Source organism: Tympanuchus pallidicinctus, unplaced genomic scaffold (genome assembly GCF_026119805.1).
Source record: "Tympanuchus pallidicinctus isolate F22 unplaced genomic scaffold, pur_lepc_1.0 scaffold7, whole genome shotgun sequence".
Lineage (NCBI taxonomy): Eukaryota > Metazoa > Chordata > Aves > Galliformes > Phasianidae > Tympanuchus > Tympanuchus pallidicinctus.
Window position 1 is genome coordinate 16,743,756 of NW_026294791.1, and position 554,626 is coordinate 17,298,381.

General features: G+C 38.8%; 2 protein-coding genes and 3 long non-coding RNA genes across 13 annotated transcripts; 3 read left to right on the forward strand and 2 right to left on the reverse strand.

Annotated features, from left to right (window-relative positions):
• Nucleotides 1-7,007: 7,007 nt before the first annotated feature.
• PTBP2 (polypyrimidine tract binding protein 2) lies at nucleotides 7,008-51,277 on the forward strand. Of its 6 annotated transcripts, none has more exons than XM_052666453.1 (14): nucleotides 7,008-7,165; nucleotides 8,688-8,718; nucleotides 20,417-20,492; nucleotides 32,842-33,014; nucleotides 33,429-33,572; nucleotides 35,707-35,871; nucleotides 35,944-36,054; nucleotides 42,551-42,746; nucleotides 46,743-46,897; nucleotides 48,319-48,352; nucleotides 48,801-48,893; nucleotides 49,237-49,453; nucleotides 49,545-49,622; nucleotides 49,766-51,277. In XM_052666453.1, the coding sequence occupies exons 1-14, from the start codon at nucleotides 7,158-7,160 to the stop codon at nucleotides 49,896-49,898; spliced, it is 1,614 nt and encodes a 537-aa protein (XP_052522413.1). In that variant the 5' UTR covers nucleotides 7,008-7,157; the 3' UTR covers nucleotides 49,899-51,277. The 6 variants fall into 6 exon arrangements, with proteins under 6 accessions (XP_052522413.1, XP_052522418.1, XP_052522414.1 ...); XM_052666454.1 differs by having other exon boundaries at nucleotides 7,009-7,165; nucleotides 49,769-51,277; XM_052666455.1 differs by having other exon boundaries at nucleotides 7,009-7,165; nucleotides 46,758-46,897.
• Nucleotides 51,278-74,460: 23,183 nt separating this feature from the next.
• LOC128072558 (uncharacterized) lies at nucleotides 74,461-83,013 on the forward strand. Its single transcript, XR_008202344.1, has 4 exons — nucleotides 74,461-75,584; nucleotides 79,049-79,122; nucleotides 81,086-81,199; nucleotides 82,775-83,013. It is a non-coding gene; the product is annotated as an uncharacterized LOC128072558 (long non-coding RNA).
• Nucleotides 83,014-110,260: 27,247 nt separating this feature from the next.
• On the forward strand, nucleotides 110,261-112,446 carry LOC128072561 (uncharacterized). The gene is made up of 2 exons (XR_008202347.1): nucleotides 110,261-110,605; nucleotides 110,920-112,446. It is a non-coding gene; the product is annotated as an uncharacterized LOC128072561 (long non-coding RNA).
• Nucleotides 111,258-438,856, reverse strand: DPYD (dihydropyrimidine dehydrogenase). 4 transcript variants are annotated; one of them, XM_052666446.1, is made up of 23 exons: nucleotides 438,732-438,856; nucleotides 406,505-406,615; nucleotides 387,278-387,360; nucleotides 350,019-350,106; nucleotides 338,956-339,117; nucleotides 331,348-331,544; nucleotides 326,228-326,309; nucleotides 323,010-323,097; nucleotides 285,846-285,953; nucleotides 282,448-282,617; nucleotides 279,019-279,229; nucleotides 271,137-271,321; nucleotides 263,768-263,983; nucleotides 236,824-236,988; nucleotides 215,780-215,848; nucleotides 212,008-212,091; nucleotides 197,572-197,692; nucleotides 196,553-196,672; nucleotides 172,491-172,633; nucleotides 154,504-154,683; nucleotides 122,609-122,752; nucleotides 114,891-115,031; nucleotides 111,258-112,681 (listed from the first exon to the last, which is right to left on the reverse strand). In XM_052666446.1, exons 2-23 carry the CDS (start codon nucleotides 406,556-406,558, stop codon nucleotides 112,520-112,522), a joined length of 2,973 nt encoding a protein of 990 aa, XP_052522406.1. In that variant the 5' UTR covers nucleotides 406,559-406,615; nucleotides 438,732-438,856; the 3' UTR covers nucleotides 111,258-112,519. The 4 variants fall into 4 exon arrangements, with proteins under 4 accessions (XP_052522406.1, XP_052522409.1, XP_052522405.1 ...); XM_052666449.1 differs by lacking the exon at nucleotides 438,732-438,856 and adding an exon at nucleotides 427,180-427,327; XM_052666445.1 differs by lacking the exon at nucleotides 438,732-438,856 and adding an exon at nucleotides 407,082-407,102.
• Nucleotides 438,857-456,481: 17,625 nt separating this feature from the next.
• On the reverse strand, nucleotides 456,482-482,794 carry LOC128072559 (uncharacterized). The gene is made up of 3 exons (XR_008202345.1): nucleotides 481,889-482,794; nucleotides 479,449-479,563; nucleotides 456,482-479,323 (listed from the first exon to the last, which is right to left on the reverse strand). It is a non-coding gene; the product is annotated as an uncharacterized LOC128072559 (long non-coding RNA).
• Between the last annotated feature and the right edge of the window lie 71,832 nt (nucleotides 482,795-554,626).

The following is a 554,626-nucleotide window of genomic DNA, read 5'->3' on the forward strand; positions in this document are numbered from 1 at the left end:
ATGGCCACTCAGGTAGTCCAATATGTATTTTATTACCTAATTTATCAGTTGAAAAACAAACAAACAAAAAAAACCCACTTGTGTCTCTTCGGGCTGTTATGAACTCTAATGTCTTGCTCAGAAAATCATTTTGGCTTACAGAATCACAGAATGGCCAGGGTTGGAAGGGACCTCAAGGATCATGAAACTCCAACCCCCTGCCACATGCAGGGCCACCAACCTCCACGTTTAATGCTAAACCAGGCTGCCTAGGGCCCCATCCAACCTGGCCTTGAACACCTCCAGGGACGGGGTATCCACAACCTCTCTGGGCAGCCTGGTTGTGGCTTACCCTTGCCCGTGGGTCATCTGCACCTCACTCACGTTGCAATAGTGAGTGCCACAGCAGTCAGACCCTTTGAGTGACACTGTGGGGTAATTTCCTGGCTTTGATCAAATAAATGCTTTAGCAGAATTCATTTTAAAGGCCATAATGTTTCAATGTGACACACTGTACTGCTCTAGTCTGCACTGGTGTAACCTCACCTTGGGCACTGCATGTGGTTCTGGGTGCTGCAATATAAGAACATAAAACTATTGCAGAGTCCAAAGGAGCCCTATGATAATAGGGAAAAGTCTGGAGGCTAAGACATATGAGGAATGGCTGAGGTCCCTGGGTTTGCTCAGGCCAGAGCAGAGGAAGCTGAGGGGAGGCCTCATGGTGGCTGCAACTCCTGGGCAGTGCTGAGCTCTGCTCTCTGGTGATAGTGACAGGACCAAAGGGAACCACATGGAGCTGTGTCAGGAGAGGGTGTTAGAAAAAGGTTTTCATCAAAGAATGGTTGGCGTGGAACAGGCTGGTCATGGCACTGGTCATAGCCTCAAAGCTGCTGGAGTTCAAGAAGTGTTTGGACAGCATGCTCAAACATAGGGTTTGGGTGTTCCTGTCCCAGGTCTTGGTGCAGCCAGGAGTTGGATTCAATGGTTCTTGCGGATCCAACCTGGAATGTTCTATGATTCTAAGGAACAAGTTCTGTCATCTTTTTTTTACTTTCTAACTTACATCAAGGTTAGATACTTGATTTGCTCTGTTGTGACATATGTGCTTCTACATGATATCAATGTAAAGCTTTTAACCAGGAATGATTTAATGGGCTCCAGTAGCTGGAAGAAAAAAAAAAAAAGTATTTCTTTCATGGAAAAATAGTCAAGACTCTAAAAACCACTCTATTCTCAACTGGGAAATGTACTGAATACCTGCTTTTTTGAATTCTGTGTTACTGCTTAGGAATGTGGCTCACACAAATATTGCCTGTTGGCTCTAATCCATGGATTCCCTTGCTGCCATTTTTAAAAATGGAGGAGCTATTTTCAAATCTGCAGTATCTATGAAACTACTTGTCCAGTGATGAAAGAGCATACAACTGCCAATGCTTTTGTTTGAAATATTCAAATAATGTACTTCTGTAACTCCGTCATCATGTTAAGGCTTTTAATGATCTTAATTCCTCTTTTGTTAAAGTAAGGGTTGACCACCTCCATAGTTAGCAACGATGAAGTCATTTTCCCCTTTAATAACACTATATTTTATCAAGGAAATATTGCCTTCAATTTTAGGAATGGGTTATAGTTTTCAAAGCTTTCATATAGGTTAAGAGATTTCATGTTCGGTGATTCTGACTCTGGAGGAATGCCTCTTTGAGGATTTCCTCACAAAGAGATGCCTGCTTTGAAGATTTTCGTTTTTAAAAACAGTCACATTTCTGGGTCTCTTCTTTGAAGATACTTTTCTTAAAGCATTTCCGTTTCACCAGTGTGAACAGTATCAGTCTGAAAATATTTTCCCCCTATGATATTCTTTTTGAAAATTCACATGTTCCTGTAGCAGTCTATAAAACAATCTCTATTAAATAAGCCCAGGAACCTAATATTGCTTCTATGTAAGGTGCAAAACGGTTTGGAGGAACTTGTGGAAGAGGAGGTGTTGTGAGAGCGCGGTTTTGAAAAAGTGCTGCAAAAATAATTCCATTTTCTGACATCAAAGTGTAAAGTGGAAAGGTGAGCTCATATATCACTGGCATGACCTTTTAAAAATTACTGTGAGACACTTTTTACTCCTTTTAAATTGTAAAGAGTTCAGAGTTCAAGTTGTGGATTCCTGAAATCAATAGGAAAATTCCCATTTCAGTCAAATTGTGCAAAGACTATTCTTGGAAATTGCTGTGAGATTTCTTTCTTTCTTTGAAAATGTATTGTTTTAATTTACTATGTTGCTGGGGATTTGGGCTCCTTTAATTTCTAATGTGAACATTCTGTTCATTTCTTTCTGTTAAAAAAAAAAAAAAAGTTTTACTTTTTTTTCCATCTTTTTACTAATTATAGTTACCATGTTTTAAATCTATGTGACCTCAGGCCTTGTACAGGCATGGGATCCTTGAAGATGTTACAGTAAGTCTTCTGTCTGACACTGGCCTGTGAGTTAAGAAGGTGATAAGAAAATATAGCTAAGCAGCCCATAAGCTTGTATCTATGCCTAGTTTTGTGACACAAACTGTTAAGCAATTGCAGTTTATTTCTCAAGTATGCAATTATTTACTCAGGCTGCAACTTAAAGCTCTGGTGTGAGTCCACTCCTGTCAGCAGGAGTACAGATCTAGGCTGGCAAACCACACATCAGAAAGGCAGCCGTTCTCAGTGCCTGTCAGTCACACTACCCATACAGTCATGGGAACGCTGGCTTTTCACAAACTACTAAATAATTTTGTTAACATACTCGGAAAGCAATCACTACTTTGGTGTAGGGATATTTCAGCTGGTTCTCCTAGAATGCCCAGCCAGCCTTTAGACTGGCTGTCTATATGTAATAACAGGGATATTACATACATTTAATTAGATTGAGAAGCAGAGAACTTCCTAGCCTTTGCCTTATAACCTCACAGACATATCTTTGCTTTCAGAAAGAAATCATTCATTTCACCTGTTTCAATGACAGAGCAAAGCGGTGGGAAGAAAGCTGCAGCCCTGCTTTTCCCATGACACAACCCTCGCACTGCTACCAACCAGCTGAGGCAAAGAACAAGTCACCTTCAGTGTATGAAAGACATATGCAACCATCACATTTGTAACAAAAATTGATCTCCAGACCTAATGAAAGTAAATGGGCATGTGTTTATAAACAGAAAAAGTGGTGGAAAAAGGAGTACCTGCTCTGGGAATAAATTTCCAGGTGGATATGCTATACAAACGAGAGAAATGTGAGCAGGCAAATGATAATCTAATTGCCAAAATCTGATCTTTTAATCTCTATGAATGCTTAGTAAAGTGCAGTATGAGCTCTCATGTTTTAGTATTTAAGACTGTAGAGAACAGTAACACTCCTTGCCCTTCCAAAATAATCTGTCTTCTAGGAGAAATGCTAGAAATAAAATGCTGGAAAATATCCTGTGGGACTTGGACCAGTAAGACAAGTTCTGACCTGGACTCAAAAAAATTACTTTTACTTAGGGTACAGCACTTGTAAGAATTACTTGAGTAGCTTTAAAACTTAGTTCAATAAAAGAAAGTAAATCAACACAGGCTGTTGGAAAAGAAATGTTGATTAAGGACATTGTTTGCAGGAGTACAAAAAGATGAATAGCTACTAATAAATTTTAGGACTTTGCTCAAAGTCATCTAGGGAATTTATGAATTATGAAGTTGATAAGAACTGATTTAAGATAGAATAATTTGGTTGAATGCAACAAAAACTGGTAAATGGAATGATCAACCTTTCAAAAAATATCCAGAGGAACAAATGTACTTAGCAACACCATTCACCCTTTATATAAGGAAAACAAAGAGATGACAGAGGTATCTAGTTTTGGTCATTCAGACAAGTGAAAAGCTGTTATGTACAAGTATATCCAGCAGCAAAAGAAATAAAATTCTTCACAGGAGTCAATATGTATGTGTTTTAGGATTGATTGACAACATGATATAGTCTCAAAAAAAGAATTTGTTGAAGTTCTGTGCCCAGATCCCTTGAGACTAAGGTGATACGAAATTAGCAGGTACACTCTTTGATACATGAATAACTTATTACTTATCAATTATTACTAATAGATTACTACAAGAGTTTATATGAAGGTACAAGAAAAAATAGTGTATATTTTTACAGTAGAGGGAGGTCACTTGTAGCATACCACTGGGACCTCTGCTGTTCAGCATATTCTTAAATGATCTGGAAAAAGGAGTGATTATGGTGGTGACCAAGTTTGCTGATGATGCTGAATTATTCATGGTAATAAAAACAAAAGCTGACTGTGAAGAATTGTGGAAAGCTCTCATGATAATCAGTGACTGAATGATAAAATGGCAAGTTAAATTCTGTCCTGAAAAATGGAAGTAATATGCAGTGGAGGGGAAAAAAAAAAAAAAAAAAAAAAAAAAAGCTAAACTATACATGCAAAATGCTGGAATCTAAAATAAATGACTACCACACAGGAAAGAGCTTAAGTTCTGCGAAAATATCAGCTCATTGTTTAGCAGCACTCAAATGTGGAATTCAGATTTGCTTTATCAGTAAAATAATAGAAAAACAAATACAACAAAAAAATATTAATCTATATAAAAGCATTTGGTTTGTAATGAATAATGAGGACCATCACAAACTTCTAGAGTAGAATTAGGAAGGGTGTAGATTAAGGTAAGATAAATTACTGAAAATATGGAATGACTTCCAATAAAGGAGAAGTTAAATTTACAAAGACTCTCAGTGTAAAACTGAAGGTGGTATGTGCATTCATGAATGGTACGGTTAGGATAAGAGAGAAAACTACCCATCTATTTTGTTAAGAAAACTAGCAATGGATAACAAAGGAAATTATCAGGCAGCAGGCTCGAAACAAGCAGCGAGAAATATGTTTTACATAGTGTTCAATTAAATTATGCAACTTGCTGTTCTCAATGTTGTGAATGCCAAGAGGTATTCAGATAAATGCTTGTAAGAGATATCCTCTGCAAATACAGATGCTGTTTTTTCCTCAGCAACTCCAAACTCAGCACTGAATTTGAGACAAGGTACTTAATACAGTATCTCTGTATGCTTCCTAATTCCTACAGTCTTTCACTAAGCATATACCACTAACTACTGAATTGCTGCAGGACTATTCATTATTCACTGCTCTTGAAATAAAAAGGAAACAATCAGTGAAAGAGAAACATTCAAATGTAATAGTGACCAGAGGAAATTATTTTGGAAAATATATTACTGCAGGAGTGTGTATAATCAATGAGTATACAGATGTATAATCAATAAGTATTCAGAGAAGTTAGGCTGGAAAGCTTATTGCGTTAGAAAGGGATAATTAGAAATGAATGGAAAGCTTCCCCATGTCCTGGACTCACAGAAGAAGACTCCAAGAGGAGCAATCTCGAGAAAGAGACCCTTCCTCCATGGCAGTCAGCCCTTAAGTGGGGTCTAGGAGAGCTGCAGCCAGGCTCCCCCCCTTCCAGCAGCACAGGTTAATCGCCTTCACCTGTGCTCCTTTGGCTGACTCAGTGCTTGCCTCAGGTGATCAATCAGAGGTTCAGGCTGTGATTCAGTAGTTCCCATACAGAGTGAGATTAATAGAATTTTAAAAGTACTGAGCTTTTCTGTTGCTAATAATAATCTACACGCTTAACTTCCAGTTAGAATAAGGTGAACACAAGACACAAACCCAAGTGTTTCATAATATAATCAGTAAATATGGAGGGTTTTGATAGAGGCGTTTTACTGAATGGTTGTCTATTACCAAGCATTTCAGCCTTTTTCTGAAATACCCGGTACAACACTTCAGCAGGAAGTTAACAGGGCAGAAAGAAAAGGAGGTGTCTGTGGCAACTTTTTTTTTTTAACCTTCTAAACTATGAGAAAGATAAAGCAAAGACTTATTACAGAGAAGACAGATGACAAACTCAATGCTTATACTATCACTGTTTAAGAATATACCAGACAACGGTGTCCAAAAGCATACTGAAATGCTTTTAAAGACAAAGCTACTTGAAGAGGAAATTGAAATACTGTATTGAATAAACAACTGAATGAATTAATGCATGTTGACAGTTTGGTGTATTTTTTTTTTTTTCTTCTAAGATTAAATGTTCTTAGTTAATTCTAAATCAATTATTTCTTTTATTTCTGGATTCAAGGTGACCAAAGTTTTGCTCTACAAATTCAGATCCATTCCTACCTCTCCCATCTGTTCTTTTGCTATGTAAATGTTTCCCAAACATTGGAAATTCAGTTCCAGTTTCTGTTCTGCTGTAAACAATTACTGCTTTCTCCTCCATCTCCACTATATGGAGGAGTAAATCACTCAGAGGACAAACTGAGTGAGTGTTGCTAGTTCATCTATCAGATGGCTTCTGGTGGACGTCATGAAATAAAGAGGAAACTGGAGTATCACAGTTGCATCACAGAAGAGATGCAAAATGGTTTTAAGATGACTCCCTTTAACATCCTTCTATGCTTGGGATCTTTTAGGCACATTAAGGTCATTTTCAGATTTTCCATCATAGGTATGAAGACATTTTCTTGAATGTAACTTGACTATAAAGTGAGTACTGCTTTCTAGAAACCTCGCACGCCCTATGAAATGTTAAGACCAGGCAAAGGAAGCAGGCACGTGCTCTGCTACTGGAGTTGCCGGAAGAGCGCGGCAACAAGTTCCGTTCAGAGACGGAGCACCGGGGCAGCACCGATGGCACAGTCGTCTTTATTTTTGAAACGATACTTTTGTCAGCTACAAAGGAGACTACGGTCTGTGTCTCTATCAGACAGACTCTCACACAGGGCAGGAGCTCTCCCAAGTGAGACGGCGCCCCGCGCTCCCGGAAAGCCCGCCGACACGAGGAGCACCGCCCACTTCCACGGCGCGCCGAGCCGCGGCCCCGCCCCGTTCCCGCCCGAGGCCTGGCAGGCTCGCGCCGCCTCACGGTCCGGGCAGCTGATGGCAGAAGCTTCAGGCACGCCTTCTGTGCGCGCTCGGGACTCCGACGCATGCCCCGTAGCGGTGAGGGACGAGGAGCGGAATCCGGCGCTCGGCAACGTTCGGCAATTTCCGTGCAGGCCCCGCCGCCATTTTCTCGCAGGCTCTCCGTGCTTGTCGGTTGCGCGGCTCTCCGTCCCGCTGGTCAGCGCTTTGTCCTGCTCGGCGATGGACGGGTGAGAGCGACTGCCGGGGCTGGCGTGGGGGTGGGACGAGGCCCGGTCGGCCGCGGCGGCGGCCGTGCCGTCCGCTTGGCTCCTGGACCTCTCCGCGCGCCGGGTCCCGTCGCGGCTGCGGGGCGTGGGAGCGGCCGCCGCCCGGCGGCGAGGGGACGGCCGGGTTCCGGCCGCGGGAGGGCTGGGGCGCGGGGCCCCGAGCCGGGTGGGAAGGGGGAGCTCGGCCTCCCCGCAACGCGGGCCCCTGCCGGGGTTTCGGGTTTACGTAGTCGAGGGCTTTGGGCCGCGCGATCCCGCCCCCTGCTCCGTGTGCTACTGCCCCGCGCCGCCCTCGGGAGCCCCTCGGCCCCGCCGTTGCTCCTGGGCGCGGGGCGAGAAGCCGCTCCGTGCGGCACGCGGCGTGTGTTGGAGCGGGCTGGGGAGGAGGAGCGATACCGGCGGGAGCTCTTTTGTTTTAGTCCGGTAGCCCTCTGGCTTCCTCCCCTCCCCAGGTAGAAAAATGCCTTTGTGTGTGCGGGAGACAGGCTGTAGGAGCCACAGAAAGGAACGCTCCGGAGGAGCCGGGAAGCAGCTAGGGCCTCGCTTTGGCGGGCAGAGGGCTCAGGGCCCGAAGTTTTGGACCCGGGGAGGGAGGGAGCTGCTGGCTGCTGCCTTCATCAGTATAAACACAGCACCTTCCTGCTGCCAGATGCCCAACAAGTTATTTGTTTTGGCTCAAACACAGAAGCAATCCCCTTGGCATGCTTTAGGAGCGTAACCTTTCAACTTTGAGAGTTTTAAAGGCTTATTATGGTTACTTCTGACTGTCATGTTTGGGAGTTACAAGTCCGGCCGAAGAGGTCTTGGCACTCATGAGTGTTGTTACGCTGTGGAATGCTTTCACCCGTTCATATTTTACTTTTTTTTTTTTTTTTTTTCTTCTGGTGGTGTTTTCTGCTACCTTTGGAGTTTTGTTGCATAGTGTAAGTTACAGCGTTCTAGCATCTAGGAATCTGCATCTAGGAAGATGGTGTACCTTGGCGTACCTGTTGCAGAGTTCCATGTAGATAGAAGATCTGATGGTTAAATTTTGATACCAGCCAATGTGTTCTTTTTCCAAGCTCATTTCAAAACCTGTGTTTATTGCTTTCTTCTGTAAGGAGTTCTCTGAGTTGAACTGGATGCCTAGTTACAGGGTTTGTGAGAAAAGTTCTGTGTTTACTTTTAAGTTCTTCCTTTTTTCACCCGTTTGTGATCTCACGTCATCCAGAAACCCGTGTTTCCTAAATGTACTGCCTAGTAGTGTGTTGCATTAGAATAATGTTTACCTGAAACTTTGAAGCCTATGAGCAGGTGGAGCTTCCGTAGTTTTTTCCTTTATATTCTGTCATCTTTTTTTTCTTTGGCCACATTTTTTGGATTGGGAAAGTTGTTAACTAATTTGACTCCTAATTACTCTGATGTTGCAGAACAAACCAACAAAAGCCCTTGGTTTTATGAGAACAAGTTGGTTGACTTATGTTTCTTTTTTTTTTTCTTACAGCATTGTCACTGATGTTGCAGTTGGTGTGAAGGTAGGATGTGCTCTTAACAAATAAGCGGGTACACTGCTGATACAAAATGAACTGCTTTGAGCATGTGTCATTGCAAATTTTAACACTTTAAGCAGTCACTGTCAGCTGATATTTAGTCAGCAGTATATGCTTTATTAACAAAAAATCCCTAGAGATAAATTGGAGGCCCTACACAAAAGACGCTTCTAGGCACTAGACTGTAAACAGGAGTTCTAAATTAATGTAGTGCTATCAGATTCCTATTTTAAAGCTTTATTTTGCAGACTATTTTTCAAAACAATGCTGTCTCTTGTTTTTTGTTGATGTTTTCATCTCCCCTCATTCTCTTTCAAAATAGTTAACGCTGAAATTAAACAAAGTTGTTTTGTCAATACAGGAAAAAGTTAGAGTTTACATAGGCAGAGAAGTAAACGTTTTCCTTGCTTGATTTTTTTCTCTCCAAGTTTAGTTACAAACTTATCGTATTTGTTGAAACAAGGAAGGAGTTTCCTGTAGGTTATTAATTATTTATTTAACTTCTGTATCCAGTTTTGTTGCAAGAACTGGATCAGTACTTCATAAAAACATCTTGAGAAATAATGGGAATGGAAAGATCTGTGGGAGAAGAGAACTTAACTTGTTAATTTCAGGGTATGCAGGAAAGTTTTCTTGTGAATATGGTCTCTCCCACTTGTCTGGGGAGTTTGAAGCTGTGTTGCATAGCTGCCTTTTCACCTGAAGCTAGTTTATGTTAACTGCTTGGTGAACCAGGTTTTGTGTAGTAAAGCTGCCTGGCTCAGGTTCAGTAGTGGTTCTGCTGGATTTGGGCTAGCCCTTACGTAATGCAGTTAGCCTTTAGATAACAGTGGCTACTGTGTTGGGTGAACCTGCGTTATGTTTGAGTAAGCTCTCTTCTAGGATGAGTTGTAATGAACTGTATGTTCTGGACCTACCTGGGTCCATGTGTGTGTTCAGTATTGCAAATATATCATTCTTGTACAAAAAGTACAGTTATTAAAGTACTTCTGTGGGAGCTCATTCCATTCAGAAATACAGACTGGTACAATTGTTTCCCCATTATCTGGGAGGACAGTGTCAACTGCCTACAACTGTAGGAGTGTATTTGACAGTTAAACTCAAGTCTTTCAGAAATAAACTGCACTACATGAAGAACTTTGTGGCAAAACAATTCATAAAATCACTCAGTCATTTCTAATGAAGAAGCAATTTCAGGCAATCCATGTATTATTTGAACATAAAATTCTGATGTTCTTAATTCAGAAGTTGATTCAGTATCAATTCTTAGTATGAATAACGTAGAATCTTACAAGAATTTGAACATTCCTGAAATACTTTGTGTGTAGAGCAATTTTGGAACCATATTTTCAGGTACTAGCAAGACAATGAGTGAAGGCACATGGAATGACATAACTACTTCTTTCTGCTGATTGTAGAAATTGTGGATATAATATAAGAAAGGCAAGGGAAGTGTATCAGAAAATGATTAAGTTAAATACAGGGAAATGCAGGCAAGTATATAAAGACATGATCTTTGTCATGTGAAAATGGTATTGTTGATATAGAAGGAAACAATCTATACACAGGAGCATAGGGAAGAAAATAAAGACAATGGTTTTCTGAAGGAAGCTGTTAATAAATAGGATAATGTGGACTGTCTCGTAGAGCTTCTGTAATTGTCAGGACACCAAGAAGAATGTGACGTGGAATTTCTTACCAATTCATATTCATGTTTGTGTAAGCAATCTCATGTTGGCTCTCGTCATATTTTCTAGAAAGCATTGTGAAACACTTGTGTGTTTCTTTTCTCCGATGGATGTTTGTGCCTATTAAGAAACCTAATGCTCTAAAGGTGGGGGATACTTTACCTGGTAGTAAGTATAGATGATAGGAAAAATTCATGGGGCTTTAACTTAGGTGTCATCTGTTATTAGGGGTGTATTGGGAGTGGGTAGAGAGCAACTTTTGAGTGCCAAGGTCTTGCATCAGCAGACTTTATGCTTGTTTAGTACTGCTTTTATCATGATTGGGCAGCCATTAGAAGCAGACAAGGATTTATCTGTGCTTGCACATGATGACTTACCCAGGCTGTTTGTGTGACCTTACACTTGACGTTTTTTGTACCTGCTGTATGTGTGCTGATAGAGCTGATTTCCTTATACTTGGAGAAAAAGCCTGTGACCCTTCTCTTAGAAAATACGGTTTATCAAAATCATCATCAACTATGGAAATTGTATTAACTATTTTGTGGCAGGCTGCTTTTGTAAGCAGAAAAGTGAGTTTGTTAGCTATGTTTTAAACCCATTTGTTAAGACTAGTAGAGGAAGTTAGCAAGTATAGACAGGGGAGAAAAAAAATGGGCTTTCAGCTCTGGGAACTGTATGTAGGCGAGTATAAATAAAGGGAATAATTGCTTTTAATATTCTCAGTTATATAGTCTAACTGCAAATTTCTAATGAGGTTGTAAAATTTAAGTTATTACTGTTTATTTGTGCTATGCAGCATGGCTTGATTTAAAGCATTTTTGTTCAACCAACTCTTGAGTGTTCCATCTTTATTTTATTTGTGTGCTGAGTCAGAAGAAATTAATACCAAAAGCTGAGGAAAGCATTTAGCACAAAATGAAGGAGTGGAGAAATGATGAATGTTATTTGAAAGCTTGGTTTACGTGTTGTAAATGTGGTGTTCTGTCGAAAATCAAATGCGTAATGAGAACATACTTCCCGGCTAATATCTGTCAGAGAAGCAGTCTGCTTATTTTGTGGAAGAACTAGGATATGTCAAAATGCAGATGACTTGTGGCCATAATGTTAAGTAATTCATACTTGATTTGATATGTAGTGTCTTGTTTGGCTGACTTGGAATTCACGGCGTGCTTTTGCACAAAGTACACCCCTTTCAGTACAATTTAGGTAGCAATATGAAAATACTGAGTTTTAACTCTGTGTCAGGTGTTACTTTGTGAACTCCCACTGTTTATAAACAGTAGAACAACAGATCTAAGGCTTCCAGTAGCGACAGTAATACTGTGTCGAATGTTCCTTTTTCAGGTTTCCATTTCTTGAAGAAATTCTGTACATCTTAAGTTTATGGATTTGTTTGTGCACGCTTTTGAAAATTGCCATGTTATATAAAATGTTTTTTTCTGACTGTACATTTTAGTTGCTCTGTTTTTATTATGTGTGGCCCATAGTATTTAAAACAAAATGGCATTCTAAATTTCAGGGAGTTTCAGAGACGAGTTAGCATCTTATGTCTGTAGTCAGTGAGGAATGTCAGTTTTGGCATTTTGACATCTGGATCCAACAGCTGTAGTTAGAATTGCTGTCTTGTGTTCTCCTTACAGTTACAACACTTTGATCTGGCCAAGTAAACTTACTTGGTACTTGGAGTGGTGGAGGCCTTTAGACACAGTGAATGTAGGAAGTATATAATCTATCTTTTCTGTGGAGAAATAATGAAAATCTTCAGAGATACAGAAGCTGTGATGGAAAGAATGTACCTTCCAGAGATGCAGGGAATAACTGTACAGTTATACAGCGAGCTGCTAGTTGGTATTGATAGTTCTCTTTGTAAGCGTGGGCCGCTTCAGTTTAATGTATCATCTTTCTCCTGATTGGCACAAGTAGCTGTGCAGTGAATGTGGCCTGAGCAATTGAGTGACTCATTTGGGGATGTGCACTGCACGTTTCAGGATGGCTAGTCAGTTTGCTTATGACATTCTACCTGATGAGCAGAAAAAGTGGTGGGGCGAGGGTTTTTTTTCTTTGTTTGTTCTTCTAATACGTGTACTTGGTACATAGCATTTGGGAATTTGTAACACTGTGGAGCTGCTTTGGGTTACAGTCTGGCCAAGAGCGGAGCTTCAGCTGCCAAATGTGAACAGCCCAGGTTATATCTAGGAAAAGAAAGCTCATGTATTACTGTAAATACAGGTTTGTTTTGAAGATCTGGGAGAAGGATTTTTTCCCAAGAGTGAGAGCATCAACTTTTTTAGAAGGCTTAAGAAAAGAGGAAATTCATTGGGATTTTAGTTGGTAATGTTAGGGTTGGGTGGGAGATGCTAGAACATAGCATACTAGTGCTTTCTGTTAGCTTTCTGACAAGCGGTCTATCACAAAGGTCCTCTTTTCCCTGATTGCTGAAATTTAACAGTGTGGAGGAAAGGCAATAGCTAAAACCAGCACAAAGTTGAAGGAGAGAAATAAGAGAGCGCTGAGAAACAGTGTTTGTAAGTACTCCCTAAGCAGTATTCAGTTCTTTTCTTTTAAACTCAAATTCTGAGAGATTTTCCTAGGAAATTATAGAAAACTGAGTGTTTTTTGCTACTAATAATGGAGAGCTTCATTATGGTGGAAACGTATTTTGGTCATATTGTGACTTTTTATTTAAGCTGTTTGTAATATACTTTAAAAGGGAAGCACAGAAGTAATCAATTAGAAAATCTAGCAAGTTAACAAAAGAATTGGAGAAACTGTGTTAGCTGGGATAATGATTACAACTATATTCAGCGATATTTTGTTACAGCAGCGCTAGTAAGGAAGAATATTCTGAACGTTCTAACAGTGAAGTGGGAATGATGTGTAGATTTATTTCTTGAGCAGGAGTATGTAAAGTATGTCCTTGATGGCAAAAGCAACTGAAACAATACAATGAAAGACACCTGTTTATGAAAGATGTTAAAATGGACCCTGTTGAAGGTGGCTTTCATATTTTTTTCTCAGGTCTAAGTCTGCTACAATTCCTCCTTTTTATTTCTGTAACTTTTTTTCTTAAGGTGACAAAATGATTGGGTACCGTGTCAATTAAAAAAGAAAAGAGAAAGCTGAAAGTGGAGAGAGAATAAAAGTATTGAAAATTTATACTGTGAATGCTTACAGGAAATTTCTGTTGTCTGTTGCAAATTGGAAGTCACTTTTCCTTCATAAGAGAACACCTAGACTTGTGTATTAATTGAGAGGACTGCGGGAACAGAAATGTGATCATATGCCCAGTCTTTAGAGCTCGATGAATGTCAGCATTAGGATGCCTTTCCAGTTTCTTAGAACTCGTGAGATCTGTTTTCACAGGCAATTGAAGCTGCATTCCAGTTTTTCCTGCCTCTGTGACACCTAAGGCACAAATGTTTGAATTATCATTTCACAAACCTTTCTTGGGAACTTAACCAGGTTGAAACTGAGCTGACAAGGTTATGACTTAGGTCTTCTTTAGTGCATTGGGGCAAATCTGACATGACTGCATGAGCTCTTGTAGCAACATAGATTTTATATGTCTTGAGATGGGCAATAGAAACAAACTGCTTAGGGCCAAGGAGAAGATAGGACTGTTGCTTTTGGTTGTGGTGTTGGTTTTAATGAGATTGTGTTTTTTACAATCTACTATGGGGACCAATGTTTGATTTCAGGCTTATGTGCTGTGCCTTTTATTAAGCTGCAAATACATACAGCTGTTCTTAGGTTTTCATAGATTCAGTTCTTCCTTGAATACCTAATGTAATTATTGCATTAAAGATTTTACAGTAGCACTGGAACTTTCCCTTCATTGTTACAAGTATAGCAGGTGGTCAAGTAGGAAATACATTTCTGATGGCTCTTTTAGGGTTGTAGAAACTGCTACAGAATAACACTTCTAGATGCCATCCTATTATTCTGACCGATAAGGTAAGAGCATATCCGAACGGTATCTCCTGAGTGAGCTATTATTGCCTGTTCCGGTTTTCTCCCAGTTATGTACATCTGCTTCAGAGTAACTGTTTCTGTGCTGGTGAAAGCAGAATAATAAGTCTGACATGCTGGAATAAATGATCTTTGTACTTCATCCAGGGCATTTGAAGTGACTCGTCTTTGGCTAGATTTCTGACTGAAGTCTTTCATTACAGTTTCAAAGTTTGAGTTTTTAAAAGAGAAGCTGGGTGGCATGGTTTAAGTGAAGGCTCTTAGCACTTCAGCGTCCTGGTGAAGCATGCCCATCTTGATCTCAGATGCTTTGAGAACTTTGGCTCTGTTTTCACATTGTTTTGATTGAGAGTCTGGAGGCTTTTCACAGGAGTGGAGACTTGTCTCCTTTCAGTTTTAAAGGCTTCACTTTCTCTTGATTGTGCATGCTCAATTTCTGAGAATTCTGTGGTATGTGTTGGGCTTATAGTTGAAAGATAAAAAGCAAACTTTTTCCTAGATAGATCCTTACTTTAATATTTGTGGACTTATTATTTCAGTTAATTGTTAGGAGATGTCCCCAGCCAACCATATATTGTTTACAGCATGGAAAAGGATTGAAATAGGGAGAAAAAGAATGCAGAGGATAAAGTATGGGAAGGCAAACATATTTTATCCTGTTACTTCACAGGGAATTTAAGGCCAAGTGATGTAATAGGATTCTGAAGCACTCATGAAGACATACCCCATATATATAGGGTTCTGATGAAGAGATAATAAGCTTATAATTGAAATTACGTGCTTTATAGAATACCATGAAACAGCAGCAAATTTCTTTTAGGTTTTATGTATTGACTTGGTTTGGCCTGTCCTGACTGAGTCTTCTGTGTTCCTGTATATGTGAGAGGTGTAGCAGTCTCTTCATTAGGAAATGTGGTGTATGTGTTTTGATAGCGGTGTGCAAAGTCAGAGAGTATGGCAGGTCAGGTATTTCCTTTTCACCAACAGTATTTATGTTGTGTATTTATGCAGTGTTGCATTAGAAATGCATCCTATTAAAATAAGGCATTCATTACATTCTGTTCCATCACGTATAAAATGGGGGGAAGAAAAAGAAGAGCACCATATTTGGGTGTTTAAAGTGTGTTGCCCTGTCCTTTCTAACATCCATGCCCCAAAGTTAATTCAGCTGCTGGATGCTGAAGTAGTTGGCTTGCATGTGTTTGTCTTGGAGAGGGATGTTGCTGTCTACGTTAGAATTCTCATTACAGTCTCCCATACTGCCAGATTTCTGGCTCTTGCTTTTAAATCGTTCCCAGATATTGTTAGAAATGAAATATTTTACAGTGCTGTTAGAATTCTTTAAATCATGAGCTGTCTCCTGGCTTGCCAGAGCTGTTGGTGTATTCCTATGCAGCTCAGGTTCTCTTTTGTTCCCTCATGAAGGGCAGGGATGGGGGGCAGGAAATCATCCTGTCGCTGGGAGAGGTTTGGAACATCTGCATGTTGTCTGTTAGAAATCAGAGAATTTAATGAAGCAGTATTTTTTGGTATCTTTTTCTATGTTTTCTAATGGATGTCAAAAAATGATTTTAGCTGATGCTGATGACATCTTAAAATGCAGTTAGTTTATTTGCTTATTGTTTCTAGTATTATCAGTTCAGTGTTTGTGTAGTGTTAGAAGAGACCTGCATGTTCACACACTGCTGGTAAATTCAGAGTTTGTCATGTTATGTGCAGCTGTAACTTCTCACAGGAGCCTTTGTAGCCTTGGATTACTGGAAAAAGAGCTGATAGTATTTCTCTTCTATAAACAGTTGTCAAAAACACTCCGATGTTTGAAAGACTAAACCTCTCTGGTGGTTCTCAAGCCAAAATTGAAAAGTTTGGTATCTTTTTTTTGTGGTTTAGTAGCCTTTTTTTAAAGGATGCTGGTAGTAGCTGTAAGGTCTGGGCATTTTTGAAATACTTAACTCCTATCTGCAGTGTGAGGAAAATCCTTGGTAAGGACTTGTAAATAGTGGTTTTTTATTAGCCTGGAAAGATGGTGTGACTGTAACAACTTCCTGAAATGGCATAGGTACTTAATATAACTTGTGATAGCATGAAATCTCAAGTAATCTGTTGTGGGGGAGCGGAGGGGTTGGAATCTGGAATCCAGCTACATAAATTTAATTCCAGTAGTGAGGGATTCTGAGTTAACAGTGACTGCTAAAGCAGGGAGCTAGAAGATTGATTTGCTAAGCTAGTTACTTAATGTAATTGTTCATTTGAATTGTGGAAGAGCCAAAGTATATACAACTGTATTTACTGAGAGATTTCCTTACAAATTAACTGAAATATAGAAATGCTCTCTTCAGTTTAAAGTACGGAAAAATTTCTATATATGTATATTTAAGTTCCTTTGAAATACATATTCAGAGTCTTGAGTTGACAACTTATTTGTCTTTTTCTGAAAATGTCAGTTTTGCATAGTTTCCATTGGTTGGTTAGAACCATAGGTTAACATGCTGTTGCCACACTGTGCTGTTAAAAGTACTCAGTGACAGTGGGCAGGGTATGATAATGTTGCACTCCTTGAAAGGGCTTTGGTTCTGCAAGAAATCTAAAGTTTGCTGACTATAAGTTAAGTTAATTTGATGATTCCCTGATTTACTTTGCTACAGTACTTTGGCAGATGTTGAATTCAGAATGTTTGTCCATGAACGTCTATGGCATAGTTAGTGTTTTAGGTTGTACATAAGACCAGTACTGCTTAATGTTTTTCTTGACATTGTAGGAATACAGATGTGGCATTGAAAACTTCTGCTCCTGAGGACTGGCTGTGACTTTTGAATAGTGTACAATCACAGTTTGTACTTCTTCTGTCCTTTGCAATCTTTCCCTTGTGCTAAAATGAATACTCAAGTAGTTTCTCTCATGTTGCTATTGGAAGAAATTTCCTTTGCAGCCTATGGCTGGGAGAGAATTTGATGTGCTGGCTTCAATTTGTTTGGCTTATTTAATTTTATTTTTAAACTTAAATTTGGACTTTTCTGTTGGTCAGTGTTTGTGATCTTCCGTCTTGAAGTAGCTTGATGCACAGCAGATTACAAAGATGGGGAAGAGAGCTAAGTGAAAATTGCTCTTGAATCTTCCATTCTTTATTGAATTTGATTCACCACGTTCTTCAAAGACATGAGCTTGTTTTCCTTGTTTCCGAAACATTCAATAGAATTGACCTGAACTTGACGGTTTATTCACATTGGATGATTTGACTATTGGAAGTGGTGTGCTTGAGAATAAGGCTACTGTGTGCACGAGATACTTGGGAAGTGAGCTGTAATTCTGAAATGCATGTACAAGTGGTAGAAGTTTTGCCCTTGAAGTAGAGTACAAGTCCTTTTTGGCCTATCTCTCTGTTAAAGAAAAAAACACATGAAAACTGGTCTAAACCCACAAGTTGAATAAAATCCTACCTTTGCTGAATGGATGTTCAAAAAAAAATAAAAAAGTTGGCCTCTGTCATAATTTTGTAGGTGCTTATATCATTATAGCAGTGTCAGTTGACTTACTTGAAATGCTTATATTAAATTGCTTTGTAAAACAGCTGTCATCTTATGAGACCTTCTTGAAGTAAATAGCAATTAACAGCCAGCTAACTGCTTTTGATTTCTGTAATTACTCTGTTTTCAAGTAGAACGTGACTTCTTTTGCTGCATAGCTGTTTTTTAAGTTACATATAACTTGCATGTTCTTCTGAAACAAAATCGTAACTTGAAATTTCAAGTATAATGACAAAATCTTGTAACAGGCTATGTAAATGTTATCTGAGGTGTTAAACGTGTTTCAGAATGGAAAGAGAACTTTTAAAATTGCTCCTAAAACAACTGAGTAACCACTCTGACTGTTTAGCTTGGTGTTGATTTTGGATTTTTTTTCTGCTATGAGTTAAGAAACGTATCAGGCTTTTGTAACGTGTTTCTTAGGAGGCAGAAGTTTATGTAGTCATTTTTACAGTCTGCGAGTCTGAAGTTGCTCATTTAGGCAACTTTTTGAAGCTGAAGACAGTTGGAATGAATTCTAGATTTCAGATTTGTGAGATTCTGTAGGGTTTGGGAAGAGCATTCATTCATCAGTACTGAGGGTGTTTCAGCTCTTGGTGTAGCATCTGTTGTAGTGTTGCAAATTGATGACTGGCCTATTAAGGAAAACCAAATCTACCACTGAATTAATTTAATTTGCCAAACTCTGAATGGATTCTGTCTCTGCTGCCTCTGCCTGTTGAATTGAGCTGTCCAGCCTAGAGATGAGGCTTTTGAGCAAAGCTGGATGAGTAACTGTGAGCAGAAATAACTGTTGTATTACTGAGTGAGCAGCAGTGTTGGCAATCTTGACCTTCAAGGTACTCTATCTATGTAAATACTAGAGAAATAGGCCGTTAGAGAGAAAGAATGTTTGTGTAGCCATTTGTACTGATTTTTAGTGTATGACACTAACAATGTGGAGCAGTATAGGTTGAAAAAGAGTTTCCGTAACTTTTCTGGCATACGTCTTTGTCACGTCCAGCTACATTTTTCCGTAATTGTATCTGATTGCATATATGCCTTTGCACTGAGAACAAGAAGGAATCTTAGTATTAGCCATTATTTATTTTCAAAGGAAGTCAGTTGGTGATGTGATGGGTGCATTTTTTTTTTTTGGTTGAGTGAAGAGTCTTCCATAAGCTGTATAAAGATACTACAGAGCTGATGCTAAAAGTTGCATCTTTATTATCTGTGTATACATATGTAGTACTTAAGACCTTTGGATTTCAGGTGCCATTTTATGTGTATATATGCACACAGAACACTGTGGTACAATGATAAAGGTTTGATTTTATGCATCTTACAGCTATGCGGCATAGAAAGGCAATATTCTCAGGTTAATTTAGAATTCAGTTTTGAGGTACTTTCAGGATATTTTCTGCCTAGCATGGAGATTCTGTTGTAGTGCCCATAACTAAATGAGAAGCTTTCACTTTTAAAAAGATGAGTTGCAATTGGTTTCTTTCCTCTTGTGCATTTTAGTGGTGACATGGATTGGTGTTAGGGCGGTTGAGGAAATACTTTGGAAGTGGGAAAAGATCTAATTAAAAATGTTTAAAAGTTGTCAAGTTTATTTCTTTTTAATAATTTCTTTTTCTTAAGTGGAAGATAATTTTGTGTGTGTGTGTGTGATTAAAAACTTACTGGAGTAGGACAAGAAGAAAAAAAAAGAAAAAATGGGGAAAAACAGTAGGGGAGAAAGAAGTAAATGCCCCTTCAGCTTTGCCAAGTATTTGTCTTGCAAATAATTTGAGGAAAAGGTTATCTTATGAGTTTTCCATATACATCCTACTTCGAGTGTTTTGCAGCCTACTACTATTCAAAAAGATCATTAACTTGATAATTGTCATATTTTAGGAGTTACAGTTGTCACCTGTAGGTGCTACCTTCTGCCCTAGGTTTTCAGGACAAATGGATGCCCCCAGATTGAATAGTGATAGTATTCTCTGAAGACAAGTCTTTTCTTTTTTTTTTTTTTCTTTTTTTTTCCTTTTTTTTTTTCTTTTTTTTCCAAATAGGAATGTTAGAATTGAGCTGAACTCACCATTTCTATTTGTGCAGATTTCCCTTGTAGTTTAATCTGGATATAATATTTTAATTTAATGTGAAATATTAAAATAACTAACTGTATTTTATGGAAGTAAAGTAAACAATTACTTATAATGTTTTAATTTGAAGTGCTGAACAAAATTATTGCTCAGGACTTCTTATTGTGTCTTAAGGTGGCTGCATTTTGGCGGTGGGTAAAACAATTGTGCTTAAGCTGCTCTCATTGCAAAGTTTGCCTTGTAAATATACTGCTTTATGTAGACTTCAAGTGGTTGCACTTGTCTGAAATGAGAAAGTCTGCCAAATCTGAATAGGTTTGGTTATGCTTGCTTAAGTTCTAAAGGCTTTCCCTGTCAAACTGACATTTTTAATATCATCTTTAAAAATCACAAAATAGAGGAAAAAAATCTCTTACTGTCTCTTTCTTTTTAGAGAGGATCTGACGAACTTCTTTCAGGCAGTGTACTCAATAGCCCGAACTCTAACATGAGCAGCATGGTAGTTACTGGTAAGTGATGCCCTCTCAAAGGAGAAATCTATCATTTATTTTTGGACTCATTTCCTGTTTACAAGGGGAGAACGCTGAAACGAGAATCCATTGTGCTATAGAGGGATAAAGTGTTGGCATGCATTACACTGTAGTGACTTTACATGTAGTCAAAATCCTCAGGAACCTGAGAAAGGTAATCCCATGAAACAAAGAGCAACTTTCAGATGTCTGTACAGTACACCAATGGTGGATGACAGAATGAAAAATTACACTTGTCTTGTACTGCTGCCTTCAAAGTAAGGAATCAGAACTACCAGTTAAGGGTAAACAGATAACAACTCATTATGACTTCTATTTTTTCACATGTAGCTTCTGTGAGCCTGGGCATTACGGGAATGTATGTAATTATGGGAATTATGCTGCCCTGTAATGCATTCAAGAAAAGAGAATTTGGTCTGCTCTCATTTAGACTGCAAAAGCAGTGAACTTCACTTTGCTTCTTCAGTCTGAGATGGCAGTGTTACTAAAATCTCAAAGTTAGGTTGTTCTTTAACCACTATGATACTAGATAGAAAGGCTTTTAAGGAATTAGCACATAATAAAATGCCTTTCATTGCAGTGTATGGTCCTGACATTCACACTTTCTTTGAGTTCCTTGTGAGAGTTCTCCTCACAGTCTTGCTTTTTCTCTCTGAGAACATGTAACTTTTTTTTTTTCTCTGAAATGTGGAGGAATTAGTTCATGGTATCGGTGTTACTTGGTCTTTCCAAATGGTTGCTTGGTTCACAGCTTCCATGTGCTATATATTATATATATTCCCATCTGTATTTACTTGTTGAGCAGTGCAGTATTAGTTCCAGATTTACTACTATATTAAAAGTAAAGTAAACAAAGATTAGGATTCTGGGTACAGTTTCATGGTATATTTAATATGCTGTGATGGCAGATGTTGCCAGAGTGGATGTTCTCTTCCTGCATTCCTAGTATAAACAAGAAAAAAACATGCAACTGCTTGTGTTTCTGCCCTGCTTGGTGCTGGAGTGTTCATACTCTTAAGATAGCTGCTACAGCACTAAAGTGTATTGCTAAGAAGAGCTGCTTTCCATTGGAGCAGCATAGAGATTGGTAATATGACTGCAATTTCTAGATCATGTACAGAATAGGGAAAATGAGTGGGTTGTCAGCAGAGGAAATATAATGTATTTGTGGTCATTTTAGAGCCTCTGGAATGCTTATTTATCTCCTGTGCTTTTTGTCCTTTCTTCTATTTCTGAAACAGGTACATCTTCTCATTTCCATTTTCTTGATATCCTCAGCAGTCCAAGATAATACTGCTTCAGCAGTTTGCTTTTCATAAATGAGAAACCACAATTAAAGGGAGCTAGAGTTGTGTGGAGGGTGCATTTGGGTTTGAGCATTGAGTGTGGGGTGAAATGTCAGTGTTTACAGGACAAGTTAGTTTTTCCTGAACATTTTGAAATGAGAAACTTGAAAATCAGGAAAGCTAAATGGAAGTTTACTTATCAAAAGGAAAAAAAAAAAAAAGAAAAGCTGAAAGGGTAAAAAAAGAAAAGAATTATATGTTTGGGCTTTCAGAAGAAAATTTAGAGAAGCTTTTCTAAGAAGCCCTAAAACTTGAAGTCTGAGTTTGTCTCATCTGAGAGTTCTTTGGGAAAAATGGCTTTGGTTTCATAATGTGAATGCAGGAGTTCGTGTTTAATGAATGCAAATTCTCCTACCCTCCATCTTGGTTTTGTTCCTCTCTCTCTCTTTTTTTTTTTTTTTTTTTTCTTTAGCACCAAAGAGACAGTTTCCAAACAAATGGATTCTCTGTTTTAAACAAGCAAGCAAGGCCTCTTGGTAGGTTTCTAGGCATCCAGAACCATAAATGGTTTCCAAGAAAAGATCTCATTGTCAGCTGGTGGTGGTGTGAGATAAGTTCCTGTAGTATCTGCTGTTTGTAACAAATTTTCATACTAATTAGGTATAAAGGAGTTATTCTGGAAAAATACCCAGGGGGAAAAAACAACAACAAAAAGAAACAAAAAAAACCCCACGATCACAAATGCAGTGTTTTAATTCAAATCATTCCGTACAGAAGTGTGTGGGAAGGAGTCCTGGTTTGTCAAAGTTTTCTTGGTTTGTTTTCATGCATTTACTTGAGATTGCATTCAAGCTTCTGTTCTGCCTGCCTTTGTTAAATAGCATACAAAATCTGTAGAGCAGGTTAAATCAACATTTCGGTATTATTCCTATGTGCATATGTTCTTGTATCTGTCTTGTTTATCAGGAACCTGGAAGGTACATTTTCCAGTTTTGCACAGGTTTCTTTAACAATTTCAGATTAGAGATGCAGAAATGATTGGGTCCGAAATAGAAACTGGTGTGTTAATTTTTTGTACCTGTTTCCTGAAGCCAGATGAATTGAAACATTCTTTATGTCCAAACCAATGCCTTCCTTTTGCTTCAGAACTGTTTATTTTTTTCTGTAGATGAATTTAAAACTTCAGTGAAAAGGATTTATCAGCTGTAGCTGAGCCGTTGTAGCTTTTCAGGGCCTATTCAGGGAATCTGTAGTCATTGCTTAAGGTCTTGGTTAAGCAGGCATTTCATAGAAACTGACCTAATCTGTAACTCTTTAATGCCTTCTTGAAGTTTGGTGTCATTTCATGAAACGTGTTCATTGGTTTGTTTTGTTTTGTTTTTTTCCAATACATAGAAACCTACTCTGGTTTAGTCATTCATCTTTTCAACATAAGATTCCTGATATTTTATGAACAGATATTGTGCTTTGAGCTTTGTTGGTAAAAGTATACAATCCAGAAAATCCAGTTGTGACCAGCACTGCTCTAACAGGCCCAAATTTAGAAGAAAAACTTGAAAATTGTTTCCTTGTTTCTTTTGAAATCCATTCTGCAAAAATATATCAAACTTATAAAACAGTTTGCCTCAGACCTGTTGCTGTTAAGCAGTGTTTTTAAAAACTCATTTTTTTAAAGAGACCTATTCATGGAAGTTGACACGTACTGTCTAATTAAACTATCTTTAATGGCTCTGTGTTTAGAGATGAGGTTAAACCTAAGTTTTTTAAAAATAGTTGTCTTACTCTTTTATCACAGTAATAATCTCACGAAAATTTTTGTAATATTCATTTCTTTTTCAGATAGAATACTGTAGTTTAATGCTCTTAAGTGTAATCTTGTGCAAATTCTTCCTTAAAGACGTGAAAGATGTGTACCTTCTTTCTCCTTTGCACGGTCTTGTGTATGAATTCTTTTCCCCTTTTATTAAAAAAAAAAAAAAAAAAAGAAAGCCTTCCAAAATTGCTGGATAGGCATTGGTTTTGCATTTGAATAATTGTTGTATAAGTATTTATTTGATAATTTGCACCACTGATAATTTGATAAATGGTATGAAATTAAGAAAAGCTGACCATATTAGACCAAAGAAATTGCTGAAAATAGGAATTGTGATCCTTGAACAATTTCTTAACAGCTTGGTCATCGTTACCCATCTTCAAGACTTTATAGATAAAGGGAAGTTGGGAGTATGTTATATTATGATTTACTGCAAGTTACTAACTTAAGTACTTTGTGTATCTCCAGTAAAAGAACTGCCTCGAAAAGAAGACAAACTTGGATATTTGTGCATGATGCTGTGCAATTTTCTTACTGTTTACTTCTGACCCCTTGCATCTGCAGTTGATGGCTGTTCTTAGCCGTGATGAATTTCATTTAAACATGTCTGTTGTAAAGTATACAAGATTTTTTTTTTTTTTTTTTTTTTTTTTTTTTTACTGTAGAAGAACTTTATGAGCAACATGAAAGAACATCATTTTGTAATCATCTGAGGGTAGAATCCCATCATAGATTATTGCTAGGAAAAAGGCCTTGTAAGATTCTGGGTCTACAAATATCTGTTTTTTGTTTGTTTTTTTTTAAAGTTATTTTTGACTACGCATTTTATTAGCAGCTGACAAAGATATGTTGAATTTGCAGAATCACAGGCCTTGCGCTATTAGTATTTTCTTTCAGCTTTTTTGAAAATGCTGTCCAAGTCCATTCTTTCTTTGTATCATAATCATGCTCATCTCTCATATCCTAGAAGAGCATAAATTACCTTGCCGTGACAACTGTGAATTTGTTTCTTCATGAACACAGCTGCCAATGACTCGAAGGACAGTTTGATAGCAGGATTCTGAGAAACAAGAGCTGAAGCCTAGATATGTAAGGAATATCTTCTTGACACTAGACTCTATTCTTCAACTTCTAAGAGAATCAAGTCCCTTTTTGTGAAGAACTACAAAGGTTATTTCCTTTATGAGGGGTTACTTTTGTGCCAAACTTCTTGTGTGACTTCTTTCTTTCAGGTGAAAGACTACTCAATGGAAGTTCTAGGAACAGCTGTGTATGTGAAGGTGCTCATGCCATGAACTGTATTTCTGAAATCCACAAAAGAAAAAAATTTTAAAGGGATATAGATAAAAGCAAAAGTTGAAGAAAGTTTTATGAAAGTTACCAAAGATGAAAGATTGACAAAGAAAATTGTATTTTTATACTGTAGCTACTGTCACTTTCATTATTTATGTTTGTGTGTTTTAACTCAGTAAAAATATTTCAAAAATTGTTTTGTAGTGGAGCTCACCAAGCTCCTCTGGCTTTAAATGGCAGTATTAATCTTCATCTCATTTTTTACTTCATTAGTAGGGAAGGTTAGCAGCGACTTTTATAGGTAATTCATTGTATTCACAGACAACTTAGTGCTAAGGCATGCAAGATACCAGTGTTCTCAGTGCCCTGTTTAACTTACAGTATTAACATAGATGTTCTGATTTTGATAGTGCATTAAGTGAAGTTGGTTTTTAGTGAACACTACCTGAGCACAAGTAATTTACCTCTGAATTTTCAAATTTATTATAATTCACAAAATCACTTATGATTAGAAATACCACTTAGATCGTTTAGTCCAACCATTAACCCATCACCACATGCCCACTAAATCATGTCCCTCAGTGCTGCATCTACCCTTTTCTTGAAAGCCTCTAGAGATGAGAGAGGGAGGAGATTGTCCCCTTATACTCAGCTCTTATGAGGCCCCTCTGGACTACTGCATCCAGGCCTGGGGCCCCCAGCACAAGAAGGACTCGGAATTCTTGGAACTGGTCCAGAGGAGGTCACTAAGAGGATCAGAGGGCTGGAGCACCTCTCCTGTGAAGAAAAGTTGAGGGAACTGGGCTTGTTTAGTTTGGAGAAGAGAAGGCTCTGGGGAGACCTCATTATGGCCTTCCAGGATTTGAAAGGAGCGTGTAAACGGGAGAAGAAATAACTGTTTACATGGGTTGATAGTGATAGGACAAGGGGGAATGGTTTTAAACTAAGACGAGAAGTTTAGATTACATATTTGGTGGAAGTTTTTCACACAGAGGGTGGTGATGCACTGGAACAGGTTGCCCAAGGAGGTTGTGGATGCCCCATCCCTAGAAGCATTCAAGGGCAGGCTGGATGTGGCTCTGGGCAGGCTGGTCTGGTGGTTGGTGATCCTGCCCGTGGCAGAAGGGTTGAAACTACGTGATCTTTGAGGTACTTTTCAACCCAGGCCATTCATTCCATGATTCTATGATATGGTCTCTTCTCTAGCCTTCCTGACTGCACTGTTTTTGATACAAGCCAGGGTGCCATTGGCCTTTTTGGCCACTTTGGCACACACTCTGGTTAGTAGTTGGAAAGATTTTAAGTGCACCACATGAATGTAAAGTGTCATAATAGACTAAATTTTACATAGGTCACTCTTAAAGTAGTTCCTCCTATTTAGTTGCATGGAAACTACAAAAGAAACGAAGAGCACAGTAACACAATTTGATTGAGCAAATTCTCAGGTACAAAACACTACTTTTCAGCATAGTCACCACCATCATTAGCTACGAATTCTCAGCAGTGGTGAACAATAGCCTGTGTGCTGCACTTGTAAAAACCTGTGCCAGTGGAGTTTACCTATTGTCTATGTCACCACTGCTGAAATGCACCACTGACCACCTCACTGTGCTGACATCCACTTTTTGCTCTCCATAAAATTTCAGAAAGCATTGAGGAATGTGAGTGGATGCCAATTTTTTTTTTTTTTTTCCATGGAGGAATTCATTAGCACATTTCCATGGTCAATGCAGTTTTGTCAGAGTGCCTCTCTGCTGCCATGTGTTGCACAGCAACAAAATGTGCTGGAGTATTGGTTGGATGATTTAACCTCTACTGCCATATCACCAACATAGCAAAAGAGGGGGTGTTATTTTTGGAGCAGACTCATGTGGGCATTTGTGTGTGGACAACCTAAATTTTAATGCTCAGGATGTTTGAACACTATCTTTCTGTAAATTAAGAAACTTTGGGAGGTGAACAGCAAAGAAAAAAAAAAACAACCACTGACGACAAACTGGAACCACATCTCCAGATGCAAGACTGAGAATACAGCTATTGGAATTAATTCAGTTAATTTGTCTTTATCATTATGCCATAACTTGTTTTTATTTCGTTTCAGTTGCATTGCACACTAGCCATATTATTTTTATATTTCTTAAGGGCAAGAGTGATTGACATTTGTTTTGGATGGTCCTGTGCAACTTTGAACAGCCAATATGCCACATTATAACTGTATTATAGTTACAAAACATGATCAGTGGATTTTGAAGCAGCCGCAGACTGGATGCAGATGTGCTTGTTCTAGTTCTTAATTAAAAGCAGTATAGATAATCTTTTATCTGCCTGACCGTGGTTATGTATTTGAACTCAAATTGCTGATAGGCAATATTCTCTATAGTTTAGGATTAGTTTCATTACTATTCGGTCAGGATTTTCCTTTGCCTTGTGGCCTGTATCTGGAGTAAGGCTCTGGCTTTATTACTGATGGGATGCTTCTGTTAAGGAGTAAGATTTCTGCAACACAGTAGTGGCCTAACACGATAAGGATAGTAAGATATAACATACTTTTAAGTTTAAAATCTTAGAGAACATGCTCCTCTCTCCCCAGAGGTCCTCAAAACAACAAAAGTCCAATAGAGTTAACACAGAACATGTAACCTGCAATTTTAGAATTAAAAAAATGCAAGCTGTACAGAACATCGTATTCTCATAGTTTTTATCTTTTTTGCATGCGTTATTGATTCTTTTCTTCATTTCAAGCATTCTGAATTCCAGATTTTATATTTAGCTTGGATTCTGAGTTATCTGTATGAAAATTAAGAGTCTGGTTTTCCCTTTTTTGGGAACCTGTTGACTCCTGCAGCAAATCTTGCTTGATCCTACCAAAGATCCTCTCTTTCTATCTTCTGTCATCCGTATCAGGCCAGGTACATACACATAGCTGAACCTCAGAAATGGAGCTGTAGTGCTCTTTTTGTGTTGCAGCTTTTTCGTTCGTGGTTTTCTTTCGTTGTTTAATACAGGTGATTGTTTTCAGGTAACTACTGTGATATTTAATCTTCCTGATTGTGGTCAGAATCTGCAATTTTAAAATAAATATTTTCATAATTGCATTGCCTTCTTTTAGTCATGTATTTCCTATGCAGATATATGCCTGATGCTACTTTTTAACATTGAGTTTCGTATATTCAACTTAGGAGGAACAAATATTGTTGATGTTAGCAGAAACTATGAATAAATCTGCTAGTAAGGATCCTGTCTTTTCTGTGTGAAGTGGTGAAGATGAAATAAGTGTTCCAGGAGAGCATGAATACTTACATTCCTTTCTTTTGTAGTTGGTTGTTGGAGTGTAGTGATGATTTTGAACCAGAGTGGCTTGTGCAGAAATCAGGTTTACCAATTGTTTCTTATATTGCAGCTATAAAAGGATTTATAGTTTGCCTTTTTTTTTTTCCTCCTTATGTCGAAGAAATAACAAGTTAAAAGTTATTGTATGCCAAGTCTTTGCTCTGAACAGTTTCTGAACTGGGAGAAATTGTGAACATGAGAGGAGGAACCTTTGAGGAAAATGAATGAGGAAGAAAAGAATATTTACTGCTGTAGCTCTTACTTTCTAGAGTAAATATTCATTGCAATTATTGTTATAGAAAATTACACACATAAAGGATATGATTTGTATATTTTCAAGGTAAACAATATGTATATTTTCCAGCTCTTGTATTTTGACTTCAGAATATTTCAGGTAGTATTGATATGTATCTTTGTAGGGGAGGAAGTGTGCAAAGACAAATTCCTTAGGATGTAATGTTATTAAAATGTTTCCAAAATTATTTCTCAGCAGGAAATCTTATTTGTTCTTTTGTAGAAGTTACGTTGAACTTTAGAATTTGTTTTTCTGTAGAAAAAACTGTCTGTGAACATTGAATCTTTATAACTTGAATGATTGAATGCTGTAGACTTAACTTGTATACCTTAAGCTTCATTTTGCTCCTCAAATATATATACAGGTTTTTGGTCCTGTTTTAATAAAAGAGGACTTTCTAACTACAAATGTCAGAGAATGCAGATTGCTTAGATAATGCCCGTTCACAGGCTTTGTCAGCTCTTATGTCTTCAATTTCCATGACTTGGTTTTCTGTGAAGTAGGGATGTGGCTTATGTGTCAATTATGTTTAGACTGCAGGGTCCTGCTTAGATTGGAGAATAATGATTTTGAATGCTGTTTGTAGCAACAAGATTCTGCTTAAGATTAGCCAACTGATGTTGCATGGAAATTGGATTTTTCTTTCTCTCCTTGCTGGAGAACCAAAGAGGACTTTGCAACAGTGCGCTGGCTATTACAGAACAGATCTTATTCTTTTGGTGGAATAGCTTCTTGCCAATGAGCTTCCACTTCAATAGCACTTCTTTGGTAGTACTTATTAGCTGGCTTTTGAAATTGCCCCTTCCCAATTTTCTGCAGTTTTGCCTTTTTCCAGAAGCATCTTTCAGATTGTCTTGTGTCAGAAAACAGACTATATGAATAATGTTCTTCTCAGTGCTTGGGTTTTTTTATTTTGCTAGAGAATGACATTGGTGCTTTAATAGTAGTTTACCTTTCAGTGGCTCTGCACAATTTGTGTTTCCATGTTTTTAAATACTGGTTTTCTGTACCCAAGTATAATTTGAAGATGTCTCTGACTGAGAAGCATTGCTTGACCTGGTACATAAGACAGTGTATAAAATTAGGGAGAGATGCTTCATGTGATGCCAGAAACTTTACTGTTTGTCCCAAAAGATAATTTGGTTGTTTGACAAATGTTTTGAAAACTCATGTCTACGTACATACGTGTTTAATATATGGCAAAGTTTGTTATTGCCCTTATTGAAGTAGTAGGTTTGCATTAAGCTATACTGGCTGGATAATTGAAGATTACAAAAAAGCGTTCTTTTCTGTGTTCATGAAAAGCAAGACAACTAATTTTTTTTTTCCATTTTCTTTTTTTCCAATATTAAATGTTTTGTGGTAAATTTTGATGGCTTCATTTTGTGAATTTTATCACAAGCTTAGCTTTCAGTGTCTGAAGTATGCTTCTGCCGACAGCAAATCAGTGGCTCTGTCAGGCTTACTTTCATTTATGTAGCGCTGTTGACAGAGATCCTCAAGTAGCTGCCCATGTTTTGTCTTGCATTCTTTAGTGTAATACTCTGTGTATTTTTGCGTGTATTATTTTCCATATATTTATCTACCTTTTATCTTCTGAAAGTGAATATTTATTCTGTAAATCTCCACATGTATGAAACCAAGCCATAGTCTTGAGATGTGGCAGCAGAGCCAAAGAAGGTGGATCTTACTGCATTCATCCTCTCCTAGAAATCAATGTCTGTTGGATACTACACCCTCAATTCTAAGCAGTTTGTATGTTGTAAGGTTTTTGTAGAACAAATAGAAAAGACTTACAAAATCTTCAATGGTGCAAGAACCTGGAAAGCAGAAACACTGAATTGGAACAGGAACTTCAGCTGTTAGGAATAGATATAAGAGAGTGGTAGAAATAATTTGCCGTGTACAGATCTTTTCCTTTCCTGTCATTTCCCATAGTGAAAACACAGGGAATGACTGTATTTACTCAAAATAGGAACTCTTTGCAGCTTTGGTCAAAGGACTGGAGTTAGTCTGTTTTGATAGAAGTGTTGAGAAGTTAGTGAAATATGTTACTTGGTCTGGCTGTTTGGATCCAGAACTGAAATGTGGGTATTCTTAGCTTCTAAAAATGAATTTATTCCATTCTGTGTTTCTAATATTGACTGAGTTGTCATGGTTTAGGCAAACTGAGCTAAGAGCTTAAATTCTTAATTTTAGTTTAGGCATACCCTAAGCATAACTTACTGTTCTCAATTTAGGCACGTATGAATGAAATATTTTCATGCAACTGGTCAGGTCTGAATAATTTGCCTGGATGCAAAATCTGAACTGTACTCTGTAGTTACAGCGAGTGATAATTGAAAACTTACTTATTCCCTTCCCTCTGGAAATCACAGCCATGGGTTTCTTATGAAGGTGAGGCTTTTGGAGGATTTAACATAAATGCTTGGTATTGATTTTTTCCTCCTCTTCTTATTTCTTCTAATTTTTTAGTTAGTAAATAAAGTTAGTCTTGTTCATGAATTTATTTTTTAAATCCTCATTGACCCATGAATTTGAACCCTAATAATTAGATATATTTTTCTTCTAGTCACAGGGTTTTTAATTTCTTTTTTTAGAAGAGTACGTAGCTGTTGAGTGGCTTTCCAGAGATGAAATGAAAGATTGAACACTGCATGTTTTATGGCTAGAAATACAGAAAAGGAAGTCTTAATGCTTGTTTCTCTCATATTTGTGTTCTGATTTTTCAACATTAATTCATTAATATCCTTGTATATTAAGACGATATTGTGCTTTAGCTTTTAATTCTTTCTGATGTACTTCAGTGACATTTATAGGCAGTAGTTTTATTATTTTATGGCCAAAGTAAGTAAATATTTCCTCACATAGTTTTTCAAAGCAGAACTTCTTCCATCCAGCTAGCTCTTTATTTCATATGTTCCAACTTGAGTTCTTTTTTTTTTTTTTTTTTTTAAATAATTTTATTAGAATCCTGTGCAAGGAATTCTGGAAAACATTGAAAACTCTCAAACTCTCTCTTGTTTTTTTTTTTTTTTTTTTCCCCCTTGTTCTAATGGAAATACTTGTCTTGCTTTTCCCTCCCTGTTAACTGCATTATCGTTAGCTGATCTTTCTTATGAGTGAGCCCATGGTTCAAAATGGTTCTTCTTAGTATTGTTTCTCCTGTATTTGCATCAGTAAATTTGCTTTGTAACTTTTCTACTTTGTGCCTTGTACTTGTAGTATTTCCGGTTACTTTATTCTATTGCCATCTGTCTCCATTCAAGGTAAAAACAAAGAGAAAAACAGAACTGGTTTACCTCTGACTACTTTACAGTTCTTATGCAAGCCATTCTGAGTCTTGATTAGTATTCCTACACAACGTACATCACAGAAAATGAGGTGGAAAAAATGTACTATGCTTTTCATCTTGATTAGGAAATGAGCAGTCACAAACAGCTGTTGGGGTATCCTTGAACAGTCCATCTTTAAAGAATCGTAGCATCATTAAGATTGGAAAAGATCATCTAGTCCAACATCACCACCATGCCCACTAAGCTGTGTCCCTCTGTGCTGTGTCTAGCCTTTATATGAAGGCTTCCAGGGCTGGTGACTTTACTTCCTCCCTGGGCAGCCTTTTCCAATATCTCGCCACTCTTTTGGAGCATAAATTTTTCCTGATATCTGAACTAAAACCTCCACTACCACAGCTTAAGGCCATTAGCTCTCATTGTGTTGCTAGTTACCCAGGAAAAGAAGCCTGCTCTCACCTAGTTACAACCTCCTTTCCAGTAATTTTTAATGAGCTATGAGGTCACCCCTGAGCCTCATGTTCTCCAGACAAAATCCCAATTCCCTCAGCTGTTCCTAGTAAGACTTATATTCCAGACCCCTCGCCAGCTTTATTGGATGCGATCCAGGGCTCCAGTGACTTCTTTGTAGTGAGGGGCCTGAAACTGAACACAGTACTTACGGTGTAGTCTCACCAGTGCTGAGTACAGAGGGACAGTCGCCTCCCTGATGCTGCTGACTGCACTGTTTCTGGTACAAAGCCAGGATGCCATTGGCCTTCTTGGCCACCTTAGCGCAGAACTGGCTCACATTCATCTGGCTGTCAGCTGACACTGCCAGATCCTTTTCCTCTGTGCATGTGACAATTTCTTCATGTTCTTCTAGTTGCTTCTTCAGAATTTGTTCTAAACACTCCCGTTTTCTTTTAGACAAGACAAGAATTTTTTAGAACCACCTTAGATTATAATAAAAAGCGTTTTTAAACAGAGCACAAATAACAGCAGTAAGCTCTTCAAATAGTCTTGATATGTCTTTCAGCTAATGGTAATGACAACAAGAAATTCAAAAGTGAAGATAAAATGGATGGGGCGCCTTCTCGTGTTCTTCATATCAGAAAACTGCCTGGGGAAGTGACAGAAACAGAAGTTATTGCTTTAGGCTTACCTTTTGGTAAGGTAACCAACATCTTGATGCTGAAAGGGAAAAATCAGGTAATTTGTTGCTTTTTTTTTTTTTTTCTCATTTCAAAATATGCTGTTAAAATAGTATTGTAATACGTCATGCTACAGTAGATATTAACGAGGAAAGAGGAGGAGGGTAAAAACCTTTTTTCTTTCTTTAAATCAGCTTATACTGTCTTGTAAATTCTGTTTGGGAATGTGGATTGGTTAAGAGCTAAATAAAGTAGAAAATAGGATAAATACTGCAAGTTAAATACTCAGTTCTGCATTTCTTCAGATGAATATTTGGAGGTGGCTTGGCAAATAAAGTTAGTAATTGGAGGATGGTGTCTTATAAAGGTGTATGTTTGGCAAAATGTGTTCTCAAAACTCTTGTCTTCTTTCTTGTGCTTCTAATACGAAGGTTGTCTACTTGCAATTTATCAATGTAACTTGATTTTATAGGCTTTTTTGGAACTTGCAACAGAAGAAGCAGCTATCACTATGGTTAATTACTATTCAGCTGTGACGCCTCATCTTCGTAACCAACCTATCTATATCCAGTATTCCAATCATAAAGAACTGAAGACTGATAATACACTGAACCAGGTATATTTGTTATTACATGGTATTAGAAATGTAGGCAGTGGGGTATGTGACGTATACACCACCATCAATCAAGAATACCTGTTATTTAAATCTACTTTTGTCCACGTTCAAACACTACAGTAGTTTTACCAGTGGTTTTGGGAATGAAGATTTGCTTTCTCTGTGATCCTTCGATTAGGAGGAATTTACTTAGTGTGAAAGGAAAGATTGTGAAGATGTTTTAACTTAATTTTTTTTTCACAAAATAAATTTACATCTTAGTTTAGAAATTGCAGGATGAGAAAATTAACTTTTTAATTCTGACACCTGAGATTGTAATATCTCTTTCAATTTCCCTGGTGTTAATGACTAATGCGAATGGCTACATTTCAGTGCTTTGAATGAATGCTCTGGTAGCACTGGTGGGCTCTTCTCCTGTGATCTTCTGTTCCTGATGAAGAACACGTTAATGCTCAGTGTAGAGATAAACTTGCATGTTAGCAGAAGGAAAAAATAATTAGTTTTTGCCTCTGCAGAACATATTTTAAAAGAAAGATAAATGCCTATACCTGTTTCTAGTACAGAAACTTTTGTCTTTTTTCTAATGGAAAAATTAGCAAAAATAATGCTTTTGCAAAATAAGTTTTCCTCCTAATGTGATGAACGTTTTTTTACAACGGGAAAAAAAGATTAACTTACCACAAGTCAGTGATTATTTCAAGATTGTTTTCTTATGTTCATCTTCAGAAGTGGCTATTTATATAAATCTTAAATGTGGTTTTGAACTTCTGTGAAAAAATGCTCACTGTTGTGTTCATTTAATAGATTATCCTTGTGTAAGCATGTTAAGTCACGCGCGTTCCTTCACTCCATCATGTATTTAGTGTAACTTTAGTGCACTGAAGCATGATGTGTAAGCATACATGAACAGTGCTATCAAGGGTTGTCTGTTAAAAAGCAACCTCAAAAGTTGTGGTTTTGTAGGTTGCACAGTTCAACGTTCTCCAATCACTTAAATACATGAATTTTAATTGATGTGCTCACAGACGGAGTAGGAAATAATTATGTAACTCAGCCAAATATCAGAACAGCTTGAAATTTGTAATAATTTTCATGCATTAGGGGGGAAAAAGAATGTCTTTATCAGAAGGCATTTCTATAGAATTACAGTAGTTATTTGTAAATACAATTAAATTTTATTTTCTCAGCTAGCGTTCATCAAGTCTTTTAATTTTTTTAATCCTTCCTTAACTCGTTGATTCATTTCAGTTTGAATAGCGTCATGTAAGTTGTGACATGAGATAGCTCTGATACCTCTGAAATAGTGCACTGATTTACTGTAATGGTTATTACTAGTTAGTTTTGCCTGGCATGCTCACTTTGTTGTTTGGTATTGTTCTGTTTCATGAGACTGTTCTAATGGAAGTAGTAACTGAAACTTTTTTTTTTTAACCCACTACTTTTTCTTTCTCAGGAAAAAAATTATCTTTCTGATACTTTCAGTTTTGGCAGCAGCAGCAGTTATGTAGATGTGTATTGTTGTGATGTCTTCATAAACCTTTGAATTTCTAAAACCATGCTTTTGATATTTAAAAAAACAAACCAGAAGGAAACAGAAGAACTCATGGTGGAGGAAGATTCTGTTTCTCTTTTTAGTAAGAAGGGTAAATAACAGACACCAGGTTGTTTAACTCTCTCTGGATAGTACTTTCTGATACATCTGTCTTGTGCATTATTTCTTTGTGTTACATCAGAGAAGCTTGACAGTGTTCAGCATTATTCCTTCTTCACAGAACTTTCCGCGTAATTTAAGTGGCAGTGAAATATTAACTGTACAGACTGTTGAAAAAACAAGATAAAAGATTACTGGCTTCTGCACTTTTTTCCCCTTTAAGAGTACGTAAGGAGTTTTGACATCCACAAAATGATTTTTTAATAGTTAATAGTAGAACAGTAAGCTTGCTTCTAGGAAGATTGATATTTGTGCCACTTGAAGGCTTAATTGAGGTATTTGTTTTTATTTTCTCACGGATTGGACTGCATTACATTCATATTCTGACTTTTTTTTTTTTTTTCCTGAATAATCATGCAATTTTCTAATTAATTTCTAGCTATTGTCTTGAGATAGTAAAATCTTTGTAATTTTCTTTTCAAGCGGGCCCAAGCTGTTCTTCAGGCAGTGACAGCTGTGCAGGCAACAAATGCTCCCATAAGTGGGACCACCGTTAGTGAGAGTGCAGTTACACCAGCTCAAAGTCCGGTGCTTAGAATAATTATTGACAACATGTACTATCCTGTAACCCTGGATGTTCTTCATCAGGTAAGACAAATTTCATTTTAATTTGACCTTGTAATTAGCAGGAACATGTGTATAAAACTTTGTTTTTGACAGATATTCTCTAAATTTGGTGCTGTATTGAAGATAATCACATTCACAAAGAATAACCAGTTTCAAGCTTTACTCCAGTATGGTGATCCAGTGAATGCACAGCAAGCAAAACTAGTAAGTATAGTTTTCTTTTAAGGGTAGATATGTTTCTGTGCTCTAGACATTTGTACAATGTTTGCAGAACCCTGACTACTGTAGTTGTAATATTCCTCCTCTGTTTTTGAGAGTTCTTTAAAAATAATTGGGAGTTTATATCATTTTGACAACAATCAACAGCATGTCATCAAGACCAGACGTTTTGAATTAAGTGATAATGATGTGACGGCATCCATGACGAGAAGAAAAGTAAACCAGAGGCAAAGACTAGATTTTGTGCTTGTGTGTGTGATATATATATTTTTATATATAGACAATTTTTTATTCTAACTTTTAAGAGTTAAATATAATTAATTTATATTCTTTAACATTCACATGCAGTTTGGGTTTTTGGAAGGTTGGTTAAAATTGATGTGCTGGTTAAGTGTTGCTTGGCAGCATAGAAAGAGGGACTTACCCAGAGGTGACAAAATAGCTGAGGATATCATGTAAAAGTGAAAAGCTCACGCCTCAGATGAAGTTGATAAATACTACCTAGTAGTAGAGGAAACAAAAAGCAGGCTTTGGTTTCTACTGTGCTTCTTGAAGAATGACGACTATTGAGATAAAGACTGTCATTAAAAAGTGGAGGATTGTTATTTTCATTCTTCTCACCATATGAAATAATGAATGTTGATTAAAAGTATAAGGCCGCCAAGACAGGGAGTGGCAAAAAATGAGAGATCTATTCAAAAGGCAGTGTATAAGTGCTCTTCCTTTTGAGAAAAAGTAATGGTAGCATAGGACAAGCAGATTTTTCAACTTGGTTTATGATATCTGCTTTAAGGTAGTCTATCTCAGGAAAGTAGTCTGGAAATATTTGTAGACTTTGGAGTCCAGTTTTAATTAGGGATGTTGTTTACTGGCATGTTATATATAAAATACTAGGTGGGAGGGGTGTGTGAATGTATTACTGTAACTACTGGGGAAAAAAAAATTGCGTGGATGGGATGCAGCTGTCAGGTTTGTAAATAGACTTAGAATGACATAAAAACTAGATCTTTAACTTGAAATTACTGTGGGAATTGACTGTAAGTCATTTGGATTCACAATTGAGATACGTTTTGATCCCAGTGTTCTTCAGGTATTTCTTACGGATATTGTAATTCAATTTTGATCAACATTTGGGAAGTTATTTTTCAGTAATAGTTGATATGTTTTACTTCACATTTTTGACTTCGTTTTTTGAATCTTAAATGTGTTATCAGAAGATTTAATGGAAAGACGGCATCTGTGAAATGAACTGTAGCAATCTGAAAATTATCAGTATATTTCTAGAACTGTATTCTAAAAGAAGTGACAAATAACACGGGATGAGGTATGTAAAAGTATGAAAGGAAATAAAGAATCTGCTGATGCTGACTTCTGATAAATTGATACTAGCTTGCGGGACACTATTGGTCATAATATTCAAAACAAAGCAACAACACCTGTATTTGCTCTGGTTTTGCATGTTTTAACTGGGGTAGCTGTTCACTAATGGCTGCTCATGTGTGAATGACTAAACTTAATTGAATAACAGTGAAACCTGCATGTATAGTTATTGTCAGAGTTATCTTAAAACCTAGCTTAGTGACAAATTGAAACAGGAATCGGTTTATAGCTTCTTATTTTAACCGATTTCTAAGTAAATGCTTTAATGAGGGAAGATTTGATTTTTATTTTTTCTCCTTCCTCTTTTCTCTCCCAGAGATAGAGTAAAATTGATACTGTTGTTACGATTAAATTAATGTGATAAAACATGAAGTCACCCAGTCAAAACTGAGAAAAGGAAAGAAAGTCACACAATAAGGAAAAAGCCTACAGTTTAAATTCAGCTGGAAATAGTAGTAGAAGCAAGAGGATGTGGTGGCAAATTTAAGTTACATGGCATTCAAAATTAAAATCATGGTAAAAGAGTAAAGAAATTTTCAATTTGTTTTCCGTCAGTTGTTACTGTAGAAGATAATGGGGAAATTTAATTTTCCACTGGCACTCTTCACAGGAAATCAGAATGTGGTCTTAATAGAAATTGAAGACTTTATTAAGGAAGTTAAAAGAGCAATTTGAAAAACTCAAGTGATGTAAGTACCAAGGAGAGATGTTATTCATTTGAAGGTTCTGAGAAACTAGTGACACTGGCAAGAATGTACAATATGAAGTCTCTAGCCCTGTGGGACTCCTTCTGCTACCCAAACGAGCAAGTAGTGAAAAATTGCATTCCTGTTCCACTTGCTGTGTGAGAAACTCATTTCCTGTAAAAGTAGGCTGTAGCTACACTGATTCATGTTTCATCACCACCTTCAGATTGGGTCATTATAGTTCATTATATCTGTAACTAAAGGTAAAGACAAACTTGAGATTACTTTCAGTGCAGCAGTCTAGCCATGGTTTGGAGAAAGTGTTGAGAATGTGCAGCACTAGAGCACACCGAACTATTGTGCTTCCTCTGGTGAAACAAAGGGATATTCTGGAGGTGTCTGTATTCATACGGAAATTTTTTGTGCATCAAAGCCAGCAGATTTTCACAGTAAATGATAGTGCCCTCAATAGAAGCAGAAAGCCTGCTTAGGTTGCTATGAAAGTAATGCCTTCTATGTATTTCCATGGAAACAACAACAAATACAAAGAGCACAGTAACAGTATTTGATAGAGCAAATCCTCAGCTACAAAACACTGCTTTTCAACAGTCACCACCATTAGCTATGTGTTTTTGCCAACAGTGAACAAGAGCCTGTGTGTTGCAGTCACAGAAATCTGTGCCAGCAGAGGTGACCCATTGTTTCATGGGTGCTGTGATGGCATTGTTGCTAGGAAAATGTTGCCTGTGAAGTCCGTATTTCATCGGCCTTATAAGAAGGAAGTCAGAAGGTGCCAAATCTGAACTATACGGTGGGTGTGGTAAGACAAGCCACAAGTGTGCTGCATGGTCTTCAGACTGCTATGGGGCCTGAAGCTAAGAGTATGGTTATCTTCTTCTCTGTCAGACTCAGAAAGTTTGAGCGTTTAGCTTAGTTGGTGTCATGATGAAATGATCAGAGTTGATGGTTTCCAGGCTCCAGGAAATCCAGAAAGATAACCCCTTTCCTTTCTTAAAACACAGCACAGATCAGTTTACCTGCAGAGGGCTGCATCTTGATCTTTTTCTTCAATGAGGAATTCACATGTCTCTGCTCCATTGACTGCTGTTTTCACTCCAGCTCATACTGGTGACATTGTGTCACACCACTGGTAACAGTGTGATCCAGGCAAACTGTCACCTTCAGCTTTGTATTGGGTCTGTAAATCGTGACAGGCTTGCATACCGTGTTCTTCCTCTGCCTATGTGGATGTCTGTGGGACACACAGCTGATGAAAACTCAGATATTCGAGTTTTGCCACTATAGTTTCCAATGCAATTTAGCCAATACTTAGTCCATACACAGTTCCCTGATCATATTCTGCCAGTTTGCCTCAATGAGCTGAGTGAGACGCTCTCATTTTGTCATGTGACAGGTGTGCATGGTTGTCTGGGAACGTGACTTGTTTTTCACTTCACTTTTGCAGCTGCTGAAATGCACCATCCACTCCCTCACTATGCTAGCATTCATGTTGATCTCCATAAATGTTCAGCAAGCATTGGGGTATGTTGGTGCAATTTTTTTCTGCATGGAGGAATTCAGCAGCACTCCTTTGCTTCGTGCGCACTTCCGTGTCAGACACCGTTCTGTCAGACTGCCTCTCTGCTGTTGTCTGTCACACAGCAGCGACGTATAACGAAATATTGGTGGGGAGGGTTCAACCTTTCCTGCCGTACTACTGACATCCATCTCCATATGGACCAGCGTGATCAGATAGGAGGCATCATTTTTGGAGCAGCCCTTGCAAACATTCGAACGCCACTAATGCCATCTTTTGGTTTGATTACTGGGAGTAATGCTGTGCATGAAAGTCATCTTGACCCAGTATGAGTTAAAAATATCACATAACTACTGAGTTTCTGTTGTACTTAGTCATTTGAACCTAAGATGGCATGTAGCTGTTCTGGAGTAGAGAATTAGTTTCTCTACAGAAGTTCTTTTAAGGTCTGACTCCACACTGGAGATGCCTTCTTTCCAGTTTCTTTGAGTGACTGCTTCATGGTGGTTCTTCTGCTAACAGTCTGCAGAAAAGACCTCTGCCAGGTTTTGTCACCATAAAATCTAATGTGAGCTTCCTGTGGTCATTCTCTAAACAGAAAGCAACAGCATTTCCAGTTAAGATAGTTAGCTTCAGCACAGTTACCCTTTATTATGTTAAGGATTTTCATGCCCCCCGAATCCTGAAGATTATTGTGCTGAAATGATAGGCAGTGCTTGGATCAACTGACGAGTGCCAGATTGTGCCCATTGTGTTAGAAAGCCCAGCAAGTGCAGTAATAGTGTTTGTTTCTTGGATGCTCCAGCTTTGTAGTGAAAAATGTGATGTGTAACTGGTCTTTTAATGAAAGAACTGCATGCAAAGAATCTTAGTTTTGAATAATGGTCTGTGGTTTATAAACACTGTTTAGCCACAGAAACTTCTTGCATCCAAGGCATTTGTCTGAAAAGAAACAATTTTCGTTCAAATACTTATCCAAAGGATACACTAAGGATGCATCTCTCCCAAGAGAGATTTACAGTATAACCTTTGAGCTGAGTTGGAGTATGTTGTGTGAGGATCACATTTTCTTTTTTTAAATCTTAAACTACTGTGATGTATCCTTTTGAAAATATTGTTTCTAGTTCCTTTTTGTAGTTTCACTGTGGCTTTTGGTTAGTTACATGCTTCTGTTAAGTATTGACCTGTTTGGAAACTACAAACACAGGTAGTATTTTGGCTTGCTACTTTTTTTTTTTTTTTTTTTTAAGGCTAAGGATTGTTATCAACATCCTTCTAGCCATAAATTAGAGTCTACAGACTCCACATGGAGGTATAATGAGAGTCTTGATTGTGTTTTAAATACTTAGTGCTTTCCTGTGATTTGGACTCAGCTAAAAAGGAGCTGCCTTTTGGTTCCAGTCATACCTAGTTTTCATTATTATAAGAATAATGTTTTCTGTGTGATAATTGTGTCATTCCAGAGTAAACTCTAGTTGTGTAAACTGGACTTAATCCCTATGTTAGTGGATTTTAGATGATAGGCTTTGCATTGCCAATATTCTTTCATCTGAATTTCAAGCAGAAGTATTTGTTGAGACAAATATCTAGATTGTCAAGGTTTTTTTTTTTGTTTTTTTTTGTTTTTAATTTTTATTTATTTGCTCTGTGTTCTTTTATCTTCCTACTACTTGAAAGTTCTAGTAGTACTAACTTATGTGTTCTTGTACATTGGCTGCTAATGCTGTTAATTCTTTTAAACAATTTCATAAGCCCTGGTGATATATTAGCTGAGATAATACGTCTTGTAGGAAAGGACAACCCTGATAACCCAGACAGAGTGAGGTGTCTGTGGGACGTTCAGTTCCCAGGTGCATTGCTGTATGAAAATAGCTGTGATGCTTTCCATGGCCAATGGGCCTAATAGTTTTGTGCAGCACTTAATTCAAAGTAGTTCATCTTTTCAGAACTTGAATGTGTTGGGAAGTTTTGTAGGTATAACTAAGCTAGCTTGCTTTGGTCCAGAGCTGATGTATTTTTGTCTAGTATTACTCAAGAGAAACAAAAGATTTAACTTTCGTATTTGAAAATTGAGAGTTTCTATTGAATGATCTGGGTGTTTCTTGGAAACATAAAATAACTAGCTTTAAAAAGTTTTATTCTGTGTAGCATTAACAGCTATACGTTACTATATGAAAGCATGCTCAAAATTTCAGATGGAATTAAATTAGTCTGGTACAGAATGATAATGATTGAAGCATATATAATTAGGTCTTAATGGAGAATGTTTCCACATAGATGTGGTACCATGGTAAGAGCTGGTGTGAATTCTGTTGTAAGTAGGCATCCACTAAAAAGTAAGAATTGTGAAAATGGAACTTTTTTTTATTATTAAGGTCTAGCATTAGACTAGTAGGTAATGTTTTGGTTTGTTTGTTTTTTTTTTCTTTTCAATTTTGGCACTAATTCTAAAGGGAGAGTAAAAGGAGGCAGGAACAAATATGCTGGTTTGGCACAGAGCCATCTACTTTATGGTGTGTAAGCCTAGGTTTTTTGATATCTTAAGTCTGCTTTTTATAGACTTCTAGTGTGATTATTTATTTTTTTTTTACTTTTTGAGAAATGTTTGGCATTTTACCTGCATTAAAGCTATACTGTGAAATACATGTTAAATTATATTCAGCAGGAGTTTGACTGTGCTGATTTCTCTGCACCTTGGTGCATGAACAATCTCTTGATAAGAGAAATAAACATCAAGCATCCTGGAATCATGTTAAGAGAGGTTAATGCATTGTAATCTTAATAGGTTTTAAGCTAGACAGTAAGAGGGATAAATAGTTAAGTAATGACCAACCCATATTGTGTATTATTTTAAATATAAATTGTTTCCTTTTTGCAGGCCCTGGATGGTCAGAATATTTATAATGCTTGCTGTACTCTACGGATTGATTTTTCCAAATTGGTGAATTTAAATGTCAAGTACAACAATGATAAAAGCAGGGACTACACTCGTCCTGATCTTCCGTCTGGTGATGGACAACCAGCACTGGACCCTGCTATTGCTGCAGCATTTGCAAAGGAGACTTCTCTTCTAGGTATGACTCTGACTCTATTGTTATGTGTTGCAAAGACCTTGATGAAGATATTAATTAGTCTTAAATTGCAATGGTGTCCTGAGGCCTATTAAGTTTACATTGCAATGTGAATTGTAGTAATACAGTTGCATTATCTTTAGAAGCCCTGGAGAAGTGAATGAGAGAATGCATGACAAACGATAAATAAGCTCTCACTCTGAATGCATGTCTTCAACTGCAATGTTGTCCCTAACAACAGAAAAATAAAAGGGATGTGACCCAAGTAACTTAAACTGCAATTCTTGAAAGTGTCCAGTGACTTCAGTGAAATCTGTTTATTACCTATTATTTTCACACATAATTTTTAGTATAGTTTTAATTTGCCTATTAATAAAATATCATTAGTAATTTGTACTTGAGAAGTTGCACAAAAAAAAAAAAGCTGGGAATAAGTAATGCGTGACATGCTGTGTTGAGGATAAAAGCTCAATGGCTAGGAAGAGGAGTCTATAATGTTTGTATGTTTTCATTAATATCCAGAAGAAGCAAAAGCCTTATTGTTGGAAGCTAAAATTAAGTTAACAATGACAAAGCTTTCCAATAAGTGCATTTCTTGATACAGTATCAACAGTTTCTAAATAGTTGTAGGTAAGTCATTAAAAAATCACTGAGTTGAGTGATATCAATAACCATAATCTAAATTTTATTCATAAAACAAGATTTTACTTCTATTGAGTGCAAATTTTAGAGACCTATAAAATAAACCCATAAAAAATGCAAATCTTGTGATATCTCTGACCCTTCCAGGAAATGAGAGCTGTGTGCTGTATAACCAAGTAGAAAATTGTTGCACTTGTAAATTATCCAGGCTTTCATGGATTGTTACTTGTTCATATACTGCCTCTTCAGCTGTGATGAAGCTAAGTTGTCAGAAATCTTGGAGACTGTAAATTGGGCATATTTTCAATGAGTCTTACTATCTTTTGAATGAAGGGCAAAATTACTAATGAACCAAATGAGGCTGCTTTCAAATGGCTGTCGTGGTCATCATATCAGAATTAGGCTTACTTTTTTCATTTCCCTGGAATGTGTTTCTTTTTATAAGTGAAGTAGAGAAAAGTTATGGAAGATCTTCCAGGGAAAAAAAAAGCCTTTTGTGTAAATAGCAGCTATATTGTAATAGCAGCTACATAAAAATGAAATGCTAAATAAAATGCTAAACAAAAACTACTTATAATTGCAAGATATATAATAGTTCAACTTCAATTTAGCTGTTTATTACTACAGCTAGAAATTTGCTGTTGTTACTACTCCTACAGTATTATTTCTTGCTGTCTTTTCTAGTTTTTTTTATTACAACTTTTCATTAATTGCCTCTTCTTAAAATTCTTATTAAATGAATCTGTTTCAGAGGATAACAATTGAAAACATTTCTATATGAATGCTGTTAAATTAATTTTTGCTTTTTACTTCATCAGTAGGACCAAAAAAATCCTGTAGAAAGTTTAATGCTATGAAGAATTTTGACTTTTAAAGTATCAGTTGTGTCATTACATCCAATTACAGAAAAAGCCTTAACTTGGTTAGGCATCTTCAAATTCTTTTATTTCTCATTGTGCTGGATTAGCTTAGAGTTTCTAAAGTTATGGAGAGGTGCTTCAGACACATTAAAAGACTTGAAGCATGCTAATACTTTGACATTTTCTCGTACCTAAATGGTTGCTGCTAAGCTAGTATAAAGCAAGTTGTTAGCTGAAAATCTGTCAGCTTTTCCATCATTCTTCACGTTTGTGTCTCTGTGACCTCCACAGTAGCTGAGAGTAAACAAATTTGAAAGTCAGTATATGTGATACAAAACACTTAAATTACATTTCCAAACTATAACTTGTAGAGCAGAATTTTATTTTTAAAAACTCTTACTTGAGAATTTGCATTTTATATTCCCAGATTTTCCTTTGTATCACAGTCTGCTTTTGGCAGTAAGCTACTTTGTTTCATCTGGAAGGGTACTTTTTTTTTTTTAACTGTCTCTTTTATAAGTAGGTTTTTCTTGAAAGTAAAGCCATGTTCTTCAGTTTTACCCCAAGAACAAAACAAACATTTGTGTTAGATATACAGGATTGTACTTACACTTTCCTGTATCACAGAATTGGTTTTAGGAAGCAGTAATCACCATGTGTTTGTATGCCAGCAGTGGTTTAATTTGATACCCTCTCTCTGACAGATGCTGTTACTTCTATGTTTACTCATAGAAGACCTAGGACAGCCTTATAAAGAACGATCACGTGTTAGCATGCCTGAGAGAAGTACTTTCCTAGACCAGAAGTAGCTAGTGCTTGGCTTATGTGCTGAAGCATATTATGTATCACTTTATTTAATATAATTGGCTGCTGTTTCCATAGACCATCAAATACTGTTTGAAATGCTGATAAGGGCTTTTGTCTCAGTGGAAGAAGGACAAGGTTTTTCTTTCTGTTTTGTGTTACAGACAGTTCCACAAATATCACAAGTGATGCAATAAATAGATTGTGTTTATTGCCTCAATTCAAGTAAATTTTCCCTTTATCTTGTCCTGAGAGATTAATAGAATTTTCTAAATATTTTAATTACTTAGTACTTTATATATCTCTGATTTGGCCTACGAATACTAATGCTGTGCTATTGATTTATCAGAAAGCATTCTGTATCTTTAATTTCCTTTTTTTTTTTTTTTTTTTGGATTTTTGTTTCTGTTTTTGTGTGGGCTTTGACAAGAAATGACCAGAACATATTTTTCAAATCATAATTGATCAGTAATACTCTGTAAGAACTTTAGGAAAACAGGGATTTTTGTCCTGTTCTCTTTGAGAAGACATTTGTCCAGCCTGGGAACATCTCATTTTTTTTCAATTGTTTGATTTTTCATCAATTTGTTTAGCAAAAGGTAACTAAAGAGTAGAAATAAATATAGATGTATTTTCTAGATAATAATGGTGCAGTAACCTCTTTCCCCCCCCACGGTAACAACCTTCCTCTCCCTCCATGTGATACTAAATCTGGGGTATTTGCCATTAATACAGATGACTGTATTTACTATTTTCTGCTTAATATTTGGTCACTGACTGAAACTGAAGAAGTTTGCTTTTTCCTGTTGTCTTCTTCTGAAATAAATCTGGGAAGAAAGTGTTGCATAGTGTAAAAGATGATATTTAGGCTGTCTACCTGGTGTTTTGGAAGACTGGTCAGAAACTTTGCTAGCTGAGCATCATCGTACAAACATCTGAAATTTTGCCAAAATGTGAAATCGGAGAAGCCAATTTCAGAAGAGAAAATAAAACACTTTAAGTTCTGTTCCTGTTCTTTTTACATATTTTGCTACATAAATGTCCTTTTACTGGACTCTGAAATATGCAAATAAGAATTTGACTAAAATATGATAAGGATATTCTTGTATGGGCTGTCTACAGTGCGCGTATGTTGCCGAAATCTTTCACAGCTCCCAGAATTAGCATACTTGCCAGGTACAGCAGTGACATCACCGTGAGAAGCATTCAGATTTCTGTAGGATCCGAGTTTCCTTGGAGGAGTGGTAAAGTGATTTTTTTTTTTTAGGGAATTAGATTATTATAAAACCATTTTGGTGCAGCCTTGTGCCTCCTCACCTCATTTATGGTGTGAGAGATGGATAGGCCTTTTCTCTTGACCAGCTCTGGAGTATGAAGCATGATGTTGAAGTGAACAGTACCTTTCAAAGGGTGATATAAATACAGTGGGGAACAGTTCTGGTGCACAAGAATGCTTGTTTGAAAAGAGGAGAGAGTAGTTTTAATACTTCATCTCTTTGAAGATTTGGTTTGAATCATATTTAATATTTCTATCCCTCATGTTCACTTAATTCATTTTACAACTCTCTGGACATCTACAGCAGCTAGAATGGACTGCTTTCTAGAGTCATATTCAACACTTGTACTGATATAGGTGCTGTTTTCATAAGCGACTTGTGTGTGTTTCGTAAAATATGCTTTATTTTAAAATTAGGGCTTCCTGTTGCAGCTGTTCCAGGAGCTCTGAGTCCTCTGGCTATTCCAAATGCTGCTGCTGCAGCTGCAGCTGCTGCTGCTGGCCGTGTGGGAATGCCTGGAGTCTCAGCTGGTGGCAATACAGTTCTCTTGGTTAGCAATTTAAATGAAGAGGTCAGTGAAATAATTTGACACTGTTTTTTCCCCTCTTTACCCATACTTCATTGGTCATCATTTTATTTCTTTGCATTTGGCCTCTTATGTTTGGATTTTAAGCTCATGGTATTTTTGCTGTTATATTTATTACCTTACTACTCTCCCAAAGTTAATTTTGAAGTCTTTGTTAAATACTTTTGTTTTCTGAGGTAGCTAATGACTTAAAATGTGCTTTGATAGTTGGCTACCTTTTTTATTCTTAAAGTGTGGTAACTATTGCATGTTTGACATTTGAATTGAAAGTTTTCTGTTTTATTTTGCAATTATGATCATTTAAACTAGAATTCCTGTTTTGTTTTTTCTAATTGTTTGCTGCTTCATTTCATGCTTGTATCTCACATTGTAAGGTCTTAATTTATGTGAACTACTCTAACACATTTTTCTTTAAAGGTTCTCCCAAAGATCTTGACGAAGCTCTTCCAGTCTCTCTTAGTAATTTTTTTTCATTGCAGTTTCTCATTTGTCTAAAAATAATAAGGAAAAATTGACAAAGCACTTTCACCTTAACTGTATCTTTCTTGCTAACTTTGAAATCTAAAGGAGTTTGTTTGGTTATGCATCTTTACCGTCCTTTATTTTTATTTTGATGGCTGTGAAAGCTGGTATGAAATGTGGGAAGTTTGTTTCAGTCTAGCTGTTCCATTTTTAACTGGCCTCTGTCACTAGAAATCATTAAGCTTATTTTATCATCTGGTACTATTTTGTCATCCACAGTCTTGCATGCTAAAATGTTTGAGGTCAGAGTGCCATTTTGGAAGATTATTTTGCCTGCATTTCATAACCAGCCATGCTTATGCAGTTGAAGTTTAAATTTCAAAATTTCTATTGCATGCTTTTTTATTTATTTTCGTGTTGATGAAATGCTGTAGTTTACTCTTGATATGAATGTACTTTACCCATATTTGTCTTGGGTGACTACATTTTACTCAGTTTTTCTTGTACAGTACATAAACCAACCATTTTCTGACCAAATTCCTGCATTTCCTATGTACTGACCTATATTTTATTTTTTTGTTCCCCACTTATTTTTTTTTCTTCTGCATTGCTGTTTCCCCCTCCCCATTTCATCCTTTTCCCTTTGTGTTCAACTTCCCTTTCCTTGTCTTTGCCCAAATTCCCATGCCCCTCCCCATTTTACCCTTTTCTCCTCGTCTTTGTCTACGTTCCCCGTCTTCATTCCCTATGTTCATGCTTCTGTGCTTGAACAAAATGTTCCTCGGACCAACTTGCCCCAATTAACCGCCTTGAAACCATGATCCATGACCACCTCACCATTCTGCGGGAACCACCCTTCGTTATGGATGATCTGTTCATCTCCGCTCTTCCTCGACTCTTCTCTCTTCTTGTCTTACGCTGCTTGCTCTTCTCTCCTTCTAAAGATGGTTACGCCCCAAAGTCTGTTTACCCTCTTCGGTATGTTATTGTTAGCACTATACTTTTATTATTGATTTGATTTTGTTCTGTTTTGGTTTTTTTTTTTTTTGTTGGTTTTGTTTTGTTTCACCTTAATTCTTATTTGTAGCTAGCACTTTGGCTTAAAATTCAGTAGTAAATCTTTTGCTGTTTTTCTTTTGCTGTTTAAAACTCTCCATAGACACAGATTTTCTTTTAATGCATGCTAATATATTTTGCATGGTCTTTAATTTAATATCACTCACATAGCTTTGAGGGTTTATCAGAAATTCTTTTCAAAACTCACTATTCAAAATCTTTATCTCCTTTATTCATTTGTGAGAGTGTTGAGTCCGAGCGAGTGATCTTGTTGCTGTCTGAATGTTCCATTGGTATGTGAAAATATGTAACTTAGTTGACTGGCTTTAAAATAAACTTTTTCTTTTGGGTTACCTTTGACTTTGAAAAGGTGTTTATGGTGATGTGCAGCGTGTGAAGATTTTATACAATAAGAAAGACAGTGCTCTTATACAGATGGCTGATGGAAACCAGTCGCAGCTGGGTAAGATTAGATTTCTATTTATATTCCCAAAAAATTAAGCTATGTAAAATGAGGTGAACTGAGGGTGTTTACATCTGAAAGTTCTTGTATTGTAGCTACTGACAAGGTCTGAAATCTTATTTCATCTACATGTATTTCAAAAGCTTGACAGTGTAGAATAATTGAAAAGTTGAAACTGGCTTTCCAAATCCTCATGTACTCTACAGAGATAGTTTTCGATTAGTCCTCTAGCACACTGACTGATTTTCTTGTGTTTTTTTTTTCTTGTTTGAAGGGCTGTGTATAATGTGTCACATGCTACTGAAAAGCAATACTACATTGAGAAACCTGTTGTCTCTTTCAGCTATGAGCCATCTTAATGGACAAAAAATGTATGGGAAGATAATTCGTGTTACCCTTTCTAAACATCAAACAGTTCAACTACCTCGGGAGGGTCTTGATGATCAAGGGCTGACTAAAGATTTTGGTAATTCACCTCTGCATCGTTTCAAGAAACCTGGTTCAAAAAACTTTCAGAATATATTCCCTCCATCTGCAACGCTTCATCTATCCAATATTCCGTAAGTTTTGCCTGTCAGAAAGCCTGGAGTATTTTGTGTTAATCATAACACACTGAATTAATTTCTGATTCTGCTTGTTTTTTGTCTGTAGACCATCAGTAGCAGAAGAGGATTTACGCACACTGTTTGCTAACACTGGAGGCACTGTGAAAGCATTTAAATTTTTTCAGTAAGTAATTTTTCTGTACGAAGTTTTAACAAAAGATAGACTAATTGCTTTTTTTCCTGTGTGTCTTAAGTGCCTAGGGCATAGCAAACATTAGGAACAACTCCTGTAGTGTTCGAGTTCCTAATGCCATTATTTTGTTTCAGAAGAGATCACAAGATGGCACTTCTTCAGATGTCAACAGTAGAGGAAGCTATTCAGGCTTTGATTGATCTTCACAATTACAATCTTGGAGAAAATCACCACCTGAGAGTTTCTTTCTCTAAGTCAACTATTTAAAAAGGCAGATTGAAAATGAGGGTGTATTGCATTGTTTGGTGTTGTCACCTATTGACTGTTCCGGAGAGTGGGGACCAGAGTTTGTCTTCTATTTTTGGATTTTCTTTCTGTTTTCCATGCTGTTATCATTCCTTGGTTGTTTAAAAAATAAGAAAAAAAAATTAAGAGCAGTGATACTAACTGCTGTTGTCCAACTGTTGTTTAGATGAACCATCACTTTGTTTAAAAGATTTCAAGTTAATACCACAGTTTTTCAACTTAGTTGACATACGTGCCTTATAAAGGAAAGCTAGTAATGCTGGAATTGCGTAACTAGTGAAAGTGAATTTGGTTGTGTGGGGCACATTGTTACATGATAATTTGAATATGTTTAGGCAGGGGTGTGTAAAAAGGTTAAGCTTTTGTTTCTCCTGCTTGGAATTGATTTCTTTATCTGCTGGCTTGTCACTTAATTTTTATTTGGTAAGATACATTGTACTGAAAGAGTAAAACATTGCTATTTGATTTTGCTTCTTTTTGCTTTATGCTTTTTTTTTTTTTTAAAAAAAAAAAAAAGGCCTTTAGTATTTTATGATTCTGGTCTAGATTCAGTTATGAATGTAGGCATTTGTTACAATTACCAAGGTGCAGAATATTAATTTCTTAAAGGACAAGAAGTGACTTCTGTGACTTTGAGCCCTATGTGGAAAGCATTGTGGAATCTTAACCTTTTTGTACACACTCTTGTGGGATCTATCATATAAATGTCAGCACTAAGTAATGTCTTGTTTGTGGCTGAATATTTTTCGTAGATGTTTTTGAAGTTGACATGACTTATGTGCATTTAAATATATATTGCCATCTTTAGTTTGTAATTAAGATATGGAATATGGTTGTGGATTTCTGAGCATGTACAGACTGGTCAAGCTAGTTCAGGAAATGGTGCATGTTTTTTTCAATGATAAAGAAAGTTCGCTGCAAACAAACACTTGCAGGAAATTTTGTGGCAGTTTTTTAAAACTGACAACCAGGTGGGACCAAAGTTTATGTGCCTTTAGTCTTAATTTACCTTGCATTGTAATATTCAGTTTTAATAAATCTCTTCAAAATATTTTATATTTAGAAATTAATCTGACTTTACTATAAACATTGCTCAGAATCTACAGATCCAGTTAATTTGAAAGCAGTTCTCTGTCAGTCTGAACTGTTACCTTGATTCTGTTTAAATGACCAATACTTTTTGAAATTGATGTACTTAGTTTCAAGATTCATAGATTCTGTTATCTATGTAGAGAAAATGGTCATGTATATTTTCTATTAGTTGAGTTTTTACATCTTTAGAATTGTAAAATTCAGTATAGTTTGAAAGTGGCACAATTAAAAATTAATTTTCTAACAAAGTTGGGAGGTTTGACGGTTGTTTAATTTCATTTTGTGTGTACTCTGCTTACCTCTGTAGCATGCTCAATAAACACTTCTGTAGCTCTGTATTCACCTTTTCTGTCTTTCTCTGCTGCTTTCTCTCTCCTCCTCCTCCTCCTCTTTGTTTTTCACTTCTACTGTGCTTCTTAATTCATGTTTATTCTCTGCCAGGGTGGGAAAAGCATAATAATTAATAATGCGATGGCTTTTAGCCATAAATCTAATGCTGTGAAAAATACCAGATCTTTCAGAAAGATAGTGACCCTTTTGCAGGTGTACGCAAACAAATTAAACATTTCCCACCCTGTTATAACCTATTGCTTTAAAGACATAACTTTTATTGTAGTTTGTTAGCTTTCTTTTTCTATCTTTTTAGTTTTTAAGCAGATGTACGCACTAATAGGTCTCAGGTTTGCCATGCTCTCTTGCTGCAATTTCATTTTTCATTTTTTGTCTGCTAAAAAATTCCTACTAATCCTACCGTATAAGTATACTCATGGGATGAAATAACAAGGTTGGTAGCTTGGTGGACCATGTGTTTCTAGATCATGATATTTCAACCCTTTAGAGACATGGGTACAAGTGAATGTAAAAGCAGTTCGGGCACTTTAATAGTGTTTCAGTGTGCTATTTTGGGTTGTTGTTCTTTTTTGTGTTTCATGTGGTTCTTTTTCTCAATTAAAAATAGGATTAAAATTTTTGCACAGCCCCCTGTTAAGAGTGAGTGTGCAATTTGGAAGCATTACGGAGGCAAAAAGCTATTACACTTTTCAATTCAAAGTATTTTTTTCTGTCACTTCTCCAATACAACTGCTGTAGATTTATTGATGTCCGATTGCTTTGACCCGTTGCTTGGCTTTTGGGTTGGCTCTGAAATCATTAAATAGCTCTCAGCTATTTAAAAGTCACAGTATAACTAAGGGGGGCTTTCATTAGTCTTCACTGTGTGAAACAGAATGTATTAAGCTCTACCTACTTTATCAGGGATACACCCAGGTTCTGAATTGTATTTCAGATACCACAGTGATCACCTGAAATACTGGTAAAATCAGGCTTGTCCATAAATTAAAGTTCTGAATCAAAATATCAAGCCTGAAACACCTACAGGTGTGAGTGCAACTGTCTCACAGCTGTCTTGAGCAGTACATGTGGAACTCATGAAGCTGTTCTTTCAGGCTTCTCATCTGTGCAGAATGATGCTATATATGTGCTAAAATGTTTCATATTTCAGAGCATGGTCACATGTTTCATATAGAAATATGATCTGAAACTTAGAATTCTGTGAGTACTCTGAAAAATCTGTCTGCAGTACTTGAATGTTTTCAAATACAGAGTGGTGCTTTGTTTTGTTTCCTACTTTTGATAGTTATTTCCTTAAAATAGGTTTCTGTACTTTTCTCAGATTAAAAAGTTCTGTGACAAAGGTCTCGAGAGAGAACAGATGTTGAATTTGATTTGATACAAATTCAGTAGTCTTTGTTCTTTTCATTCATATTTTTATTTGTATCAAAATTCATTATGTGAAAAATTGATAGCAATTATTGTCATGAAAATATGGAAGAGGTTTTTCTATGAATTCAGTGAATAAAACCACTGTTTCTTTGTTGATACTTAATCCTTAAAGGATATTGTTAAATATCTTCAGAAATGCAGCTTTTATATCCAAACTTTCCAAAGCATGTTGGTTCTTCATTTTGTATGTTAATTTGTACGTTTTTATTGTAAAACATATACATGCAGTACATATTTTTTAAAGCTTCAGGATGTGAAAATGCAATGCATCGTTATGAAAATTATGGATAAGGATTGTGAATAACTTGATCCATTCCATGGAATGGGTCTTTAGATCATTACTGGTGTTTTGCCATAATGTAGGCATATTGATAATCCAAACTCACTCTCAGGTTTTTAAAAAATGTTTTTTTGACATTGAGAGAAAGCGATTACTGATTTTTATTTTCTTCACAAACTGTTTGGTTTTTGACAAAGGAACAATGAAATTGATTAGATGATGTCCAAAAGCATTAGTCAGGAAATATCCACTGGCAAATACAGCACACAGATGAAGTAAAATAAAACTTGATAGCATTCTGACTAACAATTGTGGTAATTCTAATACTTCTGAGTTAAGTGAATGTAATTTAAAATACTTGTATTTATCGTGATTCAGTGTTTTATTAAAAGGCACCTTTGCCTTGCAGGAAAAACAGCTCAAATGACTGTTTTGTAGATTGTTGTTTTTAATGTTTTACAGTAATTTTGTTTCCTAAGCCTTCTTAGGAAGAAGTTCTCTTTGATTCATTGTAAGTTTCCTTATTTGTTATAGTGTGTCACAGCATGAGAGCAACGATACTGATGTTTATCTTCAGAATTTAAGGCACTGTGATTTCATAATGTAGTTTACTCCAGATGATTTGTTTAATTCTATGCTTAGAGAAGTGGTTCTGGTTGAACACTAGAAAAATGCATGGAGGATGTTTCTGTACAAACAAGGGTATGTAAATCAACTAGTCCATCTCAAGAAATTGTTTTTCTGGTATTAAATGCTCTATGTTGAGTTTCTTTTTTTTCAATTGAGTTTGCTGTGGGTGAGGCTGAAGTCTGTATGTTACCCTACTCCATTCCACATAATGGGGCAACCTGAAATTGAGTCTACATTTCCTGAGGTGAACAAATTTTCTTTTAAATAATTTGGCAAAGTGTCCCATCTCCTGTAACCCTTGCTTGTGCAGAGAAGACAACATAGTTTATGAACGTGGCTGAGATTGTATTTGAAGATATTTCCTTAAAGGTTTTCCCAGGTCTTGGTCTTGTTATACCTCCAATACTTCTTACCTGCCTTTGTTGTAAGAGGCAGCTGCATTGTGCTGGTGCACTTCTCATCCATGCAGGTTGGTTCCTGCCTGGCTGAGGAGTTGTATGCAACATTAATGAAACTTTTAAAATTTCCTTTAATGTAAGATTTGATGTGGAATTATCTAATCTGAGTCTTGTGAGCTTCACGCACCTTTGCAGCGCGTCTCCATGTGAATACACACATGCATATGCACAGAACACACAGAGCAATGTGATTTCATCCTGATGGCTTACAAAAGGAAACTGGTGAATTCCTGTCCTGCTTCACTTCTCAAAGTGCCCTTTTTATTCTTTGTAGCTTTCTCAATAGGCTGTAATTTCTTCCAAATTTAGCTTGTTGATGGAGAAGTGTGTTGCTTTGTTTCTCCTTTCAGTGTTTACCACGTGTTGTGTTGAAAATGTGTATTCTTTCTTGATCAGTTCTGCACGCAGGCAGTAAAGAAAAAGCAACTTTTCTGTGTCTTGGAAAACATGAATTAAATGTGGATTGGCTTAGACATCACTCTGAGAATTTAGCTTAAAATAGCAGTCCTATTATTGCAGAGTTCTGCATGTTATATGAATTCTGTTCCACTTTCTTAAGGAAATGACACTTACCTACTCACACTGTCTCCATGTGTGTGACGTGTTCCCTAAACTCACTGCTCTGCTTGCTACTCATGCTCCTACTGGGCAGCTTTCTGTCAGCGAGATGGTCTCAACTGTGTTGCCATTTCTGTGTTTCAACCATTAGCTGGCTTGTAAGATGTTCTTACTTTCACTGCTGTGGGAAAGGAAATGAAAAAACAGCTGCTTCTTCCTGTGTTGGCATGTGTCTGTAAGTGGGTGGCAGCCTGTGACGTAGAAAATATGGCAGGACCTGGGGCTGTTGGGTGGAATACCTGGGAAAATTGGAGGAAGAGTGCATTGCAGGTAGAGTTGCTGGACACAAGAGAGGAGGGAGTTTCTGTATGTGTGTGTTCCCTTTGTGCATAAATACCTCAAAAACATTGATAAGGAGAGAATATTTCACAATTTTTGTTATTTTACTAAGAAGTTATGTCTGAACTATGTAAATAGCAGGCAGTTGCTGTAATTTATCCCTTTGTGCCAGTTACAAGCTGCTGGAGGTTACAATCACTGTAGATATTTGTTGATCTCCCTAGGCTGAGTGATCATGGCACCTAGAAGCTGGCAGAACTGAAGGCCACTGGTCATTGGATGGGTTCCATGTCTGCATGGTTTAAGATGATTGGCACTGATGGCTTTCCAGAGGGCTGGATATCAGCACCTAATAAGATCTAGTAAGAGACTTCTTAAAACAGTCGTCAGAAGTGACATGTTAGGAAGCCATTTTTTGGATGGAAAAACTGTCTGCTTATAAGATTCCGACTACCTGTACCCTATGGAACAATGTAGTGTTTCAGTATCCTTTGTTCTGACCCAAGCCACTTTGATTTCTTAATGCTGTGGGTTTACCTCTTGTAGCATCAACATCCTTTGAATGTTTTAAATGCAACTGACTTCATGCTGGACTAGTCTGCTCTTCTCTGAAGCAGGAGGGGTTTCTTGGCAGCTGCACTTGACAAGTACCAGTGATGTACTGCATGTACCGAGTGGGGACACCAGCCCTGCTCTGCTTTAAAGCATTGACAGTTCTCAGGTAACAATTAACCACAGTACTACACCTATAAAATAGTCTCTTCAGCATGCTTTGCCTTGCAATCTGAACATGACCTTCAGGGGCTTTTTTTGTGAATGCTGGTTTGTGTTGAAAAGTGCCCCATTTCCTTCTCTCCTCCTCTGATTGTTCTTGTAGAAGGGTTTGCCTGGGATCGATATCTTTCCCCGGTGATGCTGATTGAAAATAATCTGTTTCCCTGGTTTGGAGCAAATTCGGATAAACCTTAGCCATTTTTGGCATAGTTGTCTAACCTGTTTTTAAACTTTGAAAGCGGAGGTTGCACAACTGAGAATCTGTTAGAAGAAACTTTCTGACTTAAATTTCTTTTTGAAATTTATATTCATATGCAAGTGCCATATATAAATCAAATTCCTCTGTTACAAAGGTGAAGTTTAGATACATGTGGTTTAGTTACTTCTAAATGTATGGTTTATAGTAGATTACTTTTTTTTCCTCATAGGTGGCTCTATAAGGTTCATAACTTGCAAATTCAGTGCCTTCTTGGACTTTCCTCCGTGTTCTTTGTCATCGTTCCAAGGCCTTAGCAAGTTGCATGATTTCAGAACTCCTAGGGTATGTGCTGTTGAGTGAAATGAGTGCTGTACTCTCTACTGACTCTCTGATGCCCTAGAAAAATCTGGATGCCCTCTGCTCTTTTTTGAGATAGTTTCCTTATTGAAAATCCTTACATCTTATTTAAATTTCAGCTTCATTTAATGTTTAGCAATTGCTGGGATTCTGGATAACCAACAACCTTCTACGACAGGAACTTTTCCACGTATTCATGTTATATTTTGAAATGTTTTAGAAACTATATTAAGCTCTGAAAATTCTTTATAATAGTAATTAAAAATTGGATGTTACACTTTCAGTAATACTTGATGTAGAATTCAATGAACTTTAAGTAGGATTAGAGTTTGGAACAACCAGTGTTTTCTGAGCAGGAAAAACTGAGTCTAGACTTCTGCCCTTTAGGAAGTTGTTTCTAGGCAACTGCTTCTGAATGCTGCTGTGTTCTCTTAGCAGATGTCTGTTCTGCTCTGCCAAAAGGAGAAAATGTTCGTCCAGATGTAGTGACTGAGTTTGCAAGGGAAAGGAAGAAGGAAGAGTAATACAAATATTCAATTGTTGTACAAGAACTTCAGCTCTCCAGAGACTAACCAGTACTGGAGGCCTTCCCCTTTGAAAGGTGACAGCGCAGGTAGGGTGAGGAGGCTGAGATATGTGGTGTCTCCTCCTATGTCTCCCTACACATCTTTTTAAATGTTTTTTTTTTTCTGTTTTCAAAAATGAGTTGGAATTTTTAAAATTATGCTTTAAGTTTTAAAGCTCATCAAGCAGCATTATGGAGTCAAGCTGAGTATCATTACTGAGCGATTCAGTTAAATGGAAGTTACCTAAATCACTGAACTTAGTTGTAACTTAGCAGACTGATTTTAATAGATTTTTGTATGGATTATTGAAAACTGTAAATACAACTATGATCTGGGTTGGTATGGTCTGTAGTGCAGAATCTCAACAGAACTTTGTAGATCTATTGAACAGATATCTGTGCACTGAGTTGCCGTTCTGTCAGGTAGCTGAATGCCTCTTTACCAGCATTCCGTTACTCAGAGGCGTTAGCTCCTTCCACTCCACAGAGCTGATGGTTTAATCTGCTTGGTTTATGTGAAGGTACCAAGCTCTTTACTGACTTCTTCGTTGTTCACCTGGGACCTTTATTTGGTAATTTTGTAAGTGTTAAAATGCCTTATGTATTAACATTTAACCTTCCTCTTTTGCAATCATTTTTAAGCAGTAAGAAACATGGTACAATTCAAATGTTTTGAATGTCAGCTTTGTTCCAAATTTGATATTGCTGCTCGCATTTAGGTGATAATCCCTGACACTGCCTCACTGCTATAACAAATTTCATTATTTTAGGCAGATAATAAAGTTATTTTATTATCCCAGGAAATAAGACATTACTAAAACCTCTAAGAAACATGTAACAATCCTGATTCTTGCACAAACTTTTTTAACGCTAATAAGACTTGGAGTTTTATATCCACATGCTGAATATTTAAAGTTGATGTAGATTGTTTGCAAGTAAAACTTTTCAGGCTCATCCTGTAAATAAATGCACTATGATGTGCTAATCTTTGGTGAGTCATATCCATATGAAGGTGGCAGATTGCTGTCACCTGGAACTTGCTAACATTGTTTTCAGAAAAATGCTGATTCAGCGATTTTGAAAAGTGACTGGTGTGTGTCTTGCACTGGTGAAACTGAAAGTATTCTGGGTATTCCAGGTGCAGCTTTTGTGCTGCAAGAAGCACGCTGGAGCTACCAACAGTATTCTTATCCTAAATTCAAAACACAGTAGTAGGAAGAAAGGGAACTGTCCCAGCTGAAGTAAGGGCAAATCTCAACTTTTAAATGCTTTATCATCCTTTATGGCAGAACTAGTGTGGATTTTAGATATTGGTAGAAATACTGGGTAGCTCTTGGCTTTAAGCAAATACCCACTGTTCACTGACCTAAATGCCCGTATGAGGCTGCTGAGTTTTTAGACACTAGTAATTACTAAAATACTGTGTATTATACAGATACAACGTGAGTTAATGTAATAAGTGCATCGCTTTACAGCAGCATCTTACGAAATGGTTTGCCACGTGCTACCAAAATAGTGAATTACATCAGCTTCAGGGGCTATGCTGAATACTTTAAGTAAAGTTATTTAAATTCCTAATGCCTTTTCTCCTCTCAGTGAGGTATAAAAATAGTTTTAACAATGAGTTAGTAATGATAGTCTTGAGGATGCTGATTATTCTGCGCAATATTTTGAAGTTTTTTTTCTACTTGTAGCTTACTGTGGGACTTTGTTACTGCTGCTACCATTCCAGGTCCAAGCATGATTTTCCAGACGTAACTTTTTTTAACCTAAAGAAGTTTCTCCAAGTACTTATAGCTGCATCGTTTAGTGTTGAGGTCTTAAGTGGACTGAACTTTAACTGAACAAGTTGTTGCTGGACTCATTTTGTTCTGTCTGAAATCCTGTGTTTTCTCTCTGTTTCACTCCTTCTTACATTCTTTCCCATTTTTCTGTCTAGCTCAGGCTAGATAAACAAAACCTTAAGTAGAAATGAATGCTTTTTCTAATACCTGTTTTCCTTTCTCACTAAGAAACAAAAGAAAGCAACATATCAGTAGCAAGAGCGTTTTATGCTGTTTATATTTTGTTGCTTCTTTATTTTATTCTGGGCGCATTCTCCTGTTTCCTGCCTCTTTGTCCCTGAGTACTACTTTTCCCCTGTGAACGACCCCTGCACCCTTGCTGTGGGCTGTGGTGGTTGGTGAAGGTGTAATAGTACTGTAGCAATGCAGGCTTCCAAGTTCTGCTTTTAGCCATCTGCAAAGGAAAATTCATTAGAAGTTGTCGGGTAAAGGTTCAGAAAATGCTTTGCATTCTTTGGCTGGGATATTCTCCAAATGGGGAGAGCTGAACCCGGAGAGCATTACCTACTAATGTGCCACATTCGTCATCCTGCATGCAGTGCTGGCTCCAGGAGAGCTTACCAGCCAATACATCAAAAATTGTGTGATGGGAGACATGAGCAAGACCCAATAGTATATGTGGAACATTGCAAGATTCAGCAGGGAGGAATCAATATAATGCTAAAATGTAGGGATTGAGAACGTTTGGGGTCATGCATATGCATGATAATAATAAATTTTAAGTTTTGCTTGATAATGTTATTGTGGTGGCAGCAACGCTTGAAGAACACACCGTGAAGTGTTCTAATCTATTAATGTGGAAAAAGCAAATGAGACCTCTTGAGGTTCTGCCACCTGCCTGGGCCTGCTTCTGAGGTTAGGTACCAGCTGGGTATTGCAGATTTAGTGATTTCCTCCATGTTTTTAGATCACAAGAATGGTATGGATAATGCTAAAAGGAAGGGTCAGCAGTGTGAAAAGATCGATTGACAGAAGGGAGGGTGATTGCCTCTGACAAACAAGGAGGTTGCATGTGCTCCTCCCAGGGTTTTCTGAAAGCAGTTTCATTCAGCATGTTTGCTAATGACCTTGAAGGTTAGGTTAATTTGGTATTGATCAGATTAACAAATGTAAAATGTAGTAAATAAAAGCAATTAATTACAAATACTGGGGAGGACATTAGCTTACTACTGAATTATAGTGAAGTTTAACATAAGGAGCAAAATGCCAGAGAAATGCTCATACTCCTGGTATCCCAGGATATCTTATGACTGCTTTTTTCTTGTTGAAGAGAATCATAGAATCATTTGAATTGGAAGAGACCTTTAAATGCCCTCTAGCCCAACTGCTGCTGTGAGCAGGAACACCCACAACTCGATCAGGTTGCTCAGAGACCCATCCAGCCTGGCTTTGAAATGTCTCCAGGGATGGACCTTCCACCACTTCTCTGGGCAACCTTTGCCTGTGCCTCACCAACCTCATTTAAAAAAAAAAAAAAAAAAGGCAAACAAAACCTTTTCCTCATATCCTAAATCTCCCCTCTTCTAATTTAAAACCATTTCCCCTTGTGTTATCATAGCATACCCCTTCTTTATTACAGCTCTGCTTTAGGTCCTGGAAGGCACTTTTAAAGTTCAAGTGTCTTATGCTTAGCAAGCTTACTTGAGATTCTCCTATCAGAAAATCATAAAGAGAAAGATTGTGGTAAAATATAGTTTTACATTTCTTGGTGCAAAAACTGGAAAAGTTCAGCTCCAGAGGACACTGCTGCACAGAGCAGGCACCAAAGCTGGCCTGCACCTTCTCTCAGAGATCTTGGGCCTGAAGTCCAGGCCAAGCCCCACAGCAGTACTTCTTGAGAGTGCTGTCTTCTTTTCTTTGGGGCTTTATTTATCAGTAGAAGCTGAAATGATCCTGCATACCTACATTTTAAAAGCTACTATTCTAATTAGTGTGATGTGAGGTCTGCCAGTACATACTGCTATTGGTTGGCTCTTCCAGCTTAGCAACATTCCACAGTGCTAAGAGGAGCAAGTTCCTGTTTGCTTTGGCTCTAACACTTGTGTGGATGCTTTAAGCAAGTCCTTTCTCTTGCTCTTTCCACTACTTATGGCCTTCATGTATATTAAATGACTAACTGAAAGAGGTGAGGCAAGCAGCCTGTGCACCTCCAGACCTCTGGTTTTATGCAGCTGGAGACAGCGGAGCAGCTCTGCCTGATTCTGGTCTCCCCTACAGTCCATCCTCATCCCATGACTCCACTGAAGAGCCTTTCACGTTTCCTTATCAAAATTAACATTAGCAGGGAAAAAAAAAAATCTCTGTTACATAAATTGCAACTGTATCACCCTTTCCCAGGCGCCTGTTTTGTTTTTTAAGGGAAATGATAATAGAAATACTGGTGGGGAAAGATAGAGCACAAGCAATTCCCACTCTTTCCTTTGAAGTGAGCAGTTTAAAAATTGGCTTCTTTTGTTAGAATTCAGGGTAAGTGCTTTCCAATAGATGAGATATACTTTTGCTCAGTTCTGATGGACTCCACCAAATCAACCTCCCACTCAATTCAATTAATTCCATCCCCCCTGTGTGTGAGGAGCAAGGTTTGGATATAAAAACACCGAATGTAAGATTAAAATGTCTACAGAGATGATCAGAAGGGAGTCTGTTTTAATAACCCTCTCAGATTGCTGTGCATGAGATGTGGAAGTAGGAGGTTTAATCTCAGTGCAGTGCCTTTACAATTATAATCAGAATTGAGCAGGGTATTGGTCAATAGAAATTGTGCTCCTTGGGGTAGGGAGAGTACTGTAACAAGAATTAAGCCTCAAGATGTTAGGGAAGGAAACCGTCTGCAAAGAATAATCAGCTGCAGTGGTAAAGATCTCAGGTTCATGGAAAGAATTGTTCAAAACAAATAAAACCCCCCAGCAAGAGCCAGCAGAAAATTCATGGAAACCAACATTTTCATAGCATGAGCGGTAAAGAAACACTGTTTCCTGGTGCATAATGCTTTCTTTGGTGGATTTTGCCTTTGAGGTACTTACAGCTGGTGTCAAGGTAAAAGGAGAGAATTTTTATTTTGTTTCCTTATGGCCAAGACTGGTTCCTATAAATCAGTTCAGGGTGCAAAAAAGAAGTTGTCATTAATTTTAGGCAAGTCATGGAAACATGTAAGGTGTTAATTGAAAATTCTGCCAAGTTCTTTCCTTCTTAATCTCTCAGACTAAAAGCTTGCTGAGTTGTTTTTATTTTATTTATTTTTTTTTTGTCACATAATGTGTGTCTAGTGTCTTTTAAATTATTCTTGGGCTGCTGCTGGCTGAGGTATTAGATAGAAACCAGGCTTAAGACATGGTATTAGGTAGTTCTTGATTGTTTTCCCTTTTTTTTTTCCTATCCACATCTATTATGTGCATTATTTGAAATGAGAGATTAAGTGTGATTAACGTGACTTCACTGTTCCTCAAGTTGTGCTTTGTGATGGGAATCTTACAGTATCTCTTAAGACTCTTAGAGACAACGGAGATAAGGTGTAACTTTATAAGGTGCTGTAATTCCGTGCTTTACAGATGCCAGTAAGTTAAGATTCTTGCTAATTCAAACTGAATTATCGTTTCTTAAGTAATTAGAGTGAATTTGAAAGTTCAGCAGAGGAAGAGGATAATTTAGAGTTCTGTAACTTATGTTTAGATACATAAGACTAATAAAATGGGGATAAAAGTTTAAGATGAGCATTGTAAACTCTGTGCTGAGAGGGGTAGACACAAACTTGTGGAGTGTTTGGCCTTCCCAAATATCTGATTAAGGGTCTATGAACACAGTGTGAAAAGCAGGAGCAGTGGGGGTGTCTGTCTCTTTATTTTTGAGCTTCTGGAAGACATATCTACACAAATATATCTTCTTGTATCTTTTTTTCACACTTAGGTGCAGTTCTGAAAGAAGAGACGTTAATGATATAGATATGAATTTTGACAAAAGATGTGAACTTATTTTTCATGCTCAAAAGAGAGGAAATTTTATTAGCAGAGGTCACTTGATGAAACAAAATTTACTGAAGCTACAGTGCATATTTGCATTTTGGCAGTTCATAAAGCACAGAATCGTAGAATGCTTTGGGTTGGAAGGAACCTCAAAAATCACTTGGTTCCAACCCTCTGATATGGCAGGGTTGCCACCCACTAGATCAAGAATTAGGTCAGGTTGCCAGGAGCACCATTCAACCTGGCCTTGAACACCTTCAGGGATGGGAAGTTTCTGACCATCTGTATTATTTAGACTTTAAGCATTCATGGGATTGTGTAAACATGAAAATTTGAGTATGTTCTTCATAAGTCAATTTTCTGTGGGAGTGTTTTCCTTAATGTCAGATGAGTCTGATTTTTTTAATCGGTCATTAATTGTTGGTCCTTTGTTATTTAAATTTCACAGTATAGATGCCGTATTTGTTATAAATAGAATGCGTATGTACAGTGTGCAGCTTAGTCAGTGTTTCCTTAAGTTTAACCTTAGTCACATGATTAAGACACTTGAAATTAGCATTTCAATTTAAAAGTAAATTTTATTTCTGAGAACTGACAGCTGTCATGTCTTTTAAATAACTTATATAATCACTTCAGAATAATAAAACTGCTCACTAGTTGCAGTGAAGCAGGATCAGGCCTCCCTGAAGGTTGCCAGGGAATGCATAAGAGAACATCATAACACAGCTTACCTTATTTTTTACAAGCATGACATGCAGGCTCTTGTTCATCACTGGGGAAAATAGGTTACTTATAGTGGTGACTGTGTTGAAAAATAGTGTTTTGTAGCTGAGAATTTGCTCTATAAAATAGTGTTACTATGCTTTTTGTATCTATTGTAGTTTCCATGGAAATAATTAGAAGGCATTCCTTTTGGAGCAGCCAATATATGTATGTCTTTTAGGGCTGCAAGCAAATGACAAGGCCTGGTTGTGAGGTTAAGATAACTGAAGAAGTTGTGAAAAACAGTTTGGATCTGAAGTAAGAGGTTGCTCTATGTGAGAGCTGATACTGAAGTTAACTAGTAACTTAAGAAGATCATCTGGATTTCAGAGGTGGGAAAGGTATGGTGTTTTTTTTTTTCTTCAGAAAAATTCATAAATGTGAGGGAGACTTGGCTGGGGGGAGCACAGTTTCAAGACTGACAGCAACAGAAATGCTATCCTTGCAGGGCTAGGGTTACCTGGGTTAACAATGTCAGAAGCACCAAACTGGGGCACGGAGGCTGGTGAAACGGACTACTGTAGGGAGTGTCACTAAGGGCAGGTTGTTTATTGTATGGGGCAAAGTGGGAGAATGAAAAAGAGGGTGAAATACCAGGACAAGATCTTACAAAATACACATTTCTTGTTTGGAAACCAGATGACAGACTCCCAGTGAGAGCACTTTCCCTCCATCCCTAAGCATTTGGTGCCCATCCCCAAGGCTCCGACCATTCTCTTAGCAGCTCAAGATGCCTTTGAGGCTTTTCACGTGCTGTATTATTAGGATTGCCCTGGTATTGTTATGGAGTGCAAACCCATGCAAGAGCATGAAGCTGACCCTTGTAGAGCAATACGTAAACCCAAGTTGTGGCCAAAAACATGTTGAGCTGAACACAGTGTGAGTATTCTGGAATAAAAGTAATCTAATTATCAGAGTTTAGATGATATCTAAACTCTGATGATGATATCATTTTTGTTTTAATGTAACATTAATCTTACGGAATTCTTGAACGAGCTATTTAAGGAATTGCCATATTAGGGAATTATTTATTTTTAAACTTGCGTTCATTGCAAAGATATACACTGCCCCTATGTCCCAAGCAACGAATAAATGGGTGTCAGCAACACAGCCTGTCTGCTACCAGTGTTGCTTCTGCTTTCCCAGAGCCTGAGGGTGCAGCAAGCTGTGATGCCTGCCCATGCTTCAGCACCAGCTCGAAACAAAAGACACCACAAACAAAAGACGGCGTACAGTGCATGCCCCATATGGGGTGAGGGCTGACTGCAGGTCTCACTTGCCCATCCACCAACACTGATGTGTCCTGCTGGTAACCAGGGCTCTGCTTGCAGAAAAAAGAGCAGGGCTCCTGAGGAGGAGGAAAGACTGAGCGAAGCTTTCAGTTACTCCGAATATCCCTGGTGGGGGATTATTTGGATGATTGCAGGATCATTTGGTGGCTCTCTCTCATAACACACCTTTGAACCTAGACTGCCTTAATCTAGTCCTGAATAGAAGTTAATTTAGAGCTATTCAGAAGCTAATTTAGAGAGATTTACTGAGCTCTCTTCAAAGGAGCAGTCTTTTAAGATTCCATTTCTAAAACATGATTTTCCTTTTTTTTCTGTGATTTCCAGGCTCTGGGGGGTTTGGGGGGGGGGGGGAGGAAGTGCCTTGGTTGCTATTGTAACACATTAGATGCTGGATACTTGATATTTTTTTTAGGAGTTCTTCTGGAAAGACCAATACTTGAGGTGTTGCAGGGACCAGCTATATGTGACACACCAGTGTGACCTTTAAACCCACCAGTATAGGCAAAGACACCTTCCTGGGCTATCCTGTGGCTTTTGGGATGCACTCCATTCCCATGGGGTTGGAGAAGACCTTCTGTGGGCTTTAGGCTCCAGGCTGTAGTCTACTCTTGCAACCACATCACTCTGCCAACTGTGCCTACCAAAGCCTTTGCATCATTTAGTGTATTAGACTCTGAGTAACCAAAAAGTTTCTCCTTGCTGAAGCTTGGGTCAGTTGAGATTCTGTGAACTATGTGACAACCCCCAGGCCATCTGAAAGGAAAATATGTTCCACTGTCTGCCCAGCCTGGGGAGGCCAGTATCCAATCTGCTGTGGGGACTGCGTTGGCTGAATCCATAAGAATGTTACGGCATTATTCCGCAGGATGCAGCTGAGGAGGAGTAGCAGAGTGCTGCTGGGAGCATGGGCAGCCCCAGAAAGATGCCAGCAGCAGATGTTGGGGACAGGGGGAGCTTGGGTTGCTCTTACCCTGTTGGCACAGCTCTGTGAGCCCAGAGATTAGAATCCTAGAATCATTTGAGTTGGAAGGGGCCTTTAAAGGTCAGCTAATTCAACTCTCCTTCAATGGACAAAACACTGGGCTAGTCAGGCTTTTGTCATTCCTTGTACAAAAGCGTACTAAACGTAAGGGAGCCTTTTCCAGTAGAATCGTAAGATCATGGAATGGCTTGGGTTGGAAGGGACCTCAAGGATCATCAAACTTCAACCCCTTGCCACAGGCCTGGCTGACAACCTCCATATCTAATACTAGACCAGGCTTCCCAGGACCCCATCCAACCTGGCCTTGAATGCCTCCAGGTGGTAGAAAGATGGGCCATAATCTTTTTTTTGAGAAGTGCTTGTAAATTACTTCTTACAGGCAGATTAGTAACTTGTTAGAAGCGAGAAATTTTTAAGAAAATGCTTTGCATCAATTTTAAAATGCAGAAAGCATCTACTTCCTCGTAAACTTTATTACTTAAGTATTATCTGAAAGAAATGTCAGGCTGACTCTTCACAAATTGTTTGCTGCTGATTCTCCTGTTACTTTATGGATGTTCTGAAAGTTTTCACACTGGCTTCTTTGGAAAATCTGTAAATCTGGGGGCAGGTTTCATTCAGTAGCATCATTGTTGTGGCAGGTACATAAAGTTGAGTGGGCTGGTCACGTGCTTCCTGTCTGTCAGCCCATCACTGTTAATAGGTGCTTGAAGGAAAATTGCAGTTATTTTGTGCAGCACTGGATGCTGAAAGTTCATGTGTCAGGAAAAGAGGGACATGGATGAAAAATCTTTCCTAAGACTATTTTTTTTTAATCTGCAGAATTTCTTTTTAAATGCTACCCTTTTAGGGGCAGTTATCTTTTGTGATCTTGTGTTAATTTGGACATCCTGATGCTCCTTGAGGAGGATGTTATACTTGGTCTGGATTTTGCTACTGAGACATTGAAACTTGGGTGGTTGCTTTTCAGACCTGTTGAAGTCCACATGAAGGCTGGTGGAGAGCTGTGGTGTGCATTTTCCTGACTTCACGGAGGTACAGCTCATTCACAACTGCCAGCTGTTGACATCTGTCTTCTAACCACTGTGTGTGTTGATGTTTCTTAGCTGTAGAGTTGTGCTGCGAGGTCCAGCAGTATTACAAGAGCACTATCCACCACAGATACAGGTACCTTGAAAGTGGGTTAGAGCTACAGCTCTATATTTTTAATGATGAAACAAACACCCCTGTCTTTTCTTGCCTGAAAACAACTCTAACAAGCCAAATTACCTACACAGGTAGCTTCCTTGGATACAATTTGTCCAAGATGATAAATGCAGAAAGCTGTGCTAAACCTGGATTAGAGGCATCCTGGAGTGTTTCAAATAGCTCAATACCAAAGGGTTTTGGTATGGTGTGTTACAGCATGACAGTAACATGACTGATTTGCTAAAACAGCCAGTTTGCCATTTATAGTGCAGGACTCAAACTGAAGTCATCTTCCTATTGGCTGTAACCACAGCTTGGTGGGCTCTTTGGCATGATTCATCTCTCCTAAATTTAGCTGCCTAAATAGTAGGCATCTCATTTGAACTAGTCATCTAGCTTAGCCTCAAAATTAGTCATCAGAGATAAGCAGCTCAACAGGTCAGTCTGACCTGTGCTGGGTTAGGGAGGAGGGTTCTAGCTGCGACTGGGAGGTTAGTCAGCTCAGGAGAAAACTGTTTTTCACTTGTGAGTCTCAATTCAGTGACTTCAGGCAGCAAGGCGAGAGAAGGCCCGTCCTTTGCTCTCTGTTTTCCAGGAACATCTTTTAAGCTTCAGCTATCAATGTCTTTCCTCGTAATTGTGGAAAAAAAAGAAGTTTGTTTGAAGCACTGAACTGAGTTTTCTTGCCGTTATTTTTTGATGACTTCCTCTTTTTGTTTTCTCTTAGTGTTTCTTCTGTGGATTAGAATAATTTTCGTGGTTGGATGAAAAAGTGGAAAGAGATGTTCTATACTCTTTATTTAAGCACATTTTTCCAGTAATCAATACCTGAACTAAAGCTATGTGTTTCAGTGTTTTCTCCTTTAAAACATAGATCAAACAGTGCTGTGAACCCATACATCTTCCCTGTCAAACATTTAATTTATTGTGCTGTTCATTTGTAACTTGAGACTAGAGAACTATTGGTTGACAAAAGAGGATGGATGGCTTTTTTATTGAGTCCTTACACAGCTGGCAGAAGATAGCAAATGGAGGAAGGAAATGTGCAATATTCATTTCCAAATTTCTAATAAATCGTGGGTGGATCACAAAGGGTTTATGCTAACCTGTAACAATCACATTGCATTTTCAATGGGTTGGAAGTTCATTATCATTTGTCTCATTCCCTGTGGTTAAACTGAGTGTCAGAAAGCAGGTTAATAAAACTTAGATAGTGATATACAGCAACTGTTATTATGGATATATAATATCAACCATTTTTAACTTAGTTTTAGCTCTTGCCTCATCCCTCTGGAATTAAAGTAATGTTTAAACAGTTCTTGTTTGGTGTTACTTATCCTAGTATATTGTAAGAGCTCCTGTTTCAAGTCCTCAAAGATGTTCAAGAAATGTGTAGATGTGGCACTGAGGGGTATGGTTAGTGGTATGGTGGTGATGGGTCCTTGGTTCAACCGAATGGTCTTAGTGATCTTTTCCAACCTGAATGATTCTATGATCTTGGGAAGATGCTATCAGCAGCTCTCTTCTTTGGTAGCAGCTCTTGACACTGAGCTGGTTCATGCACAGGACGCTGCTGTGGACAGCACTTGGGAGCCAAGATGGAGCCGAGATCTTGAGCTACAAGAAAAGATAACTATTTTATAAAATGCTCAAGTATAATGGTTTGAGATAATCATTCCCTGGCTTAAATCTTAATTTTCTTCCCCTCCCCTCTCCCCCCCATAATGAAATTGTAAGTTCCATCTCAGGCCTTGGGGACTTTCGACTCTGCTTTTCTGCTGTGTTTGCACCAGCATATCCACCCCTTCTTTCTCTATATAGGTAAGGACCTTAGTTCTGTTTGATAATTTTACCTATTTATAATGTTCATATTCCTACCAAACCCAATAGTATGGATACCCCCACCCTGAATTTTGTCTTCTGTGTCTCTTGCGCTCTCAGCATTCAGTGTATGCTCTTACTTTGATCCCTAGTGGGGAGAAAAGGGCAATTACCACAATAATTACTGGATTAGTAATCTAGGAGAAATTTTTATTGTTTCTGAACTGAGAATGTTTTATCACTGTGATACTTGAAAAAGGGGAAATCAGGGAATTTCATCCTTACCATACATAAATTTAAAATACATATATTTTTTTAAACGATTTCTTTACCACAGGCTATCAGTGGGTATAATCCGTGCAATCTGAACTTCAAAGTACTTCGTTATCTAATAACAATAGAAGACTTATATCCACTCACTAAAGGGGGACAAAACCTATTTAGCATAGCAATTAGAGATTGTGATGGGTTTCAAGTTATCCATCTTGATGGGTTGGTTAGAATATAGATCTGTATTTTACATTTCTCTAACATTCCTGATGTTTTTATGTTTCCCTTTTTCCTCTGGTTGATTTTGTGTGTAGGTGTGTTAGCTAAAGATGTTAATGCAGTTTGCACATACGTGCACGTGGTTTGTAAGCTAAATAACAATTAGTAAAGAGCATTAGAAAAGCTACTATACTAATAGAAGTGTTTCTACTCAGCAGAAGGTGAATGAATGCATTATATGATAGTTCTCAAGAATTTAGGACAGTGTGCATATGAAGCAAGTGCAAAAAAAGGAATATCTGAGCTTTTTGCAAATAAGTGAAGTTTCTGCTTGGCTATACCTTAATGAACGAGCTAAGTCATATTGTTTTTACCTACACAACATGAATGGCCCTTCAATCAAAAAATCCAGTATTGAGGACTAAACGGCAGACAGTATACGGCTGCAAATGTCAAACACAATATTTAGAAAAACATTGACAAAACAGATTTTTGTATTTGTTTATTTTTTAGAAAAAATATACTCTCATAGTAATTGGTACTGACCATGGAAACAACATATAAAATTAATGATTGATTTTTTTTTTTTTTCTTGAAGCGAAAATTGCTTTTATACCACAACTTCATTATCTAGAAATCAGCATGATGAAATCTTAGCACAGAGCACACAAATGGAGCAGCACAAGTTAAAAATAAATGCATTCACTCTTATTTCATTTGGAAAAGTTGCTATGTATAACAGGCAGAATGAAAGAAGAGGAACAAGCAGATCTGATCTGCTGTGACAGAACCTAACAGGCTTAGCTGCCTCCTGTACATTGCTGACCGCACTGAATAAGCACCACCCAGACTGCTGTTTGAAAGCTTTTAAAAATCCTTTTAAATCTTTACAACTTTAATACAAAGGGAGAAGGCTATGCAGCTTGTAGGAATTAACACTTAAAAATGTCTTTTACCCCTACATGGAACACTTGTCACCTTGTCTTCAGCAGCTAGTTTGTAGAATCTGTTAGTGTGTTCCAGCAGATTGTCTGGCTTGAGACCTTATTTATAAATGCATTCATATGTACAATTCCCCAGCCTTTCATCTGGAGATGACCTTTGAGTTTCTGGAGATTGTCTCAGAAATTATTGCTTCAGACTTCTCCTCAGTGTCATGAAGATGTACCCAGCTGCTCCCTTCATGCTTTCCTCAACAGAAAACCTTGTGGAGCTTCTCTTATCCAGTGGCAAATCCAACCCAGGCTAGCAGCTTTTCGATTTCCTGTGAAACTGAGCCTGTGGTGTTGAGCCAAAGCAGCGTGCTCTGGGACAGCCCGTGTGGCAGGCCAGCCTGTAGTCCTCATGTACCACAGTGTTTTCTGGGTGGGTCTATGACCAGCTTGTTACCTTAGCCAAAAGAGAAGCTGAACAGCACTGGGGCAGAGCAAAACGATGTGTCAAGCAGTATTAAGTTCTCATTCTGGCATGTCTGCATTGCTGATTTGTGAAAAGCCAAAGAATTTGTCTGGTAAGTATGAATTATTGGAGTCAAGGAGTCAAGTTCTTCACTTTGATTTTCACTAGATCTACATGGCTCATCCACAGAGCTTAACTGTTAATGACTGTTCTCAGTAACTGATATATACTTCTCCAAATTATTCCTGCGGTTGTCTTTAAAGGGGCTGATTAAAGCGTGCTAAGCTAGATGGTCTGCACTAATACCTTTTGATGGCTGTGTGGACACCAAGATGTAGGTAGGAATTAATTGCTGAGGGACTGCACCTGCACACAAGGATACCCTGCACCTACAAATACATTCCTCAAGGCTTGCATAGCTCTGTGTGTTAAGAGACTTGGCAGATTCAACATCTTCACAAGGAAATTCTAAACAAAAATTATACTCCAGTTATTTCTACTATGAGCATATTGCAAGTTACTTTTCCATTCTTTTTAAAGAACTATGGTGAACTTGGAACTAAATAAATAACAAAAAAACCACAAAACACCAGGTGGGTAAAGATCTGTTAGAATGAAGTTGCAATTGCTGTAAACTACTGTCACACTTCAAATATTTCTAGTTCCCGCCTTCTTATTTTATTTCTTTCGATACATAATGGACTTATTCAGTAAGTGAAACAGACTGTTTTGGCAACCCATTGTGTACTTTGTTTTCGCTAACTTTTTGTCTGCTTTTACATCTTGACACTTTACCAAGGAGAGGTATGGGGAAAACCTTCTTTCAGACTACTTTTCATTTCACTTGTTGCAAATTATTTGACAGGCTTTGTTTGTCTGAAGTGCATCTCCAAGTTCATTGTAATGGGTACCAGAGTCCTTGACAGCGTTGGTAGGTAAAACATAGGGTGTCTATGGGATATTTAGATATTCAACAATAGTTTCTGAAATTCCAGATGTAAATTTGGCCACACAGCATTCCTCTTCTTCCTATAACATTTTACAGTTTTACATGCATTCTCCTTTTTTCCTCACAAGGCAATATAAAACTACTTCCCCAATCTTTTAAACATCAAAGATGCACACTGGGAATAACACAGGAAAAGGTTTTATTTAAAATAGACTCAGCAACACTGAGGTAACTAATGTTTTATTATGTTGCCTGTTGAACTAAACCTAGAGCAAATCATGCAGGAAGATGAATATGTTTTAAAGGCCTTTGAGAACAATGATTATTCTTCAAATGTATCCTAGCTTCAAAAACATGCCTAAAAAATTAATTTCTTTATTTACACAGAAAATACATAAAGTGTTCATTATCTTTTAGAAAAGTTTCTTTGCTTGCTTTATATGTGAGCCAAAAAATTTATCTGTGTATTTGCACCTGCCTAAATACTTCATAAACTCTCCTGCTATAATTTTGATGGTTTCCAAGCTCAGGTTGATGCTTATAGTCAGTTTCACCGATATTCAAGAGCATGCATTTATATGTGGCTTATATGTCACAGCTGTCTCCATGTGTAGGAGATGAAGCAAGTCTCTATCCATACATTAGATATTGTGTCCATCACTTAAATTTCAGCATGCCATTGCGATGGATTATCTTAGCACAAAGATGCAAATAATATCCTTTCAAGATGTTTCATGGCTGAGCTCCAATCACACAAAGCAACATATCCTTTTTGTTACTGCTATCATATTTTCTTTTTCAGTATCCATTATGAACTTTTTCCATAAGTCAACATATTTCTTCTCTCCCTGAACAATACAAAATAGTAAGAGAACAATAGTTTCCGAGGTTAAAAGAATACTAGAGGTGGCTACGTGTTTTAGAGCTTTGTTGGATATATGTAGAATGTGTGCTTTTTGTTTAAATGTTCTTAGTTTGAAAGAGTGAGATGGATTGCATTTTCTTCATTACTATCTTTTTGGTGCATCTTCACATAGGAATGTGTTAGTCTCTTGGGAAGTTGGCAGTGTAAGTGACTGAAAAACTAGCTAATAAATCTGGGATTAATAGGGCTGTAGACAGCAAAGTACACAGGCGTAGGAAGGATCACCAGCCACTGAATGCTGCACATCTAGAAACTGTCAATAGAGAGTATGAAAAATGCAAAGGACAAAGCAAAACTAACAGAAGTTCCGGCTCGTTTTTTTCTGCTTGCTGAAGCAATCTCTCACATCAGTGTATCCTGGTTCTCTAGGGAAGAGTTGTTCTTAGGGGCTTGATCTTGCTTCTATTCACAGCCAAAGAAAGTCTCCTTTTAACCTAAAGTGGGTAGGATCAAATCATTAATGATTGTCTCTCCAGAAGTAAAACCAGCAAAAGTAACAATGCATCTTGATACACCATACTCTGTATACAAAGTAGCTCTCTATTCTTGTGTTAAAATTTGTTCAGATTTAGAGGTATTTAGAGATGAGTATTAGATCTTTAAAGCTGATTTTTCCAGTTCTTTTAATTAGTGGATCAAATGACAAATACAGCTACTGTACACTTGTAGTATTGAGGACAAATCCTATCTGAGGGGGAAAAAATGTGAAGAAATTTTCTGTGCGCAGAATTAAATCCCTTGAACTCGATTGTGGCCTAGAATGTAAGTAAACTAGCATGGTGCTCTTGAATTCAGTGGAGCTACACTGGTGGCTGTGATTGATAATAATTGAATAACGCAGTGAAATTCCTTGTTTATTAACATGAGGATAAAACAAGAAAGGGAGAAAAGCTGCTGCATTTCTACCAAAACTAATCAAAGAAATGAGAACTGCTAAAGATTTGCATCTTTGATGTACTCTTCTTTTACCCAAAACTGCCATAAATAGCAACAAACAAACCTATGAACCTCAGAAGACCATGGGTACACAGAATTCTTTCTGATCGGAAAGGCAATGTGAAGGGAGGTACTCATGATGTAAGGCAAGCATAGCACCTTGTTTACTATTGCATAAATAATCCTGGTGATTGTAGACTGAATGAAGTGTGTGGTTAAGTGGCGATGCTAGGGTTGGACAGAAAATCTTGACCTGTAACATTGTCTGAAGTAATGCTGTTATGATTTGCTCTTAACCAGAGCTGAGGTTCACTGATGGACTTTGTATTGCCATCTAGAAGGTTTCCAGAGTAAACAGTGTATGAGGCAGAGTCAGAGCGTTACTGTCTTACTCCAGCGGTGGTGAAAAGAGATTATCATAACAGAGGTGGTTATGCTTCTTTGCACCCTAGGGATTCAAATTCTGTGGCAGGATTAAGATTTGTTTATGTCAGTCTAATTTGGCGCTTGAGTTTTGCTTTCTCACAGCCATACTCATCACTAAGACTTTGTATAACAAGCAGTAAATGTGCTGATCATGTTCGTGCTGAAAAGTATGGCATACATCTCCACAAACACACGCTTGTACAAAAAGACCTACCTTTGATTTAGTGGGATCTGAAGCTTACTGCTCTGGCCTCATTGGTTTTCTGCAGTGGTTCTTTATTTAGGTTTTTTTTTTTTTTTTTTTTACCTGAATGATAAGAGTTCTCACAACGTGAATGTTGGATATGCAAAAAGTGCAACTTCTAATATTTTCCAACGTTAGCATAAAAAGTTTAGACTCTATGGAGAAAGTGCCAATGCCAGACCTTGCTATAGTTTTCTTTTTAAACTTAAACTCTTTCAGTGAGCATCAAGTATGGACCCCTGTGTGAGGAGGGAGATGTATTACTAAGCCTTGGGTCTCAGGCAGCCTGCTCCTTAGCTTTCCAGAATAGGAAAGTCACATTTACACTAAGTACTGAATTTACAGAGGCTTTTTATTTCCAATATTGCACTAATACTGAATTTATTTATTTATTTAGAATGCATGCTCCCTCATTTCACTTTCACCTTCTGCAGTGAAGTCATGCTTCTTGTGGCTGTGACCCCAGAATCAGTTGCTAGAGAAATAAATGTGGTGGCACAGATTAAATCACAGATTTCAGCACAGAATTGAGTGCATGGACAAAGGAGAAGATAAGTGCCTTTCTAAAATAGATACATTTATTAGAAAAATCCATTTGTTTTTGTCAGCTCTGTTTGAACAGATTGTTCCAGAATCAAAATCTCCACTTAATAGCAATATATATATATATATTTAAATTTTGCAGTGATCTTGTGCTCCTGGGTCTTGCCTAGTTTCCACTTAGATAAGCTGAGAGGTTTACGCTACTTTCAATGGACTTTGTTTAAAACCTCTGTTAGAAACTCCTCGTGTCTGGCATTGCTAAACTGAGAAGGCAGTATTGAAAATAGGAGTTTGTCATGTAACTCGCTTTCAGAGAACCCAGATCCAGAGTGTGCTGGACTCTGCTTATCTATTCTCTCAGCCTCTCTTAAATGCAAAGGGAGATAATCTTTTCCTAGAAGCACTTAGAACAAGATTTTAAACCATGAGTGCTGAGGTATCAGAGTTCCTTTTTACCCAAATATCTGGAAATATGGCCTTCCTTGTGATGTTCCTACACAATTTTAGCACAAATGTAACAATTATATCTGCAAATGAGAAAAATATATTCTGCAATAAGACTTGCCTGGACTGCAAATTAAAATGTTTAAAGAACATCATTCTTTAGTTTTAGGCTCACCTGTAGTGGAATGTGATTTAGTAGATTCCTTGTCTACTTCTTGCTCAGCATTTGCTGTCTAAACATAGGATGTGCTGCTCAGGTCAGTGTGCTTGCTTTCACTGTTAGGGAGAAGATGGCAGCTCTGAAGGGAGCAGGATGAAGCCAAATACTGAACTGCGTGCTGGAGGCTGCTGTTGACTACAGATGGAGTTGAAGTGATCAGCTGAGATCCACTTCTAGATGGGTAAAGCCAGGTGAGATGCATACTACCTCTAGCAAACGAGGAATGTGTTTGGAAGCCTTTCTCTCTGATCTTCAGGAAAATACAGGCTAAGAAGCTGCAGTCCAGCTGTCAGACAGAAGGTTGCATTCTCACTGAAAGTGGGTTTGATACTTAAAGGGAAGATGGATAATTAAGACTTCATCTTCCAAAATATTAAATATTGATTTGTAGACATTTAGAAGCAGGCTTAATGCTCTCCTGAGAACTGGCAGCAACTGTAAAAGATTATAAAAGATTTTAGTTCTCCGTGTAGAATTTAGCATTTATTTTTTGTTTAAAATTTATGAAACGCGGGTAAAATAAATCAGGACGTAATGTCTGGTCCTCTCTGTGCCTACAAGCCCTGCTGCATGTGACGTGGATGTATGGTGTTTTTTTTTTCTTTTCAGTTTTGTATTGGCTTTTGGTTTATTGAAGTGTCAGGGGGTTTATAAGCTCTTCAACTCCAATTTTTATTGTTTTATCCAACTACTGTCACTTCTTATCAGTATTAAAGGCAGAAATCAAAGCACAGGACCCATGGGAAGTGACGTTTCAAATGTACACCATTGCTTTTCTTTGTCATTGTTCTGAACTATGCACCCTCTGCTCCTGACAGCATACAAGATAAGGAGTTGAGTTCACACTTTGTTAATTCATTTGTGAATTAAACAAAGGTTGTTTTTTTTGTTTTTTTTTTAAGCTAGAATGTTGGGTTTTTTTTTTTTTTTCCCCCACCTCCCTACTTCTTTTTTTATGATTAGGGGCAGTTGATGTAACACAAGAGGCCCTATACAGGACATCTTTGCCTTAGGCAACCACTTCATCTTCAGCCTTCCACTAATTTTCAGTTGGGAACGTACATGCTTGCATCTATTGAAGGAGGCAAAAATAAAGTATTCTAGCGTAGCTGTTTCTTACAGGTGACTTTCCCTGAGAAAAAATGACCCAGCTTTATTAATTGGGTTAGAAAACCTGGCTCTAAGCATGGAGTGTGTTGCTCTGAGTCAAGACAAGCAGGTACTGAGCTGCTGTGCATGGGACACAGCCGTGTGGAGAGTTTTATCTGCGAGGTTACTTGGATAGCTGTGCCTCTGCAGGAAGGAAGTAAGTTGAAGAGGAGTTGTTAAGAACTTTTTCTGCTTTTACCTTTTCTTTTCAGCTGTCTGTGTGATGGAAACAAAAATGAATTTTACCAGTTCATTGTATTTGGTTTAACAAGTATACTGAATTTAAGAGACGACATTTTCTGCGTTTTCTTCACAGTAGTTTCAAGTTGATCAAATCCATTTCAGATTGTTCCCTAGCTTATGCAGACTCACTATAAATAAGTGTAAACAAAATGTGTGTTCATTTTGCAACTGGCTCCATTTATTAGGTTTTAAAGGTGCAATTCCACTATGCCATCAAGTGCGGTGAAGGGGGGAAAAAAAGGAAGAGCAGTGAGAGAAAATCTATTTGAGAGTAAATAGTCTCTTTGCATATGTGTTTATATAGGTATATGGGTTTACGTGGGTAATGGCAATGGCACTGATAGAGCAGACCTGTTTTAGCATTGCAATGACAAATCAGATGACACACTTCAAAAAAAAAAAAAAAAAAGTTTGTTGGAGGCATGATTATTTCCTATCTACAGCAAATGGGAAATTGACTGAGATGAGAGAAAAAAGCAAGTTAAGGTCCAAATTGAAACACTAAGTTATATACGTGTGGCAAGTAAGAAGTAATTAAAAAAAAAAAAGACCTCACTAATTTTAAAGGGAGAAAGGAGAGTTAATACAATTAAACTCAATGTTTAAATCTTACTTAAAACTCTGCAATTGTCAGAAGCAGATATTTCATTACAAAGATGCTGCAGTGGCACAATCAGGGGGAAAGGCATTAAGGCAAGGCAGGCAAATCTATACATTCACACATTTCATATTTATTTTTAAATAAGCATACAGGATATTTTTAAATCCTTGGAATTAAATTAAATTCTTTACCTTCTTTGACTATTTCAGCTGGGGTATTGAGCCAAGAGGGAAATATACTTCATGTTATTTTCATTTTGACATTTTTATTGTCAAATGTTGTGCGCTGAGTTGAATTTTGTTGTGCTCAAGTTTAGATATTTGAATCTTGAAGTCTTTTTATTCATCCTGTCATCTGTCATTGATGTAACTGACTTCTGTGACAGCACTGACAGAATTTATCCAAGAGTTTGCTTGATGATACTTTATAAAATCAAATATAAATAAAAGGGCCCATCATCTGGGGGATATGGAATTGGAATCCAGTGGGTGTTGATGGTTCACAGTTTTACAAAGAGCTATTCAGGAACTCACCCAACCACTTCCTACAGATTTATCTCTTTTTGTGTATGACCATGTTCATATTCCCTTCAGGTCGAGGTGCAAAATGTCATGTTTTTTCTTTTACTTTTCTTGTTCTTTCTTTCCAAAGACCTGCCACATGATCAAATATGTACCTGCATTTTTTTCCATGACATTTCAGAAATACTAAATATTGTATTCTGGTGATAATGCTTTCCCAAGAAGGAAGGAGATGGCCCATTTAATAATGTATACTTCATTTACAGCATGGAGTGTTAGCCAACTACTCGTGATGATACCTCTTCCAGACATAATACTGTTATATGCAGTGTTCTGACTACATTTTTAAATAGAACAACAACTGAATGATACATTCAAAATAATTCATGGAGAAGAAATAGAAGTATTTCAGCATGGGAGAATATTTATGCATTATTTAACAGCAATAATGTTTGAATTCATACATTATGCAAATGCCGTTGTAATCAGGAAAATGAAAGAACTTGGACTGCTGCAACATCTTTAAATCTACCATTAGGTACTTATTTGTGCATATCATTTAATACTGCACAGCGTTACAGTATGTCACTTGAAGAGAGTTACCAGAGACCAACAGGTTATAGAAAAGAAAGCTGATGAATTCCAGATTGCTTCTTTGATGCTAACGCCTATAAGTTTATCAGCAAACAAAAGTGAAGGTTTTAATGGTAATTTACGTAAAACTCCTCTTGTGGATACAAGTTACTGGGGTTTTACTTGCAGTTCACATTTTGCATTGTGATCCTTGCCTGTGCTCACCCACACACAACAGACCAGCAAACAGTGTGGGCTGACACAGAAAGAAAATTCTATTTATTTTCTTAATGTATCAGCAGCTCAGTCCCTAACTATCAAAACCAGCATGCCTGCTCATCTAATGCCAAATAGCTTTGGCTTAGTCTCCTATTGTCTTCAAGATAAAGTATAAAAATATCAAATAGCCTCTATTTGATGAAAGGCTTTTATAGACCTTCCTTCTTACCACTTAAAAGAATTTTATCTTTGCTTAATTAAATATAGAAAACTCATGCGTACATGTGTGTACTTGACTGCAGCATCCTTGAGTCGCTTTTCTTGTATGTAATACTTCGTGATTTTGCAGTTTGAGTGCGCTTACGTGTCTTCCATGGGAAGAGGAGCAATGCTTTGCCATGAACACTGCCCACCAAATTGGAAGTAAGTGTTGCATTGAATTTTATTTCTCCTACCAAACTTTATCCATCTTTAGTGTTTTGAGAGGGCAGATGAATGAAGAAGGAGCTTCATAACCAGCCATTGTCTCTGCCAGGTGTCTTCTTGCCTTTTAGATCAACATTTGGGAAAATGGTACTACAAGCAGTCCCAAAGATTCATAGTGATGGAAGGTTTTTCCCCTGTAGTCCATGAGTGAACAAAATTTCTTCCAAAACTGTGTTACAAAACACTTAATTCTTATTAGTATTTCTGTTAATGATAACACTGAGAGCAAATAGAATTGAAGAACATCTGTACAGAAGTGAACAAACCATTTTTAAATGAAAGTGGACCATCGCTTGTCATGGAGTTATTTACAGAAATGGTTAGTGGAGATAAATTTATATTCTGATTTCTATGTTTTATGGCAAGCAAGAAAATTTGCATGCATATGCCATCAATCCAGCATGTCTCATAAACACTATATTCATGTAATACCTCAGAAAATACTGAACAGATCTTCCTGCAAGTGAGTAGCATTTGGACTCAGTTTGGGTACTCACCAATTTGAATCCAGTCCACAGCATGGAATTTTTACTGTGCTAGAGTCTTCCAGAAATTACTACTTTTTATGGCAGGCTGGATGCAATACAGTTTGCTCCTCCATCACAAAGACTGTGCCAGGGCTTCTGCTGTAGAATCTCTTACTAACAAGAAAACATAGTTCAATCAATATATTGTGCTCCTGGCTAAGAATTGGCATACAGAAATTCATCCTGGAAATTTTTACTAGTGGCAAACAATAGTAACTTCTCAGAGTGCAAAATAATGCATGAACTCCCTTTTGCTGAGCGTTAACTAATTTTTATGGCATTGTAGTAATCAGTTGTTGTAAAGCGGGCTTGGAAAAGAGAGGGACAGTAGGATACAGCGGGCACCAATGGTGCAGTAACAACATGTACTCACTCCAGTGCCAACTGGAGATCACCAGCTGATGATAAGGGCAGCCCCAAGAAATGGGAGTGTCCTCATTTCAGCTAGAAAAGAGCTGATTTTTCATTTGGAGTATCTGGTATGATTTGCTTGAAGGGAAAAACAGTGTCAATAATATGCTGATCTTTCAGTGTGCTGAGAAGTGCTATAAAGGGCCAAGAATGTTGCAGTTACTGAGCTTCTATTGTCATGACAGTGAGGTGCTGAGAGGGGACAGAACCAGGGCAACTGACCTGAGCAGGCCAAAAGGGTATTCCAGTAAGATATGGCATCATGGAAAGCAAACAAAAAAAAAAGTGCACACACACAAACATGCAAGTTCTAACCAGAGGAAGGCTGTGCTTTGCTAAGAAAACACACCCTCTTCCTGCAAAGTTATGAGCTATTAAGCTGGGAATACTACATTTCTGTAAGTTTAGAAGAGGGTCTACTAAATGATGACCACAAATTGTACAAAGCCAGAAAAGACTGTGTAACTTGTTTGAGATATTGTTTAGCAGTTGAATAGAATGCCTGCATGTGGAAAAGGATCTCCAGGTTGTCTGCTTTCCGCTTTCCTTAGGTCACCTTTTTTTCTTTCTTTTTTTTTTTTTTTTGAACTATCATTTTTCTTGCTCCCAATAGTTTCTGATTGTACTCAGGACATACTCCAAAATCCACTAAAGTCAACAGAAAAATTACCTGGTAGCCCCCAAACACAATTTCTGTGATTCATCCTCAAAATCATCAGTATCCATCCCCAGTGTGCCAGAATAATTGTGTAAAATTAGCTCTGATATGAAAATTGGCACTGACTTCAAAAGATACCCCAGTGAAACATGGTAATTTTTGTTTAAAGCATGATCTTAATGCATGTTAAGTTTCAAGCTGATAGCTTACATATTCTTATAGTGAATAAATAAGTGTATTTATGTATTCCATAATGTAATGGTAATGTATCTCCCATATGACCATCTGACATTGTTTCTTCTAGGAAGATATAATGAATCTTCTCTGCATCACAAGAAAAAGGCTACTCAATCTTAAAACAACATTTTAATCTCAGTCAAAAAGGGGCATCTTCAACATAAGGCTGTCTGCAGTCATGGTATGGCTTTCCTAACTTTGCTATTTCCTTTGGGCTTTATTTAGAAACACTTTAGCAACACTTCCTAAAACATGCAGATGTTGAGGCTTCTACTAACAGCATTATTAAGATAGCATCTTAATTCTTTTTTCTTTGGGGGCAATATGTTTCTCTTCCAGTTTATTATGGCAAACGCTGTAATTTCCACTTCTTTCAGTGTCTGAAGCTTTCTGCTTTAATAAATGCACATATTAGATGCTATTCTTTCTCAGCTTGATAGGTGTATAGTGTCAGAAAAAAGAAGGTCACAGTGATGTTAAATTTGCTGCTGAGTAAAGGATCAGAGTGTAAATGAAATCTTGAAAGATGGGAAATGAGAATGTGCAAGTGTAAATAATGTATTAATTATTGACAGCTAAGGGACCAAAGACTCCTATTTAGTAATGACATCTTCATTGTCACGCTGCCTGACAATATCTCAGGTATTTTTGCTTTAATAAAAGGTTTTCCCCCCAAGACAGTAAGTATTTCAATTTTCCTGTGTAGCTTTATTGATATTTTTTGTTTTCTTTGGCTTTTCTGTATCTTACTGTATGCTAAGTCCTTGATTCAAAAGGGAACTGGGGGGGTAGTGAATTCCCACCGGCAAGATATTTTAGTACAATACAAAATATTTTTTGTTATAATAGATCACAATATTGAGGTGCAAATGGAAATTCTTTGTTGGTTGTTTATGAAAGTTAAAATACAGTTTAGGCAGAGATGTGGGTTAGGTAAGGGCTTGGTTTTGTCAGCAGGACTTTATGGTAATTACTTGTGCTTAGTATGCTGGAAGCTGAATTGCTTTCATTGTGGCTTCCCACGGTGGTCTGCTTTGCTTCCCCAGCTCACTGGAGCCCACCTGCAGGCAGCCCGGGGCTGGGGAACCCTCTGTGCCGTGCTCTGGAGGACAGAGAAGGTGCTGCTGAGGGTTGGGGTATAAAGCAAAAGGAGAGGTATCTACTGCAGGTGCTCTCCAGCCCACTGGTTGCATTTTCTCTGTCCTTTTGGAATAGAGCTGGGTGACTGTCGAATCCTATTATCTGATTTAAAAAAGAAAAAAAAAAAAAAGAAAGGCAGGTTCTGGTCTGTGGAATTATTTAGCACGTTTCTATTTAATTAATTGTTAGAGATAAATTCTTGCATGTGGGAGGATGGGAAAAAAAACAACAATCAAAAGAATTCTAATTCATTGTTTTCAAAACATTGTTTTGATGGAATCAGAAAGACGGTTCATCTGAAGAAGTTCAGTTTCTTTGCTTAACAGATATTGAAGTTTTTACGTAAGATACAACTTATGAAACATTTGCCTGAGATTTCCCATGTGTCAGTTGCACACAGCCCAGCTGTGTTTCCAGCCGACAATGCTGCTTACCTGTGGAGCAGTGCAAGTGTCTCCTGGCCCGTGGTTCTGCTGCTGAGCTGTGTGGGGAAATAGCCATCTTGTTACAGGGTGCTCCCACCTGCATAGCCTGCTTCCAAGGTGTTACTTGTAGGTGTTGACACCACGAGGAGAAAATATGCTTCCTATTTATATAAGTCTGTTGTTTCTTACAGGGCATGTCTCAAACGTTAGCAAACATCATATTTGATGCTTCTTCCTCTGCCCAAGAATATAACTTTATCAAAAGGAAATTTCCTACTCATTTGAGCAGTCTCCATAGCAACAGCGCTGTACACCTGTGATGTATGGGCACAGGCTGTTACAACCTATGAACTAGCTGGAGTGAGCTGTGCCCCACCCCCTGCCAAAGCCAGAGTACGTCTCCCATGTATCCATGGCACCTGGTTCTCCGTGGCACGTATCTGCAGTCCGTGCGTAAGATTGTCGTGTTTGGAATCGGTGCACTTACATTTAGTAAATACAAGCAAACATGCCGCTTACATGAAGTTATACACTTGCAAATATTCAATGTACTCCTGTCCTGAGGGAGGACTTTATAATGCAAAAATTATACAAAAATAAAAGCTCATGCTTACAGTTGCTTCTGTAAGAGTTTCCTAATTCAAGAAATTCATAAAGTGCCTCACTCTTGCAGATCTGTCAACCTGTTAATAGTATATCATTAAAAAGAGAATAAAGCAACACATGCTGAATTATTTAAATATCGTTCTAATAGTAAACTGGAAGTAATTATGCACCTTTGGCTATCAATATTGCAAAGAGCCTGTTGCCGTTCACTCTGTAACTTTTAGTGAAATTGAGCTCACTAGTAAGAAACAAATGGTTGCATTTTAAAGAAACCCCAAATTATTTCCCCAGGTCATTCATAAGGTAGGTCATTACACAGAAACATTTTCTTATGCAAAGGAAGGAGAAAAAAAAAAAAAGCAAGTAGCTTACTAATGCAATGGAAATGGTGCTTGGAGCTTCCTGAGTTTATTAGCTTATTTAAGAGGAGGCAAATCACAAAGAAGATGCTTGTTTGAAATACATGCTGTATGAAAAACCCTGCATAATCATGGGCATTACTCTTCAGCGTATATATATGGCTAAGCATAGTGCTTCCTGTGTTCTTGTGTGTGTCTGTGTGTTCTCATCTTCATCTTTGCTCTCAGATTTGCCTTCGTTTTGTTCTTGATTTGGTATTGCCCATTACTGAATGCAGGGCAAGCAAGAAGCAAAAGGAGTGAAATATGATGGAAGATGTGTGCGTATTTTCAAAACCAATAGCAGGCTGCCTGATTTTTTTTTTTTTAGTATCACTCTGTGTTGCAGTGTTTTTTGTTTTTTTTTTCTCCCCCAGTTTTATTACACTTCTCATTTTTATGCTAGTGATTGTAGGCTTTCTGCTCAAAGAGCAAAATCTCTTGTCCTTGTTTGGCAAACAGAGTGGATAATATTGTTCTCCTCTTGTTGGGGAAGGAAGTCGGGCTGGTGACTCACATCACGTAGGCTATAGCCATTGAGGCAGTTTGGTTATAGTTGGGGACTGGAAGGGAATGGAGTTTTTGCCAGCACTTTAAGGATAGGAGACAACTATCTCCCATTATTCTTGTTTTTTTATAATAACTATTTTTTTTCCTCAAGTGTAATTGTTTTCAGGTTTTCTACTAGGAAATATCTGTCTTTTATAAGCTGCTAATACTCTGCTTTAGGCAGAACACAGTGCTTGGAGCTTATGGAGCCTGATTTCAGGAAAACTAGCAGCATTATTGATTTTCATTGGGCTTATTAGGATCAGCGTAACATGCACTTTTGCTATACTAGATTGTATTTGGCTTTCATCATGAAATCTCATTACACTAAAAAGAAATGGAAACAAGTTATGCAAGTAAAAGATTTTTCAGAATACTATAATGAAATTACTTTGCATCTGTGAAAACACGCTTTGGATGCAGGTTGTTCAAACGCTGAATGCTTCTGGTTAGATTCTGCTCTCTTTAACTTTGAAAATTAAGAATAGAATCTCCAGCATTAGTGGAATTATTTCAGATTCATGCTAATGTAAATGAAGATCTAGCTTGGTCCTTGAGGTAGTCATGTTGTCTGAATCCTGAGAGTGAATCAGTGGGTTCCCAGGAAAAAGAAGCCCCACTTGTTTGCTTGCAGCTAGGGTGGAATGTATTATAGCCTTATAGAGATGTGTGAATTGCCTGTAGTGTCAAGTGCATGCTCCTTGTAAACCCCAAGCCAGGATGAGCAATGGACAATAAGCTCGTTTTCACCCTTTTGTTACAGCAGGACATTGGCTTGTTGCAATCTGTCTGATGATGGCAGAGGAGGCATGAGCTGGCAGCTCAGCATTGGCAACAAGTCACAGATTCTACTCCCATTTGCCAGGGCTGCACTGGGAGGTAGCAATGTCATCCTCCTGCATGGGGTGGCAGCAGGCCTGGGGGACATCTCCATGGGCAGACCTTGTCTCATAGTATGCTGAGCCAGTTCACAGGACTGAGGAAGAGACTTTTGTTCATTGGCTTTATTCTTTCTTTTTTAAGCACTTTAAATTGGTGAAATGGAAAACATTTTCCCCAAACCTATAGTTATTCTCTAAGAATGTCTCGAGATCCTTGGGCTGTCAGGAAAAAATATCCCCTGGCTTGTTTTGATGGTGTCTACTAGAATTTCATATGTTTCCTAGTGACTAGGATGATTTTATTTTTGGAAATGTTCTAAATTTGATTAAAGGCAAGTTCTTTTGAGAAGGTAGAGAAAATTAATTTTGAAGAAATATAAAAGGTTATATTCAAGCTTCCTTTTCAAATTCATTAGCACACTTCAGATCATTGAGAACAATCTACGTAAGGAACCAAAACCAGCAGGCAGCACTCAGTTATAAACAGTTATACAGATTAGATGTCAAGAAGCACAAATTCAAGATACAAAGCTGGAAAGCTCTTTTCATAGTTTTTCAAACATAAAAAATAGATTCCTATAGGGGAAGGTCTCCTAAATATACCCATGATTGTCTTATTTGTGAAAGGGATTTTCAACCTGCTGACCACACTGCTTTATGGAAAAGAGATCTCTTCCATTGTTGTAAATGACACTTTCCTCTAATGCTACAGAATAGTAATAAAAAGTGCCTAATCCATCTGATTGTCCAGCAGTCCAACGGTTTCCTATTGGACTTGGCAGACTAAATGAAAACAATTAGTAAGACATTTCAAGTAGAGACTCTCCTGCAAATACTCGCATTCATGGATTTTAATATTAAAATAAAAGAGAGAATTGCACATCAAAAGAGAAGTCATCTCATTTGCTGGTGCAGCTCAGGGAGACCTATTGCTAATGTGTAGCAGGTGAGATTTAGTTCTCTAAGTGCAGGTAAGGACTTCATTCAGATCTCAGCTTTAGAGGCAAATTAACTGAGTGAAGAAAGCATCATCTTTCTGACCTCTTTCCAAACAAACGCCACAAAAAGCTGCCTGAAATAAGGTAGCTTACTAAGGCGATGGTAACAGGTGCTATGGGTAGCTGCTGGGATTCTGTTTAATATTAATCTAAAATAATTTAAACACCATCTTAATAGCCTTATTTTATGTCTCTTATCTTGATTTTAAAAATTGGAGCATTCCCCTCAGTGCAGTTAATAGGGTCAGTCTGTGAGCCTGTGCTGGTTACCATGCCTTCAGTCATGTGGAATCCAAACAGCCATTATAATTTGTTTCTAAACAGATCAAGAGCTATTTACCATCTCAATGTTTTGTGCACAGCTGGGTGTCTGGCAAACATCCAATATCCATTAACATTTAAAAATTAGTCCCATAATGCATCTTTTCTGTGGCTTGAGGAGTATACACACTGACACATGTTGGGAACCAATTATATTTGCACCACCATTAGTCTGGCTGCATTCAACTTCCCAGTAAATGAGGGCTAATTTAGTTTCCAGAATGGTGTATCTTAAATTCATGCAATGACCTTAGAGAAAGCAGAGTATCTGAAGATATAAAGAGGAAGGAAATGTTCAGAAAGAATAATGCTTCCTTTTTTCTACCAAAAACATAAGAGTGTGTTATTATATATTCCCAGCATCCATGCCTGTCCCTGAAAACCAGATTTCTCTAATTCAATACTTCTAAAATTTGTAAGCAGGATTTATGTAAGAAGGAATCAGACCGATACAGTAAACTCCAAGACCTCCTTGCCCAGATCAAACCTGCTAATGGATCTTTTTACAAAAGCAATTGAAGGCCTGCCTGTAGCAGGTCTGACTCTTTGTGTTGCCAACTAGTTTTAAGTGTTCTATTTCCCACCAGCAAGAGAAAATAAGTAATGCAGGCTTCACAGTAAGTGCTACCTACGCTGCTTGTAAAATATATTATAACAATGCCATAAAAATGAAGTGACCTCCACAAGTAGGAGTTTGGCAAAGAGATTTAATGAAAACAGAGGAATTCAAAAATATTTCCTGAGAATTATAGTTTGCCAAACCTCCACTGCCATGATAAATTCCTTCAGTAATACCAGGGGTGAAATGGGGTGTCTAGTTTGGCTGGTGTGTAAGTGAGAAGAGGGATTTTCAACACCTTTCCTTGCAGTGTGTCTCTGGGCAATCAGGTTCTAGACTGATGGGCTGCTGCTGACTGCTGCAAAGTGCTGCACCAAGCTGAGCTCAGCTCGCTTCATCTGTGTCACGCTGCTTAATAAAACTAAATTGCTCCTGCAAACAGAACACTGCTCTGCAGCCTTTTGGAGTTCAGACATGGATCAAAAATGTAATTGTTTCTCAGAATTCCTCAGAAGTTAAAAACTCAGGAAAACAGGACTTAACTAACTGGGCATAAAGCAATCCAGCGAAGCAAGGTCTGAGTGATGAGTGTGTGCTTCCTGCTGCAGCGGTGAGCACTGAGGTACCTGTCCTGGTACCACTGTCGAAGCAGAGCAGCTGAAGGAGCCTGGCTAGTGTCAGACTGCAGGTTGATAAGTGAGTTTATGGTGGCTTAATGTGTAAAAATATTTACATACCTTTACCATTCAGTATTTATATGTGTAAACAACTTCTCACATTAAGTCCGTACAGTTCAGAGCTGGCCTTTGTCAGGTACTGCATCAGCACTCTTTTTCCTGTTTTTGGTTTGTGCAAGAAGTAGCTTTTTGATGAAATGTCTCCTTGCAGATGCTCTCTTGAAACCATTCATTGTGCAGTTAGTATTTACAGATGCTATTCATACTGCATTTGTCTCTAAATACATAGCTTTGTGCTTTATTGGTTTCAGTGGAACCCGTACTTGTAGTCCACAACAATAATATATTTTCATGCATCATTGGCAATACAAGGCTTCATTTAGACTATTGATTAACATTCTGATTGCATTAGGACTTGTTAGCTGTTCATACCTTTTTATTGTTTGGTGATTTCAAGAATTGACCTTTGCAGATTTACAGTATCTAAGCAATTAGCCAGTAATAGATTAAATTAATAAAGAAGATTCTATCAAATCTGAGGGCTTCACAGATCTATCATTTAATATCCCTGTCCATTTCTTTGCATCATGTGCAGCCCCTGTTGCTAGCAGAAGCCCAGGTTTGACAAACCCTCCAGGAGGCTCTTGAGGTGCACTCAGGAGATGTTGCTGAGAGGCACGATCGGCTAGCTGTGCAAAAGATAGGCATGAGGGGTGGCAGGAAGGCTGCCATGTTTTCTTTTTCTGTCTTGACAGTCTCTTTTGCTTTTCATCTATGGATTTAACAAAACAAAACTCAAGCTAATTTTAATTTTTAATTAAAGTCAATAGCTTATGTTTATACTGATGTGTTTGGTGCAAAGAAGAATAAAAGAAAATACAGAGAGAATCTTGAAAGAGAAATGCATTTCTCCAGCTTAATTATTTAGTTTCCAACTAAGAAACAGCTCTGCAGAGGTTGATTATCCTTCAGGGATATGTTAGAATAAGTGAACAATTAGCTTGATTTTCTGTTGAATATGTAACTTGTGACTCAGTATGTGATCTATTAAAAAGATGATAATTCCTCTTGAACTATGTGCTAATATACTTGGAGTCTGTTACTGATGGTAAGAACTAGTGAAATAATCTTGTCCCTCATCATAAGAGACAGACTGCTGTCTTGTTGCACAATCAACAGGAATTTTAGGTCTTCTAAAGGGTGTATTGCTTATGCACCAAGGAAGAGAAAGGTAAAGCTTTCCTGTTAAAATGTAAACTGGCACACTGCACAACGCTTCAGTGGCTTGAGAGGTGACTTGGAGAGCTGAATGTGTTAAAGGCTGTGGAGGGAGGCAGGAAAGGATATGGCTTGCTGTTAGCATTGAGCCACCTGAGGTAGACCTGGCCAAGACAGAGCTGTTGCTGGGGCCACCAGGCAGAGGTGCAGTGCCAGAGACTTGGCATGACCTTCACTGGACTGCAGTTAGCAAGAAAAGCAGGACTGGAAGGGAGATTTAAGAGTTGTATACTAAGCACATTTCCGAAATACCACTATTAGTGCAAACTTGGTCTGTAGCATACTGCTCCTGCTTCCATCTTGTGGATGGGTTGTAAATATCCAGACCACTGAGCCATTTTTTTAATGTCTGTTTCTGTCTTGTGGCTGGATTGAACACAGAAATTAACAAAATATCCAAATTTCACACGAGAAAAGCAGAACCCAGTTTTGTGGTTTGTTTGTTTGCTTCTTTCTTTTTTTTTTTTTTTTTTTTTTTTTTTTTTGTGGTACTGTGAGATGAACTTTACCACAGGGAGAAACCAAGATGTTTGAGCTTAAAAATGAGCTTTATGTAGGTGACTTGCAGGAAGACAGAGTTTGCAAAAGTACTGCTAAAATTCCTGCATACATCAGTGCCACTTTGCACACCTCAGTCTGTCAGACTACTCTCCTTCAAAAAGCCATGGAGCTGCGCTTGCCTGACGTGGGCCTAAATTAGAGGGCAACCAAATTTTGACATTGAAGCTCCTGTGGTATCTGAAATCTTGCTCCTGGTCATACGTAGAATCATCTCAATTCTCTCAGGACTGAGCAGTGTGGTACTGAAAGTGCGTGCCTTCATCTGCAGCATGAGCCTCGTGTTTTTAATATACCACGACAGCAAAACCTGGGACTCATCACTTCAAGGCCAGACTACTCTAAATGCTTTCTAAATCTTCCCAGCACACTAATGTAAGGGAGGAAAAAATCCAACCTTTGTTTTCTTTCCTGGAATTGTAGCAGAATGTTAAATAATCCCTCCCACACTTAACTTTTCAATATCGGATTCAAGGTCCTACATTAAAAAGAAGCAGTCACTGATGCTGATGTGGGCGTAGGTTGGCTCAGGGCAGTCACCAGCAATTGGCACACAATGGCATGGCCGCCTTTGCCCCAGTCCCACAGTGTTGGAGGTAGCCTTGTTGGAAATGTGCCTGCATGTGGGGGTCAGGCCAGCCTGCTTGAGAAGCTTCATCCACCTCCTGTGGCTTCTTCTGATGCTGAGGGGCCTTTTGGACCAGAAGCTTGCAGGGTGGAGGTGTGCCAGGGAGCTGGTGGCTGTGCCTTCGGAGCAATCTACTCCAGCTTCCCTTACTTAGTTTTGTTTTGGTTTTTTCTTTTTTTTTTCTTGCTATTTTAGCCACCTCATGGTGTCAGGAAGATGCCATGCTCCAGTTGCACTGCATCCTGCTGCCATGGGCTGTGTGCATGCAGCAGCATCACCAGAGGAGATGATTCCAGAGTCCAACACCTGAGCACGGCCCCTCTGTCCTCAGCACCACACCCTGCCCTCCGGCTCCCACCTGAGGATTTGCTCCCAGATGTTGTGTCACAGAAGTCATTGGGAGGTAAAAGGCACATAGCCTGCATTTCTTTTCCATTTAAAATGTATAGGGCGGCAGCTTTTTTCTGGTTTCCCTCAAAAGATCCTCTCTGTTACTCGGGGCATGCAGCCTGAGAGGCAGAAGCTGGCGCCATTCCTGACCTACTGTGATGTTACTTTTTGGCTTCCATTTTCTGAAGGAAGCCAGTGATGAGGGTGAAGCTTGGAGGGATTCTCTGTGCTGGGGCAAAGTACACCTTGCATAGCAGTACGCATCTTCTGCAGTTACTGCTTGTAACATACCTTTTCCTTTCGCTGTGGCTGTGCTCACTGACAGAGAAGGGCTCCAATCCCTCCCAGCTGCGATGTGCGATACTGACATATCACAGAATGGACACATTTGCCCAAGCATGATTTTGTTTGTTTTGGCTCAACTCCATGGATGGATTAAGCCCTGGTGGGGTAAGCAGAGGTTCCGAGGAAGTTATGGTACATATTGGAGGCCCACTGCCTCAGAGAGCTGTGCAGCATGGCACACAGGAATCTGGGTTCAGGTGTGGGATCTGGTGTGAGATGGCACTGCAGAGCCACTGTGCTGGCCAGCACTTGTTTGTCCATCTACTCCCTGTAAAGCTGAAATTAGCTAGCGGGAAAGGGTCAACCTGTGTTTTTTTTATTGTTGTTTTTTCATTTGCCTGTTTTGTTTCCTGAATAGTGATACCTGTGGTAAAGCAGCACTTGGTTTAGCTTCTGTATCTCATTGTAGAGGAAAAATTTTTCATGATCACAAAGTTTTTGTGACTCACTTTGAGGTGAACCATGCATTGCTGCAGCTTGTATCTCCCCTCTTTAACAGTGTGTGGTGAGATCACTGCCTTGTATGATACTAGAAATTGTACTTGTATGTTTCAGCTTATTCCAGACTGGAATTTAAAGGAAGGCTCTTGCAGAGTACGTCTGTGTAAGTGTGCTGAGCTGAGGGTAATCAGTTGGAGCTGCAGGACCAGTAAGGATCATCTCTGCCACACATTGGTCTTAGCACTCCTAAACAGTGACCTCCCAACATCTGCCTGGGAGACTGAGTTTGATTGCACTCAAGTCCTACAGCTCCTTTGTTGCTTTTCTCTCAGTCTTTTTGGGCTACATGAGCTCTAGGTGTATGAGAAAATCTAGGAATGGTATTCTCAGGATAAGAAAATTAAGTTTTCCACGTCATAATCTCAGCTACAATCAGACATTGGTTTTCTTGTGAAAACTGAAACTTTTTGAAATGCATAATATGCTAGCAGACAACTGAATGTGTGAGGTACCCATGAAAGGCTGCAATGAGCTGCGGAGCAGAGCTGGGATCTGCCTCAGGAGGGAGTACCAGTGACCAGTGCTGAAAGCCCTGCGGTCAGGGCACTGAGCAATGGGGCTGTGCTAGAGGTCCACAGCACATACACTGCATTGCTTTTAAAAGTTTTTATTTTACTCTTGAGGAGTTAAATTAGCATATAAGCCATTGCTACGTGTTTATGTTGAAATGTTACAGTGGAAATGTTCTGACCTGGGAAAGCTCAAGTACTCATTTTTCTTTAAAAGCTTTTGTAGATGAACTATGGCTTATTTCCTGTTGTATATCTAAGAGGCTTTACTAAGAGAGTTAAAATTGAAAAACAAGAAGAAAAATAGGACCTCTGTCTATTCAGATTGATTCAGGCTTAAAGATATGTTACAGCTGCATTTTCTCATCAAGCATCTCTTTCACATAGAATAGCAGAGTGAAAAAAGTGCAAGGGTCTTTTCGATTCATTGAAAAATATATTTCTAATGTTTTACCAGGGTACTGAAAGATGTTCGAAGGCAGTGTGGAATTATATAAACATACATATATACGTATAAACTTTATTACAGGCGATTGTGGAGGAAAAAAGATGAATATAGAATTACTGTAAATAGCACAAATCCATTAAAGCATACAAGTGCTAAGAGGCTTTTGTGTTGAATAAAAGTTCAAAAAACCTAAGGTTGCTTCCAAATACAGAACTAACCTGTGAGTTTGGATTTAGCACTGTCTGGGCCTGTCACATTTCCCATTAATGAGGTTCAGCTCTGAAGAAAAGGAGGGAATAAAAATGGTCTGTGTGATGAGCTGTGCAATGCAGTAATTGGATCAAGCTGAGACATCGGTGGCCTTTAAGAGCAGAAGAGGAGATTAATAAGAGAGTTGGCATATGCAAATAGTTTGTTCTATTGAATTCTTTCAACGCAGTTTTTATCTTTTTTTTTTTCAAATTAGGATAGGCAGAACAATCGGGTTGTGGACTCTGGGAACATTGCCTGTTTTACTTCTCAAACTGGTAGGACATTGGTGGTTACACCCTTACTGAAAGAAAGACCTTTCCATGTTGATTTTACCACAGAACTTTGGGGACCGTCTCCTGTGTGCCCCAGTGGCTGTAAGAAGGCTTTGAGGGGTCTGAGTTTTGGAGTGAGTGCCTACAGGAGGAGTTAGGTGAGAGCTGCACAGGTTGAATTCTGGCAAGTCCAGAACCATCAAGTGGATCTAGAAGTCAAGGCAACATGTGAAGCAGGAAGATTCTCTGTGGATGTTTTCCGGCTCTTATCAGAAGTTTACAGAGCATATGTCTAAGTGTAGTAGAAGTCAAATTTAAAAGATGCCAAGGACTAGTTTTTCCTCATGTGGCTTCTGAAGTGACTCCACATCATCCTTGCTTTCAGACTAATTTTAACTGATAATTTTAGTCTATAAACCATGAGCATCTGGGATTGGACCATTCCAGGTCAGCCAAGACAATACAGTTCTATCGCTGCCTATCTGCTGGTGCCAGTCTGCTATCCCAGCAGTGTAGTTTGATACAAGACCAGTGTCGTCCTGTCCTGTTCATTTAATCTTGTAGAGAAAGTTACCTTCATTAAAAGTCTGAGTTTGACATTTACTTTTCCACACACATAGGATTTCTAAAGTTGTATCCTGACTCCTGGCCCTCCCTTTACAGCTCAGCATCCAAAGTGCTACAGGCTAGCTATACAGGCTAGCTTACCTTATTAACACCATTTCCTATGGGTTTTGCATTCACAGAGACTTAATTTTAATTTGAGCGAGAGCAGAAGTGATCATGTTTTGGACAAGCAAATGAGCAGTTTACTAATCATTTACTAGCAAACCTGTTTTAATAGTAAAACTGGTTTTATATTTGTTTAGTGTGTCTGTGATACCATGTACTGTTTCTCACTGGTGGCTTTAAAGATTGCAGAGGTTGCACCAGGATGTTTGCCCTCTGTGCTCTAAGCACTTAAAACGTACAGCAGAAAAAAAAGCTCAAAACATTGACAGTGACATTCTTTGCTTTTTGTTTCTTTTATTCAAAAACTAAATGTAGTATTTTCCACTGGATAAAAATGATCGACATTCCAAAGTTGCCACCAATGACATTCTTGAATCCTCAACACTTCTCAATAATTAAGTTATTCTCACACAGCTTCTTCAGGGATCAAAGCAGTGCAGTTATTGCAGCTCCATTTCCCAAGGAAAGGAGAGCCATGCTCTCACGCTATAGACTTGTTAGCTTGCTGCTTTTCCTCTTTTTGAACTTTTCAGCTGTACCACAGAATTTCAAATCAACCTGACAGCATAAATACCTGAAAGACAGCAGGCTACCTCAGGCTTTGTGGCAATCTGGTGCCACCATGTAAGGACATGGGGATTGGCACTGCCATGAGGTGGCAGAGGAAGGGCAGAGCCAGGATGGCCCCTGGGGGATACCAGGGACAGCTGTGGTCAGAGCACGTGTGGTCAGCACAGCAGCAGCCTGGACGCTGCTCCCACAGGGCTTGTCTGAGAGGGTTTACCCAGCAAGGAGATCAGGCAGTCTTCTTCCATGTCTTTCAGGTGGCCCATGATCGGTTTGTAAATAAGAACTGAAACCATATGCGGTATTTCAGTGGATTTTTATCTCAATTCTTTTTTGGGAAGAATGAAAATATAATAATGTCATCACTTGGGAATGTTTAGAAAGAACTGCTGGCTCAAATTAGGCCTTTTATAAGCTCTAGATATTTATAACTATTTCAGTTGTTATGACTTTTTGTTTTAATGAGATGCAGTGCAGTCATTCCCAGTGAAGGCAGTTAAATAAATAGCGTAACGTTTTGCCATGACTCAGTCTTTCATTCCGAATTATTATTTGGTCCATACTGACAGAAAACAAGATACGCTGAGAGAAACGTTGGGATGCTAGCAGTGCTTATGTATGCCCTTTTTACCAAGGTGTGGCTTAAGTAGAACAAGAAAACTCTTCTTATATGCAGAATTTCTGTTACACCTTTGTACATAAGTGTTTGTAGGAAAAGAAAATGTGGATGCCCATCTCCACGTTATATTATATTACTATAATATTAGTCCTGTACTTTATCAAGCATTATTTTTGAAGTGGTTTTGCCAAATAAAAGAACCCACAACACATGAATCCTTTTTCACTTGTTTGACAAGTGCAGCCTATACCACCTCCAGCAGCACAGGCTCCGAGTGCTGATCCCCTGTCCCCAACTCCATGGCAGCGGAGCACAGCCAGTGGTACACTGCCCCTTGTGTGTCATGTCTTGCTCCTGTGCCTCTTCTGTGTAGGCAGCAACGGCATGCCATCTGTTGGGGACATTAGCATACCCAAGCTGTATCCCTGCAATGCTACTAGACAGTATAAGGAATGTATTACCATGATGTGGTGACTTCCATTTGCATTTCACACTTTTAGCTTTGCTTCACACATTTCTTCCTCTCAGACATGATAAAGGGAGGAAGCGCTCTATTTCTTGTCAGGGTGGATGGATGGCACCCCTAGAAGAATATGCATTTGAAGCAATATGTTCTGCATCACTGACGTAAGCTAAGATGCTGTTAAGGCCCAGGCAGGTTTGTTTTCCCATTCAGTGCTAGCAAGCAGGGCACTCAGGGACTCGGTGTCCTTGAATTTAAAGAAGATTGAAATGTTGCATTGTTCAGGCTGAAGGGAACACGGATGGGAGTAGAGTGATTCTGGGGGCAGACAGTAAACACTTGATTGCAAGTGCAGTGTGAGCTTGGCCTACATTCTGAATCTCTCCGTGGTCTCTTTTGCTCACTCCATTCATATTCTCTGGCCCTTTCATCAGTCCTAGATTTGCTCAACACCTTCTGTCATATTTTTATTTAGGTCTGTAATGCTGAATGTGCATCTCGTTGGAAGAGCAGTTCATGCCCGAGCATTTATGAATGAGGAATGCCAGGGTAGTAGTGTATACAACATTATTTCTTTGTCAATGCTTCGTCTTTTTAAGGTTGAAAACTGTCCTCATGGGATTCATTTGATAGACCCTGAAGTCATCGTTTAGTACCACTTTCCAGGTATTCAAATTTCAAGGTGCTGACATATTTCTGGATTTCTTAAAGTGAAATGCTACCCTGTCTCCTGCCCTGCCCCAGCTGCGTCCATCGTTTCTGTTGCTGGCCTCTTTCGCCTGGGTGCATCCCAGCTCTAAGTGCTCATCTCCAGCCCCATTTGTCATGTGCCAGGTCCCCAGCTTCTCCCTGTTTACTGCTTTTGTTGGAATAGCTGCCAAAACCTGCAGAGAAAGCTGTAGTAGAGCTCAATGTAATTCCTTTAAATATCCAGATTTTTCAAATCTGGCATTGGAGACCAAGAAACTGGAAAAATTGTAGTTCAAGATAAGATGGGTAAGGAAGAATTTTTTTTAAAACTGATATTAGACAGAAATAACCAATTTTTATTGCAATTGATTGCTCCTTAGTTCCTTGCTGAAGCCATGGGAAAGAAATGGAGATAAATTCAATGCAGTGCATTTTTTAATAGTGTTGTTTTTGTTTTTTTTTTACATATTCACAGTGCTTATCAAATACTTTGTTCCTGCAGAAAGTCTCTAGAACAGTAAAGCATAACTACATGCTTGAAGGGACTTCTGTACATTGAAGGGATGAATAGAATTGCAAACAATTATTACTTATTTAACCTTTTGCCCTTTACATACAAACAATTTAGTCAGTATCTTATAGTCTAACTCTAAGGTATTTGATAGATAAATCTTTGGGAAGGATTATCCCTTAAAATGGCACCTTGTAAATGTGTAAACTAATATTTGTTACTGTTTGCATATAAATGCATGAAATACAGAGCATAAAGAGTGTAAAATGAGTGGTACAAACCATGCTTTGATGTCTTCACTCTTTGAAAATAACAGCATCTGCCAAAGCATCTTTAAATTTCAATCAAGTTCTCTAGGATGGGCTTACAGCTAAGCCATCAGCCCCATGCAATTCCTGCAAATATTTCCCTGCTAATAGCTGCTACTATCACCCTTGCCATTTGGCTGCATAATGTGCAGGATCCTGGAAAAGATTAAAAATATCTCAGTATAGAAACCATCAACAGCTCTCTGATCTTCATTTCATGTATCTTTCAGGGACTGAAAACAACACAGTGCTTGCATTTGCCAAAGCTGGAGAAAACATCAAGGCACCTGGTAGTGAATTGCAGGCAGAGTGCCTTCAGGCAAAAAAAATGGGAGGGATCTGATCCGTGGCTCTGCTCTCTGGCCATGCTCACACTCCAGACGTGCCTGTCTTATGGCTGCTTAAAGACGTGTTCAGGCCTAAGCAGAAACCCTACACACACTGCAGGCTTGGGCAGAGTGGTTGGAAGCTGCATGGAGGAAATGGATCTGGGGGTGTTAGCCAACAGCTGGTTGAATGTGAGCTAGCAGTGTGCCTGGGTGGCCAAGGCCAATGGCGTCCTGGTGTGTATCAGAAACAGTGCAGTCAGCAGGAGTGGGGAGGGAATCATCCCCCTCTGCTTGGCACTGGTGAGATCACAGCTCGAGCACTCTGTTCAGTTTTGCACCCCTCACCAGAGAGGGGCCCAGGAAAGTAATTGAGATCTTGGAGTGTGTCCAGAGAAGGGCAACAAAGCATAAGTCTTATGAGGAGCATCTGAGGGAACTGGGATTGCTTAGTCTGGAGGAGGATCAAGTAAGAAGCTATCACTCTCTACAGCTCCCTGCGAGAAGGTTGTGGTGATGTGGAGGTCAACCTCTTCTCCCAAGTAATGGCAACAGGACTAGAGGTAATGGTCTTAAGTTGTTTCAAGGGAGGCTCAGGTGGGATACTAAGAAAAATGTATCCATAGAAACTGTGGTCAGGCTTTGGAACAGGCTATTCAGAGAAGTGGTGGAGTCACCATCCCTGAAGGTCTTCAAGAAATGTGTAGGCAGTGGGGTAGTGTGCCTGGACAGCCTCCTTGTGTCAAAGGGCAGCACTTCCACTGACTTATGCCTCTTTGGCCTGCAGTGGGTGCATCAGGATGACCCTGGAGGGTGTTAGTGGCAACATCACATCTTCCTGTCCCTCCACAGCCAGGCGTCAGGGGCAGCTCTCCTCTTGTACCTCTGCTAGGAAATGAACCGAAGTGGGGCTGACTGGGAAATGATTCCTTTGATGGAGTTAATTTTTTTCATAGAAAACAATAGACTTTTGTTAAATTGATGTTGGATACAGACTTGAACATTCTGATTTAAAATGTTTTGCTTGGAATCTTTCTATTTTAGAAAAGGAAGCAATGATTTCACTTAAAAGTTTATTTAAAACTTCTTGATTTAATATTGACTACGGTCATCTTTTTTTAGGAAATAATATAAACAACCATGTTTATCTTGCAATTTAAAAGTAATTACAAGCTCAACTGCTGAAAGGAAACAGACACTGGTCTAGACAAAACAGTGTCTTGCAGTGAGTTCTAAGAGGCAGCCATCCTCGCTGCTTCAGCAAGTGATCTGAAAACAGGAAACTTTGGACAGTTACGTTACCTGGTGATACCAACAGATGATGCAGTGAATAGAACACCATCACTTGTTAGGACACCATAACACAAAATAATTGACCAGCTAAGATTCAAAGTGAAAATAAGAAAATAGTCCAGATCTTTAGGAAGATAAACCTTTGTTTTAAATGAGCACAATCCTCCTCCTGTAAAAATGTTCTGCAATCCTTTATTGCACCAGGCTGGCAGTATGGCAGCATGGTCCAGCTCAGCTGAACTCCAAAGGAGTGTGAGCATTTGATGGCATATCGGAAAGCACAGCATGGGAGAGAAAACAAAAGCAGAATGCAGAGCAGTAGCCCTGCTTCTGTGGTGGAAGGAAGGAAGTGGTTTCTCATCCAGCCACATGGGCAGGGACACCAGCTGGCTCTCTCTCCTTGGGGCTGCATGGGGTACTTCCATCCCACAGGGCTGGCAGTTCTCAACTCTGTACTGCGTTGCCTTAGGGACCTTGGGAGGAGAAACCTCATTGGAGACAACAGAAGCCAGCAGCAGGAGTACTCCTCTTGCATGTATCCTCCTGCAGCCATCTGCAAAAGGCAGAGAGCTGCATGTTAGGTGCGTTACTGAGATGGTAATGGGGAAAAGGTTTGCATCATTCCTTTAGGCAAGGTTCTGCTGCAGCAGAGTTGAACTGTATTACTAAAGGCATCCAGAAGCCATTGAGGCTGCTGGTGACCAGTCTCTGTGGGGCAAAATCACAGTGTGAGAGTTTACAGCCAAGATAATGTGCTGTGGGGTTGGCAGTGCTACAGGCCCCAGCCTACTGCTATGAGCACAGAGAGTTGCTGCCTGCCTTCTCCTAACAGGATGAGGTGTTAGGTTGGGTGGGAATGGGTTGTCACTACCCTGTACAGCCCTTGTGGGTATCTTTAAGGGGTTGCTGTTGAGGAGAACATGAGCTAACAGCAAGCATTGCTTTATGAGCAGTACACATGGTAAACAAGATTATCCATAATGAGATTAGCCTTCGCCAGGCTAAACCATGGCTGAGTTCATCTTGCACTGAGGCAACCCTAAAGCAATTGCAGCACTAAGTGCATGTAAACAAACACACAAAAAAAATGAAAAAGAGGCAATTGGTTGGCACAGTAAGCTTGTGGGCCCCTCGCTTCAAAGGAAACTCTGTGTGCCCACGTTAGATCTCCATCAGGATGGATGCAATTTCATTGGAGGTGCTGTTCTCAGGGAGCAGTGCTGAGAGGCGAGACCCAGCCTGTGGTCTGGGAATGGCTGTGGCCTCCTGGCAGGCCCATGGCACGCAGAGCAGCAGGCCTCCTGGTGTGACTGATGTCCTATGCACTTATGCCAGCCATTAGATGTCTATGGCCTTATGGTGGTGCAAATTAAATTAAAATCTCTTTCTGTCATGCTGTTGCAATGAAGGACTGATCTGGTGGTGTTCTCAAGCCAGCATGGTTTGAGCCGTCCAATCTGTCCCAGTAGCCCCTGCTGTGAGTATAACTCCCTTGGCCTCAAGATCCTGCTACAGTTGAACGTGCATCAAAGGGAGAATGGCTGGCATTTTAGCAAACATCGTTTGCATCCTTGCTGCTACTGCTTGCAGGTTTTGGACTCTTTATTTTTACTCGGTCAAATCTCATTATCAACCATCAACTTGCTGATATTCAAAATCCAAAGCAATGTGATGATTTGTTTCCCATCAGATATTAAATGGATATTTTACTTTCAGTAATTAGTCTTTTAATGCATATAAATTCTTTTTTTAACAGAAGAAAAATATGACCTAAAAGTCTTTAACGCCAACCTACTCTTTTTTTTTTCCCTGCTTCTTTTCACTAATCACTGTGTCTGTAGTGGCAGACTAAAATTATGCTGCTTAAACTTGGTAGAGTACTGGCTCAACAGCAAAAATGGGAAAATATGACAGAGGAAAGGAGTGGAAAGCAAAAAACCGTACAGTACAGCAGGAATGCTTTTCTATTCCATTTCATATTATGCAGTGTGCAGAAGCATCCAATTTGATAAATTGACTCAGAACAAACTGCTAGCGAGAGAGCAGGAATAAAAGCAGACACCGACCTGCTAATAGACTCAAATTAAGTGAACTTCATGCTAGCCCCGCCACCTTCCCAGAACAGTGCAAAGCTGAGAGTCAGGCACACTATCAGGCAGTGTGTGTGCAGGGCTGAGGCCTGGCCTGGCCATGGGGTGGGTTGCAGTGCCCTGCATGGGCACCCTGGTACTGTGCCCACAACCAGTAGTCACTGGTTGCCTGAGTAGTGGAGCCAAGAAGATACAAAGAGGTAGGCCAGTTGTGTGCATTGGGTTGGCTTGGTGCAAATCGAGAGTGTGTGTGAAGAGGAGGTATTTGCGTTAGTATTTGTGATATTTCTCTTTCTCAGAAGCCCTATTAGTAATCTCCCACTTCAGCACTTCACTTGTTGGTTAGTCCCCATTCTCCAAATGCTACCATGTCACAGAGGGAATATCAGCCCAGAAATAATTAGTATGGCAATTTGGCACTCACTCTGCAAATTACATCTAGCAGTTGCATGCGAAACTGTCTGGAAATAATCTGGTATTTATCAAGAGTTAGTTTGGTAATGGAACTTTTTGTTACTGTTGCTGTTCTGTTGAAGTTTGTGGTTGAGGACTGTTGCTCTGTTGCTGATGGAAACATTTTCCAGCAAGAGGTAGAGATGTTAAACCTTTTCTACATCTGTTTGTTGGAGTGAGGTGTCCTTACTTAGTGTCTGTTCAAAATACAAGTGTTCTCTGACAGTTACTCTCTGGAGCTCTGCCAAATTCTGTATTTTATGCACATGATAGATTATTGGAGCTCTTCCTCCTGTAATTAACCATTAATAGGTGCAGAGACAACATTGAGATCTCCCACTACTAAGGTGGCTGCTGAACCTAAGCTGAACCATAATGCCTCCTGGTGCAGAGGAGCAGTGCTGCCAGGAAAGGCTAGAAGCCACTTCTGGAGCAGGGGGCAGCTTTTATTGCTGAGAGATGGTGCCCTTGAGCTTGAATTTGAAACCTCTCCATCCATAACAAACATTTTTAGGACAATGGTGAGAGAAGGGCAGATTAGGCTTCCTTCTGCCAACAGCCCCACCTTGGACCAAAACAGTGCCTTCAGCAGATGTGGGTTTTGGGTTACTCTGCAGGTGCTCTCTCTGGAGAGCTGCAGCTGAGTATGCTGGCCCTGGCCCAGCCCAGCTCCCAGTCACGTCACTCAGTGTCCCCAGCCAGCCTGTCCATGGCAGCAGGAGCCTTTGCAGCACATCTGGCTGATGGGATTTAAAGAGGGGAATAATAGACAGTGGGCTCCCAACCATGGAAAATCCAACATCCTTGTAACATGGGTGGTACTAAGGTATGAGCACTCATGGATTGAGGTGTTGGTCTAATTGTAATACTTTTCTTCTGGCAGCCTTTAGCTCCCTTCAGATTAGTGGTTCCTATAATAATTATGACTGCCAAATGAGGGCATCTGTAAACGCTAAAACTTGCAAGCTCTTACCAAGTTCACAGCAGTCCTGTTTGTGAGATAAGTTCTGCATCTTTCCAGCTGACTGCCAGTAGAAATGCCCCAATGACTGGCATGTGCCCTCTCCCCTTTCTCCAGAGCAGCCTCTCCTGTGCTGTCCTGGTGCCCCCCGCATTGGCCGCTGGGCTCCCTGGCGTGTGCATGCTGGTGGCCTTGGCATGGTGCAGTACACTTGTGCCGGAGCCTTTCTGTAAACATGTTTTGGCAAATACTATAAAGGAGTCATTTGACAACACACTCATTTGAACCCGAAAGGCTAAAGCAGAAGTGACAGCATAGCATCATCACTCTGCTACCGCCGGGCTTATTATGTTTATTCAACATATGTTGTTATTGAATTAAAGTGATATTTTTCAATTAACAAGTGCAGCAAAGAATGAAACCCTCCTAGCTCGTTCCTTTTTCTCTAGCCACGTGTACAGCTGCTGCAGGGTGCCCAGGCCGTGGAAAATGAATGGAGGGGCTGAGGACAGAGCTGGGGCATCACATGTGTCCTGTGGCCCTGTGGAGGGCTTTGGCTCCAGGGCATGGCAGTAAGCTGTGACCCAGGCACCTCCAGGCTTGTCTGGACTCTTGTAGAGGCTGTTGGACCCAGGGGTCATCCTGTCGCCCTGCTCCAAGACAGCTGCTGGCTTCGGCAATACACAAGGTGATGTTAATTTTGATTTGGAGTGTGCAGTAATGAGCAACCAGTGTGATTAATGCATAAAGCTGACAGAATGCACAGGTGTCTTCAAAGAAGCAGAGTGTATGAGGTCAAGAAAGGTATGTGGGGTGAAATGATGTTTCAGAAGCAGAAAGCACGCCTGGCTGACTCATGAGCTGAACTGTGCAATAATCACAGGTAATTATTGCACACTAGCCATCAGAGTATCTGCATGCATGCCACACTGACCTGCACTACAGTTCCCATTTAGGCTCTGGCATTCTCTGTTCACACTGCAGAACAGAGATGAGGAGCCATTTCTACCAGAGTCAGTATTCAGGTTGTTTTCCCCATCCTGCTCCCACAGGTGGCATTGAGACATGTCCTGCAATGGTGAGGAGAGGAGAGCCACTGACTTCAGAACAATGGAGAACGAAGATGCCTTTGTGCTCACCCTGAAATACATCTGTGCTACAGTAATATGCTTCTGAATCAGTGGCAGGGAGGTTGCTTACAGTCGTGCTATTTTTACTGCAGTGAAAGCAAAGGAAGGCATGCAAGGCTGTGAGCACAGGTAAGGCAGGGGTTATGAGTTACTGGGTACAGCAGGCAGCAGCCTAGGGAGTTCACTCAACCCAGGGGCAGCTTCTGGGGCTGTCTGTGAGCTCTGTCGGGGCTGTCTGTGAGCTCTGTCATGGTGGGGAAGCAGCCTCAGCACCTCTTCTTTTGGTGCAATGAGGGCCCGTGTGAGGTTTGGATTTCATGTTGCTCCCATCCCTTGGTACTGTCCTGATGGGTCGGTATTGGTGGCAGCGTGCTGATAAGTGAAGACATCACATAGAGGGATTAGATCCCTAAGGGGTTGTTTGAATTTGGAGGATAGCACAGATTTTTTGTGTTATTTTCAGTCTAGACACAGGCCTGGCCTTGGAAGAGGAGCAGATCTACAAGCTGGTAGTTTAAGGGCAGGAAATTCATCTTGTATAGTGAGTAGGGATTCCTTGGGCCCTAACAGCCATTTTGTTACCCCCATGGCAGGGCTGCTCACAACTTCAAAGCAAAGCTGGCTCTCACCACGCAACTCAGGGGCACATCCTTTTGTGCTGCTGACACTCACCCCCCCTTCAAAGCTAGGCTTTGGGCTGCATACATTACAAAGTATTTGGAGCTAGCCTTGGAGCTAGATCCACGGATAGCTTTTTATCAGTGTTTCAAATGACGTGCTTAGAAACATAGCAATGAGTAATAATTAACATCTGTCTAGACCTATATGAAATCTGTACTATATAGAACATACATATATAAACATGTCTACATTGCAGATGAGTACATATAAGGCACTGTTTATACACCTAACATTTCATGCAGCAAAATACCATTTCAGCTTAAGTAGCATGAAGTCATCCTCGTTCTGCTATAATACAGACATCTCTCATCTATTTTTAGCTCCGTCTGCCCAATTCAGCAGCACTGGTAAAACAGTAACACTTTCCTTTCTCTTCTTGTGATGCTAATTTTATTCTGGTATCCAGACCCCTGCTGGCCTCTTGCTTCATCCACACCCATGTGGACTGGAAAGTTCAATTAACATAACGAATGGCCCCACACCTGAGTTGTTGCAGCAGGCAAAGGGGAGCTCTGCCAAGTCCAAGGTGCTGTGGTGAGCTACCAGGGGGAAGCAGTTTGCTTCTAAGGCCTCAAATCCTACTATAGATAACTGGGATAAATCCAGGCACCCAAGTAGAGAAAGAAATCTCTCTGAATTAGTTACTCATCAGTGTGTGCTGCCCTAACCTGGAGGTTACACCTCTCTTCATTACTGAAGGGCAACACAGATGGCAGGGACAGGCGGTATTCGAATGTTGATGTAAGACCAGAGAAGCGGTGTCTGTCGCAGCACAAATGTTAGGATCGCAGGTACCGCTGCAAGCCCTCGGGCTGTTGGGGAAATAGTTAAGCTTGGAAAGTTCTGTGGCACCGAGTGCGCAGGCTTTCCGCGGTATTGGCTACGGGCTGTAAGGCAGGAGGTAGTTTAGTTTGCATCTCGCGTTAGACTGCTTCTGCCTCTATTACCCGAGCTCAGCAGTTAGCGGGGCACCGCGCAGCCCGCAGCCGCTGAGCGGGCGCTCCCCTCTCCTCTTAGCGGGACCTGGAGAAACGCTGCCCTCTGCTGCGGGAAAGAGAGGCGGCCGTCGGCGCACGCCCGCAGCCGCTCCTTCCCCCGGCAGCGGCCCGTCCCGGGGCTGGCTCTGCTCGTAGGCGGCTGCCGGCGTTCTGACAGAGCCCTAGGGCAGCAGCCGTCGGCCATTCTCTGTGCCTGTTGCTGGGCTGTACAGTGTCTTTAGTGGCCCTCGTTCTCACCTAGTTGTTTGGCTTTGGGCCAGCCACCACGGCTTGATTTATAGAGGCTCCGTGCTAGATGGTGAAATAATATTCAGCTTGGAACAGACGCAGCGTATTGTTCAAGTGTTAATCAACCATACAACAGCCCTCAGGAGAGAGGCAAGCAAGTTTTTAACCTTCATTTTACAGATGCAGAAGGAGGTTAAGAGACTGCCAGGTTCCCCATAGCAGCAATGCTGATGGTGGGCACTGCGGCTCTGGGCAGTGCCGCTCATCAGTCTGGGGGTCAGGAGCTTGTGCCAGGGAAAGGGAAGTGGCTGTGCAGCCCCATTGTTTGGGTGCCTTAGCTTTAAGTGCTGCTATTTCTTCTCTTGCCTGGACAAGAGGAGTTCCAATGGGCTGCAGGTGAGGGCCCCAACCAAATCACTCTGCCTTATTTCTCAAACATTGGAAGCACCTATCTGTTATTTTAAGAAGTGCCATGCTGTAGTGAAGGATAGGAGAGAATTGCTAAGGTTGAAGAAAACCCACAGGTATGTATATGTCCTTGTGCCACTGCTAGCCTCTGTGTGCAGAAAGACCTCTTCTGTTTGGCTGCAGTGCCGTTGGAAACCACAAGCTCTTTGTTAACCACTAAAGGAGATGTTCTTCTGGCTAAACTTGCACCAATCACAAGTTGCCCAAAAGTAGGCTATTGATTCAAAGGCTTATCATTAACGCAACATTCACTCATTCCAATGCCTCACCTCCAGCATCACAGTGAGTGCCAGTAAAATTAAATTAGCGCTGTGCTAGTGGGCAGCTGGGTGAGTGCTCTCAGTGCACTGAGAAACAAAGGCAGGAGGAGGATGTGGCCCCAGTGCTGCCTGCAGCACGCACAGAGCCTTTGTGCTCAGGTCTGTGTGCAGGATGGGCTGTGGGCCTTTCCCTTCCCAGCTGCATAGCGGACTGCTCTGGGAGCTCGGGGCACATCTCACACAATGAGCCACGTAGGAGGAAGCACTTACCATGTAATTCAGGTAGGGAAAGCAGCACATGTGAGTGGCATAGAACCTACCGGCCCTTGTAGATTATATGATTTATACATTCACTCAAACAGCAACGAATGAGCAGTCTTAAAGAAGGCAATATGCTATTGTGCAGTTACTTCTATGCCTTGTGTTTTTAATGAAAGGGATTATACATTCAAAGTTAATTAACTGATTTCTCAAAATCATTTACACATCTACTCTGTTTCCAGTAAAACTCCAGTTTCACATTAGTAACTTTAGAAATCTATGAAGAAAAAAGAAGATGACAACCGACCAACCCAACCTCCTGCATTAGCGACTCTGTTTCATTTGCAATGACTTCAGATGTGGAATTGTTAATACTAATGAATTTCACAAGCTGCACTTTGGCCCATGAATTTGCATCAGTCCATGCTTTGGAAGGGTAGTCACTTAAGTACTAGCCTGGAACCGGTGTCCGCCTGAGCATGCCACTAGCAGGTGGCATGTGCCAGCTGAGGAGGTCTCCGATGGCCGACTGTGCCCTATCTGCCTTGGTAGTCCTGCTTTTCATCGCTTCTACTGGCCAGAATCTGAACTGGAAAGGAGTGTGGGAAGGGGCATGCCTCAGCACAGCCACTCTCGCGCTGCACCAGCTCAGCAGGGACGAAGCACAGAGGAAGGAAAGAAGTGGCCCTTCTTGAGAAGAGCAATGTAAACACAGGCTGGTGTTGCCTCTGCCATGCCACATGCGTGGAGCACTCCTGCTTCCTTGTGCGGATGGTGAGCTTACTGTTTTAATTAAGCTATTATTTCAATAACCATCACGAAGTGTGGGCATGGCTTGGGAAACATTAAAACCAGGGTAAACAAAGAATGTAGCACTCCATCTGCTTCTCACACTGCAGTTCAGCACCGGGAATGTTTGGGCAGCACACACAGCTGAGTACTGTCAGTATTTGCAGTAGGACTCACCACGCCAAGCCCAGCCCGCGAGTTGTGCGTGGGCAGGGGGCCTTCAGTGTTTTAAATGATTTGTTCTTTTCTGTTGTGAAGAACACCTCGGCTTCGTCGCGCCGAATGCTGCCTGTGAAGCCTGCTTTGCCACTTAAGGGATGCTAAATGGAAGCTAGCCAATGAAACAGAGGTAAATTTAATTACAAAAATATAACATTCTTCAAAACCAACAGCTCACTCTCTCCCCAATGAGGAAAAATTAAAATAAAAGCCCTTTGGAAACGCTGAGGAAATATCAGGGGCTGAGGTGAAAGGGACACAGCTTGACAAGTACGCTGAAAGCTGAATGTGGATTACCCGTGAGTGCAAAAATGAATAAATGTGTTTTATTCCATTATATTAATGAAATGGTTAATTCGGTTGCTATAGCAACGAAGAACAGCCTTGCTAAAAAGCTAAAGGGCTATACATAATGCCTGCTACAAGGTCTCTCTAATTCTAAAGCTGATTTTCTTAGCTACAATAGAAGTGATATGTGTTTTCAATATCATCTTAAGCTTTTGCATCAAATCCCGAAGCTAATCCAATAAATAGACTGGTAGCATAAAATAGCATATATGTTTGCACCTCATAAAACTTACAAAAGGGGCTTACCTACACACAATCAAAAGAAAAGATCGATAGAGTGCGAAGTGAGGCTTTTTAAACGACCGTTCTTCATGCGATAGTGAAACAGCAAATATGTACAATGGGAAGTTCCTGCAATTACACATCACGTGACTGTGCAGGAAATCACTGCAGAGCTGGCTGAGACACCAAGACATAATTTTGCTGACCACCCCGATACATATTTATCCTTATGCAAAGTAGAATTTATTTTTGTTTCACTTGCATTTTGTATTATTTTATCAAATAATATAAATAATTCTTAAAGGCTTTGAAAAAGGAATTCCACAGTCCTGTTTTTGTTCTAACATCAAAGCGATGTAAAGGCTGACCGGGGCCCTGCAGCAGCGCAGAGGACAGACTGAATCTCACGAAGCCAAAGCAGAGCACGACAGCCCTGGGCAGCCCTTCCAGCCCCTACCTGGGGCAGTCAGCACCATATGGCCCTGTTGCCTCCATTGGGATGGGGATGGCCATGCAGCCAAGCATCTCTGCCCTTCGCTTTGTCTCTCTTGTTTGTCAGAGTTGTCAAACGTCCTATCGCTCACCCTTCCTAAAATAAATGAGAATGCAGCACACCCACACAAATGGCAGAAGCCTCTGACTGTCACCAAACTCAGACTTACAGATCTCTGGTGTGCACCTGCACAAAAGGGCTGCCTCTTATCTGCAGGCCATCTCATCTGCACAACAATGGGAGTTTGGTTCCCCACAAACCCTATTTCTCAACAATTACATGTGGAGACTTCAGAGACAAGCCCTACCCCTGTCTTCAGTGAGCAGAAGGAGGGCTGTGGCTCCGGACCAGGCAGGTGAGAGGTGTGGCCTTGGGGAGGCCTGCAGGCACAGACAATGTGTGCTGCCCATGGAGGCATCCAGTGTGTTTGCTTCTTTCTTGGCTGAAATGCAAGCGAAGAACTCCCGAGGTGGCTGGTAGTCATACCAAGGAGCAACCTTAACTGTGCTGTAATGTCATGTGCTTGGTGTAAAAAAAAAGATGAGCTGGGAAAGCCCAGCCACAAAGGCTGCTGGCACATTCTCTTGAAGAAATGACCACAGAGTGCACAGTTCCTCAGAAAAGAAAAATGGCAACAGCAGAGACGAGTGACCCAGATGGCCCATAAGCAGCCTAATTAACTGAAAGGCCCAGCAGCCACACTACAACTACCAATCCAGCTGCCTACAGATTCTGCCAGGTTGCCAGATGTTGCCAATGAAAACTTATCTTGCACAGTTCATCAAAGAAGTGGAGCATCCTAGTGAAGGGAAACTGTTGCCAATAAAATAAATACTTTATCTAAAAAAATATTTTCTACTAGGAAATGTCGAAAAATATAAAAATTTAACAATGTGTTCAACCTCACTGTTACAGTAGATAAATTCGGAAACATGCATACAGAATGTGTTGGCAAGATCTTCTTCTTGACAAGAAATACCCATGCTTACCATTATATTTCTAAGGCTACAGTCTTGGACTGTGTTAAAAAAGGTGGTTTTATGAAGCATGGAGCTGCTGCCACTCGGTTGGGGTTTGGCTAGTTTGCCTGGAACTAGCAAGTTCTTTTGCCACATTGAGATAACAAAGCTGGAGGAACCAACAGTGAGAGAAATACGTATGGGGAGAGGGATGCAGGGACAGGGAGCCACTCTGGGGCTGCTGGCTGCCAAGCTGTCTCTTCCATGGGTGCCCTCTCCTGTGTCCATGAAGAGACAATGCAGAAGACTCCAGACAGGTAGCCTGTGTGATTCTCTTGCCCAATTTTAGGGACCAAGCAAATGGGCATCTGCAAACGAGTCCTCCTCCAAGAAGTGGTAAAGCATCAGAGCAATACACTGGCTGCAACGCTGGAAATATAGGCTGCCCATCAGGTTTGTGCACAAACACTGGTTTTAATTTTGCTAAGAGACCAAAATAATGTTTCATTTCAAATCATGAAAAATACATATTTTTAAAATCCTGTGTAATTTTTCAAGTGCAGCTATTATTGTTGCCAGTGCTGTGCCTTGGAAATACTGAGTATGTTCATCCTAGAGGCCAAAAACCAAACTGCCTCTATAGCCTGTTAGCAAGGCAAAACATCTCTTTTTCCAATGAACGTGTATGAGTGCACTGGGATTCACACAAGCATATTTGGCAGACTTTTCAAGTATTTCTTGGACTGAAGAGCATGCACTGAACATGGGGAGCTTTTTCTGCTCAGGAATATGATGTGAATAAGAATGTGCTAGTGCGGCAGAGGAGGATGGGCTGTGGCATTTCTATCATTATTTAATTTGTCAAATACAGTTTACAATATTTTATAACAGTTATCAACAGGACAACGTGTCTAAATGCTGTGAGGGTCAGGGTTGCAGTATCTGGCTCAGTATGCCTTTAATAATACATAATTCCTTAAATGTGCAGATAAATCATTGAAATACATGAGCTTAATTTGGAACCTTTTATGCTTTGAAAATTCATATCTCTTTTTAAATAACTGGCTACAGCATTTGCAAAATAGACCAGATTTTACTTGGACCAGATTTTACTGATTTGTTTCCTTGTTCTTGAATGTGCTCAGTGGGATGGATTCCCCAAGATGGAGGTATAAACCTACAGAACCCAGGTCTTTTGTATCTTCCTCTACCCACTGTTAACACCTCATCTGACTGATGTGTTAAGACCTGCAGGAGACATAAATGTGGCCATTTCTCTGAGTTCCAGCAACACAGAGATATATCACTGACTGTCAGAGGTAGAAATTATCCACATTCCTTCAGGAATGCATTTCCCAAAACTGTTAATGGACTTGGGAGAGGAGGAGTGGGGAAGAGGGTGGGTGGGAAGAAAGAAATCTGAACAATATAACTTGTTATTCCTCTTTTAGGTTTTGTTGTTGTTGCTGTTGTTTTTTTTTTATTTTAAATGGAATTATAGTCTTGTTTCTCATCTTGACCCACAGAATATCACTAATTTCCCAAAGATTACTTTATAGCAATTTAGGAACACTGGATATCCTGGGAATACTGATTATCACAAGAAAAGCTCTGGTTTTTTTGCTACATTTGCGATGTAAAAGAAGTACCTGTGTTTAGCCACTTAATTGAATCAGGTCTCATGGCATCCTCTGTGTTTGAAAGGAGCCATGCTGCCAGATGTGATGTTTTCAGTAGAGGAACAGACAGCGTTTGAAGATTGTGATAGGATACCAAGTAAGAGGTAGGTGGTAGCAGCCTGGGATAGGATAGACATGGGTCCTTGTGTCTGCTAACTGAGCATATAAGAACTACCTGCAGAAAATCTGGATTTGATTTTTTCCTGCCCTGCTCAAGAGCACAGTACTTATCAACCAGCTTTTCAGAAAGAAGACTGAGACCACCCAGATCTCACCCCAAACACTCACCAAACAACTTGTTCTCACTCTGAGTCTCCTATTACTCATGTGAGAGAAGGAGCTACCAGAAGACCAAGAGCTTGAAATGAGTTTCAGGCAAATATTTTTTAATCAGTACAAGTATCTGTTTCTACTCCAGCGTGAAGAATTCACAACTGTGAGGAGAAGTATGAAGACAAAGCTATTAGTGGAGACTTTGGGCTTGAGCCTGCCAAGGGATGTCACAAGGTGAGCCTTCAGCGTGGGGAAAAGGATGCAAAAGGAAGACACGTCAATGGGAGACAAAGAAACACCAAACAGGGGCAAAGAGCATGCTGCATTCTGCACTACAGGCAATTAGTGGAATAATGTAAACGTAAATTAACTCATTAATGATTCCTGGAGTGCATTATAGAGATCACGAAACACCACCTGACAAGTCTCTGAAATAAAATTCTGCTTTGTAAGTAATACAAAAAAAAACTCAACACCAACAAGTTGGTTTCAATATTTATTTGTAATTTGGAGCACAAATCGTAAACCAGGAAAGTTGGAATATTTTTAATCAAAGCTTTGGTCGATTACAATATGAGGTATAAGAAATTGAATGAATAGATCATTTACTATTATTATGAAACTAAAGGCTTTATGTTCTTAAGTGGAGTAAAGCTGACAGCAATGCATTCATATTAGAAAGTTCCTACTGTGAATGAAAAATGGGTTAATACTGAAATGTTGTTCAGTGAGACAGACAAATCTGTACTTCTTTTTGGTTGTGAAATCATGGTAGCGATACGCAACCACTAACTATGAAGAATTGGCAATGGGGGAAATCATCTTGCCAGTTTGCCCTATACACGTATGTTTGGCAAACGTGGTTTGCTGGGTGTGTATTCCAATTGCACCTAATCAGATCTCTGACCTGTATCATGTACATTCCGGAACATTAATTGGCACAATTAAAAAGTTATTTAGAGGATGAGCTTGGAAAAAACACGTTGTCCCTTCTCCAAATCCTAAAATGAAACCTGGGCTTTGCAATAAGCTGGTTTAACTGTTTGTAGATAGATGTTACAAGTGTTCACTGGGGGAAAAAAGTAAGGATGACGGTACCCAGGCAACACCAAATCTGAATAGTTCAGCATGTGTCAGGGTACAGCAAATTTATTCTTATTAAGTGACTGGTGTGAGAAAGAATTAGAAAGGATTATAAAAATACACTACCATATGCTGTAGTAGTTGAAAGTGATTAATCCAGTTCTTAAATCCTATTTTAAATTCCCTTTCATTTCTTCCCATAGAAAAATGGAAGCAACATCGCTTTGTTTGAATGCTGTGTAGTTAATTACATCTTCTAAGAAACTCTTTTAAAATGAAATGTAATGTTTAATTACAAAATGCCTCCTTGAAAACTGTTAGCTTGTACATTGATTTGTAGTTCATTAAAAATGGTTTCTTAATTATATTTACAGCCAGAAATTACACAGAGATTAAACAGCCTACAGAGGACTTTTGAAATTACAGCACAAATCGCAAGGAAAAAGTTACATTTCAGACAGTGGACAACTGACAGCTACAACCACCTAATTGCTGCCTCTCTGTAATTTCAGAACCTAATTGTCATAAAAATAATAACTGGAAAAAAAGACAGTTCACTGTAATGACTCCCAGTATTGCTTTTTTTTTTCCATAAAGGTTGATTTTGAGGTTTAATTAGAAGGCAGATCAGTGGCGGTGAGGCAGCGCAGGGCCGGCACGGCTCAGCACAGGGCCAGGGGCAGCCCTCGCCGGGGCTCATACGGGGTGGTCCTGGGAACCATGCGGATGCAGTCGATGATGGGGCAGACGCTGAGGCACAGGGTGCAGCCCGTGCAGCTGTCTGTGACCGTGGGCAGGTGGGTTTCGGCATCAAACTGGATAGCCTGCGGATGGGAGGGTCACGTTATTGATGCCCCTTGCGGGAAAGGTCAGAACCGCTCCCATTTCAGTGCCTGCATTTCCTGCAGTGCAGCTCTTGGAGACATCTTGGCGCGCTCCGGTGCTGCAGCTATAGCAACTGTTGGGCTGGCAGGGAAGAAGCCCCCTGACTCTCTGCAATTAGGAACGCCATCCCAGCCTCCAGATTGGGCTGTAATGGATGACTCCGGCCCCTGCAGCTCAGGCTCACAGGGATGACACCCTGTCCAGAGGCAGTGTCAGCACAGTCCTCTGCCAGGGAGCACTGACACAGCCGTAGCCGCAGAGCAGTGCTGACAGCAAGCACCTCTGGGCTATTCTGGTTTTTTATTGTCAGCAAAGCACAAGCAGTTTAATAAAAAATGGGGAGAAACACACCATGTTGTGCCTTCTGATTATTTTCCTTTGCAAGTCTTCGAAAGGACTATCTGAGTTTTGAGCAGGCAGAGCTTTCTTTCTTTCTCACATTTCCATGCAGTGAATCCTCATTACCAATTAGTGTGATAAGTGAATTTGAATGTGAAATAACAATTGAAGTCTCAATGAAATAAGCTCCTGGTATAATGGAAATGGCAATTAAAAACATAAACAAAAGCATCACAAAACCGCAAAAGCTCCAGTGTCTAACAAACAAGCCTAGGAAAGTTTTAAAAAAATAAACAGTAGAAAATCTAAGAGTTTTAGGAAGACAAGATCTTTCCTGGCCTGGAAACCAAACTCTCATGTATCTGCAACCAAGCTGGGCCTGCAAATGTCACCAGGTACTGCTAGCAGCTGGGGAGCAAGCGGGTGGGTCTGTGGGGCAGCTGCAGGGCACGTCTGTGGCATTTGGGGTTTTGTAGGGGAGAAAGTGATGAAACGGATGCAGAAAAAGCAAGGGCACAAAGTAGGTACAAAACACCTTGAATCTGTGTGTTTTAATTCAGCTTGAGCACAAAGAAAACTTTGGTTTGCATTTAGGTTTCCTTCCTTTCTCCCCAGTAATAATATGCATCATTAAGGAGTTCGAAGAGACGGAGTCCTGGACTGCAGTGCCACCTTCAAGTTAGGGAAAGCTCTTCTGCTGGAGCCCTACAAGATGGTAGCTCTGCTGAGCAGTGTCAATATTTTGAAACAAATATAAGCGGATATTTTGAGGTACCTGTGGCTTCTGACTTCTTTGCAATTAATAATTTCTTTGCAATTCTCTGCAATTAATTTATTTGCCATTTCCTTAAACATTAAAGGAAAAATACTTTTTGTGCTAAGCACCTCCTAGGCTTTTACACTTTGGTGCCTTTGATACTGATTTTTTCCAGTTATAGAGAAGTAAGCTGCACTAAATATGGACACAGTCCTTTGCTCTCCAAGAACTATAGTCTCCCTTTTGCTGGGAAATGTGACACAAGGCCGTGAAGATCGCAGTGTCAAAAAGAAATTTAGGTAAAGACTACTCTAATCATCTAATCCTGTAGAAATGCAGCACTTTCTCATATCAATGGAAAAAACATGTCTATCTTTGTTCTGACGGTTGTTTTAATCACAGGAGCTGATTTTAGATGGGCAAACTTCCTTCTTTGGCTGTGTGTAGTTAAGTAAGTCATCAGACAATACTGATTAAACTGAATTAAGGAAAAACAAAAGGTCTTGGTGTTCTGAGGAGACTCACTGCTCAGTTAAAGTGCTTGTCTTTGACAAATCTTTCTTGTAATGTGATGAATAGAAGAAATACTGTGGAAATCATTGTTTAATGCACAATAGATTCCACAGAAACCCTGCTAAAGAACCTGTCCCCTTATAGCCCTCCTTAAGATACTGAAAGGCTGCTCTCAGGTCTCCCAGGAGTTTTCCTGTCTCCATCTGCCCCTTCTAACATGGATCTCCTTCATTTTCTTCCTCACCGGAAGAACCCTGTTTCCACTTGTGGTTAGGGAGAGGCCAGGAAAGTGACCCAGAGTGAGCAGAGAGACGCGATCCCATCCTTGAATAGTCCCCCAGAAGCTGCACTGGGTGCTGCGGAGCAAACGGCTCTGACAGGGCTCATATGGCATAGCCTGGGAGCACACTGGGGCGCAAATGCGGTGTTTTAGACATCTGCTTTTGCCACCTGCTCATTAACAGAAGGTGGATTCTTTCTTCCCAGCAGCAGAAAGATAACTCATTGTGCCTTCCTGCTAATTACAGCTGTGCTCTTACCTGGTAGCCGGAATCATTACAGGTCATGTAACATTTGCCACAGTTGATACACATTTCCTCGTCAATCAGAGCCACAACTTGCTCTGTGTTGCAGAGCTCACCATATGTTCCAATATACTGCAGCGCTTTTCCAATTACATCCTAGGGAAAAAAAATTATTGACTCATTTAGAAGATACCTAAGCTGTTTCTATAGCTGCACAGGAGCACTCTCTAGTACTTTAATATAGAAAAATTGGCCAGGCATTGTGAGGATGTTTATGATTTTTCTTATAAATTTCCAATTTGTCGACTCTCAAATATTCTGTAAAATACAAAGAAATCTTCGTAACAGTACATTTTGAATGTAGGCAGCAGCTTTAAAAGTATGTATCTGTATATAAATACATTATACAAATAGCTTACACTTGTGGTACCTTTGAATATACTATTTTATCTGTCCATGTTTTACCATTACTGTGTGACATTTCAAGAAACAAAATGGTGCACAAAACAGGAGTGACATGCTGCAGACAATCTGACCATCCTTGGTCATTTTGCATTAGCACAGATTTGAGGACTCAGCAAGAAAAGTTCCAATAAACCGAGAATAATAATTGCTTTTCTTTCTTTAGTAAGAAAGATGCACAGATGACATGAAGATCATCAGATTATTCCAAATATTGTACAGAAATAAGATGTAGGTCTTGTTCTGCAAGTTTGGGTTCAGTTCTTTTAACTACATAGGAAAGGTTTTTTTTGGCATCAAGTGTGCACACCTGTGCTGCAAAAATAAACGTGCATGGCAGACGCACACAGTGTGGGTACGCACCATAAGAAGAGGACGTGCCCTCTAAAAGAAATTGTTGGGGACCTACCTGATGCAAATCATTTGCTCTTTATGTATAGGGAAACTACATTGTTCAGTGGCAGTTCAACTGTGCAGAATGAAAGGCAGGAATGGGACAAGTCCCAGGTTCTATAGACAATAGATATCCCTCAGTCAAATCAGCTTAACTTGCGGAAGTATAGCACAGATGGTGAACATCACTGCATTTTACAAGATTCTCTCTGAGGTACAGTATTCCTTGCCTGGATATTTTCTGAGTTTTGTAAGTATGCTTTGACAACAATTCTCATGCTGCAAAACAAGCTAGATTTTAAGTGCAGGGTTCTACATGGTTAAAAAAAAAGTTGAGCTCAATAAATTCACATTATGTGATGCAAGAATACATTTTACATTTGCTTTAAAAAGGGGCATAACTGTTAGATATTTCAAAAATCTTACTGAATTTTAGGTGCACAGACTTGGCTTCAAAGTCACGCTGCTGTAATAAATGAAGAAGTCATTACGATTTTAATTAGGGAAATTGATAAAAGTCAACTGAAAAATGCTAGAGATCAAACCAAAAATGAGACACAGACAAGTCTACCTAGAATTACAAGCTTCAAAGTACTTACCCTTGGTCTTTCGCTGGCAAGAAACATGATAAGAGTTTGTTTTCATATTGTTTCTCAGTCAAAAAAAACCCCCAAAAAACTACCAACCGTTTTCAGTGTCTTCTAGCACACTATAGTTAAACAGTATAATTTGTAATCACACACAATGCTCACTATAGTTTTCAATTCTCAAATAGAAAAATGAAGATCTGGATTCCAGTACCTAACATTGCATATGTTGTTCTGGGCAGCCTTACTTTCAGATGAACTAAGAATCACCAATCCTTCCTATGCCACATCAGAGGAATAAGGTAACACAGTTTTATCAATGTTAATTCTAAAGAAAAGCTTTGCTACATGGATTAAATATAGAAATTGGTTCAACCTTTTCTTTCTGAGATTGCTGAGAGCTTTGAACATCGTCTCCATTTGCCTGGCCTTCATCAACTAAGTTACAGTAGTGTCTTTACACCCTGAGATAAATCTTGTATCTCACTGGATGCAATGGTAGGATCTATGAGGTTGCTGTTAATTTCTGCTGAGGTAGGAAATTCAGCGATATCCCAGAAGAAGGATAGGGAAAATATACTTTTTTTTGTTGTTCCAAAAATGTTCAAATTTTTTCTCTGTGCCAAATCCTAACTTGCTTACAAGTGACATACCTTGGTTGCATTGAGCCAACGCTAAAAGCCTTCCAGTTCTCTGCAACATGTAAAGAACATTAATGTTCTTCCAGTATAAAATGTCTATGGCACATTGCTTAAGGCAGCATGATGAGTGTGGACAGATGACTGCAAGTGAGCAAGTTATCACAGCTTAATGAGTTAGCACTCATCAACAGAGCTGTGCAAGCTGATTATGTGCACGGTCCAAATTCACTGCAAATTTGGAGTAAAATCTGTTTGCTTAAACCACTGTAAAAGGTCAATTAACTACTTTGAAAGTGTTTAAGCTAATACTTTTTGCTTTGCTATTGCAAAGGGCTAAGCTTGAACACACAGCCCTTTCACATACCTCCTCTGATGAACACTAACTCAATCAAACATAATTCCTTAGGAACTGCTCGTGCCCCTGTGTTTTCTTTTTCTTTCTCAGAAGAGTTAATGGATTTACTGGGAATTGTTCAGCAGTTTTCAGGTTGCTACAATTCTCAGGTTTCTGCAGTTGTCTGTATCTGCTGAAAAATTGTACTTGTCAAATTCAGCTCCTGTTTGTTTCAAGTCTCATGTAGGCTTGTCTGTACCATACCTGTTAGAGGTTTCTTTGTGATCTACTGCCCTCAGCAATGCTAAGTATCCTGTAAGCCTCTCTCCTGTGTATACAGCTCCCAAATACTGCACGGCGTGCCACATTTGTTGTCTACATTTAAGGGACTGTGCTTCTGTCTTTTAGAATCTGAAGGAGTGATACAAAACCTGTGCAACATACAGAGAAGAAGCTTTCCATTGCCTGCTCACATTTTAAAAGGGTCTACGCGGGAGATCCCTGATAGTGAAGGGCTTTTTAATCTAACAAAGGCAGACATTTAAGCAGCATAGGTAATTAACAATTTTTTCAGGGAGTTGCTGGATTCACATTTGTATACTTTAAATATGGTTTGGACGTTACAAAGGCCAAAGCTCTGGCAGGTTGCAGAAAAGGGCTGCTCATATAATCAGGGGGTGTAGAGCCTTGCTTACAAGAGAAGACAAAAAGCGCCTAACAAGATGTTTAGCCTAGGAAGATGAAGGCAGAGCAGGAATATGATGTCACTTTATATATGCACCAGGGAAGGAAAAGAGCTATTCAAGATAAGCAACAATGTTGGCACAAGAACGCATGATTATAAGCCAGACATGAATAAATTCAAAGCTGGAAATTAGAAAAGGTTTCTTTTAAGCAGGAAAGGAGTGAGGTGGTTAATGGCCTTCCAGAGAAGCAGCTGGGGGAAAGGATGGAAACAGTCCAAGATTTAGGATACCATTAGGTAAGCTCAGGAAATGGTTACTAAGCAGAACATGATCAAAACAGATTTTTCCAGCTATAAACTTACAAAGGAAATAGCAAAAACAATGCATATGACATGGTGATTTCTGAATTTGTAAGCAAGTCTCACTTCTCAAAGCTCACAAAATACTCTTTTGGGGACAGAGAAACCCAAAGAGGGAGGGTGCTGACATTTTGGAGGCTTGAAAGTGATTTCAAATGACTGTGTCAATGATTTAGTTCTCATTTGTGCTTCTGGATGCTGCGTCTTTTATGCACTTCCTTCTCTCAAGGAGAAAGCACATCTTTATCCATTTGCAAAGTTTGAAGATTTTATTGACGAAAATAACACTGGTACTTAAAAGATGTTCTGCAGGTGCACTCTTTCACAGTGTCTCGAGCTATCTCTGAGTTTCTTGCTCCCATTGAATCATAAATGTTTGGAACAAAATAAACAGTGCAGCAAGAAACAATCAGCTTTCACAGTTTAAAAATGCAGTTTCACTCCAATAAGAGTCTGTCTAAAATGGCACTATGGGATTCCACACTTGGTATATCTCAACGGCCTCCAGATCAAATTTGCAGTGTTTACAGTATAATGTTTTTTTTTTTGTGCCAAATGCCAGACCTGCAAACAGAAGCCAGGTTTCGAACGTCAAGCTGTGCGCTTCTGGCTTGTACATTACCAGCAGCAATTAACAAAAGAATGAGGAAAAATCTGGAAGTTGAATTTAGCCCTAAGTGACACCTTTGCAATCACTGGGACCTAGAGCTCTCATTTGGTTACTGCTGTGCTGTCCCACTCTTCTCAACAAAACTGTACCAAATGAAATGGGAGAAGAATTTAGTCCCTTAAATGGAACTGGCAGGGAATTCAGTTGCTATGGAGAGAATCAGAGCAGAATCCATTAGTTTTATGTTACTAATGAGTGCAGAAAAAATTCATTTTGTCACTAAGCTAAGCAGATGTGGTTTTGAGTATACACAAGGAGCAGATCTGTTCTGTAGGATATTATTTTTACAATGCTACTTTTATTACCATAGCTGTATTTCTAATGTTCGTGTATCAAACATTTAATTGAGATTAGTGTTTCATTAGCCATCATATTAGTAAACCTATATTTGTAAATACAATTCACAGCTTAGGCGTAGCTCACCCTGATTCATGCAGATTCCACTGAAAAAGACCGCGTGCTCTGGAGATGCCAAACATCACAGTCCTACTTTAGTCTCCATTCAGAAGGCCACCACGTAATGCAGGCACTGTGAGCATCTCAGTGAGCAGGTCCAAGGGGTATGTCCTCATAGCGACATTTTGCTTCAGCACAAAACTCTTAGCATGGCCCACCATGTTCAGGAGAAATGATCACTCAAAGCTGACAGCAACAGCAGGTAAGGAAAGCAGGGAAATCTTTAGATTAGTAGAAGTAAAGACCTGCTGGTTGTGAGCAGCAGTCTGTCCCAAGGACAGGTCTGTGAAGCATAAAAGGAATAAATAGTCAGATAATTGGTGACCAAACATTACAGCATTGGCTCTCAAGCACAAGAAACTACATTATTGAGAAATAAACCACAGAAATCTCATAAGGAATAAAGATTAAAGAAAGAAGGTGGTAACCTGAGGATGGCAAATACAAATGTGGGACCCGTGCAGAAGTGCAACAGAAAATAAAAGATCTGGGGCATATATCCACCATATGAAGTATAGGAAAGCAAAAAAAGAAGAAAAAAATCTGCTGAGTGTCAAAGTATGCAGTTTTGATTAATACTGAAAAATAGAGAAAATAAAGGGAAAAGCCATGGGGAAAGCTATCCAAAAATTAAATTAAATTTTGGATAATCACAGAGGATTTTTAAGTCTATAAAAAAGGCATTTTGGCAGCACGAGGACTTTAAACAAATGTTGGAATTTACATATCACCAAGCCAACAGCAGATCAGACAGATGAGGGAGTTCTGGGCAAGCATCAGGAAATCTGCAGCACCCTTTCAAAAATGCAGCCAGCCAAACCAAGGGTCGTGGCTGTTGCATGGGCAGCTGACTCTTAGGTGCTCCCAGCTTTTGGTCAAATCACTGCTCCACAGGGCTGTGGTTGGGCTGGGATTAGTTATTAGAGCTGACCATTCCCACTCCCCTGATACGCCAGTCTGAGCTAACAGAATGTATTCTCCTTGCTGTCCAGAGGGTCAGCCAAGACGGAACTGCTTGGAGACAGTTTGGGATTTGTAATTCTAAATGTGAATACTTCTAGGACAGCTACAGATAAATCACTCAACTCTGAGCTCATCTGCCTCTCTGCAGAGAATCCCTGATCAGGGAAGGGTATCAGATAAGTCACCTTTTTTCAGTAAGCTTCACTCAGCTTCTGTAATGAATATTCTCAATCTTCCTGGCAGATTTTTTCCACAGCCTGTTATGGATGGGTCATTTAATAATAAACGTTATCAACGCATCCTTTTGTAGAGTGACAAGCTCTCTAACATCAAGCAAAATCCAGGTATTCTGTTATTTCTTAGTGGATATCTCTCATTGCTGTTTTTCTCATTATGATTAAAGCATACCCTTCTAAGATGCTAATGCTGAAAGATTGTCTCAAATCAGCTGCCTTCTAATTGCCAGTCTTTTTCAGTCTTGTTTAACTTAAATGAAGGTGTGAAAAAGAGCCTAACCCGATTTGTTTGGCTGAGAAGCTCCTCAAAGCCACCACATACAAAAGTATACAGTGTCTTCATGAACAAAAGTTTTCGTTTTTGGAATTCATTTTCCTCTTCCCTGCAGTAAGGCCTCTATTCTTTTTAACCTGTCTCTGAGTGCTTGGCTCTTTTTTGCTTTTGTAGTTGGAACTGGGCATGATAAATTATTGACCTCAACTTATTATTTATGTTTTTTTCAAGTCTTTATGTCTGTTTTTCGTTTTTGCTAAAATTTTTCCATCATTCAGTTTATTTGCTTTTGGACAGTATCGGTTGCTTTGGTTTTTTTTTTCTCATTTTTTGCTGTTTTCAGAAGCACACTATCTCATCGAAAATGCAGTTATTGGCTGTTGTTTCTTCTTTCTCTTTTCTCCTACATCAATACTTTCCTGCAAAGAGAATAGAGCCATAAAACCTCTGAGGTCAAGTAGGCTTTGAAAATGTTCGTCGTAGTGCAGGGAAAAGAAAAAGTACATTGCTGTTCTTCGGGACTTTTCATACACATAAAGAAGGGAGCCTCTGCACAAAAGGAGGGGAGAGATTTTCAGTAGCAGGACTCATACCAAAACGATCTGTCCAAAACTGAAGGGAGGTCTACAGCAGTGGCAAATAATTGAAATTAAACAAGGTGACACAAAAATTCTCCTTAGCTTTTTTTTTTTTCAGTTCTAGCAGCTAACTTGGAAGACTGCGCATGGCAGTAAATGTTGCAAAATTTCCTTGGGAGTTATATAATTTGAGCCACTGCCTGTGTTGTATGTTATGTTTACTTTTTGCAGGAATTCATACAAGACTGATCACACAAAGTTACCTATCTGTGAATCTGATATTCTTCCATATCTGATAAAGACTGTTAATAACTTCAGCAGATATTTCCACATGGCTTCATAAGAAAGCCTAAGGGAGATTGCTGATAAAAGTTTTCCTTTTGTATTTAATTATTTTTGCCTGATTTTTTTTTTCTTCTGTTTAAACATGATGTTTAAGTAGGTTTTAAAGAGAGTACCTAGAATGATTAGCTGATGACATTTAATTTTATTGGCTATTTAAAGGAAGGGAAAAGTTCCAACGTATGGACTATGCAGTAGATGGGGGCACAGGTTTTATTTTCATCTTGACATTTACTCATTGCAGAGGGTGGATCAGTTCCTTAGACAAACATCTTCCAGCATTAAAAGTTCAGTTTGAAAACCTAGGACTCAGCTCTCATGTGTATCGAACACCAACCTTTTCCACTGATTCTACATGAGAGATGGAATTGTTTAATACATCACAAATAATCAAGAGATGTCACACAAAATGGAACTCATACTGTCGTGTTCAAATTAAGAGAAATTTTTAACAATTCAACTTCATTCTTCAAGGCATTCAGAGTGTTCTACAATTACTTTTACACTGCCTGAATATCTTGATTTTGAAAAATGACGTTAGGAAAACACCTATACCTGTACATCACAAATCATTTCCCATCGATTTTGGTTAAAAGCTAGAAAGTCTGCATAAATAGTTGTCTCTGATGCCCTCTAACAAGCTTAAAAGCCGTAATAACTAAGTCAAACTGCTAGAAATGACTATGCATGTCAACTGCCTGATGGCTGATCACATCTTACATATAAACATACTTTTTTTTTTTTTTTTTTACCTTGATTGCTGGAATGGGCTTCTTCGGAATGAAATGTTTTTTTTCAGGAAGCACAGCAGCTGTGCCTTGTTCCTTCAATTTCATCTTGTTCTCAGCTATAATTTTTTTGCGTTGTTCCAAGTAAGGCCCAAAACTGGGTAGTTTCTGAAAAGAAAATCAGGAAACATTATTAATATACTCAACAAGAGGGCATAATAAAATGAGTGTTGAGTGAGACTTGCTTCTTACTCAGGAGGTTGAAATAAAAATCAGTGGGACTGTACCAGAGTGAGAAGTGAATAAAAATCAACCATGAGTTCATTCAGGATCTGACTTGAAAATCAATATTGAAAATTAAAATATTAATATGGTGCAGCAGAAAAATAGCTGAATTGCATGTCAGTGTCCAACAGACTTCCATTTCCTTACTGCATGCTTGCTTATATATAAAAATGTACCATGTTAAATAATTCAAATGTATAACTTCATTTCTATAGAAAGTGGAAAGGTATCACAAGACTATCAGTTTACTTAGAAGGGCTCTAGCTGTGTTTGAGACTACTTGTGAAGCTATTTAGACCTGTGTATATTAAAAGCATACAAACCTGTATTTCAGGTTCTGATACATCAGGTTCTGATGTATTTCAGGTCTTGCCCTGTCAAAGTAATGCTCACAAACTGGCTAACCAAAGTAAGGCTCAACAAACAAACAGAAACACATTCTAATCTCATCATTTATCTCCATGAAACACTTGTAGTTTTCTCTGTGGCATTTAATCCTTGAGTTCAATCAAGCAAATCCTAAAGGAAAATTTCACTAAATTGCAGAACTCACATGTCACCCAGGAACATGGAAGTGCTTGTTCAGATTTCATAAACCTGCCAAACTCCCACATTCCTGAAAGAAAAAGTCCCTTTTTTGGCACAGCAGATATACGAAGAAATCTAGCTGACCACTCACAGATTTGATTCAGGTGAATAAATGATGGTAGAAAATATGGGTTTTTGCTTGATGCAACAGACTGTGCCCTTCTTGCCCTGAAACTATTTCTTCAGACTGCAAAAAGAATTTTATCCATCTGACCAGGGCCTGTTCAGAAGCTACTGCCGTACTGCAGAAACTAGCAGGTAGTAACAGGGGATACATAGCCTCAGTAGTTGTAGTATTAATTCACACTAATAATACAACCTCAAAGAGCATATCAAACAAGTTACAGTACTGCTGTGGTTATCAATTTTTAAAGAGGGAATTTCAATGTGAATTTTAAAAACAGAATTATTTAAAAATTCAGAAATTATTATTTTTTTTTTAAATGAAGTAAATCCAGAAGAGGATACACTGCTCCACGAGAGAAAAATTCCTCAATGAGCTGTCAGTCAGGATATCCAACCAAGGGACCTCAGGCCTCTTGTTATGACAAATAAGAGCTTTCCTGGCTGCTAGGTTTCTAGCACACAGACCAAAAGTGAGGTCCTTGAAATGTTTCCCTGCTTCCCAGACTTGGTCTGTAGCTGCAACAGATTTTTATCTTCGGGCCAGAACTTGCAGTCTCATGGTGATCTCCAAAGGAGACCTGCTGCAGGCTGGGAATGCCGTATGCTGGGACAATCTCTCAACCTAGGTAAATGCAAGACCAGAACTGAGGTGACGCTGCAGATCCCAGACACCATCTGTCCAAAATCTAGCTATAATTATCTGAATTTGCCCAATGATACAAAGCACTTTTTTCATCTGTTCAATGGGAACTTTGTTCCTATATGTCACGTTCAAGGGCGCCCTTAAAGATATCAACAAATCCTTCTTTTCTGTGCAGTTGCCGTACATTTGTGATTCATGCTCTTGGAAATAAAAAGGTCTAGGATAGCTTAAATTAAGCTTTTATATATTACCACAAACAGCAGTAACATAGTGGCCTTATATACCAAAGGAACTAAGTACATAGAGTTATTTTTATAAGGAAAACGAGTAGAAGTAAAAAATTTGTCTAATTTCAGTCTAAACAACGAGCTTTAAAGCACACAAACAAAGATTGGATTCTTTATAAAAACCTTTGGAAAGAACCTAAGACTTTTAAAAGAAATCTAAAAAAATACAAACTTTGATTGAAAACATTCGTGAATACCTGCTAGGCTGCATCAATTAGAGACATATTTTGGCTACAAGCAACCAGTAACTGTGCCACTACTTTGTTTCCATGATGTATGTGCTGATGCCAGCAACTTTGGGCTTGAAAATGAAGCAAACCTGATGACAAAGCATATTTGGACTCTTTCCTGCCTAGCCAGGAACTGAACTGCAGAATAGGTAGCAAAGCTAATTTTGCTGAAATTTTCATTAAAGTAGTAAAGAGTGAAAGACAGTTGCTCATGGCATGACTGATTGACAATCAACTTTGGGAAGTATGGCCAAATCTCTGTAGAATAAAGCCTTTATTTTACTATTCTCTTAATGTATACGCAATCTCTTACTTACTACAGACACAAATGTTGAGCTCATTGAAATAAAATAGGTGATTTGAGGATAAGTACAGAAAGACAATCCATTTTGTTATATAAACAGAGGCAATTAATTCTTTTTCTAAGAAGCAGATTTTTCTATCTGACACAGCCACTAGTTGGAATGCGCAAAGGTTGCTCTGAAAGTAATGCCTCCTACTAGATTATGTTGACCCACAATGTCCGAGGTGGATGTTGGTGGTATGACAGTTGAGGTTGAATGTTCCCATCAATATTTCATTTCAGTTTGCTGCTGTGTGACAGATGGTGGCAGAGGGGCAGCCTGATAGAATAGCACCTGTCAAGTGCGTATGAAGCAAAGGTGTGTCACTGGATTCCTTCCTGTCCACTGACATTCATTGACGCTTGCAGAATGTTTATGGAAATCAAGGAGAGGATGTGAGCACAGTGAGACGGTGGGTGGTGCATTTCAGCAGTAGTCACAGCAATGTGAAAGACAAGCCATGTTCTGGATGACCTTGCAAAGCTGTCACATCACGAGATGAAGAGTGTCTCAGTCAGCTCAACTGTGTGTATCAGTGGATTATGAACAGGGAATTGTGTAATGAGCTGAATATTGGCTTCAGTGCCTTGGAAATAATAGTGACAAAGTTAGAATATCACAAAGGTGTGATCCTTTTGAATTTCATAGAATCTAGACAAATCATCACCTCTGACTGCTATATTGTAACATTGACTATACTGAAAGCTCAAACTTCCAGGGTCAGACCAGAGAAGAAGGCAACCTTTCTCTTGCAATATTATAATTTCAGGGCCAAACAATGGAGCACATTGCCAATCTTGGCTGGACTGTCCACCATACCCATCATATATTTTGGGTTCCTTCTTTTCAAGGCAATGAAAGATGGACTATACGGGCAACATTCTCCCAGCAATGATGCTGTCATAGCAACAATGAAACAGTGGGTCACCTCTGCTAGTGTAGATTTTTATGAACACTGCATGCAGGCTCTTGTTCATTGGTGACGAAAGTGTACAGCTAATGGTGGTGACTATGCTGAAAAAGAGCATTTTGTAGCCAAGAATTTGTTCTATGGAATTTTGTTATCTTTGTGGTCTTTGTAGCTGCTGTAGTTTCCATGGAAATATGGAGGAGGCATTACTTTTGGAGCAATCTACATACCACAGATATTTTGAAATGCATCCAACACCATCATTACCATATCCATATTACTTCAGATGTTTTGTAATGACATGCATGTTGAATTGAATTAAACTATATAAAAACTGTGTCTTTTCACACTAAGTGAAGTGATTATTTATTTAGAATACCAACATCCAACCTGCGTTTTTGCTGTGCACTGCTCTATTTCCATCAAGAAATTGATTAAATGGAATGTAAAATAATTAATGGAACATCTAGATCTTCGTCCAATCTCAGGCATGCACAATGAGCTTCTACTGTCTTAACAGAAGATGACTGTGCACCCATACAAATGATCCGGTCATTTTGTGCTTTGAGTCTAGTGGTTCACAAGCAGCTAAGCCAGATTTCATCAAACAACACTGAAAAGCAGTAATATTTTCTATAACAATAAATAATACATGAAAATGTAGCCTCAGGAGCTTGGGAAGGACTTATTGAAGGTTCGCCTTATGAGTAATGCACAGATATAGAGAAGGCTGATGAGAGCTCTTGTTCAGACCTGTAGTTTCAAGCAGTTTTGAGACAAAGACCATATGAAATGGGAAGCAGTATTTTAACAAAGTGAGTTTCCAGATATAGCAGAAATGAAGACGTTGAAACAACTGCTAAAGAGCTAAATATTTAAGAAATTTTAAAATAAAATCACCTCTGATCATTGTAGGGGATATCTTCCAAAGCACATGGGGGGATTTAATGGCACAGTTCCCAATGAAAGCACAAGAAAAGTGCTGGTGATTTAAATCCCTGCTTGTTTTTTAATTCTTTGTGCTCTATGTCTTGAAATTTATTTATTTTCCACATATCTCCACATCACTAAATTCTTTGTACACTGGTATCTTTGTGACATCAACATCTGCCTAGAAAAAAACAGTGTGAATATGTGGATCACAGCGAGTGTTTAGAAGATTGCAACAAGCAGAGTAATTAGATAATTCTTGTCTGCTTATATATCTGTATCAATGATGTCTATAGCTGCATTATTCCTATCCATCTGTCTCTATATAGCCATAATTTAATGTGTTTCTATTGCAGAGGATAACATCAATAATGGAACCAAAATAAATATATTAAGTGGTTTTGTTTCATTGTTTATAACTGCATTATCACAAATCTGGAAGCTTGAAATATTATGCTGAAATATTTTACAGAAAGAAAGAAAAAATCCAACCCTCCCTGCTAAAGACTTCCAAAAGCTGCCTTTTAACTAATGAACTGTATAAATCTTCAGCAACATTGTGATTTTTGTTTCAGTAGTTTCTCCAGGGATTCATCATTGATGAATTTGTTCTCACCAGAAAAGCTAAATCCTACTCATTTAGAGATAACAGTATCTTCCACTAAAACTGTCTCTATCCAGATATAAAAAAGCATTACTCTGCCAATAGAGAACTGACAACATAATGAATCAACAATGAAACCTTAAGCCAGGAGAGCTTTAAGGTGAATAAGTCTGTTTTGATTATAATTTATTCATGGATCAATCTAAAGGTAATTGAGCATATTACGAACTAAAAAAAGTGCTTGTTTCCTAATGGTAAAAACCAGAGAGTATCTTTCACTTCAGATAGCTGTAATTTTTATGAGTGCACCAGCAAGTAGTGTAACTGAATTGGAGGTGGAACAGGCTAGTGAACAGTGCAATATGCTTCAGATAACCAAGTCTTTAACTTTAAAATTGATATTCTCCATATTATGGAAAAGTCCAGCTATGTTCCCATGCTGCAGTCGTCATTTCTTTACTAAGGAGATTGTCTCAAGCTAAGGGGCTGGATGATACCTGCTGTTAGAGAACCCAGATTTCTGCTAGCACAGGGATTCACCATCCTAAACCAGCAATAGTGAGCAACAGTTTCCTACATTACTCCAGCAGTTCCTGCTCATACAAGGTAATGAGATGAGGCACTGAAAAGGACACTGGAAATTAGTAATTTTCATGAAAGGGATTTTCAGGGAGAAGTGATCACAAGGTAAATAAAGAACTTATAGAAGCAAATCTCATGATCACTGTCACATGGGGATTTGGGATAGCAATATCTGTTAGCCATAAGGCAACAGGATTTAAAAATACCATTTCCCTCAAGGTTGAAGAATTTCTCGTTGTAGCAGAAATGCAAATTCACAGCCTGAAGCAGTGATTGAGCACTTGGTGAAAGGCAGGCCAACCCAGGGGAGTCAGATGAGTGACTGGAAGGAGTGGAGTCAGGACCCATCCTTTCCTAGACCACATTTAAGAGTTGGCAGTGGAGGCAAGGACATCTTGCTGGAGATCCCTCTGTACCCAAGGCCTTCTGAAGGTAAGTAGCTCTTTTCCTACATTTCTGTGTCCACAGCTGCTGAATTTGTACTCATTCTCATTTGCTGTATCCAAAGACTTTGCCACCCTGCTATTATCATGGTACTTTCCATTCCATTATAGCACTACGCTCATGTTGAATGTATGAGGTATGTCTGAGGTACGAAGAGGTGTATGCATTCATTGTCTAAATTCCTCTTGTGCACGTCTAATTTGTAAACAATTTTAAGTGATGCTGTGATGTTTCTCATAAATCTGCAAGTAGATTGGAAGCCAAATTGTCTTATATAACATACTTCACGTTTTTCAAGTGATGTTCCTGCTTGCATATAAGAAAACTAGGTGAGAAAAAGAATGAAGACTGAATACTGTTTAACAAGCCAAATTGCTAAAAGTTCAAATGATGTACCGAGATACTATATGCTCACTGCAATAGTGATGCAACAAACAAAGGCCACAGACTCTGTAGTTATGCAAATGGGTGGATAATGAAGCTGAGGTTGACAGGTATACATCTCCCTGGCCTTGAAAAACTGGGGAAATAAGCAGCTGAGTGGGTAAGAACTAAGATGGAAAACTCCTGGGAGGTTTCTCAGTCAAGGACTGCCTCAGACATAGTGAGTATTATGAAAACTGCAGACAAGAATGAATAGCTTTGAAGGGGGTAATAGGTGAAGCAGGATCCCTGAAACAGGGAGCATGGTACAGAAAGGCAATCAGATAAGGGAAACATTAACATTTAAGCAAGGTAGGCAGCTGCCCTCACCCAGAAGCTATGAGAATTTAAATCAGGTTTGTAGGGGTCATTTTATAAGCCCTCAGTACAAAGGTTTTAGTAAGGCGTGACCTCCATTTGTTCATATGGAAAACTTTCTACATTTGATGCATATAGTTTTTCAGAGAAACCAGTTTCTCTGATTTACTTTTAATGATTACTCAAGTTGCTTCTGAATCCTTCAAATTTGTTTTTTTCCAAAGACAAATATGCTCAAAATGTCTGCATAAATCTAGAAGCCTTATTATGTGCTGCTACATACATGTGCCCTGACTCCACCTCATACTGCATAACAATTCCCCTTCCAGTGGCCTGCCTTCAGTCTCTTGCAACTTTACAAATACCTTTGCTGAAGTTTCCTGATGTAATATCTGCCTTCTTGCTCTCTGAGAATACAGCAAAACTTAGCTCTAACATTTCCAGAGAGTTAGGAAACACAAAGTCCCAGTAGCCCAGTACCAAGCAACAGCAATAATAACAATAGCAAAATCTTGTCACAACGTCAAGAACCTTGAGCTTCTTCTGGAAAGATAAGCAATAAAGCTAAAAGCTGAATTCTGTCCCAGCAAATGTAAATAATGCGTATTTGTATTCATGGATATATGGGGAAAACATTTTGCACAAGCTTTTCCCAAGCTAAATTCTCTTATATGCTGTTCTGTGTTGGCTTGACAGTTCTAATGGATGGGGCTTTCCTGAACACTACACAGACTTTGCCTATGTCATGCAGGAGTCATCCAGATGCATGCAGATTTCAAGTCAAGCCCACATACATACTGGCACACTGAGATGCCACATTGTGGCATACTGGTCACATTGGCAAGCTCCACTGGGAATCCCACCAGGGGCCTCCCCATGGCACACAGGTAGGCAGTGTGTCATAGGGAGGACAGGACATGTCTCTCTGTCAGCCTCCAGCTGACAGAGTATCTTAGGCCAGCAGAAAATTTGGCCTTTGTATCAAAGCGCTCTCACTGCTGAGAGCTGAGTCATTATTGGCATCACTGCCTTTAATTTAATGATGCAGAACAGCCTGCAAAATAAAAGGCAGAACAGAATATTTCTGCTGAAAAAAAAAAAAAAAAAGAACTCTCTCTGCCTTTCAGTTATGTTGATTCTTTTCCTTGGAACTTTTATTTGCTTTGTAAACAGTGTTGTCTCAGTAATCTGTAATTACTGCACATAGTCTGTGTGTGTACCACCACATTTGGTTACTCAACTATTCCGTCCACTCTTTAAGCCATGATTATTTAAAGTGAGCGAGCTCACCCCCAACCCTGCCGTAATTCTGAAGCTAAATGCAGCGTTAATGTGTGTTCTAAGAAAACACACTGCTGTCACCTCACCAGGAGATACGTGGTACCATGCTTGAGCATACTGATAAAATCATTACTGAAAATAACAATTATTTCTTCTTCCATCATATCTCTACCACTGCCAAAGTTTTCTCTACTAGTTCAGTATTGCCAATGAATTATTCTTCATGTTCTACCTCAAACACCTGGTTTTTAGAAGCTTATATTGAGTGAAATAAAAGATTTTAGGATTATGGGCTTACTATAGTGCAGGAAAAACTTACATTCCACAAATGTATTGAAGTCTTTCTGTCATGAAATATTCATCAATAAAACAAAAAGGAGTTAATATTTGAAGCAAGCTTAGACATTTACAATCAAAAGCCAGGATGACATAGATGATAAGGAAAATGCTACCTTCTGGGTTGAAGAAAAGATACTGATACACACTACTGTGCTACTTCATGAACATCTGGCAGTCTGTCACTTAACAGACAACAACATCTTCTCTAAACAGAAGAGAGCCTTGAATTCATCAGGGATTCCTGTAGTACAGTATGTGCTTAACTTAAGTACCTGCTTTCTGTGATTTCCATACATTACCATATTCATGACACTGTGGAGTGAAAGCATTCTTCTCACTCTCTAACCAGTACATGCAAAAGAAATTAAAACACTGGCAGGCACTTTGTCTCCAGTTTGTTGGACATGTGAAGAAAGGACTTTCCACCCATTTATGCAGATGAAATTCTGTCAGCTAAGCAGCAGCGTAACAAAGATGTCAGCAGAATGGCTATTAGCAAATATCTGACAGCTGAGAAAATACAACTATTCAAATGCATTTAGGAAATGTGGATCTGTATCAGTTGCCTTAGCACTGGAAAAACTTGGTGCAAATAACATTTTGTACTTCTACCGGTAGAGAAATAGTAATACATCAATCCAGCACTCAAATTTCCATGTGTATGTATATACTACACTGTTTATATCTGTATTTTCAGCTTATGTGCTTCCCATATCAATGTTGTAAATTACCCGATCACCTGAAAAAATGCCACTGCTAGGCACTTATAGCTGCTCGTAATTGAGCTTTTCAGAACAACCACAAAATCACCTACTTCTTTGGGTTTGACCATCCTCTTCTGGTAGTAAATTTGCTGAGGAGATTGTGCTCCAGCAGTACCCAATGGCTGTCCATTTTCTCCGTCCTTTCAAAGAAGCTTTAGAAGTCTAGCCATACTATTAGAAGGAAAAAAAGAAGTCTTTCCTTGCAGCTTTGAGAAGGCATGAATATCCCTGCTTGTACAGCTGCATTGGTGGCTACCAACTGGCCTGTCCATCAGAGATGCTGCTGACCCAGCCAAGTGAGTGGAGCTGTATTTAGCAGACTTTGCTAATTCTGGTTGTGTTGGGTACCAGAATCAGCCTAGCTCTGTTTCAAGAACTGTGAAACTGTATCCAAAGTGCCTGTACAGCCCACATAACCTGTTAAAATGTTCCTTGAGTAACCTGATGCTACCACACAGCCCAAGTGCAAATACACTCTGCACAGCTTACATAGTGGAAGTCTATGTTTGCACCAGGGATGTTTGTAGGAAAATGTAACATTTAATGAGTCATGCCTATGAAATATGTGCTGTCAGGGGAATGGGAGACCAGGCAGAGTGAGTGACCAGCGCTACCTCTTCCAACCTCTGGAAGAACCCTAGATTTTGAAAACCATTCTGTGAAGGTCTGAGTCTATTCAGTAAAATAACCACTGTTGTCACTGGGCATAAAGAGAAGTGCATTTTCACCATTGTTGAGTGTATTTTAGTTACAGGTTTACTTGTTAAATACTTTCTGCTAGCACAGGTAAACTTGCAAAAGAGGTAGGAGCACCCATGTTTTCCACTGCTGGAACCACTGCGTATTTGTTTCTTTCTTTATTTTAAATGGAAGCTCCAGATTTATTATTAACTTGCCTACTGTAAGCAGAACATCATTTCAATAAATCTACCACTTTTCTCTGGTAAATTACACACCACAAAGCTAGTCATATATTATTGTATTAATAGATTAATTAAGTGCAAACCATTACTAATAATTTCTTCTACCACTTCAGCTTCATTGTAATCCATCTCTTGTCAGAGGAACTACAGCTCTTATCCTCCTTCTGCACAGATTACAATGCTTTCCTTCATTCATTTCTCACACAGTAATCCTTCCATCTTTACCTCACAAAATCCTAATTTAAATGTAAAGTATTCAGTTCAGATAAATGAGCTCTAGTGAACTCTTGAAGTTAAGACCAAGAAAACCACCACTATCTTTTAAAACCTTCACTCAACAATACAGTGTTTTTTATCATCACCTCGATAATCTAAGCTCACTAAATTTCATCCTAAGAGTCATAATACAAATAGTTTTCACATTAATATTAAATGCCTCCATACCTACACAGTCCACCTGAATCAACTGAAGAAAACCTTGAATGTTCTCTTATGAGGAGTTTGGGTGTTCTGCCTTGAATGACACCTTCCAACAGCTTCCGTGTGATATTAAAAAAATAAAATAAAATACAAAAATACCTGAATATATCCAGATTGTAAAATTGGAATGGTCCACCAAAAGAATCTGAGAATAAGCAATTTTGACAATGTGAAGTTATTTAAACTTTAAAAAAGATCTGCAAATAAATAATTGGTTAACTATTTATAAGTAATATTGTATCTAACTTGCTGCCAGAATAAAATACCAATAATGTGTTATAACAGTGATACCTTCATTAAACAGGGATAAATGTTTTATGTATCACCATCAAGCAGTGAGGAGATGCCAGTGTGTAAGTACCAAATTGATGCTATATAAAAACCTAAGTTACACAAAGAGAAAAGTACTCATAGAGTCAAACTTCCAAGTCTCCTGTAGTGCTTCTCTTGCATGGTTATCTGCCTTTATAACAGCTAAAGTGTGATATCAAAAGTATAATTATATTCAGAAAATGACATTACAATAGTCATATATTCTAAAATGCTAACTTGATTAGATTTTCACTCAAGACAATTTGAGGGAGAACTTGAGTTTTAAAAATCCAATCTGCAAATCATTAGACATACATATAACAGGCATATATCACTGTATTTTTAAAAACAAACTTGTTTTAAATTACTATAATAGCCTTAAAATGAGTTCTGAGCATCTTGTTACTACAAGACTTTGCTCATTTGTATGCACAGTTAGGCTTGCAAGTATACACATTCAGTTTTCACTCTGCTATGAACATGTAACCACAGCCATATATTGTTTCAACATGCCATCCACTTTTTCACTATCATTTGATCCTTACATGTATACAACTGATATATAGAACTCTGTTCTTTACATAAAATCTTGACTGTGTGTTCATTGGGCTTCCCTTCCCTTCCCTTCCCTTCCCTTCCCTTCCCTTCCCTTCCCTTCCCTTCCCTTCCCTTCCCTTCCCTTCCCTTCCCTTCCCTTCCCTTCCCTTCCCTTCCCTTCCCTTCCCTTCCCTTCCCTTCCCTTCCCTTCCCTTCCCTTCCCTTCCCTTCCCTTCCCTTCTTTTGGCAGCTTAAGAGAATCAGTACTGCACAACAAACAATGTAATTTATATTCACAAAGGAACTCCTATCCTGATCCTAAAACCTTTTGCATGTGGGTGAACTCAAAGCACGTGGGGAGTTATCTAGGGTTAATTCCTGGAGAAAGAAGGACCACGTCCCACTGTCTGACCATCGTCCACTCCTCTTGGACACACGCAGTTCCACCTGACATCATCACATAAGTTACAGGTGCCCAATGGAAGGTTAAACAAAATCCCCATCTTCTATGCTGTTTGAAAAAGTCATGCCTTCAGCTGTTCTGCACCCAGATAGTTCCCATAACATACCTCTTTGTGGATGAGAGATCGCGCAAACACCACAAGCTTCTGTACACGGAAAGAGTATTTTAACATCACATCTTTTAAATTCTAAAAAAAATATTCTTTATATTCTCGATGTAATCTATCTTGCTAAAGTTATGCCAGATATTTATAGTGATCCAATCTACAGCTCAAAACTATCATCTATAGATAGTTCTACAAAAAAACTGAAAGGGAAACAAAATTTTCTTAGTGCAGCTTCTGTACATTAATGCTGCCTACAATAAGGCTGCTGCTATAAAGGTCACAGATAACATAATTTATATTATTATAGATAATCTGAGTCTTCTGTGTGCCCACATTTTTCCCTCTGTATTTTATAAAGGCGTTGTGTATTCTGATGGATAAAGCTCCTAGGAGAGCTTTAGTCTCAGGCTTGGAAGGCAGGTGCGGTCATCACACGGGAGATTTGTTGCTTCTCCTCCAGCAGGATAGGAACATTTCCTTTCTCCAGAGAAGATGCAGTGAATGACCTTGCATGAGCAATAAGTTTGCTCTCACACATCTTTCTTTTTGTGAAGACCGCTCTGATGAATCACTCAGCACAGCAGGACAAGCTGCTTCCTATCACTGGGGGTGTGCCAGGAGTGGGGTGGGCAGGGAGATGTGCAAGGTAGCAAACCACATGGGTGGCCTTCCCATACTCTTTGACGGTGGGAAGTGCCTGGAGCACCTGCTGATGGGGAAGGGGAGAGGGAGAAGGCTGTGAAGAGAGAGCAGGAGTCATATAATTATAGTGGTTGGAAGGGACTTCCGGAGATCAGCTAGTTCAACCCCACTGTTAAAGTAGGTTCCCTAGAGTAGGCGACAACAAGATGGCTGGTGGGGCTCTGCTGGGCAGCAGCAGCACCCCTCTGTCCCATTCATCTCCTGTGCTACCACAGCCACCTCAGGCCCTGCCTGCTCCGATGTGACCTGACGGAGAGGCTTGTGCTCCTCAGCCACCATTTCAGGCTATCTGCAGACTCAGACAAATGTTTATTTGAGCTCAAACGCCAGAAGACAGAAAGAGAGGGCACCTCACTCCAACCTTTAATCTTTCTCCATATGGATTATTTTTTTTCAACCTCTTATTCTGAAGCAGAGTTCTCTAAATTTTCCTGCACACAAATGTGTTTATGCAGGACTAAGAGAGCTCACTGTTGTGACATTCCTCAGTTACGTTCAGCTGAGATGACATTATTAAGCGTGAATATAACCACTCCCCATCCTTAACCTGGGAAACATCACAAACAGAACTTAGTACTTATTACTAGAAAAAAAAAAAACAGAATTCAACTTACTTGGCAACTTGGTTTAGAGGATTAGTCTGTCACCATAATACTGCAACAAATGTGACTTGCTAGCAGCATAAAGTGTGGGTGGGCATTTTTCTGCACAGCCTGCCTCTCACACAGCTGTTGGAGCAGTGTGAAGTTTCACAAGCCAGCTATAAAGATTTTCAATGGGTTGTTCATCAGTTTGTTCCATTCTGCTGCCAAGCCCTGCCACTTTATCCATTTCCTTTGCCTCCTGCTCATCGTGTGCAGACATAGGGGGTGACACTAGAAAATATGTTCACCCACTCCTATTTTATACAAATCAAAAGGTTTCTTCAGTGTGGGCAGCTTGTGCTCGAGTCCATGATTTATCTTCAGGGAAAGGTGTGCTATTAGTAGAGTCTTTGTTTCTTGGTGGTTGTTAGCCTCTGGATTTCCTTTCTTTTTTTGTTATTCCTTTTACCGCTGCCAGCTGTAACGCTTTTTGAGGCAACAGACTCTTTATTGACATCAGTATAGCATCAGGCTACTGTGAGTCCCATTTTTCCACTGGAGATGTCTTGTCTTGCTCTTTGCTGGTTTCTTGAAAAGACTCAGCAATTTCAGTTCTTGACTCAGTTTTTTTACCATTTGACTTTCTGCAAGGTGATGATTGTGATAACAGAGCTGAGAAGTAAACTAGATTTATATCTCCAGGTTATTTGCATGAACAAACCAGAAACATCCTATGCTCCACAGTTTCAAACTGCAGTTCAGGTAGTGGGGAGCCACTCCTTCTGCAGGGATTGCTGCAAGATGTCTGTTAAGCCACAGAAGTCTGATACTAAAAGGTCAGGTTCTGAGATCTGCTGTTTGAAAGTCAATTGCCCTACTTTTCCTCACAATCTATTGAGAGCATAATGAGTCTTTATGCCTTTACCTTCTGTTAAGCCTATGTTTCTCCAAGGGTAATACACAGCTCGATGCTCCCAGTATACAGTTCTGCTTTTGAATGGAGGATTCTGTCCCAGCACAGCTGTGGCAGATGCACAATGTCATTTGTGCTCAGTGATTTAGGTGCTATAGCCTGAATTCAGTATTGTAGACTTTCGCTCACCTGCAGGGTTGCAGTATTTCAGGAGGCTGATGGGACTTCCCCTGCAAATATGGCCAACGTGAAAGATCGATAGGAATTTAGCTCATTAGGCATGAGCTAAATCTTTGCTTCATTCAAGCAGGGTTCTTTGTAGCCCCTGCCTCAAACTGACAAATACCTGGCTTAAATAATATTTATGCTGAATTCACTTTTTTTTCCTATTTTGAAAATCTGACATTCTTGTTCAACAGTACTGTTTCTATGCATACCTCCCTCAAACAACAGTGCCTCCAGCACCCTACATCCTGCAATAAAATGGCCTCTGCATTTGCATGCTGCAAAGCTGCGCTGTGGGATATTTTGTACAACTCCGTTATGTGTGAGAAGACTGCAGGGAATTACAGTGGTTATATTCATAGCGTGGTTTTGTTTAGTAATCACCTCAGGAGACTGTACAGATCTGAAAAGCTTGGAATAGTTCTGTGAGATGGTTTATGAATCCTACTAATCTTCAAACTGACTTATCCATTTTCAGGTGCGGGTCTATCCTGTATGGTTTTTACTTTTTAGGAGCTAGGTAATAGCCTTTGGGAGGTCAGCAATTATCCCAGTGCTCCAGGAGTCAAATGCAATTTCATCTCATTTTATTTCATTTTAGATTTATTGCCTTGGTCATTTCAAGCAGATAGATGAGATTGTAATCATGATCTGCTACAGCTTTTGCTGTTCTGTTTCTGCATCTGTACAGCTATGGCAGCAATCTCAATAAGCCTTGTTTGCTCTTCTTGCTTATATTGGTGGTATTTTTTACAGAAGGTTTGATCTCAGATTACTTTTTCTTCCACCTGTATTGCCCCCAAAGGTTGCTCAAAAGGTTCTGAGGTAGTTACTTTCTTTAATTCTTAAATCTAATAATACATTTGCAAATATTTCAGTGTTGCATCAGAAACTGACACTACTTGTACTTCTGTGAGTGGTAACCTGCAGGTCTGTATATTACTTTGCTTGAATTGCTTACGAATATGCATATGTGCCTCTCTTTACAGCTGGCTGGCCTCCCATGTCACCTGCAGCTCTGGAAAAGCTCAGCAATGAGACTTAAGTCCTCCTTACTTACACCCTTCTCTAAGCACAGAGGATGTTCTATTAAGCTAGAGCTCCACTGGCTGCATCCATTTCTAGCTCTTCAATGCCGGCAGGATGTTCTAGACCTTTAAAACACCATGCAAACACTGCTTCAGGTATCTTACAGCTTACTGCCCATTAAAGTTTTCTGGCTTTTTGCTTCTGACTTTTATGAATTTCTTGCCCCAGTTTAGCCACATGCTTCATCCATTCTCTTGTTTCAGTTAAAAGCAGTGTATCTGTGTATTATTATTTCCTGGTATTTTGTAATGTGTCCACTTCTCTTTGGTACTGGTCTTGTAATTTACATTGTACTATGGCTTTGTCGATTGTTCTATTGTGTAATGGTAATCTATATTTGTTTTTCTGCAGTTGTAGATTCTCACAGAAGACCCACACAGCCTCTGTTATCTAACATTTACAGATGCTCAATTGGCCAACTGGCGCTCAGTCTCTTCTCTGTGTCTGTGCTGCTGCTCTCAGTTTAAAGTTCATGCTTGTGCAAATAGCACCAAAATGTTTTGTTTTTTTTTTTTTACTGTTTTGTAGTACATCAAAGCCAGATACATTCAGAAGTAAATTTTCTCAGTCTGTTTTCTTTCTACAATACATTTTTATTTATCTATTTTGCTATTGCGAGCAAGCTTTGGTGAAACAATTTTCTTGCTAGTCCATAGAATTCCATATGCAAAAACACTACCAACTGAAGCATGGGCTTTCCTTCTCCGCTTTGTGCTAATGCATTTATGCTTGCACAACATCTTTCCTGGTCTAAGCAAACATCTTTTCTGCGTGGTTAACAGCTCATGTCTCTGCTCCACTGCTGGCTGGCCTTGGCTTGCTCACTAATTGCACACATTAGCTCTGCATTGCTGTGGTGCTGCTGCATGAGCTCTCCAGGAGCCACCACATTAGTGGTTCAGTTTAAATCAGGTGTACACTTCTGAAGGGAATGTCCTGATTATCCCCACATACAGCGCTTTGGTTTTCAGTGCAGAGCAGTCTCAGAGAGCACAAACTTGGATTTTATTTTGGATTAAATGAAACCTGAATGTGTGCTGCAGCAGCATTGCTAAAATGAGCTCAAGCTACTAATGGGCATTTAGCTCACGAGGCCAGACTAGAGCTAAAACACAGTAAAACCCCTCTGAAACACATATTGTATGGACATCAGTCTATAGCAGCACCCATTTCATTCTGCAACTCCATTCCTACTTGTCTGCACAACTTCTTAATGTAAAAATAGCTTCTGAGGGCTCTCATTTGAATTACTGCAACTTTGTCCTACTCTTACTTACAAACCAAATTCATCCATTAGGATGCAATGAATTCAGGGGTTAGCTGTCTTATTCTATTTAGAAAGGTAGTGAGCTATAGTCTTTCTAGACTATCCATACTTGGATTAGTCACATCATACATAAATATGTGAATTAGTCACACATATACTACATTACATTAAATTCTATTTTATTTCAGATAGCAGATATTTTTGGAACGCTTCTAAAAATTCTCACTGGTTTTCTTGATTTTGGAGCCTCAGGCTGTGAGAGCTCTTTTTCCCAGTGCAATTTTCACAAACTCTCAATATATCTCATTTTTATGTCCATCTGTCCGTTGTTTGTGCCCACTCATATAATTCCATAATCACTGCTTCTCCCTTTCTCCCTCTCTCTCGCTTTAATACTGTTGTAAGAGTCTCAGTCTATATTCTCAGTAGTAAACAAGTCTGGGAGTGTTCCTGGGCAAAAGGGTGCTGTCATCTATCCTAAAAAAGTGCTACAACGTTTTCTTGTCTGCTCCATGGCCTGCACTCACTATCAGCATCCCAGCAATTCCTAGAGAGTCTTTGGAAGTCGGCATGCTCCAGGAGCTGCTCCCAGCAGGCAGCCTGCCTGCAGCCAACCTGCTTTGGAGACTAACAGCTTCTGATCACTGGCACAGGCTGCATGGTGCCAGCTGGCCTCAGTACCCAGGAATATTCCCGGGCACGTTTAATTTGAAAGTACAGTCATCTCTCTACTTTCTGAAGTTAGGTGCCTACAGGAATCTAGTCACTTCTGATGTCAGTGCCCAGGCAGATTGAAGTAAAACACTGTAACATCTAACTAGTTTCAATAAATGTAATTCTTTGTCATTAGGGACTTCTTGGAACCAAACTCACAAGACTTAATTTATAGCCATAGAAAGTAAGTCCTAGCGTGGCATTTTTTAACATAGATATCACTGCAGTTTTTAACATTTAAGGACACATTTTTTATCTTCAAAAATGGGAGAAGTATAAACGTCATTTTCTTTTTACAAACAAACAAACAAACAATAAAATAAACAACATTTCAGCATAAGCCAAAGTCTGAGATATATCTTCAGTACAGTCCTAAAGTAAGCTGCTTCTCCAGGTGTGTCCTTGAGGTACATGATTTCTCAATTTACACCAGGGTTTCCTTGCATAATCTGCATAACGCCAATGTACTATTAATTTGGAAGCAAAGCAACATCAGGATAGCATTAAGTTTTCTTTCAGGCACATTCTCACAGGTATTAGTGACACTAACACTGGCACAGATAGATTAAAAGGTAATAATATTTTAATTTGATCTCTAAGTGAAAAACAGTTTAAAAAACATAGTGTAGCTTCCTCCTTTCATGGGAACTCAGTTTATTTAATATAATTTGCTATTTTTTTCCTTAGAAAAAAGTTGCTTCAAAGTCTTTGTGTATTTTCCCCTGTAGAAATAAGTTATAGTGGGGGTTCACTGATTCTTTTTATAACAATAAAACAGATCTGAGCTATGCCAAACACTTGGCAGGTTCTAATGGCAATACCAGGAGTATGGATAGTACAGGAGGAGTAGCCCTGCCACATGGTCTGTCTCTTCAAGAATAAGAAATACTTGGAGAATTCTGGTCTAATGTCTTACTTTTTCTCTGAAAATAACACAGATTGAGCATGCACAGAATCAGCCTGGGCAATGGAATTGGGAACTAATTTTCATTTCTTTTCAGTGTTTAATTAGGTTTTTTGAGCCTGCCTCTCATGTCTGTTTCAGAAGACAAAAGAAATGAGATAAAATGGACACTTGCTACATATTGCTGTCTCCTCTTGCAAAAGTTTTATGCCACCTTCATCATTGCAATAATGTCTGCTAACTAATGAACTCCACCTATCTTACATGGCTCACCTGCTCTCTCATTTCCATTACTCCTGTCCTCTCTCATTACCAGACAGGCTGTTTTGTTTTGGTAAGATTTTACTAATTTCCTTCCTGTAAAAAGAAAAGCAAGCAGCAGTGCAGATACGCTCCTGCAGAGATAAGGCAAAGTTGAAAATGTGCCTTTTAGTCTCAGCATGAAAGGCAAAAACACTAATTGATTCTTAAATTCTGTGGGAGCTTGTGTCACAGCTTAGGACATGCCCTTACACCACCTCAGTCACCTTGGACAGCTGTATTAGAAAAAGAGCACTGCTGAAGATCCAGCAAGCACATGGAATGAATGGAGTCATGGAGTACAGTCTTCACCCTGAGTTTTAAGCTAGCGTGTAAAAACCAAAGGATCTTTGGTACTGACTGTGCTGCAGAAAAGAACAAGACCTGCCTTGCTGTTCTGTCTTGGGATAGCTCACCAAGGGCTGCCACACCACCACCATCCCAGTCTCTAGCTTGTGCTGGGAGGTGGGGAAAAACAAACATGCTGAAAAAGTGGAAGTGATAGAGGAGGTTAGCACTTCATCTGAGATGGCGGATGGGTCTTCCCTTTAATAGGTGCTGAACCTTGCTGCTGAAGTGATGTGCCAGAAAATGCTGGGAATCTAGCCTATCTATAATTAGGACATCACCATCACTGTATTTTATCTTTCATTGTAACGTTGCTTAATTAACTAACATTTCAATATATGTGAGTGAAAACTTTCATGTCTCAGCTAAAATATTTTCGCAAAACCATTCAAAACCTTTTAAAAATAATCAGAATCAGATTTATACAGAATTAGCTAATACTAAATAGTTTTCAGCAAAGTTCTGAGACTATGTGTATTTATATATAAACAAATGTTTACAGTTACTGTTAAAATCAGATTTCTTCTTAGTTTTCTTAACTCTAAAAAATAACTCTACCTCTTCATAACTGTAACGGCCAATTAGAAACCAAATGCTAGGAAACTATCCCAGCTTAATATTTTAATTCATTCAATAATTGTTCAATACTTCCTATTTCTTTGCATTATTTTTACTTTATTATCCTTTTATAATACCCTCAAATATATCTATAAAACTTTACAGCCCTTTTCTAGAGGCATATGGTGTATGTTGTGAAGAGAAGCGTGTTTATGAGCTGCAAGAAAGGAAGAAAATTATATTGCCCTTGTGGGGCTGAGACAGAGAGAGCTGATGATAGTTATGAGCAGAGGTACTGTTGTATCCACCACTACCTACCAAAGTCTTAATTCTCCAAGTTTTCATTGCAAGAGAATTGTCTTGGACACTGCACTATGGAATTACCTTGTAAAGGACTGATAGCACTGTACAATCTCCTAGTGCTCGAAACTGAGTCACGTAGTGCTGCAACACAGTCCCTCTCACTGCAGTACCAGGCTAAGTGGGCACACCTCGCCTTGAATGAATTTTAACTGAACTGACATTAATTTCACTAGAGATGGGGAAGTCAACATTCAGCACACCTAGGCACTGTTGAAGAGTGACTTGTCGCATATTGACCCAGCTCCACTTTCTAAACAAACATCAGTCAGTAGGAATAGGCTCTAATAGCAGAGGCTTTGAGTTAGATGTCCCTAAAGGTTTTGGTCACAGTTCTCAGATCTGGGTTTCTAAAACAAACTTTCAGAATATGTAAGAAGCAAATCATGTTTTTATAAATGAAGGCAGACTTACGAGCTTTTCAGACTGTAAGTTCATCCTCAGTGTCGTAATAAATAACTTTGCAAACAATTCACACTATGTAGACTAAAGTACATCAGAGATAAACAACAGAAAAATAAATTAAGTCTTATGGAAAACTGTAAACACTAACTTTCTCCTCCATCTGCTTTCTCTTTATAATTGAGGCCAAAATCCAGCAGGCGCAGAAGTCCACCCACAGATCAGACACGGAAGGTCAGAACCATGCTATGACAAACTTGCTAATAAAATGCCTGCAGTCTATCAAATAAATGATTATGACTCTGCTGTGAAGAGAAAGAGAGGAATCCTGGAGCATGAGACAATAATTAAATGTGCTCCATACCACCCAGAGCAGCAGCCCCAGAAGACCATGCTCCCTCTTCCCAGATGCTCTTTTATAAATGTTGCTTATGAATACCACGCTGACGCTACATTCACCAAAGGATTCTTGGTGCTGTTGCTTTAACAGGTTCGTTTAGAGGCTTCACAATGTCATTTATGCAAATATAAATGGCATGTGAGTTGTTCATAGCTTAGTGATGCATTCCGAGTAAAAGAAAACATGTAGAAATATTTGTGCTCACAGGGCTTTGTGGTTTATGTTGAGCTTCCTGGTTTTCATAATGGAAATGGAAATTTTTGAAATGGACACTTCAAGATGTCAGAAGCTGTCAGCAATTGAAAGAAGGCTCAGTAAAGATACTGGAAAAAGGCTGGTGAGCCTGGGTTAGACTTCTAGCTTGGAATTGGAAAGGATGCATTTTTAGCCTATCTTTTATATCTTACATGAGAACATAATTATTCAGCAAATAGTAAGTAACGATTAGCATTTAGGACGCGTTGCTCTATGGCGTAAAGACGGGTAATATAAACAGAATTACAATTGATAGGTTCTAGAATTGATCTATTTTAAACTCAACTGCAAGGTCTTGGATGTAAAAAAGATGTAGAAAAAACATGCACTATTTCAGCGCTTTGCTTCTGGGTTTCTTATGAATCCAGACACACTGTATAAAACAGCAAGGTATTTGATAATTTTTATGTATAAATAAATCAGCAACTTGGAAGAGATACTACATAGTAATAGCAAAATACGCATTAATTATTCCAAGCAGACAAATAGGAAAGAGACAAAATGTGTAACAAAAGAATAGATATGCAACATGACATATCCTGAGTAATGTATGGGCTATTAAATGACTTAAACTCAGTAGTTCCAAATGTAGCTATCACAAACAGAGATGTGGCATAAAGAACAAAACAGAGCTATTTCATTAAAACTTGTCTACTGAGTTGAATGAAGGGCGAACAAGGTCTTACCTATGTGAGGATTAGACCCACCTTCTTAATAACAGCTAGTGGAGGTGTTCTTAAACATCAACCATTGGAGTACCCAAGTGCAATCGGTCTGAATGAGATCCCAGGAAATCAATAAAATTCTTGCCAGGCCCCTTCAAACTATTATAGAGCCTCAATGTGCTACAGAGCTGCAGATTACAGGCTGGCTGTAATTGCTCCCTGGAACAACCCAAACACGGTTCCAGGGCCTTAATGAATTCTGTGCAGCATGGATAGGTCAGCAAAGTACAGAAACCTCTTTTCTCAACTCCTACATGTAGAAATGGTGTGCCCAACATTTCCTTTCACTTACAGGAGGCAGTTGCCCTCTGCCAAAGTATGACTAATGTGCAGTGAAACAGAAAGACATTTTTAATCCATTTGTCTGTAAAACCCCAGAAACTGCCACTCTCGGAGCTGAAGCGGACATGTGATTGGAAACAGATGATTACAGAAAAATCTTCTCTGTTTTTTTTTATAGCAATGAAAATAAAATGTGTGGCAAAGATCATAAGATCCTTAAATATGTTCTTAATCTTTAAGCAGAAGGACAATTCAATTGCACATTGCCAGGTACAGTTGGCTCCAACGGTTTACACTGAGCCACTGAAACACTCTGTTAGGATGCAGTGGCTTCCAAGGATAGCTGCTAGGGCTCAGCTGAAATGCTCAAAGGGCCATATGCTAGCACGTGCATATCAGACAAGAAAAATCTAAAGTCCAGCACATACACCTGGCAACCTGAAATGTCTCCTGGCAGGATTTTGCTAGACTTCATGCATTCAGGTCTTAAAAGTCCTCCCTCCCTTTAATCTCAGCAACACAGCATGAAGCCTCCATCACTTCAAAAAGACTTGCCTTCCAATCAGGATATTTTTTCTGCTGCTTTTCCTGAACATGTCCTTTTCTTTCAATTCAGTGTTGGCAGAATTTTCGTTCTACATCATAAAATTCCTTACTCTCGATTGATTGTAAACTTCAAATATTTGTAGATTTGAGTTCTTCACTTGTTATGTTTCTGTGCATCCTTTAGAAAGGACATACAGACACTTTCAAGTTTAGTTTCTTTAGCCTCTCCCCATAAGTCACTCCTGGATTTCTGATGCATTTGTGCCTGTGACTACACTTAGGGCTCCTAAATAAACCTGTTCTGAAAAGAAGAGATGTTTTAGTCAAAAAAATAAAGTGAGAAGTCATAAAATCTCTCTCAAAAGTAACCCAAGAATAATACAGTTATTAGAAAACAGCCCGAAAAGCAATATTTAGTCTGCTATAGCCAATTCTACAGATTTTGTTTTGTTCTTTCCTTATGTGAGCATTGTGGCTCACGAAGCACCTTTCTAAGTAGACAGCTTCCTCAGGTGCTTGAAAGGTAATTTTGTTTCAGAGTCTAAGATCCCAAGTCTTTGCATGCACATCAGTAAGTGCATCTGTGACTAGTACCACAAACAAAATGGAACACGTAAATAAATGAAGCATTTGCTAATAATAGTTACCTGGAGGTACAGAAGAGACATTTTTGTTTGGCTAGATATTTGTAAGTCATCTGAATATTGGCAGGATATAACCTGCATCTCCTTAACACTACACCTCAGATAATATCAAGTATTTTACCAGTGCTTAATGAACAATAAAGGTAGTTAGAACTACTGCTTAGAAATACACAATATTGTTTATAAATGGCTTGGCTCACTAGGGGTAAATTCTAGAGGAAGAATTTCATATCATCAGGTCCTCAGACTTGTAATTTTAGCTTACATTTTGAAAGGCACAACCTTGCTTTCACAGATGAAATTTGCATCAAAATCTGCACTTACAAAATCAGAGAATGGTTTTGCACATATAAATTAATTGCTGACATTTTCTGGTGCTTGAACTGCAGACAATTAGCTATCAGTCACTACTGACCGGGGCTTTGCCCAGCAAGGATGCAAATGCAAAAAATAAGGCTCTGCGACTAATACCAATGCCATGAATACTGCAGTGTCCTAAACATCGCCAAAGTTGGTGAGTTTCAACTCACAAAGAAAAATCTCTTTGGCTGTAAAAGCTGATACAAAACCGAAGGTTGGAAGAAGAGGGTGGGGGAAGGGGAGAGAGAGACTGATTTGCTTTCAATGAATATGAAAAAGCTGATCTCTGCCATTGAGCAAAATTCTTGCACCAGCAAGTGCTGACTGATTGCCATGAGGAATGCTTTATCACCAAGATCCAGACACCCTGTCATATGGTGATTATTATTCCTGTCATGACCCTCTGGTCATCAAGCCACAGTGTCTTTTGTCACGAAACAACTATCCAATAAGGAATAATCTAGGAATAAGCCTGTGGCATAATATCTTCTACTTGCTTATACACACAGCAGGAGTAGGAAAATCTTCTTCCTATGAGTTATTACCTGCTCTAATCCACTTTGGAAAATAGCAGTATTTCCTTAATTTTGTGAAGCACGCAAACATATTTTTCACAAGCCACAGCAAGCTGAATAACTCAGCCCAGAGCTGAAATAAAATCTCAGCGTTCTCTGAGGCAGAGACAAACAGTCCAACATCACCATCAGATCCACACAGAAATTATCAAACGTTCCTATTAAAACTTAATAAGGACATGTAGAGGCTGAATTGGGCACCATCTTGTTCTGCTTTTAATCTCACATTGTCTACAAGGCCAAGGTCTGGCCTAAATCCTGCTTTTGGAGCAACAGCTCTGACACACAGGAGCAATGCATGTTCAAAGCCCCAACAAGCACATGTACCACCTACCAATCTTAGCTCTGTTTTCATTCCTAAATGCTAAAGCAACACTAAATTCTTCTCCATTATCCATATTAATATTATCTAACTATATAGTTCTGCAGAACTCATCAAAGCTTCTGTGCATTATTTCCCTGACTTTTCTAATTCTGCTGTCTGAGAATGGAGCCAGCGCTCTACAATCACAGACAGCACACTGCACTGAAAGCATCCCAGGGAGGAAGGGCTGGACAGCCCTGCTCCAACAGCAGACGGGAGAAGCCATGTCTGGCCACGCCAGCCAATTCTTTTCACGTCTTTTCTGTCCTTATTGCTTATGTAGATCACCTAACACAAGGACTGCTTTGAACAGTTTTATCCAACCAGCAAGATAAGTAACAAATACAACAATACACACGCAACTGTACAGAATAAAAAATTAATGGTGTTAGAGGAGGATGATGCACACAGACATTAAGTGTGACACTGGGGAGGAAGTGGGGGTAAGTGCGCATGGTTAATATGAAAAGATGTCAAAAAAAAATGAAGCATAATAATAGTGCAATTTATCCTTGCTAAACGTACTGCGCCGTGCTATAATTAAATATGAAAACCTAAATTTATCTCTATGTTCGGCTGTCATTAACTTAACAGGGAGTGCACATGTTCTAATCTAATGGCTGATTTTTTTCTCCATGTGCAGCATATTAAAATGTATATTAGCCTCAAGGTGCATAAACACAAAATAATAGACCAAAGGTTTTGGCCTGTGGAGAAAAAAATCCATGCTCAAAGGCCGTCAAGTAGCTGGTGATGCAGGGGAGACACTCACTTAGCCTCATTAAGCCAAAGCTCTCTTTTGCTTGTCTTTTGTTCTGCATGACAGCAGCCTCTTTGTTGTATAATAATTCATTCCAAGTTCGTTCCAAGCTACCGAAACTGGTGAACTGTGGCCATTTTAATGAGCAGTATTGGTGGTATGCATAATCTGGAAGCCACGTGGACCAGGCAATCACAGAGCACTGCAGCCAGCAAAATGAGATACTGTCGAAATCACAAATTTGTCAAGTTGTTTTTGGACAGGGTATTATAATAAGCACTAAAATATGCATCTTATTACTCTGCATCTGCCAGTCAAAGATCACTGTAATGAATGCATGCTGCAGGGTATGACCAGGCCATTTTCCTAAGTAAAACAAACTGCAGAGTACAAAAAAAAAAGAATTATGTATTTTTGGCAGTGCCTGGATTTTTTTTTAAATCCTTTTGCAACGAGAGCTGGATTTTCCCGGCATGGTGTCTGTTGCCAGCAGTGAAAGCACTAAAACCAACACAGCCAAGGAGTTAATGTGAATACACTGTTTCTTAATAGCCACATTCACTAGCTGTGAATATCAAACTTTAAACTCAGTGCTTAAAGCAAATTTAGCATACAATACATATAAAACCTACAAAGCTTAAACTTCTTACCTTTACCTTAATAATCTTAGTTCCTTTTGTTTATCAATTTCTACTGAAAATGGCTTCTCTGTTAGGGAAGATACATTTTTTATAAGAAACTGTGGACTGCATAAGAAACAACACTGTAGATAATCACAACATAAACTTCCATAATAGGCCTGTTAAGAAAAAACTAACGTTAGAGAGGCTGTTTCTTCACATATTGTTTAGGTTAGTGACTTTTATCTAGCCTTGCGAACTCTGGGGGATTTATCAACAATAACAAAGCCACGTGACTGGTACGGCAGGGTGCAGAATGTTGCTCTGCTAGTGCTCCCTGGACTACTCCTGAGGATGCTCTGCAGACAGACCATCAGACTCCCATGGGGAGCCATGTCTGGGGAGGCCCTTCTCCACCCTGAGAAAGTGAAGAATGGAGAGAGGGGAACAGGAGGAAAGGACTTAATTTTTCATCTGTCTGCAAATACATTTATGTAAAACCATATTTTTGGTCAATCCAACAAGCTAAAATAGGCTAAAATAGCCCCTGAGTGCGCTGATGCACAATCCTTTTAATACTCTAAACAAAGAGCCCTTCTTTATCAACAATGACTTACACTTAGAATCATACAATCATTAAGGTTGGAAAAGACCTCTAAGATCAACTAGTCCAACCACCCACATACCACCAATACTGTCCACTAAACCATGTCCCTTAGGAAGCTGTGACTGGCTAAAATCTATATTTCAGGTGCAAGCATTCATGAATAGGAAATGGAATCAATAGCATCAGCCTAAAATTCATCTATTCTCTGTCTGAATCTTCAGAACTGCTGATGGGAGTAAGGGAAAGGTTTGTTTTGTAATGTGACCTCTAAACTACCATTTGATGAAGCGGTCTGTGTTTCTGGCCAATGGAAAGTGCTGTAAACAAGAGGGCAGTTCTTCACCACTGTGGAAAACTGTCTTCCCAAACAACAGTTCACAAAGGGTACTTCCAAATATAAGGGGTGATCACCTCTGCTCATTGAAGGTGGTCAGAGGTCTTGGAGAATCTGAAAGCAGCCAAAACTTAGTGCATGCATGGCAACAGTGTCCTTATGTAGCTGGCAGTTTACTTAAATAACAAAAGAGCCGATGTAATATTTTACATGAAGCCTTGAAGGTTTTGCAAAATTTTCTCTTTGCCCTGTAAAAGCCTGTTTAGATTTGACTGCAATAAAGTTAAAATTCAGCAGGCTTCTACTACTCAGAAGAATCAGCTTCTAGTACCCATTGATATGCAATGGAGAGCATGTTTAGTCATAACAGGAAGTCCTTGTATTTAGAGAATAAAATGAGCAGTCTGTTGAGTTTAAGTTACAAGAATTTTCTATGAAGTTCTTACACTGAACTGTGCATGCTCAGGATCACTCTCTTTCACCTCTTCACTGAAGACACTGTCTATGTTTTTACCAGATATGGCTTTTATGTTTGCATTACAACACAATCCCAACAGATGAGGATGATCACTAGGATAAAGAGTTTGTTTGGGTTTTGGATAATTCTGAAATGAAGACACTTCGGTTGTTTTCCTTTTTAACCTTTAAATACAACCAAACAAATGCCATTGGTTTTCAAACTTCTGGTGCTGAAGGAAAGGTATGAAATGTCTGTACATATTTACTCTTTCCTATAAACCCATAAACTGCCACATGTACCTGGCATGTGCAGAGACCACTGTGTTAAGTAGGATTTTTATAGCTGACATTAGGTGGAAGTTTATAGAGAAACACTTCTGTTGCCATCAGCTGACACCAGTGTATTTCTTGGACATAATCACTTCAGCTCCCTGGAGTAAGATCAGTGAGCAACTAATAAAAGATTCCTGCAATAAACAGACAAGGTGAGACAGTGACTACGCAGAGGAGATCAAATTGCACCTCTGGGGAATATTGTACCCTGTCTAGATGCCTAGTGCGAACACAGTTATCTTTATCACTCCTGTTGATGTATCTTCCTAGGAAACTCAGAGATATTATTCCAAAACACAATTCAGTTAATTTGGAATTATGAGATACTGTAAATGTATAAATATATTAAAAATCCCTCTCTTAAGCAGTCACCCTAATAATTTCAGGTTATAAGAGCATGCTTAATTGTCTGCCTCATTGCATCATGCTCCGATCTCTATCTAAATTCATGATGAGGCAAGCGTGCTCTTACAAAAGTTCTTCCTTGATGGAGTCAGTGAGAAAGAAGTGTGGTGTCACCATTACCTTGCCACTCTCTCATCTCAGTGTCTATATTTGCAAGCTGAGATTATAGCTGAGACAAGCTGACAAGGTTTATTTCATGCATTCAATGGAAAGGTGATTCAGAGGGGATATTAATGACAGCCACTTGTGTCAAGGTCTCAAATGTCAGGTCCTCTCAGAAAAAAACACCTAAACAAGCCATCAGAAAAGCAATGAGGAAGGAAGCCCTGAAAACTGGCTTTGTCCACTTTTGTGAGGCTGATGCAACATATATGCTAGGAGTGTCTTTGGAATAGCTATGGATAAGGCTGCAGTCCTAGTAAAGTGTGAAAAATATTAGTGGAGCTATGGGAAGCTATGGAAGCCAGTGTATAGAAGCCACAACTGGGTTTAGCATTTCTAAGTAGGAATCTCATTGATACGACAGGTAGTGTACTATCACAGATCACATCTTGGGACAATGGCAGGTACTGACTGCAGCAGCAACCATTGCATTAGCAAACACAGAATGCTAATGTTACGGGAGAGCTATTGGTAAATATGCACCAGCTGCCTCAAAGATGATGCATTCAGAGTCTACAGACCAAAAAACACATTATGCAATGTTGCAAAGCCAAAAAGCAGCACTTGAGTTCCCAAAATATTTGTCAGAGCTATGATGCTTCTCATTTGTTAAGGGCTTGAAATTATCAGATGCAAGTATTTCTAGCATTAATGTAAAAGCACAAACAGGTACTGATCAAAATCATTCTCCTTTTAGACGAAGATGGGTGTGTCTGCTCTTAAACTGCTTATTCACACCACTTAGCACAGCATTTTTAGTACTCTTTCTGTTTACAAAGGAAATGATTGTGATAAATGTAACAACCAACAGAGATAACTGTTCATTTTGCTGTTTATCTGGTGTCTGCAGGGCAAGACAGCTTCGCTTTGATGTCAGGTGCTCTGCTTAGAAGGAAGTGTTTATCATTTCATTGACTCTGGTCATCAAATACTAAAAAAAATCATGACAAAATTCTACTGTGTCACTCTCCTGTGGCAACACTGTGCACTCAGCATCTATTTGATGCAGATATGAGGAAAGGACGTGAATTATCTAAAGACTTGAGCACTGCTATATAAAAATATGGACATTAACATTCAGTATTGCACTGTGAGTCCACATAGATACCATTATGAACATATTTAATAAGGAATAGGCCCAGTCCTAATTCTGCAATAGACCGAGGACTGGGAAAGGCTTAATGAACTTTTATACAATCAGAAAGCAAGTGGTTCTCAAAGCTTTTGAAAATTATACTTGTTCCACAGTTCCTTATCATTAAATTTTCAATTGCCTGAATAATCTCTATGTTTCCATATGAAAATCAATAGGAATTTCATCACCTACAAAATGGAGAATTGTTCCTTTATATTTTTACGTTTACTGCAAATAAATCAACATTTTTAAATGGAATCTTCACTTTTTAAAATGCAAAACTTCATCAGTATTTGCTGTTTAGCTTCTTAAGGGGTTTTACCAAAGAAACTGCATTTCATCTCACAGTACTGCTAAGAGAAACTTGGACATTTCCTTGGAAGTTTTTAATAACTGGAATGAAGGATTCCGGCTGTCACATTTTAGTGCACGTTTAAGATATGGTCATACATTATTTTTATCAATGAAAACATACACACCACATCAATAGGCTATCTCCTCTTTTTCAAGAGGGAGTAGGGGTGTGCTTTTCAGTGAATTTATTTTAGAAAGAAAGTCAGGAGTACATGTTATTACTTGCTGCCAAGCAAGCTAGATACTTGTATTTGAATCTAGATGGAACTGCAATACTTAACTGAATTTGCTAGGCACAAGTACATGAAATCCAATATTGATAATAATTTATGAAGGTAAGAATACTGATTCCTATAGTATTGCTAACTTAGTTTATGATAACATAATTAGTTACACTAATAACACTGCTTAGGCACAGTGCAGCTAATTATGATATTATAAATATTAATGATATCAAGCCTTTGTATTTGATTGCCCCTAGTAGGATCATTTATCACAGTACTTCCTTTTACCCGTCTGGTGTTATTTTTCTTCCTTTTCCCTTGAATGCTTATTCTTGGACAGTCATCCTGAGCTTCAGTTTAAAAAATATCACTGCTTTATCAATGGTGCAGCTTTATATTTTATTTAGTAGCAATGATCCAGTGATATAATTCTATGCTAAGGGCAATCAAATACAGAATTGGTTATATTCTGAATATCTTGCTCTTTTTAAATGCCTAAAAAAGCCAGCCAGCCACGATTACATCGGGCTTTGTTTTTCATTCTTTTTCATGTGACTCGTTTCAAGTTAAGATTGCTTTGAATTATTAAGTGCTCCCTTAAAGCATCTTTTCACACTACCTTTTTCAATGTTAACTATTGATTTAGTGACAAGCAGAAAATTATAATCTTTTTCTTATTCAAAAGGACACTAGAAACATCTTTGTCAATGGCTGTCTGTTTAGTAAAATGCAAACTTAATTCCAAGAACAGAGAGTGCTGCTTTAAAGAATTGCAAAAAATCTGTGTCACATGAATTGAAAATGCTGTATTTCTACAGGTGTTGCAGAAAGGTAGTTTGGATATAACCCTCTGAGACTGGCTTAACTGCTTAGCTTAAGTAGATGAAAATGAAACTGCTTATATCTTCTTTTATTTTTAAGCAGTGTATTATTCAGAGCTTTAGGAATGGGATTGTCTTTTCTTCTGAAAGGTAATGTTATAATTTTCAGAGCTCCACAGAGAACAACAATTCCGGAGTCTCTAATCTCCTGCTAAATCCAACTCCAGTCATCAGCAATGATAAGCAGAGATTTGGAGGCATTTGACACTCCAAATCCTATTCTTTTGTAATTCTTTACTTTTTACAACATTTTCAACAGTGTTATATCAGATTTTTAGAAGGATAATCAATAGGCATGATGTATAACTGAAATCAGTCTTCAAAGGGATCCCCTCTAGTAACTAGAAACAAAAGCTCTGCCTCCCCGCTGTGCAGATATTTTGCTTAAAGCAGTAGGCAGCAGGGCGTCAGTACGAAGCTGGTTACACCTCCCTGCTTCTCAGCGAGGATCAGCAGGTGTCCTGGTGTAGGGGTGAGCAGCACTGGGGCTGCTGCAATCTATTGTATCTGGCAAAAATCTCCAAAGATGCTTTTGTAGTAGGGAACTACTAGAGCAGAGAGGAGGGACAGTCCAGAGGTTAGGAATTCACGCAGACCATAGTTTACATTCCTATCCCACCACTGACTTTCTAGATTTAAATGATCTCATGGAATTTATTAAATCATTCAGTTTTTCTGTTCATCACCTGGAACTTCCTGTGTTGTAGTAGGTATGGGAGTCAGTATCCATGACAGACCACGAGGTGCTCAGGCATGATGACTGTAGGATCATCTCCTACTTGATGGAGCATTCCAACTATCAACTTGGTTGTGACAGAAGCTGTTTCAGATGGTCAAGTCTAGTGCTAGGGGCCTTTCATATCTCCTGAATATTTCATTATGATGGAATACCCTGGCACAATATCAGTATCTGTCTAAATAGAGTTGAGTTTCACTAAAACAAGCAGTCCAGAAATTGCTCCAAAGAATTTGTTATTTCACATTCTACACATTAAACCACTACTACAAACAGTGGAGACATCATATTCAGAGTAAAAAGTTATCCCATATCAAGGCATTTCAAGTCTGCCTCCTTAAGCTGCCCTTAGATATTTGCTAATACACTGAACAAAAAAAAAACAAAAACAAACACAAAGCAATTAGCAGAGACTGTGTACAGTGAAGATAGAAATGCATAGACATAGAGTTATACAGGAATAACAATGATACCTTTCCTATCAGATCAGCAATACTGGATACCGGTTTTCCTTTCTGATGGCGCATGGTTGCAGGACTCTGTCCATTCCAGTCTCCAAGTTCCTCAATGCTTTTCAGGTACAGAAGAGCTCGCAGTCCAGTGCAGTAGTCATCAATAACAGTGAAATCTTGATTCTGGATTGCACTGCACACCTATGAAATGTAAGTCCAGTTATCAACAATGTCCAGGCACAAGAAGAGCAAGCACAAGAAGTTAGCAAACTTTTTGGATTTATTGATTACTAGATGACCCTCATAGCAACTAAACTGGCAAAGAACAATTGGTATTTATTGGCTGCTTGCTCCTATGTCAGTTCAGGAAAAGAAAGGACTGTGTAACTCCAATTATGTCTAGGTTTCCTGATGGAAGACTTTAGACCAGATCTGAAAGCTGTTTAGAAGCAAATCTGCAAGCCTTGCCCTAAGAGCAACCAAAGTACAATTCCAGGACTCTGCAGCACACACAGATGCTACCTGCATATGCTGGGTATTCCCTAGTTTGCTTGTTTGGGAAGCACAGATAAATAGATTTAGACCCCAATCAAAGAGAGATTCTGTAAACCAGCCTTCCAGCTCAGAGAAAGGTCAGTCAGAGGAGGCTATTCAGGATCACAACCATTTGGGTTTTGAGTATCTCCAAAGACAATCCACAACTTCTCAGGGTTTACTATCCAATTGCCCTTACAGTTTTTTTTAATATATTTAAATTGAACACTCTGTATTCCAATTTATGCCCATTGCTTTTGTCCTTTCCTTGGATATCACTGAAAGGATACTTTAGGTGCTTTAGAAACACGGGTAGCAGTATAGCTTCATACGCATACAGAGCAACAATCCCTGATGTGCAAAGCTTAACATTTAGACACAGAACTACTGATAGCATACAACTGCCTGCCTGACAAGTTACAAGGTTTTTTTTAAACTACCCTGTGGGTATCAGCTCTGATTGAAAACCACAGAGATCCCAACTAAACTGACAACAAGTGAATAAAATGCTCCAACTCCTCTGAACACATTCTCATTAGCTAAATCCTAACCCACCAGTGGAGAGATACAGGGTTGGTTGACTACTGCTAATTGTCATTCCCTGGAAATACTCATAAATTCCAGATGTGTCAGTGTTTTCAGATTCTGATTCAGCTTTTATTCTAAAAACTAAAAACAATGCTCCTGATAAAACTGGCATTTACATACACACATAATGAACATAAAATTGAAATAGCTATCTACCTTTGAACATGAATGTATGGATGTGCACAAATGCAGGCACACTCTTTAAGAATAAGAAAATATACTTCAGACCATGTTTGGTATCAACACAATAATACAGGGAAAATTAAATGCAGGAACTATATAATTCTTTTTCATATTTAAGATATGATAATACAACTTGCAAATTTGCAGAAAGGTGCACTTCACATTGTAAAATACCATACACTATTACTATGCAAGAGAAAAAATAAGGACAAACTACAATTTAAGCAGAACATTTTCTATGCAGTGCATGTACATTATACAAAATCTGTTTTTCTGCAGAAACAGCGTGGGCATTAATTAGGTCTGCTATGCCTTCCTCAGACTTTAAGACTTTTTTATTATTATTCCAGAGAAATTACAGAGAACATCCTAATAATTTCTGGTACAGGATATTTAACTGCAAATCTCAACTGCGGCTTATTTAAACCTCTTTGTTCACCAACAAATTTTCTATTATTTTTGTGCACAGGTACCCCTTTTATTAACTATGCTTAAAAATACTAAAACTGTAAAAAAAAAAATAAAAAATCAGTCAAAAGCCACATTATGTCACTTGAAATAAGTTCAGGCACTGTTGTCAAAATCTTGAAGTATTTTGACAGGATGTATACACACGAGATACACTGGAGGATACCTGTAATAACCTTATAAATAAGGAGGCTTTTACTGTTTTCTATCTTATGGTGCAGTGTTGTGAACTGCAACAATATAAAAATGTGCAGAAGATGATATCACACTAAGACTCACTGGGATCAATCCGAGTTCCATGTGCACTGCTTGACTTCCGTGGGAAGGTTCCAGAACTGAAGGCAAAATATAGTTGTTTTTTGTTTGTTTGTTTGTTTGTTTGTTTAAAGAATGTAAATCATTGCACTGAGGAAAAATGTTATCTGAAATAGAAAGTCTTAGAAACTGAATTAGTGAGTGTTTTCAGACAACCTTGTTCTTCTGTAGAAGCCTTATGACTATGGTGCCCAATGGTGCAGATAATTCCCCAAAGACATGCTTTTCACCGATTTCACTGTGATAAAAGCAGGGGAATATTTTTACAGGCTTTTCCTGGAACCAAGAATATTCAAACATCAGTGCATACAAAACCAACAGAAAGAGTTTTGGTCACGTTTCTGGAGAATTCCAAAACATTTTGAACTTCAAAATTTCTTAAGCCGTATATATCAGATGGTGATAGTTGTGTTTTAGTCTTATAGTATCTCCCATTGATCTTCCAATCAATGCAGAAGGCTTTGTTGCCTTTTAGAAGGGGTTGAAAAAGAGAAAGGGGCACTGCACAATGTTAGCCATGACAATTTCTACACTACAGAGATACTACAGAGATAGCTATTTAGCATCACACCTGGCTGCCTCTGTTTAGATGACACTGTGCCCCCTTGTCAGCACAAGAGAGGTGGCGGGGCAGCAGACTCAAAATCCAGGAAAATCTCAGAACTAAGTTGACCTGTCTCACACATCACCAGTGCCCCTGCTTTGGTCCTGCTGACTGCAGTGGGAGCAGGCATGCTCACTCTTCCCGCAAAGCTGAACACTGAACACTCACTTCTGCTGATATCTTATTTTACAGATGTGAAGAGCAGCAAAAGTGGTCCAGCTATAGCTGTATTTAAAATGGAACTGCCTTTTGATTGCACCATCATTTAACGTCTTATTAAACCACCTCAACAGGAGATTAATGCAAACAGGGTGCTACCCTGACAGATGCTGTCAGTGCCTCATGCTTGAACCTGATGGAGAGCAGCCCTGTCTGTCATCGTCCCCCCGTTAATATCAAGCTTTTCAAGACTAAACACAGTGAAATTTATTTCCCTTTAGAACCTGAAGCAAAAGACTAAACTTCACAACTGAGCACATATGAATGGTTATATTGCTCCAGACTAGCAGCCCAAAACCTGTGGCCAACAGAAACTGCTTATGGACAAGAAGTGGGTTGCTTATTTGGTTGAACATCCCAGGTTTTGGAAAGCAAAGGTGCTGGGACTTCACGTGGCAGAGACAGCATCTGTTCAATGTCCCTTGATCCTGCATAATTCAAGTGAATCACTCTTGTGAGTTAATTAACATTCCGCAGTGCACTGACCCAGGCATTCACCTGAAACAGTTAGGTAGAAAGTAGCCTTTTCTTCTTCAGAAGAGGAAGGCCCTATAAGTAATCAAGGGCTTTGTGACTATGTGACATCCTTGACAGTAAGATCCCTTCTTTTTACCTAACTCAGATTCCTCTTTCTTTCCAGCTGTTATCCTTTGCTCCCCAAAAGAAATAAACAAGCCGACATACTGTGTATGATCAGTAATACTGTACCCTTAATATTCTGAAATATAAAACTGTTCAGCATAAGTTGCAATAGTAGGTAACAATTCTAATCTATACAGACACGTCTGAGATACTGAAAGACACACAATGCCTGCTTTGCTGCTGGTAAATCAAACATACACAGCATGATCTCATTGGGGAACGTGAGTGCGAAATGAATCACAGACTAAGGCTCTAAGTAAAACTGCTCTGCAGAATGCAGCAATGGAAGAAACATTCAAAGGTCCATGCTGATGTCTTGCATACAAAATGACCTGTCTGCTCTATTACTACATAAACATAAATAACCAGTCCAGCTTTGTCAAAGGATCTAGAGCCATTACAAATCTTACTTGAGGAACTGGAGTAAATTGTCAGGTTGTTATTATTGTGTAAAAGGAATATTACAGAATACATGATTTTTTTTAATCATTCACATCAATCTGAAACTTTTAATTTGCATACTATGAAGAAAAAGTTCATTATCAGTGACAGGTTCTACTACAGCAGTTATACAACACTGTAAGTGCCTCTGCTTTTAGCAGAATCATTACACAACAAAGAGAAGGCAATTTCTGAAGTCTTTCCTGAGACAAATCCCTTAAGAGATCTGTGTAAGAACTTTAAGGTTTAGCTCATAACCAATATTTCTAGCAGGAACAGGAAGAATATCCCCACACTGCATTATCATCCTGCCCAAACTCTGGCATAAGCCAGGGGGCTGTATGCAAGATCTGCGCCATTCACTCAGTGCTCTGAACAAAGCGGCACTGAAGCATTTCCAGCCAGATCATCCACTGAAACAATTTCTATCCAGTGCTTTTCTCACCTTTTCCAATGGAAGATGTTGCAGATGACAGAACAATTTCTATGAAACTAGAAAGAAGAAATCAGCGGGTCAGAGAATCTGGTCTGTTTAGTAATGAGTTGCTTTTCAAGAAGTCTTCTTGGTGTGATTAGATCTGTGAGAACAAGAACACTGCAATGTCTAGCAGCAGTCATGCTCCTATTTGAAACTGTCTCAAGATCACTGTTAAATCCCTCTGCATTTGTGGTAGGTGGTTTAAAAGACAATAGCTTGGAGAAAATTTTAATTTTTACACGCTCTGAAATATATACATGTAGCTCTCTTCAGAATACAGGTGTAAAATAATTGTCATCTTTAAGAAACCAAAAGTAACAGTAAGGAGGCATATGGGTGGCAGTGATACACAGTAGAAGTAAGAAAATTGATGGGTATATATTTGTATACAGAAATGCAAAGCACATAGTTTGACTGTTCTAACATATTAGTTTCCATTTGCTGTAGCTGTACAACATCAAAGCAGTGATGTTCTCATATACTGCATTTAGTGATAATATAACGGGCTAGCAATAAATAAATAAATAAATAAATAAATCAAATAAATAAATAAAATCAAAGTGAGAGTTTCTAAGTAGTTTCCTGGCAATTGAGACAGCAGGCTCTTTCATCTGTGCTGTAACTGTGGCAGTGCATTGATTTAAACTCCTTCTGAGATCTCAAATGCTTTTATATTCTTAGGTCTTGCTGGCTGCTTTCTCTTTGCTTTTTTTCCTCCCTTCAAATGATAAAATTCTAGCATTTAGCAGAATGCCATCTTGCTTCCCCAGAAGACGGAGACTTATTTCAGCTTTGGTTCTAAACTGCACAGGATCTCTAAATAAAACAGCTCTCAAAATGCCACCCTATTAGGAAATCAGTCTTTGACTTCACAGTTTCTAATATTCTTATCATAGCAAATGGATAAACAAATATTATTCCTCTTGGATACCCAGGAGAGGTTTTACAATGAATTAACATTTATTTCCTATTAATTTGGCTGTCTTTGAAATATCCAAATGGTAAAGAAAATAATTATGCACTGTTTTGATTTTATATTATAATATATATTCTATTTTAGCATTATCTATCACCATTTTACAGAAGCTTTCTTTTTCTACTAAAATGCTTCCTGATAACTACTGAAGATATAAATCCTGCTTCCTGTTAGAGAAATATTTATGAATGACTCTAAGGTGTATTTCAATGTACAGTTCAGGCTACTGATTTTTTTGTTGTTGTTCTTTTTTTTGTTAGCATCTAAGGACTAAGATACTGGTGGAAGAAGACTGAAAGCATAAATGAATGCATGGTGCTTCAGGAAGGATGCTATTTTTGCCTATTTACCTACCCATATAAATCAACAGCCTTTAGAAAATGAATGTTATTGTTGTGGGCAAAAGCGTGATTTTAATCTGGGGAAGATACGTAAAATTTTAAAATTATTCTCAGTAGCAACTGGGAAAAACTGACTCAACTAGAAGGGAGATCTTACTGGGCCATGCAATCGATCTGCTGCATAGCCCTCGGCTATGGAAATTACAGTGTATGCTTTCCAGCTCCTCTACAAGAATCTACATGTGCCCAGACATGCAAAGCAAAAAGCAGTACACACTGGTTGCCCAACACAGTGCTCAGAATAAAGTGGAAAGAGCTGCTACCTGACAGAAAGGAGACATAAAATCTTCTCCAAAGGGAGGTTTCTGTACTTACAATCTTCAGGATAACAAAGTCCATGGAAAAGCTGCCTATGTAGCTGTTCCTCCTCCTCCTCACGTCTCAGTGAGCACTAACTAAGCAGTACATGAAATGTATAGCCTAAATTATTCTTTCTATCAGTAATTATTAGTTTTGCTGAAGGACTGTAGGATTAAGAAATATTAGTGGAAGTGGATTATCAGACAAGGTGGTGCACTCTCTGGAAAAAAAAAACAAGATTCTTTGTTACAAAGAATAAATTTGTAACTGAGCGAAAGCTTTCCAAATATTGATACAGTACAGATGGAATGATTTGATTCATTCACATTAGCTGCTTAAATGACTCTAGAGATATAGGTTAGCAGATGGGATGTTACTTAACAAGGCTTCAGCTACTGGATCAAGATGCAAAACTGATTTGGATGATGGCTGATAGCCTTTTTAAAACATTAGAATTGAGCTACATGAACTAATGAACTACTGTTTGTTCCAATGTCCAGGACAGCTTTCAGAAAGCAATCTGGTGGACTTCTATACTGTATCTATGAATGTCCTGAGTTGTGGGAAAAAGAAAAACAACAAATCTTTTTTACTGAGTTCTAGGCTTAACATCCTAATAAGCAGAGGGCTTAGTGGCGGCACTGAAGGGGAAACATATAGCAGAAAGATTCAAAGATGCTAACTGCTCTGTGATTTGCAAGTAGGCAACCACTCACATGCAGGCTTAAGAAACCTATATAAAAAAAAGACTGAATGGTAAAACATCATGTGAGCGTCATTAATAAAATATTCTAGTTATTTTAGTTATGCAAAGAGAGCTCATCAGTGAACTGTTATTCTAATCAAAAGTATAGGCTAATGTCAGTAAGTAATGAAGCTCAAAATGAGCTCAAAGGAGATGAAGGTCTTCAAGAAAACTTGCAGGATAAGTGCTTTACTTCTCTACAGCTCAGATCTTCTCTATAGCAGGACAAAAAAGTGCTGAAGTGGTATTGAGCAGAGCAGAGCTGATAATTTAATGAGGATGGGGGTAGGCAGCACAGGTAAGGGAAGCAGGCAGCTGTAGGTGGGCAGCAAGAAGATGCACACAGCTCACTGCAAAGCCACAGAAGCCTGCTGAGATAGGCTGTGAGGAAAAACTGCCTTAGCACCAAGGTGACATCTTTGCTGGGACCCTGAGTACAGGGCACAAACCTTGTCTAGCAACCCTGGGCACTAGTGAGTAGCTAGCAACGTCAGAGAAGAAGGCTAGAATTCACTGGTATAGCAGGAGATAAGAGCACTGTAAGGGAGCTATTAGGCATGTTATTCGATGCATTAATTCATAGCCTGCTCCAAAGTACCCTTCCTCCCCTAAGTCTTCTATGACAATTAATGCATATTTCATCTAAATACCTAAACTGGACATTTAGAAGTGGGAAACTGGTACTTATCAAAGGATTCTGAGTTATATAGTTCTGTATCCCAAATATTTGAGAAGAAAAATGCAGAAGAAATGAAGAATTTTCAGAAGGCTCCCTGTGATAATAGTATTTTGGCTAATTTTTTTTTCTCCTGTCAACCATCCCTAGAGGAATGGTTATATTTCCTTATCTCACTAGAGCATTCTGTCAGTACTTGGAACAGCAAAGTGGATCTTTATGCAGTAGGTGGGCAAATACACTGATAAAAGTGCTGATCGTGATCATCTTCACCCAGAAAACAAATATGATTCCACATGCCTTGAGCACTGAGCAGTGTGGAGACAGCCTCATCTACAGCAAATTGTACTCTAGATCCATAAAATGAAAGATAGCGTTGAAAGCAGATGAACTAACTCCCCTGTGTAAACAGTGCAATCACATGCACAGGCTCTCCATCTTTAAATATATTTTGAATATCACTTCATATTTTGTTCGTTAACACCTAAAGGTCTCACCTCTCTCTTACAAGTTGTGTTGTGGAAAATGAAATCTTCCCTTCCTCCCAGTGGTTCTGCAGCTGCTGGCACAGAATCAGGAGCTGTGCCAGATAGATGGAGATTTACTCAACACATTTCAATGTCCTATATCCCTCCAGTTCCTCAAAAGGTATTTCTAAAACAGATATTAGTTAAATTGCTCAGACTCAGAGGTTTGATGTCAAAAGCCTGACAGCCCCATAACGCATTTAGTCAGAAGTTAGTAACATTTTTAAGATTATTCACTTATTCATTTACTTTGTGAGCTAAACAACAAAAACTCCATCCTGTCTTGACTGGAGACAGTAAGCTTTTCCATTTTTGGAAATGCCTGTTTGTCAGAAGCGAGAGTGGCTCTAGGTAGACACGCTTTTCAGAAAGGAACTGTATCCTGAAAAAATGTGTGGAAAAAGTTTCAGAATTGCCAATATGTGCTGTTTGACAACATGAAATGCAACAGCTCCATTTAGCTTTAAAATGTCTGTTTTGCAATCTAAGTTAATTGGAATGAAATGTCGAAACTAAAATATGCTGCAAAGCGATTGAAACAAAATTTTGATTCACTTAAATAATATTTTTTCTTTAACACACTTTTTTAGAAATCTTATTATCAGTTAAAATGAAAAAGCATTTCCATCATGAAACTTTCCTGTGACAGAATAACTATTTCTTGGTCATCGGCTTCTCCCTGTGCATCTTTCCTGTGGCCTCTTATCTGCAGGAGGGTAAACACATCCGTAAGGCAGAGGCTCATTAATGCGTAGAAGATTCAGGTTAGAGCTTCTGATTTTTTCAACCCAGGACAGTGAATCAGGCTCAGCAGGGACTTGAACCCAGATCTATTTTGATTAAATAAAATTTGTCAATGAGGAACAGTTTCCTCAAAGAAGTTTTTAACAAACTCTAATGAGAGCCATTTACTAAGGGACGTCATCCTGTGACCAGAATTCTGAAAGCTTCCTACTTCTCCAAATCAAACAGAAAAGCAATTTTTTCATTTTGGAACCTCAGTTCAGTCCTGCAATGATTAACCCCTCATCCTTGTGAGTCTTTCTCTCTACTACTGTCACATTTTATTTCAGTTAAAATTACTTTCATCCTTTATCAGCTTGCCTGTACGAATTTGTGCAGCAGCTGCTGTGTCCATTGAAGAGTGAGATTCATGTGAATAAAATAGTTCTGACCCTCTCAGTCCTCCGTGTCTGAGATAAAAACCCACTTCCACATTTCCTTGGGGATTGTTTTACCTATCTCTGTCCAAAAAATAAATATCAGCAAGAAAAGCAGTGACATAACTCAGATACTGAAGGAAATTAAACCTTTTCTTAAATGTACTGCCAGCTTCAGAAAAATGGTTTCTCTGTTTGTTTCTTTCATTCAAATCGCGTGGATAAAAGGGCATCTCTGCAGACAGATCAAGCTGTGTCAGAGGGCTTATATTGTAGCAAGAAAAATACTTCAAAAGGCATTGGGGCTTCCAATCCCAGATTGCTTCCTCCATCCTGGGCAGAAAAAAAAGACTCTTCTACCTCTGAGGGAACCAGTGGAATGGTCACCTGGTCTTGTTAAACTGCAATCAGCCCTGCACCAATCCAAGCTGGTGCACAGCCCACAGTCTGCAGGATCAACAGAGCTGTGGCAATACAAAATGGAAAATTTCTTGCTTGCGTACATTCTTTGTACAGCTGATAATGTTTCCCAGAAAAACGTCTCTGACAGCACAGCTTTGCAATCCTGAATGTTTTGCGTTTTCCCTTGCAGGAAAATCAAGCCCTCTGCCAATACAATAAGTGTAATTTAAAAGAAAATACGGGAAATTCTCTAATTAATGGAGATGGCAGTAACAAGAAAAGAAACTCAGCATTTTCCACTGTGCTTATCTTTCCTTCTCTTTACATTTTCAATATCCAGTATGAGTTGGATATATTTTCAGTTTGATTTCCAGTCACTTCCACATTGAAACCCAAGAATAACTTTGCCCACAACAAAACTAGAAAGCCAAATTTCTTTTGAAAAGTCATCTCCATGTTGCTTCTACTTTGTAAACTACTAAACAAAATCACTTGACATCAATTCACACCATGTCCTTTTATCTGCAGAGAGGACAGGTCTGTGCTCGTTCAGACAGTGGCAGTTTGAATCCACACCAGTAGTGTGTATCCACATTAAAAATAGAAACAGCATTGAAAAGAGAAACAGTATTGTGGATCCTTGGGATACGGAGGTAGAGACAGCGCTGCTAAAGCAATTATTATTTGCATGCCTTCAGCTCTGAAGTCACCAAGCCACCAGACCCAGGGTGGACACCTGGGTAGAGAAGGGAAGGGGAAACCCAGTGTTCCCAGTTGCAAGAGTGAGGGACAGATCCTCTGCAGGGGCTGGGATCAACTGCCATGGGACAGCATTTGAACTAATGCTCCATTGAGACCTAATTTTTATTAAATAATTATTACCATTCAGTGATAGTTAAACCTACTTTGCATGAGAATCCATTATAAGAATGAAAAATGGCAATTGTTATGGAATGAGCTTGAATTCATTCTTACAAATTTATGAAATAACAATCCTATCTATGCAGACCTCATTTACTAGCTGGTAAAATGAGTAGAAAAAAAGGAAAGCTAATAGAAAAATCCCTTAAACAGCTCCAAACAAAATGTAAAAACTACTGCGAAATTGCACAAAATAAAAGGCATTGTTAGCTTAGAGCTCAGTCCAGAACTTTATGATATGATGATTTGAATACTGAACCTTATCATTAAAAGTGGCAAAAAAAATAAAAGTAAACATCAATAATGAAAACCTGTTACAACCTTATATTTTTATCCATGACCAAGGAACTTTCTAGAATTTTTTGTCTGAGAAATTGAGATTTCCACTGAAAGGAATTCTCACCAGCAATTAGCAATTTCCATTTCAAGTATATTTAACAGAGCAAGTGTGGTAGTCCTCTAATGACTTTTTTTTATTAACAAAAGAAGACAGACAGTTGAGAACAGGTTGAGTTTCTCTAATTAGCAGTGAGCAGAGAAAAAAGCAGAAAATAACGAAATGTTTATTAGAAGGATCACTGTATGTATCTCTGTCCCAACTTCTCTCTCTTTCACATTCCTTTTTCTTTTGATTTTATTTCGACATGTTCAAACAGCACTTTGTTCCCTCTTTTGTTTCTCCATGTACTGCAAATTTCAGCTCTGCAAAGAAGGGCCACTCCATTCAGTGCCACAGCCATTGAAGACTTTTTTAAGCATGCGGCTCTGTGAGCAGCAGAGCTAATGATACCTGGCTTCCAGCAGGTCTGTGTCTCCTGGTTGGGTTCTCTGACGTCTAATAAGGTGTGACTGCCAATTAAAGGCTTTCCTGTGGCTGACACAGCCCTGGCAGTGCTGTCCCATGTGGATTCTCAGAGGTCTAATGGAGGTGAGCCTATAGCATGATCGTTCTTACAGTGAAGGAATGCAGGTACAAACTCTCCACTGAGTGACTTTTTCATTTTTCCAAAACTTGTTATTGTAAAATAATTTCTATCTTCTGCCGAATTTCAAATAAAATGGCTGCAAAGTTCAAATGTGTCTGAGGATACTCAAAAGGATGTACAAACACATTGAGCTTCTTTGGGAACATAGGCTTTAGCAGTTTTTAAATCTCTGCTTCTACCTGAGGATACTCTTATCTAAATCAAAAGACTTACATGTGAAAGGTGTGTTTGCCTTAAGTGGCATTTTGCTTCCTTAAAATTATTGGTCTATAAAAAATATTAAAAATATATAAAAAATAAAGAGCTATTTCTTGAATCTGTCTGACTCTCAGTTGTACAGTTCTGGCGACCTGCATCCAGCAACCTATTCATTGGCGAACAGCTTTGTACAGGTTTTGTTCTTCTACCCCAAGCCACAGTGTGCATCAGGTGTGTGCTGCCAACTGATGCTGAAGCACACCTGTTCTCTGTCACCATGAGCAGAGCTCTCTGAGACAAACCTCCCTGCCAACATAACGAAAAACCTCTGTTCCCCAGTGCAGTGTATGGGTGGCAGGGGCTGAGTGGGGTGGGCAGGAGAAGCCCAGCCATAGAGACTGCACCCTGTGCTCGAGACTTGCCTGCAACCTGACTTCACATTCCCCACACAGAGCTGAGAATAGACACAGGGAATCTCTGAGCTCTTCTTCTGCATTCAAAGTCACTGTTATTCAACACAAGATGAAATAGTTTTCAAGGTAGAAATTGGAACTCCAAAACAGTGGGCCTGTTCTATCACTGCCCTGCTCCATCAGCCCTGTGATTATGACCTCTTACTCCCCATACCACTAAAGGGCATAAGCAGTAATTCATTCCTGGATAAGATATTTTTGGCCTCAGCTAGTCCGCACTTATCTCAATATCAATGCCTTCACTGACTTGAGCAGACACCAAGATGCGCTTAAAAAACCACTAATTAAGTGCACAGAGAACTGGCTCTCTGTTTCACAGTTCTGTAGCCTATAAAAACATGGAAAAATTGCATCAGAGACCTTAAGAAGAATTTAAAAAAAAAGGGGGGGGGGAGGGGAAGTATGGCAAATCATTACAGGATACATTTACTTCAGAGATTTTGTGTTTTTTTTTTTGTTTGTTTGTTTGTTTGTTTGTTTGTATTTTTGCGCTTGGGGATGAGAAAATGATAGCATTTAAATATTAAGACATGACATAATCTTTATGACTTTTTCCATATCATTTTAGTGATTATATTTTCAGAGCCTTGCTTGTATTTTCTGACATCCAGGACACTTTATATCTCATGGAAGGGTTCCTTGCAGGGTTTCATATTTGTACAAATAGAATCAGACCACTCACTCGGAGTTCATATCCTACTACTTTGCAATGGGAAAACTTGTTTATTCATGCACAAGGGGCCATCCCTCTGTTATAAAATCTCCCAGCTAAAAACTTCAGTAAAATGCCTGCTGAAGAAAAAATAATGATCTAACTGTCCCAAATCCCTTGAGACTCTGGCTCCACAGAGGTACCAACAAGAAATCTCCTTGAAAATGTTACAAAAAATTCAAGCAGTCTCATAGAAACAATTGTGTTCCACACTGGGGGCAGATTTTATCTTGCAGAAGCAAAAAATGGTGGTTTCCCATCTGGAAAATATTTCCAGAAGGGGTTTTGATCTTGGTCTGATCCCTGAGATGCCATGCAGAGCTAGCATGGAGAGGAGGGCACAAACAGAGCCAGCCTCACACAGCTGCCCCAGTGTACAGGCACTCCCACAGCACTCCTTGCCTGTGACAGAAGGTCCTGGTGCAAGCAGTACACATTGCCTTGCTGCACTGCTGCAGTGCCTTCACCCAGCCCTGTTCCAGCTGGATGCCATGGGCAGGTCTTGGGGCGACACTGATGGCTGCTCTCTGCCACGTGGGACCATAGAAGAAGGCAGTAAATGGGTGGATTTTCAGTCTTGGCTGTGTGGTGGAAAAACTGGGAACAGGTATGTTGTCCGTTTTAAAAGAACAGAAATATGCTTGAAAAGAAACACATATTCTTTTCAAGTTAATGACTAAAATTTGAGATTAGCAAACGTGTTCCATACCAGAATATAATGTTAAAAGACTCTGCCATGAAAAATGTATACTTCAGAAAGTACCCCTTTGTTCTACCTTCTTTTTTTTTTGTTACAGCTGCTAGAAATAATGACTACAGAATCTCTTTCAACAAAAGGTCATTTATGTCAATGGACAGAACACAGAGGATCAGATCACCTGCGGTAATTGCAAATTAATGCTCTACTGCTAATGCATTAACTACACAATATTGATCTACAATTGAATCATACAGGCTACTGTGAAGTGATTTTTACTTTAATATTTTTATGCTTTTATTGCTTTTTCCATAATGCATTTTCTCTTTCCAGTGGAATTTTCTATAATTGTCTCTATTTTTAATTTCCTACAGCAAGATGACTTTGAAAAATGCAAGTCTGCTTCAAAGCCTTGTAAAAATCTGACAAACCATCAATGTGTCATGCTAAATCACATATATGACGCAAAAGATGCAAAAAATTCAATATACATCTTATTTTGATTAATTGTGGCTTTAAAAAAAAGCTCACTTATAGAAAAAGCACATATTTCAGCCCCACTGGAAGCCTATAGTAATGAACTGTACATCAAAAAGTTGCAGCTAGACATCTCTGGAGCTCTGGAGCTTTGTGTATATGAGGAATGCAGGATTGGATAAAGGAGTGCACGACAGAGTTATTTTTTTATTCCAAGCTCATACTTAAAAGACGTTGGGGTTTGGGTGCCTTACAAAGAACTACCATCCTAAGGAATCAGCTAAAAAAATCACAAAAACATTTCAGCATTTTACTGAAAAATGTTAAAAAATTGTTGCTTTTTTCCCTCACTATATCATAATATGGAATAATACGGATAAATTGCTGTATAAAATTTTAATTTCAGCTACAACTGGCTACAGTGATCCAGTGTGTTTTAGAAAGCCGATCCAAACTTCCTCACATACAAACATTTTGTCAGTAGTAGCCTAAAATGCTGCTGTCTGTTTTCTAAGGCTGGAGACAGAATGCACAGCGAATGCTGACGTTCTTTCCCACAACCATTCCCTAACATACCTGATCAATACCATTTGAGGCTGTAAGAGCATGCATCAAAATACGGGTTCATCACCTGACTCCTTACTTGCATTCCCGTGTACTACAATTTTGTAAATGGAAAATTAAGAATTTCCATTTTGTTAACAGAAAATAAATCCCCACATTTTAAAAGAAAAGCAATTGGAAAAAAAAAAAACAACAAACAATGGAGAACTGATCACAGGTGAAATAGCTGCAGAGGCAAACCTGATCTTGGTTTTAATGGGGCTACATTTATTATTCATAAGCTTCTTCTCTAAGAGAGACCACATGGCAATTAAATCAACTCACACAAAGCCTTTGTATTTTCCTTGCTTCTGAACATCATCCTCTCATGGCAGAGAAGACACTGGACTCTTGTCCAGGCAAAACAAAGAGAAGTCAATGGCCACAGAAGCACCGCCATCCTGGGCTCTCTAGCTGTCCTCTGCAGATGGATCACTGCAGTCTGTGCTGCTTAATTATATCAGACATAATGTGTTTAAATTTGGATGAACTGACAATTTGCACCCCATTAAAACATAGATAACAAGGGCACATCCACACACTGTTCTTTGTAACAAGGTGGTGGTAGCAGGGCCAGTGGGCAGGTTCAGGTTTTTAGCTGGGAGCAGGTGAGAAGATTGCTCTCATTTGGCACAGCTGAGTGCAGAATGCATGTCCACACTGCCAAAGCCTTGGCTGTTTGCTTTCTGCCTCTGGAGCAGTCTATCACTTTTGCTGAGAAAGCAAAAGTGACCTGTCAAAGCAACAGAAGTTTTTACTGTTCAAGACAAAAGAACTGAGGCATTTGGTACCAAGGACATTTTAAGAGAAAAATTGGGATTCAAGGAGAAGTATGTTAGGCAGCTATTTGTATGACCTTGACGTCAGAGATAACTTGTTCCAAAGATAACTTGTGAAGATGAGGTTGCCTTCTTCTGTTTATCACAAAGTATCTTGCCTGAGCAGCAAATGGATGTCTCAGTCTAGCCCCAGAGAAGTGTATTCCTTGTATAAATGTCTATACAAATTACCTGTTTCCCTCACTTTTCCATTTGCCTTTCCTTAGATGAGAGAAATTTATGGCATACTCACAATCTAGCATGACGTTTTCTAAAGACTTATTTTTAAATAAATGTAATTGAACTAGTTCAGACCCTTACATACGCAGCACTTTTACAATCCATTTATTTCAGATAAGTTCAAATGACTGCCTTACTTCAGAGAAACAAAAATAAGCCACTCAAACTGAGGATGGATTTGATCTAGAGGAGTTTTAAATCAGTTCTAGAGCTGATTAGACTGGTGAAGTCTGAATATAGTGAGAGTTTTTTCATCATCTCTGGGAAAGGCCATTTGGAAAAAGAAATTACTCTCTGAAGCATAGAATACCATATAGATCCATTTCTGGAAGCTAGTTCCAGAGAACGTAACTATTAGTTAAAAGAAAATAATAATAGTGCATCTAAAGGGAGGCTAAAGGAAAGAAGGGGACAAACTCTTTAGCAGGGTCTATAGCGATAGAATGAGGGGAAAAGGCTTCAAGCTCAGGGACAGTAGATTTAGGTTAGATATAAGGAAAAAGTCTTTTACAATGAGGGTGGGTGAGGCTCTGAAACAGGTTATCTAGTGTTGTGGTTGATGCTCCATCCCTGGAGACTTTCAAGGGCAACTGGTAATCTTATCATAAAAGAAAATTATCTTTACCATTGTCTCATTACCAATGGTGCACAGTAGAAGAAAACAAAAAAAAGAAAAACAAAACAAGAAAATAAACAGCTACACAGTCTATATAAAGGAAACATACATAAATGACATTTTAAAACTTCAATTTTAGTCATCCAGAAACAGATGTAGTAGAAGTAGAACAGAAAATCATTCTGTTATGTGTAGTTGAGATCATGTAACATTGTAATTGACAAAGTCATCAAAACTGGAGCATTATTAGCAATAATAAATGAAATACATAGCACTAAAAAAATTCCCTTGCCAATCCTACTTCTTTGTTGACAAATGCTGCTCTGTAATTTGTACCATTACTTAGCACTTAAATTGAAGCTCTCAGAACATTGTGTAAAAAAGGTAGGTCTTGTGTTTGTTCCTGAGAAAAGAAGTTTGAAGCATTCTCAAACAAACTTAAAAGATAGGAAATAGTATTAACAAAGCTAAACAAAATGTAACAAATCTATAGAATACCAGTTGTCTTCCACTTCAGCTCCCCAAAATACTAACTTTAAGCATATTAAGAAAACAAACAAACCAAAATACCAAATTGCCCCAGAATTTTTAATTATTTTTAATTGATATAGTGAACACGTGAGTACTGTCAGTTGTCACCATAGCTGTGCATAAACTGAATCTAACACTGAATCTAATTCTTAATGTTGCAGTGAATTGTGAGAATGAAACCACTCCAGTCATCCCATGGAGTGACACAAAGCCAGTATCTACAGCTGCTGTTGACTTTGATGGGAGCTCCACATAGAGGGGGACAAGTACCTACCAGAATATAGTGTTATATAATGGAACTATCTAACTTAACTACCATGCGTTCCTTATCGATCTGTCTAACATATGCTGCAGTGCTGCCCTGACATACCTATTAGAGCAGATAAGGGCTGATTTCCAGCCAATTTTCTGGTATCCACATTAACAAACAAGATTCCTTTTCACAACAGGGACTACCTAACCCAGCCAGTTTGTTCAGGGCTTCACAATAATCCATCAGGCAAAGTAAACAGCTTCAACCACTGTGTGCAATCCAAAACCTTACTCAATACTATGGCCTGCAATAACAACCCCATATGCAGGAGGTGCAGCTCTGCACCTTCTCTTACAATAAGCATGCTTAAGAGGCACAGATTCCCAGATTAAGAAAAGTTACTTTAAATTGACTCCCAGTGAGACTCAAGTAAGTTTTTTGATATACTTCTGTCCTTGAAAAGGCTCTTTGCAGAAGACATAAAACAAGAATAAAGGATGATTGAACAACTCAAGCTTAACACTGTGTAGGCCTTGCTTGTATGGAAAGGGAGAGATGTTTGAAATTTAAATCCTACAGATTATAGAAAAAAGTGATGACATACTCATGGACAGCCTTTTCCCAGATTGCTATTGTAGCATCCAAAGTCTTCTTTTGGAAACTCCAACTTAAAATGAATGTCTTTTAGCAAAAAACATGTCTAAAACTTGAAAACTGCTTTCAACTGTTGAAAAAAGGCCACTATGATAATATGTGAAAGAAAGATACATTATAGCTTTAATTAAAGTTATTTTAATTTTAATGTATTAAAGAAATAAATATACCTGTAAAACTGAAGCTCCACTGTGCAGAAACTGGAGCCCACTTTCAGCAGAGTCAATGCCTCCAGTTGCTAAGATGGGAAATCCTGGAAGAGCACGAGCTATAGCAGACACTGCACGGAGTGCGATGGGCCTAATAGCATTTCCTATAGAAAAACAGAACATTGTATTAGCAGCATCAGAACACCCCCTTTACACTCCCTCATAGTAGAAAAATCAGGAAATTACATTTAATTATGAGATGCAGAGGTCATATTAATTATAAAATGATATGAACTGGGTTTCAAGTGGTATCAGTGCTTGAAAAGTATTACGAACTTGGGTGAAATAAACCAAATTGCAAAAAGATTTGGAAAACATTGCAAAGCTGCACAGTATTTTAGCTGTTGCTCAAAACAAAGCTTAGCAATATCTGAGACAGAAAACAATATTTTACCATACACTGTAGACAAAAGAGATCTATGCTTTTACATAAAGAATCAGGTTGGGTTTTTTTGAGCACATATGTTGTACAAGTAAGAGGAAGCATCCCATTTCTTTATGCCTGACTAAAAATTGTTTAAAAGCACCATTTCACTGCACTTGACACTTCATCTGTCATTTAATATGTTTTCCCTTTGAATGTTTGTAGATTCAGATAATCCTTTAAGTAAGGCCCCTTAAACTATTAACATGACAGTCAGAAGCTCAAAAGAGTAAATTCATTTATGGTTGAATCTCCAAGACCACAGCTTACATTTTTCAAATGCTATATAGAGGCTGAGTCAGACAACTCCCTGCCACATTTAGAGGAATTATGATTAAAGTCACAATTTGGCTACAGCCTATTGATGGTATGCAACTATTTTAAATACTCATATAAATGCTGCTTTTTAATTGATATATGACATAGGCAGTTGATAACATTTGGCAATTTATTTTTAGGCTATTTGGGATTTATCTGAAAAATTCCCGCATTCTTAAAAATTCTACATTATGTATAGAGAATTTTTAGGATTATTTTATGTTATCATTGGAAAACACCGTAGTTTATGGGAGGGATACATTATTCCCAGAGGAACTGTCTGGCTGTCAACCTACACAAGGAAATGGAAATATACTGTGTCAGGTAACTTGGGGAAACACTGCGATGTAAAATACTTCTGAATACTTTTCATTGGGTATTGTTATAACCTTTAAAGATTTAACCTTCTAGAAGGGCAAATAACCAAAGGGTAAGAAAAAAAGAAAACCAACGCAATGAACAAAGCAAGTGGAAGAAGTAACCACAATTAAGAAGTGCAGGAAAAGAACAAATGTAAGACAATGCATCACAACTCTGCTTAAATGCCTGACAAATGTCCTAGTTTTTTCAGACAAAACTTTCTTCTTCAACCCAGCTGATCTGTGCTGATATCATTTCTCTACCTCTTGTGAAGCAGAAGGACCACAGTTTGCCAGCCATTTAGTAAAGGAGATGACTTGTCAAGATATTTCTGCATAGCAAAAAAATGGAAATTTTAAAAGGTTTGTCTTAACCATTAAAAATACTCTGCGTTCAGTTCACATTGCCTTTTACAATATACCACTGTCTCTCACTACAACTCTAGCAGACAACGTTGAATGAACAGGTGATTCTGGCCTATCGGTATTATGCACATTCACATTCAAAAGCTCAGCTAAGCAGTCTCTATCAACAGCTGACCTGGATTCAAAAACAAATTGCCTTCTTAAACAATGGTATCTTCTGGCTTAGGACAGACACTGTTCTCAACTGCCAACCTTCTATCAGGACTCACGCGATATACTCCAGTGCCCGTGCCAGTGACCAGGACTACTCACAGAATTTACACAGATAGTTCTTGCTGTTTTAACAGAAGCTACAAAGGGAAATGATGTTTTCAGCTTATAAACTGCAATTTTCTTCAATGGGCAGCCTAACCCAACATGAACTATCCTTTAGTTTTGATGGGATACTAAAGCCTAGTTCATAAAAATTACAAATCTCGTTAAAAAAATAAGGAATCTAAGTATATAACAGAAAGGATGACAGAAAGGAGCTGGAGCTAAACAGGAACTTTGTTCTGGATGATAATGACTATTTGTCATCATTTGAGCTAGATCAATTGTTATGAGTTTCAAAAAGGAACAGAATGATTCTCTGAAAAAGGATGAATGCTAGTACCCAAACAGCAAATATTACAACAGAGTTGATGGACCAGTCCTAAAGAAAGACCTGAGACAAAAAAAAAAGAAGTAACCTGGATGGTACTTCTGATGAATTTACTTGTAAAGTCTTTCAGAGGCCATACATGCTAAGACATACACTACACAGCCAAGAGTATTGAAATAATCTCAATGAAAAACACCAGCTTGTAAAATTTTTCCATGTTTGAAATTGAGGCTACAGATAAGTATCAGACTTGCTATATTGCTTTCAGGCACTGACACAGCTACTCCAGTATCTCACTGTGATGTGGTAGTTATTTTTCACAAGGGTGAATGAACACAGAAACTAGAAACTTGGAAATTATGTGTCTATAGGGAAATTTCTTCCCAATCTGCATGAGCTAAAAACTGACATATGAATTGAGTCATGAAGGTTTATATTCTTTTATCTGCAATGTAACTCTAAGAGTTTGCATTCTATCAGTTTTTAAGTCTGACAGATCCTTGACCTAAATTATATCCCACAGAAAAGAGTTCCACAAGAAAACATTTACAGGATATAATTGTTCCTTTTCTCAGTCTGATTAAATTAGCCACCTTTCCACTTAGATGAAGTTCTCTGTACCATGGTCAGTGAAGAAAAAGGAACAAATGACAGTTTATTTACATTTTCAGCACAATAGATAATCAGAAAGGCCTCCAGTCAGCCTAACGAAAGCAATTACACGATTTGATGAAGCCTAGTAGATGTGGCAAAGAAACTTAGAACTTCTTAAGGAACGCATACTTTTTAGAACTACCTGCACTTGATATCCAAAACATAAGTTATTACTTACATTTGGTAATTAGTAAGCCGGTGAAAAATTGGTACAATCATAAAAGTATTCCATTCACCTCTAATTCAATTAAATGAATTTAAAAACATTTCAGGAGTGCTTCTGATGAGTGCAAATAAGTGGCCCTACTGACAATTAAAGGGTTGACTGAGGTTCAGCATTCATCTCAGCATTTTTTTTCCTTAGCATTTGAGTCTACAGAATACAACAGAACACAAAACCATTCTCCTAGATGTTCATCTTCATCAACAGTTCAGGAGCTTCCTTTCTGTAATAAAAAGCACTGTTCTGAAATACAATGTGGTTTACTTGCAATAGCAGATGGACTGTGTAGTGAAATGGTGAGAAAACCTTCAGATTACAGAAAGAATAAAAAAACGTAGTGGAGCCAAGCTATCAAGAAAGAAACAAAAAGAAATAAAATAGGTAATGAATTTGACCTAGAGTTTCTATTTTCCTGCATTTTCATGAGAATATCATAGAAAGGTGATAAATTTAATTACAGAGATTTGTGGAGAAGGAGTTTTTAAAAGTGAAATAAAGGAGATTTAATGCCAAATTTTAAAGGAGTTGTAAGTACTGGCTGGAATTTACAGAAAGTTATCTGATAAATCCAGTGGTATTTTAGAAGCTGAGATCCAAATAAATCCATTTGAAACAGACTTCATATACTAAAAAATAAGTGTTAACCACATACTTTGACATGCTGAGACCTGTAATTTCAATAGTTAAGCACCCGTAGCAAGAAAACTGCTGGTATGGTACTGTCTTGATAGCAGTGTTACAGATGCTACTAGACACTACATATGTTTATCATTTGCCCTGCTATAAAATAATGAGATTTAATAAACAAAGTCAATTTATCCAAACCTAAAACAAGGGATGAGATTGAAAAAAGAAGACAAAATTATGTGGTGGAGATGCCATGCTATTTTATGTCGAACACTACTCTTTCCAGTCTCTCATTTAGAACAAATACTGTTACATAAAGACTTCAGCAATGAAAAACTGTATAATGCAAAAGTCCATGATCCATTTTCTAGCTGTAGAACAAAGTAGGGTTTTGTTTGTTCCTTTCTGGTTGTTTTTTTTTTTTTATTTGTTTGAATAAAAGATCAGATTTTTCATTACTATCAGGGACTGAGATAAAGGAAATTCAAGAGGCAGAACAGACCGCAAAGTAGAAGCACAACATACACCAGTCAAAAACCTTGACAAGTTCAACACAGGTAGGCAGCGCTACTTTTGTCCTAAGGACACAAGCTGATGGTAAACTGATGAGAGATATTCTACCTGCTTATTTGTTTGATCATTTAATTTTCCATAGGAAGTAAAAAAACACTTTACCAATGCCAGAAGACATGTTTTAGTAAGACTTTATAATTCCTTGGAACCTCTGTAGAACTCAGTTCTGCTAAGCACCAAAAACGTTCACTCAATTGAGGCTTGAGAGCCAAACTTAATACCTTCTTCAGAGAGAAACCCAATGGTAGCTTCAAACAACACTGTAACTTTGGAAGTTCTGAGAAAATTTAGAACTTCTTGACCCCACTGATTCACCCACGGGGAAAAAACATTCTCAGGAATCTTGAACACTGGGCTATATATTTTCACTTGCAGTATTCTGCACCAATTTGGAGTCTAAAGTCTTTAGGATAACTGCAACAGCTCTAAATAGTTTAGTTAAAAGTGATCCACAACCAACAGAATTGAGGTGAGTTAGTTCAGACTAATAACATGGTGTCTGAATTTTGAAACAGTCTGAATTGTCTTTATCAAACTCTGTATCTACAAGATGGACAGATTTACTGGAAAAGGACACTCACACCTTTGACACGCTCTGGTGAAAGCAAACATTGTTATCTATGGTTACTAAATGGAATAAACATTAATTTGGATCATAATTCTCCCCATTCTGCACATTGCAAAGTGAAATTTATTTTTAATTTGAATTATGTTATACTACAGTTCTGTTTTACAAATTTAATATCAAATTTAAACCACAAATCGTAAATATTGCAGAGAAAAATAAGCTGATACAGAAAGCAACATTATTTGTGTTTAATAAATTATCGCTAAACTCTGTGCTACCAAAATAATAATAATAATAATCTGAGCAACATCACTCTCCTTGTTTCTCTAAATTCATTCTCAGAAGATGGCTGATGTTGTTATCTCCCTGACAGATAAAATTAATACAGCTAATGACAACAGAAGCCAATAACTTCAAATACCAGATTTGGGTGAAAAAGCTTTACACAAGGGAATTGATATGGGAAAGTACAGGCACTCTAGATGAGCAGTCCAATCCTGCAGGAAGCAACTAGATAAGGAAGTTTGAGGGTTATGAAATAAACATAGAAAACATAGATCTTTTGAAGAAATTTTGTGCCAAATATGTGAGCTGCCTCAAACTGGTGATCACAGTACCATGAATATATATCTATTACCTGTATCTGTAAACAGTCAAGGGAAACGCACAGTACATAAAAAAATCATTTGCATGACATTTCTTGCAATTATTGCAATTATTCTGTATGTTCTTTCTCTCTCCCACCTGTAGGTGGCCACCATAAGCTACACTTATCAAATAACTCATTAGCAGGGTTTTCAATACTGTCATATCCAGATAATTAGCAATTTATTTAAATAACCAATTTCTGTGGAAATAATTGCCATGGAATGCCCTGAACCTACTTTTTATAAACTATAATAAAAGTGTTAAGATAATCCCTGACATTTGCAAATGCCATTAGTTCACCTTTCCTTTTGATAGTGCTGTGGCATTATGTTTAAACAATTACCCGATAAGGCAGCAGTTTAATGAAACAGTGTAGCAGGCATATTCTTCAAAACGGCCAGTGAATGCATTGATGTAGGTTGCTCTGAAAGTAGTGCCTCCTATTTATTTCCATGGAATTTACAATGGATGCGAAGAGAACTGTAACACTATTTGGCAGAACAAATTCTCAGCTGCAAAACACTCCTCAACATAGTCACCACCATTTGCTATGCATATTCACCAGTGATGAAAAAAGAGTCTGCATGCTGCACTCATAAAAGTCTACATGGCCATTCAGAACACGGCTTGTCTTTCACATTGCTGTTGCCACTGCTGAAACACACCACCCACTGCCTCACTGTGCCCACATCCACTGTCTGGTCTCCATAAACATTCAGCAAGCATCAATGAATGTCAATGGGTGCCATTTCTTTCCACATGGAGGAATTCAATTACACACCTTTGTTTCACGCACAGTTCCACATCTGCTGCCATTTTGTCAAACTGTCATTCTGCTGCCATCTGCCATATAACAACAAAATATAGTGGAACATTGGTGGGAAGGTTCGGTCTCTACTACCATACCACTATCATCTACCTCTGATGTCATAGGCCAATATCATAAAACAGGAGGCATTACTTCTGGAGCAGCCTTCTTTATTGCAGAAGAAAATCCAATGAATAGACATTCAGAAGGAAAGATGATCCACAAAGAGGTCCCAAAATAGGGCACTCAATATTCAGTGCACTAAAAAGTACAGGAAGTGCCAAATAGCAAGCTAACGACAGACCTTGCCAAAGCTCTGATGGTACACAGCCCAGTGTTCCTTGAGTCAATTTAGGACCAGGACAAGAGTCCTATCATTGTTCCTTATGTCTTTTACAGCCTATTCAGTCCATTTCTACTTACTCATTGTCATTTGCCAACATCAGTAATAATAATGCATGATTTGTTCTGGCTCTGGATATTATCCATTAGAAATTTTATTCCTTTAACAAATAGATCATTTGAGACGTTAGTCATCTTATGGCATAACAGTAAGCCCCATCTTCAAATCAATGGCTGCCAAAAATTTCATTTTTTTGATAATTTTTGAAGGGTGGTACACCAACTCCTCCAAATCAATCAAAAGGTTCTGGTGACCATAATAAAGTCAAGATTTGACCATTTTTTAATATCACTGCCAACTCTGGTTCTACACCACACTGACATTGCATTCTACTAGTTTTCGTTAGTATATCATAACTACATATAACATTCATGTACTGGGATGGTGCATATTTTCTTTTTTTTAATTAATTTCAATGCTTACTCATCATTTGATTGTATTTGGAATATCCTAACAATAGTAATAATAAAAGTACTGCTGATGACTGAGATGTACTCCCAGCACAATACAAGGAAAAAGATATGAATTAGACTAGCATCAAAAGGAGATGGACCATCTAAGGAGTACTTTCCACACTTACTAGACAAGACCACTGCAACTATCACAGTAGCACAAAGAAGCTCATGATAAATTCTGCTGAAAGACATGTTACCCTCCAGCACACACTAAGATTTCCAGCCCATCCATCCCAGTGCAGAGGCAGTTGTGCTTAACTCAAAATCTAGTAGAAGTGTTTGTAGCTGTTTACCCAGAAGCTTAGAGATTTGTTCAAAGGCACAGTTGCCCCTGTCAGCTTCAGAAGCAGTACTGCCTTTGTTTGAGACAGCTTTAACCTCCTCAACAAACAACTACAGTGGTCAACATGACCCTGGTGCCAGGAAGCAGGATGTGTGTGTGCCCAAGCGCCTGCGTGGGTACTTTAGTGCACACAGAGCTCAGGTCATACAAAGACAATGTAGTAAGGACGTGCTGGCAGAGTGGCAACTGACTGCTGAGCTGGATGTTGAGGCTTATTTTAAAAATAAAGACATTACTGAAAAAGGTAGTAATGATCTTTGCAGCTTATCTACAAAACCTGAAGCATACCTTGCACTGTTCAATACCCATTGGTCCAGAAAGTCCCTTACAGCAAGGGAAGCAGAATGTAAAAAAGTACAGCAAACTAAAGAAACTAAGAACACAGAAAGCTTAAATGAGTATTTCCCCCCTCTCTTCACATAACCCATTATCATGCATATCTCCTTATGAGGTTTACATATTTTATTTCATCCAGTTGGTACTACCCTGTAACATGAAATGATATGTATGGATGTATTTGTATCTATTTATATACACAATATACATATAAAATATATTAAAAAAAACACTTTGGATGGCACAAACAAAAGTTTTGTTAAACAAGTTACTTCAGTTCAGCTGAAAATACAGTATTTGCAGGTGTAATAGCATGTGTCTATGCACACATCTGCCATATTATTATTGCATATCTATATAATCTGTGTGAATATATATATACATGCACACTCAGTAGATATATTTCCATATTCACATATACATAAAACAGTGGATGACACGTCCCCTGATAAAACCTGTTATTTCAACACTTCAAGTGAAAAGTGTTAAAATAAATGGCTCATCACATACAATGTGTTAAAATAAATGTTTATTTCAGCACTGTGTGTATCATAGCCATTTATCTCAACACTTCCCTTTTCTCAAGACTCACGCAACCAAAAGTAGGAGAACTGATAGTTTTAGCTAAGGTAGTTGAAGCATACAGCCTTAGTCACCTACTTGCCATAGGATGAGTAGGAAGTTATCTGACACTTTTTTTTCTGCTGATAAAAAAAGAGAAACTAGCTACCTTGATTATTCATGGAGATCTGCACGTGTCTACAAGCAGGTGGGGCACATCATCATTTGGAAAGATAAACAGGCACACCAGAGTCTGCTGAGATCTGTGGAAAGCAAGCTACTGCTGTCAGGGTAACGTTTAGAAAGGAAGAGTAATGTGGTGCCTTTTGGAAATTTCACTTTGAAGCTTTTGAGTTTGACACAAAGTGATTTGGGCAGATAAAGAGTCAGGTGAACAAGAATGAAAACCAGAGCAGTTCATAATGAATGCTGAAGGTGATATGATTTTTGATGATCAAATTATGAGCAAGGAGAAAACAGCTGATAATAGTTTCTTGGAAGGATTCTCCAAGTCTCAAGATTTGTCTTATCTTAATACACAGATTCACAGCAAACGCTGTCCAACTTTTCCAACAACTGCTAGTTTAAAGTACCAATATAGTCATTAACGTGTTAAAATGAGATCAGCATGTCAACTTGTTCCTACAAGCTGAGCTTGGGCACTACATTTATGGTGGTGTTAAAGTAACATTACTTTCCTTCTCTGCCTTATTCTGGGAGGAAGGCACAAGAAACTCACATTCCCTAGCAGCCTCCACTGGAGCTGGTGGGCACTCTGCTTTTATAGATCAGTTTCAGTAAAGTCACATCTAGGGTGAGGGTGGAAAAATTTTAATTCTTGAGCAACATGCACAAATACTCCAAAAAGTACACTCCCATAAGAGCATTATTTATGGTCAACTTGCTGCAATATTTTCTTACAGCTTTCCTCCTTTGAATAACTCAAAAAGCTTTGCCTAGGCTCAAGTAAGACAGCATGGCCTTTAGAAGATAAATACTTAGTGGGGAGGTTCTCACTTTTTTTTTGTCGTACATTTCTTTCACTGAAATTGCAGATCTGTGCAGAGCACAAATCCACAAACTAACAAAAAATTAGTGAAGACTTTGCAACCAGCACACCCTGTCAGAAGACTGCTTTGCACCCAGGCAATGAAAGAATGACACCACAGTTCCATCAACTCACAATTAAAGTCACTGCCTCAAGTCAAGCCATCCCGCAGCGCTAGTTGCCTACATTCAAACATCACTCTTCTTGTAAAAGTTGTGTTTGTCCAGTGTCATATTTGGCAGATAAAATACTATATTAACTCAGTAGCAGAGCAGTGTACAATGCAATGAAAGTTCTGTGGAATTAAATAAGGAAATAAATGCTTCTTTCACTCTTTCACTTTCCTCAGATGTGATTTGTTCCAGAAAAAGGAGGTATCATCACTCCTTTGAAGGCACTGTAGGTTATGAGATTGGCCCTCAGAAGCTGGCAACATGTAATAAAAGCGCTTTACTCTTAAACATCAATCAGTTTCAAGCGTGGCAGTTGCTCACAGAATGGTAATAATGGAAATATTCAGCTAATAACTACTGTAGACATTAAAACACTCTGACAGATGTGAAGTACTCCTTACACAACCAACACTTTCTTATAATTACAGTTTTATAACTAGGTACATAAGTTTCTAAATATTTAGTTCCTTACAACTCTGTATTTTTGTAATGAAATTTGCATGACAATACTTCATTTTCTGTAGAAGAAAAGGCCCCTCCGCCCCCACAGAGTGTCAATATCTTGGCATTAGCGGAGACCTTGGCTGTGCGTGGTTGACAGTTGTAAAGAAAAACTTTTTCTTCCATTGCTTCTTTTTAATAATCTTCGCAGTTACAAGAGGTTTCATGCCACTTCTCTAGATGAGAGTGTACAGTGAGCTGAACAGCTAATGTCTTAATGGAAAGCAAAATAATAGCATGTCCGTGCTGTGTAAACCATCCACGGCATAACGGAAGCACAGGCCTTATTTGCGGAGGCCTTTACTAGCTCTGGATATATAATCAAGGGCTAGTAATTAAAACACGTTTATATCAGTCCTGCCTTTGTATCAACCATGCAACTCAGTGCTGATTTCAAGATGAAATTACACACCTGCATCTTAACACTGCTTTCTGCATTAATAAAAAATAACAGCATTAATAGGCTTAAACACTCATTTGTTTTATGTATTCAGAGCAACAGAAGGGGATGCTAGGGAATTTAGTGTGTTGCTCCGTCAGATCATTTTAATTGTTATCCAATGAGGGCAGCTCAGAGGGTGAGTAAGGGACTTAATTTATGTACTTACTCATCCCCTTGGCTTCCACTGAAGAAAAATGATAGTAACACAGCCCTAAACTGCATTCACTGGTCTTCAGTGATCAAAGTAAAGGGCAATTAATGCAAAGCCAGGGACCCACATGTGTTTTTTGATTTTAAATACTGCTCAGAGCACACATAGCTGCTACCACAAAGAAATTAAAAAAACAACCACAATATTTGGCACTTACGCAGTGTCTTTTAGTAGAGAATATCAAAATATCATACAAAGTTATAATACTTTTATCTCAAAAGAGAAAAGGAGGAGACCTGGAGAGGAAATGTGTGTGTGAACAGTAATTTCATCCGGAGAGAAGAGGCAGCATGCAGTCCTCCTGGTTACATATCCTTTGTACCAGGTCATCATATTGCTCTTTTCTCTAAAATTGTTGGTAATTTAAGGTATACTATTTTACAGATAACCTCTCTAAATCAACTCAAGCAGGCTGCTCTTAGAACTAAATTGCATACTAATGTCCCAGACCTTGGTACTTTATTCTGTGCATTTTCATGGGTGAATTTTTATGCCCACTCAAAACACAACCTTAAGCTCAGAAGTCTACCTCCTCACAGAAGAATGCAGGACTGTTGTTACTCATATCTCCCACAGAGAATTATGTACCCCTTCCTTCCTGTTTTCTTTTTAATCTAAAATAAAACATACCTGAAAATTGATTCACTCATGGATAATATCTTTGGGTAAAACTGGCTCGCTTCCTTGTCCTTGGTGATGGAGAATTATGAGGAATTCTTAAGTTTTTAAACAGTGAATGTAGACACGATAATGAAGAGATTCCATTTGTATGGGCTATCACTAACGTAATGCTGAGCGTGGAGTGCTCAAAGAGGAAGACTCACAAAAGCATAAATGTTCCACAGGAAATTCTAACACATCTGCTTAGCACTGAAAAGCCAGTATTTTAGTCCAAAGCACTAGAAAGCATAGACAAGTGCATTTTTGGAATCAAAACAAATGCTGCTAATTTAAGGAATACTATGAAGCACACAAAGACTGTACAGTGCCATATGTTGCACAATGCATCTGGTAATCAATTTAGTCCACATGCCAAATTTACTAAAGCCCAAATAGGCTTAAGTTCTTTATTCAGAAATTCAAAAAGTAAACCAGAAACATTATAAACATGCTGCACTTACAATTAGGGTGGGAAAAAAGGTGGATTTTTCTTTTCAGTTACATAATATAAATAAAAATTAATCTTCTAAATTATATCCCATAATGAATACATGCCCAAGCTTCACTTTTGATCAACAGCTTTTACAGCCTCGCAGTTTTAGGACATGGTCTGTTACCCAGCATAAAAGAAAAATGTGATTTTTAAATTATTTTACATGCAGTGTTTGCTTCCGTTCTGAATGTTTGAAGTTATGAAGGTTCTATGCTGTCTTTTGTGATTCCGTTCACAATACATTACTGAAGGTGTCAGCAAACACAGATGCACAATGTGTTGCTGTCCTAAATCAAATATGAATCCAAACTTACAGTTTTAAAAATACAGTGGAAATCCCTAATATAAGTGGTCAGTATCACCTATAAAGCCAAAATAAATGGAGTAGGATAATAGTTTTCAGATTTGGGTTACAGTGTCAATGCAGAGACTCGAGCTGTGCTACCTCACCAAGCCAGGTCTTGCTTGCCAGAGCATGCTTGTCAATATTTAGCACCCAGGGAGCGTGTCACAAGCCTTTACAAAAACTAGCTTAAATACAAAATACTATAACAGCTGCTGTGATCCTTTTCCTAACACTGAGATTAAACTGCTGAAATTTGTTTTGAGCTTTTTAAACCAGAAAATGCGTGCCATATACCTACTGTAACAAGAATATGAGAAACGGCATTAAGGGATTGCAATACTGTTATTAGGGTTTATTAAAATACAGAAGAACACCAGATGCTTTACATTAGCTGACTGAAAGATATTTTAATGTTAAGCACACAAGTATCACTTTCTATGGTGACATCAGATTATAAAATGGAGTATGCTAAAACCAGAAACATCTGTGTTTTTAGGAAAAAAGTGTAATCCGCACCAAAAAATGATGAATCATGAACTTGCCTAAAAAATGCAAGCCTAAACTACCTAAGCCATTTGATAGGAGTACCTAAATTAAAAATATAAAAACCTAATGAAGTCAATGGAGAAAGGACCTTAGCCCATCTCTTCCATAGTGACAAGGCAGAAGAGTAAAAGAAGCCTCCCAGACACATGCATGTTTCCTGGGTAAATGGTGAATGAAGGTGTAAGCAACCTCTTCAGTCTTTCAATAATCTTGATTGTATCAAGTAGCAGGCACTCTTAAAATAATTCTTAGGGAACCACCAGCTCCTCCTTGGAGGTCTGAATTCTTCAAATCCCGTCTTTTATGACTTCTGAAGAAGCTCCTTAATTTAAAAGAAAAAGCAGCTGATTCTTAAATAGCCTCATCTGGTAACACTTTCCCTGAAAGTGCTCCTGATAAAACAGAACTTATCAGGGACTAGAATGAGAAGATTTATCTCAGTACTCACTATTAAAATCCAAATAGCTCTTGAATGGGCATATATTCAAAAATCAGTTAAAACGCTGCCAAAGCTGGTGTAATCAGTACACAGGCGTCTTGTCTAACATTAACAGTGTAAGCACAACAATAAGTGACGGAGAGAGACAAGGTCAGCCCAGCCAAAATGTGGACCCAGAGTAATCATACACACTTTTGAAAAACAGTATGTCACTCAGGAACAGCCAGACACAACCGTAACACAGTTAACTACATCCTCATTGGCAGGTCTGCTCGTGGAACAAAGGAGAGTTTTTCCTCTTTTTGAGCTGTCAGAAATGAAGTTCTTCACAGCATCAGCCTTACCTCTATGCTGAGTCAGGTGTGATACCACAGGTTTATTCCCAGACCTCACTGGCATTAAAAACACCTTTCCTGCACACCTACCACATCTGCACCATGGATTTGGGCATCTCATTCTGAAACAATGTCTGCTACACTCAACAGTTCTCACTCAGCTCTCAAACTAAATAATGGAGGCTAAATCCCTCATTCAGAGCATCCTTTGGGATTTAAAAAGGACTTTGCAAAGATGGACATACATTGCATGTTAATAAGGAAGATATTTGCAATTATCTGGCAACATAGATATTGTAAATTGTGCATACATTGGAAAAACAAATTACTACAGCAGACTTCCTGAAAGATTTTGTAGGAGCTGTTTCTATATACTGTTTGCAAGCATGATATTTGTGTATCTCCTATCATGCAATGACATACATGCATGAAAATACACAATAAAATGCAGATCCTTTACCTGCCTACTATACAATTGTTGCATTCTTTGCAAGGCAAAAAATAAAAAATAAAGTAAAAACGAGGTAGTTGTGAAACACTTTTTTTTTTTTCTTTTCATAATAACCCATGAAGGGCGAAGTAATGTCCACTGAAATACAAACCCAGGTTCTTTCAGTTAAACAAACCTGCTATAATTTGTGTTCTGCATTTTACACGTGAGGTTGACTTTAGGCTTTATTCATAACTCAAGTAGGACACTAAAAATACAGAATTTTAATAGGATTTAGATGAGTAAAAATATATTCACTATGGTTAGTTCATCATAAATCATAGCAAACCAGCACTGTGAAGCTTTCTCCTATGTGGAAGCAGGACAGCAGCAATAACTGTTTTGGCATAGGTGGATGTAAAGCAAAGCCCTGGGTTAGTTGTTCCAAAGATCTACTCCCCTTCCTCAAAATCCCTTGTATCTGATTGTCAGAATATCCTGCAACTAGATTAACTTAAGCTTGTTCAGTTTAATGTCACTGAAATCTTCTCTTCTAAACACTTCCTGATTCAATTCTAAAACTCATCAATCCAGAGTTTTGTAGGTAGGGAGAATAATGGGAACTCCAACACCCTCACAGTGATGTTTAAGACACTGGGGTTACCAAAGCTACTGAGCTAGCGAGGCAGAGGAGCCAGCATGCAGCACACAAGTTGGGGTGTACTGTCCAGAGCAGTGATATCTTGAGACAGAAGTCAGTTGGCCTTTCTTGATGTCCCACAGGAGGGAAGGATGAACAACATAAGCTTCATGGTAACAGATATTAAATAAGATGACATTTTACAGCCTTTTTGTTAACTCGTATTTTGACATTAAATATATAGCAAAATCTTTATTTTTCAACTAAATCAACCCTGCAACTGATTCAGATACGAAGTCAAAAGAAAAATGGCAGAAAAGGCAATTATAATCCCTGCACAATCCAGCAAGTAGCTTCTATCACCAACATATATTCACATAAATTAGGAACCAGTTTCCTTTGTCACGTCTTTCCTTCTGCATCCTATACTGAAACTCACTAAGGTCTCATAACCTGTATTCACATCTGAATCCATTGCACAGCTAATGCTGCAACAAAGCTTTGCAACTTGAACACTGCCAGCTAAAATAACCTTCTTGTGCTCTAAACAAGTCATATGTTTAATCGTTTAGAATTACTGCTTCTGTATATAAAACATTCTCCTATATTGTCTGCAGCAATTAGAGCAGAAGGCTAGACTGACTTGCATGACTGCCAGAGACTGGTCAGCATGCCAGAGTCATCCTTCCTCCCACTTGCTAAGTAGCCACTGAGATATCATAAGGCACTCAGTTCCTGCAAATTATGCACACTTTTATAGTGAGCAAAACTTTTTACCAGGCTTAGGTCCATTCTCTGAAAGCAGATATGTGTTTCCTTTGTATGAAAGACTTCAGAGTTGTGTCTCTACCTTGCTCAAGGTAGACCTTGCTAGAATCTCTCGACCTTGCTCAAGCAGCGTTTGGGAATTAAAATGCATTTTGACTTCACTGTGATTATCCATGGAGAGAGGTGAGAAAGATCAGACTGAGAGAGCTGCTGAGACTTACTAGTAAACAAACTCAGCAGTGAGGGCTTTCTCTATTTTTATCATTTTAATTATTATCTATTTGAAATTATTGTTAATATTTTAATATTTATGTTAGAATAAACTGAAAAGTACTTAAATGGCAAGTATTTTTCCAATAAATAATTCATTAGATTTTTTAAATCATTATACTTAAATAACTTTCAATATGAATTGTATTTTTTATGAGAGAAATACATGCTTTTTGTCAATACAGTGATCTCCTAAAGATATGGCATGACAATACCCTGAGAGATATTTCTGTGAGCAGTTGCTTAAAATTGGATGAGGTGATCATAAGAGGAAGAGATAACATTCTCTCCTACACCTGGCAGACACAGAAAGACAATCAACCAGTGCTGACAAGGACTATGCTAACAGGTTCAGTCTTGATATTAGCAGTTCTTACCAGGTCATAGCATGCATGTGGTACATTCATCTCTGCCCATTACTGCAAACAAGTTTCAATTCAAGCATCTGTACTATCAGCCTGCTTTAAAATGTTTGTTAATGAGAATGTCTAAACAGCTAACTGCACAAGCATTTTTTGCTTACCCATGGCAATCTCCATGATTATATGAACTTCTCCAATCCTTTCTAGTTGCATCTAGTTGTGTGCAAAATAAAACCACAAGCTCTTTCATCCATGCTTGGACAAGGTAGGTCATAGTTTTTCTCTATTTCTGTTTTTTTTCTCACCATATTACATCTGAGTAAAATTTACAGATTTAGCTGAATCATCATCTGCATCAGCCTTCAGTAACCATCAGTAAGATTTGAAATCCTAATGGTTATCTATTCATAAAAACGAACAAACAAACAAACAAACAAAAACCTGAACACCACAAAACACATTCTTTTGGGAAATGAATTGTTTTACCTGGACATATTACATACGAGCTTTAATGTAAATGGCAAATCCTGTGTGTTCAACAGCAGTGGTTTAATGAAATTACAGGCTATTAAAGCAGAAGAATATGCCTGGTTGCATTTTAGAACACTGTATCAGCAACAGTTAATGATGATTTGATGGTTTTCTAGGAGTTTTGAACAAATACTGGCTTTTAGTCTGAGAGTAATGCTGGACATTTCTGTCTGATGCTCAGGGATTCAGCCAACTAACAGATACATTTGGTGAAGAATCTCATTCTAGTCATGCCCTCCCTTCCTAATTTCCCTTTTCACTGTTTTGTCGTCTTTGCCTGTTCCTCAGGGAACTGAGTGATTGATAGCCTAATCCAATGACTGTATTACAGCTGCCTCAACTTGGACTCTTTTCCTTATCATTAGCAGTTAGCCTATGGTTAAATTCACAGCTCACTGCTTGGTACAGCCCCTGAGATTTAAGGGTCTGGCCTTTAGAAAATATTTAACATAAAATTGAAATCTTGACATACTGAGAATTCAGTTCTCTGCAAGGCTTCTTTAATTAATCCAATGTACTGTACCATTGTTCTATATGAGACTGTGACATGGTGAACTGTTACTGAAGCTCACAGAGATGTGTAATTCTAAATTAAACACTCTTTTACATGTACTACACTGCATTTGTTTCCCAGGTACAAGTGCACGAATGTGAAAATTTAAATGCAATTTATAACAATAATAAAACACGAACCAATTACATTTCAGGAATAAAGACTTTTTACTCATTTCAAGCTCAGAATGAGGGATTTTTGAAGTACCAGAAGAAAACATGGCTTTGTTTAAATGCTTTGTGAAAAGACCTACGCTTCATTCTTTTTCAGGACTCATTTAATCTTTTGGCAAATGAAATCAATTACGATCATTTTTAATCAACTACAAATGGCACCTGTGCTAGAAGTGTAAAGTGTTTTCTTTGTAGGAAAAAAATTAGCTCAAAAATACTAAATGCAAAGAAAATGTGCCTAGTTCTCTGACCCTATCTGGAAAATAATACTTATTTATAAATAGCCATGGAAGGATGTAGACCTTGATCTACGCTGTAAACCTTTGCCCTACTTCCAGTCAGTCAATGAGCTGCAAGCTTCTATGAAAATGGCAGCTGAGTCCCAGATGAAAAATTATGCATCTCATAAACTGCTATTCTGCTGAAATGTCAAGCTATGGCAGGGCTGTACCTCAAACTCAGCACTTGGCATTTTCCTTCTGTCTGCTTTGTTGCCATGAAGCAAACATGAACAGTGAGGATTTGTGTAGGGCAGGTAGCAGGCGAGCTCCCTGTCAAAAATCTATTATTAGGGCTCTGATCTCTTCTACACAGACCAGTGACGGCAGAACTCTAAGAGAAATCAGACTGCTGCAAGGACACCACAGAAAACAGAGGACTCTTTATGAATACTGACATAATATATGCAAATAAGGGCTTTTAATGGCTGAGCTACATTTAAAAGAAATAATAAACCAAAATTAAAATCGTACTAGGATGTATACTTGTTTTCTTGTTCCCATCTAAACTGTTTTATAAATATATGTTAATATAAATAGCATTTAACTCTCAGTAAATATTTACACTAAACAGAAGTGCATATGCATATATATATTTTGTTTTATTTCCAACGATGGGCAGCTTTTCATTCTCTGGTAGTGACCAAAATCAACAGAGCAGTCACTGAGAGAACTGTGATTATGACAGTGAATACTCTTGGTTATTGTTTTTTTTCCCCACTTTTCTTTTAAAAGGCAGCTATTACTATTATATTATTAAATTTACCTCTTTCAGTTTGAATCATACATTTCAGATTATAATATATGCTCCTATTAATAATGTCAGTTATTCATATAACGTATATATTTTAATTTATGAAATAACACCTGAAAATATTCCCTTAAAAGTCACAAATGCTGTCTGATAGTATTTTTGTGGTTTTTTTTTTTTTTGTTTTGTTTTGTTTTGTTTTGTTTTTTTAAGAGACAGCTTCACTAACATACTTCAAAGGTAAGTGAAATTAACCACCTCCGCTGATTTTCAACAATTATACTTTCCCCCATTTAATTACAGAATCTGCTAGCCGGCTATATTCTTTCTGATCTCTCTTGGGGTGAGCTATGAGAATAGAACCACAACTTTCTGAATCTCTCTTGTTTTGGAAAACATACAAACATGCACACATTAATATGCTGTACCATATATCCATGCAAATAATGTCAAAATGCTACAGCACATAATAATTGGATAAATCTGTAACAGCACACAGGCATGAAGTGTTTGAACTATTACTGTAAAATCCTGCAACATTTTTGCAACAAAGCATTAATAGGATACGTAGTGAGTGCACAGCAGAGAGATATGCTTTTAACCTAAGTTTTTTGCTAAGTCCAGTCTATGGTTTTATAAATTTATCCCCTAAGGATCTGGCTTCCAGACAAAAACAAAGAAACAAACATGCGACAAAGAAGAACAAAAAAACATGGAAATTCACACAGAAGCTCTATTTTGCTTGGAATAAATATCCTATAGTGCTGCAATGTGATGTGTGATATAAAACATATCTGTAATATGGAAGTACGGTACCAGTGCTCACAAAAAGAAGCTTTCTAAAATTAAAATAAATTTAAAGGAAATAAATGTTAGGAAAGCATGTAGCTGCTGACAGTATGTTAGCATTTCTCTGGGAAACCTGGCATCCTACTCTAGTACCTACAAAACACATTTTCAAAATCATATATATTTATACCGATGAAATAATCTCTTTCAGAGACGGTGATCATTATTCATTGTGAGGATAAATAACAGTATTAGCTTCTTTTTAAGAAATGAATACTCTGTACTGCATGCATAGAAGAATCTAATGTATTATATATTCTCAAACCTGAAATACTGCTGGGTCAATTGTAAAAGCTCCTTAATGGAAATCAAATGATGCCTCAACTTCTGCAGGTATGATAGTAATACAGTCTAGGGAGCCATATCTTAATTGCCATGTTTTTCTTTCATTCCAAGGGCTTATTTCCATAGCTATGTTTTGGAGGCTTTATCAGGACATTTTCACTTTTTCAGTAAGGAGTACTTCCTGGAAACCTATAAACAAAAAAGGATGAACACCGGCCCCTTTAACTGCACTGTCCTCTCATGTAACAGGTCCACAAAAATGAGAAGGGCTACAGTAGCCCTTGGGCTCAGCTGAAGCTCTGTGGTGCCAATTAGAAAAGAATTTTCTTCAGAAAATACAAATTCGTCAAATTTACTGCGATTTTTTTTCCCTGCAAAGATTTTCTGGCACCAGAAGAGAGGTAGAAAGTGCAGAAAAACACAGGAGATTTCACCATGTTCAATAGTCAGAGGATAAACCTTGTGTCCAGGAGACCCGGGTGGGACTCACATCAGGGATTTAAAACTCGGTTTCCCAAATCACACAGTCATACAGGTCAGCAGGCTTTGCTACAGATACTGCGTATCCTGTGAGAGCTGTTTCACTTTGTATTAATAATTCAATATTTGCAGGGAAGAGGGGGAGATAGAGAGAGACTAATTCTACAGTCCAGTGGCCAAACGCTCACCTGGGATACTGAAATCCTCCCTGTCAAAACCACCCACCACACAGCAGGGTAGGATGGAGGAAACAGCCGTGCTTCTCACAGTTTAGTAATTTTCAGCTGATCGAATTATATCAGAACAGGAAGGTCACTTCCTGAGCACTGGCCGGGAAGCAAACACTAATTGCGACAACTTTAAATTAATGGGGTTTTTAACTAATCTCATTAAGTCTATGCATCTTTGAAATACTTACATAATATGCTAGAACTTTAAAAAACAACAACAACAACAAAAAAAAAAACAGATAAATGAATCTTTTTCCAAAGACAATTCAGAATCTAACTGTTTTTTTAGTTTTTCTTAATGTTGGACAAACCACAATAAACAACCTGTCACTTACTCATCTAAAAAGAATTAAAAAACCAATCCCTTTGCAGGGGTAATCTGTTCTAGGAAGAAGAACAACAACCTTCCAGCATTGCTGCCTCAAATGCAGATGATGAAGAGCAAAGAGGACAAGGGGAAGGCACACATGGAAAATCTTTGTTCAGTACATCACCATCTATGAGCACGTTTTTAAACAGCAGAAGGTAGGGAAGACTGCAAGTCAAAATGTCAGGCTGCTGCTAGGCAAGGAGATTAACAGACTTTCATTATTTGCACTTCTATGGAAACCTTCATCAAACTCACTAGAGTGTTACACTCACCTGGAGAGGGTAAGCCGCACTGTATTAACAAATGTGTGGCCATTGTGAATTGATGACATGGTGAAGAACAGCTGTCCTCTAAGTGCCCAGCTTCCACAAACACTACACAGCCCTGCTGCCGGGTCCCTGGCAGCACTGGCCACCATGTTGCTCATCCCTCCCAGCAGCCTGCTTCAGGCTGTCAGCAGAATCCTTCAGCCAGTGGGCAGCAGCCAGTCTACTGCCCTGTGTCTGAGTGTAGAACATTGGCCTTCACACTGGGAGCTGAGGGTAACCTCAAGCATTCCTGGCCACCTGATGCCACTTCCACTGCAGTGTCCATGGTGAAGCACTGGCACAGGTTGCCCAGATGGGAGAGATGGTGGGTGCCCTGTCCCTACAGACATTCAAGGTCAGGCTGAATGGGGCTCTGAGGAACTTGATGAAGCTGTCGGCAACCCTGTTAATTGCAGGGGAATTGAGCTAGATGGCCTTTAAAAGCCTCTGACTTTTTTGGGGAGTTGGGGAGTTTCCTACAAGTCATATATAAAGATAGTGGGGAAACACAAGATAAACTTCTTTAAAAAAAAAAAAAAGAATCCAGTTCAATCCAGCACCAAAAGTCCATTATGAACCATTCCTCACAACCAGGTGACCCCAAGGGCAACCAGCTGCAAGCTGCGGTGGGTTTCCAGACCCCGACAGGTCCCCTCATGAGAAGGCTGCCATCTCTTGCAGCCATACCACACAGCACTGGCAGTGCAACAGCCCTGTAGGTGCAGGACCTCACCTCATCAGCTCCTGTGCTGTAGGTCCCTGCCACGTAGGGGCCAGCTCTAGGCCAGAAGAGAAAGAGAATCCATGCAACTGGAAAAAATCCAGAAAGCAAGACATAACTTGGCTGTGCTCTGTATCTGCTCTAGATTTGCTCACTGGAAAACATAAAACAGTCGTGCTTTGGAAGAACATGCAGAAAAATCCCAAACTTATCACTTCTGTAACAACATTGACTTTCACTACACTGACTTTCATTTAAAAATGAATTATATCTTGAGAGGAATTATTTGAAACAAACAACAAAAGCTCCTTCACTATATCAAACAATACAGTGGAACAAAATAGAACAACGAGTTCAAGCAAACGAAAATGGGAAAGCGACTTTTGTGTGAGGAGCACAAGGCACTCTCTGGGGAGACTGTAGGCACGTAGGTGGTGTTACTGCCATTTAGCTGACAGGAGAATGGCGCAGCAAAAGGTCAAGCATCTGCCTGCAGGCCATGGCCAGGGACAGAGCTCAGGACCATGGCCGCCCGCCCCTTGCTCTGACAAGGCCAGTGCTTTCCCATTTTTTGCCTTCTCACAAGCATGCTAGCTCTCCTGATTTAAAATTGCTGTCCCAGTTTTGAAAATTTGTATACTATTATACCCTGATCACTGAGCAGGAAATACTGCAATATGTGTGCAGCATCTATTGAATTTATTGGCTATGTGGCTTTCTTTCGCACAATGAGTTGTGGGATTGGAACCTACTGATGTCAATCAGTAAGAACCAGCAAGAATCCTTTATTTATTTGTCTGCAACTGTGCACTCTTTGAAAACAGCACTTCCAATGTTTTTCATATTTTTTAAATATGCATCAGATTTGCATCATAGGTAATAGTGCATTCCAGAAAGTCACCTTCTATTTCCTTTGATATGTGCAAAACTTCAGGAAGAAAAATATATTTCTATACTTACATACAAGCACCCACACATTATATAAATAAAAGAAATGGAGAACTTTTCCTTGAGTCTCATTTATAACAGAATTACAAAACATGGAAATGCTGAGCATCCAGGTACCACTATAACTTACACTACATGCATGTTTTAAATTCGTGACATGAGACACACATTTCATACGGCAGCCATCTTATAGATTTTATTAGACAGACTTATGGTTGGAAGAATTATTCAGAAATTGCAACTTAAATGAGAAAATGTGAATGGTCTTACTTATATAAAATACTACTGCAATAGTGCTTTTATTAATTTTTAATGCACAGCACCCACTGTGACCTCCTTTATTCTTTTCCTGTCAACATGGCAGGCTAGAGAAATTGAAATGGGCTGTAGCCATTCTTTCCTTGTTCCCCTTTTCCTCCCATTTTGCATAATATTAAAATTATAACATCTTATTGGACTGTCACTGTGAAATAATCATTATGCAATAGGTATAACATTTTTTTTTCTGATTGTTATCTGTCTCTTGCCTTTTAGTGTTCTCTAAAAAATTCCAAATTCCATGCAGTTATCTAAGGCAATAAAGCAATTTTACAATGAACATACTTGTCTGAATTAAAGTTTGTTTAAACGGTGTCTTTTGCTGCATTTCTTATGGTTCTCCAAGGATAACATCAGTTGCATAAAATAAAGCCTTTTTTTTGCCTGTTTGATTTTTTCTGATTATGTTTTTGGGGTGCAGTGAGAGGCGGGCCTGATAAAATAGTGTTTGACAATCATGAGGACACTATTACTTCTGTTACATTTATTTACTGCTACCTCTATCACCAAGGAGACTAATCTCCATACCAGTGAAGTCAAGAAGTTCACAGTATTGTCTTTGCAGGGCCAAGTTCATGTTGTCACAGCAACAGAGTGCATAGGGTCAATAGATTAATTCATTAGTGTGCAAAAGCACTGAACTGGAGTGTAAGAGTTTTGTTGCTGGTTTTAAAATTAAACTGTGAAGCAGATTTGGAAGTACAGTCTATGCAAGTTCTGAATATATATTTCAAGGAATAAACTACAGAAAATGCATATATTTGCCTAATACGATATATCATTTTTCCCACAGTAGGAAGAGGATGAAATAATCTACTTTGAAGAGGTGCATTCAGTGGGAAGGCAGGAGGATAAGCCAGAGTTCGGGCTATGAAATATACACTGCATTTGGATTGTTGATATTTCCTCCTACAATGCCCTTTCATTAGCCTCTGTCTAACGCGGGGCTTGACAATTGTGACAGAATGAAAAATTTGAGGAAAAGCAAGGGTCACAAGAGAAGAGATTTTGCTCCCTCTCCAGTGACCCTATCACAGTATTCTGATGCAGCGTTTTTACCATTAAGGAAAGGGCAACACAAGAGCCTTCACACTTAATCTGTTCCATCTGTCATGACTATTAGAAACATTGACCAGCAGTGAGCTTTAAGGACTCGGTGCGACTGCAGACATGATATTCTAGCCCACTACAAGGACCTCCTGATGTTCTGAAAGCCTCCAAGGAAGCAGTATGCATCAAAAAGGGCAACACCTACCTGACACGCCACCATATGTGGTCCTCAGTCCTGCACCAACTGCTGGCCAAGGTGTGCCGTCTGCTTTCAGTCCCATCAGTCCTGACACTGTGTTGGTGGCTGTAACACCATCTGCGCCACCTGTGAAAGAGAAGGTCAGTCACTTTTTGTTAAATAATGAGTATAAGAACAAGAGAGGAAAAAAATACAACAGAAAGATGGTGAAACTGTAAAATAACTAGAATTTCAAATAAACAGCTGAAGACAGAAAGCAACAAACTGTACAGGGATGTGCAGAAGTGTCCTTAAAACCAGTCCAGGGCTGACAAATTTAACGTTAGCTTTTCAGCAGGCTGCATCAGTTGAAAGATGTGTTAAGGTTACAAGACTGCACCAAGGAAATAGGGGTAGACAGGCAGATCTCTTCAGTTCAGCTGTGTGAGCTGGAATCTACTACAGTGGCTGTTTGAGACTGGAAGGTACCCCAACACTGAGGGCACCCCCTCCAAGCTGCCAACAGCAGCTATTTATTGACCAGGCAGCCCTTATTCTAGGTTCTTACTGTGAGAAATACTCAACAGATAAAGAATGACTGTTTCTAAGAGATGGATTAATAAACCTACTTTTAAATTAATTTCCTACCCTGCTGTATTTTAAGCTGTAAGGAAGGAAAAAAATGTATATACCCTCAAATGTTGCGTCTCATTTCTCAGGACACACTATTTTTACTACTAAACATAAAAATAAGGGAAAGTTCAGTGGTGTGGTAAACACATATGAAAACAATAATAGAAATATGAGTGAGCAAACAAAATTATGTTTTAATGCTAATCTAATATAATTCTCTTTATATATCGCTGTATTCTATAATAAAACATGAACAAAATTAAGAAACATTTGATCACAGCATTCATCTAAACGTCAAATAAATTGTTTTCATATTTAATTGTTATCTGTTATTATTTCTGCAAGTCTCCCATGTCCTCTCCATATCCAGCAGATTAGTAAATCTGCACAGCTTGTGCAGTGGAGTCAGTTACCTTCCTGTGCAGCCATTGCAATATTCACAATATCAGTGACATTTGGGGTCAGCTTGGCAAAGAAAGGAATCTGAACAGCTTGTCTAACCCAGCGACAGATGTTCCGCACCAGCTCTGGATCCTGTTCAAATAGGTCAGATAAATATAGAACATAATTAAAAGTAATATGAACAAAAGGTATATCAAGGCAATAGAAAACACTGCTATAAGTGGCTGTACTGTGATTTTCTGAAATTACACGTCGGGACGAAACATCATCTCACTAGTTAGCTTATTTAAGACACATCTAGTAACTGCATATTCATTACAGAAAGGTTAGCCCATGAAAGAAAGTTTGCTTTTTTGCACAAGACAACAATAACACAAAATGTTCCCTTGCCAGAGTTGGGAACAATATATTTTGGAGAGAAAGAGAGTGTCCTTATCCATATATTTTAAATATTACTATTCAACTTTAATGGCTTACTTTATGTAAGGTGAGATGAAAATAATCACAATCATGTCAAATAATGCAATTCTGAGTATTGGCTGATTGTGCCTTGATCAGAACAATAAGGATGAGTCAAGGTTGAAAGGCTATCAGAATGCAATTCAGCATTTCTGGACTCTTTTCTGACCAGGCAGACTAACTCGGGACATCCAAAATGTAAATGAAAGATCAAAATCTGCTCTTTTAGAGCACAAAATCAAAATCAGTTGTTTGCTTTTTATGACTTCCAGGCATTTGATTCACTTATGGGTACCATGCAGACAGTAATCTATCCTCTGCTATCCTCTGCAATGAAAACACCACAGTGAAAGTGACACTGTGATTTTGGCACACATTCTGGCTCCATTATTCTCCAATATCATTAGGGTGTGTGCTGCTGTTTTTTGTTTTTCACTTTTTTTTTTCTCCCCTGTTGCCTTTTAATGTTTTTTCAACAAATATCTTAAAATTTGCAGCACTAAAGCATGTAGAACATGATGCACAACCTGATTCAAGAAAAAGAACTGTTACAAGATTTACTACAAGTATAACCTGTGGGTAGGTTAATTGGTATTGCAGCAATTATTTACATTTGCTAAATCTTTATCACTCTCACAGATAATTAGGTCTGTCATAAAAGAAAAATTCTCTCCCATTTGGATATTGTAAAAATTCAGAAAGCTGCATTGTTATGAAAATGGGATAAAGCTAAATGAAGTTTAGCTTAAAACAATCCAGTGCAGATCAAGAATCTTTTCAGTTTAGTGAACACACAGGTAACGTTCTCTTGCTGTTTTTGTCATTCCACATCAGCAGTAAAATGCAAACATAACATACAGGCTGCATTCCAAGAGAGTACACAGTGCTGGATGTGAATAGTAAAATCTTGAGACTTAGCAGAGCCATTCCAATAGAAATGGTCATCTCCCTACTCATGAGCTTCGATGAAATATAGATGAACACTGCACTGGCAGTATGAAAGTAGTTGCATCTTTGACTTTAATTTCTCTTTTAAGATTTCTTGAGGCTCAATGCAGAAATGAGAGACCCTCTAGAAGATGTGAATTGTATACTCCTTATGTAAATAATTCTCCTCAGAAAACCCCACAATGATGTTGACACTGCATAACTCCTTATGCTGACTTCATGATGGCTGTAGTGCTGTCATATAAAATCTTATTCCAACACACATTAACACTTTAAAATTTTAGTTATTTTAATCTGCATTCAACAATAACTCATTAACAGACCTCTTCAGTTCACATTAGCCCTTTTTCCACTCTACCTAAGACAGTTTAGCCAGTCCTTAAGAGTTTATCTTTGGATAGAGAGGGATTTGTAGAGTTCACACTAGAAGACAGCTTTTGAGAAAGATATAATTGATCAAAAAGACAGAATTTACTTCTAAGTGCAATCATTGACTAAAAAATTATCCCAATTTGAAATGCAGTTCTAACTTTTCTAAGAATTTTTATTTTTATCATATTCAGTACAGTTTTAAACTCAGGTGCAAAATTAACAAGGTAAATAACCTGATACCAATCACTAGTTTTAAAGCGGTCATGTACAGACTTAAATTTACTTACATATTTTGCTGATTCAGGCCAATTTACAAAGTCCATTTAAAGTCATTCTTAGCAGAGACTGGATTTATAAAACATTCAAAGGATGAGAATATAACTTGTAAGGAAATGGACCCTGAGGCACATAAATTATGCTACAAAAATCTCCCCTAAAAATACTTATGTCACTGCAAATGCAATATAAATAACTATAAATACTTCTTTTTTTTTTTTTTTTTTACTCCAATTCAACTTTATGACAATGCCTGTAACTTTTATCATGATAAAAGTGATTTCTGAAGCCTACAAAGTTAAGAAGCATTTTCTAAATGGCTTGATACGTAAAATCAGCTATATCTGCAGCTGTTAGCTGTAAAAACAATTGAGCATTTTCATTTGCAAATCTGCAATCAACTAAAACATTATTCTGCTTAAGCTAGTCCATTTTTTAACGCTTCTATTACAAATATTTAGGTTTTTAAGTTTTGTTATTAATGATTATGCAGTGCAATTGATATAGAATTTGTACCACAGTTTTGCTGCTTGTGTTAATCCGGAATGACCAAATACTTTGATGGACTTGAACATCTACTGCTACCACCCTTAATTTACCTGCTGCATCTTTATTTTTGTTTGTTTTTTAACCATCTAAATGAAACTTTATGAAGTTACTGTCAGCTAAGACATAATACTGATTCATGCACTGTATCTACAGGAATCTGTTGGTAATTTAATGTCATATGTAGTCTCTTTTGATATGAGATGAACATCACTGTGTTTTCTGTCTTCCTGTTCTTAATCAAATATTGCTTGTTTATTCCAAAGGCACAGGAGATTTTAATGTTACAGAGGTTGTCTTTTTACTTCCCCAAACAGCAGTACAGATTCATTTTTTCCTGAATATTCATTATAGCCTTGGGCTAAAAGGAGCTTTTAATCCTAACTACTCATTGCCAATGGGTAGATATACTAGAGGAAAAACAACTAGTCCCCTTTTTTATCTAAATGATCACGTGATAACTTTAACTACAACAATACCTATAAGTACTCAAAAAATTAAAGCGGCAAGTTGCCTTCTGATTACATTTGGCATTGGTAATGAGATGAATCCCACATCCTACTGTCCCTAAGGCAGATACATCCTGAATATTTAACAACGAACATGAAAATGCTATGCAGACAGTATGTAACCCCGCCACGTATTTCATGGAAATAAATGAAACTATGAAGAGATTACAACAGAAATGTCTGGCTGTACTAATTCTAAATTGCAGAGGATTCATCTTGCCTTTGAATTAATTTAAATACCATAAAGTTGATATGGGTTTCTTATATGTGGTTGATAGTCAAGTGAGGTGGCGAGTATCCCTCCTCAGTGCAGTCTTGTGGTGACAGACTTTCCTTCTGTAGTGGTTCTCCAGAAAATAAATCCTGTATTCCTCATACACCTATTTCCATTGGAGGAATTTTTTGTGATGTGACACTTGTACACCACAGTAGAAACGTTTTCCAAAATAGTATGGATTGCTACAGGACATGGAAAAAAGCTTTTATGTTCAGGAATGATGACACAAAATGATTTTGAGTAAGAATTTGCAACATTGGGCTTTTAAATTTGAATTATGTATAATTCTCACTATTTCATTCAACAATAGATTGAAAAGGATGGGTTAAATCCGTTATCAACTCAAGTTCTGTTTGAGAGCCCACTAGGTCTAACATGCACTCTCTCAAAAAGAAGGAAGGAGAAAAGTCTCTGTCATCTGCAGCTACCATGTAGATTTTCTTAGAGGCCATGCTAGATTTTCCTTATCAACGTTACAGTGGCACTACCTCCCACAGTCTGCAGTGTGAGCAGGTGTTGGTGAGATACATTTGCAGCAGCTTTAATGAGGGAGTAACGACAATTCCTACAGATTCCTTATCCATTCAATTCACTCCATAAACTAAAGATGTAGATCTGGAGAAAAACTTTTTACAGAGATCATATATCCTATATATCAAGGCCATAGGATAAGCTGATATGCTTTTTTTTTTTTTTTTTTTTTTTTTTTTATGTCTACCACGTATTTCTTTTCCAGATCAAAAATGGAGCTAGAAAAAAATTAGGAAGCAATAAATAAGTAAACAAACAAATAAATAAATCTCAACACTCTTCATATGCGAAGAATTACTGTTTTGTCATTCCTTCAAATATGAAGGAAAAATTAAAGTGTGGGAATTTCAGCTTAAAGCATTTCAAGTTAGAATCTTTAACAACCATCTTTTTCCATATTATTCTCACTCTTTTGCACATTATATGGAGCAAAGATTGCTTTTCTCCATTATCTTCTGAGATGCCCAACATTGCCCTCATAGAACTGACTTAAATACAGAACTGCAATCAATCAGCAAAGGAGACATTTCTGAATATCCTAGTATCTTTTTTAAAATGCTTTTTTTCCTTTAAGAAATACTCTAAGAGAAGTCTGCTAGGTAAACGTATGCATTTACATATATATATTTTCACTTACTGTGGGTTCTTTCTATGATATGAATAAAGCCAACAAATCTATTATATCTTTAAACTGAAGAGATATCATGTGGCTTCTATGAATAAGCTTGTAATGCTAATGAAATAAGCATATATTTGCTTAGAAAATATGGTGAACTAAAATGTAGAAATATAGCTTAGAAAATTCTTCTTAGGTTTCTCAGCTTACGTTCTCTCTTTTCGTTACAAAAATTTCATTTATGCAAAAACATCACCATTTGGAAACCACATACAGACTCCATTTGTGTTCATATTTATTTCTATTTAATTTTATTTCTATAGCTTAAACTTAAATTCATTCATATTATTTATTATATGCTTTATCTATCTTTGTATACTACGTATTTATTAAAGCCTCTTAATTTGTATTTGCTTTTAACTATGCACACTTCTAAGCAATAACCTCATGACTTTATTCAAAAACTATTTATTTTCTCTTTTATACTATATGAACTGAAAAAGCCCTCCCTCTTAGCTTTGTTGTTACATGCTAGGACTTCATTACTTTAAAGTGGAGCTGCAAGCATGGCACTGTGATTTCAGCAGCTTCTCTTCAGATCAGTCACTACAAGTTCCACTTGAGAGAGCCTAATGTAGATTCTCCTTTTTTTTCCAGTCGTACCAGTGTGCCACTGAACAAAATCAAGTCACTCAAGATTAGGTCCAGGCTTTGGTCATGGCTGAGCAGAGAAGTCAAAGCTCTGAAACCAAGTCTACACTAGCAGAGATAGCAGAGCAGGTACTGAGAAAAGCCAGTGATACTACAGAGACACTACTGTATTTCTCATAATTAGGCTACTTCAAAAATTTGAAAAGAAATTTGGTGCATGTAAATAGAAAACAGCTAGCCAAATCAATCTTAAAAGGCTAACAAAATGTTTTCATAGAATCTGAATTTCAAAATAAGCTCCAACTTCAGCAGATTTCCATCCTGTTCTTTCTTGCCCTCATTTGGCATCACAGTCACCATTTGTTAGTTCTCCAGCTCTTCAATTAGAAGGTTTAAAAGATGTTAAAAGCATAGTAACAAACAGCCTTTGATCACCTCTCTCTATCCCAGATGAAAAAAATAGGCACAATAAATTGTTACGGCATTTCCTTCTTTTAGTACACTGCTAGATATATACCAATGAACAATGCTTAACAGTATGTTAAGGAAAAACACTCCAAACCCACCCACAGAAAACTGTATGTATAAGTGTTTAACGTATTTCATGTAATAGCATCCAGTATTAACATAGGTCAGTATCCAAACTCAAAAATACATTTATCAAAGGACTGTGTGGGAGATCCACTTTGGATTCCTTATTAACAGGATGGTACTCCCACACTTCTTTCGCAGTCCTTTTCTTAAGGACTGTGAAGATAACCAACATGAAGACAAGGTCAAAAATGAGCTGGAAATTTTTGATTGACCGGTACAGAACATAGGCTTGTACTGGGGGTGGAGAAATGATAAGAGGGATGTCAAGATCAAAAACAAGTGAGACTGGAAAGGTTTGTGGCTGTCTCTATTTAGTCAGCTTTGCAATTATTCTCTTTTTCATATCATGTGAAAGCTTTTTTGCTTTCTCCCCACCATTGAGAGAAAGACAACCGAATTTATTTTGAAAACTGAGTCTTATTTTTAAGTGGCTGGTTGAACCATAACATTTTTCTTCATTCAAAATTTCTTTTTTTTTTTTTTTTTTTTTTTTGTACATTAAAAACGTAATCTAAACAACCAGAAGAAACAACATTGTTAAAAAGAATCTACTTTTAAAACAAACTACAAGGCTTAAGAAATGCTATAGGTATATCTAATTGAGATAGGTCAGCTAAAACTGTAGGAATCACTATTTACAGCTATTGATTTTAATGCAACATAACAGGACTCGGACATAACCATTATTTTTCTTGGTTGTCAGAATAGAGGTTAATAATTGTTGGCCTGAAAGGGTCAAACACAGACTGCCAATTCAAATCAGATTTTGTTCCGATACCAACTGTGTCTAAACCTTCAATGAAATATGTGAAACAGCATACTTACCTTTAATAAGCATCTCAGAGATACTAACCAGGAAGATTTATTTATCAACAGTGGTGGTGTTGATTAATATGTACAAATGCTTTTATATCCTTGACAAAATATTTTATCTTGGTAGTTTCTAGCAATCAAAATATTTTTTCTCGTATCACTGTAAAAAGCAGTACACAGAATGATTTGACAATATTTCACTTCCTTAGTTCACGCAGAGTTTACCTTCTAGAAAGCATAAAGGTCTGATAAGGTTTACATCACAGGCAAAAAAATTTCAAAGGAAAGCATATAGCTTGAATGTGCAAGTGCTGCAGCTACAAGCAGGTTTTGCCTGTGGTCATCTTGGTAAGCTCTTTGTCCCTCTTCTATAGCAAAGAGGCAGAAAAAAACAGAAACTTGAAAAAACAAAAAACAAAACAAAAACAAAAAAACTATATTCTGAGGATTTCCCACCAAGTTTTAAAATAATAGTCATATGGGCTCTAATTCAGATTTGATCTGCTGTAAATAGCAAGCCCTCTAGTGCCCTAATTTTACTAGAAGGTGAGGCAAAATTTTTCAAGTATGAATCTAATCCTGAAAATCTTCCCTGTAGGCAGGGAAGAGACTTTGTTAATTACTTTTATCAAATGGTAGCATAAAACTTTGAGCATAGAAGGAAAAGCTATTAACATGCACAGTGTAGTTAACTTTTATCGTGCACCAAGATGAACAATCTGAAACTGCTTTGTTTTATTTGCAGATAGGTATTTACTGCTGATCTTTTCTTTTCCTGTGTACTGGACATGCTAGGAACAAATGCAGCATGTTATGTAGCAAACACGGATCCAAAGGCAAAGCAGCCGACAGGATCAGTAAAAAGACAAACACTTAATGGTTGTAGACCACAGACCTGAATTTTCTGTATTTCCCTTTTCTGAAACTTTCTCAGTGCATGAAAACACAACTGCATGAATAAGTACAGGTTGCCATTTGTTTTTTAAGAAAATCATGCTTTTCCTTCTTTCTGGAAAGCACCAACAATATATTCTGTCATAGTTAGGCCACTGAAGTGCCATTAAAACAGCCCAAATCTTTTTTATTTCTTTTAAAAAGAGTAGTAGCTCACTTATATTTTGGAGGAACTGACCTTCTTTTTGACACTTGTTATCCATAATGTGAACTTCAGCTGAAATGCTTCCATCACAGTGAGACTGAAAATAAGGTTATCCCCAACTTACCATCATATCTTCATGAATTTCAAGAAAATAGAATAATTTTTGCATTTTCTAAGAAAACTGATTCTATAGAGAATGCTTTCCATATGCAAACAAAAATCATTGCACATAAAAAATACGCAAATTTTTTCAACACCCACACCATGTCTTTAAAACACTGCAGTAAGGTGGAGTGCTGTTAACATTTCTTCCCAGTCTATAATCTCATTTTTATTTTCTATTTTGAGTTTTGAGAAATTCAATTAAAATTTTTTCAAAGTAATAGGGGTGGATTAAATGTTGTCAAACAGCAATGTAAAATACAGAATGGTTTTCTGATGATGAAGTTATTAAACTATGCAACTTAATTCATTTCTTCTCAAGTGTATGAAAAACAGAAGTCTTAAGACAAAATAGCAATTAACAGCCATAATTCATTATTAAGCATTGTCTCCTTTTATGAGCTGCAAAAAAGCAGAACACACGAGCACTAAAAGGACATATGGAACTAAAGACGTGGAAGAAATCCATTTAAACCGCGACATTTCCTCGCCCCTGGATCCCACGAGACCAATAGGAAGGGAATGGAAGACAGGTCCCAAGAGAGGTGGCTGAGCTCACCAACCAGCAGTGACCACACAGTCAGGAAGCTCTTTCTCTTGATAATCAGCCCACAAAACACACCTTCTGGCTTGAGAAAAAACATGCATGAGTTGAAAGAGGGAGCCGGCAGCAGCCTTTCTCCTCACATGCCCCCCATCCCCTCAGCGACATGATGCCAAACACTTTGTCCCTGCAGTGCACCAGGGCCTCCTTGGGCCTGTTAGCACTTTGCTGCAGAAGATCACTTGGGCTGGGTGGCCCTTTGCTCTCTGACCAAAGTGCAGGACTGGTGAACAGCTCAGGGAGAAGCAGCGCACGCCATCACCTCTGCCTGCAGTGACAAATGAGCAGCACCGTCAGCACCTCAGCTACAAAATCCTCAGTCTGAGTCTGCACCTGGAGATCTCACCTCCTGCGTCTGACCGAGCTTTCCTATGCTCATAGCCATCAGTTAAGGCAGCAGACAACTCTTCTTCTCTGCTCAGCTGCCTAGTTTTATGAAACTTATAGAAATGCAGCATCTTTGAAACAGTTTAGTCTGTGAGAGATTTGACTGAAACAGGTCACTTGGCTAAAAGGTGCCCCAAAGAAACAGAGTGGACTGAAAGACATAAAGGCAGTTATGCTTTATTCTCTTAAAACCTAAAAATGAGGAGAGCAGCCAATGCTGGAGAACAATATAAAGCCTGAAACCTCATCACAATCATCAACAGTAACCACAGTTCAGTTACATGGGATTTTGGGGGGGAGAATGCTATCACTGCTGTTACAGCACAGCACAACACCACCCTGCTGTACTTTGCATTAATTTATTGCAGTAACTGATACAAAAGAGGAGGAACTAATTCTGCCTGCAGGAGTCAATGAATTATACTTAACCAGCATATTATTGTAGGGTGATACTAGAATGCCACATGAACGCAGATATAATCAAATTCTGTTTGGGGCATCATTTATTTAAAATACTTCAAGCTCCTTGCTGTCAGAGCAACAGCGAATTATCATGCTATGCTGTGCACTTCAATTAAGAAACAGCCTCATCTTTCCTATTTCCAAGGTACAGCAGAGCAAATCTAATTGTTCCATGCAGCTAGTTTTCATCTTTCCAGAGTAACCAGGGCTTTTGTTACTCTTTTTTTTGTTTGTTTGTTTGTTTTTTGTTTCTTGTTTTTGTTTTCTTTGCTTTTTGTTTTTTACAGACTTCTTCTGAAAGAGGCAATGTGGGCTTTTATGAAACTTGCATCCTAATTGCAGGCAATAAACACAAACACAGCAGCAGAGCCTGTAGCAAGCAGAGTTTAAGTAAAACAAAAATAAAGGTAAGAAAAGATCTACGAAGCAAGCTCATTTTACATGTGATCTGAATAGTTAACTAACCAGGATCTGTATTTCAGTGCTCACAAGAGAAATATATGTCTCCTTCAATATAAAATAAGGAAACCAAACAGTCTCTCTAACCTATAGTTTTAATGCTGAGATAGGCAGATATTTTATATATTAGAAGTTAGATTGTATGACTAATTAATGAGAAATATTTATCAGCCAGGATGTTATCAGTTTTTAAAATATCTGTTCATGGCATAAAAAAATCTCTGTTCTTGTACTTAGGCTTAGATATTTGATTGTCTTTTTTTAAAAAGTATGGAAAGTTCCTGTCTGCTTCGGAAATGCAACTAATGTGCTCAACTTGAGATCTCTACTTCATACTGAAGATCTCACCCCAGTGAACAAGTATTTGTGCCTCCCCTTATCCACAAATAGGTCGCTGTCTCTGATAAAACAATGCAATACCTTTTGACAGAAATTCTGTAGAGTGAAGCCACAGAAACACAGAAATGTTGGTTTGAAATGACTTGTGGAGGTCAGCTAGACCTAGCTCTGTACTGAGTGAGAACAATGCCAACAACAGATGAGGTTAGCTACAGCTTTACTCTAAGCCCTGAAAATTCCAGAGATGGTGGTTACACAACCCTGCCGGGCAGCATACAGCAGTGCTGGATTGCCTCCTGGGTGAATTTTTTCCTGATGCCCAATCTGAAACATTCGGGCTGCAATTTGTTCCTTGCTATATCATCTGCTGTACACCTTGCCTACTTCATAGCTACTCATCTGGCAGCTTTGTTACTGCCTTTCCAGTAGCTGCAGGCTGTTCTGCTCTTTTTCACCATGTTGTTTTTCACTCTCCGTTTGGCTACAGAGACTTACTGATATTTTCAAAGTATTTATGTATCACTTGTCCCAGTCAATTTTCTTGAGATTCTACCTATATGCACAATGCAAATACTAAGCCTGGGGTTTCATCTGTACGGCAAAGAACAACACAAAACTTAGCAGGAATGCAAAATAAAACCGAGGTTATTGACTTAATTCAACTATTTATTCATTCTTACCAGAACAGCTGGAGGGAACAGTTGACTTTTGGACCAAAACCAAAAAGTCAAGCATTGAAATTTGTAGATTTCACATCACAGTAATGGTCCTGAATGTTTAATGCCACTTCTTAAGATTAGTAAAAGAAAAAAATTGAAATCTTTACATGAGGCAAAAAGCACATCACAAATAGAGCACCTCAAAAGTTAGACACTGTAATGTGAGTGCTACCTTCTGAGGCATTCAATTGATTTATTATTTTTATAATTTTCTGCTACAGTTACTTCAGTAATAAATTATGCTGTCTTTTTTTTAATAATCTGCTGTTCACCATATTATCTTCAGGTTTACTATTAAACACATAACGTTATTTGATGCACAGAAAATCCTTGTCTTGGTGTTCTTCAGGCTAATGATGGAAATTCTGTTACAATTTTTAGTGATATCAAACTTCTATACAGTTGCAGATTGTTATGAAAGAACACAAACCTTGACTTTATTATCATTAATGAGCATTAGTAAATATAATTGACATTTTATACAGAACCAGCTTTAAGTAACTTATTGGCAGCGATACAGATGCCTCTTAATATTACCCTCTGGCTAGCGGTGCTGCTTAGGCGCCAGAGCGTCTGCACTAATGACTTGGAATTAAAATCAAATAAAACCTGAGAACTGTAATTCAGTATAAAGAACAACCATCCTTAGCACCAATTCTTTTTATATATTATTTTGATATGTCTGAATTTTTTAAAATTTACAGTGGGTATAAACAGCGGAAGTGTTTGAGAGTAGATAACAAAAAACCAAATCCAATGTTCCCAGATTTCTATGTTCCCCTTAGGCACACCACAGGAATTGAAATGAGGAGAAAAAGTAGACAGTATAATTAACCTTTCCTTTACCTTTAGGAAAAAAAAGAAAAGAAAAGAAAAAAAAAAAAACAAATAAAAAAAATCCAGAAAGAAAAAGAAAAAGAAAGAAGAACATTTTAGAAATTAGAAATAGTAAAAATATGCATGCATGTTTTTCTGTCATTATTCTTAACTGAGTAATTTCTGTAGTTTCCTGAGGATTTTAATGTGCTTCGGCATAAAAATGGACCAAATACCTTAGAAATTTTCCTATGAAGATGTGGAATATTTTAAGAGAATCTGCTCTACTTGAAATCCACTCTATCTCTCAAAATCTCACACCCTAATTTCTAGATATCTCATGTTTGTTTTTTTTAGTGTTCAGAATATATCTGAGCCCTTTGCCCCACACATTACCTTTATATGACCTATTTGACTTCAGCTCAAGGGACAAAAAAAAATTACGCATGGAGCCAAAATGGTTCCAAGCACTTTGGCATCTATACTGGGGTCCTACAGGACCTCCACACTGGGTAGACCCACAAGGGCTACCATTCATCCCAGCATTCATCATTATTTTATCTGGTCTATCCTCATCCTTTGCTTTGATAAACTACATTTAAGTTTATTTTAGCCAATTTAGTGGAAGAACCTCCGTATTTGGCCCTCAAAGGATCACTTTTATTCAGTTATTTATCTAAAGAGATAGATTCATCTCTAAACTCTCATTTTTAGTGAGACATCTGAAACAACATTAATATATTTGAGGTAGTGTGTATTAAGCATTCAAACGAATATCTATATTGTATGGGAAAGAAATATTGTTATACAAACACACACACACACACACATACATATATATATATATATATATATAATGTAATCTTCTTGCTTTGGATCTGATGTCCTCCAAGGAGAGCCACAAATCCACATGATAGCCCTGAATGCTCAGATTTTGCATTTGGTTCTCTGATTTTACAATAGCTGAAAGATATGTAAAAACTCATGTAGTCAGACAGCTCCCTACTGACTACATATTCAAGCAACTTCACATGCATATATTACTCTAGCCAGTGAAAGCAAGAAATAGCGCATGCCAAAAAGGGGAAAAAAAAGAAAAAAAAGAAAAAAAAAAAAGAGAGAGAGAAAGAAAAATTAAAAAAAAGAAAAAAGTCCCCATGCTTGAAATGAGCCTATTTCTGCATCCATGTAAATTTTCAGGACACTCTCTGGATAAGTGCAGCCTTCTAGTGAACAGTACTGCAATCTCATGTTGAGACAATCCAAACTACTGGGTTATGCAGTGCAGAGTGAAGGGTGGGAATTGCTTCATAAATTTATAAAAATGACCACTACAGCTGTTTGTTGTTAAACAAGCTTTTGAAAAAGAATTAATAACTGTTACTATTTTACTAGTGTGGTCCTGGAGGGCTTTTATAATTTGCTTCTCTCCTGTTTTTAATCATAACTTTGGAAAATAACCACTGGCAATGACAAGCATCCATATTACTTTCATTAAATACAATGATCTATAGCATGGAATTGATTGGCATCATTTTGATAACAAAAATAATAAATTAGCTCCATGCACTGTGTCTGTCACTACTGTTAGGATAAAGCTTCAGCTAAAGTGTGCATGCTGCTGCTTTGGAATGATTACAGCTCCTACTGTCTTCCTGCTAATAGTTTTACAAAGTTAATGGTTTAGTTATCCAACCATACCATTCAAGTTTTATGTTTAGCTGAGGAAGTGAGGATGAATTAAGATGTCTACTAGCACAATTTGATGAACTGAATAGTATATGTTGATTTTAGCACATGCAATCGCGATTTCCAATCTTCGTTTCCCTTCTCTTTCTTTCCTCATCTCAAAATGTAGCAAGATGGGAAATTGAGTTCTCAAAATTCAAGTCAAGCCAAACAAATGCTCAAATACACAAACTCGTTATTACCCTTTGGAATGCATGCAAAGGTAAACAGACTTCAGACTTGTGAAAATTTAATGACCAAACTCCAGAAAATCTCTCCAGGTATCCTACGTGAACCAAGATTTTTAAGAGAATTTCCAAGTTCACTTCTGAGCATGTTTCTGAACCAAAACAAATTTCAAACTATGGGCAAAACATGCAAACATCTGAAAATTAGAAAAAGAAAGGAATATGGGAACAGACTTTGGAGCATGTTTGTTTTCTTTTCGCAGGCAAAATAACATGTATGCTCCTAAATGGAATTATAGGATGTATTGAAAAACTGTATATCATGTTTCTGCATGACAGAAACGTGTGATATGGATAATCCCAATCTAAATTGTACACATCCATCAAATCTATAGGTTATACAATGCAGGCTAATAAAAAAGACAAAGTTAACTGTAGATGGCACTACCAGAATGTATGCTCTGTGATTCAAGAGTACATTTAGGTTCAAAAGCAAAACATTATAAAATGAAATGCCTGTATATCTCATGTCCTTCAAAATCATTATTGATATAGGCAGTTTGCAGCAGGTTGTGATCTCAAAGATATCTACAGAGCTCTGCAATGAAACCAACAAATTCTGTCCAGGCACTTTCTGGAAATTACTTGTTTTTATATTGTTTTCTGTCAAATACATTATGCATTTTTGTTCTGAGCAAAACTAAGCATTGTTTATATTCTCAGCTTTTTTTTTTTTTTTTTTTTTTTTTTTAGTGCAAAATATTTAAACACATTCAACCTAAAAATCTCATGCTAGTAATCTGCTGCTTGTGTCTTCCCCTGAAGTATGACTTGCAATGTGTTGGTGTAGAACTGCTGAAGAGACACAAAAGAGATTGCTGTTGCAACCTACCTGCCCACAGGCCAGGCCCATGCCTCTCTCCCCCATACCATGAGGACATGATAGATTTAACTCCAGTGCATCTGCACCAGCAGCCTATGCAACATGCAAAAGAAAAAAAAAAACACAAACAACAAAATTAACTTTGAGTAATCTACTCTTTCCTGTGGCATTTATTTCTAATGTTAAATATATTTATTCATATATTTGATTATTCTCCTTAAGATAAAAAGAGAGAGAGAGAAAGCTGTTGTGATAGACTGAAAAAGAAATATGTTGGCAATTACAGGGAAAATTTTCAGACATTCATATGGCTTCCCAAAAATACAAAGGAAACTAAAGTGAAAATAATGTAAATGACATCACCATTTGTTCTGCATAATGCTAAAAACGAAATATACTCACAGTGCCTTATTCCAGCAGTAAGGGCAAGGTTCGGGAGTCAGTGACACAGGGAATGGCAGCTCTGAAGAGCTGGGGTTGAGGAATAAATTTCCCCTTTCTGCTTTAATGCATTTTTTTTCTAGATTTTGTTCAGATGACTGCACTGTGCCATACGTTTTGTTATTAAATATTTTTGTTTCTGAAGTCGAGCAAGATTATTGGGAAAAGTGCCTGTATGCTAATTTCTCTTACCATCCTCTATTACCTAAAATAAAAGGGAAAAAAAGCTGTGGGGTACACTGGTAGCACACAAACACACTTCGCTGAATTGCATGGGCCTGAGCTATAGAGCTCTCTGCTTATGTTCTGAATGGCTGTAGCTGGCATTTTGCTTTGCATTTGCATTTTGTTGTTGCTTATTGAACTTCTGCCTGCTGCATGGCCATGGCCTAAGAGTGCCCAGCGTAAGGAATCACAGGAGCAGCCAGAACGTACCTGAGGTCCTTTCCTGCCTGGCTGCCCAGCAGGCCAGGCCACCCTGCAGGCCCAATGGCAGCATGGTGACAGGACGACTGTGTAAGCAGGTCATGGTCCCCAGGATCCTGCTGAGTCGAGGAGGCTCCCACTGGGACAGCCTCAGCATCGCCTCCTCCACAAGGCCTCAGGCATGTGATAAAACATGCTGCCCTTTCAAAACTGTGAAGTACCCAGTGCCTTCTGTGGAGTGGGGGCAATCAGCAGCCTTGCAGCAGAAAGGTATTCTACATATGGTGCATGTCATTGTGTGCACTTGAATAATTTCTTTTTTTCCTAAAAGGGGCAGCATAAATACAAACAGATGAAAATATTTGTCTTAAAACTGGAGGGCAGAAGAGAAAGAGGCACAATTCATCTTAGTCAGCTTAAAAGCGCCGGGGCTCGTGTCAAGCACATATCCCACAAAAGATTTCATGGTCAATTGGGTAAATACAGGTATAATATGGACTACCGTTGAAGATCACCAAGGCACTTAATTATAATGTTTAATTTCACTTCCCTAAGTCCCCGAAGTGATTTTTTCCCTCATAGGTTTAAAACACCCAGACAACAGTGAAGTGTCTTCCCAAATAGCCGTATGAGGGTTTCATACACTGAGTAAAGAAGAAATGATGTCCAAATGTACATGTTCAGCTACATGGAAGCAAAAAAAAAATCAAATGTCCCACTCTTGTAATAAGTATTATAAACATATAGGTCTCTCTGAAAGTAATGCCTCCTATGTATTTCTATGGAAACTACAAAAGATACAAAGATCACAATTAACACTATTTAATAGAGCAAATTCTAAGTGACATAATGCTGTTTTCTGCATAATCACCACCTTTATTGGTGCATTTTCACCAGTGATAAACAAGAGCCTACACGTCAGGCCCATAAAAATCTAACAGCAGAGGTGACCCATTGTTTCACAGCTGCTATGATGGTGCTGCTGCGAGGAAAATGTTGCTCATGCAGTCCATCATTCAATGGCCCAAACAAATGGAAGAAGGCAGTACCAAATCCTGACTGTTTGGTGGGTGTGGCAGGACAGTCCAGTCAAGATTGGCAACGTGCTCCATCGTCTTCAAACTTGTATAGGGCCTGGCCTTATCATGTTGCAAAAAAATGGTCATCTTCCTTACTGGCCTGGCTGTGGAAGTTTGAGCCTTCAGTTCAGTCAGTGTCATGATGTAGCAATCAGAGTTGATGGGTTGTCTGTGTTCCAGGAAATCCAGAAGGATCACTCCCTTTCCTATCCCGAAAGACAGTGCACATCACTTTACCCACTGAGGGCTGCATCTTGAACTTTTTCTTCAGTGGGGAATTCACATTCCCCATTCACCTTCCAGGTTATAGTGGTGACACCATGTCTCATCACTAGTAATGATGCAACGCAGGAAACCATCACCTTAAGAGTCATATTGGTTCAAATGGCTCTGGTAAACTTACAGACTGTGTTCTTTCTGGTCCTGCATGAGCACTGGTGCGATCCACCTAGTGCAGACTTTGTGATATTCCAGTGTTGTCATAGTTTCTAACACATTGAAGCTGATATTCAGATCTACATAGTTCCGTGTTTGTAATCCGCAAGTTCATGTGGATGAGCAGTTCATTTTGTGGTGTGACAGCTGTGTGTGGCTGTTCAGAAGGTGGCTTGTCTTTCGTGACTGTCACCACTGCTGAAATACACCACTCACTGCACTCACATCCACTGTTTAGTCTTCATAAACATTCAGCAAATGTTGAAGCATGTCAATGGCTCTTCTACATGGAAAAATTCAAGGGTATAACTTTGGGTCATACACATCAGATGCCATTTTGACAGACTGCCCCTCTGCTGCCATTTGCTACACATCAACAAAATGCAACAGAATATTGGCAAGAAGGTTCAGCATCTATTGCCATACCACCAACATCATACTCTGCCATTGTAGGCCAACATAATAACATAGGAGGCATTACTTTTGGAGCATCTCTTGTCTAATACTTACAAAACATATAGATTTCTGCTAATACTATCAATAAATTAAAAAAAAGCAAACAAACAAACAAAACACATTTTTTTCTTTACCCAGTGTGTTAGATCTTCATTCTTTTTTTCCACCTTAAACCATGTTTTTATTTCCACTAGATAGTTTAATCTATAAGGAAAAATCTGTTTCACCTAAAAACAAGAACACTGTGGTACATTCAGATATTGACATCTTTCTGAATGAAAGTATTACTGCGTTAATCAAATATTTCTTACACTATTCCCTATGGACACAAGTACATGATTTTAAGTAGGGTTTTTTCCTTCAAACTGAATCAAGATTTCTGATGCACAGTCTCTTTCTGTAAGATTGGATTTATATTATAGGAAGAATGCAGGCTGCTATTATGTATGTTGGCTTTCTCTGCTATCATTTTTGAAAGTCTGTATTAAAACTAGAATAGCATTAAATGAGCCTTTTATACTTTAAATATTCAAGAGTTTTATATTCAAAATTTCTTTTGGTGCTGTCAAACTAGTGTGCCTGTAGGCAAGGTAAGATCAAGTTAGGCTCTCAAAGGTAGAATTAAATTTTATCATGGCATCCGTCATAATATACAGTTTGCTTAAAATGCAAATAAAAAGTATATAGATTCAAAGACTAAAGGCTTTCCAGGTACAGCTTAAAAATCCAAGGGACCATTTTTATGGAATAGATTTACTTTAAATTTACATTTCCATCATTTTAATGAAAACACAGAATAAACAAATTATAATGGATGTGCTTTAAATTCTCATTTTTCACTTTGAATCTTTTTTTCTTTTTCTTCACAAATTCCATGTTATAGTTCTTGTTTTTAAGGAGAATAAAGAAAGATAGATGGAACAACACATTTAGGAAACCATTACCTCAGCCATTTTTGAAAGTTCAGTCCAGTCGTCCTTTCTATAGCTGCACATGATGCTGGCAATCAGGATCTAGAAAGAATATAAAGGCAATAATTTTCAGCAGTGCTATCAGATTCTTTAACACCATACTTCAGCGTAATTCTGAACATTAACTACCTGCATGTAGAAACTGCTAGCTGCATACACTAGCAAGTATAATGAAATAGAGCTCTACATTTATTTCACTGACAATTAGAAAATGCACAGGAAGTTACATTCTCTTGAGCACATAGAACCCGACAAATCAAACAAAGGCAGTCCTAGAGAAAAAGTGTCGAGCCTACTCACTTGTGAGGTAAGAGCAATTAAGCTATTTACTATTTATAATAGACAAGAAGTAGTTAGGGCTTTTCAGAAATGAGTAAGATGTAAGCGTTGAGAGCTTATTGTCTGAAGTGACAACAAATGACCCAATATTCCAGCTGAATTCAGGAAATATGGACACACCAAAAGCAGCCCTGAAATCCCTTGCTATGCAAGTTGAGCACTGTGACAGGCAGCTGGCAGTATTTGGTGTAAATGAAAACGGGATGAGACTTTGAGGAAGTAGGGAAAATCTGGAAGGGCCAAGAGAGCGGCAGGAAACTTTGAGTTTTAAACAAAAGGGGTTCCCAGGTTTCATGGTTTCAGTTCCCCAAGGACAATTTCTGTATGTTGCCCTACCACCCCACTGCACACAGCACCTTCCAGGTCCAGCTGCTGTTTGTAACCATGGCTTATTGTAATACCTTTGCTGAGGTTAAAGTTTTTTGGTGGATCACTCTGAGTTCAAAGAAACTGCCAGAAATGAGAAAAGAGAGAAAAAATTTGGCCACATTCTTTCCTATGTATGAAAGATTTGCATGTAGGTTAGATTCACAGCTTTTTTTTTTTTTTTGACAGAAGAAAATATTGTCTCTTATGTACAACACTGTTGTGTATTGCGGATAGCTCTGTAGGTAAAGTTTATGAAACAGAATTTGCTCTCTATTACTTTATATTATTATTATTTGAAATAATTTGAGTACTCAGAGATAAACACAAATTTCTTTTAAAAAATTCTAATAATTTCAAAACCACAAATCATTGTGAAAAACCAGTTTACGAAAGGGCCTATGAGAATTTTAGAGTTAAAATATGCACTATCTGGAAGTTAGCTAGAAAGTATATCTTGTCAAATTCACACTTCTTATGCATTAAATAAAGCCAAAAAAAAAAACAACCAAAACAACTCAGACACTGACAACATGATAAGGATCTTCACAGATTGCAGACATAATCCAAAGTATATCAGAAATCTACAAAATTGAGCTTTAGTATATACCAAATTTTTCAGCAGGGAAAGTTGTAAGACAAAGGTGACTGACTGTATTCACAAGTAGCTGAGTTGGGTTATGCCAAGTGTAATTAATGAAATTTGAAAATTCTGCTGGGAGTGTACAAAAGAGGAGGGAACAAGATCTGTGTTGTTTCAAAGAGCCATTAATTAAGACATGTCTAATTAATATTGATTAGTTTTAGCATTCACGTTGAAGATTAAGTAGATACTTTTGACAGAAGCAGTGGTTTACAACAAAAATAAATGAAAGCAAACAATACATTTCTACTGTGTACGTTCACATGAAAACTATGAGCTCAGAGGGAATTAACAGAAATTTAAATATGGTAAGAATTTTATTCTCTCTTTTTTTTTTTCCCTGGTGTTCTCATATCTTGAAATTGAACTCAATTCCTAGGTGGAGCACCCCGCATTAACAAGCTGTCCTTCCTCAAGTGGCTGTTCTTCCCTCAAATGCCTCTACAGCCTTTTCATTTGAAAAAAAAAAAAAAAAAAAAACAAAAAAACCCCACAACTAAAATAAAACAGCAAATTATATGTGGACATATAGGGGCACTGCCTGTAATGTCTGAGGTCAGAACCTACTCATAAATCTTATTCAGGCATTTAAGAAGGAAAAAACAGAATATGATCTCTTATTATTTACAAAAAGAAGTGCAAGGCAAGTAACAATAGGAAATGATAAAAATCAGTGGCCTTATTTGAATGTAATAAAATGTATCACATTTCAGTTGATTTTTTTTTAACAGCTTTTCAAAAGCATCCCTGCCTGACAAGCCATGTACCACATTGGAACCCCTGGAGCCAGTATTCCACAGCCCACCAATGCATGGCTCTGTGCAGGAGGTCCCCAGGCAGCACAGCCTTCTCTTGCCAGATCTGCAGTGGCAATACTGATCCGAGTTTATGTGCAGTTGTTTGAACCAATACTGCAAGGCGGAACAATGCCTTCCTGCCTTACAAAAGGGGACTCTGACAGATCTTCCAGTTCTGCCACTGAATTGCGGTGAATGGTAAATGAAATGACTAAATTGCAGCTTTGTCATTGCTTGAATGAGGGCTGCTGTAAAACTGTGCACTACTGAAGCACAGTGGGATCCCTGGCCCATTCCTTACTCCAGATCTCGCTTGTTCTCCTCACCCAAACAGCTATTGAGCCACAGTGCAGAGACACTGCCACACTGCCCTGTGCCCACCCAATCAGAGAGATGGTCATCACTATACAAGTAACGGGCAGTGCCTCCTAATATCTGTAAAGGGACAGATAGACGCTTGTGACATCTGAACTTATTCTCTGGAAGGGAATTTATTACTGAGGGAAGATCTAAAAAATAAAATTTTTGGTGGAGGGAAAGAGATGGAAAGGGGAAGGTATATAATGTACCATTTAGACATGATTATGATAGCAATATACTGTAGTTAAGCACATAGTAAAAAGCTACATTTCACACAATCCTGTAACCCACACATTAGTAGCTATTCCACTTAAAAGGACACCAACAAGGTACTTTCCACAGTATTTAAATTACTTTTTCTCCGTTTATAATAATCCCCCTGAAAGCTTAAACTAGAATCTATTTCCATTGTGAATGTTTTTCTTTTCCATTATCTCAATATAGATGTCTCATATTAATGCAATAGCATTTAAAAAAAAAAAAAGATGAGATTCACCGTTACATATGTTTTCAAATGATCTTTCTTCCATAACACACCCAATTCACTGCAAGAGGTTTCAAAAACAAAAGGCAGGAGAGAAAAAATAACTGGGCCCACTTTTGATCAGTTGATCTTGAGAACATCTATTTAAAGCCAGAAAACAGCAGAACTCTAGGCAGACAATTACCATTTGTCCTTGTACTGCTCTGTAGGGAATAAAAGAGTTTCAGGACACTCAGAGTCTGAAAAACTCTCAGGGGGTTGGATTTAAGTGAGAACTCTGGCAATTCCTGTAAATTTAAGAAAACATGATCCTCTATCCTCATGCCTTCTAACATGGGCTCTTAGCTGTTCCTAAAGGCCCACAGCTGTTTCTAAACCATTTTTCCCGGCTTGTGCATGATCTACCTACACTTAAGGGAGCTCAGACACCCTCAGCATTTCTGCTTCTCACTGATACACCAGGTTTGAGCATCAAGTGTGTGCATGTGATCCATTTTTACACTGCTGCTGGCTTCAATTGGTGCCTCATTCCTATTACTCAAACACTTGCAAAATCCCCAGGATTTTGTTTTTGATGTTCACAGTCCTTGCTGAAACAGATTCTGAGCACTTTCATTAAGAGATTTTTCCCCTGAAAGCTGTAAAATCAACAGGAGTTTTGAAGAAGGCAGAAGGATTAGTTTTGTGACGGCTACCTGTTTGGGAGAGAAAGATGTGAAACAAGATAAGTGCTCAGACTGAAGGCTACATGAAGACTCAGATTTCAAATAACCACAGAATTATTCTTGATTGATCTAAACTTCAGAAGCTATTTGTGATTTGGTCAGATGGAAAGATAGCAATCTTCCTTTCAAGACATTTTTCTGATTCCTACATACCACAGCACAGCCTTGCCACATGACCTGCTCTGTCTGAACAAACCTGAGTGTTCTTAACCAGAATTCCCCAGGAGGAAGTATTTACTGGGAAGAAGCTAAGCACTGAACATACACTGTCTGAAACAATAGCAAAAATAAAATATTTAATTCATCACTCACCAGAGGAAAGGATATCTACAGCTACACCAGCAAATTAGGACAGGAGTTGCTCTTGGTAGCTGAACTACTATGTCAAACCATTAAAATCCCTCCTGTCTGAATGAGGATATGCGCCCTCATCTCTGACCCACATCCTCCCTCATCCATGCACAGCAACAAGTTGGCGCATTTGCAGCCTTTCCTGAAGGTCCAGCACATGCGTAGGTATGCGCCAGAACCTTGGTCATAAGTTAACAAAAAACAGTTGACTGAGCATTCTTTAGCTGTTTCAGTGAAACAATAAACAACGCTGCAAATATCTAACTGGAAAATATTCTTGCTGCTGAAAAATATTCTTTTTTTCCTTTTTTTTTTTTTTTTGTAGTTTGTATTTGTATACTAAAATGAACAAATGAAACCTAGGCCAAACTCTGATCTATCCCCCAGCATTCCAGGACTTTAGGGGTTGGGAGAGATTTTCCACCTCACTGAGACTCATACTGCTAGTCTGTCTTTGCAGAACTATAGAGTCATTACGGTTGTAACAACCACTAAGATCATCATCTAGCCCAAACATCAACTCATGTCTGTGACTGCTCTAAACCATGTCCCTCAGTGCCACATCTACCCTTTTCTTAAAAACCTCCGGGTATGGTGACCACCACCTCCCTGAACTCATTCCATCACCACTTTTCCAGAGAAAAATGTCTTCTAATATCCAACATGAATCTCCACTGGCACAACTTAAGGTCATGACCTCTCATCCTATCTCTAGTTACTCAGAAAAAGAAGCCAACCTCCACCTCGATGCAACCTCCTTTCATATAGTTGTAGAGAATTATAAGGTCACTCCTGAGCCCCCTCTTCTCCAGACTAAACAACCCCAGTTTCCTCAGCTGCTCCTCAAAAGACTTGTATTCCAGACCCTTTAACAGCTTCATTGCCCTGACTCCCACTCTAGCTCAGCATCAGAAGTTGCAGCTATGCCACATTTTTGCCAGCAGAGATTTTTAGAGCTTAATTCATCTGCCACTTGAAGCAGTCTGCCGCTTTTCCAAATGGCCACTGGTTGATGAAATAATCATCCATGAGCTCACCCAACCAGAGAATATACAGAACGTTTCTAATATATACCTCACAAGACAGAGGATTACTTCAGTAAACATTCCATACTGCACAAACATGCTTAAACATGCAGTAGTGAAAAACAGTACGGGCACAAAGACATACGGTTGTTAAGATGACCCTCTTTAAACCAGCTAGATTTTGATGCTTTGTGGACTTAACTAGGTTCCTAACTAGGTTATACACTTTCTCGTAATTTTTGATTTGCTGCAGAACTGAAATAAAAATAAGCTTCTTATTAAAAACTACCTAGAACATCAAATCCCATTCAATAAGAAAGTTAACAATTGTAAACCCTGTCATGTCTCTGAGAAGCAGAGGAATTATCTTGTTATCAATTTAATAATGGAACACTGAAGTAAATGATGCCATCCACTGAAACCAGTAACACTGTATCTCCTGGGAAATTCACTTCTGTTGAAAATGTCAATCTAGATGGATGTGGACATATTAAACATTATACCTTCAGTCCATAAATCTATTCTTTCTATGCTGCCTTAGTAAAAAGATTCTGCATGATGATAAAGACAAGTAATGAGGAATGTCTTGACATTGCTGACCCATAATTCTCTTTCTCTTCTCTCTTCTCAGCAAATAGAGAGTAAATATTTAACAATTGCTAACTATCCACTGTTTTAATCCTTAACTTACAACTAAAATACATTTAAGATAATTTTAATAAATGAAAATAATACAATAGGGGATATTAGTACAGTTATTACATAGATTTTTGTAGAAAACCTCTTGAATAAAGCCCTATCTTTAATATATGACTTTATATTGAGCTCTCCACTGTATTTTTCATACTGAAGTGAAAGTAAGATACAACAGATGTACACAAATCGGCCAAACATTATCAGCGGGCAAATATATTTGGAGAAGTTGATGATAGGAGTACAAAAATATTATCATTTGCTCACCCTATGACACAGGCAAAGTCAGTATGAAGAGGAAATAACAAAGGTTTCCAGGCTAAATAGAGGTGCTCATGTTCAAAGGCAATTATTTTCTTATGATGACTCTACTTCTATACTACGTATGAGATTTCATATATTTAGTTATTTAGTGGATGTTGGTGAGGTAGGATCTAATGTCCTCAGAGAAATTTTAAAAAGCCTACTTCTTTGGAAAACAACTGAATGCTGTTGCTTTGACAGGAGCACACAAATGCACACAGAATTGTAGGAGTTGGAAGGGACCTAGAGATATTTGAGTCCAACCACCCTGCTAAAGCAGGTTCCCTATAGCAGGTCCCATAGGTACAAAGCTAAACAGATCGCCCTTTAGGATTGGCAGCACCAGTAGTAAAACAAGGGAATGGCTTGCTGTGACTGCAATGTAATTGCTCTGCCACGTGAAACCCGGCTCTGCATCAGGTGGCACTGGGGCAGGAGTAGAGCTACACTGTCTTTGGCCTTACTAGTACACATAAATGTGAAGAGAGAGATACCTCTCACAGAAGTGGCCGCTAAATGAAAAGCTAAGTTTTCATTAAAACATTTCAAGAGAAACTTATCAACTTAGAATACGACTAAAAGCAAAGTGAATGGACAGAACAAAAAAAGATCTGATGCACTTACAGCTCTCATGCTTGAAGGTACTCTTGATTAAGACATGATAATTCTTGAGGACAGGATAAGTGAACCTGAAATGTAAATTCTCTAGACAAATACCTAATGAAAGAAAATGTAGCTCTTGTAGAAAGCAGTTCACATATTTTGTGAGATTAAAAAAGTATTTCCATTTCATGATGGACTGTTGAAAATTTCAGTGCCCTTCAAATTCCATTGGAAATTATCCATGCAGCTGAAAACTTTGCAGAAAATTCAGCAGAATTGTTAGGATTTCATTTTGGACAAGGAAAACAATGTCCAAATTTTAGTCTCTTCAGTAAAGTGTGAAATTGAATATAAGTGAACAGAAATTTGCATTATTGAAAGGAAAATATTCAAGTTAACAAAGGCAGAATCCAAGAGAAGACAGATACTCATTTTCAGCCATACTCCTAGCAAAGAATATCTATAAACCCTTGTGTGTATGCCATACCTCCGCTGTATTTCTGTACCTTCTGCACTGTCTTAACATAAAGGGAAACCAGAGGAGGCCAATACAGTATTGGAGTAGCTAATGGACAATGGGTATATCTAATTCTACGATATTTCAGATGCATGCTACGACCTGTAGCAGAAGCTTTACACCAGGATGCTGACAAACTATTTTACTTTAAAAAACATATGGAAACAGCACTCACAAGAGGCAACACAAATTTGTTGATTTTTTTTTCCTCCACCTATTGACACTTTTTTCTCATCAGATTTTTTACTGAGATATATCCACAGTCCTTTTTATAACAGTTATAACAGTACCTCGCTAATTGTTACTGTTTATTCTAACAGAAGCATGAGCAACTTTCTGCAGGGTGCCCCTCTGAGGGGGAAACCAACTGGAGACGAATATGTGCAAGGGCTGTAGCCTGCTCCAATAGAAGGAATGAGTGACCATTAGGTGAAAGGTACTCTAAGATCCTTCCTCCAGTTCCTCCAGGCTCTGATTCCTTCCAGAGGCATGCAGATTTCATAAATTTCCCCTATTACTTAGCAATAAAGATGTCTAATTTATTAGAAAACAAATTCAGTTGAAAATAAAAAGAGACAACATGTACATTGAATAACTTTGTTAGAGTTCGCTGACTCCTGCATTAAGTCAGCCAGCAATTCCCCAGGACATATCTGTCTCTTTCTATCCCCAGGAAGTCCATCCTCTCTATTCCCTTGTTCCATCACCCCCAGGGCTTCCTTTAATTCGCTTCCTTGGATTTGAAGGCTCAGGAAAACTAGCAGACTCTGTGCAGGTAGAAGAGGAAAATGTAGCTTAGATGAGGAAAAAAAAACCCCTTCCTCCTCTTTACACTCTACAGCTCTGTGATCTATTTCATCATGTGACATTGCTAGTGCCAAAATAATGCTTGGGAGCAATAAGTGATTTTGTCAGCCTAGTTGCATCCTCCCCAGCTTTTCCACTCTCTCTTTGCCCTATTACTGCTGCAGCAATACTCCCAAAAGCACTGATAATTACCTGATTTTTCACAACCAGTTCTTAAGCTATGCGATTCTGATAGATGAGGGTATATTCATCAAGAAGGTGTGCAGGAACAGGTTGTAGGTCTTGTTCCCTTTTCAACAAATTATCTGAAGGCTTTGCATGCCAGTTGTGTGGGGGAGACCTGTTGATCTCCTAGCTGTTTTCTCCTTCCTGGTTAGGTATCTTCATAAAGAGAACTTCCTCGCTCCACAAGATCTGCCTGCTCAATGGGACTGAAGGGAGACAGACTGCAAGTGTTCACAAGGTTGGAAACAAGATGTTTTCAAAGGCCACAGTGGGACCTGAGGGATGCATCTCCACCAGAATTTCACTGAGAATCATTTACAAGAAGTCCTTCTGGGTTACCTTCCCACTGAGCAGTACAGCAGAGTGCTGCAGTGCACTTAACTACCCAACAACAACTGTTCTATCATCTGTTAGCGATGCTTCATTTTCTTGTGACACTTTGCCTATTCTTCTAGAACAATTCTGCTGAAGATCACTTAAATTTGCACTTCTTTGGGCATCTTCCCTGAATCAGTATTGCTTTCTCTGAATGTTTTGATTCCATAATCACTCTGCTTTGAGCAGAAAGTTGGACTAGCTCACCTCACTTCCTGAGGCCCCTGCCAAATCTGAGTTTTCAGATGATCCCATGAACTCTCCCTGCACAGATATGCATGGTGTTCTTCCCTGATTCTCTTATTACCTCATACTCTTGCATTAAGCATAAAGCCACCTATCTTTACCAATTCCAACACTGTTGAGACATTCCCTAGCAGAGGACCCTGCTGAAGTCTTGCATTTGTTCAAACACGTCTTTTATGTCTATATTTTGCTCTCTGTTCTCTCACATAAACTTCAGCCTATCATCTCTGCTCCCTTTTGAGGTCTGCTTCATTGCTGCCTGTACTGTTTCACTCTGTGTTCTTGCAGGGCCAGTTTATTTTTCTTCATTGTTATCTACTTCTGGATTTTGTTCTCCCTCTTTACTGTGTACTAAAGCAACATTCTTCAGTTCTACTTCTCCTGTCACAACCTGAACCAACACAGCTCTGCATTTTAATAAGAATCAGCTGTTTCAGAGACAGAGACCCGCAACCTAGCAGAAAGGCCACTTTCACAACTACAGTGTACCATTCACCTCCCTCACACAACACACAAACCTCACATCACAGCAAAGCAAAATACCAGGCAAAAAATACCAATACTTCACTCACTCCTCCTCAGATTTCACCTCTCCAAATGAACAAAAGTAGCTCTCATCACCTGGAGGAAGACAACCAGTTCTCATTAAGCTCACATTAATGGGAACCCTAGGCTTATTTAACAATACACCTGTATCAGTAGAGGTAATCCTGCGGTGCCTCAACAGCGACAGACAGCATCAGACTTTGGCACAAGTGAAGTGCTATGAGTTTTATAAACGCTATCTTGAAATTTAGAGCTATGACTTTTCCAAACCCTAACTCCTAACTATTCTGCATAGGCTGAAACAATACATGTAATTACGAAAATGTTAGGTATAAAGATAATTAAGTGAAAATGAAATTTGGAACAGGTTGAAAACAGTCAGCTTAAAAAAGAATAATATGTAAACATAGGCCAGTGAAAAACATTTTTTCTGAGGAGCTGAGACTGACAGGCCCAGCAGCAGGGAACAGAATAGAAAAATAGTGCTTGTTTCTTACAGTTCACACTGAACTTCACCGACTCATAACGAAGGATGTATTTAAGTCTACTTGAACAAAACCTTGGTTTTACTTGTTTTAAACATTTAGAAAATCGGTACATACTGTCACATTTTCCTTTGCAATTAAATGACTGTTCCACCTCCACTAGATATGCACCCATGGCTTATACATACAAAAACATTTCTATTGATTTAGGAATTACCTAAATCAGAGCACCTGCAGCAACTGACTATTTCAGAGCTCTTTCAAATTCCATAAAATACCAGACTAATGTCATAAGATGGTATTAGTCTGCTTTTTTTGGGCTGGCCACCTAATCTTACTTGTTTACTACTTGCTACCTAACCATAACAGTGAGTACAGTTCATTACTTTCAATCAGAATTTCAAAAAGGACTTGAATATGAGAGCAGAGTGAACTGATATCTAGAATATGGGAATGTGACACCTACAAGAAGTTTCATGACTACAGTTTTGTAAAAGTTTATGATCACAGTTCTTAAACTTGGTGTACATAAAAAGTTAAGAGGATATTAACGGTGTTCAGGATACAGACTAAGATCAGTTCAGAGCCTTGTAAAAATTCTGCTTATCTACATCTTTCTCTGAGGATAAATATACATACATACATATATATTAAACTCTTATTCCTGTATTTTGAAAGGAATTTGAGATCTTTTCACAATCCCCCTTACTAGAAAGCACCAGGAGCTGGGATAAGGTCCAGCAGCTGTCAGTCAAAGAATGGCTCCAGCTGTAGTGGTGCCTTTGCCTTTCTGGTCTAAGCTAGAACATGCCTGTGCAGAGCTAGCTCTCCTCCTGTAGTGCAGTTCATATTGGTGAAACAAACACTTTACTTGATCCTGAATAAAAATAAACTCTGTGATGGTATAGCTGCATCTACACTAGGGTTCTGCTAGGACAGTAGTTAGAAGTGATTTTATTTTTAGTGTTTCTAGCCTACATAAGTACATGAGCAAGACTTTTAAATATAGATCTAGCCTTCATATTTTTCTTCATTAGAGCTCTAGCAGAATCCTAAAATGCAAACCACATCATAGAAATTAAGTGCAGAATATGGGCTACAGGAACCGCATACACTTATTACTTTTACCAAGTATAAATTTGCTTTTAAATTTGTAGTATACAGTTTGTAAAAGAGAAAAAAGCAGAATTATCTAAATCATATAAGCTCAATGCCTCATAAAAGACTAAAATCATATCATAGCCACTAAAAATGAATGTTGCAGCTGCTGTGCATTTTAGAAGATCAAATTTGGTAATGTAACCCAATTGTCTATGAAAAGTTTGATACAGAAATGAGGAAAAGTACTAGGGGTGGGGAGAGGTAATTGATTTGCACAGGTAATAGTGCTAGTGGAATTTTGGCACTTTTGAAAAGTTAAGAATTTAATTTTGATATATCACTGATTGCTAATGATTTTAAACCAAATTTTTTTGCCTTTTCTTTCTTTTTTTTTATGCATGATGCAATTCAATTTTTTGCTGTTTATGGAGGACATTTCTAGAAAGAATGACTGCTCTGTCTTACACACAGATTTCGCAGATCATTTTGTAGCACTTCATTGTGTGCACAGTACCCCACAAACCCAAAAAAGCAATTGGGCATTTAAGAAGTCTTTTTATTTTCTGTAAATAATAGTCTATACAGAAAAATAAAAGGAAGTTTAAGCCTTAGTGAGATGAATAAAGATATACAACTATTCATGTCATGGTCAGCAGAATTACATTCTAGAATATATTTTTTTTATCCTCTTTGCATTTTTACATTTAGTGCATCTCCTTCATTGAGATTTCTGATTAATGACCACTCACTTCTCTCTTCAAATAAGGAATTTTTAGCAATGGCAATGGCCAAAAAACAGCCTGAACCAGCCCCAGCTGATGCTGGCCATTAGGGAGTTTGTCTTTTCCAATAATCATGAAGATTGGGTCATTTTCTAGGAGATAGCTGGTGAAGTATTTCAGAAACTGCTTTAATTTTCTCCTAGTTCTTACCCTAAGGCTAAAGTTTTAAAGATGAGCTCATAGTCCTCACAGAATTGTGAAAATTGTTCTTTTCTTTCAGAGATCAATAACTCACTCTCCAAATCAAAAGGATATTCTTAGCATACGTACAAATAGTTCTCCGCCTTACTGTGCTACTTACTATTTGTCAAACCATAGCTGTGAAGGTAAAACAAACAAAATAATTCATGGCTTTATAACGTGCATAGTAAGAAAGTACAGCTCTGCACAAAACTAATTTGACAGGTTTCTCAACAAAGTGGTTGTTTCCAAGTGCAGAACATAAAAGACCTTCTCACATTTCTCCTCAAGGTCCTAATTTGTCACCACCAACATGTACATTTGAATCAGTGATTGTCAGAATCTCACTGAATTTACTGTGAGGTCATACTTTCATTACAAATTGCAGTCTGCTGAAGAAGGTATGTGCTTTATAGAAATAAAATTCTCTTGAGTTGGTGGTAGGAATGTGTGTTTCCAGTCTTTACTAGATTAGCAACCATATTCTTAAAAACAGAACACATTTAGAAGGAGATTAATATCGTGGCAGTTGGGACCAATTGATCAGACACATAGTGCATGATCGGTTGAACACACACAAACACACATTATTTCTGGGTACATTTTTAGCAGACTTCCTTGTGTTCCTATACATGAGATCATTGATGGCAACCATCGCCTTGTCTAAATAATTTCTTCCAGTAGTTTTTTTTTTTTGTCCCTTTGGCATGAGTAGTGCCCTCTAAGAGCAGGTCCCACAGTCACTGTGAAGTGTGCAGAAGCATATCCTGCCACTTCCTTCCACTTCTCCCTTCTGGTTCCAATCCGGCTGCTGAGAAAAATAAATCTGAACTGCAGTCTATTCAAAACGTAGAAGTAAAATGAACCAGTACTGTGGCATAGTGAAGGTTTTTTCTTTACTCTCTCTTCCTTTCCTATAAATTCTGTGTTTGATATGCTTTATTTCAATGTTATTGAGCATTAAGCTGAGATTTTCATAGCTCTCTCTGCTACAACTTTAGTATAGCTAGCTTAGAATCAATCACTGTATATATAAATTTAGAACTGTTTTCTTCTACATGCATCACTACATTTGTCTTCATTTAATTTTATCTGGCAGTTCATTGGCCAATCACTCAGTAATGTAAGATCTTTTGCAATACCCTTATAGTTCAGCTCTTATTGTTTGCCTACAAGACTTACCATTACCAGCAAAGTTTACATTTTTTAAATTCTCTCTCTTTTCCAGACTGTTAATAATTATTTTAAATAGCATAGAACACAATACAGATCCCCAGAGAACTTAACTGCAGCTCTATTCAGTGTGAAAATTAAGTATTCCTTAATATTGTTTTCCGTCTTTAACTAGTCATATTTTCATGTGTATTTCTTTCCTCTGATCTTATAGCAGCTTTCTTTTGAATCTTTCAGTGAGGGACCCTGTCAGATGCTTTTGGAAACCGAAGCTGCCTTCATCAGCAGAGTCTCTTTTGATCAAATCACATTTTTTAAGGTATGGCCTACCACAAAAGCTCCTTCCTCCCCCTCCTCCACCCCCATCCTCCTTCCCCCCTTTTGTTTTTTCCTTTTTAGTAATTCCATTGTTTAGAAGAGCATTTACAAGTTTGCATGCAAGGTCTGAAGATCTCTCCTGGAATAGAAGTGTCAGCTGACCACTTGCCAGTCCTCCCCTACTTTTCAAGCCTCAAGCAAATTTGCTACAGATAACAATATTGTAAAAATCAGAAATAAATGCTGATAATAGATAAAAATTTTCCAGTACTATCTCATTTTTTCACTAACACATAAGCGTCAAGAAGAACTTAAAGTCTACAGAATCATATTTTGAATCTCAGTCCCATGTCTATTAATATTTTGTTCATATGATGTTTGAGAATTTATTATGAACTGTGGAAGTGCCTTTCCCAGAAAGTTTCCTTCCTTATAAGAAAATGTGGTCTCAAAGGCCCAATACATCAACATTTCTGTTGCTAGCTTCTGTTTTTGTTCATGTATTTTTGCAAATAGAAACTGCTGTGCCTACAGAAAAGGACTTCTGGTGTAAACCCAGTGGGTAAACTGAAGTTCTCGATGAATTCCTCCGTAGACTGCAAAGAGGAAAATACGTTCTGCAAGTTCATGAGGAGCTGAACAGGTGTCAGGAGAAATGAGGACACCCTCAGGAGCTGGGAGAGTGAGAACTCCCAAGGAACATGCAGAGGTGTATTTTTCAGCTCTTCTTTACAGCAGCTCTTTTCTCCCCTTTTCTAGGTAGCATTTTTCATTCTTTTTCACTGTGGCGAAGGAGGAAGGCAGAAAGGGAAGGTAGTTGTATGCTCCATGCTCTGAGGTCTCTTCTTATCTACCCATCACAGTGGTCACAGGATATTGATAAGTCTTGGCCATTCTTGCACCCCCCTTTGCTAGGGACAATAGATTTAGTCCCTGGGCAAGGTAGCTAGTATGAGCACTTCATTGCAACCTCGTCCTCCCTTTTCAGCTAGGATTTCCTCTGATGTTAAGGGACTAGGCCTGCTGCCAGCTTTCTGTAGTGAAAGGGATCTTTTCCATATGGTGAATTTAACAACTGCTGTGTGGGTTTTTTCACCTCCTACAAAGCATCCATGATGGTTGGCTTTAAGAAATTTAAGCTGCAGCAATAACAACTTCTGCAGTTTTCAGTGTGATTAGTGAACCTGAAAGCAGAGAATCCAGGTAGCTGCTCTGTACTGCTGGGCAGTTCCATGATAAGCAGTTGATGTACAAGGATCTTCTTTTGGGCATTTACACATGGCATTTGCAGTCCTCATTTAGGTCTACAGCACATGGTTGCTGCTGGCACAAGGTGAGTTCCACATGGGAACAGCCCCACCTGCTTGTTTCCCTCTGACTTTGTAGATACATCTTCCACAGTTAAGCTTGTCAAGGTGTCTGTGACTTTTCAAGCGGATACATGTATGCATCCACTGGAGTATAAAATATGGTTTCCCTGTGTGGAAAGCTATACCTATCTATGCCAGCCCAAGAAAGAACAGATACGTACAGAAAAAAGCCAGCTGATGATTTGACCTTCATTTCTTCCAAACATGACTGCTGAAAACACGGAGAAGGTTCTGCCTTTCACTTTCCCTCACTACAGAGATTACAAACGTTGTTCTGAATTCCAAATATAAATGTTAAAAAAATTAATACAGTACATAACTCGAACCCATCACAGTGACTGCTATGTCAAAATGTAAATAGTGTGTACAGCACACAACATCCCACAGACCTCTAAACGCTCACCAAAAGTAAAAGTCATAACAATGCCTGCAATAATATTCAAATTATCCCTAACATGCCTACTGAGAAAAACAGGCTATACCTGTTCTCACAGTAAAAATGTGATACCTATAAATCTTCTATATCTTAAAAAAAAATTTCCAACCTATATCCCTTTTACATTTCAAAGAAGAATCATAGGAAAGATTTTTACAGATACATTGGTCAATTCCTCCCAGTAACCAGATTATAGAAGGTCTACTGTTAGTGCAGACAGAAGGGTAAAAGTTTACAAACAATACAAATGTTTTTCATTGTACTAGTTGTCTTGATTCATATCTGCATAGATAAGTATAATGTAATATAACATTCCTAAGAACTTCAAGACATTTTTAATCATTTTTTAGACAATGCTGCAGATAAGTCAGTTATCAGCCTGGAATACAATGATCTGCTCTTCTCACTCACACTCTGGCATGGCTATTCCTGACAGGTGTTCCTAGGACATTCTGAACAAAATTGTTGAACAAAAATATATCTTTAACAGTTTCAGCCTTGAGAAGCTGCTCTCTGCTGACTAACTGTCAGAAGGACTGTCAGCAACATTCCACGTGCAGCAGAACAAACATTAGGAAGACAAGATGTTTCAGCTTAGTTTTGGGGTCCTAAAGTACTGACTGTTTCTGGCAGAAGAGGTTTCTCAATCCAACACGTCACGACACCAATATCTGAGTTACAGAATCAGTGTCACAGCTGACAATCTGGTATCCTATATAAATTCCTTAGAATCATACAGCAGCTCAAACTCATTCATGCTCAGAAAGGAGATCAAAAATTTACTTCTAGGACATCAGTATACAAATACAGCAATACTGAAAAATACTCAGTACGGCATCTTCCAAGATCCCAGTTCTTCATTTTTCAAATTTCTCAGATATTTTCTGGTTTGTGATGGACTTCTGTCAGCCCTGTGGTGAATGACATTTCCCAAGCAATCTATTTTTCTTCTTTAAATATCATTCCAAAGGCCTTTATCAGCAGTGCTGTAACCTCCCCTGCCTGCGCTCAGACACAAACAATCTATGTATTGAAATTTTTTAAATGAATTTGCTTACTTTTGGGTACCAATTATGGGTTTGGGAAGGTGCTGAAAGACTCTCTGGTAGTTGTGCCCACCACCATCACCACAATAATTGATAGATAAGTGTTTTACCACTTTCAGACATTTGTCTCCTCAAGTTTTTTTCCCCAGTGCAAATGCTGAAGAGGCTCCAGGGTGATATGAAGCCCTAAAATCTTTGACTAGCTACAAGGTATTGTAAATACACAGACCTGCTTATGGGAGTGGAAGAATAGACATCTGTGTAAGTAGCTGATTAACCAACTCAAACGAGCAGGCTTAGCTATGATAAGCAAAAGTTTTGGATGAGGGCCAGCTTGTAGGCTTTTTCTGAAGAAAAAAGTGCTACCGGCAATATACCTGATTCCTCTGCAATCACCAAAAATGATTCTCCAGACTTTCAATTCCACTGTGCATACAGCTCCTGGTTTTACTGGCACGTATAGATTTATTGCCATGACAAGTATTCACAGTTCCCAGCCCAGATAACAACTACGTTGTAACTGTCAAATAAGTGAATATTAAATATCAGTTCTCTTGCAAGGTTCTGTAGTCCTTTTTCAGCCAGTTTCTACTGATTATTATAGCTTACAGACTTGCGTAAGTGATATTTTGCCCTTCATATTCTTTGTTCCTGATCATATCACAAGGTGAAGTCTACTTGCCCAAATTCATATTTCTTAAGTCTCCTGTTTCTTGAATATATGATAAAATACCATTTTGTCTAGGAGTACACCAATACAGTGTACAGTCAAGTAACTCCTCAATAAATAGAATATGAAAGCTAGACATATTACGACATCAGTGTTAGATCTCTTGTCCAGCTATCTAAAGCACTTCAAATATCACATGTCCAAGCAAACAAATCCTCAGGGAGCATCCACGCAACAAAAACTTTAGGGAAAAAATTACCCATTCTTGCCCTTTCCTAAATCCTATTCCTGAGCAGAATATCCCCCTGTTTAGTGTTGGTCAGCTGTCCCTGCTGTGTACCTCCAGGGTCATCTTGCCTGTTTGCTGTAGGGCAAAGGAAGAAAACAGGAAGGCCCTGACACTGAGCAAGCACTGCTCAGCATGAGTTGAAACACTTGTGGGTTACCAACAGTGTTTTGGTCACAAATCTACAATACAGTGCCACACTGCCTGCCATGAAGAAAGGTAGTTCCATGCAAACCAGGCCTGGTACATCAACAAAAGAGGAACTCTTCACCAGGAAGGGAGAAAAAATGGGTCTTTTGTGGGCTATGTCTGCTTGAGTCTTTGGAAAATCTCTCATGGCCATTTCAAAAAACTCAAAGTAGACCTTAGGGGAAGTCTTCCTTGTGCTCATTATGACATTGAGGTAATATTTGTATTACATGGTGGCAGCTTTTATTGATCTTGCCCCAGGTAATCCCCCTACAGCAGGGAGGAGTGAGAACAGGCTACCTGACTACTTGAGGTTGCAGAAGACATTTATCTCAAACAAGTGCTAATTAATATTCAATCAGAAAAGTTTGATTATCAGTATTTTTCCTTCACTTTTTTTCTTGAGCTTCAGATTAATATATCATGTGACAAATAACTTGCTATCTTTTGGGAGGGAGATGCAAAATTTACCAATAAGGGATCAGCTTTCCACTAATTCAGAAGGGATATTTTCCTATTATATTTAGGACTGTGAAGTTAGTAACATCACTGTTCTGACTCTACTCAGTGCCAAGTTCTCAGCCTCTAGCACCAAATTAAAAAAAAAAATCAATTTTTATCTGATTATTAATTTCAGACAATGATAAATCCTATAGTGTCAGATACTCTATGTGGTTCTCAAAATAGAGAAAAATAGAAATATTTCATAGACACATCAAAAAAACTCAGTTAACCATGTAAGGAAGATGCTTGGATACAACAAAGGCAGGCCAATATACATAAGTAAACACAATATCTGGGAAAGAAAAAAGAGATGACAAACAGAAAAAGACCTATTTTCTTTTCACTTTCACAGCTCTCTGACTGAAAGGATGTTTTCTGGGCATACAGGAGATCAGTGGACACTTTTTCATGCTACCTACTTTGAAAATTTAACTATGAACAATGATGAATAAAACAATATGTTTTAAGTGGTATCAAACAAGTTGCTGAAGTAATAGCTCAATGAGAGGACTGAAGTAACAGAAGGAAAACAAACCCATCTTCAACTGCAAACCTTAAACAGAGAAGCACCTAATGTATTATAAAGTATATACATTTATTGGGCCTGTGCTGCGAGTAACACCTAATTACTTAGTTTCTGTTGTTATGGTTTTCTGGAAAAAGAAACAACAGTAATAGTGATATTGAATTAACTTTAGGGGGAAAAGAAAAAAAAAAAAAAAAAAAGAAAAGTTGAAACAGCAAAGATTTTGATGATATTTCTAAAAGAAGCCTTCAAAATCCAGATCATTTTCCCTTCTTTCTCCACTGCTTTGACCATTAAAATATTTAATTAACACGCCAGTAGTATACAAGAAACTTTTTGCTGTGGGCAGATTTTGCTCAGATCCGCTCAAATTCAGGGTCAAAGAAGAGAATACTGGGAAAGGCTGCAGACAGAGGGGACTCAAGAAGGAATCAGGCGCCTGCCAAAGGATAGCAGACAGCGTGTTTGTACAATCGGGGCGCTAATTCCTGATCTATAGAGGCAAGTCACAGCTACCTGATATTTTCCATCGAGTTCTGCCAGGTGGTTCTCTTTTGCAAAATCCCTTGCAAATTTTACTTTAAATCCTAGACCTTATTAGGGGAACTGGAACTGAGTAGCTTCTTTTGCATTACAGATTGCTTCTTCCTAAAGGCACGTAATATGATGCAGTTTCAACACTGGCTCCCAATGAGGTAACTATTTTGCTTATATCTTTCTAACTTGTACAGAAAATTCGACTTTAAATTGCTTGCATTACAGAGCAGAAGTGATTATGTAACAATTTTGGTTCATCTTCAATATTTCCTGTAGCAAGGTAAGTTTCTTTAGTTACTAGTGTCCTCATCTGCACTTAGCTTTTACCTGAGTCGAAAGTGTCATTCTCTGTTTGTTAATCAAGCTCACCCAGGCAGAAACTTCTTTTAGTTTTAATAAAATTTAAAAAAATAAAAAAATAAAAAAAAAACCAACCCAAATGACATCAAGTTTAAAAAGCCTTTTTAGAGGAGAGAACAGGATTTAGAATAATAATAATAATAATAACTGCAAGCTCTAATTATTCAGAGTATTTCAAAATAAGCACCAAGAGATTTCTACTCGGCAAACAAAAATCTGTTTAAAGTTAGCAACAAATTTACCATTACAGTTATAGCAGTTCTTAGTTGAGTTCATTGGCACATTTTAACAATCTCCATGAGGAAAGGAAAGGTGCAGTGCTGGGTGTTGTGTTCCCTGCCCACACTTCAATATCAGCTCCACGAAATCCACAGCAGCAGCCACAGCAAACAGGAACTTAATGCACAATAATCCACATCCAAAGGGAAGATCAAAAGATGTCCACCCCGGGAACTACAGAGGAGTGGAACTTTCTTCACATCACACATGCAGAGCTAGGTCTTCTAAAATTAGGATTTCCTTTTGAAATGGTTGCTAGCACTTTCACTCATGGAGGAGAAGAATTTAGTGAAAAGCACAAAGTTCCATGAGAGAATTTTGGTGAAGACTGCAATAGGAGACCATTCCCACAGCAGTCTGCCCACCTGCAATATCCAGGACTTAGACAAAGGGTGTTAAAGTCAGAGAATTACAGCATTATCCTCTGGTTCACATTTTCACTATCACAAAGCCCAGCCATGGTAAATAAAGTGATGTGAACCTGAGCAAAGCAGCACACAGCCCACGTATAATTAAGTAGGACATACTATACATGCAGCGTTTAACTTCTACTGTCAATAAAATGTGTTTAAGCACTCTTATTTCAACTTCAGGAAGAAGAAAAAAATCTGACTACTTATATGCCATGATGTACTCAGGAATGTTCTCTTATTTTGTTCGTAGCTTAACGACAGAGGTAATAATTTAAAGACAGAAGAGACCCAGGCTGTGGGATTTCAAGCTTTACCATTTGAGATGATGATTGAGGTGAATTTTACTTTTCACCTTGCTGTTCTTTTCAGTAGAACTGGAGCTAGCTGGCATCACTGCTCACAACTTTCATTATTACCTTCTAGACAGATATTCCCCATAGCCAAGAAGGCTCTAATAACCCCTCTCCCTGTAGCAAAGTTAACTTCAAGTCAGTGTTGTTTCTTTCCTCCTAAAGCAGGCAATTACTTATCTTTCATGTTTGGATTAACAATGAAAAGAATAAAGACTGCTTTCACAATCAAATTCAATTCACAATGAAAATGAATACTATAGGTTTCATCTTTAAATATGATCTTAAATACAAACTTATTCACAGAAGCGCTTGATAAGCATCCATACTGGGATCAGCTCTTTCCTTATTACATACCTGAACATAAACATCAGCCTAACTGAAAGCAATTGTCCTCTGTTTGTGGAAAAAAGATTTCACAGCATTTGCTGTCATAAAAATTATTTGGATGAGTTTTTTTGTTTTGTTTTGTATGTTTTGTTTATTTTTTAATAACAATCATCTGTAGAGAAATTGGCCTTCTGTTTACTAAACATTAAATAGATGAGCTTTTACAGATCCACAAATGGCGGTTTTTAAATATACTTCACGATTGAGTGGTACTTACTTGTTCTGGAAAGTCACTCTTCAGTTCAGTAATACTTTTACACCAATATGCTGCTGTTTTCTCACTGATCAGTTCAATGTTTAGAAAAGAGCCTTGGCCTGGGCCATAGATGGGACCCGAAGTAACTCCACGCACAATCCTCGGAGAAACGTTGGTCACAATATCCTGGAAAACAGCGAGGCCTGATGAGAAGTCAGAGTCACAGGTCCGGTCCTCAGCAAACCCGTACATCAGACTTCACATACAAAGTGATATGATTAAAAGAGATCAAAATTACAAAATTGAAACAGAAGTGGTTCAAATTAAGATCAATGCTGCAATCTACAATATTTCTGAAGGTAAACACGAGGTTAGCAAACAATTTTGAAATATACAGTAAACACGCAAAATGTTGACTTGTTTAGTAGGCTTAATTAAGCTACAATGTCACCATATCTATATTTACAAAGGACTGTAAATTCGGATATTACTTAAACCTAAAGAGAAACATATATGGTAAAACATTCTTTTTGCCAATTTCCAATTAAAAAATAATTTTGACTAAAGGTCATTTATTTACAAATGTATTGGAATTATTTGTTTAAGTATCCCTCCTCACCATCTTGTCATTTTTAGTGAGATAACATGAACCTCCATTAGTATATAGCAATTAAGGTCAATTTACATATTTTAATTAAGAACCATCCCATATAAAACAATTACGGTAATAGGCATACTAACTGGATTTCATAACATTTGGACGTTTTTCCAACTAGATAGACAGGAAACCTTAATTAGCATTAATTAGCACTGATCTGCATATGTTTGATAAGGCATACCCTTGCCACAAAAGATTATTTATTCCTAAATCTGCCAAATGCTACAGTTACAGAGGATAAAGGGACTTTTCTTCACACTGTATGTAAATTTGGGATAATCTTCATTTGTTTATAAAGTTGAATTACTTATTATACAGTAAATATGCATTAATATTTTACAGTGATAGTTAATTACATGTCCATTTACATATATAGAAATCATTCAAAGTAATCTCCCTAGTTCATCTAATTTTATGGCCTAAAAAAAAATCTGAAACCTGGGGATCACAATAATTCCTAATTTTCCTATTAAAACATTTTCCCTTATTCACAAAAGCTTCACACCTCTCTCTCAACAGTTAAGATATATTTTCAGGAAGAAAAAATCTGGAACGTTTTCAGAGTTGATGCAAACCCAAAACAAACTGCAAAGTACACTCCTCTCGTTCCCAAAACAGCTTACACAAATTGCAGCTTATGCAGAAGAACCATTTATATCAGTTTGCAGAGGAAATTGCTATTTGACTCCATCCCAGAAAGCTATTCCTACATATAGGCCAGTGCTATCGCACCATCCAGCATGGCAAAACAAGTGAAGCTGATAACCAGACTCCTGCGAGCACAGCACATGCTAATCTCCAGCAAGTGGATGTTACTCTGACCGTGCTTCAAGTTGCCTGGAGCTTCATTCTCCCTTTCTTCTCACTCTGGATGAGTCAGAAGCTTTGCAACCAAGGAAGCACTAAGTCCATGCCACCAACCCATCCTCTGGGTAAGTGGATGGGACACAATTCCCACCCTGTGGCAGACTTGTGGCTGTGTGTGCCAGGCAATGCTTGGAGCCCTCTATGGAAGTATGGTTGTTATCTTAACATATGCATGTTTTGTTCTCCTCCCACTCTCTCGTTTCAGTAAAGGTAAGAATTCAAAGTTTGACATATTACAGCTTTGAAAAAAATGCTTGTGGGACAGTCACAAAGCCTCATTCTGCTTCCATACAAAAACACTCTGAAGTTCCTGCATCTGCCTTGGGTTTCCAGGCAATCTCTTCTAAGAACAGAGACCCTTGTTGAGACCTTGCAACTGTTGTTGAATCCCTATGGCTTCAACTTGCTTCTTCCTGCAGTCATTGCCAACATCTGAGGACCAATTTATCTCTGCATGACTCCATGAAGCTGAATCAGGTAATGCACAGACTTTGCAAACTGTCTCAAAAGCAGCCACCCTTCACATTAATGACCACAAGAGATGCGCAGAGACACATGAAACAGTAAACACACACGCTTTTTTTTTGCCTAGATTTCCTTACTCTCTTGAATTTTCTTTGAGATTCTGTGAGATCCCCGTTGGTGCTCAGAGCCCTTTCCCTGCTGTCCCCTGCCAGCTCACAGCTGCTTTTTCAATCAGCAGCTCCCACTGCCTCCCCACCGCCTCAGTCTCACAGGACCCCTCTTCTGTGCCCTGCACCACTTTGTTATCTTTCCTGACCAAGCTGCTTCTGCTTCCAAAAATCCTTCTTGGCTTTGAAATCCAAACATTACCACCTGACTCTTTTGTCTTGGTTCCTCCCGAGAGGAATGGGCTGTCCTTTTTCAAGATCCCATTACTCATTTGCCTCTCCTAGCTCAGAGTGAGCAGGATGGAGAGAGTTTGTAATGACTGACACGCTGGCACATCTCCTGGCTCTTGTTAGCACATGACAGCCCCAGACACAAGGAGACTCACAGTTCAAGGAAACAAAATGGAATTTATAACTTATGTGATGATTCAAGGAATCTGTCTATGTACATACAGAATGAAATCACACAAGTGACAGAAAATTGCCTCTTTGAGATAAGTGTGAAATACCCATACAAAACTTGCCTTACAGTTGTCTTCAGTCTCCTGCCACAGCTATGAGAGTTAAGCAGGAAGATAATCAGGCGAGGCATCTAACTAAGTTTGTTTTGCTAAGGCCATGTTAGATGGACACTCCTGGTGGTGGGCCAATTGTTAGGGTTTGTCCCCAAAACAGCGGGCAAGGAAGCTGCAGTAACCACTGTGCTCCAGCTCACCAGAATTGGAACATGAAGTCTTTGGTTGTTCTGTTTGAATTCTGATTTTCTCTGTTTGTAGAAATGGGGTGAACAAATGCTGGTGCTGATCATTGCTCTTCTGAAACTTCAGGAAAAAGCAGAATTTTTCCCCAGTTATGCACACAACCCTTTCACTCGATAAGTGAATAGAAACTACCACAGAACTGATGCAAGAAACTTGAGAGAAAACACTCTGGCATATGAACCTACAAACTTTTTTGACTTTAAGAACAGCAGGCTGCTAAAGAGATGACCCCACTGATAAATTGGTCTGGACACAGGTAACAGTATATGTCTGCATATAGAAATAGCAGAATGTCCTCAAACTCCAAAATGAAGCAAATATTTCTTACCTACCTATGAGAACAGAAGCAATAAACAATCAATTGGAAACATGGCACAAAGCTTTCGTGTACCATGAAGTCTGAGGATAAAAAACTTTTAACGAAGTGCTACTGTGGGAGGACAAATCTTATCTCTGACCACACAAAAATATGAAGCTCAGGAAAAAAAAAAAAAGACTAAAAAATTAATTGGTATTGGCAAAAGTAAACAGAACAGTCCATAGAAAATTCATTCATTTCTTGGGGAAATGTTGCAAATTAATGTAGATTTCAGGATTAGGAAAATTCTACACTAGACACTAACAAAAGAAATTACTGTTGGAAAGTTAATGCAAACCAGGAGGAAACAGAGAGAACAAATAGAATCAAGGGCCAAACTGTGACTCATGAATATTTCAGTTACTGATTTTTTTCTTTTGCTTCAGAAGTTCTTTCTCTTCCCCAGTAGAGCACACTAACAACTGTACCAATTCCTCAAACATTTCTAGCTCAGGAGATCAGCACAGCCATTATGTCAAACAGATCAAAGTGCCAATATCCTTCTGATTCAGAGTCCCCTTTTCTGCTTGAGAACAATTCTCCTATTCTGATGACTTTAGATTGTGTTAATGTTCATTATACATATATTTTTGTTCCTGTTGGTTAATTAAAACACTAATAATAATCTGAGGCATTTGTCTTAATAATCCTTGAATTCTACAATCGGATCCTTGAATTACAAGCTACTTCAGTCTTAATCTGTAAGTTTTGAGACAGGATCTTTTATCTAAACCCAAACACATCTATTTTCTGTAAGCTGTATTTAAATGAAAGTGGGAATCAAGATAGAAGCCTGCATCTTACTATTCCCTCTAAAACTTGTTCTTTTTCACATTTTGTACATATTTGTAGTTAATGATTGTCACAGATTTTTGTATTGTCAAGACATAACCACGCTGTTTAAGCATGAACAGACCTTTATGTTTGGGCAGCAGTGACATTCTGAGTTTTAAGGGATACAATGGGATGCCAGGCATAGCGTTAGATCAAGCGATACACATATTTATTGTGTGTTTCTGCTAAAGTGATCAGTAGAGAAATAATTCACATTGTGAATACTAACATTGGCATCCGTAGGCGTGAAAGTTAATGACCCATAGAAATGAATCAAGCCATTCACTCCTCTCTCAGAGTTATTGTTTTGGGGGAATAAAAAAGACAGCTCTTCATTAGCAGGGTTCACACTTTTTTTCCACAATCATCTCTGATAGGAATTAAAAATAAAAGAGTTTGGAGAAAAATGTTGCTTGAAGAGATGAGTTACCGTGGAATATAAAATAAACACAGTCTCCCAAAAGGTATATCATAGCCTCATGCCAACACAATTAACGTAGGTATATTAGGCAAATATAAGAACCACAAGTGTAAAGCTATATTGTTTTTCATATCAAAGCTCTAATATGTTTCTATTAATTTGCAGATCTTGAAGCATTCTTTTGCATCCATTTTTTCCCAAAATATCGTAGCTACTTGTATTTTAACAAACACTCGATATAATAATAAAGTAGCTTTAGAGAGCACATGTATTTGTGTCATGGAAAGAAAACTAGAAATGGTACCTTAAATTGATACATCAACCAGTTGTGCAAATATTCAGTCCTAAAGTACACATGGTCAGCAGTACAAAGATCTGCAGTACAATTAAGGTTCCTGGTAAGATTTAGGGATGTTATAAATGCGTTGAAAGACACTATACCAAGTGTTAACTTTTTTTTCCCCTGGAAGGCTTCTGAGACGCAGAAGATTTTGCCTCACAGTGTTGGCCTTCAAAGTCACTGAAAGTCACAAAACAGTTCAAGTATTTTTCAACTTTAATTTATTAAAGCAGATAGGATTTAGTGACCTTTACCAATTTCTTTTCATTAATATGAGAAAAAAGATTTAATACAATGACTAGATTACTACTTTTTACAAAGTTAATTTGACCTTTCTTTCTTCCAGTGAGCAAGGACATTATGCTTGCCAAATGAAGTATCTGTCTGTACAGTCCTGGGGCTGCAACTCACTTAATGTCAATATCAGCCAGGATGCAGCCACGCTGTCCTCATCATGATCTAAATAAATACCTTGTTAAGAAAATTGCAGTTGAGTATCTTAATAAAGCATACTTCAGGTTAGTAGACAGTAAGCTGGGTTATGAATAAAAGCCCATTTGTAAATTTCTGCTTTGTTATATTCAACACACAACCTTCACTGTTGAAACAACAAAACACATTATATGAAAAATGCAGGTATTTAAGCAAATTCGAGTGGACTCCTTTTCCCCACATAATCAAAGAACTATTGAAAGAGCTGCACAGATTTCAAAACACAGTACAAGTGAAACACTTTTAAAGTTCATTTGCTAAATGCTCTTATCAGTCCCTCAACATCAAGTTTTAGTTTGCACTAATTACAGTAGAACTCAATGTACAATTTCACAAATGTAAAAATAAGGAGGAGATGGAGAGATGCCCTTTTCTGCCTAATATCACAGTCGTTACAGCATTCTGGAAATCTGGCTCACTGCTGTTTGAACACCCTCAAAGATATGAATGGCATCACATACTTATGTCCTCATAATTCCCTGCCAACACTCATTCGAGGTCTTGTGATGATTTGCCTCTTCTGTGACTCAGCTGTCTAGCCAGACTGTGTCTAGTATCACCCCTTCTGGAGTTTTAACCATCTACAAAAAGGCAAGTGAAACCTGAAGCAACAATACTACTTCACATAGCACTGTTCCTATACATCCTCTATGAGCTGTTTGCTTTCTCTCCCACATCGGAGCTGTGAGGCATGTGATGTTTCCATAGGGTTGCTTTTCTGAGGCTCGGGTTAGGGACTTGCTCTCTTGAATTTCTCCATAGCATTCTTTCAGCTGAGCTTGTCTACTCGTTTTAGCAGAAAGCTCAATCCACTGCAAGCACCTTCACAAACAAATTCCATCCATTCTATCAGGTGCAACCATTCAGATTAATGGAGCTCATTAACTTCAGCACAGACCTTACCTGATTCTGCTGGATTTTTATGATGTATTGCCAGACTGGTTCACAGAGCAGGGCAGGCAGATTCACTTATGATTACTTCCCAAGGAAGTTAGGCATGGCAGATGGCACCTCGCCATGCACAAACCATCGTGCTGTTTCGTTCTCCAGGTTATGTTGCACACACAGTGCCACCTGTTGATTTTCTAATGTTTGTATGAATTATTTTAGTTTACTTTGGACACGGAATTAGACAGAGTTTATGTTATCCAAACAAGTAAAAAACCTCAGCAAAGTCGCTTCCGCACTCTCTCCTCCTCTTCCCCTCAGAGAACATATAAAAAACAAACAAAACAGAAACTACCTTAACAGAAAAACTTATCTCAGAACATCCCACCATGCAGAAACTTCTCTAATCTCTCCACTGCCATCTATAAGCAATTTAGTGCTCTACAAATGCCTCCTTTTTTTCATCACGTTTGTGAGTGAAGTCTAAACTTAGCCTGCTCTTTCCTCTTCACTGCTTTGCTTCTCTTCATGATAGAATGATGTAAAATAATTTTACATCATTTTTACAAAAATTTTTAAGTTCTTCAATGAAAATAAGAACTGCATTAAAACCTATTATTTCCTCATCCTTCCACAATTGTTCACATCGGTGATTTAAAGCATGAGAGTGCTGATCTCTCCACTAATATAGAAAAAGATCTTGAAAAAGAGACATGCTTTAATTTAGCAATTACACTTCTTCATATTTTACTTATAAGATCAATATGCTATGGAGGGAAAAGAATACTTCAATATATTCCTATTTGCTTTTTGATGGATGTTTGTCATGTGCTTGCAACATAGGGTTAATCTAATTTGCCATTTGTTGTTGCTGGCTTTTTTTCCCTAACAATGACAGCATGCAAATACCAAAAGTCTGAAGTAGAAACAATGCTTCTAAATTTTCCTTAATATTACACTCTATTTCTATACTGAATAATCAGTTACGCAAATAATGAACAGAAAAAAAAAAAAAAAAAAAAAAAAAAAAAAGAGCATTACTTCATCATAAATGTTTTTAAAACATTAAACTATGCCATTTGTGTTTATTAAACCAATTTAACATTAGAGCTCCAGCAAGTAAGCTAGCTTTAGAAATCAATAAGTTAGCAAAGAAGACTGGAGCCCAAAAGGGAAAAAGTAATGCATCAGGATTTTGCAACAGAACTGCTGAAGCACTTACACTGCGTGGAAGACAAATGACAGCTGCTTAGAGGTTTCGTTACCATGCATTTGACATTTTTTATACTGTCTCATTAGTGCTTTAAGATATAAATGTAAGAATTCATGAGAAACTTCACAATTTACAGATGTCTAACTTAATTTCAACCTAAGCTTTTGCCTGCTCAGCACACCACCTTTCTTAGCAATGCATTTCAGACAGCATGCCATCACTACTGATAACTTATGATTAAGAAAGCAAAAACCCAACCTCTTTGGATAATCTAAACAGACCAGAGTATAAGGGAAGAGTTTACTTGTTTTGCCTTAGAACAATCTCAGGCCAATGCCATCCCCATTCTAAGTTAAGTAAGAATCATCTGCTGCCCTGGCTTAAAACAGCAGCAGTCTCCCAGTGCTTCTTTAATTCATACATGACAGTTTGGCTGGAATTCTTAATTTTATAGCCCAGAGTCCCAAAAAGTGATAAATCAGATTACAGTACAAAACAAAACAATTTAAATTATGATGAAAAGTTTTTAAAAAAAGAAAACAAAAAACAAAACCCAACAGCCACACATAACCTAAAGCAAACAAACCAAACATGGAACAGTAACTTGAGCATTTATGCCAAAGGTACTCCAGCTGAGTTATTTTACATGAAAATGTTGTTTTGAATCTTTCTATACAATTACATTTTCTTGGGTAGTTGTACAAAAAAAACCTTTTTATAATGCATATTTGTTTCACTTTAAAATTAGTATTTAACTAATATTTAAAATAAAGTTTAATACATTTCTTATTTTTGACATATTTGTTCTTCTTTTTAGACAAGAGAATGCAGAAACATTTGTACTGTAACTACAAAAGATCATTTTTAAACTGTATTACATCCTACAGTACTTTGCCTTGAAAAACAATGTCTAGATATAGCATTCAATAGAATACAAAAAAAAGCAATCTTTATCACAAGGTTAAAATTAGTCTTTGAACAAAAGATGCTTTCAAAGCAAATCCAAATTCTCATCAGCTTTATAGCAGTTTCTTTGGGAGAGACAGAGAAACGAGGGAGGAAGAGAAGAGAAAGAAAAAAAAACCTGAAGGACATCTGAAAAATTTCTTGCTAATGTGTGCACAGACTTTATCAGTTTCCTGATAAAGGTATAAGCAGTAAGACATGATTAAATTTCTGCGGTCAAACTGCACTGTGGTCAAAACTTTAGCTGTGGAAAAGATCTGCAGCTCATGAGTGAGAGTTCTATCCGTATTCACTTTCTTCTGAAACTGTTTCTTTTCGGTGTCTAAATGAGCTCATATCTTTTTTGACTAATGATAAATATTACTCTAAAACCCAATTTTTTCCTTGGTGCAAGTGTTGGGTATTTTTTTGAAGGCTTTTGTTTTACTTCAGTTAAACAGATCTTTCACAGCATAGAATTTTATTCTGGGCTGTGCTCTGCATTTCCATGAAATACAGTCACTGACAAGAAGTCAGCAGCAGATGGTCAATGCTGCTTTTGTAATTGAAGAACAAAACTCAAGAAAGCAAAAAAGTACCACATTTGGAACTATTTGAAGTAACCACAGGAATATCTCTGCAATATGGAATATTGTACTATAAAGATTGTACTGGAATCTACTAAGAAACAAGATATTTGAGAAATCATTCGTTCAGACTCTGTGAATTGAGCTTACTCATAAGCAACTCACAAATCCCATTCAAAATCAGCTGGGAAATCTGGAGGCTGGACCACCAAATATTTCTGGAAAAAAAAATTTACTATATAAATTTATATATAAATTTACTATACCTAATCAATGTTGTATGGCCAGTCCTGCATTTCAGCATAGATCTCATTTAGAATTAATGAGAAAAGAGCTCAATGCTATAGAAGCAATTATTAGCTGCCTTCATAGCCGAGTAACCAAGTCAAATGGGTGGAACTCAGGAGAGCTGGCAAAGTTAGCTTAAGGCAGAGCTATTATTTTAGCACCCATGCTGGCATTTGCTGACCAGGAACATGCTAAAATGTTGATGTGAAGCAGCCACACAGCTGTAACTTTCCTGTTTGCTCACTTTGTCCCAACCAATCAGAGACATGAATGCAAAGGTTGAGTTTTGCTGATGTAAAGTGTTTTCGCCACTTGCTGCCTGCCCGAGGTCTTTTCTGGAGACCTTATTCTCTACCCCGCATCGTTTAACTTGAGGTCACCATTAACTTACAATTACCTTCCCTCAGAAAACTTCTCTGACTTAGACTTGCAAGATGACATTCTTACGTTACCGTAATCATTATTTAATCATTCCCCCAGAGCTTAAAAACGAAAAAATAAATCCATGAAATGCCTTCTTTTTTTGGCGCCGCCAAGTAACCAGAGTTTAAATTTTATCTAACTCAATTGGTTGCGAACCATTCTCATTAACATCAATGTCATCCAGATGGCAAAAGTAGAAGTATAAGCCTTTGCAAATCCATTTCCAACAGCGAGATTCTTGAGACTATCTACAATAAAACTAAATGCTATATAACAGCAGCACAGATAATCCCTGAAATACTAGGATAGCATAACTTGAAACTATGTAAAAACTCAGTTTACTGTCCTGCAAGTTATATACTTGCTGCCAACAGGCTATTATTTGTACAGCTTGCATGAAATACCTAATAAGGTTTATCTGTATCTGTAACTCAATTTTGTTCTTTAAAATAATGATGAAGTATTTCTGGAAAATAACCCAGAGAAAATGCTTAAAAGTGATCAAATGGATTCTATTATTCAACTGCAAGCAAAGCAAAGCATTGCAATACTAATTTGAAGGGAAATTAATGGAGTAAAATGGGAACACAAGTATCTGCATAGACTTTATCTTTTGATCTGTATCCTTCCATGAAAACTACGAAGCTTCCAAGGCCCTGTGAGCAAATTTTGAAATTTAATGCATATTAATTAAAATATGTAGTAGTTTATGATGCTTATGATGCTTAACTTTAGGAATTCTAGACAAATACTAATGGCCCATGAAATGGGGAGGAAAAGGCAGTCTGAAAAATCTAAGAAACAAGACATCTAATGCTTCACAAGGAGATCTATCAGAATTAAAAATAAAATAGAGAGAATCTCAGGTAACCTCATAATTCTAACAACATTTTTGAAAGAAACAGCTAACAATGAGAAAATGCAGGTGACTATCTATATAAGAGAATATACTACAAGGAGTAACAAAGCTTCTGTCAACAACTCTGGACACCTATATCAAGCTCACTTATTACCTAATAAAATATTAACATGTCCTGATCCAATCTATGGTAAAATTTTAATTACTGTTTTCTCATAGGGAAACCATATAATCAATGTATTCATAGCTATTCCTAGGGGCTGTTTTGTAAAGCTCCGTTACTAAATTGTGAACCAGCACTAAAATATTTTCCTCCAGATTGCTTTAAGTAAATCAAGACTATTATATTCTCCTAGGAGGAGGGGAGAAAAAATAATTTCCTTTCAAGGTAGAAAAATATGATTTCTTTACTAAACGAGAAGAAAAATGTTTTACATACAATCCTATTTAAAGAGGAGTTAAAATTCTTGCACAAAGAATCAACATTGGGGAGCTATAGAATACTAAAGTTATATGAAATTTATGCTTAATACAAAATATTTTTATTCCTGGATTAAGTAATTTAGAGAAAAATCACATTATTCCCTTAAATTATCTGCTGAGGATGAATTACAAATATGAAGGTATGTCTTGAACATACATGAAGCACTCCCTTTTTCCACTAAGAATGCTTAAATACTATAAGAATTGAGTCATATCTGGCTCAAAAATTCAAGGAAATTATATCAGTTCTGTTTGGAACATTATTTAAATAACTATTATAATTATCAAAGTATCCACTCCTCAGATGGCACTAAACAATTTCAAGTTATATATAAGTACACAGGGGTGGTGGAAGGCTTTCTGCATCTAGGGGAATAATTTATTTTACATTCCAAAGAAAATCTATCCATAGAGCTTCTACTTTGGTAACACAAGCCCCTTAAATGTAAACTTTTTTTTATAACGTAGTCCTTTAATCTGTGCATATGTTCTGTTGAAGCCAACAGATCTTTTGCCTGAGAAGAGGATTGCAAGACTGAGCCATTTACTGCTCTCAGAGCCTCATTAGATGTGGATTTGGACACTTAACATAATTGTGGGGAAAAAGAAATTGTGAAAGTATTAACCAGCACTTCAATACCTTGTATGAGATTCAAAGAAAAAACTAATTCAGATCTAGTTTTAGATAGGATCTTTCAAATAGATAGTGATTTCTGCTAGAATGCTCAGCTACTTTGAAATTCATGAAATAGAACTAGCATTCTTAGTCCTCTCTATGTGCTGGCTATGAAAACGGAGGGGATACATAAGACTACGTAAACTGTTAGAATTTGTTTTTATAGACATAAATGCAGCTGAAAGAGTATCAGAATAGTTTTAAACTAAATAAATGAAACTGACAAGTTGTTTTTTCTAAATTCCTTTACTAATCAACTTGCCAGAATTCTCAACTCTTTTGCTCTGAATTGAACTATCAATCTGAGTTAGTTACATTTTTTTGAGTGACTAACAGGCTTTTTCTGACCCTCTGAATGATGTTTTGATTTGTGAGGATGCAGAATAGCTCCTGTCAGAAAGCTGAGAGTGAACTCATGGCACCACATATACAGTCCTGGAGAGGCTTTGGGAATGCAGGGGCCAGGTGGGCTGTATTCCAAAGGGCAGAGCCAGCATGCAACTTGCTTTTTCCCTATCTTGATTATTGATAATTGTATTCATGACAAATAAGTGTCATATGGAATACCTTCCCATCTTTTTTTTCCTATCACAGAGATACGGGGTTTAAAGCACAGGTCAATACAAAACCTCACTGAGGAACAGGAACACTTGCTACTGATACATACCGGATCAGACAAGCATTCTCATTCCTCCTTTCCAATGAAACAAAGTTTGCATAAGGACCAACAAGAGCTCCATGTTACATAGATTTATAATTCAGCACTATAAAAAAAATCATTGATATTTGCTGCTCAGACCAAATTTGTATTTGTATTCCCACGTACATAAGTTAAAATACACAGTACAGCCAGCAATCACATATCTTAACAAGCAAAACAACAAAGTATATAGGCAGGCATGGACTGCATGCTTCTGTTTTTGAAGGCAGTAGGAAGTTTATTTTTACATCTTCACTTAGAAACTTTCCCCTAGATGATGTACTGGCTTGTGAAGCCAGTACAGAGCAGGCCAGCACAGGCTTCTTTGCACACAGTGACGCAGCAGAAGCTTTATTCCTTGTGATATTTGAACAGTATTTTGTAAACTGCAATGCAAAATACTCAAGTGCACTACCACAAGAATGTCAACAAATGTTTCAGAAAACTCTTACAGCCAGAAACTAGAGTTACTGTGGGTGGTAAGCCAACTGGGCATTATATAAGCTCTTAATGACACACATCTTTTCAAGACGTGCCTTCATATATTTGAATTTTATTTAAACATGCATGTACTATATATACATATTTGAAAAATATTTTTCATAATTTTCAGTTTGTGTAATTTGTACTCCAATGAAACATCCATTTACTTTGCTATTCCTTCATCAAAGCATGCATATATAAATACGAATGCTGCTTGTACTGCTGTTCTTTAAACACAGAAGCCGTTTTGTTCTGTAGTAACGCAATGCATTTGGTTTGTGAAAATACATGCATAAACTTTTTATTTACAGAAACTGTATTCCATACCATGAACTCACCTAATTTTAATTATGCATCATGACCTACTTATATAGATGACAGTTTCCCCCCAACTAAATTGTGAATACTAGCACTTCGAAGCAAGTTTTCTTTTCTTTTTTTTTTTTTTTTTTAAGTGAAGATAAGTTACAACATTAAAAATAAATGAGCTATTTTTGTCAGTTGATTGGACACTGAGTACACATAATAAATCACCAAGAGAATAGTCTGCTAGTCTGTGTGCTAACCTTGAGCTGCAATTTTTCTATTGCCTGCAATTCAGAAGACAATAAGATGTTTTACCCAATCAGCTGATCAGCTGAAGGAACTCAAAAGACTGAAATGGCTTAGAAATACACAGGCTTTTAGATATCAAATTACCTCTGGAACACTCTACCCAGAAGTAACTCAAACAAAACCCATTTGAAATACAGCTTCAATATTCAAAAAAATCAATAATTTAAACCACAGGTTGAACATTTTTACTGCTTTCACTGCAGACTGCCGTTTTTTTTTTGAAATGAAAATGCTAATGGCACCAAAGGGAAAGCTTCAGCCAGAAGAAATACATGTGTGTAGGCATGGATTGGCTAGGAATGCTGGTTTGCCCTCCCTCCTCTCAGTTATGTTCACATAAGATCTCTTAAAACCAAAAACTCTCATTTCTATCACTTTGAAAAAAATATGTTTTACTTCCCTGCATTTAATTCTTCTGTCCATGAGAGTTTAGCTATGTCAAGATGCCCCACAGTAAACATTCATGCTGAATACAAATGCTACAGCCTCAATCACGCCATCAAATCACATTGTTTTGCAACTGTCACTAGTGTCGTGATTTTCAGTACCGGAATTGTAAGCTCTTGTGCAGAGACAGCAAAGCAGGAATGTGTGTGATGCTGCGTTCCAACATCTACATCACAACCGGGAAGCAATACAATGCATCCTGAAAAAAATCAAGTACGGATGGTCTTCTAAAGCAGCAGAGTCTCTGGCACTATTTTTTCTTTAAGTTTTGTTAAAGAAAGAATGTAAGAGGATAAGAAAAATAAAAAACAATAAAATTTACCCAAGACAGTGCTTATGTATCTCTATGTAGGCAGCTCCAAACATACAGTAAGAACAATTTTTGTTGCAGCAGCAAAGCATTACTTTTATTGATTAAGAGGTACACAAGAAATTGCGAGATGGATGGTCAGTGGTTTATAGTTTCAATGTTTTATTCTCACATATGTACTCATTCTCTCCTTAAATACTTTTTCAGTGTTCTCCAATCAGAGGGCTATAATGGAAATCTAAAACATATTATGAGGAAAAGGTGCTCAAGTAAAGAAAACTATGTATTTGGATATGTATGGCTTTATTGTAAAGACTAAGTTGGCATTTCCAGATTAAAATTTATGTTTGTAGAAAAAAATATGATAATATATCCCTTGTGAATTTTCCGACTGATAAATTTGCTCAATTTTAGTCCAAGACAGATGCAGATTTTTGCCTGGAATAAGAAATAACAGCAGTATAACCATTACAAAAATGTGACACTCAAAAATGTGTACTCCAGAACTTCAGAGATGGACTCCAATATTCTGCTGTTCCCTGAAGGCACAAAATTTCTCTGGATGTCAAAGAAAGAAATCCATAAATAAGCAGAGAAATTCGTCTGAGTTTAAATACAGCAGACTACAGGAAAATAAGATTTTGTTTATCATGTGCAACCACCCATTCCAGGTACTCCTCGCAGGCCTTAAAAGTTATCTCTTACACAACTAGCAGCAAGCAACTGACCTGAGAACAATGCCCCTGGCAGCAACATAAAGAGTTTCCAGAGCACCTGGAAACTCAACATTCATTCTTTTCTTAATTTTGCAAAGCTAAGGAGGAAAAAAAGTTCCTCAAGTTTGCACTGGAGTTAACAGCCTGGCTGCTGCAGATCACCCTGGTGCAAGAGCGTATGCATTAACAGCGCTCAGAGGAACTGCCAGCAACTCCTCCCCTTCTGGCCCAGCATAACTGGAACACCAGTATGGGCAGGGAGGATTTAAATTCCCCAGTGGGGCACCTCATAGCATCAAGGCATATAATTTGTTACCACCAACAATATTTGGATAGATTTAAAGAGTAGTTCCATATAGCAAGCACCAGCAGTAGTTTAATCTTGAAATGCAAAGCATGGATACCTTTAGCACGGCCTGCATTCAGAAAATAAAAGGGGTTCACTCTTCTGGCTCTTATCTGCTGCTGCAGTTACGGCCTGCAACAGAACTACAATGCTCAGCCGGAAGGACTGATAATTCTCTTGCTGTAGCCTCTGGATATTTCCTCTAACAATCCTAGCATTATTCCTGTCTTGGCAGGACTGACTTTTGCTCAGCATGCTCTCAGCCATGCCCCAGTCTCACACAAACACTGAATAATGCAATCAACTGCTCAAGCTAAATCAGCTGAGAACTATAAGGCTGAGTTTCGACATATTGAAAACACTTCAATCAATGACACTTTGCTAAACCTTCTCTATGGCTTGATACACACATTAAATGAAAAGGTAGTGATCAGGAACCTCCTGAGCCACGTGTGGAGAGAACCCGATGAGCAATGCACCAGCACGCAACACCAACAGTGCACGCACTATGGGCTCCTCCAATGCCATTGCTTAAGCACCAGGCTTTGCCAATGGACAACAAAAATGCTTTCAGGAAAGAACATGGCTGGGAAAACACCGCTTGCAGGTACTTGGGAAACGTTTCCTTTTTTGATCAAGCACAGAGTAATACGCATATAATAAGATGCAGCTACAACTGCATATGAAAGCATTAATAATTTTTGAAACACAATTCATCAGAATGTTGTTAATTGCTATTTAATAATAGCATTATTGTATTTTCTTTTTAAGATTTTAGGAGTTTTACATATATTTACTACACAATGTGAATTACCTGATGCATCCTTTATGTTTGTGCAATTTATTACATCAGAGATCATAGTAGCATGTGCCAGAAATTCCTTCAAAAGCATGCAAAAAGGTAACAATTATCCTCTGAACTCCTTTCTCTGTCTTCAGAGAATAAAATGCATTAGCAACATATCCGTTTTCTGCCCCATGACAGACAACGAAAGCAAGTGTGATGGTTGCACTTTGTGCTTTCAGCTCCTGCAGCTGGCTGGTGAAGTGAGCTTTGTTCTGACTGTGCTGTCAGAGACAAAAAGAATAGTTTCTCTTATACTTTTAAGGAACAATTCTTAAAAAATAGTACAGAAAAATTAACTGAGGAGGTCTGCTTTTGCACATGTGCAGATGCATATGGAAATGCGTGCATGTAAACATCAAATACAAATCTAAAAAATGTTTTATTTGAAAGAAAATTAGGCACGTTTAGCTTCCTTGGATACTTTTGACTTGAATCAATGAACTACATTGGTTTTATTTTGTGAAAAGAATCTCAAAACCTCATGCAGAGGAATCACAGTGTTCTGCTCTAGACAAATAAACACAGAGAAGCAGCATAGTAAGTATAATTATAATCCCCTCAGATGAGGGTCAAGGCCCCTTAGACTGGCCTCAGTGCTTGGTCTCACATCTTATGCCTGCCACAGTAGAAATCCTCTCGATTGCTCGTGATTTTGCTTTGTTGTTTTTGAAGGAAAAATCATAAGCAAAGCCACACAACATAGACGGAGCTACACAAAGGCACTGTTAACTGTGGAGGTGAAGCAAGAAGATCGTGGCATAAAAAAGGCTTCATTAATTCAAAGAAAGCATAATTTACACCCTTACTATTTTATTTTATTTTTTAAATAATTGTGTGGAAAAAGACGTGTTTAACCAGTAATCGAGGTCTGGAATTCACCTTTTTTTTTTTTTTTTTTTTTTTTTTTTTAATTCCATTGAGATGATGACATTGTGCCTAAACAAAATATCACACTTGCTAAAATGTAAAAAGATGGGCACCTATGAAAAAATATATAATTCCCAAGACTGAAAGTGGATATCATATTTTCCTTTGCTTAGCTGACATCAAAGCATTCCTTGTGTGTGTGTGTGTATACATATATATATGTACATATATATATATATACGCACACTTTCTGAGATTGTTTAGGATACAGAAGAATTATTTTCCTTAGATTTGCTGATACGTGGCTCAAATTAAATCTTTGCAGTATGTAAAGACCCAGTCCTACACTGCACTTTCTTCTGATTCTGATAATTAACTTTACAGAAGCATATATATGAAGGTACATTTCTGAATTAAATTTAAATCACAGAGAACTGACACTTTTGCTGAATTGGTGTCTACACTCCTTTACTGTCCAGACTCTCGCTGTTTAATACTCTCAGCTGTTTCCATGGTCTTTGGGTCACAGCCTGGAATCCAGATACTTTCATTAACTGTATTATAGTTTAGCATAACTCACACATATTTAATTCAGAACACCATTATGACCTGCTCATACTCTGTCACATCTAGGGATGGATACAATGACTAATGAGGATTCAGAATATCATAGATGATGGTTATGGTGGTTGGTGAGTATCCTTATTAACAGTCATCCCTTTTCAACATCAGCACAAAAATGGAGTATGCTCGGGACTCCACCAAACAAATCACAACGCAGCAATTATTGCCCTGGTGAACTGTACTGTTTGGTGATGCTCTTTACACAATCACTCTAGCATTCTCTGTTAATTAGCCGAAATTTTAAAGGAAACCACGTAACATCCAAATTCTGACTAACATATGAGAAGAATACGTGCTACTGCTTTTAGATTACTACATGCTTACATTGTATTTTATTTACAGCTTCCAGTAGCTTTCAGATAAATTTCTCATCAGGCCTGCTTCCATGTAGCTGGAGAAGGCTAACAAACCCCTTGGTGCTCACATGACAACCTTTGTGCAAACGCATCCTTATTCTGTCATCTGCTGGCAGCGTGCTTCCCAGTCCTGTTCCCTGCCAGTCCTTACCAGTTTGCCAATTACACAAGCTGCTTCCCAGACATCAGACAAAAATTCCACAAGACTGCTGTGCGAGTGTACCCTAATTAACCATCAGCTTAATTAGACAATTTACTGTGTAATTAGCAGGCAATTAGTCAACACCTCTCAGATCTTATTGACTGCTGTGACAGCCTTTCTTACTCCACACATTCCAATACGCTCCCACGACCGCAATCCCAGCACCATCCTGTACAACTGCAACCTTTGCAAAGGAAGGGAAATCATATTACATAACAAGGGAAATGGGAGAAAATCAATATATAGCCAGTTCATTTATCGAATTGACTTCCAGCCAAGACACCTTTTTTTTTTTTTTTTTTTTTTTAAACAGCAGCAGCAGGTCAGCTGCCAATGAAAAAACACTCTGCTACAACATTACTTTATGTCATTTTCTTTTCTAATGTGTTTTTGTGATTTTTTTGCTTGGAAACTCTTACATTCCACTGAATCATCAAAGAGGTTAGTCAAGAAAAAACTCACTGTCAGTTTATGCATATGATAGAGAACAATGAAAACGTATTCAGAGCTGCTTTTCAAAGCTATAGCTAACATTGTAATTCACTGTCTCATAGTCCCAAGTTGTGTTGGCAAAGTCAGATGAGAGCAGATTAGCTTTAATAATAAAAAGTCAAGATACAACAATAATTGTGACACTAGTGTATTTCAGTAAAAATATTTTAAGTAGTATGAAATCCTTCACACAAATCTGAAATTGTATGCTTTTACATTACATGATGTCAAAATGTACCATTAAATGATAACATAATACATACATTAAGAGTATTAAAGATGTGTGTTCCCTTTTCTGTAGACCAAAAATTGGATTTTGCAATTATCTGTGACAACTTATAGAGTAATAATTCCAGAGTTCATGGGATGGAGACACTCGTCTCCAGCCGCAATTAACTCTGCTACAGACATTCTACATGCTACAGACAAAAATCCTACACTTTCCTTCTGAAGGATGGAGTCCTGTAAAACTACAGTTGACTATGTTCTATATTTAGACAATGGCAACACCTCAACTAATGATAAGAAGCATTATTTAGTATACAGTGACATACGTATTTCCATTGATAATATGTGTTTTAATAAAGGAACTTCTCAAGTTTTAAACATAAGAGACTTCATTCTGGTTTTATAAAAACATCATCAGGAGTAAATGCAATTATATTACTATGAGATTCAAAAATCTGCTCTTTGTTTTCTTAACTTCTTGTGTGGCCAAATGAGCATTAAACACAGCCCTACCAGTTTCATTTACCAACTGGGAAATCACGATCTGAGCTAACCTGAGATTTAGATGATGCATGCTGCCCCGGCACTCTGGCATAAACAAAAATCACAAAAATGATTAAGCTAAAACCCTGTAAACCCATGTGTGGAAATACATGCTATCTTGCAGACAGTTCCATCATTTCAGCTTATGTCTGCAAGCTTGTTAACACAAGTTGTGTACCTAAACATACATGTTTGAAGTTAGGATTGTCCACAGAGAGTCAGGTTGGGACATTATTTCTGCAGAAGCTCAAAGGCTGTATGGGATGCTTCAACTCTCTTTTTCCTGCTGCAGATAAGTTCTCATCCGACAGACAGGCTGCCATTTACCATGTGCAGAGCTGACCAAGAAACAACTATAGCTGATGTCTGGGGGAGAAGGCATGGTGTCAGAAGTATGCCTTCCTCAGCACATCTGCAGCCTGTAGTATTAGTAAGCAAAGGTGGAGCCCCAACATTTGTTTTCTGTTGTTTTCAGTAAAACAAAATACTAAAAATAGTCTGCTATAACTCTTAACTGAGACTGAAAATTACAGATAAAAATTCTAAATTTCAGAATTACATTTGGCAATTTCTGCCCTACGCTGAAACTGTCTGACACAACATTACATGAAGTAGCATCAAAATCATCAATAATCTGACAAGGGCATAAGAAATAGCTGAAGAATATTTTGTCTGGATAATATTTGACACAAGTATGTTATGTACCTGATTTTGCTAATCTTGTTTATTCAGGAAGTGATATTCAAAAACACTGAGTATTCAGATACAGCTATCAGGAGCTGCAGATTCTTAGCAGTTTTGAAAAAAGCATTCATGTCTGCGTTCTTCATTTCTCTCTCTCTGCTCAATATTTGAAAACATTTTAAGAAGGAAGTAAATAAAGTAAGGGTAACAAAGAGCAAAGCATCTTCTTCACCATAAAAATTAATACTGGTTAGACTTTTAGCTACTTGTCAAAAATCCATTCTGCTTTATTGGCTAGTAGTCATGCTCTTATTAGAAAAGATGTCTCCTCTTTACTACTGGTCACTTCACCAGATGACACATTATGCAGAGGAGGAGTGTTTCCTCCTAACCTACTTTTGATAAGTATTCTTAATAGAATGGCTTATGTAGAAAAATATTTAGTATTACAGTCTCTACTCTTTTCCAAATTTTACTAAAACTGCTTCTCAGTTGTTCTGCTTTAAGTGCAAAATGTTTCATGAAAATACTGGTTTACTACTATAGACTTCTATATACAAGTTGTCCAAATTTAATTGTCAAATTTAAACTGTGTTGATCCATTGTTGCTATAGTGTTTTAATCTATTGGTTCAAAAAGGAAAAAGAAATAAAACGCAAAACATCTCCAAACACCGTGTAAAAAAGCCAAACAGATTAATGGAAAATGCATCCTTAGACAATTACAGGTGAGGAATCTGAGCGCACCAAGAACCGGCTTTAAGAAATACAGTTAACTTTTCCTTCGATGGCCAGCTCTGTGTTACAGCCTTCAGGAAGGTATGTTATTGCTGGACAATGGCTCTATGAAACTTATGAAATGAGCTGAAGGTGCAGAAGACAAATGTTACAGCCAAGCTCACTCTGCCCCTTGAGCATGAATGGAAGGAGAAGGGAGATGCAGAAAGCTTTTGTTTTGTTTTGTGGCTCCACTGTAGAATTCTCTCCTTCAGCATGAATGTCAATTTACTGACACACTGCTCACACCTTGTGTGACAGATCCCTCCTTGCAATCCACTGACGTGTTGTCACATTGTGCTCCACACCCTGGGCTAACAAAGTTCTCCACAGAAGAGCAAACTGTGGTGCTCTGTGCAGAAGAAATATATCTTTGCCATATTTAGTGCTATATGGTTAGACATTTGTCCAAAGGTTTTTTGTTGTGTTTTTTTTTGTTTGTTTGTTTGTTTTAACTAATAAAGTCCCTTTCGTTTATAAACTAATATATTATAAATTCCTGTCACCTTCTCAGATTTATAGAATGGTCTGTTTCTTTTTGCAGCAAAGTAACACATTTTCTGTATAAAAGTATTCAAGCAAAATAATAATGTTGGTGTTACAGAATCTAAAAAATAAATGCACCCAATTTCATTTCTATGGCCTCTTACCTCCTGTGTTAGATTTTGCTAGTTACGTGAAGAGATTTAAATAATGTAAAAATTGGAAACAATGAAGACAATACTTCTTATTAACTTTCCTTCAGAAATACAGAACAAAACAATGTATGTAAAGAATATGTAAGAATATTTAGACCATTCATAATCATTTTAAAAATTGTAAAAACAATAAATAATTCAACCTACAGGGCTTTATATGCAAAGGAATCCTGTAAAATGTTCATTTTTCTCTTCAAATAATGTAGTTAATAAAAGTTGTCTGATGTTATTTAGTAAGAAGGCAAACAGTCCTTTTTATATTTGACATTAACAAGCTGATCATTTGTCTCCCCAAAGAAAGCCCATACAGCTTTCATACAGACCACACAATGAAGAATAGTAATATTTCTGCTTACTGAGATATCAACTGGCATTTAGTTGCAAGTCAATGGTCTATCTTTGCTACAGCATACTAGACCTCAATCTGGCACCTACAAATGTCAGGTGTATAAAAAAAAAATAGGTTGGAAATCAAAAGCATGTTCTAAATTTCTAAAAAACGAAACAAAGTTCACCTAAACATATTTGCTGCAGAAATCAGTACAATATTCAGCTGTCAATCTCAAAAAACAATGAGGGAGCGATGCTGTCAGTAGGACAGGATAATAACATTTCAAGCAGATGTTCAGGCAAGGCTCTAATTCTCACTGAACTCCCTTGGTAAGCATTTAATTTCTTTATCATATGCAAGCTAGGCAAATTGTACTTCATCAAAACTGTATTGTGAAATATTAATATTTCATATTATAGAAAAACTCCATAGAATAACCTTTGTCATATTAAGAACATCAGAATTTCAAATGTCATGGTTCTGCATTTTAATGCATCTTAAACAGCATTTTGGCTTGCCACCATAAATTATAACTAGTTTAATCTAAATTACTATGCTGTAATATCATACAAAAATATATATTTTTAAAATACAGATTCACTTCTGTGAACTACTGATGTTACGGAAAACAATATGTCATTGTTTTATGATTTTTCACCACTTTCAATTATAAAGTGAGATGCACATAGTGCAAACATACAGAGATAACTGGTTGATGGCAGAATCTGCATATTGAAATAACAGCATATAGATATGCTATGTATCCTGTGTAAATTAATGAATTCTCTACCAGGAATGGTTTTCATTTAGAAATGGTTCTGAAGATATATTGCAAATTCTGCTTCAGTAATTGGTATAAACATACACTATGACTAGAAAGTTTTCTCTGGTATGGGTTCATTCAAACATAATCTAGTTTTAATTGTAGCTTTGTTTTTAAGATCATGCATGCAATTTGCTTCATATACAATGAAAATACATTAAAGATTAGAAATGAAGTTAGTCTGCATGTTGATTTCTGCCTGTTCTCATAATAAAGGCAACTGCTTCCACATTATTGAAAGCGACAGCATCACAAATCAATGCATGTCACAGCAGAATAAAGACAGATGTATCTGATTAATCAGAATTAAATTTTACAAGTGAAGGAAGCATCTAAAAATCAAAGCAAATATTGCTGTTATCCCATGCTTTTTCCTCTTTCTAAGCAGCCCATACAGTGCACTAGGAGAACAACAAAGCTGAGTTGAGTTGATAAAACCCAAATTCATAGATAAATTCAGAGTGGTAGTGGAAATGTCTAGAGAAAAGACATGCACAGTTCATATAATCCCTGGCTTGTTTTGATACTGTGTTTGTACAAACTTTCTGATTAAAGATTTTAATGCAAATTTTATATACTAACCAGTATTCAATAATAAATTCTAAGTAAATAAACCAGCTCAGTACAACAGTTCTACTAAAAAAGCCTCCCACTCGTTGTTACTTGTTTAATTAACACAATATTTCTCATTCTGTATGTAGTTTTGTGTTCTTCTAAAAGAGGTAGTGATTGATACTCATTTCTTTGTGGACTCTACGATATGCAGCTTTTCCATTCCCCTTTAAATAGCTTGCTGACAGAATTTACAAATAATAGTTTGTAGCAGAGTTATCTGAATAAGACAGAAGCTCTGTTTGAACCAACAGAGCAATGAGTTATTGATTCTACACTGAAAGAGTGAAGACATGAGTACAGAAGAAGGTGGGTGTAAAGGAGCATTTTTATTCTGCTACCACTTTTCTTGCCTAGTGATAGTCCATGTTAAAAGCAGCTATCCTAATTTCTGGAAGAAATCAAATCTACTCAATATTAATGGTGCTATGTATATGTGATTGCTTTCATAAATAAAGTTCTGCAAATCATGAATCATGACCCCCTCCTCTTCTAAAACATATAGACACATACAGGCATAGCACCATGTAAATAATATTTATATTACAAACTGTAATATCCACCATTTTCTAAAATATTCCCTATGCTATATACCTCCCATGTACACCAAAGCTATGCAAGACAGATAATGGCTGGGAAAACTTGGGAAGTAAATTATGGTCCAGCAGATACTATTGCTCAGTTGCTCTCCAACAGTTGGCCAATATAAGAACGTACGGCCTTTCCTGGGCTTCAGGTACCCCAGCTCAGTGTTTTACAAGACTTTGATGTGCTAGGCAATGAATGAGGAAAACGAAGTTCATGTGAAATGATCCTCATGATAATCACTCCTCTCCAACTTAAAACCTTTTCCCTCTTTTCTTGGATGTCCTTCTTCCGTATTTCATCCTGCCTTTCTCTCTGATTTTATTCCATCACACTGTCCTTAATCCATGTATTTCAGCTGTATATGCTCTTCAGTAGTCAAATGTCATCCAAATTTACTTCGCATCAGCCACTTTTGCTAAAGTGCCAAATGACACCAGCACTCAATAGGGAAGTCATTGGTTTCCCTATCAGAGACTGAACATGGTGGTGCATTCAGCAGTCAGTCCTAGAAGAGGGAGTGTTTTGACTGCTGCTAAGCTCCCACTGTTGCACAAGCAGTTAAATCTAGCCAGGACATATTAGACAAGGAGACAACAGGGATAAAAGCAGAATCCTGATTGTATCACATACAACCAAGGCTGAAGCAGAAAAGCTTCAGATATCAAAAGTTGTCAAGCAAGCTCCCATTCTCCCTGAAACTCTTCTTCACTTCAGGAAACCTCTGTTTCTGGCCCTTCTGCACAGTCAGCTTTTGCTAGCTTGGAAGGAGAGTGAAATCAGAAATCTCTGCTTCCATAGGTACTGCAGCCCATGAAAGCATACTGTTCCCTTCTAAACAATGCATAGGATTTGTGTCTATGCAAGCAAAGCTACATGTTTTTTGGTTGTTTGTTTTTTAAAAAAGCACATTATGCCAGCTTACATTAATCAAAAATCTATTCCAATTATTTGTTTCAGCATTAAGTCAACATAGCAGTCTTTGTGTAGTATTTGTGGTTCAAAGAATAACTGCTGTATCTCACTGTGCATTTCTTCTCATTTGAAATATTTATTTTTGTAGCATTAATTTTCATGATGCTACTATAAACCAAGCAGTTTTATGTCTTCAGCACCTTCCAGCCAAGCATCTCAAATCATTACAATTACTAAGGCTTTACTGCTATAGGAAGACTATTGGGAAGACTACAGTGGTAGAAAAACTTGTTAGTATTTGTGTGGGACAGTGTTACTGCACACTGCAACATACAATTCCAGACATCATCTCTCTTGAACGATCTCCATTGGAATGATACATCCAGAGCATGGCATCCAGGGGCACTGGATTTCAACCACTGATTCTGAAAGGATTCTGAGAATCTACTATTTATCGGACTATCATCATCACTTCCTACAATTGCTTCCTTCTTTCTTTCTGAACTACTACTCAAATCTGTAACCAGACAGTATCTGTTTAGCTCTCAAAATACCCAGCAATCAATGTGTTGTCTGAGAGAACTGCAAGCATATCAGAAATAACATTGGTTAATACATAAATCTCAGGACTTGCTATAAGTTACCTTCAGCCTAGGCACTGAATAATTACAGCTGACAGTATGTTATGCACATAAGTCAGTTATAAACATACTTGAATGACATTTATGTCCTGAAAAGTGTTTTAATAAGAAATCCTGTAAAATAGACTAGAATCTCCATTGCAATCTATAGGAGCACTGACTTCCTTGGAATACTTCTAGTGTGAGAAGAAGCCACTCTGACATCTTTTATAGTCTTCTCTAGTAACACAGTCCTTTGTCCTTATAATTTCCTGATGTTGGAAGGCTACCTGCTGAGGTAGCAGAGCAAAAAGCCTACTTTTTCTCTCCTGCTAAGGTCTCCATCCACCAATCCTCTTTTACATTTCATATCTGAACAAAGAATAAAAGTCTCTTCCTTCCAAATACATCTCAAAAGCTCTCTTCACTCCATGATACCCTTTGTCACCAATTGACAATGCATTACCACCATTCACACCATTACTGAGACTTTACTTTTGATATTCTTCCTCCCAACATCAGCCGAACTGTGTCTATGCCCCAGCCAAAATCTCATTTCTTTCCTCTGCAATACTTTTCTCAAAATCACCCTTTTCTTTCACAGTCTAAACTTCTTGCTCAGAATCTCACTTTGCTATTTTGAATATTGTAACAGAAAACCCACTGCAAACGCAAATTGTAGATCAAACTATCCTTCACCCACTTCAGGTTAACACAAAATACTTTGTGTTAACTTTGTGTGAGGAATTTGTTTTAGGTGCCACACGGAGCCAATGTCTTCAAGAATTTATTTTAACTCCTTCCTCTTCCACTACATCTTACTGAAGCTTTGTCTCTGAGCTACAAACCTCCAACAGAACTACTTGCCTCTCCATAGGCTTGTTTTACAGTGCCTCCATCTTCCTCATCCACTCAGCCTCAAGCTCACGCGTGCATTATTAAACTGCAATTGGAACTCAGTTTCAATGGCTTATCCTGGCAGTCCTTGGCAAAGTAGCAGCCTTTCAGGAGTTGCTTAATAAAGCTGTCATTCACTCCCTCTGAATTCTGATCTCTCACAGAAAACAATTTCTCTGCAATTTTTATGACAGTACCATTACTGTTATTAGCTCACTAATATTAAAAACATTGTTGAGTAAAAGGGAAGAATATGCATTTAATAGCAAAAACAAACAAACAAACAAACAAAAAACCAACAGGAAATAAAACAAAACAAAACCCTAAAAACAAATCACAAACAGAAATTATTTTACCTTTAACCTGCAGTGTTGGAACTTTCAAGATAATTTGACTTACATGATGCACTGTTTCCCTGCTTATCCTTACAGCCTAGATTGTGAGACTTCCAAAAGATTAAGACCTTTTTCAAATATACAAAAAATTAGTTATGTGCTAAATATGACTTGATTTATATTCTTACCTTGTCCAGGGAGAATGTTTTAGTGACAGCAAAGCCCCATCCAGCTTCAAAAGCTCTTCGAATCATTGAGGAACTAGTAGCAGGAGTTGCACTGGCAATGCCAAAAGGATTTGGAAACTTCAGTCCAGCCATTAATACAGTGATGTCTACTAAATCTATGGGAGTATAGAAGAGTGGTAGTTCTGGAGTAGTAGAAACTTCAGCACCATATAAGGACTGTAAAAAGAAAAATATCACAGTAATTTTTGCTGATTCATTTTTATATAACTTACTATTAACCTTGATAAGAGTTAAAAATAATCATCATCATCATCATTCATACATAATAACTAAATTTGAATTATTCTATTTTATATTCAAGTATTGCAAATCAGCAAAATATACTAATCACTTGCATGTGGAACATGTTCTGTCCAAATAGCCTTTATGCTGAAATATTATGTCACATGAAGAACTGTAATAATGAAACAGTTATTTCATATCCTCTACTGCCTGGTTTAATCCAAAGGTTTGTTGTTTCATTGCTTTTTTGTTTGTTTGTTTTTTTCACCATTCTGAATAGCCAGTTCTGTTCCCTATACAGTCAGTAATAGTGAGGATTAAAAAGAAAAAAAAAAACAAAAACCAACAAACACCAACACCAAACACGTATAGACAGGCCCTTTCTAGTGTTCTTCCCAGGTGGTGACCTATGAAAACTGTGTTTTAGGAAAAGGTTCTGCACCAGAGGGTGGTGGGCATGGAACAGGTTCTTTAGAGCAGTGGTCACAGCACCAAGCTGCTGGAGTTCAAGAAGCATTTGGACAACACACTCAGACTTAGGGTTTGAAGTTTGTGTGGTTCTTTATGGAGTCAGGAGTTGGATTCAAGGATCCTTGTGGATGTCTTACAACTCAGAGTATTCTATATCCAGTGTACAGATTTCTGGAAAATGAGGGAACGAATCCACAGGCAAGATCACTCTGTAGGCTTCCACCCCGACTCAGTATACTTGGACTTCATGCACTTTTCTCTTCTATGCCTTGGGATATATATCAAAATATGCAAATTTACTAACAAACATGAATACTTCAAAAGTGAAAAAAATTAGCCTCTGATTCAAGATCAAAGAAGAACATACACATTATGCCTGTGACACCACAGTCACTTTTGTTTTCAGTTTTAAAGGTGGCATTTTCTCTGGAGAGTCAAAGTGAAATGCTTTCAATGTAAATGTTGCATTTAATATTGCAAAAATTGTACAGACAGAATCTTCCATGTACAGATGCTGAACAGCATCCTAATCAGGCTGCAGGAGGCAGAATTAAAATCTTTACTCACTTAGAAGTTGGAGCTGATATAACCACAACAAAATAAGGCAGATATTTTGAGTACATAGAAAATCCCCACGCAGTCTATGTTTCTAGGAAATCTCACCACAACATCAGCAAAGTAAAACAAAAAGGAAGAAACACTGTAACAGCATTTGTTAGTGTTTTCTGTAGCAGTGAAAAACCTCAACTTAAGAATTGCTACCTCTCTGTTTGTTGTGTTACTTATTTACCCCTCTTCATCCATGAAAAGTAATAAGCAGGAAGAGAATAAAGCTTTTCCATTGTTCTGTTTGATTTTTGTTTTGGCATCTTTTGTTCATCAGATTGTTACCAATCTTCACAGTTAATTTGTTGGTTTTGCCTCAGAAATGCCTGGATTCTTGTCTCAGATTATGACCTTAGATTTCCTCAGACAGAGAGCACACATCTGTGGGCCAAATCTTCCGATGGCATTAAAAGCCACTATGGAAAGTAGTGAGATTAGTCTAAATGATGTCAATCTGCACATGTCCCCACTGGTGGCCATTTTGTAAAAAGCTAATTTTTGCATAACTCTACCACTTGACCACTACTCCCAGGCAGCAGCTGATGTAGTCACGTTATGATCCTCCTGGATCACAGAACGGATATAGGAGCATTTTTTAAATGGTAGCACTTTTTTCTGCTATACATTTGCAAGCTGCGATACCTGCTGAAACCAACATCAATATATTGAATTCTTACACTGAACTCTGAATTTGAATCTGGCAGAATGACAGCTAAGAGACTTATGGAAAAGCTTTTGGCCAACTCCCCCGCATTTGCACATTTGAGAAATAAACCCAATTTTCCATTTTGAAAGCAGCCATTTGTTAATTTATTATTATTATTATTATTTGTATCCAGAACTGTACACATGGTCTGTGTGGGTATACTTCAGTGGATGATTCACAAATTACTCCATCATTGTATAACTGTAAATATTGATTGCCACAGAGAGATACACAGATAAATAGGTGAAGTGCTGCAGCTTAAGTTACATTGTACCGTTTCTTTTCCCAAGCAGGACAATATAATCTCTAAAGCTGCTCTCGGCTAAAAGGAATGTTACATGAAAGTGAATCCTAATAGCAACCCAAAATGAGCATCCTGTGATAAAGCAAAATAAATATAATGCAATAGATGCATAAATAAACAAAAATATCTACTGAAGAAGAGAAAGACTCGAGTGAGATTACTGAATTTAGCCATGCAAAAATAGGCCTTTCCTCCTGCATGTAAACTGGTCACAAGCCACTTGCCCAAACATTTCAAACAGGCCTATTCTTCCCGCTGAACCATCCTCATGAAGAGCAAAACCACTAGCAATTTCATCAAGGATCACTGAAGGACCTCAAAATGTGCCTAACCATTTGTTTGTGCTGGGGTGGCCTGAGTCTGCCCAGGTAGCAGAACGGGAGGAGAAAAGAAATAAAATTAAAAAAAATGGATGAATCCAGGTCTTCAAAAACAAACAAAGGCAGGATGGAGCTGGAGGTTCAGTAGCCAGTAGCTTTATATCCCTGCAGATTTATCTTCCTCCATCCTATCACTTCACTTTTAGCTCTATTTATTTTTGCTGTTCTTTCCTTTCAGCACAGTGCTTATAAAAGAAATAAATTTAGTAAGCCCTGATGTGTTGTTTTCTACAAAGCAAAACTTTTGGCAAACTATAATGTTTTATAGGTTCCTGAAAGCAAAATAATCTTTATAATGAAGGATTTCCCTGACAACGCAAAACAAATAGGAAAAGAAAGCCTGCAGGCAAGAGTTTATTTATAATAACTCTTCCCTTGATTTTTAAAAGCAGAGGACAAAGAGCGTGGCTCACTCTTCCTCTAATTTGATGCCAACCAGCAAAGCTAACAATATTGCAGGTACTTACTTTATTGTTTCAGTCATGGCAATTTTTTGGACACTGCAAGAGCGTGGTAAAAAATCCCCAGCACACAGTATGCAGTGTCCCTGCCCTGCTCTAACCAGGATATGCCCAGAGGCAAAAGCAGCACAGCCTGTAGTGCAGGGCTGAGACAGGGACCGAGCATTAAACCTGATAGAATTTGTGACATTCATTTTCTTTAGATGGAGAAAATTCTTAACCACAGTGATATGGTCTAACTCCATTTTTGTGCCTTTAACAAAGACAGACTATGAGAGTGAGTAGTTGTATTACTGGTATTTTTCACAGAGAGTCTTCTCTACAAATCCTACTGCTTGAGAGTTTTTCTGAAATATTTTCATCTCATTCCTGCTTTCACTCTCTTTTTAAGTCTGATCTCAAAACACAGCTTTTCTCCCTTACTTGTATAACTTCTAACCTTTTTCCAATTACCTGTTACGTGACTTTGTTTTATACACCTTGGCTTTATTAAATATGTTATTTCACAAAAAAGAAAAATCACAGAATGATTGGAAGGATGCCTGGAGATGATCGAGTACAACATCCTTGCTCAAAGCAGGATCACCTTGAGCAGGCTGCTCAGGGCTCTGTCCAGTCAGGGATTTTCTAATGCTTCTTTCAGGCTTTCTCTTTCTGGAACAGACATATTTCTTAGTCAATAGTAATGCAGTTAAAATACCAGGTTCCCTGCACATGCACTGTGTCCAACTTTTTGAAAATGTTTTCTTACTTGTCTCCATGCTAGTGTTTTACATGGTGGTTTACGGGACAAGGGACATTCACCTCTTTTCTTTCAGTTCTCATGAATAGAAGTAGAGAGTATAATTAACAGCTTCAAAGACAAGTTTCCTGGGAAACACCCATCTCTGGCATCGATTATGAAATAAGGTACTTTCTTACATGCTTGAGAAATATATGAGAAGGGTCAACCTTCAGAAAAGAATCAACAGCTATACTCTTCAGATTTATATTTTTGACAGCATAGATAAAGAAATATAATAATAAATACACAACACTGGTTCACAGTTGCACAGAACACAGAGATGTGTTCAAAATTCATATTTCACTTAAGTGAAGTACAATTTATATCAGACAAGATCTGGTCCTCTATTTCTCAAGTGCATAGTATACATGCCAATTTTAAAATATGAAAGATACTGGTCACACTGGGCCAGTAACAATATTAAACAAATAAACAAAGAGGAGATTTACATTTAAAAAAAGGATTTTAGTGAGAATAAGATGTCGTATTGACAGCCAAATACAGGAAAATGCTTCTCAGGAAAGTGTATGAATGAATGGAGGAGGAGTACAGAGTCAAGGCTGGTGTCTAAACCTTCCTGGTCAAGAAAGAAAACAACACAAGAACTGTGATGGGAGACCTGTCTTGCTTTCAAAGCAGGCACAGAAAATTATTAGTTAGTCCTGCAATAATTGTAAATTATCCTGACTATAGCTACTGTGTAATAGTTAATAATAAATCCCATTCACTGATCAAGATGAAATGGAAGAAATGGATGCTAACTGAGGCATAGAACAGAAAGCAGCCTATATTGCTCTGCCCACTATTACAAAGTTACCTTTGGACAAAAGCAAGGGCCATTATAATCCCCAAATTAAATTCCCAAATTAAATAAATCACCAAGACTAATTTAAATATGTTTTTACAACATTCATGGAGTAACAAAAAAGTCTGAATCCTGAATAAATGGGAGTAGTACATAGTTACATTAATTGAAATGGTTGTGTTTGAACCCCTACCGACCTGTAGAGAATTGTTTAAAAGAGACTGCACTTTCAAACAGGTTCTACTTCATCTGCCCTTGGTTAGGTTTTGACTGGTCATCTTTACAGAAACTAAGCCAACACAGAGCTGCAGGCAACAATTTCTGAAATTAACCCATGCTTAGCAGAGTGGGCAGCAAATGTTAAGAGGCAGGAGACATTTAGGCAACTAATGATGGAAAGTTTCCAGAGAAAGAGCAGCCAAGAAGCTTCTGTAAATAATTCCTGGTTTTGAACATAAGGCATTTCTACTGGAGAGTTCTTGAGTCTAGATCTCATGCTTCACTTGACCGTGTGCCAGAGCTTGAAACGATTGGAGTTTTAGGGCACATAGCTAGCCCATCTGTTTGTTTAGTCTTTGTCTGGAGTAGGTTCGGATAGCAGGAGCATACTGTTCAAACAGGAATTTCTGCAAGGAGTTGGGGCGGTGGGGGGTTTGTCTTGAGTTGGTAGGTATATTTTATGGAATATTTCTATTTTACTAAACACTGACTGCATTATTTATACATTTAAATACTGAGAGAGCTGATGATTTTGAAAATGGCTACCTATTTCTGTAACTAAAATGCAAATGAATAGATGATAACAATGTGTTTAATACCTATCATACATAATTCAGACACTCAGTTCACACAAAGATTGCTTACCTTAAGAATCTCAAAGTAAAGAGAAAATAAGGTACTTTTAAAAGGTTTTTCTTCATTTCACATGGAAAGTTTTCAGAATATGGGGCAGTGGAATGACCATGCAATACACACAAAAATATGCACCCACATGCATTATCTACCTCTACAGACATGAGGGTAACATTATCCTCTCATAAACAACTTCTTTAAAATACAAACCCTCCTTCAGATCTACCAAGTCCAAGAACTGGTAAAGCAAACTGCCAAATTACAGCGCACTCCACCACAGCAACCAGATTTTACAAGGGCTGCACATCCAAATAAATGCCCCTGGGCTACCCATTCATCTAACAGCTGGAAAGGTGACACTTGACATTTGGAAACTTTCCTGTGAAGATTGCTGTAAGGATTTCCCATTAGCTTCCTGGTGAGATTGTAAGGTCGAATAAGCTGCCTTGAAACCTGCAAAGGGTAACGGAAATTCTCTAATATCACAAGCCTGCTTGCTTTAAAATTCTAATTCTCAAACCAGACTATTCAGATTTCCTGCAAAGCATTCAATACATACCAGGGGAAAAGAAAAAAGGGTCATGGTTTTATGAGGAAAGTTTTGAGGAGGAAGCAACTTGAAAAAGGAGGGATTTCAAGTGATAGTTGTATTTATAGGGGTTAAAGATGAAGGAGACTAAAAAGGAGATGTCCCAGTATCACAGTTACCCAAATTCACTGTGTACTGAGAAATTAAGCAAGTACATCAGGGTTTAAAGATGTTTCACACTCAGCATTTTCAAAGGGTTGAAGAAGCCAGGACACAAATAGTGCTTTAGATCAAGTGAAAAAAAAATATGCACAGATACTAACAACAAGCTTTCAGTTGAAGTATTTTTAGGAAGTGAAATCAGACCCCAACAGCATGAAATTGCACAAACATGCAATCAGAGAGGCTTTGAGCAGATGGATGGGGGAGAAAGACATCGAGCTGTTACAGTCCCAACTTCAGTTGTTGAAATCTCTTTTGGTGGAAGAATGAATCATGTATCGTATTTCTAAAAAGTTCCTTACACAATGAACACAGTCTTTGTCAGCTGGCTGTCTGCACACAGGCTGTATCTGTCTCTAACAGCTCCTCTGCAGTTAGTGCTCTCTCCTCAACTAGAAAAGGCAGGGCTAGTAGTTACCAGGTTTTTCAAGTCTGTACCCCTAATATTTTCATTACTCAGATAAATTCTCCTTTCTGTTATTTTGCTCTTTGCATTCAGTGACTATTTTGTCTTGTGCTTCCGTTTGATCAGCCTCAGTAAAGCCAACTCTGGTTCTCATGTAGATCACAGGAGTTCTCTGTAAACTGTTAATACACTTATACTCCAGAAATACTAAAACAGAAATACTAAAAAGAAATACTAAAAATGTCTGCCATCAACGATGGCAGTATTATTTTTTACTTCACGCAGTATTGAGATATTTTACTTTTTTAATAACGATGGACTCACTTCCTTTTTCCCAGTTACCAATCAGGACTTCTACTTGCACGGTGTTATTTTCCCTGACTGGAATTCACAACTGGAGTTCAGAAATAGTTTCTTAGATTTCAGTGTTAGGATAGTGTAAGAGAGCTGGATTCAACTCCTCAAAATCAAGTATGCAATCTAAGTTGAATGACTATGTAACGTACAAATCACCAAATAATCTAGACTTGCATATTTAATCTATAATAAATAAATAGTTACCTGTATGTATCTGTGCATGTACCAAGAGGCTTGTTTTCCATCATTTACTGATTCCACTGTAGTGTTAGCATGACCAGTGATATCACCGCCTGCAAAAACCCAAGGTTCACTCGTTTGCATAGTTTCTGGATCTACTTCAGGAAGACCCCATCTGTTAAACTTGATAGGTGCCATGGCCTCTCTGACTGCAATTAAAATGAAGGACAAATATGTTAGCAGAAGAAAGAAAAAAATGTTGTCAGAATCTCTCAAATACATTCTGATAGCAATTAGAAAAGGAGTTCCAAGGTCTAATTTTTTTCACTTAATTAAATGTGAGTTTATGACAGAACTGAAAAATTACTTTCTATACAGAAACATTTATGTTGAGGTAGTAGAGGTACATAGTAGCACAACTCAGAAGAATATCATCTACTGTATGGAACAGTTCTTTGGTAACATCAGTAAGTGGTTGGTTCCTCTGTGCCTCCAAAACCAGACATGTGTACAAAATACGACGAGAGTCACAAGAAGTGACTGGCTACGAGAAATAATTGCTTTTAGTGTTGTTCTGCTCTCTCACTGAAAAGAAACAATGTACCCCAGAAGTTACAAAGTCTTTCACGCTAATATTATTTACATCCAAGGAAAAAAAAATATCTGAAAACCCTACTAAGAACAAAGCTAACAAAGGAAATTTTTTTCCCCCTCCACCCATGGCTTTGTGCTGTACTTTCCACATCAACATGCTTTCCACGTGAAAACTTAACATATTAACTCCTGCACAACTTAATATACCATATATGATTTTTGAGGTTTAAAGACAAAGACGAATGTTTATGATTTTTAGAAATTGATTCAGAATTTACTTCACACATTCCTTAATGCTCACAACAGAAACACTGCTACTTTTCCACAGGTCATTACCAAACCTGATAGAAAACTTTTATATGCAACATTTTCCCTACCAGGAAATGTTATGCTGTTATGCTTTGACTGCTTTGCTGCTTTGGTTTTGAAGAAGTGTATTGATTTAAAGCTTTTTTTTTTTTTTTTTTTTTTTTTTCTCCTGGAAAAGATACATTACAACAAAATAGAAAACATACTGTATTGATATTTAAGCTCAGAACATTCTGAAATTAAGGCTCAATTTGAAACAAATATATAAAGAGTGAAATTACAGAAACAATAAAAATAAAATGCTTACACAAAGATGACCTTTCTTATATTTGTCACTAAAATTTCTGAGTATTTAGATCATTAAATACCTTAATTTTTTTAAGCCAGTAAACAGTATGTAGGCATTCTGTGTGTGAACTAATATTGTCCTTAAAAACAACGTGGATGAAATGACTAAAAAAATCAGACAAACATTTTGACAAATGGCACTGACTACAAATAAATCATCTTAAAAATAATCTTTCTTTCTTAACATGATTTTGATTATGCAACTTCTAACATTATTTTATTATCGCTGAGACACTCCAGAACAGCTTCATGAACAGAATCACATTTTCAATCAATATTTTCAGCAAATGTTGATGCCATATATCAGAGAGAGTTATTTTTATGTGGCTTTAAGTGTAAAAGAACTGAAGATTTTGCAATAAAATGCAGCTTAAAACTGTGCTGTCCCTCAGGGATATACCGCTAGCAGATGCAGATTGCCAAGGTCAATTAAACTGATGTTCTTGTGCTGTCATATATGTAAAAGAGAAACCTGCCAGCTTAAAACAAGAATATTTCTCCTACACCAACACAAGGGTAAATTCACACTACTGCCCCAGTGTACACCCAGGTGTACAGCAACCTTCAAAGACATTCTCACACAATGTCATGATGGAATTTTCTTCCCAGGCTCTGCATGTCCCTTCGTCTCCAAATCAAATATCACAAGGGTATTTCAAAGAGGAGAGCTGTGTATAAAAAGGGGCAAAATAATAAAAACAAAAGCAAGATACAAATATTTAAATCTGCTTATCCCACCTATGTTCTCCTTTTTACCCTTGGCAAACACAAATGTCCACAGGAGTCAAACCCAAAATTTTGGATTTTAATTTTTTTCATCTGCTTCAGAAAGCAGAATCACAATTTCAAGCTGAAAGCAGAAACATTTAATCTATATTCAAGACATACTGCTTGCACAATCCCTCCTACCCTGCTTTTGGCTTAACTTGGCAAGAATAATATTTGCCTACTAGCAGAATCAAAAAGTTACAAAATTGCTTCCTTTAAAAATATTTAAATTATTGAAAGGTCACACCAAACAGAACCTTCAGAGCGAGAGACTTTTCAGTCTGGAAATGAGAGTTTGTTGGGTTGGGTTTTTGCTTTGTTTTGCTAAGGAAAGTGCCTGTGGTTGCTGATAGTAGTCCTATTATACTTCAGTAATATTTATAAATCGATACGTTAACTTCCTCTTTATGTCTCAGGCTGTACGTCAAGACAACTTTCAATCATCAATCAGCCATACATAGGATAACTTACTGAGTGCAGTGGTGCCATCTCAGCATGTGGTCCAGACAGTTCTCACAAGTCAAATACATACAGACTTGTAAAGACATGTTCAGAAGGAAAAAAAAAATCACAGAGGAAAACTTGCTACAGCAGGGTTGGGTAGTGGGGTTGGGATAGATGACATTTTTTTTCTCTGAGATGATACCAAACCACAATCTGTGTATTAGAAGGCAACACACTACTGGCGATGCAGTTTTTCCACAGGAAATTATTTACAACTGAAAGTTATGACTGCTACTTTCTTTTCATCGTGGGAGGAAAATGGGTATTACTTCAGATCTGCTGCTTTTCTCAAATTCATCTTTGGATTGTTTTGTGCTAAAATAATTGTATGGCCATAATTATATCAAAAGCTTTTTGAGTGCCAAAAAGTCCAACATGCATCTGCTTGAAACACCTCCCCCAGGGGAATGAGGATTTATCTGCCTTATTCAGTGTTTTTAAAACTGAGAAAGCACATTTCCCTTGTGGTACGGTTGACATGGTATCCAGCAGCTATTTCCTTCTGTTTTTCTTATAATCTCCAAGATTTAGGTTAAGTAAAAATAAGGACATGATTCAAAGCCATCTTATATGAGTTCCTAATGTCCTTGGATCTTATATCCAGGGCACTTGAAGGGACTACTTTCTGCACTACTTACTACTGCCTGCAAGAAGGGAAGAACATTGGTCTTCCCAAACGGAAGCTTTTTCTGTGCCTCTGCAAGGTGTAAGAAAAAATCTTGGATCCATTCCTGAGCTTGTAAGAGATGAACCTGGCTATCAGTTGTCTGAGCTGCTGTTTGCCATTGAACAACAAGCTTTCTGTTTTTGTTGGTGCTCTCTTTGGGACAGAGTAAGGAGACAAGTGTCTTTCTAATGCTTTCAATCTTACATTCTTTAAAGTTCCAAACTAATACAGCTTTTTTTTTTCCTTCAAAATTCAGCATGCAATCTTGTGCCTCTGTTGCCTTCTCCTTTATAGCCTGATGAGATATTTTACATAAGTTGCTCTGAATGTAACAAATCCCATTTATTTCCATGGAAAACACAGCAGATACAAAGAGTAAAACAATACTATTTGATAGAGAAAATTCTCAGCTACAAAATACCATTTTTCAACATAGTCAGCACCATTAGCTGTGCATTTTTGCCAGCCATGAAGAAGAGCCTGCATGCTACGCTCATAAAAATCTGCACTAGTGGAGGTGACCCACTGTCACACAGCTGAAATTCACCACCCACCACCTCAGTGTGCTCACATCCACTTTCTTCTCTCCGTAAATGCACAACAAGCATCAATGAATGTCAGCGAGTGTCATTTTTTTGGAGGAATTCAGTAGCACACCTTTACTTCATATGCACTTCCATGTCAGATGCCAATTTGTCAGAGTGCCCCTCTGCTGCCATCTGACACACAGCAACAAAATACATTAGAATACTGTTGGAAGGTTCAGTCTCTGCTGCCAGACTACCAACATCTGTGATGTCGAGGGCCAACATAGCAACATAGGAGGCATTACTTTCAGAACAGCCCTCATCTACAATTTGAAATAAACTTTCTGTATGAAAAATAACATACAGTTGAATTATTCTAATGCTATCAAATGATGCTAAACACAAATAATACCAAACAAAAGGACAGTTCTGAATATATATTCTCCATTTGCTGTATTCAAAGAGCAAATAAACACAAATGGAAAAGCAGCAGCAAATTATTGTGCTTGCAAAAACAATATTAAAATGTAAGTGAATACAGAAAAAATATTTTAATTAACAAAACAAATCAAATGGAAAAGATTCCTCAAATAAAGCTTTAAAAGTGAATCTGTGTGTTTGACTGCCATGACTAATTATGTATCCATGTAATGTGTGTTCAATTTGGGCTTATTTAAATAGCAGAAATGCTCATTAGCTGCAGTATATCTGTGAAGCTTCAATAAACAGTTTAATGGTTTTTATGTTTAACCAATTTCATAAGTTCCTGTAATTTTAGCTTTAGTAGCTCATTAATGTTATTTTTGATATCCATCTTGCAGACTTCCTTTACAGTGAGTAGAAGCACTACTTCAGAAAAATACAAACACACTGTATCTTTCTTAATCTGAAATGTAAAACTGTAACTATCACACACACCAACAGTCTCATTAACTGCCGACGCTGCCCAGTCTGGAGGCCCAGAACACAAAGGAAGGTACAGTCATGCTTCCCAGCATCTCTGTCCCACTGATGTACTGTAACAGGAATAAAAGCACTTTAACTGGTTAAAGCTGGGCCCAGGTAATACTTTGAGAGGCTCCTGCTGAAAGACTGCTGCCAACTATTTTCTGCCTGTCACTAGCTTGCTGATCAGAATGTATGTTGCCAGCCTCTGCACAGTACACTTGTCTTGCACTCTGTTTGGGAGCACGTTCTGATCAGGTGTACTGTTTTCCACAATTTTTGTCATGGTTCTCTACATAAGGTCCAGGTTCTTCACATGAATATACAAGAATATAATGAGAACAAAGACATTTCTTCCAGAGTAACATTTTGCAGTCCCGAAATGTTGTTCCCTTTTATTTATCAGAAAAAAAAAAACAACCAAAACAAAACAAGTACTCGAAGTTTAGACTTTAGAACCAACTAGACCTGTTTTGAATAGGATGTTGAGGCTGCATGCAGTACTAGAGATGTAATTAGCATTACATGTGTATATGTTGATTAGCTGCAATTTAGAACGGTGCCAGAGATATTGCAGTAATACATTGCAGGCCTCCAAAATAATGAAGCAGGCAAAAAAGCCGGAGCATCAGAAAGGGTACAAAATTTTCTTTCATCTTTTGATTTATGTTAATCAGTTATGATGGTTGAAGAGTTTGGTAATCTATGCAATAATTAAAAAATTTAAATAAAAAAAAAGAAAAAGGCAGCTTGTACTTGCAAAATCTTTTTATAACAACAAAGAAAAACCTTGTTTTTACTCTATCCATAGTAGATCGATCTTTTTCTTTTTTTTAAACTGGTTTCAGTAAAGTGCCAATGATCTTATAACAGCCTAGAGGGCAACACTTCTGCTTTGTCTATTAGCAACTTCATGAGCATAAAATGGATTTACAACTGATTTCTTTCTAATGAATGATGCATTTATGTGATTTCCAATGGGAGGATGAATATTTACTGAACTGTTGTTTAAAAACACGATTAGCATATTATTTAAGAAAAAAGGAAAAGACTAAACATCTACTGCGAGTGCATGGAGTTTTTGGTGGAAATGTAATAGTTACTGCCCTAGAGAATATGAAACAGCTTGATGAGGATAATAAACTAGAAAAAGCTTTCTAGCGTATAGACTACTTCTGGTCAGTCCAGCAGCACACAAGTCTTTGTGTTGCGTTAAGCAAAACAGGTATATCAAAGAATGTCCTACACTTCACTGAACAGGGACTAAGTCTCATTTCATTCCCTTTGGTTCTCACAGCATTTTCTTTATTCTTACATCAGTAACATCAGTATTAAACATTATTAATAAGAAATAGACAAATCCTGCTAGTTTAACCCATACCAATAGTATACCACCTATACCAGCATCCATTATTGCCAGAGATGCCTTATAAATTAGATCATTGACAGAACTCTGCATGTGCAACAAATAACATGCTTATTGAACATGCATGTGAGTCATCTAGAAATGGAAAAATTCAGACTGTAAAGGCCCTCTGGAAGTCGCCTAGTCCAAAGTTTTCTTCAAAGTTAGATCAAGTTCAAAGCCAGACTGAGTTGCTCAGGGCCTTGTCCAGTTTCAAGTATTTCTGGTGCTCTCTTCTCAAACTCTTACTGGAGAAATCTGAATATTTCCATCTCTTGAATACAAAAATACGGTGCCTTTTAGAAAGACATTAAGAATATAAGATATCGGGAGGTATTTATATGTCTTGCAGTTGCTCCTTTTTGTTCTATATGTCTGAAGATTTGGTTATAATTCAGCTCGATGGTGAAAAGTAAATCGAACTTTTGCTAGGACAGCTTGGGCAAAAAAATAAAGGTTTAAAAGCAACTGAAATGGTGTGCTCAGAATAAGTACTTTACTCCCTCCAGTCTTAGTCTTTTCACTTTCAGAACGTACAAAACAAATGCTGATATTTCCTGCCTCTTTCTTTATAATTTGATTTCCATCTTAATAGCAGTTTCACCAAAAATACATTCTGAAATTGAAGAGTGTTGCTCAAACCCAAGGGCAATGATTCTTTTCTTTCATGATCAGATTGCTACGTGATTTTTTTTTCCCTCAAATTTTGTGTTCATATTTAAAAACCTTACAACATGCCATTTAGAGGGTGAATGCATAGCAGAAAATACAAGGCTGGCACATTGTCATGGCTAAGCAACACAACAAAGTTCGCCCTTTTAGATGAAGCAGTTTGCAGTGTAGGAAAAAACAGAATCACTCCTTTATCACAAGTTCTATGAATCACAACGAAATAAACTGATTGCATAGACTAATATTTGATTTATCACATGAGGTTATGCAAACCCTTCCAAAAGACTTAAACCAGGGGATTTTTAAAAATTATCAACAGCAAAACATTCTAGAATTGTTCATAAATTTTTACTTTCAAGTCACCTTTGTTACATGCATCTGAACTCTTTAACCTGTGTCAGAGAACACAGTCTGAGCTTTGCTCAGTTCTTGTGTTCTTAGTTGAAATCATTTTCTTCTGCTCTCTTTTGCATCTGAGTAAAATATTGAGACACTGAAATGCCAACTACATACCAATTTCTTTATACTTATTACTGAACTAAATACTTGCTTTCCCTTTTTATTTATTTATTTATTTATTTTTAAGACCAAAGATTGTAATGTACAAGTAAACAATGAGACATGCTGAGAAAAGCACAGAAGAATTTAACAAATTCTGCATGTATGAGAGAAGCCACAGTCCTCTTGGGTACATATAAGAAGTGAGTGATACCCAGGAGTGGCTAAACCAGAAAAATGAATCTGTCTTAATTCTTAATTAATTCTTAATTCAACAGGTAAAAATGGTTTCAGAGATCACATCAGTTCAGTCTGAAGTTGTAGTATAATGAGTTTCTATAAGGTTAATTAGTGAGTCCAGAAGAACTCCCCAGGAGTATCCTTTGTTATCCCTTCTGCATTGAGAGGAAAGCAAGATATATACTGAGCAATTGTACCTCTAATTTGGGTTCCTGCTCTAGACGGTAACTTAGAGAACACTGATGTTAATCATACTCTTAGTTTTGTCCTAAGAAACATAATTAAAGGGCAAACAAAATTCTGTTGAAAGGACTGAGTCACAAGCTTTATAATCTCCTGAAGACTCATTTCGCAAAACCACCAAAGGACACAAAATGGCAGCAGCTGAAACAACAATTGATATCTATGAAATGCATTACTCAGGATTACCTTCAGCATCACGCAAAACTGAACCAAAGGCACTGATCACCACGTCAGCTTTCAGACGAACAACCTGATCCTCATCTTCTTTCCAGTTTCCATCACTGTCCTGTTCAGTTCGAACAAACTCCATTGCAACAATACGTCCACTTCTAAGTACAACTTTCCGAGGGGAGAGGAAAGGCAGAAATTCACACCTCTCTTCTTTTGCAAGTTCCATCTGTAGAGTAGAAGTAATAAAATAAATAAGCAAACATGATAAGCTTTATGAAAAGTTCACTCAAGATGTTACCACACGTTCTTCTTAAGCAGAAGGCACTGAGTATGTTATACTGATAGGCATCTTAATACTGATTTCTGTGCTACTCAATCAATCAGTTTCTAGACAGTGGCGCTTGTTAGATTTGCAATGCAAATGGTTTTCTGACACATTTACGTCCTTTTTAGGAAAGACAGGCTGGTGAGGTGAGGTGGTGGAGTTGCTCTTCATGCAACAGAGGAACTAGAATCTATCAAGCTCCACCTGGGGGTAAAAGTGGAGAGGTTGTGAGTGAGAGCAGGCTAATACCAGTGACACTGCTGTGGGTGTGTACTAAAGGCCACCTGATCAGAAGGAGGAAATTGATGCGGGCTCCTACAAACAGCCGGAAGGTGCCTTGTGATCCAGGGCACTGGTACTTATGGGGGATTTCAATCATCCTGATATTTGTTGCATAAAAAACAATCCAGGCATGCACGCTCCAGGAGATTCCTGCAACATATTGAAGATAACTTTCTAACACAGTTGGTGGAGAAGCCAATGAAGAGAGGTGTGCTGCTTGACCTCGTTCAGACTAACAAGGGAGGGCTCATTGAGAGCGTAAAAGCTGGAGGCAGCTCAGGATGCAGCATTCATGAGATGATGGAATTCAGGATCTTATGTTGAAGAAGCAAAGCAACAGGAAGGATTGCTGTACTTCAGAAGAGCCAACTTTAACCTCTTCAGGGACCTTCTTAGAAGTATCCCATGGGCTAGAGCATTGGAAGGAGAGAGAGCCCATGAGAGTTGTTTGACACTCAAACACTGCTTCTTCTAAACTTAAGATCAGTACATCCATAACAGTAAGACATTAGGAAAAGGTGATAGGAGACCTGCATGGATGGGCAAGGAGTTCATTGATAAACTCAAAGGGAAGAAAGAAGGTCCAAGAACAATGGGAAAAGAGCCTGTCCATTTGAGAAGAATACAGAAATATAGCCAGAGCCTGCAGGGATGCAATGAGGGAGGTTAGGGCCCACTTGGTATTTAATCTGGCAAAGGAGGTAAAGGATAATAAAAAAAGGAGGAATAACCACATGCATCAGTACAGGTTAGGGGCTGACCTGCTGGAGATGAGCTCTGCAGAGAAGGACCTAGGGGTCCTGGTGGATAACAGATTGGCCATAAGCCAGCATCATGCCCATGTGGCCAAGAAGGCTAATGGTATCCTGGAGTGTATTAAAACGAGCATGGCCAGTAGGTTGAAGAAGTTGATGATCCCCCTCTACCCTGCCCTGGTGAGGCTATATCTAGAGTACTGCATCCTGCTCTTTTGAACTGGGGAGCTAAAGACAGGGATCTCCTAGAAAGAGTCCAGCAGAAGGTGACAAAGATGGTAAAGGGCCTGCAGCATCTCCCACATGAGGAAAGGCTGAGAAACCTGGATCTGTTCAGCCTGGAGAAGAGAAGGCTGAGGGGATCTTATCAATGTTTATAAATATCTAAAGCGTGGGAAGCAATTTGATGAGGCCAAACCCTTTTCAGTGTAGTGATAGAACAAGCAGCAACAGCCAAAAACTGGAACATAGAAAACTGCACACTAGAATCCACAGCACGGGAACAGAATGCCCAGAAAGGTTGTGAAGTCTCCATCTTTAGAGATATTTAAGATCTGTCTGGATGCCTAGCTGTATGCTGTACTATAGAGTAACTGCTTTAGCATGGTTGGACTTGATGATCTCTAGAAGTCCCTTCCAACCCCTGCAATCCTGTGATTTCCTAATTCCTAATTCCTTGTCATTTTGAATAACTTCTTTGAGGGCAGAAGACCTACCTTTTGCAACTGTCTGTGCTTTAAGAGGCATAGCATTAGCTAAGTACATAATCCAATATATGTTTTCAAGATTGTGTTTATTATCAAATGCCGAATACCATGTGGAAATAATAGCATGACTGCCAATACTTAATATTCTCTGATGTGGTAAGTCTAAAGTTAGTCTAAAAAACTAAAAAAAAAGTCTAACAGCATGCCTTAGTAGAGATTTCAGTATTTGATTGTCTTTACTTAACAAATAACATAAAGCTAGTATATTTTACATTACATAATATCTTATAAAGTGTTCAACCTGACATCATTCTAGCATGGCCATTACTAGCTAAAGCTATTTTTAATATATTTTTTTCAAAACTGCTGCATGATGTAATAACATGAACATTGATAGCTTTTAGGAATTGGCCTAGGCTGCTAACAAAGATTTGGGTTCAGAGTGACAGCTGATTCTTAATGAGGAAGAATCTGAATAGCATGAATCTTTGCCACAATGACTTCAGTAATTTCATGGTGTTTGGATGTCTTATTTTAAGTGCAACAGAAACATAATTATGCTTCCACACATCTGTTCTTTCTTTTTCCACTTCCATCCACTTTGTATAAGATCTCTAAGACATCGACCTTCTTGAAAAGAGATTATCAAATTCCCATAAATCCTTTTTTAAAGATGCAATTGAAGTACTACTAGCTAAAATCTTTCAAAAGTATGGAGGATGTACCAAAAAAAATTATAATGGAAGAAGCACCAAAATAAGAAAATCTAACCAGAAAAAAAAAAAATTCTTGCTTTACAGATAATTAAGGAGGCGTATCCAGTTTCAGAATTTGCAGAAGTCCTGATAAATGCCAAGGTGCAAAGTCAAACTAAAAATCAGTTTGAACACTGAAATATGTGATTAATGTCATCTCTCTATTGCCACTGGCAGTGATTCAAACAAAAATCATCATAAATAATTTCCTTACAAGAATTTAGAGATTCATAAAGCTGTGTCAAGATCACTGAGATTCACTAGGCAGCAGCCATAAAGTCCATTCCTTGGACCTGAAGAGCTACCTATAATACTCCAATGCCTCATGGATCCCTGGGGTACCTCCAAGATTTTCAGACCTTTACAGATTTCTACTTTACAGGAAATTTTACCCTTTTTTGGCATCTCTCTGACTTTACAGAGTACAACAGAGAAGTGACTTCTCCAAAGACTACATAAACTGAGCTTTAGAGCTTAAATAAACTTTCAGATACATTTTAAGAGCATTTTTAAAAACAAATATTTTAGTAGATGTCTTTTAAGTACCAACACTGCACTTTCAGGCTCTACAGAAATAACAACCATTATTCCTTCTTATGAATAGTGTTTTTCACTTTTACCTCTTCTGGGACAGCCCTGATATTAGTGAAGCCCTTTCTGAAGACCACAAACACACGACGAGCTCCACAGCGTAAAGCAGATGTTGCACAGTCAAAAGCAGTGTCTCCTGCCCCAAGTACAATCACAGTTCCATGTATTGATGGCAATGGAGAGTGACAGGAACATATCCCTGAAAGATGAAAGGAAAAACCCCATTTTCAAGTATGAGAAACCATTTCTGCTTGACAGCTCAAAAGGTACTTGTACTCAAAGCAGTGTAAAATTGCATCTTACAGTTTCTAAGCATGGAGTGTCACTATCAAATTATTCTGCTTCACTGAAAGACAGTTTTATTCCCATTTTTAAGATACGCTCATATACATAATTTTATAGTCAGAACTCTAAGGAGCAGCACCATTCTATCTGGAAAGGATACAAATGATGCAGTTCTAGTTTTGTGAGTCCTTTTGGGTAGAAATTAGCATTGTAATATGTTTTTATTCAGAAATTAAGCTTCTCATATATCAGACTCAGTACCACAATGGCTTAAAAAAAAAAAACAACTCATTACAGATCATAATGAATATCACTTGCTTTTTTTTTTTTTTTTTAAGAAAACTTTTCAGTGGTTGATAGATTCGGATGATAGCTTCCCAAAGTTAGCCCCTTAGACACAGTTTTCTGTGAGGTTATGCTGACGTGGTTCTCAGAAACTATTCCCTATGACAGCTGAACAGCAGGCAGAAAGATTATTATTATACTAATTCCTAAACGTTGCACTAGGAAAAATAGTTGATCTACAGTGGTTTTCACAAAGTGTTTGCAGAAAGTTACATGCAGAGAATGTTGACATTGTGTGTTTGTTACCCATAGCTTGTATTTTCGGATTCACTCTGTGTATTGCATTAAATTCCACTTTGCTATCAGTTTAAGTAGAACTATTTATTAGGGAAACTACTGCAATTTAAAGACAATGCCATAAACAATAGAATGTTACATTCTCAACCAGCCTGTGATAATTTCAGTCAGGAGAAACTAACCGTATAATCATTGCACTGTGACTTGAATATCCTGCTATAGCACTAGCAGATTTTCAACATTCTCAGTTGTACAGAAACACACAAATTATTCAATAAGAAAGTAGTTGTAATTTAAACACAGAAATGGATTAGAAATATATATCCTCTCTCCGCTTGTAAAATGCTTGATATATGGCAAATGCTATCATTTTCCCCCATGTATATGGAATTGCATTTGCCATTTACTTAATAAGACTCCTATTCTCTCTAAACTTTTTTATTTTATTTTTAAAGAATTTAAAAATTTATAATTTTAATTTAATATAATATAATTATATAATATATTATATATTATATAATATATATTATATATATATATTATATTATAATATAATTTAATTTTAATTTTAAAGAATTTAATTCTCCACAAAAAATGCACATCGAACAACAGAAAAAGAGCAAGTGCAAGAGTGCATCTCAAAATGCCATGCAAACCTAGCCTAGAGTGGACCAGTTGTGCTTGCTCACTTTGTTCCTTATTTCTCCAATAGCCCATATCTGTTTTCTGAGTATTTTCAGAAGGCTGGAAGGGTGCAGTGAAACAAGAATTTGAAATATAAGCCAATGGTAGCAAAGCCACTCACAAGTTAAATGACTGTATTTACCAAGGGAATCCCTTTGGAGGAAAGTATAACAAGCATGCAGAGTACTGTCTGTTTTAAAGTGGGTAAGTCTATCATTCAGAGAAATGTCATAGTAAATCTGAGGACAGAGCAGAATATACAACACATGTATTATATTTTAAAATTTTGTTCTTTAGAGATCAAGAGGTGACTACAGCAGCAGAAAGACTAAAATTAAGATAGAAAGATCACATCGATTAGTAAACAACACTAAATAGCAATCTATTACTGCCAGTCAGAAAAAAAATGTTTATTCTTGTTTTTATATTTATTTTAGACTTAATATGAAAAATATCATTACATATTCTGATAAATTGGGAATGCTACATCGCAGCATTTAAAAAGATGCAGATCACAGTTTTATAGACCCTCGTTCAGGAAGATGCCTTTGAGCACCCTATTTGTGCGCACGTATGTAGAATTCTACGAAGCATCTGTAGTCACATTATTATGAGGGGGAATTGCTTTTAAAGATTTGCTTTGCTTTTGTTAATCAAAAAATGTTTTGAAGTGTATATTCTCAACCTGTTTTAAACACTTTCCAAAAAAAAAAAAAGGAAAGGTAAAGAAAAAAAGCAACTTTTTCTCCCAACTCATTTGAGCTCACTGAGCTTAAGAACATATCTAGAAAAAAGCATTTGATCAAAACAGCAGAGAGATAGGATAGATGGGGATAGGCGCATAGGGAATATTTCCCTTCCTAAATATTTTGTATAAAATGAAGTAATAAACTTTACTTCTACATGCAGAATACTTTGCCAAAGGAGGTATATTCTTTAACATGCTAATAAAGTCTTCTAAATAAGCAAGCAACTCTATCTGATGCTAAAAGAAATTTCAGAATGGTTCAAATAAAAACGTTTTGCAGCTGAAAGTGGCATATGTGTATTTATATTAAATATATGGTCACCTGCGTAAAAACATATACTACACTAAGAACAGACATAGATATATATCCAGAAAATTATACGTGAAATTTCTTTTATTTTTATCAGCACACTGGAGAATCTAGACTGAGGGAACGTGGCATAAAAATCACAAGTCCCACGTCATCCATCCTTCCAGGGCTTATGACATCACTTTCAAAGCCACAGAAAGTATCTATACTCCCTGGGTAGAAAAATCAGGCATTTCTGCACTCGAAACAAATCTGTAAAAGCACAAAAGGCTGCATTTGTCTAACTGCGATCATATTAATGTTGTCCTGAGGTTTTTTGGGTAGGGAACTACTGACCCTTTAAATTTGCTTGTGAACATTCAGTGCATGACTGACTTGGGATAACGGTGCTACAAGTAAAACAAATTACCAACAACATACAAAGTAGCTGTTTATGTGGGTCAGCAAAGATTTAATATCAGATTTCAAGACCATCCTATATTTACCATGTGTAATTTCTATCAATATATACAAATGAGAAGCTTTTTATATCTATAGAATACAATTCAATTAACAAATGTAATTTATTGTGGGTAACAGATTGCCAGGTTCATAGATTTTTATATATGACTATTTGCTTTACAGTCTCTGGAACTGATGTTAGTTACCACACTCTCCTGAGGTTGCAGCTCCCGAGGAGAAAGCCTTGGCCCAGAACTTTTCACAGGGAGGTGCTGTGTAGGTGGATGCGATGCTTTAATCACCTGTGCATTTTCGTACCTCAGGAGCAGCTAATGACTTACTGAATATGTTTACAACAGAAGCAAAGTATCACACACCTGGCTTACTTGCCACAGCTACCAAAGGTAGGAAGTCTTTTGATGTGTAAAACCCTTGATCCATCTTCAGCCCTTGGAATATACTGTCTCTGTTTGGTTCTGGTAAACCTGAAACAGATATGTTAAGGTAGATCAGAACCGTCAGGGAAGTTTCAATAATAAAAAATATTTCACATTACATGAACACTCTCAAAAGTAAACACAATACAGGTAGTCCTACAAAACCTCAGATGTTCAAAAAAAAGCACACAAACAAAAAACATCACAAATGACTGCAGCATCATGTTTGTTGTCAGCAGCATACAGAATGGTTGATCTGTTAATAGAACCAGCATTAGAAAACAGGGTTGTTGAATAACCTTTGCACTCAGATTAACTTATACCAAAATAAATGCAAAGAATAGGGTTAAAGAAAACAAAACATACTGGATGCAGAAGTAGAGAAGCTACTGGGAAAAGCATGACTGTAATAAACTTCTCCTACGTAGCTTTACTTGCATGCACAACTCAAACTGCTGGGAATCAGTTTCATTCCCTTTGTTTTGAGGTATTATTCAATGCAGTTAGATTCCAGGTAACACAAGTGAGGCAATAGGGAATGGCCTAATTTATTAGTAATGGGCATGAGTGCTGATGCTGTTTAAATTTCTTATCTCTGACTACTTGCATATCATCTTTTTTTTTTTTTTTTTTTTGTCGTGGTTGACCATTTTCTCAACACCCTGAAGTCCTTGTTTGCCAACATCTATTTGTCGTTAATTAACAGCACAAACTTATCCAACAGCAGTAGGACACAGTGATACTCTTCACAACCAATGAAAGAAACAAACATCTTTTGATTAAAACAGAATAGCAAAAAGTATCTTCCAATTGTCAAAGACAGGCTTTCTGCTGCTGTTAATACATTTGTTTATACATTATACAGCACAGAAAACTGTCCACCCAGCACAGAAGTTAAAACTTTTTTTCTTGCAAATGGAATAAATTAGGGTATTTTCAACATGGCTTTGACTTTCACATTTGAATCTTAAAAAAAAATAAATAAATCATATTCCCATGAAAATATACCAATCAATAATTACCTATTGAAGTGAAGTAAATGTCAATATTTCTTTCTCAGAAAGCAAAGAGCAACCAAGGAGCCCTTAGAACCAGTAGGCAGAAATGGAGTAAACAAAGTAACACACTTCGCTCCATCCCCAGACATGGATGGCAGCACTGATCTTTCACCTCTTTAAGATACATTGGCTGCTGGTAGAAAACCTCAATAACACTGCTTTAGCACCAACAGCAAAGCAGGATTGTACTCTGAGGAATGCTATTTCAAGTAGGAAAGGGTTAGGACCTTTTTCTATTACTGAAGCACCAAAAAGCTGCCTCATTACTGAATACTGTACAGGACTCAGCTGTAAGAACCCCAGGATTTTCTCAGGAGTCACCTCACATGGGGTAAATTTTTCGACCTCCCACATCTCTGAATGAAGTTAGTATAAGTCAAGGGGAAAAAAAGTATATATTTAGCTTCAGCAGTTTCTGTGAAAAAAAATGAAATTTGACCCCACTGAATTTAGAAGGCAGGCTTACAAACCAAAAAGCAAATGAAAATCAGCTTCTATTTTTCTTTTTTTTTCATTTCAGATATCTCATGGTTTTGAGTACTTTCTTGATCTCTGATGATAAACAAAACTATGAATCAATTGCTTTCTAAAAAATGCTGCTCTATAGCTGGATACTGAGAAAAATAAGGTTAAAAAATACAAGCTTCTACTGAACTTCAAGAACTTTGAATGCTGTACTTGCTATGTAGACTAGAATATCATTTAATTAAGAATGAATAATGGATATTTTAAGAGGCTGACAGAAATACTTTATGCTACTGAAACTATAATATGTAAGAGCTATTAAAAAAATTATCTTTAAAAAATGCATAAAACCTGTATATACTGCTTAAGTATCTATGACAAGTGCACCTTGACAGGAGTTTTCTGTGCCTACTACAGGCAAAGGACAGAGTAGTGTATCTACTGCAATTGATATAAACGTAGACCACCACAGTAGTCTCTTTGTCACAGTAGACTTTGATTTCAGGAGAAACATTTTTGTCACTATTGGGAGGTGCAGAGTGAATTAAAGACATTTTCCATTCTATCTTTTGTCTGCCCTCTGTTGAACACATGGTGAAAATCTCATAAATATTTTCCCACTTTTGACACTTACATAATCCCCCTAATAAAAATGACTCCATCTCTAACAACAGTAGTAACTCCATCAGTAGTTCAGCTCCCACCGGTTGAAGAAAAAAACAGAAATTAAGAGAAACAGAAAAAAACAGAATTAAGAGAAAGTTAAAAAGTCCAGGGTTCAGGTTTATCGTAAGTGCAACGCTGCTGAAATCAAAGGATTTATATTATGAGTGTTCTCAATCAAACAACATTTAGTGTGGCTAATATAACCAATCAACAAAACAAAGCTCAGACAGTATCCATGGCATTTTCTGCTATTTATTTTACTATTTTCATTTTGATTATAATAACATGAAAATCCATTCTAACTTTTCAATATCTATATTTGAAGGAAATGCTGGGAATTTTTCTCTTCTTCCTACAAACACCTGGCACAGTTTCACTGCAGGTTGTACTGGATTCTGATGTATCTTATACAACTGCTTAGTATTTGCCTTTAAAGCAATAGCATTTAGTTCTGTTAAAATAGAGATTATGTACTTTCTAAAGCTAAAAGCTAAAAAACTAAAAAGCTAAAAGTCAGGCAGACAGAAAGAGATCAGAAACTGGTAAGATTCACTTTTGAGGGATATCATCTCACAATAAACAGCCACCTTACAGAAGTGTGCCTTACAGAAGGATCAAATATTGATAAATAGCCAACAGCCTACCAGGAGAAAGAGGGTTTGATGAAGACAAAAAAGCTACAGAGGAGAAATACAGTTTTGTGCAAATAATTTTAGAGAAGAAATAAAATTTAAGAACAAAACAAAACAACAGTCATCTATGAAAGACATAATTTAGGTCAAAATAACAAAGGAAAATAAATACCCTTTGAAGAAGAATCAGAGAAAATCTTTAGCAAAAGGGAATTCATGCATTACAAAATAGCCAAGAGCCACTCAAGAAATGCTTGCGAAAACATGAGGTCTTTCCTTTAGGTTTTAGGCTAAAACCAGTGTTAGTAATTTCTCTACTCTCCAAATCCACCTGAAAGCAACCTAAAAGTGTTTATTTATTGCTTGATATTTCTTGTACTAAAATGATCTATCGCTGTTCTAGATCTCTTGTGTGTAAATAACCTATACCAAAATCTAATGATAATAATTTCCTTCACTGAAACTGAAGAACAACTCTTTCGAAAGGCAATCAAAAGGAGGTAGCCTGGAATTACAATTCCACTGCTGGCATTGCTACATGACTCTGCAAAACTACAGAAGCAGCAGGCTACTGCCCAGATCCCTGCCTACAGCAGCCAGAGCCCTGGAGCTCCTGCAGCCTCAGTCCCTTTACCTGCTGATTCCAGGAGACAAAATTCTGAAGCAGCCAATATCCAAACCACACACACAGGCTACAGGAAAATGTCACGTGCTAAGAAAGTACAAACATTGTGAAAATAACAACTAGCATGGTAGATCTATTTCAGCTTCCCAAAAGCTAATCTAGATAATCCCAGTGTGGTTCAGGTACGGTGTAGAAAACAAATGAATACCACTCCTGACCCCTTGGTATTCCATGAACTGCCTTCTCTCTCCAGGTGCTCCAGCTATCTCCCAAGAAACATCACCCTAAGCATGAAAAACCTCCCCCCTTCTTTCTTCCCTCAAAACACCATAATCCCTTCTGCAGTGGGTTGTACCTTAACTTTCAGTCCTTCTATCAAGTCTGACCCATTATATAATTTCTAAAGTCATACTGGAGGCATTGTAAAACACAGGCTTTAACACCCACTTTCAAAATCCATTATGTACATACATACATATAAATAAAAAGATAAATATTAGAAGAAACAATATCTACTTTTATCATTTTATTCTTTGTTCTCACAATACAGATACATGTTAATTTTCTTTACTGTAGGTGTCAAGTTCTTCATCTCCATCTGAAGAGACACAATTTAGACCCTTTTACAATCCCCTAGTCCAGATGAAATATGAATCACAAAATTATTAGAGTCTGCGAGATATACAAAGGCAATCTAAAAGAGTGATGCATACACAATGTAGTGGATTGGCATGCAAAGAAATGCACCTAGTCCACTTGCTTGCTGCACCAAATAAATCAAGGCATGTCAACATATCAGTCAGCAAGTCTAAAAAGGAAATATGTACTGCTGCTATTACTGTAAATGTTAGCCTGGTCTGGAAAGGAAAACTGATGTGGGAGTAGAGGCACAGCATGTATCTCTTTCCTATTATGATCAAATCCCCTCTCCCCAGAAACAGGACTGCCTTCTGAACCTGAAATTACTGTCTGAATTACTTAAATCTGACATGTTTGGGCAGATTTGCAGTTTCATATGAACTTCCCAGCCAGTCTTAATAACTGACATACAAAATAAGTCTTGTTCCTTGAAAAGGGTCAAGTGTAGTTTTCATTGGCAGCTGACTGAAAACAAATCTCCAGACAAAAATAAATAAATAAATAATTTTTTAAAAAAGGAGCTGAAGTTGAAGTGTAAACATATAAAAACCTATGGGGAGCAAAGTTACTACAGCTCTGTGAACTTTTCTTTTCCCCACAGCAGGCACTGGTGGGTTTTTGTTTCATTTTTCGTTGTGTTAATCCAACATTCTGGAATAATTCAGGCTGCATCAGGTAAACAAATGAGGAACTGGGGTCTATCAAGTAAAGTTCCCATTCGTTGTCTTAGCTATTGCTGTTGTGAGAATAGAGAGTTTTCAAGCAGAGGGCTGGTTGAATATTTTTACCAACCCCACGTTTTAGGTAAAAAGGTAAATTCATTTTGGCTAAAGCAATTTGTTTGAAATACACTAAGAATTTTTTGTGTTTTGTTTTGTTTGTTTGTTTGTTTTTTAAGCAAAGACGCTGAGTTTCAACATTTTTAAATGAATCTTTCAACTGCCTCAAAATGACATTACGTTTAGAAATTCATCCAAATTTATTTCAAAAGAAAACAAAGAAAATTGGCTCTATGCATATGCTTTTTTTTTCTTCCTTTTTAAACCAGACTGAGGAATAACAGCAAGTTCTGGCCACTCATGTGCCCTGTGGAAATGAACAGTGGAGGTCTGGTGGAGAGACTGACACAAATATCGGAGAGGAATTGACATGGTCTGATGAGCTATTCATTAACAATATAACAGCATATTTGTGTTTCTTAAAAATGCCCTACAGTAGATACAGATCTAACAGTCACTCTCTGAAAGTAAGTTTCTAAATCCACCATTTCCCTCCTGAAAGTGACCTTTTGAATTAACAATAAAAGTCTTTGGTACACATTTTTCTCATCTTCCTGCTCTTTAACCTACTGAAGTGCTCCAATTTGCTCCTCATGTTTCCATATGAAAATATTTTAGGCGTAACACTTCTGATAGCACTTCTCACTTCCCAGAGACTTACAGCCACAGATTCCATACAGTCAGAGTGACTACGAAGGGGCACAGCAGAAAGGAACACAGAGTAAATTCAAGCACACAAGCATCCTTCAATATTTCTGAATGCTCTGTTCTTCAAAAAGTCTGGATACATTCTAGGGATGTGGAGATCAGAATCTATGTATAAAAGGCAGTTTTATTCTACATCTCACAGTTCATGAATTGTATAAACTGGACCATGAATTTTAAGTACATTAAAGTGGTCACTTAAAGATAACATCAAAACAGTAGATTCTTGTAACTGTAAAATTCATAGCATTCCCTTGACATGATAGAACCTAGTTGTATTCATCACCATACACACTATTTATAAACCATATTCATTCATATTAATATAGATAAAATTACTGCCCATGGATCAATTTTAAACAATAATTTAGATATGTGAACTCCACTGAAACACACTACACAAATATGGCACCAGAGCTGTGCCACATGCCTGATTACAGCAAGCGCGCCATTACAATTCACGCTGTTCTATTCATAAGAAATGGAACAGAAAGCCATCGGTATCTGGAGAGCTGCTTTCTGTACATTTTAAAGGTATTTCTGAAAGAATAAACGCCCAATAAAGTTGCAAATGCTCTGCAGGTGCTCAGCTTCTTTCAAGGTCAGTCCATTAGTGATTAACACATTAGTAAATGCATTCAAGGCCTCTATTTCTAAATGATATCTCTCTCATTTTGGTGGACGCTCGGTGCTTTTTCTTTTTTGGTGGCAGCTTTGTTATTTCCTGTTGTGAGGTTCAATAGAGTATGTTTCCTAGGTGGTTGGGTTTTTTTTTTTTTGTTTGCTATGTATGTTGATGGAGATAAGTGTTTTAATTACTTTTTTAATGTCTATGCTTTTGTATTTTCTTTTTCTCTCCATTTATTTCCTGCTGCTGAGATTACTGCCTCATCTCCACAGCAGGTGGCTCTTTCAAATTTGTTTTCTTTGTAAGCCTGGTAGATTTATTTTGTAATATAACTTCTTTTTGTTGTTTATTTATTTATTTTTTTTTTAAAGTTTATTATTAATGATTTCTTTGCTTTGGAAGAGGTGCCCTAGCAAGATCTGTAAGGTAAATCCCCAGTGATTTCTAAAGGCCTCATTCATAGAAAATAAAAGTAAGGAGAGAAAAGCAAAAGAACTACAGGACACTTGCGTTAGCATTTTCTTACCCTCATGTTAGAATGAGTAAATGTGAAAAAAAATCCTTCACATTTATTAGCAAAATCCCTACACAATTGTTGCAATGCACTGTAAGTTGAACAGCATTGTTCACACCAGTGTCTTCTAGAAATGCCTGAATAAATAGCTGAACCTGTAAGTAACACAGTCCATATGTCTCATATGTTACAACATCATTAAATTGCAGTAATATCTGAGCTCTTACAAGTGGTATTGAAAAAAATAAGACTGGAATAGTCAGACCAAACCTATTTTTATAATCTAATTGATGTGTGAACCCAGTTGTCCTGTCCCAATTTAGACATAGCCAAAATTTCACAAGATGTAGCCAGGAATCAGAAACTGCATACAAGAAGAGCAGATAGTTTAGAATTAATCCATGAGTGATAGAAAATTAGGATTAGTGTTGTATTTATGAGCTTTGGTCATAAAATACTGCAAAATTATGGTTTGTGCTCAGAGCACATAGCGTCCACTATGATCAGATTAGCTTGAAAACTAATGTCGTAGACATGTTAAAGGTAAATGTCAACACTTTAGCCTCCATTAGACATAAACGCCACCCTTAATTTGATTTTATGATCATCAATTCAGATTTTCACAAACCTTCAGTTTAACTCCCCATTACCTATGTCTGAATTGTTTTTCTCAGTTTTATCATGGGCAACACAGGGGATCTGCATTTGGGATATTACTGGGGTAACAAACAAGTGTGGCTAAGGTAATTTTTTAGTGAAAGTCATCATTGTCTCAGGATGATTTAATAAAGATGCAGAAAGAATATGGCAATTATGCAATCATAAATATCTGGGTATTCAGTTAAGCATCACAGAGATTTTCACCTCACAGTTTGACCTGAGAAATTATCCTCCAAAAGATTTTTTTAATGCACAACTCAGAATGGAAGCAGACAGTATCACTAAAAGGTTTTAAAACATAATTTTTAAAGGACACTAGAAAATCAACAGTAAGTTGGACAGCAATATTCAGGGTCCCAAATTAACAGAAGATAATTACATGAGGGTTGCTCCAAAAGTAATGCTTCTTGTATTACTATGTTAGTCCACAGTGTCAGAGTTGGATGTTGGTGGTACAGCAGGACAGACAGAACCTTCCCACCAATATTGTTACATGGTGTTGCTGTATGACAGACGGCAGCAGAGGGGCAGTCTGACAAAACGGTGTCTGACATGGAAGCGTGTATGAAGCAAAGGTGAATCTTTGCATTCCTCCATGAGGAAAAAATGGCACTCACTGACATTCATTCACACTTGCTGAATGTCTATGGAGACCAAAGAGTGGATGGCACAGTGAGGTGGGTGGGTGGTACATTTCAGCAGTGGCAACAGCAGCGAGTTACCTCCACTGATGCAGATTTCTATGGGAGTAGCATGCAGGTTTTTACTTTATAATCCACAACTAATGGTGGTGAATATGCTCAAAAAAGTGTTTCATAACTGAGAACTTGCTCTATTAAATAGTGTTATTGTGCTCTTTTCATCTGTTGTAGTTTGCATGAGAATAAATATGTTACTTTCCGAGTGACCTATATAGCAGTTCTTCTTAGATTAGAAAGTAATATTTAATCACAGAATTGTTACTCACATTTGAAGTAATCGCCATGCTAAGGATGCTAGCAAGTTAAATGGTAGTTCTGGTGAAAGACTTACTGAAATATGAAGATTGCCATGAAGTAAACCTCATCATAGAGATGGACGAATGCAGAAGTCTGTTTACATTGCCTCTGGTTCTATTCTGTCTTGTATTGTTTACTGCAGGTCTTAAAGCACTGAAACAGTTTGCTATGAATCTTGATTTGCAGAACATAAGAATTCTGTAAATTCTAGCAGAAAGTAACTAAAGAAACATCTCCTATAAAAATAAAGTAGAATATTGCTGCTAACCTTTCTTATGTCATCTTGGCAACATTTATTATGCTGGCTACAAATCTGAAAAGGTCACTAGCTAAAATGCATTTAGTCGCCTCAGTCAAATCCATCTCTCACATAAGAATGTGCTTTTCCATCCAGGAAAAGAGTTCTTTCCATTCAGCTTACAACACAGCTGAATTTGATTTTTAGTCCTGTCTGGAATTTGGCCACTTCACACCACTGGCACAAGCTGTCATTATTCAGGAGCATCCTTGAACTGGCATAGCAGGGATGCTGAAGTTTAAGATTTGACATGTTAATGCTGTCAGTTCCTTTCTCTCTTCCTTCTACAAGCATGTTCCTAGCACTAACATGCCAAAGGAAAGACACAGGGGGCTGTGTTTCCTCCAGACACCAGCCAGATACTATTTGTCAGTGTGATACGCTGTACCACACTAAAAGGGAAAAAAGCCAAAAAAGGTTCCTCTCACTCAATACAGTGCTGAAGAAGACTGGCTGCAAAAGCAAGAAGCTTGCTTCTTTGGGGATAAAATTACAAGGATACAAAAGTAAACTTCAAAGATACAAAAAGCCCACCCTAATATCTCAGAGACTATGTGCCATGTTAAGGGTATTCAGACACAATAGAGAAAATATGTATATGTGTAGAAGTGAAAGCAAAATAAAGCAAAATAAACTGGATGGAAAAGAAAGAGTATACAGGAGCAGAAGAGATCTAAAAAGTAAAGAAAACATAAAATAATAAAATAGTTGTTGGTAATAGAAATTATAGATTTCCTCCATGATATGTGTCCAGTATTATAGGCAGTCATGTTGGCACATTGGAATAATCATATCCGATATGAATTTACAAAGAGAAAATCAAATTTACTATTAGTGTTAAGTTTGACATTTAAAAAAAAAAAAAAAAAAAAAAAGGAAAAAAGATCTTGGAAAGCCAAATTGATAGAAACTGCATATGGAAATGGGAACAAAGATCCAGGAAAACACTCAAAGAAAAAGCCACAAATAATTGGCATCAGATAGAAAATGTTAGGCCTCTGCAAAGGAACAGTAGAAAATCCATTATAGACATATAGTTACATATTTCCTCTGGAAATATGAAGAATAATTAATTCATTAATAACCTGGAATAACATCTTTAGTCAGATCTCATGCAGTGTACAGTGAGAAAGCTGCACTGAGGCTTACTGAGACAGTTTGTACTAGCTAAAGTCTCTTCTTCTCCAACTGTAGTATAAGAGACAATTGGTATTACAGTGTTACAAATACAGACTGATTTTTATAATGTTGTTTCCTGAAGCTGAAAAAAGCCGAACAGGTGAGATTACAGAAAACATCTAAAACACAGCCATTCCTCTTAAACTCACCGCTATTACTACTGTGGCATGCTACTTCCATAAGATCCTTGCTCTGTGAATGTAATGAAACAATAGGCTACATGAGTGACATATCTGCATCCTTTGCCAGAACTGTATCTTCATGAAATACTGACAAAATCCTACTTCTCTGGACAGAAAACCTCCCATGCTGAATATTAGTTGCAAAACATAGGTCTTTCTGGTTATTCCTATTTTGGAAACGTAGTAAAGATTCATTCAAACTTTTAATTTTTATTTTCAATTCAATTAGCTTTCAGTGTAAAACAGCAATGTCTTACAAATCCTACTGAATAACAAAGTACAACCTGAAAACTCAATATAGGAAACAAATGCTTCTTCCTAGTTCTTTTTAACATGTTAAATCAGTTAAATCTTAAGTCTCAGAATATTAACAGAGTGGTTTTGTCCACACGAAGGAACAAAAAGATGCTATAAAGCTTATTCAGTAATTACTCCCATATCATCCCGCCCACGCTGCATTTTCAAATCACTTCAGGTAAACCATCTCTACATATATTTTAAAGTTATGTCTCATAAAAACACTTCCAAACACTATTCATTTTTCTGCAGTGCAGATCTACAACTGAAAACCTATCATCAGTGCATTCTGATGAATAGGTAATAATTAAATCTTTTTTTCCTCTTCTCCTACAGCACGTTATTTGACCCATGATAAAACAACCTATCAGATTTCCATTTATTATTTCTACTTGAAGGTCTTTGCCAGCTCACACAAACATAAATCTCCATTTGTCAGATTTAAACTGTACCTGTCCCAGCTGCTATGAGGGTTCATAGCTCTTGTCCCTTAAAAATTACCAAATAGCATCGAACAACATAACCTCCCTCCAGCCTCTGCTGACCCTTGCAATCAATAATATTTGTAACCTGTACGCACACAGTTAAGTAGAACAGAAGCCATGCACTATCCCAGTTAACCACATTGAGCTGTGATACTACAATCTGCTCCCTTGTGTCTTGTGTGATCAATTTTAATCTCTGGACCAAGAATAAAAGAACGCAGCTCCTTGTTTCTGAATTCATCTGAAAAGGATGTTATAGATTTGCAGGGAACAGTGGATTTAATACAACCAGCAGTTCAAGGAAAGAACACATCTAGGTTATCATTCATTTTCATTATCCTCGGTGTATTTCAACTCTTCACAAGACAATACAAAACACAGAAAACACACATGTATCAACTCAAAGAAAGCTCTCTTTGTTATAATACCATCAGGAAACAGTTATTGTTGTAGCTGTATCCATTACTGCCACTGTGAGTGAGGTGAAGGTCAGTGATTACATTATGATCGTTTTGGTTAAAGATTTATAAACAAACTGCCAATACTCATTTCTTCTGGAAAATGTCATATATAATAAATTAAACAGCCTCCCTCCCTCAAAGTTATAAAGCCTTGTTCTGCTCTGTTAAAAATAAACAATTATTATGGAAAGAAAGAGCAATTCAGGTTTCTGATGATATTTGTTCTCTCTCCTCCAAACTAATTTTGTTTAAAAGGAGGAAAATTTGCCAACCAATTAGTCTAATTAGGCAACTGTATCTGAATGTATAACAGAAAGCAACGTTAGCTTTTGCAGTAGAAAAAGTGCTTTTTGAATCTGTCACACCACTAGAATATGCTTCCAGAGTTCTCAAAACTGCATATTTATAGGCTTGGCTACAGTGGCTCCTTGACAGCAGCTCAAATGCAATGAATCATCTATCAAAACATTTGAGAAGACTTTCTTACTCTTTTTTTTTTTTTCTTTAAAGAAACATTCTGCAAGGATACTTTTAACATGATTATGCTCCAGTGTTCACTATCAATTAAAAAAAATAGCACACACTTTTATAATTGATGGTGAATAGTAAGTGTGCATTGTCAGAGGCATTATCTTCTCAGATTGTCACATGCTGCATAACAGTATGGAGTATGCTGCAACAAATATGACATTCTTGTAGCATGCTGGAAGGTCAATGAGCTTTCTCCTCAGGTCACTTACCTACTTCACATGTCCTTATCATTAAGCACATATTTATCTGTCTTTCCTTTTAAAAGCAGCTGTAGCAAGGGATTTTATGTAAATACCTTGTTAATGTGGCATTCTCTTACACATGTAGATTGCCTCAGAAATATTAGACAACTACAGGTACCCCCTGCGCACTTTTACATACCGGAAATAACTAAGCATGATTTTGCAATGTCCAAACCATTTCTGAGTAAGGGTCAATGAAAGAAAGAAGTCATAAGTTGTTCTTTACACGTTTATTTAACCATCAACTACATCTGAATTCTTTTCCTAACATCAGCATATACTGAGAATTTATATGAAGTTTGAGACCATGACTTTTTTTTTTTTTTTTTTTTTTAAGCTAACTACACCACTCTTGTCAATTGCCTGTATTTTCCTTGGTGTTTCTTGTATTGTGACAGAGCACTAAATTTGGTGCTTTGGGTCAGAAACATAATGCGGTTGTATTTCAGATGTTGTAAGGCTACTATCTGAAATAAAAGGAAAAGGGAAATGATGGGGATCTCCAAATGTCTACACAAATCACAGAATGGCCCAGGTTGGAAGGGACCTCAAGGATCATGAAACTCCAACCCCCTGCCACATGCAGGGCCACCAACCTCAATGTTTAATACTAGACCAGGCTGCCCAGGCTTCCAACCTGGCCTTGAACACCTCCAGGAACAGGGCATCCACAACCTCTCTGTGCAGCCTGTTCCAGCACCTCACCACTCTCTCTGTAAAGAACTTCCCCTGACATCCAACTTAAATCTTCCCTCCCTCAACATAAAACCATTTCCCCTTGTCCTGCCAAAGCTTAATGTTAAAGCAAATGAAGTAAAACTTTGTCACAAAAGCTCTTGGCTTGTAAGGGCAGCACTCTGCACACGTCACACACGCACTCATTTTAAGCCCATGCTTTAGGTGGCCAGTATGAAAAATTAAAATGTAAAATCCACACTTCCGATATTAAGCAACTAATTTCTGAGGTACTAAAACCATCAGAGAGGCAGAAGTCTACATCCCATTTTGGTCCACAAAGCAGTAGCCAGATCCAGAGAAATGACTATTACAAAAAGTTAAAACAAGCTGCTTAAACCAGCCTGCATGCAACAGTGTAAATACTCCCAATAGAGCATATAGGGTCCCCCTGACACAGGCATTTGACCCAGGCTAATGTCAGGCCAGTCACATAGATGTATCAAGGAGTGAGCACAAGTCCTTAATGCTTTCTTGGTGCATAATTTTGTGTTTGTGATACCACAGCAGGAAGATTCATTCCCAGTGGAGCTACAAATGGTAACAAAAACAAGAAGCGTCTGATCAATAAATAGAAAATCAAGTTACACGGTCCCTGTAGAGTCCTCTAACAAGGATTTCTTTCCAAAATGTTCCCGCTTGTTTAATGCTGCTGATTTTAATCCTTTCATACCAGTGGGTCCTACACGCGTGCATTAGTGCTAATGTATAACAAATGAACATTTTATACAAGGATATCCATTCTCCCCAAGTAAGAGGGTTAATAACAAAGTAAGGTTTAGGAATGTAAATTATTTTCCCCATGTGAATGAAAAACAACATGAGTTATTCATTTAAAAATTATTAGCATATAAAATCATTATTATCTCTACAGTTAATGTACAGTTCACTGACAACCTTTTGGACCATTACAATTAAGAAAGGCAGCATCCCTAATGAAGTTACAAAACACATTGTTTATTAAATAGAAAATTGCATCTTTAATTACTTTAAGTATTATAATCTGATGAAAAATTATTTCATAAACCTCAAGACAAATTATGTCAAAGATGGAGTATGCATTTTGATCTTCTATGAATCCTAAACAGCACTTTCAATTTGCTTGCAGGTTTCTGTTGTATGCAAATCTACTTCTGAAATTGCTTTCAAGTGCCTAAATACAATGCCACTAGCAGAAACTTAAGAAGCAGTTTTTGTTATTCTTTCTTTTTAAACAGATTTAATTTTTATCAATTGTAGAAATTTGCATTTCTACTAAATGCGGTTTTTTATTCATCCTCCAGAAGAAAACCAAAAGATAGTTTTCTGCAAGGGTCCTGAAATCAGGTTGACTGAAATAAAGGCAATTTGGGGTTCTACTGTATTTTATTATATTATTGATCTACTTTGAGCTAAGAGGGAATTTTGTTCAAAACCACCAAAGGCTTTGAAGATATGCTGTAGTACCAACAAGTACATACTAAGTTTTAAATATTCTATCTTCTTTATACAAAGTAATCTCTACGCATTGTCAAGACTTTTGCTGTCTGTCTGTCATAAGACCTACCTGCTTAATGTGCTGACCAAGCTTAGAAAAGGACTGAGCTACACACTGTATTGCCTACTAAACATAGGGCATTAGGCTATCCATTATGCTTTAGATCAAACCTAGACAAAAATCAGTATTAAAACACGTTGATTTCTGTATCACTAAGATGAAATTAACGTAGCCACCTTCACTTACATCAACTTGCTATTGAATATTTTGTTTGGAAGCCCCAAGAGCTATTGGGCTTTCTCAGACTAATCAAACAAATCAGAAAAGCACAGAGATTTTCAATTCCTTTATGCTAAAAAAAAATTGCTACACTAGGTCCATGCCTTTTTGAGAATAAATATTATCTGTGCAAATCATGGTAAGCAAATATTCTATGTAGTGCTATAATAGTAAAATAAAAAGAATAACTAAAGAAGGACGAAAGTCAGTGGCCAGTAATTGATACGCATTTTATAGAAGTACAAAATGCATTACATAACTATAAAACGGCTAACACTGTCTAGATTTAAATATATATATATCCTAAAGATCAAATGATTATAAGCAATTCACTTGTGCAGTTAGTACACAAAACTTGGAACAGAGTAGTTTGTTCAGGAACATATTCAGCAGTTTCAGAGCAGTACCTGTGTGCCAGAGAAAAATCTAGCTGGGATTTTCAGGCAAGTGAGATAGTGAAAGTCAGGCACATTTGCAAAAGTATTCAGAACAAAATCAAGTTTTGAAAAAAGTTTTCCTGCAGGGATCTACTGTTAACTGGAAAATAGCTAAAGATGTGGAAAAAAATAATTCAGCATTTGAAATAAACTCCTTCCTGAGTGTGCACCTGCATACTCTGGTTGTTTTAGGCACAAGAATCTCTGAGGGTACATCGACTTCCAAAAGATCTGTCTGAATCTACATTATTGACATGCAACTCGGCAGAGAGACTGCCTTGGAGGCAAAGGACCTCAGGAGCACAACATTTTCAGAGCAAGCCTTCTTACATATTCAAAGATGTTCAAAACCTGACTGGATACAGTCCTAGGCAATCTGTTCTAGCTGACTCCGAGCTGCAGGGTTAGACTAGCCAATTTCCAAGGGTCCCTTCCAACTTCAACTCTTCATGATTCTTTGAAATACTCCCTGTTGACGTCCTAAGCCACTGCGAGATTTCTGAAATTTTTATTTGGGATTGGAAAAAGAAAACCTACTAATATACTTAAGTGAAAGAAAAGTATTCCCTACTAGAGAATAGGTGCCAGACATTCACATAAAATTGAGAGAAATTCACAGGTATGCGCAGGCATTTCTTTGCCGCAAGCCCCATATGTTTCTATTACAGAGACCTTGTAGCCAGGGGCAGTGTACCAGAAATCAGACCCTTCCTTCATCTACCCTCGCTACAAAGAAAAAAGGCACAGGGAGGGAGAACTAGAAAATACGGCTTGCACACAATGTTGCAAAGCTACTTTTTGAAACTTCATCAGTTCAAAACTGCCTTCTTCCATGCTTTCACTTCATAATTCACTGACTTGTTTTCAGACACCACATCTTAACACTCACAGCCACTTTCCCAATTTGTAATGGAATTGGGCCTTGCCTTATTCATCAAGAATACCCATCTTTTGAGACAAGAGCGTACAAAATGGCCAAAGGCTTTATATTAAAACTTAATTACAATTCCATTATCAGATGATTAAAGTATTACAATATAAATGCTTGCTTCGAACTGTTGCTGCCTATAGTCATTGATGTTGCAACATGTAAGAGTAATTCTCACTATAAATCAGAATAATCTTTTGATGTCATTTTCTAACAGGTCCCAATTGCTTTATATAGAAAGTTCATGAAAAATCCTACTATCCATTAGAAAAACCTAACATTGCGCATCTTTTGCCACATCAACAAAATTCTGTTTCATAAACTCAGCATCACCAACTGTTTGTATCAAATCAAGATTTTCACCCTAATATTTTAATGATAACGTTGATTAGTTTTACTGCTCATACAAAACCAGATCATGCCTGCCTGAACGCTTGCTACAGTATGAATTCATTTAACTTTAGCAGCAACTATAGTTGTATGGGAATGAAGAAATGGAGTTAAAAGGAATCCTCTGCTAAAAATAGAAACCCCACCCTCTGCATTCTCGTAACCACCAATTTATTTATGATACACACATATGTAGAAAACAAGTATTCAGTTAGGCACTCGTACAAAATCAGCTCTGTATATTAAAGGCAGAGTGTGTGTGTGGTGAAAGCTACCGGCTTGATAACCCCATGCTAACAGTCACATCACCAATCGCATGCACAGATGCAGCTCCCTACCTGTAAATATGGTTCTAAGAGCTCATGCCCTCGTATATTTGAAGGGAAGGATTAAGATTATTAGATATCTTAACTCTGCAATCAAATGCTGAGCAGATATGTATTTATATATCAGACAGACACTTATGTCATGGTCACATCTATAATCAATTTAAGATAAAAAAGACATTTTCAGAAACACATAGCCCAGGAACAAATTAAACTAATTTTCCGAATATCTGAATGAACAAACAGTAGAATAGGCATGGAAAAAAATAAAATAAAATACAACCCTATTTCTAAATGCAGTTTTCTAAGATTAAAAAGAAATTACTCTTGAGGCACCACAGGGGAATTTTGGGGGACTTAACTATTTATTTATTTATTCACTCGATCCTTGCACAAACAGTTTAATGCACTGTGCTGAAACACAAAATTGCCAATTACATAGATTTTACAAAGTAGAGGAATATTAATGAAATTTTATTCATAAATCCAAATAAGATTGCTTGAAAATCTGAAAAGAGATAAACAATGATACACTCAACAAATCAGAAATATCTCATGAATTCAGTGCTACTGCGACATTGAAGAAGGGAAGAAACAATATTTAAAGCTTTAAATATTTAAAACTTTCCAGAGCTCTTTCCAAAGACCCTCTTAGACATTGCCACATTCACCATGACCCAATCTTCTGCTTTACTCAGCATGGGACACACATTCCCTGTCTCACTATTATGAGGCCTGACCTGAAAGCAATGCCTCCTATTTTATTATTTTGACCCATGATGTCAGAGGTGGACATTGGTGCTATGGCAGTAGAGGCTGAACCTTGCACCAGTATTCCATTACATGTTGCTGCCATGTGATAGATGGCAGTGGAGGAACACTGACAAAATGGTGTCTGACATGGAAGTGCATATGAAGCAAAATTGTGTCAATGAATTCCTCCATGCAGAAAAAATGGCACACTCCGACATTTGTTGATGCTTGCTGAATGGAGACCAAAGAGTGGATATGACCACAGTGAGGCAGCGGGTAGTCCATTTCAGCAGTGGCAGCAATGAATCACCTCCACTGATGCAGATTTCTGAGCACAGTATGCAGGCTTTTGTTCATCACTATTGAAAATGCACAGCTAATAGAGGTGATGTTGAAAAATGACGTTTTGCACCTGAGAATTTGCTCTATTAAATAGTGTGATCGTGTTCTTTGTATCTGTTGTTTCCATGGAAATAAATAGGAAGCATTACCTTCAGAGTGACTTTTATAATTATTTGTAAAGTGTTGATTTTTGAAACCCTCCTTGTTTTAATGAGCAGAATCTTATCTACAGACCACGTGTAATTCTCTTGCTGGTAACCTGCACATAGCGGACACAGGTAAAAAGACTCATGCATAGCAATGGACAGCCACAACTTCTGTCTTTAGGAGTCACATGCAAATACCTAAGAGTGATACACTGTCAAAGAGTTCTTCAGAGAACAAATCAGAATTTGTACCTAGCTAAAAGTCCTCTTATTTCCCTTGACTCTACCTAGAGTACTAGGAGCTCAACAGCAGAAGCAGAGCAGGAGGTGATTATTTAACGAACCATGTATTTGAATGAGATGGTCATTTGTTGTCACCTCAGAAAATAGTAACCTTCCTTCAGGATTACTAGTTTTCACTATCTTTAAAAAAAAAAAAAAAAAAAAAAAATCCTAATTATGTCTTCTCTTGCCTGTCACCTAGCAACTTTAGTTGTAATTTAATTATGTTTTGGAATAAAGTATACAGTGACTGGCACAATAAAATGCTTGTTCTTTGAGTTGACAAAGCAATATAATGAAAATCTATGTAAAAATCCTTAAAATATGTACATTTCCCCCATTTTCTAATTTACTACAGCTGAAAGAGAAACATTCAGAATACGTACTTTCTCAACTTTAACTGTTATTTGACACTGGATGTATGTAACAAAAATTGTTGAAAATGTGGATAATTAACAACTATATTGTATTATTTTAAAAATTCAATTTTTTATTGTTTTTATGGATATTTCTCATGTGTTCTAGCTTTTACTTCTTCTATTTGCTATTTTGCATACAATTTTTTTCAGCTTACACATTCTAGTATATCAAGTTTTTCTTCCTTTACATTTCCATTATTTTCTCAGTCCTAATTCCCTATGATTTTCTTGTTTCCCTCCTCCACTCTACTCATTCTTTCCAACTCTCCCTCACTCTCTTTAAGGTTTTTCCCTTCAACCTTTTCTTTCCACGCTCAATCATCAGCATCATCTCTGGAGCAGCCCCAAGCTAACAAGAATCAAGCACTTCTTGCCTGGGGGCTCAGGGGTTTGTCAGCTAAAAGATGCTTTGTCAAATGTACTTTCTTATTCCTTATTTATATAACTGCCTTAAAAAAAAAAAAATACCCTGTAAATTAAGACCAGGGAAAGAAAAAAAACACATATCTTTGTTTTTCTAGCAAAGCATGAAGACTAGGGGAACAGTAGTAGCTCATGCATATGATTTTGAACTTTCCCAATATGCAGATCACTACAAGGGCTTGATAAAGCTACAGAACTGGCTCAGAGAAGAAGTTACGATGCTGTAACAGCTGCATATGGCAATATCTGTCATTGAGTGTTATACTGTAGGAAGTGTAGAGATGGCACGAACATATTCAACACAAGCAAAAAAATGTCATAAACGCTTTGGCAGGTGTCCCATTGGCTTAAAATTCTACATAAAAAGATGTATAGTTTATTATTATTTTCATAAAGTAAGTTCTTTAAGAAGTTTGATCAATCATTTTTCTGCAATAACATAGGCACTGCTACTGCAAACATTTACAATTCATACTGAAGTCTGTGTACTGTATGCTTAATTGTTCTACTGATAGTATCTGCTAAGGTAGACCTTGAGTCAAGACCAAGTTTGATCCCCATAAAGCAAACATAGTTCACATGGCTGTCATTCAAATGGGACACAGTGCACGACATGAGTACAGCCACTCCAGTTGCTACATCAGTGCTATGTAGACATAGCCATCAATGTCAGTGGAACTACTTGCATTGTAGAAAGTGAAGTGTGTGCATAAGCTTTCGTTAAAACAAGGTCTAACTTTGTTTTTCACATAAAAAACAACATTTTACATGACTCCTCCCACACTCCTTAGAACTGCAACTAATTATGGAGCATGGAAATCTACTATAAATGATTGATGTTGTTTTGTATGTTGTTATGGAAACAAACCAAGTAGAAATCTGTGCTTTGCGTATAGAATTTTGAGACAGATTTTACAGTAAATAACTAGGCTTTCCACTGTATAAGCAACAACACCATATGGCCATTAATCTCCACCCAAATACCGTATCTTTATGTGCCACCAGTTGTTAAAATTAAGGGCTTTCCAGTAAAGCAGTAAAAATCAATGGACCTGTTCCACCCTGTCACTGGTCAGTGAGAAAAAAAAATGTGGTCATCTCAATTAGGCATGCTTTAAAACTGCAAATATTTGACAAAAAAAAAAAAAAAAAAAATCATACAAATAAAGATTCATTAAAAAAAGTTTAACTCAAATTCGGTAGCTCTCACAACAGATCATCTGCCCCAAAGATGCTACAACCATACAAGGGAATTATAGAGTCTAAGTTTTCATTGGATAAAGGATATGTCTACATCAAAAGACATTAATTCATAAAGCATTTTTTATTTTGGTATTCAACGTGTGATGTGGGTACCCCCAAACAAAAGGTAGACCAATGTCACCTAATGAACTTACTACACAAAAAGTTTGTGAGTTAAAGGTGTGAGACACATGAAGAACAAAAGCATCAAAGGGGTGGAGCTGAAAACAAAAAGAACAAAAATACTTCTGCTTCTGTTGGAGACTAAATGACTTGGACAGCCTGTATCACAATTCCTGTCCTCATCATTTTCAGTTTGTGGATATCAAGTTAAACTTCAGCACAGTATATCTAAATCCAGAACTGACCTCCTCTCCCTGCACCTGATGAAGGTACTGACTGTCTTACTTTTGTTCCTCCTTCAAAGACTACTGTAATCTCACAAGAATACTCTCTACCAGCATTGAAGAGACTATCTCTTAATCTGTGCACTCCTGGCTATATTCCCAAGCAGACAAAAGTGTCTTCCACAGTGTCAACCAAAAAGGGACACAGCATCCATTTCCTGATGCACTATGGTACCAAATAACTTGTTTGTAAGCATAGTCACAACCAGCTCATACATCAGTGGAAGTCCACTAATAATTTCCTGTCTTGCCTATCCTGTTGTTCTTCTCTAGAATCACACTAGACACATTTCTGATTGGCCCAAAGTGATCACTGTCAGCTATAACGTACAATAGCAGTTTCCTGTCTGCTAAGCAACACCATAAGGACTTCGCTTGGCCTAAGAGACACAACTTGATCCAGTTAAAACCCACCCTTCCTGTAAGGCTCGTCAGTAAAATCCTATGATGACAGACTGTCTTGTTTGGTTCCAGTGAATGGTCATAAACACATCACAGGTCCAAACATCTGCATTTATAATATGACGTTGTTTCTTTGTCAAAAAGTCATCCGCTGCACCCCACAGAGCATGACCACTTCCTTTACTTCGCACGGATCCGCAGGAGAGAGATGGAAACTGCTCCAGTCTCATTCCACAACCATCTTGTTCAGGCTCTGGTTCTACTGCTTGTCCTAATTTTTCATGCTCATATTTTTGTTATGAGGAAGTGTCATATCACTCTGGTTAGGGTGACAAGCTTCTTCACCCATTCCTGATCAAGAGACCCTTTTGCCTGGAAAAACACTAATAACAAGTTTCTTTTGACACTGGATATTTATGCTGCCCTAGCGCCCTTTGCTTCATCCCTGGGTAATTTCTAACCAGCCTTTAATGTGATCCCATTAGTTATCCTGCAGCTTCAGGGACCTCTAATATACACCCTGCCTGAGTACAGCTACGGATGTAAACCCTATGGTTCTCTGATGCCTACTTCTAAATTTTCTTACTGCTACATCAGACATCAGGTTGGAATCTTTCTGAAAGACTGGGCCTAAATATATTTCAAGGTGCACAGAATAACATTTAGTCTATCACCTGAATTGATTATGCAAAATGTTTTTACAGTGAAGCATTCAAGAGGTCTAAGCAAAATAAAGAGTTGCTTTTTGTTCAGGCTTGTTTGTTTGAGCAATGTTTTACAATCTTAGGGCCAAGTATTTCTTTTTATATTAGAAGGGAAAGCAATGCCTTTTAGATGGCACAGGAGGTGAATCATAGGTCTTGTAAAATTACAGAAGGCATGTAATAAGAATATTATAGGGTGTTTTATAGGTGATATAATTGCAGTTATTTTTGATAATAAAAATCCACTGAAATTAGGATTTGAATTACACATAAATGTAGCCATAGCGCTGTGCTTCTAAAATCTCAGCTGAGCACTCAATTCTCATCTAAAAGTGAAACCAGGATTGAATAACCAGCAGCTAATACTATTTCCTCTACAGTAAGAATAACTAATACAGGAGTGAAATGAAAAGAGCTAGCAATGCATTTCCCCCCCAGCATATCAAGCAGGTTTTCATACGGAAGCAGTGGTCATCAATCACTACCTCATTACCAACCTGTCATCTGGGTTTAGGCTAAATGTATTCTGGCTTGCTGCCATACTAAATGTTCAATGAAACATCCTTAAGGCTCTCTACAAGTTCAGCTGAAGTCGCACATGCTATACATCAAAGAGGAACATTAGCGTTATCATAGCTTAATAAATAGTGCCATTCTGGCAGTGTAATCCTGTGTTCTAGAGCTATCTTCCATTCCCAGTATTATACTGCTTAAGTAAACAATCTTGCTGTCTTGTGTGAAGTTTATTTAGTGATAAATGCATGTGAAGATAATTAGTCATATTGTTATAGAATACTTCCAATCCTTGCTGAAGAATGTAAGCAAAAACAGCATAGAATTTTTAAAAGCAACCAATGATGTTATTAATTTTGTGTTGCAGCATTAGCTCATAATTTTTGCATATTGTATTTTTCTGTTCAGGTTCCACTGTGTTGAGAAACCATGATGAAAGTAGAAGGACCCAAAATCGTTGTCTTCTCAAAATAATATTAGCTTGAATAATGGGAACTTCTGCATACTTCTGGGATGCAGTACAGCAAACATAACAGCAGTAGAAATTCCAAGATCTGTGAATGATACTTGCTTTGGGATTACTCCACACTTCTGTAAGAATACTCATAATTATTCATTCATTTCCATGCACACTTGGAGCACTAAATTCTGAATCTGTTTTCAGATTTTAAAAAGTCAGTAAAAATACATAGATTCTGAACAGGCAGAAGCTTCAAGAGACTCAGTTAAAAAAAAAAAAAAATAGCCCTGAATACCCTCATTTTTATGTGAACCAATTTTGCCACTAAGAATTATTTTAAAATAATGCAACATGAATAGACTCTGTGATAGAACTGGATATGAAATACAAAGTCCTTACTTCAGAGTCTCAATTCTTACTATTGTGGAACAAAGATTAAAAGTATAACCCATTCGAGAAGTGGGGAAGAACACTATAGAGATTTATTTCTTTTCTTTTACCTTTAGACTGCAAAGAATATTTCCACATTCCAAAACATAGCTCAGGCTTTTTATTTTCTGGCATGGACAGTGTTAAACCCTCAAGAGGGAGTTGTATCAAAACCAACAGTCTGTTCTTTTCCATACTTTAGGAATGATGTCAGACCAAACTGCAAATTCTTCAGGGCACTGTTTACCAATATCAGTTTCTCATTATGGAAGGTGGAGAACTATGCTAAGCTTTCTACACATTCTCTTCACACAAAAAAATAAAGCTTTACATTGGCTTGTACCTTTTCTATATCACACAGCTTATAAACTTAGCTGCCTGGCCAAGGAATCTGAATCCAGGTCCTTCCATGCAGAATCAGGTCCCTCCATCTCAGATATACTGTGCTTCAGACAGTTTCTGCTTCTCATATTGCCTGTTAGACTATGTCACTGGAACATGCATGTAGCATTATTAAAAGTTCTGATTACTTAATTGTTTGAGTTTCTTTCCTCCACATGTTCCCTTACTCCAACACACATGCATCTGCCTACAGAAGTACTTGGATCAGGATTCTCTGAGAGCTCAGATAATGTCCAGCTGTTCTTCCATTCATTCTCTAGGCCAACAACTGCTGTAGAGATACTACCAAGATCTCATAGTTGGCAAGCTGCTCTCATTCCACATACTATTAAGTTGAAAGGTCACTCCTTTGATGTACTACATTTGTCGCTTTCACATCAATGAGAGGGAGTTGCTATCCTTGCTGGAGCTCTGTTTCATGAAATCCAGTGACAGTAAAACCAGATGCCCTCCATTTCATGATTCCCTCACCTGCATAGTAAATCTTAGAAAAATAACTTCTACTAGCTGATGAGAGGATGAGACTGCATCTGCATCAACAAGAGAACCTTCTAACTCAAAGCTATGACATTATGCACGGACCTAAAAGAACTGCTATCCTTGCAGTCGTCTGAAAATTTCCTCATGTTATTATTTCAGAGTTACCATGAAAAGAGAATTGCAGTTATAGAGTCCCACGATAGAAGAACCTGCAAGATCAGAAGATGAATAACTGAGTAGAAAAGGCTCTGACTGAAGAAAGAAAGTGTGATGAATAGGATCTACCAGGATCTTAAACAAAGCTACTGATAAACAATGATGACCCTAAGTGTCTAAATACAATGCGTCTACTACACTATAGTGTGCTTTAGCACAATAAGTCCCACAGAGCAAAGTGTGAAAATAGATTCAAGGGATATAGCAATATACCATACAACTTTACTAAGAAATGTCAGGCCTTATTAAAAACTTTACCAGGTTACAACTTTCTTTACACATCAGGAAAATGTTTTGATTTTTTTTTTCTGGCTGAAGATTATACATCTGTGCCAAAACCCAAAGCAAAAAAATACTTCAGTACTTCAGATGCTTATTGAATTAGACTGAACAGAGATGTAAGAGTGAGGGTTAAGGTCCACACAAGTCGTAGGTATATATTTATGGAACAGTGTTTCCAGACCAGAATTTCCAAATATTTCCCTGATCTCACAGAAGATGCTAAAATAGGAAGGCAGGCTGTATCTTTCTACTGTCCCACCTTACCCATATGCAAAAACTAGAGGAAAGACAGTTTTATGTAATGTAAGACTCGGGGCAGTCCAGTTGGTCTGAACATACATTGTAGTTGCATGGAGGTAAGTCTGAGCCATCATTAATTATCTGTGTGTGACCCAAACTCCACAGGAGGTCTGAGCAGAACCAGGGGCCTGGCAGCAGATCAACACACATGGAAACATACCACAGAAAAAAGGCTGCTTTACAAACTACTGCAAGATTAACCTGGAACTGCAAAAAGTAAAATCTTCATCTACAAGTCATTGTTTTGTTCCAGACACAGAATTAACACAGGTGAAAGAGAATTACACTCTTGTTCTTAGAGCCTCTGTCGTAGCAAATGTAAAACAAAACAAAACAAAACAAAAAAAAACAAAAAAACATTAATGACACTTTCTTTTAATGAAATTACAGATTAATGAAATGAAATTTCCTAATTTCATTGTTGAAATTGCATCTATACAGTTTTAAGCTTTTACTGTATTTCTAAGAAATCAGCCTTTGTGCTCATCTGCACAGTTTAAACAGCTGTATATAACGCAAAATGCAAACATTCAAGGGAAGTTCCAGCATATTAAGCTTAATCCTCATTTCTGTCTTGGTGATAGATGCAGGGATTCCAACTAGGTTGACTTTATGAACCAGTTAAATGATTTGTATTCAGAGCAACATTAAAAAATCCCCATGACAAAGTGTACTTGAACAAAAATACCCTGCTTGTGACACATCCTTTACAACTAATGTGTTTTCATTTTTCACATGTTGCATCTCATTTATTTTATTCAGGCACACACAGTTAAATCTACAAGATATGGTAAGCTTCCAATACCTTTGAAATAATAAATCATTTCTCACAGACGTTTTCACCCACTGCAAGGCTGCTGCTCATTAATCAAACATTATCAGTATATATCACTGCCCAGTGCTAAAGTGGAAAGGCACCTCATTCTGAGTTTTGACTTTTATTCACTGGTTAGTCCCTGACCCCTGTACTACTACATACTTATTAGAAATATGGAACTCTGTATTATATGGCAGATTTTACTACAAGGGATTTTGGAGTTTTACGTAAGAGGTTTTTTTTTCTCTGAGATCTGGAAGAAATAAAGTCAAGCTGCTCTTCAAACATTGGCAACATAAATGCAGTTATATTGACTTCAATTATTATTTTTGACAAGTGAGTAAAATGCTATCATGTAAGCAAACTATTTCTGGACTAGATCTTTTCAAATTTGAAATGTTTAAATAAATCTGTATTAGACATTATGCAAGATGTGTTCCATTTTAAATTATTAAAAATTATTTCAGAAAACAAGTTAGACAATATATCTCTAACAGAATGATGTTGAAGGAAAACAAAATTGTGCAAAGTAAGAAGTTGTCATAAAAAATTTCAAATTCCTCAATCATTCAGAATTTGACAGATTTGTGCTCATTTATCAAATTTGTGCTCCCTTTATCAAATTAAGTTTATATTGACTCATGTATTATTTCGATTGCCTTGCATCTTTTTAAAAATACTAGAAAATAAATGAAATTTTATTGGAACAGCACACATTGCAAATAGCTAGGAATGGTTTGAATGTTTGATTGCAAGTATACAGTCAAGAGACTTATTGCACTTCCAGTGCTGTCTCTCCATTCCCATTAGATAGCAGAGAATGAAGAACTGAGCCTGCCAGGAGGCCAGTAGCTGACAAGGAAGCATAAGGCCAACAGGCTGAGCTTAAGTCTCATGCTCAGTAGAGCACTACATCTCATTGCTTCTCTCTGTCGATCCACTGTAGTGCATGATTTATATTTTTGTTATTAACCAAGTGAAAAATTAAAGGAAACAAACATGGCTTCCAGTTAAAAACCACCACCACTGCCTGCCACAGCTGCAATTCACTCAATTCTCTTTTAACTAAACACTTTGTTTGCATATTCTATAGCTTTCTGAATGAATACTGAACACCACACTTGTATCTATGATTATTCACTCTGCAAGGCTGATTAAACACATTCCGTTCTTGCAAGCATGGCAGGTCTACAGAAGTGACTGAGCTACAATGTGTATTTTCTATGCTTCAATACAATAAAGGGCACATTCAGCACATGCAAAGACCCATATTTGCATCTGAAAAATAAGGAACTGACTTGCCAGTGTAGAGGGTGTATTAAGACTCCATGTCCCCATGATTTAAAAAATGCTAAGATTTCAAGATTTCCTTAATTTTTTGGGGCTTCCCAAAAAAAGCTGTGCACAAAGAAGGCATGGCTGGTAACAGTCAGGGTGATTTCTTTATACTCTCTGTACTGGAGGAAGGAAATCAGTTTGTTTGGTTTTTTAATGTAAATTAACTCTTAAGCTTTACTAATAGCTTTGAGAGCAACGGAACAGGCAGGAATTTTCTGCCAGACACAAGTACCGACACCACAGCTGAGCGCTTCCTGCTTCCTGCACAGAGCAGTCAATGTGTCCCCCAGCCCTACAAACTTCTTTCTGCTATCAGAGCAGAAACTCTGAATACAAGGAAATAAACCAGCAATTTAAAATTCCATAACATGGGACAACACCTGGATCTGTAGCAGTCTTGAAGTCAAATTCATCACATTCACCCCTGACACATAATGCCATTGCCATGCCTGTGGTTCTGTGCTGAAGCTGCAGAGGCAGCTGCTGGCACTGAGTACCCATGCTGGAAGAGTTCTCACAGCTCCCAAGGCCATCCTCACCCACACATGGAAATAGCAACCTCACTCAGGGCAGAATGAAAACACAATAAGCAGTCTAAAATCTTTTCAGAGCAAGCATCACAATGCTTCACAATTTGGACTTTCCATTTTAACTTAGCTACCAATAATTTCTTCTACAGTACAGTTGCAAAGCATCAAGCTGAAGAGCTAAAAGCAACCTACAAATGTAAACAGCTGTTCTTTGGTTGACCAAGTATGTAAACACTTCTTAGGAGCATTTTGCTTTGTTTTTAAAGCAACTCTTACTGAGCTCTCTAAATGCTAAAAACCTTCTTTCAGATTAAAAATTTAACTATCATTTCTCTTATATAAAAGATTTGTATTAGTCCATAATAGGGCATCAAGCCTGTCTGGCAGTGAATAGAAAAGCAATCATGCCTAAGTCACTTGTAAATTGATATAATGAATTGCAGTGATTTACAGTGACTAAATGCTATGCAATATACTAACTATAAAATTAGAATAACTTTCTGTTGTAAGACATGCTCTGTTCTCATGAAAAATACAATAATTTGAGAAAAAGCAATACATTATGTTATTGAGAAATGGTCTTTGATGATGTCACCTAAATTTACATAATAACCAGGCACTTAAATTTCACTACCTATTAATTGTTGGAATCTTTTTAAAAATACACATTATATTCAAGTAAATAGCCATCATTAGTCAAAAAAACAATAATGAATTGTTGCTAACAAGAAAATCTTAAGAAATCAGCAGTGACTTACACTGTTTGCCATTGCATTAACGAAATAGCAACAAACAAAACCTTGACAATTCTTAGAAATGTAGCAATACACCAAAATTTCCTACTTTCTAAGTAACTGGTAGCAACTGGCATAGTGGCAGCATTACCATTAAAGATGAATTGACTGAAACATGTTGATCTCTAAATTCTCATTACCAGTTATTTCTTCCTATGAAACTAATCACCAAAGATCATTAGAGGGAATGTTGATTTGTCTTACTGTCTGTTGAAAATGCATTTTTGCTTTCTCTAATGGTTCATATTCATCTTTCTACATTTCTAGCTCAAATGAATGAACAATAGCTAAAGGATTGCTTGTGAATGAAAATACTGTCAAGGACAATGTTGGGAAAATATTTCCCTTGTTAGATAAACATGTAATTTAAATTAGCATTATCTGAACACTCTGAATATTTAGTATGCTTATGTCTTCTAATCTTGTAAACATTTCATAAATATAGTTTACTGTAAGTTTAACTATAAAAAGTGCACAAAGGACTACGTGACTTACAGACAAGGGATGTCAAATTTGGTCTTAACACTACACAATACCCCAGCATGTTACCCAAACCCAGAGAAATATTTACATACACTAAACTTGCTTTTAGAAGACTTGCCAGGTGACACTTACTACAGTAGTTGCATGTGCTATCCTAATTACATACAAAGTATTAGTACTCATTATTAACATACATATTTCACAGTGTCTTTTAATTTTAATTTCACAGTAAAAACAATTATATGGCTGACATATAGAAGAACAAAACATGATCCCTATCCACTCAAAATTCAGGAGACAGCAACAAAAACTCTCGCATAGCTTCAATTAAGATTATTTTCTTCACTGAACATTTAAAGCTTTATTTCCAGATATTTGTTACCATTAAAAGTTTCCATCCTATTAAAACCAAAGTGATAACATACAATGCTGGCAGGTAATGGATGTTCTTTCCCATAGTGGTAGAAGCTATTACACAGTAGCAACACTTAAATAGTATTTTAAAAAAAATTACAAATACTTATGGCTTCTAATGTGATGATTTTGAAGGACAGAAGGATTTCCACTGGCCCAGACTGAGGTGAAGGAAGCTACAGGTCACAGGCTGCCCTGTGAATCCCACCCAGACAAACAGAATCACTTGGGAATACCCCAACTGAAGGACCAAAAGGGACCTCAAACACACCAACGTGTCAGGAAATTGCCCTGAAACAATTTAACTGCCTTAATTATACCAAATTGTTTCTGTACCAGCAAAGGTTTGCTAGTAAAAGGTGATAAAAACAGAAGCAGATGAGTTAAAAGTGCAAGACAGAAGTTGTGTGCCCCACTCATGCCCAGGAATGGATGCCTAGGAATCAGTTGCCCATAGCAAAAAAGTGGTAAAGCAAGGTGGCTTCCTGTGATAGTTTCTAAAAGTACACCAAGTACTACCACAGACCCAAGTTTCATCTAAACTTGTCATTTCAATCCAATGAGCACCTCTTGTGAGTGGACAGAAGAAAGAATGTGAATACAGAAAGAGTACAGATGAGGCATAATGGTGTACACGAAAGCTGCTTAAAACCTTATTCGTTAACATCAAGAAGTGCTTGCCATTTTTTCATCAATGAAACAAGCTGGACTGATACGCTTCCTACTTCAGTACAATCCTAGAAATAAATGCTAAGATCACAAGATTTATCTAGCCTAAACAAAATGAAGTTAAAGGATTTCTGAACTCATTGTTTAAATTTTGTATTATGTCACTCCTCGCACAATGCAAAGAACAACGTTTCACGAGATGTCTGCTTACATTTCTACTGGACCAAATACATACTCCTTCCAGGCTAAGAAAGCTCAATCATACTAAATGAGGATGTATCAAGTGACATCTAGGTTGTATTTTGGTCATTAATTCTTTGTCTGGAAACAAAAGTGGAAATAGAAAGATGGCAGCATAACTAATACTTCTATCATTTAGATGTACAAGTAACTGTATTGCCCACATCAACTTTTGGAATCAACTTTTGGAAAGAACAGATAAGCAAGGATTTCTCTTCATATATGAAACAATGACAGGTATAATATCAAGAATATAAAAACACAGTATCTAACATCACTGTTCTTCTTCAGCAATTTTTTATGCATTTCTCAGATACAGAAATGCACAGAAATAGCTGCTTGACTAAATTCCGCAAAACTACTAAATAATCGCAATTAATCCATATAGTTAAAAATTAACTACTCAAAACAATATGTACAAAATTGATTTTGTCATATTTAGATGAGCATTTCTTTAGGGAAACAGTCTGACATCTTAGGAGGAGACAGGAGAGAGTTTTGTAAAACATGTGCAGCAGAGATTGTTATGCTAAGTAGTTTTCTTCGGTGGGAAAGATAAGCAAATAAGAGCATGAAAATCTGCGTAATTTGCAAGTGAATAAATTAAGGATGCCCAAGGGTAGATTATTAGTATTTTTTGAAAGTTTCCTAAGATTATTAATAATAAATAAGCTTTTGTGTGCATCTGAGCCCTAAAAGCTTTCAACTGCCTACTGCTTCCGATGTCTATTAGGAACATTCCACCAATAACCAGAGCAGCAGTAAAGACCACAGAACTGGAAGAACAGATTACTACAAATGCCAACAGTAGAAAAAGATGCCTCAAGCATAAAAATTCTTGGATGTATGTACATCATTGGACTCCAGGAAAGATGGTGCACTGGGAATAGAAGCATGTTCAAACATCTGTTATAAGCATGTAAGAACAGGTTCTTTCACAGATTTCCTTTTCTAATGTGACTATATTCGTTTTGTATTTTAATAATCTTTTTAGAGCCAAAAGTTACAGAAGATGGGAACACTAATATTGATGATAACTTTTGTATTAGAAATGATTTATGGCACAATTCACTTGTAATACTCTTTCCATGAGATACGAAAATTTATTAGGAATTGCAGCATTACAGAAAAATGCATGCATTCTCCAAATCTGTGAGCCACCAGCCAGGGTTCTGCAGGAGATGGACTACAAAGACTGCACAGTCTTATGCAGACCTTCTTCCTTCAGAATTTGTTTCATACAGTTGTAGTTCAATGAGCAGCTCTGATCCTGTTCTCCACTAAGCTGCAAATGCATGTATCATTAGCCTCACATTCTTTATTGAAAAAAAAAAAAAAAAAAAAAAAAAATTAAATTTCTTCATCTTATAATTTACTCTCCTTACTGTGTGGTAGTATTAAAATATTTGGAATTGGGTTTGCCCAGATCCTGCCACTGCTATCTTTGCACCATTGCTCTTCAAACAGTTCAAAATTCACTATGACTTCATGACTCAACTTGATGACTTCATTCTTATAGCAAATAACAAAGTCTCACTGCTTTTTGCAGTTAAATAGATTTGAATATTTGCTTTTCTCACTACTTGAAAGGAGGTTGTAGCGAGATAGGGGTCGATCCCATCTCCTGGGTAACTAGCAATAGGATGAGGGAACAGCCTTACACTGCACACTAGGGGAGGTTCAGATTGGATATTAGGAAGAATTTCTTCCCCAGAACAGTGATTAGGCCCTGGAACAGGCTGCTCAGGGAGGTAGTGGAATCACTTCCCCTGGAGCTGTTTAAGGCTAGGCAGACGTATTATTAAGGACATGGTTTAGTGGACAGTATTGAAGGCAGCTGAATGGTTGAACTAGATCATCTTAGAGGTTCATTCACAACCTTAAAGTTACATTTTTACACAATCATTAAGAGTTTAGCTTGGTTCTGCAGCCTGTTTTATCTTTTACTGAATATGGATAGTAAGGTCTGTAAGGCCAATTTCTCACCATTTAAACACTGAGTGAGAAACTGCTGTAGAAATATTCTGAAGCAATGACCATCCTTATCTACCATTGATCTTAAAATCAAAAACCATCAGCACAACCTCCAACATATTTTTCTCCCCTGCTTGCCGTATTTGGTCTTTGGGGTTTGGTTTTCTCACAGCAAAAACTGCATCACCTCCAAAGCAACAAAATACTTCTGAAATTATAAAGTAATAATAATCAACACCAAAAATAATATAACCAAAAATCCTAGAATGCTAAGGCTGTGCAATTCTCTGTACTTTTACAGATACATCTTTAAATAACATGCATTACGTTTTGTGACTTCCTACATTACTGCTTTGCAAAGAGGCCTAAAATCATAATTTTGGAGGTCTCTTACATTCTAAGGGAAAACAATTTTGAAATACAATCAACAAATAAATTCTAGATACAGTTTCTAAACTTCACCCTTTGGAGTTGATAACCGAAAAAAAGACTCATGAATATAAGGTAAAACAAAAAACAGAGAAACAAACAAAATTCTATTCATAACCTGAAATGAGAACCGTTTTGAATATATTTCTCCCATAAACATCTGTGTTGGCCATGGGCCTATGGGCCCCATACACAGATTTCATGTTCTCCAAATTTAGTTTATGAATCAGGAATACGATGCACAATTTTTTCCTATAGCACAAGCAAAATGAACATCTGTTCACTTTTTGCCACGTAGGTTTATATCTGTGTGGGTGGGTGTGAACAGAGCTCTTGATGTGTAATATTCTTCCCATCTGCACACCAGGTGGCACTGCATAGTTAATCAGAAGATAATAACAGGCATGAAGAGATTACTTACTTTTTTGGGGAAGAGGCAGTAAATCAATCTCAGAAGTCTTTTTTTTTATTATTATTAAAAACAAGGTACATCATTGCTTGACTTTTAATTTGTGTGTGTGCATGCGCAATTTCATTCCAATCAATGAAATCATCTGATTATATTATTGTTTGAATGCTATGTTAATTACCTATGAATGACTGCAATTATCACAAAGGTTCTTTCCACTAGGGATTTATTTATTTATAGCTTTAACCCTTGCAAGTAGGAGATATAATTTAGGCTACAACCCAGTAACAGTCTCTTGAATTTAATCTATATGCTCATGAAAGCTACAATTCTGCAACATTTAATAAAATTTCTAAATATCCTAACAATAGAACTGACTACAGCAATCCAAATTGACAAGATGGAGGAAGAAACAAGACAGACTTGTTACTAGTTGCAATTTGCACTGTAATAAAAAATTGATTAGAAAGTTAAGTAGGGCTTCCTGTTTACTTGCAAGCCTACAGACACTAGTGTCTAAGTTAAATACTTATAGCTTTTTAAATATATTTTACATAATTTTAAAAAAATCCTTGAAGATAATTTTATCTCTATAAAGAGAGAATATAAACATTACATAAAATCACTACAGAATATGTACACAGGTTTGTGTAAAGGTATGTAGAGTATCTTTATAGTGATATAATTTCTACGTATTTGTTTTGAAAGTTACATCAGACATTCTTCAACACATCCAAAGGTTTAGGTTACTCATTTTCATTCAGTTAAATAACTGTACAAACATTTCACAAAATGCTTTGTGGTGTCTTAAAGAAGAGCCACAGAAACCTGTTTTGCTAACAACATAGCTGAACTTCAAGAAGGTGAGTAGTAAAAGTACAATAATTTCACATTTGCTCTGATAGCTAAGTGAAAAGCATATATGCAGTTTGGTGGGTTTTTTTGGAAAATTTAGGTTTAACCCTGAAATACACACTTACCCTCAGTTAGTGATTATGAATAACGACAGAATACCGAAAGACATAACAGGAAGATGAACTGAGTTTTAAAAAGATAATTTAAGGACTTTGATTTAATAATCTCTTACCACTCTTCAGTTATCGTATAAGAAACGAGATAACATCTGCTGCCGGATGTTTTTAAAATACATGCCTTTGTACAAGAGGAACTGAGAGAATACAAGAGTAGACGATAGACAGATGTAGCAATTGGACAGATCAATACCATGGAAAGGGCATTACAACAAAGGTGTGATGGACTGGCACAATAGAAAGGTACTATAAAGGAAGGGAAGAAGGTTGCTCACCTGTATCAGAAGATTCCAGGTTAACAGGGGAATGCTTTACCAAGAAGGGATCTTCAGAAAGAGATCCTTCCCTAGTGGCAGTCAGCCCTTAAATGAGGTCTAAGAGAGGTGCAGCCAGGCTCTAACCCTTCTGGTCACACAGGTGAATTGCCTTCACCTGTGCTCCCAGGGCTGACTGGGTCCTTTCCCCATGTGCTGAACCAGTGGTTCAGGCATGACTCAACAGTCCCCACACAACAGGGAAGAGGGAATTAGCATACTGGTCCTCTAGAAATTAAGAAAAATACTTTGTTAAAAACTAGTTGGATGGAATACAGTTTAGGTAAGGTTAAAAAAAAAAAAAAAAAAAAAAAAAAGAGATTGAAGGCAAGAACTCAGGTTCCGTTACTTATGGCTCCCAGTGTGCTACTGCCTAGACTTGATCTCTTGCATTACCACTTGTCCAGTTAAGTATTAAAGCTTCTACTCACAGCTAGTCACCTAGCTTTGTAACTCCAAACTCCACATCAGTCTCTATCACCTTATATACACATAGCTGCAGCCCATTTAGAAAGTTAAGATGGTGCAGAATAAAACAATGCAGAGATAAGGCATAACTGTCAAGCAGAGACACCAGAAGTTTGGTGGCATGCAATGGCCATCTGATCCTCTTCAGGTCCGGTACATGAAATTTTTCTAAGCTTCAGACCTACATCCTAGAGAGAAACTTTCACCTCAAGATAAGCACCACTGCAGTCTCAAATGCCACCATAACCAAGGGCAATGAAACTATGTATAACTTAATAATATAAAGTATGTTAGAGCAATGCTATTAATGTATATCCTTTAGGAAACTATTTGGGAACTCTATGCTTTTCAAGTCTGACGAAGAGAAAATATATTGACTTCAGGACACTTTCCAAATTGCATTATCAACAGAAAGAAGAAAATATTTCACAGGAAAGCAGGCTGTAGAGTTTTAAGCCACACAAGTCACACAGCTCTTATTTCATTAAAAAAAAGATTGTTCTTTTTTCTTTTTTTCCCCTTCACATTAATTTCCTTTATTTTCAATGCACACAGCATAGCTAGAGTTTTGGAGAGGTGCTTTTGTTATTTTTATTATTATTGTTGTTGCTTTTTCTGACAGTGCAGAAACATAACTGTAGTAAAGAACAGTGAAGTTGCTGCATCTGTTCCCACAGAAATCCTTCGTTACTCATTTATCCTCAGTATGGTCACTTGACTCAGTCACCTTGACTTTCACACATCTATTCCTTTTTTTTCTCTCCTCCACTACTAGGGAAAGCTGAAAACTACTAGATTTATAATTCATCAAGTTATATATTCATTCAGAGCCAAATCTGCAACTTCTATTTTATGTAAATAGTATCCTTTAATTATGTCACTTCTAAGATTCAAGGAAGTCCACAGTGGCATTGTCCTAAATATACATATTTCAGCAGGCAAAAAAAAATAAAAAAGAGAGAAAGCATTTTTACCTTCTGTTTACTAATTACTCTGGTAAACAAGTGGTTTACAGAGAATTATATTTCAGATAACTTCTCTTGTTTAAAGCTCTGTCTCTGCCCCTTTGCTTAGTATCTGCATGGCACAATACCTACATAAACGGTTTCTGGTTAGAAATGAATATTAGGATGACTTCATTAAGAAAATAAAGCCACATATATAATACAGTACAAGCCTACTCACAAAATGCTCATTTATCTATTTTGCTAACCTTTAAATCAAACATTTTAAATGCCTGAGTCATAAATTATGGGTAAATCATGCTGAGATTCCAAAATCTGCTTCAGAAAGCAAACATTCATTAATCTGTAATCGGTGAAACTTCAGAAAGCAGTTTAAAAGACAGATTAAAACAATAAAGATATACTGGGTCTATTGCCTTGCATACAACTATGTCAAAACATCACACAACAAAAATTCATTCACATAAATCTCTAGGTATGTGAGGATGTAGGATTAAATAAACCACAACAGTCTGCGATCACATGACAGAATAGACCTGCAAAGCTTATACTACATACACAGATGGTAAACAACAACAGTTGTCGCTGCACTAAGAATTACATCTCTGTAATCAATAATAGGAAGGAGGAACAGTTGGACAACTTGTTTCCTATTATGTTCACTTAGGCAACGTCTAGATCAATAAAGAGCATTAAGCCTCATACCAACTGCAGACAATGCCTGCTCAACATTCCTATCATATGGTAGCGATAGGTCCAGCTGTACTTCAAAATACTTGTAAATGGATAACAATTCTAATCTAACATTAAAAAGAGACAATGGTTCAAACAGGAGGCAGGTGCGAGAATTTTTAAGCATATGAGAGAAGACAGACCTGTCATGACAGTTTTAGTATAACTCAAAGTCAGCTTATTTTGTCAAAGTATCCCATAATTACATTTTGCTACACTATAAAATATGTAGAAGATGCCACATGTTTTATATAAATGAAAGAAAAAGCAATCAAGCATGGTATCACTGCCTTCCATATAGACTCAGTAATTATTTGAGCATAGTAAGTTGTTCACAGAAATTGAAAACTGAACTTGTACATCACTTTTAAGCCAGTAAGACAATAAATTACAGATAATTAAATTTTTCGGTTTATCTATTTTTGAAATCTTTAGATTAAAAACAAGGCATTCTACTAAATGCTTGACTTACAAATCTATCATGCCCATATGAAAATTAAAACAAAGTGCTATATTAAACCCTCAGCTTTAGCTTCTTCGAAGGATAAATAAATCACAACATATTGTTTTCTTAATGTATCAGATTGAAGTAGTCTAACATCATGTTATGAGTCTTAATTTATTCTTGGACATTCCTTCAGTTTAAAGAGGACAATACAGGAAATTGAGTTGTTCTTACCTATTCCAATGAAGACTGCTTCATAGCCATTTTCTTTCAAGGTATGGAGTGTCATTCCATCAACAGCAAGGCCTTTACTAAAAATTATCTGGAAGAGTTAAAATTATTTGCTTTTTATCTGATAATATGAAAATAATTTCTACCATGTCCTGAATACTGACATCTCACAGAATCTTCCAGTGAACAACATAATTTTTATTATTATTATTATCATTATTATTTTATTCTAAGCCAGGCTCAAAAGATCAGCTCTGATTTAAGTGGCCCAAACTAGATCTGGGCAAAACATAACTTTCAATCACCTTCATACGCAGCCAATGTAAGTTAGCTTGGTTTCCACTGTAAGCTGAAAGGGATAATAAAGCAATCTGAACAAACAAATTGGAATGCAATATCGAGGTAAAGCTGAAAATGGCAGTTTTCTACTGTAAATAACTATTCAGTGTTGACTACAAAAGGTAATATTTCTAAGTGAAAATCAGAATTTAAGAAATATGATGTTGAAGCAGGAACCCAGCTTAGGGAACGTGTGTGCTAAATGGAACAATCACCCTATACAGCAACCAAAAAACCCAAGCAATTTAAGTTATTGCAAAAACAGCAGTAAGAGTATGAGTTGCTTACAGAGAAGTAAAGAAAATAAAAGGCACCACTATTCTGCGTTAACAAGGGTTCTGAACAGAAAAACAAGCTGTGTTTCCCCACACAATATCAGGCACTTGGCATTTATGCAGAATACAGCATCAGGAGTTTCTTTGTGTTGTGCCTTGGAAGCTCACAGCCTTAATTTTTCTCTGAGATCACTAGCTAGCTAGAACACTTTTACGCCGAGAAAACACTAGGCAAAATAAATGGTGTTTTTGCAGATTCAGACCTGAAAAACCGGGCCAGAGTTGGACAAGTCTGAAGCACACTCTGTGGAGACTGCAGCACACCCTACTTACTAGCAATGATGCCAGCTAGTCTATACAGTAAGGTAACAAAGATTTTCAAAACTATAAAAGAAATCAGTTTGGATTTGAATTGACAATTGTTTAATTCTAATTCAGCAAATAACAATACCTAGACTGGAGTCACTGACATTGATTCATTGAATAACTGCAAAGTAACCTTCCACCTGCAACCTTGCCTTGAGCAGCCGCTGCACAGGTGGTTGTGGGTCTACAGCTGTTTTGAGAATGAAGGGGAGGAGTGTTTGCTATGTGTTCAGTGAGGCAACTATGGCAGTCACCTGTTGGACGTCATGCAATTAGAGATGCACAAACCTATTGGACATTTCTGTCAAACCAAGGGCTTTTGAGTGCTTGTGATTCCTCTTCTGATACTTCGTGCTTTTTGACATGGCTATGTGTCTCTATCTCCCAACTTCAGACTCTCTGACTTGAATGTTTCCCCCAGATTTTTGATAAATCACTTATGCATTCTCTTTATCAAAATGCCAAGCTCCATTGTATAAGAACTGTGCTTTGTGATCTGAGTTCAGTCTTCATGTCATTGCATATCTTGTTTGATGTTGAATCTACCTATATTCCATTTAGTGTACTTTTGAAAATGTCCTTTCCTCATAGCTGAAAAATGACAGATATAAGACACAGCATAGAATACCTAAAACACTGACTCTTTTTTCCTTTTCTGGACTATTTTCTATCAGAACTGAAAAAGCCAGGTACAGCTGTAATCCTTTCAAGAATACAGGCTACAAGCTCACTGGCAACAAAACGCATTCCATAAATCGTCATTACATTTTTTTTTTTTTTTGTCCTATTGTGTACATATGTTATGAAAATCTAATGAAGGAATTAAAATAGCAATATTGTTTTATATAGGGATTCATAATACTCCTAGGGCCCAGCTCTCTAATCCTTATTCACCTGACTAATTCTTACTAATTTCAGTAGAATTACTTGAATAAACAGCACGGTTGAGCATTTAGACAATAAAGCACTTTCATTTGAAATGCTTTAAATAAACACCAGAAAATATTTCCAAGCTTGTAGAGGAATAAAGCTAAAGTACTTAACCAGCTTGCAAAAGGGTCAATTGCAAACCAGTGGCAGAGCTTGGAAGTAAATTTATACTGAAATTTTCTGCAGCATCTCAAAACAATAAAGGACTTGCACATCAGGATGACACAATGGCCCACCTGCAGGAGACTTTGTCATAGAAGAGCACTCCGGGGATCTGAGTTTTGTAGAGGCTTCCAGGAAACAATACCCAGCAAGTTCATTTAAAATACTCTCACTGCTTTGATTTTTACAGAATTCCTAACTACGTGTCCAGTCTATCAGCCTTTAAAATTTGCTTTGTAACCCAGGAAGAGTGAGAAAATGGATCTGTAGCATTTAAGGCTTTGCCTTACACCTAATCTGGGCACTTATGAGTTTCTCACTTAGGTCTTGGTATAACAGTTTTTACAATATGAACAGCTTTTACAATATGAAGATTTTTACAATATTTTCTTGCTTGACTGAATGCTGTATTGTTATGCTAAAAATATTTTTACCCCTCCTGCTACTGTAAAACTTGTTTTAGTGATGCATTCTGTGCTCCTATTAGAATGAGGAGCCCTCATACATACCATCTAAAGTTTAAGCTCCAGACATATATTAACAATAGAGTAACATACCCATTATTTATAAACAATACTCATTTAAAAAAATGTGCAGCAATTGCTTTCCAAGGAGTCGAATGACTGCCATTGTTTATAATAAATGATCACATTAACAATTTTATAATAAAATGCATCAAATTAATAAAGCAACTCATATACAGGACTGTATTATAAGCCATTAAGGGAAAAAAAAAAACTTGGGAAGAGGGAAAAGAAGAGAAGGGAGAAGTATAAAATATGAATGTCTTAAGTAGTGCCAAACTTGCATGAAAAAACTCGATTAAAAAAAAAAATCAAATCATTCCAATAGCTACATTGAACCCCTAAAGCAATTTAGGAATTTGTTTCTTACAGACAATTAATCACATGCAGACATGTCAGATGAGAACTATTGATTGCCCTTTTCTAAACTAGTGGCATTCAGACGGGAGACAGACAAATGCCCTGAGCAAGAGGAAGCATCTTCCTGCCTCTGTCTAGTGCAGCTTTTAATTGTTCTTTACTAATGTGCATGACATTTTGCTGTTAATCTTTGGCAGACTCCTTGTTCTTTTTTTTTTTTTTTTTTCCTTTGAGCTACACATAGGCAGGATATATTTTTCATTACCTTCACTCCGAGATCCTTCATAAGTTCAGCTTCAAAATTCACTACATCGTATGGCAATCTGAACTGAGGGATTTCAGATGCGCTGAAATAAATAAAGAAAGCTTGTGATATACTTCCAGCTATAAGCAAGAAAGGTGAGTGGTGGTGCTTTTTAGGTGTTAAAAAATTAATACCTATAACACACTTTAGTTAATTCGGAGGTATTTGAATGGAAACATTTTTGAGTCTTGGCTTTTTTAAATCTTTAGAGTGACAAAATAGCACTTTTCACACAGTACTAAAAATCCAGATCAGAAGTAAGTTGAGGTCAATACTGCACACATTTGTAGATCATTACTTAATGAACGTTAAGCTCTGGTACAAAACAGCTTCAGCTCCACGCCTTTTGTTCACCAGTCATATTTAGCAGTAGATAAATTTATCTTTCTAGGACGAGGTCTCATAGCTAGAAAAGTGAGGTCCTAGCAATCATTCAAGAATTTATTCAAAAAGAATCAAATTTCCCCTGCCTAAAAATAGCAATATGTTATTTTGAGCAATGGTACTTAAAACTGTACCCTCATCCACTTCTAGTTCATAACTTCTACAGTCTTTCAGGAGATACAAAGTCAGTCATTTTCTATCAGCTCTTAGTTTCTTGTTTTGTTTGCTTTTTTTTTTTTTTTTTTTTTTATTTGGCATCTAATAGTAGTTGGCTTTTTTTCTCTTGATTAAGATTAGGAATGACTTTAATGTCCCAGCACCATAGGTCTCCAGTAATGGAAAATTGTACCAACAGAGAATCCAACTTCATATTCATTGGTACAGATCTTTATCTCCAATGAAATGACACATAAGCGCATGCCAGTTTTCTCTTATGGAGGCAAGTTATAGGTAAACACAGTGAAGCCCTATTTTAGATATTTTTGCTTGAAGGAGATAGAAAGATAGAACATGGAGAACAGTTAAATTTTCTCCGGAGATATTTCAAACCTTTGATTTAATCTGATGCCAAATTAATGGATCAATTATTTCAATAACAAAACATGGTTAGAGATAGGTTTCAGTCTTATTTTACATCTTGCTAGTGACAACCCCACCTTTATGATCCAACACTGATGGGCCAGAAGGATTTACTTAGTTTCACCAACTTTAATTATTTTGATGATAAATTGGTGTTCCTCCTTATTGTTTCTAATGCTGATGACCTTGCACCTTTTCTGACTAAAGCACAAAGAAAAATGCTCTAAATATCAAATATAATGGATATGAAATGACAGTGCAACTTTGATAGGTCATGGTAAGCAAAAAAAGCTTTCTGAGGAGGAAAATAATGCATCAGTATGATACAATTGAGATTGAATTTAAAAATCTAATGAAAAAAAAAGGGAAGTTGTATTTTATCAAGTTGTCTGTGATGTTGAAGGCCTGTCGTTTCTCTAACTCTTAAAAAACTCAAAATAGACCTAGCTGTGTTATGTCACTGTCACAATTTGTAAATGCTTTCTTGCTCTTAATAAAAACTTAGTTACAGTTTCATTCTATGGAGTATAGATGTACACATGCCTGTCCTGTTTTAAACTGGAGTTGTTTTTTGTTTTTTTTCCTGATAGTGTCTGGTGTCATTTAGCTGCTTGCCAAGTTAAACCACAACGGTGTTCACAGAAATATGCCTATATGCATATATGCAAATACGCATGATCCTGTGGGGACCCATGCACGCACATTTATGATGAATTAAAAAAACCTCTTATGAAAGTCAACTTTTAGCACAATTACCGACGTACAATCTCTTCCAACAGACAATCTCTTCAGTGAAAATGCAGAGATAGAAGAAAAAAGCAAAGGTACAGGAGGATGAAGAACAACACTCTTGGATGTGAACATAGTCCCATGAATTCATCTCTTCAGTAATTTTAAGTTAGAGGAACTTGGACAGGTACTTTGTATTTCTCACAGATCACAAGTTGCTTTTGCCTAAAGGACATCCTTCTAATCTAGCAAAAGCAGGATTTTCTTATGTTGCAAGTGAGTGACTTAACTAGGAGGAGTAGTGAAGTTTGTTCACTGTCTCTAAACAAGAGTATGATCTGCTCATGTCTTCTCTAAAACAAACTTTACACAAAGTTATGAAATGTAAGAAAATCTGCCTATAAGTGTGAAAAACTGACATGTCCAAACAACTAAAGAGTTGTACTAGGCTTAAATACAACAATACTAAAACTGAAATCACTAAACAACTTTCCTTTATTGAAATATTTGTAAAAGTATAATCTGAGACACACACACACAAAGGCACTTCCTAGTTAAAAACACTCAAAAGGGCAGAGCAAATTTTAGAAGGACCAAGCACTGCTCTTCCCTAGTAAAATTCCAAGTACAAAATTAATTCGATCATGCTGGTAATTTGCAATTTACAAAGCCTTGAAAATATACCCATCGTTAACCTAAGCTTCTTAAAAGATCTACTGCGAAGATGTACAATTCCAGCAATGGGTGATTGCTGCCTCCTTTCTTTTCCAATATTAAAATCAAGATGAGTAAAACTGATCCCTTAACCAAGTTGTGAAACTTTCTTCAATGAATGGAAATAAAATTTGATTGTGACTGCTACATTCTCTTAAAAGTAAGATAAAACAAAATGCACTGCTTGACCATAAAAACACACAAAAAAAAAAAAAAAAGAAAAAAAAAGTGGTGAAGGTTCTTTTTTCAATAGGACAAAAAATTAAGATCAATTTTAAACTCAAATTAAAACAAAGAACAGATGAAAATTAAGATAACATTCCTTCAAATACAGAAGAGGCAGGCAATTGCAGAAAGTACTGCATTTTATTCTTGTGTCAGCATAACATGAGGACGGGGGAGGTGCCTGAAGACTGGAAGATAGCCAACGTCACCCTGGTCTTCAAAAAAGGCAAGAAGGAAGACCCAGGCAATTATAGGCCAGTCAGCCTCACCTCTGTCCCTGGAAAGGTGATGGAACAGCTTATGCTGGATGTCATCTCCAGACAACTGGAAGAAGAGGAGGTTATCAGGAGTAGTCAGCACGGGTTCACCAGGGGGAGGTCGTGCTTGACCAACCTGGTAGCCTTCTATGATGTTGTCTCTGGCTGGGTGGATAGGGGGAGAGCAGTGGATGTAGTCTACCTTGATTTCAGCAAGGCATTTGATACTGTCCCCCACGACATCCTTATAACAAAGCTGAGGAAGTGTGGGATAGATGAGTGGACAGTGAGGTGGGTTGAGAACTGGCTGACTGGCAGAGCACAGAGGGTTGTTGTTGGTGGTGCAGAGTCCAGTTGGAGGCCTGTAAGCAGCGGTGTTCCTCAGGGGTCTGTGCTGGGTCCGGTCTTGTTCAACATCTTCATCAATGACCTTGATGAGGGGATAATGGCCACCCTCAGCAAGTTTGCTGATGATACGAAGTTGGGAGGATTGGCTGACACACCTGAAGGCTATGCTGCCATTCAGCAAGACCTGGACAGGCTGGAGAGCTGGGCAGAAAAAAACCAGATGAGGTTTAACAAAAGCAAGTGTAGAGTCTTGCATCTGGGGAGGAATAATTGCATGCACCAGTACAGGTTGGGGGATGAGCTGCTGGAGGGGAGCTCTGCTGAGAGGAACCTGGGTGTCCTGGTGGATGACAGGTTGGCCATGAGCCAGCAGTGTGCCCTTGTGGCCAAAAAGGCCAATGGCTTACTGGGGTGCATTAAAAAGAGCGTGTCCAGCAGGTCGAAGGAGGTGATCCTCCCCCTCTACTCTGCCCTGGTGAGGCCTCATCTGGAGTACTGTGTCCAGTTCTGGGCTCCCCAGTACAAAAAAGACAAGGATCTCTTGGAAAGAGTCCAGCGGAGGGCCACAAAGATGGTGAAGGGCCTGGAGCATCTCTCCTATGAGGAAAAGCTGAGTGATCTGGGTCTGTTCAGCCTTGAGAAAAGGAGACTGAGAGGGGACCTGATCCAGGTCTATAAATATCTAAGGTGTGGGGGGCAGAATGGCGAGGCCGGACTCTTTTCAGTGGTGAGTGGAGACAGGACAAGGGGAAACGGCTGGAAACTGCAGCATAGGAAGTTCTGCACAAATGTGCGCAAGAACTTCTTTACAGTGAGGTGACGGAGCACTGGAACAGGCTGCCCAGGGAGGTGGTGGAGTCTCCTTCTCTGGAGATGTTCAAGACCTGCCTGGATGCCTACTTGTGTGACCTGCTGTAGGGAACCTGCTTTGGCAGGGGGGCTGGACTCGAAGATCTCTGGAGGTCCCTTCCAACCCCTACAATTCTGTGATTCTGTGATTCTGTGATAAGTCTAACTTGCCATCAAATTTCATTTTTCAAAAAGAGTTCATTATTCACTATCACTTTTCAGCAACAAAACTGATTTTAAATCCAGTATTCATGAAATATTATTTGCTACTAAATAGGTGAATAGGTATTTCATGTACTAAATATGAAATCATTTTATGGCAACTAGTTCAAGTGAAAGAGCTTCACTTGGTTAAATGCCCATGCATTAAAACCTTGATATTACATAAAATACTTTTGAAACTCCCTGTGAAAAAAGTAATCAGTTCAACTTTTCCAGCATTGATTCTCTATCTTCCAGAGCTCTAAGTATTTGACAGTATGACATTATGGATCAAATTCATTAACAGTGTCAACTCTATTGATTTCAGTAATGCTGCAATGAGAGAAATGTGAGTGCATCACCCTACTTTCTACTTTTAACATGTTTACAGAATAACAAATAAGTGGCTCCATTTTCAAGGTGTAAAATTTAATTTTGATTTTGAATTGGTTTCTCAATGGCTTCTGAAATACTTTCTCTTTTATTTTGCAGTTCCAATGAGCTTGTAAGATATGACTTCAACCATTGTTGAAGTGGTAAAAATTCATCTTCTAGTATAGAGGATGTGATACTGAACCTGAATCATGCAAATTATCAGCCAAGTGCTTACCATGTAGGCAAAATGCAAAGGTGCCCTCCTTTGTGTTCTTTACAATTTGTTGAAGGTTAAGAATTGCAGGGGGTTGATTTCAGTCATTTGCATTTTAAACAACTACTAATTATTTCACTAGGTAGAGCCGCAAGTACTTGTTTTCAATGTGGTTTTTTTTTTTCTTTTTTCTTTTTTTTAATTACCTTAAGCCACCAACATACTCCTGCTTCTCAAATATGGTGATGTTTGAATAGCCCAATCGAGCCAAAAAAGAAGCACAACTTAAACTTGCAGGTCCTGCACCAAGAAGTGCAATCTTCACATGATAAGCTTCAGGCATATCTTCTGGAGAAGGTAAGGAAGGGTTTCTGATCTGAGGAATGTTCATGGCTTTGAACACCTGAAAAGCAATACATTCAAAGGTTACATACATACTTCATACTCCCTCTTGAACATTTTGAGTAACATGGAGGAAGTTTCCACTAGTACTGTCACGTGGATGTAATATTTCGGAATGCTTCATAAAACATTACAAGACTATCATCTGACAATGTGTGCATTTATGAGAAATACTATAGTTAGTTTTGTACTTCTATGGTTCTTCTTGCCTTAAAACTGTCTGAAGTCAGCTCTTTCACTACCTTAAACTTTAAAAAAGATCAGATGAGTCTGACAACAAAAGCATAGTAACACAAAGTCAGCCAGATGGCAAAGAACATCTAGAATATCAAACATTTCCTTCCAGAAGAGGTTCAGACTACTCTTTCACCTACTAAAATAATGTTATTTGAATAATGAAAAGGATTGCCCTGCTACTGAAGGGGCTCTGCTTCTTTCAGATACATTCTCTGTAATTCAGCAAAATTATTTATGGTTTGAGAAGACAGGCAACCAACACATCACCGGGTAACTTGGAACTTTTATTAGAAAATGTCTCTTGTCTTCAGCATTGTATTTTCACAGTTAACTCCTACTGTAGATTTGCCCTCCTACATGATTCTAACATTTCAGGTTAACTGACCCTCTAATTCAGATATCAAGCCAATATCATTATAACTGAGCGTCCAACAGTTGTATACATACCTGAAATTTCGGCTGCTCCCTCAGTGCCTCAATTTTTCAACTCTTAAATAGAGATGATCTCCTCCATTCTACCTTAACTACTAAAAGTACTTGGGAACAGCCTCTTACCATTTCTCTCTGCACAAAATTCTTACTGCAACATCACATTTTATTCCAGATTTGTTCTAAATCAGTTCTTCATACAGCCATAAAGGTAAGAGGATAAGGCAGAGGTGTTCTGGCAAGATTTCACCATCCTCTGTATGTACATACATCAGCGGGGAAGGGATTGAGTCTCTACCTTGTATAACTTGCAAAAAGTACAGAAAAGACCCATGGCCCTTATAGGCTACTAAAGATCAGGAGTATGGAAGAGTAGAGTAACACCTTCATTTTATTTTAGATATTAGTGAAAGTATACAGATCCCAAAGAGTATATCTTTATAGCAGAAGCACAATATTATACCAAAAGGATACAAGAGTTCATTGCATTGGGATTTTGAGTCCTATCACAAACACTTCAAAGGCTGCCCCTGGATACTACCAGACTTTTTCCCACTTACGTCAACGCAGGAGTGCATTATAAAAGCACTAACTAGCTCTTTAAAATATATAATTTTTATTTGTCTTATTAAATAGCTTAAATATGATATTCATTAAGTTTACCTAGTTCTTTTTTTTACTATCCTTAAAATCGTAGAAGCAGTCAAACTTTCAAGTTAAACTTTGACAATTCTTCTCATGAATAGAATTTTTCATTTATGTTTTGAATCAATGTTCATTTTCTTCATGCGCACTTGAGCACCCATGCTAGGTAAACCAATCATTAGTTTCTTCTCCCCACTAAACTTTGTGTCAAATTCCACCAGTGTTAGTAAATTGACATAGCATTTTAAAAAAACTGCAAGAAACAAGAGACAGATAATTGTTTTTAAAAAAAGAGTCATTTCAACCTGACAATTCATACAATATGGGAAGGTTTAATGTGGTTATTAATGGAATTTATAGGCTGAAAAACTGAAATTATACTGTGAAACTAGACAGTGATAACAAAAATGCAATAGGATATTTATAAAATGTCTGCTTCATTACATTCACATAGGAAAGGCTTGAATTATACCAAATTTCCATTGAAGTCTCATGCAGTTGTTTTAGAAGATTACTCAGTGATGCAAATTGTATAACTTGCATATTTAATGTCCATATTGATCACTATGAATATGCACATAGTTAATAAATTTTGTACTGAATTTGCATTGTTGGTATTATTTTTATATTTATTATTGAACGGTCATACCTAACAACTGAATGTTATACTAAGGCCCAGTAGTACTCTAATACAGTGCTAGGCTTCAGAACCAAGCACTCATGCAGGAAATGCTAGTAGTTCAGGACGAATGCTCAACTTTAATTCTGCCTACTTGCCAATAGGTTGAAACTGCCTTTATGCAGCAGAGCCAGCTTGTGTGGCAATATCTTGCCATCTGGAATTCAGTGGCAGTTTTGCATATTAAGGCTGGCAGGGTAACTGTGTGAAAATAGCAAACTGCTTCAGTGCATTTCAAAAGATTTTTACTCACCTCATGGTGAAGATTCACTACACTGTAATTCATCTAATTAAATATCACTGAATTCTTCAGTGCAATACATTTGCGTACAGAAATAACTGTCTTGCTAGTATGTGTTCATTACCACATTACATGCAATTGCCCTCTCCAATTCTTTTTATCCTATAGTCAGTAAATCCTAATCCTTTCTTCTTGCTTGTCCAACTTTCTCTCAAAAATGCGATTTCATTTTTGTTTGAAGCTTTTTGTTTGTTTGTTTTTAATTTTTTTTGCAATCAAATCATTCAGAAAAATGAGTCTATACATTGAATTTTAAAGCTCAACCTTCCAGCAAGAAGACTCAGACATCAACCCCATATCTGCCTTTCCTTCCAGTTCTCTCACAGAAACAAAACAAATTAATAGCATACTGTAGAAAAATTTATATAACTTGCCCAAATATCAGCAAGTCTTCCATGCTCGGCATAGGAAGCCAAAACACCTCAGATTCATCCCTGAACTATCACACACTCTCCATCAAAATAATAATAGATTACAATCTGACTTAAAATAGGAAATAAAGACATGCTACAGTAGAAGCTAATGCCACGAAATAGAGCTGTCTTTCTGTCTGTTCTGCTGCCTCAGCTCTGCAGAGCAGTTCTCCTCAGCCAGGGCAGCGCGCCCACCTCTGCAGGCGGTGCTGAGGGGCCTGCGGCCGTGTCAGGAATCATTCATCTGGGTGCAGCGTGGCAGCAGCCAAGAGCCAGCCAGCAGCTGGAGCTCCAGGAGAACCACCACCTCATCTCACTTACGTGAAGACTCGCTAAAGGTGTCAATGTACAACTAAGAGCGGCCTGGGCCTATGGGTACAGTGCACCCTCTGTCAGGGTGTTCCCTCTGGGCAGCCACTGCCCCCTCAGCTGCAGTGGGTGAGGGAAGGATTGGCCCTCAGCACAGCCCTTCAAGCCCACCACCCTGCTGAGGTGTCCCAAAGGTAAAGGCATCAGGAGAAAAAGTATCAGATTTCCTTCTCCAATTGCTTTATGCTGTAACAACAGCCAACACACATCTCATAAGGGGAACAAATTACCTGAGCTGTAGCTGGTATGAGTTTCACAGTGCTAAACAATCTAGTATTGAAATTGAGTATGCAGAGATTAAAATAATACATTTTCTATTTAGATTGTGCTGCTCATTTCAGAATGATTAACTAGAAACACGAGAGACACTTTAGATTCAGAAAAACAAAATGTTGAAGCTTCTTAGTAACAATACTTCAGAATGCAATAGACCATGTTTCCTTTTCTTCGACAGTCTTACAAACTTGTGTTCCAGTAACCGGTAATTTCAGTTTATTTTGTGGGACTGACAGTCATATAACTCATGCCCACATGTATTGTCACTGCATTCTCAGTATATTTTCTCTGAACTTGTGTTCCAAAAAAACAGAGATGTTTCCTGGTTCTTAAGTACTCAAGCAAAGGAGACAGATAAAGACATTAATATAATTTTGACCTGTGCAGCAGCAGGTGTAACCTGCGCTTGACACTCATCATTTATAATAGTGAGCTTTTACTCCATGTTATTCTCTAGATGCATCAGTTACCGTGGTAACTGCATCCCAGTATACACATGCTATATCACACATAAAAGGACATTTCCTTTAGTATGTTTGTTCCTCTTTCCACATTTAATTGTCAAAATCCACAATATTTCAAACTGGATTATAATTTATTCTGAAAATGAGGTTAACATAGTTACAAAACTATAAGAAAGAGTAGAAGGAAAAAGCTTGAGTTTAAGGTGCCATGATTCTTGCTCCACCATGTGCAAGACTAATATTGAACAATTAGGGAGTTTTATCTGCAGTACGAGCAGATGATCAGTCATTGTTCAGAAGCACAAAGGGGCATACGTTGCATCCATATATTTTCCATTTTAAACCTATATTCCTGCTTTGCTGCAATTTTATCTTTCATCTTAGCTAGCAGTTGTGCCTTCTTATTATTGCTCTCTTGTAATGCAGCAAGTTTAAGATCCTCAGACTAATTCCAAGGGAAAAAAAAAAAAAAACAACTAAAATTGGCTTTACACACAATGGAGTTTTCAGTAAATAAGTCCCTGTGGGACAAACTATTACACAGTGCATGAAAATTATCATGCAGCTCTCATTAACAGTACCACATGTTGCACACCCAAATCACACAATTTGCTAAGTTACTCATATAGGTAAAAGCAATGAACATGCTTCATTCACCATATCTGGGACAATTTCTGTATTAGCAGTTACAAGTACATTTACACAAGTACAATACATTTTCTCGAGTATTTGAATCTGTATTTTAATAATAATTGCTTCATGGAAGCCCTCACGCTACTGGATTTTCTGCAATTACACACATATTCAGTGTAAAAATTAACTGAATGAAAGCTAAAAAAATATTTACTACTAAAGTGACTGCCTATTATTTCTAACTATAAGCGCACTATGTGTAACAGTACAAAAACAGTAAGGAGAGTACAATTTACTAAAATGTTATGTTAGAGTGTTAAGTAAAACTGTACACCGATTTTATTTTGCTAGAACTGTTGACACTGATATATCATTTAAACAAACTTGGTATATCATGAGGAAATGCATTCTGAGCTATTCATCCTTTCCGCCATTTCATATCAATCATTTTGCTAGCAATGAGCTTTTTTAATAGATTTCTAAAGATTCTTGAAGAAAAATGGTAGATATTTAGCATTATCTATCAAGCCATAATTCCTCTCTATTAATCATAGCATTGGGCTTAATAGGCAACACAAATCAAGTTTTACCAGATATTACTTGCATTTCTTTCCTAAACAGTAATATTTCAGTATTATATTTATTATCTACTTGACAAACGTTTATTTTTTTTCTTTATAAGTTTTCTGCTTTTCAGAAAACATTAAGTTTTCACATATATGGAATAAAAGCCATTAGAAGCATTGATAAAATAATCTCTTAATTGATAAAATTCAATATACAGGTGTTCAATATATAGGTAGAAAAATGCAGCTCAATGTCTACAGCCTCATTCCTGCAAAAAAGAACTTTGATTCAAACTATACTGATTCTTACTTCTGTATGTTCAAATCCCATGCACATTTAAGTAGATAAGCACTTAAGTAACATAGGCTACAGAAGGTTCAGCTAACAGAAAAGTTTAACAGATGCTCCAGAAGATTTACAATCTCCTGGTAAGAAGAAAGATCTACAAATAGATAAAGAAACCTGCATCAGGTAGCAATATTTGCTCAGTGAATCACGACCCACAGTCATTGAAAAGAGGGTGTGAAATCGACAAATGACAGAAGAATAAAAAACTGTTCTTACAGACGTATCATCTGTTACTTCCAGATTAATTTACATTTCTATTTTGGTCTGTCCTACAAAGACATTTTTGCAGTCTTTGTAAAGGTGACTGGCATGTTGTCATATGTTTGTAAAAATAACCAGTCAAATGGCTCAAGATGCAGAAGAGGGGCACAATCATCAGTTACGGGTTGTATAAAATCTGCTATTTCAATATATGCATATGCCTTTTTAAAAAAAAAAAAAAAAAAAAAAAAAAAAAACATAGCCAATTACGTAGACTTCCCCACTTGCACGGAGATCAAATGAGAAATTTTACACAAAGATACTTCAGGGAGATCAGAAGAGGTACCACATGAGGCCATCCGTTAGATACAACCTCTCCATGCATTCAAAAGAACAAGATGTTGCCTCCACCTTCTTCATGTAAATCTCAAGCACTAAAATCTGTACAGAGGCATAAATAACACACACGCTCCTAGCAGAAACCTTTGAAAAGCATCTTATCATCAAGTAGCAAGTAACAACCTTCTGTGGCTAAAATTGCAAAATCATAGAATCGTTAGAGCTGGAAGGGACCTTTAAAGGTCATCTAGCCCAACTCCTCTGCAATGAACAGGGACACACACAGCTAGATCAGGTTGCTCAGTGTCTGATCCAGCCTAGCCTTGAAAGTCTCCATACATATTTACATTTACTAACTTATATATTTATAAGTATACACATGTACATCTACATATTTCTAAGTAGATGAACTCAGACATGTATTTCAGGCCAACCTGAATTTATTTACACAGTTATTGGCAAAACAGGTCAGTAAAATGTCTAAATCATCTGAAAGTTTTCCTTTGCCCAAAAGAAAATACAAATGCACACTAGTCCTGCACTTGGGGGAGAGGGAAATGACAAGAGAATAGTTTCAGGAGTTGCCACAAATTTGTCAGTATGTACCATATTACACTGCATATACATGTTAAGGAGAAATAAATGACACCTTGTTTTGTCTGTACTACTAGCAGCACCTGAAATTACTAAAACATGCCCCTTTCTGAGAAGTAAATGAAACCAATACTTGGGCATGGATATCTCTTTTTACTATTGATCCTCATTGAAAACAGCAATTTTGGGGTAAAATTTAAATTGGTTTTTTGTGTTTTTTTTTTTATACTTTTCAAAAGCATGCATTAAGTTACATAGAGCAAAGCTTTGTACATATATAATAATAATAAAAACCTCTCAAAAAGAAAAGATGTCAAAGCAACATATCCATACGCAACATTAAAACAAAATGAAAGTTTTCATCAAGGAGATGAGAAAGCCAAGTACTTCTGGATAGTAAATAATACCTACCAATTTGTAGTGGGAGAGCAGTTCTCCCTTTACCACCAGAGCTAGCATTCTTGTAGAGATGTGAGGCTTCACAGAGGAGGGTTTATTACAGTCAGAAGAAGTTAAATTCTGTTGTAGGAATTACCTTATGCTCAGAAGAGTGCTGTAAATACTTAGTGTGCAGCTACAGATGCAGCTACATTTGATCTTTTTCCCATTGCAGCCTGCCTCAGTAAGATCCATGTTTTAACCTGGTTTATATAAATCTTCCATTTAAAATAAATTAACTCAACTTCTAGTGTTTCTTGTTCACATCTGATGTTCCTTATGTTCCCATAAAGTGTTCTATTAAAAAAGAAGTTTTAAGCTTCTGAATGTGCTGTTAGATAAAGGATAATTATTTTAACTTCCTACGTCTTTATTTTATTAATACAACTTTTTTTGTTTAATCATTAACAAAGACATTCACTTAGACAATATTATTTGGTAGATACAAAGCATTTCAGGCATTTGCAAGTACCACTTACCTCAGTAGCAAACTGCTGCAATCCACCAATATTAATTGGCCCCTCCTCAGTAGCATACAAATTGCAGCCACCAACGCAAAGGTCTGATGTGGGACACACCATTCCACACGTCAGACCAAGTGGATTGTCAGAAAAAATCATTTTGGCAGCTCCATAATAGTTCTGGAGAAAAGAAAACAAAAGAAGAGTCACGCATCACAGAAAAGAAAAATCGATCAGAAATACAAAATGTTTCAACTGGCTAGCAGAATACTATACAAATATAATAAATAAGGCTGACATCATTTAAATGCACCACATTACACAAATTTCGAAGGTTCTGCAAAAAAAGAGTCAACAGAATTGTTGATTATGCAAAGAAAACACTTTTCTTTTTAGCTTGCAAAATTATCGTAAACATCTTCAGATTTAGGTAGTTGTAGGATTAACAAATCTGTGTTAGACAACTTGTAAATACTTTCTCCATTTCTAGGTTAATTGGGCAGCAGTTGAGTTGTAACCTTTGTTGAAGATCTGACCAGACAGCACTAGTTAGACTATCAGTTCTTTACACAAGGAATGAAACGTTTATTCTACACATCTGTGCACACTATCTCTGCAGATGTGTCTACATCACATCACATCAGTAGCATCAATTGTCCCAAGCCTGTGATTCCTATCTAATTGCCTGCAGATTTGAGCTACTGAATTGTTTGAACTCTTTTTCCTCACTCACAGGCATATAAGAGCAAACACTTATTTCCCCATTTCCCTAAGCAGCAAAACAGGGGACTGATTAAAGATTCCACGTAAAATTTACAATTTAACACATACTCAGTATTCAGTGTACAGCTTCAAAAAAGGAATGGTTTCCTGATGTATAAGATAACTAGTAAGTTTTGTTCCCATAATAAAAAATGATGAATATTCACAACCTTATAGTGTCTGATGTAGTCAGAAAGCAACTTTTTTTTTTTAACTGAAGTCTTACTAGGAGGGAGAGAACTACTGATGAACATTCTGCACTTATATTACATTTACATCATTGAAATTAGGGTGTAATTAAAGCAAGCATTTAATATCTTTTCTTCTATATGGTAAATATAAAAGTTGATTTAATTGTAAGCTCTGTTTTTGTCTTCATTTTACCACTTCTCACCTCCCTCTAAAAGCCTCACCAAGGAAAGCCCATAAAAGAGTTACTAATTTCTTAATACCAGAATCTCTTTTAAAGGCAGCTACAGTTCAGAAGACTGTAACAGTATTTCTTAGAATTAGCACATAGTTGAAGTTCCACAAAAGTTTTTTAGTTGAGAAATTAATGCAGGGATCTTGTTCCAGCTATTTCCAAAACATTAATAACTGAAGGATGAAAGAACAACATGTATTCTTGTTCCGTCCACTTCTTCCTCATTCCGATCTTCAGTAATCACCACTATCATGAAACTGTTCTTGTAACAAAACACTTTATCACTCTGTCCCAGGGCAGAAGATGCAGAATAATCCAGGTGTAGAATTCGAAGGACATGAAGGACTCAGTCACAATAGACCCTCTGCAATGCCTCAGTGCTGTTGTGTGCCACGTAAGCTAATGTACTGAGAAGCATTTAGTAAAAGTGAATACTATACCAAGGTGAGCAAGAATCCAGTTATGAATAAAAAGAAGTTATCAAGATCTGACAGTATAACAAACAATGGGCAACAGGACTTCAGGTAACAGGTAGCTCAAATTCACCAGAAGGCATATCAGAAGACTGAATGTTAATTTTTTGAAGTTAAATCAGATGCTAAAGACTCCGCTAGAAATTCCCAAAAGAATGCCAATTTTTAAGAAATATACTTAGACAGAATTGGAACTTTTGCTTACAGATGCACAGCATGAGAGCCTGTCCATCACCTGGAAACACAAAACAGCTTCCCAGTTGTATTTTAATAGTGTCTGAGAAAATCCTATGAAAATCCATTGAAATTCTAGTCCTAGCTAAGCAAGCAAACCCTTTACAAGACTGTTCTGGGAGAATTTCTTTCAATCATTTTGCCTGTAATACCTATGGGCATTACCATGCCCAGTTCTCATTTATTCCAACATAAAGAAGCATTAGATAAACATACATTCCAGATATCAGCAAAACCTTTCACTCTGCCAGATAGATGTTACCAGTTTTGATACATCAGAGACTGCAAAAGCTGCTAAAAACAACCAGTAAAGACATTATAAACTCAATTCATAAGCTAAAACACAGAAGTCTAGTTATACTGGACATATCTCTGACATAACCATGCAGACAGAGGTGACAGTCAATGTAAGAGCCCCATGCCTTTTTGAAGCAGCACTCAGAGGCCAGCCTAGACACCACAGAGCATTTCAAATGTCAACAGACTCCTGTTCCTCAGGCAATTACATCTAGTTATTCCTTTTCCACTCCAAAGGGAAAAATCACAAACTCGTTCTGAGGACTTTCCTTACCAAATCAAAGAAGAAACAGTTTAAAGAATGTTTAAGTTTGATGTCTCCCAATGTATGAAGATCATGTTTTTCCTTTCCGTATTTTTAAGGATTATTAATTTTATTTTCTGATCCAAGAAAAACAATTATTATCATGCACATTTTTATTTAAGTAACTTCATTACAAATATGTTCTACATTTTTAGGCTTTGTAATTAAAATCAATGTACAAACCTAGTCATTATACCTAAAAACTAAATCTGCTGAATTATTTCTATTTTAAATTAATTTATTATATATCTGTTAAGTATGTAAGGATGTCACACTTGAGCTGTGCCACTACAGGCAGTGTCAACACAGCTGGCACATTTTACTTGCTCTGCAAATCCAAACTGAAATTTAAGTACAGCTATGCCACAGAGCAGATAGATAGGACCAGGTTCATTGTGGATATAGGACTGAGATCATGGCTTACTAAGGGAACACCTACAGAAACCTGCCTCAGGACTTCACGTAAGTCCAGCAAGTAGGCTGAACTCAAAGTAAAGGAACTTAGGCCAACTGCTGCTGGACTCCAAATCAGGAGGAAGCATGGTGGAATACAATAAGGCAAGGCTCTAATTTGGGGAATTATGAAGAGCTGCTGCCATGATTGTGAGCTACTGATGCCACCACTAATAGTGGCATCACCTGAGCAACTGATGTTTAGGAACCCTTACTCCCTAAAGAGAGTACTGAAATATATATAGTACATTTTTATCACACTAAATATAACAATCACACAGTCACAGAGGTTGGAAGGAACCTTTGGTAATCATCTAGTCCAACCCTCCCGCTAAATCAGGTTTTTTAGACAAGTTTGCACAGCAAAGGACAGTGGAGATTCCACAGCCTCTCTGGTCAGCTTGTTCCAGTGCTCTGGAATTGTCAATGTAAATAAATTTTTCCTCATGTTCATGTAGAACTTACTGCATTCCAGTTTGCTATTTGTCCTGTCACTGGGCACCACCTAAAAGAGCCTAACCTTACCCACTTGACTTCCACCCTTTAGATATTTATAAGCATTGATAAAATTCCCTCACAGTCTTGTCTCCCCCAAGCAGAACAGTCCCAGGTCTCAGCCTTTCCTCATAAGGGCTCCAGTACCTTAATCATCTTTGCAGCCCTCTGATGCACCCTCTAAAAGTTCCCTTTCTTTACTGAACTGGGGAGCCCAGACCTGGACACAGTACTCCAGATAGGACCTATGCAGAGCAGAGTAGAGAGGGAGAATCACCTCCCTCAACCTGCTGGCCACGCTCTTTTTAATGCACCCCAGGACACCATTGGCCATAGGGGCACACTGCTGACTCATGATTGACCTGTTGCCCACCAGAACACACAGAGCTCTGCAGAGTTCGTCTCCAGCAGGTCAGCCTCCTAACCTGTACTGATGTATGAAATTATTCTTCTCCAGGTGTAGGACTCTTAAATTTGCCCTTGTTGAATCTCATCAGTTTCCTCTCCACTGAATTCTCCTGCCTGTCCATTTCTCACTTCTGGCATGTCAGCCACTCCTCCAAGCTTTGCAACATCAGCAATATTAAGACATCAGGTAAGTGTATCAAAGAGCATCTCTCTCTTCTAGTCTTACATCTGAAAAGTCTTAATGATAAATTAATTAAAAGGCTGTCACAACTGAAGTTCAAAGCATTCCACTTACATTTTGGGAGAAGGGCAATACTGACAGCAGGGCAAATCTTCTGTGTTACTTCACTAGCTGTGCTAAGGGGGACACCTCTAAAGATGAAGGGGAAGTACAGGTTAAGCGCTGACTTAGTTTCTACATCTGCCAGTGAAAAAGCCACCATATTATATATGTAGAAGAGCTATAGCTCCCTAACTGTCCTACTTCATGCCCTGTTCCAGCTTTCACCTTCCAAACCAGCAGTGTAACTGCTGTTCCCACTGATACTGTTCACTGCCAGTGACAGAATATGGTCTCACGCTGCCATTATGACTATACACAGCGGTCTGAGAGCAAGCCTGTCTGCAGCCTTTGTAATGCTCACACAGGGATAAGGCAAGAGCAGGAGTTCTAATTCACTTCATTTCTTTGTCCTTTCATTCTGTTTATTTACTCTGCTTTCACTGTGCTGAGTTATTATCCGATATTGCAAAGTTTATTTAAAAAAACGTTTTGCAATATTTCACAAAAACTGAAGAAATAAATTCTAGAAAGTTACACTAAATGGTGTTATATAGACTGTGCAATACCACTGCAAACCATCATTTGCTGCAGTAAAAATGAGTATTTTCAGAATATGGGCAATAACTTTAATGCTTAGTTTATGAACATTTTGGGCATATATATTTTTTCCCACATTGAAAATATGTATTAGTGATCATTACAATTATTAGTGAGATTTAAGGCAGAATACTTAATTCACTATTGATCATTTTATTTCCAGAAAAACAGGGTGTTAGCTAGGCTGCACACAAAACAGATGCGAGGCACAAACACAGCAAGCTGGTAACTGCACACCAAATGCAGTACATGAGAGCTGAATTAAAGGCAGGCAAAATTCATTAAAATCACTAAGTTACTCCAGCATATGGAATGATGCAAACTATCTTAATAGTTTGGAGTGTTTTCTTAGCTTCTGAGACAATGACTCAGTAGGCTAGCTTCTTACAAACATCACAGAGGAAACAAGCCTAAACCTACAATGAAACTAGAATGTTTCCAAATTCTTAAAGGAGATAAATGCCTGCTCATGCCTTTGTTCATAGAATTTCTTTTCCTGTGCACTTCCATAGAAATAAATTAATCTAAAATGGATAGGATGTTTTGTGGTTTCCTACATCAAAATGTCAATAAATACTACACTGCTAAAATAGGGAACAAAAACAAGCCTTAAATAGACATCAATAATCAGTAGAAACCAGGCAAAGGAGGATCTCCACATGTATCATTTGGAGACATTATATAATTTGCATGCAAATGAGACTGTTTTTTGCTTGGAAAAAAAAACTATTAAAACACATAGGATCAATACAGAGACCAGAAGAAATTGCATTTACTATCAGGAAATGCTTATAGCATCTTTTCTTTCATTTAATTTAAGAGCTTTTTCTATAAACTCCTTATGCATCAGGGTATTTTGATATTGCAGTTTTCTCAAAAAAAAGATACACATTATTGTGCTTTTTGCAATAAAAATGAAAACATTGACTTCATCAGGATTATGGGATAGAGTGAATATATTAAAAAAAGAAAGAAGTAATTTCCTTTTCTTCTGGGTGAAGCTTAAAAAAAGAGGCATACAAAAAAATATGTGGGAAAATTCCACCTCCATCTCTATCCACATTCATGCTTCACAATAGCCTTAAAATTTACTCAAACTCTGCTGGATTAAAATGTCCACGTACTGAAGAACCACTATTTAAAGTATATTGTTGTATAAATAGCATTTTTCACATTGACACACACCAGTTCAAACATAACAAGAAATGCCCCCAGTCTGTCAGCTCCCCACCAAAATGTCTTCCCAGAAGAATGAGCAAAACATAACAGCTAACCAAATCATACATATTCTATACAATAATGTGGATGATTTTTAATCAATCCAGAAATCTTTCACATCATTTGACTTATGTCATCATAACAGGACTGTAATTTCACACAGTGTCACTGTCTTTTTATGAAAAAGAACGGAAGAAATATCTTGTACTGTCATTTTGTCCTTTGTAGTCTAGAATGTGAGAGATTCCTTAATTGACATAGTGTCATCGCAAAAGTCTATTCTACATAATTACACTATGGCAACTGAAACCAGCTGTCAGCCATTCCATTACACTAAGTACAAACAGACATCTCAAGAAAAGTCATTGCTTCAAGTACATCAATTTAACACCATTACTACTTTTCCTTTTAAATGTTTTGTGTATTCGGTGACCTGAAATACACAAAGATTAACAAAGAAAGCTGAACAAAACAGCAATTTCAAAAGCCTACAGAATCAAAGTAGTACTTAGAAATTAATTGTGATGCATATCTGTATATAATTATCACCAACCATCGAGCAGCTTTCTGACTTCAACAATATTTCATTGTATTAACAGTATCCCTCTTACAGTATTTTACATATAAACTTATGATCTTCTACAATCTTTCCAATATCATATAAGATGTCCTTTGTTAATTTACCTTGAGTTTCTCTGGAACAGAAGAGCCATTATTCTGTTTCTCTCAACTGTTGTACTGCTAAGTCCTATCACCCTTTTTCTCCTTTCATTTTCTTTTAATGATCCCATAGTTTCCTGTCTTTTGTCTTCCTTTGTCAACACACTTTTTCTTCTTTCTCATTTGACATATATTACCACATACATTTTCTCCTTTAATCCCTCAATCTCCCAAACTTTGGATTCATCTTAACCCCTTGGGTATCCATCTCCTAGCCTCCAGTTTGTTTGGTCCTCCATTTCTCCTTTGAAAATACTTCTTTCCTTCAATTTCATCTTAACCTAAATGTTTGTCTTAAATCTAAAAACTTGATATTACCCAGAAGGGAATGTGGCTTTTTTTCCCCTCTATTAGTATTTTTTAATTATTATTTTAAATGATTGCCAGAGGCTTATATCTACTTATGGAGCCTGTTAGAAAACGGTTGACATGTCAGCTCTGACCACATACAGGAGGTGGCCCTCCTGAACAAGGAGAAAACTGCTGGATCAACATCAAGAATCAAGATACTACTGTAAGACCTGAGAAAAAACATGAGAGCTTGTAACATGGGGGCGCAGGGACAGAGTGTGACTTGAATATCCAGATCACAAAAATATTTCTGCATCCTCAGTTCTTCATTATAGACTCAGACCAATAGGATGAGTCTCTCACTCCTTATGTCTATGTCATATAACACAACTTAATATCCCTATGTCTGAACTGCACCATCAGTTTTTCAATGCAACTACTCAACCATGAAGGTGTCCAGTAACAACAAACTCTGAGACCGACTCACTGCACAGTACAAAGTTAGACTGGTGAGCAGCTGCTGGCAGCTTCCTCTGGCACTCTCCTAACAAAAGGAGAGCTGGACAGGCAGTCAGCCCTTAGGCTGAAAGCTGTAGGATTTCACGCTGCTATAAAACTTGGTTGTACAGCCTCTAAGGGATAGAGGGTGTTGGAGCTCCATTTTATTAAGCTCTTGTTGCTTTGATATATCAACATAAGGAAAGGAGGGCAAAAATTCTTAAGTTCTCTGCCGATACTATTTCAGAGTAGATAAGGAAGCAGGGGAAGCTTCCTTCTGCAGCAGTTAAATGCATTTTCTCTTCCCTTAGTTTTTTGGGTTTTTTTAATTTTAAAAGAAGAGAATGAAGATGGCTCTTGTCCATTACAAAACAAAGAATTTACTCTTTGCTGTGTGAAGGTTGTACATAAAGGCAGCACATCACCTTCTGTTGCTCAAAAACAAACGTAGTGCCTACATGGGGAATTTGAATTTGGTCTCTGAGACACATGCAAGCAGTCTGCAAATGAGAAAGGATAACTGGGAAGACACAATAGACTAGATTAGACCTTTATAAAGTGGGGTTGTAATGCAGTTTGTAAGGAGAAGGAGAATGAACGTTGTGGCCCCAACTGTACTGAGGCGCAGTGGCCCAGCACAACACACCATAAGAGACACCCTTTTCTCAAAAAGGCGCAAGGCACACTGAGCCTGGCAACTCAATTACCCTCTCAACCCAGAAACAATCATCCCTTTCTCTCTTCTACTCTTGATCTGAAGTCTAACAGCAGAACAGCAAGGAATGACTACATTGTACATGGTCTGTAAACATCTAAAAAGCTGCAGGCTTTAGAGAACAAGAATCTCTGACCTTTTATGATTACTAGAGCAGCTTTCCAACAAAGCAAACTGCATACAACACAGCTCTCAAATACCTAACAAAGTAATTCATTTTTAGTATGCTGCTATCCACATACATGTGTATTAATAATAAACAATATTTAAATACCTGAGTACAATACTGTTTACTGCTTAGACACATAGGAGGTTGAGGAATTCACTGAATTGCATCTCCTATAAACAACTAAACTTTGAAAACTATCTTCAAGGACATTTAACAAAACCTTGACAGTATTTACACTAATACAAAAATATTCAGCAAGCATATTGCTGAATGATATCTAAATGATCTTTTTAATAAAAATTCAGAAAAAAATATATTAAACTACTGAATAATTAAATGAGAAATTACTTTGTTGCCATTATAAACTTTCAAAAATATAAATCAGAAGTTTCAGTGTGGTTTCCAAAAATGCACTGCTCTTGTCTTCTGTCTCCTCAAATAGCAGATGATGCAGGTACCTCAAATACTACAGAATGAAATGGGAGAGAGGCCAATCCAGTACCAGCCACACCGGCAGGTTCTCATGTCAGCTCTGCCAAGGCCAGGACTTCAAGTGAATCATTTCAACTTTCTGTATCTCCCTCTTAACTTCCACCTTAACTCTAGCAATTAACAAAAACATAGAATACTTCTATTTAAAAAAAAAAAAAAAAAAAAAAAAAGTTGTTTTAAACTGAATACAGAAGCTACTGCCAGGGATGGGGTCCAAAAAAGAAAGGCTGTGACTACATTTTAGTAATCTGAAATACTTGGGTTTTTCTTTAAGGAGTAAGTCTCCCAGAAGAATAACAGTATACTGCAATTCTTTTCTAAAGCAGGATTTCCTGATAAAACAGCAACTGATCGTATCAAATGCTCAGAGCAAAAGCACAGGCTTACCTAGAAGCTGAACCTTCCAAGGTGCTTTAAAAGTTATCAAAAAGCCAAATTCTACAGGGTTGACCTGACTCACTATCCACCTACAAGTAAAATCTGTCTCTATTAAAATCCTGAAGAATGTGTCCATTGTTGGTACCGTGATAAAGATTTCACATCTTTAAGGTAGATTCCTCTTATTATTCCCGTATCTTTGCCAAAATCTAACACTCCAAGTTCTTCAGTCAACTCATCTTGACTTTCTCTGCTCTGCAATGGATTTGCAGAATTCAGAATGAATCAGCTATTAAAATGACTTGCCCTTTCTGGCAAATCACAAAAGGGCATCACATTTCTGATGGCTATAAGAGTTTAAAAGGGCCACCAAATCTCATTCCAGGATGACGCTGGTGCCAGTTCTTATATCTCCTGCTGCAATATTCAGTTTGCCTTCCCTGACTTTTTACTCCCAGCTTTCTTATTTCAATTATCAGGCCCCTATTTTATCTTCAACAACACATCATCCTACCATAGCTACTACCTTTTAGACAGTAGCATAACAAATCCTTGATCAAGTACAACTCTGGTAAAACACTTTCATAAAATTTGCTTTACACTTCCTAAGGAAACTACTGCAAAATTACAAGACTAGAGCTTTTACTGCCTTGTACCTTCCCTGTTCAGTTCATCTGCTTCACAATGCCCGGAGGATATAATAACAAGCAATATGGCAAATGTTATACAAACAGATGCTGACATTCATGGAAACCAATGCCATGCTGACAAAGTATAGACACGATAAGGAAGCAGTCTATTTGCAGATGCTGATCACAATGCCAATTACTGTAAATCACATCAATTCTACATTATAATTTATGCATATATCCTAGATCTCTTATCCTAACATTTCTTATGAAGGTAGCACCAACAAAGCAGCTGTCAACTCATGCATGGCCACGCTGCTGCCATTCCCTTCTGTCCAGCTCCACCTGTACAGCCACTTCCAGCTGCACCCAACAGCCAGGCACAACACAATGCGGGGCCACACAATCTTCATACCACCTCCAGAACATTGTCAATATAGATAAATAAAATTTCTGATAAATAAATCACACTGCAGATAATGATTTCACAGATGGAAGAAAGTTTCAAAGAGTAAGATGCATCACTATCCAGTCCTCTTTAGGCTGTCCCAGACTGTCCATGAATATTTTATATCAATTTTGTAGGCATCTTTGTTTATTCCTAGCTCATGTAGTTAAAAGTCATTTGTAAAACACGAATATAATATATATTTTTTAGGATTTTGTTATGATTATAGTAAAAGCGCTGGCACTATACCTCCAAAGAAGAAGTTCAATTTATTCCTGTAATATTTTCCTGCTAGTCTACGTGACAGACCACATTTGCATTAAGCAGAAATTCTTCAAGTAAAATGAGAAAACATTGCTCGAGACAGCCACCTTCATGTCATATTTCTGCCCAAAGCCAACTTAAATTTTAATAACACATTCAACAACAATAACATCTTTAATGAAAGAAAAGTTTGTACCTGTAACAGCTCAGGTAAGAGCGAAGTTAAATTCTTATATTGTAATACTCAGTTTTTTGAATACAAGTACATTTGAAAACCATTGAAAGCAAAAACCTTCACAGCAAAATTGACACAAAGAAACGGATTTTCAGTATATGGTATCTCTATTAATACAGAACTGCCGTAAAAGTAATTAAAAATTATGACTTGAATTTTAAAGCATCTGTTTTTAAACACTTTATTTCATTTCTAAAACTTTACACAGATAAACCTTGTAGTACAATAGCACTAGCCGATCTGCAAGCAACTGCTGCTCTCTGCTTCTATGTACCACTGCCAGTGTGATTTTACCTTGTTTGCAATGCTTGTGATGAATGACTTGATGTCCAGATTAGTTGGGCAACTCTTCTGACAGGGGGCATCTGCACACTTCAAGCATCTGCAGGAAGAAAAAGAAAATGTGTCACAGAGATATGGAATACCAATGCTGCCAACAGCATAAGGTTTTCAAGTGAGCGTGGTAGAAGATAAGCTGCAAATGAATAATACAGAGCATATTCATAACATTTCTGTTTAAAAACTCAAAGTGTTACCTTGTTATTCTTGAATTAATTTGCACATACATTAACCGCAAGAATCCTACAGACAATACACACAAAGAAATGAAAAGTAAATTAAAAAGAACAAACGAGATTGAAATACCTCCAGTGAAAAACTGGACTAACTTTGTCAATCACATACATTGCTTTTGCTTTTGTTTGTTGGCATGCTCTTTTTTTCTTTCAATTAAGAGTGGAATAAGCAAAAAGGCAAAGTCTGTTAAGTAAAAGATTAATAAGCCTTTCATCTTGCTATTCATTATCATCTAGATGGGCACTGCAAACACCATGGCACTAGCAATACTGTAGCTGAATTTGAAGGCAATTTTGGTAGCACTCTCTGATTTTCCTCACAGATCTACTCATGCAGAAAGGGGTCCCAAAGGAAACACTTAATGGCAAATAATCTGATGGATGGCAAAGGCTGGGAAATGTGGTAAAGCCAGACTTCAGGTTCAACAGCATGGTGGTTACTAGTTCAACTAGCCAGGATGTCAGAGGGCTCTAGCAGACAAGTACCAGCAGATTTAGCTGTGGCTGTTACATGCACTGCTGCTCTGCTCAACAAGCATGTGTTATAAATGCCTTACCCAGAAAAGACAGGCCAGAGGGAACCTCAAACTGTTTGTGTGCCCAGAGATTGAGCCAGGATGCTCTTAGCATTCCAAAGAGATGAAAATACAGAAAAGCACTAGGACTAGAAGCCAGGAGAACAGGAGTTACGTAGAAAAAATATCTGACTTGATAAGGGCTTGGATAATCATTTTGTCTATGTAGGCAGTAAGGAAATAGGAAGGGGAAAAAATTAAAAATTTTTAATCACACTTAAAAAAAAAAAAAAAAAAAAAAAGCAAAGATTTCATTATGACTTTTGGCTCTTCGCTTTCCTGAATGTGGTTTCCTTTAAAAATGTTACAGCCCTGTACCCAAGATCAAAAGAACTGCATTTAATATAAAATACATTTCTACAGACTATATATAGAAAAATCTCATGTCAAAACTGACTAGAATGGCACACAGCAGGATAAGCAGTACAGCGGTTACCAGTTGTGGCTATTAAGCATCTTTGTCGAATTGCATCTTTTTTGAATTTTGAGCTGGTTCACAAATAACAGCTGTTGAAAATGTCAGCTATTTAATAGAGAGCGGGGGAGGCAACTCCAACTTGAATGCTAGCTTTTGGGGAGGAGGGGAGAGGGCCATGAATATGCCAGTCCAGACTTTCTCTTATAATAATACCATCTTCCCATTCTCTGAGCACTCTGCAGACTAAAGTGCACCAGGCTGCCATTAATCCCACTTATCACCCTGACAGCTCTGTAATTACACTCCTGCTATAGCTAGGTACTGTAAGGTACTGTAGTCCTAATAAAACATCAAGCACTGTGCAAAATGCATGCTGGTGAGGTGTTTTATTAAACTTGGGGGGTTGATCATCAAGTGACATTCATGTTGACCTATTTTTCTATTTGACAATAAATTATGCTTTGACCATATCATAATAGATATTACAGAGTGGATTTGCTGTACCAAGGAGCAAAGGTACTGCATTCTAGTGAGCCAGGCAAAACGCATAAATACAACTGCAGAATCATTCACCAGAAAGTTATTACATAAATTGCTGCAAGTGATTGATCCTTTCAAAAAAAAAAAAAAAAATCAGACAAAATACCACGCTGAAGAGAATGTGGCAACAATTATAATGAGCTTCAATTCAACATGCACACTCCCATATAAAGAAACATTAAGTATTACATTTCTTTTCTTTAACTGCCTTCCCATTCTATGAAACCTCCCTTTCAGTTTAAAAGGTTATTCCATAGGTATGTTTTTAGCTGAAAATAACATTAAGAATATATAAATTCTTTTTTTCTAAATCACCTAATTTGCACCAAATATAAGTGAAGAGCTACATGCTTACCAACAAAGTTACTTTTTTTAAGCGGTCATACTATTCGAGACTGCATAAACTTGCAGGGCATTGGACAAAGCAAAATCTACGCTAATCTCAGAATAATTATGTCAGCATTCGTTAGTACAAAAAGAAAAAATAGCTGTCGATTATCAGAGAATACTCTATTGTCAATTGCTTCACCTTCATAGAACAGAATCTCTTTCAGATACATATGAGCTATAATGAGTCTTAAAAGATACTGCGTTTCCCTCCAGACTTCTGCAAGGTCTTTGACGTTGTCCTGCAACATATCCTTATCTCTAAATTGGAGAGATATGTATTTGAAGGGTGGATTATTCAGTGGATAAAGAGTTGGTTGGATGGTCATAGGCAGGGCGCTGTGGTCTACGGCCTGTCTGGAGACCAGTCACAAGGCATGTCCCCCAAAGGTCAGCTCTGGGACCCCCGCACTCCAGTATCTCTATCAACCAGACAGACAGTGGGATCAAGTGCTCTCTCAGCAAGTTCTTCAATGACACCAAGCTGAGTGATGGAGTTGACACAATAAGGCAGCATACCATCCAAAGAGACTTGCACAAACTTGAGAAGAGGGCCAATGGGAACTAATGAGGTTCAAAAAGGCCATATCAGGGCAATCCCAGGTATGAATATGGTCTGGGAAAAGAGCATATAATAAGCATCCCTATGGAATAAAGTTGGAATGGCTTTAAACTAAAAGAGATGAAGCTTAGTTTAAATATTATCAGGAAATTGTTTACTCAGAGGGTGGGGAGCCTCTGGCACAGGCTGCCTGGAGAAGCTGTGAATGCCTCATTCCTGGAGGAGTTCAAGGCCAGGCTGAATGGGGCCCCAGGTCACCCCTGGCAGGTGTCAACTCTGCCATGCAGAGGGGCTGGAATGGGATAAATCTTTAAGGTCCCTTACAACACAAGTCACTCTTTGATTCTGCCACATTTCATTTATTTCCATGCAAAAGGCAACACACTCTTTGTACCACTATAAACCCCAACTTGAGAAACTCGAAGAAAGTTAATATTCTTCATTTTGGAAGCATTTATCTGTTGGTTCAACTCATTCTTATTGAAAAATGATAAATTAAGTTAGATATAAAACTCCTAAAAGTGCTATGCAAATGTTATATATTCTTATATTTATGCAAATATCATTATTTGGCAAAGCCATACAGGCTTGCCCATGATTATATCATGACAGAACTTTGTTTCCACAGATCTAAACTCAAAATTTACATCTCTTATTGAAAAGTGTTAAATTATACATAAGTATCCCCAGTGAACTTAACATCTTGGATTTCTTGCTTTCAAAAATGTTGCAACACAAAGGTTATTTAATATTTAAGGTGAGAACACTTGTAAATCTCTATCAGGAACAAAATTCCATATATGAAAGATATTTACGTAGTAGCCCAACATTATCAGCTATCAGATTTGTACCTAACAATTTTGTCAGTGAAAAATTGGCACCAGAAATTGTGTCCTCACACACAAATCTCATTCAATCCACCTCTAATATAGCGTAAGGCAAACAAAATAACCCACAACAGCAACAAAAGCAACACTGAGAACAGTAGATTTCAAATGTCTAAAAGCAATAAAAGGAAAAAAAAGCACTTCAGAAGTAGTGATTTTTGTTTCAAAGCAATAAAAAAAAGAAAAATAGAATAGACTGCAGATTTCTGGAACAAATACTACTCTTTGGGGAAGCAAAAAGATGCAAGAGAACTATGAAATGTGTCTCGTATTTAAAAAAAAAAAAAAAAGAGAACACAAATGAGGAAGAAAAAAATAGTCACTAATTCCTGTACATTCTGTAAATTCTGTAAATTCTTTCCTCTGGGACATCAGAAAATAGTTCTATATTTTTGTTTACAGAGGGAAAAAAAAAAAAAAAAAAAAAAAAAAGAACCATAGCCAAAGACAATTTTCAGTTTATTTTCATTTGTCTGCTTGTTGAAACATTTTTAAGTATTTTATTTTACATCCAGAATATCTGATCAGACTAGCCTATAACATGTCTTCACTTCTAAACAAAGATGGGCAATTTAGTTATTTCATTACCTGAAACTGCAGGGAATAGTTACCTAACTAACTGGCAATAATACATACTATCTGAAGTACAGTCATGTTTGCTGAAAGGCCAGGGTGGAAACAAATATTCTGGAGTAATATCTAACAGATAATTGCTGATAACCTATCAAACTTTCATATGTCACCAAAAAAAATCCAACTAAATAGCATATATCATGGTTACTGTTGGCAGACACTTAGAAGCATATCAAATCCTAATCCAATTATGTGAGTTCCAACAGGACGAACACCAATTTTGAAAAAGATCTTCTAGCTCTATTTGGAAAATTTTCTAAAACTTTAACTGCTAGTCAAGGAGATAGCCCTGATAGTCAAGACACTTACAGAGATATTTAGTATACACATCTTTTGGTCAGCCATTCTAAGAGAAATGGCAGAGGAGTTGACTCCACTCAACAAATCTGAGAGCAGTTCACATTCAAAGATTTGGACATATATTAATTTAAGAGAGATGCTGGGATAAAGATCCATCAGTTTTTTCTACTGCAATGATGAGAGGCTGGTAAGAGCCTACTTTTGTCTTACTTTGCATTTCACAGGGCACAGAAGAGCAGAAAGATTATAAAGCAGCAGGGAGATTTTGTTGTGAGGTGTAAATACTGAAACATAATAAAAATTGATAGCAAAGTTTGATAAGTACCAAAACAAATGAGACTTAGAGGAATTGTGTTCATTCAAAATCAAGAAGCAGAAACAGAGGCTAACATGTAACACTGAGAACTCTGCTATGTACGTGCACTTTTGACAATGAAGACAAAATGATCCCAGAGTCAACTGCAAGTACATAATTTTGCATAATGCCTCTAAATGTAAGGAGCATTAGAAACCGTACAGAAAAGTAGTTAAAATAGACCGTAAAAAAAGTATTTTGGTTCTGGCTATGTACTACTGGCATCCCAGAAAGACAGTGAGCCTTAAAGGACTGATGCAGACAGGCAGTAAAATGCCACAGCCATGGTTTGAAGCGATTACTGGCTACCTAAAGACCAAGCAAGACAGAACTCGTAAGGAAAACAACGTATTAGAGGAAAATATATATAAGCAGGTACAGAACTTGGAAGGAGACTTACAGACTGCGAGAAAGAGGGATTGCAAGAAAATAGTAGAAAAAGCAGCTTGTCTTCACTTGCCTATGGCTTCTGATGCTTGCATTTCAATAATTTTTTTTTCATACATAGAATAGCATATTTAGAAATACCCAGCACACAGTGTCTACCATGGCATAGGACTTAAAAATATTCAATATTACATAAATTGGTATTAAAAGTTCATATCTAAAGAAAGAGAGGGAAAGTTTCCCACATCATCGTCTCTTTGGCAACCTGTGGATCCTATGAGATTTCTGCAGACTCACAGAAAAAGACTTCTGTCCGCACATTAAGATGACCAGAAGCAGCAAATTTTAAAACAGGCAGTCCACACAATCAGAAACAGGTAAGATGTTGCTGCTGGCAGCAGCAGGAGGTATAAGGGAAGTACTCTCCATTGAAAGGACAAAATGCTAGGTGAGAGTTAGCCTTGAGAAAAGAAAACCTCCTACCCAAGTACAGCATAATGGCACTTACAGACAAGGCTATTTTCAGATACATAAAAGACAGTGAATCGTATGGACATAGATTCCAAACCATTCAATTCATCAGTGACTCATCTTTCTTCCTTGGTCTCCACAGATGACTGCATTTTCTCATCCACTTTTGAAACTCTCTTGACAGCAGGAACCCTTCTCTTCTCATTATCCTAGCTTCTTCTTGTTTTTTTGTATTCTTTTGTCTCCATTCATCTGAAACTTCTTCACTTCTGTTCTACAACTTCTTAATTATTGTTCACTACACCTTTATCTTAACAGATGATGCTAATAAAAAAAATATGATCCAGTATCTGACAACAGATGTTTCTGACAGTGGTGTTAGCGCTTGCACCAGCTACTTTGCATCTTCTGATTTCTTGATACTACTATTTCAATGTTACTTCTTAAAATTTGTGTTCCTTCAAGTCCCTGAAAGCAGCACTTTATTTGCCATCCTGAGCACTTGTGGCTCAGCCACCCCTAGTCTTAGAAGTGTTTTAAACCAGTACATTTCCATTCACCACAACAGTGATCCCTTTCACATAGAAGACAGCTGTTACATGATGTTCAATATCCTTTTAATCCTCTATAGACCTTAGACAGAATGGGTTGACAGAACTGACAGTTTTTATTATAGCTTGCCCTGTACACAATAATCTTCTTTCACCTGGACTATTCTCCCAGAAGTGATGCTGACTTTTTGACTTATATCAAGGATTACCTCTAGTCTTTATAAGAGAGAAGAAATTATTTTTATGTGGCATGACTCTTATCCTGTGTAAGTTACCTTTTCAAAATATGAAACACTTTGTTTGTCTTAATGTCAGTGAAACTCTTTTGGGTTCATGTCAGGAAAAACACAGTTCACAAGTTAAGTTACAAATACTCTCTCACAAAACGCTTCCATCACCTACATCCATCTTCCCAGTGGCACCATACAACACATTGTTAACAACAGGAATTCACATCTGACACTTGTTTGTACTGAAAACTTTTAATACAAACATTTAATAAAAATAAGAACATATATAAAAAATCATTGAAAGTAACTGAAGTATAACGCACGCATTGGTAATTAAATAAAGTGTTCTCAGTTCAAAACTACAAAGCCAGAAGAATCATTCATTACAGCCACAGAGATCTGAACAATTAGACCAACAGTGCTAATGCCGGTCCATCTTGCTATTTAGGCACATCAACAATTCCAGCACAGTTAAAGCAGAGACTTAAAGAAATTTTGTGAAGCAGTCATCTTGGAAAAGGCAGAAACAGGATAAGCTAACATTATCATTAGTTTTAAGATCTGATCTCCAAATAATCCTTGGCTCTTTTTTGTTGCCTTGCCAATGCAGAGCTGATACCATGTTGAGACTGATTCTGGCTTCATCCAAGGCACACTTCAGTGCTCTATGTACAATGAATTCCCACCATTTCCAAAGTCATGATGCTATTAGCAAATGGTAGGAATCATGAAAGAGGAAATTGGGTAAAAGACCAAGGAGATTTGCAGATGCTGTCACCTGAGGATTTGATCCTACGTTGAGCACAGTCTGAAGCAGACAAGAGCAGGAATTACCTCATTGAATTCTGTATTCAAAATAAGAGTTCCAATTTGCCTTGTATCCACGCTTGGAGAAAGATGAAGCATTTTTAGCTAGCATTGCAATTCATAACTTCAGAAAAACTACATGTTCAGCCATATTTCCACCATGAACCTGATAGCTTCTTCCCATGTAGGAGGTATTCATCATCCCCAGTCAAACAGCTTTTCCTTTTTTTTTTTTTTTTTTTTTTTTTTATTATTTTTTAAACTGCTAGAGAATCCTCAGTAAAAACTCACTCCTGAAAGACAGTGAGCACTCTAATTCATTATCTGACTGCTTAACTGTTCTTTATTTTAATATGACTGCAGTCCCAGTGGAACTCAGACCATTCATTTGCCTATAATTTAAGCCCTTAAGGGATTTGTTAAACCAGCCTAGCACAAGACTTCCAGAAATGAATTCCCAGAGCCCAGTCTAGCAGAAACATCTCCAGCATCCTCACCCTTATTCTCACCTGAAAATTGAAACAGCTATATATTTGAGAATGACATACTGCTCCTCATGTCCATTCCCCGAGAGAATTCACTAATGTGGAAACTGCTAGGATTGAGGAGAAATTCTAAACCTTAATATTTTTGATAGAAATTGCATGTGTGCAACCACAGTCTTTCATTCTCTCCTGCAGACAAAGCTTTCTCATGCGACACCTCACTAAGTGACACAGGGTAATCATGCAATTTTTTATTCTCATTTCCCAAACATGTCATTTTTCTTTATCAATAGCAAAACAAAAAAAAAAAAAAAAAAAAAAACAAAAAAAAAAAAAAAAAAAAAACCAAACATATCCCTGTTTAAAATATATAAACATCTTAAAAACGTGGCATTTCCTCATATGCTTTGCAGTTGCAGAAATATCTTTTTCCTCTCTACCTTACATTTCTTCAAAAAGTAAAGATTCAAATCAAGAGTCCTCTTAGTGGATTAAACCTTCATGGCAGAAATCACATGAGCAACTACAAAGGTCAGCACAGAGCAAAGGAAGCCCTTATAAGGTGCAACAAATGTTGCATTCAGAATACCCTGAGTTTAAAGATAAGCAACATTTCACAGGATATAGTTTTGTTTGCTATAAGTAAATACTCTGGCTCATTAAGACCGAACAAATGGCACACACATGCTACATCAACATTTTGCTATAATCACCTTCACTGTAGAAGATTTTACAGTATTCACATTACTACAACATAAACAAAAGACAGTCAACAGTCACTCTCCAGGCTGTTGGCACTTACACAAAAGAAAAAAAATAAATAAATGTGAAGCTTTGGGGGTTTTTTTGTTTGTTAGTTTTAACTGAGAACTGATGGAGATAGCAGTGGTAATATGAAGGTTGACTTCCTATGAATCTGATAGAACAAGCAGATTTACAACCTGATGGAAAGGCTGATTCACAGAACCACCACACTGCACACTTTCTCTCCTGCCACACTGATTTGTCAAGAGTAGAGAAACTCCTACATGCAGTCTACTTGATCAGGGCTATAAGACAGCTGGCCAATCTTTAATCCTCAGGGTAAACCAGGGTTACTGTAAAGATTCCTGAACAGAAGGCTAGTTGTGATGACTTAACAGGTTTAGACTATCTTTACAATTTTTTCCAGTGTCAGACAATGGCCTTTTAAAAGGGCAAATTTATGCCTGCTTATCAATCTGCAGTTGAGGTTCTGCACAGAGGTAAGTTTAAACTTCACAGAATTTAAGAGTATACATATTTGAAGTTTTTTAGTACTACAAGAGTGACAAGTATCAAGTAATATTTTCCATATACAATACTTTTTTTTTTTTTTTAAACCATACAATCCAAAATTAGGGGAAAATAAGAATATTGTAGTTAAAATAACAGCAACCAAAGGATCTAAACAGGTGGCTATTATGCACCAAGATTTTCAGATACAATTGCCTGAAAACACTCTTGTTTGATTTCTAAAATTATCACAGATTTTAGAGGGAAATATATCAGAAAAGAAAACTCAATTTAGTGGCTAAACATAGGATAGGCACTGACCTACTAGTGTCAAGCTTGAGTAGGTGTGAACCAGATCACAATCAGTTCATCTGCATTTGCAACAGTAGTATAAACATTTGTTACTTTAAGGAAAAGGTGGAAGAATTTTCTCTCCCCGGGAGAGAAAAACTTTTACAACCTGAGTAGAAAGAATTTTCACACCCTCTTATGAAGATTATATAAAGAAAGCATTGGCCACATTTCCTCTCACACCAAAGGTAATGGCATGAGAATTAAGACATTTTCTGGAATGGTTCAGCATCATTTTGGCAAATATTTAAGAGAAGCACAGCTTAGAAAAAATTTAGGATGGATTAATGAGAACAATCTGTTAATCCAGCATTGGTTTGATATATCACCTGTTCTTGAGTATGGGGCATTACATCACTTTGTGAATTCTCAAATCGTTATCATCATGTCAAATACAGCAATCCCAGGACTGCAAATGCAGTGCAACTGAAAAAGTGTACTTTTCCCATCTTGCAGAGGCACTGCATTTTCAAAAATCTGCCGGAAGAATTTAAATATTCTCCTCTGGTAGTGTCATTTACTACAAATGAGAAGATGTCTGCCTTTAGGCAATTCTTTTACACAGTTATTTGAAAACAATTACAGAAAAACATTAAAATTGATTTATGTAAAAAGTACTCCTCAAAGGTCCAAATAATATATTCCTCACACAGACAGCCAAGGAATCAGTATAAAACACAGCTTCTTTTCCATCTTTCCTTATTACCTGCTCTCTCTACACAAAAACACACGGTATTGATGATTAGCAAATTCACAACTGCTCCTACAACCTAAGTTGAGATACTGTGGTTTTAACATTTCTGTTTTCTAATGCAGAGGCATTAAAGTTTCAGTGACCAGATCTGATAATTTCCAGTATCTTCATGCCTCAGGTTTTCAAGAGTGCTGTTATACAGGCTGTATTATCAACACAATCACAAACCTAATATTCTTACCAGTTTGTCGTCTTTAACAGCAAGGGCTGCTGGTTGCTTTCTGTACTACATTTGAATGCCAAAAGAAGTGGATACGTACAGACTCATGCAGCTCCTATTAAACCTTTTTTGCAATAAGAAACAGAGGCTCACAACCACGCATTTTTACTTTTTTCCATCACTAGACAATCATCACTCCCTTTTGTCCTGAGCTCTAGTGTGGCTAAAAACCTTCTATGATTCCCTGGATCTCAGCTTTCACTATGGAGGAAGCCAATAGGTGAACATTCTCAATGGTTTCAGTCCCTGGCATCCTGGCTCAGGAAAGTCAACAGACTAACCTAATGTTCTCCTCCTCTACTAGAGCCCAATTGCATCAGAATGTGTTCAAATCTTGGGTTAATGTAAGAAATTAGACGGTGAGTGAGGCTGCAGCTTCACCAGATTACTTTGTCAATCAGGACATGTCTTGCTAGCAACTTCAAAAGCAGTTTGCTCGTCTGCAGGAAGGCATCTTGATAACATCTTCTAGATTGCAAGCATCAGTATTTTCTGTTAGAATTCCATTTCAGCTACCTTCCAGGTATATTCTGGGACTATATTTTCTATGAAAATGTGAATACCATGAAATTTTTCAGTCAAGATAGGCACATGAACGACCTCCAAACTCAATTACATAGTTCAATGAAAAACACCAATATAAATTCAAAAACAATATTGTTAAATTATTTATTGGTTGTGCCATTGATATGTATTTGGTTATGAAACAGGAAGCAATAGAAAAGGAAAGGATAAATTAGTGTAAATACACTTAGTCAATAGTAATTCAATCAATAAAATTTGCTTTTCCTTCGCAAGCCTGGAAAAGTAGAAAGACACAGTTACTCTTTAATTACCCAATTCACTACGGGCTTAAAAAGTACTGGATGTGCATCATGACCAGCAGCATATTCTTGGAAATAGACCCAACATATTTTAAACATTTATCTGGCCAAAGCAATTTTCTTCATAATCAGAAGATTGTATATTTTAGCAATCATCACAGGTATTTCATTCTGGATAAGAATGGAGAACAATAAAAAAAATATTTTCTTCATAACTTCATTTTCATGACTAACTCCTACGAAGACCAGGAGATTTACAGAGAGAGAAGATGAATTTGACTGCTATCTTTCAAAGAGAAAAGAAATCAAAAACCCTCAGATGCATAAAACTAACAAAGAACAAAAAGGAAACAAGATTGAAACAAAAAAAGAAACAAAATTATTAACAAAATTTGTTTGCATTTTTGAAAAATCTCTCCATAATCAATTTTGGTGATTTCTGTGTACTGAAATCCTAAGGAATTCTCCTAATTTTTTGTTTACAAAATACCATTAATGGACACAAAGCTTAATCCACAGTTTCAAAAGAAGATAAATGAGTACAGCATTAGATAAGGTAATATAACCCTCCAACTTTTTAGCAGAGGAAGCAGTAACACTGCTCTGTCAGTGTTTTACCACCTACAGTGCATGGTATTTACTAAAACATATCCGAGTGTGCCTTCTAGGTTTTGTAGTGCAGCACATGACGATGCACTGCCATCAATAATTAGTGCTGAACAACAAATGTCAAAAGAGATTAAGTACATTATGTTGTGCATTCTTTTTTGCTTGTTCTCTTGCTCACTTGCACAATTCAGTAATTCAAAAAAGGGTCTTCCTATCATTAGTGTAAATTAGTAATTTTCTAGAAAGTAATTAAATTTACACTTTACAGTGTTGCCTTTGTAAAGATAACACATCACAAAGTCAAATGAAATTCTAAAGTGATTATTCTGAACCTGAAATCAGCTCTAGATAAACTTCTGACATATTTCTCAATATTAACCTGATAGGTGTACAGTATTAACACCAGCAGTTTCCTGATTGTCAGGAAAATATATTATTTTTATTAATTTCTCCTGAGAGTGCAATCTATTCATATCTTTTAAACTGAAGTCATTCCTACTCTAGGTGAATCCTATTACTTTCAGGCCACTAAAATCTCATCTGTTCTACTCCTTCTCCAACACAATCTTTCTACAGTTAAAGCCAAAGTCACTTACCGAAATAAATCTCTAGGATCAGTAAGTCCCATCAAAGAATTTAAACTTCAAATTCCATTTTTAGATTGAGAAAAACTAATCCTTCAACTAGTAATTCACTGACTTCTAAGAGCAACGCCGCAAATTTTGGAAGGATGGGTGCCATATTTAATGCATCTGTCTCATTAATAACAGTTCGTAATAAAATATTACAAATAATAATGAATAATTCAAGCAACTTTCACCTATAAACAGAAAAAAATCCAACTAGTTTTGAGATATTGCAATTTAATTTTTCCTTTCTAGATATTATGACACAAAATCATGAATTCCAGTGTTTTCTACATACTCACAATGCAAGCAAGGTAAGTTACAGAATATATATCATCTTAACTGGAGTTAAAAATCAGTTCATTTAGTATGTGTGATAAATGCACTCAAGTACTACACTTTTGATCTAATCGGTTCGTAGCTGCTCATGCTACTGTGTCATAAATACATCATATTTAATAATTTACCATGACTATAAATGACAACTAAGGACTAAGGCACAGAACATTTTAGCAGCTTTCAGCAGCCTACACCTTGAAAATCTCTTGTATCCAAGCATCTTAGCCAACACCAGAACAATTTCTGAGCACTCCAATGGACCACTATGCTATATACTGTTTTCTTAATCAATTTAATTCCTGACTTTTTTTTAAGCTACCATGAATCAACAGAAGAGCCCTCACTCTGCTGCCACATGTAAGCAAAATCACGGTTGCTTATTGTACCCTAAAGTAAAATTACGGCAATATTTTCTGCTCGTTTACACTCTTGCTTGTTCTGAAGAGTGAAGGCAACTTAGCAGTTACTCTTATTTTAGCATTTTAGAGGCAAATCATTGATCATAAGATTGTTGAGTTTCAAATAAGCAGCCTTTACTGAGAGCGCTAATGATGATTAAAAAGCAGTAATTTTAGAAGTCAGTGAAATTCGAGTTCCTCAATGACACATTTTTGAAATATCTTTTGAGAAAAAGAATAGTGATTTAAAAAATAACATCAAGTAACATCAATTACTGTTTTTCATATCATATAATTGTGAATGAACATTGACCAGAGCACCAAAGTAACTGTACTGATTTTAACGCCTGCATGAGAACAAGCTGCATGCAGCTGTTAAACAACAAACAAATGTTGTTAAGGACAAGAGAAAGTTTCTTTCTAGTACAAAATCCTTAAGCACTGAATACACCATTTTTCAGATTTTGCTAGAGATAGGTGTAGACTCAACAATGAATACCACTGTAACGACAGATGATAACATACTTTCCATTTAGAATGACAGAAGTGTTATTTGTGAAATTCATCATTAAAAGAAAGTTTAGAAAAGATTTTTTTTGCTAATAGTTCAGAAAACTCCTATGAATCACTGCTAAAATTCTGACAACTTCAAAGATACAGAAAATAGCTACTGGCTTTAAAAGAAATTAGTTTATTATTTAGCATTTTTCATTTTCAGAAAACTCAGAAGTCTTATTTCACAGAAAAGAGATTTATTTGCATTTTTAAATGTATGAAGCAGAAAGTATGTTTGAAATTAACAATAATGAGGAAAGACTAGACAGCTTTAAATTGTTCACAATATTCAGTTCACTCAATATTGTCTCCAGTGCATATAACTACAACATTAATTATTGCAAAAAACAGTATGTTCACACACTAATTTGAAATCCTACAGATTAATTTTTAACATACCTTTTCCTAAATGATTCTCCTATCAATTTGATCTCTTGGATCTAAATATCAAAATAGCAATCATACACAAAGTTTCTCTATTCATTTCAAAAAGAAAATAAGGTGTAATTTAGCATGTACACATACTGCATCATAACACTAAAGAGCAATTTATTTTACATCTAATTCCATTGGTTTTTTTTCCTAAAAATACCAGAAGGGTAACGAATGTTGACAGACTGCATTCAAAATATGCTGAACAAGAGACAGTGATTTGTACACTGTGATCACCACATGGAATAACATAATTTAACCCACTCAATATGTTACCAAATATATCAGAAGCAGTGTTAGCATAAAACTTTTTTTTTTTTTTTTTTAGTTAAATAGGAAAAGAAACAGTATGCATATATTTATTAGAGTAACAAAAAGCCTTTTCCAATTGTATGGAACACTTTGAAGACATGCTCTGCATGGTAAAATCTCACTTTTTGTCTGAATTCCATATTAGCTAGTTTTCTACTCAATTTATAACACTTTGTTACAACATACTACTGTTCTAAGTGGTATTTATTGCACACTGCAATAAAAGAAATAACGATCATTCTTGTTGATAAAATAAGGTGTGATTGAAGACTGCAAAAATGTGCACATTTGTTTACAATAGAAGGCACAAATCTAATGTTTTATTTGTATTGGGGCTGGCACAAATCGCTTGCAAACAGAAGCATTAGTGCTATCCTGAGACTGCAGTCTGCAAATAAACAACTTTGAAGAGAAACTATCCTGAAGGAAACCTCCACTTTCACATGTCATATAAAGCATCCATCTGTCTCATGCAAACTTAAAGAAGTGCAACTGTGCCATCCAGTAATTCTATTGAATAGCTTTGAAGGTATTCAAGAGAAAGGGAGTTTTTAAGTAGCAAACAAATCCCTTCTATCTATGCAGACTTTTAAACAGTAAATTCAAAGTACAATTTCTAAATTAAACAAGCTATGGTATTTCCACAGAGAGGCACAGGAACACAAGATCTTTGAACTTCCTTGTTTTCTGCCAATACGTTAACAAAAAGATCTTGGTTGAGTTTACCCTAGGAATAACTAGAAAACAGTGTGCCCCAGAGAAGACTGCCCTATGTATGCCCTAAGCCATCAGTCCCTTCTGAAAGCTGAATTTAAGGGTTACTTAAAAAGTTATTCCAATCAAGGGTAACTGAGCAGGAAAATGGACAAATTATTGCAAATTATATCACCAAGTGAGCTTCAAACTCTTTTTTTTTAAGAAATTCTTTACTTCGAGATCATAGAATCCTTAGACTTAGGAGGGATCTTTAAAGGTCATCTAACCCAACTCCTTTGCAATGAACAGGGAGAGACATGCAGCTTGATCAGGTTACTCAGGGCCTGATCCAGCCCTGCTTTAAAAGTCTCCAGAGATGCCCCCTCCCTGGACATCCCACCACTTCTTTGGGCAACCCATACCAATGCCTTACCACATTCACTTTGTCTTTTTCCTTGTATCTAATCCAAAATTACCCCCTTTAGGCTTGAAACCATTTCAGCTTATTCTATCAGTACAGACCCTGCTAAAGAGCCTGTCTACTTTTTTCCCTGTAGCTCCCCTTTAGACACTGAAAGGCCGCTATTGGGTCATCTGGCAGCCTTCTCTTCTCCAGGCTAAAGGGCCACAGCTCTCTCAGCCCGTCCTCATAGGAGAGGTGTTCCATCCCTTGAATCATTTTCCTGGACTTCCTCTGGATGTGCTTCAACAGGTCTGTGTCTACCCTGTACTGAGGACTCCACATCTGGATGCAGTACTCCTGGTGAAGTCTCACCAGTGCAGAGCAGAGGGGCAGGATTGCCTCCTTCATCCTGCTGGCCATACATCTTTTGATTCAGTCGAGGATATAGATGGCTTTCTGGGCTGCAAGGGCACATTGCTGGCTCATGTCCAGCCTGCCATCCACCAATACCCTCAAGTCTTTTTTGGCAAGGCTATGCTCTGTCTTTTCATCCCCCAGCCTGTATAGGTAGTGGAAAAAGTCTTCATGGATGTCCATACAATGGCTAGTGTAAGAATGATTTGCAAATTTATTGAATTTAAGTATTTTTCAGCAAATATTTCTAAAAGTAGAAATATTTCACATTACATTTTTCTGAGTTCCTACGAGTAAAACAAACAGCTGATTTCTTTTAAGCCTCAGAGGTAGGAGAAGACAGAAGGAAGCTATACACTAAGTGAAATATCTTTTGCACAGACACAAGTAGTTTTGGTTAATTACTCCTAATGTGTTAGACTACTGAAGTTTTAATCAACACAGCCCTACTCTGGTGCAGATGTTGACATCTGTAAAAGTTAGTGCAATTTTACCTCCTCCAGGCATTGCAGCACCTGGAGAAGCCATAGGGAAGGCAACGTGGATTCTTACTGAAATTAAAGCAGCAGCTGTCAGCTCAGGAGGAGGTACATACCAACGTGAACCATAAGGCAGCTTCGCATGAACCCGCTCTCTTCTTAAATACACTCTTTAAGCAACACTGGGAAAAGCGTGATGAGAACACAACTTGCCAGACAACAAAAAACTAAGAACAAATATACTTAAAGATTTTAAATTTGCCATGTAGATATATAAACATCAATTTTGTACAAATTAATGACAGATGCACAACAATGCCATACACAGCTTATGGCAAAGTAACTTACGTGGAATGACACAATTTCTTAAGACTCAAGAACCAGGACTTTGACATTTCCTCACAGTTGTTTAATTCCACAACTAGTAAGTAAAAAAAAAAAAAAAAAAAAAACAAAAAAAAAACCCTCTTCTTTATCCCCTCTCTTTTTTGGTTCCCTACAACCAATAAATGAGGAATTATAACAGACTGAGAGAACATGAGTGCAAGAATCTGATAAACATACTACTAGATACTACAGAAGCTGTTTTCCTTCCTGCAGTCCAATCTTGGAGCAAAGAATTCACTGACAACCTACACTTCTGTGGCAGAAAGGAAAAAATGCAAAGCTGTATCACCACTTGGCCTTTAGTTTGTCTTTCAGGTGGTTATGCAAATGCTTTCTAATGAGAACAAATGAAGTAGGGATTCACAGGAAGGCTAGCATCATCACCTCTGTGCCCCGGAACACTTGAAATTAAAAAAAAAAAAACTTAAAAATAAGCTAAAAAAAGCTTTCTTTAACTTCATAATACTGGAATGCTACAAAATAAAGCCCAGCAGAATATGATGGTCATTTCAATATGCATCCAATATCCATCTCAGTAAAGGCACAGCTCATCATGGCTCACAAACTTAAAGTAATCTTGCCATGTATCAGTGCAAGAAGAACAATATCTTCCTTGCTTTTATAATAAGCTACTGTCAACCTCTTCCAGCTTCTACAAAAATACTCTGTGAGCATTTCTATTACACAGTAAATAAGCAGAACTTTAAGAAATGCAGTAAGTTTTCCTTTTTTTTTTTTTTTTTTTGTTAATACTCTCAAAGTCAATCTACTTTTGCAGGGAAAAAGGAAACAGCTTCTGGACTACCATTTTGCAGAAATTTGACACAGTAGGCACAAGGGTTTAGAAAATATTTCCTAAAGATTAGACTGATTTCTCAGATTTAGGGCAGCACTACAAAAATTATCACGCAATGATCAACTTCCAGTCTTAATCTCAATCTATGAAAACTAAAGAAAAGTTGAAAACTGTCCATCTATATTCAAATATCCACTGATCTCAATAGCATGCAAAAAAATCAAGAAAGATTATCACATATTATTGAATTCACAGATTATCCTCATTACTTGTTCAGAGTCTACTTAGCATCACCTGGAGGGAAGCACACTCTTCAATTCGTTAAATGATGCTTCACTCTACTGTGGCTTTCACTCATTCCTCTACCTTTACTGTTTACAGTGACATCAGCATAGAAATGTTGTATACGTTTCTAGCCACTTTTTAAACTGTTTTCAATGCAAATCTCCATGGCAGCATATAAAAAAAGATGGCACTGGGATGGCCTCTATCATAAAAGCCCTCTCCTGTGGTCCATGTCAAGTACTGCATCCAGATAATTTATTTTTAAAACTTAATACTAATGGCTTAATGAAATTATTATATCAAAAGAATGGTTCAAAGATGTCTGTATTCAAGTTTTGGAACACAAAACTGTATCATGTCTTGACTTTGGATGAGGTAAAAATGGGTTTACCCAAAGTTATCATTCTACTATCATTTGAAGATTTTGAACTGAATTTATAAATAGAAACAATGATCAAATACAATCATGTCTTATGGACATAAAACTAATGCTTCTCTTACATTATCTTTGCTTCTCCTTCCCCTTTTGACAGGATCAATGGGGAACAAGACGACCCTTAGTTTGGAAATTCACTGCAGAGTTCATTCAACCTTTAGAACATGGGTGCCCAACTTTTTTGCTTGCCTGTGCCATATCAAGTGAAGAGGAATTGTCTAGGGCTGGATCTATGAAGGTTGTTCCAAAAGTAATGCCTCCTATTTATTTCCATGGAAACAATAACAGATACAAAGAGCACAATAACACTGCTTAACAGAACAAACCTTAAGCTACAAAAAAAAAAGAAAACACTGTAACTACCATCAGATACGTATTTTCAACAGCAATGAATAAAAGCATGCAGGACTGTCTGGGGACAGTCGGTATCAGCAGAGTTGACCACTGTTGCTACATTTGAAACAGACCATCCACCACCTCACTGGGTTCACATGCCCTCTTTGGACTCCATAAGTGTTCAGCAAGGACCAATGAATGCCAGTGTGTGCTATGTTTTCCACTTGGAGGAATTCAATGAAATACCTTTGCTTCATATGCACTTCCATGTCAGACACCATTCTGTCAGACTGCCTTTCCATGGCCATCTGTCACACAGCAACAACATGTTGAACCTTCCCACCAGTGTTCCATTACATCTGCTGCCATACCACCAACATCCACCTCTGATATCATAAGCCAGCATAATAAAACAGGAGACAATGCTTTCATGATCAGCCATCATAAAAAAATATAGTACAATTAATGGTATATAAGTAACAATTTAATTTCTAATGTTTTCATTATTAAACATGAAAAACAGAGCAACAAAACTAGTTTTACAAACAAGATTAAAAGATCCCACCAATGCATCAGTCAGGTTGATGGCAGCAGTTGCAATTCATAGTGAGCTCTCAAGGTGTTCAGAGATTTTGGATGAAGTTTTACTTCCCTTGTGTTTCATCCTTAAAAACAGCTGTTCACAAATGCACAGGCTGCCAAAAGTGATGACATGAATAAGGCATGACTGTGAAGTGAGAGATATTTCTCCCTGCTAAGACAGGGCTTATACAAGTCTGGAAAAGAGACATGATCAAATTTTGGCTTGCAACTTTACACATTCCATTTGAAAATTCACACGTAATGCAATATCAACTGAAAATGGAGTTGCAAATAAGCCGAAAAATTGATTTTTTCTTCTTTTGCATCTTGAAACCTGCTCTGAAATGTATTTATCACAACAGAAAGTAAAGCTGCATAGTTTTTGCTGTTTACAGGACTGTGTTAAGGCAATGTATCAAAATGCAGAAACACAGTTGCCATCACTTGAGTTAGCACTGCACTGCACCCTCCCCATGCCCTGGTTTCAGCCCAGAGAGGGTTAATAGCACATCAATGTCAGGCTGGGGTTGAGTGATGGCTGTGCACTCAGGCTGGGTCCTGTGGCAGAGCAGAGCTACAGCCATAATGGCAGCATTGCAAGCTGTGCCAGGCTGCAAGCAGCCCGTGGGCTGGACATGCTTGCTCTTACATTGCAGGGTAGCATAAATGCTCACATTACACGGTTTTAGAAACTTGTGGAAGCAACACATAAATGGCTTTAATCACCACCAGTCTCATAACTGCCAGTTATTTTTGACAGAGCTGGCCATCTAAAGAACTATTCTCATGTTAATAACTTTCTCAATATAAAAAATAATTGGTCCATTTAACGTCAATATTTTTATTGTCAATAACTTTTAAAAATACATATATCCTTCTGAACAAATGCATATTACCTCAAAAACATTATCAAAGAAAAAAAGGTCCAAACCAACACTTCCAAAGATGCAAGCTAGATGTTGCATTCAATAGATGTATCTATTTCTACTTAACATGACATGAAGCACTTTTAGACACTGTTTTAATGCTATATATATAGTACATTACTCATTCTGAGAAATACTTAGCATAATATTTTACAAATGGAAGAAAATAGCTACTTGCACATACATTTGTGACTCAAAGCCTTCATTTAAACAATGACACCCATCCATCACAAGTATGCCATGGTGCATGCTTTTTACAATTTTTTTTCGTGAAATAAGGGACTCTAAATATCGAATATGTTTACAGCACATCAGGCATTCCTGCCTGCACATCAAACTGGTGCTGATATTTGACAGTTCCTTCAAAGTATCTCAACTATTTCACTGTACATTAATAACCCTATGGCTTCCAAAAAGAGATGGATAATCTTTTCTTGAAAGCCAATACAAGACTGTCCTTGTGCCAAATATGGGTGAGCATCCCCCAGTAAAGCACAAATGAGAACTGATTAAGTATCTCCTTTCTTTTAGAGCATCATGGAAGGCCATTAAAAGTAAGAGCAAACAGAAAAAACAACCTATATCTGCCTGTATGTGGGTACGCACACACACATACACAAAATGCAGTTTTGTTAGATTACACTTTTTAATGATTAGTTATGACTATATACGTATACATATAGTTCCTTCTCCAGTTTTTCTTATCAGTTATTCACCTCTGATAGGCACACTATTTGACAGCTAAAGACAGATCTTTTCTGAATACTATGAAATTTGACATAACTCCATTACTGACGGCAATCAAAAATTCCATATGCACATGATCTAAAACTAGGAGTAGAGAGGAATGTAAGACAGCCATGCAGGTTTTACATTCATGCACGTGAGCGTCTTTTAGTCTTGAAGCACGGATAAAACATGCTTAGTCCGATTTGAATTATTGCAGTGTTCTTGTTAAAAACTACCATCTGTCAGAGATTATCCAATTTTACACAGAGGGAACATATATTAATTATTAATCCTATTTCTTAGAGAAACGTACTTACAAGATCAGGACTATCCTTGGTGTGACAGCAGCATTAGTGTTTATACTGTATAATCTCGGGATGAAGCTCAGGATGGATCCCTTGAACCCTCACAAAGAAAACCCAAGCTGTGTCAGGTAGGGCACTGGCCTCACAGCAGGGCATCATCACACGAGAAGAAAACACTATTTCCAGGAGCTGAGTTTATCTTCATGAGCCAACAAAATCAACATGTAGATATTTCACTTGCAGAGTTAAGTATGCAGCCCTACATTATACATACACCAAAGCATTTAAGTTTAAGCATTTGGCTTAAGTAAACATTAAGTGAAAGAAGTAGGAGTTCTTTGTTGTTCCCCAAAGTGCTCAGCACTTTCCTGATTCTTCCACATGTGCTGAGGAAAGAGATTCATATATGCAAGTAGCACACTGATGTGCAGATTTAATTTATCCACAACAAGAACCTGATGATTATTAAAAGCAGAAAAAGAAAGCTCTTTAGTGATCTCAGGGAGGGACAATGAAAAGATACCTTTTCCCCCAAGGAATTCCCTAATTACATATTTTCTAAAGAAGCTGTTAAGATTCATGTTTCTGCTTTAAGGCTCTTTTTAATGTTTTGTTTAACCTATTCTCTACTGTTTGAGTGTACAATGTCATATATTACCTATATTACTAAAGTATGTTTTCTTGGTCAGAGGGAAATTGCCCAAAGCATTTTTGCAAATAAACTTCTTGCAAGTTTAAGTATTTCCATGAGAAAATACTATTTTCTGCTCAGTTGTACAGAAATACTGAGCAAAGTAATTAACAAAGAAGTGCGACATAGAAGTAGCTGATATTTAAGAACAAGTCACAGTCCTAGGCTGAGTTAGTAAAATGGATGCCAGAAGTTCTGTCTGTCAAGAACAAAACTGAAAGTGATTCCTCAAACTCAGTTCCTCAAAACAAGAAAATGGAGAATTCTAGATGAACTGAAATTATACTAACATCCACTGATCCTGAAACTTTCTATTTTTGAAGCCATTTCCTGTGTAACAGTGCATCTTCCTGGGCAAGGAAGAGGTTAAAATCTTTCTAGAACCAGAAAATGTTCCACTGAAAAGGTGCCTAAACCAAGCATGGAGGGATAGTATTCCAGTTGAAACTCATTACAGAGACAATCCAGCCAACCAATCCAGCTTTTTATTTATAGCAGAGGCAGAAATGACATGAACATCTTTCTATGTAGACATAGAAAAATGCTTTTGCCCTGAAGCCAAAGATCATAACATTACCAACTTTGTAAAAATGTAAAAGATCTGTTTTTGCTTGTTTCTGTTTGGTGTTGGCTTCATTTTTTTTATTTACTAGGGTTGAGGAGTGGTGTTTGTTGGTTTAGTTACTTATTTTTAATACTGATTTAGAGAATTTCCCCTGGAGAAGAACCATTACATTCTTCAAAGCACAGATAATGTTTAATTTTCAGCAGCCCAGCGTTTAGAAATAGTAGGCTCATCATAAAATGAGAGGACCATAGTTTTTCATCTGGCAAAGAGAAACAATTTCAGGCAAAGTTATTTTTAAGTTTCATTTGGTAGGTGAAACTTAAAACAAAAAGTGTTTTATCTACATTAGCACATACCTATTTCCCTCAGTCATGGGTTGTGATAAACATGAAGGGATATTTAAAGTTCCATGTCAAAAGTTCACCCCTTCCATCAAGAGAAGCACAACTAAGGACTTCTCCCATTCTTACATGGTACATTTGCCTTCTAGAACACAGCTAGAACACAATGAAACAAATGATGTCAATTGTAAGAATAGAATAATAAGTGTGCTGCCCTTAGACACCCTGTCCCTTAACACTGCTGGAGAATGATTTTAAGTCATCATTCAGCAACTATGCACACCCTTCTGTACTTACAATACACAATATAGCTCAGATTTAAGTTGCACACTAGTTTAGGTTGCTTATATCTCTAACAGAAACCATGAGAACCTGCTAAAAGACCAATCCAGGGCTCTGCAGAGGTTTGCACTGACTATACAGCAGAAAATCAACTCCGTTTTTATGTAGGTTTTGACACCCTATAAGTAAGTAGGTATGAATCTGCTTCCCTAGCAGTCAGATCTAGGCTTTAGTTCTCAGTATACTTTTGCTGAGCACCTTGAGCACTCGTTATTAGCTAGAGACTGGAGGATGCAAGATCAGTCCAGAAACTCACAGCCGTTATGACAACTACTCCATAAACGAAGGTGGCTTAGTCCCTCTTAATGTGTGAAGTCATAGCTGGCCACATGAATAACAACAAAAAAAGTATACTGGGGGGAAAAAAAAAAAGAAAAAAAAAAGACAAACACGGGTAAGCAGGAGTATCATTATTTTACAAGGGCGAGCCAGAAAAAGATAGAAGTGCTTTATCTTAAATGTGGGAGGTGGTTTTCTTATCCAGATGGTTAAAACCAAAATAAAGCCCACTTCTCCCTCCTGGCTCACCACCAGGATAGCTGAAACTGGTCACTGAAACTGAGCAGAAGAGAGGAGATTAGAAAGCCACAAAAATACTGAAACACTAAGACAATTCCCTTATTTGAAAACCTCAAAGAGAACATGTCACATGCAACACAAAATTATCGCTATTAGTCCAGTAAACCTATGAAAACATAAAATACACCAAAAAGCATACAATCATGTCTAGTGGCAAGTAAATCATTCCTAATTATCAATGCACAGTTTGCCAGGCATTTTTATGCAAGCAGTTTTAGAGATACATGTATGTAAAAATGAAACAGTCCATCATATATTTCAAGTTTATTGTTATTATTCATTAACATGAATAGTGGTAATATATGAAAGATTATATTGATACAATATTAACATGAATAATAATAAGCAACAGCTTTATTATATTTACTTCCATTAAGAAAATCTTCTCATTACAGAATACCTGAGCAAAACTGCTTGTTTGGATCATCAGGCCTATTAAGACAACATTTAATTTTTATGAACCATTTGAGCTTCTTGCTCATTACTAACAGCAGTGAAAGTTCCCCACAGTACTACAACAACACTCCCTAACCTCCCTGCTCCATCCAAAACTGGGCCAATGAGCACACCTCTGGTGACTCTAAACCTTTAATTACTTGCTTCCACAAGGTTGACTCTTAAGAACAGCATGCAAGGATTGCAGCAGATTTTCCAGAAGCTCTTAATTAGAACAAGCTGTTTCTTCCAAATGAAACTTATATGGGTTAAACAGCATCAAACCTGAGCATTGCTGTGGTGTTAAATATTAGCTTAGCTCTTGAATAACTAGAAGTGATACAACAGGAGGGTAAAGGGAGGGAATTTTTAAAAAGTAGATTTTTAGAGTACTCTCGCAAAGTCTCACTAATATCCACAGTAATTAGTGACCTCCTCACACTGCAATAAATATACTTATCAGCAAATCTCTAAAAAGAGTGACATACAACAGAAGCCATTCCATGAAGCCAGTCCATTAATTACCATACGGTTTTTCACCATTATTCATCGTATAGATAATAAATGAGCAAGATCATAAGGTTTACTTATCTTTTGACTATTTCCTCCCAGATCATCAATTGGAGGATTTACATTCATGTGCTTTAGTTCATCAGTGAACTCAGCAGGTTTTAACAACTCAAACAAAAAATTCATGAAAAGGGAGAAACTGGAACCTTGCTTTCTTAGTGAAGAACACAAACTAGCAGATTATTGAAGAAAAAAACTACTACACTAAATGATTCTCCACCAGGTACTACAACTCAAATATCAGTAAAGTCTTCATTAGTGTATGTGTAACCTTCAGAAAAACAATGCTTTGATGGGGGACAACATATTGCTTTGTAATTTTGTGATTGTACAGTTTTTCAATTTCCTTAAAGAAATGGTATCAGAAAATTGTTTGTTTGAAAAACACTAACATATAAGTTGCACCAAAAGTAATGCCTGCTATTTATTTCCAAGGAAACTACAACAGATATAAAGTGCACAATAACACTTTTTTTTTTTTTTTTTTTAGTATGGTCATCACCATTCATTGCACATTTTTGCCAGCAATGAACAAGAGTCTATGCTGCAACAATGGAAGCAGCCCACTGCTGAAAAAGCACCACCCACGGCCTCACCTCGTTCACATTTGCTCTTTGGTTTCCATAAACATTCAGCAAGTGTCAACAAATGCTAATGGATGTCATTTTTTCCCTCATGGAGGAATTCAATGACACTTTGCTTCATATACACTTCCATATCAGACACCATTTTGTTAGACAGAACTACCAGAACTGCTGCCATCTGTCACACAGCAACAAAACGTAATGGAATACCGGTGGGAAGGATCAGCCTCTACTGCTATACCACCTACATCCACCTCTGACATCACATAAAGACGTGTTACATTCAGAGCAGCCCTTGCATATTTGAAGACTGACACACAGAATATCTATTTCCTTTATACTCCATTATCATTTGGTTGTTCCTCCTCCTGCCTCAACAATTTCTCTTCAATTCTTTTTGTAACTTCAAAAAAGATATAGTTATTGCATGGGAACTGCTGAATCACAGCCTGAACCTCTGATTGATCACCTGAGGTGAGCAATGAGTCAGCCATGGGAGCACAGGCGAAGGCAATTCACCTGTGCTGCCAGAAAGGGTGGAGCCTGGCTGCAGCTCTCCTAGAACCATTTAAGAGCTGACTACCAGTGGGGAAGGATCTCTTCAGGAGATTCCTCCTCTAGAGTTTTGCAGTGAGCCCAAGTTCACAGGAAAGCATTCTATCTGTTCTCTTTTTGTTATTATAACTTGCTTAGCCAAACTCTCTTGTTTATTTCATAATCATAACATCTTTATATTCATTGATTATACAAGTATCTCACTCATAAGAAAAAAAGGTGTAATTACAATTTAACACAAATTCACAAGATCTCTGCAGCTCAAATCTTGGTGATTCAGTACTGGTATACTTTTTGGAAATGCTGAGGACATAGTTCCTTCATAACATTGTTCATATGTGTGTTCTCACAAACATGCTTATCGAGCTGTGCTATACTTCTGTCAATGCAATATAGCACAAACTAGGGAAATCTAGCTTGTAAGCTAGCAAATTTTTGAAAATCATCAAATTTAATTATTTCATCTTTGTTTACTATAAAATATAAAATAAGAATTAAAAAACAAAATCTATCATTCTATTATTAGGATTATTTTTCAATGAAAGATCATTGAATACTTAAGTAGAAATGAAGCTCTGATCTTCAAAAAATCTTGTACTCTAATGAAATTTACCTTGCACTCAATTTGATAATTGGAAGTTATCAATATCTATCCAGATTTTTACTTGGTTACAGATTACTTAATCAAGTGCTCATTCATTTCATATAATTGTAGCTTTATTTTTCTAAACGATTTGTCTCTGAAGTTTTCCTTCTTCTTTAGATTTTAACTATTCTCAGCAATTTTGAAAATCTGGTTGTTAGCCACTTATTACAATGGAAATTTTAAAAGCAGTTGAAGGTGATATATCCATACATAACTGCAAATTGCACATTTAAGCTCCCTGTAGGAATTTCTGAAAATCCCAATTGAAGGATGAAAAAAAATCGTTGAGATGTGTTTCTGAAATATGTAACTCAAGCTGTAGTCTCCCAAGAAATTATGGTTTAAAGCGATATAAGGAGCACCCATGCCAACTCCACCACAGTACATGGTGAAAGACAGAAGACCTTGTCTTCTGTCATTATCATGCTGCAGGCATTGTTTTATTGCTGTTATAGTTGTTTTTACATACTAGGATAGTATCTTAATCTTGCTCCAGTCATATTTTCCTACCAATTTATATAAGAATACGCAATGTAATAAAAATGATCTATCCCTTCCACCAAAGTCTCCACAAAGTGGCAGCAAAGAAACCTGAAATCGTCCCTTAATAAAAGTAACTATCACAAAGCTCCCTTCTTGAAGGAAACATCCCAGTTTCACACTGGAAATAATGGAAAACTAAAAACTTGATTATTATTTTGTTAGATTAGCATACAAATGCAGCTATGATTCCAGATGATAATAGACAGCAGGGGACTTGGGGATGGGTGTTGGTCTCAAGTATTTGTGGCTTTTTTTATTTGAAGACATAGCCATGTTTAGATCTCAGTTCAAAATTCAAAGCACAGCTCTAGTACATAGTACATAAAGATGTCTCTGTAGCACAAAGTACTGAATCAGAGAAAGGAAAGCACATCCCATCCTACAGTGGTGACATGAGTTATTTGCATAGTTGCCACAAAAGTAATAATTACACTGTAACTCAATGGGAACAATGGTAATTTCACAGTAGCTTGTGTTGTTGTTATCACCCTATATCCTGATAACTGTGAAATTAATTTGTGGCACCACTGTATGTGTCAGCTTTAAGCTGTTCCCTAGGTAACATTACGCTACCATAGAGAAGGAATGCTTGGCAATAAAATGGGTAGCAGCAGATTGATTATACAAAAAGAATCTTCTCTCTACATACAAATAACTTGGCAATCAGTAAAGATGAGAAAAATCCTTCTCCTAAAAAAAAAAAAAAAAAAAAAAAAAAAGGAATAAATGTAATTCTATTAACTGGCCATTATCCACTGACTGAAAAAATGCAAAGGTAAAGCAAAACAAGCAGATTGTACTTAATGCCTTTGACCCATTGTTCTAACTGCAGCCAGAATAAAAGCAGAATAAAAATGCTGAACATTTCTTCTCCCTTTTGCTAGTCATTTTCCACATTAACCACTAAATGACAATTTAAGTGCAAACACAGAGCACTAAGTTGCATACTCAGGAAGGCAACAACAGCAAGTTATGTTTTCACTAATAATCTTCAGCTAGAGAAGCACTGTCCTTTGACCTCCTGAACACTCCATGTTATTAAGCGGTGCTACTACCACAAAAATGAACTTCCACACTGAGTATTGAGTATAAAGGATGACTTCTGCCATGCATGGAAGTGATTATAAGTTTGCTGGTGAAAATTCCGTGCAATAAGGACCGAAGCTCAGGAAAACATTACAGGATTGAAGAAGGGAACATATTTTGTAACAATAAATAAAATGTAGAGTTTAATCTTTCAAGTCTGCTTGGGGATGCAGTAGTTATGCATGACACTGGATGGAAGATAGATAATTTTACAAAGAATTTGGATGGCTCTTGCTTTTAATCCAGGCATGTTTACATAGCCTTAGAAATCCAAATTGTAACACCATCTTTCACTATATTTTCAGCCATAAGAAAAAAGTGCCAAAAAAAAAAAATCACAGCATGTTACATACACAGATGCAGTGGTTCAACTGGAGTTTAGTGACAGAAAAAGCAGCACCTCTGTGTCAGTGCCAGTCATCAAAGCAAACCAAGGTGTTGAGCAGATACTCTGATCCAGGATATCTAGGGACAAGCATGTTTTGTTGCTCTGTAGTTTTGATCTTTATCTCTGACTGATCCTCCTTTTGTGATTGCTACCATACAATATTGTTCCCAAAACCCCTGACAGGTGATGTTCAAATGCGTTATTTGTATGTGCAGGGGGATATTTTACCAACCTAAAATAAAGCTTTCAGAGCTCTAAAAGCAGCTGTAGGGGCATCAAGCCAGCTTGGAAGGTCTCAAGTGTGTATTCTTCATTAAATGTTGGCACATGCCATGCCAAATTATGTCACTGCTGAGAGGAAAATTTTGACCAACCTATACTCAATTATTCATCTGGAAGGCACTCTTGATCACTGCTGCTACATACCAAGTTCAACCTGTATTCTTGCCAAATCAGCACGTGCCCTCAATCCACTCAGCTCTCACTCTTCCACCCCTCACCACTGTGTGAGCCAATTCCAATGAACAAGGACCCTTAGACCCAGACAACATTTATAACACACTTTTGCAGCCAGCAAGCTCACTACATTAACTGCATGGACAGTTGGCTTGTGCTCTTGATGCTGGTAGGAATTACTGAAGGATTCCCTTTAGTACTGATCTCTTCTTCCAGTCCCATTAATAGCTGTCCACAGTTACCTCTTTGTTAGCCCAGTGCAGAGCCTTGATGCTTGGCTACACCACTACTCACTTTTCCCTCACACACAATGCTGTCTCTTTAAACAGCATTGGCCAAGATCGTTGAATGTTTTTTTTGTTATAGTTCTTTTTATTTTTAACCCTGTGATTCTTCTGTTCTTTTTCTTTTTTCTTTCTTTTTTTTTTTTTTTTTTTTGCATACTTACACATGTTCAGATGTCAGAGCTGAAACTACCCCAATCAGCTGAAACAAATGTACTTCCTGCAAAGATAAATGCTGCCAGTGACAGTCTTCCACTTGCTGGATCAGTGCTGTCAAAGGCATCCAGAAATACTTCAGAAAAAGACGCATGTATGGAACAACAGATCTTTGGAAAGCTTTAGAAGCTAGTAGCAGTTACTGCTTTTACTGTAAATCCAAACTCAAATATTATAAAGAACATTTCTGTAAGTTATCAGATGCTCTTTCTAGACAAAAAGATCGAGAAAAGTGGTAGGGTTTCTAAAAAAATATTTAAGATTAGAAATGTTACCTTTATAATAAAATATAACCCAGCAAGTGCAGAGCTGATATAATTACCTATAGCAGCACTCAAAAACCTGCTCAAATTAAATGATATCCTCAATCCAGCTCTCACAAAAAAAAAAAAAAAACAAAAAAAAAACATCAGGAGCTAAACACCTTTAAGGACCGATTGTTCCACATTACACTTTAAACAAGCTGGAAGATAGCAAGGAGGAGCTTTTAGAGGCATTCACATGCTATTTAAATGTGCATATTTTCCTGACAAATAATTCTTCAAAAATGTAAATAATATTAACACACCTGCATGGCAAAAGGTGACAACGACAGAACCTTCTAGTAGGATGCAGACACTACAGAGCAGCAGCAGGTAACAGAGAAGGACAATTGTCTCAGTCCTTCCAATGACTGACCAGTAGCAGCTCAAGAGGAGTGCAATCTCTATCCAGACAGATGCTGCTCCCTCAGCTGCCAACCCTTACATGAGCCCTCCAGGCTCCACCCCCTCCAGTCATTCAGACACATTACTTGCCTGCCTTCTCACCTAATGCTAAACTATTGGGTTCTAGCTGTGACCTGGCAATTTTCTGTAGCACCTTTGAGGGAATTGCAGTGGGTTGACTGCTAAACCCAGTACAACAGTAACATCGTCTGCCTTGAAGTTAAATATTTATTTGGGAAATGGCTCTAACATGATGGAAAAGATTAATAAAAATTATACCAAGAGCAAAAATTATAGGAGATTCTTATCTAACTCTCCACATCTCAATGGTAAATGGTAAAGTCACTATTGAGAAATTTACCTCGCAACTTCTGGTTTCTTCATACCTGTCAAATTGCTGATTTGTTACTAGCTCTCTAAGCATCAAGAAGAAATGAGACAGCCTGTTGACACTTTTTTTTCAAATAATTTGACCAAATTAATGAAGCAGTTCTTTCGAGTTTCATCAGATTCAGCACACTACTGGAAGAAGAATGCATGTGAGCTCTATCCATATATAAATTATGCTCAATTGCTAAAAGTGCAACATTGTAAATGCAGCATCTACAGAGACACTTGTTCAAATACCTCTTAGAATACTATTATAACTCAAAATTAAGATACAAACTCTCTGCAACGAAACATCAAATAGATTTCATAAAACAATTATCTCACACATTCAACCAGAGTTATTAGCCAGCACATGAAGTCTTAGAGTAACTTCCATTGCACTTCCAGTCAACTGTAAACTTGATGCATTACCTTGGAAGAATGCCACATTTTCCACTGTGCTAAACTTACTGAAACAAATAGAAAGCAGCATTTCTGCGTTACACCCCTACTCTACTATTGTGTAATTGGACCACACTGCAGGAACAACACTTTATTTTATAAACATTGAGTTACCATTATCAACTTTTGGTTTCACACTCTCAGCACAAGAATAATGAATTCTTATCTTACACTGATAATTAAATGAATATGATAGAGAAAATATTAAAAGAATTACATTTCAAACCTCTGTTTGCAGCTATAATTTTAAGAAAAAACACATTTCATATGTTATTACATTGTTATGCTAAGTACACAGTAAAATGTTTAGCAACACCAACATCAAAAAATTTCTCAGGCCTTTCCAGTTTAGGGGTAAATTCTCTACTCGTCTGATACCTGAGTAGAATTTTTAAAAATTATTATAGAAGCAAGGAATATACAGCTTTACATTCACTAAAATAGATATATTTCAACTAGAAAAGAGTAAAAATATCCAGCAGGAACTACACAATAAGTAAATGACTTCCTGTATTAGAAATTACCTGCAACTAGATGAACAGTGATCCACTCCTGGAGTATTTTAAGCATGATGAACAATGTTGTTCCCCGTGACTTTGCCAGCTAGGGAAGGTACCTCTAGAGTGGCTAGGAGTCTGGTGACACCACATCCCTAGAACAGCTACACCCACTTAAGCAAGCCACGTGGCATCTGAAGTGGTTCAGGGCTTACCTGAGTGCCAAACAAATTTTCAACAGCAAACTGATAAAATATGTTCTCCTTTTAAGTAGCTCCTTTTCAGCACTGCAGATGGAAAGTGTTTCTCCAAAATTTTGTAGTCAAATAAGCAATGGTACGGTACTGATATTATTTTAATATTTTATACAACTAAGTTATTGAAAAAAAATAAATAGGGTCTTAATATTTAAATTTAATGTTCCACCAGTACATTGCTTCATTGAAAATCTCTTCTTACTCTCCTAAATAGCCTCAAGTATGTAAACAGGATTTAGGTTCAGAAGTCCACAGGGGAAGCAGAGATTAATTTTGATGAAAGCTAAGTATCTCGGGACACACAGTTGGACCCAATTTAATCTCTGAAACTCCTTCATCCCAGTAAAGAAAACATTTCTAAGAAAATGAAGACTTTATTTTTTTTATATAAATAAATATATACTTATATCTCCAGAACCCCAGCACCCAGTATGGTATAAAGTAGCAAAAAAAAAAAAAAAAGTATGTATAGCTACTAATTTTCATTACAACCAACCAGAGTGTCCTAAACAATTATGATAACTATGATCTGCTGACAATGAGCCAAACAAAGCAGACATCACCAGATGATAAAGCATTTCTGAATGAAGATTATTTTATCCTTAATACCAGCTCTGCTTTGTATGCTGAAGTCCAAGGCGAATAAAGTCAGAGATGCCCAAAGCAATGCAAAGCCCAATGACTTTAGACGGGCATGATGGAGATAAGAGGAAAAGCTGATCGTATTATCAGAGATACTTGAAAACTACAATAAGTGCCTGGAAAGAAACCAGAGCAGATATTTAAAACAGTATTTGTAAGGATGGACTGCTTTTTTGAGTACGTGTGTAGGCTGACTACAGTAGTGATTAAATTCACAACTTGCAGATAAAACAGCATGAGCTTTGACGGCTTGAACTGAAACACCAGGCTCCTTTGACAAAGCTGTGACACACCCAGCTTCTGTTTGTGCCCCAGACATTTTTTTTAAATGTCTAAAATGCCATGAGCCCCCTTCTAACTAAATTGTCCAACGCTCCACAACATAAAAGAACAAATGTCAATGACCTACAGAGAGCCATTGATAATGGCAGCAAAAAAAAACAAATGTAAGAAATATTCCTAAAACCTTGCATTTTAAAAGTAACAAAAAGGGAATCCATAGAGGGAACTCAAGATTTTCTAATGCAATTTTCTGCTCTAACAGTTTGCAGATGAGTGACTATTAGTCACTGAAAAAGGTATGACACTGCACCCACTGCATGGCATCTTTGGAGTCTTTGTGGTAAGCCATCTGCCACAGTGGTTTTCAAAACCTCTTTCAGAACCAACATCAGACAACATCTCCTGCAGTTTGCTAAAAGCAAAATTTTTGACTGTCATCCATTTTTTTCTTTAAATTATAAAACTAAATGGCTCAAAAGCAGAAACAGGCTCCCTCACCCTTGAAGTGACACAAAAGTGAGGTGTTTTTTTTTCCCTCCTCTCCCCCACAAAACAGTTTGCAGGGACAGTACTGATGCATTTGCTGTGCAGAGCAGATGCAGAAGCCCAAACAAGTTCCTCAACATTTTGTAGTTTGCACTGCACACTCGTTTTTTTTACATCCCCAGGCTTTAACTGCTAACTAGTGTGCACTCATGAAATCACGGAACCCCTTACAGTGCAATTTCTTTGGGTTTTGCCCAGCCATAGAAACTATTTGTCAAATACATCTGAGAGTCTAGACCATATTAAAAGCAGCTTGATTATTACTAACTCCAGCTTATACAGTTGTCAAGACAACAGAGTGAATATCATCATTAACAGAAACTGCTTCTATAAAACTGGAAATCATAGCTGAAGCTTCACTCCCATGCTCACATTATCCAAAATATGCAAATATATGAATGCAAAAGAAAATTCCAAATGAAGTTTGATGCCTTTTTAGACTGATCTAAACAGACAAGTAAACTTTCTCTCTTCTTTCCCACTTGTAAATATGAAATGTGTTTAAATCTTTCTTTATTAACACAGAGACTGTATAAAAATATTCAGCTTTAATTTTCACTTGCAAAGCTTTCATGCATACTAATTCAGCCAATGTTCACAAGACAGACCGTAGATTTATGCACCTACAAGGAAGACCCATTCACATATATAACATCTCACCAGTCTCACTGATGGCTCGCTGCCATAAGCAGCCACACTGCCAGACTTGCAGGATGCTACCCACTGTGGCTTCAGTTGTCTGACACCAACTTCATGCAACCTACAGTAGACATAGGCCTAAAGCATATTGCCAGTAGAGTGTTCAGGAGCAAGGTACCATAATTTAAGATGCAATACACAATGCATTGCTTGTCATGAAGCCATGCCCCTCAGGAAGTCTACAAATGGCCAATACTCTGTGCTGCTCTTCAGAGGGCATTCACATGCTCACAGAAATAAGCTAACAGGAATCTCATGAAGTTCAAAGAAAGAGGTATGTTATATCCTGCCCCTGGGGAGGAACAACTGCAGGCAGCTGGCATCTGGAAAGCAGCTCTACAGTCAGATCCTTCTGGGCCTGGAGGAGAAGGTGAAAGTCATCCAGCAACACCTTGCGAGGCCAGCAGACCCTGTGCCATGCTGGGCAGTGCTCACCAGCAGGCCAAGGAGGGGGATTTACTTAAGCTTTGTCATTACATCAAAATATAATAAACAAAACTTTTAGACTATATTAACAAAAAACACACACAAACTGAATTGAATACTTTATAGGATAAAGCAAATAAAAGTAAACTGAATTCTTGCAATACCACTCTATCCCAACTAATCTCATTATTTGATTCAAGGTCTAAAATATTGCATGAAGTAAAACTAGAGAAATTTCACATTTTATGATTTTCCAGAAAATTTATTTTTGTATATATTTAAATATAAACAAGAGCAATGATTTTCCTCTACTCCTTAATTTGAATATCATCTGAAGATCTGGAAGAAAACAAGACCCCACTAGATTATTGGTGTTTGTGTGAAGTACAGTAACATTCTTAAGAGAGAAATATACTGAAATACATATTAAATTGACCATTTTTCTCAAAGAGAAATTTAAAGCAGAAGGTCTTGATCCAAACAGGAGCACTAGGGAAAAATGTTCATTGTTTCTCTCATCAGGCCAAACAGTAGTACTACTCTGGGAAATCAGAGGATTTGGGCAGACTGCCCACTCAACTTATAGGTGAATCTCAGATGAGCCATATCTGCTTAGCTATCCAGCTAGGATTTTCCATTGTTGTTTTCATGTGCATATGATTCCAGTGCCTTCGTGCAACACAGAGCCCTCTCTGCCTTCCTCCCCAACCGAAAGGAGGCAAGTGTCTCAATACCTGTGTCAGCAAATCTATATCCTCCCACACCTGATCCAAAGTCCACTACAGCAATGGGAAAGCAAAGTGAACTTTCATCTCTCGAAGACGTTGGGAGACTAAAGTAGGTTGCATGTAATCTTGGATCCAAATAGAAAAAAAAAGCAGCCATCAAGTTGTTGTGGTTTAACCTGGCAGATGACTCAGCACCACACATTTGTTTGCTTACCCTCCCCTTCCCAGTGGGATGAGGGAGAGAATTAAAAAAAAAAAGCCAACAAAGTAGAACCTGGGTTGTGATAAAACTATTTACTAAGATAGAAAAAAGGAATACAATAGTAGTTATGACTGCATATTATCTACAAACACATAAGCAATGCACAAGAATTCCTCACCATCCTCTGATCAACAAAGAGCTACATTACATTGAGGGCAATTAAGAGAACTCCAGCACTGCACAATATCTGTCAAACTTTAAGATCAATTACTATTCCTCCAAACAGTTTGTATGCTGCCAAAAATGACCAGGATACAAATGTATGGGTTAGTAGTGTGCTTTCTATTTTGTGCGATGTAGAAAATTCTTGTGATCTTACATGCTCCTTGTAACAGATGCATGACCTTTGAAACGCTCAAGATCCCTCCTCAAGTGAATGTTTATCACCAAAGAGCTGTCAGCTACCAAGTTTTTAAAAGATTAACTATGCTGAGTCATGTACTTCAAAACACCACAAAACCACCCATGGAATGTTGTTACAGGAGACCAGCGACAAGAAATCCAGCTTGGGGAAAATACTAAAAGTAGCTTCACACACCATATGTTCCCTAAATCTTTATTATAAGTCATTTTTCATTTACTAGCACTACAGGAAAGATCTATGTATACAGAGGACTGACCACACAGTCAGTCCTTTAAGTGTAGGAAAGAAACAAAGAACAAGAAATCAAAATTAGAAAGGCTAATGACTTTCAGAAAGGAAAGAATATCACTGGAAGGTAATAAGTAAGGCTTTTAAATAGGCAAGTTACATTTCACACAGTACCTTTACAAACAGTTATTCATAGCAGTGTTCATAAGCCAAGAGCATCATGAACATCAAGTCGTTCAGAGTCGTGAACATAAAGTCATTCATAAATGTAAAGGGATTACAAATAGAATCAAAGCAAATGGCTTTAATTAGTTTTTTGAGTTTCTCCTCAATATTATTGTTGTTTGTACCTTTTACTGTGCAACTCTAAGAAGTTACTTATATCAGGCAAGTGAAATGATTTACTGTTTATTACTACCTAACTTTCAAAACTTAATAAAGCATGTTTGCCCAATTTTATCACACATAAATAATACTAAAATTAATAATCTTAATGTATTTAGGAAATTATTTTAGAAACTCTTTCTCTATTCTGCCTCCTTTCATCCATTGATCATTCCCTATTTTGGACACTATAGCTCGAGTTTCTTTGGAGTCCTGTACCAAAATATTCGGCAATGCAAATAAGGGCAGCAAGAAAAGACTGACTTACTGACAACTTTTAACCCCCTTCTGAAAGGAATTAGATGATATGAAAGTATTAAGCAGAATATGCACCCCTACAGCACATGAAATACCACATGCATTTTAAAATTCTATTAACAAAACCAAAATCATGTAAAAACAGTGATCTGAGTACATAGGCCACCACATACTTAAAAATCAAATCCAATTTAGAAGCAGGCACAGGTTTGTTCAAACAGCATTGTACAATTTCTTTAACACTTACAGAATTTAGATGAACAATATTTTCATTCACTCACAGTTTAGTATAAATATAAAGCAAGGCACCCCTTAAGCATTTTAAATAACAAATTAAACATTTACGTTTTTTACTGTGCAGTCAGGCTTAACATTTATGCAGCTTCAAAACCAAAGTACAGCCTCAAGGGAAGCCTCTCCACTGACAAATTAATACCTTAGAGAATAGAGCTGAATGGTGGCAATGAACTCATTTGTTCCCCCAATAATGAAGAATGACTCTTTCTTTACCACATCTGTGACTGTTGCTATGGTGACCCAGACTTACCTCATTGCTTCTCGAAGTGCTCCTCGCTCACTAAGAGTCGTGTGCTTGATGTCATCAAAATTATTTTCTAGTTTCTCACAATTCTGCAACAAATGCAAGAACCCATGTAAGTCTCTGCAGCAGTATATTGTACATGTATTACAAATGTCCAGCATCATGCAAACAAAACTGATTTATATTATGTAATCTCACAAATTATGCATTCTGTTTTAATTATACAGTAGTCATTAAAAAGGCACTGAGAACTCAGAAACAAAGTAAACATGAATCTTCTTACATGGTTGTCATGGAAATCTTATAAATGTTCCATAATTAAATGTATAGATTTATCACTTAGAGAAAATAAAATTCTCCTTTACAAATACACAAAGCAACACAGCATACAGAAAAGAATAAAATCCTAAATGTGAATTTAAAATAAGTTATAAATTCTGTCCCAGTGAAACAGGCAGTGTTGTTAGAACAAACCAAGCTTTGTTAACACAATTCTGAATATGGTAAGAACTAAAAAGATTGTTTATAGAGACCTCAATCACTTAATATATTTTCCAGATTAGAATTCATCAATATTTCTAAAGCTGATATGAAGACAAACATTTTGTGACAATAAAAGAAATAAAATCTCCCTATCTTCTTATTTTTAACCGTGCAAATGGTTAAGTTACTTCAGAGTACTTCAGAGACACTTTCCTTCCACTCCCATACAGGCAGTAAAATTGATTCAGAAGATACTGAGTAAAACAAAAATTTGCATCTGTACAAAGTGATTGTGAAACACAGCAGATGAGTTCTCTAATCACCTGCATCATCCATAGGACTTTATACGCTAGAGGCTCTGAGGTATTGCCGTCCTCTGCAATACTTTCTGCCAATACCAAAACTTACCTCTGGGAGGCATAACTTTGCCACATGGGTTGAGAAGCAACACAAGTTGCAAGCACCATTAACAGTTATCATCGCTAACAACTAGAAAGGCAGCATTATCAGGCTCTTTAAATAGAACATGTGAACTGTTAGTTGGTCATATGCTTCCACACATCTTAACAGCTGAATTAATTTTGAAGTCCATACCTAAAGTTATAATAAATAACTTATTATTTCTTGTGTATTGATTCCTTATAGTTATACTCAATTAGAAGTTACATGAGCATTACTGGAGAGGAAATAATTAGATATTTGTCAATGATCTAACAAAACATCTTAATTTGTCCAGTTATTTCTCAATTTAATTGTAGATGTTTTAATACAAACTTTTAATACTTCAACAATACGTTTCTGAACAGTAGAAATGAAGAAGTCTACATTCAGAACTCTCCATTCTTCTCTCCCATACAAAAATGAAAACATAAAATTGTTAATATTTGGAAATACCTCTAAGTTGATCTACCTCCAATATTACCACTAAACCATGTGGTTAAACACCACATCAACCCTTTCCTTAAACATATTGAGGGTTGGTGACCCTCAATACAATCAGATGTCCTTTGTATGTCAAAATCTTACAGAAAAATTCAAAGGGATTTCACCAAACAGGTAAGCTCATCTAAAAATACGCAAAAGAAACCCAAACTGACAATGCTAATATAGAAAGAATTCCAGATTTATCAGTACTAAACTGAAAGCATCTGTGCAAGCATACAATCAAATTTTGCATCCTTCAGGAAAACAGATCAAGGGAAACAACATATGGAATATTGCTCCAAGCACTGAAAGACTAAAGCCCGTTTATTAACGGTCTTGTGCCACTGGCAACTCACCACAGGTTCAGGAAAATCTGAGCATCATGCAGTTCATTTCTCTTGGCGTTATGATATCAAGCACGTAGAGAACTGACAAAGGATCGAAAGCTCACAAGATTTTATCAAGCAGAAACCTAAATCCTCTCTATATCCTACAATCTAAAATAACTGATGGTGTCTAAGTGGGAAACACTAAAGTAAGTCACTCAATCCTTTTCAGTTGGTGTTTCCCATTTGCCTATATGGACCATTCTGTATTAATCAGTTGAAGGGCAGCAAGGGTGGCCAGCACCTAAAGAAAAGTCTAATCACATACACTCGCACAAATACTCCTTAAAACAAAACACAAAAAACACATAAGAATATGGAAATAAATAGAAAACACAGAACAAACAATGGAACATAGTTTAAAGATTCAAATAGTAAATGTTATAATTCATTTGGGAGGATGATTTTTTTTTTAATTTTTTTTTTCCAAATTTCACAAGCTGTTCTAGACAATATCACATCTACCTTTCTCAGCTACCTTCACCTAAATAGTTCTCATCCAAAGTACAGCAGCTGGAAAGCCTGTAGTTTTGCCGTTAGGAAAAAAATGACTTAAACACTAAGGCAGATGCAAACCCACTAAGGGAAGATGACCTCACAGTATAATCACTTAAGCAGTAAGTATTGAACAAGTGAGCAACTACTGACAGTAGCTACTATTATTTTCTAGTTACAGGTGCAGTATTCCAGTAAACTAGCGTGGATCTCCCAATGAAAAGAGAACAGCAGTCTGAAAGACTAAAAATAAGCACAGCTACATGTCTATTAATGTTGTTTCTTCATGGGTCTGAGCATCAGTTTGCACAGTGTTTCTAGACATAGATACGTTTTTAAGATATCTTAAAAGGATATCAGTCAATAAGAAAGGCCCCAATATGTATGAAATTCTGAGCACAATAATACTTTGAAGAACACATAAATGGTGAAACTTCAGTAGACCATGACCAAGATGAGTTTTGCATTTCTAAATATTAAATCAGTAGCAAAACCTGCACTCATTTTATTATCCACATGTAACACGATGGAAAGCGTAGCAGTGGCATCAGAGCAAAGTTCTAGGCTGCAGCAAGTGAGGACTTGGTCAAATGTAACAGCCATGGGCTCAGAAATAAAGGAAAGAAGCTGTTTAGTTTAGGAAGGCTTTAAATACACAGGGATCTCCAGCAAGATACCTTTACCCCCCACTGGCAGCCCTTAAATGAGGTTGGGGAAGCAGTGGATCCCAGCTCCACCCCTTCTGGTCACCCAGGGGCATTACATGCACCTGAGCTCCCCTGAGTTGGCCCTACCTTCCATCAGGTGCTCAATCACTCCTTCAAACCATGACTTAGCATTTCTTCTACACCATGCTACTAACTAGATTAATATGTGTATATATATACCTTGCAAAGAGCAGAGTGTTTTGGTCCATCATACTTTACAGATTTAAGTATAGTGAGCAATTAAACCTCCAGGTGTTTAGTTTTCAGCAACAATTCAAGTACAAAATTCAAAATACAAACAATGAAAAAATTGATTTCAGAAGCTTGCAGCCAATTAATTTCTTTGGGTATAGATAACATCTAGAAATTTTAACTCTGCAGTTGAATAATTACATTTTACTCTATACCTCCTGTATGAGATCACTGTTGGCAGATTCATAGTATGTATGACACTAAACTAAATAATACCTTGGAGAGGTTCAGAATGAAAAATAAGTAGACAGATACAGTTAGGGACACTGCTATCATAAATCAAACTATCATTGCATGTCAAAAAGTCACAGAAATCTAAATACTTATTTTCCTATAGCATAAACACTTTGAAGTTTTCAAATGAGCCAAAAATCAAGAGAGAGTGGAACAGTTTTGATACATATAAGTGAAAAGCTTATTGATCATTTGAGAAGCTACATGATAACTAGTTAAAAAGGCAGGTGTGCACTAGATATCCACAAGTATTTGGCATTTCATACAGTGTACTGGTGGAGCATCTAATCAGAAATCAGAAAGATGAACAATGAGAGTATGAAGATAATGAAGAAGCAAAATTAATGCACAAATTGGAAAGCTTCTTTTACTATAAACATAAGGCAATGACTTTCTTACTTCAAGTTATTCCTGTTAAAAAAGCAGTAAGTTTTTGGAGGAGGAACTATGTGCTCATAAATCTATTTTTTCAGACACGGCAACTGATAATTGTAACATCCTGGTATCAACTTCATAGTATTCTGTTTTTAAAAGTCTGAAGTCAGCAACTACCAAGTTGAAAATACTCATACTTTTCGGTACTTGTTGAACTAACCAGTTAGCTCACACAAATATAAATATTCACTATTTCTAAATAAATTTCTAGGATTCTAGAAAAAGTGAAGTTGTACACTTAAAAAAAAAAAAAAGACTGTAAATGTTTGTCAGATTAGTTTTCTTTATTTCCCTGTGTTTGTCAAGCCCTCTTTTCTTGACTTTGTCAGAGAAAGACAATTGTTGCTTTGGGCTAGTGGATCAAATGCACAACTCAGAAAACAAATTTGCTCTATTGCCAGGTTTCATCAATGAGAATCAGCATGAAACACAAAAGCATTGCTGTGACAGGCCTAAAACCTTTGAGGCCACAATTTAAATTCACCCATTCTGCAATACAGCTCTGATAAAAATGACCCCACTTCCATCAAAATCAACTACAAATCTTCCATCCAGCCAAAGAAGAACAAGATCACACTGAGCCATATGCTGCTCTATCCTGAAATACTTCACATAAGACTTACAAAAGCATTAGTATTACAGATAATGTCTTAGACACATTTCTAGATAGTTGAGAAATAGAATCTTTTGATCTGACAACAGAGTAAGACCTATTCTAAGACAGCGTGCAACACCAGAGTAGAGTAGATCTTTTATCCTAGTTGATACACTGCCAAATCAGAAGCCTTACTTAAAATACCCCTCCCCCCCTTTAAGACAGAAGTTTTTAGGTAAGGAGAACTGCCAAATTCTTACAATTTATTGCTTCCACATGAACTTAGGAGAATTTCTAAGGAAGCCTATTTGTAAATATCTCACATTTATTTTTACTGTTGAACATTCTCTGTATGTAAACAATAAGAAATGAACAGCAACAAAGTTAAAAGAGCAGAAGAGCTCTCACCTGTTAAGTTTTGGTTTAGTACCAATAGTAAGAACACTTTTTTCCTCTCATTTTTTCATTTTTCCTTATAATACGTTAGAAAAGTTCTGACAGAGTACAGTATCTCGATTTTCTAATGCTCATACACCCAGTTTTTAAGATCTTTACATTGAATGTCTTCGAATCCAGACTTCAGATTGCTTAAAATGAAACTGACTGAATCAAATGGTGAAGAACATTGCCATCTCTCTCTGATGTTTCAGTTGGCTTCCTTTAAAGGTGGTAGATTGTAATGACAGATTTCCAGAAGAAAAAAAACTACACACATCACAAATTCTGGCCATGTTAGCTTGCTCTTCCGAAGATATTGACTATACTGTAGAAAGGATTTCTTTTTCAAAAGCTGACTTTTTTCAGGGGCAGTATAAGAAGTGCAGAATGGTTATTTCTATATTGATCTTCTTATTTATATATAAAATGTTAACATCAATAGATCAATATGGAAACTTACTCTGGAAATCTGAACTATCAGCAGAAAACTTTAGAAATAACTATCCTGTGTTTTATAAACCTAAAGCAACATTGTAATAGTAATCTAAACTGTAATATATTGCAGCAAAGGATAATTATTAAGGGAAAACACAGCTGACATTTTCTGATTTACACACACAATCAGAGATGGAGTCCAAGGACTGTGACATAATTATCTCCATGCTAACAATTTTTGTAAATCTCTTGACAGAATTTTTGCTAATTTTAAAATGCCTTCTGAAGATTAGCACTTAAAAGTGTTGGGGAAAATAGCACAATTTATTAGCCAGGGTATAATTGTAAACCTTCCAAATACTCATTGTGAATATCATTTAGACAGTAACTCCTGCTTTAGCAGCTGGTATATAAGACTCCTGTTTATCGAGTCTTGAAACAACAGATAGAGTAGAATCTAATTAAACAGAATTACATGCAAAAGAAAAAAATATGAAAAACAGACTAATATACAACTGCTATGAATTTGGAATAGCACATCTAGTTCTTTTGATGTGAACTCATGAAACATTGTGCTTTATTACAATAAAACCTTACGAAATACTCTTACCAGACCTCTCTTGATTTGGAACAGACTGTCTTTCAACACTGAAGCAACACAAAAAGCTAAATGGTTCCATTGATCTCCTCTCACAGACTTAAGCACCCATCTGCTATTGGATAAAATGTCTTTCTGTTGCATTATAACATTGGTACGGCAATTTATTAAAGTTACTCAGTAGCCACTAGCAGTATTTCACATAGGAAGCCCCTTTAAACTATCTTTGTATTGAGCAACTAAACACACTGGATGTGAAGGGGTTTCCAAAGGATTAATAGCATTTGTTTCATCTACAGAGCACTGTGGAAAGCTAAACAAGAAAGCAAAAGGACTGATTGATTCTATCTAGAAGATGTTACAGTCTACACTGTATCACCTAAGCTCCTCCATTCCATTTGTTACAACTCATTCCCAAGGGGTTCAGCCCAAACAGGGTAAAGTAACTTAAAACTGATACCTGAGCAATTGTCCGCAAAAGAAAGATATGTATTTTTAAAAAACATATATTCTTAACATCTGAAGAAAGTATACTGAGCCCTCAGGTATTTACATAACATTGACAGCATGTCATTCATAATAAATGAACATTTGTTACAGCCATTTTTTCCATCTTGTGACATAGACATATTGGCCAGACAGGCTCTTTGAAAAATACATATATTAATATACCAAAAATAGCAGGCTTCCATCAGAAAATCACCCCTAAGTGTTAGCAATCAAATAAAAATCAATCGAACAAAATATTAAGTAGAACTGTGGGAGGCTGTAATCAATGCTTCCTTAGCATAACCATATCAATTCTTTTCAGTTTCTTTACAGGAATATTTTTAAGATATACAAGAACATAACAAATTTTCTCCAGAAACAGAAAAATATTGTTAAGGTAGGATTGAAACTCCAGTGCATGAGGTATTTTCTGAAATTCTGCAATTGTATTTTGTTATTAATTACCAGAAATACTGCTCATGTAATTTTGAAGTGGAAGCTGGCAATTTCAGAGTTTGTGTTGCTCCCTCAGCTTAAGTGATACATATAATCCTTAAACACAGGTAATTATCTAGAAGATTATTACTAAACATACATGACTTTTTAGTTTGCAATGTTACTGGGAGTATGAAAGTTCTTCTGATCTGAAATGGCACTTTGCAAACTTCCCTTTCATGCTTTCATGCAAAATTTCAAGCAGCAAAATTCATAACAGCCTTTGTGTTCACACGAGGTACAGAATCTTGTTTGCATTCAACCTGCTGTTTTCAGAGCAGATGCAGACACCACGTGTTTCGAGAATAACAATACATTTAGTGGGAGCAATATGGGGAAGACAAGTAAATAAACGGAAGATGAGTGAAGACATAACGAAAGCACCAAGCACAACAGAATAGCGGGCAAAAGAACTAAAAAAGGTTAAAAATCTGGAGTCATGCAAGACAGCAAAGGCACAGTAGAGACAGAGACAATCTCTACACAAGATTTCTAAATACACTATTTTCAATTGACAATGAAAACTTAACTGAATAAAATTTATCAAGAAAACAAATATCCAAATGCTATATACCCTTATAGTATTTTCCTGTACCTCAACAGATCTTGCTTTTCCTTCTGCATTCTTTATTCTGCGTTAGCAAATATTGTTCCCCTAACTTACTGAGATTAAATAAGTGAATGTGAAGAGCTGAATAATATTGAGGAACAACATTTGCACAGCTCATAACATGGAAAAAAAGAATCTTAAAAATGTAGATAGAAATGCACTCCTCAGAAAAAAATTGTGCTCTTGACCTTCAACAAAGAGCACAAGAAAAAACACATACTCAAAAGCTCAACCCCTCTTTTTTTTTTTTTTATTTGCTCCTGTTATTTGTTTTTAGAGAAATGGAATGACCAAGTATTTAAGGAAATAATCCCACCTATATGAGAGTACCAACTTACAGAATCTCTGTTATTTTCCCTCCACAGCAGTGGAATTACTGAATATAAAAGCTTTCTAGAAATTAAAATTATTATTCACACAGCACTTGAAAACACCCAGGATAAGTATTATAGACTCAGGTCTCAAGTCCATTTACCACCCACAGCACCTAACAATCCAACACTTCAGTATTACACTGTGTCCTCTTTAGTTCTGTGCTCCATTTAAAGCCCTTCCTTTGGAAGATTTCACGGTGCCACCTAATTAGCTTTCCTCTCCAAACTGTTCTGGCCTGTCTTTAGACACTCAGTATTATTGTCCTTGTTAGCATCTTTAAAACTACTGTGTTCAAGATTGGATGAGCAACACAACATGCCATGCAGCACCAAGCAACCCTCTTCCCTCAATTCTCAGGTACCAAGTGCATCCATTTTACAGAAGAGAAGCCTGGAGCAACACTCCTGCTATAAGCACTGTTTGGAGAAGTCCAGTTCAGTCTCACCTTCAAGACACAACAAAACTGAACAGCTGTGTATGCAGCACAGCTCCTGCTGGAGTCTCTGAGCTCTCGTAGCATTTTCCTCACACAACTATGTTATTTTCAAGTCTAGAAATGGGGCCAGCTATTGCCAGAAAGGAGCTTTCAGTTCCCAGAATGCTGAACAGGACAGAGTTGTTGCTTGTGTGTTTAACTTGGGGAATTTGAGCATCCCATTCCTTCCCAGCAACCAGAACTTATCCTGGTGCCCTCCGTGCAATTACCCACATTTTACAATAAAAAGCAATAACCTAGTTTTGAAAATGCTATTTTCAAACTTACACCACAGAATATTTTCTAAATAGCACAGAATCTTAATATGAAGTATTTTTCCTTTCTACAATTAATATTGGACCTACTAATCAACCTCTTGCTCCTGAGCATCTCCACAACCATTGCACATTTGCAAGCAGAGCAATAGGAGAGATTAAGGCAATGGCAAAGCAAACAAACAAAAATTATCCTCTTAAACAATTACCAAATTTTTTCTTTTTCTTCCTGGAAACATCATTAATTTCAATTTCTAAGCCTTATTCTTATGCATTTCCCCTATTCCCCTCATGTATGCAGTGTTTAAGATTCCAGTGTTTAATTTTTATCCAGTCATTTTCTTTTCTTCTCTTTTTCTCCTCCTTCATTACTTGGATTTTTTCCCCTACTGCTCTATTTTCCCTTGTTTAAATTTTCCCCAGTCCCTTCTAATTATTTCACATATTCTGCTCTGTTTCACTATGTCACAGCTTTCCCTTGCCTTGTTTTCCTTAATGCATTCCTTTATCCCACTCCTGCAGCTCTGTGCTCCCTTCCCTACCATAAAACAGCTCCAAGCAGGACACGCAGCTGCAGAACAGAACCAAATCACTCATGGGGCACCTAGAAAGGCCTGGTGCCTACCAGAAGCAACCACAGAGGGTCCCACACCAACTGCCACTTAAGGGTGCAGGTAAGTGCAGAGAGCATTTAAGAAAGAAGGAAAAAATTCCAAGAGTGAACAAACAGCAGCATTCGTGCTGCCACAGAAAACCACAATTTAACTGTTGGGGGCTGCCTTCTGCTTTCTCAACTATGCTGCAATGCACTAATACCACCAACAGTACAACTGTGAAGAAGAATGTTAATGTTTCTCACAGAATTTTTTGATACGTACACTTAACTACTGTAGCCTCTAAGGCTTTCCCAGGAGTTGTACAGCTCATTGTTTTCTTACACTCCTGCATAGCTGTTGCTGAAAGCTTTGCAGCAAAGTGAGTAGTTGCTTTTGTACATTATAGGAAAAGTGGTCTAGGCACTATAAAGCCAGAAAAAACAGTGAAATTATTAAGGAATTCTGTTCCTAGAGCTGATAGGAAGAATCTTAAAAGCTATTCAATATCTTATTTCCAATTACTTCAGATGTGACAGAAGTAAAAGTTAAGCTTTACTTTTTATTCTTTATCTCTTCCATTCAAAAAAAAAAAAAAAAAAAAAGTTTGCTGGGCTCAGTCTTCAAAAGATAGAAACAAATGCCCATTAAGTCCATACTTTTAAAAATATCAGTGGTTCAGCATCAGCCAGACAGAGTTTCAAGGATAGGTACTAAGATAGTTTCCCCTGTCCTTTAGTTCCACAGCAGTGCAAGATTCCATCCAGTCAGCAGCAACTTCCTCAAAAGAAAAGTCTTTAATTTTGGGATTGAAATAAAAGTTTTTCTTAGGAACTAACATTTTAAGGATACTAGGACTTCTGGAATGGGAATCAAGAAGTAAGAAATGCTACAGCAGAAGATAAATGTGTAATTTAGCTGAGCACCCATCTGTGATGAAGTCCTAAAGAATGGCAAAAAATATTCAGCTTAACATCCATCTTTATGAAGGGCATCAAAATCGGTGCTATTACTTGGGAATTTTAGACATAACTAAATCTGCCCCAAAGCAGCTTGATGTCTGCATAGCTGAGCACTGGTAGATATTTAGAAGAACATGAATCAGAACGCATATCAAAAAAAAAAAAACAAAACAAACATTTAACAGTATCAGTCTACATCATACAGCTACAAATCATTACATAGTAAATAGAAACTTCAAGCAAAATAATTCACACAGGACAACCTAACATTCAGGTAGAAAATTCCTGTTTATTAATCTTATTCCCACAGCAGTGTCTGTAGGAATTCAAGGCTGAAGGGTACACAAAGCTGGATGAAGAATGAAGCAGAACTCTAAGTGATACAGGCCATCAAAAACCAAACTATGTCAATTAACTAAATTCAAAAATAGCTTTAAAGTGTTGCTCTTCCAAGACTTGCTTTGACCCCTTCACATGCATGCTTTAAAACACTGGGTTAATTACTTGACAAAATGCTATCTTACATAGAACTGCTGTCTGACTGGGAAGCGTTCATGTCGTCAGCAGCCCCACAGCTTCATACTTTACATGCAGCCCTTTTGTGCTGTGTGTGGCCTTAATTGAACACCATTCAAAACCATACTCGAAGGCAGAACATATTTTTCCTGTGATTGTTTCAATGGCACTCATCACTTTGGTATCTTAAGTGATTTAAAAGCCATTTACTCATCTGTATTCTACAGATATCCTCTTTTGACAGATAGCAATCAGCACAGAAAAACCATGCAATAACTGTGAGCATGCCATATCAGACATCTATGGTACAAAACTCTAAAATACATAGGAGACCAAACGTGACAACTTGTGCTAATGGATTTACTCCCCCGCTTTTATGTTCAGTTGCATTATGCCATCTTTTGCATGTGCAGTTAGATGTCCCTTCCCCACTACCACTACAGCGAGGCCACAGCACAGCATACCTCTGCTCTGAACACTAGTAACATATTCACTCTCAGCCTTTATTTTCTGGCAGCAAAAGGGTATCTTCATGTTATTATGCTAATGTTACCCACAGATTATTAAAAAAAATCCGTAATTCCCTGAGCACAACAATGTATAGTTTTGTTCTGCTACGCTATCCATGCTCTTCTAATCTCATCTCAATAAACAGCCCCTTGATAACTGACAGTTTATTGGGATTACTGAAAATAACAACATACCTTATGTGCCTAGCACCACCAGAAGCAGTAGGTCTGATTACCCCAACACGACACTTGACTTTTTTGTGTTCTCATCCATTTGATGGAACAACCACCCTATAATCAACTGGTATTTCTAAATCACCTTCTCTCTTAATTTCAGCTATTAACTCCTAGCCATCCTTGTCCTCAAGCGCTTGGCTGTGCAGTCTCCTAATGGCACTATGAAATCTATTCTTACCTTTTATTATTATTATTATTTTAACTCCAGAGTTATACAGTTCTTTTGATGATGATAAACTTCCTTCTGTATTAACAATTCCTGTTGACTTTTTTTGTAACATGCTCCTAATATTTATGTCAAGCTCATTAATAAAAATATTAATCGATATGAATCCGAAAACTGATCCTTCAACAAGCTCTGTTAAAAGCCCAGGAGCAGCTATTTCAGCAGTAGACAGTGTAATTTCCTTAAACCAGGTCCTCATCCACATTGCTATACTAATCCAAGCAGATGATACTTAACAGCTTGTCACTGCGTCACGTTCTACCCTTAAAAGAGCCAAGAGAGCAAAACGTATTGTGCTTTATCTTCCATTTGCTTTTAATACAAGACTAACTGAGCTACAGCTGCCCATCAGCTCTTTTTAAATATAGAGATAGGATTGACTATTCTTTAAATATGTGCAAAAGCACACAGCTTGATTTATTTAACAGTCTCACACTTAAGCCTGAAATTTCTAATGTCAATTTTTCTGTGATTCTTTTATGGTCATTTTTCTGTCCTACTGACTTCAGAGATCAAACTTCAAGTTTCCCTCTGGCCTGCTTAGGGTAATTTCTATTTCTGGACTTGTTTGCCCATTAGCCATATCTTGTTTTAGTCTCATTTTATTGGAAATGAGACAACAGCTTAAAAAGATTTCAGACAATACCTAGGACATATAATCCTATCTTCACACAGGTTTTCCTTGTTCTTTTAAATACATAGCTTTAGAACCTTTTACTATTTGTTTTATATAGCTGAATAACCTTTTACTATTTGTTTTAATTTCTTTTGCCAGGTGTGAATCAACTTGACTTTTCAAAGTTATCGCTTTTTCCTCTGTACTTCCTGCTTTGCCTACCAATCCCATTTTTCCTCCCTTGACTTATCATACTCTTAATATTCTTTTGGAAAGTGTTTCTCACATTAGTTTGAAACTCTTCCTTACAAGCTGGGATGCTGATTCCAAATAACTTTTTACATATTTCACAAAAATAACAACCTTCTCAAAATTCACACCCTTGAACAGGTTAGTTCAATTCAAAGATCCGAATAGGTTCATCTCCTCAGTTTTACAAAATAATAACTTAAAATTTGCTTTAAAAGCTTGATTAACATTATTTCATGTGATTGTCTATTCAGAACATTAATCCTTGCTAAATTTAAGACTCCAGTCCACTCAGCTTAACATGTGACTTTATCCCTTCTGATTTAATGACTGAAGTTTGTTGGTTATTAATCAAAGAGTATCTGCATCTTACCATTATTAGAATGTGTGGTTTTTTTCCCCAGACTGAATATAGAAAGTTCATCAGTCTGACAATAATTTGCCTCTCTAATAACATTAAGCATAGAAAGTTGTGAGGATAACAGAATGAAAACAGTGGACTTCACAGATGTTGGATCAGCTGAAAAATATACTGATTGATAAAAAAAGCAAAATAGAGAGCAAAACCAGAAAGACAAATTAAATACACATTTATTTCTGAGCACAGCTAAGAAAAAAAATGTGGTATCATCAGAAAAGTCTCTTAAGCACATCTCCCCTATGGCCTTAAAATCAAAATCATGAAAGCAGGGAAACTAAGATACACACTTAAATATACACATTTCTAAGTACAAAAGCTAAGGCACTAAGAAAATTTCAATTAGCAAAGAATGAGAAGCGAGAAGATTGCTCTATATAGATGAGAAGTAAGAATTAGGAGAAGTAATTTATTTGGACTGGCACGTATTCAACTTATGGCTTCAATGCTAACCCCTCAATTTCTCTTGAGTTTTAAATTCTTATCTCACCTTTTAAAAAGTTTAATATTTCCTCCTTTTCCATTTCCCTGACCCCACCAAACATTACTCTAGTAGATTAGTATACTGCTTTCCTTCAGGTATCCAAGAATACTTCTCAGCAATTGACAGAAAAGTAGGTTTTTTTCAGTAACCTACTTGCACACTCACTGGATATTGTTTTTAAATAGACTAATTTATTATTGGCTTATAACAACAAAGTGCAGAATACTTATCTTAAAAAGTTAAGATGTATAAAATACATATAAAACAAAAAATTCAAGGATTATAATATGCATTTCTTTGAGCAAGGATAAATGTTATCATATATAAACATGTAAACCACTTTATTCTACTGAAATGATTGTAAATGCCAGCATATGGTATCGATACGAGGAAATGCAGAGTAATTAGTTAATCTAAAAAATGCATGAGCAAGAATTTGACTGCTAAATGATTAAACTGGTACATTTTAAAATGTATATTAATATTTAATTATTGACACTGTGAGAAAAGAGAAAATCTCTTGATGTTACTTCTTATCTCTTTCTGATACTCAAAGTAACCCATGTATTATTCATATGAATAGTTTGTGCATATACAGTCAATCACTAGTTATATAAAAGAATCATTCTCAAATTCCCTAATCACCTCAATAGAACCTAATGCAATATTTTCCACATTTGGGAATCAGAGTATTTTATTTAAGAAATGAGCCTGGCCATGATGAATACAGTGCAGTCTGAGCAGACATCAGTTCAAAGAATCAGATGTCAAAGTGCTCCCTCTAATGTCCCTTAATCATCACACCAATTAGTCGTTGAATAGTGATGTGATTAAAAAGACTGCTGCTATCCCACACCTATTCAGACTAGTAGATTTCTACATATGTTCTACCAATTAATGTTTGAATAGAGCAGCGATTAGAGAGACATCTGCCATTGTATATCCATTCAGAAAAGAGCTAAGCTTATATATTCATATGCAATGAAGACAAAAATAAATATTTGCAAAGGTAAACTGCACATTTAGATTATATATATAATTGAGTTGATTTCTGTTAATAAGCATTCTCTATTTTACAATATGTGAGAATATTTTTTATTTATAAATATATACTCTTTCATCAATACAAGTCTAGAAATGGCCAAATTATTCATTGAGTATTTATTCATTAAGGTTCCTGGTTTTAGGCTTTGGTGAACCAGGCTTCATATCTTTTTGCAATTTGCACTATTTCTGCTTCCACCCATCAGTTACACGAGAACTGCTAACTCAATTATTCAGTGATATCTGATTGGGCACAAAAAAAAAAAAATCACATGACATTTTCCCACCTAATTGTAAGGCAATACTTAAGGGTAACAAATTGATCATAGCTGTGAGATAATCATTTATATCCGTGTTTTCCTATACGAGTACAGACATCTGTATAGCAAACAGTCCAAGTGAACTTTTTTGTACTTTAAATAAGGGTTGTTTTTTTTAAAACAGATTTTCGTATGCAACAGTGACAGCCGCTGAAATGCTGCCAAAATTAAAAGTAGTTTGAAATTTTACCCTGTAATCATTACTCTTTTAAGGGAGTAAACACATCCTCTGAAATTAAAGGGCAACATGATCTGTTGCATCTTACAGCTAAGCGCAGATCTCAGCACAAACCAATCTGGTAGCTGCATTATAACATTGCACAGAAGACAAAGCAAAGAATTTGGCTCTCTTCGATGGCCAGAACGAACTACAGAACAATGAGAGAGTCTTGTCCCAAAGTGATGTCACTAAAAAAAAAAAAAAAAAAAGCTGAGCTTAAAAGTTGTTTTATTCAAGAAAGAAAAGTTCATGTTGCAAAATGTTGATCAGGCTTAGCAAATGTAAGGACAAAGAACAATGCTACTACTGCCAGAAAATCAATACTGTTACAGGCTATGGCAATTAGCTACAAACCAATTTAAACTCCATTTCCTTTGTCTCTTTTTAGTTGAAATACTTCCAACTCTTCCATCTGGAGCAACTTCTACTATTATTTTTTAAAGCAGAATCCAAAGAAATTCTGAAAATATAGATAGGTTTGTATCATCTTCTACACTAAGTAGGTACCACAAGTTGTCTTTCTTTAAAAAAAAAATGCTGCAATACAACACCTTACTGAATTACCCAGCAAGAAGTGAATTTATAATATTTCTATAAAATTGTACAAAAGCCACAAATCTGCACATGTACACATACAAGCAGAATTCAGCCCATAATGCTTAGAAACACTAATCACAAGCAAGGACTTCAGCATGGTGCTAGCTGCCATGCAAATGCGCACAGTAAGTGCCCTTCTAGCTCCTGAGTAGTCATCAAGCATAAAATGCTTACCAAAATTGAAGAACAGCAAGATGGCAACCATAAATAGAAACATAAATCTGATATCTAAAACAATCCTGAATTGCTGAGGAAAATCCTGAAATCAAAGTATCACCAGAATCAAAAACTCACAGCATCCACAATTCATTCCTTTGCTCAGGTTTTATCTATGAAATTGATGATCTATTGTGACCTAAATTTACCATCCTTTCCAAAGATCTACTGTCAGTATAAGCACCTCAGAACTTTTCTGCCTTGGATTTCCTCTGACAAAGTGATCTTTTTTCCCCAGCCATGCTCCTGAAATTTATGCCACCTTCCAGTATGACTCAGAAGATGTCAACAGAGCTAATGTTTAGGTTTGGCATTGCTACCAAGGGTGACCCATATACTCTGATCTGAAGCTGACAAAATTTCTGATGTTGAATGACTGTGTATCTACAGCAATAAATCAGTTTTACAACAAAATTTGGTTGCTAAACACACTAAATAAACAACAGCACTTATTGAAAGTGTAACTGGGCCATCCTTGAAGAGCGCTGATGAAAAACACTGACATTCAGTTTCCACTTCAGAACTCATTTAATGGGCAAAAGCGTCTCAGAGCAGACGAGGAGTTAAAATTTCACTCGTATAATTATTCTGAAGAAATATTTAAGTCTGCCATCTGGAAGTACATTAGACATTACCAAGTCACTATGTGCATGCCTCAGCAGATGCAGCTTTTGTTCAGAGTTTTGAGAGCTGTTAATTTAATTAGTTTTGTATTTTCATACTCCCACCTTCCCTGTAACAGTAATTCTGCTAAGACAGCATCAGCCACATTTCAAAAGAATCCAAAGCTAAAAGACAAATTCAGATTTTAAGGAAATGCAAAGTAGTACACTTCGTTCTGTGGTCTTTCAGAAGAGCCTGACCTATCCATTAAGAGGCACAATTGTTACTGCCAATGGTTTTTTAGACTATAACAAGAATTATGTTCTATATACCCTTTCCTACATTATAGTTTTCATACAAGGCCAGGAAAGCATTTGGTTGTTCTTGCCTACTAATCAGTGATGACCTGGAGAATGTAAAAGTGCCGTTGCCCCACAGATCTGCATGCAGTAATGCAGAATTCCAAACCAAATTGATTCTTACGAGGGCTGCTCTGAAAGTAATGCCCCCTGTTTTATGATGTTGGCCCACGTCATAAGAGGGAGATGTTGGCGGAACAGCAGGAGTGGTTGAACCTTCCTACCATTACTCCATTACATTTTGCTGCCCTGTGACAGACGGCGGAAAAGGAGTAGCCTCACAAAATGGTGTCTGACATGGAAGCACATATGAAGCAGAGGTGCGTCCTTGAAGTCCTCCATGCAGTAACAGGTAGGTGTCCCACTAAGTGGCATGGTGGTGATGGATTTATGCTTGAACTAAACGATCTTAGTGGTTTCTTTTAGACCTTAATGATTCTATGACATAAGAGTCATTGCTTTCAGAGCAATCTACATAGATTGTAAATCAATTAAGAAATACCATCACGCTATATTGGAGGACGTTCAGAATTTCTTCTGAATCAAAATTCAGCCAAGACATACAGACTAGCTATGACCTCAAGATCCACGCTGTTTGCACGGCCCAATAATTTCAGGACTTAGGGCTTCAAAAACTTTGAAGACAATAGGGTACACATAATTAGAAGTAGGAATGTGGGAAGATAGGGAGCTTCTAAAAAGCTAGGCACTTTCAATTACCAAAAAAACCTTTAAATATTCAGATTTTATGAACTGAAAGTACAAAGATCAAATGGAGAAGTCAGAGATAGTAACAAATTTGAAGGCTACGAGCTTTGGAAAATGTGTGCACATTCATCAGAAAGATATATACGTGCACTATAACTGGAGCTTCAACCAACTATGTAATGAATAATTTCCATAGGAACAGCTGATGAGGTAACTGCAGAGGTGCCTGCTACCCCTACCGCATGGATACCTAAGCCTCTTATCAAAGTTTCTGAAAGCACAGGAGTTCACAAGCTCAGTATTGATTTCAGGCCACCTGAAAACATCAGTATGTAAACTGCAGCTGCCCAGGAGCTGCTTACTGAGCAGCTCAACTACCTGTACAACATCAAAACAGTTGTGGGCAATAACTGCACTGGACATCCTAAAGAAATCAACCCTGTTCACAAACCCAAGCTTTACGTTATTGTTGTAACAACTGGGAAAAACCTAAACTAACAAATAAGAAAATAGGAAAGCTAGCTACAGTAACACAGATTCTTGTCATTTTACAAAGGTAGGAATCATGATTAATAGAGGATGGCTGGAATACTAAGGATATCCTAGGTTGCTTCTTCCCGCAAATATTTGTTGGAGTTCTTTATTTTGAGAAAATTCTGTTTAAAAAAAAAATTTAGGTTCAAGTTGACCCAAATTAGTCGCAGAAAGTGTTATGGTAACACTATTAAAACACATCACAATTCTGTATACATAAGGGAAACAGTTTAGAGATGCAGAAATAGTACTCTGGAAGTAGGACTTCACTCCTCTGAATTTAGAGGATTATCTAACAGAATCTGTAGGAATACCTTAAAAGCCCTACAGACCTTCTAATCAGCCAAGAGATCAAAGAGACAACCATGTCTGATTGGATTTAGCCAAATATCACACTGAGACTAGGAAACTAAATACCTAGAAAGAAAAAGGTGATATTTAATGGCAGAAATTCTAAACACTATAGCCCTTTTATAATGCAAATACATTTATATCAAGACCTATTTCCTGAAAAAATACAAAGTAAAAAATTTAGAAATTGAAAACTGTGTTAATACCAGTTTCATTTATTTATAAAATATATACATCTTCATGTATATATATGGCACGTGTATATATATTACACATACATATAAATGTGTATTGTTTCCATATTTCTGCACTGAATGAATAGTTATAACTCTCAGGAAAGAAAACCAACAGAAGTGCTACTCTTCCCAGAGTTACTCATGGGAAACAGAAACAAGAGGAGCAAGCAGGCAGCAGCCACGCAGAGTGGGAAGAAGGCAGCCAATGCTGGCAACCCAGAGCAAGCAGCCCTGCAGGGCTCAGGGAAGTGGTGAGCTGGATGCCATAATCACAGGTGCTCAAGGCTGATCCGACTCCAGAACAAGAGGAAAACAAGTTGCTTCAAAGATGTACCAGCCCCCCCAAAAAGAAAGATGTATGGCATGTACTGGTTCTGAACAACCAGTCACAATTTATCTGCAGGAGCAGAACTAGAAGATAACTTTGGCTACAGAACACCACAGCAAATTCAAGTTTGAATTTCCCATGCAACTGAGATTCCAGCCTCAATAATTTGTTGCATATTTCAGATGCAATAATAAATGTCTACTTACAGAACAACTTTTGTCAGAATTCCTTTTCCAATGCTTCTTGACTAGTTTCTTCATTACAGTTGAATGAAGAGTTGCATGAGTCTGCGTTCGGGGGTTTAAAGCTAGGAGGTTCTGTAGAAAGAAAAGAGAAAATACAAAAAAACAGATTTGAATTTCCAAAAATACATTTGAAGCTTCTTAAATCACACCAAGTATTTATTTACACTGCTATGTAAAACCAGAACAACAGTATTTTAGCATAACGTCATAGGAATCTGTTTAGATTTTCATTTTCCACAATACTTGGTTCTGAACATTTAAAAGGCATTCCTTGGATATCTATAAAGCAGCATTACACCCAGCAGCCAGCCATCCCTATGATAAGTTTCCACTCCCCAATGTTTCTAACCTAGGCTACATGGAAACATGTGATTCTACTTCATTATAATGCTCCAAATAAAAAGTGTACAGCAAAGCAAAATATGTAAAAAGATTTTAAAGCACTCGTGCTGTTTTTACACATTTTATCACAACAGTGGGACCTCCAGCTTTTCCTATACAAGAACTTGCTTTTGCACATGGTGACCTGATAAGTTACCCTCATTACAAATCTTCCTCTCTTCAATGTTTTCACTTGCAAGGATGCAAGTGCTGGAATACAGCACTACTTTTAAGTGGCAGTTGTAGTCAGAAAACATGTGCACACTGAACTTTGTAATGTCTTTCATTAAAGAGTAACTTGAAAAATTAAGTCAGCCTTTTGGAACTCAAGCTTTTCTTCAGCTTAGGCAAATGACAGGTTTCTGTACAAAACTGACCTCGTATAATTCAAAGGGCAATTGTGAACAGTATGCAACTGACAGATCAAGAACCAGATCTAAGATAGGGAACCAAAACAGGCATACTCTTTGTTGTAACTTTTGAAATTGGTTTTTGTAAGATTTCCTTTAAAAAGATTCCACTTTAGCATTATACATCTAGGCTGCAGTGAATAAGGTGTACTCACTGTTGCTATGCATCAAAGACATGCAAGACTGACTTATAGAGCTAGAGACAGAAACTGACAAATGCGATAGGTTATGTATATCAGAACGCTTCCTGATTTTAAAAGTTCACTTGAGTACATCTGCTTGTGTGGGTGATAAAGATGAAAAAGCAACCCGCGTTGCATTTAGCACTGATGCTTATGTAGTTTGGGTTTTTAGATGTGTATTTTTTCTCCCTGTGTTTGAGTTGTTTTGTTGTTGTTGCTTTTTAAGGCAAAGAGGTAGCATTCTAAGAAGGTGCTTACAGATGCAGCTCCATTATCCCAGCAGGATAAGTTCTGCTCCACCTCTGGGTGTTCCCCAGTTGAATATCTCAGGCAAGATGTGGCAACCAACGGCATTCAGTGGTGGTTTATGCTAATTTCTTTCATTCTTAATTAAAACAGAGCAGGGACATTCACATAAGGGATGTCACTTACAGCATCTCTGCTGCTACATTAATTTCTCAAGCTGATCAAACTCAGTTGTCAGAGCACATCTGACTCGCTGCTGATAGGCCAGTGAGTGCCCAAACCACCCAAACTGGACAGTAGCTCTTGAATCACGCATGCACTTGAGCAAAATCTTGCCTACTATCTTTTGTAATTGCTTAATGCAGTACTCTTAGCCATGAATATTATAATTATTTTAGCAAGCTCTGAAATGAATTGCAAATTTCTAGTAATAAACCGTAACAGATGTACTCCACTGGGTACAGCACCAGTTGGTTTAAAATGTGGAACAAATGGTGGGGCAAGCCAAGGACGGAAGAATCCCCATATGTTTGCTCCTGTTGGAATTCTGCAACAGGAGTATGGCTCCAAGTGCAACAGTTGCAGAAATCCAAAAGGACTGCATAGTCCAGTATGTTCCAGAATTAAATCTGAAATAAAACTGGCACACTATTAAGAACATACTAAATCACATATACAACATAAAATTGCTTATATTCCCACTACTTAAATAATATACTGCCTAAATCTGGGATTGCTGACCTAGGTGACTATTTCAGCTAGAAGTCCCTGATGTTTAAAAATAACTCAGAAGTGAAGTTAACTGCTTGAATGGAAAAGTAATGCAAATGCTTTTGAGTCTTTTTAACTGTCAGAAAGGAAAATTAGTGAGGGTATTTTCTTCCTATTCATTTCAGTTCCCTAGTTGGCTTTCAGCAGCTTATGGCTAGTCAGACATTTAGTAAATTTAACAAATACATTGAGGTAAGTCAGCCAATAAGTGGAAAATTACTGAGAAGAAAGTCCTGGAGGGACTGTTGCAATAACAATATATGCGCCTAGCTAAACAAAAATAAATTGCAAGTGCAAGAAAAGAAACCTGAGGCCCTGTTCTTTCAAATACGCTGGCCATCAGAACAGGAGAGAAATCTAGAGGTAAGAAAAGGTAAGATTATCCGGGCATCTGTGATCTTGCTTGTCCCACTCCCACACATTCTGCTAAAAAAACTCTCTCTCTTGCCAGATGTCATTTGATCTTTCCCAATGTTGTAAAGACAATATTCAAACTCCGAAACGGAGCTGGTGGATACATACTACATCCCTTTTTAGAGTACTGTGAAGACTGGACCTCGCTTTAAGATGCTATTTGACTAGTCATTGAGTACCAATAAATTATATATTTACTTTTAGTGCAGGTGATTATACTTATAAAAATAAAGTAGGCACAAATCCATTTTCATTAATAACTGCTAATCTGAGCATAAAGCTGCTGCATTTTCACAGAAATCTGTTTAGGTACTGTGTTGATGAAGAAATAAACAGGGTTGTAAATACACAGAAATATGGCTCATATTGTGTGCACCCTCTTGGCAAAGCTGAACACTATGCACACTGGAGTTAAACTAGCAGCCTTGTACCACAATGACAGTTACTGGCATCACCAAAGTATTCTTCTATTATTTACACAGATGAGTTAGAACACTGCCTCTACAGATTCACTCAAAATCCAGTACAGTAAGGAATTTAATAATCATCCATGACAGTTTGCTCTTTCATGCCTTTTACAATAGTAAGATAACCTAAAAATACTAAAGAGTAGTTTCTTTTTCTGATATATTCTAATATTTTCTAATATATTCATTTCTAGAATGGAAGGTATTTGTTGTGAATAATGTTAACTAACTTAAGCACTATAAACTACTGATATCTAACGTCCATGTAGCATGTTTAAGTCATAGCTACCGTTTTTAAATTTTGAGAAGTTAACAAGAAATGGTTTATGTTGATCTGTGCCAACACTGCTTCTAAGAAAGAATAAAACTTGCCATAAACTATTCATTAGATGTTTATTGCTTAGCTTCTACTTTAAAGGCTATGATTAACAAGTCCACATGAAAAAAAGTTATCTAATCTTCACTATCATCTATTAACGAAAAGGATATAGAAGCTTTTAAAACAGCATGTTATACTTCAGTGAGTAATTTTTTTAAGTCTTTGATTTAATATTACTCCAAAATAAGTGATTTCAAGGCAGTCACTTGGGATAGAAACACATTCTATTGTTGGGAGTCTTATTTCTGGTGCAGCATTTCCAGATAATTCAAGACAGATTTCACATTGTCCTGCAGTAATCCAGTATTAATATAATTCTCTACACCAGATATTTATTTCATTAGAAAGTGTCATAGCTATCTTATTTCCATCTTATAAAGTCATCCTTTTAGTTGAAAATCTTAAGAAGCTATTGTAATTAAATTTGATCTTTAATTAAAAGCATATTCAGAAAAAAATGGAAAGTTTTAGAAGCACAACGCTCGTTTGTAATGTTTCAATGCCAAGTAGGGAAAGGTAGAAGGGGATGTGACTTCCAAAGATGATGATGTTCTAGCATGACATGAGGGGAAAAAAAAAAAAAAGATTTGAGCGATATTTTCCTGCTTTCTTACTGAACTTCCTAACTGAAGGATGGGAAAAACAGTAACAAGTAGAAAATGGTGAGTGAGAGAACAAGGAGGCCCAGTTTCTGTAGACATTTTCACAAGTAACAGGAAATGCGCTCTTTAGCTTGAACTCCTGAGCTCTGAGTCCTGCCATGAACAAACACGGTGCATACACAAAGGCAGACTTTCTTCTGTATTGTCTTAAGATAAATTCCTGGAAAATTTTTCTTCTTGCTTCTGCTTTCAAACTGGATTGCAGTCTTTTATAGAATGATGCCACTTCTACTACCAAGGCATACATTTTCCTATAGCATTATATTGCACTGAGGCTAAATAGCCTTTGTTCCTGACAAGTTAACATATCAATGATAAGTGTGAAATACACAAGGCTCTTCCATCTTCCAAAACCCACATCCTAAGATTGAAGTCTGTTTCATGGGCCAAATTCAGACAACAGTGTTAAGAAAGTACAACTTACATCATCAATGGGACCGCAGTACCTTCAAGGCAGTCTTAGAGAAGTCCTACTCATCTAGCACAGTCTTTGTAAGATTTACGGAGTTTTAAAGCTTCTTTCCCCCCCCCCCCCCCCCCCCCCAAACTCAGCTTTGAAGTATTCCACATCTTTTTCAAATTAACAACCCTAGCAAGACATCCCAGTCACCTGGACCTTAGCTCTTGCTTAGAACAGAAAGCCTGGTTAAAAATTGAACACTAAAGGTTACTCTCTGTCTCCAGAAGAATTACAGCTGACACCAATGAGTTACATCAGGAGTATTTATTCCTAAGTGATCCTCATTTTTGCAACTGGTAAATCAAAGGTAGAATAGGGACCAAAAAAGACCACTTCAGGCTCTGGCACAGGTCACAGCACTAAAACTGTATAGGTTTATTGATAAGACAGAATTATTTTCATGGCCTCTGTCCACTTCCTCCAGCACACAGGGAAGTTTCTTATTAACAGCCCCTGCTGAGGCTCACCATAGATCAATGAGCATAAAGCCATAACAAAGTCACTGAAAATGCAACTGTTCATATACAAAACATGAGCATAAATCTGATCTCAAGCACTATTTGGTTCATTTTACCATAAAGTTCAGTTCAGCCCCTGCAATACACAGGTTGTATCTTATTTTACTCCAGTTGCTTTACTGAGCATCCTTAGCTAAACTGCTTTATATGAGGGATGCTCTGGAAGTAATGCCTCCTACTATGTTGGCCCACAATGGCAGAGGTGGATGTTGGTGGTACGGTTACAGAGGTTGAACCTTCTCACCTATATTCCATTACATTGTGGCTGTATGACAAATGGCAGCAGGGGGACGAATCTGAAAATTTGCATAAAGTGCTGGGCACTGTCTTATGGGGTAGAAATGGGGCAGATTCTTCTCAATTTCCTGAAAACTGGACAAGCCATCAACTCTGACCACTATATTGTGACAAGGACAAAGGCGAAAGCTCAAACTCCAAAGTCAGATGAGAGAAGACCACCTTTTTCTTGCAACATGACAATGCCAGGTCCCATACCGGTTTGAAGACTGTGGAACACACTGCTAATCTTGGCTGGACTGTCTGAAAGATGGACTGTATGGACAACATCTTCTTAGATAACAGCTGTGAGTGAAACAGTGGGTCATGTCTGTGCTGGTGCAGGCTTTTACAACCACAGCTTGCAGGCTCTTGTTTATCACTGGTGAAAGTGAATAGCTAATGGTAGTGACTGTGTTGAAAAATAGTGTTTTATCACTGAGAATTTGCTCTATCAAATAGCTATATGTATCTGTTGTAGTTTTCATTAAAATAAATAGGAGGCATTACATTCAGAACAGCCTATATGTATATATATCAATTAAAATTCAGCATTGGGCTAGGCATACTAGGGAATGCATGTGGAGAGCAATTTAACCCACCCCATTCCATTAATCTACCCAATTTCCTTAAAAAGAGTTGTAATCTTCCTCACAGCAAGTAACATTAAATGTATTGCAAGGTACATATGTTCACCAAGTGAGCATAATGAGAACATATTTATTTTTTCTAAGAGTAATGAGCATACTAAACAATTAATTTCAGAGCTATGCAAGTGTTGAACTACTGACAGAAGCAAGTAACTAGAGTCTTTCTCCTGTTATTTTCTAGTACATGAAGCTAATTTTATTAAGTGCTCGTCAGTGAAAGACCAAATAACCTGAAGTAGAAGTATTTGTTTTCATGAGATTGAATGACCCAGAATAATGAGTATTTAAGAATTCTGTCAGCTAACAAAAAGATGACTCTATCTACTAATACCTCATTTTGCATTGCTTAGTTTACTTTATCTTTCACATCTGCTAGGCCTTCAGGAAAGCTGCATGAAGCACTAACAGATGCAGCACTTCAGCCATCATGCAAACCCCCAAGTAGAAATTCCACCACCAAATGAGCAAGGAAACATCCTAGTTCAAAAACAATTCAAAATATTAAAAGATAATCAAGATTAAAAAAAATAAATAGTCACGATATGTTTTCTAGAAGCCAATTCTACATCATTTTTTGTTATCTGAGGACATGGGGAAAGTTGGGAGTTTCTCTATCCTGCTATTATATAGTATCATAGAATGGTTTGAGTTGGAAGGGACCTTTAAGATTAAGAGTAATACAATAGAGTGCCTCAAACAAATATTTGTGTCAAATTTGTATTTTTTTTAATGGAAGTCTTGAACCAATGAGAAAAACGTTATAATCTACTTAATATATAGATAATATACAGCTTAGACATTTGGATGACTTCTTGAGATATTTCAAAAAAGAACAATGTGCTTTCACATTAGTCAGGCCTGATTTAATTGTGAGATGACGATGTCAAATAAAGTCAGACAAAATGGAAAACTACGACAAACAACATGGGAATATCATGGTCAACCTTCAGACATCCCTAAATCTAGAATCAAAAATTATCCCAGACAGCAAGGAGTTTGAGAGAAACCCCCCAGAATTTTTTTCTGTGCGTTACCAGATACATTTCTGTTAAGACAAATGGCTGCATGTACGGACAAAGGCATTATATTATAATGTATCACAGTGTGGCAAGACACAATCCTCTCTATAAACCAGGATAAATTCCTCAGGTAAAATTTTCCATGGCCAATAATTTATATTACCATTCTATCTTCAAATAAGAGTCCTCAGCATCCAAAGAGTTAGAAGAGGGGTTCCCTTCCTGGATGGACAAACAGCTTCTGACCATGTTTCATGCCAGCAAAGCAGACACACTGCAGGCAGATGAAGCGAGGCTGAGGAGGGGCTGGGGTCAGGCACTGAGCTCTGCAGCACACTGGGCAGGGCAGTCAGGCCATATCTGGGACAGCATCCCACTTTGAATCACAACACTTATTTCTTCTCTGAGCCTCATGAGTTCAGAGACTCAAAAAAGATCAAGAACTTGATGTCAGTGCATTACCTTATGGTAAGCATGTTCTAACTCCGCACTGGTCACTGGCTTAACTTAGCCATTAGATGCCACATCTTCCTCTTTACATTTCCAAGTAGTTTTACATTTGCCCATATGACAGACTGCTTTTATATCAGAACAAACTCATTCCTGGCATCTTCCTTTCCTCACACAGCCTGTGGTCTGTAGTGAGAGTAGTTTTACTTTATAGCAATAACATCAGAGTGTGCAGTCATCTTTGAGGTGCAGTCCTAGATCCAGTGTCAGTTATGTAGAAAGCAGCATTACCATTTTTACCACTAGATTTCACCCAAATGCGCATTATATAAATACTGTCTCTTAAATTGAGTAGTTCTATAAATCACCATCAAAAGTGAGTTCATCAGTGAAGACTTATTTTTGCATATACCTACGTTAACAAAATATTGAATACCTCCGGAACTTCGTTATACAAGCAAACTTCATGCTTCAGCAATTAACAAAGAAGAAATATACACAACCACATGCACAGTCTGCCTAATTTTGCAGATACATTAGTTTTCACATTAAGAACTTGATTTCTCCACCTCAGTACTGTATTTATGCTAGGTACTACTGTAAAATATAAGAGGTTTATTAAAATGGGAAACATAAGCATTACTTGCTTCCCATAGATAACAAACACTGTTCTCTATTAGCAGAGCTCTGGGTGGTAAATTACTCCTTTGGAAGCTCAGCATGCGCTTGCCTTGACATAACTCATCTCTGCAGAAGTGCCTTGACCCTCACAAAGAAAACTGAAGAGAATACTCACCCTCTGTGCCTGAAGTTAAGTATCCAGGTAGTATCCCAGCATTCAGTGAATTATTCATATATTCAACACATTAAAAGCTATGCAGATTAAAGTGGGCTCAATGTTATAGCACCGCAATCCAAAGTCCTCAGACCTGAGGTCATTCCAGAGCACCCTGCTCTGTGATAAGGCCTCACTTTCACATCATAAACAATACACCATATCAGAAGCTATTTGTGTTCCCACATCAAATTCTGAGAAGGCATAGCTGGGCACAGTTTTCAGAGGTTTAAAAGTGTTTAGTTTTTCAGGTTTAAGTTTTAGTGCAGTTGTCCTTCTAAGCCTACATTTAACCGTTTAATACATTTTATCTCATGAACTGTATAATCTTTAATCATCCAACTGATTGAATAAATGCAAAAAAAAAAAAAAAAAAAAGCACATCAACTCATCATCACAGCCAACTCTGGCTCCTTCACCGCTATTTATTTCTTTCAAAGCAAGCACAGCCATAGCCCCCACAACCTGGTACCTTCTTCATCTTCCTGATAAAAAAAAATATCCTCCCTCTTTATATTTTTTCTGAAGCTTTAAGTTTACTTCAAAGGTCTAAAAAGTTTTTTTTTTTTTTGCTTCCTCACTATATTTATCTATGTCTCAATCACTAGCACACTGAATTATGCAATTGCTGTTTTATTCAAGGACTACTAAATAACATTTATAACTGCTCACTCATACAGGGAGTCATCTTAAGTCCATAAGATCACCATACACATACATTTACATTCTACTTTCACTTTCCTGCAAGATGACAAAACAACTGATAGAGAAGACAAGCTCAATTGCCTTTGTAAATAGCTTTAGTGCCAAAACCAAAAATAAGCCATTGTATCCCAACAATTGAACCCCTCAGATTAAACCTCCGCTCAACTGCAATTACAGGTGTTTGTTTGCTTAACCAGAGAGACCAAACTCACATTGCAGACATGTCAGTTAATGAAAAGTGAATGCTCTGCTGACTTTTGATCATAGGAGAGAAATTAGCATTAAAGTTATTATTGCTTTAAATTTAATCATTGGCAAAAACAGCAGAACTAATTTCAGCTGAGAGAAGTAATGTTCTGAAAACTTTGTTAAAGGTGATTTTCAAAGTCCAATAAATGGACTTGAAATGCAAGGATGATGGTGACAATACACATGCGAAAGAACTAGTACATTCACTGCTTGAAGCATCTGTGAATGGCTTTTATACTTACACCAGTGTGCCAAGCATATCTATGTTGACTTTCTAAATCTGTTGCAACACTAAGAAGCAGCAAATGAGAAAATTTCAGTGGCAACTGTTTAATGCAATGGTAAAATACCAAACTGATGCTTTCAGCTTCACTACTGTAGTTTCACTACTGATTTCCTAGTAATCTTGTGCATACAAAAGAGTATTTGGCCAAAAAGGAAATGCTAAGCCTGTAGAAGCAAAGTCAAAACATGAGGAGTTTGATAATTGTTTACAAGGAATAAGAGATTGATACCTGAGGCTACAAATTAAACTATTTTTCAGACTTTCGATAACAACACAGTTTTCAAGGAATAAAAACTGGCATCCAATGCAAGTAAGGCAGGAGGACACTGTGGCCAAATTTTCCTTTTTATATCTGTTTTCCTATGCAGAGCTACAGATTATTCCTACAGTCACCGTTAAGCAAAGAAATCCCATATGATATGACTCCATAAATAAATAAGGTGCTACACGCATTTCAGATGACAACAAAAATGTATTGATAATGGGGAAAAAGAAAAAAATTCCTTGGAGTTCTTCACTTGTATTCAACCATTTTGATTTTTTAAATCTGATACTAAACATTACTGAACATGTGGGCGAGAAGCAGTTGTGATACTCTTAAAAAGAACAGAATAACCCAATTAAGGTGCTTAATCTCAAAATATGACAGCAAACATTTGGGTTCTGATCTACCCTACTTTGTCTCATTCTTATGGGCAAAATTTTAAGCATTTTATGATGAGCATTTGATGTAGCATTATTTTTCAATCTTACTTAATAAGCCAAATTACATTTGTGTGATGAGACCTCTGAATGGGGAAGAATTATCACTTTTATAGTTTCTAAATTATAAATTTCTAAATTATAAAAACACAATCAGTTATCCTATAAATGTACAGTAATGATTCTAAAGCTTTGAATTTCCAGTTGCTAAAAGGCAGACTTTAAGCACTGGATCTTCAGAAAAAATAATTCCTCTCTTTTTAAGAAGACAAAACCCTCTCCCCTGGACTACCCTAGACTATAATATACCCCAAAGCTTCATTCATTCATTTAGAATGGAAACGTCTCAGAACCCTTGTCTCAGATCACCATCATTTTCTTCGTAGTTTGCAACAGCACATACTGAAGAGTAACAGAAACAGCTGCAGCATAAGCAACAATACTTAGTATACTAGGAATTATACGAATGAAAAGTACCCAGGTAATCTTTAGATAAATGCTTTAGGTAATTTCCTGCTCTTCTTTATCTGACAGAACCTCCTCCCCAGTGCCAAGGTTTGAAAGCAGGCACGCGACAGCTTCATTTGAGAGTGAATAATTCACAGTTCTGAAAACTTTTTCTTATCCTACCCTACCGACAGAAGAGTTGGCCCTTCAGTCAGTAGTATCAGTTACCTCTGCCACATCAAAATGCTAGCATTTACTCAGCCTGGAGATTTTCTAAGTGGATAGTATTTCTGTCTTTTTCTGCTCTGCTGTACTCGTTCCTGCTTTTAATCACCAGTGTTCTAGACCAACTTCTGGTGTGGTTATCTCATTGGATTTTTTTCCCTCCCAAAGCCTTTTGTTACTCTCACTTCCATCTGTTTAGAAGAGCTATGTACAAGCTTCATAAAACTGTTAGAATTTTGAATTTTTAATTGGAACCGAAGAATAGGCATTATCAAACATGGTGTTAAAACAGAAGCAGAATTCATAGGTCTGGGAATAATCTCTAATCACCCACCTCAAAATGTTCCCATCAGCACGCACACACGTAAGTGTGTGTTCAAACTCATACAAGAGGATGCTGCCCCTCAGAGTTAGAAAATTGCTGATATTGACAGGGATGGAGTTATTATACCCCTAAAACTGATGAATACATTTATCAAGGTTGAAATCAGATCCTGTATTCACATACAGTTATATTCCAAAATACTACACCACATGCAATACACAGATTCTCACACAAATTATTGAAAACATTCCTTGAGAGTCAATACAGGGACCTAAAATGACATACCAAGAAAAATAAGATCAGCCAGTTTGAAATCTGTCAGCAGTAAATCAGTGGCAAATCTGGTACTCACTCCCATTCTTGCCCTGAGCAGTAAGTGATGGAGCGCTTCTTCAACGCTGATTTAGTTTACAATTAGAGTGTAGCCATTGCATTTAGGAAAATTCTATCTCAAAAACCTCATTTCTAACCTTAACATGTGACATAATACGAAGACTGCTGACACAAATAATTGACTGCTTCATTATAAATAAGAATACTAAGAATTTTTAATGCCTCATAAATCCATATCAACTCTATGCTATTGATTTCAGAAAAGTTCATTTCATTTTCACAGCAATATTCCATGATCTGAGTACTTAAAAAAAAAAATCACTTTTCTCAGTTTTAACTGTCATTGAAATATCCTTCATTTCAAAGATATCAAGAAATTATCACTATTCATTTTCAATACAAAGCCTCTTACATTTCAGCTGTCATTTTCAAAAAAATCATACTGAAAATAGTGTTTCTAAGCAGAGTTCAGTTGCAGCGTAATAAGTAATAATTTCATCAATTAGCAGTATTCAGCATCCACTGAGAGTTCTCTCACTATTATTTTATTCATAGAGTCCTTTGTGGAAGTAGCATACTAAAAAGATCCATTTATCCTTCAAGGTTTTTCATAAATGTGTCATACATCTTAGAAAACAATTGGTTATTATTCTCACTCAATCTAAATAACTATAATAACTTCCAGGTGTAAAACCTCTTTTTATACCTCCAATCTTCTTTAATCACATTATGGGTCTACATTTTTAATAGCCTATTCTAACACTTCTCCCTACTTTTACACATGCATTCTGGAGTTGTGCATAGATGCTAGACATGCCTGGATGGGAGGGGAGCTGTCTTATTGTTAAGAGCAGAATGGAAAGAGGTTTTGTACAATGCCCTTCAGAATCAAGGCAAAAACAGGCATTTTATAATGAGCTAGATGGTAGCATAGATGTTAATGATGCAAAGCCTGTAAAGGAAAATGCTGCAATTGTTAAATTCTGCGATAGCTCGCTTGCAGTCTTGCAGATAAGAGCCTATTTTATTTCTCCTTCCCCCTGGATCCCTCCACGCATCAGCCCATTTCTCCACACCCACAAAGACGCATCCTCACTTCTGTCCTTTCACCTCAAGACTGAAAAGTTTCCCCTTCAAAGCACAGCACCATTCTGTAACAAATGCTGGAAATGCGGCTGAGCAACACAGTGACCTCTCAGGGCTGGAGGAGAGCACAGTACAGAGCCAGCAGCTGTAGCTGGAAGGAGCCGCCTAGAACCCAGCAGTGCTGCATTCACTCCAAGTCACTGAGATGTCCTATTGGCTGAGCAAATCCTAACCAGGATAACTCATTCCAACAGAATGTTAAATTTAAATAAAACCTGAGAGATACTTTAAGTCACAAGAGCATAAGAAAACCATGCAGTAATATATTAATATACAAAGCACCACAACAATGCAACCATCTGAAAATGGCACAGTCCAAACTCCATAATAAATACAAAGCAAATTATTTTGCTCATTTGCCCAATACTTGAAAGACGAGCATCGCTGGGAAGAAGAGATTAACAGTTATCAAAGCAGCTTTCAATTTTTACACCTCATTTCCACATTCCCAAAGCAGCATGCACAGGTACATCTGTTAAAAACCTACACACACCAGCACAGTGAGTGTAAATCAGACAGTCTGGCTGCCTGGATAGTTTTCCCTTTAATTACATATGTAATTGGTTTTGAACCCAAAATTAAAATGTCAGAATACATCATGATTGCTTTTAACTAATGACTACCATCCTATCTACATAGAAATATTTAGATACAACAGATATTTTTTTAATTAGCTTGAAGTCACAGGCAAGCATGTCCGTCTTCCCCCATTTGTGCTGCCAATGTCAAGTCAGACTGGAAAGGCCAATCATTTCAATGAACTAAAGGAAACGTAATTTTAAGGTCAAGCCACTTGTAATACTTCAGGCAGCAAATGTCATACTGAAAATAAAATTGAACCTTGGCTTGAGCAGAGATGGTATTTTCAAGGACTTCGTTGTGTTTATCGCTTTAAATTTACTAATAAAACAGTCATCACATATTAATATTTATTGTGCTATTAAAGCATTCTGTAGACATGCATATAAATACTGGAAGCATTTTTAAAAACACAAAATACTTTTATCCATAGGCTTCATCCATTTTTATATCATTATATCTCTGCTGGACCCAAAAACACTCAAAATTTGACATCTGCTTCAACAGGTATCTGTGACTAGAGTAAGAGACCAGGTATTTCATACAACTAAGTATTACGACAGAGGGCAGAAGTGAAATTGCCCAACTCAGTCCACCTCCAAACAAGAGGTTTATTCTGTTTGTTCTGAAGTTACACACCAAAAGGTCCGGTAGTATTTGTCCTGAGCAGCACTACCCAAGCACTGCCCATCCTATAGTTGTAGAGAAAGTCACTCCAACACCCTTACTGTGCAGGAGTCAGGGATGCCTAAGCCAATTGAGACTTCTCATGTCTTTTCCTGAGGCTGATCAATGTTTAAACCACTTACTCTGAACTCAGAATCACCAAGGCTGGAAAAGACCTCCAAGATCATCCAGTCCAACCATCCACATGCTACCAACATTTCACCAATAAACAGTGTTCCTCTGTACAACATTCAAACATTTCTTGAACACCTCCAGGGACAGTGACTTCACTGTCTCTCCAGGCAGCCCATTACAGTGCCTGATATCACTTCCAGAGAATGTTTTTTCCTAATATCCAACCTGAACTTCTGGCACAACCTGAGGCCACTCCCTCTAGTCCTATCATTTAGTTATGTGAGAGGTCAGTTCTCACAAATGCACTTATTGGTTTGATATAGACAAGAAACTCATTCAGATGATGTGGTCGTCTAGTGTTGTAAGGCAGCTGTGGAAAGTTAGAAAGTAATTTCTTCACATTGGAATTGCTTTACAAAGATTTGCATTCCTACTACTTGCAAGAATGATTGATCCCTTTGGGCTGAGGATGGTGACTCTACCACAGCTTAACTATGTAATAGCTTATTGTAAGGTTAATATTAAGAAAAACTATACGTATCTTGATCTAAGTAGTCCCCAGATGTACTCACTTTGTCACTTAAACCTTAATATGTTTTGTGATTTTTAGTAATGAAAGTGTTCTCTGATATTTAAAGCAATTTGTCAACTTGAATCTTATGTTCTTTGTCATTTGCAACAGCAAAAGAGATTTGGGCATTCCTCATAGTTGTAGCAATCTATGAGAAGAAAAACAAACACAATTTGAAGTTAAAACTTAAGACCCAGTCCAATTTTCCTCTAACTTCATAAACTACAACCAGACAATTTGAAGGCAAAGTGTTCTTATTTCCTTGCAAGAAGATAATCAGAAGATTTATTTCATTTCCACCACTCAATTCTTTAACTTCATCTTCAATTATGGCACCACATTTGAACTGCATACAGACCACCAAGATCTGCATAGACCTCTCGTCATTTAGCAAGCTGACGCTCTCTATGTTTAAGGATGCCAGAGATTTATGCTGTTCTGATCCACAAGAATTCTGCCCTTGACGCAAAAAATGATAGCAAATGAAAATGAATCATTTTGAATAACATGCCCACACAAATGCCACTCTCCGAGTTGTTAAGACATCTGTAGCCAAAGGTTTCCTAACTCCAAATCATCCTTGCCCAAGTCTTACATAGAGGCACAAATCCTGCTCTTCACAAAGGCAACAGCACAGGGCAGGGAGCAGCGCATGTAACACTGCACTGATGAAATAAAAAAGGCATAGAAATCATATGCTAATAAGAGCCGGGAGGTTGCCAAGCAACCAGAGAGGCAGAGAAAGCTAGTTTGATGTGAGCCCTGTGCTGCCAAAGGGTGAGTGCAGCACAGCAGGCAGGGCACGCGCAGCCCCATTCTGCTGGCAGCGGTGATTCCAGCTCTTCTCAATGTTTTATGCAGAAGCGTGTCCCCAGGTCGGTGCCAGCTGTTTGTGTTTCCAGGGTCATTTTACAGACATGGCCACAATGTATATGATAGGACAGACAACGAATTTTTAAAGACACGCTCTTCTGAAAAGCAGCAGCATGTGCTTTTGGCTAACACAGATTGCATAGCACATACATACTGGCTTGTAGGATGGAGACAACCTTGGGTGCAAGCAAATGAGTTCCAAAAGCTCCACAGACTGCCTGCATGACAGCCAGTCTCCTCCATGCTTCCCCCCAGCAGCCAGGCACAAACTCAGCCCCACGAACCACATCTTAACATCAGAGTTCCACTTACTTAAGAGATGTGACAGCTCTGCATGGTTACAGAAACACCGACAGAAGAAACAATAACACTCATCCAGTCTACATTAAACCATCATGAAGTCCATTCATGTAATAAAAGAGAAAATGAATTTATTCCTTTTTGTTTTCAAGATTGTTCACAATAGCAAAAACTACCACAAGTCTCACCAAAGCAGGCATTTCTCATAAATAGCAGCTACGAGAAAGGGTGAAAATAGCAGGGTTTTTTTTTTTAATGCTATCTTACGGTTATCTTACAAAAAAGAAAATTTTTTAAAATGTAGAAAAAAATTGAAAGTTTACTTCATGAACAGCAGTAAAATTCTAAGGCTGAAGAACAACGAAAAACAAAAGTTTTTTTCTTTCAATATCATTGCTTCAGAGGGCCTGAGTGAATTTCAACACCGAAATTTTTGCAGACTACCTGCAGTGGAGGCATGAATTTACATGTCTTTGAACATCAGCAGGATTTGAATGTGCAGCATGAAAGGCCAGAAGTGCCACTTGCAGAAGCCTACTTCCCACACACCAACCCAGCCTTTCACCTCAGGAGTACATTGTGGTGTTCAAGACATACCTGATCACCATGGTCTATAACAGCTTATGAGACCATCATGCAGTCACTGCTGTTCCACTCAGCTGAGACTATTACAACAAAGCCACTCACACAATGGAAGCTTCAGAGAAACTCATCAAACAAAAAGGGAGTTTTGTTTCCTCACTGAATGACCCTCAGCAGATGCAGCTATCAATCAAGAACAGCCATCTGATCATCATAGCAAGCTACAAAGCATTTACCTAAAAAATAATTTTATGCTTTGAAACTTCATTATGGAACTTCAAACAAATGACAGGTATCTCCAAAACAGAGAGAGACTGTAGCAGTTGGCACTTTTAAAATAAAAGCCTGGCCTCAATCAAAGAAAGCTTCAGCTATTTATTCACAACCTTTCCCTAGCAGTTCTCAGGCCCATGCTGATGGGCAGGATTCCCCATCCTACTAGAGGTTTCCTGAATTTTATTCTTACATTTTTCTTTATTTTTCAACCCTTACCTAAGTTACGGTTTACAGGACTTAGGGCTTAGCTCTCAGCTGTAGCTTCATTTCCTATGCTACACACAGTGTTTTCACACTTCTAGTCCATCTAACCTTAGAGAAGAATAGACATGTCAGGGGAAACTTGCTTAACTTGTTCTCACAGTGATGGAAGAAGGAACTAGAAGGAACAAGCTAAGTAAATATCCCAGCAAAAGAACCTTCACTGCTGTCAGGTCTGCTGCTTTAAGCAGTGCGGGGACTGCAGGTTACAAAATAAAGCTTACATCAGGCTGAAAGACACCTGGTAGGTAGCAGCACAGACCATGGGACCAGCAGGCCATTTCCCACCATTCTCAGCCCTGGGATCAGCTGCAGTCCCAGAGTTCAGGGGGTGCTGACTGCACAGGCCATAACCTCATGCAGCTCCATCAGCAGCCCTCAGAGAACAATGTGCGCCTAGCAGCTGAGCAAGATCACAGCCTACCAGCCTGGACACTGAGCCTCCTGTGTCCTCCCTTAGATGAGCACCCTCAGGAAATTCTGCCTTTACCCTGCAGCTAATGAATCTTGTGAAGCTTTGGTTCACAATGGGCAACAATTTATTTATGACACCATCACAGAAATAGAAGTGCAGTACAGCAATAAGTAAGCAACCATCATCTAACATAAAGGCAAATAAAAGTATGCAAATGAATTTTACAACAAACTTTTCAAACAGGCGTTATTTAAAAGCTATCTAGACTTTCTAAAGCCAAATGAAGAGAAAGCTAGAAAGCTATAGGGATGACATTTGTTATTTTACACATGCCATAAACATAACCTGGTAACTCTCAGATGACCAACAGACTGCTCTCAGAACATGACCTTAGCAAGAGATTACAACTCTCCAGCATTCCACCCCTCTACATGTCAGCAATAGGTGATTCATTGCAATGCTGGATTTGTGGAACCCCAGCATACCCTCTCTCCACCCACTACAAGAATGATAATACTGTTTCACACTGAGGTATGTAGTATGGTGGTTGCTAATTTGCTGTCAGTGCTTTAGGTTGATGAGGACAGTGTGACAGTATTTCTACTGTGGCAAGGAGGAGCCTTCACCAAGGAAGCTTGAGAGTCCTGCTCCAACTGACTATAGAGTGGTCAACAAAGACCCAGAAAGGTACCAGCATCCTAACACCACCAAATGAGAGGACAAGGAGGAGTGCAGCAACCAAGACCTGCCAGCCACACACACAGACTGCCCTGAAGAGCAGGCAGTCATCTGCTGGGCAGTGTTTGATGTTCCTATGCATCCTGCTTGAAAATGTCCAGAACTCATCTAAAAAAGGTCATTATTGTGGTGAATTTGGACTTTGACTGGAATGCAATCAGGAAAACATATGCAGTTGTGTTGGCTTGCTCAAATTCAATAAACTGAATTAAGATTCTAATCAGCATTTTGTAGTTTTAGCAGTTCATTAACTCCTGAGTACTGGATCTGACAGCTTTAAAAAAAATCCTCAATTTTCTAAAAGAAATAATTGCGAACGGTTTGCACACATTGATATGAAAAAAATATCTTAAAAAAGGAAGGTATGCTTTCCTAGAGTATGCCTGGAGGAGGTGTGCACAAGGCCCATAAATAATGCCTGGATTATTTGCAAACACTGACAAGAAAGGAATTATTTGGGTTTCATGGGTCTTTTCATTGTTGGTGGTGGCTTTTGCTTTTGAATACCTAGGACGAAGTATATATATATTTTAATTGTGAAGTTCCTAGACTTACAGAATTAGAAAGTAGATCTATAGAACAATATCTCTGATTTCATTATCTCCTTCAGTAAAACAGCAGCCAAAGGATTTCCAGGACAGGATGCAGCTGAAGCTACTGGCTAAGCCAACCAGGGAAAAGGAGATTGCTCAGGGACAACTTTCTGGATTTACTTATAACAGTGTGAGAACTGGCTGTGATTTTAGCAACTTCTAGCACAGCTTCTTCGCTCCTCTTGAGCCAGTGATATCAGCCTTCTTATATGGCCTTAGGTATATAAACACGTAAAAGTAGCATCAGCACTACAATGGTCATATTTCATACGTTAATTATATGAATCGCTGAGGTAAGTATTCTTAGAACTCTAGTTATTGAGCAGAGAAGTGTGTCAACATGAGAAGAGGCAGCAAATCCTGAATGTTTTGATCACCTTCTGGTCTGCAGTATAACAGCTGAACAGGGCATTTTATGAAAATTGTTTCTCTACAATGATATCAGTTTTACTAATACACACTTTCCCAACTTCAAGGAAAAAATATACTACATTATTATAGAAAATATACTAATATACTAAACATACTTTTTTTTTTACCCCAAAAAGTCACATGCAGGAAAATAAGAGTCGCAAGTGGACTATTAGTAAGTATTGATATATTCATCTGGGAGACAAATCATGTAGTGACTAAATTTCATCAGCCAGACGGGGAAAGGACAACACGTTTGGTTAGAAGTAGCCTGCCATCATTTTCTTGGCAAATGAAATGAGCACTGAAAGAAAAGTAACCCATGAAGAGCTGACCAAAGTTTGTAACTGTAACCTGAGAGCAAAGAAAACACTGGTCTTTCTCAATATCCACCTTCTAAATCACACTGTGCTGTATACCATTATAAACGTTATCCCACATCTCATTATTCTTTGAATGAGTTGTACTTAGCTAGAAATGCAATGTAACAATCCTCGAAATATTCTGAATTTTAAAAAAAAAAAAAGTAACCAAGAGAAGTATTCAAAAGCCTTTACTACTAAAGTCAAATGGAAAACTGAACTCCAATACAAAGAAAAATCATAGATTAGCTGCTTTGAAAACACTGAGCTGATAGAGCAGCACCAACTTCATACCACAGTGCCACCCTCCCATCCAGGAGGACTTCCACAAGTTTGTTCTTCCTGTCCATTCCACAGCTCAGTTTGTCAGACCACTTGTATCAGTGTTGAGGATGTTAACAGAGGTCTGAGTAGTAGCTTAGTTAGGGGATGGACTGGGCATAAAAATTCAGGAAAACTGATAATAAAACTGGCATACCCGAGCCAGAGTGTGGCTGCTGTGCATTTTTACACATGCTGACTCCTTAGCAAGCAGTACACCCTAAACCTAATATTTTAGGATTCAAGATATGCCACTGTAAAAGTTGTGTCACACAAGAGAGGATGAGACTGCCGGCTACAAGTGGTAATATTGCTGCTGTGTTTCTGCTGGACTCCCTCAAGCAGCTGAAGCCCACAGACAGGCAGGGTGCAGCAGGCAGGAGCAGAGGCAGCACCCACTGAACCACTCGCCCTCTTCCCTATCTCTTGCCGGACCACGTCCAGGCCCCGTTCCAAAGCTGCAGGCTGACTCTCGGCAAACTCGCACACAACTTCATGGTCGCGGTCTCAGAGCAAGGATGCCGCTGCGGTCCCGCTGTGCCACGCGCTCAGCCTGGCTCGCAGAAGGGCACCCGAGGGCAGAGACCCGCGGGCACTGCAGCGGCCCCCCCGCGCCGCTCAGCCACGCTGCGCCGCACCAGAGCACCTGACCTCCTCCCGGGGACGCGGGCCCGACCCTGGAGAACGCGGCTGCGGGAAGTGTCGGGCTGGGAGGAGGGGAGGCACCGCCCCCACACGCCCATCGGCTCGCAGCCGCCCCGTACATCGGGCCGAGCCCGGACGCCTCTCGCAAAACGGAGCGGCGCCGCCGCGCAGAACCAGAGCCGCCCCGACGGGGGCTGCGGAGCCAGGGGCTGCCCCGGGTCGGCACGACGAGCGGAGCCGCGGAAGCACGGAGCTCGCAACGGCGGCGAGACTCTGCTCCCCGCAGCCAAACTTCGCCGGGCGCTCCCGGCCGGGCGGAGCCCCCTCCCCGCCAGCCACAGCCGCCCGCCCCGGCAGGGCGAGTGGGTACCTCAATGTCCACCGGGTCCCGGCTCAGCACCCGAGCCATGCTGTCCGCACCGCCACCGCCTTCCCCCGGCTCCCCGCAGCTCCGGAGTGGAGCGGAACACGGGAGGAGGCGGAGCCGGCAGCCCGGGCTGCAACGCCCCAGTGGGCGGGCGGCCTCCCCGCAGCGCCGCGCGCCTCACGGGGCGCCCTGAGGGCAGGGGCCGTGGCGGCCCCCGCGAGCGGGTTCACCTCGAGGCCGCGGAGGGAGGAGCGGCCCGGCCCGCCCCCGCCGGAGCTGCGCGCACCGCCGTCATGCACGCGGCAGCGCCCCGGGTTCAGCTGGCACGCGCGGCCCGTCCGCCTTTGCCCTCGTCCTTCGCGTCTGGCTCCCCGGACAGCAGCGAATTGCCACCGGCGGGGCCTGTCGAGGGCCTGCTGTCTCACCTCCATAAGAACGTCGCAGCCAACAGCGCTTGAGACGGCCGAAGACGAGCCTTCCCCTCCTCAGCGAGAACTAAACCTTCCCTGCGCCCCCGGGAACAGCTCCGGCCCGCAGCAGCAGCGCCCAAGGGGTGCCCCAGGGTAGCCAGGTGCTGCACCTGTGCACTCTGAAACATTCTCTTCTCTCCAATAGTTTGGTGGTTTGACACCTCGAAGACAATATTTACAGTACCACTGAAAAAAAAAAAACAACATTCCCACTGTAACACTGTATGCAAAGGGGTTTGTCTTCCCTGCTGCCTTACAACACCAGAAGTATTCAGCATTAAAAAAAAATGCTGAACAGCTGATCACATCTGTTTCCAGACAGTACATCCAGGCACCACACCTGTGATCTCAAAGCACTTCAGAGCTGTTTTTTCAGCTTCACAAGTACAGAGGACTTCAGTACATACTCAATCTTTGATTTGCGTGCCAAGAAGTTTACCATATACATTCTCCTTGAGAATCTCAGATCCAGCTCTCAACATGTTTTACAGCACTCATATTATCCAGTTAACTTTCGACCTTTTTGTTATTATAGCATTATCAATATTTTTAAAATTTAAACTCTTACTTGCTGAAGAGGTGCAAGTAGCATCACTGTGTCTTTGGGTACTTTAATTTTCTTCCTTTCACATATCCTGAGAGTGCCACTTAGAGAGCACAAAAAAAAATCATAACTGTAGTTACAATAACATTACATCTACCTTCACAAATGAGCACTTTTGAGATGCCCAGTGGAGACAGCTTACCATATAAAATGTGGAGAAATAAGGCTGTGGCCTTGAGTTCTGAGCAAGAGCTGACTTTCCCCAGTCCTTCTCAGCATAACACAGAACAGCACCTGTGAACAATTGTCCATGCCAACCAACTGAAGTGTTGACAGGAGAACTAGGAGCAGTGCCCCTGCACTGCTAGCACCCATCTGTAACCATTAACACTGGCTTTGCTGAATAGTCAGTGTGAGTGTGCTCCTGACCCACAGATGCACATTGGATGGAAGAGTGCATTAGGCCCACGAGTCATTTCCACAAGGGATATTTTCCATATAAGTGAAATGCATTGCTTAGCATCCAGCTGCCTGCAGCTCACGTTCTAATCCAATTGTTCTAAATACTGGTTGTATCAGCAGAGCCAAGCAGCAGCCACCAGACTTCAGCTGTTCTGAACACTGCCAGGTTCTGAGCTGTCACAGGTAATAGCTTTTTGAAGATCTCCCACTTTTGGGGGAAGGTGTCAACGCCTTTTTCTCTCTCTCAGCAGGTTACAAATCCCTGGTTACTTTCACATCAAGGACCAGGTACCCATAAGACTATTGCCCCACTAAACCCAATGAATAGTAACAGCATTTACATGGATTCTTAGTTGTAGCAATTCTGCTCTTACCAGCACTGAGCGTCTCTACAGCTGAACTTTGTTTCAGGAAATAAATGAGCAGAAACAGGGAGGCATGTGCAGCATCCCTCAGAATACACATATTCTGAAGTCCCCATTTTTCTAAATTAAGAAATTTTGAGAGGTTCCACACAGCCTAATGTACTTTTAGCTATTTTTTTCCTGAATTTCCAAGCCTCTGGCTTCCCCTCCTCCTCTCCCAGAAGGGTTTCAAATGCAGAAAGAGCATGTATGCTAAAAACCAAACTTTCAGTGCCAGCATGAAATGCCATTGAGGCTTGGTTGAGTTATAGGCTTTTGAAAAATTGCCATTAACCTTTTGTTCCACATGCTCTTCAGGTAAAATTCACTTACATGTCAAAGAAATAATTGCATGTGAGCTTTCTACAAAAGCTTCCAGCCACTGCCTGTTGCAAGGACAGCTGCTTGCTGGGAGGGCAGAGCAGCAGCAGAGCAAGGCCATGCCCTTCCAGTCTGAAAGGTTCCAGTAACACAGCCTGCAATCTAAAACAAACTATTCCTCCTCCAGCCACTGCAGCAGTTAATCTGTGAGTTTAAAGGGTAAACTGTAACTCTGAAAGTTCAGCATTCAAATTCTGGCAGTGATATATTAGTGAGCCTAGAGGTCTTAGTGTACTGACATCTCATGCAAACAACTCCCCACTTTCTCCTCAAAAACTGCCCATAATTCACATCAGTTCAAGTGTCAGAAATCAGGATATTCCAGACTATAATTTGCTGTGCAGTTGTAGCTTGGGACAGCTATACTGTTTTTAATTACACGCTATCTTTACTATAGGAGCAGTCTCCTCATTGCACACAAGAAGTGACAGCTACAGTCTCATAGATAGCACCTCCCAGCTTCTAAACTTTTGATTTCTTAACCCAGATTATTCACCTGCAGGGAGTCATCTTTCAAATTCACGGGGTTCAAGACAGACAGAACTGGACCCACATTGCTCTCCTATGCACTCTTTAGCATCTATGAGAGTGCACAGATTTGCAACTCTCAGTTTTCTTCTTTTCAGTCTGGCTTATTAACTCACATATTGACAAAAAATATTCAAATTAAAACATCCTCACCAATGATCTTGCCTTTCTAATCTGCCCTGTTACAATTTAGCAGTGTTTTTCAGAAGGAGTAGAGCACAGAGTAACATAGGATGCATCACAGTACAGGAGTATGAACGCACTAAGTGTGGGTTGTATGTAATTATGAATTCTGTTAGGGGGAACCCCTGACCATTACTCAGGCATAGCCTTTAGGCATGGAACAGTAAAGCCCAAATAGATGAATAAATAACAAAATGGCCACCATGTGAGCTTTGATAAGTGTCCAAATGCATTTAAAACTAAAATGAACTGTTCTTCAGCAAGTCCACTAATTTATTCCAGCCATCTGTGCCACTGTAAACAAAAGCTTCTTTCCCTAAACTGCTTTATAATTTTTTTTAGATGTAGCTAGGACTACAAGTTTCAACATGATTATCTTGGGAAAAAATAAGCAAGAGGAACCCACATATTTTCACACCACAAACATCTTTGATAATCACTATCAAGCAATTCAAAGAAATATTAAAAAAAATAAAGCTTATATCTGGCATCACATAATGTTTTCCTATTTAAATGCCACCAAATGTTTCTTTAGGATATTTTAGGGGACAGAAATCTGTCTCTTTTTCCTCCAGTCTCTAGTGATGACATCTGTAGACAATTCCAGTATTTATTACTAAGCTTGAGAACTGCTAAGTTGATGTTCTGGGTTTGCACTGGTCCAAGAGTCTTTCCTTATATGCACCTCATCCTTTTCAGTCTCATAATATGCTTCCCATATCATTGGACCTAGTCTAGGTAGAAGAGTCAGGCAATTCCCACATTTACAAGTTAGAAGATATATACATCTAACACAAGGGTCTCCTAGACAAAAGCACTTGCAACTCTCAGGTTAAGATGGGACTGACTTGGGAGCATTCACCTCCCTCTTTCCCAGGTCTAAGGTACTTTACAGGAAATATACAGTGAAGATCACTTTAGAGAAATTGAATAGTTGCCCAGTTACATCAGACCAGATTATCCTTCATGCACAAAAAAATATCCAACATAGGATCTTAAAACTTGAAAGCACTGAATTTACACTGAAACATCCTCTTCCAGTGCCAATTTTTTCAGTCCTGGAGAGTAAAAGCAAAGGCCAGCACTTTCCCAGTCACACACTCCTCTGGAATAAGAGGAGTATAAAACAAGCCTTGTTTCAGAGGATAAGACCATTTGCATCAAGGCTCAATGCAGTACACTGTCATTTGCATTTCTCCTCTCCCTGTGTGCAAGTTTCTGACAAGGGTCAGGTCTGCCCTTCAAGTGTTTCTGCCTGGTGCAGAAACAGTTCATTGTGCTATGGAAGTATAGCAAAAGGATACTGAGTTCACACCAGATGCAGAAATCCTCATGAATTCCAGTGGGTTTGCCTCTGTGACAACCATCCTTTCTACCCTCACTCCCCCATGTAGAGAAAGTTTCTAAGTTTCTAAGAAGTCAGACTGCAAAGCCACTAGAGAAAGTCCTAGTGCATGCCTAAATTCTGGCAACAGATCAATACTTCTCCACTCAGGTAAACACTAGAGATGGTGACTTACTACAGAGCTTAGGGCCATGCAAATCCAACTACCGCCATGCTTACAGTTTCAAAGGGAAGCAAGCAGTGAGATTTACTTATTCACTGAATTGCTTGTCTTGTCTGAATTTGCTTTTTCAGCAAAGCAAAAGAAATTGCTTTTTCAGCAATTGAAGGAGCATCAACAGAAGATTTTTTTTTTTTAAATAGTAGTCCTGTAACTGTTTCTTTTCAGAGACACTGACAAAGTATGAAGTGACTCTTTGAATTACTTAGCACAGTTATGTCCAATCTACAAGTTGCATGCAGCCAACCCCTGCCCCTCATTTCAAAGTCAGAAGCTCTTGCATGCACAACTATTTAAACATATGACCTGCACATTTTCATGTTTTGATAGAAAACAGAGTTGTAAATATAAAAAAAATTGAATTTTTTTTTTGCAATCTTAAAATCTGTTCTCGTATTTCTTTATAAAAACAGAAAGCATGGCTGCATATTTTTTGCTGTTCACAGGACTGTGTTTAGCCAATACATGAAAATACATGAATTTGCCATAACTTGTGCTGGCACAGCATCCTTCGTTCAGCCCATATAGGGTTAGTAGGACATCAATGTTCAGCTGGTGCTGAGTGACAGTTGCTTAGGGGAGAGATGCACCTTTATAGTGAGAGGTAGGGATGGCCAAAATTTTAGCTGTGCCAGGCTACATGAGATCCATAGGTTGAACATGACTGTTCTAGTCCCGTGATAAGTCAACATGGTAGGCTCATTTACCAGAGAAATCAGAGTTGTAACAGTAAACACAACAGTTGCCACATTGCCCAATTTCCTAACATGAACATTTTCCTTCTTCCTAGCACGTCTATAAATGCATCGCATTCCCAGAGGACACACTGCTTGCTTGCATAGAGATGACAATTTACAAGTCACACATTGTTTAACTATGTGAGAGCACATGTTAGGGTTACCTTTGCAGACAACTTTCTATGTAGAGTTATTGTACACAAAGATTACATTTGCTCCACGTTACTTAACTGCATGCTGGACTGCCATTAAAATATTAAAGCTTTCTTCCTCCACTAGAGCTATACATAAATACTGAGGACTCCACATATTCAAAGAGCTCTTTGCATGCCCACAAGTTACTTCCCATAGAGACTTCCAATTCTTTGCAAACAATTGGTTTACACTGCCTGTGACTTTAGAAGTCACAGGCCTTAGACACTGAAAAGCTTGTACTGCTTCTTTGGAGAGATTTAAACAGCTGAAAAGCATTTTTTAAATAGAAGATTAAATACTAATTGATAACTAAGCAAAAAAGTGTTTTCAGACATGTAAGAACCATATTTTATCAATGCTTACAACTTTTTAATCTGACCCATTAAAAATGCTAAGATGCACAAAAAGCATAAGGTTACAGTGATGTGCACATTTAACTTTCATTAATAATAGGAAGAGGCAAGTTTTACTAGGAAATTCAGAATATTTGCACGTGTGTATATATGTGCAGATATATATACTCATGCTGTGGATATTCTTTTCTTAGGAGCTGGAATGAAACAATGAATACCTACTTAACAAGCACTCAATTCTAGATCTGTCCTTCCACCAAGGTAGAGAAAAGCAGAAATAATGTATGCATAATTATTATTATTATTATTATTTGTTGTTCATAGTTACACATTCTAACTTGATTTTTCATCTTAGGCTATCATTCTTTTTGCTCAGTGGATTCAAGAAAGTAGGGCAGAAAAGGTAAAAACTTGACTAAATTCCCCATTGGAGAGCTCAAGGAAATTGTTCTTCACATCTTACTGTACCCATTAACTACTCAGGCCCCCTGAATTTCACTTATTAGTCATGCATGTGGCATAGCTCCCACTTACTTGTCTAAGCTGATGGATAGAGACTAGACACAGCCTTAGTAGTTGACTGGAGAACTGATGTTCAGATAATATGAACATCCTCCGAGTGTATCTTTATGTCCTTGCTAAACTTTTAGGCTGATGGCAAGCTGGTTGTTTGTCTTGAACTGTTATGAGCAAATTCCAGAAGACTATTTCACCACTTCAGAAATAGCTAACTTCACAATCAGCAATAGTTATTGCCTTCTTGGCAAGGTTGAAATGAATATAAGAAATTAATTCCTACTCAAGGTCTCTGAAAAATATGGGAAGACATTAATTCACTTGCACCCTATCCTAAGATAGAAATTGCCAATAGGATGAACAGCCCACATCATCTTTCTCTGTAATTTAACCAAGGTCACATAAGATCACTACATCAGATCAAGTAGAGTCAATTTGATCAAAAAACCTTTGAGTTAAACCAGTTTCCTTCTGAAAATTAATCCCTTAAAGTAAACATTATCCATCAGTGCAGAACGTTCCACTGAAAAAAAAAAAAACTGCAGTAGAAGACAAAGTATAAATGCTCTCACAAAATGAAGAGGAGATTATCTAGTCTTATACCCAAAATTGTGAACTTTATTCATGTTGAAAAATGTAAGTGTTGCTTTTATTTTTGTTTCTTCCAAAACCAGTTCTACGTTTCTATTCTTCTGTACCTATGGTTAACACCCATAAAGCCACTCAACCTTATGACAGCTTTTGTAGAAAAGCATATGTTGAAGACATTTGTCTTAATTCCTCATCATCTATCTTTGAAGACTATTTTCTCATTACCACATACATTATTTGAAGACTCATATCACAAAACATCTATAATGGGGAAAAAAAATGTACCCTACAAAACAATTTTATTGAGATGAGCATGCAGTAAGATTTTTAAAAATATGTATCATAGTTCTTGTGGATCTGTCAACTTCTTACACAAAAGAGCATTGCAATAAAGGGTTTGAGAATTAGTACACATTTGGTTGTGGCTTTTTTTTGTTATGCACAGTACATCTTCTCCAACTCTGTACTAGTTACCACTCTGCACATCCAAGATGTTACTCAAACTGCATAACAGACTCCTACTGTGACAGATTTTGTCTAAGTTGCGTTCGCCTTCCTGCAGAAATGCCTTCATCTGACTAGTCTACAACCACAACAGCTGGCTTGCAATATCTGTTTTCACCCAGCTGGACTCATGGAGAAAGTGAGGGAGGCAGATAAAGTCCTGTAAGCCCACACAACAAATTCCTGCTTCAAATATTCAAAAAACTTGAAGGATCCCTCCTACATGCCTCAACACCTACATTGATAGCTTCTATAGCAAAAACATTTTTTTAAGCTTATCAAATACTGACAATTAGATTGTATACATATGCACACTTGTCATTTCACACTTGCAGAGAGAATGTGTATTTCTGACAGGGGGTGTACTCACTATAAACCTGAAAGGATCATAATATCACAGGATCTAAAAGGTGTTTTTTTTCCCCTCCATTACAGAAGAAATTAATCAGTAGCATATAAATAAAGTTACTGTAAACACCAAACTCAATTGAACTATGGCAATTAAGATTGACTAAGGAGCTCCCCCCCCCCCCCTTCCCCCCACCCCCCGCACACAGCCAGACCTGCAGTTGAACCATGTTGTAACAGACTGACTAGCCCATCTGTTTGTTATTCTCCCATCATATACTCAACTGTCAGCTCTGTTTTTGGGTTATACGACTTGCAAGTACATTTTGGCCATTTAAAAAAAATGAGTCAGGGCCCACCATTTAAGCCACAGTAACAGAATCTGTTAGATCTGATTTTACACTGCTTGAGTATTGGGACACTGAGCAAGTGCTTCTCACTACAGATGTAGGTTGTAATCCTGAAAGAGACAAGCCTTAAAAACAGCAGGATGCATTGGAGGGGATGTAGAGTCATGCAGAGAAACATAGCTGGCTTTGTTTCCTCCAGTAAAATTTTTGTTCAAGTCTGCACCTCCATCTCTTACTTCTTCCACAGAACAAAATCAAGAGTCAAACATTTCTAGTCTACCAGTCTTAAGTGTAACCTTGAAGTATTTCTGGAATAGAAATATACTTGAGTTAACAAGTGCTGTAAGTTCTACATACTTTTATTAAGCTTTATTGAAGGTCTTTTTTACTTTTAAACATGAAACAGAGCACTTTGGAACAAAATACAAAAATCCTTAATTCAAACCATATTTAACTGGAGAATATAGTTTCCAAATTAATGTGTCACCTGCTTTGGCAGTGGGGTTGGAGTCAGTGGTCTCTAGAGGTCCCTTCCAACCCCTAAAATTCTGTGATTTCTGCAGCTTCATTTATTTTCAGATATAATCAGTTGTATTATTTTTGCCATCTATCAACTATGAAATATTTTCCCACCAAAATTAAATAAGGAACCAGCCGTTCAAGATTCGACAGCATGTATACCAACGAAGTTGTAATTTCCTCTTGCCCGTGGTTGAGAGCATTTTATTTTACTTTCAAAGCATATCTAGCACCACAGAAAGTCTTTCTAGGTGTTTGATGATAATTGGCTAGAAAATTTGAGCACTAGAAATGTTATTCATCAAAATAACATTGAGTCCTGGGAAGACCGTAGACCTTAATCAGAAAGATTCTCAAAGGCAGGCTGCTTGGTGCATCAGGTTAAAATCACATAAAATATTGATTAGCATCTTTCTCAATTAACTTCTGAGAACTTAAAAGGTAAACTGGACTATTTGCATGTTATTTTACAGGATTGTCTAGCTACAGATTCTTCTCTCTGTTAGGGCTCAGTTGTACTACTCCACAACAGTTTGAGAACCTGCTGATGAGAGTGATTATTGCTATTCCACCCTGGCCTCAAAACACAAGTAAAATTCCCCCAGAAGGTAACTTACTGCCCATCTGCTGTACCTTTGAAGTGACAGAAGAGGAGGTACAAGTCAAGAAAAGTAGTTAAAATATGAACCTTATTGGCTGTAAGCCCCAAGTTTTAATATCATATCAATTTTGTTCTTAAATTGAACATGAAATTTCTACACTATAGCTATCAGACATTATCAATATACAGACTACACAAATTTTCCTCCCTTTTATGCTTTCTAAATTACCTATAGCACACATTAAGAGCACTGAATCAAACAACTGAGCCTCAAGACAACAGTAATATTAAGCTGCATAGCAACTGGACAGATCAATATAATGGGATTACAACAACGGTGTGATGACAGTAGGACCAGCACAATAGAATGGTGCTATAAAGGAAAGGAAGATTACTCACCTGTATCAGAAGATTCCAGGTTCACAGAGGAATGCTTTACCAAGGAGGGATCTCCAGAAAGAGATCCTTCCCCAGTGGCAGCCAGCCCTTAAATGAGGTCTAAGAGAGGTGCAGCCAGGCTCCACCCTTTCTGGTTACACAGGGGAATTGCCTTCACCCGTGCTCCCAGAGCTGACCAGGTCATTTCCCCAGGTGTTCAATCAGTAGTTGAGGCTGTGCCTCAACTGTTACATCTATTTGTGCTTTTTGTATCTCTGCATTAACAGAGCCATAGAATGTTTTGCAGAAACATGGAAGTATATACAAATAACAAAACTTATGCTTTTCCTTTCTACTCTTTCCTAACTTTTTTCTACAGTCTGTTACACCTCCTTTTCTTCTGATCATCTTTACTATCTGTGAAAGTTAATCAAACCTTTTCTGCTTTGTCACTGAAATAACTCTGGCACTGCATGTGCCTCTTTGGCATAAGCTTCTACCTTTGATACACTTGCCCTTCTTTTGTTGTTTCTCACAGCTGTTTCCATTCTATCTCTTATTCTTTAAGATCTCTCACTTGATCTTTCCACACCACATACAGCTTCTTCTCTTACAACTGTCACAGCATTAGCAGCTTCAAATTTTCTTATTCCTCTGTAGTAAATCGCTTACATTAGGACATAAAGTCAATCTACTTTTCTTATTTTTCAAGCATACTAAGGCTGCTGCTGTAATGTTTATTTTAGTAATTAGCCTACAGGACACAAAGACAACTTCTAAATTGAAATAAATCCTAAGTAGTGAAGGAAAAGAGTCACCTTCTATCTTAGGGAATGATCTACATCTGCTTGGAGAAGGTTCAGGACACTGGAGAAGAGAAGGCATGTCATGGTCAGACATCCTTCTGATAAAGATGTTTCAGGTATAATGAAATCAATCACAGTGCATTGCAGAACAAAGAGAAGTCTTTTCCACCTAGTTCATCTTATATGCCTTCATTGATTCCAGGTAATTACAGAGAAAAAGGAAAGCTTTTAGTAGAAGGAAAATACTCTTCCCCAACCTTACAGGCATAGGAGGTATTTTTTCCCATACCAAGATACTCTGCACTGCATTTCACCTCATATTACCTTAAGCACTATAGCAGGCTGTGTTGTTAAACTGATGTAACATATCTTTTTTTTTTTTCTTTGCTCCATGGGGAGCTACAGCAGTATGTATGTGTTAAACTATTATTAAAAACATGAACACTGAGCATCTGTATGCCCGCATTCCTTGTGATCAGGGCAGTTCAGCACATTTCTTCTTAACAGATGCTCAGAGAACAGTGAACTAATCTTTTTTAGTTAAAAAAAAATAATAACAATGATAAAACCCAAAGCAATTCAGGTGTAAATTTAAACAGGCAGCACCTCAGTTAAACTTCAGCCAGGCTCTGCTAAAATTGATGCAAATCAACACTTATTAAGAAGTTGGTCTAACATTAGAATGCAAAAGCAGAAAATAAAACCAAGAGGAAGACTTTCAGATATGGACAGTGATCCTCATAAGTTGTACAACGGAAGTGACAAACATGTTCATGCACATAAGGAAAGCATTTGGTTCACAACAAAGCAGGTCACTTCCTTCTAGATCCTCAAAAATCACAACAGTGCAAATACTACTGAATTGAGGAGGATAAGGTTTTTCATTACTTTTCCCAATGACTTTAAGTTATACAAATATATGTTATATAAGTTACATATAAGTAATACGTAATAGTAATATATCACACATATATTATTTAGAGATAATTAATAAACAGATAACTAAATATATCTATTTATCTAAATGTAGTCATATAGAAATATGACTACAATGTTATCAAACACATCACAAAAGCTGAAAATTTAAAACCCCAGATTCTAATTCAGTTGTAAAACTTACCTCTAAATTAGTGCCTGCTCCAAGTCAGTAAGAGTCTAGCAGAAACTGAAGAACTGATGAAGAAGGGCCTAACACAATGGTATACCTTCATTACTTGTTCTAGCTAGCCTTCATGGTGGAAAAAGCCCTTGAGCCAATAAAGAACTACTCTTCCTCCCTTTGAGCTATATAAGCTTTTTGGTCCTGCTAGGCTCTTACTGATTTCATTGAGAACAGGTGTTAGTTCCAATTCATGACCATATGTGGGAAGACAATCAGAAGCATCAGCTGGTTTAGAATACAGATTTTCTCTAACCTCATCTACTCCTAGGGTAAAGTAAATGATATGAGAGAAAAGGGGTAGAAGCTTTGACGTTGTTTTCTTTTTTTTTTTTTTTTTTTTTTTGGTATCTTGAGAATTATTCAGAAAGACAAATCCTGCCCTTCTGTGCTTTCCTATTACATTCTGCCCTTTGATCAATGGAATGTTGAGTCAAAGGCTTGCAGGCAGTACAGAGAGCTTGTGTGCAATGAGCATGCAATGCAGCAGCTGCATACTCCTGACTCATCAGCTGTAAAGTAAGAGTAGGCAGCATCAGAATAGATACAGGTAATCATGTGAGTCTCCATCAGTATGAATCCGGTGAACATTGTACAGCTGCTTTTTATGTATTGCTCCTAAACTCTGTCCTAGAAACAGAGGATTAATGTGGATCATGGTATCTGTCCAGGGTTGCACAGAGAGGTAGAACTCACTGATGTTTTCCATGTCTTCTCAAGGTCTTTGTGCTCATCATTTATTGAATTAGATTACATAATAGGACCCATTATAATTCATTTCCTCTCTTAAGCCTGTGTTTCAGATCTATAAGCAGCATCTAAGAGATCCTGTTTGTTAGCTTCCTGTTATAATAAAAATTACTTGTATAAAACATTTTTAGGAATGGCAAGAAGATTTTTATTACATGCAACATAATATCAACTATTTTACTTACTTCTTTTTTTAACCATGTGGATTCACCCGGAATTGCACTTACATAGTGCAACATGTATGCTGTGATACCATAAACATGCTCTTTTTACTCTTACTGTTCTCTCGCTGTAATAAAAATATGTTCACTCAGAATTCTATATGTAGGCTGGGCAGGCACCCTTGTGAATGCAATTCTTAGGAGAGAGCTTTGTTTATGTGATATTGCATAACACAGTATTTCATGTGCTTTTGTCTTTGACTGAGTCCATGGGATTTCAGAACCGCTCTGCTTTGCCTTCTGTCCACACATCTCCCAAAAGTCTGGCACATAGCAGGCAACTGGGAAAGATTCAGTAAATAATTAGAAAGGGCCTTCTTATGCCAGCACTTTCCCTGTAATTTATTTTTTCATTTGAAGTATAGTTCAGATACACTATCAAGAAAGACGCTGTTCACCTAGTATCTTTGGCATAAACAGAAAATGTGTTAAGGTTTTCTAATAACTACTATAAAATGGATTTCTTGAGCAGAATAATGTGTTATCTATGGGTAATTTCCCATGAAAGTAGAGACTATAATTCTGATTAGACATGGATATTATCTTTTCCAGTATGTTTCTGTCAATGCACTGATTCAGCAACCATTTAGACCCCAAGGTCAGGGCTGTTCATAAGTCCCATTGATTTCAAAGATGAATGTCTGCCCAGGATTAAACACAAAGAGTAGTGTTTTCTTAAATCAATTTCTTTAAGTCTGTACGTAAGTGCTTTATTGAGTTATGGCCCAAAATCAGCAACAAATCAGAAAGGATAGTGAATTTGGGATAAATACAAGGTGTATTTTGGTGGTCAAAACACATAATGAAGCAAGAAATATCACTCTTATTTGAATTTGAACCACAGTCCCCAAATGTATAAACTCCCTATATCTTTAGCTTACCTTTCTTTGGGAGCTCTTAACTTCAATCTAAATGGTGAAACAGGTTACACTGGATTGTCCTTTAGACGTATCGTGCTATGTATATGGACCTACTTCCCAGAGAAGTTACAATATTAAATTGAGGGATGACCATCTCAGGATGCCTGCCTGAGATTTGATTTGTGAGGATGATAGAGAAGATATACCCAAAGCCTAGAGCAGGGAAGGGCTCCAGGTCCCAAAAGCTTAGGGTTGAAATCTTTTGTTCTGTGCAGTATCTTCAAACGGATGTTTATTTTGGGTTCCAAATAAAGCAAATGGAAAATCATCTAAGCAAACATGGGAGATTATGAGTTTGACAGAGCACAATGTAGATCAAAATGGTTTTAATCATACCCCCTGTTTTAATTATTGCTTGACACATTAGCTCTTCTGTCCTTCTACAAGTCTGTTCTGTCTTTTGAATTAAATATTAAAGGCAAGTCACAGCTGAATATATATGCAGTCTAAAAAAAATGGTTTGAACTATTGGAAATGATTTATTGTCCACACTTCTTTATGAATATTTATTTGCCATGGTGAAAGCAATTCAATAAAAAGAAACCATGAGGACCAGTTAACTAAATATTTGCATACTCTAAGAAATTGAAAGAAAAAAAATACAGTGTATTAGAACAACACTAATGCCATGTTTCTCCTATTTCCAGTAATCAGTTCCAAATATTGCATATCTGAGAGCAAAGAGCTATGACTAAGGCTTGCAGGAATTCAGATCCTGAAGAGCTTACAAATAGTTTACCTAACTTTATGTGTTCCTATTCAAAAGGAAATAGATGTGATTTCAAGAGTATTGTTAAGGCCAGGGTGGAGTAAATCCTTTTGTTTTCATGCTGCTTCAGGTAGCAGGCTATGAAAGCTTGCCACAAACGTACCTAACTTAAGTTCTCACCTGCCAGGGCCAAAGACCCCTGGCTCCCTGACGCTTCACTGGAAGCAACAGCTATGCATGCTTATCTAAAGCAGATGTGAACATGCTGAGTATTCTGTCATGTAAAGCCTTTACTATCTAATCATTGGTACATGTATCACAAACAAGATTATCCATGAAACAGAGATGCTGCTTTCCAGCACTGTTCAGTAGGGAAACAGAGTTTTTCATGTTATTTGCCCTCATTTCACCCATCTTGAATTATTTCCATAGACAAGAAAGCACTATGTGTTAGACTTGGAGACAACTTTGTTCCTCAGAGCATCTTAGTGATATTCTGATATGCAGTCACAGATGGGCCCTTGACAGATTTTGTTCTGATTTTCATCATTCCCTTTTTTTTTTCTTTTTTTTTCTTTTTTTTTAAGCAGGATTGTCACTGCTTGAGGATTCAAATGCAAATGGAGATGTTCACAGGCACTGCTTCATAAGGAAGCTCAGCTGCTTGGTTTTTAGAATTCATGAACTGAATAGTATGTCACATACAATATTTGGAAAAGGGCACACTTAATACACTGTAATTCTGTAGAAGGATGGTTACAGCAGTAAAACAGACTTTGGACAAATACATAAAACCTCTATGCCTCAATTTTCATTTCAGAGCAAGAATGATGATATGTATTTGTAGCAATAATTATCATTATTATCTACCTGAAATCTAGCTGCAAGGCTAAATCATTAATATTTTCCAATTACTTCATGATCCTCAACTGGAATTTGTCCTAGAAGTACTAAGTATTATAATTTGATCTATATGTCTATTGCATTTTTTCTCTGGAGTAAAACACACTTAATGTGTTTCTCTCTCTATATTTTTCCAAATATCACATTCTAAAATTCCAGCTGTTGAGATTTTCTAGAAGTTAATAACATGCACATTCTACAATACTGTATTTTTTGCTTATTTCTTGTTCTTTTCTCATAGCATTTAACCCACACCTAGATACTGTGGTGGCCGATCTGTACTGTGCAGATACACCAGTTGAGTTGTACATCTGCTACTTTATTTACTTGCCTGAATTTGGAGCTAATAATATATCCACATCTGGGTTCTACAGGATCTGAGTTCTCTGGACACACGGTTTAAAATGTATGGTGGAAAATTAGGGAGTTTCTTTAATTTACACATAGTCAAAAGCTGACACGTATTAAAAGTCTGATCATATCCAAAAAAAAAACCTTTTCCTTCTGGCAGTTCTCAAATTACTGGCAACAATATATCAGTTATTCACAACTGAAGATTTGCAAGTCCATTTCCTCTGGTTGTTATCTGTTGGATAGCCAGATGGTGATGGCTAAAATCTACATCTCCCTACATAAAAGCCACAGGATACGACACTGATATCTTGTGATCCCAATCAGCCTCCCAGTATTACAGTCCTACTATTTATTTAACCACACTTTTAACAAGCTCAGCCTGCCCAAGCCACACTCGCTGTTCCACACTGCATTTGTGCTGTGGGTAGCGACGGAGATGGTGGTGTTGGTGGTGTGTGGGCCGTGGCTTGGGGAAAGAAGGCAGGTGGGCAGGCAGCAGTGAGTGGGGTGAAGCTGGCACTGGCAGCATCTCTGCTGGGTCAGGGTGCCAGCACATGGGCAGCTCCATGCAGCGGTCGGGCACACAGGATGTTGCTCCATCTGCGCAGCGTGGCCGAAGTCAGAGATTGCCGATCACAGGCAGGTCTGGGGCTCACCTAGAAAATCACAGGAAGAGATCAAAAGCAGATTTGCTGTCATGCATCCACCAACAGCTCCTATCCTTTGCGCGTGCCCTCCTGCCCTTTGTGCGTGTGCCTCTCCCTAGGAACATCTAAGCCAGCGCAAGCAGGGAATCATTCAGATAATTTTTTATAGTGTTTCAGAGGTGCAACAAATCTCAGTACCGTCACTTGGTATTTCAACGCTCCTAACAAAAATTAAAACGAATTGCTTGTATTACATTAGTAGAATGGGAAACACTATTTCCTCCTATTAGTTTGTGCAGAAAGGAAAAATGCTGGAAATGTAAAGTGAAGAGAATAATGACAAAACAAGCTGTGGCACGAAGAGAGCTATTTCTTGTCTGTACTTTTGGCTCTGCCTGTGAAGATTGGGCCCAGCAGTGCCAGCTGAAGCCAGTCAGCAGGTGGCCTGTGTGTGTGGTTGATTTGTGCTCTGAGGGACCTCACTTGTAGGAGGGGTCCAGAGCAGCAAACTCATGGGATTCTGCAGAGGGGCTCAGGAGCAGCTGGTGTGAAAAGCACAGATGCACTGCCAGGGGCCTGATGGACCTATGCTGGCTCTAGGCTGGCTGTGCAGAGCCCTGACTTTGCCAGGGTGGCTTGGTGTGACAAAAGTTGGTCCAGGGAACAGCACCACAAGATTGTAATAACAAGATAGGTTGAAGCCTCCATCAGCCAGGACCATCCCTGCAGGGCATGACTCTGTCCTGTTATGACTCTGGCTTAACTTGGCTCAACCACACTGTCCATCCTATTCCAAAGGTCCTGTGCTTTGTCCCAACCCATCATGACCAGGAGGTCGGCTCCCAGAATATCCAAAATGGATGCTCCCAGAGCATCCAAAGCCCAATTGTGGGAAGAGGAAGGAGAGCAGGTGCCAGATAGGCAGTTTGGACCTGTCAGTACCTGCATTTCATGGCTTTCTGCCAGTAAGCACAGCCTTCCAGGACTCTCTTAACTGTCTGCACTATGAGCATGACAATATGTACACCATGCTAATGGAGTGGTATCATCCAATTCTGATCGTCAAATATCCCTTAATGTCTCAGGCAAGGGGTCTGTCACTTTCACTGTTCTCTTACCTTTTTTATATCAAGTTTTACAGAAAGATTCATCAGGAGTGAACTGATGACAGAAAATTAATTTCCATATTTGACTCAGTAGTAAAATGTGTTTTTTAAGTCATCTAAGATAAACACTTTAAAATAAGCAAATGTCCTTCTCAGTTTACAGCAGACAATACCATCATAAGGGTATCACTTCTGCATGCTAAATCTTTGTCTTCACCATTATCAAATGCATTAAGCAAAACCACTATAAGAATATACGTTTACTGTAAAATTGCTACTGTAAAGCTGCCAGCTTTTGTATTAATGCAACAACAGACCTATTGGTACTGAATTTTACTACAAATCAGAATTCCTACGAGATCAGGATTCTTATGAGATCAAATCCATGCCAGTGTACTATGCAAAGTTTCTATTAAAAAGTTAAATTATAAACTCTCTTCAGATTCCTTAACAAAAAAATAAATAAAGCTGAAATCTAATGAGATTTTCTGGAAGCATTAAAGTAAGCAGGCACCACAAAGAAAAAGGAAGTATTTACTCATTAGAAGATGAATGCCTTCTCCCCCAGAGTTTAACCATTTTACCACAAGGATTTTTAAGAAAGAGAGAGGCAGAGCACCAGAATAATTCCAAGCTCCTACCCTCCGTCTATGAGACATCATATTTGTTCCTGATCAAAGCATTCCCTTCCTCGTGCAGGCTTTTTTTCTATTGTGACCGAAAACTCCTCTCTCCCCACCTTCCATCTGTTCAGGCTTGGGTTTGGAAGCAGCTACCACACAAGAAGAAGCCTGAGCCCTCTTACTTCGGATGTGTTGTTGGAGCTCATTAATATTCCTCTGGCAGGTACCCTGACCCCAATGCCCTTAAACATGCTTGAAAACATAGGGTATGCCTGAGCCTTTGTCCCTGGGAGGATTAACAGGGTTGCCCTGGAGCCAGCCTGAAGGTGTTTAATAGGTAATATGGGTGGGCTGCACTGTCTGGCTGCAAGCCTTGCCTCAGGCTGCCCCTGCTCAGCAGTACGGATGCAGCTGTTGGAATTAGGGGGTAGAGCGTGGCTATGTGTATGAGATGGAGACTGAATCCTAAGAATTTCCTTCCCCCTGTGAGGCAGGCATCCAGGCTAGAGATCCACTCTGCTTCTGCCACAACCACCTCCTTCATCTCTGAGTTTGTTACTCACTGCTCTTGCCATTCTTCTGGCTCTTCAGCTTATAAACTGTTTGAAGCAGAGATCATGGCTCTCTATATGGTTTTGCTGTGCTTGGCACAAGCAGGTCCCAGTCTCACTTGGGTATATCTGGGTACAAGTAAATGGATCCTCTGGGTATATCTTTGTAAGAGTAAATGGATAGATAATAGAAGTAACAATGCTTATTTTCTGTATGAACAATAGGATCCTAATGGGGGAGAAGCCTTTCCTCTGAAGTGGTTTTTATCTACAAGTGAAGGTCTCTCGTTCCTTGCTCAGCTGGAGAAGATACTGCCTTTGTAAATCAGACAGAATTTATCATATAAAGTGGAACACATCTTTGATTATACTGAATGCTACTTGCTGCTGCAAAGGACGCAACATGATTAAGCTAAGAAATGATAGACTGAACATTGTGTGTTGGGAGGAAAAAAAAAGGTATTTCCTTTCTAAATAGGAAACAATCATCAACAAAGCAGTGAAAATGTACAAAATGTTTCTACATACAATAAGAAGTCACCCTGCTGCCTTGAATTTTATTGTTGCATTTCTTGGTCTGATTGCTGCAGCAACTTCCCCTGTAGCCTACAACATCACATATTTAAAAAAATACCCTACAAATGGTCATGATTTTTAATGAGGTGAATATCTTTCTTCTCCTCCATAAGCGCATATGTTCCACCACACGCTCACTCTGCCAACACTTTCGTGTCTCACTGGGTGAGTCCAGATTCTCTAGAGACATTACTTAAATTGTAGATCTGTGCTGTGTATTTTCCTGGAGCTGTTAAAAATATTGCTCCTTCACTTAATAACAGTGTTTAGCAGTACAGGATATCACTTGTCACTGGGTATTCACCACGTGCTCTGCACAGAGGGAGAGGGGTCATTATTCCCATTTTACAGTCAGGGAAACCAAGGCATTGCGTTTGGCAGTGCCTCCCCAAAGCATGCTGCAGAACATGTGACCAGAACAAGGGCCAAGTACTCTTCAGATCACGTTTTATTCTTCAACACTTGATTCTACTTTTTTCCATTGCTATTACCACCTGCAAAGCTATGCTGTCCCAGCAGCATCGCAGAGCAGTCACAGCAGAGCCAAGTGCTTTTTTGATAACAATTCAGAAAGTGCAGCAAACAATGCAAGTAATTTTCCCAGTTTGGGGATGAGACTTTGACATGTATGGTGTTTAGCGACTTCTATCGTGTCTGATGATTTCTGGGTCTGATGCCAAAAGTGTGATATGTTGCTATCCAAATTAGCATATGATGCAATTTGTGCTAATATTCAGACAATAAGATCTGTTTGATGTACCCATATAGATGTATCTTTGACAAGAAGAGTAGTCCTATAATAAGCCCAGGATGAAAAGCCCATCAATTGAATTGGTACTGCATTACTATGGCAACAATATAATGCTAATGAAATTGTGACTGTTGAACCTTGTTTATGGAATGCTACAAAATGGGCTTCATAAAAGGAGGAATCTTGTTGATGACTAAATGTTTCAAAGCATGATAAAAACCTTATAACAGCATATGTTGCAACTTAATAGCCATGTTATCACCTGCATTTGAGATAACACACTGCTGTTTGTAAAAGCAAAAGCACAGTCAGAGAAGCAAAATTTTACTGTAAATCTTTTCTTTTCTGGGTTCCATTGTACACCAAGTGAAGATTAACTCACCTCCATGCCCCAGTTCAAAAGCCAATTGGCATAGGTAAATCTCCAGTCATGCAGTTGTTTCTGCTTGTTTAATCTCACAGAATTTATAAAATATAGTGCTACTATCAATACAGCAAACACCTTTTCTGTAAGAAAAATATGGCTTTGTTTCTATCAGAACATTCTACAGATCTCCACCCCATGCACAGAGGAGGCATGGGGTAACAGCTGTCTCTGGTCTACCCCTAGCTTTCTTCTCACCATTTGGCACCACTGCTGGGCAGCCTGGGGGTAAAGGCATTCAGATTTTTGACTGTGTCTCTGGGAAGCCAACAGGCTTCTGGTGAGCTGCTTCACCTCCATGCATTTGGGGCTCCAACATCCGGTTTCATACAGAAGAATCATGTTTTTAGCTAATGGATAATCTTTCCCACTGCTTTCACCTTGGGAATAAAAAGTATAGTTCACCCCTCAAAGTCCACTTCAGAACATGCTAGGTAAATCAATAGGGAAGAGCGGGGGAACCAGCAGCCATGAGACTGGTGAGGAAGGGGGCAGGAAACATGTGATAAAACATCTTTCCTTGGGCAGACCAAGAATACTGTGAAATATTTGCCACAACACTACTATGCAGATATTTAGCACAGGCAGAAGGAGAGAATACTGCTTGCTTTAGTGAAGTCCTGGCCTACATGGCACTGCAGTCAGCATGAATCCTCACCGCATTGCATTTAATGGGCTTTAAATCAGGGCTTTAAAGGGTCGTGTGTGAAAGCCTCACTTTTCAGACTACTTGAGAAAAGAAGCGCTGTGTAACATTTCGTTATGCCCACGGTTTGTGGGAAAGAAATGCACGGAATTTCTGAGTTGATCAGAATGTAATGTAATGTAATTTAACTTAATATATATTTTGCACTAGCTGACAGTTTTATTAAGCAGAACCAATAATCATCATTATTCAGTGTAATAACCACCTCATTAGAAACGGTCTAATTTTCCCTAATTTTAATTTACCTCTAGGACTGAGCTGTACTAGAATTACTGAAGTGGCTACAGTTAAGTTTGGTAAGAATTAAAAGGAAAGAGTCTTCAGAAATCTACTGCTGTCTGCTGCTTTGTGAGAGGTTAAGTACAGAAATCCAGTTTGCGAAATTACGACTCCACCTTTATTTTCTTGTTGTCTTTGGAGTAACATTGCCACACTTTTTTCTGCACAAACAATGACGATTTTTTGATTGCCTGCAAGTCTCACATGCACTTGTCTTTGATGAAGGACCTGGCTAAGGATCATGCTGAAGAGTGCCAGTAAGGAGGAGATGACAAGAAGGAATATTTCTTATAGACCCAAAGAAGGAGATGAAGACACCAATCAAGTTTCGTTATCCTCCAATGAAAATAGGATGTAAACTGTGACATTCAGGCAGATTACATATTCAGGCAAGCAGATGTGAGCAGAAAAATGTAGATGCTAAATCTCACCAAATAGGCTTAGCTCGTGGATTACCGTCAATGACCAAGGCTATGTTAACTGTAGCTAACATAAAGGATATAAGAAACATGTATTCATAAGGCAATCTGGGGACATTCCCAGCTGTGCTGAAGTTAATGCTCTTTGATATACCTTGGCGCATCCTAAAAGCACTTCGGGTGTCATACACTTCTATAGAGTCATAAACAGCATTCCAGCATATATCTTTAGCCCAAAATTTCAAAGGGGGCTCTGTTTTCTTGAAAAATGTGTCTGAAAAATTTTATATTCCAACACCACTTCTGCGTACAAACTGCTATAGTTTCTTGGCTCCTTGATTTGTTCATGCTAGTTCTGAAAGCACATTTGATCAAAAGAATATTGTTGCAATCACAGAGAGAAGTAACCTCATATGAAGAAGAAAGCACTTCATAGTTTATGCTATAAAGTAGACAAACTGTCTAAAAGATTTATTTATCATAAGATGTTACTCTGTGCAGTTCCAAGTCATTGAAATAACCACGTTTGCTTTTAACATTCCCCAAAAAAACACACAGAAACCCTTCTCTCTCCTGTGGAAGCTCTCTGTTCATGAAAGCTCTTTGAAATTCTGGTCCTCTGCCAGCTGTAGTATTATTTGCTCAGCTATCAGAACACACAGTACAGCACTGAAAAGCATTACATTATTATCCCAAGATAATTTGATAGTTTGTAAATGTGTTTTCCTGCCTGTGGTTCCAGGTATTATGCTCATACTTGAAGCGATGATTTGCAGTATCTTATATAGCTCATGTTCACCCATGTTTGTTTCGCTTTTAACGTTTACCTGCTCAGTACAAACAGGGTCGATTTGCAGATTGCACAAGCTCGACTAGAGCCATGATGTTTGCAGGCCAGGAAGACAATGCTGCAGCATGCTGACCACAGACCCCGGGTTCGGGAGGAAGCTGGGCAGTGACTCATGGTGGCTTCCTGCTGCCTGCGTCAGTGTTATCACACCTGTGCATCAGCATGAGTCTGCTGGAAATGCTGAATTTTAAGTCTGACATAAAACCACAGCTCTGGTCTGATGCAGTCAGTAAATATAGCACAGTGCCTTCCAGAAGTACTTACCCCACTGCTCAATTTGTACACAAGGCATAGTAACTCACCTTCAATTCCTCTTGTATTTCTGGAGCACACAATACCACTCCTCCAAGCTGTCCCGTGCTAGATGGGTTGTTCTCTTCTGATGTGTCCACACTTCAGCATGATGCAAGTCCCTTGCAGAACTGGTAACGTTAGTGAGCGTGGACATGAGGTTGAGGCTTTGGTTTTGGAGGGGCTCAGCGGTCACCCCTCACCCTCTCTCAGGAGCCTGTGGTGGGAACAGATTTATGTGAGGTGGCAACAGTCTGCTCCTGGCCCTGAACTGCTCAGCAGCAGCTGCAGCCCTAGGCAGTGGTGCTGGCAAGAAGAGAGCCTTGTTAGGGAGAAATGCTGGGGTATGTCCAGGAGCCACAAAGCCACTGAGCAGCCCGCTTCCCTGGGCATTGCTCAGTAGCACAAGACACAAAGTATGAGCTATGCCTTCTGCCTCTACCCTTGTAACTTCTGGATGGAGGCCCTGGTTGGCATTTGGAATGGCAGGGCAGTGGCTTTGTGGCAGCCAGCAGTGAGGACAATGCAGTCAGCACTTCTGGCTGCCACCAAGCCGCTACCAGCCATGGTGCTCCTCATTCACTGCACCTGGGCCCAGAGGAAACCCTGCAGCATGGCACCAAGGCATAGTGACTGTGTGGCCATGCTGCGCTCACTCAGGCACCTTCAGCAATCTCCTGGGGTCCACAGAGACCTCATGAGTGTCTGTCAGGACCCAGGCAGTCCCCAAGGCAATTTCTCCACTGAAGGCACTCCAAGTCTACTAGGGCTGCTTTCTTTGCTGCACCCATCTGAAAATAAGAAGGCAACCGCTGCACCGAGTGCACTACTCTGACTCAATACTCCCTCAGGATCCAAAAATCAAAGGCCTAGATAACAGCTGAGGATCTGGACTGATCAACAGATGCAGAGAAAATATATAGCTATCAGTGATGAGAATTTAGGAGCAATAAGACAGCAACTGACTCTGGAGAACAAGGCCTGTAATGTCAATGTTGTCAAGACACCTTCAGAAGGCACGATAAATCTTGCCTTCCTTCCTCATAGATGACTTATAAAGTAATGGGCTAAGATTCAAATAAAGTAATAAGGGCAGCATCTCAATTGTCAGGAGTTATCACATTGCTGATTTCTCTTCCTTCATCCATGCATGGCATCTTGAATTCTGCTGTGATGCTTCAGCCAGTTACTTAAAAAATAATAATAAACAAAAACACAGCAATAATTCTGTGAAGGTTAGAAAGACTACTTACATTGTGCTGAAAATCTTTAAGGTTCCTTATTCTGGGAGTAAAAACTGATATTAAAATTGTCTTTCAAGGACAGAGTGAAGCTTAACACAGCAACACTTTCTAAAAGTCCAAGAGACCCAGTTCACCAACCTGATGTCAGGTTATAACATTTATGACATTAATATAATGGATTATGACCTTTCTTGGCTTATCTGACTGATAGGTGCTCATATATTACATGAAACTTATTACCTTGGTCCTTTCATAACAATAATCACTTCAATTTTCTGAGTTGTGTCATCAAAACACGTGCTCATAAGTGCTGATCTCATCTCTTAGAGCAGAACCAGGAGTGCCTTTGGAGATTTGTGTCACGTAAAACCTAGAGTGAAATTCAAGCCCAATTGCAGAAAACTATCCTGTGTCTAACTGTATTCCATAGGCTGCGTAACAGCAGCCCTTATGACTTTAAATGCTTTACTGATGCCAACCAAAATAGTGTGTCTTTCTGTGTGGAAGTTATTGAAGTTTAGAAATGTAATTACAATTACATGTTATAACTACTTACCACAACCTCCTTTTTTTTTTTTTTTTCCTCAGAGTAGACAGAATAAAATATATTTTCTTCAATATTCAAGGTAAAACTTTGCCATGCAATTTATATGTGCTTCGACTGTGCCCATTTCCACTAAGCACGGTGTCAGTATACTCTTTTCAGGTTACAAGTTTCATATGTATCATATATAAAAGATGACAGAGGAAGGTGAGAACTTTTGGTGTTTCCAGAAATCAAACACTTAACAAATACTGACATCATTTGGGTGGATGAAGTGATGCTCAGAAGACATAGGTTATACACTGATGTCTGCCAAACCCTACTCCACAGCCCTGTTTCTCTGTTTGTGTGGGGCTGCCTGGCCTGCCACTGTGACGCTCCCTAATGTCCCAGCTGGGCTCAGACCATGACTGCAAGAAAGACACTTGCACTGCAGGGCCAGAGGCATGACAGCAGCAGCTGGGTTAATCAGCACTGCTCAGACAGACCTGAAATTGCACTGGGTGCCTCACAGCAGCAGTGGAGCATTGCTGTGCCATACAGGCAGCAACACACAGCTCTGGCACACAGCAGGTCAGGGTGTATCCCTACACACAGGGAGCAGCACTCCCCGTGCGCTGCAAGGCATCCTCATGCACACGCAGGGAATCAGCTTGGCAATACACACACCCATCAGATAGCAAACATTAAGTAGAAATATTACTTAGTTACAAGCCAAACAATTGCATGTAAATGTCCATGGGCCTCTGGAAAGTAAGATTAAGTGCCAGCAGAGACAGGATATCCACATTCAAGACACATGCAGATGCAGATCTCACCCTCCAGCCTTTACTTCTCCCTTGCAGCAACACACTCTCATCCTGGCACAAGCATCCTGCTGACAGGAATTTCCGGTTCAAGTAAGCACAAGCCTGCAGCTCAGCAAGGTGAACAGGCAGATTTGTTGTATAGCTGCACATACAGTGTTGGGTACTAACACAGCAGCTGAGAAATGTGCCCTGGTACTCAGTTACCACCTTCTGAATCTGCAATGAAAATGGTGAATCAAAATGGTTCCTCAAGAACAGATCCTGGCTGGGTTTTTCAGTCTGGGTGCCGACAAACAGCCATTTCCATCTCTGCATCTGGTGATTAGTTTTATTCAGCTGAGAGACATGTAGTTGGACATTGCTCATGGTTTCTGTGAAAAACATGGGCTCATTTTCTTGGTCTATCGAGTGGGACATATGGGAGCTGGATTCCATCTTTCATTAGATCTTGGAAATTGTGTCCTCCTGCAGCAATTAATTAGCATGATGTTCTTGGCTGCTAATGTTTGCTTTCAGATTTTAGTGGCAATAGACTTGGCAACATAAATTTTTGGAGGATGGTCTAATGGTTAGCCCAGGCCTGCACACAGCTTTCTTCAACCCATTAGCTTTTATAGAATTCCCTTACGTGTACAGAAAGGTCCTTTAATTTCTGTCCTTGTCTCGGCTCTTCCTCTGAAAAATAAGTATATAATAATTCTTTCTTGCATCCCAAGGCAGATAAATTGCAGATACTGAGCCCCCTTCTACTACAGGAGAGGTCAAGTAGTAGCAGGTAGTCCTCCACCTCCTTCTCAAGATGAAGAATCTGTTCTGCAAAGCATTTCTTTAATGCTTCCATGTTTGAAGTATTTGCACCTTTCTGTTTGTTCACTTTCAGTTTGTTCACTGTAGACATTTGGAGGCTGTAAATATCTTTATCTGTAAAAAGGACGACTATGGAAAAAGGCATACTTCTCTATTTCTGTAAGTAATTTGGCTGAGGTTTGTATGAGGTATGCGTCCCTCAGGTGATACCTCCCTTGTGTGCTCATGTCCAAACTGTATCCTCCCTAAACTGCTGTGACGAATAGCAAAACCTCACAATTTTAACCTCCAAATGAAATCCACCGATGTCATCCATAGCTATGTCAATAATATTTATAATGTTATACAATTATAATAATTCCTGGCTGAAAAAATACTTATAACCACAAAACATTTCATGTTTCATTTATCTAGGGGAGATGCAAACAAAACATAAAAGATATAGCCAGATGGTCCTACAGAGAATAACACATCTGCCATGGGGAGGAACACAAAGCTCATCTTTGGTACCCACTGAACACTAACACAGGGGCTGAATTTTCAAGGGGAGGGGAAAGGAGGAATATATTTCAATGCACAAAAATATGAGTGCCATTTTATAGCTGTGCTGGTTAATACTATTGCAAATAAGTAGTTTTGTGTGTAGCAGCTCACTTAAGTGGTCATTACTGTATGCAATTCAAACTCACAAAAGGCATATTACAAAGCTTTTTGAAACAGATGTGCTCCTCCCTCCATTTAAAACAAAATTAGTCTGTGGTGTTAATTTAGGCAACCTTTGCAGTCACTAATATACAATCACACACTATTTAAACATGTCTGAAAAGGAATTAGGACAAGAAAATGAAAGTACCACTAAAGAGTAGTTGCAGTGTTTGATGTTCCTTCCAGATAGCTTGTTCTCATTTAAATAAGAATGGGCTGAGAAAATGCAAAACATTACCGTAGGACTGTCTCCTCACTTGGTGTAGCGAGGATTTATAACAAACACTCTGGGACTGAGCCTCAATTTCACACCTGCCAGACAAATAGTTTCCAACCCTCTATTAATTAAAAACAATAGTAATACAAGAAGTGGAGCTAAATAATTGATGAAGAACTAATCCTGTACAACCAGTATTTTAATGCAACACTTTTTCACACTTGGTGCTCCTGCCCTTTCCAGCCCGAGGTACCAAGGGCAGGAGCACATCCTTAACACAGCACTGATTCAGCAGCCTCGATTTCTCCCATCAGTTCAAGTGCAGCAGTCTGCTCTGAGCTGGTCCTGTACTCAGCATTCAGACTCCAGCTCTGTCACTATCAGAATTGCCTTTTACAGATCACCACAGAAGAATTTGCCGATTACCAGCTGAAAGACTTACTGTACTACCAATAGGGAAGGTTTAAATACCATTACAATTCTGACTTGTACTTTTAAATGCCATAAAATCCCAAGTTAAGACCCTGCCTTGCTTCCCCCTAAGTACTGCCAAGGCGCACTCAGATCACAGGCTGCAGCAGCTACTGCATCACACAGCACTTTGGGCAGTTCTAGGTTTTTGCTCAAGCACCTTTCCCAGCAGCTTGGTCACCACAAGGGCTGCAGAGGAGTACACTGAAGAGAGGTTTAAGCACTGAATTATAATTCCTGTTAAGCCTAACTCTTCAGACTATTCCTTTCAATCACTGATAGAAAACAACCTGGTGAGTACATACGTTTATATAAGGCAACCACGCATCTTCAGATCCCAAGTGGCTTCTGGGATAGAATTTTAAGATCCACCATGTGGATGTAAGTTTATATTTGAAAACTGAAACCACAAAAGGCCGTATAAAAAAAAAATCCTTATAATTAAGAATCGTAGAGCGTCGATGTATATTACCAACAGACAAATGCAGACCCTTAATTTTATGGGAGAGCAGCCTCCCAGTTTGGGCACAACAATCTTCAAAAGCATTTGTTCTTTTCTTTGCATTTTTCAAACTGTAATTAATGAGATATGAGAGAAATACTGTAGACTATGTAGATGTAGACTATGGGACTATAGTACGCAATGCCATAGTGAGAAAAAGGGCCTGAATATGACAGCAGAATTGCTCGCATAGCCATCCACCAGCCAAAAGGGAACTGCTGTCACTACGGGTATCTATGCATTATGTAAACTTTTTTAGTGAGGGTGGCTCAGTAACTTCTATTGCAGGTGAGCATTACAGCCTTAATTGGTTTCTAACGGCACAACCTGTATCCTTCACAAAGATATGTCCATTTTGCAAGGTTATTGGCTTGCAGCATACCTCATAAGATGTTCTAACGAGACAGATGTTTCACACAGATTGATGTCTATTGACATTGCATTAGTTCATCAGGGTTACAAATCATGTTGCATCGCACTACATTTCACATTTGCTGTATCATGACAAGAGGTTTATAATATTCACTTTGGGGCACAGAAAGTGCCTGCTACCTATCTCTTGGATAAATAATTTAAGAAATTGTTGGGAAATCGTATCTAATTAGTAGGATCTGCACTCAACAAGTGCCCTTTGATTTAAATTGTGTTTGTATTTTGATAGGTATTGATTTTATGAGTAGGAGAAATGAATAATAGATTTTGTATTTCTCCACAGTTAGCAGCAGTACTGAGAGAAATAATGGAGGGAAGCTGCCTCTCTGGGGACTGGATGCCTTTTGCTAGAAATCTTTGGGGCAGTTAGAGGACCCCTAAATTGCACAGAGTGGCCTGATTCCTTTTTCTTTTTGCTGCATCATCTTGAACACATCACTCAGCTTCTCGAATTTCCAATTTGCAGGATGGAAATGGAATGGTTTCTCATCAGTCTGCAAATGGCTGTAAGATACAGGTAGAAAAGGGATACCTGCATCCACACAGGCATTATTCAAACCCAGCATGTCATCACCACAAGGATGTATGGTGTAGTCATGCAGCAGTGAGGTAGGGAGCCAGCAGGGCTCTGTTGATACTAGAAGCACACTCCATCACCAGAGTAATCTTGTATACCTTCACATCAATGGGGTGGCATGAACATCATGTCACATATTTAAATCTAACTAAGCTGCTTCTGCTCCTGCCACCAGCACCCAGGTCTGGTTATGTTAGCTACGTACTTCCCTAAGTGAATTCATTAAAGAAAGATTATTTTGTTTTCTGTAATTGGACACCAATCCTTCTGAGCAGGAGCAAAGAACAGGGTGCAGTGGTAGCACGCAGATACCCCTGCCATCCCACCAACAGATCCATGACCCTGCTCAAGCATGGTCAGAGAGAGAAGCAGAGAAAGGCAAAACATTACCAGAATTAAAATGAAATCAGAACATACACAGGTATATACAAACATAGGTTTCCAGCACCCACTCACTATTACAAATGGAGACCTCTGAGATAACCGTAATTAAAGAAAAGCTTTATTTTTTTTTCCCAGTACGCCAGCTCTGATTAGAAAGAAAAACTGTAGGCTCAACTGTGCTGCACAATAAACATGGCATCAGAGCAAGCATCAAAGTGGCCCCACAGCTGCTGGCAAACAGTACCCTCATAAGAGAGACAATGAAAATACAATCAGTAGAAATAGCATTTCCCCCATAACATAAACACCACAGACATTCCCTTAACACAAAGAGAAGAGGGATCAACAGTGACAGCTTTAAATTTGCCAGGTATCATGGGAGGACTGCAAAACACATCCTCCCTGAACCAAGCCGAAGAAGCAGAACGAGCCAAGTCACTCTGCTCACAACAAAGACATCCCTTTCATACATCTCAGGGAGTCAGCAGGCTTAATTTTTTGTTTGTATTTAACATCTGCTTCAGCAAGATGTGCTGAAATATCTATTAGTGCCTGTTTGTGTAGACACAGCCCACTGCCATCAAATCACTTTAAAGTCTTCAAAGAATAGAGATGATATTTAAAATGTTTAATTATTGTCTGAATCAACAGCTTCCAAAAAGGGCCCGAAACAGCCAAGTGGGAGCTGGGGCCCACAGCCCTGCAGCAGAGGGAATGCTGCTGCTGGAAGAGCATCGGAGCCCTCAGCCTCACAGGGGAAGGCTTAAATAATGCATGGCAGGATTCTTTGTGATGTCTTTCCTCTTTTTTTTTTTATAGTTAATATTTTACATTCTTTCAGAAGTATTACCTGTATGTTAAGGCCCATATTCATATCAGCGTGAACAACAAGCAACTGCTCTGCTTCCCCTATTTAATTCCAGGCAGATTTAGAGAAATAGAGGCCTGGCAACACACAGCTGAGGTGCACAAGAGCACAGAGAAGAATGGGTCTGCTGGAACAATTTTTTTTTCCCTTTTCTCATTAAAGTTTCATCTGAAGAATTTTTGTGGGAGCCTTAGCAGGTAAAACAGCACTCGTCACTTCTTGGTTCATAGGCAGCAGCAGCACAGAGGAGGCCAGCATCAGGCAGACAGTATTCTGATGCCCGCTGTGCCTCCCTACAGCAATCATTTACCCTCCTCAGGGTCTTTTCACAAGAGATGAGCAATATTAATTATCTTGAAGTATTTTAGGAGGGTGGATACTGGAGAAGCTCTCACTCATTTCACAAGATATTTCACTTTCCAAGTAAATTACAAATGGTCGCAATGATCTTCCCTTTAAGGGAACGCCGGATACCTCCTGGGTAACCCAGCTGCACAGTTCAGTCCCTAGCAAAGCCAACATGAGAACCATATATGCTTTTATGAATGCTGAAATGGTCCATGAATCTCAAATACTATTGCACCCTGCTTTAGAAGTCTTTTATGTGCTTTCCTTCAATAAATACATGTATTTGGCTCTGGATCTCAAGGCCCCTTTCAAACTGTGTATCTCTTAGAATCTTAATAGAAAATTACTGACATGAAGCTGAAAATAAATGCTTTTAACAAATAGGAAAATTCTATATTTCACTAAGGAAAGTGTGATTTAAAGGAAAACACAGGCTTTTGCGACATCTAAACCCTGCATATTTTCTGCAGAGCATGCCACAGCTATTGACATACTGTTGGTTTTATACATCCCAGGATGCATGAATTATTACTGTCGCTTGACATTTTGTATTCCTAGCTCCATAGCCTATAGCAACACTTACCGCTGGCTGGTGCAGACTATAGCAGACCTCTGGCAATGCCTCTTACTGATCAAGCACTGCTCAGTATTTTCCTGCTAGTAATGCAAAGACATCCTAATTCTCTAAGACAGAAAACCCACAAGATACTATGCTTGTGTTCTCCACTCCTTTTCAGAGATGTGAGACATGAAACACATTACAGATGCCTTCTCCCCCATTGGGAGGCAAACCGATAGTTGTCTTATAAGCTTCAGGTACTACAAAAAAAGACATACACCACACAATAATGCTAAAGAACAAAGCTGACTGAGTACGCCTAACGAATAGTGCCAGCATGCGGGCTGGTTATGAAAGGGACCTCGGGAGTGAAAGAAGCATCCTGATGAGATTCAATGGGCTTGTCCTGACAGGTTTATTAGCTTCCTTAAAAAGGACCTTGCAAAAGTGAATAATACAGAGACTGCAGCAGCAGAAAAACTACATCCGAGGTGTCTGCATTTATGGATTCACAGGAGGTGAACTAGCTCAGTGCTTACCTGGGTGAAATCCCCTGAGGACGTCTAGAACATGAGTTAGTGTAAATAATAAAACAAGTACTGCAAGTCACAGGGTAGCAAGGGCACCATGACTACAAAGAGCTACGGCAAGCTGCCCAGGGCTCAGCACACAGCCCTGCAGGCAGAGGGCTGCCCTCACTGCCCAGAGCTTCTGCTCTGCTCAGGGAGCATCCAAGCAGCTGCAGCTCTGTGCAGGGGCAGAGGGGAAAACTAGAAAAGCAGCAGGTGGAGAATCAAGGAGTGGCAGGTGTTAATGCAGGCACTTTAACTCCTTTAGACACAAGCTGCTTTATTTCACATCTCTGTGTGGTTTGTTGTTTTTTTTTTTATTATTATTATTATTATTATTTTTATTATTATTATTTTTAAATCCTCAAGTTCTAGCTGCAGAAAAACATCACAAAATAGAATTTGTTACCAGCATCTCTGTTTGTTACATATGCATTTTGCAGTTGCTTTCCGAAACTCTTTGCTCCTTTGCAGCAGCGCATGGGCTGGATTCACTTGATGCCAACACCTGGCTGGGGCAAACGAGCACAGCACCACAGGTGCCCAGAGGGGAGGAGCACAGGGAAACATTGGCCTGGCCAACCTGAGCCAACTGAGAGCTTGCCCAGGGCCAGGCCAGGTTCTGCCCTGGCCTCGCGGTGTCTTTCCTTGCGGCATACCCTGAGGAGCATCTGCCTGCTTGTCCTGGAGCTGCAGCATATCTGTGCCTCACACAGCACTCCCTGGTCACAGAGCCAGTTGCACATGGGCTACAATAATCTAGCACTCCACCAGCACTTGCTTTGCCAGTGGCCAGCTTCAGTGTAGCCGTGTAGCAGTGTAGCAGTGAGAACCCTGTGTGTATCCCATGTCCCTGCTGGTTGCCACCCTGATCCTTCCTTTTCTTGAAAAGCCAGCTCGCTCCTGGAATGTGGCATTGCCAAGGGCTCTTCCCCCAGCCCTGAGGGCAGCTGTGGGTCTGCCATGGAGCAAAATAGGCTCCTCTGCTTGGTCCATGCTTCCTTCCTTACTCTCCCCATTGTCCTTCCCCACTGCTTCCCACAGTATTGCTCCCGCCCAAGGAGGTCCCAGCATCTCTTTGTTCCCTGGCTCCATCCCTCGGGAGGCATCAGCGGGTGATGAACCATTTCATCTGAGCGCTGACTGCATCTGCTGCCTTTGCACAATGATAGACCGGCTGACGTGCTCCCAGCAAGCCACTCTCCACCGATTTACCCGGCAAGTTTTTATCATCACTTGAAATACAGCACCACAGCTCTGCATCTGCAGCCGTCCCCGGAGTCCCAGCAGCACGGCCATTGGGACGGCTCTGGTCGAGCTCGACTGAGCGCAGAAGGTGACTTCTGTCGCTGAGGCATTTGTCATCGGGGTAAGCGGGCAGCGCTGCACTAGCGAAGCCTCTTCTTTGACATCCAAAGAGGTAAGCATGGCTGCACATGAATTAAACACTTGCCAGCAAACAAAAATATTTTGCTTTTCCAAGACATCATTCCGGTGGTTTCGTTGCTGCCTTTTGAAGGCATGGCATTTACTCAACAAATCTGTTCAGCTCTTGAGCCCATCTAAGAGGAGCAGGTTAATGGCAAAGGCCGCCCAGTCAGTCCCAGGAGCACATCGTTCCCCAGTGGCTGCCTTTGTTCCAGGGGGAAGCAGTTCCCCACTCAGTCCCACACTGATGAAATGCACAAACCTACTGCTGAGGGCAGCTCTCCATTACCTCCCATCAGCCTCACAAGCCCATGGTGATCACATCTGGCACAGCACTACTCTGGAGCACACAGAGTAGCCCACAGTCACAAGAAGAGAAGAGAAAAAGGAAGCTCCTGCTGCAGGTCTGCATCTCCAGTGGCTGCCAGAGCCACACGATGAATGGGTCAGCCAGGGAGGCTGGGACAGGCACCAAGCTCCACATTTAATGCAACACCATACATTGCATAGCCCAACACAGCTTTTGGGTTGCATAGCACAAGGCAATGTGCGTATGTACAAACACATATAGTTACATAAATGTACTTTACGTGCATGCTCAGCCATGCATCAAATATACGTGTATGGCATACGTGACAGTAGTCCTAAATTTTCAGTAAAATATAGAACGCATTGTATGTATTTGTGAATGTGTATGTGCAAACAGATCACAACATCTGCAGATAGTTTACCAACAAAATCAGATTTTTAAAGCTCTCCAAATCCCTACTTTAGAATCTTACATGTTTGGAAAGAATCTAATTTTGTCTCAATAACATCAATGCAGATATCATTATCAAGATACAAGAGCTGAGGCCCACCATGTTTTTCTGTGAAACTTCATATCAAATTGGATAAAATGTATTCAATTTTTTCATGAAGTGCCTTTCAATAAAATACTTCGTATTACTTAATGATTTGTAGTTATGTTTATGAAGATTAAAAACACCTACTGTATTTCCATGATTGATAATCAGTTTTTAAGTAGCTGTTATTTTTACTATAAATATATGAAAGTAATCTAAGCTACTGAAATCCTATACATACAGCCAAACCATGTAGGTTACACCAAAAGTGACTCCTGCTATTTCCATGGAAAGCACAACTACTCCAAAAAGCACAGTAACACTATTTTATAGAGCAAATTCTCAACTACGAAATACTATTTCTCAGCACAGTTACCACCATTAGCTGTACATTTTTGCCAGTGATAAATAAGTGCCTGCATGCCATGCTCATAAAAACCTGCAACAGTAGAGGTAAACCACTGCCACTGTTGCCACTGCTAAAATGCAGAGCCCACTGCCACACTGTGCTCACATTCACTGTTTGGTCTTCATAACCATTTAGCAAGTGTTGATGAATGTCAATGGGTGCCCTATTTTCTGCACAGAGGAATTCAACGACACCTTTGCTCCACACACGCTTCTGTCAGACACCATTCTGTCAGACTGCCCCCCTGCTGCCATCTGTCACATGACAACAAAAATGTATGGAATATCAGTGGGAAGGTTCAACTTCTACTACCATAACACCAGCATCTGCTGTTGTGGGCTGACATCATAAAATTGGAGGCGTTACTTTCAGAGCAGCTCTTGTATTTCATGCTCTAAGAAAAAAATTACACATGGGGAGGTGTGAGATACTAGAGTCCTAGGTATTTTGGACATACTAAAACCTTTGGAAGATGGAGGCCATAGGCAACCCTCCAGCAGACCATGCAGTAAGGAGGAACCTGAATAACAATTGTTGCCTATTCACCTGGAGACATGAACCCACCATGCCTGGGGCAGGTGGTTCTATAAACAAGTAAAGAAATCTAGGAAGAATGATCTCCTAAGTGCATTGTGAACATTTGTGTCTTCTATTTGCAAATGTGATGCTTCAGCCAACAGATAAAAACAGAGGAATCATTCCTCTTCCACCTGCAGCTGATGGGGCTTTTCCTCCTCTTCATTTCCACCTCTTTCTGCCCAACTCCTTCACCCCTCACCCAGGCTCCCTAAGCTTCCTACCATGCCAGACTTTAAAGCAATCTGTGTTAACCTATTGTGGCTAAAGATGCTCTTTGTCTTCCTGCAGCTTGGTAGGAAGAAAGTGCAGTGGTGCCACTCTAACTGATGAAGGAATGACTCAAGCTCATTCAGAGGCTTTGTCCTGCAGCCCTGTACAGAGCAGCAGCCCTACACCATACAGACCACTGTGGTGTCTGGCAGCATTGTCAGCAGCCCTACCTTCCCTGATCTGGGCACCTTCACAGACATTAACTACATTAGGTTGTTACTGCTACACCAGGCTGTGTCCTGGTCTCACTACGTGTTAGAATGGCAAGAGCTGGTTGGGCTCAGCACGGGCCCTTCTGATGCCTGTAGATCTCCTGTCACCCACACAGTAATGCTCAGGTCCAGACAGTGTGCACCAGCACACGCAGTAGCTCATAAGCACAGCTGTATTGTTAACATTGCAGAAGCCATCACTGTATCATCCGTCTTTACGGCTTTCCTGGAATATTCTTTACATTCTGTGGTCTGTGCAACCAAAGGCTGCACCTGGAACATTAACTCTCTCTTAGCAGACTTGACGCGTTATTCCTGCCCAGTGAGAAATGCACGGCCTCCCTGTTAAATATAACATATTGATTTTTAAATCGCTTTGATGAGTTGGAAAGTGATGCGGAAATGGGATCAGAGCATTTATCAGAGCTCTCCTCTGTGAGAGCAGCTGATGTTTCAGATGATCCAAGGACAGCATCTCCGAAAGACAAGCCCAAGGCACACAGAAGATGTGCTATTAACTGTCATCCAGCCCAGATCCAGAGCTCACTCCCAACAGGCCGAAATGCTGAGTGAAACATTTTCACATCATCTCATCTTAAATCTTTGTATGGACACTTATTCATGGCTGAGGTTTGCTTTCATTTACAGCGGTAGGGTGGAACTCTTTGGACTGCTCTTTCACAAGGTTACTATCAGTTTACTCCTTACTGAAATTGATTTAGTCTTTGACTTTTTTTAAAGCAAGAGCAAGTAATTGCATGGGAACTTGTTTTCATCATTCCCATCTGTAATTATAAGAGGGCACAATAAGAACTGATATATTCTACAAACATCTCAAAAAAAAAAAAAAAAAAAAAACACCAAAACCTTTTGTCTTTGATAAAAATGCACTGATTTCAGTAACCTGGTTATCACCAAATCTTTGGATGCACTGAGCGTATATTTAATTTTAAACCCTCAGCTCCTCTAAATTACAGTAACTTTTTTCTTTCTGACAGTAACAAAACACATCAGATAGCTCCTCTTTTTTAAATGGAGGGAAAAAAAAAAAAAAAAGCACCAACAAAAAGACCTACAGCTCAGCGTGTGGCCAGACAGGACATTACTTCATCTTTTGTGATGGTTTTGTGATAGATCTGCAGAGATTCAACCAGGACCTGGTGTCTGCTCCTCACACACCCTGAGCTAAAAGGAGAAAATCTCCTGCAATAGCACCAAGGGCTCCGAATCACACTGTGCTCCCACCTGAGGAGTGGGAAAACTGAGAACTATTGAGCTCTGTCCTGTTTATCCATTATTTCATTTTTCTTTTTTCCCCCTCTCTCATTTTCATTTCCTTATCTCTATTTCTTTCTTTTCTGCTTTCTCCTATCTCTTCCATTCCTCTGCTATTTCTAATCACTTTCTTCCCTACCGCTTTCTCCTGCTCACCCATCCTATTCTTCTCTTCTGCTCCTTCCTCTAGAGGCAAGGTGGGCAGTGCTGGGAATTTGCACCACTTCCTCACCTAGCCCAGGACAGGCCACAGTAACAGTGATATGGCAAGTAGTGCTTGAAAAATTTCACAGACCTGCTCCTCCCTTCTCCCCCACAGAAAAAGGCAATTTTTAATTTACTTCAGATCAAAATTCAGAGGTACAACCCCTGTGCATTTCAGCCAGTTTGAGAAGACTATGGGACATAAGAAATGTTTCTTGCACAATTCTGCAAAATTAATCCCAAGAATTATTTGGTTAGCTCTATCACACAGACCGTACTCCGTCCCTTCTCTTTACATATTTATTCAAACACTGAATATATAGGTATATATACAGAATATTTACTGGAGAACGTCTTCCTAAGAATCTAAATGCCATCAGTTCAATTTTCTGCCTTAAGTCACACCTGGGACAAGGCAATAAGAGCCAACAGGAGCTGCCACAGGAGCCCAAGCTGCACTCTAACCACCCCCCACCACCACGCCTTTGCCCAGGCAGTACTGCACATCTCAGAGTTAACGCCAGCAGTGCATTTGCAGGTACAATGGCGCCCAGCTAACAGCATTCAGACGCATAGAATGATGAAGGTGCTGGCAGGGTTTTATGTGCTTCCTTTAAGCACAGGAGCTGCTGCTCTTTGTCCCTCACATCCTTTGTGTCAGAAGCAGCGCGACGCTAATAAATCTAAAACATTTTGAGATTCATAGCAAGGGCTGCAGCCTCCGGATGGAATTCATAAACATGTGCTGTAATTGCTTCTGCACAAGGAAGCGCAGGGAGAAGGCATCTCTTTTCCCTCTTCATGAGCACCCGAGCTGGAAGCAGCTCCATTTCCCTGCCTGAGATGTCCCTGAGAGCCACAGCTCCAGTTACACCCAATGGGTCAGGCTATCACCAGCCCACAGGGGCAGCTCCACTGCATCATGCTGATCCACTCAGAGAGCAAAAGAGCTCATTGGGATGCTGCTTCTGGGAGTATTCATGACTATTTATATAAGGCAGCAGCACGGCTTTCAAATCTGGCAATGCTTAGACTTTGCAGTACTCAGATCTGCTACACAATTTGGATTTGGGGTTAGATTTCTTTTTAGAGACTTACATAACCTCAGACAGTGCTTTGCTCAGGCTGTCAGTCATACAGTTCCCAGAATCATTACTTAAACATTAGGGAATTTCACACCCAATGTACAGCAATCTGTTTTACTCTGAAAACTAGACCATGTTGTAGTAAACAGGTTTTTTTCCTGATCTTGTGCCATGTCATTCGGCAGGAATACTCAGGTGTTGGAGGCTTGCATCCCGCCTGCGGGCACAGAATGGTGCTTGGGTTACACTGGGGGACTGGGACAGAGGGAAACATTAATTTCTTGGCTCATCAGACTATCTCCCTCCACCTTTCTCCACCCACTTGCCAATCTGGTACCTCCAGCTTCTCAGTGAGGGAGTATGAGAAGGGAACTGTAGGGATTTACTTCGTATGACAAACAACTTTGGTTTAGTGAATATAGGCTCATACCTTTCTATGGATCTGCCCTCTAGGAATAATAATCAGATTTCCAGAGCTTTGGAGTAGATTATCCAGCACTATTAGGGAATCCATCAATAGAAACATTGGCAGGTCTGTGAGAGAGGGGATCAACCTGCAAATTCTCTAAGAGCCTGCTTTTTCATGTTTCCCAGTGACTTCACACACTCAGACATTAAAAGCAATATTAAATTTCTGGAAGAACACTTTAAGTTATGAATATAAACATTTTCCACTGAAAATTATTTGTTGGTTTTTTTCACCTCTTTGCTTTTTACAATTAAAAGAAAATATAGGGAAATACTGGGATTGTGAAATCACAGTTTGAACCCCAACCAGCATGGCTAGAGGATGCCCCTGGCTGCTGCACTGGCCCATTGGACACATGCTGTCAGGGAGCTCGGCCTTCACAGCCCCACACAGCTGAGCCACCATGCTGTGTGTATGGCGCAGCCTCACGCATGGGCGCACACTTTCTGCAAAACACAGTGGTTATTCTTAACACAAACTTGTTGGAATTGCATAACACCAACAGAGTGCCTCAGCTTGAATAAAAAGTCACATTTTATATCCTTTATCAATCACAGCGCTCAAGTTTGGAGCATCCAGATTGCGTACTCACTGGTTCTTAGTCAGCTCCTGCATTTGCATTTTGACAGTGTTTTTCAGCCCAGGAGCTGGAGCGATGAGCAAGCTATGATCTGGCACATTAAAAACAGAAACCGCTGCTCATGTGTCCTGTGCAGCAGCAGCCCACCTCCACGAGGACAGCCAGGCAGAGCTCCCAACAACGCGTGTGGGATGTTTGCCCACAGAGCGAGGCTCTGCCTTGTTACATAGGGACAGGTTGCCACACTGACAGCCTTCTGGCTTGTTATTGTCCAAAGAGGGAAACAGCTTTCTTACCACTTTACCCCAAAGCTGTCCTTAGGAAATAATAGTAGGTAAAATAATAATAAAAAAAAAAAAAAAAAAAAAAAAAAAAATCAGTACATGATTTGTTTTTCTCTGTAGAGACATGCAGAAATATCAAAGGATGTGTATATAAAGGAGAGTCAGGTCATGCTCACCGTATCCCAGATTAGCCAGGCATAGTCATCCATACTTAGGTCTATTTTGCAGACTGTGGAGCCATACCAGCCAGCACTCCCCACACACCACAGACCAGAGCGTGGCAGCCCTACACCTGTGCTGGCTGCAGGAATACTGGCACTGCAGTGCCTGCTCCTAGCTCTGCTGCTTCCCACCCACAGCACCAGGGAATGGGCCCTGCAGCACAACAGCTGCCTGTGCACAAAATGACTCAGAATTCAGACCAGGCCTGAGAGGGCTGTAGGATCATTGCTTCCAGCCAGGGCCACATCTCGTCACTTCCACACAGCTCAGGGATACTGCATAACAACTACCTCTATCTGAGGCTCATAGAACAATCTGGGCTGGAAGAAACTTTTCCAGTCTTCCCAGACTACACCATTTCCAGCAATCACAGCATCATTCAGCAGTCCTAGATCCACACAGCAGGTCTACAAGATACAAAATAGCTCTGTAAACCCAATGATGCAGCTGAAGGAGGGCAGGAGCATGAGTCCCCATCTGTTCCCTAGCAGTCAGCCTCAACAAGTGAATGACCCTCAGTGCTCCACTGCAGCTAACAGCAACCCTCAGCATTTGGTAGCTTTTTGTTCTCTATTACCTCTTCCCGAGGAATCTGAGCTGTTACATCTATTTTTCCCCACCACTTTCTGAAGCAAAGCGTCCACAAAAGGGTTCACAGTGCATCAGCTGTCCATACCAAAGAAACAACTTTGTGTCCTGGTGACAGTTGGGTGTCACGGGTGCACAGACACTGGCAAGGACCTTGTCCCATTGAGAAGGGCAGCTCTGAGACCTGAGAAGACACTGAGGCGCACAGGAGGGCTCAAAAACACATAGCCCCTCCATAGGAATCTGCAGCTTAAGGCCAAGCTGAACCTAGGGCGGCTCCTCCACAGTGGGGACATGAGGAAAGGAAGCTGCTGCACACTGAGAAGCCTAATTGCATTTGCTCTGCAGGCTTTGTAACATCAGTCAAACAAGTATGCCACTGCTTTTACTGCTCTGCAGTTGCCATTTACTATTTTACTGGGAAATTGTCCAGAAAAAGGGATGCTACCTAGAAGAAAGCATTATACCAGCAACAGTAATGTTTCTGAACAGCCCTACAGGTACAGCGTCAATTCCCACACCACAGCAGAGCTGCAGAAAAACCAGAAGAGCCCCAGCCACTCAACTTGCACGTGAGACCTGGGGCAACAGCAGAGAAGGAGGTACCTCAGGACCCCACAAGCACACCTGAGCCAATGTGAACCAGAGCCATGACAGCCCACATAAAGAACATGATTCAGTGATAAAGGGAATAAGCCAAGCCAGAGCTCCACAACCCAGAACCACCAGGGTTGCTGAGGACTTGAAAGCAGATGCTGCCCACCCCTCAGCCTCAGCACTGTGCAGGGCTGGCACTGTCCCAGAAGTGAAAACGCCACAGAGCAGGCATGAATTTGCCAAAGGTATCTCTTCTCTCACAATGGCTCCTGCCCTCTAGAGAGCTCACCTACTATAGGCAGCACCTTAATTCTTAATTATCCTTCTGCTAGAGACTCAAAGTGAGCATTAGAGTTATTTAAATTTTATAACACTTCAACAAGGTAAGGGTGAAAAAAGAGAAGAGTTCTGAGTCATCCCATTTTTATCACCATTGTATTTTCTCTGCCAATCAAAAAAAAAAATTAATTAATTAATTAGGGCATACTTCCCTTCTCTGCTCCCCACAAGGAAACACACATTTACCTGGTCTACTTCCCACCAACACCTAAGCAGATCGTGATCAACCAGTCAACATGTTCCCCCCTACACAAATAACACCAGCCCCAGAGCAGCCTCTCAGATCTACTTATGGGCTCGGCAGGAGGGAGCAGGGGTCGTGTTCAGCACAGGTGAGAGGGCACTTCCTTAATGCAGTGCAAATCAGCTTAGCCAAGAAAACCTGTGCCTGTTACACCAGCACCTGGCTCTACTTTGCCAGAAAGATGAGCATTCGGTTTTTTTTTTTCTGACACATTTTTGTTTTCATCACCTCATCCCTTGTACTCAAAGCACCTCTGCAGAAATGTTCGAGTTCTTGTGTTGCCGTACCCAACCATGGCACTGGGCAGAAATAACACAGAACTCAGCAAGCAAGAGAAGGAGACAAGGAGGCCATCACAGCTGCTGCCCAATGCAGAACAAATTGCTCTGCCCTGGGCCAGATGTGAGTTGCTGTGGATTACAGAGCTGTGTTCGTTGCACCACAGGGGTTTGCATCAGCTGGATCCCTACACCCTCCATGTTTTGCTGGCTCTAGCTGAATAGCTCCTGAACACAGGCTGGTTGAATTAACATTATTTTTTTAATTTTGAACAAAATTAAGCCCATGTATTATTGTCCCTTTCTCCCTCTGTCTCTCAGACGGAATTTCTTAAACTCATGTGAGTTTATTATTTTCATAGCACATGTTGTCCGGACTAAGCTGTGTTTGAATCATCAAATGATGAGAGGGAAGCGAAGATTTAATTTCATGGTGGAATTAGGTCTGACATTTCCTTTTAACTTACACTACATCAAGGGTTAATAAGGTTACTCTAACCTTAATCTTTGATAGCTCAACAATAGAATATTCTGGGATTAGTGCAAAAGCTGGATTTTAACTTTTAATCTCATTATTGTTGATAACCTTATCAACAATGCACCCCACCATGGAGATGGAACAGGGAAACCTTAGACTCGACAGTCTCTTTCCATGGAGAAACATTTGGAGTTTCAGAAGAGCCAGGGACAGTTGCTTGGTTGATGCCTGTAGTGAGGTTCACAGTTTGCAGTAAGGCTGAAACACAGCTTTTAAACTGCTTGTCAGAAATCTTTGCCAAGAAAAACACTGGTCCAGTGGCATATGTTGGTGGAGCAATGCAAGGTTGCTCTAATTCCCTTACTTTGTTTTTCCCTCCTCCCATGCGGCAGCTACTCCAAGAATCAGACCGCCAGTCTGGAAAGTTGAGATCCAGAAACTTACTGCTAATTACCGTGTTTACAATTCCCAACCTGTTTGTTGGTGCCAACAATCAAACTGCATTCTCTTGTGTGCACCAAAAGACACTTGCTGGCAGGAGCTTCCTAAGGTTCCAGGCTGGCTACATTAATTACTGTTAACTTAATTTTTGGGTACTGAGAAGTAGCTTTAATTAGCAATTTTATGGATTAAAATGAATTTCAAGAAACTGTGGTTTGACTTATAGACTGCTTACCAATCCTATAAGTACTTTATATAGAAACACTAGTGGTAGCAAATTTATATGTGGTCTGACAAATAAAATACGCAGAGGTTTAATGAAAATCACAGCAGGAAATGAAAGGTCATACCTTCCTTTTGAAATCAAATAAGCAGCTCTAGAAAGGCGGAGACATTTTTTATCACTTTTCAGCAAACATTTGACCAGACAAAATAAACCTAATCCTCACAGTGTATCGCTGAATCAGAGTATTCAAACCTTAGGTAATTTATCTCTGTTAATGAATGCCTTTGGAAAAAAAAAGTCACATATTCTATGAACTCAGTGAAAGAGAGCCTGAGCTCAAACAAGTGCAGGGCAGAGCCCCAGCAGGGACGATGCCATCTATGCCCTGCAGGTCCTAGGCTGGGACTCCTGAAGCCATTTCTCTACTGAAGTACCACCAACTCAATTAGGATTCATTCTAACAAAGCGCAGATCTGCCAGAATCAGCTGAGAGCCACGCACCCCACAAGGGCCTCAGGGCAGCATGGGTGGAAGGGTGATACCTCAGAGCCCACCACCACTTTGTCTCTGACCCAAACCTTCCACAGCAGGCCGTGGTCAGGCTCTTTTTCTGTCTTATAGAGTATTCTTCACCCTCTCACCCTAAGCCTCTCCCAAGCAACTTGCTGTGCCTCTGGCATTTCTCAGGCTGTGGCCACAGCCAGAGCCCTGCGTCATTGTCCTGAGTGTGGGACAGCACTCAGCCACTGGGAAACAAAAACTCCAGGACAAAATTTGGTGGTGTGAAAATCTGTGTGGGACTGGGAAAGCACAGACAAAGAAGGCAGTAAGCCAAAAAGTAAAGTACTAAAAACCAACACCAGTTTTGACTTACAAAAGGAACAAATGAAACAAAACATATCAGTGCTTCCAGAGAGACAGCCTGGATTTACCCTGGTCCTGCAGGAGGGATTTGGAAACCAGCACCTGAGAGCAGCCAGCTTGTACAGGGTGAAGTGAATACACTGAGCAAACATATGCCTCTTAGAATGGTCCCAGAGGGGCTGATGGACTCCTGCAGCATAGGGATGCTTTGGCCTGCAAGCTGTGTGTGTGGGGTCCATGGGGTTGGGGTTGCCCCTTCCACACACCACTGCCATGCCCTCAGGCAGCCCCTGGCCCAAGTGCCTGCACCCTGTGCAACCTGCAGGCCTCCGGAGGGAGTCAGTCAGCCTCCACCCCATTTATAATGCAGAAAGCAGAGAAGCTTCATGCTTCTCATTTACATAAAGCAGACATAAAACTGAAAGCAAAATAGCTTCAGAGCATATGGGCAAAGCACACAAGAGCCAGTGAGGAGAGGAGTGAGAAAGGACACAGCAAAATCTCTTTTTAGGTTGAGATCCATTGGGGGCTTTTGCGTGTCTTTACCACTGCTAAGCTTGGGGACAGTGGCCCCCTGCCCCAAGAGTCTGTGTTAGTATCTCAGCTCAGCCCTGTACCTCTGCCCTGTGCCATGGTAGCCTGATGTGGGATGGGTCTTAGTCAATGATCCACTTTTCTGGGTGAGAAAAGCATGACCGTCGAAAACCTTCCACAACAACACAGCCAAAAGACAACAGCAGGTTTTAAGCTGGCTGCACCTTATCACTTTTTCTCTTGAACTCTCCCTTTCCTCCTACAACATGGCAGGCCTTCCCCTCTGTGGGAGAGGCTGGGCCAGCAGTCAGCAGAGGGGCATTGCTGGACCCTGTCCATGCTCCCCATGCCCCTTCTCACAGCACAGCAAGCCTCAGCCATGTCTCCTGTCCCACATACCCGAGCCATCAACCTGGCTGCCAACAAAAGCCCCGTGGAAGCTGGTGGAGCTGCGGTGCCTCCCCAGGCCATGTGCAAACCCAGTTATTTCCTCCAAGTAATATATAAATAGATGCCGTCTCGTTATTGATGTACATTGTGCAGACGGTTGAGCTGGGGATGAAGCTTGCTTGCTTTCCTTTTATGGCTGAGAAGCAGGATCCCAGAGCCTTTATCTGAAATCTCTGCACATGTCAATCAAAGCTCACCAGGAAGGAGATTTTGCACTCTTAGGTCCTCGTTAACTGCCAGGCACCACTGCAGCCAAGTGGCCAAGGGAAATGTCCACAGGAATAAAATGCAGCTCCGTACGTGTGTGCATGTGCATATAAGCACATTTACATACAACAAACTGAAACAAAGCTAAAGCAGAACATTAACATTTTCAGCCTAATTTTTTAATTCTTTTTCATATCCCAAGACCAGGTTGTAATTTGGGCACAAATCTCATTTGACTTCATTATAAGCCACTGATTTACACTAATGGCAGAGCTGGAAAAGCAAAGCTCGGAGGATGGCGCCAGGCCCAAGCCTTCTCCCATCCTGTGGCTGCAGCGCATCAATACTGTGAGTTCAATTTGATGGCGAGCTCTAGCAAAGGCAAGTTATCGATATTTCGGAAAGCTGTTCCTCACACTTCTGAGCAGCAAACGGCCCATCACTAAGAAGGCCAAACCCTTGTCAGCATGAGCTGACTTCTATGAAATGAAATACCGACCTTACTGCTAGCTCCAGAGCTAATCGCAGAAAAGAGATTTTATTAGAGAAAGCAGAGCTATTATTCCCAGTCACTCTACAGGGCACATATTTAAGTTTTACATTCAGTGAACGTGAAATACTCCAAATATAGCAGCGTTTGCTAAGAGTCAAAACGTAAAAACTCCTGCTAGGTATTTTGTGCAGGGCTTTGTTTGTCTCTCATTACTCAGATTTTGCATCAACCCATTCGGGCTCCTTCCCATTGCTGGAGTTTTCCTCCCTTTGTAACAAGGAACTGGAGCTGAGCAAACAGCACTGACTCACTGCAGCTCCCACAAATGAAAATTAAACATCACTATTTTCAGCTCTAATGAAGGGTCTGCACAAGCCCTACCTCCCGCACTAGAAAGAATATATTTACATACACACAAAAGACAAGCATCTGAATACAGACAGGAAAGGGAAAGTGGTTTTGTCTGTGGCTTCTGAGAGCAGGACTCACAGGTCCTGTTTCACTGGAGACTCCGTGAATGGCTGAAAACGGCTGCATTTTTGTCACCACATGTATAACAGCATCATAATGTCATAGCACAACAAAGGGCCGTGTGATATACACAGTCAAAAAGAAAAAGAGTACACTGGAACCTCAAAAGTAATCATTTTACCATCCTGTATGTAATTCAGATCCATGGGAAACATGCAGGAAAGCACAACTCTTTCGTAAAAATGGAAAAATCATTGCTTCCTAAACTGAGGGTTGAGAAAGTTTCCTCTGCTCTTCTCTACAGCTCAGGATATTCAGAAAAATAACTATTGGAATAAAGAAATAAATACTCTCTTAGAGAGTAATTGTTGAAAGTTTAGATCCCAGGTGGACTGATATAACAGTGCACCGAGCCTTCCTGCTCTTACTATTTCCCACCTAATTCAAAAAATAAAATAAATCCTATGGAATGCAATTGCAACTGTGGTGCATCTTTGAATTTTCTATCAACTTGTTAGGAGAATGTGAATACTTATAAAGATATAACTATCAGATAATCTGAAAGAAGTTACATGAAATCTACTTTATTTATGTAAACACCTCTGTAAGATGCAGTGAGATTTATTTTTTGGTAACAGGCTGCACAATAAGGTGCTGCATAGTTCTAGTTCAGAATGTCCCTCGATCTCCAATTAGAGAAGATCAGTCCCACAGCATTCACTTTATCATTGATTTTGAGTGATGTAAAAGACAGATCAGCCCTGTGAACATTATTAAACTTAGTGATATTGTCCTGTCTTCGCAAAAGATCAGCTAATATTCCAAACAAGGTTATGAATCAGCAGTTTTTAATATTGAAGATAATTCAGCTGTATTGTTCCAACATTTCATGCCTAACATATAATAAAGTAAAACAAGTGTACATTATATAAAATTCAGATGAACTAATACAGAGCTGTACTGTAATGACAACTAATGAGAAAGCAGATAAAAGGTCAAATCCGACCAGTCTCTGAAATACTCCATGAGACCAACCTGGGAAGTTTACGTTTGCCTTCTGGGCCTACAACTTTCTTCCTAACAGTAGCAAGTTCTGGAGAACGATCAGACCCACAGCAAACCCACAGAACAACAACGCAGAAGCCAAAAAGTCTCCAACCCTAGCTCTCCACCTGCAATGCCTTGACCAAGCTCATTTTCCGACGCCCAACCAAGGGTGTTCCTGGCTGCTAACTGTGCTGTTAGTTTCTATTGTCTCCGGTGCTACAGCAGCTTCAGGTTCCCTGACAGCGGCTGTTCCTGCACAGCTACACTAAACAGTCCCCCTGCACGGCCCCTCGGTTTTAGTGCACACACCAAGCTGCCTGGTGGCTTTCTTGCAGACCAGTAGCAGTCCACCCCCATACAAATCAATGGCAAAATTCCTGCAGATGTCTGGAGAGAGATTCTGGAGAAATATTTCAGTAGCGGCATGCTTATTTCATTTTTCTGTACAAGCAAGATTATGTAACTTTGGCTAGGTATTTGTATATAAGTACATGTGTATATACGGACACACACAGACACATTGCTTATTCTAGCTTAATAGTCAGGGCTCTTATTTTTCCCAACACTAGCCAACCCCTCCAGGTTCTGGGACATTTAATCTAATATTCCTCCGGCTGTTTTAACTAGATTTGGTTTTACCATACTACAACACTTGTATAACTCTGTGGCCATGGTTCCCATTGCTGGAGCACATCTACCCACCCTACACCACACCACCACCCCACACCCATTGCAGTGGGTGGCTCTGCAGCACTCCCAGCCATCACCTCCGGGCCCTTGCCTTCCCTTGGAACATCTCTGCCCTTCCATGTCAGGCTCTTTCCATTACCTCTTGAGCTCTACCTTGGGTTTTAACTTTCAGAGGTCTTATTTTTGGCCAGTCATTTAAATTCCTTTTGAGTCACTGTTATTATTGTGCCAACATTTATAAATAGCTCTGTGAACTGCAGGTACATGATAATCAGGTCCTTTGATTTTTTTGTGCAATTTGGTTATGAAATGATAGCAATAGATAGTGCACAAGCATCAAGGGATGTCTCAGAAATGTTTCCATAATTAAAGGTTTGGGGAGACAGAAACTAATTTGGTAAAAATTATGTTTAAATATTTTATATGATATATGTTACCTTTACACCGAAAAATGGTGAGGTGCCATAAAATGCTCTTCCATTTCCCCTTCCCCCCCCTAAAAAAAAGTTAGTTTTTTAAAAGAAGAGAAGAAAAGAAAAAGCCTTCCGTGTATGTGACTATTTATTAAAAAATGCATAAACCTCCAGTTGTACAGGTTACTTCTAGTGTGATATCAAAAAAAAAAAAGAAGTAAGGAGAGCAAGAAAGGACAGAGAACTTCTTATACCTGCAAAATGTGTGTATATCTGTGTGTATACACAGGAATTATTTTTTATCCATTTCTCCAAGAAAACTCCACTGTCACTAGGAACCATCTAACCTGACACAAAAGGCAAAGACCTGCCGTGGGAGGAAATCTTACACACTCTTTGAAGTCAGGCATGGTCCTGAAACTGGGAAGAGCAGACCCCATCCCAGCGAAAAGCACCTGCAGAAGCACATGCATCGGCATGCAGTAGTGCATATAATTCTTTTAGGGCACTTTGCATGCAGCAGGAGGAATCCCTGCACCAGCCAAAAGGCACGTGGAACCTTTGCAGCCCCTGCTGAGGCAGGTGGGGGGTTTGCCTCTCAGAGTCTGTAAGAGGGGAGCTCTGGGTGCTATGTGCTGCCTACCTTCAGAGGTACATGCATATGTACGTACGGTCCTCCCAGAAAGAGAGATATATAAGGGCTGTAAGGCTTAAGTATTTGTGGGAAGAGCATGTGAAATCAAATGGAAGCCCTCAACACGCAATTTGGGGTCTGGCTACAAGGAGCAGCGCCTCCTGCTACACACAGACCCAGTGAGATCACCTCTCACCCGCACAGACACCTGCACCCAAGGCCCTTTGCCTCTCTCTGCTGGGGGAGTTGGCCATGGGGACCGCCCCAGAGCGGGCAAAGCCATCCAAAGTCAGCATAGCACAGGGGCTGCAGGGCTGCTGCCCCGCTTCCCACTTTGCTGCTGCTCCAGGGCCTGGCACAGCCGAGACTTACAAATGTGAGCAGCCTGAAGGGCCACTACAGCACACAGAGAGACCCAGAGATGTTCAGCTTTGGAGGACCGCGGCCTTTACAAATAGGCTAAGCTCAAGTATTAATTTTGGGGCTGGCACTTTATTTAATTTTCTACCAGGATGCAGATTACAAAAACAATTTTAGAACAGGTATTTAGTATTCTAAATTAATTAAATATGCACTCACCAAAATAGCTGTTAGCACACAGTGCAACCACAAACCTCATTCTAAAATGTCATCTCAGAAAACTCGCGTACTGGTACAATTAAACACCCTTATTTATAGAGCTATTTCTTATTATGTTGCTCTACAGACCTCCAGTATATATTTTGCTGTTAATAAAATATCATTAGACTATTAGAGGCAGGGGGCCTTTAAACTCATTTTTTAGCACACGGGATTCTGGATTTCTAAAATAAAAAAAATAAGGAGTGTAGGGTTGTAAACATCCCTTTCACCAGGAGTCTAACCTTTCCCACAGTGAAATCGACTGGGGCTTTGCTGTGGCATTGAATGGTAGGGATCTGGCCTCAGATATTTTGGATTTAACATGAGCAACCTGTGCTCCGGCTGAGCAGCCACCAGGAGCTCCGAGCATCCATGGGCTCAGGTCCACAGTACAAGCAGCCTCCTTTCAGGGGTATGGCATTCAGAACCCAGTGCTCCTGCCCTTGGTAGCCCTACGTAGCGAACCCAGGATTGCTAACAAAACTGTGGAGAGCAATTGTGAGATCGTGACACTGGGAAACATCACTCTAAGAGCCTGCATGCTGTTGAGCGTTTAAACAGTATTTTACAATTATTATCACGAGCATATCCAGTAGTTCTCCAATCAGACCTTACAGCTATCCTCTTTTAAACCCATAACATGACAATCCACTGAAAGATTTTACAGGAAAGAAATCTACAATAATCAAAATGTTAATTTTGACTATGACAAAGAGTGCATGTATTAAAAATGCATTGGCTCTGTCATTAAGGCATTATTCAGCAAAAACAGCTAATCATGTTAGATGGAAAGCAATGACAGGAAAACTAGGTATAAAGAAACATTTTGTTAAGCTTGTGTTTATGTGGAATAGTCCAATCTGTACTGCAAGATACTCAACTGAGCACAGAGCTAACAAAACCACAGCCTTTATGTGACGAAATCAGAACTCCTGATAATTCTCTCTGTCATGACTCAAGGGAAAATGTCAACCGAAAGCTCAGATCAGAGGAAGGTTTGTAATACAAACCTGGATGTTTAAAATAGTGTTTCCATCGCCGTTCCTGCAGCACTTGTGAATGTGGATGCGTTACGGTGCTGAACTGACTATGATTTAGCAGCTGATCGTGTCTTTAAAGCATAATTTAACGTTATTTCTGAGGCTGTTGAACATACTAAACTACAAGAAAAAATCTGCTTTCAAGTAGTATTAGAGAAACACGAGGATCAGAGTGCTAGCATCAAAGATGTGTCTATAGAATAACAGATCCATGTCTGCGTAACAACGAGAGCTCCAGTCGCTACTGAAGGCAGCAGAGTAAGAATCCTTTGGCAGTTGCTTGAAATAATTAAGCAGAATATATATGGCCTTTCAATTGCTAAGCAAGAGACAGAGGAAGACATTCTCCATGTTGCCGCCTTACACTCACAACAGAGCAATCCCCCTACATCTAGTTTGCCCACATTAAAAATCATTCTCAACCTCTTCACGCTGAGCCTAGGGAAGAAGCCATTCAAAAAGGCTAGCTCATCACAGTGACCTCAGTCCTGCCTTAAAATGGCTTCTGATCTAATTCATTTAAGCCTGGAATCTGGTCTCCCACTTGCCATTATGTGGCAATGAGACCTGGGATCACAAGGTGTGCAGAGAGGTCTCTGAAAAGGGAAAAGCAGGAGCCATCACTCCTACTCCATATTTAGCAGACTTGAGGGTACAGGAGTGGGAAAAAATGCTATGCTTGTGTTTTTCTAAGCACAGCATCCAAAAGGCTGTCTGGGCTTTTAACCAGAGCCCATGCCCTGCTGCTCTGGTTGGCAAGAGGGATGGAAATATCCATCCTACATTAAATAAATGAGGCATGGTTGGGATGGTAATGGTAATGAACAGCCTCTTGCTTATGTCTCTCACCTGCATCTACCTCTGGGGAGCCCTGAGCCCTTCAGTGGGGACAAGGAAGCCATGGCCTGAACACCAGTGGGGAACCAACGCTTCAGTCCTGGTTGTGGGCATGCATTCTAGCCCAGCACCTCAGGGACTCAAGAGTGAGCAGCCAAATTCTGCCCTACAAGGCCATTACCATGGGGCAAGGGTTCTCTTACCCCCTGGAAGTGATCAGCCACAACTGGTTGTCCCAAAGCATCCTTGCCAGGCAGTTGGTGCCCTCTGCAGCCGAGGCACAGGGGCAGGGTGCGGGGTGCGCCCGCCTCACCAGCCTGCTGCTTGCCGGCTCCCAGCCTTTCTGGCCGCAGTGGTCACGGGGCCGTACTCTGAGCTCGACAGAGGAGAGGAGCATTCCAGTCCCGGGTACCGCCGGCTGCGGGCGAAGCCGCTGCCCCTCGGGCAACCCGCATCTCGGGGGTGGGACCCTGCTGCAGGTGGGCCGGCGGGCTCGAGTCCCCCATTTCCTCCCTGCTCCCCCCCGGCGGAGAGGGGCAAACGGCAGCGGGCTGGAGGCCGAGCGAGCCCGGGCAGGGGAGAACCGGTCTCAGCTCCGCAGGCCCCTCCCGTAGCCCCGGCCCCGCACTTTGCCCTAACCCCGTGCCCGCTCCACGCACACACGCATCCAGAGGGCAGCCCCTCCGCGGGGACGGGCCGGCCGAGCCACCCCCGCCCGGGTAGAGACACAGACAGAGCGACACACTGCGAAGCGAAGGAAAAGATGGAAAAGGTGCTACCTTGGCAACTAGAGGCTGTAGGAGCCAGCTGGAGGGCTGGGGGCGGTCGCGCTGCCTGCCTGCCTGCCCGCCGCCGGTACTCTCCTCGACTACGCGTATTCTTAAGCAATAACAACGTAATCCGTATTATCCACCCAAGAATACCCGTCACCGAAGAGAGTCAGAAAGCTGCTGCTGCTGCCGCTGGTGGAAGTGCTGCACCGGGACAATAAATCCATAACTATAATTCCCCTCTTGAAGAAGGAGAATCCACAAGGGCTGCGAGATCTCGTTCCATATCCAACGAGCACCGTTCCTCCCCGTCCTGCAGAGGCAAAGGAGAGGACGGGTGGTGAGCACACGCGTAGCTCCCTCTGCTCCCCGCCTCGCTGGGGGCGAGGGCTCTCAGGCAGGGCGGGGGGACATAAATCAAAGTAAGGCTGAGTTTACCTGGTAATTGCCTGGCGTCTCCCCCTGAGCTTCTCCAGCATCCTATTCCCTAGCTGTATGCTCCATCAGTTCTCTCTGGGAGCTCGCAAGAGATGTCACACACGGCAACAGATTCCTGTAGAAGAGACGCACTGTTAAGCACACAAATATTACAAATCTGTTTGCAGAGGTGGGCTTGGAAGAGCTCCGATAAAGCAGCAGCCACGCCTGAGAGACTTTTCATCTGGGCTTTGGAAACGTATTTTACGTCTTGGCTCTCGGTGGGCTGCCGCGAGCAGGCAGCGCGGAAAGCAAAGCGGTGAAGAGAGAAAAATCAAAGAAAAAGCGGAGGCTCCGAGCCCATCAGAGACGCTGCTCCCCGGGCCTCCCATCGCCGCCAGCACCGCTCCGAGAGCACTCCGGGCCAGGCCCCGGCCCCCCTGTGCCCGCGCAACCCCGAGCGGGGCCGCCCCCGCGCCCACCTGCAAAGGACGAACCGGGAGAAAAGCCCGAACGGGGGAAGTTCTGTCCGAACCGCGCCCGCGGCTCTGCCGCCCCCCGCAGCCGCTCCCGTAGCAGCAGCGCTCGTACTTGGGGGAGGCGGGAGGGGGAAGCTTTGTCTGGTGATCTGCAGCGGCGATAATAAACGTTTATTGTTCTCCAACTAAATAGAAAGGATCTCTGCAACGTCACGGCACGGCGCGCTTCGCCTGGCGGTGAGGAACTTCTCCGTGTGATCTCAGCCCAGCTCCCTGCGCTAGGGACGGCTTCGGCGTGAGTGATGGGAGGGGGACGGGAGCTGGTGTTGCGCGCTCAGAGCCGCGCAAACAGGGGGACCCGCGCCCCCCAGGCACCGCGCGGCGCGCACAGCTCTCATCGCACAGCTGCCGGAGACCTCTCGGCTGTTCTTTGGGTTCTGAATGGAACTGCCACGCGGTTCTGCCTTGTACTACGTGTTCCTTCCTCAACACGAGCTCTTAGCTTCATTGCCATAGTACCGCTATAGCCCCTATAGCACCGAAAAGCTACGAGAGGACAGCATTTGTTTGTGTAAATTTGAAAGAAAGGAGAAAAACAAAGAGAAACAAGAATACCTTGATAGCCAAAATGCCTTATGTAAATAATAAGAAAAAATCCAGCTCCCTCTCCTCTATTTTAATCTCATTTTAGGCGCACTTTCCTATATTTCTCTAACACAGCAGGCTTTGAAGTTACGTTTGAAATGGCACCTAGAAAGTAAATAACAAACACTGCAATTTTCCCCGCTGTGCAACTGAAGGCTGTGGCCCCATTCCTAGCGGTAGAACTAAAAGAACCAATTCGGCGGGTTTTCTTTAACTTGAACAAAAGCCGTTTGAAAAAGTAAAATACACCGAGTAGTGGCAAAAGCGCTCTACAGTGATCCACCTAGGCTTGTACTCTCCAAAATCCAGAGGCGCTCCACATACGCATCAAGAATTAGGCAGAAATCCAAACTTTACGGTTGTGGGGTTTTTTTTTGTTTGTTTTTTGTTTTGGTTTGTTTTTTTTTTTTTTTTTTTTTTTTTTTTTTTTTTAAAGAAAGAAAAATAAAGAACGCAGTCCTCGCGAAAAAGAAGCCCCGCGCGGCTCCTGGCTTTTCCTACCTCCGTCCATCCTACGCCGCCCTTCCCTCTCCTGTAAACATCCCCCCGCGAACGCGGCACCGAAACTTCCTCGCTACCCTGCCCAGCTCCGCACCCACCGCTCGCGGGCCTTCAGCACCCGCCACCCGGACAGCTCCTCGCCCCGCCGGTCTCCGCCGCCGCCCAGCGCTCCCCGGCGCACGGACAGGCGGACAGGCGGACAGGCGGACACGCCCGCTCCGGGCACGCTCAGCACGCGGAGGGGCGCCCCGGCGCGCTGCCCACCTCGCCCCGCCGCATGCGGGCAGTGCCCGTGGCGGCGCGCCGCGCGTTAAATACCTTTGTTCGGCGGCTCCCGATAGCCATGTTTATCGGCGCGGCCGCCCCGCTCCCCGCCGCCAGAGCCCGGAGCCCGAGAGAAGGGCCCCGGGGCACCGCCACCGCCCCTACCGTGCCCGGGAAGCGGGGTACCGGAGGGAGGAGAGCGGATGGGGGGAATTAAACAATTAAGCTGCTAGGAGTGGAGCTCGGGTTGGTCACGCAAAGCGAATTTCAGAGGGGGGAATATCGATCCCATCCGTCAACAGAGAGCCGCGATGTCTCCCCATGCAAGAAATGGTCCTGATTTCTTTTTTTTTTTTCGGGAGGGGGGTGGGGGAGGTAGCGATGGTAAGGGGTGGGGTAGGGGGGATCGTGAAAAAAAAAAAAAAAAAAGAAAGAAAAAATGAAAGAATAAAGGAAGGAACAAAACATTAATCCTGTCTTAAAGGCAGCTCTTTTCAAAATCGCCGGGAGCTTGCTCTATTCGCCACCTACCCGAGTAACCACCAGAAATCCACCTCTAGTGAAGCGCTTACCCTTTAAATCCAGGTTTCGAGCAGAACTCCAACCGTGTGTAAAACCAGGGAGTCATCTGACGTGCGCTGGGGACGGGCTCCGGGCGGCAGAAGCTGCTCCCTCCCGGCGCCGGATTAGCACGGATCCACCCGGGCAGGACCCGGCGCCTCCACGGCCGCGGCTCGCTGCTTTCGCACCTCGGCGGCTGCTCTCGCTTCCCGTGTCCCCGGCGGTCGCCTCTCAGCTGAATGTGGGCTTCCAGAAAAGGAGTCGGGGGGGAGAGGAGGGAAAAAAATCGCCTAATGCAATCAAATCGATCTGATCTACACCATCTGTCGCCTGCCACTACACACAAGCGTTAAAATAGGAAAACGGGAGACACTGACAGCTCAGGAAGGTTGTTCTGCAGAGTTCATTTTTAGCAGAGCATAATTGGGTATGGACAGCATACAGTTACCAAAGCTGCTGTTAACCATCCAGTAGAGGATCCCAAACATGCTAATGGTGGATTAATTGAGGAAGATCTGACGTGCAAGCTTCATAGTCTCTTATTCATGACTTCCCAAAGGGAAAGGACCAATGCCGTGTGGGACTATGGTAACGCAGAGTCAAAGAGCTGCTAAGAAAATGGCTCTGTGTTCATAGCACTTCTCTCTGATAACAAACATATGTCGACCAGAACCGTTTAGCAGGATGGGGGAAATGAAATTTCCTTAGCCGAGGTTAGCAATTCCCATCGCATGCACTTAAAGACAAGTAAAAAATGGACTGCGGGTCTGAGACACTTTCAAGTGCTGGTCCCGGGGTTCACAGCCAGTGAAAGCAGACGGCTCCTGCCCAGATGGGGGCTTAAACCCCAAATCCCTGCCTCCTCACTGTGACCAAAGTGCATCCATAGCAGTCCCTAAACATGCGGCGCTGCTAATTTCATCAGGAATGACGCAAGGTCTTTTTAATGCCAGGAACCCTTTTGACTTTTTCCAGCGGGAATTGCTTTTGGGCAAGACATTTCCGATCACTGAAATTTGACATAATCTCAGATAAATATGATTGGGGGGGGAAGGGGGGGGGGGGGAGGGGGGGGAAGAGAGAAGGGGGCGGCGAGTTGAGAAGAGACGGAGTGTGCATCCAGACCTGCAATCACCCCTGCTGTCAACACTCCGATTTGCTCGCGTTTTCTAGTCTTTCCTGAATAATGAGGTTATAGAGATGTATATGTAATTATTAAAGCAGTATATGCACACGAGCCGCAGACGTCTACGGCTGTCGTGTCTGCACAGGCAGACGGGGAGACAGAGTACGCCCGTCGGGGTGCGCCTTTCCGCTCCCCGACTGCTCCCCTACCGAGGGGGGACGCGCTGCCGGGGGACGCCCCCAGCCTCGGCCCCCGCCCCCAGCCCCGCGCCGGGCGCTGTCCACCCGCCCGGTGCTGAACGGCGGCGGCCCGGCCCCGCGGCGCAGACAATGGACACGCACGAGGCGCCGGGCTGCTGCGTCCCGCTCGGCCGCGTCCTGCCGAGCGCCGCAAGTCGGGGACGCTCCCGTCCGCTGCCACCTCGCCCAGCTGATTAGTGGAGAGCGATAACGGCGCCGATACAAATCCAAACGGCTGATGTAAATGTGGCAGCGAACAATTAGTGTTTAGGGTTATTCTGGAGCTAACCGCGTGCCTCTCCTGGAAGTTTGTGTTAATCTCTTCAGAATAAATCTAACGGTTATGAATTAGATTAGCCTTGAAAACGTAGCCTAAAGACAAATCAAACAATTTACCCGTTCTTTTGTTTCAATATACATTAATTAAGCGCCGATGCCTACCTACACAGCGTTCTTGGGTCCCGGCCACGGGGCCGAGCCTGGAGCTTCGCTGCCTTTTGTCAGCATTCGCGTCCAACTATTGCCCTCTGCAGGTCAAGTCCTCGCCGAGCTGCGTGAGGCAGGAAGGGGCTGCCGGGCCCAGCGCCCCAGGCCCCCTGCCCGGAACAGGTCCGACTTCTCTTGGGATCGATTCCTCCCCGCGAGGTTTGGATGTGTTTCTCCAACAGGGGCACGGGGTGATACAGAGTGGTGCTGTTTGGCTGCCCTGCAGCCCCTGTTCCAACCCCGGCTGGAAGAGATGACAACAGAAGAGGCAAGGTGCCACTCTGAAGACACCTTGTTTTCTTGCTCTCCTTCTCTCCTTTTGATTTAGGGAAGCTTCCCAGTCAAGGCCTGCCCTTTCCCCTCTTTTCCCAGTTCACCTTTAGGAACAAGGCAAGATCTGAGCACCAACCAGGGCCAAGCTGGTACGAGCACCCAGGACCCTGCCCTACCACCTCCATGCAGGCAAGTTTCCTACCAAATGCAGCTCAAGAGCCACAGCTTGAAGGGGCACTCCATAGCAGACCCCCACCTGCCCAAAGAGGACAGTGACAACTTTCAGCAATGCTGCTACCCAGAACAGTTCGCCATCTCTTACACGGTAATGCACAAAATGCTCTAGTGTAGCAAAAACAAAAACAAAAACACGAACACAACGTTAAAACAATGTAATTATTGTTGCTTAGAATTCAGGAGCTTCAAACCCAGGGAAAAAAAAACAAAAACACAACAACAATAAAAACCAACCAAACAAAAAAAAAACAGTTCCCTCTTCTTCCTCCAGTAAGTGAACAGAGATGTTTAACGACTCCCTTTCTTCCCCCCACTCCGCTTGCTACCCGGGGTAACACCGCTCACACGGGCTTTGCAGCCCCTACAGCCGGCACAGCGGCCGCTCCGCCCGCGCCCTTCCGCCCTGGGCACCCAGGGCCGCCGCTGTGGCTCTGAACCCAACTCTGACCCGGCTGCCTCTCGGGTCGCCGAGGCAGACCCCGGCCCTGCCGCATCCTGCCCGGGGACAGGGCGGCCCCGCGCTGCCGCGGAGCCTGACAGCCAGCGGCCTTTTGTCTCTCCGCCGCCTCGCCCTGCCCTCATCGCCCCGGGGTCACGGAGGCCTCACACCTTCCGGCCCGGCCAGAGGCCGCGGCGGTGTGCAAGCGCTCAGTGTGCTATCGGCCCGACCTAGCGGATCTGCGGTAGAACGCTCGCCTCGGGGCGGGGGGCGTCGGGCGGCGCCGGGCAAGCTCTCGGAGCAGGGCCGAGCCGGGTCCCCGCGGCCGCAGCTCATCCGCACGGCGCGGAGCGGAGCGGCGGAGCCCCCTGCTGGCCGTGCGCCGCCACACCGGGTCGGGACGGGTCCTGCTGAACGGGGCCGCCGCGCTTCTCAGTCCCCGCCCGTCCCGGCGGTGGGAGGCAGGCTGATCTCCAGCAGCGGGAAAGGGAAGCGCGCAGGTGCTTGGCTGCGCCGCGAGCACTCAGCTCCAGGTACAGCGGTGCCTCGAGCTGCTTTGTCTTTAGCCCAACAGTGTCATGTGGGAGCAGGTAAGGGTTACCTGGAGATGCTGTGGGTCTCACGTGCTAGGGTAGAGGGAGAATCGGGGAGCTGAAGGGGTTCTCTCAGCGGAGGAACCTAAAAAACAGAACATATGTGGCATAATTTGATACACATCGTGTCTGGCTACTTCTCTTTCCCAGAACATCACCGAGGTGTCCCATCATGGTGAAGTTCTGGATGTTACTTAGAAACCTTGGCCCAAGATGGTAACCCTGGTTTCCCAAGCATGATGCCCACTTCACAGAATGATCAGGATCCCTTTAAAAAGCACTTGCTGTCCTGGTCCCACTATTCCCCTTGGAAGGCTGTTTCAGAATCTCATAACTCAGCTTCTTAAGATTTCCAGCCTACATTTATTAAGGGACCCGTTTATATCCATTTGTTCAGATGCCAATTTTGTCCTTGAACTTAATTAGTTCTGATATTTACTCCCCTCACAGTGTACTAATATTCCTTCTCATCATTTCCTTTGTTCAAATCAAGCTTTTTAGTCTTGTCACATAAGATAGAATCTTCATTTCCCTGATTATCCCAATATCCTAGCAACTTAGGAAAACTGGGTCGTGCCCAACACCCAGAAAATATGGGTTTCAAAGGGGTTCATTATATTCCATCTTTTTGCAGCTTGACCAAGACACAAGCAGGGGGAAGGATTAGCATAAGGTCAGATAAACCACAATTCTCCTGACTTCAAGCTCTCCCGCAATCTGTCAGGGACATGAGTTCTGAAAGGCCTGTGGTTTGTAACTTGGCTTTACATCAATGCGCATTTATACATCTATAGATCATCTTCTGGAGAGGAAGGATGGCCTTGGAGTGACGAGGGACACCAGAAATCTGGAGGTTTGGGTTTAAACGTAGGTCTGCCTGGGTTTGGGCAACAGAAGTAACTTTGGCAAGCCCCTAAATCTTCTGCTGCATTTCCATAAGTTTAGAAGAGGGACAGTAACACTCCTGTCCTCTCCTCTTCTGCCCAGCACACCTGCCTGCCCTGAGTGCTGGCAGACCGGGTGCCTCCTTCTCCCTGTGCCTGCCACCCTGAAGTGCAAATTCATCCAAGCTCTTACGCTGATGGTTAAAAATAGCCATCGGTCTTATAGATTTTTTTAATTAAGCTGCAGCCAGTGGCCAGCGGTAAAGTCAGACGCATTAACTGCAAAGCTGTACCCTGACTCCTGATTCTCAAGTCTTTGCCTGGCTGACGACAAAGTCAAAGCTGTATTATTATTACACGTTATTTAAACATTTGCACAATTCGACACATTTTCTTTGCCAGTTTTCGTTTCAGATGGCAATTTTTGATCAGCTAATACAGCACAGAAACTGGGCCAGAAATGGAGAGACCCTCAGCTCAGATGGTCAAGGCAATAACAAACACTGCCATCGTCCTTCCACCACCGCCAGGGCCTGGAAGGCTGGGACTGAGCACAGAGACAGAGAGCACTCGGCTGAGCTGAGGTGAAGCAACGATATTTATGGGAGTAATTATCACAGAGAAAAACTGGAAAAATATGATTACAGCAAATTGTAACTCTCTCCAATATGTTCTTCGTTGTTAGAAATAGCTCAGCTGAGACCAAACCAATATAAACAACAGCCCAGGAGCACCAGACACAGGTACTCTGGAGGCTGATACAACCAGAGCCTTAGAGCAGGGCAGGATCCAGCTTCAGAGTGCTGGGGAGTAGGGTGTCACAGCCTGTGCTTATTCCCAACCCTTCTTGTTGGTTGAAGCCAAGCCAACAAGGGAAGTGTGATTCGCCTGCTGCTGGATACTCTGACCAGGGCTGCTTGTGGCTTTTTTTCAGCACACTTCCATGACAGAACAGTTTACATGCTTTCATCTTGCAATTGGTGTCTATCAGTTTTTGGAGGCAATAACCAAGCTCACGTAAAAGCCAAAGCCTCATTTAACAAAGAGCAAAATATTCTCGTTGAAATGTACCTACCCTATGGATCACACGCATCAAAGTTCTTCAGTCATCTCGAGAGCTCTGTAGGTGTTGTTGCTGCTCTCAAACAGTCTGTGAGAAGAATTATAAATGGTATTTACCTTTTAATTAAACAAAACATCTTGCAAATTAAACACGTGCTCCTGCACATCAAAATTTAGTTAGCATCCATTTTTATTGTGCATCCTATGGCTCTCTGACAGCCTATTGAGTCCACAGACAAATGTGAACACACGTTGCTAGTTCCTTTTTAACTTACATTTTGGGCATCATGTGCAAGATTTTATCACATATGAGGTGAAAAATCCTTCTGTAATTGACTGAAAATAGTTAAGCAGACTCCTGCTTAATATTCTTGTTGCTTAAAAATAAATAAATATATATATACTGGTGTGTCCTGGCAGTGGCAGAAAATCAGTTTTGGACACTTGCATGACATACATCTTATTATCTTATGTAGAAAATTTGACAGTGAATGACAGAACACCTTAGAGGGATTTAAGAAGATGATAAAGGCAACAGCTTTCACATGAATACAGAATCTAGTTCCTAACAGTTACAAGCTTTTTTTACATGCATCCTTGTAATTTGACATTTATAATTCACTGTAGTGCTGGATCTCTGTCATTTTCTCACTGCCAGGTTCTCTATATGTGGATGTACACGTCCTTCCTAATTAGTATATGTATTTGATCCTTTAATAGCATCCTCTCTCCACCTTATTATGCAGTTACAGTTATCTGCTCTGTACCAACAAATACTTCTGATACAACAGAAACAGTTCCTCATTGCCTTCTCTTTAAACAGGTGTTCAGTGGTGATTTCTTTTTTCCTTCTTTTTTGGGAGGGAGGCAGGGGGATGGGGGGACTATAAAATAGTTTAGTCTAAAGAAAACCAGTAAATCATAAAGGATTTCCTTCTAGATAAAAATAAATAATCTGTGGAGGAACACTAACCCTCTGTCTATCTATCTCACATGCATCTCTTTTTGTGCATCCCACCTCTCTCACAGGGAGCACCAAAGATCCTTCTGGAGGCACTGATGCCGTTGCAGTATCAATGATCGCAACGCCTCCCTTAGACTGGAAGGACCAGCACAGACTTCCCCCAGGGCAATTTCACAAACAGTGAGGCAGCTGCAGAGCCCTGGGTCAGCACACTGCCCTGAGAGCCTGCAGACACACACTGGAAGAGACGAGGTTGTGCTGCAGGCTCCTGGCCCAGGGCTGACCTCTCACCACAGTGTCTTTACTGAGCTTTAGTAACGCAAGTGGTGCCAAGCAGTTCCCAATATTGCAAGTTATTAGGTGACTTAGTTGAGATTTAATGCAACTGGAATGAAAGCCTTTCAGTATCATGTTGAAATGGGCTGTGAAGGGCATACCTTCCAGTAATGCTGATATTGATGCTGAAGTTAAAGGAAGTGCTTATTCCAAATGTTTTAAATATTATGGCTTGATGTTTGAAGCTGGAGATGCTCAAGTGTGTAATGCAGAGAACAAAATAGAGTGAGTTGTACTTGCTTGTGTGGCCACATTGAAATGTTGCCTTCACTGGTATCTAAAGAGGTAAGATAGGAATGAATTCAAAGCAAGCTTTTCACAATTCTCTGCTGTTTGGAAGTAAGCATAGTAATACTAACAACAATTTTAAATGTTCACAATGTGATTTCAGGCTTTGATAGATACCAGGCTTACTTTAGGAAGAAAACAGAATTTAGGATCAGTATGGAGAGATTCACCCGGACTGCTGAGTGCACAACAGTGATAAAGGCTATTTTTAGGAGTCAGACATGGCTGCATGTCCCTTGTTTATGCCATTCAGACAATTGCAATTGCCACCAATGCAGGCTTGGACCTGTGGACCTGCCCCTGCCTGCCCTGAGCCCTTTGCTGCCCATCAGGAAGTTGTGTTGGTGCTACCATGTCCGTTCCTGCTGCTGGCACAGAGCTCCCAAAGGGGACAGAGGCTTGTTGAGGCCAGCAGTGGCCACAGAGATCAATCACTACCTCTGCTGCTGTGGAAAACGCATCTGGGCATCAGCCGAGAAATCTGAAGTATTTTTTCCTTGGGTCTAATTATTGGTGTGTGATTCTCCACATGATTTACAACAGATTAATGCAAGAAGTAAAAGCTTTGCTTTCAGAGCTCGCTGGTCTGAGTGCTTTTCCCAAATGACCTCAGTGGTACTGGTTTGAGGTTTATCTCTTTGTATCGCTGGTAGTATCTTCGAAAATATCACAGGTCAGTAGTGGCACCCATTGAAAAAGATAATCTGATGAAATGCTGCTCTAGATAATACAATCAAATGGCATCAGAATGTTTTAATTACTAAGTGTGGTGAAAGTGTCTCAGCTATTTATGGATTTAAAATAAAAATACATGCATTTGTTTTCTATTTATATTCTCAGTATATTTTTCTGTTAATCCTTAAGAACCACAATAGAAATTCCAGTTCTCCTTTAGTTTCTTACTTTATATAGACTCCCATTTAGGCAGCAAGGACTTCCAGCAAGCAGAAAACAATTCAGGATTTCAGAATCTACTGCCCGGGTCAGAGAGCTCTTTGGAATCAGCACAAGTACGTGAAGCTTCAGGATTTCTTCCTGTGGAGATTGAATATGAGTTGGAGTATTTCCAGAGGCAGGAAGAACAACGCCTTGCCCTGGCTGTGCTTACAGAAGGGTGCTGCCTGGTGTTGAGAATCTATCATCTTTTTGATGGCTTCAAGTACAGGATTTTGGGCAGCGTAACAAGGAAGGTACAGAGTTGGTCATGAATGCCACAGAAATGCTATGTGCCCGAAGGTGGGCAGCCCCAGTGCTGCGGGTGGGAGGGCTGCAGGAGCACATTCGCTAGTGTGAGTGTATACTGCATTCTCTTTGCTATATATCTTCCATTTTCTGATCCCATTACTTCAGATTAGCTCTAAGTCTTATATCTAAACATGCACTCCGAAGGAAAAGCCTCTATTTACAGGCTGGATTAAGAGCTTTAACAAAGGGAAAGGCAGAAAGCGATTCATTTACAACATAAGAAAAAGGACTGCTTTGTATTTTATCACTTACCAACATCTCCCAAATCCTGTTCCTCTCTTCTTCTCCCACCCAAACACAACAGAGGCGGAGAGGTTCCCATCTGACTGCACAGCTGTGGGAAGCACAGCATGCCTCTGCCCCTCGCTGCCTGCCAGGACTCTTCTGCTCCCACCCAGTCTGCTGGCAGCATGTGGGCAGCCCAGCACTGCCTTGCCAGTCCTTTTTTTTGCCCGACCGCTTTGTGGCTAGCCAAAAGTTACAGCATGTTTCTGAGGGCATCATCCAAAAGTGTCCTGAGCACTGACAGGGATAGGGGCATCAACCACCTCAATAGGAAGACTGTTCCTGAACACCATCACAATACAGACATCTTCCTAATGTCCCAGACCTCCACTCTGAACCTCCCTCAATGCAGTATCATGTCATTCTCGCAAGACCTACCACATTGTGCTTAAAACTAGTTAGCAGTGTGTAAGAATGGACTTCCACAGAAAAGCTGTGAGTGCTATTGCTGAACTGGGGAAAGTGGTAGGAAAGCAGAAAGATTACTTGTTGAGCCTTTACCCAGGCTAATTCCCAGCATGGCTCAGATCTGCAAGGTTTGGCCTAAGTGAGATTACAAAATAATTTCTCACTAACTTTTACTCCTGTACCTATCCCAGGAACACACAGTGCCTGTAGCTAGCCGATGAAGTCCAGCTCCCACAGCACAGAGACACAAGCCCTAAGCCACAGCAGCTCATCTCTTGCTGCTGCCGTGCACCCAGCAGGGCAGCACTGTGGGATCCCCATGGGAATCATTTAGCATAGAAAACAGACACATAGAACTACTCTACGGCATCCTACACAGACCTTCAGCCCCCACAATCCCCCATCTCTCACATATACTTGCTGTGTTCTCCTTACAACTCAGACCCAAAGCTCCTCTGATCAGTATACGTATCTCACTTTCCTGTCCTGGCAAAACTCCCCTGCTCCAGATTCTGTCTTGCCAAGTACAGCTGGCCTGAGTGACTCAGAGCCTGCTAGCCTCATTACTGTGAGTGTTAACCCAAGGCACCTGTGTAGGAGCCACCCAGGGTGGAAGATGATTGGATGATTCTATGACTGATTTTATGATCCTCAATGCCCCTGCCCCGGTGGTGGATAGCACTATCCTGGTATCTTAGGGTGTCTTCATTCAAATAGATGCTCACATGCTCAGAGTTAATTGTGTCATTGTGGGTGGATGGTTTCAATAGCATTCATTTCTCATAGGTGCCTGTGTAGTTTATCCTACTTTTATATTCATGATTAAAAGATTTACCAGTTCCAAACACTGAAATTTCTTCCATATTCTCCCATTTTTTTCCCTTAATTCATCATGACACTGGTGGGGTTTATTGAGGTGACTTGCTCCTCTGTGAAGTAGGGCTCCAGCAAGCCGTACATGTTTTTCATCTAAGACCCCTAGCAGAAGCCAGCACGTGGCTGCTGATTTTATTCCCACCTAAACTCTTCTAATGGCTGCTGTTGGTTTCAGTCTCTTACTCTCTATCTCCTTTGATGTGACGCTCTGAGAGGTTGCACACAGTGGTGTTCCACATCCAGGCACACCTGGCTGTAGCGGAGGGAGCCACCTTTGAGGTTCATCTCATGATGTCCCCTGGAACCTCCCCCAGACTCCAGCTGAGCTCCTGCAACACCTCCACTTATTGCAGCAGGGTATCTGCCCAGGATGAAAGCCTCTCTTGTCCTCTTCTTTCCTCTATCCAAGCTTAAAGAGCTACAGGACCAATGGTCGCTCTGCTCCCAGAAACAATAACAGAAATCCTTCATTTTGTTGTACTTTTCTTCTCAATGTGAATTCCTTTAATATATTGCATAGCTTCTCCTTTTCTTAAGTCTGTTGCCTTTTTGCAGAGCTAGAGGACCCATTAGTGCTTCTAAGTGGTCACACGCAATGCAAAACAAGGTAGTATATTCTGCATTAAATCAGCATTGTAGTGAGGGATGAATGCAATCAACCCAACAGATATTTTATCATGAAAATTATTAAAATTCATAGCTTAGAGGTGTGAATGCTTCTTTAAGAAAGGTACTTATGTTATCCCCAAAATAGCACCAGTACCATGTGATGTTCCAGTTGCTATGGTTACCACAAATTTGTTATTTAATAGCAAAGAAAATAGATGCACAAAACATGCTAATTATAACTGGTACAAATTTTTCTAAATGTTTTAATATGAATATGCATGCATGTTTTATGCATAAGGAATAGGAATCCCTTTTTCAAATAATTCTGCAAGTTTTTAGAAACATTTTAGTGGCTGGCTGGGAAGTGCATTGTGTGGCTCTAAGCAGAAGGAGACTGAAAATTTGAAGATGGGCTATTTGTGTAAAACAAAGCAGCTTTGTATTCAAATAGCAAGAGAATCCAGAAAACCAAAGATGTTTAAATTTGTTGAGCCCTTATACTTTCCTGGTGGCATTTGCTTTACTTCTTCCTCTGCTCCTCACTGCACTTTAAGCGTTCTCTCTCTGGTCAGAATTCTCCAGGAAACAAACTGTAGAAGGGTAGAAGCAAGGTTCTTAAATGTTGATGTTAATATGACTCAAAGACAGAGACTGAGGTGCTCCACTCACCAGATCCAAGCCTGTTTGAGGCTGCCCCAACCCATCTCCTGGTCTCGCTCAGAGCCCCAGGACTGGGCAGATGGTGCTCTTGGTGTGCTGGGCCTGGGCATGTCCTGCCTGTGGGATGAGTGCTGCTGCAGCCCGAGAGTCCCCTCGAGGCCAGCAGCTCAGGGGCATTTTCAGCTCAAAGCGGTGCTACCTGTGCGTATGGCAAAGAGGAATACATCAAGCTGAAACCAGGTGGGGGGAGAGGGATTCATCCACATGTGAAGGGGTAGGTATGAGAACAGATCTCTTGCAATTCCCTTTTCCTTCCTATTTTCCACCAGATATTCCCAGACATAAGTCTGGGAGACATGGTGTGTGCAGCACCACAAGTGCTAGAGCTGTGAAACAGGGTGAGGCTAATACAGCCCCAGGGTGGCCAGGAGAAAACTCACTCCTTCCCTCTCCAGTTCTTGGCCATGCTGAAAAGACTCTTGATCCAAGCCTTCTATTAAACATACCCACATCTGCAAGCTGAGGGTTTGGCCCTGGGCTGCCCACCTGTGTCCAGCTGTGCTGTGCAGTGCCATGCTGTGCTCTCACTGACGAGCTTCTGGATCCTCCTGGGGACGGGAGATGGAGCACACCCCAGGGCAGCAGCACTGTATAGGAGCCCCTGCTGCAATCAGGGGCAGCTGTGGAAAATGTCATCGCTGTCACCAGGAATCAGGATCTCTTTCCTTTCACAGGATTTCAGCCCTTTTTGCGACGATGCAATGACTGCAGGCAGAATTCAAGTTGTGTGCCCATGTTTCACTGCCAAATGACCACATGCATTGGCATGGATACTGAAAGCACTCCTTTATGCCACTAGTTTTTCACTTTCACACCCAAAGCACATGCTGGTTGGTTGCTATATTTCGGATGATGCAGTGTGTCAGTGGAGCTGCCCAGAAAAACATTCTCTGTAGCTTGCTGTCATGTCATGATTGATATCGGCTGTAACAAGATAAAATGTTATGGTACTGTAATTCTGTCTGATGCAAGGTAGTCTTTGATCTTTACCATTTTGAGATGATTATAATATATACTTAGTTTGATAAATAATACCCTTTCACCGGAGTCACAAAAAGTGGAAGGAAAATTGGCATCTGAAGTTTTGAAACTTCCCCCTTGAGGATGCTGATGCTTTTAAAGTGAAAGGCTAAATAACAGGGAGACAGTCCCACTCACCTCACTAGGAGTAGACATAAGAGTCATTTTCTTGATTTTGTTCTGTATTTTAATTTGAACAGTTACTTGAGCCATGGGAAAAATGAGCAAAAATCAGCACCACAGCCATCAGAAAGTGTTCTCATCAGGTAATCATTTATTAAAACATTTCAACCAGCTGGTATAAATACGATTGTCATCAGAACACAACAGGCAAATATGTGCTCCCATCTGCACAAGCAAGTCAGTAGCAGTCCCTTCATGTCCTCTGCCACCTGTTCAGCCTGTGCCCAGCACAGGGACGCCAGCATAGGGTACCCAGCAGGACCCTGTGCCCTGAGTAGGACACCCAGCAGAGCCCACCATCTCACCACTACTGTGGAAGGGCAAAGGCCCTTCAAGTCGTGTGGCAGGATGCAGCCCTGCAGTGCCTCCAAGCTGAGGGACTCAGGGGGACCCATCAGGCACCTCTAACACTCTGGGGCACGTCTGGCAATGTGGCTGGGCTCTGCCAGGAGCCTGCAGCCTTCATGGCCTGCACTGTCCCACTGACAGCTGGGCTCAGGTTTTGGCAGGGCTGTGCCAGCGCTGTCTCGTGGGGACAGTCGTGTGCTGGCAGTGGGTTTTGGCATCAGAGGGTGCTCTGCTAAATCCTGAAAGATTCTGCATGGCAAGAGTAGGGTGTAACACCAAGGCTGTGATTGCTTTCCATGTAAATGTCTGTTTTGGTTTGTGCTTAAATGATTATCTGTCATTGATTTGTGTGCCTAACTACTACTGCTTCAAGCTGTTTTCAATTATTCTGTTCTCAATACGCTGCAATCCCAAGGATTAGCAATACTGAGTGCCACAAACCACCTTGCAGCAACAGAGCCATAAACTGAAGAGGCTAGAAAGGATTTTAATGGGAGATTAAAGGCAGAAGTGACTCACAGAATGGCAGCGGGGAGGGAGCATGCTGCCTGGCTGCAGCAGCGCTGCTCCACGGTCCCTCAGAGTGCCCTGAAGATCCCAGGTTAATATAATAATTCTTTCCTTATCATGCAGATTGCTGGTAATGATTTCATAATTAGGGATGTGTTTTAAAGAGAGCTTGAAGTGAAGCATGTGATCTCCCTTTTGCTCTAGGAGGTGCGGAACTGCAGTGTAGCATTGTGCACGGCTTGTTTCCTTGCCTGCTGAATTTTCCATGTAAGTTTTGCCTGCTTTCTCTCTATGTAATTTTAATTGAAAAACTGTACCATTGGAAAAAGCTGCATTTCCCTTTGGCAGCCCTCTTTCACCACAGCTGGTGTTTTTAAAACAAACAACGTGCCTCTACACCAAAACCGGTGAACTGAGCTGGAAGGGTCTGCTGCACTGAACAGCAGTGCGTCTTTCCTTATTCAGTTGTAGGTGCTCAGACATCGGTTGCCTTCAAAGCTGATTTTTATGCACTGCTCTTTCAGCCCTGATGTACAAGGGTTGCACACGCACAAATGTGGGGGATGGGTTGGTGGATGGTGGCTGCCAAAGATTTGGCTGGTGGCACTTCCTGCCCCATGCCACTGTGATGGGAGCCTGTAGCTGGTGCCACCTAAATGTCCCTTGGTGGTGCCATGACCTTGCAGTGCTGTCCTGCGGGTTTCTGGTTTGGTGGGAGAGGACAACCTAAAATCCAACCCCTCACTCCTGGATTACACACCATACTGCAATGTTGAGCTGCCTTAAGATTTACCTGATAGTAATATAAGCAGGCTTTTTTAGCTGTCAGGGGCTGAGGGTGCTTCACTGTTTCTCCTCACCTAGACAAGAAGTTTCCCTATATTTCATCTATATTCCTAATTGCTGCAAAGTAATCAACTACGTATGCTCATGATGCAGCCATTTGTGAAGGTATCCTTCAGCTAGGAAAATGTTACTATTACTGAATTTCTAAGAACTACCTTTAATATTCTGACTTTGAACCAACTTAAATATTTGAACTTTTTGAGAGCATCATTGAGTTGAATAATGTGGAGAAGCACACTCAGATTAAATCCTCTCTGGATTTTATCAATACAGGGAGTAGGAAGAGAGAGAAGCTATTTGTCTGACAGGTATACATGTTTATAGCAGATAAAATCAAATACGTTATCACTGTGCACTTTGCTATGTATATTTTAAAACATTACAGGTGGATGGGTACATACACATCTCTAGCTTACAAGAGATACCATCATTAATTTCCACATCACTATACATTTTCATGGTCCTTTTAACCTTTTCATATTAAGTAAAATAACAACTAAAGCACTCATTCACGTCCTTGGAAGTACCACATTTGCACACAATTCCTGTTAGGAAGGTAGGAAATGCCCCTGCAGGGAAGGGGAATGCTCAGCCATCCCCAGCCTGAGTTTGCAACAGGAGCTTCTGGGTATCAGAAATCTGGTGGCAGAACTGAGAGGTAACTGGAGACAGCTGGCTTACCTTGAGTGAGAAACTTCTTATATATTTTTCTAGGCCAGCATTCAAAAATCTATCGGATCACTTTAATCTCTTGCATTTTGAGAAAATTCAGGTAAAATAAACAAGTCCCCAAAGCAAAGCTAAACTCTAAGTATCCTGGTACTGAATCTATAAGATCAATAAAAACGCGAGGGATGTCAGCAGTAGCTTTTGCAGAACACAGAGTCATTGAGTCTCAGGCAAAGCATTTGTATTACTAGGCTTTTCCCATGGTACACCATACCCTTATAATCAGTCTCCAATCTGTCCTTTAACTTTCAATAATATTAAGCTGCAACAAAGCTCACCCAAATGAAAATAAAAGATGTACTCACAAAGGACTGAGCATCCTCATAGGACAATGGTAGAAATCATGGTGTGAGACAGGATTTCTAATCTGATACTTTCCTGTTGTTGTATCAGAGGGATAGCTGAAAAAAATATTCTAAAAAAAATTCTAAAAAAAAAAGATATTCTAAAAAAAAAAAAAAAAAAAAAGACAGGCAATCCCAGTTGCATTTCAACTATCCTGGTTCAACATACTACCATATTTAAACTGAAGAGAAAGTCAGTCTGGATTCCAGAAGCAATTAGTAAGAGGGACAAGGCTGAATAACTTAGGGGGATGTTGGAATTCCATTTGCAGGAGGAAATGCCTAAGTAGCATCACTTACTTGTGTTCTCCAAACCAGTGCCAAGCTTTGAGTATCACCATGTTCAGAATAGCAAATGCCACTGCAGCTCAGGAGGTGGCAAGCCCATGGAGCCTGAGGGCATCTTCCTGAAACAACACAGCTATGGTTGCTTAGAGTTGACATGAAAAAGACCAGAAACATCTCAGACATGTACAAGTATACATGTCTCTTGAGAATGGGGTAATTTGCCCTTAGAGGTACCTATTTGTAGGACAATATTAGTTTGAGAAAACTCTTGAATCGACCAAATAATTTACAAAGCAAAAACTTCTGTTTTACTGAATGTTTCATCACAGTCTCCTCACCTTATCACAGAGCACCACTGCAGTTACAGCCACAGGGCTGTTAGATAGCTCACTCCCGTGATACACTATAATGGGTGTCATTCCTTTTTAGTAAGTCTAAACAAAACAGTTAATAAATCCTCAGGGCCTCCTATCGCTACATCTATAACTCTTGGCTTTCACTTCCTCAGTGGGGTTGATCTTCTTGAAACTCGTGGCATTCTCATAATTCTCTTTAAATAACGAGCTGTGTTTCAGGCTCTCATTCAGTGCCGATGTGTTTTCTGCACGTTTGACTGTGCAGTGTCTGCTGATGAGTCACATCTGATTTACACCCAGCTGAACTAAATCATCCCTGGTGGCATGTGGCTGAGCACAGCACCCTCTGATCCTCTGATGGTGCCAATGTGGTTTTCTATCGCTGTCGGTTTGTAGGATGTCACCCCACTTTGAGTCTCCATGGAGACTGTTCTGAGATGCAGGAATCCCCCAGCTATTGGCTCCTAACGGGACCTGCTGGGTCCAGGATTTCTCAGCAGGGACAGGGGAACGCTGTAAGAAACCTTTGCTGTGGTATAGGGGAAACATCTGGGTGAAGACAGCTCTTACACATGTGCTGTGAGTGAATCTTTCACAGTAATTTCTCCTTTTTCTCTTTGGCAATTTTTAACATTTTTCTCCTACTGCTTTCTGGTGACGCTGCAAAGCATCCACAGAAAGTACATTCTTTTAGGAAAGTAAAATAGTGAATAAGTGCATTTTAAGCAGAAATCTAATGTATGTCCAAGCACTGGCCAAACCCCAGAATGTGAACAGCAACTCATGGGAAAGGCAGCTATTTCGTACCCACCATGAATGAGAGCACAAAGTCACATCTCAGAATGTGCCAGAATAGAAGCAAGTTTTAAAATTTAACTTTGATCTGACTTATATTTTTAATAATGTAAACCCGACATTTTCTCCAGTGTCACAGTGACAGCAGGTGAGGCTCACTATAGGTTTCCAGAGACCCTCTCCAGCCATCATTGTCACAGCTCCACTATTGGCACCATGAGCTCTGGGTCCAGGTGGATCTGGCCGTCAGAATGAGCTCACTGATGTCCCATCAGCTTTAAGTTCAGTTTTTGCTAGGGTGGGCCAGTTTGCTGACTGGATACTGATGCTCGCAGCCACTGGAGGGAACAGGAGCCTTCTGACACGTGTCATACTGTGAATGAGTCTCCCCAGCACATTTCATAGGCTATGCAACACAAAAGCAGAACTTTTCTATGATTTCGCTTTACATCTGTAATGCAACCTGTCATGCCAGATCTTATCTTTAGGGTGAAAAAATAACGTTTGAAATCCTATTTTCTAGATCAAAGCTTCTCTTGGTTGTTTGTAATTAAACACTCTGACTCTTACCTTAGTTTCATGTTCAGATTATCCAAGAATTCAAGTGTTTCATTATGACAGAAGAGGAAGTTGCTTTGATCTAGAAAATAATTTGTAATTAATAGCTGGAAAAGTTAATTATTCAAATAACAATAATAATATAAATGTTGAATACACTAAAATAGCAGAATATTAAATAAGCCATAAAAAGGCATGACCTGATATATGCTGTGCCATGTTCTCATACTGACAATATTAATACAGAACAGTGGTTTATATTATCGTGTGTTTGTTTCATGCATGAATATAAAGGACTTCTGCTCAAGGCCTGAGTGGGGACTGATTCTCAAAGCATTAGGCAAAATAAAAAGAAGGTGCCTGCTGGAGAGGTGGACAGAAAATGGGAGCATGATGGGCTAACAAAAGTGTATTTTCAGTATTACTTTAAGTGGGCACCAAAAGGCCAAGGCTGCATTTGTCAAGGCTTAATAAAAAAAAAAAAAAAAAAAAAAAAAAAAAGTGACATTCTAATTGAGGCATGGTTAAGAAGAGGAGAGACAAGGGTCTTTGTCTTGGTTCTGACCAGGAAAGGCTTCCTCTTAGAGATACTAAGCAGGAGGGGTCTGTGGGATTATGCCACAGCCGGGATGTGTGGACCAGGGAGAAGGGTCTGAGTCAAAGCTGACACACAAATTATGGGCCTGAATGACAGGCGGGATGGTGAGGATGTCCACAGTGATCAAAGAGGGGAGTAGCAGGGAAGACATGATGTGGGGAAGATTACAAGGTCTGTCTCATTCACATTGAGTCTGAGTTGACAGACAGTCATCTACAAGAGACATCAGGGAAGCAAGACCAGAGCTCAGTTGGACAGAGGAGACAGGTTGTGAGCACAGGTGGATCCGCCACTGGCTGCACAGTAGTGGTACCTGTGTTCGTTTTTGCAAGTGAAATTACCCATATATATGGAAAGGTGAAGAAAGAGGATGCAAAAAGGGCAAGGTTCCATGCAATCACCACAGAAAATAAGACTGCTGGTGACATGCATCAAAATGAGGTTAGAGCAATAAATACTCAAGGATTTTAATGTCAAAATTGCTTCTAGCTTGCAATTTCATTTTACCAAGTAGAACTTCCCAAATGAATAATTTGAAAAATATTCTTTTTTTTTTCAATTTATTTAAGAAAATGTCATCAAAATTAATGTAATTTCATGTACCTAGCATTTTAGCATAAAATATCTTTTGCAGGAGAAAAGATGTTTCAACAACAAAAGACAAAATTTGGAGCAGCTTGCTTTTAACTCTAAACATAGCATCTTCTACTGTCAAGCAACATATTTCATTATCTTCTTCATGTCTCAAACTGCATTAAAAAGAGTAGAGAGGTTTTGCTGATTCTGTTGTAATCAATCCTGTCAGAGTTGTTATTGGATTTATCTTGGAATCTGAACAACAGCATTTTTCATTGTTGTTTTAGATTTTCTTTGTGATTGTACAACTAACATGGTTAAGAATATAAGAAAATCTAAAATATGCTAATCTGAACAAATAAAATTGCTAAACGACTATAAAATTACCCATGAAGCCTCCTTGGCTCCGAATAAACATCCATGACTCTTATTTAGTGGACTTTAATGAAATGCAGGGCTATCCAGGTATGAATTAATTCTAGAATTATGTCAGGGTGAAGCCGTCTCATATTTACCTGCCTTCATTTGGCATAAAGGTATTTAAACATTTATCAAAATAAAAGCATACAGGCATAGCAGAGCCAAGTGGCGCCGAGAATGAAATTGGGCAAAATTCTGATGCTGCAGAAAAAGCAGCCCCAGAAGGAGCCTCACACGTGCCTCAGCCTCCCTGAGCCCGGCATAAAACCACTCAGCTGATGCACAGCAGTGTTTATAAATCACGCACACATCTCGGAGCCTTCAGTGCAGCACGGACAATAAAAGAGAATTAAGATGCTTAATGAGGTGAGATACTTCCTACAAACGGCAGTCTGTCTTTCCTTCCTTCTCATACTCTTTGGGATATCGTTTTATTTCTTTCTCTGCCCCTCACCATTTCTCTTGCTAACAAGGACCCTGGCTTTTCCTTCAGAAGAATGTGATTAGCAGCAGCACTAGGCATACACAGACAGTCCATATTCCCATTCCCAGTGCATGGATGTGCCCTTTGAGCCCCAAACTGCTGCCTCTGTTGCACAGGTCAGCAGACACTCTCCAGTGCTCAGCCTACGGGGACTGGAGCTCCAGTTGCCCCTGCCCACAGGCACAGGGGGGATGCCCCATGCCACTGTGCACCACTGTGACACACAGCGTCATGAAACCTGCATCAGAAGCAACATGACAAAATAAAACTGAATTACCACTCTAGGATGCATCTTGCTGGAGCATTAATATGTTTCTTGGGCTATTGAAGTCGTTTAGTCTTCACAGGCACAGCTCACAATGGAACCAATGTATTATTAATGTCCCAGCAAAGCACACCCCATTGTGTCTTAATGCTACAATGTAAGATGCCTGCAAAGGAAACAGTCATGTAAGACAGGGAGCAGTGCCTGCTAGGAGGATGGATGGACATGATGGCATTGCCTGTGGCTCCAGCAGTCTCAGAGATGCCTCAGTAGTGTTTCTCCCTGTATCCTTCTGCAGAGGATTTTTTTCCAAAGCATTTCTAAACATCTATTATTTATAAAGCACTGTTGCTCTGTGTGGTGCTTCATGGGCAAGAAAGGAAATGCTGCCCTGAGGAGTCTGCAGGGGCTGCTGGCAGTGCCATGGCCATGCAGGCAGGGCAGGCATGGCTTCCTCCTGCCTGCAGCCCCTTCCTATTGTGCCTATCTTCCCACTGCAGCTCTAGCAGGGAAGGGCCCAAATAAACCCTGTTGTGCCAGCCTTCTCTCCAAACCAATTGCTCAGGTAACCCACATCATCACACAACTTGCTGCTACCTGGATTCCCCCCAAAACAGCTGCGGGTCAAGCCACCTTCTTGGGCACCTGGAGCTGGGGCCAGGTGGAGGGAGGGAGCTGGGTGTAGGAAGTGCAAAGAGCAGTAGGACTGTGCGATGGGAGAGCACTTTGTGCACTGCCCAACACACCAACGGCTCACACGCACCTCAATCAAATCCTCCTTTATAAATAACTCTGGGAAGAAGATCTCCACAGTGACAGCTGAAAAGATCTAAAGCAAACCTTGCACAGGCCAGGCAGCTCTGTTCCAGCAACAGAGCATCTTCATTGCTTGGTTGGAGATTGGTCATAGGCATGTCCAGACTGACCTGGGTAAGCCTTCTAGAGAAGCCTAACACACTGAATCAGGAGGTGGTGGCAACCCAGTATGGAGACTAACTTCAAACTCAAGGAGCTGATCTTCCAGGAAAAAAAGCAAAATGCAAGAAAAGAGATCAGACAGATGAATAGTGTTTGGGGGCAGAAGTGAAAAAAATGAGAATCTCTACACTGAGCACATGATCATGCTGGGCAGAGCTGAGCAATGACAAAGGGTTTAGTTCTGAGACTGAAGAATCTGTGGGGCAAAACTGCCTCAGGTCAGTTAGATCTTGTAATTCAACCCAAGACAGAATGTTGCTTCAAGCTTGGGTATTCTAATCCTTTCCTATAATTTTTCTACTCTTGTGGTTCAGTTCATAATTGAGAAATGCATTTCAAGGCAGAGGAGTCAAAAGGCTCATTTTTTGAAACGTCAGAGTGAACTGTCTCAAGGTTTTCGGCATCTCTTGCTACTTGCCACTTCCCTGATATTTTTTCATTGGCTGAAAATTTATTGAGCCTGACCTAGTTTGTTAACAGTTTAGATACCCCTAAAATTCTTTTTTCTAGAAAATTTACTGCTTATCACAAAACAAAGTGAATTATTCCCTCCACCCCCTGGGGAGAGGCAATATTGAAGTGAGTGTATTGTGGCCAGTTGTGTACATGGATGGGGAAATTGATTAGCCCAGATGCTGGTGGGAGAACCTCCCATGGGGAACTGCAGCAAGCAGGGATAGAGCTGGGGCCAGCTGAGCAGGACAGAGGGATGTCAGGAGGCTGCTTGTGGAATGGGTTCAAAGGGGCAACCATGACAGCTGTGGATGGGAAGGGATGACAGTGGTAGAGCCACCAGAAGATGAGTGGCTGGATAAGAGCTTTGGCAGTCTGGAGAGTGAAAGCTGTGAAGCACACAGTGGTTATAGAGGAAAACCTAGCAAAGGAATGACCTGCTCAGTGAATAAAGCATGCGGTAAGCACACAGTCTGTGCTCCGTACTGTAAAAAATATCGTAAAGCAGCTGCTGAAAGAATGCAATGATTAAATCAATATATTCTTCTCCTATTTCCAAAGCCTTTGCTTTCAGTAGTTTTCTAGTTCAATAATGTATGTGCTGTGACAGATACAGAACAGTCAATATTAACAGCCCCCTCCGGCTGCAGTTAAATTTATTTAAAAATCTTCACATTTTCATATATGAAGCAGACGTTTGAAATTGATCAGAGTTTTCAGCGTATTTAAATTAAAACAGCTCCTGTTTTATCAGGCTCTTCTAACCGCTCCGATGGTTAGGGCCGTGTCCTTCAGCTACAGATATAATTGTCCCCTGACAGGTAACCGATTGCTGCATATGCAGACTCTGCATGCAGAAATGAAGACCTCCGCTCTCTGGCTGACCCTCTTCCTTACTGTTCTGCCAAGGCACTACATCCTGACACTTTGGCATTGAGCAGCACTTTGGAGAACAGTGCTCACACCCTCCTGCTGCGTGGCCCGGGCTCCAACATTACCCTTGGTTAAAAGACAGATGCACGATCAGCGGCACACGTTCATCTTTCAGCATGTTTGCATGCTTCTCTAGTCTAATCCCTACAAGAATTTAGCTGCCCCTTGCCCAAGCAGTGGTTTGGCAAGCCCAATCCCACCTCTGAGCCTTCTCTCCTGGGCTACAGCCCTGGGCGGCAGCTCCTGGGCTGCTGGGACAAGTGGCCAGGATCACTGAACTCTCAGAGTGACAGGTGATCGATATGCCTAACAATTAGTATCAAATATACAGTAAATGATGCATAATATCATTGGTGAAAAATGTTCTATTTAGGCAGAATGTAGATTGATGTCAGAAAATGCTCTTTAGTGTGTGAAATAATCAAGTCAACTACTTGATGGATGTACTCTATAGTCTATTTACATAGCTCAGATTCAATACACTTACACGATATTTGCATCAGAAACATATCTATAGTCAACCAATGGGGAAGAATACATGATTTTACCAACATGCTTATACATTAATAATATTACTTGGCAATCTGATGTTTCAAGACCCAGGGTGAATTACTTATTAAAAACCCATATACAGCTATCTGTCTTTATCTTTCTTTCTGTGTGAGCCATAATGGCTCTGATTGTTTTCAAAATTACATTTGGCCAGGATATGACTGTTACATGAAACCTCTTAAACCAATATCATTTCCCTCACTGATAAAATACATTATACTGCTGGATGCATTGAGCCAAACCATTAACGAAAGAAGCTTAACCTAACCTTTGTGCTTTGTGACCAGCCGTTATGGCAAACTAACATTTCAGAAATTGTTTCAAAAGTGAAGTTGACATGATTATGAATATGTATATTAAGTTCACTTATAACTTGGAGCTTCTCCTATCATCCTCATTTTTAATGGTTTGAGTTTTGCAGGAGACTTAGTTACTCAGGAAGATAGAAGGAAATGTACTCCATTTAGCACTGTTTAGGAATGCAGGCCCATGATAAATTAGCTAGATAAGGTCAAATTAAGCAAGGTCGGCTTTAAAGCTTGAATTCAGGATGCATGGGAAAAATAAATACATGTCTTCAGTTAAAATTTAAAAAGAGATGTGGCGGAAGTCATAGAGCAATCTCAAGTCAAAGTGTTCATAACAGTTGCAGTATTTCAACAAAGCATCTCAAGCTCTGCTGTCTCTTAGAGAAAGGCAAGACTCTCAGACCTCCTGGCCGAGACAACAGTGTCTGATAGAAAGCAGGTGATACAACATCAGTGAGAAACAGTGCTTTGACAAGGAAATAATGAAGGCAATTTTCTGAAGCTAATAATGAACTAGATGTTATAAAATGATTCTATGGTTCTAGATCTTCATCTTGACTTCTCACAAGAGAAAGAGGAGACTTCATCATTTTCATGCTCAACAAGATGATCCACAGAGCAAAATTAAAGCGCAAGACCTACCTGTAAGCAACAACAAGGCTTAGCTTTTTTTACGGTACCTTTTCTCTTTGAGTGTCTCATGACTTTACAGAGTATGGCAGGACCTGTAAGATTTTGGGGGCTGGCTCATGGTATGTCCCCATGGCCTGGACACAAAGACTGGCTCAGGATCACCAAAAGGAGAAGGCAAACCCAGGGATTCCGGAAGAAAAGCTGCATAATTCATTGTATTTGCAAGTTAAAGGTACCACAGAGTGTTGCTGTCTTGCACAGCAGTCTCAGCCCACCATTCTGAACAGTTTCCAGAGGAAAACCATTGCAGAGGCTTGCTTCTCTTTATTTTTGTCTTTTGTTTCTGCTATTCATGTAGTCTTTTGTCATTTATGAAAACATTAGAAGCACTGAGTACATTCCCGATGTAGGCAGACGAAACAAAGGGATGCACTGCTAATTGTAGGATACAAAAGGTACGTAACAGCTTCTGTACTTGGCAGGACAGAACGGTGTGTAATTTTAGTCTACATGCAGTTTTATCGGTACAGATAACCAGTTTACAGCAAGTAAAGCATGGGGTTGACTTGTTTGTTTTATCAGCCCTCTGAAACTGTGCTCTTACAGCCTAGTTTGAACAGGTTAAAACATGCTATTGAATGTTCTGGAGGTGTGAGGGATACACTACATTTACAAGCATTTCAGTGGCTTGATGTCTGATAACATGAAGAGTTTTCTGGTGAAATTCAGTTCATCTCTAGGAAGGGCACTGAGGACTGGCAATCCACAGGAGATTATGGAGCTTTAGGCCATATTGTGCTTTCCTGACCCTAACTCCTGGGAACATGCTCAGACTCCAAGCACCTGAGTATAACAAAGGTGGAGAGGAGTGCAACATTGCAACATTACTCACTTGGAGGATGACCATGAGCCAGTATGAAAAAGTAAATGTTTCATCTGAGATGTTTCTGGTTTGAATGGAAGGTGGTAGCAGTAGAAGATGCTGGTAAGATTTGGTTTGAAACATCTAGTGACTGAGTACAAGAGCTTTAAGCAAATGATATGCAGAAGCATAGTGCTGTTCCTGGGATTTATCAGGTCACTTGTGATTTAGTGCAGGAGCTGAAGCCAAAGAGACGGACTTGATGAACCCAACACTGGGGAGGAACAGGGAGCAGGATGGCTCTGTATCAGGATGAGAAGAGGCAGAGAAATGAGCTAAAGGACAGCACTGTTGTGAAAACATGGATTTGACACAGTCATGGATGCTCAGTAAAAACTGTAGTAAAGGACACCTGACATCCTCTCCACTCATGTTCACCGTCTTCAAAGCAGCACCCACTTCCCTTTCTAACTTCTTCTCCCATCTGCAAATGATGCTCTGAACCCCAGTCTAGTGAGCTGCTGAAGCTGAAACGGAGGTGCTCTTAGTGCTCTAGTTAGTGCTGTCAAGCAGTCTGAAATGGAAGCTAGCAGTTGTCTTTCCAAATGGCTATAGCTACATGTAGCTTAGAAGTGGTAAACTAAAAAATCTTTTTGTATTTGAACTCCTTCCAATTTCATTCAGCAGGATACTGGCAGACAACTTTCTGTGTTAATTATTTCTGTCCCTATTGCCTGACCATACAGAGCACTGGATCGACAATATCACACTTCACCATTTGTTAATACTTCCAGCTGAATACAGAAAGAAATTGAAATAAAGGAATTACACCCAGAGACAAATCTCTGAAAGATGGAGAAGGAGAGAGAAGATGCCACTGGAGTCAGAAGAGACACATATCTTACCGATCTGCAACAATCTCTCCTAGTTTTAGAAATCCTTAAGAGCAGAAGAATGACACATTGTATTAGTCACTGGAAAGCACTTAATGGGTCTGATCCTGGAATGAATTACGCTGGCTTAAATCTGGAGTGACTCCAACAAAGTCAGAGATTAATCAAGAACTTTTAATGCCTGATTAGGAAAGACTGCCTCTGTGTTGCTGGCAGGTATAAATGAGAAGACCCGGGCATAAAATTACCTCATTGCTCCCACAAATCAGTGAGCTAAATGGCTACATCTTGACATTCGCACCATCAGTAAATTATAGTGAGGCACAAAAATCTGGGAACAATTCAATGCGAGTGCAAAACAGAAGCTAAAAGCCAAAGTATATAAAGCTCACTAACACAAATATTACCTGCTAAAGCTCTGCATAGCACCAAGTCTCTGGGAGGGCACGAGGAAACGCAAGAGACAATGTTATCCAAAAAACATGTCCTGGAAGTCCTTTTACAAGACCTTGCACCAGGACTTTCCCATGCTTTGTGGAGAGCCTCTTGTTGCATGGCACTGACATGCCCAGGTACTGGATGTACCAGCAAGCCACGGCAAATCTGGCAGCCCACACATGCTACATGCACTGTATTTCTAGCTGTTGAGATAGATGTCACCTGAGACCAGCAGATTTCTCACAAAAACACACAAAATTAACTGAAATTGTTTCAACTCTGTGGCACATCCTGTAAAACAACAAGTACTGGTAAGAGAAAACTAAGCTCCCCTCGCACACACTGAATCCACATAATAATTAAATTACTTCAATTTTGGAAGCTAATCAGCAGCATTTGGAATTAAAACAACAACAACAACAAACACACACACAAAAATAACACAAAAAAAGATGGGTTGTTTTCCGACAGGCAAAATCAGTGATTTTCTCAATAAATTTTAAAACTGCAATTGAAATGTTCTGGTTAGAAAGATTGCTGCCTCCTTTCAAAGAACAAGCTCCTTGTTTTGACAAGGTGTGGAACAAAGGGATGCAAAGAACTTGATGATATTTTAAAGCAACCTCATAGCCCTCACCGTTATTGCTCTGGAGTTCTGTGGGACATTTTTGAAAAACAGTTCAGAGGGCTGAAGGAGTCTTGTTCACATACAAGAAGAACACATCTTGGCTGAAGCCAATTTCTTTTGGAAATCCCAGTGAAAGCTTACCTCTGTGCTGTTGTGTCAGGGGGGCTGGCTTTCTCCACACAGCTACTGAACTGATGCTGCTACTGATACTCTAGTGAAAGTACTCTAGAAGTTATTTGGGAAAGATAAAAAAAATAAATAAATACTGGCATGGCAAAGCATCAGGAGCACCACAGTGCTGTGTTTTCTCACCTATAATGCCTACATCATCCAGCCAGTATTGCTTTCCATCTTGAATCCTTCCTCAGGACTTTTCTCCTACTGCAGTAATTCAGCCAGGAAAGTTTATAGTAGTAATTACTTCTACTGGGAATAACAATTTGTGACTTGATAAGCAGGTGCCACTAAGGAGTCAGGAACCGATTGCTGCCCCGCAAAGCCCCTTCCCTCAGTCCCAGCTCCCACTTTCTGCTGACTGCATCCATCCTAGTGCAGACCTCTGTGGTCCACACATGGTGTCTGAATACAGGGTTGTGCTTAGTGAATAACAGAAAGAAGAGTAAAGCAGGCTTGGCAGCCCTAGAATTTACTGCCCCAGCACAGGTTTCCTTGCACCCAGCCTTGGACATCACAGGCACACCAATGTGTCACAACGACGTGTCATACTGATGCACCACCCCACTACTTTCCAGAAGGCAACACCTCCCTGTGGCACACTGTGACAAACTGTGTGTGTAGGCGTGTGAGGTGGAGATAAACTCGTTAATGACTGTGAGTTGCCCATTCACTGTACTGTAGGAATTTTGTGGATACTGAGGTTAGAATTTCATCTCTTCTGCTTTCATGGATTTAACTAAATCTCACCCAGGATTTTGAAACATGCCAGGATTAGAGAACAAACTCTTTAAACATAAGCCTATTTCTTACACTAAAATTCCTCCAGCTGGGATCAGCAATAAAAGGAACATTTTTGAGGTCTCCATCCTCACTGTGGCAGCCTGTAACAGGCACAGATTGGGCCTCGGCAGTCAGGGCTTTTACTGACCTTAACCTCTGGGCACTGGGTTCTCACTATGGGGAAAGCCAGCTCTTACCTCAGCTGAACCCTCTACCCCCACATACAAACAATTTGAAGATAAATACAATCAGCTGACTAGACTGTAAGCTCCCTTCCTCAGGAAATCATTTTGTCTCAGTGCTCATGAATTTGGATGGAGCACAGGTCAGCTGCAATCACCTAGCAAGCAGGATATGTGAGCAAAGAGTAGGTCCTTGTGGAAAACACGTGGAGCCAAAATCATCCTTGAAAAATGCATCCAGAGTTGTAGACTGCCTACTCAATTTATGGTAGGAAACACACCTCACCTTTCAGCTGCAATGAAAATCAAGTGTGAAACCTTGCTCACAGACAAGAAGGCTGCTCCATAGGTTGGAAGAGGCAGCTTATACAGGTCACTTTGTGAACCTGTTCTTTTGTCCCTGTGGCATCCAGCTGCTTAGAAGCCCAGTCCCACCAGATCTCCTTGCCAATACTGGTTCATTTTCACAAGATAGTTAAGCCCTATGTCTTAGTGTGCCCAGTAGCCCCAGCTGCACCCAGAGAAGTGCCCAGACATTCAAGGGAAAGAGTGCTCAGTAGGCAGGGTTTCTTCTCTCAGAAGTGATGCCTCAACTACCTTGGACATACACACAGCCACGCACCTATAAAGGAAGGAGCCACAAGACTTATGGCACAGTCCTCGTGGTGCTGCCAAGGCTTTCCCTACTGCCAGCTCATTGTAGAGCTGGGGGGGGGGGGGTGTGCTATGATCTCTCACCTCATGGCAGATGTCAAGCTCAGTCTCTCAGCATAAAGTCTTCTCTGCCCACTGTCCCGTACCCTCATTCTGCCTTCCCTGTGGCTCTGGGAGAAAGCACCATGGCCTGACAGCTCTGTGCGGGAGGTCTGCGCTGCAGCCCTGGAGAACAGGAGTGGGGAGTGCAGTGTGCGCAGAGGCACTGAAGTCTGGTTCAAACATACTTCAAAGCTCGTGGAAGCCAACAGGGGTCTTACACGCCGCTACTGATATTCACATCAATCCAGAGCACTTTGTCCAAGTCCACACAGTGGGATCTCTACAGAGTTATAAATAGACCCCAACTCTCACGACTCCCCCTGCCATGCTCAGTCCTGTTCTTATCGCTCCCTGGCTACACATGGCACTTGTGGATATTGTGTCTCATTTTTCCATTGACTACAATTCATTTCTCATCTTTCTAACAAAAAAAGGTAAGACCCACAGCTTTGCTGGGACACTTGTTCATCTTTCCATCATGCTGATCCTTATTGCAAAAAAACTAATTGGGCAGACAGACGGCTGAAGGAGAGAATCTCACCAGAACATGATGAAATCTCAGTATCTCTGAAATCTCAGTAAAAAATGTTCATAGAATTTTACCAGCTGACTTTGCTAAATACTGATACTCTTGTGTCCAGCATTTCTGGGTACTACAGGTAGATTTTGTGTCAGATTCATGCTGTCTGAAGACCAACTCCATACATGGCCAAACCAGGTGTCTGCTGGATAATCTGAGTACACCTGGGGCTGGATACCTCTGGTCTGCAGCTACATTACTCTTGTTTTCAGTGAGACAAGGACAAAGCATTGTGTGTTCATTGTACTTAAAGCTAAGCATAATGTCTAGCAACAGAAACAAAGAAAATACACAGTGCAGTCATTTTTATCCAAATTGTTGCAAGCTTTTATAGAACTATAAAGATCTGCAAAATGGTCTTTGTGTAAAACACTGCAACTCCAAACATAATAAAACTAAAATCAATGAACATTCTTTAAAATGAGTGAATACACCCACATAGTTCTAATTTCATTGTGTTTAGACATGCAGTAGATGTTCTGATACATCAGCTTTGATTTTGCCTTCCCCTCCTCTCAGATATTCTTTTTATCAGGTTTCCTGTATGAAATACATTGAACCTGGGGGGCTGGGGGAAAGGAGTATTTGGTCTTCAGCATTCATTAAACATCTGTAGGAGTTAATACAAAGGAAGAATCTTTGAATAAATCTGAAAAATTAGGAAATTGTATTTCTGATCTTGACTTCATCCTCATGCATCAACTAACACATTTCAATTTTGTTCATCTTTATTGTGTTTAAACCAAACACTGAAAACAACAACCCTCATCCAGCTGTTATATATAATTTCTAATGACAGGGTAGCTTTTGTTCTAAATGCACATGTAAAAGACTTTCACTTTAATATTCTGATTCTCAGCTCTTTAACTTAAAATAGTGCTTCACAAGTGATCTCTACTGATAATGACATACATTTACATTAGAATTCCAACTCGATTTTCTACCTTTCATAATCTACATATATCTTTTGTTTTGTTTCAGATTCTTTTTCCTGCAGGTTATGTAGATTTGACTGCAGTAGATTTTCCCCCCAAAGAATATCCAAAAATACATGTCTGCATATTACAGAGTTGGAAGAACTGTTTGTCACAGTCTGCTTGACAAAACAGGTCCTTTTTCTGTGTGCAAATTATTCAGAAGGCATCCAAGTAGTACAAATGCATTCATTATTAGAAATTATTCCATGAATTTCATAATTTGACGCCAAAAAGGGACTATTAGTTCATCTACAGTTTGACCTCTTGTACCAGATGGGCCACTACTTTCCTCCCACATACTAAACTCAAATACTTCATTAGACTAAAGTATTTCACTGTGCTTCACTGGTTGAGAACAAGACAAAGCTGCCAGCAATATTGAAACCCCCTGCAATAGCAAAGAACTATTGAGACATGTCCAGATCATCCCGGTAGGTTAGACATAATTTTAATGAGCAGTAGGACATAGATATCTGAAGAAGATCATAGGCTGCGCTATAGCAGTCATCTACTCTTGCCTCAAGGCAATTAAGGAAGGCTGTGGGTCTCTAAGCATAAATGTCTAGTGCCACTTGACACTTCATTTGAGGTATCCTGGTTTGTCTGAATGCAGGACAGGCAGCACAGCAGCAGCACAAACCTGCACACCGGGGAGGAGGCTGAAGACTAGATGTGCAAGGCAGCAACAAGTGGTGGCAGACCCTCTACTTCACAGCTGCTATGAGTCCCTGCGCTAAGACTCACAAGTCCAGGTTCTCCATATGCGGCGCCATGGAGACTTAGGCAATATATCAGAGTAGCCCAGAAAGCTGTTCAGCCCACCCAGATGTAGGTACCAAAGCTTAGCGCGCAGCCTGACAGACTCTCTTCTCTTCAGCTCTCTGCCATCCAAATCACCCTGAACTTCTCTAAGGCTTCAGAAGAACATGAGGAAACAGAGTCCAGGAACCTCCAGGCAGAAATGCATGCAAAAACTGTATTCCCAGACCAAGAAGGTGCCTGGACAAAGCCCTGAAGCATGAGGTTTTGTTAGACACAGCGTCTCAACCGAGGAAATGGAAATGTAAAGATAAGGCCAATGGCAATGCTGCCAATCCCACCAAGCCCATTGCAGGACAAACCAAAACTCACTAGATCAGCTGAGCACACCTAAGCCGTGCAAGCAAGTGGCATTCCTGTGACCTGCTGCCTGAACAATGCATGGCTTACTAGTACCCTGCCTACTGTGGATTTCACTTGCAAAGTCTTCCCCTCGCTGAGACAAGTGAGAATCTCAAATACTGCCAGTCTGGTGACAATACATCCTTATCCTTTACACCTCAGGCACATTACAACTGGCTTTAACAGTTTGGTCCCTGCCTCTTGTAGGCTTTGATATTTATGTTTCCTCTTTCTCACTACCCTGCTGTTGTGGGTTTGCAGATTAGGCCTGGGAGAAAACAAGAGTGTGCCCATCTCTACGTACAAAACACTGTTTCTCCATGGCAAACAGTCAAATTTCACAGTCCGTGAAATCCAGGAGACGTGAAAATAGTGCAGTTGTGCACAGCTCTCCTCTCAGAAGTGCTAAGCAGAAAGCAGCTCTCCATAGCCCCCACGGCTACACATTTCCATAAAAGACAAGAATCGAGACCTTACCAAGCATTACAGTTCTTTAAATCATAGGTAAAACTAATCTGTATTCCAATTTGAAGAAAGTCTCTGAAAGGACAAAACATGCATGTTGATGGCAGAGAGAAAAATCATATGTCTGTTCATTGGGAAAAAAAATCCAAGAATATTTAATGTGTGAAAATAGGACTCCAGTTATGCTGTTAAGAATAATGAAATCTAGGGTGCTAAGTACTCTATGTGTTGCTGTACAAGCTAAGCTGCCTGAGGCAGTTTTAATTTCTCTAGCCAATTTTTCTTAAATTCTCTTTAATTTACGCATTGACGTGTCCATCACAGACAGAGGAGTGGCTGGACAGAGTGCACCCTGAGGCACTTCCTACCCCAGCCAGAGCTGAGCAAAGAGAGATGGAGCCAGGATACCCCAGGAGTAGCCTCTCTACATACGTATGGGGCTTGATACACGCCCTGGCAATAATAAACCTAATTTCTTTGCAGGTTTGGGTGGGTATGGTGTGGCAGAGAAGAGGTGAGAGGGCAGAACAAAGCAGCAGGAGGAGCAAACACAATCCTTGACAAGCTGTGGAACCAGCAGCTCCATCCACTGCCTCGTCCTGCTGCTCAGCTTGCTTGGGTAGGGCTGAAGAAGTGCAGCCATTGCATTGAAGACCAAGGAAGGAAATACTTAGACTATTCTCATACTGCTCATTTAGGAATTTTTATTAATATTTAGCCTTTTTTCTTGTCTTTTGGTTTAGCCTCTAGGCACCACCACACAAATTGGCTGCTCCAGGGCCCCCTGCCATTTCTCACCAGCATAGATGTTAAGCACCTTTTTTCGGGCAAAAAAGATGCACTTTGATATTAACATTTTCAGTAGTTTTAGAATGCAAGTAGCTTGCCATACAATATCATGCTATTACCTTGTCGGAGCATTTCACTCCTCTTTTTTTTTTTTTTTTAATTCCTCATAGCTATTTTCCTTGTCAGGAACAGGCTGAAATTAACTTGTCAAAATTATTAAATTTGAGAGGCAAACATTATTCAAAATTGGATAGACACAAACAAGTGACAGCAGCAGGAGTGTGCACTTTGGGGCACACACTAGGCATACTTGCATCTTACTTGTGAAATATGTATTTATCTCTACAAATCACTGTGGAGCTTGCTGTGGTTTCACTTTACAAGAGTCATTGAGTTTAAGTCACATACCGACTGTTTGCAGCTTTGTGGGTCTGCCCAAATGCCATCAACAACCTCTGCAGCTGGGATTTCTTCTGGCATGCACCTGAAAGAACAAAAATGGTGATTGTGAGATGGTGGAGACCATCCCTTTCTCTCTCCTGTGTGCAGTCAATCTTTAATGAAATAGCCCCTAAATACATGGTTTGCCCATAGACTGCCAGGAAAACAATACTTCAGATTTGCACGATTTTCACTGTTTGTGCTCTACCAGGCAGAGCTGCTGTGCTTGCAGCAGCACACAGATTAAAGAGGAACAGCTGTGGAAGGACCAGAGTGTGTTCTGGGGGAATCCAAGGGCACACCTGGAAAAGCAAGGGCTCATGGTGACTTCCTTGTGGGGTGCTCCATGTGGGAGTCAGAGCCCTCCTGGACAGCAGAAATGAGGGATAGGTAAGTGTGCATGGCTTTGCAAGGAGGCATGCACAGTGCTGGCATGCAGGCATAGCAACCATGCTGCCCTGAGGCTACATGTGCCCACTGTGCACAACACCAGCAGAAGCCTCAATGCTGAGCAGGATGTTAACACATCCCTGGGCCTGAGCAGTTCTCCCACTCACAGCAAGCACGGAGAGAGATGCAAGGATAGAGATGCAGAGTATGGTCAGATCAACACAGTTCTTCCCATTAGCAGCCAAATCTGAAAGCACCCAATACCATTTTAGACAGCTCTCCATATTCAACAACTAAAAATCAACAAACTATTGGCACTGCAACTGCAAAGAAGGACCTACTCAACATTCTCCATTTTCCAGAGATGAAAACCTGAGTGAAATGGGTTATGGATGTTTTTCTCTGTTTCAGTGCAAGATCTCCTTCTTCTTCCCCACTCCTATCAGCAACCAGAAAACGTCCTCAAAACTTGATAGAAAGACAAGACACGTGAGATAGTATGTTATTCTCAATGGAGTTTTTGGAGCAGCTGAAGTTTCGAGCTCATCTACTGCTCTCTCTCTGATTCAGAATCGCATTTCTCCAAAATTTCAACCGTGATGAACTTTCCCAAAACAGAAGCAGCAAGCTGCTTCCCACCATCACATACTTGGCCTGTATCCCGTCTATCCATATGCAGCAGATGTAAATATAATTTACTGGCACAAGCAGCTTTCTGCACATGGCAACATTCTAAGTCTTCTTTAGCATCCATGTGAAGAAATAAACCATTCTACTGACACACTCAAATGCCTCAATAATGCTCCATAATGACCTGTGAATTGTGATCTTTCTTAATATGCATAGATCAATTACTCACATAATTATGTCTCACATCATTTTGCTGAATTGTTAATAATTCTCACCAAAGTAACAATGGTTTCTTACAGACAACGTAAGTCTGCGCTTTGCTGGTTTCCATATATGGTAGGCCTGTGCACAAATAGACTCAATGCCAACACCAGTTGCATCAGTTAATTTTGGGCATGACCTCTTCCAGCTGTGCCCAATTACTGCAGGTAAAGCTTGAAAATTCTCCCAGCACAATAAGGATGTTCAGAGATGCTTTGGTGAGCAAATTGGAGCAAATGCAGATGATCTATCTTTCTACCCTATAGAAATTAAATGGCCAGAATGATGGTGCCTTAATCAGGGAGAAGAAGACTATAAAGTCAGAATGAAGTGTTCTGGATGGAGACAACCTGTCTGGTGGCGATGGGAAATCCTGCGTATCAGCACATTCCTTCTTGGCTTTGTCCCCACTCACTGGATGTGACTCAAAGGAAATGCTGGGCTTCAGTTTCTTCATCAGCAAAATGGGGATAATATTTCCACTTATGCAAGTCACTTTAAGTGGAAAGCGCTGCATTCATGCAAGATAGCATTATCGTGCCAGTACACCACAGAGTTTTTCACTTTCTGCCTGGAACATTTCATACAAATCCCTCCACATATGGAACAGAATGAGGACTGCAGACTGCAGAAAATGTGATTTTTCGGGAGCTGACAGTGCCACTTACATTTGTGTGTTTTTGCATTTCAAACAGTCAGCCTTGGCAATGACATTCGCATCATCTGGTGGCTGTTCTGAACTGAGCTGACCGCAGTGTGCTCCTGGCAGGGCTGGGCAGCACAGGGCTGGCACATGCCATGCAGCGCCCACATCTTGGAGCAGGGGGATCAATGCTTTAAGTCCTCTTACCCCACGGGCACTGCCATAATGCCTGGCTGTTGCCCCATGTCTTCTGAGCCTGCCTGGCCCCATTAGGGCTACTCATGAAGCTCAGTGAAGCTCTGTGAGCTCAGGACTAGACTGAGGACATGCATCATATGTCGTGTGGCCATCAAAGAAAGAGGAATTATATTTTAATTACTGTATTTATCTCAGAGAACACAACGGTTAGTTTTTCTAATGAAAATAAATGCAATAAAGGCTAACAGACTTGTGGTAGTAGAGCCATTAAATGTTCCATCTAAATAGGGTGTAGATATCTGGGGTACAATTAGGCTCCCGTGCTGAGTGCTTCTCAGCGTAAGTGTGCGGATGCACTCTAACCTGAATCTAATTCTGCACAGAGGCCAAAGCAGAGGAGCTCTATTTGTGTTGTAATAATTTAGTAGAAATGGGCAACATTACATTTCAGCTCCCTTTTGGCCAATGAGCATGTTAGGACTTTCAGTGCACACTACTCAAGACCTAATTGCTTTTAGCAACTCCTGCACACAGAAGATGCATCATCACAGTAAATTCAGTGCCTTGTGTGAAGCAGAGACAGAGAGAAGCAGCAGCCACCAGCAGCACACGGCACACAGTACAGGAGCCTTGGAGCTAGCTCCAGTCACAGGTATCCCACCACCGCTTGTAAAAACAGAACTGAACAAATAATTCAAAATGAATAATCTATTTGATTAATTTTGCCTCACTTTGATCAGAGAATACACACATATGTATATATATGCATATATATGTATATATATAAAAGTCAATCACACCATCTTGGATTTATTTGTTATTCAAATATATTCGGCAACATTTTTTTCACTATATATTTTGTTTAACTTTATGTATTAATCATTAAAAATGCACTGTCTTGCTGTGATTGGCCAGATGTGCCACATGACATGTTTTCTTCTATGAGCAGCTGAGGATGCCAGCACTTCTGGAGTAATCCTTATGGATGCAAAATTAAAAATTCAGTTTTGACAAATATTTGCATGTGCATCTTTAGAATTCATTTGCTGCCAAGAAAACTGCCAGTAAAATTCAGCACTTCTTAAATTTGTAAAATGTGAGAACTAAAACATGCATGTTAACATTTGCATTTAACTTAATTAATTTTTTTCCCCTAGTTTTATCTGGAACTTTTAGAAGAATGTATCTCCCCTTAAAGGCTGCAGCACTGCCCTCTCTGACAGAGTTACATTTCCAAGCCACTGCTTCTGCTATCGCACAGCTCTCCAGCTATCAGCTTTCTTAAAAGATGGCCTTTTTCTAAATGGGCAAATACTTCATGAATTGTATGGAGGCTTTCAAAAGTCAGGTGATTTGCCCTGATGGATGATACGTGTGTTGTTTCTGCATTAAATATTCCCTCAATTATTGAACGGTTCCTGTTGCACTGTGGATTTGAGAACAACTCACTGAATGCATCCATGATGATTTAAGTATCAGATGTGACTTAAGGGATAAAGCCAATCCACCAGAGAAAGTTCTCCTCTTGACTTCTTGCTTTACTGAAGCAGCTGCAGGAGCAGCACTCGCTGCCTTGCTCAGGAGCCCCCTGCACTGGCTCCAGCCCCCATGGCTGTGGGCATCCACCAGCCTGGCCATGTTCCGAAAGGCTCCCAAAGCAGCGATCACATGGCTGTGCAATAAGCACAGTGCCTGCATGTGCGCGTTTGCCAAAGAACTGGTACATCTAACTTCTGGATTTGTATGTTAATAGGTTTATCCCTAAAGCAGCCTCCTGATGTGCACGTGCAAGGACATGCATTACTAAAATTAAGGTCCGTCTGCTCTTCAGTTACACCTGACCCACTTCTGGCTCAGGGCAGGGTCGGAGCAGAATATCCCTAACTGCACCCAGCAGAGCAATAACTCTGTGTATTTGTTAAGATCCTACGGGATCCATGGCATGTCTTGGCTCAGCCTCTACTGCCCTGGATACGCACGATGAGCACTGCCTGAAGCTCCATGCACTCTGCAGGCAAGAGAAGGGCACTGCCAGCGTGGCGGAGCAGCTGGACCATGGCAGGGCTCTCTGACATAGCAACAGCCAACAGCTGGCCCAGGCACATGAGGGCGTCCCATCAAAGAATCATTCAGTTTTGAGAAGACCACTGAGATCATCCAGCCCAACCTCAACCTATCCCACCATGTCCACCAACCATGTTCCTCAGTGTCACATCTACACTGTTCTTGAACATCTGCAGGGATGATGACACTGCCACCTCTTTGGGCAGCCTATGCCAGGCACCCCACCACTCCTTCTGAGAAGAAACTTTTCTTGATACCTAACCTCAAGGATCAGCTACAAACCCACGGTGGGGCATTAACTCATTCAGCAAACAAATCTGGTGCTTCAGTTGCCAAGCAGGACAATTTAAGTGCCTTAATTTACACATCACAGCAAGCTTTTCCTACCGCAAATCAATACACTTGCATAGGATCTTAAAATAATCAGCACCATGCTCCTGCATATATTTCTTAAATAGGCACAAATTCCTTAATGAAAGCCAGAATCCCATTGCCAGCCTCATTTTCAGCTCGCCTGCAAGCTGCGCTTACAGTGAAACACAGCTGCACCAAGGCCCTGGCAACACAGCATCCCAGGCCATATACAGGTGCAGAGGGTCTCCTCATACCATCTGCAGGAGGAGAACCAGCAGTGGGGCTGTGCCCAGAGCACCCCTGCCGGGGGGCATGCAAAGCAAAGAAGGACGGACAAAGCACTGTTCCCCCTTGGAAAGAAACTACCCTGATGCTTGCCAAAACCCAAACTGAAGCCTCTACCCATGGTCAGCTCACTTTCAGTGTCTTGTTTGATTTCTTGCTCTTCCACCTAGGAACGGTGCAAAGAATCACTGATGTGGGAAAGAGGTCCCAGTGGTGGCCATTTCCTAGCAAGGTACAGTCCTGCTGTCCCTCATCTCTTTGCATTTCTTGTGCTTAATTTGGTTTTCACTGAATCATTGTTGTTGTTTTTTTAATATTTATTACTCATGGTTGAAGCATGTCAAACTTGACAAAACTTTAAGCAGAGGGAAATGATAGAAAGTGTGCTGAAAATCCTATTTGCCCCTTAATAATTTAATTCTGCAGAAAGGGAAATCAAAGCATCACAAATTGATTGCTATGAAACAAATTACAATTATTTCCACACATCCAAATAAATCTACTAATTTTAGGCATCTGACTTCAGGCATTAGATGGAATATGCAAATGCACATGTTGAAACGATGGCCGTGTCTCTAGAGCTCCTTTCTGATCCCTCTGTTCTTACTGGATGCCTGATCATTCTAGACTGCTATTGAGACATGCAGTAAATTAGCTGCTTTATGCTTTGCCTGTTAAAAATGTTAAAAAGCATGGCTGCAAAGCTCCACTGACAGCTTTAGGCACCCAGCACTGGCTCCTCTTTTCTGGAATGCAGACGCCAGTGTCCATGGCTGCTCTCCCCAGCCGTGCTTCCAATTAGGCCATTCTGCTGCTGCAGCCATTAGCCAGAGCCCTCTGCCCTGGTTTTAGTAAGAACAGCGTGCAATGAAATGTCCCTGAGAACACAACTTTTCCACATATATTTTAAGAAGTGCACTTGTTCCGCTGTCACACTTCTTCACGTAAGAGAAGTCACCTGATATTGTTAGTGACATACTAGTCTAGTGTGGCATTTAATATTAGGCTTCGTATAACTCACAGGGATGGCAGAGCAATCTCAGGTAATCAAAATAAATGAAGACAGTCTGAATAATGCATTTGTTAAATCTAAATAACACACAGTGGACACCTTTTTCCAGGAAAATGGGACTCAGGTGCTGTATTGATTGAGAAGATAAAGACAGGTGTTTTCAATTCCTATATTGGGGAAGCAGAGAGGACTTTGATAATGTAACAATCATCTTTTGTTATTTTGCTGCAGCCCAATACAGCTAAAATCAATTTTTCATTGTACTCATTTACAGGAAAAGGGGATAATGGCAGGGACAACACGGCTTTAATAGAAAGAATAAGTCATGATTTAATTCAGATGTTGTACTACAGCTACAAGTTGGAAGATATATTTGGGCATACAGAAACAGTACAAAGGAGGCTGCACGTCTTCAAATAGAAGTCATGGCTCCACATTCCTATTTATTGATAGTTAGGTGGAATGATGCAGCACTATCCTGACATACACAAGAAGCAAGTACCTTTTAAAGCAATATATATATATATACATATATATATATATATCTCTGTAGGATTACAAACAACCTTTATAGGAAAATGAAATAAAAGGCAGCAATAAAGGGCACATTTAGGTCTTCATTAATATTTGTATTTAAGTAAAAATGACAAGCAGAAAAATCTGGAGAGAGGCCGAGTTCCCAATCAATGTGAGGCTTCTCTGTGCAATTGATATCTTTCACAAATATCTCAGGCATTTTTTGATAAATTTTGTTCTCATGGAAAGTACTCAGGATGATGATAAAATAATGATTTTTTTTTTTTTTCTGGCAAAATAGATTGCTTCATGACTTCTTGAATGAAACACAAATCTAAGAGCGATAGTGGTTGGGGCTGGATTAGTCCCCTGGGGTTACATCCAGTGTATGAAATTTCATAGCTTTTCCGGGGAGTTCAATAGTGCTCTTTTCTGTGGTGAGATGCTGTCAAACGACCCCTGAAAAACTGCCCCACAGGCTGAGCTTTGGAAATGCTATCACTGGAAGCCACTAGGAGTTAGTTTAGCCCAGGTATAGCCCTGAAATCTTCTGCATGGCACATTTCTGGGCAGAGCTCATTAGGACCATCTAAATCTGAGTTTCATTGCTGACTTTGGAGTAATTCAGGACCCAAAGTCATGCTTTAAAGCTGATTTCTACATCTCATAGATCTGCAACTGAATCTTAGCCACTGCTTTTAACAAGCAACTTCTGCAGAAAAGCAGACAAAAGGAGTAAAATCCTTGCCTGGCATTTCAGGCTTTCCCTGAAGAGGAGCCTGGTCTAGCGCTAGCGCTCTGTAAATCTGAGCTCATGTTTCTCTCTGAGGAGTAAGGGAAAATGAAAAGAGCAAAACATGAAAAATCAGACAGCAGAATTAACCCCTTCTCCAGCAGCAGCATCTTCCTGCTGGAGGAGCTCCAGCTCTGAAATGGCCAACTCAGAGCTGTGTAGAAGGTGCAGTGTGGGACAGCTCAGGAGAGGTGCAGGTGTCCAACCAGGTGGATCTGCCCCAGCTCAGGGGCACCATGCTGCAAATACCGAAAATCTCAAATACAGCAAGGCAGAATTTAAATTATTTTGATTCTACACAAGCACAACCTCACTGCCTGCTCCTGGCATAGGATCTCAATTCATATTGCAAGATAGAATAATATGGCATATCCACTTTTTCCTTACTGTCTCAGTCCAGAAGTGGGTATCTGTCTCCCTATGGCATATGAGTAAGGACAGGCAGCTAGCCTCTCCCCTATGCCCTTTTCAAGGGCCTGAGGCAATTGAAGGAACAAGCTCTTGATCACCGCCTGTCCAGCAGCTACAATATTACCTGACAAAGACGTATGGCCTTTTACATATGTAATATATGCCTTTTAATAGAAGAAAAAACCCTCCCTTTACCATTAGAAGTGAAATTCTAGCATTCTTCACTTCCTCATCCTTGAAGGCAGAGCTGTCTTGTTGGATAAACTTAATCTCTTCTTCACTCCCTTTCTCTCCTCCCCTTTATTTTTTCTATTGTCTCCTTTTGTTGATATCAGTGCATATTTAGTTTGGAATAACAAAGTCCAGGAGGGAATTCCCCACAAAAACAAGTTCTTGGGGAGGAATTGGTATTCAGGATAGTACCTGATCTCACAAGTCAGGAATTTCTCTTAATCCTTTCTTAGCATGGAAGTCTCTAACCAGCTCTGACTCCCTCCGGCACATGAACATGGTGAAAGCTGTGCCCTTCCAAATGTTGCTCAGAGCTCCCAAAAGACCCTTCATGCCTTGTGCAACTAAGTAGAGTTAATTTTAACAGGAAATTTCACACTGCAATCAGAAGATAGGGTTAAATAATTAAAAATAAAATAAACTTTTCATAACTTGGTTCTGTGCCACTATCAGTGCCGTCAGTGATCTGAAGCATGTTAACAGGCACACTTCTGAGCTAGAAGGAATCAAAGATTGACTTCCTCACACATACAGGTGTTCCAATTTCCAGGCAAGAAAGCAAAACTGATATAAAGCGCACAAAGGACCCCAATATCAGCAAGAATGTTACTAGCAGTGGAATGCATTAAAGATCACTGCGACAAATCAGGTTCCTAAGCGTGACTTTCCCTTTCACGCAGAGAATGGACTGATTCGTTCCCCAAACAATGGAAAATTTTGTGGTGGCTCTGGAACAGATAGCTCTGTTTGCTCCATTACTCACAGATCAGCTCACCACATTGAGCAACAAAGGCGGGGGCCAAACTCATCTTATTTGTTGTCCTCAATTTATGAAAAAATAATCTAGCTCATAGGCAATAAGGTGTTTCAAAACTTGCTGAAATGAAAGCATCTCTCCATCAGTATAGATTCAGCTTCAACATGACTCATATGATCTATGCACTATGTTGCACTGTCTTGACCTGTCTAAGAGTAATTGTGAAGATTTTACAGGATTCTTTTTCTTTTCTTTTCTTTTCTTTTCTTTTCTTTTCTTTTCTTTTCTTTTCTTTTCTTTTCTTTTCTTTTCTTTTCTTTTCTTTTCTTTTCTTTTCTTTTCTTTTCTTTTCTTTTCTTTTCTTTTCTTTTCTTTTCTTTTCTTTTCTTTTCTTTTCTTTTCTTTTCCTGCTAGAAAAGAATACACTTAAACACTGTTGCCTGACTGTACTTAGACTGGAGTTACAGATCTCAGTAGGACATGGCCATCACATTTTTGGGGTATGGGTACGCCCACTGTATGATATACAGTCCAGTGACATGGTCCTGAGACATGTGGAGAAAGTATCACTTCCACGTGCAAGACATTTCTGTGCACCCACAGCATGTTCATGTTCTATACGTTTTGGCTACCACTGCTCATGATATGAATATGCAAAAGGAAAAATATAGACTTTTCACACCTAATTCATTCATCATTATTGGCTTCACACAGGAAGCCCTCAGCAGCCCACTGCCCGTAGAAGCTCCATGCCTGGGGGCTTCTTTCCATGACCACACATTCCCTATAACTGCCTCTCTTTGTGCCTTGTTTCAACAGCACTGGAGAGACTACTGAAGACCAGCCACAAGGCACAGCCGATTGCCCTTTTCCCAATTGAATTTAGTGAAACCTATTGCCTAGAAAAGACAATACATGAAAGGAGATCATTCTTCAATCTGCTTACAGATGGACATAGAAGAACTTGACGTTCACTTTGATCAGAAAAATAAATCTTTCAGAAACAAGTTCTGAGGCTCTTAAAAATATTGAAAAAGCACAATCCTAGGAAAAAATCCCAGTTATCCACATTTTTATTCAGAACATTTTCATCGTTAATACATCAGATTTTGCTTTTATCTGGCTTATGCTCAGTTATACAACAGATAGTGTTTGCATACAGAGGAGTAAGAAAGGAGCACTACAGCCAGTGGAAGAAAGATAGAGGATGGTTGGTTGGATGTTCTCACTGGTAAATACTGAAATTACATGAAATTGTAGAAGAATTCAGGTGCATCTTGTTTTGCTTCCATATAACTAAAAAGGATGCAACTGATTTGCAGCCTGGGATTTATAGCCTGGGAAATAGCTGATAAAAAGCCAGAAAATTATTGATGATCAAGTACTGCTGAGCAGCTGCAGCATCATGCTAAAACCTATTGGGCCAGTGCCAGGCTACCTGCTTAATGTCTGGAGATGCAGAGCTGTTTGGAACCTGCTGAGTGACGGTCTGACAAGGTATGTACACTGCCTGGACCATAGACAGGCCTAGGGATAAGATTCTTCTAAAAAAATTGCAAGTTCTAATTTAATTTAAGACTGATCAGCAGTCTTCTGTGTTGCTCATTTGTTATTTTCAGACCTGAAGGCAATCTGAGTGCCTGTTGATAGCTTTCCTGAAAAGAAATCTGTTCTTTGTCTCCAATGAATTCCGGGCAAAGCCCTGTTTGAGATGCCCAGAGAAATCGGGGACACCCAGATCTACAATAATCCAATGTATCCCAGGCACTTGATTCCCCCTTTTTCCTGCTCTTCAGCATGCCTTGTGTTCAGTTCTTGTGTAGAACATACAAACATGCTTACTCTCTCCATCAGAGTTCAGAGACCAGAAGCCTCCCTGCTCCCAAACCTGCCAGCCCTGCAGGCTCTTGCAGCACCAACCCAGACTGCTGCCCAGAGAGATCTGTTCCATGTCACCCTTCCTGCCTCTTGTGTTGGCAGCAGCACTGTTCTGCCTTCTGCACAGGACACAGGTGATGGTAAGACCAATGGTGCTTCCAACAGATGCAGATGGGAGGAAAGGATGATCACAATGCTGTCAGACACTTAGCAGAAATGCTCTTTGGGGAGACTAACATGTAATGAGAAGGCACGTTCCTTACCTGCTTCAAACCGCATCTCTTGACTGACTCTACAAAGAGCCAAGGTAACTAAACTCCTATTTTAGGCTCTCTTCTCAGTAGGATGCTTGGCAAAATTGAGCACATGACTGTGCACAGAAAGACAAACCTGCAGCTGCAGTAGTTGTGTTGTCTCAGCTCGTAGCACAAGGGTGTTGCAGGCATCAGCTTGAACATCACTTGTGTCCCATACACAATGTGCAGTACCAGTGCCTGTGCTACTGGGCTGCTCCTTGCTCAACTGCAGGGAGGCTTAGAGGCACTAGGCTAATTCAGGTGCTGCTGCACTCAATTTATTGTACAGACACAAGCCTGATGTTATTTCACAGGAACCCTGTGCCTGCCCTGAAGAAGAATGTGTGTGGGAGACATTCTACATCTGCAGCTTCACCTCAGTGTCATTACTAAAACAAAAAACAAAACAACAAAAACAAAAAACCAACATATCACAATGAAATAAAACAGATAGTTTTGAGATTTTTATATACATACAAGTGTATATTCACACACAGACAGGCTTGGGTGAAAATTTGTTTTGAAATGACTACCTGATATCTCAGCACCACTGGATTTTTCTTCTGGAGAACTCAAGCATTATTTCACTAAAGCAAGTAGTAAAGAAGCTGCTCAACTTTGCTGGCATTAACTCATACTTTGCTTCACCTAACCTTTTTGTTTTCAGTATTTTCAAATAGTAGAGATGCAGAAAAAGATGGAGAATTCTAGCCTAAAAGCCAGTTTCCTCTGTAACAGAAAGATATCACTGAGGTCAAGGATTGCCTGAACCAACACTAATCTCAGTAGCCCCATTTGAACAGTGAGTCAGTTCACATAATCCAACCTCTTGTCAGCTAGAAAAGAATGGTTTTGGAAACACTTTACAGTCATCTGTGTTTCAGAATTTAGTCACAGTAAATTATTGGATATCAGTCCATTGTTGCAACCATATGTCTTAATGCAGTAGCAATTTTTCTTATATTTTTCTCATGCTCAACTGCTTATTGAGTATTTTTATATACCTTTATTATTTTCAACTACTATTTAAAAATAGGTACTGGATATTTTCCACCTACAAAAGACAAGTGGCTCAATCCAGCCACAGTTTGTAAGTATGTTCCAAAGGTAGTAAATGCGACAAAGCATTCAGCTGCCCCACTATTTCAGAACTCACAATGACTTAACCTAGCTGAATTCTGACTTTGGAAATGCCTTTGCCTCCCAAGCCAACTGCATGAGCCATTCAGTGCTGGCTGCTAAAATACTGTCAGAACAATAAACATTGCTATGTACGCCATACAGCATGGACCATCTGAAGAGTTATTATTATTTTTTTAAACAGAGATTGTCTCAGCAATTTTATGTGAAATCAGAAATCAAAGTAATACGTGTTTTTTTTTTCCTTAATAGTTGATTTTAAGGGAACATGAAACCTGATGGGAAACCAATACAGAAGTAACTCCCTGCTGAAATGTGCCAGCAATAGAAGAGATAGTGACACGCTATTTCAGGCAGAAGGCTATCAAAACTGACACTAAATACGATGCAGAATTTGACTAATAAAAGGTGAAATTTGACACAAACATCAAGCCAGGGGGATTTTCAAAGTTGTGTGAGCAATGCAAATTATGCTAGGAGTACTCAGTTCTTAGTGTGGATATTTGTAAGACTGTTATACCATAGCTGGGTTCTGGCAGTCGTGCTTTCTTGCTCATTTTCAGCTTCTGTAAATCCCAGTGATTATGAGCTACTTGATAAAGCTACCTTCTTCTCAATTGGCTGCTGTGGAAACAGATATTCCAAGTTAAATTTCACGTTGCTTAAAAATCATCCTCTTTTTTGCTTTGGTCTAAGGTCAACAGACTTAAAAGAAGCTTCAGACAACCAGAGTGAAGGAAAGCAAAGCCCCAAGCTGAGCTGTACAGCTTCAATGCCTCCTGCCCAGGCAGGTCCCTTGGCTCCAGTGGTTTATTGATGACACTATTACTGACTTCATAGGGATGGAAAAGGAGGCATGGCTGGACCTTGACAACTTTTCATAGCTCCTTTAGAAGGAGAATGGTTGTAATTTCCAGAATAGATGGAAAATCTCAATGTTGCAGTGAATTTCTGGAAAAATGAAGTGGTTTTTCAATGTATCCATTTAAAATGTACAAAAGCACATTCCTCCCCTCTCCCAGTAATGGGCATCAAAACTGGAGGGGACAGCCAAGGACTGGGGTTTGGCTGGCTGTGTCTGTGGGCTAGGGTTAGGCTCACTGTGTGGTTTGAGACCCTACTATTGCATTCTACTCTTTCAGAGACTTTTCTCCCTTGAAAAACAAGACCAAAGTTGTAAATATATTCAGAGTAAAGAACCAGACCATTTCGTATTATAATTTTATACTTGCATTTCTATGAGTGTATGTATATTTATACATTTGTTAGTATTTTATCTCGCCATCACTTAGAGAGTTTGAAGAAGAAACTCTCATGACTTTTTCCACAAGTATTTCTGTATGGAGCAGTGTAGTGAGATGTAGGACTTCAGTCAGAGAAACAATGTTCTGCACTAATCACTGAATGCATACAAATGCATCTGTAAACAGGACGAGCTTCTTAGTTTTTGAATCAGATCTCCAAAGATTATTCCTGCTAAGAGCTCTTAGATGAAACTGCCCCATTGCTGCTTTATGTTTTCTGTCTGCTGCTTTAAATTAACACTTAGAAAAAATATGCATTGCAGCTCCATCTCATTAATGTTTGAGTAACAGAACACAGTTTTTAAGCTGGCCTATGTACAGAATTTCAAGAACAAAAGAAATCACTTGAAGAGTTGAAGAAATCAGCCATATGCGCTGAATTCCAGCTCTTCAGAAAAACAAGTGGTGATAAGAACATTGTCTTCTATTTAAAGCAACAAGACCTGATCCTCCACAACACCCTGGTAATTAAACAGGCTCTAACATCATCAGTAGAAACCTGAACAGAAAGAAGTGCCTGGTTCAAGGTTGCAACAGCAGGGCAAGGAATCGAGCCTCATGACTTTAGATTGCAAGCAAGGTATTTAGAGCGATAATTTCTTCTTTCCCCTCAGCTAAAAACATCCATGCACAATATGAAATCATAGCATCCTAAGTGGCAGGGCCATCTTTCTGCCTTTTACAGTGTGGAAAGCTCCTAACTTCCTTTTTCTGATTCCTAAGTTATGTATAAATATTGCAACCAAATTTTAAAATAAAAATATGAAGTTTTCTTTACAAAAGTAAATCTTTATTTTTCTTTTTAACTAGTTTTTATTCTTTACAAATTTGCCTCGTGAAGAATGGAAAGGGCATTAAAAACAATCATCACTTATTCTAAATCTCACACGGTATAGATTAGTTAACGAAATCACACTGCTTCTATCAATAACAAGAACTGTTCTGAAGAACGGTACAGTACAGAACAGCTCTCACGTTGTTAGTTGCAGATCACTGTGTCCCACCACTTCTCAGAAGATACCCATTGCTTTACCCCTGCACCACTCTGAGAAAAAGATGACAATCGTATGTTTGCTACTTGGGCATCTCGCACTATCTGCTTCTCCAGCAACACAAAACTGAAGGCAAGCACATTTTACACGTGAGCTTCATGCTCTACAAGGAATGAAAGGTCAAAGAGTAGCAGGCAAAAGCTATTTGCCACTCAGTTCTAATTTCCCTCATAAATTATTAAGCCATCCCTTACGCATTTCCATCTTTGATAGTCTTGTGGTATGAAGTGTAAGTCAATGGATAAGATAATTGCAATAAGCAGAAGTGATATTTAATGCACTGGACACTTTCAATAGCAAAGTAGTTCTAATTAGTGTTTCTAACTGATGTGACAGCAGTTTACAGAGCGCCAAAATAGTTCCTCATTTGTCAAGTGGGTCTGAAGCTTATGGCAGTTTTCTGATCATCTCCCTTGCCGCAGGACCTGAAAGCACCTTCAAAAAGCTCTCTCTCATTGATCTTTAGTCAGATGCTGACTGAAAGGCACACAGCTTTGCCAGAAAGAAGATAGATAGATGCTGCACCAGCATGAAAATGTCACTTGCTTAATGAAAAAGAGTATCTGCTCAGAACCTCTCTGTATGCATGTATATGCACACACATGCATATACACAAGCCCAACAAAGCTATGCAGAGGCAGTTTTATTAAGCAGATGAATATGCGAAGTGCTGAGTAAACCTGCTACATCAGTTCATATATGACAGCACGCACACATCTATATATACACTATGCATGCACAGAGATGATCATACAGCCCATGACTGAAATGCAGAGTTTTGAAAGGCACATTACGATCTTCCCTCTAGACTTTTCATTGAGCATTCGGGACACAGTGCAGGCAAACTTCACCATTAGTTTCAAAATGTCAAAACTTACTTTCCTTGTTTATGATTTTTCTTCTAATATATCAATAGTTCAGCTATCCTGCTGTTCCCTAAGGGCTGAGGGAGTAAACGATGGTGTGTCAGATAAAGAGCAAGTATTTGCCAAGTAGTGTCAAAAAAGTTCAGAACAGTTTTTCCTTTGTTATACTCATTTTATAGCCATCATTAAATAATTAAATATTGCAATTCATTATGGAAAAAACTATGACAATTTCCTGTGCACTTTGGATAACACTCAATAGGTCCCTGCAAGCATTTACAAGAGGGAAGAAAGAGGGACTTCCAAAAATTCTTTATAAATCTTCTGCAAAGTAGGTCTTTCAAGGCCACCCTTCTACTAAAATAGGTGCACCAGATGGTAGGAGCTGGGCTGATGCAGTACAACTAGAGTTGTTTTTGACAGCACAGTGAACAAACTTACTGGAACTGAGTAGCTCTGATGCAAGCACAGTACAGAAGGAAAAGACTCTCCTGTCTGAAGAAGAGGCCATTGCCTCTCTCAGTAGTGCCTACCCCTGCAAACATTCAGTAGGTTGTAAATACGTGCTTTGACCAGCTGTACTAGCACAACCATTTCAGATCAATTGTCAAGGCAGATGCTGATAATTCTTTCCTCTTGCAGGAGACCACAGCTCATAAAAACATGGAAGGCAACATTACTTAGTGCAGCACAGGTAATTAGGAGCATGGAAGGGACTGGCTCAGAACACAAGTTAGGAATAATAGAGTGAGCACTAATTGGAGAAGTTTTTTATTAGTACTTGCACATCAAACTAGTCAGATGGCTCAGGCACTCACAGAGCAGCAGCAAAGAGCCATGTGCATGGCACATCCTGCTGCCCCTTTCTTCTCATGCTTTCTGGGCCCAGGTTCTCTTGCAGTTCCTGTCTGTGTCAGCCTAGTCACCTTTCAAAGCAGGTGATGAATCTGCCTAGCTAATGAAGGCCATAAGAGGGTGCTGGGTTTTTTTGTGTGTGTTTTTTTTTTTTTTTAAGTTTTTTTTTTTACTAAGGCACCAGCTGGAATTCATTATCATGCCAAATCCAAATGTCTGAAGCCTGATAATTTCACAGTCCAGCTGTTCTTCAGTGTAAGGGAGGCAAGGCACATGCAGGGCCACAGGGTGGCATGACCTACCCCCAAGCTCTGCACACACCATGATGATAGGAGATAAAACCAGCAGCACCTGGATGAGGGATACCTGACAAAGTGATTATCTCCACCAATAAGCCACAAACCTGGTCTGAATGTAGTAGGTGCAGAAAGTTTTTAACCTCCATTACAACACGGGCGCTTCAGAGGCAGGAGAGCCTGTGGTTACTAAGCAAGGATTTGCATTTGCCCTGATTTTCTTTAATTTTAGGTGTTTTCATGTTGGCTTTCATGGGAGGCAGTAGGTAATTAGTGGCCTTTCCTTCCTTTGAAATTCTCATATTGATTCTATGAAGGATCCAGAACGTCAAGCAGCATTGTTTAGATTAAAAACAAACTGCCAGGAAACTTGTTTTTGTAATACAAGTGTGCTTTCTGCTGCTGCCTCTGATATGTGTCTTTAAAAAGCAGATAGACAGCAAGCAGTGGAGGAGAAGCTGCTTCACAGAATTCTGTTCTTGTTTGTCATTTCCCGAAGAACATTATCACAGGACAGAAGCAGCCAAAGCATCATTGTTTTACCATGGTTTAGGATATTATTTTGGACAGAGACCCAAATGTCATGAAGGGACAAATAAGCTCTGCTGTATACGAAGATGCATTTTCTATTACTTAAAAAGTTATCTTCCTGTTAATTCTCAGACCTCCGCTATTTCACTGTCATCTTCCCAGTGCTTTCTGCCTTGTTTTCCCTATATTTTAGGAATTTGTTCTTTTACCATTTGATCCACTTGACTTTTCCTCTGATCCTATTTTATGTTGTCCCAATGAGCCTCCCTACTCTTTTATCAGCTGAGGTCCTATATCTTCACGCTAATTTCTCACTAAACAATAGCTCTCCAATTTCTTTTGTAACTCTAGATCTGTTGTGAATATTAATAGCTTCTTTCAAGTTCTACATTTATGGGAGAGAGCACTAGTGTTTGATCTCTGGCTTTTCTTGAATATACTTGTACTTCTGCAATGAGGGCTTGGCTCTCTTTTATGTTTTCCTACCAGATCCCTTGCTTCATTTTCTATCTTTCTGTTTTATTGCAGAGATGGAAGCTGTGGTGGACCTTTAAGCATTTTTCCTTATTAAGCAAGCCTCCTCACACCAGCACAGTCTGTGGTGATTTCTGCCCTCATTGCGGACTATTTCTGTACACTCCCTATAGGCATCAAGCCATTCAGGTAGTAGCATGTAATTTGTTTTGTACTGTGGAATTCCTGCCATGCCTATATGTATTTAGACCACAGGCAAACCAATAAAGTTGTCATAGAAACAAAGCATTTCATGAATAAATCAATTCATAATAAACTTGTAAACTTTGAAGAACCTGCTGTGCTTTAACAACACATCTATTATATACACGCTAATCACGTTTGTAATGAGCAATGTACATACACTACACATGTCCATTTGTTTTGTCCTGTTGAGCATCTTATAAATATTCTTTAACACTTTCCTGTGTTGTGCATGTCTCCACAGTAAGGAAGGATAGAATTGGATGCTTGCATAATAACATAGCAGCAGGAATTTTTCTATTTCTTTTTTGATGTGTGAGGTGGAGGTTCAGTAAACTGAAAGCTTTTTTTTTTTTTTTTAAACAAGGCAGTAAGGATTGAAAGTATCAGTGCAGTAATTCTTTTTCTTGGCACAGACAACTTAGTAGGACTTCATCCCCTGTTCATGTAATTAGAAAGAAAGCCCAGAGACAACAGGAGCCTGATAAAAAGCAGCCCCGCTCAAAATCAGGCAGGATAGGGCCCTAGGCAGCCTGCTCTGCTGGGTGGCAACCAGCCCACGGCAGAGGCTTAGGGCTTGATGATCTTTAATGCCCCTCCCAACTCAAGCCATTCTGTGATTCTACGATACCCATTTCAGATCACAACATTACAGAAGTAACACTCACTATTAAAGAAAAATGTTAGCATTCAAGCTGGATAATTTCTAGCTAACAGGCACACATGATTAAGAGATCATCCAACACAAGGACAACCTTATGTGTTTGGTCAACATGGGGGCCCAGGGGCCACCACATGTCCCTCTCTAGCACCATTCCTCCCATACCTGCACAGCAAGGGGCAAGCTGAAATATCTCATCATAAAGTGTTGTCTGCATCCCCCAAAGGGCAACACTGGTGGAAATACAGGAATAGTGGGCCAATCCTACGCATCTGTCCCATAAAATATGTCAAAAAAAAATCAACTCATAACAGCTATACATTAAAGTATGGGGATCAACCAGATGTAAGGCAGTTTCAGTCTACTGATCCCAATAATTAAACACTAACTTATAGGTTAACATCCCTTTATAAGCCATTAATGTGGTTGCTCAAAGCTGGTATTTGTAGTCATCAGTATAATCTGTCTATATACCACGTCAAGGTGCCATTCTGAAACAAGGAAAATCTGAACAAATTGGAGGAACATTTTATAACTACAGGTTTAGAATGGCCTTTTCTTTGCAAGAAGCTGTTTTACTGCTGTTTGGTGTGTTTCAAATATTCATTGCTTGCCTGGCAGTTATAGTTCTAGTCTGGGATATTTGCTAGTTAACCAAGCACAGTAAAAGAAAACTCTGAAACATTTAGCTACCCACTGCTCCACAAAACTCTCCCCATTCATAACAGGAAGGCTACAGCAAAAAAGCAGCTCCCAGACCCCAGCTGCATGTTGGATTACTTCTGTAGAAAAGAGCTCGATCAGCACAGCTCAAGAACACGCTGTAGGGAGAAAAACTGGAAAGCAAAAGTCATCTGCCTTTGAATGCACAATGTCTTGTTTTAACTACATATTGTGCAGATATGTTACTTTTGTAGAACAATACATTATCCAGTAATTAGGTTCATTTATGGAATCAAATCAAGGCTGTCTACATTTCTGCTGGGTAATGTTCTTCACATACAATCCTCTCTCCTGGCTCCTCTGATTATTTTATGATTCCTCTTGCTTCTTGTCAGTACAGATTAAAGGTAACACATACTGCTGGGAACAAACAATTTTCCAGTGGTAGCATTTTGTTTTCCTTAATAATTAACAAGTGCTGCTGACTAACCTTCCAGTATAAAATGTGTACCTTATTGAAAGGGAGCAGACACAGGTTAGGACAGCTCACTTGGGATATCAAAATAAGAAGTGTGATTAAAGCATTAAAGATTTAGAGGCTGACATTAAGGGATGAAAGGTGGAATTACTGTAAATATAAAACTGTTCAGCGTTAAATGGTATGTGTTGCACTTGAAACAGTCTTTCAAAGTGCTAACATTTCAGCATTAATTATTAATAGAAACTGGCAGCTCATTTTTAATTTGAGCCTAATGACAAGGTTCCTTAAAAGATAAATACAACACATGGGCCCAGAGGGTTTGTGAATCTTTTTGAAAGGCTCTAGGTTGTCTAGGCCTTCATCTACAAAATCATTATTTTATAACATGCTTTCCTTAGAAGTTAAAAATCCCACAAAAGCAAAAATCAACCAGTAGCCCATGCTGCCAGTCCAGCAGAGCCTAGAGAAGATCCCCAGGATACACCCCAGCCCCTGCTCTCCCTTCCACGAGTCAGGAACTCTAGAAAGCAGCTTCAGAGAGCTCCCTTAATCAGAAGGCAAACACTGTTCATCCACTGCTAATCACCTCATATTTTTTTTTTTGAGGGCAAACAGCCATTTCCTTTTCCTATTTGTCACCTTTGCAAGTTGTCACCAACACAATGAGTTATATGACCCAGTTCTGATCCCACCTCAGCTGCATCTTATAGGGGCGAAGTCACTACAACTAGGGACCCCAGAGAAGACATGCACTTCCAGTGCACTGCTTTAGGGTTAGGATGGCTGGAAGCACCTTTGCTAAAAACCGCTGTTACTGTATTTCCTTCAGTGCTCAAAAGGAATTTTGAAGTGTCAGTGATCAATAAACAAAGCATTTGTTGTTTCTTCTAATGAAACATTTATGCCTAAATTCTTCAACGCAAAAAAGACATGTAAGAAACAGAACAAAGTATATTAGATAACATTTGTATTATATAGAGTTATATTCCACTTTTTTTTTTTTAATAGGAACATTTGTAGTAAGATCTCAGATGCTTCTTGGGGACATTAGAAATCTGCTTGAGAGTGTGAAGCTCTAAATAACCAGGCAGAATGAGGGTCAAGCTTATCTCATTAGCTTTGGCAGGTGTAAAGGCTCATGAGTGACAGTGTACTTTTCCTTCCAGTCATGCAAACGATTTGCAGCAGAGACTAAGTGAAGATCTATAGCCATTGCTTTCCTAGTGGGAAAGCAAAATATAGGAAAGAAATTGGATGGGGCAAGGTAGGGGGAAACAAAATGTAGAGGAGCACCCTCTGTTGCAGGATATCATCAAGGAAAACGTTCAGAAGTAAGAAAACAGAACAAATGCAATGATGGTTTATCTGCTTTTACCAACACATCCAGAATTCCTCAGGGGGGCTGGAAAGAAATAAAGCAGTTTGCAAGCTGGGCTTTCACCATGCTCAGCCCTGTCATACAGCACGATGGGAATTAACTTGTGTCTATGAAAAAACAATACTTAGCACAGAAGGGCACTGAGGCCATGAGGCTGTTAAATTTAAGGGCATTTAGTGGAGAAAAGTACTTGTACCCTGATTTAATTCAACCATCAGCATAAATGAAGAGGAAATGAGAATAATACAAGAAAGAAGCAAGAGAAAATGTTTGAAAAACCACCAAGATTTCACCAGAAAGTCAGTTGATGTTACTGTTTCCGGGCTTGGCTTTTTGGTTTACTTAGTGCTTTTGCCCTGCATTAAAGGCGTTTGTGCGGGAAGTGACGCTTAAGGAGTGTCACTTAAAGAGTACCAGAGGCATAAGATGGCTTCTGGGAAAAACTTAAGGCTAAAATTAGCTAAAATACTTTAAACTTCACTTCTGGTATGCTTGGTATATGTGTTCACACAGTTCTTACTTGGCATGTGTAGCTCTTCAATAACTGATAGCCTGATGAATCAGATGCTTCTCCCCATTAGTGGAAACCTAATTCTACCTGCTCATGGTAGCACTTAGATACAGTGCGCCTGGAGTAATTTATGATTTGGGAAGTTAACATCAGAGGTTTTTACATGTCTTACATAAAATGTTTCTGTAGATGATCTCACCCAACAAAGCACACTTACACTTAGCAAGAGCTAAGAAAATTATAGCAGGTTATATACAAAATAAAAATCCTAAATTCCCTTCAACAAAGTTTAAAGCAACTTATTTTTCCAGGCATTTCTTAGTACTGCTTGCAATTTAGGAGTTGTTAGACAAGTATGAAGTATGCCTGATGAAACATAGCTATACAAAAGTCAAGGGCTTTTTCAAAAAATATCATTGTACAATGAAAGATTAGCTTTTAGAAATATACATAGCAATATTTTTACAAAGTATATCAAGAAGTCAAAAGAAAACATGATAGCATGCTGTTTCATTGTACATTTCCTTGCAGTCTTGAAGAGACTCAGCACATCTTTTCTAGGAAAAAGGATTGTCCTCATTCGATTCAATTCCAGGGCGACCAGGCAGTTCGCAATTTCAGAATGAACCACATGATTTTTACAAAAGGCAGAAACAACAGCTTCAAAGGGCCAGCTCATAAGCATGAAACACTTTTGAAAGTTTGTCTTTTAACTCCCAAACAGTTGCTTGAATAAAGTGGTTTCGACACACACCTTGCTTGCAACAAGATTTAGACTGCAGGCTGCATAATTGTCCTGGCAGCATCTCATCTTGGCTTTGAGAACCGTCCAGGTTCCCATCATAGATTACATATAAGCCAAACCTAAAATGCAGGTTTTCAAAATCCTCAGAAGTACCTTCATATTTAATGGGAACATGCGTGTGCCATGTCATGAACTAGGGGCTACTCACACTTCAGCATGCAACTGCGTATTTACTTGCTGAGGACAGGATTTACATCTGTTTTTTGGCCCCATAACAGATGCACACCACTATAGGGTCCTAATATACTGCCTACACAGCCTACTCCTGCAGAAAGAACAGACATCCCATTTTTATGACATTTTAAATAAGGGCAGCAAGTGTTGATTTTGCACATCTTACTACATCACAGCCCTGCAACATCCTCTTGAGGGCTTTTAAACTAGCAACTCATACTCTAAGTTATTTGCCTTGCATGCAAACTAGAAAACATCCCACATTTCTCACCCCTCCTGCCTTCACAACAATCTCAATCAAACTTCTATAGAGGAAAAAAGGTGACTTTGAACAAAAGAGAAGTGGCAAGTGACTGTCTCAAACATTAGCTGGAAGAGACTCGAGCTCTTTTCTCATTTATCCACTGTGCCAAACAGAAGTAGACCAGCAAGTCTCGCATAGTAACAGGGTAATGCCTCATGCTAGGATTTAGAAGGGGCCCTAAGTTCATGGACAAAAAACATTTTTGATAATAACATTTTCGATAACATCAATGAAATATGTAAAGTAGTTCTGTAAATACAAAGCATTATTGTGCACAGATTTCATATTGCAGCATTGCTTCCACATCAGCAGTGAGTTTCCATAAGAGGTGAAGTGGCCCCATTATCTATCTCTTTGCTTAGACTGCAGTCCTCACTGAAGGCCAAATCTTCAGCTTGCACAGACAGAGACTATATCACTTAATGCTACTGGAGATTTTCTGCTGTGCTGTAAACAGATTTGGCTCTTGCAGCTCTGGTGTACATGATAGCTGTTTTCAGTACATGATGCTTTATGGAGACAACATAATGCAGACAACTCCCTGCTCTTTGAAAGGCAGACATCTCCCACCATCTGACTCTAAAAATTTATGTACCTTAGGGAACCCAACTGAAATGGCAGCAGAAACCTTTTTATTTCATTTTGTTAAGATTAGATTAGAAGGTATGCATTTTGAAGTGGAGCACAAAGGCTGTAGTAGTGGGAGTTTCAGAGGCTCTGCCAAGGAGGGAGAACAAACTGCATTTGAGGCACTCAGCAGTAGGTTATGTAAATCTCTAAGAAGTAGCGAGACACTGAGGGAGATGAAATCAAGCAGAAGACAGCTGTGAACCCTGAGGACAAGCAGAGAGCAGCACAGGGAAACAACCTGGGAGAAAGACAAGAAACTGAGTACCAGTCCCTAGTGCTGAAGGGCAAGGAGATGTCAAGGCGGAGCTTTCTGGGAGACAGTTGATGCTGAAGATCTAAAGATTTGGTGTGGAATAAAGAACTGATTGACTTGAGAACTGTCAAATAGGGACAGCAGGTTAAATCACATACAAGAATTTAGTAGGGAAATAAATGGTCCTGCAAGCCACAGGAATCAATAAAATAGTTTAAAAAGAGATGCTACTTATGGCAATGCTGACAAATAAAATTGGATGGGACAGTGAAAACCAAGACAGTTCAGCAAATAAATATAAGATCTAGTATATAGACCTAAATACAAAATGTGTATAAAGATCTAGTATGCATTTCCAGGAGATGGAAAGATGCAATCTTATTCAGCATAAATAGGCAGAACTCACTGAAAGAGAAGGATTCCCTTCCAGTCACTGAACCAGACACCTTCAGACATCACAAGGCTTGTGGTGCAGTTCCCAACACTCTGTTGCATGCATCACAAACACAAACATACAAGGCTAACAGTGGTCCCCCCCAAACCTTAACTGTCCATAAACAGTATGTGCAGTAGGTGGCAGAACAGGAGGAAAAACATTGGTATTGACCTTCATCCATTACTGATAGATGCTCCCATAAAGAGTAAAATGAGGCTTATTTTGTAATTGTCATCTAACACAATAATTTACTGAGCAATATAGCAAAGCTTACCATGTAACTTCATTTTTGTACTCCCTGATTTACTGTGAATACAGCAGAGCTTATCACGATGTAACTATTCTGTGGGAAAAAGTTGGCACCAGCTTGGAGTAGGGTTTCACAGACCATTAATGACTGACAGGTTCATTTCAAATGAGTTATAAAAGAGTTCACTGCTCAAAATTATCATGCCTATGTGATATTCAGATATTTTTACTTTATGGCTGTGTAAACATTCCTTGCTATCAAGAAACTATCAAACAAGCACATATATTACAGGACTGAATTGGTTTACATTTCTCTTGTATTTGGTACGTTATTTTTCATTATCAGCCTCCTGTTTTTACAGTCTATATGTGACAATGGAAACATCTCCCCTTTCCTTCAAATTGGACTGGATACACAGTATAACACTCCAACCCTATTATGAAATGTTAAATCCTCTCTATTAAATAAATATATTCACAAAAATCATGCATTTGCAATTCTGGAGGTTAAGATGCCTGTAACAGATAAAGTAGATGCCAGATAAGAGTCCTAAGGCCCAGAAGAAAAGGTAGACACCACTTAACTGTTCACCTATTTTTCCTTTCCTCAGTTGATCTTAGCAGCGTTGCACATCATATTTGGACCAGCATGATAAAGCCCTGGTCTCCACTGAACTCCTGTCCCTAAGGGGTCCTGCCAAGAGAATTGAAGCCAGGTACAGACAACTGCGGGTGAGAGGGAAGATCTGATCAGGTGTGAGAGGGTCTCTTTGGTGCTTTTTGTACAAAGCACAAGAAATGGACAGAGCAGAAGATAGTTTAAATTCAGTTGTGTTGAATGTTAAAAACGCAGAACTGAAAAGATTATCCAGCAGCTACCGTGAGTGCACCCCATTCACTGCCAGGCCTTGCCTGCAGAACCAGGAAAGAGGACAGCACTTGAAGTAGTCTGCAGGAGTCAACAGCTATTCAGTGTGCTTGTAAATACCAAATTCACTTTCCCTTCATTATCAGTAACAAAGGGCTTCACACAAGATAAGCTCTTCATCTAATACAGCCACACTACAAATTCTACATTCTGCAGAGGAAAATTTCACGTTGCTTTCACCTTGCTAAAGTGAGAAAACAAAATATCAGAAAGGTACCTGATGACCATTTTACTTCTAAAACCTGTGCACAACATTTTACAGCATGATTATTGGGTGTCTATTGTTGTTCAGATAGATAGATGACAAGATCTCTGTTCATTCTGGAGAGAAGTCAGACTGGTCACAGGCTTTAATATACTGGGTGCACACGCCCAGCTGGGACCCAGGAACCAGGACTGGCTTCCCTAGGGAGCAATGAGCAACCCACTGAACATGAACCAAACACTCTCAAGACAGGCCTGAGCCAACTGCACTCCAACACCCTGCTCAGTGCAGATACAAAAGGTTACTGGCCCTGTCCTCAGTTAATACCTGGTCCTCTTCCCACTACAGTGACACGCAACCTGGTCTGAGCCTGGCAGCAAAAGCTGTAGCTGAAACCAGCAGATTGTGCTCATCATAGGATGTTAAGAAAAAATTTATTCTCTGAAAGAGTGGTGGAGCATTGGCTCAGGCTGCCCAGGGAGATGGAGTCACTGTCCCTGGAGGTGTTCAAGAACCGTGTAGATACAGTACACAGGGACATGATTAATGGGCACTGCTAGTAATAGGTGGGTTAGGTGATCTTGGAGATCTTTTCCAAACTTAGTGATTATATGATTTTATTTTATTTTTTTCATCTCCAGCGATTTGTACTTTGTCCTCAATTTAAGGCAGTCTCTTAAGTACCCACAGTGATTAGGCAGTGTGAAGAGAGGCATGGTAAAAGAAACTGTCTGCACAGAGGTTTTCACACAACCCCTAGACAATGGAAGCAAGTAGATTTGCTTTAAAAACAAGTTAAATCTGCTACAAAGGTGTTTCCAGACTAGTATGTGCCAGCAACACACATGCTTCAGCTCAGGCATGTGACAAACTGTTCTACAAACCAGAAACAAGAGCACATCAATGCATGCTGCAGGTCCTTCCACAGACTATTGCCCTCCAGCTTCCTCATCTGCTGACATGATTCACTATTTTGCCACAGGACTGTCTGACCTATTAAAAATGTATCTGGACACACAGCTGTACCCTGTGATGTAGTTAACTCCAGTCCATCAGATTGATTTAGGGAAAAGGAATATGCTTATCTAGGAAGCTAAGACACACAGTAGAGAAGAAACAGCTGGCATGTCTTAAAGACAAAGAGAAGGCTCTCTTCAGACTTTTCTTGTATAATTTATGCTGTAGACATTTTACTCTGCCTAATTGCCCCATTTCAATTTAGGGTCAGTTAATCAATGACTTCTGCATAACAGAGATGAGCCCAGGATGCAGAACAAACGCATAAATTTGGTGTGCCTTTTTGCAGGCTCTACTTACACTGCTTTATCTTCTGCATTTGCTTTCTGGAGTTGAGATTTCTTCTCTTTTGACTCATCCCTAGCAAACACCCACACTCTCCCTCTTTTGAGTCACTGTTTCTGTATTTTTAAATCATGATTACACTTCTGTAAAATGTAGATTTCTGAAGTACTTCGCCATTGCTTTTTACTATGATTGTTTTATTATCCTGCTATTTTTATTTGGAAAGTCTGCTTCTCAAGCCTACCCGGGTGGTAAGAACCCAGATGTATCATGATACAAACGTTGACTTTTTGCCTACCTTCCAAAGTCTTGTTTTCATGCTTTTCTTTTCCTCACACAGTACATGCAGAAGAACTTTTAAAGTAAGAATATATTAACCCATGTGCTTGGAAGAATCCACAGATTTTCCAATTTGCTAGACTAATCTGTGTAGAGCAGCTGGAAGCAACAACATTCAAAGATTACACCAATTAATCCCCACATGTAAAAGGTCTCACTTGGCAGGTACTCCAGGCGACAGTTTTGTAGTATGAAGCCTGTATTATTCCATTTTTACACTAACACTGCATTTGAACAATATCCAAACCCCCTTGTAGATGTCCCAATGGAAGAAGCTGCACTACCCCAGATGGACAGACTCTCCTGCCTCAGCTTTGCCCTGTAAGAATCTGGTGAGATAGTTTTCTGTAGTTCAGGAAGTCAGAACTTTAGAGTAACAGTATTTGGAAAGTCTGACTGAAAAATAGTTTAAGTGACTGAACAGGGTCACTGAAATCAATAGGCAGTTTTCCCCCACCTTCCTCTACAGTCTAGATTAAATTCAGGATTGGAGCTGTCCTAACAGAGACACCACAGAATATAAGAGGAAAGATGACATCATTAACCACATTTCTTCCACACATTGGAAAAGAACTCAATAAGGTGTTTTTTCCTCCCTTTTTTTTTTTTTTTTTATGGTTTACAAATTCCAGTTGCTCTGCTTAGTGCCTGAAAGAGTGCCATAGATTGTACAAGAGCTGATATTAATTGAGAATAGGTATTTTAGGGACTCTTAGCCAATCCATTCTGCTAAAAATCACTGGAGTGACTCTCCTGAACTTCCTAGGATTTAGATCAACTTATCACTGTGTACACAGTATTGAAAAGAGCAAACAACTGAAGCATAACAACCAGTTTTTTCTCAGCTCTCAAATAAACTTACATCCTCATTTCTGATGTAGACTCCAAGGATTTATCAAAAGTTTCTCATGACTAATTAGAAACCAAAGATATATTTGGGCATTGGAGCAGAAGTGAAATGGCAGCTTCAGGGAAGGCACACAGTCAGATGGCATCTCCCATCCCCAAGAGTGGGAAAGGAGCTTAGGCTCACCAAAACTGTCTTTGGCATAGTAGACACTCTGAGATATTAAACTTAGCACCTATAAGCAGTCAGCACAAAATATAAAAATACAGACAAGGCAGGTTCTTTGCAGTTAAGAACATGTTTAACAGAGTAATTTACCTTAGTTAATCCATACCTTATCCCAGCAGGACAGAGAAGCAGGAACTGAGAGCACCACCAGGCAGATCCATCCCATAGTACCAAGCCAGGAGAGAAGTACAGCTCTGGGGATAGAGCCAGCTTCAACCACTAGCTCGTTACTAGAACAACTCACAGGATAGCACAGGTCTGAAGTCAAGATAGGCGGTCAACCCACTATGCAAGATCAGGATAGAGATAACCCACAGACTGCCAGACATATCCACAGGGACAGGGCAGATCTGCAGCTCAGCCAGGAGATCCATGAACACGCCATGGTCTGTAGGCAACTACAGCTGTAACTAAGCAGAGAACCCATGCTCCTACAGCATTATGAAAGAGAACAGGTGAGCCTGGGCTGAGGTTAAATAGAGCTCCTGGGCCCATCGTTAGGGAGTGGGAGGCTCCAGGTGAGGCTGGTCAGGGTCGTTGAAAGCGTCTGCACACCTGACAGCTCATGAAATAATAAACATCTCTGCACATTTACAGCAAAGCAGTGGTTTAGACTGTATTATGCTATGTGCTAAAATAATAATAATACCCTAGATACCCTGTGAAAGTGTTGAAGGAGGTGTCTTAAAAACACCAACAGTAACATGGGGCCTCAGTCAGAATTTGAAGTTTTATTCAATATTTCTCAGCAGAATTCAGAACTGCTCGGGGAGATGCAGCACTGCACGATAAAAACATCTTCTTACTTACCACAACAGACTATTGTACCACATCAAAATGCTTCTGGTACCAAAAATATTTAATATCAATTTTGCAATTGAAAATCACAGCTCCAAATTTTTGCATCTGTTTTATCAACACGTATTATTATTATTCAACACACACTGAACCATTATGTTCCTTGTTCCAAAGTGGGCAAAATTTGCCATAAAAGGTCTGATCAAAATCCAACGAACTCAAGATTGCCCTTTTCTTTGGAGTGAGTAGAATAGGACTACCTGGGGAAATTTGTTTCTATTGCCAAAAGAGAGAATCAGACTGATGATGGTTGGCTAATCAGGAATATGTATAATGTATTTCATCTTCAGTTTTTGAGAAAACCCTGTGTCAGAAACGTGTGCTGTAGGTGGAATAAATTCAACACTGTTTAAAATTAGAAAGCATTCTGAGATCACATGTAAAACAAACATGGTCAACAATAAGGTTGTTTTAAAAGCTATTGAATTTGCAGTAATATTCCTCTTTTGAATACACTGCAATTAGTATTTTATTGATCCAAAAGTTCTCGGTATTTCAAAGGCTCTGATTACAATTTTTTCAAAATATGAGAAAAGAAATATTGTGCCAATTATGTGAGCAATCTGAAGTCTATAGTGTGCATCTCCTTTACAGGACAAAACAGCAGCAAAAGGAAATAAAAGCCAGTGTCAATCTTTGATGAAATTAACACAATTTAAAGCTGCTCCAGGCAAAACAATGAAATCTGTAATTTATCAGCACTGGATAACATCACCAGGGGAATTATTTAATGATTAACTACAGTGGGCTGGAGCCTGGGGTGAGGCGTGGTGGCTTATGGCTGCACTCAAGTGTGTTGTGCCTCCAGAGCCGACACGGCTATCCATTTCCATGGGAGAACAGCCCTAGCATGTGCTAAACCTTGTACATCCACTCAATGGGCCAGGTGCAGGCTGAGGGCAGCAGGGAGGTGAGCTCTTGGCTTTGCAAGTGTATGAGGATGCGGGGCTTATGCTGAAAGCACGGATGTATTAGGACAGCTTTAAATGCAAAACCAATAAAACCACTCACCGTGCTGAGGGTAAAAGCAGCTCTGCCGTTGATGCAGATTTTATCATCGACTCTTGTAGAGTCGAGATTTTCACACCAAGTATTTTTTGCTATAAAGAATTGAAAAGGTGAAAGATCTACTTGCTACTATTTAATATTGTAAGTGTAAGTACTGGCAAATTACATTTCTGCGCTTCATGGAAGCAATCTGCTTCTGTGACTAAACAGATTTCTGTGGTGGAGCTTAATGACAGGGCTCAGGATGACCGAGAGGAACTGTGGGGAGATGTGTTGAGTGTTTCACCCTCCCGTGAGGTGCAGAGACACAGGCAGGGTTCAGAACTGGAGGCCAAGAACCTTTCTGCAGCCTCCGATATAAGGAAAGCTGAACTGATTATTAATCTACTGGAATTAAAGGCAGGCAGAACTTAATTTACCAAGGAGGAGTAGTGGCTCAGGAATCTTCTCCCAGCTGCAGTTGAGCTCCAAGACATGCTCCTTGTACTGTCATCAGAGTTTGTCCACAGAGCCACCTGTGCTTGTGTAACAGCTTGGGTGGCCCAAGATGCTGATTTGGTCTTGGCATCTTCCCACCAGAGTGTTAGGACCTGCATTCTGTGTGTGGGCATGTCAGAGCCCACCATGATGGAGCCACAAATCTTTGGAGCAAGTGCACCTCTTCTCCCAGGAGCAGTGCTTCATGAAGCTGCACGACTTTCTACAGCAGATGAGCAAAGGAAACACTTAATTCCCTACATTATGTTTCTCAGCCTGAAAACAGTGGAAATGATGAGCCAGAAATATCCTCGATCAATTTATGCATCACGGTAATCAAATAGCACATGGGTTGTTGATTTAATAATACATCTTTGCCATAAAGATATTGCAAGTGTGGGAAATATATCAGTTTTTTAAGTATTATAGTCATTATGATCCATTGGGATGTTAGCTGCATTGTCTTGGCCATTTTGTGTCTGGGTTCTCTTGAAATTTGTCATTTTTATGCACCTCAGAAATGTCTTCAAACTGGCAGATGCTTTGTCATTATAACTATTGTGATGAACACCAAAAAAGTTCTTGTTGCTGCAATTAACAGAAGTAAGGCTGTGTCCCCAAAGTCTGTCTGCAATATTCTTTATAACACAGATTGTACTATTCCCCCTCTAAATCTTGCTGCTGATTAACAGGTTTGTTGGTTCGTTCTGTCGTTTTTTGTTATTTTTCCTGAAGAATATGTTGTTTTCTAGTTTGCTACTAGTCTCCACAAGTAACACTGTGGTCTAGCTTTGTGTCTCCAAGCCTATAGTAAGTGAGAAACATTTTGTAGAATTTTCTTTTGCTTTTGAATTTTTCAACATGCACATGGGATGAGAATGTAACAAGGCTCCAATAGAATTGTATAATTGGATCAAAACACACTTCACCCACATATGAGCTGGATTGGTTGTGATAGATGTCAGGAGAAACTCTAAGGCAACACTAAAATTCTTTTATTCCATAACTGCCAAATAAAATAGTACTAGAAGCCTGTGAGCAAAAGCCTCCTGGTTTGTTTGGTGTAAGTAGGAAAAGAGCAATCAGAGAGCTGATAGGGCATCAGTGAAATCGCATTACAGGAAGCCAAGCGACAGGACTGCCCCACCTTCCTCCCTTTTTCATTTCTACTTCAATTCTGAACACACTAATCATGGTTAGGTCATTTGCACCCTCAGTCTAAACCAGATATGTAGCAAAACCCCAACAAGGTGTGCATCAAGGGAAAGCTGAGACCTCTGCACCATGCAGCAGGGCAGCAGTTTGCAGAGTCCCCCAGGTTGCAGGTGCCTCAAGCTGGAACCTACAGATAATGTCCATTCCTACATGGCCCCTCCAAGCAGTGCCTCAGAGGAGGATGATGGAGTGTGGCAGTGAGGGGAGGAGGTGAGCAGCCACTATCTGCCCATGGTGCGCAGCCAGAGCCCTGCATCAGCAGTTTTCCTCTGTGAGACGTCCAGGGGAACAAAGTGGGGATGGCAGAGTACTCGCCAGGTCCTACCAGCACCCCGATGAAGCTTATGATTATTGCATGTGGTGCCTAGATTTTATGTCAGTGATGCCATACAATTAATTAGATTTAGGCTAGATGAGAATACATTAGACACAGTGAGACGCCACCTTCCTGCCTGTCCATCCTTGGAGGAGAGGGGCACTGTTTCTTTCCTTATGCATATTCCCTTAATAATATATTTGTCGCAAAGATTCTTCCTACACCCATCTGGCATATAGATATTTTCCCAGATTTGTCATTTTTTATGTTCCAAAACCTATTTTACTTCACATGCTTTCATAATGAAGCAGCAAAAGCCTGCCATAACTTGATATATGGAGCAGAAATCACATCTGTGCCAGGCTTTTCTAATCAGATAAAGCACTGAATACCCGCAGTGCTTATTCTTCTGGCCTTTGACTAGATGTACCTGAGTGACTTCCAGTGCCAGTCTAGCCTTGTATTCACAATTAAACTACAAAATACCATTATATGCTTTAGCTTTTGGCTAATTTCAGTGCTTTTAAAGCAAAAGAAAAAAAAAAGGAACCATCAGAAGTGCCTACCAGCAGCCCCCTGCATGACACACACCACGGAAACCCATTCTGCAGTTCAGGCACCAGCCCAGCTAGCAATTCTTGAACTAGAGCATACCTTTCAGAGCGCATCTTCCCTCACCCTTCCTTGCACAGCGGACATGCACAGCACACCGTGCAGCACTCTGTGAGTCAGGACCTGCAGCAAGAGAGCACTGCAAGTGGGTAGCAGGGCTGGGGGCTTCAACGACATTGAGCTTACCAATATGAGCCCTGAATAGAGGGATAACCAGTGTGGCAAGGAACTTTGTTTAACTCAGACAGTCACAGGGAGGTGCTGCCTTCCACCGAGCCTTCACCTGCCCTGCTGTGACCTGGCTCCCCGCCACTGCCTGGCTGCTTTGCGTGCACGTTGCTGTCAGCCAAGATGGATTCTGCAGGAGATAATTTCATCTGAAGCCACATTAGCTCCCCAGATGTGCTGTCTGCTCCTCATAGCACATCCCAGGAGAGGCCACTCTGGCATGGCAGAGACAGGAAGGATGATGGTTTGTGGCACTCCCCTACACCAAATCCCCAGAGAGAGTTCCTCCTACTTTGAATTTCCTCTGTTCATATAAAGCAAAAGGACAATCTGAGACATTGCTCTCAGTATAGTTCAAAACACAGTTTGAAGTGTGAATTTTTCAATATTTGAAGCATTGGCTTTTATGATTTATTTATTAATATTCCAGGACAAGCACTGCAGAGTGTAGCTGGTGCCTACTCCAGTTCCGACATCGACTGAATGAATAGCAATATTTTCACAGGCATTTTGTCCATTGCTATGCAGATAGACTGTGCCTCTGAATAATAACACAGGGATATCAGCAGGTAAGATCAAGCATTCTGGAGAATCAATTAAAAAAGGCTCTGAAACACAACAGCTCGTACTGTTTCATTTCTGCCGACAGCAGGTATGAGCAGGACCTGGCGTTACCCCGGGTATGACTCAGGCGTGGGAGGTGTGCGGGGTTGGCTGTCTCTTATCCCTGGAGTCCACCTTGTAATATTGCTGGTATCCGTGTGTAACAGATAGTGTTGTGCACTGGGCTGGAAGATAATAAATAGATGTGAGCCGATGATTTACAAGAGGGTGCTTGGAACTCCTTGAAACACTGGGAAAGGCAAACTGCGCTGCTACAAGGTTGTGCTGTCAACCTCGCAATAGTTTTTCCTCTCTCCTGAGGGCAATTTCTCCAAGATGTAACTTGCTTCCTGCCTCATCATCTGGAAATTCACAAATCAGAGGAATTGTGGTTAATTACTAAAATGGCTGATCCATAGATCCTTAGCTGTCAGAGCCTGTCGGGGAGGAGGGGTTTAATTGTTGTTTTTCTCTGAAAAGGATTTCTCCTAAAGTGATGAAATAACTCACATTAATGAAGATTGCAAATAGAAGACATTTGTGATTATTTCTAGTTGTTGAAAGAATTGCTTATTTAAAATGCATTGCTTTCTTCCATGAAGAAACTTATATTTCTTCAAACTGCCAGAATAAATTTAGCCCAAAAACATTCATAACGAAGGATGAATGTGTATTCAGGCTAACACTGTATGTGATCTCTGATCATACAGTAGTTAAGTTATACAATCACAGTGATTTATGGTACTAAACTGTGGAGCCTCATATCTGCAGGGGTGTGGGTAAAGGGGTGGAACTCTCATCAATCAAAAGACTACACTTGTTTGGCACCGGGATAATTAAAGCAGACAGTAAAAAAGCAGGAAATAATATTTAAAAAATGAAATCTGAATTTCTATCTGCATAGTGTTATTAAGCAATACAGTACTGAGCCACCTCTTTAAACAGCCTGCCTAGAAATCCACTTATTACCTTGTAGCTCTTGATATATGTATTCTTCATATTCATGCTGAAGGTATGCGTAGAGCAGTTATATAATGCGCACACTGTCCTGGGCTTAAAAACCTGTGATTACAAATAATGGCCATCTTTCCAGTTTATGCCTAGACAGAGTCAAAATGAGAAAGAAAAGAAAATAAATATAACCAATATTGAAGTGCAAATTTCCAAACTGTCCCTCATCTCACTGCGTTTCTTCTGGTTCACCAATATCAGGTAGAAAGAGCTGGGTACGGCAAGGGGATAGCACAGAGGAACTGTATTAATCAACCAATGTTTTTAAAAAGTTTAATTAACTGCATATTTTGTAAAAGCCACATTTCATTACTGTTTGTTAGGAAGATGGAAGCATGCACTGGAAACACTAATTCTAATTATTACTTCAAGTGGGAGTTTTTGGCACAAGGTCAAGGAATAATAGAAGAATGTGTGAATCTGCGCTACAGCGTAGCAGCAAGACTAATCATTTGAATAAAGCCAGTTGCTTTTTCTTGGACTGTCTGTGTGCTGTTCAATGTTCTGGATGAATCTAACACAATCAGCCTGTTCTCTGGTGTATATCCACTTCCTGCTGACTCAGGGCAGCTTGCCTCTTCTGCCATTTATTAAAATGAAACATTCCCATTAAAACACCATTTTTCAGAGAGATGACCAAACAGATATTAGTAATGACATTATTAAAACTATTTTGTTTAAAATGAACTGTCACACTTGTGTGTTGCAAAGCAACACAAACAAATCTATTAAATTTAGTGAGAGATTGCTTTGAAGAGCTGGCTTGCTTGCTTTCTATTAGAAGGTATTGCAGAGGGGATGTGATGTGTGCTCCAGGAAAACGCCAGCTTTTATAGCCATTAAAAAAGAAGGAGTACTGTTCCTAGTACTCTCTATAGCAAATAATGTATAATTCATGGATTTCATTAATATGCAAATATGAACCATGGTCTCCTATGTTTATATCTCCTAATAATCTATTAATGGTTTTAAAAGTAAAGGGTAATAGAAACATTTTCTATGAGCAACATTTACTCAGGCTCTCTGTGCTTTTCTCTAGTTGTGTCTCACAATCTTGTATAGAATTAGAACAGAAACAATGGAAATTAATTTACCTATGATTATTAAATAAATATTAATTGAACATAAGGCCACAGGCCGAGTATTTTGTGATTCTGTAATGAAAGACCTTATTGTCATTAGATGTCAACGAGTTTTAGAAAAATCCTGTGCTAGGGAGATGGAAAGGTACTCAAAATGACCCCTAGATCTGGAAATATAATTTGGATTTTGATTTCAACTCCCGCATCAAACACGGGCAGACATAAAAACAAAAATCAGATTTGTTCTGAAGACTTGGAGTTTTCCATTTTTTTCTTAGTAGGAGTGAGTTTCAAGTCTCATGCAATCTTGTCCAGCATGTTAGGATCAGCTACTCCTCACTTCCATACTCCAGTCAAAATGTTAGGGGTATCAATCTGAAAAAACACCAATACCCACTTTGTTATCATCAGTGTTGCTTCTAAAGCATTCGTGGGCAGACAGTTCCAGATGATGTCTGTTTCTGCCCTGGGCTCGTGCTGCTCGCAGGTTCACTCACTCTTCCTCTCTCCTTGCAGTGCCGTCTCCGTGCCATCACACAGCCCCAGCACTCCTCCCTGTGCTGCCACTGCACAGCCCCACCAGCGCTCTCCTTTCCTTCTGAGACATCACTGAGAGATCTGCCAGGCAGTGACTTCACTCCTGCACTTATCAAAACAAAGAGAAACAGTGCAGGACATGGGCACATCTGCTCTTTGTAAAAAAAAAAACAACACAACGAAACAACAACAACAAAAAAAACACATATAAAGCAATCATGCTGTAGGCAATAATAAACCACTTTAATTAACTAATGGAAAGAAACATCCTGCCAAGGACAGTTTTGATGATTTTCATATTACATCCCATAAGCACCGGGCAATATTTTAGACCAGGGTCAAAGACCTTTTGTCCGAGCATAAGGAGAAAAGGCAGCTCAGAAAACATCTGTGTGCTATGCATATTGACCTAGATGTATCCATAAAATCCTGAAATGTTTAGTAGTGGCTACCTGTCAGTACAAACAAACACAATTGCATTCACAGGGAAAATACACCCATTTTACACAACAAGAAAGCCTGTTGGTACATACACTTCACAGTTCGTTACAGACTTTCCTAATTAAATGAATATAACAAGTTGATTAGACTTTAGAAGCTCCGAGAAAAGTCAGATCCACTTATACTGAAAAGTAGGACTCAGAAATAAATTATTCACAGTTGATTAGACTAAGACAAGCATTTCTCAAACATTTCTCAATACTTCAGAAAAAGCGACATATTGAACTCTATTTTACTGTGAGGCTCAAAATGGCAATTAACAGTCCTAAGCTGCATATAAAACCCACTATGAACCACATTTACAAGAACATTGTGCGTGAATCAAATTACGTTATCTTTGGTTTGAAGAACTTAGAAATAATTGCCAATAAGTATTCATGTATAGGACCAATTTTTTGAAACAAGTTATTTTAATTACTACTAGTGTCAGGAGTACATGTAGGCGATTTTATTAGATTTAATGTGTTTAGTGAAGCTCCCTGAACTGTAGCTGGTTTATTTCTCGAGAAGATCATATATTTAATATATCTTTATTATTCTTACTTTCTAATATTGTATTTATTTGTAAATGAAATCTCAGTATCTTATGCTTACAGTAATTTCATAGAAAATACCAGTGTGAAGCACAGTAATGTATCATCACCAAAGAAATCAGAACACCATGTAGATCTGGGTTTCTATACACCACACTGATAATATAAATATCCTTCAAACTGCATGTCTTTACAGCCATCTGCAATTGTGCCCACATTTGGATTCAGTGATGTACAGGAGCCTTTCCATGAAAGATATAACTGGAAAAAAGGGAGAGAAAGAAGGAGAAGGTCCATAAGAGGGGAATGTCTTGGTCTTGAAAAGCAACTGAAATCATTGCTGATTTTAGACCATCCAGGTAGCAGCTTTATCACTTCTATTGTCCTCGCTCTCAAAAATGGAATTCCTTGAACCCACCACTTTCACTTTATTTAAAAAAATATCAAATGATATCGGTATTGACTTTGTCAATAAACGATCCGAAAAGGAATGCCATTGCCAGATATTCATGCCCACAAAAAGAGCAGTCTTAACAAATACCATGCAACCCTTCAAGTCATACTACTCATGGATATGATTTCCTTTTCTTGTCTTTCCTAATTGCTGAGAGCATACATCCAAACAATTTCAAACTGCAGTGATAGTCAAAAGGCATAGAGCAAATCGCACAGACCAATCCATGCAAAAATGTTGTGCTGTGCACCTGTAAGCTGGGCTAGGACACATCCTGCCTAGCATGCCAATATGCAGCACATGACCACAGGCACAGTACTGCTACCTCCTTCCCCAGAGGGAGCAGACATTGCTGGCCCTAACAGAGAACAGCTCAAGGAACAGGACAATAAAGATAAAGCAATGAAGCTCTTTGTGATAATCAATATTTTACATTCATCCAATTTCAAAGCTATGCCTATTTCTTAATATGCAATATCTTGAACACGTCAATCCCATGCGAAGGTTCTACAGACATCTGCACATATTCATACTTCAAGGACACAATACTTAAGCACTTTCCTGAAGTGGTATAAATAAATACAGACAGAAAGAATTGCTGGTATATACAACATCGAAGAGCCCGAAATAGACGTAGTGAACTGTGGTTATAAAAATAAATTTCTAAAAAGAAGAGAGAAGAGAAAAGGAGACGAATGTTCTAATCTTACCTTCATCATAATCTTATTAGCATTTCTCAGTGAGTAGTTCAAGTATCAGTCTATACTCTTATGAATCTGTCTCATAAATATGTCAAGTGCAAAGTATAGTTATTTTAATAGTCTGTGTTGGTGGGCCATCATGGATTTAATTAAGAGACAACTAGTGTATGAAATATGACACAAAAGCACCAGACTAAATGGAGAAATGTTTTACTGCAGACTTAAATCAGGTCCACAGAAGTAATGATGATCTGGCCTTAGAAATCCTACTTAAATTTAATTAATGCGGACCAGTACAGACCTGTTCATATAGGAACAAAAAACAGCAGCATTAAAAATAATGATTTAAGCTATACTGTGTTATTTATAAAGACATTTGCATTATCCCCAACTGCATTATGTTATTTATAAATGTGTGTTGGTCTGTGGCTCTTCAATTAATTTTAAGAGGCTGAAAAGGCAAGTCCAGAAAAAACTATTAAAATACTGTCAGCTGCTTTTTGTATTCTCTCAAAAATAAAACCTTCATTAAGGTCTTAAGTCTTATTTTGGAGGTTCTCTGGACACTCAAATCATGATGCTACAAAATTGTAGATACCCTTCTAAGTCTGCAATGAAAACTGTATTATTTTCCATCCAAATCTTCTCATCTCCTCTTTCTCCATCTTTCTTTTCCTGTCTTCTCAAAAAGCAGAAGCACAGTCAGCACTATAAGCAGGCAGGATGAGATCTTCCAGCACTGCACAATCCTTCCTGCTACCATTTTGGTGCAGTGTTTTGACCTCCTAGGAAATATGGCAAGATACAATGGTTTTCAGAACTAATGCAAGTGCAAATTCCCTACTACTTCTTTGAGTTTAATATGATTTTAGAAAGAATCCCCTAATTTCATTAAACTATTCCAGTAGCTCAATCCTAGCTTGCAAAATCATTGACAGACAACAACTTCGGTTGCACTAAAGTTGAAAGGAAGGCTTATTATTGATTTACATAGGCACAGAAGTAGATTCTAAACAGATGCAGTTAAGCATATACCTGTCTGGCAGTAAGAATTGATACCTTGGTCAACTATCAGGATTATGTTATGTACAGTTTCATATCTAAGAATTCTCATTTTCTTAATCTGATCCAGAAGGTACCAGTCATTGCATGTTAATTTTTTTGAGTGGCTACCAGTCATTTAGATCTAAATAACCTTTAATTGGTTGGTTGCTTGAGCAGGCCATTAAAGTATTCATAGATTTTATTAACCTTTTATTACTATAGGAGGAGAAAAAAGGCAGTGCCAGAAAGCATCATTAAGTGAACCTCATTCCTATTTTCAGAAAACTCTGAGCTGGGGACTCTAGCTGCTCTCCAAACACCATAATTTGGACTGCCAGGAATGTAATAAAAACTGTAAATTGACACAAAAATGAAAGTGCTTGGGAGAAATAAATTCATAACTACTTTTATTTTTTGGTGAAGAAAACATCAAAGGTTTGCAACTCAGCCTGGAAGGCAAAAATGGATAAAAGGAGAGTGCCTATAGTTTCAAAATATTTTTCTCTTTAATGAACAGTTGAAAATATCCATAAATCTCTTGCAGTATCACTGTATTTAAAAAGCAGTCAAGTCTTTTGTGCCTGACATGTTTATAGTAAATCTATTCTCATCTGTCGTGTTTGCATAAATTGTCCAAAAGTTCATCCTGTCTTGGCTGTCTTTCTGTATTCATTAGTCATTTTTTGAGTAAATGAAGGGAAAAAATGCCCAGAAACTCAGGTAATGCATAAGAAGGAACCAGACTTCTGATGACTAACAAGGCAAATACAACTTTATTCAGTTAAATTTACAGAAATTTGTTTCTTATTGCCAGGGATGAACTAAACAGTATGAATTATGTGTACAAGTGTGTAGTAAATAAATATAGGCAATCAGAAAGAAATTCCGAATAATATATGATAAGGTAATAATGTAGTCCCAAACAAGCACTTACAGTGAATACCCACCTAATCAGAGAGCTCCTGACAGAGGTCTGGTGTAGGCCATCATATGGATTTAGGATATCTTTGCACCTTACTCTAATAGTAAAATTTACAGTGCAGCAACACGATGTCAAAGTCAATCTTCATCTTCTTTCTCAGTAAGTGAGACATACATTACAAAAACAAAGAAGTACTGCCATCTTGTACAGCCTGAAACACAGGGCTGGTTGATGCCCCTGGGAAAAGACGAAGGAAGGGTGACTTGTTTTTTCCATGGGATGGAAGATTGAGGTGCCAGGGATGTAAGGGCCTGCCCCTCACCTCTTGCCCCCTCTCTGCCAGCCATCCTCCCATCTGGCAGTTTGCCCAGCTCCCATGGCCTGGCTTTTGCTTCCC

Coding starts and splice junctions, on each gene's coding strand:
- DPYD (XM_052666449.1), bottom strand. CDS start 427,218: ATGGCTCGGGTGCTGAGCCGGGACCCGGTGGACATTGAG. Junction 406,616..427,179: donor GGGACCCGGTGGACATTGAG/GTACCCACTCGC, acceptor TTCTTTCTACAG/AACCTCCTAGCTTTAAACCC. Junction 285,954..323,009: donor AGCAGTCTTCATTGGAATAG/GTAAGAACAACT, acceptor TATCTGTTTCAG/GTTTACCAGAACCAAACAGA.
- PTBP2 (XM_052666453.1), top strand. Junction 42,747..46,742: donor AAAGGAGACTTCTCTTCTAG/GTATGACTCTGA, acceptor TTTTAAAATTAG/GGCTTCCTGTTGCAGCTGTT. Junction 49,454..49,544: donor CTTCATCTATCCAATATTCC/GTAAGTTTTGCC, acceptor TTTTGTCTGTAG/ACCATCAGTAGCAGAAGAGG.